Raw genomic sequence first — 537,499 nt, forward strand, 5'->3', positions numbered from 1 at the left:
ATCCGAAAGAATTGAAAGCAGCAACTCAAATAGATATTTGCACATCCATGTTCATAGCCGGGTTATTCACAACTGCCAAAAGATAAAAGTAACCCAAGTGATATAGTTTGAATCTGTGCCCCCACCCAAATCCCATGTTGAGATGTAATCCCCAATGTTCAAGGTGGGGCCTGGTGGGAGGTGATTGGGTCATGGGGTTGGTTTCTAATGGTTTAGCACCATCCCCCTTGGTGCTGGTGTCGTGATAGTGAGACCTGGTTATTTGAAAGTGTGTGGCACCTCCCCAACTCTCTTTCTTTCCCCACTCCAGCCATGTAAGATGAGCCTCTTTCCCATTCACCTTCCACCATGATTGTAAGTTTCCTGAAGCCTCCTGCTTCGGGAACCTGCTCTGCTTCCTGTACAGCCTGCAGAACCATGAACCAATTAAACCTGTCTCAGATATTTTTTATAGCAATGCAAGAAAGGACTAAAGTGGTAGATACATACAATGGAATGTTATTCATCCTTAAAAAGGAGGGAAATTCTGACACATCCTACAACATGCATGAACTTTGAGGACCTTTTATTAAGGGAAATAAGCTGCTCACAAAAGCACAAATGCCATATGATTCAATGCATATGAGAAACCTATAGCAGTCAAATTCAGGAAGACAGATGTAGAATGGTGGTTGCCAGGGACTGGGGGAAGGGAGACTGGGGAGTTACTGTTTAATAAGTATAGAGCTTCAGCTTTGCAAGATGAAAAATTCTGTGGATGGATGGTGATGATGGTTGCAGAACAATGCGAATGTACTTAATGCCACTGAACTGTACACTTGAAAATGGAAAAGTGATAATTTTTGTATTATATATATTCCCACAATTAAAAAACACACACACACATCATTGAGTACCCAAACATTCCCAGCCCTGCACAAGACTCTTGGAAACAAAAACATCCTCAGATAACTCACAGTATCTTGGGAGGAAAAGTGATAAATTATCACAAAACAGTAGGCACCATGATGGAAGTATTTGCAAATGTTTTGGTAGCCCAAGGAAGAGAGGAGGAGTCAAGAACTGAGTGTCTTATATGGATTTCATTTTATAAAACTAGCTATGGGCTGAATATATTTGTTGATTCCTTTAAAAAAAAAATACTTACTGAGTGGCTACTTTCGACCAGACATTTTTGCACGGAAATTATATTTTGTGTGAACAAAAATAACCAAAAGCTAGATCTGCCTTTATGGACCAGAGATTTCACTCCTTATCCAGATTGGGAAACAATTATATATTTCAGAATTTAAGATAAAGCTATTTCTCATGGGATCTCCTGGAGGTAGGAACAAGCTTCAAAAAAATTCTTCTGGCAACATAATTGCCTGGATTTTATGATCCAAGAAATAAAACTGACTGCTGTTTAATTCACAATATTTTCTTCCCCTAAGAAGAGAGTCAACTGATTATTTACTTTAAAGTTCACCTGTTCTACAACAAACCAGTCAGTTTTATAAATCAGTGTTTCTTCAGCATTAGTGTGAATTCAAGGTCTGGGGTTCTTAACAAATTTCAAGTGCTGATTTCAAGGGGTCTGGGCAGGACTGAAAATTCTGCTTTTCTAACAAACCCCCAGGTGAGGTCATGTTGCTGGTCCCTGGAATACACTTTGAGCAGTAAGGTCATGGATAGCAATTGCACTTATGTCCCCTTCCATCTCTTGTAATCACAGCTCTACACACATAGAGTATATAAGCTGTGATTCCAAGTACTTCTGTGCTAGTTAAAACTGGTACTGTTCTATCCAACAACACTAAGTACAAAATCTTACCGCTTTTGTCAAAGTAAAAAATGTTTCCAGGAAAAAAGAAAAAAGCCTTTTAAGTTTGGATGAACCTTTATTTCTAATTATATGGCTTTCAAAAAGAAAGCCTTAAGGGTAGGATTAGTTTTATATTCATCAACTGCTTTCACTCAAGGAAAATTAAGGGTTGCCTGAGTTTGACAGGTACTTAATTGTACCATAACAAAAAAAGGGCTTGATTTTCCCCCCAGTCCACTATAATTAAATCCTTGCATATTCTTCAGCTTGTGAAGGGTTGCATGGGAAAGCCAAATTTTTTAATGTTGGAGGTTTTTTATAAGTTTAATTAATAAAATGAATCAAATCATTTTGTTTGGAAATAAACATATCAGCCCCCAGATGAGAAAAATCAATGCATGGCTACAAAAAGGGAGTGCATTTTAACTCTTATAATTTGCATAATTTCAATTCTGCCTAATTTGCCACTTTTTGTTTGCCCTAGCTTGTTAAATGAGCAAAAGTTATTACATCTTAACAGATTGATCCACTCTTGTCAAAACATTATTCAATGCCGGCCTTCCCAGAAAGAGAGGAGTCTTTCCTGAAAGGTTAGTTATTAGTTTCAAGAAAATATCATATGCCCCAAGACCACATCTATACTTCAAAAATCAAGGATTATCTATGAAACATACAGTTTTCATTGTTTTTCTGATTATAAATCTTTAAATCTTTGCATCAAGCCTGAGATCTGCAATGAGTAAAAACACATTCACAATCTTGCTTCCACAAACTACAAAAAGATCATTATCTATTGTACTTAGTTTTTCCACTTTGAGGGGTGAAACGGAAATTCAGAGGCCAATTCTCTATCATTAAGTTGTACTTTTTCTTCCATTATTTCATAATATTTTGGTCAAACCATCATCAGAAGCACCATCCAATCCAACACAGGTTTCAATTCAGGCCTGTAGACGTAGCTGAGATCAAGGTATCAAGATTCACAAGTGGCATTAATCCAGTCTCACATTTTCCCCTAAAACAAATCTGGTGCCAGAAAAGCCCACAAGATATGTAGCAAATTCCTCTGTGACCACAGATCTTCTCACTAACTCTCCTTGTTAATCCTTGAAAATTCTTTGGATGGCCAGCCGGCAGAGATAGCACAATATATGTATCCAGCTGGCTAACAGATGACTTACAATTGTGATCGTCTCTTATTTTTCTTCCTGTGACTTTAATTGAAATGATACGTTTATCAAAGTCTGTCATTGCTTTCTGACAATCCATGTGAATAATTATATCATCCAGGATATTGAAGGAAACAGGCCAACCCAAAAGGAAATGGGATGCAGGCTGGAAGGAATCTGATCAGGATTCTAAACACCATCACCTCCGCCTCTTTGCTTGCTGCCTGTCTCTCGGGTTTCTATGAGAATGTCTCTTCTAGGCTTAGAGAAACCCAGGCAAGAAGCAGAACAGGTTGAAAACATGACACAGTGAAAATAGGGTGGAACAAATTATCTTTGGTGGCCCACAGATTGGATGGACTATAGTGTGTGACCCTGAGAAGCCCTTGAGGGAACCAAAATATTTCCATCGAAAGTCTCCTTACATCTTCTCTCCTTCCCACTGGCTCTCTGAAGTGCTGGAGCCAGGCCATGGCATCAGAAGGGCAGGCTTCTAACCTTCTGCCTACGGTCATCCTAAGAGCCACTCTCTTCCTGAAGAAAATGCAGGTGCTGACAAACTCCTCTTGTCATCCCATCCTAACGTAGCAAACCAGTAGCCTGCCTCAGAGCTTCAAGGCGGATCCTCCTTCTTGCCTGTGCATAATCAATAATCATTTCTCAAAAATAGTTGTTGCTTTCTTAACTCATGAAAATCAAAAAGTACGGCCCCAAGATCCATTTTCCCCTAAGATGTTATTCAATGTTACTTAAGAATGTTAAGTAACATTCTTAACACCTTTACTTTCCATCGCACCATCTTTCTCCCTGTAGCTATAGACATCTCCAGAAATATTTTCTCCCTCTCTCTTAAAAGTCCAGGAAAGGTTTTTCAAACGTTAACCAGGAGCTAGCTGTACACATCCTCTCTCTTCCATCAACCTAGTAAAAGTTATGATTCAACAAGGGATGTCTTCCTAGTCTGGCGTCTACAATTTCTTACATTAGTTATACTGATAAAAACAACAAAGAGGCCGGGCGCGGTGGCTCAAGCCTGTAATCCCAGCACTTTGGGAGGCCGAGACGGGCGGATCACGAGGTCAGGAGATCGAAACCATCCTGGCTAACACGGTGAAACCCCGTCTCTATTAAGAAATACAAAAAACTAGCCGGGCGAGGTGGCGGGCGCCTGTAGTCCCAGCTACTCGGGAGGCTGAGGCCGGAGAATGGCATGAACCCGGGAGGCGGAGCTTGCAGTGAGCTGAGATCCGGCCACTGCACTCCAGCCTGGGCGACAGAGCGAGACTCCGTCTCAAAAAAAAAAAAAAAAAAAAAAAAAAAAAAAAACAACAACAACAACAACAAAGAGTTTTCTTATGTGTAAAGAATTCCCTAAAAGAGACCATCCCTCAGTACAAAGAGAGGGGTTTTTCCATTGCAAGGTTATTTTCTTGAAACATTTAACTGGACACGAGGCGCAGACCTTCCAGAGTCGTGGGCCTCTCAAGGCGCCCTGCTTCGCTCCTGCCATCCAGAGCTTTGCATCCGTCACTGCCGTCCTCCTGCTGGCACTGGAGACCGCAGCCTCGGCTTGCTCCCAGGCCTGTCAACACTGCTCCCAGTAACTGCCAGAGAAGCCATATGGTCTCTCCACACCCGCCCCTTGGGGCCAACCTTATTATCTCCTCAACCTACCCACAGCAGCCCCGAGCAGGAAAGGAGAGGAAGACCAAGTTTGGGGCCTGCGCATGAGGTTGTTCCTATTTTTCTGCTATTGAAACTGCCAGAGAAAAAAGAAAGAGAAAGAGAGAGAGATGAGAGAAGTGGTGTTCGAAGAACACTTGGCAAAAAGACACATAGACTGCTATGAATGAGGCTTAACCCATTTGTAATTCAGTTACTGGGTTAGATCAATTCAGGTCCACACTCTCATGTCAGAAATGCCTAGGAAACGTTTCCTAATTCTAATAGTTTTGTCTACAAAATAATTTCTATATTTAGACATTAAAGAGCCCTTTAAGTCTATTGTACCTCTTTTTTTCTTTTCTTTTTTATTTTTCTTTTTATTTTTTATTATTATTTTTTAAGACAGAATCTCTCTCTATCACCCAGGCTGGAGTATACTAGTGTGATCTCAGCTCACTGCAACCTCCACCTCCTGGGTTGAAGTGATTCTCATGCCTCAGCCTCCCAAGTAGCTGGAATTACAGGCTCACAGCACCACACCCAGCTAATTTCTGTGTTTTAGTAGAGACAGAGTTTCACAGTGTTGGCCAAGCTGGTCTCGAACTCCTGACCACAAGTGATCCGCCCACCTTGGCCTCCCAAAGTGCTGAACAGGCATAACCCAACGCACCTGGCCTATTGTACCTTCTTCAAAAGTCTACAGCCTAGAGGAGAAGGGCTGCATACAATTTGGAAGTATTTCTGGAACTTGCTATTCAAAGGTGGTATAGTAAGGTAACTTTTTAAGTTAAAGAGAAAAATGTTACCTGAGCAAAATGTTGCCAGAGTTTTTAAAACCGTTATAATTTTCCTATTTCAAAAAAGTGTTCTGTATAATTTTTTTTACAAACATCCTTAAACAGGGCATTCAGCTCAGATTCAGAAAGTAGGTTTTCACAGGAACCAAACTCCATCTGAAAAGCTGCTATTGAATATCAGTCTACTCATCCAGTTACTCTTATTTTTATTCAAATGCATACTTAGTTGTGGTCCTTAGCTATCAAAATTTAATTTTGAAAAGAGATACTTACACCATGTACTAAAAGACAAATTTTAGATTCGAAATTATTTTTATGAGAGAATAATCACATGAAAGTCCGGATGTCTGACCAGACCACTGCTTTGGGATTTGATCTGGACTAATATTTCGCCCTATTCCTCATCATCCACCCCACTCAACACCTCATACACTGAGAAGTCCTTTGAAAAATGCTGTGTTGAAGGGACTTTTCCAAAATGCTGAGAGACCACAAACTGTATCTGGTTGGCCAGTCTGTTCCCCATACTCACTGGGCTTCATTAGGAAAAGATGCCAGAAATAGCTTTCCTACAGGATTTCCAGTGAAGAAACCACAAGAATGCTCCTTCTCATGGTATGGCAACTGTGCAACAATATGGCGTCATCTGGAAAATTACAGTCTTGGAGACAAATATTTTTCCCCTCTCCAATGATTTAAAATAGACAGGGTGTCGCCCAAAAATTATGCTTTCCTCTCTCCAAGATGGAGGATTCTTCTTGGAAAGCTCCCCTTGGGGACCACAACCTTTGCTATTGGAACCCCTTAAACATAAACACTCACATACAAAACTCCTTGGACGGTCCTCCTTCAAGGATTTTGGAAACTACTCAAAGCATGTCCATTGAAAAGAAGGCATATTAGAATATAGCACTAGATAACAATTCCTTTTCTTACTTGACAGCAATGCATACTTACAATGAACTTTCCATAGAGCTTAAATTTGTATTTTAGGAGAAGCAGCAGCTTTATTTTAACAGTTATTATTTTTGTAACACTTATTTTGGATACATCTGTACAAAAAAAGAATACTGATCCTCAAAGAACTAGTAATCTAATGAGAAGACTTTATTAAATACAGGACATTTTTGAAGATTAAGAACATATGAAGAAAATTCCAGAAGTGTAAATAGTGTGTTTTATAAAAGCACTGTTACCTGATTCATAGTCATATTCCCTGTACCTACTTAGTGTGGACACATAATAGACACTCCCTAAACATTTATAGGAAGAAGAAACAGAAGGGGACAGTGGAGTAGAGAGAGGGCCAAAGACAGGATAAAGGTTCAGGGTGGCAGAGCTCAACATGGTGGCAAAGGAAGCTTCCTTAACCTAGGGCTCAAGAGCTTTATTAATCAGAAAAACTATCCCAGTCATTTGCCTTACTAAAGAAGGAGCTCCACCCTGCTTACTGAAATGGGGCTGTTTTTTTCTCTGTGATAGCAAATAAGACTGTGGGCTCCCAAGAGAACCCACCACCCAGTCAGGCTCCCACTCCCAAGACATTGTCTATTAATGTTTCTTCCAACACAGCATTGAATTACCCCACAACTACACATGAATATCCAAAGTCCTCCTCGATTTTGATTGTGTTTATATAGTTAGACAAAATTTTAATGTTTAAAAGTTTATAAATAAGTAATAAACATCCCAAGAGGACTTTGCTTTCTATTTTGTTTTTAGGAAAGAGAGATTCTTACTTCTAAAAGGGTGAGTTCATAAGAAGGGATTTATTTCTAATTTTTAGCCTCTTAGCTACCAGTTGCTTCCTGTACTTCTTGGAACTCTTTAATCTCTCACCCCAATGGCTGAGGATTTACTGAATTCCCACAAGCAAAAATGCAGATGCCAAGCTGATTGGAACAAGTGCAACACCAGTTCACTCGCCAGTAGAGGCAAGTGATTATACAGATAGGCCACTTGAGTCCAGTCCCTCTGCAATGTGACACACACACAGTCCACAAGTCACTTAGGCTTCAGAGGGTTCTCTGTGTGGAAATTGCCTGCTTGTCTTCAGAGTCAATACATCATCTTGGCGGTTTTCCCAAATGCCATCTGAAATCTCCAGAGAATGACTACATGGATGGCTCTGAAATGGCACCGTCTCAAGACTTTAGGCTGACATCAGTCCAGGGGGAAATGAAAGTTGTTTAATGACCAAAATCAAAAAACAAACAAACAAAAAATCAACTGACCTAAAATACATTTTCTCGCAAAAATTTGTCTTTTACAAAGTAGGCTAAGGATGATAACAGGGTGGGGAAAGATGGAATCAGCAGTTAAGTGGATATCCGTCTGTCACTTAACCTTCATTACATAGCATTAGACACCAGCGTCTGGCCAGCTTGGCACTCCGTCTTCCCACATCACCCCACTGGCAAGATGCTTCCCCAAGGCCGATGGCCTCTGGCCACACCACTTTGGCCTGTGGTTCCATCAAATCTTACAAACTGTAAAGGGGCCGGACAGTACTTGGATGAGATCAGGGGTCAGTTTGGACTGGATTCAGGCCTGGTTCAACAAGGTTTTGCACAACTTACTCTTCCATTTCCCCCCCACCCCCACCCCCATCCCCTCCGCTCTTTACTTTTTCGCTCTTATGGTCTTTGAATTTTGAGCTGCCTTTTTTCCTCCCAGATCCAGATGAGCTTATGGTTTCCTAAATTCTTCTCACCCTTACCATTCCCAAAGTCTTCCTTCCTCTGCCATTCCAATGTTTCCTCTCTTGCTGGACTTACATTTCTTTAAAACCAATATGATTGGCTGCAAGCAAAATAAACAGATACAGCTAACAGAATCATAAATCACCAAGTTGGAGAGTGAGATCCTTCCCAATTCGGGAAACCATCTCCCGGTTGGTTCCAGAGAAGGAGATAGAGGAAGAGAGCCTCAGTTTCACTTAAATGTGAAACTGTTCTCCTATCAAATCCTCTGGGACTAAATAGAAAGTGTGTTAGACAGATCAGATGTTCAGACTGAGCACCAATACAGTGAATCAAAACCTTCTTCCCTGTTTGCACTTTATTTAATAAATATGAAAAACAAATGCAACTCATACTTCCTGAAGTTATGAAGAAATAATGAAAATGATTCCATGCATTTGGGCACATAATGATAGCCACACACCAAGGCTCACAAAAGCCATTTTCCAGCAAAAGTACGTTGTGAATTTTAATTTTCCTCCTAGAAGATAGAACTGCCACACACACACACACACACCAAACATGTGCACACATACAAACACACATACACACCATTCCAATTCCACAATACCAACCACAGAAAATGGTGGTATTGCAAATCCACCCAACTCTGCAAGCCACACCCAATCAGTCATCAACTTCTGGTGATTATATCTGCTAAATATTTCTCATATCTGTATTTTTCTGCTATTTCTACCACCTTTGGGTAGTTCAAGGATTATCAAACTCTTTCTGTAAAGAGCCAGATAATAAATATTTGAGGCATTGTGGGACAGAGTTTTGCTGCAATTACTCAACTATGCCATAGCTGTGCAAAAGCATCTATAGACAATAAGCAAACAAGCAGGCAGCAACTGTACCCTGTTTGATGTTTTATCCCCAGACCTTGGCCCAGACAGCATATGTAGTAGGTGTTCCAGAAAATAGATTGACCCAAACTGTGAACAATTGTTACCCGGTGGTGATTAGTGAAGATTTTATATACCTTTATATCATTTGGAGGTATTTTTAATGAGCAAATTTCTTTTTTAATCAGAAAAAAATAGATCTGCATTAATGTTTAAATTAATATAGAAATAAATTAAGGTACAATATGCATTTTAAGGCACAGAACTGGATTCATATTAAAGGTACTGGTAAACAAAATAAGTTGAAATTAATAAGCTATCTATATCAGACAGAAAGAAGTGCTACAAATATGAAAATGTCTAGTAAATGCAATCATGAAGCAACAACTTTCTGGATCCTGCCTTCAACGTATCTTCAGTCACTGTAAGTTAGATCAACGGGAATTTAGGTTTTCACCTGATACACCCAGAATCTTGGGTAGAGTTCCTACTTAGTAACTTAGAGAAAAAGCTCTATAAACATTAAATAATGACAAATCAAAAAAAGTCAAACTCACAGAGGCAGAGATTGGAATCGTAGTTGCCAGAGGCAGGAGGTAGGGAAAACAGGAAGGTATTAGTCAAAGGGTACAAAGTTTCAGTTACACAAGATGAATAAGTCCTAGAGATCTACTGTACAGCATAGTACCTATAGTTAGCTATACTGTATTGCCTACTTAAACATTTGCTAAGAGTATAGATCTGAATAAATAAGAGAGTGGGAGGAAACTTTGGAGGTGACGGGTATATATGACATAGGTTGTGGTAATGGTCTCCTGGGTATGTGCTTATCTTCACCCTCAAACTGTATACATTAATTATGCACAGCTCTTTGCATTTAAAAAAAAAATGAACAATTCTAACCCCCCCAACAAAAAAAAATCAAATGAAATGAAGTAAAATAAAAGTTGAAGTTTTTCCCCTCCAAGGCAAAAGCTGTTATTGAATAGTTTACCTTCAGGCCACTAATACTGCTACTCCTTCTAAATAACCCAGGATTATCCTTTACAGTCTATCCACACTGGTAGGAAAATAGAAAGTACTTATTCTGGGAGCTTGATTGTACTCCCACCAAATCATTTGTATACAAGGAGATGTTTTTATTCCAGTGGGATGAGCCACTTTCTCTTCTTTCCCTGGTTCTTTTGATCCTGCTCATTGTTTTCATCTTCTCATTATTCTTAGTTAATTGATTTTCCAATCTGTTTTTCCTAGAAACACATTTAAGAGGCGTTTACACCAAGTCAGGGCATTTAATGGTTCTCTCGCGGACCACACCCAAAACCACTGCCACCCCATAAAATGTTGCTTCCATTACCTTCTCACCATTCAGGCTATTTCTCAACTTTGTCACTTATTCTGTTTTGGTCTTTCACTCTAGGCGAATCTCTGTTTTTCATCTCGTTTGCGTGTACATAGATTTTCCCCTGACTTCTTGGCCTCTTCTAATGGACAACTCACTAAGAAGTTGGCCTCGCCTTTGTCTCCTTCCTAAGATACTGCTTCTTTGATTAACCCCCTTGATTCCACACACAACAGCCTATGGTCAAGAAACATCCTGGGCTTAGGCCAGAGTTCTCAGTAGGAACCCATTTTGTCCCACAGGAACCTTGATTCCCTCTGGTCTAAAAGAAATGATAAGATCATTTAGAAAAATCAGTCTTCTAAGATGTTACTAAATTATATCATCTGGGTTCAAATATATCCTCAGAGACCATGTTTGTCACTGAATGACCAGTGTAACTCAGAAACACTCATAACTCAGGATTTAGTCCAGCTGCAGTGGCTCACACCTATAATCCCAGCACTTTGGGAGGCTGAAGAAGAATTACTTCAGGCCAGGAGTTCGAGGACAGCCTGAGCAAAATACTGGGACTCCACGTCTACAAAAAAACAGTATTTAAAAAATCAACACTCAGGATTTTAATTTGATAAAAGATCTGACATACTTTTAGAATTTAAGTGAATATGAAACAAGGAAGAGAATTCAGTGCCTTTCAAGCCCATCTCAGAGGGACCTATCTCATTCCAGGTTCAACTTGGGAATTGGATTTTGATTGGGGTTAGGCCTGTGTGTTTGATCTTTTTTAAAAAAATCAAACTGGCCTTGGAAAGTCGCAGAGATTGAGGTTTTTTCTCTTAGGAAGACCCATGAATCCTTCCAATCATTTTGTAATCCAACATGTAAGTTGGTTAGTATTTATTGAGTACATGTTTGTTATGTGTTATCGTTCCAGATTGTTCCACTCTCTTGTCTGACAAACACAATATAGTAAGAAGCCAGGCCAGATTGGGCAAACTTTACCCTTCAATGATGTAAGCCATGAACTAGGGAGAAGACAGGAGGAACTTGAAGACAAACCTTCAATGTGTTCCTGGATAATAAAAGCACCTAAGAAGGCCTTGCGGGGAGACGCTCAAATCCTCATTAGATGTCCTGGTCTAAATTGCCTTTGCCAGCTCCCTCAGCCCCAACCCTTCCATCTGTCTGAGCTGGAGGTGGTCTTGGATTCTGCTCTACAAGGAGCTGTAGGGAAAATAAAATAGAGATGGTTAACAACACTTGAATGTTCAACACACAACCCCTTTTTAAGAAATAGAAGTTCAAAATCCGGGGCCTTCCAGCTGGGCTGAGTACAGCTGTTGTACCCTGAGTCCATGCCATCCCTTTGAAACAAAAAACAAAGCAGCAGTAATAAAAATAAAATTTGTACTTAAAAAAAATGTTGGTCCCTTCCCACTCATGTTTATGTATAAACCAAACACCAGCAAAACAAACTGGTGGTTAAACTGGCATTTTAGTTATGAGCCATTGCATTAACTAAACAAGCTATGGGACACCCACAGGCATCTCTTATTTTTATGGTGCCGCATGGCAGAAAGGCCCAGGTAGGTGTCCAGGTACCCTACTGCTCACAGAGAGGCCTGGACCTTCACTATGTCCACAGAAATTCATCTTCATAAAAATCATAAGAAAATTTAGAAGCTTCAGGAGGAGAAACCCCTTCTAAGCTCAGGCTTCCTAACTTTTTTGGAGAGAAAAAGAAACTCCGAAACATGACTTTATGACAAGATTGAAGCTATTTTAAACTACTGGTTCCCACTCTGATCACTTAACTCAGTTAATTCTGTCTCTTACAGGAGATATAAATGGGTTGATGTCTGTCTGAAAACCTGTTCTTCCTCAAGCTGCCTTTGTTTTTGCGGGCTGCTGGATGAGGGGATTTCCTAACTGACTTAGGAAAATGTAGCTCAAGCTGATGAAACCATGTTCTACTTATTATTAGGCCCAGAGTGCTGGAGAGAGTGTGACAACCAACAGCTGTCCACAGCTGGCCTTTGAAAAACAGCTTCTTGAAATTAAATGCAGCAGCTGCAAGCGCCTGGCCAGCAGCATTCTGGGAAGTCACCTGTGTCAAGGCAGAGACAAGAAGAGCCGAAAAGATGAGTGCTCAGGGGAAGTGAATCTGTGGTTTTGACTGGCGTAACCAGTCCCATTTGGGTTAAGAAGTCAATGGAAAAATGATCCTTCCTCAGTTACTTTTATTTTGTTTTTGTTAAAATTTCTTTTGGAAAAATTAAACATCTGGACCTCTTTATGGAAATTGTTGTTATGGTCTCCGGAAAAAAAAAAAAATTACTTTTTTTTTTTTCACGAGTTTGAATCAATTTGGCCAGGGAAGGCCTGGGGACATAGAAAGCCCCAACACAGGATGATTGCTTCTCTAGCCTTCAAAGATTCTGAAAATAACCCTTCCGCGGAGTACATTCTGGGGCATTGGACTAACAAAGCAATTGTTCCAGTCTTGAAAGGCAAGATTTAACGGTTGTCTCTAACAGGAAGACTTGGTTGTACCCAGCAAAGACACGAGCCCCTCTTCCCTGGACAGGAAAATTCCCTCTTTGGTTTGAAGTTGGTTGTTTGTGTTGCTAAGTCGGTGGCATAATGTATTTTTTTTCCTGCAGTCGATGTTTCATATTTGAGAATGGGAGAAGAAAACAATATATTTGTGCATTTTTCAACCAATATCTTTCTCTGGTGAAGTACATTTTGTAAAGGAGATATATTCAGGGAGGATTTTGTAACCTCTCACCACCATTATTGTTGGGAAAAGATTGTGGGAGGAAGTGGCTTTTTTAACCCTCTATGTGTGCTATACTCTTTCATCCTGAGTTCTGAGTTTAAGGAAAAGGAGACACCTTTTTAACCCCTTCTGATAGGAAGTGCAGCATCTTCTTTAATTCAGGCAGACGTTCTTGATCCCAGTCAGATCTGAAGTCCCCACCACTCTTGCAGGCTGATTTTGGAGCTCATTTTGTGAACTGAAGTCATCATTCCTCAACCCAGACCTAAAGGGAAGCTGTCGCAAGGAAGCTCCGTGAAGACAGGAAATGTGTTCATGCTTCTGCATTCTCCTCCCACTCCAGTGCTTTATGCACAATAAATACTCAATAAAGCTTAATCTAAAACACACAAGTCTAACTCGCTTTGGGTAATCACATGCACAGAACTTTTTCCATGGAATCTTATCATTTCATTTTTGTTTTTTCAACTCATCCCTGAAACAAGGGCTGGAGCTCCAAACACCTGTATTTTTCCTCTCGAAAGTTCCCCGTCAGTCAACTTGAAATCATATAGATTAACAAAAGGCTTAATACCATCTGTGACCAGAAGTTCTTATTTGCCTAAGATCTTTCTATTCAATTTCATTTTTTAAATGTTCTGTTTCTAAGTGTATCCTATTGAAATGCCAATATTCCTGGGGAAAATGTCATATGAATAATATCAAGTCACCCTGGAAGTGGAGATTGGTTGAAAGATGGTTAAGAACAAGTCACTATGGGAAGGAACGCAGTGGGGGTAACAACAGAAATGGAGCAGCAGGGAGGGGCCCTGGTGCAAGGGAACAGGGAGAAGGCCACTTGAAGGGAAAACAGGATGGTTTCTAAATCCCAGTTTCATGTAATTTACACTTTACATAATTGACAGCTGTGCTAGAAGTCAGTCCTGCTCTTACCCACAGGGGATACATAAGGAACACTTTGAACTCCTTAGAAGGAAAGATTTTTAGTAAATACAAAATACGATTATCATTACATCTGCTTCCTAGAATAGAAGAGCGACTTTCTATCCAGGTGTCTGTTATCCCTTGGTGTCTCTTGAGTTAAGGGGACTCACTTAAAATTCCATGTTTGTTTTGAGAGATTATAGAAGGGTAGCATTGAGAGAAGATGGCAGAGGGTAAAACAAAGAATATGGCAGTAGATGCAGAAGGATATGAGCAGTTTATACATTTCAAATCATTCACCCTCAACAGACTGGGGAGAACAAGAAGGCTGTCTTAGTTCAGATTCTCCCAGAAGCAGATCCTGAGACAGGGATTTAAGTATAAGTCGTTTACTGGAGACGTAATTCCAAGAAGTACCACTGGGGGAATGGGAAGACAACAGGAAGCCCAGAAAGTCACAATAGTTTATCACTGTGAGCAACCGACAGCCAATCCTGCTGAGTAAGTCTGGGAGAGCGTAGAATATGCCTCCAAGTCATTCCACATGAGGAAGGATATCCATCTTCCAGCGCTCACCCTGCCTACCTAAGGGCTGCTCCCACAGACATTCACTCCCTGACACTTCTGGCCTGCCCTACTTGTGGAATGAGAGGCAGAGAGTCACAGGTGCTTGATGGAGATGTATACTGGAACAGTTAATGTTGATGAGATGTGACAAGAGGTAGTGGGTGTATGGAAATCCAGAGCCAATTGGATTGACCACAGAGGTCATGAGAAGGCCCTGTAGGCACCCACAGCATCATATACAAAGTCCTAACCAATAAGTGCTCCATGTCAGTATAGGGTCTTCCGATTTGTATTCCAATATTCCTGTTTTTTCCCTCTCCTTGAGACTCTCCTCTATGTTCTTAGCTTCACCCAACACTACAACAATGACTCCCAAATTGGCTCCTTTTGTCTGTACTTCTCTGCTGAATCCTTGTTCCATTTTTCTATCTGCTTAGTGAGCATCTCCACCTAGATAAGAGCATCTCAAACTCAGCATACCTCAAACTCTCTTCTCTCAAAAACCCATTTCTTCTCTTGTCCTTTCTAACTCAGTTAATGGCATCACCGTCCATCTATGAACTCAAGAAATTTTGAAGTCATCTTGATTCTTCACTGCCTTGTTCCCTTCAATCCAGTCATCAACTCCCGGACAGCCTATCTCCTAAATATCTTTTAATTCGCTCCAGCTTCTCTGTCACTGTGATTTTTTGTCATCATGATTAGTCACCTAAACTACTCCAACATCCTCCTAACTGGCCTCCATCTCCATTTTCTATCTCTCTGCAGTCTATCTTTTACACCACTACCAAAAGATAATTTAAGAACCCTGAACTGATTACACTTATCTTTGTTTAAATTATTCAGTGAGTTTTCTTTGCCTTTGGGACAAAGCCCAAACTTCTTAATAATTATGGAAGGCTGCCCAGGCACAGTGGCTCACACCTGTAGTACCAGCACATAGGAGACTGAGGTAGAAGGATCCTTTGAGCCCAGGAGTTCAAGACCAGCTTGGGCAACATAGCGAAACCTTGTCTGTACAAAAAAAATTTAAAAATTAGCCAAGTGTGGTGGTACATGCCTGTAGTCCCAGCTACTTGGGAGGCAGAGGTGGGAGGATCACTTGAGTCCATGAGTTTGAGACTGCAGGGACTCTGATTGCACTACTGCATTGCAGCCTGGGCAACAGAGCAAGACCTTGTGTCAAAAATATTACTATTATTATTATTATTATTATTATTGAAGGCTCCTGACAATCTGGTTCTAATCTACCACTCCATCATCATCTTTTTCTTTGTCTCTCCTTTGAGTCAAGGTTCTTAATTGCAAGTAATATAAATCAACACTACATGATTTAAGAAGCAAAGTAATTTACTGAAAATATCTTGGGGAGCTCACCAAAACTCTGGGAAGACTGAAGAGCCAGCCTCAGAAGACAGGTGGAGACAAAGGGAGGCTGGAAGCCGGAACTGCAGGCAAACCATATTACCAAAACAGTTCACCTCTTCCAGTCACCTCTTCTAGCAGGTGCTAGACACTGCAGCTGGCACCCAACACAGCTTTGAGCACTAGGCACTGCTGCTTGGTCCTCTAGCACTGTAACAAGCTGGATATTACTGTCATCACTGCCACCTCCAAAATGAATTCTCTACCACCATTCCTATTTGCACCCATATTCAGTACCTTCTGAGTGAATGTGACTGATTGGCAGCCATTGTGAGGCCACATTACAGTTCCCTGACTGCCACAGTATCCAGAGAAACAAGTAGGTGACTTTCTCAGCCTTGCACTGGGAGGTGGCCTCAGCTTCCCACCAAGGTTCATGAGAAAACAGAAAATGAGTCTGTATACTAGGCAACTGCTAAAAAATGATGATTGTAGCTAGAAGCATCACACTGTTTGACTTCAAACTATACTACAAGGCTACAGTAATCTAAACAGCATGGTACTGGTACAAAAACAGGCACATACACCAATGGTACACAATAAAGTACTCACTAATAAAACTGCACATCTACAACCATCTGATCTTTGGCAAACCTGACAAAAACAAGCAATGGGGAAAGGATTCCCTATTTAATAAATGGTGCTGGGAGAACTGGCTAGTCGTATGCAGAAAATTGAAACTAGAACCATTCCTTACATCTTATACAATTCTAGATGGATTAAATGCAAAACCGAAAACTATAAAAACCCTAGAAGAAAATCTAGGCAATACCATTCAGGACATAGTCATGGGCAAAAAATTAATGACAAAAACACCAAAAGCGTTGTGACAAAAGCAAAAACTGACAAATGGAATCTAATTAAACTAAAGAGCTTTACACAGCAAAAGAAACTCTCATCAGTGCAAACAGATAACCTATGGAATGGTAGAAAATTTTTGTAATCTAACCATCTGACAAAGGTCTGATATCCAGAATCTACAGGGAATTTAAGCAAATTTACAAGAAAAAAAGAAAACACTAAAAAGTGGGCAAAAGACATGAACAGTCACTTCTCAAAAGAAGGCATACATGCAGCCAACAAACATATGATGAAAGAAAGCTCAACATCACTGATCATTAGAGAAATGCAAATCAAAACCACAATGAGATACCATCTCATACCAGTCAGAATGGCAATTATTTAAAAGTCAAGAAACAACAGATGCTGGCAAGGTTCTAGAGAGATAAGAACGCTTTTACACTCTTGGTAGCAATGTAAATTAGTTCAACCATTGTGGAAGATGGTGTGGTGATTCCTCAAAGATTTAGAGCAAGAAATACCATTTGACCCAGCAATTCCATTACTGAATATATACCCAAAGAATTATAAATCATTCTATTATAAAGATATATGTTAATGTCTGTTCATTGCAGCACTATTCACAATAGCAAAGACATGGAATCAACCCAAATGCCCATCAATGATAGACTTGATAAAGAAAATGTGGTATATATATACCACGGAACACTATGCAGCCATAAAAAGGAACAAGATCATGTCCTTTGCAGGGACATGGATGAAGCTGGAAGTCATTATCCTCAGCAAACTAATGCAGTAACAGAAAACCAAACACTACATGTTTTCATTAATAAGTGGGAGCTGAACAACGAGAACATGTGGACACAGGGAGGGGAACAAGACACTGTGGGGCTTGTTGGGGGAGGTTGGTGGGGGAAAGCATCAGGAAAAATAGTTAATGCATGCTGGGCTTAATACCTAGGTGATGAGTTGATAGGTGCAGCAAACCACCATGACACACATTTGACTATGTAGCAAGCCTGCACATCCTGTACATATCCCCCAGAAAATAAAATAAAAAAGAAAAGATACTTCAAAAAATGACCATTGTGAAAGGAAATATTTTTTCCCATTCTTAAACTTCAAAAAAATAAGTGTTTCCACCTAACACAATGCAACTATGTCTATATACACACACAAATAAATTCAGTCTCTCTGTAAAGAGAGACAACCTAAAGTCACATTAGCACAGATATTGTTTAAGGTCTAAACAAAATGAGTAGATGAGGGGGGCATAAGGATAAATGGTTTCTAGAAAATTAATCCTTTAGATGAGAGAGTTATTTGAAAGAACACTCTAATCAGAAAATGAAGAACATTCTAATCGGAAAGAACACTCTAATCAGAAAATGCAGAAGGAGCTTCTTTGAATGATGTATTTTCTATTGTTGCTGTAACAAATTACCAAAAATTTGGCTGCTTAAAGCAACACAAGTTTATTGTTTTACATTTCTTTATGCAGTATAAAAGTTCAACATGGATCTCATTGAGCTAAAATTAAGGTGTTGGCAGGGCTGTGCTACCTTCTGTAAGCTCTAGGGGAGAATCTGTGTCCTTGCCTTTTCCAGCTTCTAGATGTTGCTGTCATTTCCTAGCTGTGCACCCCCTTCCTCCATCTTCGAAGCCAGCAATGTTACATCTCTTTGACCTATCTTCCATAGTCAGATCTCCTTCTGGCTATAGCAGGGAAAGGTTCATTGCTTTTAGGGATTCACATGACTAGATTGGGCCCACATGGATAATCCAGGATGGTCTCTCCATCTCAAGGTCCTTAACCCTAATCACATTTGCAAAGTATCTTTTCCTTTGTAAGGGAACATATTTATAGGTTCCAGGAATTAGGACATGAACAACTTAGGGATATTTTATCTATCACAGCTGGCAAGTGAAACTCAGGTGAGGTTATATATTCAACATACCCTGAATTATCCTTTCAATTCTCTGGATCTCATTATTTCCCAATGCACATCTTTACTATCAAATAAGAGATCCCATAGGGTTGCAAATTCAATTGATGTAATTTAGCAGCACACGGGATAAAACTGTTTGGTTTGGCCAGATGTGGTGGCTCATGTCTATAATCTCAGCACTTTGGCAGGCTGAGGCAGGCAGATCACTTGAGGTCAGGAGTTTGAGACCATACTAGGCAACATAGCAAAATCCCATCTCTACAAAAAAATACAAAAATTAGCTGGGTGTGATGGCACGCACCTTTAGTACCAGCTACTGAAGAGGCTGAGGCTGAGCAGGAGTGAGCCTGGGAGGTCGAAGCTTCACTGAGCCAAGATCACACCACTGCACTCCAGCCTGGGCAACAGAGTAAGACTCTCTCCCCTCTAAAAAAAAAAAAAAAAAAAAAAAAAAAAAAAAAAAAAATAGTGTGTAGCAACCTCAGCTCTGTAGCTGCAACAGATGATAAAATATTTTAGCACAATCATAGAAATTTCCTGAATTTCAGGCTGTGGTTCTAGGACAATAATTCAGGGCCTTGAGCTTCACATTCTCTTTAACTGTCCAGGGCCCTTACAAGAAATCCATGAACCCATGGGTGTTAAATTTTTCATGCTCTTCATCTTGGTCTATGGTAATGGCTTTCAAGGAGCACTTTATTGCAGTTTATTACGAACCATAATTAAATTAGTTATTTCCCTATTGTATTACATAAGCTAGGGTTTTCCAATCCTTAAATTCTAACTGGATTTTTCACAGGTTTTAACCCAATAAGACCCAAATCCCCCTGAACTAATTTCCCTGACACTTGTGGCTACTTCTTGCATTAGCCAGGATGCTTAACTGTAAGCAACTTTTATTTAAGTCAAAAATCCATTTATTACACCACCCAGAGTTGTTCCCAGAATTGCTATAGGGGCTTGGGAACAAGGGTCAGTAAATTAGCCAGAACCAAGATTGCCAAGGAAGCCAGAATCACAGCCAGAATAATCCCACAGAACCAGCCTGGTGATGAAGACAGTGGTAAAGCCACCAGCCACCAGTACTAGCCACTGGATACTGCCACTAACATCCTTATCACTGCTGTCATTCTTCCCAGAATGAACTCCTTCCCTCCAAGTTTCTTTGCTTCACTAGATCAAGATTCAAAGTCCTGAGGGGAGGTATTTGGACAAATGTAGAACACGTTTCTCTATCTTGGTTTCCTGAAAGAGTAGACAAGCAAGGGGCCAGCTTCTTTATACACAGTAAGGTATTCATACCTTGACCATACTTCTAAATGGAATTCTTATCATTTGATATTATAATAATACATACAGTAAGTTCTTAATGTCATCAATATGTTCTTGGAAACTGTGACTTTAAGCAAAATGACATACAGCAGATCCTCAAATAATGTCTCTTCATTATAACATCAATGAGGAGAATAACTGGGATTTTTGGCCAGGCTCAGTGCCTCACACCTGTAATTTCAACATTTTGAGAGGCCAAGGCAGAAGAATCACTTGAGCACAGAGTTTGAGACCAGCCTGGGCAACATAGTGGGGCCTCATCTCTACAAAAATAATTTTTTTAAAAAACAGCCAGATGTAGTGGTGAACACCTGTAGTCCCAGCTACTCAGGAGGCTGAGGCGGGAGGATTGCTTGAGCCCAGGAGATCGAGATTGCAGTGAGCCAAGACCACGTCACTATACTCCAACCTAGGTGGGAGAATAAGACCCTGCCTCAAAAAACAAAACAAAACAAAAACAAAAACAAACACCAAAAAACTGTTTTCATTACATGTCATTTCACATAAAGTTGCAGTTTTCAAGAACCCACTGAGAATAGGTTAAGTGAGGACTGTATATAATGAATCTTTCCCACTATATTGACACTAAAGGACAGGTACCATCTCTTAACTTGGTGCGTCCAAAAGCTACCGCAGTACCTAGGACCTAACAGGCTCTCAGTAAATGTAGAATAAATGAAATTGTGATCAGGTAAATTAATTTCAGAGTTTTCTTATAATCTAAAAAAAGAGAATTGGCCAGGGAAATTAGGAATCAAGGATAAATGTATGACCATAGAATGCTATGCAGCCATAAAAAAGAATCAACTCATGTTTTTGGCAGCAACATGGATGTAGCTGGAGGCCATTATCCTAAGTGAATTAACACAGAAACAACAAATGAAATACTGCATGTTCTCACTTGTAAGTGGCAGCTAAACATTGGGTACACAGGAACAAAAATGGGAACAGTAGACACTGGGGACTCCAGACACAGGGAAGGAGGGAGAGGAGTAAAGGTTGAAAAACCACCTTTCAAGTACTACATCCGCCACTTGGGTGATGGGATCAATAGAAGCTCAAACTTCATCATCACACAGTACAACCATGTAACAAACCTGTACATATATCCCCTGAATCTAAAATAAGATAAAGGAAATATAAGTTAAAATATTAAATTTAAAATAAGTTTTAAGAAGGATGAAGGGGTCAAGTGCAGTGGCCCATGCCTGTCATCCCAGCACTTTGACAGGCCAAGGCAAGAGGACTGCTTGAGCCAGGAGTTTGGAACAGCCTAAATAACATGGTGAGACTTCATCTCTATTTTTTTTAAAAAAATGGCAGGGATGAAGGGTATGGACGGTAATAGGAAGAAGCAAGTCTGACTGTTGTGGGGTATGGGGGAGAAGGAGAGTAGGTAGGATACGCTTATCTGTATGTGTGTGTTGGTGAATCAGATGGGTGTTACAGAGAGATGGAGAGAGGCAGAGATGAAGTAAAAGAAAGTAACTGTAAACAGAAAATCAACACTGGACTCAGCCAGCCTACTGTGTATTAACACAGCTCCAAAAGCCCAAGTGACCTGGAAAAAAAATTACTGAAAACCTAAAAGAAATTATCACGTTGATAATCAATAAAAGGGCATAGCACTGATATTACACTTTCAAGGACTATTAATGCCCAATGTCTTCAGATTATTTTCCCTAAAACAAAGGTTTCATTATGAAACTCACCAACCAGAAACTTTCAACAGCTCACCAATGTTAGAGAATAAAATTCATATTCCTTACTGCAGTATTCAAGGCCTGCACAGTCTTTTAACACTCTGATACTCTTCTCCAAAAATGCCTTCCTCGTTTCTATCTCTGCGTCTTAAGCTGTTTTCCTTTTGCCATTTAAAAAGACTATCCTTGCCTCTTCGACTAAACAAACCCTAATCATCCTTCAAGACCCCAGTTAAGACTTATTTTCTTCTTCCCAACTTTACCAGCCCACTCTTCCCTTAGAACCCCTGTAGTAATGATCTCCAGTATCACCCATTTCTCCCCGAATCTTTTAGACTCTCAGCACTGGAAAGTCATTCAGCATTTGAGTCATGCATGCTACCACCACATTACAACCAGAAAATCCAATGGCAACACCATGATGTCTTCTTCCTCATATTCTCACGTCTTGATAATGCTAAAAGTTATCTTAAATAAGCGACAGTATAAACACAATTATATTCATATATGTGAAAAGAAGTGAAAATATTCACATGAGAAGATGATTTAAACCTATGTGCGAAACTTTAGTAAATATAGATCACACAGTGTGAGAAATGATGAATTCTTCCAACCTGGGCTAAAATTCCAACTCTCCTAAAAGAATTTTCTTTTTTTATTATTATTATTATTATACTTTAAGTTCTAGGGTACATGTGCACAACGTGCAGGTTTGTTACATATGCATACATGTGCCATGTTGGTGTGCTGCACCCATTAACTCATCATCTACATTAGGTATATCTCCTAATGCTATCCCAACCCTCTCCCTCTACCCTATGACAGGCCCTGGTGTGTGATGTTCCCCCTCCTGTGTCCAAGTGTTCTCATTGTTCAATTCCCACCTATGAGTGAGAACATGTAGTGTTTGGTTTTTTGTCCCTGCGACAGTTTGCTGAGAATGATGGTTTCCAGCTTCGTCCATGTCCCTACAAAGGACATGAACTCATCCTTTTTTATGGCTGCATAGTATTCCATGGTGTATATGTGCCACATTTTCTTAATCCAGTCTATCATTGATGGACATTTGGGTTGGTTCCAAGTCTTTGCTATTGTGAATAGTGCCACAATAACATATGTGTGCATGTGTCTTTATAGCAGCATAATTTATAATCCTTTGGGTGTATATACCCAGTAATGGGATGGCTGGGTCAAATGGTATTTCTAGTTCTAGATCCTTGAGGAATCGCCACACTGGCATCCACAATGGTTGAACTAGTTTATAGTCCCACCAATAGTGTAAAAGTGTTCCTATTTCTCCACATCCTCTCCAGCACATGTTGTTTCCTGACTTTTTAATGATTGCTATTCTAACTGGTGTGAGATGGTATCTCATTATGGTTTTGATTTGCATTTCTCTGATGGCCAGTGATGATGAGCATGTTTTCATGTGTCTGTTGGCTGCATAAAGGTCTTCTTTTGAGAAGTGTCTTTTCATATCCTTCACCCACTTTTTGATGGGGTTGTTTTTTTCTTGTAAATTTGTTTGAGTTCTTTGTAGATTCTAGATATTAGCCCTTTGTCAGATGAGTAGATTGCAAAAATTTTCTCCCATTCTGTAGGTTGCCTGTTCACTCTGATTGTAGTTTCTTTTGCTGTGCAGAAGCTCTTTAGTTTAATGAGATCCCATTTCTCAATTTTGGCTTTTGATGCCATTGCTTTTGGTGTTTTAGATGTGAAGTTCTTGCCCATGCCTATGTCCTGAATGGTATTGCCTAGGTTTTCTTCTAGGGTTTTTATGGTTTTAGGTCTAACATTTAAGTCTTTAATCCATGTTGAATTAACTTTTGTATAAGGTGTAAGGAAGGGATCCAGTTTTAGCTTTCTACATATGGCTAGCCAGTTTTCCCAGAACCATTTATTAAATAGGGAATCCTTTCCCCATTTCTTGTTGTTGTCAGGTTTGTCAAAGATCAGATGGTTGTAGATGTGTGGTATTATTTCTGAGGGCTCTGTTCTGTTCCATTGATCTATATCTCTGTTTTGGTACCAGTACCATGCTGTTTTGGTTACTGTAGCCTGGTAGTATAGTTTGAAGTTAGGTAACGTGATGCATCCAGCTTTGTTCTTTTGACTTACGATTGTCTTGGCAATGTGGCCTCTTTTTTGGTTCCATATGAACTTTAAAGTAGTTTTCCAATTATGTGAAGAAATTCATTGGTAGCTTGATGGGGATGGCATTGAATCTATAAATTACCTTGGGCAGCATGGCCATTTTCCTGATACTGATTTTTCCTATCCATGAGCATGGAATGTTCTTCCACTTGACCACTCTCCACCCCAAATCAACAGAATATACATTCTTCTCAGCACCACATCACACTTATTCAAAAATTGACCACATAGTTGGAAGGAAAGCACTCCTCAGCAAATGTAAAAGAACAGAAATTATAACAAACTATCTCTCAGACCACAGTGTAATCAAAGTAGAACTCAGGATTAAGAAACTCACTCAAAACCACTCAACTACATGGAAACTGAACAACCTGCTCCTGAATGACTACTGGGTACATAACAAAATGTAGGCAGAAATAAAGATGTTCTTTGAAACCAATGGGAACAAAGACACAACATACCAGAATCTCTGGGACACATTTAAAGCAGTGTGTAGAGGGAAATTTACAGCACTAAATGCCCACAAGAGAAAGCAGGAAAGATCTAAAATTGACACACTAACATCACAATTAAAAGAACTAGAGAAGCAAGAGCAAACACATTCAAAAGCTAGCCAAAGGCAAGAAATAACTAAGATCAGAGCAGAACTGAAGGAGATAGAGATACAAAAAAATCCTTCAAAAAATCAATTAATCCAGGAGCTGGTTTTTTGAAAAGATCAACAAAATTTATAGACCACTAGCAAGACTAATAAAGAAGAAAAGAGAGAAGAATCAAATAGATGCAATAAAAATGATAAAGGGGATATCACCACTGATCCCACAGAAACATAAACTACCATCAGAGAATACTATAAACACCTCTACGCAAATAAAACTAGAAAATCTAGAAGAAGTGGATAAATTCCTGGACACATACACCCACCCAAGACTAAACCAGGAAGAAGTTGAATCCCTGAATAGACCAATAACAGGCTCTGAAATTGAGTCAATAATAGCCTACCAACCAAAAAAGTCCAGTACCAGATGGATTCACAGCCGAATTCTACCAGAGGTACAAGGAGGAGCTGGTACCATTCCTTCTGAAACTATTCCAATCAATAGAAAAAGAGGGAAATCTCCCTAACTCATTTAGTCCAGCATCATCCTGATACCAAAGCCTGGCAGAGACACAACAACAACAAAAAAAAGAATTTTAGACCAATATCCCTGATGAACATCAATGCAAAAATCCTCAATAAAATACTGGCAAACTGAGTCCAGCAGCACATCAAAAAGCTTATCCACCATGATCAAGTGGGTTTCATCCTTGGGATGCAAGGCTGGTTCAACATACACAAATCAATAAATGTAATCCAGCATATAAACAGAACAAAAGACAAAAACCACATGATTATCTCAATAGATGCAGAAAAGACCTTTGAAAAAATTGAACAGCGCTTCATGCTAAAAACTCTCAATAAATTAGATATTGATGGGACATACCTCAAAATAATAAGAGCTATTTATGACAAATCCACAGCCAATATCATACTCAATGGGCAAAAACTGGAAGCATTCCCTTTGAAAACTGGCACAAGACAGGGATACCCTCTCTCACCACTCCTATTTAACATAGTGTTGGAAGTTCTGGTCAGGGAAATCAGGCAGGAGAAAGAATTTTCTTAGAAGCTCAGCAAACCTCCCCTCATGTTACCTTTGTTCCTGGAGCTCAGGATGGGGTGGGCATGCAGGTGGGAGAATTGATAAAAATTGAGGTCTGTTGTGCTGAACCCCATTAACTCTAATGGGGATGGCACCAGGTTCAAGAGGCTGAAGAAGAGACACAGAGAATGTGACCTGGATTTTACTGGGAATTTACATACAAGGAGAGAGTCCAGTGGCAGTGGGCTGAACAGGAGGACCACAACTACTTGCAAAAAGCATGCAGTTTATATAGCATCTTCACTTAGCACCCTCCCCCTAAAAGCCTCCACCTGGCAACCTTTATTTAATCCAAGACACAGGACCTCGGTCCCCTGTACAGTATTCCACAGGATGGACCAGGGGCTCAGATGTTCCTCATAGATAAGGATTGAATCTCCAGGTTGGCCACTCCCCAATTCCTTAACTCAGAACTCCAAACACACATTCAGGTGCGTCTGCCATTCAGGGTCATTCTCAGGGCATACTTAAACTATTGCTGTCAGGGACGTCTGCTGTACAAAGTCCCACTGGGAAAGTGAAAGAGGCAGATGAATGCTGGGTGAGTAAGAATGTCTGCAAGCCCCTTCCCCAACATTACTGATTCTTTTGAACATTGAGTGTAAGTTCCCATGAATATACACCTAAAGGACAGACATCATTTTCTATTCCTAAGTATTCTATGACTTAAAACATGTTGTTGATGTTGAATAAAATGCTTACTAATTTTAAAAAATCAGAATTTCACCACAGTGCCTCTTCTCCTCCAATGATGGCAACACCTCTCCAGCAGGGCACAGAACTGTGCTGAAGCTGAGATGGATGAACTGACAGGACTAGTCTTCAGAAAGTGGGTAATAACAAACTTTGCTGAGCTAAAGGATTATGTTCTAACCCAACGCAAAGAAGCTAAGACTATGATAAAAGATTATAGGAGCTCTTAACTAGAATAACCAGTTGAGAGAGAAACATAAATGACCTGATGGAGGTGTCAAACACAACAGGAGAACTTCACAATGCAATCACAAGTGTCAATAGCTGAATAGACCAAGTGTAGGAAAGAATCTCAAAACTTGAAGACTGTCTTCCTGAAATAAGACAGGCAGACAAGATTAGAGAAAAAAAGAATAAAAAGGAATAAACAAAACCTCCAAGAAATGTGAGATTATATAAAAAGACCAAACCTATGACAGATTGGGGTACCTGAAAGAAACAAAGAGAATGGAACAAAATTGGATAACATATTTCAGGATATCATCCAGGAGAACTTCCACAACCTAGCAAGACAGGCCAACATTCAAATTCAGGGAATCCAGAAAACTCCAGTAAGATACTCCATAAGAAGATCAACCCCAAGACACATAATCATCAGATTGTCCAAGGTCGAAATGAAGGAAAAAAAATGTTAAGGACAGCCAGAGAGAAAGGGCAGGTAGCCTACAAAGGGAAGCCTATCAGACTAACAGTGGACGTCTCAGTGGAAACCCTACAACCCAGAAGAGATTGGAGGCCAATATTCAACATTCTTTAAAAAAAAAAGAATTTCCAACTCAGAATTTCATATCCGGCCAAGCTAAGCATCATAAGCAAAGGAGAAATAAAATCCTTTTCAGACAAGCAAATGCTGAGGGAATTCATCACCACCAGGCCCGCCTTGCAAAAGCTCCTGAAGGAAGCACTAAATATGGAAAGGAAAAAATGTTACCGGCCACTACAAAAACACACTGAAGTTCACAGACCAATAACACCATGAAGCAACTACATAAACAAGTCTGCAAAATAACCAGCTAGAATCATGATGGCAGGATCAAATTCACACATTACAATATTAGCCTTAAATGGAAATGGGCTAAATGCCCCAATTAAAAGACACAGAATGGCAGGCTGGATAAAGAGTCAAGACCCATCAGCATGCTGTATTCAAGAGACCCATCTCACATGCAAGGACACACATAGTCTCAAAATAAAGAGATTAAGGAAAATTTACCAAGAAAATGGAAAACAGAAAAAAGCAGGGTTGCAATCCTAGTTTCTTACAAAACAGACTTTAAACCAACAAAGATCAAAAAAGACAAAGAAGGGCATTACATAATGGTAAAGGGTTCAATTCAACAAGAGCTAACTATCCTGAATATATATGCACCCAATACAGGAGCACCCAGATTCATAAAACAAGTTATTAGAGACTGACAGAAAGGCTTAGACTCCCACACAATAGTAGTTGGAAACTTCAACACCCCACTGTCAATATTAGATCATCAAGACAGAAAATTGTCAAAAATATTCAGGACCTGAACTCAGCTCTGGATCAAGTGGACTGATAGATACTTACAGAACTGTCCACTCCGAAACAACAGAATATACATTCTCCTCAGTGCCACGTGGCACTTACTCTAAAATTGATCACATAATGAGAAGTAAAACACTCCTCAGCAAATGCAAAAAAAAAAAAAAAAAAAAAACACTGAAATTATAACAAACAGTCTCTCAGACCACAGAGCAAACTAATTAGAACTCAAGATCCCAGCACTTTGGGAGGCCGAGGTGGGCTGATCACAAGGTCAGGAGTTTGAGACCATCCTGGCTAACACGGTGAAACCCTGTTTCCACTAAAAATACAAAAAATTAGCCGGGCGTGGCGGCGTGTGCCTGTAGTCCCAGCTATTCGGGAGGCTGAGGCAGGAGAATGGCGTGAGCCCAGAAGGCGGAGCTTGAGTGAGTTGAGATTGCACCACTACACTCCAGCCTGGGCGACAGAGCAAGACTCCGTCTCAGAAATAAAAGATTAAGAAACTCACTCAAAACTACAAAACTGGATGGAAATTGAACAACCTGCTCCTGAATGACTCCTGGGTAAATAATGAAATTAAGGCAGACATCAAGAAGTTCTTTGAAACTAATGAGAACAAAGAGACAATGCACCAGAATCTCTGGGATGTAGCTAAAGCAGTGTTAAAAGGCAAACTTACAGCATTAAATGCCCACATCAAAAAGCTAGAAAGATCTCAAATTAACATCTAACATCACAACTAAAACAACTAGAGAACTAAGAGCAAACAAACCCCAAAGCTAGCAGATGATGGGAAATAACCAAGATCAGGGTGGAACTGAAGGAGAGAGAGACATGAAAAACCCTTCAAAAAATACATAAATCTAGGATCTGGCTTTTTGAAAAAAAAATAGTAAAATAGACTGTGCATTAGGGTTTTCTCTAGGGAGAAAACTAATAGGATATGTGTATATATGAAAGGGAGTTTATTAAGGAGAACTGACTCACACAATCACAAGGTAAAGTCCCACAATAGTCTGCAAGTTGAGGAGCAAGGAAGCCAGTGGTGAATCAGTCAAAGTCCCAAAACCTCAAAAGTAGGGAAGCCAACAATGCAGCCTTCAGTCTGTGGCCCAAGACCTGAGAGCCCCTAGCAAACCACTGGTATAAGTCTAAGTGTCCAAAAGCTGAAGAACTTGGAGTCTAATGTTCAAGAGCAGGGAGCATCCAGCATGGAAGAAAGATGAAGGCCTGAAGACTCAGCAAGTCTGCCCTTCCATCTTCTCCTGCCTGCTTTATTCTAGCCACACTGACAGCTAATTAGATGTTGCCCACCCAGATTGAGGGTGGGTCTGCCTCTCTCTGTCCGCTGACTCAAATGTTAATCTCTTTGGCAACACCCACACAGACACACCCAGGAACAATACTTTGCATTCTTCAATCTAATCAAGTCGACACTCAATACTAACCCACAGACCACTAGCTAGACTAATAAAAAAGGAAACGGAGAAGAATCAAATAGGCACAATCAGAAATGATAAAGAGGATGTCACCACTGACCCCACAGAAATACAAACAACCATCAGAGAATACTGTAAACACCTCTATGCACATAAACTAGAAAATGTGGAAGAAATGGATACATTTCTGGATGCAAACACTCTCCCAAGACTGAACCAGGAAGAAGTTGAATCCCTTAATAGAACAATAATGAGTTCTGAAATTGAGGAAGTAATAAATAGCCTACCAACCAAAAAAAGCCCGGGACCAGATTTACAGCTGAATTCTATCAGAGGTAGAAAGAGAAGCTGGGACCATTTCTTCTGAAACTATTCCAAACAATTGAAAAGGAGGGACTCCTCAATTCATTTTATGAGGCCAGCATCATCCTGATACCAAAACCTGGCAGAGATACAACAAAAAAAGAAAACTTCAGGCCACTCTCCCTGATGTCAGTGCAAAAATCCTCAAAAAAATACTGGCAAACAAAATCCAGAAGCACATCAAAAAGCTTATCCACCACTATCAAGCTGACTTCATCCCCAGGATGCAAGGTTGGTTCAACATACACAAATCAGTAAATGTGATTCATCACATAAACATAACTAAAGACAAAAATCACATGATTATCTCAATAGACATAGAAAAGGCCTTCGATAAAATTCAACATCCCTTCATGTTAAAAACTCTCAATAAACTAGGTGTTGAAGGAACATACTTCAAAATAGTAAGAGCCATTTATGACAAACTCACAGCCAATATCATACTGAATGGGCAAAGATGGAAGCATTCCCCTTGAAAAGCGGTGCAAGACAAGGATGCCTTCTCTCACCACTCCTCTTCAACATAGTATTGGAAGTGCTGGCCAGGGCAATCAGCAAGAGAAAGAAATAAAGGATACTCAAATAGGAAGAGAGGAAGTCAAATTATCTTTGTTTGCAGATGACATGATTTGACATCTAGAAAACCCACTGTCTCAGGCCAGAAGCTTCTTAAGCTAATAAGTAACTTCAGCAAAGTCTCAGGATACAAAATCAATGTGCAAATATCACAAGCATTCCTATTCACCAACAATAGACAAGCGGAGAGTTAAATCATGAATGAACTCTCATTCACAATTGCTACAAAGAGAATGAAATACATAGGAATACAGCTAATAAGGGAAGTGAAGGACCTCTTCAAGGAGAACTGCAAACCACTGCTCAAGGAAATCAGAGAAGACACAAACAAATGGAAAAACATTCCATGCTCAAAGATAGGAAGAATCAATATTGGGAAAATGGCCATACTGCACAAAGTAATTTATAGAGTCAATGCTATTCCCATTAAACTACCATTGACATACTTCACAGAATTAGAAGAAACTATTTAAAAATTCATATGGAACCAAAAAAAGAGCCCTAATAGCCAAGACAATCCTAAGCAAAAAGAAAAAAGCTGAAGGCATCACACTGCCTGACTTCAAACTATACTACAAGGCTCCAGTAACCAAAACAGCATGGTACTTGTACAAAACAGACACATAGACCAATGCAACAGAATAGAGAATGCAGAAATAAGACTGCACATCTACAACCATCTGATCTTCGACAAACCTGACAAAAACAAGCAATGGAGAAAGGATTCCCTATTTAATAAATGGTGCTAGGAGAACTGGCTTGCCATATGCAGAAAATTGAAACTGGACCCCTTCCTTACACCTTACACAAAAATTAACTCAAGATGAATTCAAGACTTAAATGTAAAACGCAAAACTATAAAAACCCTAGAAGAAAATCTAGGCAATACCGTTCAGGACATAGGCACAGGCAAAAATTTCATAACAAAAATGCCAAAAGCAATTGCAACACAAGCAAAAATTGACAAATGGGATCTAATTAAACTGAAGAACTTCTGGACAGCAAAGGAAACTATCATCAGAGCAAACAAACAACCTACAGAATGGGAGAAAAATTTTGCAATCTATCCATCTGAAAAAGGTCTGATATCCAGTCTACAAAGAACTTAAACAAATGTACAAGAAAGAAACAAAACATTGAAAAGTGGGCAAAAGACATGAACAGACACTTCTCAAAAGAAAACATACATGCGGCCAAAACACATATGGAAAAAAAGCTCAATATCACTGATCATCAGAGAAATGCAAATCAAAACCACAATGAGATACCACCTCACACCAGTCAGAATGGCAATTATTAAAATCAAGAAACAACAGTTGCTGGTGAGGCTGTGGAGAGATAGGAACACTTTTACACTGTTATTGGGAATGTAAATTAGTTCAACCATTGTGGAAGACAGTGTGGTGATTCCTCAAAGATCTAGAACCAGAAATACTGTCTGACCCAGCAATTCTATTACTGGATATATACCCAAAAGAATATAAATCATACTATTATAAAGATACATGCATGCCTATGTTCATTACGGCACTATTCACAATAGCAAAGACGTGGAGTCAACCCAAATGCCCATCAATGATAGACTGGATAAAGAAAATGTGGTCCATATACGCCATGGAATACTATGCAGCAATAAAAAGGAATGAGATCATGTCTTTTGCAGGGATAAGGATGGAGCTAGAAGCCATTATCCTCAGCAAACTAACTCAGGAACAGAAAACCAAACACCGCATGTTCTCACTTATAAGTGGGAGCTGAACGATGAGAACACATGGACACAGGAGGGGAAAAACACACACTGGAGCATGGCAGGGAGGGGCAGGGGAAAGGAGAGCCTCAGGAAAAATAGCTATGCATGCTGGGCTTAATACCTACGTGGTGAGTTGACAGGTGTAGCAAAGCACCATGGCACATGTTTACCTACGTAACAAACCTGCACATCCTGCACATGTACCCCTGAACTTAAAATTTTTAAAAAAAGAAAAAAAAAATCAGAATTTCAGATAAAATATCTAGTCTCTTAATTGTCAACCAACAAGCCTTCCAGTAATAAATTGGGACTCTGAGAGGCCCCTGTCCAGCCCTGGAGTGCTTCTTTCTTTAGTGCAAGTAATACCACTGGGCTTGGCGTAAGGCTTTACAAATCTACATTATCAAATCTCATTCTCCCACAACCACATTTTACTGATAATGAAATCAGTGCTAAGCTGTTAAGAGATTTGCCTAACATCCCATGACCAATCACTATTAGACCGAAAGCTGGAATCCAGATCCTTTGATGGTAGATGTGGAGTAGAAAGAAATGGACTTTGGAGTCCACCTGACCTGGGTTCAAATCCCAGTTTTGCCCTTAAATTGTGTAATTTTCTAAAGTCAATCTCGCCAAGCTTTGGTTTTCCCCTTTGTAGAAAGAAGACAAGGGTCTTCCATGCAATTATGGAAAAAGGATTGAGAGCCTGTGTGCCAAGTGCCTGGCGCTCAGTGAGTTCTGCTGAAAAGACAGATACCCTCCCCACCTTGCGGTTCTTTTCAAGGTCACCTGCAGCCCATCACAGAAGGATCACGCAGACGGATCACTTGGAGAAACCTTCAGACCAGGAAGAGACGTTCATTTCATCTGGCAGCTGTAAGTGGTCAAAAAGCAAGACCATATGCCTCTCCACCTGTCCCTACTGGCCTTTCTCCTAAGGGACGAAATCGAAGAGAACTCTGGGTTTTGGCTTCCTGGATGGTTTATTAGGGCCGTAGAAGGACTTCAAGATGATTCTCATAAAAGCTGTTTTCCTTGTGATTAAGTTGTATTTGCCTGTTAACTATGTGGTAAACAAACCCTCCACTCTCCCTTTATGGTTATAGGGTAGCCGCCTGTTAATTGGGACTTGGAGGGTAGCGGGCTGGCAAGGCTGCCCGAGACAGGAAGCCAAGAAGCCCAATTTGGTTATCAGTTCTGTTGACATGAGCTGAGCCGTATGTGGTTGTGTGGTGTGTCCAGCAGGTCTAGCTTGGGGTTTTCCCAGCTATGAAAGACCTGCTGTTTGAAAAACTTGGCCTGGAGTCAAACAAGGGCTTCGGATCAGGGCTCTCGCTGCCGTCAGCCCCATCAGCTCTGCGAGCATGGTTTCCCTCTTGGACAGGGGGAAAGGCAAGCCAAACATGTCTGATCCTATACTTGGTTCAGGGCTGAGGGGAGAAGGAAAGGCAAGGAATGAAACAGGCTGCACCTGGAGCTAATGTGCCCTCCTTAACACCCCCCCACAACCTCATCAGAGACAGAAAAAATCAAAAATCCCTTTCCCTGCAAAAGGCATGAGAAGCACTGAAACCCTCTCCCTCTGTGTCACTTATCAGAACTGAACTCAGACAGACTTAATCCCTGAAATAAGACTGCCAGAGGATCAAATGGGTGGGAGAGGCTTGCTGGGAAATTCCTCCCAGCCCGTGGATACATGAGTTGGGAAGAAATTGGGGCAGTTCCCAGTGTAACTTGCTACCCCTCCCCCAGGAGCAATCACTGTCAAAAATGATTTATCTTAAACATTTTTTAATTATTTTAGCCAATGGGGTGTGTATGTGTGTGTATGTTACAGAGAGAGAGAGAAGAGTATGTGTGTGTTTTTAATCATTTGCGGTTAAGTCTGAGTTCACAAGAGCCTGAGTTCAGTAGCGTCCAACCGCCAAACCCACACCCAAATATTTTGTAGATAACAGAAGAGCCATTGCCGGGTTATGCTCATGTGTACACAGACAAGCTTTGTGGCGGTGTGGCGAGGACCCTGAAGTGGGAGTCGGGATGCGAAGTTTCTGCAACAAGGGCTGCCACATGCCATCCAGGGGCATCTCAAGAAACAAGGTTTTGAAGAAATTCCATGAAAACCATTCCCTCTTCTTCCTAGTAATTGAGTATAATGAAGCAACTAATGGGTACTGTTATGGAGTTAAGTGCTGATGAACAGGGGTAGCATTTATTATTAGGGTTGTTGGGTTTTTTTGGTTTTGCTTTTTGAGACAGGGTGTCAGTCTGTCAACCAGGCTGCATGCAGTGGTGTGATCATGGCTCACAGCAGTCTCTACTCCCTGGCTCAAGTGATCCTTTCATCTCAGCCTCCCAAATAACTGGGACTGCAGGCACACACCACTATGCCCAGTTAATTTTTTTTTTTTTTTTTTTTTTTTTGGAGAGACAGGGTTTCACCATGTTGCTCAGGCTGGTCTCAAACTTCTGGGCTCAAGAGATCCACCCGCCTTGGCCTCCCAAAGTGCTGGGATTACAGGCGTGAGCCACCGAGCTTCACCTACGGTTATTCTTACACCTCCACATGAAGTTCTCACAAGACTGGAAGCAGTTATGCCAAGATGTTAGCTGTGGTTAATTCCAGATGGTGGGAACATGAGTGCATGTTATTTTCTCCTTGAACTTTTCTACAGTTTAGACCTTTCTACAAATACATAATTTTAAATGCTTGCTAAATGAATGAATGAATAAATGGACCCAGGTAGGGATGGAAATAGGTCTAGCTCCTGACTTCAAAATTGCTCTTATTCCTGAAGATAATAAGAGAATAATTACAAGCATCTGTTTATGTGGGATTTGTGTGTGTGTGTGTGTGTGTGTGTATTTACTTTCTACTTTTTTCTTTAAGGATAGTTGAAGAATGAAAAACAAAAGGCAGTGTACGTATTGGGAACAGCAGAGAGTGGGGAAAAGAGACTGAAAATTTGTGGAGAGAGGAGGTAAAAGCCAGATAAGAACCACTTGTCCTTAGTGACTTCTTTTGAGAAACATGGAAGGTTCCAGATGGGCAACAGAAGAGGCTGGCTGGCCACGTTCACATGTAAAAAGGTTTCCACATGTAAGACAACATTTGCCAGAATGTAAACAACACAAATAGGGTAGGGACCCTATTTGTTCACTGCTCAATCATCTGTGTCTAGAGTAGTGTCTGGTACATGATACATGTTTCAATAAATAATTTTTAGATGATGAGTGAATCCACTGTCTTTGCATCTAAAGAGAAGAGGAGGCCAGGCTCATGCCTGTAATCCCAGCACTTTGGGAAGCCAAGACAGGTGGATCACCTGAGGTCACAAGTTCCAGACCAGTCTGGCCAACACAAGAAACCCCATCTCTACTAAAAATACAAAATTAGTCAGGCGTGGTGGTGCATGCCTGTAGTCCCAACTACTCAGGAGAGGAGGCTGAGGCACGAAAATCGCTTGAACCTGAGAGGTGGAGGTTGCAGTGAGCCAAGATCGCACCACTGCACTCCAGCCTGGGTGACGGAGCAAGAGTCTGTCTCAAAATAAAATAAAATAGATAGAAGAGGAAACGACTTTCAAGTAACAAATTGTAAGATCTAGATAACAGATGGATAAAAGATATTTCTGACTGTGAAGAATTTGAAACATTTTTAAGGGTATCAATGCCAGTGGTGGGATTTCTAACCCCTGGAACTTTGTAAGAAAAGAGATCATCAAAAATATGCGTTATGGTAATAGTAATAATGTTAAAAAGTCCTATACACAATCCCAAGAGGTTCCTATATTCCCTTATGTGCTCTTATTTTGGTTTAAAAGATGTGCTAAGGCTGTCTTGACCATTTCCCAAAAACTAACGCAACTAACGAGTGGTTCATTGCAAACTGTTTCTCCCCTCAACCCACAGTTGGCAAATGGCTCCAGGTTAAACCTTTATTTTAATGAACGTGACATAATTATTTAAGCGCTACACAAACTAGATAGGACCACGTAAGGCTTCATGATCTCTTTAGTCAGTAGAATATGGTCAGTTATGAGCAAAGGTAAAACCATACAAAAGCTAAGCTGTCAAAAATATGATTGAGAGATTGAAAATAAATGCACCTGGTCACATGGCTTCCTAGACCATGGGATATACAAGGACACTCTGTAGTGACCCTCTAATGTATTTCTTCTTACTTGAAAGGTCTTGCCTGAGCAGTTCAAGTTCAAGGGGCTGTCTACAACATGCAGGCTGCCTGCTGTTATGTCTTTAGTTAAAGTCCCCAGGCCCTCACTTTGAAGTGATGACTCACAAAGAATATTTTGTCAGGCTGACTGGGTCATAAAAATATTAAGTGTGGTTTTAAGCAGTAAAGGTTTTTATTATCATGCTCACTTCCTGTCATGAAGCCTTGCATTAAATTGTACTTTAAAAGGGATTAATGACCTGCCTATGTTTCACAAGAAATTTATTATTATAAACATTCTAGAAGCACTGATAGTAACACTAGGGTTCGTTTTTTAAAAATTGGAGGTGCTCAAAAGATGTTCACTGAACTGAATTTGCAGCATATTAAACAAAAAGCGTGATAGTGTATCGGGGTGAAAACTCAAGAATTTGTTTTAATCCAGAAGTTGTCAGACTTTATCCATCATCATGGAATTGTTGACGCTATCATCAGAATGGGACACATTCCTTGCTTAGACCTCTCATACCTCAGCAGAGCAAGGTACCTTGTTTCAGCTGGTTGTAGCCCAAGATGATTATCCCCCTTCTTCTAGGACACTCAGCTGACAAGATTGACTGAATCCCCTTTCAGTGTCATTGTCTTTTAAAAATCTAACAAGAAAAAAACTTCGCTTCCTATCTTGGTTGTAATTTTGTAAGACTTAAAATTTGCCAACTGTATAATCTCCCCAGCCATCAATCCGCTTTTGTTCTTTGCTGAATTTGGTTTACCACTTTCAGGCCACGTTATCTTAAGCAATTTCTGGCTTCTTAGAAGCAGGGCTTAGGGCCCCACTTTCAGATCCAATGGTAATAAACTGAAGTCATTTTAGCGCCTGCCTCATTCAATCTTTCTTTAGTTTCAATACTTGTCTCTCATATTCTCTAGCTTGTTCAGCTTCCTCTTCTGCAAAATGAGGATGATACTATAGATTGCTTAAGCTAACGAAGATAAATACCGCTTCACATAAGTTGCTAAATGCCAAGTCTTTTGAAAACAGCTAAAATAGTCTGCATGTATTATAATTCTCAGGCCCTAATTTTGGCAGCATTTCAAAGGTGACATTTCCATTTCTACTGCAACTAGAAAGGACTCAACATGTACATTTGATTGGCAGGGTTTAGAAAAAGACCTGGTACAGATATGTTCCTCATTAAATTCATATTGCGTTATTATACCTCTGCAGAAAAGCTATGTAAAAGGCCTTCCAGAAGAGGGCAATGTTTCTGAGGTTAATTTGGCTAATAAATTTTCCAAACACCAAATATTCACACTAACTCCACATTATTTATTCAAAAGCCCTCTCATGCTGAAGTCTGAGAACTGATGATTTTAGGAAAACATTGGATTTGTACCGATTCCCCTTATAAATATTACTGTAATTTTCCTTTTCTTGAGAAATCTGAAACTATTCTATCTGATGTTCGACATAAGTCTTCTTTGGGGCCTAAAGTTTCTGGGAAATGTCTTTGTGCCATGCCAGAGTCTTGGTTTAATTGTGCTGACAGTTCACAAACTTTTAAGACTGGCTTGCCTCTTGAGACTGAAATATTGATGTTATTTTAGATGGGTGCTTGGCTACAAAGATTACCATTTGATCTGCAAAGAGAAGGACTTAGAAAACACACTTGAGGCAGGGTGCGGTGGCTCACGCCTGTAATCCTAGCACTTTGGGAGGCTGAGGTGGGTGGATTATTAGGGCTCAGGAGTTCAAGACCAGCCTGGGCAACATGAAGCAACCCTTTCTCTACTAAAAATACAAAAATTAGCTGGGCATGGTGGCAGGCACCTGTAGTCCCAGCTACTCAGGAGGCTGAGGCAAGAGAATCTCTTGAACCCCAGAGGCGGAGATTGCAGTGAGCCGAGACTATGCCACTGCACCACAGCCTGGGCAACAGAGCAAGACTCTGTCTCAAAAAAAGAGAGAGAGAGAGAGAGAGAGAAAGAAAGAAAGAAAGAAAGAAAGAAAGAAAGAAAGAAAGAAAGAAAGAAAGAAAGAAAGAAAGAAAGAAAGAAAGAAAGAAAGAAAGAAAGAAAGAAAAGAAAAGAAAAGAAAAGAAAAGAAAAGAAAACAAAACATACTTGTTCATTCTTCCCTTTCTCAAATGCCAAGTCAAGCTGATCCTGAAGCTATGGTTCATAAATCACTATGGTGACTACCCTGCAGTGTGAGAGAGAGGACCCTGAGTCCTCACAGGAACCTGCAGTGAAGAACTCAACTTTTTCCCTGCTGAAAACAGCACAGTTATCTCAGGGACTCTTCCTAGAAAGATGCTGTTCTAACTTGAGTTTTAAAAAGTAAAAGCACTTTCTTCCTAGAAAGATTACGTAATTCTTCACCAAAGAATCCTAGCCCAAAATATCCTATGGAAACCATTTCAAGAGAGTCCTACTTAAGAGAATTCAGATGAGTTTATGGTGGCAAGTGCACCGTGCTTCTCCAAGTGTGTACAGCCTGTACCAGCCAGGCACATTATAATAAAAAGTGACTTGCCAATAGCACTGGCACGTCCCAAGGAGAATTTTGCCTGAAAGATCTCAAAAAAGCAAACTTAGCTTCCATTAACCTCTCCAACCCTATAAAATTATCACCTGCGTGGACATCTATTTATTTGTTTGTTTTGTTTTGCCTGCCAACATCACTTCCCCTTTATTTTGGCTAAGAATGCTTGAGCAATGGACATGTGATCCTAGTCTGGACAATCAGATTTTCTCTTCTTGCAATTCGACTCTTCAGTGAAGTGACAAAAGAACAGGAATTGTTGGGTGCAATCCTTTTAAAACAGCCCAGTGAAGAAACAGCTGGTTAGTTCCTGCTACTGAGATCCTCGTAGTTGTAGTTCTCCTGGCCTCTGCCCCTTTTGAGACCTGGGCACTCAGCTAGTCCTTGGATTTTGTGAGCTTAAGTTGATCAGTGTTGGTTTCCTTCATTTGCTACCAAAGAGCCCTAACCAAAGCATCTCCTGAATATAAAGGAATTCTGCAAACCCCTATGGGCCAAAGACCACGTGGACTGTCACACCATTTACTGTTAGCCAGAAAACAAAAACAAAGCCTTCTTAAAAAGTCTATAAAAGGCATCCTGTTCCAAGCTGGAAGAGCAAAGACATTTCCAATCCCTTCTGAAAAGTCATCTGAAAACAAGGAAAATAGGAAACAGAAACAGGACTCTATGTTTTTGATGAAACTAAAATCACCTACAATCCTGAATCAGAATGCTAAAAGTAAATAGGAGAACTGTGGATTGCTTAACTGATGGAGGAAAGTCAAAACCAGTGCCGAAATGGTGGGATGCAGGGAGAAGGGGCAAGCTATGGTTTGAGAAGCAAATCCAGGAAAACTCAGAATCCTGGCCGGGCGCGGTGGCTCAAGTCTGTAATCCCAGCACTTTGGGAGGCCGAGGCGGGTGGATCACGAGGTCAGGAGATCGAGACTATCCTGGCTAACATGGTGAAACCCCGTCTCTACTAAAAATACAAAAAACTAGCCGGGCGTGGTGGAGGGCGCCTGTAGTCTCAGCTACTTGGGAGGCTGAGGCGGGAGAATGGCGTGAACCCGGGAGGCGGAGCTTGCAGTGAGCCGAGATCACGCCACTGCACTCCAGCCTGGGAGACACAGCGAGACTCCGTCTCAAAAAAAAAAAAAACAAAAACAAAAAAACTCAGAATCCAAGCTACCTGTTAGGAATGAGGCCAAGGCGCTGAAAAGAAAAGGTCTGTCTCAAAGTCTACATAAGGAAAGTCTATCTCAGACCCTAGGCCCACCCCCATGCTACACTGTCAGGAGCTCTCTGTCTCCGATCCCACCACAAGATACAAGGGCTTTGCTCTCTAGCAACGTTTCCCCAGAGAAACTGCAGTCATGAAGCACAGGGAAGGGTGGGAGTGAGGTTCTGCAGAGCAAACAGATAACGCCTTCAGATCTTTCCCTTCCCTGAAGGGGAGGTGAGGGGAAGGGAAGTAAGAAAATGTCCAGGACTTTAACTGTGCAGGCAAATGTATTCATAAGCTTTGTAACAAGCTGTTGAAAGGTATAGGAAGACGTCATCACACAATCCTAGAAAAACAGATGAAGAATTGAAGTCACTATAATAATATTACCTCCAGGAAGAAGAAAAAGTTTTATAACAGGAAAAGTAATCCCTCCTTGGCTTAGTGGGGAAACATTAACATAGTCATAACGATGGAAAGACTGAATACTGTAGTTGAGCAGAAACCGAGGACCGGTAGGAAGAAGTCAATATATAATGTATAAACTGATAAACCAAAAGATTGAAATGCAGGGTTAATGTGGCCAGAGGCGACAGCTCGTGCCTATAATCCCAGCACTTTGGGAGGCCAAGGCAGGCGGGTCACCTGAGGTGAGGAGTTCGAGACCAGCCTGGCCAACATGGTGAAACCCCGTCTCTACCAAAAATACAAAAATTAGCTGAGTGTGGTGGCACACCCCTGTAATCCCACTACTCAGGAGGCTGAGACTGGAGAATTGCTTGAACCTGGAAGGCGGAGGTTGCAGTGAGCCGAGATTGCACCATTGCACTCCAGCCTGGGCAACAAGAATGAAACTCTGTCTCAAGAAAAAGAAAACAAAAAAGAAATACAGGGCTAATGCCAAAAGATACATATTGAAGAGTTCAAAATTGTTGCTTCTGGGGATGGGGACAGGAGTAAAAATGGAAGACAAGCAAACACTGTTTTCTATAATAAGCCATGTAACACTGTCTAACTTTTTAAGCTACTTGTAAATAATACTTTGATAAAAATGTAGGCCAGCACAGTGGTTCATGACTGTAATCCCAGCACTTTGGAAGGCTGAGGTGGGTGGATTGCTTAAGGCCAGAAGTTTGAGACCAACCTAGGTAAAAAAGCAAGACTCTATCTACAAAGAAACGAAAAACATTACAGGCACGATGGCACATGCCTGTAGTCCCAGCTAATCAGGAGGCTGAGGTGGGAGGATTGCTTGAGCCCAGGAGTTGGAGGCTGCAGTGAGCATTGATTGAACCATTGCTCTCCAGCCTGGGTGACAGAATGAGAACCTGTCCCTGTCTCTAAAAAACAAAAACTTTTAATCTAAATTAACTTTTCAATTCACCAGAATGACCTTGATGATTTTGTATGCAACAGCAACTGTAGATTGTTAGAATCGCAGCTATGTCCCAGAGCTCTTGGTTTCCTTATCTGTAATATTGTGATGATAAAGATTCTTTGAACAAATTATATTGAAAGATTGATTCCTTTTTAAACGTTTTGAATTTACAGCATTTGTGTAATGGGTTATACATGAAATAATTTTCAAATTCAAGCCCTTTTAAACATTAAAATTAGCATATTTCTAAGATAAGTAGAAACCTGATTGTATTTTGAGGACAAAATGGCTATACAATATTTGTATTTATTTTATGTAATACTAGGGTTTGTTTTTTGGTTTTTGTTTGTCTTTGTTTTTTGAGACAGAGTCTCACTCTGTTGCCCAGGCTGGAGTGCAGTAGCATAACCATGGCTTATGGCAGCCTTGACTTCATAGGCCAAAGCAATCCTCCAACCTCAGCCTCCTGAGTAGCTGGGACCACAGGCATGTGCCACCACAGCCAGCTGATTTTTGTATTTTTTATAGAGACAGGGTTTTGCCATGTTGCCCAGGCTGGTCTTGAACTTCTAGGCTCAAGCAATCCTCCCGCCTCAGAGTCCCAAAGTGCTAGGATTACAGGTGTGGCCACCATGCCTAGCCAACACTCGAGTTTTAAATTTAAATTATTTCATTAAAAGTGTCAGTGAAACTAAGAATGTCTACATTAAAATACAACATTGATAAACTAAAATAATTTCCAGTAAAATGTATATAAATGTAACCATTAAATATACACTGTCATTCCAAAATTAAACACTAGAAAATCATATTCATAAAAATAAATTTATGCTTAAAAACAAAGTCACTAACATGAAAATTAAAGCATGTAATGAATAGTAAAATGTTAATAAGGAATTAACATTAATTTTTTCAAGTGTTGTGTTTTTTTTAAAAAAAGCAAAGTGTGTCATCTTTAAATAATACATAAATTTTCATACAAATAATCCAGCCACTGAAAAAAAAATTTATGACTATGATAGTCTGGGGACTAGTGGAGAGATAATTATGATCCAGCTGCAAACATTTTCCTTTGGTTCTTACGTCTTCAAATAATACCATTTCTTGTTTAATAATTTTCAGATCTTTTTAAACATCATTTTTTTTTTGCAAAAGCTGTCTTTTACTGAGAGCAACCTGTAACTTTTGTTCCAAAGCATGCGTCTATAGTTTATTTCATCTTTGTTTTATCATGCTTAAAGTTCAATATTCTTGTGTCCATATTCCACTAGATTTAAAACACTTTGTCTAGACTTGTAGACTGTTCATCAGATTGTCTTTTTATTTTGATATTTTAAATGAGTCATTGTTCTTCATCTTAAGGCATACAGGCATACCTCAACAATATTGCAGGTTTTTCCAGACCATCACAATAAAGCGAATCATACAAATTTTTTGGTTTCCCAGTGTGTATAAAAGTTATGTTTACACCATACTGTAGTGGGTTATACATGAAATAATTTTCAAATTCAAGTGCAATAAGTGTGCATAGCATTATGTCTAAAAAAAGTATGTCTCTTAACTTAAAAATAATTTATTACTAAAAAATGCTATCATCTGAGCCTTCAGCAAGTTGTAATCAAGTTTTCCTCATAAGATTGCAGCAATTGAGTCACATGTTCAGGTTCCATTGCTAATTCTAGTTCTCTTGCTCTTTCCACCACATCTCTAATTACTTCCTCCTCTGAAGTCTTGAACTCCTCAAAGTTATCCATGAGGGTTGGAATCGACTTCTTCAAAACTCCTGTTAATGTTGATATTTTGACCTCCCCCCAAGAATCATAAATGTTCTTAATAGCATCTAACATGATGAGTCCTTTCCAGAAGGTTTTCCATTTACTTTTCCAGATTCTTCAGAGGAATCACTATCTATGGCAGCCATAACCTTACAAAACGTATTTCTTAAATAATAAGACTGTAAAGTCAAAGTTGCCCCTTGATTCATGAATTACAGAATGGATGTTGTGTTAGCAGGCACAAAGACAACATTAACTCATTGTATTTCTCCTTGTACATCATCAAAACTCTTGGATGATCAGATGCATGGTCAATGAGCTGCAATATTTTGAAAGAAATCTTTTTTGCTGAGCAGTAGGTCTCAACAGTGGGCTTAAAATATTCAGTAAACAATGCTGTAAATGGATGTGCTGTCATTCAGGCTTTGTTTGTCTATTTGTAGAGTAGAGGCAAAGTAGATTTAGCAACATTCTTAAGGCCCCTAAGATTTCTGAAATGGTGAATGAGCATTGCCTTCGATTTAAAGTCACCCAGCTGCATTTGCCCCTAACAAGAAAGTCAGCCTGTCCTTTGAGGCTCTGAAACCAAGTATTGATGTCTGCTCTGTGGCTATGCAAGTCTTAAATGGAATCATCTTCCAATACAAGGATGTTTCATGTACATTGAAAATCTGTTTTGTTTGGTGTAGTCACCTTTATCAAGGATCTCAGCTAGATCTTCTGGATCACTTGCTACAGCTTCTACATCAGCACTTGCTGCTTCACTTTGCACTTTTATGTTGTGGAGAGAGCTTCTTTCCTTAAAACTGATGAACTAACCTCTGCTAGCTCTGAAGTTTTCATCTGCATCTTTCTCACCTCTCTCAGTCTTCACAGAATTGAAGAAAGTCGGGGTCTTGTTCTAGATTAGGCTTTGGCTTAAGGGAATGTTGTGACCAGTTTGATCTTCTATCCAGACCACTAAAACTTTTATCCATACCAGCAATAAGATTGTTTTGATTTCTTATCATTCATGTGTTCACTGAAGTAGCGCTTTTAATTTCCTTCAAGAGCTTTTCCTTTGCAGTCACAACTTGGCTAACCATTTGGCACAAAAGGCCTAGCTTTTGACCTATCTTGGCTTTAGCATGCCTTCCTCACTAAGCTTCATCACTTCTAGCTTTTGATTTAAAATGAGAGACATGTGACTCTTTCCTTCACTTGAACACTTAGAGGCCCTGTAGGGTTATTTATTGTCCTAATTTCAATATCGTATCTCAAGGAATAGGGAGGTCAAGGAGAGGGAGAGAGAGGAAGGAACACCTGGTCCAGCGGAGCAGTCAGAGAGCACAACATTTGTGAATTAAGTTTGCCATCTTTATGGACATGGTTGACAACTCCCCAAAACATTTATAATAGTAACATCGAAGATCACTGATCACAGATCACCATAACAGATAAAATAATAATGAAAAATCTGGAATATTGCAAGAGTTACCAGTATGTGACACAGAGACACAAAGTGAACACATGCTGTTGGAAAAATGGTACCAACAAACTTGCTCAACTCAGGGTTGCCACAAATGTTCAATTTGCAAAAAAACAAACAAAAAAAACCAATATCTGTGAAACAAAGCAAAGCAGAATAAAACAAGGTATGCCTGTAGCTGATTGGGACTTCGTCTTTTTATTTTTCTTTCTTTTTTTTTTTTTTTTTTTTTTTTTTTGGAGACAGAGTCTTGCTTTGCCACCCAGGCTGAAGTGCAATGGCACAATCTTGGCTCACTGCAACCTCCACCTCCCAGGTTCAAGTGATTCTCCGGCCACAGCCTCCTGAGTAGCTGGGATTACAGGTGCCCGCCACTATGCCTGGCTAAATTTTTATTTTTAGTAGAGACGGGGTTTCACTATGTTGGTCAGGCTGGTCTCGAATTCCTGACCTCAGGAGATCTGCCCACCTTGGCCTCCCAAAGTGCTGGGATTACAGGCATGAGCCACTGTGCCCACCCGGCACTCCGTCTTTTAACAATAAAAAATAACAGTACCAAATCATCAAGTAATATGTGATTATTTGATACTTAAAAATAGTACAGCATACCAGATTACTGGAATACTGAAAATTAATAATGCAATCCCTAGTAGAAAGCAAATTAAAAAGAGTTCTGTATACTGGCTTTCAGTAGATTTAAACATATACATATTTGAACAATTCACCTTTATCCCTAATACAATAACTTTTCAAAAGCTAATTTATAAATGTCAGTTTGTAGAGATACAAACTGTATAATATCCAATATAATCAGATATTCTCAGAATATACAGATTAAATATACAGAAGTAAATGTATGGTTATTGGCTGATTATAATTACTTAGCGAAGGGAATAATTCACAATTTATGTAACCATAGCGGCAGTGTAGAGAGGTGATTTTGCCAGTGATTACTTAATACTAAGTTGCCAACACATTACTAAAAACCTTCATTTATGACAGTCTAAGAGATCTCCTTCCTGGAAATTATCAAGTATTCGTTGAGGCTACACAACAGAAAGAAATTAGCTTTTAAAAGCAATGATGCAGGCTGGTTGCAGTGGCTCACGCCTATAATCCCAGCACTTTGGGAGGCCCAAGCAGGTGCATCACCTGAGGTCAGGAGTTTGAGACCAGCCTGACCAACATGGTGAAACCCCATCTCCACTAAAAATACAAAAATTAGCAGGGCATAGTGGCAGGTGCCTGTAATCCCAGCTACTCGGGAGGCTGAGGCAGGAGAATCGCATGAACCCGGGAGGCAGAGATTGCAGTGACATAAGATCACACCATTGCACTCAGGCCTTGGCAACAAGAGCAAAACTTTTTCTCAAAAAAAAAAAAAAAAGGCAATGATGCAAAGAAGACAACAGACACTGTAGTCTATTGAGGGTGAAGGGCGGGAGGAGGGAGAGGAGCAGAAAAGATAACTCTGGGCTTGGGTGATATGAGCTGGGTGATAAAATCATCTGTACAACAAGCCCCTGTAACACATGTTTACCCATGTAACAAACGTTCACATGTACCCCTGAGCCTAAAATAAAAGTTTAAAAGAAAAAGCAGTGATGGTTTCTAGTCTCTCCTCTTAGTCTCTCTAATCTCTCTGCTTTTCAATTTCTAATGGGTTAAATAGTGGGAAAACTGTCAACCTGTCATCTACCTTTACGTCACACTGAAAAACAGAATATGTGACACTATCTGGGGGGGGGGAGCAATTCCCCAGTTGACTGTAGGGGTCACTATAAAGTCTGCCCCCTTCAAAGCACCTATGTCAATTAAATGTTACAGGAATCCAGGTTCATCATTAGACATTTGCTTTTGGAGTTAAGCATCATCCTCCATCCTCAATACTCTTTACACCTATGGACTCCCTGGGAAGGAAGGCATATTCCAGTCATTGTTATCTTATCATGGACTTGATTTCAGAGGACGGCAGGACTGGCAGCATGAGAACACTGGGCAGGAGCCCAGCCCTGCACGCAGTGGGAGAGAAAGAGTGTGAAAAGGTGGGGTGAAGAGGTCAGAGAGCGTCCCTCCCAGCTTTCAGATCTTTCCCTGAGCCCAGCTTTATCTCCTCCTTAGTTCAATGCTTCTGCCTACATTAAACCTCAACCCCATTTATACCAGGTTAATCTCCACTCTAATTCTATTTCGAAGGCCAACTGCCCACTCCTTACTTTGAACCAACACAGCCGTGAAGTTAACGAGGCTGCTTCACTAATCACAACAGGAAAGCAAAGCCAAATTAGAACACTGTGAATGAATGTGCAGAGCAGTGAATTAATGGTTTGGCACTACACATTTCAAGTCTGGGAGGTTAAAAATGCTTCTCATGGATGTGCCCAAAGCTTCCAGGCTGTGTCAGTGCTTTCTGTTTTATACATTTGGGCTTTGGCATCCAACGGCAGTGGACTTCTTGAGGAGGTGAGGAAAGTGGGAAATACTCCCTTTTAGCTCTCTCCAGATTAAATATCCAGGACGGCCTAATGACTGATACCATAACACAGAGAACCCTTCTGTATGCTAGCCTTAAAGATAAAAAGGAGCCTCAAGAACTGGTCCTGATTTCCATAAGGTCAAGAAGGGTGGCCCCAAAATTATAAATATAATTGATTTTTGAAAAGGTAATTCTTGCACAACAGACAAATCCATGAGGTACAACATTTCCAACTATGGTGTATTCTATGCAGCACTATGCATAGATCTCCCTAAGGATCCTCGTTCTGTTATTCATGATACACACATACAGTCATAGAACTTGAGTTTGAAATGCTCAAACAGAACTCAGCAAGGTAAGTATGGTCTTGACATATTTCATTCCCTTTCATTGTGTGATTCCAATTCTAGCAATAATCAGCAGAGCGTTTTACTAGGAGTTTCCTAAGGAACTTGAGGAAGAGGGATGGGAGGGAGACCATGACAAGGTGAAATATCAGGGAAGGCTTTAACCCAAGAGGTTGGTCAGAAAGTACTGAGAGCTACTACAGACCCCTCTCACCACCCCAGTGAGACGGTGTAATCTTACCTAAAGCCAGATCAAATTCAGAGTCAAAAAATTATTTTTATGTCAATTCTCTGGGAGAAAAAAAATGAAGAAATCCAAACAGAAATGCTAGGTAAGTGTTTAGCTATTCAGTGGGTAGTCCAGCTCCTTCACCCTATGCCAAGAGAGACTCTATAGACACCAGAAGGGCTGGCAGGGGAAAGGACACTGAACAGACCCAGACCACCTTTCAGAGTGAAGAAATCAAAGCTACAGGAAGGTGGCCCAACCTTCCATATATCATATGTGGGGCATATACCCTAAGCTAAATTAGGATAGGAGCTCCTTGTCACCAGACCTAGCAACATGTATGACTCCCACAGTTAAGCCATACTTCATGATGGCAAACCAGTTTGCACCCTGCTGCCATTCTGATTATCTCTCATCCTTTTTTTCCGAAATCTTTAAAAAAAAAATTTATTTTACTTTAAGAATAATCAAAGCAAAATGAAAACTGGGTGGTCGTGAGACATTTAAACTCCCTGCTCCCAGGTCTCCACTGGTGCCTTTTTGACAGCTTTCAAGGCTGCGCCCCAAATGTTGCATTTCATCAACATCACTCCTTCCAGACCCAAGCTCTGAATTTACACACCAGGCAGAAGTGTTTCTTCGCCTGGGGATTCTCAGGATGCCAGGCTCGGCCAAATGGGAACAGCTTTCCTTCTAGACCACAGTCTTGTGGCCCACCTTGGAGGCTGAAATAAAGCTACTGTACTCAGCCTCCCAACCTCACCCAATGCCCACTAATAACATCTGCTTTATAGCCATCATTCCTGCAACCTGCTCGCTCCTTGGCTCTCTCGCCCTCTCCAAGAGGATGTGCTCTACTATGCGGCAGGTCTGGTGGAAAGTTGACAGTCTCCAAGCCAAGAGCGAAAGCAGCCAGCGCTGGATAAACGACTTGAAGTGCTTTCTCCAGGGACCCCTTCCAGGCACAGGAGCCCTTCTTAACCAGATTTGGCCTGTGCTGGCAGGCAGCCTTGTTCAGGAGCACATTAAAAATCAAAATACAGACACCGTTTGGAAAGCATAGAAAGCTTGACTCTAACATCTTATGTATTAAAACATTGTTACATAAAAATGACCACAAAGCTCCAAATTCATACTTTCCTACCTTGTGAGACCCGTTGCCACCAAGAATAAACCTGTGAAAGTGTGAGGCCAACTGTGGAACCTCAAGAGGCCTGGGGATAAGGCTGGAGCCACATTCCAAGCCTTGGGGGCAAGATCAATGCCCTGGCCCTTGAGAGTAGCCCAGCCTGAAGCGAAGTGGGTGAGCGGATGCTCTCATCTCACCACATGAGTCTGGGGGCAAACAGCAGCCTGAGCCAGGGTGGAGCCGATAGTCTCTTCTGAGGCCCCCTTTCATGTACCCCATAAAGCCCCAGACAGATTGGCACAGCTCACAGTTTTTAATGAAGCGTGGGCTCCTGACTGGAGCCAAAGGGGCATTACAGACTCAGAATGAGGCTCTTTCATACCCTCCGAGATGGTGATATAGAAGCGCCAGACTTCTGGAACAACTTTCTGCTGAGGAACTCAATGCTTGTCATGGAACTCATTTCATTTTTTCTCATCAGATCTTAGTGACATCCAGGATGGATAATTTTCATCTTTGTTTTGATGCAGGTCTGAAGCAGGGCCTTGAATAATTCAGGTAACCAGCCAGGGCTAGAGCTAGAATACAAATCTCCTACACACTAACTATGTGAGGACATTTATAGGAAGCTTATCAGAGGCCAGGCACTGCTAAACTTTACACGCATTGCCTCATTCAATCGTGACAACAGCCCTATGAGAAACCTGCCTTTTCTCTTTTATACACATGAGGAACCCTGAGTACAGAGAATTTACAGCCATAAGTTTGCCCCATTCTCTCCCTCCTCAGTAAACATAATGCCTTTTACATCCATGCAAATGTCAATGAATAAGATGTGCTGTGTGTGCCTGAACACTTGGAAGATGAAAGTATTTTGGAGTCAGTTGAACTTGTTTAAATCCTGACTTTAACACTTGCTAGCTGTGGTATCCTGAGAAATCTCAATTTCTGTATTTATAAAATGGGGGCATCTAAAGACTCAGGACCTCTGCACCAGACAATACAAAACAATAGAATACAACGTAAATGGTGTCATCTGGAATTGCATTGATTGAATGTTCTTGCCGAGACTTCAGCAATTCCAAACTGTGAATAGATTCCATTTGCCTTTACCCCTCCAGAGACAGCATGGTAGGTATCTTGAAAAGAAGAGGCCCTTTGAGTCCAGCGTTCTTAGATTTGAGTCATCATTCTTCCATATAGTGACTGTGTGACCCTGAGTCACAAGCCTTCTGCACCTCCATTATCCTATCTGGAACTGGGAATAAATTGGTAATAAACATGTTCATCTGGAGGAATTGTAAAGATTTTGGTTCTTGTTAGTGGCATACCATAACAAAAACCTAAAATGTGGGAATAGCTTTACAACTGAGCTCTGAGCAGAAACTAGACAAGCTGTAAGGATTTTAAGAGTATTAGTGAAATATTAAATGCATTTGAACACACTTCTTACACAATTCTGGACTTCGGTTGTTGGAGGGGATTTAAAGGAAATTGAGGAAAATCTTATTGGAAATGGAGGAAAGGGGATCCTGATTATGAAGTGGAAGAAAGTTTAGCAACACTGTCACCTGCAGTTATGTGGAGAGCAGAAAGCCTACCCAGCAAACTGGGTGATCTGGCTGAGGACAATTCCAGCCAGAGTGGTAAAGCCCCCTGGTTTCTTCTTACTGCTTGTAAGAGATAAGATTGATATATAAGGCCTGGTGCAGTGGCTCATGCCTGTAATTCCAGCATTTTGGGAGACTGAGGAAGGCAGATCACTTAAGGTCAGGAGTTCGAGACCAGCTTGGCCAACATGATAAAACCCCATCTCTACTAAAAATACAAAAATTAGCCAGGCATGGTGGTGGGTGCCTGTAATCTCAGCTACTCAGAAGATTGAGGCAGGAGAATCACTTGAACCCAGGAGGCGGAGGTTGCAGTGAGCCGAGATTGCGCCACTACACTCCAGCCTAGGCAAGCGAGACTGTCTCAAAACAAACAAACAAATATAAAAGACTGTTAAACTGAACAAGCCTGAAAACCATTAAAACCACTAAACACAATGGTTTTGAAAATTCTCAGCTCTTTCAGATTACAAATGCTGATAAATTTTAGAAAGAGCTTGTAAGCAAAAATCAAACCGGGACACTGCAAGGAAGACATGCTTCACACCAAAGACTCACTAAAGATTTAAAGGGTTTGAGTCACAGATTTATTCATTTAAACAATAGAACTTTTAAGAAGTGGAGGACATTGTCCCTCCAAAGAAATTTATAGTTTTTAAATTTAAAAAAAAAGGGGGGGCTTCTCTTGAAGAGATCTATGCCTTTTTATCTACCGGAGTAAACTCCAGTAGGATTCACAGAAGACTTATGAAATTTTTAAAAGAATGATATCAGGCCAGGTGTGGTGGCTCATGCCTACAATTCCAACACTTTGGGAGGCCAAGGCAGGTGGATCACTTGAGCCCAGGAGTTCAAGACCAGCCTGGGCAACATGGCAAAACCCCATCTCTACCAAAAATACAAAAAAAAAAAAAAACAAAAAAAAAAACTAGCTGGGCATGGTTGGCATGTGTCTGTAGTCCTAACTACTCGAGAGGCTGAGGTGTGAGGATCACTTAAATCCAGAAGTCCAGGCTGCAGTGAGCCATGATCACACCACTGCACTCCAGCCTAGATGACAGAGCAAGACCCTGTCTCAAAAAAAAAAAAAAAAGGCCGGGTATGGTGGCTCACACCTGTAATCCCAGCACTTTGGGAAGCCAAGGCAGGTGGATCACGAGGTCAAGAGATTGAGACCATCCTGGCCAACATGATGAAACACCATCTCTACTAAAAATAGAAAAATAGTTGGGCATCACGGTGGCATGCACCTGTAGTCCCAGCTACTGAGGAGGCTGAGGCAGGAGAATCACTTGAACCTGGGACGCAGAGGCTGTAGTGAGCTGAGACTGCACCATTGCACTCCAGCCTGGTGACAGAGTGAGACTCGGTTTCAAAAAAAAAAAAAAGAATGATATTGATATCAGCAGAAACACCCCCAACTTTGAGAGGCACAGAGAAAAGGACAAAATGAAAAGAGGCTGTTGAACCCCAAAATGTATATAGATAAGAAACAGGTTGGGAAAACTACTCGGTCACAAACACATGATGTTTTCATGAAAAAAGGATGACTCAGAGAGAACCAAGAGTCCAGAAGGCAGAGCCAGGAGTGAATAGAATAACTGCTACTCAGGAGTGTGACTGAGACCCAATCAAGGAGTTTCTGTGTTTGCCCAACTGGATTTCAGACCTGCTAGCGATCGTTGTGTGCCTTCCACTATGCCCATTTTTGGGCAGGAGCATCAGTAGTGGTTATCCAATGTCTAGCTAAGCCTGTATGTTGAGTGTGGGGGACAAATAACTTGTCTTTGCAGCCCACAGGTGTATGGATAGAAAGAAATGGTACTCAAGGAACTGTCCATATGGAATTACACCTGACAAGCCTCATCTGCACCCAGGCCTGAATATATGACAATCGTCTAGACCTCAAGTTTATGCTCTAATGGGATGAGACTTTTGGGGAACTTATGAGGAGTTAAGAGTATTTTGCCTGTGGAAGGGATGTAAATCATAAGAACCCAAAAGATGGACTGTGAACGCCAGCCTCCAAGGTGGCACCTAAGATTTACACCCTCAGACAGTCGTCTTCTACTTTGTACCAGAATTGGTCTATGTGACCAATAGAATGCGGTGGAAGTTGTGTTCTATCACTGTGGCTTCTGTCTTGTCCTCACTCTTGGGTCACTCATTCTGGAGGGAGCCAACTGCCATGTCGTGAGCAGCCCTGTGAAAAGGCCCACAGGGAGGAAAACTGAAGCCCCCAGCCAACAGCCATGTGAATGAGCTCAGAGGCGGACTCTCCAGCCCAGCCAAGTTTTCAGACAACTGCGGCCCCAGCCAACATCTTGACTGAACCCACACAAGCGACAGAGCCAAAATCACCCAGTGAAGTTGCTCCTGGATTCCTGACCCTCAGAAAGTAGATGAATAATAAATATGTTTATTAAACTGATAAGTTTTGGGGTGATTTGTTACATAAAAATAGATAACAAATACAGATAACTAATACAGAAAAATTTTAAAGTGTGGCATTAATATGATTAAAAACAACAAATATGTGGTTAAAAGTACATATATTTATTATCTTAAGGCAAATTTTAGTAACAGACCTGGAGTATGATAATTAAGACTTGTTTGCCACATGTCACCCTATATATGTAAAGGACATCAACGTACAGCAAATGTTTTCAAGAGTCAAGGTGTCATCCCTAGAGAAAGGAACACAAATCTATAACCTATTAGTGATCAGGGAGGTAAATCTTTTGCTTTTCACAGCATGCCAAGAATGTCTTTTGTGTGATCTCCTATTGATATATGTCTGGTGCCAGAACAGCTCTGTAACTGGGGGAAAAGCTAGAGTTTATTGTTTTGCATGCTCCCACCTGGGAGTAAGGCTGGGAGTGGATTTTAATGCACTTCAAAGAGCCTAAAAAGGCATAGGATTCAGTGAAAACTGAGATGGGCTTCGAGTGACCATAGCTCAACTACTGGATCCCCAACTTAGGAAAGAGTTTTCAAGCCCAGTACGACAGGGTGGAGACCGGGACAGCAGAGACAGAGGGCTGGAAGAACCTAAAAAGAGTGAATTCTGTGAACCAGAGTTTCCACGATATTGAGGATAACTGAGGCATCTCCCTCTGACTGTGACACAACAAGCTGGAACTGACTGGAACTAAATAAAGCGACAGGAAAGGGAGGACGTTCTTGTCAGCAACCCTCCGTTTCAGCGGGTTGTTTTGACTACAGAGTGAGTACCACTCATCATACCGAGAATTGACAAGAACTAATCTTCACGGTCAAAATACATCTCCTCGGCTTCTTGTATTTCAGAAGTCGTCGTCTCCTGCCTCATTCTGACCACATTAGAACCTGGGGTCGTTGGACCACATTTTTTTTTTTTTGACCCTACCCAAGGAGCAGTTTAGATGTCTCTCTTTTTCATTACTCTCTTTTTCTTTTCAATGTGACTTTAGTGCCAGTGCAGGGAGCCAGATGGAAACTAAAGCCCTCTGTTTATGACTGAACAGGTACACCACAAACAGCAGTGCAAATGTTCCACCCCACTGCCTCCCACACACCCAGACTGCCCCAAGCCCCATCTGGAAGGACCAGTTTCTAGCAGGGGGGATGATGGGTCCATTTCTATGCTTATTGAACCTGGTAATATTTGCTTAAGAACATTTGAATAGAGGCCCCTCAGAAAACTCACATTTCCATATTTACTGGGGGATTTTTGTTTATTACAAATGAGGTTAAGAAACCATTCTGTATACTTGCTAAGCGAAAAGAAGCAGGCTGCTAAAGAACATGCCAGTAATCTTAATTTAATAAGCATTTTTTAAGCATTGACTATACCTCAGGACCTGTGCCGGGCACATAAGGTCAGTATAGATGAGGCTATGCGAGGAGTATTATAATCCCCCATCTTTCAGTTGAGAGAAGGAGGAGCAAAGAGGTAAAATAACCAACCTAATAGGAGATAATTACTTCTGGGGAGTAGGGGATGGGTGCAGTGGGCAGCAGCTTGGACCTTCTTATACTGTTAGAATTTTTACCATAAGCATATATTATTTGGATGCATTTGACAAGATGTGACAAGGAAATAGTTGCATCTTTTTAAGAAAATCATTTGCTTAAAGTCACAGAGCTAGTAAGTGACCCAACCAAATTCTAGAACCTGGTTTATGGGGCTTCCCATTGCAGGAGCTTCCTCCCTGCGCTATGATCTTATTGTTGGAAAATGGATTCTATAACCATTGGCCAACACGTGCATGGCAGTTACCTCTGTGAGGCGGTCCAGGGACACTATGGTAGCAGAGTGACTACATAAGCTATCGCTCAAACTGGGACACTCTTGAGAGTGAAAGGGGGCACTACTTGGACTGAGACTGTCCTAGGGGCAGTAGGACGTACAACCTGATTGTGAGTGACTGTTTTCGTTACGCCATGAACAGACAGTCTCCAGCTTAGGATGGTTCGACTTATGATTTTTCTTCTTTACAATGGTATGCAAGCCATACACATTCAATAGAAACTGTTATTTCAAGTACTGTATTTTGATCTTTTCCGGGCTTAGTGATATGTGGGACCACACTCTTTCAGGATGCAGGGCAGGTGCTGTGAGCCGCAGCTCCCAGTCAGCCATGCGACCATGAGGGTCAAAAGCTGAGTCTCTGTAGGGCACTGTGTTGCCAGCATTTTCTGGACACCGTGTTTGTGTTTTCGCATTCCGTCTTGTACACAAAATGGCCATCTATGTCTCCTGCTTCTGGTACAGAATTTAATAAATTACATGAGATATTCAACACTTCACTATAAAATAGGCTTTGTGTTAGGTGATTTTGCCCAACTGTAGGCTGGTGTAAGTGTTCTGAGCATATTTAAGGCAGGTCAGGCTAAGCTATGAAGCTCAGTAGGTGAGGTGTGTTAAATGTGTTTTTGATTTACAATATTTTCAACTTATGATGAGTTTATTGGGACACAACCTTGTTGTAACTTGAAGAGCATCTGTATATTAAATGTTCTGCCTTAAGCATGTATCATTTAATAAGTAGAGGGACAGTATTGTGTACCTTTGAAAAAAAGAAGAAACCAGTCATTCTAACTCTTGTGAGTCTGTATTCTTTTCATTCAAATCATAAAACTAAATTCACATAATTCAAATTATTTACCACCATAGTCATATAGTGCTAACAGTCATAAATGTGGCAATCACTGTGACTGAAATGCTAATGTTTCGTAAGAGTGCATGGAAACCACTCTGTCAGTTACCCCTCACCAGGAGCAGGGCAGCAACCCTCAATTCATGGGTTTCGCAGTACAGGTGGCAAACCCAGAGGTTATGTAACCCTCCCCAGAGGTTACCCTGCAAGTTAGTCAGCTTCCACTCCACCTATTGCCGACTTCCGCTGTTCCACCAAGCTGAAAGACAGTTTCCAGTTCTCTGCGGCTATTCATAACTTTCTCCAAAAAAATGAAAGCCAGCTTCGGGAGAACATATGTGTTACCTTGGCCACATTGTGTACCAATACACAAACACCATTTACGTCCAGGCAAGACTATCAGTAAATAATGTAACCTGACTCAAAACAGAACATGCACATTTCTCAGTAGGGGTAGCCTTGTCTGGACCAGTTCAGATGACTAAGGAACCTCAGGAAGTGGAACCATGAATCAGAAAGAGACCTCCTTTCCTCTGACTCAATGCTGAGCTCATGAGCCCAGGTGGTGTTGGAGGATACTGTGTTCCTGGAGGTGCCGAACGCCTCACAAATATACAGAAACTAAGGAAAAACTTATGACTTTTGCGCCTACTCTGTAAACCAGGCTCTGTGATCACATGGTATTAATTACTTTTCATATATTATTTAATCTCATGATAGTATGTGTTCCAAGTTATCGCCCCATTTTAAAGGTAACGAAACCGAGGCTCAGAGGGCTTCCCAAAGCCCCACCACGAAGTCTGTGCATTGCTGGTGCTTTTCCATTACATTACACTGCCTCCCAAGGGGAAGCAATAAGTAAGAAATGTTTCATTTCTTGTACACAAAATGTGTTTCATTTCTTGTACACAAATGTTTCATTTCTTACTTATTGCTTCCCCTTGGGAGGCAGTGTAATGTAATGGAAAAGCACATGTAAAACTTATGTAAAACTTATGTAAAAACTTATGTAAAACATTCTCGGAGCCTCCTCCTAGTCATCATTTTCACTAGGGTCTTTGTCACTTCAATTTAGGTAAGCTCTATCAGTAGTAACAGGCCTTTTAAATACTTATTTCATTTCTTCCATTCTATTCACAAACTTGAGAATGTATCTACTACACAATTTTGAATATAGTTATAATAATTGGAGTATTAGCTAGTTTTCTCCCACATACAGACAGGTCTAACATGTATTAATGAATTAAGAAGAGAGTGAAGAGTGTGCTTTTTCAGGAGTGCATTAACTCCAGCCTCAAAAGCAGTGCATGAGCAGCCCATGTGTCTCTGGGTCCACTGAACCCCCAAAGGAATGAGAGCCACAGATGACCACACGTGGCCCCTGTGGTTAGGTAGGCTGGAATCTGGCGAACTCCTCAAACGCGGTTTGGAGCCTCTCAACTTAGACTCAATGCTTGCAATTTGGATTTTTACCACTAGGTGGACGGTAGTGCTTTGTGCAGTAATGGTTTTGCTGAATCCTAGTAAGCTTTCCCCAGCAACTGATAAACATTTACATTTATAAAGTAAGTTCTACCAGCTTTAATTAAAGACTATAAACTCCACTGAAAAACAAGACTTTATAACTCAAACGGGATGAGAGAACAATAAAATCGTGGTACAGAAATTTAGTTTGTAATACACAATCTCAATTATGCTGTTTTGTAAAAATAACCTCTTTATTAAAAAAAAAAAAAGAATTAACAAATCTGATTTTGGACGAAGAGTGCTTTTTCATATTGCTATAATTCACTGCCTTTCTCCCTAAAATTCAGTTACTGCTGATTATTGCTAAACCTAATGCCGGTCTTACTTTTTCTGTTTTTAAGAGGGAAATTTAACTTTTTTTCCTGTGTTCCTTTTGTTTTGGTTTTGTTTTTCTGGTGGTCGGAAGAGTCTCAGGCTGCAAATGTGACTGAGGTGGGAAGCACTGGCAGCCTCTCATGCTGCCGCTATTCCATAACCTGCACACTTCTGGAAAGGTGACCCTTACAGTCCCTCCTCCAGCTGGTGTGGCTATTGTGTGGTGAAAGACATGGGTAGTTCTTGATTTGTTCCACTTCCTGGTGACTATCTCTGCGACTATCCTTTTCCAATCATGAACAATTTCTTTCTCCAAGGAACACCTTTCTATTCTAATTCCTCAATCTTTGAATCCTAGAAGCAGCATAAAACTATAATAATAATAAACATAAGTAACACATTGTACTTAAACCCATCACAGCACTAGGCATTTTATATATATTAACTCATTTTAAGCAACAGCACACCAAATATTTAAGATTATCTATAAAACATTCAAAGAGCTTCATACCTCTGTTTTCTTTTTGTTTGTTTGTTTGTTTGTTTTTGTTTTTTGTTTTTTTTTTTTTTTGAGACAAAGTCTTGCTCTGTCACCCAGGCTGGAGTGTAGCGGTATGATCTCGGCTCACCACAACCTCCGTCTCCCAGGTTCAAGCAATTCTCCTGCCTCAGTCTCCCGAGTAGCTGGGATTACAGGCACACACCATCACACCCAGTTAATTTTTGTATTTTTAGTAGAGATGGGGTTTCACCATGTTGGCCAGGCTGGTCTCAAACTCCTGACCTCAAGTGATCTGCCCACTGACAGGAGTAGCACTGTCACCTCAGAAAAACACTGACACTTCAAGTTCCAGCTACCTTTCTAGCCTCATGCATTTCAAGGAAATCACTTCTCTTCTAACTATAAGCAGCCAGAGACAGCAGACAGTAAAACACAGATAAGACAGCTCAGGCACAAAGGGAGGTGGGGGGAAAGTTCCTTGGGTAACTGCCAATCTTCACCCTCATACAATGGGCCCCAGTAAAACAGTGGGCCTTAATAAGCACATTCCTTTCCCTTCAGGTGCGCTAAAATAGGGAATCTAAAAGCAGACTCAGGGGTATGCCTGCAGCTGCAAAAAGATTTATGGGAACGAACATACAACTCTCTCTCTCAGATAGGCACAACAAAGAGTCACAGAAGCAGTCCAAGCCTCTGATAAACTCTCCCACCCTAAATCCTTAACAACTCAGTCTGTAAGAGAGTGTGGCTCTGACCTAACTCGGCCAGAAGTCCCTCTCAGGTTTGTTTCCTAAAATAAACCTGTCCTTGTGAACTGGCAAGCCACCCTTCATGTATCTCTTCTCTTTTTTTTAATTCTTACACCCTCCTCGGCCTCCCAAAGTGCTGGGATTACAGGCGTGAGCCACAGTGCCTGGCCATACCACCTTTTAAAATGGTTTTTGTAAAACATTTATCGAAGAATGCCATTTTTAAGCAGAGATAGTTCATATGTTCATACATATACATTATATGAATAAATACATCATCACATATACACACTTCTTCTCACCTCTTTGTGGTATATTATTTTCCCAGGTGGTTTGTGGCTCTCTGAACAGTAATCTTCCCTCTTAATGCTGCCTGTCATTCCTCCGCTATACCTTACTACTCAAGAGCATGGTTCTGTGACCAGCAGTAACTGCATTAACTAGGAGCTTGTTAGAAAAGAGGAACCATGGGCTCTATCCCGACCGACTGAATCAAAATCTGCAGGTGACAAGATGCCCAGGTGAACTGCATGCACATTACCATCTGAGATGTGCTGCCCTTCCCAATACATCTGATTGGGAAGATGATCACATCATTAAGGAGTTAGGCATTAGCAGCGACTGCAGTGGCAAGGCCAGAAAAAGTTGATAAGTAACACAGCAGTGCCAACTGAGTATTCCAAAAGAGGCCACTAATTAAATGTTCATAGTACACAAAAGAACTATATTTCTCCATGATGAGTAGTAAGTAATTAAGGTAGGGCCATTCTTTTTTGATCTTGGGGGTAAATATCCTTGCTCTGATGCAAAGGAAAACCTAGCACTAATATCAGAAAACAAGAAGTATTTTCCTTAAATATTTGATCCTATGGACAAAATACGGCAGCTTAACAATCCACCTTTTTTGGAACATGCCTACTCAAAGTTAGTCAATTGTCTCCCCTTTTCAGGTTAATTCATAATTGTAAGAAACATGGCTGTGCTTTGGTCAAGGATAGGCCGCGGTAAACATCCTGAGTGACTCAGCGAGTTTACAGCACAGGCGTATAACTCCACTTGTTATCACAGCCATGTAACCATAACATGGGAAGGCCATTTCTTGGTCCTAAGCCACTGTTGTCTGTAAAAGGTATAATTGCTCTGTTGACACTGTGCAGGCATGCTGGCACCAGAGAAAGAGTGTCAAAGCTGTTCATCTTTGGAGATGGACAGAGGAGAACCAGGACACAGCTTGGTTCACTTGTGCCCAGAGAGAGAGAGTTAAGCTGCTGACCCTGAAGGCAAGGGAGAGCCAGCTGCACAGCTGTATGTGGGAGCTGGGCTAAGCCGCCCAGCGAGGGAAGACAGTGTGAGAATGCGGTTGATGAGAGCTGCTGCTGAATAAAACCATCTTTCACCTGCCTACAGCTCCCGAGTGTTCTTTCTGTTCATCCACCCCCTCCCTCCAGACTGCAGCATGGGCTGGTACCTGACCCTGAACATAACAACTGGCGTAGTCGGGAACCTGACAATAACAAAATTAAGCAGGACAGATTCATAAATGGTCACATATCCAGAATAGCATGCGTTTCTGTGAAGGTCTTCCCCTCGCACCCAATGCATTCTTCTACAACTGTAAAAATGCTTCAGCAAACTCAGCAACGTGCTTTAATATTTGAGATAGTTAATTAAAATTGAGGAGTCCTGAAATGCCTTCTTTAGATGCCAAGAAGCAATGAGTGTTTTTAGCAACTGTTGAACTATGTGTTTGTGAAATTTACACTCAGAGAAGGAGGTGAACTGCAAGAGGTTACAGCTGTTGCACCCTGACTGCTGTTGCCCTGTCTCCCGAGTTGCTGCCAAGTTGGGGCTGGCAGTTTTGAACTTTAGGAGAGGGAGAGAATTCACTGGCAATAAGAGGGTGAGAGAGGAGTGAAGCGCATGGGAATTGCATGGCCTCTCCTCTACACTATGGATAATAATTTGGGGTTCTTGAATACCTATTCCAGATCGTGCCTTCCTGGAATCCCTGTTTGATGCTCCATCTTAACATTTAAAAGCAAATGTAAGAAAGTTCATCATGGCCAAGCATGGTGGCTCATACCTATAATCCTAGCACTTTGGAAGGCTGAGGTGGGAGGATCACTTAAGGCCAGGAGTTCGAAACCAGCCTGAGGAACATAGCAAGACACACCCGCCAACCCCCATCTCTACAAAAAATTTTAAAATTAGCCAAGCATAGTAGTACACACCTATAGTCCCACCTACTCAAGAGGATGAGGTGGGAAGATCGCTTGAGCCTGGAAGTTTGAGGCTGCAGTGAGCTATGATTGTACCACTACCTTCCAGCCTGGGTGACAGAGCAAGACAAAAGGAAGGGAGGGAAGAATAAGAAGGGGACGGGAGAGGAGGGGAGGGGAAGGGGGGGGTGGGCAGAGGAGGGGAGGGGGAGGAGAGGGGGAGGGGAGGGGGAGGGGGAATGGGAGGGGGAGGGGGAAGGGGAGGGGGAGGGGGAGGGGAGGGGGAGGGGGAAGGGGAGGGGGAGGGGGAGGGGAGGGGAGGGAAGGTAGCTGATTTCAAGTCTATACTCCAGGTCTGACTAGTCTGAGCATCAAACGTAGGCTTCAATTTCTTTTTTTGGACAAGCCACATGCGTATCATGTTATACCCCCAAATTCATGTAGCAAATCACATATATCATCTTTTCCCCAAAACCTAGTCTCCTGGTGTTTCCACTGAGTGACATCTTCATCCTGCAAGTTACTCAGAGTTAAAATCTCAGATAAGAAACTTCAGAACCATCTTTAAGAGCTTTTTAATCGCAGACCCACCCCATCCAATCATCAAGGCCTATCGGTTTCATCCAAATGTCTCTTTCTGAAATCTTTCTCAGTGGTGTACCGGTCAAACAGTTTCCCATAAAATGAATTTCTTTAAAGCTTTCATTTGCAGTGTTTGCCAATTTCTGTGGTGTAAATATTCCCACTACGGCCAATTTCAAGCTACCAAAGGTTTAACATCTGGCTCCTAAAATACTTAAAAATTTAACAATATGTTCGTGAGAGCCAGGGCTCCTTTCTAATTCTACTGCTGCCTCCTTACTGCAGTCACTTGTTTTTTATTTCCTGAACTATTTAGAAGCTGCCCACTCCTGGCCCCATTACATCTGTGAATAAAATACTTTGATTTATGTGTTGTTTATAAAACAAATGTCAAGAACCCTCACCCAGTGTGCAAAGCCTCACACAGTAGGGGCTCGTTTGCCTTTTTCATCTCATCTCCACTACACTCCCCACCCACCGCCCCTGCTCCACACTCACATGCATACACACACGACTCCTATGCCCCAGCCCCAGAGAGACATTTGGCATTCTCTCAGCAATGCACGGTTCAGTTCAAAAGACTTTTAACAAATACCTACTAATACAGTTTCGATATTTGCCCCACCCAAATCTCATGTTGAAATCTAATCCCCAGTATTGGAGGTGGGGCCTGGTGGGAGCTGATTGGATCATGGAGGTGGATTTCTCATAGATAATGTAGCACTGCTCCTCTGATGCTGTCCTTGCAATAGTAAGTTCTCTCTAGATCTGGTTAAAAGTGTGTGGCACCTCCCCCACCTTTATGTTCCTGCTTTTGCCATGTGATGTGCCAGCTCCCATTTCACCTTGCACCACGATCGGAAACTTCCAGAGGCCTCCCCAGAAGCAGATGCCGCTATGCTTCCTGTACAGCCCGCAGCAACATGAGCCAATAAAACCTCTTTTCTTGGCCAGGTATAGTGGCTCACAACTGTAATCCCAGCAATTTGAGAGGCCCAGGGAAGCAGATTGGTTGAGCTCAGGAGTTCAAGACCAGCCTGGGAAACATGGCAAAACCTCATCTCTGCAAAAAATATTTAAAAAATAATTAGCTAGGCATGGTGGCTCACACCTGTGGTCCCAGCTACTCGGGAGGCTGAGGTAGGAGAATCACTTGAGCATGGGCAGAGGTAGCAGTGAGCCAAAATCGTGCCACTGCACTCCAGCCTGGGCGACAGCCCTGTCTCCAAAAAGAAGAACAAAACGGCAACCTCTTTTTTATATAAATTACCTGGCCTCTGGTACTTCTTTACAGCAATGCAAAGAACAGCCTCGTATACCTACCATATGTCAAATATTGTGTTAGGCTAAATAAAACATGGTCCCTGCCCGTCAGGAACATAGAATCCCATGTACTTTCCTTCTCTGTGGTTGTGTTTATACCATTACTTCAGTCAGAAACTCCCACCTCTGTCTTTATTCATTCAAAAAGCGTTTACTGGGTGCCTACGAGGTGCCAGACTTTGTGCTAGGTTCTGGAAAGACAAAAATGAAAAAGACACAGTGTCTACCTGTGCCTATTAAATCAGACAGTAGTGGGGGGAGATGTGCAGGTGTAGGAGGGAACTCCAGCTCTCTTGTCCTGTTGGGATCAAGGAAGACTTTGCTGAGAAAATAGGGCTGTAATTGAAGATGAGTACAGAATTTGTTGCTGAAGGAAGACAAAGGTCAGATCATAAAGGGCTCTGCAAATGCCATGTTTCCTAGTTCATACTCCTTATAACAGAATCTACCTTGATTAAACAAGGAAAAAAACGATTATGAAGATATAGATGCCTCTGATGCAATCTAGTGAAAAACTGAACAGCCAGGCCCCAGGAAGGGCTGGAACTTAGCTCCAGAACCAGAAGCAAAAGTACAAGCTTTTACTTCAGAGCTCTGGAATTAATGTGACTGAGCCCCCAAGAGCCTGTTCTTGTGTCTCTCAGTTTAAATGCAAAAGAGAATCTGATTGGCCCAACTCTGGTAAAGATCTCTCAGTTTGAATGCCAAAGAGAACCTGATTGGAACGCATCCTGCTTCATCCAGCTGTGGCCAGGGCAAGGTCACATGCAAAAAAAATGATCACTCAGAGAATAGAGATCCCTGGCTCAGCAGACCTCCTCAAAATTGCCTACTCTTGTCAGAAATATAATTCCCCAAGGATGGAGGCTGAAAAATCACAGCCAATTTTATTCATTAGGAATGCTTTTGACTGCAAATAATACAGACCTTGTTATAATGGCTTAAGCACAGAAAAATTATTCTCATACACCAGAAAATCCAGCTGTAGGGATTACAAGTGTTCATTCAGTAGATCACCGGTCCTAATGCTGATATCTCTGTAATTCTTTTGATCATGTGCTGTTGTAGTTTCAGTTATGACTCACACATTCAAAACTTTAAAAAGAAGAAAGAAGAAAGAATGGTACGAACTGTGTTTCTTCCCTTTGATCAGGAGAGCCCAAAAGATTTCCTAGAAACCTCCCATGATACTTCTGCTTAGTATCATTGCCACACCTAGGTCACACGACCACTCCTCACAAGGGGGATTGGGGAAACAGGAAATGAAGTCTCATAGTTGGCTGAAATTAATCATGAACATGAGAAAAATAATTGAGGTTTGTGAGTGTCCAGCAGCAGACAACTGGATAAAATAAACACAGTATATATACACATTTGGAATACTATTTAGTCATAAAAAAGGAGATCCTGTCTTCCTTCTCTGTGGGTGAGCCTGGAAGACATCATATCAAGTGAAACAAGCCAGGCACAGAAAGATACCACACATTCTCACTCCCATATGGAAGCTAAAAAAGTTGACCCCCTAGAAATTGAGTAGAATTGTGGTTACCAGAGGCTTGAAAGGGTAAGAGGGAAAGGTAAATAAGGAGAAGTTCATTAAAGGATAGAAAATTACAGCTAGATAGGAGGAATAAGTTCTGGTATTTTATTGCACTAAAGGATGACAATAGTTAACAATAACTTGTTTGTTTTCAAATAACTAGAAGAAAGGATTTTGAATGTCTCCAACACAAAGAAATGGTAACTATTTAAGGCGATGAATATGCTAATTACCCTGATTTGATCATTACACATTGTATACATGCAATGAAATATCACTCTGTATCCCATAAATATATATTAATATAATTATTATGTGTCAATTAAAAATAATTATACATATATAAAAATTACAGTCTGTGTGGCAGACAGACTCTAGGTGACTCCCAATGATGGCATTTATACCCTTGTATAATTTCTTTCCATTGAGTGTGAGTGGGACCTATGATTTTCTTCTGACCAATAGAAATGACAGAAGTGATGGGACGTCACTTCTGATTATGTTACATTATATAAGATTCTGTCTGGCTAACATTCCTGCTAGAGACTCTCTCCATAGCTGACTATGTTGGGAGCCCCATGTGGCAAGGGGCTGAGGATGGCCTCTCACAGCTAAGGCAACAGGAAGCCAGGATTTTCAGTCCTACGACCATAAGGAAATAAATTCTGCCAACAACCTGCCTAACCTTAGAAGTAGGTTCTTCCCCAGTCAGGCCTCTAGATAAGAATGTAGCCCAGGTGCCAGGCACAGTGGCTCATGCCTGTAATCCCAGCACTTTGGGAGGCTGAAGTGGTGGATCACTTGAGGTTAGGAGTTCAAGAACAGCCTGGCCAACATGGTGAGACCCATCTTTACTAAAAATATAAAAATTAGCCAGGCATGGTGGCACATGCCTGTAGTCCCAGCTACCCAGGAGGCTGAGGCAGGAGAATCGCCTGAATCCGAGAGGCAGAGGTTGCAGTCAGCCGAGATTGTGCCACTGCACTTCAGCCTGGGTGACAGAGCAAGACTCCATCTCAAAAAAAAAAAAAAAAAAAAAAAAAGTTCCAAGAACTTGAGTATGGGCACAGATGCCTGCATGGAGGTCAGGCTCACCAAACTGTTTCCTTCCAATTTAACATGTTTGGGGGTTTTACTGCATTGATGAGTCAAAGACTATAAGGTGTATGCTCCAATATCCTTTTAGCCCTTTTTCCTTAATAATAGATCCTGTATCTGTTTTCATTTGCAGTATAACAATGTACCACAAACTTAGCACTTTAATACAATATCCATTAGTTAATTCATAGTTCTGTAGGTCAGAAGTCTGGCATGGCATGACTGAGTTCTCTGCTCGGAGCATCTCAAGGCTAAAACCAAGATGTTGGCCACCCTAAGTTCTTGTCTGCAGACTTTAGAGAAAAATCCACTTTTACATTTAGCATTTTTGTCATTGTCAAGATTGGGTTCCCTGTGGTTGTGCAACTGAGACCCTCATTTCCTTGCTGGCTGTCGGTGGGGTCATTCTCAGCTCCTAGAGGTATCCACACTCCTTGCCACATGGCCCTTCCACTTTCAAGCCAGCAATGGCACGTCCAACCATTCTCATGCTCCTAATTCCTGACTTCCTCCATCTCTGACTCTAGGTCTAGATTTAAGGGGCTTTTTTTAAGGTCAAGCCTACCTAGATAATCTCCGTATCTTAAGATCAACTGATTTGATATATAACAATCGCAGGAGTGATATTTTGTCATATTCACAAGTTCTGCCTCCTAGTTAAGAGAAAGAGATTATACAAAGTAAAGATCACTGGGAAAATTGTAGAGCTCTGTCTACCACTGACCCCTAGCTTTTAGCTTGACATGTGGATCCCCTAATAAAGACAGCATTTCCCAGCCTCCCTTATAGCTAAGCAAAGCCATGTAGCTAAGTATTTGCCACAGAAATGATGTATACCAGCTTCCAAGAGATCTGAAAATACCGCTGGTGTTCAATATTTGTCTCCTTATATTTCTATTCCTTCTTGCCATCTGGAATGTGTCATTTAATGGCTGGAACCCTTGTATCAACTCTAAACTGTAAAATGACAGTAAGAATGACAGCCACATATTAGCATGGTGGGGCAGTAGAATGGAAAGAGCTTGGGGTTCCTAAACCCCATTAGAGAGCTAGACCCAGTGGTGTGCTGATAAGTGGTAAACAACCAGCTCCCTGGAGGGCAAAGCCCAGATTTGCAGCATTTGCCAATGTCTGTGATGTAAAATCCTCCACCATGGACAATTTCTTTTTTCTTTTCTTTTCTTTCTTTCTCTCTTTCTTTCTTTCTCTCTCTCTCTCTTTCCTTCCTTCCTTCCTTCTTTCTTTCCCTTTCTTTCTTTCTTTTTCCCTTTCTCTCTTTCTTTCTCTTTCTTTCTTTCTTTCTTTCTTTCTTTCTTTCTTTCTTTCTTTCTTTCTTTCTTTCTTTCTTTCTTTCTTTCTTTCTTTCTTTCTTTCTTCTTTTGTTTTTAGAAATGAAGTCTCACTATATTTCCCAGGCTAGTCTCAAACTCCTGGGCTCAAACAATCCTCCTGCTTTGGCCTCCCAAAGTGCTGGGATTACAAGCATGAGCCACTGCACCCAGCCACACCAATTTCAAGTTACCAGTGTGACATCACTGAACATAGAACTGAGAGGAGTGGCAAGTAATCCATTCTCTCAAGTTGGAATGAGCCAGCTGCAGCCACCACTAGCTGTTCTAGCTCTGCACTGCTTATCCTCCAAGCTGCTTTGTCCTCAGAGAAAAATTAACTGCTATCTTACATAGGTTACTATTATTTTAGGGTATCTGGCACATGCAGACAAACCTGATTCTATGGTAATTTTCTCCAGTCTTCTCTTTCAGCGTTGAAGTGTTCTTTACTGGAGGTTTTCTGTGTGCTGAATGCATTTGGATCCAGCAGGACAGTGAGTGTGTGGTGCCAGGTTTTACTCTGTACAGCATTCGCAGCAGCTGCCGTTTCATTTCAGCCTCCTGCTAGTAACACTGACCCTGCTCCTTATACAGTAGAGCCCAAATAACTTTACAAACTTCAGGAGGAAACAGAAGGGCAATTGTGTCAGAGAGACAATAACCACCATGCTTTACAGAGACCTTTGAGCAAGCACCATGGTGGAAAATATTTTGAAGCGATGCAACAAATCCAGGAGTCTGAGACATTAAAACCTCACTTCATTTTACAAAGCTGCCTCTGAAGGTCGGTGACGTTTGAGACCCACAACAGAGCAGAAAAGACTTCAGAACAAATAAACATCAGCACTGCTAGAAAACACCTACTCACCTCTCTGAAAACTGAGCTGGGAAAACAAACAAGAATCTTTTTCTTTACATTTTAGTGGCTCCGAATCACCCTGCATGGATCTGCCGCAGTGGAGGGTCTGGCCGTTCTCCCACCAGCCCGGAGGCACAGACAGCCAGAATACAGCCTTCCCTCTCCATCACAGGCACTCACACCAGCAGTGCTGGCTACGCTGTGACAGGACAGCTTGGTGTCCACACCCAAATCCAGAACCCAACAATGGCACCAACAATCCTAGGAAATACACAACCTTCCACTGAACTGCTTCAGCTCTCTTCCTTCCAAGCATCTCTTCCAAATAAAATGCAGATCGGAAGTCCTCCTCTACTTCTTTGTGTATGAGTTTGTTTTGTTGTTGTTGTTGTTTGTTTGTTTGAGACGGAGTTTTGCTCTTGTCGCCCAGGCTGGAGTACAGTGGCGCGATCTCAGCTCACTGCAACCTCCGCCTCCCGGGTTCAAGTGATTCTCCTGCCTCAGTCTTCTGAGTAGCTGGGATTATAGGCGCCCACCAGCACACCTGGCTATTTTTTGTATTTTTAGTAGAGATGGGGTTTCACCACGTTGGCCAGGCTGGTCTCAAACTCGTAACCTCAGGTGATCCGCCTACCTCGGCCTCCCAAAATGCTGGAATTACAGGCATGTGCCACCACGCCTGGCCGAGATATTTTTTTTAATAATGGCAATGAGTACATACAACCCGCCTGCACTCCCTCACCAAAGCCGCTTCTGCAGATGTGCCAGATAATGGGGAAGCAGAGTAAGTCACTAAGTAACTGGATTTCTTTCAGGGGCACCTTCTGTGAGGTTATGACCTTCAGGACCTAGGAGTAGTGATCACAAGAAATTCGTGCAGCTATCACGTGTGGAGCATCTAGTGCATGTGAGATCCGGTGGGAAGTGTTGATAGACATTTTCTCTGGTAATCTTCACAAAAAACCAATAAGAAAGCTGGCATTATTACCAGCATGCCACAAATGAAGAAACAGGTCTGTAGGGTTAAATGCAGGTCACTAGCTACTGAGAATGAAACTGGTATTTGCATCCAGCCCGTTTGACTCCAGACTTCTCAGAAAGGGATCTCTGGGGATAGCATTCTGGATCATTCCAGAACAGCGCTAGGCATAGGACAAGGGCGTGCATGTCTAGGATGGACTGAGTGCAGGGCCATATCCTCAAGGCACACAGGTGAAACATCGTCATACTTTTGGAGGTCCATAAAAACGCTTTCATTGTAATTTATTTTAAAACCAGAAGAAAGCGCTGGGTATGGGGGCTCATGCCTGCAATCCCAGCACCATTTTGGGAGGCTAAGGTGAGAGGATTGCTTGAGTCTAGGAGTTTGAGACCAGCCTGGGTGACATAGTGAAAGCACCCCCATCTCTACAAAAAATAAAAAGTTAGCCAGGTGTGGTGGCACAGGCCTGAAGTCCCAGCTACTTGGGAGGCTGAGATGGGAGGATACCTTGAGTTGAAGAGGTCCAGGTTGCAGGGAGCCATGATCATGTCATTACACTCCAGCCTGGGCAACAGAGCAAGCCCCCGTCTCTAAAAATATAAAAAAGAAAAAAAAAACGTGAGTATAACAATAATGAATGGGTAATAATGAGTCCAGCCTGGATTACACTGGTCATTATACAGAGTTGTAAAATATGATTTTTTATCTTGTTTTACCAAGGAAGGGGCCCAGGAAGGCAAAAATGCCAAGGCCCACAAAAGTCATGAGATGGCTGGAATCCAGGGTAACGTAGATGGCATTGCTGTGGACAACAACTAGATGGGAAAAAATGCAGAATGTTCTCTCACAATTAGGCTGCCTTGGTTAAAATAAAGCGTGTTCTAAATCAATGCCTCAGAAGGATTATGGAGTTGCCACAGTTTGGGCTGTGAAATAGCCCACGGAGTTAATAATAAACAGTGCTAATGAATGTTCCCCATCTGTTCCTTATCCCCTTAATGGCGATCAGATAAGAGAACTGAATAAATCAGCAGCCTTTGTACGCTGTCTAATATGCCATAATGTGAGCCCTGGCCTTGGGTCAGTTTGTTTTATTTTCTTAAAATAGTCACAGAGCAGGCCCCTGGGGACTTCCCTTTTCCCATGAGAACCTGCCCAAACCAGAAGGCTTAGGATGACTCTGGTGCTCAGAAACAAAAGCCAAAGCTGACCGGGCACGGTGGCTCATACCTGTAATACCAACACTTTGGGAGGCTGAGTTGGGGGGAGTCACTTGAGGCCAGGCAGCCTGGCCAACATGGTGAAACACCATCTCTACTAAAAATACAAAAATTAGCAGGGCGTGGTGGCATGCACCTGTAGTCCCAGCTACTCAGGAGGCTGAAGCAGGAGAATCACTTGAACCTGGGAGGCAGAGGCTGCAGTGAGCCAAGATCGTGCCACTGCGTGGGCAACAGAGTCTCTCTGTGTCTCACAAAAGAAAAAAGAAACATAAGACAAAGGAATCAGGTGATTCCTGGGATTAGAACAACACTGCCTTGACTCTCCCACTGTCCAACCCCAGCGGGACAATCAGGGTGCTCACTCCTTCCATTTCCATTCAGGGCTCATGGCACAAGACCTAAAGTGGGTTGGAGTTTCTGTCCCATTGGTGGAGCCCTGAAGAGATTGTCCTTGAGTTCCCAACTGCCAGAGCTGCCATCGTATCTGTTTCTTTCATTTCCTATTAAAGATTGAGTTAAATCCTATCTTTTTAGTAACCTCCCCTTCCTTCCTTCCTTCCTTCCTTCCTTCCTTCCTTCCTTCCTTCCTTCCTTCCTCCCTCCCTCCCTCCCTCCCTCCCTCCCTCCCTCCCTCCCTGTCTCTCTCTCTCTCTCTTTCTTTCTTTTCTTTCTCAGCTAGAGTCAGTGTCTGTTGATTTAAAAAAAAATCCTGACTGGTGGGTGCCTTCCAGGTACTGGAAGATGACAGAAATTAGCCTCCATGGGACACTGAACACTGACAGCACTGAATTCATAGACATCATTTAACATCTGTACCTGCTAACACGTGCACTCAGCTAGGAAAGGAGCTGTGTTTTTTCATTAAAAGTTGAAATCAAGGTATGGCTAACAGTCTACAGCCATACCACCCTGAATGCTCCCGATCTCGTCAAAGTATGGCTAACGGTATAGGATTTACCTATCCTGTTCTTTCAGACTTGTAATTATTAAAATGACATTATTAGCCATTAAAATGACACGCATCATGGGGATGTGGGGAGGTGGGGAAGGTAGGCAACTCAAAGCAAACTTCATTTCAGGCAATGCGCCCTCTAACGAATGGCATGTGAAGCAAACAGCACATTTTAAAAAGTTTTTGAGATAAGATTTAGTACCTGTTTTGAGCTGAATGATGCCCCCTACCTCCTAAAAAAATATATATATATATATATGCTGAAGTCCTAAACCCAAGTACCTCAGATTGTGGAAACAGGGTTGTTGCCAATGTAACTGGTTTAGTTAAAATGAGATCATAACTGAGCAAGGTGGGCCTTTAATCCAATATAACAGGTGTCCGTAAGAAGACTGATTTCCTGCCAGGTGCGGTGGCTCACGCCTGTAATCCCAGCACATTGGGAGGCCGAGGCAGGTGGATCACCTGAGGTCAGGAGTTCGAGACCAGCTTGACCAACATGGAGAAACCCCGTCTCTACTAAAAATACAAAATTAGCCAGGCGTGGTGGCAGGTGCCTGTAATCCCAGCTACTCGGGAGGCTGAGGCAGGAGAATCACTTGAACCCGGGAGGCGGAGGTTTCGGTGACCCGAGATCACGCCATTGCACTCTGGCCTGGGCAACAAGAGCAGACCTCCATCTCAAAAAAAAATTTAAAAATCATAATAATAAGACTGATTTCCATGTGAGGACAGAGACACACAGGGAGAACACCATGTGATGAGGACAGCAGAGACAAGCCAAGGAATGCCAGAGGCCAGCAAAACAGAAGCCAGGGCGAGGTAAGGAAGCATTCCCCTCAGGCCTCTGAGGAAGCATGGCCCTGCGGACACCTTGATCCTGGACTTCTGACCTCCAGAACTGTGAGACCGTACATGTCTGTGGTTTTCAGCCACCCAGTTTGTGGTACTTTGTTATAGCAGCCCTAGGAAACTAATGCAGTACCCTCTTGACTTTCAAAAAGACATTGCTTCAATTGCAGAAGCATTGGAAAAATAAAACTAGCAGGCAGCCAGGCGTGGTGGTTCACACCTGTAATCTCAGTATTTGGGGAGGCTGAGACGGGCAGAGGCCAGGAGTTCAAGACCAGCCAGGTCAACATGGTGAAACCCCATCTCAACTAAAAATACAAAACTTCGCTGGCCTTGGTGGTGCACACCTGTAATCCCAACTACTCAGGAGGCTGAGGGATGAGAATCGCTTGAACCGGGAGGCAGAGGTTGCAATGAGTTGAGATCACGCTACTGCACTTCTGCCTGGGCGACAAAGCAAGACTCTGTCTCAAATAAATAAATAAAACCAGCAGACAAACATATACATACACACCAGATTGTATAAGAAAAGTCACCACCAGCCACAGACCACTTGTTATCGCAGTGCCTCTTTCTAGATCTCTTGCCTCTGACTTCCTGTCTTCCTACCCAGCACGGCCTCGAAATCCACCAGGGCTGAAAGTAGCCTGAGCAGAGGAATCTCTGTCCCCTAGACTTCCTCAGGAACCCCTTCACAGGTCCACATGGGGGTCAGACCACAGTGGGAAACTGGCCCTCGGCCACAGACCGCCACACTTTCTGACAACAACATCCCCTACCTTTTCTACGTCTCTTTCCTGCTGGTGTTCAAATTCTGATAACTGTATATTTGTGGCATTCAATTCAGATTTTAGGAAAAAAACAGTTCTACAAGTGACAATAATATCACTGAAGCCCTAATATTGATTCCAGTGATGAGAAAATAATGAAGCAATGGGGCTCCCTTCCCATTTGCCTGCGGGGCCCCTGAACTCCTAAGCATTTGCCTTGCTGCTGTCTGTGAGTAAACTTCCTTTCCAGCCACAGCCGGAAGCTGAGACTTCTCCCATCTGCGTGATGCATTATGTGCATTGCTAGAAAAGGCCACTGTTTTCCTAATAACAGTTGTTCATCAAGAAAACACTATTTTTTCCAATAAGGAAATTTTAGGGCTACATAAACCAAAAACCTATATATTTTCAGAAAACCCAAGGAGGCTTCGAAACCTTTCCAGTTTAACAAATACTTCCAGAATTTGCTGTGTTACTGGCTCTGGTGTATGTCCTGACATAGAGTGATAAAAAGAGTAATGAAACACTCTATTACCAAGCAAACTACAGTCTAGAAGAGGAATAAGACAAGCACATAAGAACTGCTCTAGGCCGGGCGCGGTGGCTCAAGCCTGTAATCCCAGCACTTTGGGAGGCCGAGACGGGAGGATCACAGGTCAGGAGATCGAGACCGTCCTGGCTAACATGGTGAAACCCCGTCTCTACTAAAAAATACAAAAAATTAGCTGGGCGTGGTGGCGGGCGCCTGTAGTCCCAGCTACTCAGGAGGCTGAGGCAGGAGAATGGCGTGAACCTGGGAGGCGGAGCTTGCAGTGAGCCGAGATCCGGCCATTGCACTCCAGCCTAGGGGACAGAACGAGACTCCGCCTCCAAAAAAAAAAAAAAAAAAGAACTGTTCTATGAGACAAGTATGTGTGCCCCGACAGACAGACAGCTGAAACTGTATCCAGGAACATGTATTTTCAGAAGGCTTATCTTCCATAACACTATAAACCGACCAGCTAGCTTACTTACCAAGACTGACAGCTTCCTCATCAAGGCTAGCTTCGGGGATGTGAGGGTGATCTGCCTGCGACAACTCTCACCCCATTGATCGCCAGGGTTGATGCGGCTGATCTGGCTGGCTAGGTGGGTAACCCCTTCCTCCCTTACCGCTCCATGTGCATGCCTCCCAAAGCTGCGTACTCTGTCGAAAGGGACCACCATCCCCAATAGAGGAGGACCGGTCTTCAGTCAAGGGTGTATGAGTAGCTTCACTCCCCTGCTGGAACCTCAAAACAAGCTCTCAAGATTAGCTTTGGGACTCTCACTGCACTGTGCATACAGTCCTGTGCCCAAAGTTCTTGTATCAGGAACTCTGCCCAGTCTTAAGACCTACTTCAAAATCACCCAGCCCAGGCCCCAAAATCTGACATTCCCCTTCTGAGGCACTGCTAAGTCTTTTTCAAGGTGGTGTCCTCCCTGACCACAGTAAGCATAACAACCTTGGCTTTGCTTGACCAACAAGTTACCTAGCTGTTCCTTTTGCAAGTCAACAGTCAACACCCCTTTCTTCTAGATAGCACACCCCTATTATCTGAGATGATTTTCATTCCACATGGTTGAACTGGAGCTTCTCCTCCATGCCCCTGGTCACAGTGGTTACCTCAGAAATGGACACATTACCTGGGCTGGTTCAAACGAGTCTTAATAACGGGTTTGGTACTTGGGATGGGATGTTGCAAATATCTAAAGCTGAAATATGGAACCAGCTAAATCAAGGGAAGGGATGGGATAGATAGAATTTTCTCATCCCTGACCTTATGTGAAAAGCAAAGCAACTGATTATGGTGCTGTATCTGGGGCCTCAGACCATTCAAGTCGGCTGTTTGGGAGAAGCGAAAGACACGTGCCAGGGTCTGAATCTGTTAGCTACCTCTTAACGGCTTTGCTAAGATATTTTAGGAAAGGCGTAAGCTTCCAGCCGAGCTGGTCCATTTGAAGGTATAAGGGAAACAGCTTCCGTAATAATAATAGCTCGCTTGCATTGTGTGTTATGTGCCAGATGCCATTCTTAACACATCACATGAATTTCCTCAATTTTTTGCAACAATTTCACAGAGTGGATACTATTGTTATCCCTATTTTACAGATAAAGAGAAAGGCCTGGGGAGATGAAGTAGCCTAACCAAAGCTACAGCTAGAAAGTAGCAGAATTGCCAGGCGCGGTGGCTCACGCCTGTAATCCCAGCACTTAGCACTTTGGGAGGCAGAGGCGGGCGGATCACAAGGTCAAGAGTTTGAGACCAGCCAGTTCGAGATCAGCCTGGACAACATGGTAAAACCCCATCTCTACTAAAAGTACAAAAATTAGATGAGCGTGGTGGCGCACGCCTATAACCCTAGCTACTTGGAAGGCCAAGGCAGGAGAATCACTTGAACCTGGGAGGCGGAGGTTGCAGTGAACCGAGATTGCACCACTGCACCCCAGCCTGGGCGACAGAGCAAGACTCCGTCCTGGGGAAGAAAAAAAAAGAAAGAAAGAAAGTAGCAGAATTGGGAAGCGAAGTCTTGCTCTAGAGTCCATGCCTTTCACCCTTTTGCCTACAGCCAGCAGACTGCAGAGGATCAGACAACATGTGCCTGGCAGAACTATAGGAGCCAGGTTCTCTGCCTTAAAGCGGGGTGAACAGCCAGAAATATAGTAAGATCAGGCTCCTGGAGGAGGCAAAGTAACAGAGCGGGGGCCCTGGCATGCTGGTTCACACTTGTAAATCCCAGCACTTTGGGAGGCCAAGGTGGGAGAATTGTTTTTTGAGACCAGCCTAAACAATGTAGTGAGCGCCCATCTCTACAAAAAAAAAAAAATCAATTAGCTGGGTGTGGTGGCAAGTGCCTGTGGTCCCAGCTACTCAGGAGGCTAAGGGGGGAGGATCACTTGAGCCCAGGTGACCGAGGATGCAGTGAGCTGAGATTGTGCTATTGCACTCCAGCCTGAGTGACAGAGCACGACCCTGTCTCTAAAAACAAGGAGGAGGAGGAGGAAGAGGAGGAGAAGGCAAAAAAAAGGAAGAAGAAGAAGAGGAAATAGGGTGGGTATTTTATTCCCCAAACACCTCCTGCCACACAGAGGTAATCATTTCCACTAATGCAGCATTCCCTGGGATGTAGTCTGGGAACGCCAGGCCCCTATGGTTTCAGACCATCCCAAAGCTAGAGAGAGACTGACACCATCAAACTGAAGGTGGAGGCATGGACAGGAAGCCTGTGGCTAACAGACAGACATAATAAAGATGGGCTCTAAGTTAAAGAAACTTGGGCTCCTCTAAATCTGGGCCTTTATCCTATGGAGTTGCTGGAGATCGGATTTACCAGCATCTGAGTTTTTATTTATTTATTTTTTAATAGAGACAGCGTCTCATTGTATTGCCCAGGCTGGCCTTGAACTTCTGGGCTCAAGCAATCCTTCCATCTCGGCCTCCCAAACTGCTGGGATTATAGGTGTGAGCCACCGTGCCCAGCCCTAAATGGGTTTTTAAAGTTTTCTTGCCAAGGAACTGTTGATGGCCTACAAACAGGAGCCTGGGATCCCTGGCCTCCGAGGAAGTGTTCGGGCTCCCCTCCACACACCTCCTGTAACCACGCCCACAGGAAGAAGCTGCCACGTCACCAACACGCAGGTCAGCCATGGAACGCGCTGCTGCAAAGCAGGACCAGACGCTCCCAGACTGGCTCACTCGGAAACCAACTCCTCCACCAGCAAGAGAAAGGATACCCTTTAGACCAGTGACCAATGTAGTTTTCCCTTCTCCTTTCTCAAATGACAGTTTGTAACCTACAGTGCCTCAGTTTCCTCAACTGTAAAGTGGGGGATAATATTTGTATTTACTACATGGGATTCATGTGAGGATTAAATAATTTAAATTAAAAAATGCTTAGAATAATTCCTGGCAAAAAAAAAAAAAAAAAAAAAGTGCTCAGTTAGGTTTGGGTGTCGCTCTGCTGGGTCAGCCATCCTCCTTCTCCTCCATCAGCATGTCCTGAGTGTGTAGGAAATGGTTGTCCATTTATTTGTAGATTTTTCTTGAGTTGGGGTCTTGCACTGTTTGCCCAGGCTGGAGTGCAGTGGCACAATCAGAGCTCACTGCAGCCTCAAACTCCTGGGCCCAATCAATCCTCCTGCCTCAGCCTCCCAAGTAGCTGGGACTACAGGCATAAAACACCATATTGGCTAATTTATTTTTTGTAGAGACAGGATTTCACTGTTGCCCAGCAGGTCTCAAATTCCTGGCCCCAAGCAATCCTCCCACCTCAGGCTCCCAAGTCGCTTCACCCATTTCCTCCCAGTCCTGGCACAGCCCTGCATACGTAACTGATACATACAACTTAGATAACAAAAAGTGACTGAGAACTACTTTATTTGAAGATATTTTCTTCTATAGTCCTAAACACAAAAGGAATGCTGTTATAGTGAGTACTTCATAGGCATTCTTGTATTCAAATGAATCACATAATGTTTACACTTTTAAGCTACACTTGAAATTGAAGACTTAATACACCCTTTTAACAAAGAAAGTATCAGTCATATCAAAACATAACTATTCATTTTACAGATTATCACTTTCCCTAAAATGACTACTAGATATGAAAACACTGCAGGGACAGCTAAAGCGCCCCATTCTTAAGGTTTTAATAGAAAAAATGACAATAATGTAAATCACATTCTTTACTAAACTATGGCAATCCATTTAAGAAAGCACCAGCCAGCCGTACAAGTCATTTCAGCACCCTTTGCTCTTCAAAATTAACCACCTTTTATATTTAATGCTTCCGGTAGGAATAAAAATGGTTATGTCAAGTACAGATGTCAGCAACGTGTCAGTTGGTGTGAATTTATGATGTGTTCCTAAGTTAACAGAGAAAATAAAAATAAAAAAACTCTTATATGAATAAAACCTAAGGATGAAAAACTATCCTTTGATAATTATCACAAGGCAAAATCAACCACCTTTTCATCAGTCCTAGTGTGGAATGGAAATTTCTTTATTAATACTTTTTATGGGAATGTTTTAAAGGCATAGGTATAAATGCACATGCAATCAGCTTGCCCCTCTTGGATACTAACTTCCCTGGCTTCACTCCTCCTTTTCACTGGACCAAGCTGCTGAGCCCCTAACTGCAAAGTCTGCAGTGCTTAGTGAGCATTTTTAAATAAAGCAGATTACATATGATTTTCATTTTTTCGCACACAAAAAAAGAAGTACAGAGAAGATTATGAAAAGGAATGAGAAAAAGGCATAGAGCAAAAACCTAAAACACAGGATGTGATGTTCAAATTTAAGAGAAAAACAAAACTGGTTCGTGATGATTGTTAGCAAATCACAAAAACAAAGGATAGGGCCAAGACCGAAGGGACCACCAGACCACTGAGCCCCAATGTGCCAGACAAAAGTGGGCATTTTTGAGACGATGCCCTGGTGAAGACAATTACAGTGAACCTCTCTATAAGGCCATAAACTCTTCAAGGTCATGGACCGTGACTTATTTATGTCTGTATTCTCAGCTCTTAGCATTGTCTTGCAAATGACAGACACTCAGTATTTCTGGTAACCACAGAACTGGAGCTCAATCAGCTCACTGCTTTCAAAGCCATTTTGGTTGGTATCTACCGACCTGATTCCTTCAACTCCTCTAAGGCAGGGATGGCAAACAGCCTTCATTTCACTTGATGGACTGGGAATAGATGTCTGGAAGCACCAATCTGACATGGATTCTAAGAGCAAATCCTGGCACAGAGGACAGGAATGCTGCACTCATTCATAATGCCTCTTTAAAAGAGCGGTGGCACAGGTGTTATGTATTTCCCACTCCTGGTCTAGGAAAAAGGCAGCCAACCCCTACTCATATTCCTTTTACATTGCTAGGCTGCCTCTTGAGTGATCTGCATTAAGCCACTGTTCGTTAAGTGCTGGTTGATCAGGAAGACCAAGGCCTTTCCTCTCAATTTATGTCTTTGGCCAAACAGGTAGGGTCAGAACTTCACCTAGAAATCTGAAAACACATCACCCACAATGCTCAATAAGCAACAATTCATTGAGAGAGAACAGGCATTTACTTGATTACTACCTTTGTAGAGAAAGAATTTTGCCCATCTCAATGGTGTGTAGCTTTTGTTGATATCTAAGGCATTTGGAATTACTTAGGATCTTGGTGTTAAAAAAAATGGCAGGGTTAAATTATCTTTGGTTCTCCTTCTAATCTTCTGTTTGTTTCTTCCTGGTACCCATAACCTTCTCAGCACTTCGTCATTGTGACTTAACCAGTACTGTTGAAATGATCAACTCTTTTACACGTTCATCAGAAAACCTTTTAAAGGATGGTAAGGGGAGAGGCCTCTGAAACTACGAGGGTTGAAAGGAAAGCCAGAGAGAATGACAGGAAGAACCAACCTTCTAATAACCCACACACAGGACTCTCTCTACCATTCAGACTGCTATCTATAAAATAGGGTGCTTCTGGTTGGCGAATGCCACCCCAGGTCCTCCAAGCAACCCCTTTCCCCATAGTGGGAGGTCAGCATCCCTCAGAAGAATCTCAGAAAAAAATGATAAAGCATTTAGAGAATTGGGAAGAAAATAGAGAGATACTATCAAAGAGTAAAGGACAGTCCTGGGGGATAAAGGGGGATTTTTTTTCTTTTTTTTTTTTTTTGGAGACAGAGTCTTGCACTGTTGTCCAGGCTGGAGTGCAATGGCGCGATCTCAGCTTACTGCAAGCTCCACCTGAAGGGAGATTTTCAAAGCAACATTGCCTCTATCATAGGTGAGAGTCTTCAATGTAATACTGGCACCAACAAGAGAACAGAGCTAAATTAAAACTACCCTTCGAAATGTCAACAGAGCTGATGTGCGCAGCAGGAAGGACGATGTCAAAAAATGCACAGATCGGTTCCTATTGCACATTCCACCTTTCCCAAGTACTCTTGGCAGCCCAGAATAACAAAATCTTGTTAGATGTCTGTCTTAAAGAGAGCTATAATATGCAAACACACACACACACACACACACACACACACACAAAACCTGGGTTATAAAAGAGCTTTGTGGATCACAGCATACCTCCACTTGATCCAAGAATTTAATTGTCAACATTAGGCAAACAGACCCAATGAATGTAATCAGGAAGAGAATTAACTGGTTGGCTGGAATATTGTATTTGATATGATGTGCTTATGTGCAAACTAATCTCCAACTGTTTGTCCAGTACTAATTCAACTGACTCATCTTCTAAATGTATAGGACTAAGTCTTTAAAACGTTAAGCTTTTCAGCAACAAAAAGTTAACATCATCTAAAATAAATTAAATTTTAAAATATATGTAATGAAATTATAGGTCACTGGAAATTCATTTCTACAATGAATATAAATTAACATTAAAATCTATTAAGTACTATTCCTGGGAAGATTTTGGTTCAGAGGTTATTTTTTAAGGGCATAATATTTGGGAATAAATGGGCACAGCTTAGAAACCCTTACAAAGTTATAAGTAGACTAGAGATAAGATTATTTGGTGATAAGATACAAAGATCTCTATGTCCAAAATAATGGCTTACCTCATCTTAGTTAATAGAAGTATTCCCAAAAAGTTGTGCAAATAGGCTTTTTATAACTGGACCCTTATTTTAAGTATACTAGAGGCCATGGTTGTAAAGAAACCCTGTAATGACTCCGCTAATAAACTGAAGAACTCTAAGTGATTAGCCCCTGTCCTACCTACATCTGCACAGTGGACGGCATACTCCAGGCACTCAGTAAGTGTTTGTTGAATGCATGAATTTGTTCCGACAGTTTTTTCTCCCCCTACGGGACTTTCTTAAAAGTGAGGCACATGCTAACTGAAATGGTTCTGCCTGCTGTTACTGCAGAAAAATGGAATCCAGCTCACAGTTTAACTGATTCCATCACAAAATATCACATAATTTCAGAGTGTTTTCAATCAAAATAAAATTTCCATAAGTATGAGTATATATATTTTTGAGGAATGTTGATCTATGATTGGCAGAAGCTTTTATTGTTAACTCACTCAGTGAAAACAACTGCTTGAGCTGAATTCTATTTCAATTAACCAAGGCAAGTAAAGCACTTTACCTAACTTCAGAAATACCACCAGAAACCATTCCACTTCTGTAAGAGTCTTCCCCTCACTCCAGCACAAATATTTAAATGCTGTCCTTACCTTAGTCTACAAAAGCAAAAACATGAATTACAAAGCTAAGATTAAATTAGAAAGTTGCCTGACTTAAATATGACAAAGTGTTTTTAGCCTTAAAATAAGAACTAAGTCAAATACATTCAATAAAGGTAACTGTTAAAGGCAAATTTTTTTCTTATTTGGTGTTTTCTTCCCTTCCCATTTAAATTTAAGACTCAATTTTTAAAAATATTCATATATCCATTTTTCTAAATAATATATCCTCTTTAAAACCATACAGAATGCCTAGCAATGCAACCTATGTGTCCACATAAATATGCAGTCTGTCACATAAATAAAATAAAAGGTTACATCAGTCTATTCATTCAGCATTTGTAACTGCAAAAACGGCTGGAAAAATAGCTGAGAATATTTTTATCCAAGTTTTGGGGAGGACTGAACACTGGTAAGGATTCACTGTAGGGCTCCATCATTATAAGTTTCCTAAAAAGTAGTGTGCAAACAAAATATCTGAACACAGAACCCTATTTTAAACATACTAGATGTATGTGTGGGTATGGGTGATGGAGAAGAGAGAACGAGTATGTTAATATGAATGCTTGTCAAGCACATTGATAAGAAAACCTCTCACTTAAGGTGCTAATGACATCTCAAGGGTCCTAAATACAACAGATTTTAAAATCATCTTTACCATTTGTTCCAATTATTGACTTTGGCCCTTTACCACACAGACACAATGAATCTACATTTTGATGATCCGTCATTGGCCCGAGTATCATGTCTGGAGATGGATTTGCTCCCATAATTTAAAAATCAATAATTTAAAAAATAACAAAGTTGGTCTCTTTTTTCCAACAGTTTTCAAGTAATTAATTCAAGTAAGCTTATTTACAGCTGCTACTGTATATATGTGACCTACTTTAACCCTTCTTTACCCTTTAGGAATCGGTCTCCCTTGGAATGGGACACCACATTTTAAAAAAAATCTTGAACCAGGTTTCTTTCATCTACTAATTCAATTCAGTCATGTTTCTGCTTTATTGGGCAGATAAAGAGAAGAAACCAGCAAGTTATGTCCAAAAGCTGGAAAACGCCGAAATGCTTCCCAACTATCTGAAAAGATGTTGTACTTGAGGAACACTCGGTGTTCCAAGCTGGTCGACAGGGTGACATCTCTGCTCATGATGTAGATGCCGTCGTTATGGAGCGCACAAGTCAAGTTAAGACCCGATTTGGACGTGTTCTCCTTGAGGTAGAGCCACTGGCGGGTGACGGTGTTGTAGGACTGCACGGTGAGCATGTCTTCGCTCTGGCTGCTCCTGCGGTTGGGCCCCAGCTCGTGGAGACACCCCCCGACGATGTAGATGGTCTCTTCCACAGACACCATCTGCTGCTTGCGAATGTGGACGTCACATGTTTCAAACAGCGTCCAGATGTCGGAAGAGGGGCAGTACTGCAAAATGTTCATGTTCCGGTCTGAAAGAAAGAAAGGCAAGTGATGATTCCGCCCCCACTAACGCCACTAGGCAAGGCTGTACAGAAATGTCTAACTCTACATGCATAATTTGGTAACAAAGAGAAAAAACTGTTTCAGAAAAAGCACAACTTGGGAAAACCATTTTCAAAATGGCTGGGAAGAGATATATTTAGATCCATCCACACTCACTTCTCACTCCCAAACGTCTCTGCCTTGGGAGACTCAGACTGGATAAAACCAGGAAAAAGAGCAGCTCTGACTTTCACACAGCCCCTCCTCCCTGGTATCTCCACACCCGTGAACCACCAGGTCAGTGTAAAAAAAAGTAAGTGCCTCAGACCCCTCATCAATAGCTACAAAATTACCGACTACTTAATACAGAAGCCAGGCTGGGCAGGAAGCAGATTATTCTTGACAGCTGATCCTAAGAAACAGGACAAGTAGCAACACAGGATTTCCAGGGGCTGTCCAGTGAAAAGGACACATTACACTTCAGGAGAAATGCATCAAAGTCTCACCTGCAGCCTTCTAACAAGCCACAGAATCACTTGGCAATTCAGTTTTCCAGTTTTTTTTAATTATTATTATTTGTAAAGGCAGGGTCTTTACCATGTCCAGCCTTGGTTTCCCAATTTTATCACCAGAGAGACACTAACAAAGGTCTTCCCATGTCCCTCACAAGAGACAGTTGTAGTGTAGATAAGATCAAAGTCTAGATAAAAGGTTGCTCTGACATTTTAAATCAATAATGATTTTCAGCCAGGCATGGTGTCTCATGCCTGTAATCCCACCTCTTTGGGTGGTTGAAGCAGGAAAATCACTTGAGCCCAGGAGTTTGAGACTATTATTAGCCAGGCATGGTGGTGTGCACCTATGGTACCAGCTGCTACTTGGAAGGCTGAGGTGGGAGGATCACTTTAGCCTGGGAGGGTGAGGCTGCAGTGAGCTGTGATCATGTCACTGCATTCCAGCTAGGGTGAGAGAGTGAGATCCTGGTCTCTCAAAAAAAAAAAAAGTAATTTTCTTTAAGGAAAAATGTTGCCTAGTCTCTTTGTGAAAAACACTTGTGAAATTTAGAATATCTAGTTTTGTTTTTCTTGTTTTTAATTGTTCTCTTTTTCTTTTCTCCTCTAGGAAAGAATAAATAAGTATTTTAGCCACAGCAGAAAAAACAAATGCTCTGAGTTATAAACAGAATGAACTTCGTTTGTTGTTTTTTCTAAACAAACAAATCCTATCCATGAAGGAGACAGCTCAGCTCGGGAACTGACAGACAACTAAAGCCTACAGCACTGTGCTGGCTGCAGACGCTTGGTAAGAGAAGACAGCTCATTTTCTCAGAAGTTGCATACCTCTTACAGTCCTTCCTTCCGAGAAAGACCCACCCATAGTTAGCAATGCTTAAAGAGCACCCTCCACAGCCACATCTGATACCAACTAAAGGATCTCCTAAGAGAGCAAAGTCCTGTGCGCGCACATGTCCTGATGCCTGGAGAAATCTCAGAATTGTAAGCCACGGCATTAGGAAACTGTCCTGACTTCCACCCATATTAATACCTCTCCTTCTTTCTTTTTACTGTAGCTATTACGATAAAGATTATTTTAGGAGATGGCCCAAGGGGATTTAAGTCACTAATTTATCAAAAAGTGCTCCTTAGTGACCTGGCTGTCCACCGAATGAATAAAGAACTCATTATATGAGGCTTCCACATATTTCTAAGCTCCAGGCCCAAAGGTCTTTCCAGGTGTTCTGTAAATGTTTTCTCTCCTCACTCAACAAGGGCTCAGACCATGAAGAGGTGGCTTGAGTTGGTGGAATGATCTTTTTGTTTTTACATTTAAAGTTGATTCTGAAGTTTGACAAATCACCCTTCTTCCCTTTACAGCTATTACTCTCTACTGAACTTCTTTGAATTTCTTCAGTGCCGCTAAAGAATTAAAATCATCAAATAGCTACCATAAAAATGAGCTATTATTTACTAAATTATAAAAGTCTCACTTGACTTAAAAAGTCAGGAGGCTAAAAACTAACTTTCTTTTTTTTTTTCCCCTAACAATCATGATGTCTTATCTGAAATACACGGAACTATTAGGAAGTGCTGGGAAAGCCCCAGCAGAGAAAGAGGAGGGCTTCAGAGTATAAGTAACTGCCCAGCTCTCCCATTTTAAAAAACTAGTTGTCAACCCTTATACAAATAGCCATCCATCCACATCACTGAACCATCCCATCAAGGGTATTTGGCTCAGGGAATCCAGAACAGAAATCACGGTGGGTGGCCCAAGTGAAGAAGGCACATTAGCAGTGGCTTGTGAAGCTACAAAACACACAAGAAGGGTTTTCTAGGTCAAATCTAAAGAACATTTGCTCAGCCAGGGTCATGGAAAAACTAGGAAATCTACCAGTAAAGTACTCTTTGGGTTACAGTGCCGCCTGTCAGTGTTGAACAGCTCTTGGTTACAAGAGAAGTCAAAGCACATATGTGCGTTATGTCAGCCCACAAGATGCAGTCTGTGTTACTCAACCTAGAGAGGAATGAGAATTCTTAGAATTGCTCATAGGTAAATAACTGGGAATATTTACTTTCCTAGAAGAAAAGACACACACACACACACACACACACACACACACACGAGAGAGAGGGGGATTACTACATAAACACAGGAGTTCTGGGGGACTGAGGGGCCCATAGCTTAGTCTAAACCTATAAAGTTAATCACTGTAACCTGACAACCAATGTTGAAGATCAAAGAAATGACTACTAAGTCTCTCTCTTTTTTTTTTTTTTTTCAATTATATGTAAAGAAAAAGTTGTAAACTATCTTTAGTGGAGAGTCACCAGAGAGGGACATTGGGAACAGCTCAACAAATAATGAAAACTTGGAGTGGGGAAAAAAAAGGTCACTTCTCTTTGTCTTCCCTCTCCTTAAATACATAAATATACACAACGCTTCAGTGGGTTGCATGGTTGTCCCTAACAAGATACGTCAATTTCCTAATTCCCTGAACCTGTGAATGGTGATTTTATTTAAAAAATAATAATAATAAAGCGGGGGGAATCTTTGGGCCAGGCACAGTGGCTCACGCCTGTAATCCCAGCACTTTGGGAGGCCGAGGTGGGAGATCGCTTGAATTCAGGAGGTTGAGCCTGCAATGAACTATGACTGTGCCACTACACGTGTACAGCCTGGGCAATAGAGTGAGACTCCATCTCAAGGGAAAAAAGAAAAAGAAAGGGGATCTTTGCAGATGTAATTAAGTTAAAAACCTTAAGACAAGATCTTCCTGGATTACCCAGATGGGGCCTAAATCCAACAGTGGCAACTGTCCTTAGACAGAAGGGGAGAAGCCACAGACACACACAGAGGAGAAGGCCCTGTGAAGATGGAGGCAGGGGCATCATGGAGCCACCAGCCAAGGGGCGCCGAGCTACCAGAGACTAGAAGGAGCAAGGAGGAATCCTCCCTTAGAGGCCTCAGAAGGAACACAGCCCTGCTGACACCTTGACTTCTGACTTCTGGTCGCCAGAACTATAAGAAAATATATTTCTGTTGTTTTAGGCCACCAAGTGTATACTCACTTGTTACGGCAGCCACAGGAAACTAACACACCTCCCACCATCTTCCCCACTGAATTAATGTTAAGACTTACTCTAAAAAGAAATAAATCAGATGTTCATCAAATACTTTACATTTTAACTTCTTCCTAACATAAATCCCCCAAAACAGGACACATTTGGAGATGGTGGAAGGAATTTCTGTCACCTATCTGGATGCTCTGTTAGCCTGTGGATTTCTGTCCTTTGGGAAGTCCCCACGGCTGCTGCGGCCTCACAGGTCTTCTTCGTGCTTGTTAGCCAGGGCTGAAGAGCTCTGTCCTGCCCATATGGTACCACGAAGGAGTGGCAGTTCATTTCACCATGTCAAATAAAACGGCAACTCTACTACTTTAATGTGGCTTAAAGTCCTAAGAGCCAGGTTACACCTTTTCTGTAAGTCCTGGGCTCCACAGAGTCAGACAGACCAAATGCAGAAATAGATTTCCTGGGATAAGCGGTAACTTGGAGACATCTGCTTTGGAGAGTGGAGGCAAGGAAAGGCACCCCTCTGCTTGACTGTCCCCCATTGTCTGTCTTCCCACAACCACAGTTTTCTTTTTTCTTTCTCTCTTTTTTTTTTCCTTTAATTTTAGAGACTGGGTCTCACTCTGTCACCCAGCCTGGGGTACAGTGGGGCAGTCATAGCTCACTGCAGCCTCAAACCCCTGGCTCAAGCAATTCTCCTGTCTCAGCCTCCCAAATAACTGGGACTACAGGTATATGCCACCACATCCAGCTAATTTTTTTTATTTTCATTTTTAGAGAAGGGGTCTTGCTATGTTGCCCAGGCCTGTCTTGAACTCCCGGGCTCAAGCGATCCTCCTGCCTCAGCCTCCCAAGTAACTGGAACTACAGGTACATGACACCACATCCAGCTAATTTTTTTCTTTTCATTTTTAAAGAAGGGGTCTTGCTGTGTTGCCCAGGCCTGTCCTGAACTCTCAGACTCAAGCAATCCTCCTGCCTAAGCCTCCCAAAGTGCTGGATTACAGGCATGAGCCACTGTGTCCCGCCAACAACTACACTGTTCCCTATCACTGTTACATGAGACAATTCCCTACCAAGAAGAGCAGTATAAAACTTGCTGGCAAGCAGGGCATGGTGGCTCATGCCTGTAATCCCAGCATTTTGAGAGGCCAAGGCAGAACAATCACTTAGCCCAGGAATTCAGGACCAGCCTAGGCAACATAGGGAGACCTCGACTCCACAAAAAATAAATAAACTTGTGGAGAAATTTTTTCATTTCCAAATTATTAACTATACAATGCCTGCCAAAAAAGTGAAAAACACATATGCACATTTTTTTTTTTTTTTTTTTTTTTTTTTTTTTGAGACGGAGTCTCACGCTGTTGCCCAGGCTGGAGTGCAGTGGCGCGATCTCGGCTCACTGCAAGCTCCGCCTCCCGGGTTCACGCCATTCTCCTGCCTCAGCCTCCTGAGTAGCTGGGACTACAGGCGCCCGCCACCGCGCCCGGCTAATTTTTTGTATTTTTAGTAGAGACGGGGTTTCACTGTGGTTTCGATCTCCTGACCTTGTGATCCGCCCGCCTCGGCCTCCCAAAGTGCTGGGATTACAGGCTTGAGCCACCGCGCCCGGCCCACATATGCACATTTTAATAAATAGTAGAACCAGGCCAGGAGCGGTGGCTCACACCTGTAATCCCAGCACTTTGGGAGGCTGAGGCAGGTGGATCACCTGAGGTCAGGAGTTACAGACCCGCCTGGCCAATGTGGTGAAACCCCATCTCTACTAAAAATACAAAAATTAGCTGGGCGTGGTGGTGTATGCCTGTAATCCCAGCTACTTGGGAGGCTGGGGCAGGAGGAGTGCTTGAACTTGGGAGGTGGAGACTGCAGTGAGCCGAGATCGCGCCACTGCACTCCAGCCTGGGTGACAGAGGGAGACTCCATCTCAAAAAATAAATAAACAAATAAATAGATAGTACAACCACCTCCCACTGCTGGTCAGGAAAGAGCTCTCTTGTATTCATGTTCTTGCTCCTCCTGTGATGTGTGACCACTGTCCTAAAGCTGGGTTTCTGGAACCTCTGTCTGATGTGTGTGTGCTCACAAAGAGAGAAAATGAGAACTAATGTGCAAGGATGCTCTGGTACTAAATTCCATATTGGTGGATGGGGGCAGGTTTGCTGTGTGTTTGTGATAAGGATGGGAATTCCCGGATAATCTTCTCCAAAGACCTACCCAACCTCAGAAAGCGATCCCCACAAACCAGGCCCAGCCAAATCACAAGACAGCTGACCAAAAAGCTGGGTTTCCAGAAGCAAAAAAAAGAGAACGTATTTTTTTCACAGCTCTCCCTTCCCCATGCTCACACGAAGTTATCAAAAGATCCCTCCTGTCCCAATCATCCCTGCCATACGGGACTCTCTTCCTTCCAGATGTGTAAGTGTACACTACTGAAGCATAACATGACACTTGGATATGTCGGGGTTTCCTCTGACACCCTCTTGCTCTTCCCAGACTGCTGACGCCTACACATGGGCAGACCACCTACCTGGTCCCTTCACTTACCTCTGGTAGTGTATCCTCCAATGACATAAATTTTTCCCTTACACTCACAGGCAGAGAACTCAGCCAGAGGATTGGGTAAGGGCGCCACAAAATTCCACGCATCCTGCTCAGGGTTGTAACACTCAACGTTAGAAACGGCCTGCCCTCCAATGGCATAGAGTTTTGAATGAACAGCCACAAGTTTGAAGTTAGACCTGAAAGAGAGACACACAGGCCCACAGAGTTAGTTCTTCTGATCAATGAGAAGTGTAACGACGGCATGAATTCTCCTGGACATCAGAAGAAAATTAGCTCTCCCCGTTGGGGGCCATTCCACCTGAGGACAGAGGAGGAAAGGATGGCTTCTCGAACCTCACTCCTGTCCCCAAGATTCCACGGGAATGGCACACTGTCCAAACACTAGCTATCGAAGATAAGCAGTTCAATACAACAAGTTATTAACCTTGTTCAGCCTTAGTCCAGCAACCAAAGACAGTGTGTATACACTAAACTCCACACTTTCTTTCAGGGGCAGGCGCAAAAGTAAGAGGGGAAGGCACCCACCTCACCCGGTTGTCTTTCACCTCTCAGAATGGTTATTTCATTCTTCCTACTGAGTAGTATGGCTTCATCTTAGGGACACACTGGTGCTGCCGAGACAGACAGGCAGGTATGAGGGGTGACTGCTAAAGGGTGGGTCAGGAGACGCTTGCACCACCAGTACACCTGAGCAGGACACTGGTCCTGCCTCCCCGCTCCAAAGGCATCTGACATACTGCTTCACAACATATAAGATGGGGAGAGGTCAGCACTGAACAAATTCAGTTTGGATTTACTTATTTATTTACTAATTTATTTATGAAATAAGGTCTTGCTCTGTCACCCAGGCTAGATTGCAGCGGCACAGTCATAGCTCACTGCAGCCTTGAACTCCTGGGCTCAAGAGAGTCTCCTGCCTCAGCCTCTCGAGTAGCTTGGACTACAGGTATGCACCACCATACTCAGCTATACTCAGCTAATTTTTTATAAAAATGTTTTGTGAAGATGGCATCTCACTATGTTGTCGAAGCTGATCTTGAACTCCTGGCCTCAAGTGATCCTCTTGCTTCAGCCTCCCAAAGTGCTAGTATTAGAGGTATAAGACACCACAACCAGCCTCAAAAATATTTTGATCCAGCATTCTTAGAGTCTTTACATATGTTAATTCAACAAATACTTCTATTGACAAATGCTCATCTTTCATTAAATTAAGTAACTTGAAAAAGAGATGTACAATGATTTCCAGCTCTATATTCAGTAAATAATTAAATGCTGCTCATCAGCTTCAGACACTAAATAAGTCTTATGATTTTTGAACTGAAAAGTAACACAAAATTAATTTGTTTTGATATAGTACACAAGGATGAATCAGACCTTTGAAAGCCAGGAAGGATAAACACTTGGGAGTGCTGGGTCAGTCTGCTGTGAGATGTACAACAGTCACAAGTTTCCAAGAGTATGCGCAGCAGCATGATGCAACAGAAAAAGACCTGAGCACAAATCAGAAGACCTCGCTTCTAGTCCCAGCTCTGCTGATAACCAGCAGTCTGACCCTGCTCCAACCACCTCACTTCGTCATCTGTAAAATGGTGATAACAGCCATCACAACGTGGTAGAGATGATTAAATCAAATAGTCTATCAGAAACTACTACACAGAGATAAAATACTATCGTTCAAATTTCTGTTTTCTAGTGTTTGAAATAAAGGTGCTAAACCAAGTGAATTTCAAGACCACATCTAATTCCAACACAATGATGTCTTCAAAAATAATAATATACTAAGAAAGAATGGAGGTAGAGACTATGCACACACAAAAAATTATATAAGGGGGTAGATTAAGAAAAAGCAGTGAACAAGAAGCCCATGCTTGATCTCCTAAAAAGTGTTCAATAAAACTGATGCATTAGACTATGGAAACAAGGTTAGTAACAAGCACCTACTAAACAGTTAAGATTTTTTAAAGATTCCTATCATGTTTGTATCTAAATGTATTTTAGTTTGTTTTTCCAATCAGAGCGTGAATAGAGTACTCTTCATCCAGAGCCTCGTCTTGTCCCTTAAGGCCAGCCAGCCAGTCAGCCCACTTTTTTGTGCCAACAGACGTCAGGGTGGCAGGTACTGGGGGGTCCCTGATTCCTGCTGCTTACCTTTCTTGCTGCCAATGGTCCTTAAAATCCAACCATGATGCCCTCTCTGTGTGTGCAAATTTGGGGAACCAAAGGAAATCAAGCTTGTAAACAAGCACTAAATTTTCCCAGCCACAATTTGTTTTTGCTCCCCAAAAGTACACAGATAGTAAATTTTGTAAGATCAAAACAGTTTTTAGTATTTATCCAGCATAATCATTTGTCCTAAGCAAACATGTAAGGGGCTTCTTTTTGAGGCTCAATGAATAGGCAGTTAAAGTAAACGATTCCATCTCTCCAGACCCCGACACGCTCAAATTCACTTGAAGAGAAACACTTTTTAATGCTGAATTTGTTTTAAGATGAAATTGCCACCTAAAATCAGACCATTTAATAAAGAGGCATACTGCTAAAGGTTATGAGTCCAGGCTTACACAGGGAAATCTCAGACATCATCACACATCAATTGCTGTCTGACCTTAGAAAAATTACTGAATCTGTTTATCTGTTCCTCAGTTTTCTCATCTGTTAAGTGGGGATAAGAAGGGCACAATATCTGGCATGCAGTAAGAGCTGAAAATGACAGCAGTTGCAGAGATAAGTCATTCTGCATTGGCATTCTACGGAATGCTTCTCTGGGTGTCGTAAGTCCAAGTTTTTCTTAACCTCAGGAGGGTTGGTTTCTCATTTGTCAACTGCAACAGTCACTGACTGCGACGTAGTCTGGAACTCTCTACAAAGTGCGCTCTCATCCACAAATTCTCATCACTCACTGCTTCATTTCCAACTTTCTGAAAATAATTCTTCCAGGCCGGGCGTGGTGGCTCACGCCTGTAATCCCAGCACTTTGGGAGGCCAAGGCGGGTGGATCACGAGGTCAGGAGATCGAGACCATCCTGGCTAACACGGTGAAACCCCATCTCTACTAAAAATGCAAAAAATTAGCCGGGCGTGGTGGCAGGTGCCTGTAGTCCCAGCTACTCGGGAGGCTGAGGCAGGAGAATGGCTTGTACCCAGGAGGCGGAGCTTGCAGTGAGCCGAGATCACGCCACTGCACTCCAGTCTGGGAGACACAGCAAGACTCCGTCTCAAAAAAAAAAAAAAATTCTTCCAGTCTTCACCTCCTGAATGGTAAAGGTATAAATTCAAGCTATCAACCGCCTTTCAAAATTATCATCTCTACAGTATTTTCTTAATATTAACATACTATGTTCAGGAGTTAAAAAGAAGAACTTCAAGACCAAGTAACAAATCATTTATCATAGCTATATACTTGTTACTTGCAATAAAAATATTATCATTAAAATTTCTGTTTTAAGTGAAGAAATTAGATAAAACCACAATTGCATTTCAAGGTCACTTATAAGAATTTTTTTTTTTTAAAGGAGAACTTTTTAAGAGACAGGGTCTCATTTCATTGCCCAGGCTGGAATGCAGTGGCCTGATCATGGCTCACTGCAGCCTTGAACGCCCGGCCTCAAGCGATCCTCCTGACTCAGCCTCCCAAGTAGCTAGGCCACCATGTGTGGCTTAAAAAGCTCTTTAAATCCCTAAAAGTTAAGTAACATGAAACATGCTAAACACCAGCACACAGATCTCAAGGATTAACAGTAGCTACATACAACCACAGGAAGGCGAGATGACACAGAGGTCTGGGTGGCTTCGAGTCTAGCCCTGTGATTATATGGAAGGTAATTAAACTCACAAAGCCTCAGTTTCCACTTTAAGGAAATGGGATTCATAACATCTACCTCATAGAGATGTTGTGAGCGTTCATATGAAGTGACACCTCAAGTTGTGTCTACAATACCTGACCCCGAGTAAGAGCTCAGGAAATGAAAACCATCATTATGACTCCCTATGTAGAGAAAGAAGTTTGCTTACCACCAGACTAAAAATTAGAACAAAATGCCAAGATCCTTTCAAAAGTCCTTTCTCAATCACTCAGAACACGATTGCTTAAGTCTGTGGGCAGGTCCTTTTGTCTCCTCTTTCCCCTTCATCTACTTGCCTTCTGCCACGTCCCTACGCATTAATTTCCCCTAGGGACTAGGAAGGGGAGAAGGGGAAGGGCAGAAAATAGAGGTAGTCATTGTTGCTACTTATGCCCAGCTCTAAGAAACTCCAAAAGCAAAGATGCAAAAAGCAATTTAAACTGTTGGCCAAAATTAAATGGGGGGGGGCGGGGGGGGACTGTGAATAGACATACAGTTTTCTTTCTTGCACTATTCCCAGGCTCTACTACAACATCAACCACAGAAATGCTCCAAAAATGGTAAACATTGGCTGAGAGGAGAAGGGACAGCTCAGCAAACGCTAAGGCTGAGAACTGCAATTCCATCTCTGCCAGGAGACACTTGTTTATTAAAGTCTCTCTCCCAGCCTTGCTGTATTCACACAAGGAACAGGAGGAATCACTCCAACTCCATTTTCAGAGCTAAAGTGCAGGGCAAGGGAAAAGACTAGAGAAAGCTTTGGAAATGGAGAACATTAACGAACAAACTGCTGCAACAGTGGTCAGTTCCTGCAAGTTACCACTGATTAAAGTGAGGAGGGAAAGCAAGCACCCTCGATCTCACAAAGTGTTTTTTTGTTTTGTTTTGTTGTTGAGACAAAATCTCACTCTGTTGCCCAAGCTGGAGTGCAGTGGCGCGATCTTGGCTCACCGCAACCTCCCCGTCCCGGGTTCCAGTGATTTTCCTGCCTCAGCCTCTTGAGTAGCTAGGGCTACAGGTGCCCACCACCACACTCAGCTAATTTTTGTATTTTTAGTAGAGACAGGGTTTCACCATGTTGGCCAGGCTGGTCTCAAACCTCTGACCTCAGGTGATCCGCCTGCCTCAGCCTCCCAAAGTGCTGGGATTACAGGTGTGAGCCACCACGCCTGAAGGTCTCACAAGCTTTTATGTGTGAAGAGTTACATCCTGACAATGTGTGAGATCAAACCCACATTCAGACCATCAGGCAGTGTTGCACACTTGGCCTACAGAGCAAAACATTTCTTTTCTACCCCCTGATGATCATATAGCACCCACTATCTTCTCCAGAGTGCAAAAGGCTTTATAAAATCTCTCAATTGGCTGGGCACAGTGGCTCACGTCTGTAATCCCAGCACTTTGGGAGGCCGAGGCGGGCAGATCACGACGTCAGGAGATCGAGACCATCCTGGCTAACATGGTGAAATCCCATCTCTACTAAAAATACAAAAAATAAATTAGCCAGGCGTGGTGGCAGGCGCCTGTAGTCCCAGCTACTCGGGAGGCTGAGGCAGGAGAATGGCGTGAACCCGGGAGGCGGAGCTTGCAGTGAGGCGAGATCGCGCCACTGCACTCCAGCCTGGGGGACAGAGCGAGACTCCCTCTCAAAAAAAAAAAAAAAAATCTCTCAATCCTAGAGTTCCTGCTATTTAAGATTCTGGATCACTGCACTATTCAGTCCCTGGGAAAAGTGAACTGCTCTACATTTGACCCCTTTTTCAAAGTAAAATACTGATACATCCCAAAGCAGTCTCCGACAAAGGTGAATCAAAGTAGATGTGAAATTGTGCATAGCCAGAGGCCAAAATCTGGTTTTCTTTCTCAAGGTTCCAAATTACTTCCAGTGCATGCATAACTTGCACTGGATGCATCATCCAGGAACAACTCCATACTAGGTTTCATTTTTACTTGTCTCATCATCTAAACTCAATTTTAAACTTCTTGAGGGCAGCAACTATGTCATCAGTTTCTGTATATCCAATTGTGACTAGAAAAATGCTGGGCTTAAAGGCTGTGGTGGAGCTGAGGCACACATGATGAAATTCTAAAAAGTACCACAAGAGATCTGTGCTCCATTTCTTAGAAGGAAATATTTTTTAACAAAAATAAGGGGGGAAATGTGCATGAAGATGGTCCCTGCAAGTCTAAAAGCCAAAACTTATCAACAATTTAAGTGGTTATAACTAATCAATGGATATTTACATTTTGGTTGCTATACTTATTACACATCCTTGAGCAATTTACTTAACTTCTCTGTGCCTCACTTCCTGTCTCTTTAGAATGGGAACCTGCCTAACAGCCCTTGTGAAGAATAAGTGAGATAATACATGCAAAGCAGCGGGAACAGCACCTAATGCAGAGTTAAGTGTTCAATTAAATGATGTCTCTCATTATTTCTCAGCTACTCTAAATAAATATAATGACTGTTACCAAGGTAAAAATGTTCACTATAGTGTTACAAATAAAGCGAAATATAAAATTATACATTAACTTTTATTACAATAATGTAAAAATATATTGCATAATTTTTTTTAAAGAAAACACGTATTTTAAGCACCTATTATTATTGGACATCTTGTTAGGAGTAGGGCTATACATAAGCATTGAATAAGTCCTAGCTCCTGATGGGAAGGCAGAGAGGAGAGAATGTCAATTCAAGTGGGGGAGTGGGCATGAGATGCTAGAGGAGCAGAGATGGAACATTCAGCCCAAACGAGAGTTCAGGAAGGAACTCCTGGGAGATATGTCATACCTGAGTCAAAGCAGAGGGAGCTAAAGAAGGGTACAATTTCCAATACAGCATCAATAATCAATTAGAAGATATAATGGAGGGTCAGGCATGGTGGCATGTAATCTTAGCACTTTGGGAGGCCACAATGGGAGGATTACCTGAGGCCAGGAGTTCAAGACCAGCCTGGGTAACATAGCCCCCATTTCTACAAAAAAAAAATATTTAATTTTAAAAAGTTAACTGAGCATGGTATTGCATGCCTGTAGTCCTAGCTACTGGGGAGGCTCAAACAGGAGGATTGCTTAAGCCCAAGAGTTGAAGGCTGCAGTAAGTTATGATCACACCACTGTACTCCAGTCTAGTGACAAAGCAAGACCCCATCTCTTTAAAAAAGAAAAAAAAAAGGGATATTTGGATGTCTGGCAACATTTTCTCTCTTCCACGTGGAAGTAACCAGCTGTGGCTGAGAGGCAGAGCCCTCTTCTGGTGGGGCAATAGTTCTCGGCTTCATCATAACTCTCACCCACCCCTCTCTGCAAAAATTTCACCTACCCAGTCACTTTGGGATCTTATTTTTGAATATTGCAGAAAAAATAACTGCATGGGAAAACATGCACAACATTACGTAACAAACGAGAGATTAATATCTGTATTCACACATGGAACTTCTCGAATGTGAAGAAAATAAGCCAATTTTTAGAAAACTGGCAAAGATCATTTACAAAAGAAATACAAATGGCCAACATATAAAAAGAATAATCTCTCTTCTAATTGGGAAAAATCACACTAGTGTTTTTGCCCATTAGGTTTGGGGAAAAAAAAGATGATAATATTCTATCTTGGCAAGAGTATAGGGAACTGGCAAGTACAAACACTGTTGATGGAAGAAGAAATCAGAAGAATATTTTTGATGGGCAATTTGGCAGGAGCAACCAAAATCTATTGATTTATTTATTTTTAACTGTTTATAGAGATGGGGCCTCACTATGTTGCTCAGGCTGGAGTGCAATGGCTATTCACAAGCCCAATCAGAGTGCACCGCAGCCTCCAGCTCCTGGGCTCAAGGGATCCTCCTGCCTAAGCCTCCCAAGTAGCTGGGACTACAAGCGTGAACCACTGCACCCAGCTTCAACAAAACTTAAAACATGTATACGCAGCTGGGCACGGTGGCTCACGCCTATAATCCCAGCACTTTGGGAGGCAGAGGTGGGCGGATCACGAGGTCAGGAGATCGAGACCATCCTGGCTAACACAGTGAAACCCCATCTCTACTAAAAATACAAAAAATAATTAGCCGGGCGTGGTGGCAGGCACCTGTAGTCCCAGCTACTCAGGAGACTGAGGCAGGAGAATGGCGTAACCTGGGAGGTGGAGCTTGCAGTGAGCTGAGATCGCATCACTGCACTCCAGCCTGGGCAACAGAGTCTCAAAAAAAAAAAAAATGCATACACTTTGCCCTACCTATCCAGAGATTCCACGAATTTTGACATAGGAAACTAACTCACATATGGCTACCAAGATACACGCACATCTACCAGGATGTTCAATATGGCAATGCTTATTGAAACATCCAGTGCAAATGGAAGTGACCAAAATGTTCATAAATAAGGGAAAGGCTAATTACATTATGGTACATCCTTAGGGTGGAATGACACACAGCCATTAAAAAGTGTGAGGTAGATCTACATTTGTTGACAGAGAAAAAACTCTCAGCTATGGTTAAGTGGAAATATCAAGTGCCATAATAATCACTACAACCTAGTCAATTTTAGAATTTTTAAAATGTGTAAGGTGACACACCACCGTGCACATTAATATACATAAACACTTTTCCCCTATTGTTAACCACTATCAACATACTTATACAGCTGACCCTTTAATAACATGGGTTTGAACTGCGAGGGTCCACTTATATTCAGATTTTTCTTCTGCCTCTGCCACCCAAGACAGCAAAACCAATACTTCCTCTACCTCCTCAGCCTACTCAGTGTCAAGACGATTAAGGATGATCCACTTCCGCTTAATTTTCTCTTCCTTAGTTTCTTAATAACATTTTCTTTTCTATAGCATACTTTATTGTTAGAATAAAGTATATAATACATATACAAAATGTTTTAATTGATTATATTATTGGTAAGGCGCCTGGTAAACAGTAAGCTATTTAGTAGTTAAGTTTTTGGGAGAGTCAAAAGTTATATGGGGATTTTTGACTGTGCAGGGGTCGGTGTCCCTAGCCCCCACATTACTTAAGGGTTAAGTGTATTTATATAAGTATACATGTAATTTACAAATATAGATGTTTATACATTTATAATATCTAAAGGTAACAAAAGTCTGTCGATACACTGACACTTTTTTTCTGTACCCTGAGGGCAGGCATTTCCTCTTCTTACTCTGTATTTTTGTGTAATTTGCAGTTTTTCTAAGAAGCATGCATTCATGCATTACTTGAATGCTTTTTTTTTTTTTCAGGGGATGAAAAGGGCCTTCCTAGAAAAAAGACAAAGACTACCAAGGATGTATGAAGGGAAGAAAGAACTGTGAGGAACTGCGGTACTAAGGATGGCCTGGTGAGCGTCAAATGATGTGTAGCTGGAGGCATGTAAGAGGAGACAGAGAACTCAGGGCCGCCCACCCCTAATCAGACCACCACCCATAGCCACACAATGTTTCTTTGTTGTTTCAATTACAGCGCATAGAATGTTTTAAAATAACACTTCTGATACCAAATTTTAAATATGGTATCATCTCAATGGTGCAAATAATGCATTAAAAATGGGCTGGCAGGAAATATGCCAACCTGCAGTTACTGCCTCTAGGAAGAACGAGTGGTAATAATCATCTTTTTGCTTCTTCATTCTTTTCCATTTTCTAGTTTTCTGTAACCATGTATTATCAGGGAAAAAAGCATACTTTTCAAAATGAATTCCATATTATAGGAGAAATAAAGCCAGTTATTTCCCCAAATAATCCCTGGCCAAGGAGGACCCTCGAGTCAAATAGATAGATATATAAAGGATTCTCTGTTACTGTTAAGACTTCCTTCGCCTAGCTGTGAGTTCCCCAATTCCTTGCTCCACACTTCAGGACCAGGACCCTGTGAGGACTGAGATGGAAACACGTGGATGGGAAGAAAGGGTATTTTCATTCTTTCTTGAGTTACACTGATTCTCTTCCCTGCTTCTGAATGACTCTGAGGCCTCCTCGGCGCTACCGTCTTTATTTCCTACCATCTCTTCCTGTATATGCTCTTTGCTGTTGTTTTCATATTCCTTCCCTGGTTCGTTTCCCTTCTCCCCTCTCATCCCACTCCTCAAGCTCCTCCTCTTCCTTTCTTCAAGTCACCCATATTGGAGGCAGGAGGGATTTGCAGGATGGGAGGGGGAGAAGGTTGGGTAAATGAAAATATTCCAATTCTATAGTTGAACACTTCCAGGCTCAAGCTTTGGGTCATGACGATGGCTGTCCAGGGAAGGAAGCAAAAGAGAAGATAAAAAATAAGAAAAGCAACCCCTATTGCAAATGTTAATACATTTCCAGTGATTATCTCTTGGTCATGATGGGTGTCACAGTGTGAAAGACTCTCTGTTGTCACAGTCACTGACAACAGAAAAAAATCCCCCAAAGTCAGTGTCACAGGTTACTGTCCAGTGTGTCATTACCATCAGGATCGAATCCTAAAAACTAAGAAAAATTTTTTTAAAAATTAAGGAGCAATTTTCTTTTAAAGTATTCTTATAGGAAATCACGACATCTTTTTTCACAAGAACAGAGACAAAGAAAGCAGATTCACCTAAAGGCACAATACCTGCCAAAAAACCACTCCACTACTTGACCTCACTGGGGAGTTCCTCTTCGCAATTTCTTAGTTCACTGGGAACTTTGCCAGCACCAAGGCCAACAACATTCCTGAAGATGTCATTTCCACCTCAGCACACCCTCCCCTATTTACTGGCTCAGTAAACACCGGGCCCATGAACTAATGAACAAGTGAATGAATGAGAAGGCAGCAGCACTCTGCTGGGGTGCTTACCTCTTCTGGTTCATGGAGGCCACCTGGAGCCACTCGTTGGTGCTGGGGTTGTAGGAATGCGCAGCAGAGATCTCCTGGCTAGTGATCCTGTACCCGCCCACTATGAAGAGGTAGTTGTCCAGGATGGCAGACCCATAGCCCCTGACATTGACCAGGTCGGGAGGAAGGTTGTTGGCCAGCGGGAACCAACGCTCAGTCATCTCCTCGTACCTGAGCATGGACGGGGGCTCCCCCTGGTAGGGGTGAGGGGCCAGGGGTCCCCCCAGGAAGTCCCCGAGGGCCACGAGGACAGGAGTCCCAGTCATCCGGGCCTCCCTCAGCCTCTGCTTCAGGCTGACATCCCCTGGAGCCTGGGGAGGAGACCCCAGGAGGTGGAACTGGGGCTTGCACAGCACCTCGTGGAAGTGGACGACCATGAAGCGCAGGCAGGCCTCCTGCAGGTCGGGCAGCCCGTACACCTGCGCCAGGCGGTACATCTCCAGGCAGTTGTTGAGCCGCACCTGGGACAGCAGCAGCTGCAGCAGAGACGTGACCTGCAGGAAGGAGGCCGCCTCCACCAGCTCGGACAGCAGGCTCACCTCATCCATCTCCTCATCCTCGTCCACCCCGCCGCCCTTCTCCCCGCGCGGGCCCAGGAGCCAGCCTTCGCGGGCCCCGCCGGCGTTGATGAAGTCCAGCACCAGCCTCAGGCCCGGCGCGCTGAGGCCGCGCAGCTGCTGCACCTCCGGGCCGCCGGCCTCCTGGCTCAGGGCCTCGCGCATGCCGGAGCGGTAGAGGGCGCGGAAGTAGTCGCTTTGCTCGATGAGCTTCCTCTTGCTCACCGGGTAGCAGCGATCCTCCAGGCGGATCTGCACCATCTCCTCGGCCGACATGGCTGGGCGCCCCGGGGCGGCGGCGCTCACCGCCAGATCTGCGCGCCGGCCTCCCCGCCCCCACGCGCGCGCCGGTTCCGGGCGGGGCGCCGAGGGATGGCGGCCCGGGAGGAGCGGCGAGGTGAGGGCCGCCCGCGCTCGCCCGGCCTCTCCAGCGGCCCCTCCTCCCGGGGCCCGCTCCCGCGAGGCGGCGGCTCTGCCCTTCTCCTTTTCCTCAGCGCCAAAAAAGGGCCGGCGGAGCGCGCCGGGCGTCCTCGCGCGGGCTCTCCCAGGCGGCGCCAGGCGGGAAGGGAATCCCAGCCCCCAGCCCGCAGCCTCCTCCCCTGCCGCCCTTCTCACTTCCGCCCGCGGGACCCCGGCCGCCGGCCTGACCTGCAGGCTGGATCCGGCCCTCGGGGAGGCCCGGGAGGCTGCGGGCCTGGGCGCCCCGCCTGCGGACGCGCAGCTGCGGGAGGCGGAGGGCGCGCGTCCCCGCAGCCTCTCCGCACGCCCGGGGCGCGCGGCTCCGCCGCCTGCCAGGGGCTGCAGCGATGCTCCGGGGTACCCCAGGGAGAAGAAATTAGTTTTCTCTCCCACGCTGCTTTACACGGGCTAAAGAAAAAGAAATGAACGTGGGAGGAAAGAGGAGGGAGTCTCTGGTCCAGGGAGACAAAAAGGCATCAAATCTAGGATCGTCCTTCTGGCCCAGTCCGGCATCGAGTGTCAGTGGGCTGAGGCAAGCAGGCAATCTGTGGACATGTTGGTGGCAATGTTGGTGGCACGTAGAGCTGATTCTCTGGTAGGGTCGTCGCGTAGGAGCCATCTTACAGGAGGTCCAGGCAGATGGCAGCAGGTTCTCAGAGGAATCGGGTTGGGAGGCAGGGGACCTTGCATTTGCCACTGGGGCCCGTTGTTCTCCCTAAGTTATTAAAAGAAAGATGAAAGCGCAGTTCGACTAAATAAAGTTACATCACGTGGCTTCTGGTTTTAAACCACGTTTTCTATGAGCCATTGCTTGTCTACTTCAGTCTGCTTGGACTAGCCATTACGGAATGTTATCCTGTCGCAAAAGATCTGACAAAATCAGCTCGTAGATGTCTGCAAGAGGTAGCTTTTCTTGTCACCCCGTTTCTCCACCTACCCTGCCCCCATCATCTGAGGACTATTAAGAGAGATCACACGTTCAGTTTGGCTGAGCGCGATGGCTCACGCCTGTAATCCCTGCACTGGGGGAGGCCAGGGTGGGTAGATCACGAGGTCAGGAGTTCGAGACCAGCCTGGCCAACATGGTGAAACCCCGTCTTTACTAAAAATACAAAAATTAGCCGGGTGTGGTGGCACGCGCCTGTAATCCCAGCTATTCCGGAGGCTGAGGCAGGAGAATTGCTGGAACCCAGGAGGCGGAGGTTGCAGGGAGCCGAGATCGCGCCACTGCACTCCAGCCTGGGTGACAAAGCGAGACTCCGTCTCGGAAAAGAGCGACCACTTGTTTCCTATGTTCTCTCACTGACCATTGCAATTAGAAGGCCCACCCCAAATAATAACAGGAAGGACTTTTTGTGTTGCTCATGAATTCATCCAAGGAAGGGGACGGGGGGGGGGGGGGGGGGGGGAAATATACTGTTAGGGTTATCTTTGGGTAGGAGAAGAGAGAAGGATTGAGAGGAAGCAGAGGGTGTGTTCACTCTTATCTTACAAAACAAAAACAGAAAACCTTGAAAACTTCCCCCAAACCAAGATTTGAGAACCACCTATGATAAACGGTCCTTAACTTGGAGAAGATATGTGTTTGGTTTTTGTTTTGTTTGTTTGTTTGTTTGTTTTTACAAACTTCAGCTTTCTTCTTGAATGACAGGTTGTTAAATAATATCTTCTTCATAAGTACATTTCCCGTATTTAAAGAAGTACATCCTACCATGCTAACATTTTATGTTGGGAAAGGGAAAGGGTTAAAAACCAGAGAACTAAAGAAAGTCATAGGTGAAACATGAGATCCTTTTAACATAGTTTGGTTACGTTTGTGGTTCTTACTATGGAATTTGCTGCCTCACAGAGAGGTGTTATTATTACTTTGGAAAGGAGGTTTATCTTTTTATTTTTTAGGAAAAAAATTCTTTTTTTTTTTTTTTTTTTTTTTGAGATGGGTTTTGCTCCTATTGCCTAGGTTGGAGTGCAATGGCGCGATCTCGGCTCACTGCAACCTCTGCCTCCCGGGTTCAAGCGATTCTCCTGCCTCAGCCTCCCAGGTAGCTGGGACTGCAGGCATCAGCCACCACGCTCGGCTAATTTTGTATTTTTAGTAGAGATGGGGTTTTACCATGTTGGTCAGGCTGGTCTCGAACTCCTGGCCTCAGGTGATCCACCCACCTCGGCCTCCCAAAGTGCTGTTGGGATTACAGGCATGAGACACCGTGCCAGGCAAAAAAATGCATTTTTTTTCCCCATAGCGATAGGGTCTTGCTACATTGCCCAGGCTAACCTCAAACTCCTGGCCCCAAGGGATCCTGCCACCCCAAGTGATCCTGCTGCCTTGGCCTTGGCTTCTCAAAGCACTAGTGTGTCTGGCCTATTTTCTTTATAATAATGCTGGGAATAAGGAACTAAAAAATAAAAGACATCGAAAATGGTCTAGTAGATTCTGGCCTCCCTGGAAAAAAATAAAGGAAATAAAAATGGATCTATGACTTACTCAGATGTTTTCTTGGATTCTATAAAAAACATTCATCTCTTCACCTTGTTTCACCTGGCCTTTAAATCGTTACTGATAAAACTCCATTTTCACATCAACCCTTCACACTTCCATTCTCTATGAGGGTGCAGTGAGACACGATAAGCTTTGGAGCAGGAGGTGGAGTGGGTGATCATGGATTTAGCAGCTTCTTTGGGATGGTAGAGTATAACATCCAGTATTAAGCATCAGGCTGCGGAATTTTGCTGGGAGGCACCTCCTGTATCAAAGAGGCTTAGACCTACGATTTATCTATGCCTCAACTGGCAACAATGCCAGATTCAGTGGGTCAGCCACAAAGAACAGGCTCTCAGTCTCTCCTCTGTCTCTTGAATCTTTCACCAATGGATGCTTTTGTTTCCCAGCCGTCATAGATATGCCTCAGGCTGGTATTTTCTTGCCTTTTTAAAACAGACCAAAAAAATCATGCTCAAAGAATGATGTGCATTAGAAAGGCAATTCAAGCACAGTAACATTATCAGGGTAAGATGAGGTTGGACAGGGAGTCTGGGGTGTTAGTCTCACAATACTGGGCATTGATCTTGTGAGTTTTTTGGCTCCCAATATGATAATAACATTATTTAGGATTGGGAGCATCTTAAACGATCAAATCATTTTAATAAATTACACAGTAAGTTTTCTGTTAAGCTAGAAAAGCAATGTCAGAGCAATATAAACTCCTTTATTTTAAAAAGACCTAAATTTATTTCTAGGCCTCTTGAAAATACCATTTTATATAACTGGAGGTATAATTTTATAGATCTGTTATTGACTGATCATTGGATAATAAAAACTGGCTTTGTGGTACTATCTGTAAAACAGTTTTACAAAGAGTTAGGTCAAATAGAGTTAGGTAATTTTTATTTTTTATTTTTTTGAGAAGGGGTCTCACTATGCCATTAAGACTGGAGTGCGGTGTCACTATTATGGCTCAATGAAGCCTCCCAGGTTCAAGTGCTCCTCCAAGGAGCCTCCCATGTTCAAGTGCTCCTCCCACCTCAGCCTCCCAAGTAGCTGAGATTTACAGGCATGCGCCACTATGCCCGGTTAATTCTTACATTTTTTTGTGGGGATGGGGTTTCATCATGTTGCCCAGGCTGGTCTTGAACTCCTGGGCACAAGTGATGCTCCCTCCTCAGCCTCCCAAAGTGCTGGGATTACAGGCATAAGCCACCGCACCCAGCTGAAGTAGGTCATTTTTTAAAGAATTTATGTAAAATGTCCCTTTTGAAGTAGCAAGTAGAAAAAAATCTTAGCACAAGATGTTTATCACAGTATTGCTTTTAGTAACAAAAAATTGGAAAACAACATAATGTATAATAATAGTAGCTAATATGTATTGCGTGTTTAGTATGTGCCAGGCACTATTGTAAGTGCTTTACATGGATTACCGTACTGTTTTTATATTTTACAGCTGAGGAAGCTGAAGTGCAGAGTAAATTTTGGTATGGTAGAATGAAATACCAAAGAGCCATTAGAAGTTTTTGTGTAGATCTTTCTTTAGGATCACTGAAAAACATACTCTTTTTTGAGACAGTCTCGCTCTTATTGCCCAGGCTGGAGTGCAGTGGTGTGATCTCAGCTCACTGCAACCACGGCCTCCCGGGTTCAAGCCATTCTCCTGTCTCAGCCTCCCAACTAGCTAGGATTACAGGTGTCTGCCACCATGCCTGGCTAATTTTTGTATTTTTAGTAGAAACGGGGTTTCACCATGTTGGCCAGGCTGGTCTTGAACTCCCAACCTCAGGTAATCCACCCACCTCGGCCTCCCAAAATGCTGGGGTTACAGGCATGAGCCACGACGCCCAGCTGAAAAATATACTGTTACATTAAGTTTTTTAAAAAACAGATTTTGGAACAGTATGATTTCATTTATGTAAACCTATATACTGTTAAATAAAATTTATAGGAGGCCAGTGCAGTGACTGATTCCTGTAATCCCAGCACTTTGGGAGGCCAACGCAGGAGGATTGCATAAGGCCAGGAGTTTGAGGCCAGCCTGGGCAACATAGTGAGGCCTCGTCTCTACAAAAAAAATTTAAAAATAAATTAAAAAATAAATAAAATGTGCAGACCATTGGTTTGTTTATTATTTATTTGAAACAGGGTCTTGCTCTGTTGCCCAAATTGGAGTGCAGTAGCACAACCACAGCTCACTGCAGCCTCAACCTCATGGGCCCCACCTCAACCTGGCTAATTTTTTTTAATTTTGTAGAGACAGGCTTTCCCTGTGTTGTCCAGGCTGATCTCAAAACTCCTGGCTCAAAGCAATTCTCCCTCTTCGACCTTACAAAGTGTGGGGATTATAGGTGTGAGCCACCGCACCAGCCAAGACCACTGGTTTGAAGTGAGCTCCTGCACTAGCCCCACAGATGAAACCAAAATGGAGTTACTCATGGTGATGTTCCATGATGCCACCAAGTGAGAACCAAGATCTGTATCTGATCTCTGAAATACCCAGCAGGGAGATAATAACCATATCCCCAGACAGGCCGCTTTTAACCAGCAAAAGGCAGTGCCCTCTGCTTTAACCTTTACAAGGAAAGTAATCTTTCTATTATTTATTTATTTATTTATTTTGAGACGGGAGTCTGGCTCTATCGCCCAGGCTGGAGTGTGGTGGCGCAATCTCCGCTCACTGCAAGCTCTGCCTCCCGGGTTCACGCCATTCTCCTGCCTCAGCCTCCCGAGTAGCTGGGATTACAGGTGCCCGCCACCACGCCCGGCTAGTTTTTTTGTATTTTTAGTAGAGACGGGATTTCACTGTGTTAGCCAGGATGGTCTCGATCTCCTGACCTCGTGATCCACCCGCCTCAGCCTCCCAAAGTGCTGGGATTACAGACCTGAGCCACCATGCCCGGCCCCTGCTTTTTATTTTCTATTTCTGCTTTCCTCAGGTCTTTTCCATCAACAAAGCCACCTCCTCTGCTCAGTTGATTGGATTTTATAGAATGAGATGTTGCCCTATTCTGGAATCACAAATAAAAGTCAATTAAGATCTTTAAACTAAATTTGTTGTAATTTTGTATTTTGACAGTTCATATGTCAAATAGCAATATCCAGAAAGATGTTTATTAAGATGGTAAGTGCTTGAATAGTTTCTCTTTTTGTATTTTTCTACATGATTTGAATTAAAGTGACCATATGTCAATTTAATAGAAGCAAAAACATTTTTAAAGAAAAAATAACATTTAAAGTTTTCAGGTACCATTTTTAAAAAATAATTTTTATTAATTTTATCAGCAAATGAAACGGAAACATAAGTAAATAAAGCAACTAGCAATTTTAAAATAAAGGTGACCAGGCACAGTGCTCACACCTGTAATCCCAGCAATTTGGGAGGCTGAGGCAGGCAAATCACTTAAGGTCAGGAGTTTAAGAGCAGCCTGGCCAACATGGTGAAACCCCATCTCTATTAAAAATACAAAAATTAGCCAGGCATGGTGCTGCATTTTTGTAATCCCAGCTGCTCAGGACGCTGAGATGGAAGAATTGCTTGAACCCGGTAGGCGGAGCTTGCAGTGAACCAAGATTGCGTCGCTGCCCTCAAGCCTGGGCCACAGGGTGAGACTCAGTCTCAAAAAGTAAGTAAGTAAGTAAGTAAATAAATAAATAAATAAAGGTGAAATATCGACTGTTTTCCAAATGTCTTGAATTTACTAAAGCTATGCTATTACTTCACTACCATTTAAAAATTATTTCTCTTTGTTTTTTTCAGTTTCTCAATATTCCTAACACAACTTTATTTCTGGATTTTTTTTTTTTTTTGAGACAGAGCCTTGCTGTGTCTCCCAGGCTGGAGTGCCCAGATTCAAGTGATTCTCTTGCCTCAGCCTCCTGAGTAGCTGCGATTACAGGCATGCACCACCACACCCGGCTAATTTTTGTATTTTTAGTAGTGATGAGGTTTCACCATATTGGCCACATTTGTCTCCACCTCCTGACCTCTAGTGATCCGCCCATCTCAGCCTCCCAAAGTGCTGGGATTACAGGCGTGAGCCACCACGCCTGTCCTATTTCTGTTTTTTAACAAGCGAAACTGAAGTGTCTTCCTTTCATCAAAGCTTATGGGGTGATTTAAATGAGATAAAAGTAGTACATGGTCTTAAAATGGCTCTAGTTAATTCAAGTTGAGCCTCCTTGTTTAGGTAAAACTTCCATTTATTTCAGTCATCTATCTATATCAGTGTTTCCCAAACATCTTAGGAAATCACCTGGGACTCCTGTAAAAATAAGAAGGCCACTCTCCACTCAACAGCTACTGAATCAGGCTGTTGGGAGAGATAAGTGACTTTTAAAGTACAGCTCACATTTGTGAACCCCTCTGCATAGCAAGAGCACCCTATTGGAAAGAAATATAATGTATTCCACATTGCAACAGTGTAGAGTTTCTAGGTATTTGATAACAAGGCCTTATAACAACTTTTGATTCAGTTGCATGGCTTCCTGGTTTCTGCAATTTCAGCGCACAGGGACAAATTTCGAGATTGTTATGGATGCCTCCCTCAACCTCTGCCTTCCAGTTTCTACCATTTCTTTTTAAAATACTTGGCCCCAAGAAATTATCCATTTCCAGACTTTATGCAATCTCCAAAAAAAAAGCTTAAAAAAGTTTAAAGCATGTTTTTACATTGAGACTTGTAGGTCCTTTGCTTGTTTGTTTGTTTGTTTCTTAATAGCACCAGCCCCTGCAGGGTTTTATTTATTTATTTATTTATTTATTTATTTATTTATTTATTCATTCATTCAGTAGAGACCTTGTCTCCCTATGTTGCCCAGGCTGGTCTCGAACTCCTAGGCCCAAGCAATCCTCCTGCCTCAGCCTCCCTACAGTGCTGGGATTATAGGCATTAGTCACCCTACCTGGCCAAGACTTGTAGATCCTTTAAAATGAAACTTTGATCTTTATTTAAATATACTCTGACAGCAAAAGGGTTAAACAACTGTGGCTCATTCCATTATCCCTGAAAGGAACACAAGAACTTCAAGGAATTAGGTAACACACAAAAGAACCTATATTTAATATGACTCAAAGACTTGAAGATCATAAGATTAGAGAGTAGACCTTCCTGTTTATGTCTCGAGGGCATTTTCTAAGAGAAATCACCATGGAATCTCATAAAATATTGAGAGCAATTTTTTGTTACTCATCCTTTCTCTTCCTTCCTTTGCCATTATAAAACCTCTCTTCCCTATCCCTTTGATCAGATGGAATCGTCTGAGTCTTTGCAGGTAAGCAACTGAAATTTGCTTTCTATACGAAGTTCATTAGAATGAAATATTTATCATTTTGTGTATTCTGTGTGGCTTAGGCAAGGTTAGGAGTTAGTGCATAATATAATTTTTGCTCAGAAGAGAATGAAGTGTTTCATATTTAAAGCTATTCAGTCTTAACTACTTTCCTTTTCATTATGAATTATTATATGTTTCTAAACATAAAAAGATATGTAACAACTAGACTGACTATTATTAGGAAACAGGTGAAGAGGTGAATGTTCAAAGAATGCTAACGATTTTTGTGTCAAGAAGGTGAATGAGTCATTGTATAGAAAGGTATAAAAGAAATACAGATCACAGATTAGAAAGTTTCTTTTTTAAAAGAAACAATAGAGTGCTTTGTGCCAAAAGCTGATTATCACTAATGCTTCATATAAAATTGGATAGAAAAAAGCAACAGTTTTATGCTTTGAACTAATTTGTCACCTTGGATGTCTCAGGATATGAAACCCATAACTTTCACAAAAGCAAGAGTTCATTTTCACTGCCTTTTCAAATGTTTGGGCATTGCAATTGAAATGATTTTATTACTATTTAGAAATTTAAAAACATTTCACCATTTTCCTAGTGTTTTCTGTTTGTCTGGTTTGGTTTTTCTGAGACAGGGTCTCCCTCTGTCACCCAGGCTGGAGTACAGTAGTGTCATCTCGGCTCACTGCAACGTCTACCTCCCAGGCTCAAGCAATCTCCCACCTCAGCCTCCCAAAGTGTTGAGATTACAGGTGTGAGCCACTGTGCTTGGCCAAGGTTTTTTTTTAAGTCAGAGTGAAAACCCAAACCAGTGCAAAAAAATTTTTTTAGTGAACCTGAATGTCAGAACTTAAATTCAAAGAAATATAGATGATTTTTTAAAAAACAATCTGCAGTTACAAGTTCTTTAAAAATCAAACAGAAGTACCCTCACAAAATCATGTCTTGTTTATGATGAAACAGATACTTCCTTTATCTGACGTCAAGTGACTAACTTATTGTTTCCCTCAGAAAGCCTCTTGACTAAGGTTTCCACTTGTCTTTATATTTCCTTAGCAAAAGGTGTCTGTGACTATTCACTTTCAGAGAAAGAAGAAAAGCAGAAAAGAGAATGCACGTCTTAAGATGCTAAGGGACAGGGGATTGAAATAGCCTGGAAAATGTTCAGAAAGAATGCCAGCAAATCAAATGTTCACCTGGGGCTTGGGAAGAAAGAAAAGAAAAATCAATATGCAGTCAAAGAGTGGTCTTATTTTTCTAGAAAGTGACTCTCCAGAAAAGCTCCAAGGAAGCTCTCCCTTAACACCTCTGACATTCCAGAGACTGTCCTAAACTCCGGTATTCAGCTTCTGTCTGGAAATCAGACTTATCTTCAAGTCTTCCTTCATACAGGAAAAATGCATGTGGCAGTGGTAGCAGTTAACGTGATATTGCTCCTAAGCATGGGGTGGACGTCAGACTCTCTCTGCTCACCCACAGTTTTTTACAGAGACTGCTGGATCCGTCGCTTCCCAGGTCTTCTAATCGATCTGGAGGAGTCTCAGAAGCTGGGAGCCCAGTTCTTGAAGTATTATTCTGAAAGCACTGGCCAGAAGTGCAGTAGGAGCTGCTGTCTTCGGAAGGATGGTAAGTAGTCATGATATGCTTGGGCAAAAATAAGACGAAACTTCCAAGGATGAAGCCCTAAGTGAGGAGTCCTAGGCAGAGGCCAGTAAACAGTTGTAAAGGACTAGAGAAGATGCCCTGGGGTGTGGGAGAGAGAGGTAGAGGAAAAAGAGCCAGTGAAACTGATTTCACAGTCTGAGCCAGAGCAGGCTCTATTTACATTCTAATAATGACCCAAAATTCAATAGAACCTACAGGAAACAGAATCCTCTTTTCTTCACCAAAATGCTAAATGAAAATATTTCCCCCAGGGTTAATTTACAATATTTTTACAGCTCAAAATATATATGATTTTTAAAATATTTATTTCTCATTTTATTTTAAATGTTTAGAGGCAGAGTCTCACTATGTTGCCTAGGCTGGTCTCAAACTCCTGGACTCAAGCGGTCCTCCTGTCTCAGCCTCCCAAAGTGCCGGGATTACAGATGTGAACCACTGCACCCAGTCAAATATTTATTATAATTTCCCTTTCAAAGTACATTTTGGTGATATTAGTATCATATCAAATTTTTTTTATGTGCTGAGTCAGGTGCAGTGGCTCATGCCTGTAATCTCAGAATTTTGGGAGGCCAAGGTGGGTGGATCACCTAAGGTCAGGAGTTGGAGACCAACCTGGCCAACATGGTGAAACCCCCTCTCTACTAAATATACAAAAATTAGCCAGCGGTGGTGGCAGGCACCTATAATCCCAGCTACTCGGGAGACTGAGTCAGGAGAACTGCTTGAACCCGAGGTTGCAGTGAGCCGAGATCGCACCAGTGCACTCCAGCCTGGGCAACAGAGTGAGACTCCCGTCTCAAAATAAATAAATAAATAATAAAAAGATTACTTTCCTTGTAAAGGTTAAAACAGAGGGCACTGCCTTATGCTGGTGTGATTCTGTCACACACACACACACACACACACAAAACTAAAATGTGCTGACTTGGGTTTACCAAATGTGGAATATATTAAAAAAGAATTTAGAGTGTGATTCATGTTTTGAAAGAAATGGGGAGATATATGTCAAATACCCACCCCAAAATCATATTTCCAAATATTCCTCATAAATGTTTTGTCTGTCATATGGAATCTGCATGTAGACTTCATCCATATAATATGATCAAGACCTGCAATTAGGAATGTTTATTTTATTATTGCAGGATTTCAAGTTATAATTGCCTAAAGACTTCTTTCATTTCTTTTTCATTTTTCCAAGATTTTAAAGCTACTTGAAAAGAAACAGCAAAAGCAGCACGGCACTTTAAAATAATTCCCTTGGTTGTTCCACACTTTCTTTCCATGGATCCGTATCAACTTGTTAACTTCCAATGCCTCTTGCCCAATTATGTAAGATTTTTGTGTGTGTAAGATTATGTATGTAAGATTTTTGAGATGAAAATTGGAGCTACAATAATTAATTTAATACGAGGAAATCTTTTCGAAAAGATAGCCAATCCAGATTTCCACCTTCCAGATGCTTCTAACTCCCATAAGTCTTCACTGAGAGGAGACGGCGGAGGGGCAGTACATTTTTTTGCATTTTCCCTTAGCATGAATTTACCTGATTCCACAGCAGAGAAGCTCTGGCCTTTGGACTGTCGGGGATACTGTAAGCATACAGGGCAATCCCATGATTTTAGAGCCCCTGTAACTTCCCAGTTGTGACTTTCTTCCTTCAGAACGAGAAAAACAGGAAGGCACATTCCAGTTATTAGCTGGAAGCTATAACTTTAAAATGCCACAATCCTGCTCAGAGCTGGAATGCTGAAATATATACAAGGAATATAAAACACGTTTCAAAATTGTCCTCTACAGAATCAACTACTTTCTCATCAGAAACTTAAAAGTCTTAAGTTTGAATAGTTTTTCTTTCCCTTCAACTTTACAGCACAGTTCTCAGGGAATGTATTTGTAATGTGTAATGTATTAGCAATGTATTATTAACTAATTTTTGTCTTATTCTTTCTCCTGGAAAAATAGAGTGCAGCAACATGAGGATGTCCTAGAAGTAACGATGGAGATGTAACTCCTCACAGTTCACCTTACACAAAAGCAGTACAGGTTCTGCAAGCAGCAGATCCACAGCTTTAGGCATGCTTTGAGGTCTGGTGATCAGACGCTAGCCCTCTGTAATCTTATTTTATTAAAGAGATTAATACCTTGGCGGGTAGCTCATGCCTGTAATCCCAGCACTTTGGGAGGCCAAGGCAGGCAGATCACTTGAGGTTAGGAGTTTGAGAGCAGCCTGGACAACATGGTGAAATCCGTCTCTACCAAAAATACAAAAATTAACCAGGTGTGGTAGTGCACCCCTGTAATCCCAGCTACTCAGGAGGCTGAGGCAGGAGAATCACTTCAACCCAGGAGGCAGAAGTTGCATTGAGCCGAGATTGCACCACTTTGCTGCGGTCTGGGTGACTGAAAAAAAAAAAAAAAGCTGATACCTTTTGGCCAATGGATATTTCATATCACATGGTCTCTACTGCACTGTAGCAGAAGTAAAATCTATGTTGCACTTTTGTGAGGGTAGACTGAAGATTTGTATTACACAAATCTGTTTCAGATTTTCCAGAAGTAAGGAAATTTTTTTCTTTTTAAGTCTTCTCTTCCTCTGTCAGAGAACATTTTCTTTTTCTTTTTCTTCTCCTTCTTCTTCTTCTTTTTTTTTTTTTTTTTTTTGAGACAGAGTCTTATTCTTTTGCCCAGGCCAGAGTGCAGTGGCGCGATCTCAGCTGACTGCAACCTCCGCCTCCTGGGTTCAAGTGATTCTCGTGCCTCAGCCTCCTGAGTAGCTGGGGTTACAGGTGCGTGCCACCACGCCCAGCCAATATTTGTAATTGTTTTTTTAGTAGAGACGATGTTTTGTCAAGTTGGCCAGGCTGGTCTCGAACTCCTGACCTCAAGTGATCCGCCACCTTGGCCTCCCAAAGCGCTGAGATTACAGGTGTGAGCCACTGCGCCTGGCCAGAGAGCATGTTTTAAAAAGCAAATTTGCTTAGAGAAGGAAAGACAGCATGAGCCAGTAGTGTGTCCCCACCTGCTAGAATTCTACCTGCTAGCATCTCTGCCTGTCCAGTCCCTGCCTCTTTAAATGACACTGATTAGGCTTTTCTTTGGATGCGGTTTTACATCTCGGGAGAGTGCACACCTGCAGTCAGGGCAAGGTGATGCTCACACAGCCTGTGGCCTTTCCACCATCTGGGCCGTTCAGGTATTACTCTTTTGCCCTTCCCACTACTCCCTCTTCTTTACAGCATTTGTCCTTGTATTTTCCTATTTCTTTCTCTGGTGACTCCCAGCCCCTTAGTATTCTGAGAGGACACTGTGCCTAGAAACCTGATGTGTAAATCCCCAGGGTTTTTTGTTTTGTTTTGTTTTGTTTTTGAGACGGAGTTTCGCTCTTGTCGCCCAGGCTAGAATGCAATGGCGCGATCTCGGCTCACTGAAACCTCCACCTCCCGGGTTCAAGCAATTCTCCTGCCTCAGCCTCCCAAGTAACTGGGATTACAGGAATGCGCCACCACGCCTGGCTAATTTTGTGTTTTTAGTAGAGACTGGGTTTCTCCATGTTGGTCAGGCTGGTCTCGAACTCCTAACCTCAGGTGATCTGCCCCACTCAGCCTCCCAAAGTGGTGGGGTTACAGAGATGAGCTACCACGCCAGGCCCCCAGAGGTTTTTGTAGCTAATCTAACTTTTCATGAACACAAAATTCTGGGACCAGGAAATAATGAATGATTCCAAATATCCTGTGTGGGATGGAAAGTATGAAAGATTACTTTGAGAAAATCTGTATTTTCTTTAAAAAGGCATTTTCTGGCTGGGTGGGATGGCTCCTCCCTGTAATTCCAGCTTTGCGGGAGGCAGATGGCTTGAGCTCCGGAGTTTGAGACAAGTCTGGGCAACATGGTGAAACCCTGCCTCTACAAAAAATACAAAAATTAGCCCAGCATGGTGATGTGGGCCTCTAGTCCCAGCTATTTGGGAGACTGAGGTGGAAGGATTGCTTGGACCCGGAAGGTCTAGGCTGCACTGAGCTGTAATCGCACCACTGCACTCCAGCCTGAGTGACAGAGCGAGACCCTGTCTCAAAAAAATTTTTTAAAAAAGTATTTTCCATATTCACAGAAGCAGTTACAATAGTTTATAAATGTTCTGCAAAATGTCTGCACATTGCCCTGAAAAATACTGTTAATCCAGTATTCCTGAAACAAATATAAGTTACTCAGAGTTCATGAAACTGGTGGAAATTGAGACCATCCACAGATGTACTTTGCTTGTTTCCCTTTCAGTTTCCTGTAACCTGGCTGTCTTCTACCACGATCCTATTCATGACAATATCAACTGCCTCCATGTTCACTGCCCAACACTGGAGAGCTGCATATTAGAGCCTGGAACCAGTGCCATTTTGTACAACATAACAGATGGTAATGATTACGTATTTCAAGACTTTTAAAGAATGCTGGCAATACTCTAGTAGAGGCATATAGCTGAGAAACTGGCTGGCAACAGTCATATGTGAGTCCCTAGAATCATTATTTCCAGTGAACTTTGGAAAAATTTTGCATATCTAGGACGGAAAACTGAAAGAAAATTCTCTTCAGTTTAATGTTTAGCAATTAGTTCACTCCAGATTATAAATGATACATGATTGAACAAGAGTTTGCCCACTGTATTTCATGAATCTCAAGAACTCTTAGTAAAGCTAAAGGAAGGGTTTCTCAGCCGGGCACAGTGACTCATGCCTGTTATCCCAGCACTTTGGGAGGCCAAGGCGGGCAGATCACGAGGTCAAGAGATCGAGACCATCCCGGCCAACATGGTGAAACCCTGTCTCTACCAAAAATACAAAAATTAGCTGTGGCCGGGCGCGGTGGCTCACGCCTGTAATCCCAGCACTTTGGGAGGCCGAGGCGGGCGGATCACAAGGTCAGGAGATCGAGACCATCCTGGCTAACACGGTGAAACCCCGTCTCTACTAAAAATACAAAAAATTAGCCGGGCGCGGTTGTGGGCGCCTGTAGTCCCAGCTACTCGGGAGGCTGAGGCAGGAGAATGGCGTGAACCCGGGAGGCGGAGCTTGCAGTGAGCCGAGATCGCGCCACTGCACTCCAGCCTGGGCTGGGCGACAGAGCGAGACTCCGTCTCAAAAAAATAAAAATAAAAATAAAAAAAAAATTAGCTGTGCTTGGTGGCATGTGCCTGTAGTCCTAGCTACTCAGGAGACTGAGGCAGGAGAATCACTTGAACCTGGGAGACTGAGGTTGCGGTGAGCTGAGATCGTGCCACTGCACTCCAGCCTGGTGACAGAGCAAGACTCCGTCTCGAAAAAAAAAAAAGAAAGAAGCGTTTCTCCTGCAGTGGCTGAGGGTGCCACTAGGAGATAACGAACATGCTAAATGGCAGTTCTGAGATCCAATGGACACTGCATACAGGACTCTGAAAAGAGGGATGTCACGTTCAGGGAAACTTACCACCGTGTGCTAACATACATTAGCATATCATTGGTCCCAAGATAACCAGTGTATTTTATTTTAGAAATATAAGTGTTTTGTGCCCATTTATGTAATCTCAGGGTGTAAATTACTGACCATAAAAGAAGAGATTTTTGCCATCAAAATGCAAAGGAGATAAATTTCTTATCAATTTGTATGTATTGAACACCTGATGCTCCAGGCTAGAATCAACACTGTGGAAGATCGCAGCCATATCTCTGCCCTCAAGCTCCTTTATAATCTAGTAGATGTGACAGATCTTACAATTAGTGTTAAGACACAACTAAATACAGAAATGTGTGAAGCTGTCTCAGTGCAAAGTTTCAAAGAAGGGGAGGCTAGTGAAAGTCAGTGTATTCAGAGCAGGTTCATGGAAGAAGGCAGGCAGAAGAATATGAGTTCTATATTATGCCACAAGAGAGTAGGCAAACAGGTCTGGACACAATAAGGAGACATGTAATTGCAATGAAAATATGGCTGAGATAAGGTAGGGACAGGTATCATAAGGGCCATGGACAGAGTAGAGTTTTGGTTTGACTTTGTCTGAAACAGACAACAAGGGCATTTAATGAAAAAACATGTGAAGTGATATCTATTTGTCCTAGTCCACACTTATATGCAGGTACAGATTAGAAAATCTAGTCAGGGAAGCATTAAAGTCTGCACAAAGTGACTGTAGTTGAAATGAAGAGAAGGGATAATTATCAGAGCATTGGGAAGGTTGAATAAGGACTTAGTCACCTTTTTAATGAAAGGAAATGAAGTGAGTGGAGTCAAAATCACTTTGCAGGCCCAAGTGCAGTGACTCACACCTGTAGTTCCAGCACTTTGGGAGGCTGAGGCAGGAGGATCGCTTGAGCCCAGGAATTCGAGACCAACCTGAACATCATAGAGAGACCCCCATCTCTACAAAAAAAAAATTAGCCAGGCAAGGTGGTGTGTGCCTGTGGTTGGTTCCAGGTACTCATGAGGCTGAGGTGGAAGGATCACTTGAGCCCAGGAGCTCAAGGTTACAGTTAGTTATGATTGCATGATCACACTCCAGCCTGACTGACAGCTGTCTCTTAAAAAAAAAATCACCTTACAGTGCAGATTTCAGTGTGGGTGATGGAGGAATGATGATGCCAATGAAGGAGACAAGGAGGCAGAGGTAATAATTTTGGCTTTGGGCATATTAAGAGATGATGTAAGAGGTCCAGATGGAAACCTCCAATAGAAGACTGGATAAATGAGATCAGAACTCAAGAAAGAGGGGAAAACATAGTGATATGGGTTTCAATGCCATTGATGTAGTGGTGCCAATTGAGCATGATCTCTTTGTGTGTGTTGGAGGGGAGGGGGCGGTGAAGAGAAAATACATCTGAAAACCAAGGACTGAAGATTATGGAAACCACACAAGCAATGAGATTGTACAAGAGAACCAGCAAAAGAAAGTGAAAATGAGAGGCAGTGGGGGAAAATGCCAAGGGGGTCCAAGGTCCAGGGAGTCATGGGAGAAGAATTCAAGAAGGTGGCTGGTAGCATCAAGGACAAGAGAGAAGCCAAAGCAAGGTGACGTGAGTGATCAGGAAGTAAGGAAACACTTGACTACCTCAGAAGCAATGGATGCTGGAGTGTTTGCGCGGGGGTGGGGGGTGGTGGAGAGAGAGAGAGAGAGAGAGAGAGAGAGAGAAGTCACCAGCAGGGACCACTGGAAAGCTGTTGACAATTTTTTCTCTTCTATAAAGACAAAGCAGTATTTGTTCATGTCTGAAGTTAGAGGGAAAGGAGTTAGTATACAAGGGAGAAAATACTAAAGACAAAGCAAGACCCTCAGAGGTCAAAAAGGGATGAGACTTAAGGCTTTGCTCATGATTTTGCTTATAGTCACCCTTCTCGGGCCCTATTTTGCTTAACTTGATTTAAAGACACTATATTGCTGAGTGCGGTGGCTCCTGCCTATAATCCCAGTACTTTGGGAGGCCGAGGCGGACGGATCGCTTTAGCTAACAAGTTCGAGACCAGTCTGGGCAACATGGCGAAACTCTATCTCTACAAAAAAAAACAAACAAACAAACAAAAAACAAAAATTAGCTGGGCGTGGTGGCGCAGGCCTGTAATCCCAGTTACTCAGGAGACTGAGGTGAGAGGATTGCTTGAACCTGGGAGGCAGAGGTTGCAGTGAGCCGAGACCGCACCACTGCACTCCAGCCTGGGTGATAGGGCAAGACCCTGTCTCAAAAAATAAAATAAAATAAAATAAATAATAAACGCTATATTGTATCTCAAATGGTTACTGTTTCTACAGCTCTCAAAGTAACACTCACTATTGTACAAAAACCCTGACAGACACAAAGCCTTCTCCTTGGGTGTAGTCAAATTTGTTCATTTAAAAAAAAGTGTTTTAGAAAGTTAAGACAAATTCAAATGTAGCCAGTATGTCTGGAAACCTTTGAGAAGAATGTGGTAGTAGAACGTGAATTTAGCTTTGTTCAGTAACTCACAGTGGCAAAAGCCAATCCTTTCTCCAAACTGTGCTTTAAGGTTTTTTGCTTTGAAAGTAAAAATAAAATGAATGATGCCTTATTTATTTTTCAGGTATAGATCCAGATTTGCTGGTTTTCGAACAATCTTCCACATATCTCAATACTCGTTCTTCATCCAAGAGATGGGACAGACTAAGGATTCTAAAAGCTATGAATTTAGATAAACAAACCACCATGAAAAATGGTGTGCTGCCATCCATAGAGGCTCCATCCGCAACCACACATCAAGATTTGGTTGTAAACACAAACAGTACCGGTTATTCTAAGGAATTAACCACAGATTTCTGGGCAAGATTTACTTCCCTGAAGGACTCCATTACCGCAAAGATAAATATGGTGTCACCAAATACTGATTTCATCAGCAATCCAGATAATAAGACTATTTCTCCTTTCTTTGTACCCATAGACACAAAACTTTCTCATATGCCTATTCCACCCCTACTCAACAGTAGCAAACAATTCCTGAATAAAACCAAAGGATACAACAGCAGAAACCACACATCTGCGAATGAAGATGAGGTATCTGTGACTTCAAAGGCTTGGCCGGTTTCTGTGGCCCTTTGCACCTCTGTCATCTTCCTTGGCTATTGTATAGTCATCCTAGCATCTGGATGCTGTGGAAAGCAGCAGGGCCACTGTAAACTGAGACAGAGAAAATCAGGATCCTAGCAAATTAAAAATCATAACCATGTGAAGGAGAACTCTTCATAGCAAAAGCTGTAGCAAGATTATATGCTTTAAAGGATATCATTTTTAGTTTTGTGTAAGAAAGGGCAGTTTAGTGGGGAAAAAAAATTGGTCTGGGCGTGGTGGTTCATACCTGTAATCCCAACACTTTGGGAGGCCAAGGCAGAAGAATTGCTTGAGCCCAGGAGTTGGAGACCAGCCTGGGCAACATAGTGAGACCCTGTCTCTATAAAATAAAAAATAAAAAAAAATAGCACATGGGGCAACATGATGCACCTGTGGTCCCAGCTACTCAGGAGGCTGAGGTGAGAGGACTGCTGCCGCAGTGAGCAGTGATTGCACCACTGCACGCCAGCCTGGGCAACAGAGCCAGACCCTGTCTCAAAAGAAAAAATAGGATGCGCACTCCTACCAATCTGTGAAAAAAAGAAAAAAAGGCTAATGCTTGGTAAACATAATGCTTTTTTCGTTGTTATTTCTATTTTTTGAGTAGTGTTCCCTCTGCCAGAGTTGCAAAATTCTGATCCTTACAGTTGTTACTGAGTGAGACACACTGTTTGAGTGCTTTAGGGGCATGAACTCACTGAATCCTTCCAAACCTGAGAGGTGGGTATCCTGCTGTTAACCATGATACTATTATCACATTTTACAGACGAGGCAACTGAGGTGAAGAGAGGTTAAGCATCTTCCCTAAAGACACACAAGTATTAAGTAGTGAAGTCAGGACTTAATTAAACACAGGCAGTCTGGTTCAAGTCCATGTTCAAAATCACTGTTAGACTAAAAGTGTATGTTTTCCCAAAAACCACACAAAAAAAACAATACCAGGAAGAAAACACCACAATATCATCATATTTGCCTCCCAGTCAAGGTCAAATTATTGTCACGTATAGTAATACGATCATGTAGTAATTTGAGCAAAATAACACAGTTACTAACAGTTACTAATGCATAAGCAAATGCCTCCTGACCTTAATCTAGCTTTCTACTTTCAATTGATTAATCCTTCTCAATTCCAACCCATCTTCATCTTCCTTTCAGTAATTGTGCTACGGAGCTCTTTGAGCTTTCTGTGTTGATTTCTGTTGAATAAAGCTTGGGAGTTTTAGTTTTAGTTACAGCCCTCACTTGTATACATTCTGTTTTCCTAGGTGTAAAGATTAGCTCTGGGTGTTTCAGTTCTGTCCTAATCTTACACCAGATTTACCCCCTAAATCTTAGAAGACTTTTAAGTGTGGAATACTGTAGTTCAAGTCTCTAAGAAACTTAAGCTTTTTAGGCCCCTCTTCTCATTCCCGAAACCTGTTTTTAATGTGAGAACAGATATTAAAAGATAGCTAATAAGCATAAATAATAAATGAGGGGCTGGGCACAGTGGCTCACGCCTGTAATCTCAGCACTTTGGGAGGTCGAGGTGGGAGGATCACCTGAGGTCAGGAGTTCGAGACCAGCCTGGCCAACATGGCAAAAACCTGTCTCTACTAAAAATACAAAAATTAGCCGGGCATGGGTGGCACGTGCCTGTAATCCCAGCTACTTGGGAGGATGAGGTAGGAGAATCACTTGAACCTGGGAGGTAGAGGTTGCAATGAGCTGAGATTGCGCCACTGCAGTGCAGCCTGGGCAACAGTGAGACTCTGTCGGGGAAAAAAAAAAAAAAAAAAAAAAAGAATAAATAAGGGGAAATCCTATTTATAACACTTATAAAATAGTACTGTTCCCTCGTATGTTAAAACAAATTGCCCATGGGTACATTAAATGTCCAGATTTCACCACTACACAATACATTCATGTAACACAACTGCACTTGTACCCCTAAATCCATAAAAATAAAACATTTGATTTCAAAAGAAAAAGAAAACCCAAATTTTTCTAAGTCCAGTGGCTTATATTTCCTTTTCTTTCCCTGGTATTAATACTGGGTAGAAAAAGAGAATGACTCTTTCTTTTAATAGAAAAGAAAAATATAAAATCTCTTGCAGTTGAATACTAACCACAATTAAAAGTCTGATTTTAAAATTTAATCAAAAGGCCAGGCATGATGGCTCATACCTATAATCCAAGCACTATGGGAGGCTGAGGCAGGAGGATCGCTTGAACCTAGGAGCTTGAGACCAGCCTGAGCAACATGGCAAGAACCCGTCTCTACAAAAAATACAAAAATTGGCTGGGTGCAGTGGCTCACGCCTGCAATCCCAGCACTTTGGGAGGCTGAGGCGGGTGGACCACCTGAGGTCAGGAGATTGAGACCATCCTGGCTAACACAGTGAAATCCCCTCTCTACTAAAAATACAAAAAACTACTCGGGAGGCTGAGGCAGGAGAATGGCGTAAACCCGGGAGGCGGAGCTTGCAGTGAGCTGAGATCCGGCCACTGTACTCCAGCCTGGGCGACAGAGCGAGACTCCGTCTCAAAAAACAAACAAAAAACTAGCCGGGCGTGGTGGCACATGCCTGTAGTCCCAGTTACTCGGGAGGCCGAGACAGGAGAATCCCTTGAACTTGGGAGGTGGAGGTTGCAGTGAGCTGAGATCACACCACTGCACTCCAGCCTGGATGACAGAGTGAGACTCCATCTCAAAAAAAAAAAAAAAAAAAAAAAGAAAAAGAAAAAAAGAAAAAAAAATGAGCTGGGTGTGGTGGTGTGTCCCTGTAGTTTCAGCTACTTGGGAGGCTGTGGTGGGAGGATCACTTGAGCTCTGGAGGTCAAGGCTGCAGTGAGCCATGAATGTGCCACCTCACTCCAGCCTGGGCAACAGTGAGGCCTTGTCTTAAATAAATAAATAATCAATTAAAAAATTAGCCAGGCATTGTGGCACACACCTGTAGTCCCCGCTACTTGGACGGCTGCATTGGGAGGATTGCTTGAGCCTGGGAGGTTGAGGCTGCCTAGGAGGCAGAGGTTGCAGTGAGCCAAGATAATGCCTCAGCACTTCAGCCTGGGCAACAGAGTAAGACTCTGTCTCAAAAAAAAAAAAAATCAATTTACCTTAATTTGTAATAATTCATAAAATTGTTATAAATTTCTTTAATTTCTTCCCTAATACATTAGGGGGAAAAAAACGCATTTTTTTTCTTTTTTTTTTGAGATGGAGTCTTGCTCTTGTCACCCAGGTTGGAATGCAATGGCGCGATCTCGGCTCACCGCATCCTCTGCCTCCCAGGTTCAAGTGATTCTCCTGCCTCACCCTTCCGAGTAGCTGGGATTACAGGCACGCGTCACCATGCCCAGCTAATTTCTGTATTTTTAGTAGAGACGGGTTTTCACCATGTTAGCCAGGCTGGCCTCAAACTCCTGACCTCATGATCCACCCACCTCGGCCTCCCAAAGTGTTGGGATTACAGGCGTGAGCCACTGCACCTGGCCAAAACCCATGCCATTTGAAGCAGGGGGTGGTGGGGTGGGGAGGCAAGATTTAAATTACCCTAACATTATATTTACAGAAATAATTTAGTAAGTTGTCTTTATACATTTTTGTACATCCATTTAGAAAGTCGTTACTTTTTTTTTTTTGAGAGAAGTCTTGCTCTCATCCCCCAGGTTTGAGTGAAGTGGCTTGATCTTGGCTCAATGCAACCTCCACCTCCCAGGTTCAAACGATTCTCCTGCCTCTGCCTCCCAAGTAGCTGGGATTAAGGTGCCTGCCACCACGCCCGACTAATTTTTGTATTTTTCAGTAGAGACAGGGCTTCACCATGTTGGCCAGGCTGGTCTCGAACTCCTGACCTCAGGTGATCCACCTGCCTCGACCTCCCAAAGTGCTGGGATTACAGGCATGAGCCACTGCCAGAAATCATTACTTTTAAGTATATGTGAATTGCTTAGAGGTTTTCCAATAGACTAGGGCTGCTAGAATTAAAAACGCTTTCTTTTTCCCCCTTGGGGCTTCTCAGAATTTTACTCATTCCTTAAAGCTGATAATTTCATATAAATGATCTTAATTTGGGAAAAGCATATTTACCTTCTAAGAAAACAAACAAATTCCTTTTCCTCTTCAGCCCTTTTGACCATTAGATAAATTGAGTAAATTTGGACTGGGAAGACAACAGACCAGAATCAGTTAAGAAGCAAAACTGAGACTAGAAACCACTTTCTTACTGGGAGCCAGAGACAAAAGAAAACTTCTGAGTAAAATTTTAAATTGTATTAAGAAACAATCAGACCAACCCAGGCAACATAGCAAGACCCCATCTGTACAAAAACAAAAACTTAACCAGGCGTGGTGGCGTGCTACTTGGGAGGTTAGGAGTAGCTGGAGGTCCCAGCTACTTGGGAGGTTGAGGTGGGAGCATCGGTTGAGCCCAGGAGGTTGAGGCTGCAGTGAGCCATGAATGTGCCACTGCACTCCAGACTCCAGCCTGGGCTGTAACAGAGCAGACCCTGTCTCAAAAAAAAAAAAAAAAAAAAATGTGACAACATTGGAAAGATTTCATGGTTACTTCCTAGGTGGGTGTCACAACCTTAGCCTTAGTTATCGACTGGACCCCAGGGTCCAGTTTGTTTCTTTCTTTTTCTTTTTTTCCCTTTTCCTTTTCTTTTTCTTTTTTGGAAACAAGTTCTTGTTCTGCCACCCAGGCTCGAGTGCAGTAGTATGATCATAGTTCACTGCAGCCTTGAACTCCTGTTCTCAAGCAGTTCTCCCACTTCAGCCTCCCAAGTTGCTAGGCGTGTGCCACCATGCCTCGGGAATTTTTTTCTTATATAGAGACAGTGTTTCACTTCGTTGCCCGGACTGGTGTCCAATACCTGGCCTCAAGCAATACTCCCACCTTGGCCTCCCAAAGCGCTGGGATTACAGGCATGAGCCACTGGGTCCAGCTTCTCAAAAAAAAAAAAGTCTGTAACTGTTTAGTATTATGAAATACCAATATTGCAAAAATATGCCAAAGAATTAAAGCATCCCACAATTAAGAAAAGAGATTTGATCTACATCTTAGTTGCCTATGTGTTTAAGCAACTTCTGGGCTATACAATTTAAGTTTAAATCAGAAATGACTGCATTAATATAGCAAAGTGTCCCCTAGCATTTTCATTATCAAGATGAATATATGTTCCAATTGCATACATTCGGTCAACTGGCAGATTTTAAAGGACAAGGATCTGATTAATGACAAATAGTGCTGCTTAATTTTGCTAAAATTACAATAACAACAACTGTTACATATACATACAAATATGTATGTATATATACATTTTTAAAGTAGAGACAGGGTCTTGCTATGTTGCCTAGGCTAGTCTCAAACTTCTGGCCTCAAGCCCTCCTCCCACCTCAGCCTCCCAAGGTGCTGTGATTATAGGCATGAGCCACTGCACCCGGTCTAACTGTTTTATTTTTGAGGCAGTTTTGTATTAATCCGCCAGCTCTACGATTTTGCCATTAGGCATCAATAATTGTTTAAGAGTCTTCAGGTTACTTGGAGTTGGCCAAACTGCAAAAGAGGGTAGAGTCCTCTACAATGCCGTCCTACTTCTGACACCAACTGTTAAGTTTGTGGGGGATTCCCTAAACAACCCTCAGGTTCAATAATTCACTAGAACTCAGAACTGAATGAAAGCTATTCTTCTCACATTTACAGTTTATTACAGGGAAAGGATACCTTAAAGTCACCCAACGGAAGAAGTACATAAGTTGAGGCCCAGGAAGGGTTCAAATGTTTCTGGTGCTCTCCCCTAGGAGTCAGGACACATTACTCTCCTAGTATCAGTGTGTGACAATATGCATGGAGTATAGCTAACCCAAGCTTACTCAAGCCTCCCTGTTCAGATTTTTTTTTTTTTTTTTTTTTTGATATGGAGTCTCGCTCTGTCACCCAGGCTGGAGTGCAGTGGCACGATCTCCACTTACTGCAAGCTCCGTCTCCCGGGTTCACGCCATTCTCCTGCCTCAGCCTCCGGAGTAGCTGGGACTACAGGCGTCCGCCACCACGCCCAGCTAAGTTTTTGTTTTTAGTAGAGATGGGTTTTCAACGTGTTAGCCAGGATGGTCTCGATCTCCTGACCTCGTGATCCGCCACCTCGGCCTCCCAAAGTGCTGGGATTACAGGCGTGAGCCACTGTGCCCGGCCCAAAGATTTTACTGGACTCCATTATGTAGGTATGATAGCTGATTGTCTGGTGAGTCATCCCGGCTGTCAGGTGGACTAATACCATGTGACTCAAAGCCCCCACCCTAAATCACATGGTAGATTTTTCTGGCATGTTGGTCCCATCCTGAGATATTTTGGGGCCAGCTACCCCGCTAAACAAAGACAGTCCTAACGGGTATGGTATAGACTACCTCCCAGAAGCCAAGGGCAAAGGCCAGACCTCTGGGTAAGGTCAAATTCCTTATTACACATCCTCCTCTCTGCTTTCATCTGCACTGTATTATTACACAGGATAAACCACCCTAAGCTACTGCTGCTTTACATGTTCCCAAATGATCATCTCTTCTCAGCTTCTACTGTTTTCAAAATGTTTCCTTCTTCAATCCTGTTAGGAATCTGAGTTTTTCTTAACTCCATGTGAGTCTCTAAATGTACTGGTATGTTTCTTGAAATATGCTCTAAACATGATCTAAAATATTGGTTTTATCTATACTGTTTTTCATCCGCTACTTACCAGTTTGGCTGTCTAGCCCCTTTTGAATTCATTCGTAAGTCAGGCCTAGGATTAAAATAACCAGTGTAAGGGTGCCCCAGCAGGGCACGACATGCCTCTTTCTCCCCCTTTTGTACTCAAGGCCATATTGTCCTTCATAACCTACAGACTCCTGGCCTCACTCACACCAGACTATACCTTCATTTCACACAAATGGTTTAGGAAATCGTTGTGAAATTCCCTTTTGGCTTTCATTTATACTCTCTAATTCTTCTAGGCAAAATAAGTCTATTAGGCAAATAAACTCAGTGATTCCTTTATTCTGATTTTAAATTAATCACAACCATCGAAGTGGTAAGAAACAGCTGACAGGTGTACTCAGAAATACTGAATTGACAGCTACACTGAATGCAGGGTTTCCCAGGGTAGTTCTTATTTTGTCACTTACTCCATTACATTCAAGGTACCTATGCCTCATCTTTTTCCTGAGCTGTGGCAGCTCTGACTGGGGCATCCAGGGGGATACACACCAGGTAATCTCCACTTCTGCTTTTCTGGTAGCTTGGCCCTGGCAAAATGAGCCCCACAATCTAGAAAGTAGGACGCTAAACAAAGTTGAGTCAACATATCTTTTTAGACAATATCAGGTTAGAGAGTACTCCTGAGGACCTGTTTCTAACCAGAACTGACAAACGTGAAAAATGCATCAGCCAGACAGCAGTCATGTGAACAGACCCTGGAACCGCAAGTCAAGGAAATGGGTTCTGGGCCTACCTTCCGAGGTAACCAAAACCATTATTCAAAAGCAACTACTGAACGCCAGCTTGTGGGGAAAGAAATGGGGAAGGTGGCAAAATCACAATTAAAAGCACGTATATACATGAATACCAAAGCTATTATGTAGAAATAAGATCAAAACACTTTAGACCAAGAAGAAATCAGAGATCTCCTAGTCTATTGCCCCAGTGCAAAAATAAAAAAACTCTGGAGTAATCATTGCCATTAAGCATTAGTATGAGGGAAATAATTTTAACTCTGAGGAAAAACAATGATTTAACATTTTCAACTTTGTATCAAATTAGATACTGATTACATATATTATAAAATTAATAAATCAAGCAGGCTTTTCTACTCCATAATTCATGTCACATTTAATAGTCTCTTCACAGATTCTTTGTACTGAGAAAGCAAATCTTCATTTTCCTCCTCATTTTTAAGACTAACAACAGACTTTTTGTACTCTTCAACTTCTTTAGTACCAAGGAGCTCTTCTTTATTTATTTCCGTATTTTTCTCAGCAGCTTTCATCTGGAGAAGCGTTTCCAGGATATTTCTTTCTGATGAACTGTTTTCCCATATATACTCTTCCATGTCTGCTTCAGTCTTACTTTTCTCCCATTCTTCAGTTTTCTGAAACAAAACAAAAAATGAGTTCTGAATTCTGAGAAATATCAAAAGTTTGTTTCTTTCTTTTTCTTTTTTTTCCTTGTTAAGGGAAGAGACGTCTGCAAAATGTGGAGAGTCCTAGCCAATGCCTTGTCTGTGCACTTTGGCCCCTTAACCCAGCACTGTTGGCCACCTGCACCTGCGCTTGAGGGCTGCACACTCTGTCACGTGAACACTGGTCTGTCAAGCTCTGTTACCACTCGCTACTCTATCCACATAATTACAATCTGTCTGCCTTACAAACTATACTTACAAAGATATGCTGTTTTCCAGCAGATATAGAAAATAACTTTTGGCAGCTATTCTCTAAACCCTAAAACATCAACATTTCACTTTTTTTTTTTTTTTTAGATGGGTCTCACTCTGTCACCCAGGCTGGAGTGCAGTGGCACAATCACAGCTCACAGCAGCCTCAACCTCGCAGTCTCAGGTGATTCTCCCACCTCAGGCTCCTGAGTAGCTGGGACTACAGGCGCCCACCACCATGCCCCGCTAATGTTTGTATTTTTTGTAGAGATGGGGTTTTGCCATGTTGCCCAGGCTGGTCTTGAACTCCTGGGCTCAAGTGATTATTCTGCCATGGCCTCGTAAAGTCCTGGGATTGCAGGGGCAAGCCACTGCGCCTGGCCCAACATTTGGCATGTCTGAGTTGTAATCTTCAACTTCTTTAGTACCAAGGAGATCATTATTAAAAATAATGAGAGCTGAGATTGTATTTATCTCTGTGATATACTTGTGGGATGATGAGGAAGACTAATTATTATAATACAATTAAGAATATGATGTACATAATACATGGTTTTTAGTCATAATGACTTCATATATCCTGGAATTTTCTACCCCCCCAGCCCCCAAGACAGAGTCTCGCTCTCTTGCCCAGGCTGGAGTACAGTGGGGCGATCTTGGCTCACTGCAACTTCCGCCTCCCGGGTTCAAGCAATTCTCCTGCCTCAGCCTCCTGAGTAGCTGGAATTACAGGCGCCCGCCACCACACCCAGCTGATTTTTGTATTTTTAGTAGAGATGGAGTTTCACCATGTTTTCCAGGCTGGTCTCAAACTCCCGACTTCAAATGATCTGCCTGCTTTGGCTTCTCGAAGTGTAGGGATTACAGGCGTGAGCCACCGTGCCCAGCCTATCCTGGAATTTTATTTTGTTATTATCTTTCTGTTCCCATAATGTGAACAATGTTTTGTTACTACTTGTTTTTTCTTACAAAAATTATTACCATGCTATTCTAGGGAACACTGGTAGGCTTTACAGTAATACAGCATAATTCAGATTTATGATTTAAATGGAGATGTAACAGTCTGTGAAAATCAAGCAACACAGCTACTAAGTAATATACCCTGTTCAAAGAAGTGCTGAATACTAGTCACATTGCTTCCAAATTAACACATAACAATATTCTGAGCCACAGGCTGCTATGGAATCATCTACTATTCTGAATAACAACTTTTAAAGGTGGCAAAATATTAAAAGATGAGTATATTTGTGAGGCTGTCAGAAATACTATTCTACCTCTGGAAAATCCCCTTCAAAGAGATCCCAGCTTGAGTAGACAGCTCCAAGGCTCTGCAGAGCTGAGTGGGCACCAAGCAGCAGGTAAGGTTTCCACCTGTGCCACCCTCCCACCCCCATCCCCACTACAAGTGCCTATGAAAACAAAAGAAAGCATTGGAGATGTGTTCCTCCAAGGGTAAAGAGGAGCCCCACCGATCACAAACAGGCCACTGGGGACAACACGGAGTCGGCAAACCCTGCTCAGATCACCGAGGCGAAAGGAAGAGACTTAGGAGAAGAAATTCTCCTTTGAATCCTTCAAACTGGGTACCGTTCCTTCAAGGGAAACCAGTAAGATGCAGGATGTCTTCCCTGGCCCCCAAATTCCTAAGCCACGTGGGGTATATTTGCACTTACAATTCCTGCATGTTTGCTCCACCTCCCTGTAATAAATTTATGGCTGTGGACAGCGTCGCAGCGTATGTTCTAGAAATATCCAGTTGAGAACCAACTCTATATCCTTTTTAAAAGAAAATCTGGTCGGGAGGTTTTAGGCTTGGCAGGGAAGGCATAATGTGAAACAACTTCTTTTTATCTTATTATTATTTTTTAGGCTAGTCGAGTAGTGAGAACGGGGTAAGAGCGGAACAAGGAATTCAACCTGTAACTGACTGTGAACAATCAACTGAGATAACTACCTTCAGACCAGCCTGAAACAACTTGTTATGCCTCTCCCCCACAACTCTGCTGCAAATAATTTCTAACAAACTCTGAATGTGTCCATTAAAAAAAATTGGCAAAATTACCCTACTTCACCTAATTTTTACTGTAGTACTTGAGAAAGGAATAAATGTCAACCCCTTAAAAAATAAATGTCCTAAATTAAATACATTATTGGTTCTATCTATTCTTAGAAATGTTTTAGATGTTTCAAGACAATGTCATAGTTTTTTCACAATTCAAACTTACAGGGTAAAATATACTTAATATAACAAACCGATAAATACACTGTATAAAGCGTTAAGTAAAACAGTCACTCCATCTCATTCCTGACTCAACTGCCTGACTGCTAGAAGACAGGCAATTAAGAGACTTAACTAGTATTTTTAAGTTTCACACGTTTTATCTGAATTTTCTTAACGCTTCAAAATAGATGCTTATGCAGAGGAATTAAAGTAAATCCACTAATAATTCCCACATTTCATGTCTCTTCCCCTTACATTTGGCATATATAATTATACACTGGTTTGCCAAGATGTATTATAGGTATGCCAAGATATTGATTCCCTCAGCCCTTGTAGCCAGGTGAGCCTCGAATACTGGCAGCAGAATGAAGCACCCTCCTCCTTCATTCATCTCAGATGTGATCAAAGCTTACCTACCGCCAACCTCAACTCCTGTGCTCAAAGGACGCTCCTGCCTCAGCCTCCTGATTAGCTGCACTATGATTACAGGTGCACGCCACCATGCCCAGCTAATTTTAATTTTTTTTTTTTTTTTTTTGTAGAGACAGGGTCTTGCTATGTTGCCTAAGGCTGGTCTTAAACTCCTGGCCTAGAGCAATCCTCCTGCTCCAGCCTCTCAAGGTGCTGGGATTACAGGGTGGAAGCCACCGCACCTGGCCAGTAAATAATTTTCTAAGTGTGTAATCACATGAACAGGTACATGGAGGCAGGCCAAGATGGATATCCAGGCCTGCATGACAGCGAGTCTGGCGTGCAGGTGCACACCCCCACTTGTTACATAACCTGTTTGTGTAAGTTCATCCTCGGCTCTGAGCCACTGTTGTCTGTAAAAGGTATAATTGCCCTGCTACCATTGTACAGGCGCTCTTGGGGCTCAGCTTGGCTCAACATGGCTCTTGTGTAGGCACTGGTGCCCAGAGAAAGAGAGAGAGAGCCAAAGCTGTCCGTCTGGACAGGAGGGAGCCAGGACACAGCTCGGCTTGCTCATGCCCAGATAAAGGGTTAAGCTGCTAACCCTGAAGGCTGGGGAGAGCCTTCCGTGAAGCTGCAGGCATGGCGGTTGCGGGAGCCACACAGCTGGAGCAAACCGCTGAGATAAAGGTGGACAGTGTAAGAAAAGCTGTTCATGGCCGGGCGCGGTGGCTCAAGCCTGTAATCCCAGCACTTTGGGAGGCCGAGACGGGCGGATCACGACGTCAGGAGATCGAGACCATCCCGGCTAACAGGGTGAAACCCTGTCTCTACTAAAAAATACAAAAAGCTAGCCGGGCGAGGTGGCGGGCGCCTGTAGTCCCAGCTACTCGGGAGGCTGAGGCAGGAGAATGGCCTAAACCCGGGAGGCGGAGCTTGCAGTGAGCTGAGATCCCGCCACTGCACTCCAGCCTGGGCGACAGAGCGAGACTCCGTCTCAAAAAAAAAAAAAAAGAAAAGCTGTTCATAAGAGAGCTAGTGTAAGAAAGCTGTTAATTTGAGCTGCTGCTGAATAAAACTGTCTTTCACCTGTCTACAGCCCCCCAAGTGTTCTTTCTGCTCATCCACCCACACCCCTCCGACTTCAGCATGGGCTGGACCTGGACCCCGGGATCTGACAAAAAGGATAGGAAACCCTGTACTACGGAATAATGTACATTTATAGGAGAAAATCACTATGGTTTAAAGTCACTAGTAAGGAAAACAAACTACATTCTGTAAAAGGCCTGGCTTCTTATCCTGTACTGAAAACAATGCAGTGTTCAGTCTCAGTTGCAAACTAAACAAAACAAAATTCACCTTTTCCTTTCTCTCTCTCTCTCTCTCTCTCTCTCACTCTTGTAGCAGGGACTATAGGCGCCCACTACCACACCCGGCTAATTTTTGTATTTTTAGTAGAGATTGGGTTTCACCATGTTGGCCAGGCTGGTCTTGAATTCCTGACCTCAGGTGATCCACCAGCCTTGGCCTCCCAAAGTGCTGGGATTACAGGCATGAGCCATGGCGCCTGGCCTCCTTTTTTCTTTTTTGAGACAGGGTCTCCCTCTGTCACTTAGGCTGGAGTGCAGTGGCACTATCTTGGCTTACTGCAGCCTCAACTTCCTGAGCTTATGCGATCCCCTTGCCTCAGCCTCCGGAGTAGCTGGGACTACCAGAGAGTACCACCATGCCCTGCTAATGTTTGCATTTTTTTGTAGAGATGGGGTTTTGCCATGTTGCCCAAGCTGTTCTCAAACTCCAGGGCTCAAGTGATCCACCTGCTTCGGCCTCCCAAAACGTTAGGATTACAGGTGTGAGTCACTGTGCCCAGCCAAATTCACATTTTCTACATGGTCTAGCTTTAGGATCCAAACTCTGCACAGCTGAATAAAAATTCCAAGATAATGACAGTAACAATCCCAACAAACTGAATATTTAATTATATATCAGGTATCTTAAATGCTTACGTATACTATTACATATAATTCTTGTTAAGATGTACTGGGATAAATTTTAAGAATTACATAGGTAAGAAAACTGAGTATTATGGAAGTTAAACAGAGGTCCACAATCTATTGGGAGAATTCAGAAATTTTTGTATTTTAGAAAGTGAATTATGGTGCATATAGCATATATTTTTTAACACCTCTAGAGGGGGGTCTATAGCAGCATCACCTAATCCAACACGTAATTTTTAATGCAACATATATGAATATTTACACTAAATGGAATGAACAAAAAATATAAATAGCCTCTCATCTATTCAGGTCACATGTTTGTCACCAAATAAGTTATGGAAAGACTAACAATTTCTAAAGCTTTTTGGGTTTCTAAATTACAGATGCAGGGCTGAGGCAGCTAAGTTTTGCTCAAGGTCACCCAGGAAGTTAGTATAAGATGGTATTTACTGTGAGCTTTGGTATCTCCCAGACCTGTTTAAATCCTAACTTTCATCATTTATTATTGTAATAGGTGAGTTCCTTGAACTTGTATCTCTGTAAGAACTGACTTCACAGGGCTGTTCTGAAGGTTAAAAGAGGTAAGGAATATCTACGTACTTAGAGGATCTGGCTCACAGTAAACATTACATAAATGTTGTTGTTAATAATACAACTTTAAAGAGGAGTGGGTTTCAAACCCACATTTCCCTACCTCTTGAGCCTGGGAGGCAGAGGTTGCCGTGAGCCAAGATCACACCACTGCACTCCAGCCCGGGTGACTGGGCCAGACCTTGTCACACACACAAAGTTTATTTTATTGAAGTGTAGTTATTTTACACTATATACTAATTTTAAAATATATACTAATTTTAAAGCACAAACAACAGCATATTCAAATTACTGGGGGCAATTAACAATACCATTTTAAGCTCAAATTGATCACTACTTAGGCAAATCAATTAATTTGTCAACTCCTATTTTAATGCTTTGACCATTAAATATTTACAATTTCACCATTTAATTTATAAGTATATGTAACACACACACACACACACACACACACACACACACACCCCTTTTCCTTTCCTTCCTGCCTGCAATGAGAGAATCTGCCCTGACCCCAACCCCTGAAGAAGCAACTTTCCATTCCATGTGATCCTGTTCTCTTTTCCAGTTGGCTCGATTATTTATTTACTCATCCATTCAATAAATATTTCTTGCACAACTACTCTACCAGGCATAGTGTTCTCTGGAAACGTTCAGTCTAACGAGAGACCTGAAGTTGACGGTGAGCCTGTCAGATGAGTACTGTGATCCCAGTAGAGGAGAAGCATCCACAAAGGCCTTGAAGCCGGTTAACACAATCAAGGAAATGAATGAAGGCCAATGAGAAGGAAGTGGCATGGGCTGAGGCTGAAAAGCTGTTGGAACACTCACTCCATGCCAGGCACTATTCTAAGTGCCTTACAGATATTAACTCATTTGATTCTCACAATAAACCTAGGAGTGAGTTATTACTATTATCATCTGTTTTACAGATCAGGAAGCTGAAGCCCAGAGCAACCGAATAATTTGCCCAAAACCACACTGCTTGTTAGTGTTAGAACAACATGTTCTAAGGAACCTCCAGGCATGATAAAAGAAGTAACAAAAAAATATAGTAACATAACTGGAACCTATCATCTTTTTTTTTTCCTTGTATCAATTTAATACAAAGAAAAACATAATAGCTAATTCATGCAAGGGTCAGTGTATTCTGCTGTAACAGAAGGCAAAGAAATATCTGCTCCACTGAATACACAAGCCTGTCACCTCCTACCTTCTTATTTACAACTCTCTTTGCCTAGGACATGAATCATAGTAATATTCCACTTCTCATGATTACAAGTAAGGCCTTGTGCTGTATGAGAGAAAACAGTTTAACCATTTTTTAAAATCCCAAGCAATTTGAAAATCATAAAAAATACGAAGAGGCAAATATTCATAAAAAGTGAGAAAAGAATTACTGTCAATTCTTTCAGCTACCAAAGCTAAATTTTTAACTATGTCAAGGAATTCAATTAAGTTTTAAAAAACATTTACTGAATGCAAATTTGCCAGACACTGTACTAGATGCTGAAAATACAAAGATGAATGAATATACACTCCTTATACCTCTGTGATCTCACAGTCTAATGAGGTGAGCAGACACGTGTACAGGCAATTACCAGAAAAGTAATAAAAGGAATGCTAGCTAGAGGAGGGAAAAGGGATGGGCAGGAAACAGAGAGGTTACATTTGACGTGTATTAAAAGATTCATATGAATTTGCAAGGCTGATCAATTTGAAAAAAGAATTATAAGCAAAGAGAATAACATATGCAAAGTTATGAAAGAACATATTATGTTCATTATGTCTAAGGTATAGGCTATATAATGTATATTTCCTGAGTGCTGGTAATGAGGTGGCAAATTGCTGTGAATGGCATGCTAAGGAGTTCAGACATTATCCTAAGTAATGGGAAACCACTGAAGGATTTTGTAAAGGACTATGGTGCAATAGATTTGTTTTTTTGAACAATTACTCTAACAGTAATATAGAAGGTGGATGAGACAAGGAAATCAATTAGAAGCCTATTGTAGTTTTCAGGTAAATGATGATAAAAACTTATACTAGAGTGTAGCGGTAGGGATAAAAAGGGGGAAACGGTTTTAACCGATATTTAAAAGCAAAACTGAAAGACTTGGTAACTTATTTGGTATCAGAAGAGAGGGAAGAAGACTGTAACTCTCAAATGTATGACTTCAGCCACTGGGTGGGGAAGCAGAATGTGGGCAGAAATTGAGATTATCACCTTCTGTGACTGTCACCTTCTGTGTAGCACCATCCTACTCAGGGATCTAGAACACTGCTTATTGTCTACCACATCAAGTCTAAATTCCTGTTTATGTACAACAGAAAAATCCCTCCATTTTCTTGCCTGCCACTTTCATTCTAATTACCACCCTTTATCCTCAAGCTCTGATATGAGATATAGGTTGAGTATCCCTTATCCAAAATGCTTAGGATCAGAAGTGTTTCAGATTTCGATTTTTTAAAGGATTTTAGAATCTGCATTATACTGACTGGTTGAGCATTCCTAATCCGAAAATCTGAAATGTGAAATGCTCTTCTGAGCATCCTGTCGGTGCTCAAAAAGTTGCAGATTTTGGAGCATTTCAGATACCAGATTTTCAAATTAGGGATACTCAAACTTACACGTACAAAAGCTGTCTTAAAAAAGACAAGCCAACTTAATCAGTTTCCTTATTTACAACATTCAAAGACTGGAGAAATTATTCACAATCAGGGCTCAGCACCAGAATCACCTGTGGAGCTTTTAAAACTGTATAAAAACCTGGGTCTTACAGCTAGAGATTCTGATTCTGCAGGGCCCCAGCAGCTGTAGTTACAAAAGCTTCTCAGGTGGCACTGACAAAACCCCCAGCTGAAAACAGGTTATGGAGATAGATGAATTTTCAGCTAGTCAGTTTTTCATTTTGAAAGGAGACTAAACTAGCAGTTAAAGTCAGATTTGATTTCATCTCTTATTTCATAACATTTTGAAAGTCAAAGTTAAATAAAACTAAATAATATGATACCATGGAAAGAATATGGTACGCTGAAGCTGCAGTTCAGGTCTGAGTTCCTCCACTAAAAAGTTCTGTAACCTTGGGCAAAGTACCTGACCTTTCCTCTAAATCTTACTTTCTCAGTGGATAAAATGAAAAGGCTATATAATAAGATAAGCTGTTTGATTCCTGACCTTTAAAGTTAGCCCTAATTTAAAATGGATGGCTGCACTAAATGCTTTGTGTTTAAAAAAAAAGAAAAAGAAAAAGAAAAAGAAAAAGTATTTTGAAGCACTTTTAAAAGACGGAACATGCTGGGCATGGTGACACGCCTGTAGTCCTACTCGGGAGGCTGAGTGGGGAGGATCACTTGAGCCTGGGAGGCAGAGGCTGCAGTGGGCCAAGATCACACCACTGCACTCCAGGGTAGGCGACAGAGTGAGACCCCACCTCACTGTGTGTTGTCGGGGAGAGATGGAACAACTACTTCAACCCCCTTTCTGGTGTCTTTTTTATGTTAATGCAAAGTGATCACTGAAGCAGCACAGAGTTAAAAAAACAAAAAAAAAGAAAGTCAGAGACAGAGACCCAGTTAACTCTCACAGCAACATCACAGGTCTACTTTTTAGAACAAAGGCCAGATGTATTTGTCTGAAATCAAGTAAAACTGTGGCATGTAGTTATTCTTTACCATTACTGGCCAACCACTAATGCTCGGACTCACGGGAATTCAATGCATGCATATAGTTAGTTGTTTAACAAACACTGTAACATTAGTAAGTTTATGCATAAAGTGTTAAATAAAAACATACGCTTCATGTTAAAGAGATGCATCTTGCCAGGAAGAGCCAGTTCTTTTTTAGAATGTAGATTCTATTAACATTGCTGACTGTAAATTTGCATCATGAACTGAACTCACAGAAGCAAGTATTTGTGGCGAACTTACAAAGTAATGTAGAATTCGAATACCTTTTAAAACACTTCCTAATTGTTTTTTGTATTTTTAGCAGAGATGAGGTTTTGCTGTGTTGGCCAGGCTGATCTCGAACTCCAGGCCTCAAGTGATCTGCCTGCCTCGGCCTCCCATACTGCTCAGATTACAGGCGTGAGCCAGTGCGCCCAGCCTCAATAGTTGCTATGAAACATTTAGTATTCTTACCTAGCACTGACCTAGACAGTTTGAAGTACAAAGTACAATAGGTCAGATCCCTGCTAATGAGGCCCTAAAGTTAGAAAAAGAAAACATACATGGAACAATCCGTGACTAAGACAGCTAACTGCAGTCAGGTGTTCCACTGACCAGCATAGAAAATAAAATACAACAGAGTAACTTGCTATCTATACAAAGCGGAAGTCAGACAAACACTAACAGCCTCAAAGCAGGTCGAGGTCTTGAAAGATACATATGAAGAAGTAGAGAAGAATTAAACATGAAATGGTAAATTATACAACCTGTGCTACCGACCAAATGTTTGTGTCCCCCCACCAAATTCAGATATTGGAATTCCAATCCTCAATACGAGAGACAGGAGAGAATTTCCTTCCTCTCTCTCTGTTCTCCACCAAGTGAGGACACAGTAAGACGATAGCCATATGCAAACCAGGAGAAGGGCCCTTACCCTAATCCAACCATCCTGGCACCCTGGTCAACTCCTCAGCCTCTGGAACTGTGAGAAATAAATTTCTGTCGTTTAAGCTATTCAGTCTATGGTAATTTGTTATGATAGCTCAAACTAAGATAATCTTAACACTTTTGTGATATTTATTATTATACCTCCTTGCTCCCACTAGAGTGTTCCTCAATTGGAGACAATGGTTTTCCCACGATTTATTAACCTTCATATCCAAAGCAAATAGACAATTAATAAACATTTGCCGTTTTTATTTTATTTATTTATTTATTTTGAGGCGGAGTTTCACTCTTGTTGCCCAGGCTGGAGTGCAGTGGCGCCATCTCGGCTCACTGCAACCTCCGCCTCCTGGGTTCAAGCCATTCTCCTGCCTCAGCCTCCCAAGTAGCTGGGATTACAGGTGCCCACCACCACACCCAGCTAATTTTTGTATTTTTAGTAGAGACAGGGTTTCACCATGTTGGCCAGGTTGGTCTCAAACTCCTGACCTCAGGTGATCCACCTGCCTCAGCCTCCCAAAGTGCTAGGATTATAGGCGTGAGCCACCGTGCCCAGCCAACATTTGCTGGGCAACATTTTTAACGAACGTGCACTTGACATTTGACACAGGATGGTTTACTGTTTCATGAACAGTGAAACACTCAGAGGGGGCCAGATGTGGTGGCTCATGCTTGTAATTCCAGCCCTTTGGGAGGCAGAGGCAGGAGGATCACCTGAGCCCAGGAGTTCGAGAACAGTGTGGTGAACAGAGCGAGACTTCATCTCTACAAAAAATAAAAAAATTAGCTCCGCATGGTGACACTTGCCTGTGGTCCCAGCTATTTGGGAGGCTGAGGTGGGAGGATCGTTTGAGCCTGGGAGGTAGAGGCTGCATGCAGTGAGCTATGATTGCGCTACTGCACTCCAGCCTGGGTGATAAAGCAAAACTCAGTCTCCAAAGAGAAAATAAACTTCTAACATTGTCTAGTAAAACACACACACACAAGCCCCCAAAATAAAATAAAACAAAAATAGTGAGAAGCACTTTTTCAAATGACTAGTAAAATACTGTATCAGCTCAATGTTGCCCTCTGGTTACAAATCTACATTTTGCAAATAAGCACTAGGACGAGCTTCACAGCCTGTCTCTGACTTACTGCCAGCTTCACCTCCTTTCTTGGCCCTGTCAGTTCTATACCCCTGCTACACCAAACTTCTGCCTGCTCTTTAAACTCACAAGGCTTAGAAAGTTCTTCACCCACTCTGTACTGCGTACTTCTATTCATCTTCTAAAACCCATCATCATTCCTGTGATGTTTTCAGGGAGAGTTAACCCTTGTCTGTGGCTCTCACAGCACTGTGTTCCTACTTCCATTAAACTCAACAGATTATATTATAATCAACGGATTCCTTCCAGAAATCAAGGTACCTAAGGCAGGGGGTCATTCATTTTGATAGTGGCACCTAGCAACATATCTTGTACACAAGAACTAAATAGTTGTTGAATGCAAAAAGAGAACAATAACGTAACAAACATTGCTCAAGCATTCTCAAGTGGAAATGCAGGTGTGTAGGCATACACAATCAAAATGAACTCATACATCTGACAGATTAAGTGGTGATTATGGCTCTGCAAAAGTATTCATTTTTATCAGAAGTATCTGTAATAATGTCCCCTTTAAAATGAACTCTTAGTAAGTATAAAATTCTCCAACTTAGACTTTTTTAATTTTTATTTTTAGAGGTGGGGGATCTTGCTACTTGCCCAAGCTGGACTCGAATTCCTGGGCTCAACAGATCCTCCTGCCCCAGACTCCAGAGAAACTGGGACTACAGGAGTGCAACACTGCTTGGCTAAATTAGAAATACTTGTTACATGACTTTTCAGAACCAATTTATTACAAAGCTAGATACAGTTCTGGCAATAAGACTATCATGAAATCCAAATAATATAGCTGAAGTTTTAAAATGTAAAAAAGCAACCATTAGTAATTCAATATCAGCATCATCCATGAATCTCTGAAATTTGATTTCAGATCTCTAACTTTTCTAAAGCAAGTGTTTTTTTCTCTTTCCCAGTATTTGTGCTTATCTTTTGTGTAAGTCACTTTGCAAAATGATTCAATCATTTCTTAACCCAATCATTTACGGAAGGTTTCAATTTTTAAAAAATCACTAAAAAGTTAAAATGAAGGAAGTTGTGTTATCATCAATTACGTCGAATTGTGAGTAGGATACACATCCTGAAGAGTATAGATCTGACTTTACTTGTACAAACTCCGCCAAATTAAATGTAAACTGTATATATTAACAGAAATTGGGAAACCATGAATTTAAAATTCTAAGAAAAAAATTTCCTTATTTTATTATTAATATCAACAATATTTACAGACGCTTATGGTGAGCCCACTATTTGTCAGACACTTTATGCGAATTCTCCCTGATCCATCCAAAAATCCTTAGGAAAAAAACTGAACCTCAGAGATTAAATAGTCAGAGGCTGACTATTACACAGGTACTAAGTAATGGCCCTGGAATTCAAATCCATGTCTGTCTGGCCCCAAGGGTTATAAATGTATTCCAATGCTAACAATATGTAATACTAAAATAGGAAACCAAATCTCTACAACTCTCCTTGCTTCTTATTTTTAAATTATTATTATTATTTTTTTTTTGAGACAGAGTCTCACTCTGTCACCCAGACTGAGTGCAATGGTGCGATCTTGGCTCACTGCAACCTCCGACTCCCAGGTTCAAGCGATTATCATGCCTCAGTCTCCCGAGTAGCTAGGACTAGAGGCACCCACTACCACACTAGGCTAATTTTTTGTATTTTTAGTAGAGACAGGGTTTCCTCATGTTGCCTAGGCTGGTATCGAACTCCTGAGCTTGGGCAATCTGCCTGCTTCGGCCTCCGAAAGTGCTCCCAGCCTCCTTGCTTCTTTAAACTGCTGAAGGATAAATGCATGGTCCAGTGAATATGCAACTCTTATCTAACCTTCCCAGCACTGAAATAATTATTCTTTGAGGTATTACTAAGCCTTTATGCCTGAAGCTTACGCTTTGTGATGTCTGTTTACTGAAGTCTACTTTGACACTTCTATAGTAAACTGTTTTGAATAGTATATAACACTAATATCCTTCTACCAGAGTCTAGATGATCATTTCTCCAGAGGGATTTCAGTACTACAAGCTACATAAAAATACCAGCTACTTTCCCCTCAGTGCTACTTAGAGGTAACCTCTAGGGGAAGGTTAAAAAGCTAAGGGAAGGCAGGGCATAGTGGCTCATGCCTATAATCCTAACACTTTGGGAGGCCAAGGTGAATGGATTGCCTGAGCCTATGAGTTCAAGACCAACCTGGGCAACACAGTGAAATCCCGTCTCTACAAAAAAAAAAAAAAAATGCAAAAATTAACTGGGCATGGTGGCGTGCACCTTTAGTCCCAACTCTTCAGGAGACAGAGGTGGAAGGGCCACTTGAACCCACGAGGCCAAGGTTGCAGTGAGCCATGATCATACCACTGCACTCCAGCACGGGCAACAAAGCAAGACCCTGTCTCAAAGAAAAAAAAGAAAAAGCCGAGGGAAGCATGTATTTGGATATTAAATGCTCAGACACTAGCCTATAAAAAATCAAGCAATGGATTAAAAAGAGGCTCTCTATTTGATTAAATAACAGGTGATAACATCAATTTCAAGTATGAATTCCATGTTGGTGAGAGAAAATGAATTTCAATTAAATAAAAATTTTTTTCTAGCAGCTCTGCAAAATTTCACAGCTCATCTGTATTCAAAATCTTCTTCACTGATGGTACTTGTTTAGAAAGGACCAAGAAACAATGTTAATATAGAATTCTTCAAGCATGCTTGTTTGGACAGTTGGATGTGGCTACTTATTCTGGCATCAAAGTAATTAGCATTAAAGATCAAAGGCTTCTGTGTGAATCCAGAAGGCAACCCTGTTTGGATTCTAAGTCACGGAACCACAGAAAGAATCCCATAAATCAGCTTCCACTGAATTTATGCCTATCATTTCCTTCGGGGCAAATTCATTTTATAAGATACTGGCAAAATAAGAGAGTCAAAACGGGTTGTATTTATTGTTCGTTATTAACTCTTTAAGCAGCAACAGCCATAAAACTGTAGCTATTTCAGCCCTGTTGCTGGTTCAAAAGGAAACTTAATTATCTTAAGTCAACGGCATTTCTAAAATCAATTGTTAGGAAAGAGAGATTAACTGCTATTCTGATGTTGTTCCTAAAGCCAGAACTAGAAAATCCAGATAAATTATGATAATGGAAATAATTGTAAAGAAGAGAAGAGCTTACCAGCTACTTTTTGTATTTACTAATCTCCCAACCAAGTTTTTTTTCTGTCACTTTCCATTCATCCTCTTGTGTTAAAACTCTTTTATCATAACATGAAGGAAGAGCTGTGAGCAGTTTAGAGAACAGCTGCATGTACTCACAGAATCACAGTAACTCGGGCTGAAAGGAGGTTCCAAAGGCCATGGAATTTAACTACCTATTCTGGGAGCATACATTTTTGGCCTATCTTCACTAAATGGCCAATGGACAGAATGTCTTCTACCTATTGAAGTAGCTCATTGCATCTTATGGTGGCTCTCTTAGAAAGTTCCCCTTTGGGAGGGCTGGGCATGGTGGCTCACACCTATAATCCCAGCACTTTGGGAGGCCAAGGTCGGTGGATCACCTGAGGTCAGGAGTTCGAGACCAGCCTGGCCAAAATGGCAAAACCTCGTCTCTACTAAAAGTACAAAAATTAGCCAGGCGGTAGTGGTGCATGCCTGTGGTCCCAGCTACTCAGGAGGCTGAGGCAGAAGAATCACTTGAGCCTGGGAGGCGGAGGATGCAGTGAGCTGAGATTGTACCACTGCACTCCAGCCTGGGCAACAGAGCAAGACTTAAAAAAAAAAAAAAAAGTTCTCACTTAGTAAACTGAAGTCTGTCTCTGTCTTACTATTATTTCTACCTTGTTGTATCTCTAAGAGTCATTAAAAACAAATGTAAACCCTCTTCCATATGAAAAATTTTATTTATCTTTTTCAATTTTTCTTTACTTTTTCCTTTTTTCACTGTTTCTGTAGACATTGACATATGAAGTCCTTTCTAAAGAACATGACCCCTTTCTCCAGCTATCTTTATTCCTTTGAATATTCCTAGTATGAAATGCTATTGAGTTCCCCTGTGTTGGGTAAGGCACAAAAAATTTAATTCAAATGCATACCTAAAATTATTTTAATTTTAAAAATTACTATTTCAAACTTTGAGTTACCTAAACATATTAGCTACCAACTTCAAATCAGATGAGCTGTTGCTCAGACATAGTGAAATCTTCCTTATAAATGTATATACTTATATGAAAACTCCATACATTCAGACTCGAGTATTTTTAATACTATTTAAACACAGTTAGCATTCCTAATCTGAAAATCCAAAATCTGAAATGCTTGAAAATCCAAAACTTTTTGAACACGGATATGACTCACACATGGAAAATTTACACCCGATCTCATGTGATGGAGCATGGTCAAATTTTGTTTCATGCACACAATTACTGAAAATATTGTATAAAATTACCTTTAGGCTATGTGTATAAAGTGTATATGAAACATAAATGAATTTCCTGTTTAGACGTGGGTCCCATCCTCAAGGTATCTCATTATACATTAATATGCAAATATTCCAAAACCTGAAAAAACCTAAAATCTGAAACACTTCTGGTCCCAAGCATTTTGGATAAAGAATACTCAAGCTATAATTAACTGCCCTTAGTTGTCCCTAATGTATAACAGTCAAATGTTCACACAAAATGTTATGTGTTCAATAAAAATTCCAATAAACATTTAAAATACCTTTCTATAAAGTTTTGCTCTGCAATTTAAAGAGGATGAATTATAAATTCTCAAACTATACAATAATTATTATTCTCTTCATGGCTAACAACTTTCACCCAAAGTCAAAAAAAAAAAAAAAACCAAAGTCAAAAACTCTGAAGTTTCAAGGCATTTTAGGAATATGATTTCAGCAAGGTCCTGAGATGAACCGAATAATCGTATTTCAAATCCTACTTCACTTTTAAAGTCAGTAGAAGCTACCTATGACATTTCATACATACTTAGATTATTTAGCAGTTCACAAAATACTCAACTGAGTACTTGCCACACAGAGTATTTTGAAAGGTTAACATCATCTAAATTACACTGACAAAATCATTAAATATTCACACACACTTACCCAAGACTCATGGTATAACACTGTTAGTAGATACACTGCATAATCACGGTTCTGCCTCCTTAAAGGGCACCTATTAAAGAGAAAGCGGGAGAAGTCAAAATTCTAAAAACTCAGTATACAGAATAATTTGCAAAATATGCAATATACTAAATACAGAAGACAATGCTTTCAGATATTCCTTCTCTGCTTTAGGAAAACTGTTTTTGGAATAAAAATAGTCTTTGTAGTTCATTACTTGAGGAAGCTAAATATTGGTGTTATTTTAACTTTATTTCGAGTATCTCTTTGTTTTCATTAGTAATGGAGTTATTTGTATATGACAATAGCTTTACGCTACTTTTACTATGATTGTGTCCAATCCAAGTTCCCTTCACCATCTCAGTGCCAAGAATCTGCCAAATAGCATGAATATATCTGATGAGTTCACCTACAAAGTAGACATAGGGCTGGGCATGGTAGCTCATGCCTGTAATCCCAGAGGGCGAGGTGGGAGGGTTGCTTGAGGCTAGGAGTTTGAGACCAGCCTGGTCAACACAGCAAAACCCTGTTTCTACAAAAATTAAAAAATTAGCCAAGCATGGTGCTGCACACCTGTAGTCATAGCTACTTGGGAAACTGAGGCAGGAGACTGCATAAGCCCAGGAGTTCAAGGCTTCAGTGAGCTATGACTGTGCCCCTGACCTCCAGCCTGGGTGACAGAGTGAGTGACTCAATCTCTAAAAAAATTTAAAAATATAAATAAGACATAGGTATAGAAAGATGATAGATGTTAACCTTGGTTTTCCTAGAGCTGATTCTTTTAAAAATGAGTTACGCTGATTCTTTTAAAAGTGAGTTACACTATACAATGCCGTGCTGTTGCTGCTGTATTTAAAATGAAACTAATAACCTAAAATTAGGTAAAACGTCTACATACATGAGATGACACATTGAGCTTTAAGGATAATGAAATAATACACAGAAAGATACAATTACTTCCAATTTCTTTAAATATCAAATAAAACCATCATATGACAAATAACTTCAACTATACTGCTTATTCTGTACTTATATTTATTTAAGTCCTCTACTCTAAATAATTACCATAAAACATAGCCATACACTAAGACTTGTAAAACTAGCTTAAAAAAAAAAAAAAAAAAAAAGCAACATTATTGGATACTCACAGAATTTCACACAATAACATTTTAAAGGCGTTTAAGTTGCATGAACTAGAAAAGCCAACATTATCTAAAGATAGTAAAAGGACTATTCCTAATATAGTTCAAATCTACTTTCTCCCATATGGTAATAATCACAAACCATGGCCCCATGGCTGTTTCTGCCTCCACACTGTTGCAGTCTCTGCATGTGTCAGGCTCCTTCTTCCCACCACTGTGAATCATGAGACCTAATCAAAACTGACAACTCCAAATGCTTTCACACAGGGACGGGCAGGAAGACAGCAGATTGGTCCACTTAGTTATCTCTAAAAGTGGGTCTTTTATATTTTGACATAATTTGGAAACAGCTAAAGTATAATTCTAAAAATAAAATAGCCATGTAGTGAAAACATACCAATAACCTTTCTTTACTTCAAATAGAAATGACCCAATTTATAAATTCATGTATGATAGATTTAGTATTGCCTTTATAAACATCTGTCCTGCCTCTGAGATTTTGATTATTTACAAATGTGCTTTGATCAATTCCACATAGACCATTTAATAATTTTACTTTTGAACTATAAGATTTTTATATGCTTTGAATGTATAAAAGCCTGCTTAAGCATTAATCACTAGCAAATCACACTTTTTTCTTCTAATATCTCTCTTGAGTTTTATATACATGGACATATTAAAATAAAGGTTAAAAATAACATTAAATTAGCTAAGCATGCCTCTGCATAAAGATCATGGCAATAGTAGGCTAGTATGAGGACATTAAAACTATGAATTAGAGAACTCTGCTTAATAAGAAAAGGCTACCCCCTCCCCCGTCTTCAACAAAATTTCTTTAAAAAGGACTGCCAAGGAATTGAAAGACAATGGGGAAACTCATGTGACCAGTAGGCTGAACTGTTTTTCCATTACCTATCTGTTTTTATGGTAAGCACATCCGTGGTCTTGCAGTATCGCTCTCCTACAAGTTTAATTAATTTCTTCTTTGCGTGGTCATCTAAATTCAAACTGGAAAGCTTTACCTTAAAAATAAGAAAAGCTATTTGAAAAAATAATTTCATATAATTGTTTAGTGAAAAAAAAGGTAGCAGTGTTATTCCTATTAACATTAAATCCACTAAAAAGAAAGCTTTTCAAACTCCTTTCTACACAGAGCAAGCAGTTGGGACATATTATAAACTCTGATCTTACTCATGGAAACAAAAAAAGGGAGGGGAACATACTGTTTGAAGCTCTTTGAAAGTTCTGGGCATTAGTGCCTTCCCTGAAAGAACTAATGACATTATCTGGTAAATAAATGAAATTATGGTGCTTATGAGTAGCACTAATAGAATTAAACTCAATTAGTGTTAGTAAAGTTGGAATATAGAAATAAATAGATAAAACATAAGAGCTTAAAGAAATTTCTACCATGCAATTATGAGACTTGTATCATTGCAACAAGATTTTTTAAAAAGCTACAGATATCTCATGGAAGCTGGAATACAGCATTAGGGAAGGAAACACTTAAAAAATTCATTTAGCTCAACATTTCTCAAAACACTAGTCCCACAGGCTAAGAAGAATTTTTTTTAAAGGCTCTTTCGGTTGAAAATGTTTAGGAAATGCCGAGGTAAATTGGGTTTTTTAAGGTAGTATTTCTTAGAACAGATAATATGCTAATAAGCATCTTGAAATTTCAAAATGTAGGGTTAATATGCAATGATTCTCAAATTTATTTGACCTCAGATTCCACTTTTCAAGGGACAGTTCACAACCCTAGTCTTCCTTAGACATATTTTAGGAAGTGCAAGACCAAAAGAACACACTTTTTAATTTGCAGAGAATAAGGGCATGGGCTAAAGGTATTATCTAGAGATGAATATGTTTGATACAAGAAGATAGGCTGGGCACAGTGGCTCACGCCTCTAATCCCAGCACTTTGGGAGGCTGAGGTGGGCAGATCACCTGAGGTCGGGAGTTCGAGACCTGCCTGACCAACATGGAGAAACTCCATCTCTACTAAAAATACAAAATTAGCCGGTCGTGGTAGCACATGCCTGTAATCCAAGCTACTCAGGAGGCTGAGGCAGGAGAATCGCTTGAACCCAGAAGGCGGAGGTTGCAGTGAGCTGAGATCGCGCCATTGCACTCCAGCCTGGGCAACAAGAGCAAAACTCAGACTCAAAAAAAATAAAAAGAAGATAGGTTAGGTTAGATACCGGAATACAATTAAATAAGGTAAAGATTAATCTTCCAGGGAGAGCACTAAGAATAAAAAAAGAGCTGTAACTATATGAAGAAAAAAGGCTAAATAGGATTTTGAAATCTGTTTGGTTTTCTGTAGCTTCAATAACCCTGTACACTTCCCTCAAGACATCAAAGTATAGTAGCCTATTTATTTTCCCATTTTTTTCTCACTGAATTGAAACCCTTGAGGGCAAGAATGATGTCTATCTTGTTCTTGGCAATGGCTTAACACTTAAAATGCATGCAATAAATACTTGTGGAATGAATACATAAATTTTTAAAAGCAAGGATATATTGTTTTTCAAAGCACTGTAAATTTTTGTATTTTGTATTTGAACTAGAGAAAATAGATAAATACAAATGCACTCTTAAAAATAACTCAAGTAATATGAATACTGATTACTAACTCTCAATTAGACAATGTGAATCACCAGTCTTCTGGAAAGAGAATGTATCAACCACCAGGTTACTGACTTGATAGATAAAATAAGCCATTTTATACTCTGATTAAAACAAACATGAAGAATTTTTTACAAAAAATAAAATATACCTTTATTATGATTATGAATACACAAATATATGCACATATGCATGTATACAGAGGGAGTAAGGAGAGAAAAATGAATAGATTTTACATTAGGATAGTGAGAATGTCATGATTTTGCTTTTTTTAAACCTCCCTTCGATGAAATCATAATAATGTTTAACACTAAATTTAAAAGTTTCAAAAGCTTAAAGTATTGTAGCTTTTTATATAAGAAGTGGTCCAAAAAAAGGCAGCAAAGCTGGTCATTACTGTAACAATGTAATGTAAGATCACATTCACATTCATTTAAAACTCACATTAACATACATTTTAATGTTCAAAAACTATATGGAGTTTATGCCAAAAATCATAAATATTTCAGCAACAGCTGTGTGGTGCACTCACGCCACCTGGTAGCACTCAAAGGCACTGCAACATTGTAGTCTTTAATATGGGCTAATACTTTAACCTGGGCTGAGTGGCATTCACTGTCTTTTATCAAAATTCAAAGTACTTACCTATTTTGCCCTCAATTGCTACTTTTCAAAGAATCAATATAATACTGTTAACATTATCCCCAAAATAACGCTGATATTGCAAATCACAGGAGCTGTTGGTTTTATATATATATATATATCTACCTATCTATCTTCAAATGCCTACATTTTAACACAAAAAGAGCTACATAAATTGATAAATATCTAACTTGTGAAATATTTTCTCTACATGCAAGTATATGTGGTTAAAGAATGCTGGTATTACATAAAAGACAAGAATTGGTTTGATTTGTAGATTTGCCATTTAATATGTTACCTTAAACAAATCATATTACCTCCCTGAGACTGTTTCCTCGGGAACACTTAATTCCAGAATTTTTATCAGAAATAAATGAGATTAATAGAAGAAAGCACTTTTGAAGTAAAGTTATATATAAGTTGTTTTTAATCCTAAACTACTTTTATGACTATCAAAAATGTTTTTTCTGTGAATTAAAAAATGTGAGTATGTTCAATAGTTTCTAACAGTTGACTACCTTCACAAGATTGCTTTAATCATACTGGACTGCATGTGTTTTAGTTCATCTGTTTGACCTACGTTTACCCTTGAACTACATGGCACATCCAGGACGCTACCATTGAACCTCAACAGCCAGCACATGGAGTGCCGAGTCTAGCAGGGCAGATGTGAAGTCAGCAGAAGGGGTACAAGGGAGCAATCACAGGCTAGCACAAGGCACAGAGGACAAGAGGCAAAGCATGATATAAGAAATGAAATCTGGTGCCATCCTTCAAATAAAGCAATGAGATTATTTTTGTGTGAAATAAAATAAGCAAACTTAGAACCAGTAGGGACATCAGATGTCAATTCTAGGACCGAAGACGGAGGCCCACAAAACTTGAGGTGGATAACATAAATGAGGATCTAGGTTTTCTGACTCTCAGTTCAGAGATTTTTCAACACACAACAGAGCTCAACAACTGTTGATTGTGGTTGTTAACATTATTATGAAAAATAGGTAACATTTAATATGTTCTTAAAAATATGAACCTGTGGAATGATACAAGCATGGCTGAACTTTCAATTCTTTTTTTTTCTTTTATTGGGATTTTTGAAATTTTATACAGTAAACATATACTGTCTTTGTGATTTAAAAATAGTTTCAATCTAAGAACTTAGTATATTGTTGTGATATTTCAACTGTTCTACAAAATAAAAAAGGTTGGAAAGCTTCATAATTCACTTCATAAAGATGGTACAGGCCAGGTGCCGTGGCTCACATCTGTAATCCCAGCACTCTGGGAGGCCAAGGAGGGCAGAATGCTTGAGGTCAGGAGTTCGAGACCAGCCTGGCCAACATGGTGAAACCCCATCTCTAGTAAAAATACAAAAATTAGCTGGATGTGGTGGAGCATTCCTATAATCCCAGCTCCTTGGGAGGCTGAAGCAGGAGAATCACTTGAACCATGGGGGCGGAGGCTGCAGTGAGCCAAGATTGTGCCACTGGACTCCAGCCTGGGCAACAGAGCGAGACTCTCTCAAAAAAAAAATTATATTAAATTTTTAAAAATGGTATAACCCTGATACTGAAACGCAGCAAAGAAAGAAAACTACAAATCAATCAACAATATCACTGAGGAAAATGGAAAATTATAGAAATCAATCAACAATATCACTGAGGAAAATGGAAAATTATAGAAAATTATAGAAATTAAAGGAAAATCTTTAATTATAGAAATTAAAGATTGTTTATTTGCTAGTATATAATGTAAAAATGGTTGCATAGATTTTCAACAAATTTCTTTAGTGTACTTCGAATATTCTGGCTTAAAATACAGGCTACAGAGAGTATAAAAGTTAATATTTTGAGGGTCCCAGGAGGCACCTCAAAGAGGTAGTAGTCACCCTCCAGACCAATCAAAAGCACATCAGTCAGGGCTCCTTGGAGAAATGTTGATTCTAGGAATGGGACAGGGAAAGAGCCCAGAGCACTTTGTAGTGCCAGAAAGTAAGTAATTGCTTAAAATACAAATGATGGGAGCATGGCAAAGGAACAGAAGAGCCAGTGGAAAGAGTTCCCAATGGTTAAACTCAGAACAATTTGAGCAAAAAAACATGTTTTATTGGATTATGACGCATAGTATAAAATAAATACCCATGAGTCCATACTGATATAAATGATTAAATAAATAGGGAGGAACAAACAAATTTGCCATATAAAAGGACTGTAAATAATTTATGTGACATTTCCTTCTCAAAGAAGTGGAGCATACCTCCTGATCCTTAAGTGTGGGCTCTGCATTGTAAAACTTTCTTCTAAAGAGTACAGTATGGAAAAGAGGGGAGGAAGTATAATTTTATGGTGAAGAAAATGGACAAGTACTACCTCAGCCAGGTATCAAGATTAGCATCATCACTGACAAATCATGGCCAGCACAGTGACTCACTGTCTGTAATCCCAGCACTTTGGGAGGCTGAGGCGGGACGATCACTTGAGCCCAAGAGTTCGAGACCAGCCCTGGCAACATGGCAAAACCTCATCTCTGCAAAAAACACAAAAACTAGCTAGCCGTGGTGTCTTGTGCTTGTAGTCCCAGCTACTGGGGAAACAAAGGTGGGAGGATCACCAGAGCCTGGGAAGGTCGAAGCTGCAGTGAGCGGTGACTGTGCCACTGCACTCCAGCCTAAGTGACAGAATGAGACCCTGTCTCAAAAAAACAAACAAAACAAATCATCTTAATAGCCTATACTCTTGATATGATGTGACAAGAATGGCACTTTACTTCTGGGGTTTTTCTCCCCAAACACACAACAAGTTGAAAGACATTCTACCAAATATATAACTAGTACTCCTCAAAACTGTTAAGGTCATCAAAAACAAGTCAAGTCTGAGAAACATCACACCCAAGAGAAACCTAAGAAGTTATGATGACTAAATGTAACGTAGTAAACTGGATGGGATTCTAGAACAGAAAAAGCGTGTTAGAAAAAAAATTAAGAAAATCTGAACAAAGTAGGGACTTCAGTAACAATAAATTCAATATTGATTCAGTATCAATATTAATTCACTAGTTGTGACAAATATACCATAGTATATTTTAAGATGTTTACAACAGGGGAACCTAGGTCTGAAATATAGAGGATTCTCTACTATTCTTGGAACCTTTCTGCAAATTAACCCTTTCTGCAAATTAAAAACTAAAATAAAAAGTTTAATTTTAAAAAAGTGTATCAGGTAACTGCTCCATGACTGCTGTGTGAAAAAGATACGCCATGTGTACCAAATTTCTTTGACAAAGGAAACAAACAGTGGTTTCAAATACTAAATTAGAAGTTCCTAGGACAGACCCTTGGAAGTGCAATGGCACGTGGCGTGATCCAGGTGAGTAACAGCAGGATCTCATATTTCTCCAGAGCAATACGGCATCTGAACAAATGATCCTAAGTAAAATTCTAGCACAGCAAATCAGTGGTAGAATAAAAGAATGATACACCATGAACTGACCAGGATTCAGAAATGCATCAGTATACTGAAAACCTATTAATGTAATTTATGACTTCAATAATTCAAAGGAGGTAATTTCATAAATGCTAGTAATCTAAGAATAGGATACACCATTAACATAACAAACATTATATTATCTCACCGAAATCATACCTCATACCTGAAACCTCATACCTTTAATCAAACCTCATACCTTTAACCAACACTAGAGGCAAAGACAAAGTATGGAACAGCATAAGGGACTACAGAAATGTGATTTCAGAAATTTTATCTAATGCAGAAGACAAAAAGAAAAAACAAGCTATGGATACTTGAAAAGGGGAATTAAAACTACCATTATTTATTGATTATTTCTTGAGAAACTTCTGAAAGAATCAACTGAGAAGTCCTAGCATCCAGATTATGGTCTGTAAACACCACTGTCCAATGGCAGGTGTTAGGGCTCCTTGAGAAATGGCTGATTCCAGGTCCGGAATAAGAAATTTATAAAAATGAGCCTGAACCATCTTGTGTCAAAATATAAAGAAACTTTCAAATGCTAATGGATTGTAACAAAAGGACACAGGAACCAATTTAAAAGAGTTCCCACTGGCCAAAGTTAAGATAGATATACTTCAAGGATCAAAAAGGATAATGATTTTGCTTGACATCCACCCACAGATTACTTGTTCAAGGGAAAAGCAAAACAACAAAAATCTTCACAAAGGAATGATTAGGTTGTCAGCTTCTTAGCCAAGTGCTCAATTTCAGCATACCAAGAATGAGGCAACCAGACTTTACGTGCCCCTGATGCAATATAAAATACATGGCATTATCTATAAAATATTCTGGCCAAACATATTTAACTGGAATCTTATCAGTCCTTTAAATCTAACGTCCAGGTTATGTGAAATACAGGAGATAAAGAAATATGGTAAATGACATCCAGATGCAATGGGGCCAATTCAGAAGGTAGGAAATGTTACAGGATAAAATACCTGCCTCTTTAACCAGTCAAATTCATCAGGAAGAAGGGAGGGAGGTGGAGTTGTTGGCCATTCCAGATGACATAAGATACATCATTATCAAATACAATGGTCTTTGACGGGATTCTGGTTTAAATAAAAGAGCTTAATAAATACCATTTTGTAAGGCAATAGGGGAAATTTGAGTGTGGGGTAGATATTTTAGATAATATTTGGGAATTACTGACAATTTTGTTACATGTGTTAATAGTATTAGAATTAAATAGGAAACATCTGAATTCTTAGAGATAACACACTGAAATATTTTAGTGTGAAACATTAGGTGTCAGAAATGTTAAGGTACTTAGATGTGTATGTATGTGTATGAAGCAAATTTATCAAAATATTAATTACCAAACCAAGATGCCATGTGCATGGGTATTTATTATATTAGCCTCTTTCTACTTGTCCATACATTTGAAAATTTTCATAATAAAAAATTTAAAAAAGAGAATTTGGTAAAGTAGCCAAATGAAAAGTTAAAAGGTAACTATATGACTTTGATAAGGGTGCCAAGACCATTCAAAGGGGAAAAAATAGTCTTTTCAAAAATGGTACTGGATCAACATGCAAAAGGAATGCAAAAGAATGAAGCTGGACCCTGGCTTCACACCATATGCAGTTAGCCCTTTGTCTGCACGGGTTCCACATTTGTGGATTCAACCAACAGTGGATTGAAAATATTCAGAAAAAATAACAATACAACAATTTTTAAAATACATATTCTTAAAATACAGTATAACAACTATTTACATAGCATTTACATTGTATTAAGCATTATAAGTAATCTAGAAATGACTTAAAGTATATAGGAGGACGTACTAGGTTATATTCAACATTCAAATACTATGCCATTTTACATCAGGGACTTGGGCATCTGCAGATCTAAGCATCTGCAAGCGGTCTTGGAACCGATACCAAACAGATACTGAGGAACAACTGTATGATAATTAACAAACAATAGGTCATAGATCTAAATGTAAGAGCTAAAACTATAAAACTCTTAGGAAAAAACACAAGAGTGAATCTTTATGACCTTGAATAAGACAATGATTTCTTAGTCATGCGCCACTTAACAATATTTTTTGACAAAGACATGGCTAGGTGATTTTGTCATGTACAAACATCATTGCCTACTTACACAATCCAATGTGGTACAGCCTACTACAAACCTAGACTACATGGTATAGTCAATTGCTCCTCGGCTACAAACCTGTGCAGCATGTTACTGTACTAAATACTGTAACAATTGTAACACAATTGTACTTGTGTATTTAAACATATCTAAACATAGAAAAAGTGCAGTGAAAATACAGTCTTATAATCTCTTGGGACCACTGTTGTGTATGTGTTTATCATTGACCAAAACATCATTATGCAGCATATGACTTACATAAATTGGACTTCATCAAAATTAAAACTTCTGTGCTTAAAAAAGGACACCATCAAGAAAGTAAGAGGACAACCCTTTATTAGAAAAACATTTTTCTAATAAAGAAAACCACTAAAAAGCCTAAAGGTTCCATAATACAGATAAATTATGGTAGATCTATATTATGAAATTATTTGTATATCACTTCAGTCTCAGAAAAAAAGCTAAGTTTGAAGTGATCAACATTACACCCACCAGATTCAAACACTGTCTTGGTACATAACAGTCTCTCATTTATACGTTATTCTACGTAGCCATTAAAATTAAATTAGGTTGGGTGCAGTGGTTCACACCTGTAATTCCAGCGCTTTGGGAGGCAGAAGTGGGAAGATCACCTGAGCCCAGGAGTTCAAGAACAGCTGGGCAACAAAGTGAGACCCCGTATCTACAAAAAATGTAGGAAAATGGGCTAGGCACAGTGTCTCACACCTGTAGCCCCAGCCACTTTGGAGGCTGAGGCAGGACAATTGAGCCCAGGAATTGGAGGCCACATTGAGCTATGTTAGTGCCACTGCTCTCTGCCCGTCAGATTCCATCTCAAAAAAATTCAAATTAAAATTAAAGAATGTTTAATATTATTGGGAAATGGTTAATTCTTGTTAAGTAAGAGACTGCTGAACACATACAGTATCATCCTATTAATATACACACAGGCAGGCTGTATGTACTAAAATGAGCTACTATAGTTAACAGTGGTTACAAATGATAGATTTATGGGCAATTTTATAATTTTTTTTTTTTTTTTGAGACAGAATCTTGCTCTGTCGCCCAGGCTGGAGTGTAGTGGCGCGATCTTGGCTCACTGCAACCTCTGCCTCCCGGATTGAAGCAATTCTCCTGCCTCAACCTCTAGAGTAGCTGGGATTACAGGTGCCCACCACTATGCCTGGCTAAATTTTGTATTTTTAGTAGAGACGGGGTTTCACCATGTTGGCCAGGCTGGTCTTGAATTCCTGACCTCAGGTGATCCACCTGCCTCGGCCTCCCAAAGTGCTGGGATTACAGGCATGAGCCACCATGCCTGGCGTATAATTTAAAACTTGTATTTTCCAAAATTTCTGTGATAAATATTACAGTTTTATAATCACACATATCAAGTACATTTTTTTTTTCTTTTCTCTTTATTTTTAGAGATAGGTTCTTGCTATGTTGCCCAGGCTGGTGTCAAATTCCTGGGCTCAAGCAATTCTCCCACCTTGGCCTCCCAAAGTGCTGGGATTACAGGCATGAGCCACTGTGCCAGCCACCAAAGACATCTTTAAATAATGTATTATAATGATTCTTATTTAAAACAAAAAACGAAAAAAACTCTTACTCTTAAGACTACTACTCGTGCCCTGGGGTTCCGAATAGATGGTCCTGATGAAACATAATCAGTGCTGTCAATTTCAATTGGAAAATGCTTCTCACATTTCTCATCACTGTCCAGTGCGGCTGGCCACTCAGTGCAAAAATCTGAGAATAAAAGAAATAATTTCAATTACACTTTTGCAAGTAAATTCTCATTGTAATGCATACTACTAGACAATACCAAATTATTGAGATCATTGCCAGGTCACATGAAAGAACAGATTCTCTTCTGCACTTTACATATATACCATCATCCCTTATCCCTTTTCCTATTAGGTACATGCTAAATTAGGCAATTTAATCAGGGAATTCTTTGGATATTTCAGGTTTGATGGTAGTGGTATTTTCAGTTAAAAGGGAACTATGCCTTGATGGAAGCTGATTATAAGCTTTGCACATATCTGTTATTGGACAGTTTACTTCCTCCGTACCAACTAAAAGCAAACAGTTTATAGTACCCAGAGCATTACTGTTTTCAAAAAAGTAACAGATAATATTAATTACTAAAGGTTACTAAAAATCAGCTGAAAGGAATTGAAGGCTCTCAAAGAGCCCTGAGAAGAAACTGAGATGGAGTTAACAGTCGTTTAGAAATCTGGCTGAATAGAACCTCAACTCAAACAGGTACAAAAGCCTAAGCCCTTAAATGGATTCTTGTAAGAACTGATATTTCTTCTGTGTGACTTCTATGTGCCAAGGGGGCTAAATGGAAAGAAGAAAGCTTTGTCCTCATATCTGGGCAAGACAGCATAGACAGGAAGTGGGATTGGGTCTGAGACCTAGGTCACAACAGGAGCTCCAAGCACTGTGAACATGCCTTCTTGTTATCTTCATAGCATGTTACCTTCATAACACAGAAGTATAAACTCAGGCCCTGAATAGGAAAAAAAAAAAAAACTTAAAGGAAAAGAGGTAGCTCCCAGCCTCTTCCAGGTATCAGAGCTGATTTCATCTTGCCCTGTTTCAATCAAGTTAGCATGGCAGAGGACTTTCAGCTTGAGATGAAAATTTCTGGCACTATCAGGCTGTCCACAATGGAAATCTCATTTCTTACACAGCCTCACTCTATGAACAGCTAAAAGTAACTGGCTTTTTGGGTCAAACATATTAGACTGCATACATGCTTCCTCCAAAAAAGCACAACTGCAGAAGAGGCTGGTCATAATCACAGGCAGACGTGGGAGCTCTTGTAGGTGATAATCTAAGGGACAGTGAGAACTATTTTGCCAATAACATTTCCTTGGGCTAACAATTTTCTTATGCTAACAAATTAAATACAGTTCACTCCATTCCTTGAACACTGTTTAAAAGATCAATACCCAGTCATTTTGAGGGGAAAAAAGTATCTTTGCAATTAACATCATTTTAACATTTAAAAAATATGAACAGAACAAGATTGTTGAGGCTGAATTTCATTCCCATCATGAACTTATTCCAATATCCTGCACTACAAGATGCATCACTGCCAAGCACTTTGTAAGACAGACTAGTTTGGGGAATTTTGTGAGCTCTTGGGTTTGCACTGACTCTTTTTCTTTTCTTTTTTTAGAAACTATGAATAAGTTATTTCAATCACCAAATAATAATTACAGTTTTAAAATTAAATTACCTAAATTATATGTCTAAAAAAACACAGCCAAATGGAAAATAAGTAACAGATTCCTATTAGCCTTTACTCATCTGATAGGTAGAGCAATAGACGAGACTTTGGAAGACCTTGGTTTGTATTTAACTTCTGCCACTGATATTAAAGTTTTGGTAAATTACCTAACTTTCCTGTGCTTCAGATTTTCCATTTGCAAGTTAGATATAAAATCTGAACTGACCTACTTTGAAAGAAAACTGAGAAGAAGTACTTGAAAAGCCTTTGAGTTATTCAGAAGACACAATCTAAATCCGGAGACTGGCAGCAAGTGCAAAGGAAAGATTAAGACACTCATTTAAGTACTATAAAATAGAATGCCACTCTTCTGAATGTGCTGTATGAAAGTCTTTCACTTAATTTTTTTTTAACTTATTTTTTATTTTTATGTGGTTTTGAGACAGGGTCTCACTCTGTCGTCCAGGCCCACCTCAGCCTCCAGAGTAGCTGGGACCACAGGCATGCACCATCACACTCCAGCTAATTTTTAAATATTTTTGTAGAGACATGATCTCACTATGTTGCTGAGGATGGTCTCAAACTCCTGGGATCAAGCAATCCTTTCTCTGTGGCCTCTCGAAATGCTGTGAAATTAAAAGCATGAGCTAACATGCCCTGTCAAAAGCCTTTCATCTAATAATAAGGAAATATTACAGAAATATTTTATTAAAATTACAAGTTTCTAGATTATAAACACACATTTAAAAAGAAGAAACACGGAATTTTTCACAGTGCAATGCCATTTGTTAACTGGCTTTACAGATGATCAAAGAGTAATACATGACTTGTGCCAAACGGGACACAAATTTGTTATTTTATTTTATTTTTTTATTTTTTGAGACTGGGTCTCACTTTGTTACCCAGGCTGGAGTGCAATGGTGCGATCTGAGCTCACTGCCGCCTCAACCTCCTGGGTTCCAATCCTCCCGCCTCAGCCCCCAAGTAGCTGGGACTACAGGCACGTGCCACCACACCCAGCTAATTTTTTTGTATTTTTTGTAGAGATGGGGTTTCACCACATTGCTCAGGCTGGTCTTGAACTCCTGAGCTCAAGCAATCCACCCAACTCATTCTCCCAAAGTGCGAGCATTACAGGTGTGAGCCACCATGCCCAGCCTGGGACACAAATTTGGAAGTGATCAGTTTTAGTCTAATTCCAGGCACAAATGCATATAGAAACACATACTCTAAAGGGATAGAAAAGCATCCCAATGTCCCAAAAGACCAAATAAATGAAAGGAAACATATTTTTCCTCCCTCATTTCAAGAGTAAGGTTATTATTCCTATGTTTCAGGACCTCTTTATATAGTCTTCCTTATATTTTTAAATGGAAGGCCCTTTGAAAAGCTCAAATTTAATCATAATTATGTTTACCACTCCACATCTCCTTCCCAGCATAATCAAGATACTTGTGAAGTGTTTCTAGGTTTCATATTCTTTCCTGAAAAGCCTTAATAAGTATACTGAGCATGTATATACAACACCTTTAAATCAGCATGAGTATATTAAGACTTTATCCACAGGCACCAACTCCTGAATTAATCTAATCAATCATAACTATCAATGAGAACTTAAATTGGAATATGTACATAATTATAAAAACATACACAAAACCATGAGTTAAAAAATGTTATTTGCCTTTACCTCCACGCATGCAGAAAGGAGAAGGAGAAGTAGTAACGTAAGTACATGAAATCTATGTTTATACCTAGGAATCAATAGGTTTTCAAAATCAAGAAATCCAGAACTGAAGGTATAATCATAGTCCAGTGATTACTTGTTATTTTATAAATACACATACACACTACAGAGAGTAAGTATATATAAATATATATACTACATATAGAGTATTTATTATAAATAAAAGCATATATACATAAATAAATGAGGGGCTGATAAAGAAAGCACATAAGGCTAGTGCTTTTTCATCATAAACTCTTTTACTATTTGATTTACCACATGCATGTGTCATCCATTTTTTAAAATTTTCAATAATTTCTTCAAGATAATTCTTCTCTGCGAAGTATCTGCAACATTTACTTCAGTCTTCTTAAGTGCATGTTTGTTTTCTTTTTTTTTGAGATGGAGTTTCCCTCTTCTTGCTCAGGCTGGAGTGCAATGGCGCGATCTCAGCTTACCATAATCTCTGCGCTCTCCCGGGTTCAAGCGATTCTCCTGCTTCAGCCTCCAGAGTAGCTGGGATTACAGGTGCCTGCCACCATGCAGGGCTAATTTTTTTGTATTTTTAGTAGAGACAGGGTTTCACCATGTTGGCCAGGCTGGTCTCGAAATCCTAACCTCAGCGGATCTGCCCACCACAGCCTCCCAAACACCTGCTCGGATTACAGGTATGAGCCACCATGCCCAGCCTTATGTGCATGTTTTCTAAAACTCAACAGTAAGTCCCTAACCTACCTGTGAACAAGGATCATGGTTTCTCATTATTATTCCTAATACCTTGTAGTAGTTAGCAAAAACAATTTGCAGACTTGACATGTAACAATTCACTGAAAACAACTTAATATAAGGCTATACAGTATATTAGAAAAGAGATTCTTAAATTTATGTTCAAAGTCAATATAAAGTTCATATAAGAAAATAACCACTTACCTTTAAGGGCTTCACAGTGCTTTTTAATTGCTACAGGAGTCAAATGCAGAAAATTGGGAATCTTAAATAGAGAAATTTAAAGGATAAATTAGCTAAATGTCTTAAAAACATGAAAAAGATAGTTTTCTGGTAAAACTAAATCACAGGCCCAGTAAAATATGCAGTAAATAAATTCTGGTTTTTTACAATAGTGATTTTCTGTCACAGATGTTGTCAATTCAAGAAATACATTTCTTAAAATATAAATTCAGTACCAAGTAATTTACAGTGATACCTGGGTTTGTCTTCAGATCATATAAATCTTTTGTCTTTTACCAAGCATCTTATAATGACAATCATAATGAAAAAAACTAAACATCATTTTATACTATTCTTCCTGCCACAAATCTACAGGTATACATGTATATTTCCTTTATAAAACTGAAAGGACTTAAGGACATAGATCATTGTTTGTTTTTTTGTTTTTCTTTTTTTTGAGACAGGGTCTCGCTCTGTCACCCAGGTTGGAGTGCAGTGGCACAATCTCAGCTCACTGTAACCTCTGCCTCCCAGGCTCAAGCAATTCTCTTCCCTCAGCCTCCCAAGTAGCTGGGATTACAGGCATGTGCCATCATGCCCTGCTAATTTTTGTATTTTCAGTAGAGACAGGGTTTCACCATGTTGCCTAGGCTGGTCTCAAACTCCTGGCCTCAAGTGACCCGCCCACCTTGGTCTCCCAAAGTGCTGGGATTATAGGTGTGAGCCACTGTGCCCGGCCAGGATATGGATCATTGTTTAATCATCCCAAGTCCCCTGGACTGCATAGCATGACAGTATTTCCACTTTGTACATAAGAAACATTTTATGAACTAATAAGTGAAGCTAGCAAATCATAACTGGATAGTTTAATGAAGTTAGGAATATATTTATGATGACATATTAAAAGGCTAATGAATCATTCACAGTGTGAATGAAAATTCAGGAAAGGTCAGAGATTTGATTCCTTCAAATAAATAATTAGCATTTATTAGGTCATTTCTTGAATAATGTTAAACGTCTAAAAGAGCTTAAAGGCTCATTTGGAAAGAAAGTGTAAACAAGTCGAAAGTTACTCAAGAACTATGCCAGGTATCTTGAGGGCTCACCAGAAAATGTTTTTTGTTCTTGAGACGGAGTCTCGGGCTGTTGCAGTGGCGCAATCTTGGCTCACTGCAACCTCCGCCCCCTGGGTTCAAGTGATTCTCCTGCCTCAGCCTCCCGAGTAGCTGGGATTACAGGCATGCGCCACTACACTTGGCTAATTTTTTTGTAGTTTTAGTAGAAATGGGGTTTTGCTATGTTGGCCAGGCTGGTGTCCAACTCCTGACTTCAAGTGATCCACCTGCCTTGGCTTCCCAAAGTACTGGGATTACAGGTGTGAACCACCACACCTGGCCAGAAAATAATGTTTTAATCAAGAGAAAATAGGCACTGAAAACTGGGATTTGGGGATAGGCAGCTTCATTTACTGTACTTTTTGGTTTTTTCCTTTTTATATATTTTAAAAATTATAAACTCTAGTGTTGAGGGGCTACTTTTAATAGATCACAGTGACAGACTTTTATTTTTGAAACATGAACGTATAAACCTCAAAAATCATAAAAGGAAAAAATAACAGACAATTTGCATGGACTTACATAGGCACAGTTCCATGCACTTTGCATATGTTAGCTCAGTTAATAAGCTTATTCAATGACACCATCACTACAAATAAATGGCATGCATTAAATGTTTGGATTTTTATGTTTATTAAAATGTCATTTACAACCATTAGCATTATTGCAAATATACTGCTACTCTCTCACCCAGTAATTCTCCAAAGATCTCTTTGAACAAAATTCTCTTCTTTTATTCAAAGAAAACATTTGTTTTCCTTGATGTACGCTTTCTTGTGTCTTCACATTCCTATTTCTAAATTTCATTTCCCGTCTCCAGCAACAGAGTACCCGTTCTCCCTGTTCCCATCACCTTTTAGCAAACTTTTGTTTTTCAAAGACTCTCATCTAATGGAAAACAGTTCATTTTCCTTTGTATAACTTTCATCGTATTTAAGAAACCATCTAAGACATGCATTCCCAGACTAAGCATTTATATTTTCTTTAAAACACCCATCATAATTATACATGCTATCAAAGCATTTACCTTAACCTATTTTGCTTTAAGCAATAAAGTTAAATTTGGTAGACTATAATAATAATACTAAATAATATTCTACCTTTATAGACAAAAAAAATTTAAATTCTTTTTTTTTTTTTTGAGACGGAGTCTTGCTGTGTCGCCTAGGCTGGAGTGCGGTGGCACGATCTCGGCTCACTGCAAGCTCTGCCTCCCGGGTTCACGCCATTCTCCTGCCTCAGCCTCCCAAGTAGCTGGGACTACAGGGGGCCCTGCCACCTCGCCCGGCTAATTTTTTGTATTTTGAGTAGAGACGGGGTTTCGCCGTATTATTCAGGATTGTCTCGATCTCCTGACCTCGTGATCCCCCCACCTCAGCCTCCCAAAGTGCTGGAATTACAGGTGTGAGCTGCCATGCCCGGCCCCTCTTTTTAAACTGGAAGTTTTACCTCCCAATTCTCAATCTCAAACTAGGTTATTTCATTTTTCTTAATTCCACTGGTAAGATGCAATATAGAAAAGATATGATAGGCTGGGTGTGGTGGCTCACACCTGTAATCCCAGCACTTTGGGAGGTTGAGGAAGGCATATCTCTTGAGCCCAGGAGTTCGAGACCAGCTTGGGCAACACAGTGACCCCCGTCTCCAAAAAGAAGAGATACAATAGAAAAAGGTCACAAGGGAAGCCACAAGATTGACTAATTACATTCTTTTTTTTTTTTTCCTGAGACAGAGTCTCACTCTATTGCCCAGCCTGGAGTGCAGTGGCACCATCTCGGCTCACTGCAACCTCCACTGCCTGGGTTCAAGCAATTCTCCTTCCTCAGCCTCCCAAGTAGCTGGGATTACAGGCGCCCACCACCATGTCTGGCTAATTTTTTATGTGTTTTTAGTAGAGACGGGGTTTCACCATGTTGGCCAGGTTGGTCTTGAACTCTTGACCTCAAGTAATCTGCCCACCTCGGCCTCCCAAAGTGCTAGGATTACGGGTATGAGCCACCGCGCCCAGGCAAGTAATTACATTATTGAATGCCTAGGATTCTTTGAGTATCCTTTACCACTGATAATCAAAATCAACACCTATTATTATCTGGTGTTGTATAATAATATACCTATTATATTATTTTAAACAATTTTAATTAAAATACAGTAAGCTGCTATACACTGAACATTGAAGCATAAGAGAGTAGAAATGGGGGTAAGATCAGCATTTATTTCTATGTAAGTCTGAGTCAATGAATCAGCAATTTGTCTTACCTTTAAAAGTTCTAGATTTCCCTCCTTTGCCATGGGCACGCCCCTTTTTACTGGATAACCCATTCGAACAGGAAGAGGTACTGCAGAGGGTTTAAATGGTGCTGCAACTGGGTAAACACTAGGCCAGTCCTGGTCAACAGCCATTTTCTCTGTCCTAGGAGGTAGTGCCTAAGAAATACAAAATCATTTAGTATTTTAAATATAAAAACATTCTTTAATTTTTAAAGAATTTTAATTTTAAAGCAAAAAGCTACAATTATAAGAAATAGAGGCAAAATTGCAACATATGTAAAATCTGACCTCCCACAAAGCTGCTGCTGTCCAAATTTTAAAAACACTAAATATAGCTAAATATCTCTGCACTGTTTCTTCACACCCTCTGGTAAGGGTCCCCTTTAATATCACATTTTCTTCACTAAAAATTTCTTTAGACTTTCAGCAAAAATTTTTTCATTTGGCTTATGAAAGGGTGAATTAACAATACATTTTGAAATAATTTTTCAAACTTCTTTGATGGAAATCAGTAGCACGAGGGGACATTAAGTACTTAGAAGTAAAAAGAAAAAGAAAAAATAATTAGGGTTAAACTGATTGAATAAATACATACATAATGAAAAATTATATGTCTCCTAGGCCCAGAGAAAAACTAGTACTCGATAGCTTAGTCAATCACATTAACATTTATTTTTCATGGCATCAAATACTAGGGGATGGCCCACATACAAAAGTAGGGTTTATAGTGGCAAAATTCAGCCAGGCCCCACCTACACAATATCAAAACCAGTGTAGTCGATGTCCTAGAAGCAGGTAATAGTCCTGAGGAAATGACTGCTCTTGATTATTGTAATTTGATACCATTTAACTTCCAACTAATGTGTCTTTGTTCTGACACTATGCTGACCAACTGACCTTATAGTTTAGATTCCTCCACAGAAGTAAGGAATCCAAATGTCCACACGGTGAGACTAAACTAGTCAGAATATGGCCAGGTGCAGTGGCTCACCCCTGTAATCCCAGCATTTTAGGAGGCCTGAGGCGGGTGGATCACCTGAGGTCAGGAGTTCAAGACCAGCCTGACCAACATGGTGAAAACCCCTCTCTACTAAAAATACAAAAATTAGCCGGGCATTGAGGTACGTGCCTGAAGTCCCAGCTACTTGGGAAGCTGAGGCACGAGAATCACTTGAACCTGGGAGGCGGAGGTACCAGTGAGCCGAGATTGCACCACTGCACTCCAGCCTGGGCAACAGGAGTGAAACTCCGTCTCAAATAAACAATAATAAATAAACAAACTAGTTATATTAATGCGTAAGTCCCAGGCTGCAGGACTTAAGATAGCATTAGAAATTGTTCCACATTCTGGTTTGTACACCTGTTTCCTGGGAGTTCCTCAGTAAGTTGACCTCTCAAAGATGATCTATTCTCTGGGTACTGACAAAAAACAAAGACTAACTTCTCTCAGGGCTATGGTAATCATCCAGTAAACACGACCTTGTGAAGTCTTCTCTGGCAACACCCTTCTGCCTTATAATGAGCACGTGCCTCATTTTAGAACTCTAGAAACCATTAAGATGGTAGAGTATATGAACTTTTTACCTTTCTTCTTGGAGGCCTTTCATTTCTGGATGTTTCTTCTTCTGTACGTAAAAGAACACAATAAAGGGAATTTTATCATGTCAAGTTAGTTGTTCAACATCAATCATGATCCCATTATTCTAACACAATTTAAGGTATTCTGTAACATAACAATGAAACAACTTTTTTTTTTTTTTTTTTTGGTAAGCTCAGGGACCAAAATCATCTTAATGAAGACTAAAAACTGGAAACAGAGGGAGTGTTGGCGTGTCGCCCAGGTTGGATTGCAGTGGTGTGATCTCAGCTCACTGCAACCTCTACCTCCCGGGTTCAAGTGATTCTCCTGCCTCAGCCTCCTGAGTAGCTGGCACTACTGGTATACCCCACTATACCTGGCTAACTTTTGTATTTTTAGTAGAGATGCAGTTTCACCATGTTGGCCATGCTGGTCTCAAACTGCTGACCTCAAGTGATCCACCTGCCTCAGCCTGCCAAAGTGCAGTGGGCAGGTGTGAGCCACCATGCCCAGCCCCAGTAAGGAAAATTCTATAGTTATTTGAATTGCCAATACAGTGAATTCATCATCTAAAAAATGACTCTTACAGAGTCTGTCAAGTAAGACAACTTTTTAACAAATAATTTCAATTAAGCGATAAATATTATGAACACATATAGCAGGGAACTAAACCTAGTCAATTAGTTGGTGTGATGGTGAATTTTTTCTTTTTTATTTTTTGAGACAAGGTCATCTCATTCTCACCCAGGCTGGAGTCCAGTGGTGCCATTTCGGCTCACTGCAGCCTCGAACTACCATGGTCAAGTCAATCCTTCCACCTCAGCCACCCAAGTAGCTAGGACTAAAAGCATGAGCACACCTGGCTAATTCTTGTAGAGACAGTGTTTCGCCATGTTGCCAGGCTGGTCTCAAGCTCCTGAGCTCCAGCGATCCACCCATCTTGGCCTCCCAAAGTGCTGGGATTATAGGGGTGAGTCACCATGCCCAGCCATGATAGTTAAGTTTAGGTGTCAATTTGACTGCATTGAGGAATACATAGACATGTGGTAAAGCATTTATTTCTGGGCATGTCTGTGGGGATGTTTCCAGCAGAGACACACACGTGAGTCAGTGGACTGAGTGAGGAATACCTGCTCTCAATGTGGGTGGGCATCATTCAATCAGCTGAGGGCACAGAGAGAACAAAAAGGCAGATGAAAGAAGAACATCTTCTCTCTCTCTCTCTTCTGGACCTGGGACACTCTTCCCCAGCCCCTGGACATCAGAACTCCAGGTGCCCCAGCTTTTGGACTCCAGGAACTTGCACAAGCAGCCCCCTGAGTTCTTAGGCCTTCAGCTTTGGCCTGAAAATTACATGGCTTCCCTGGTTCTGAGGCTTCTGGATTTGGACTGACATGGGCTTCCAGCTTGCAGACAGCCTATTGTGAGGTGAGTTAATTCCCCTAAAAACTCCCCTGTCACATGTCTACATATCTACATCTACATCTATCCTATCCTACATCTACGTTCTGTCTCTCTGGAAAACCCCAATACAGTTGGGGAAAATCTCCCTGAGAAAGTGCACTTTAAGCTAAAACCTGAAAGATGAGAAGGACATAGCCATGCAGACAAGCAGGTGAGAAAAAGTGTTTTGACAGAGCGAGAGCACATGGAAAATCAAAGTGAACAAATTCAATATGGCTGAAGTTTAAGAACAGAACAGAGAGACAGAGAGAAAAGAGGCTGAAGACACTTAACAAGCTTCTTAACTATAATGCATCCTTGGCAAAGCTTTTTTTCTTTTTTTGAGATAGGGTCTCACTCCCGTCACCCAGGCCAGAGGACAGTGGTGCGATTACAGCTCACTGTAGTCTCAACTTCCCAGGCTCAGGTGGTTCTCCCACTTCAGCCTCTGGAGTAGCTGGAACTACAGGCATGTGCCACCACATCTGGCTAATCTGTATTTCCAGTAGACACGAGGTTCCACCATGTTGCCCAAGCTGGTCTCCTGGGCTCAAGGGATCCACATGCCTCCACCTCCCACAGTGCTGGGATTACAGGAATGAGCCACCATGCTCAGCCCCTTGGCAGGGCTTTTGATTTTCTTCTTCCAGTCTTCCCAACTCGTGTAAATGGAATCATTTACAATTGCTAGGACATCCAATTGCTCAGGACAAAAATATAACAGGATTTTTTTGAGATTTGTCCTCAAGCCCCACATCAAATCCATCAGTAAATCCTGCAAACTTTACCTTCAAAATATATTGCAAATACAACCACACCCCCTTCTCCACTATTACTTTAATCCAAGTCACTATCATCTCATTTTGACTACTACAACAGCCTCCAAACATGTCTTTGGCTTCCACTCTTACCCCAGTAAAGCAGCCAGTGATCTTTTAAAAATGTAAATCACGTTATATCAGTTCCCTGTTCAAAGCCTTCTGATATAAAACCCAAGCCAAAAATCCAAATGAAATGTCTACAAACTCTGGAGAGATCAGATCATTATTTAACTAGCTCTCTGACGTCTTATACTACCGCTCTCTCCTCTACTCACACTTAGCTCCTGCCATGTTGTCCTTCTTCCGTTCCTTGATCACACCCCTCAGCTTGTTCTCAACTTTTGGCCTTTGCACTTATAGTTCCCCATGCCCCAAAGGCTCTTTCCCCAGATCTCTGCATGGCTTGGGGCCCTGTTCAAATGTCACTTCCTCAGAAAGATCTTTCCTGACTACCCTATGGCCACTACTCCCCACAAATCCACCATTCTCAATACTCTGCTTTATTTTTCTTCATAGCATTAAACCCTATCTGACATCTTATTTAGTTGTTTGGTTGTTTATACTCTTGACTTCCCCACCTTGCTGTATCCCCGGTGAGTGTCCAGAACACTGCATAGTATGCAATAGGTGTTAAATATTCCAAGAGTGAAAGAATGAAAAATTAAAAACAGACAAATATTAGACCTATTAAGAGCCAGTATTTAGGATTAATGAATTTATACTTTATCTGAAAACAATGGGTAGATCTTGAACATGGGAACAGCAAGACAAGATCTAAGTTCTGAAAACCTCATTTGGCTGTTGTGAGAATTCAATGTAGGAGAGAGCAAGAAGGGAAACAGGAAACGAAAAAGAAACTTGTAGAAATGAGATGGCCATCGGAACTAGATAGTTGGTAGTATAAGGAGAGTAAAGTAGAGATATAACAGGAAATAGCACAGGTAGAATCCGCTGATTGATTAGACTCACTCCAGCCATACTTCTATCACAGCGCCTCTCACTCTACACAGCACTTCTCCGTTAATAAATCTGTATTTTCCACTAGACTCCTCCGGGGTAATCAAGCTATCAAGCATCCTTATAATCTCTGTTAAATGCAGGTCATCAACGCCTGTTGAATGAAGGCCGCCCATTTGGTTGCCTGGAATTCAGAGCAGCAATTTGTCCTAGCACAACCGTATGACTCTCTTAATGTTTGGGGAAATCCACAGTTCATCACTGCCGAAGCCGGATAAGCAATACAGAGCACCAGTAACCTGTGCCAGGGACTGCGGGCGGGGGCAACACGGGAGCAGGTCACGGGGAAGGGGGATGTAAGCTTTCTGAGCAAACGCCCAGAGCACCCAGGGCAGAAACAGGCGACTAGGAGCCGGGCAACGCCGGCGCAGAGCACAGACCTACGTCCACGGCTTTCCTACCAGACCCGCCTGGCAGCTGACGCACCGGCCTCCCTCGCGCGGCGCTGGCTCAGCCACCGCGGCACCCTTCATGGGGCCGGTATTCCGCTCTTGCACCTCTCCCAAAGCCCGGAGAAGACGAGACGGACACTCACGCAGGCCACGTCTCGAGACCGGAGTGACCGGGGACACGGCGGTGGAGAATGCACGCAGAGTCCTTGCTCTCGACCGCAGAGACACCCATGCTGGGAGCGCGGCGGCCGCCATGACTGCGAGTACGGCAAGCCGGAGGGGACAAGCGCCGTTCAGCGTCAGGGGCGTGCCTGGGGCGACTAAACACAGGCTTCCTGGGCTGGCACCGCACTAGGCTGGAGAAACAGGAAACACGTGGGTCTGCGCACACAGAGCCGAGTCAAATGTGCAGGAAGATACCCCCAAACTGAAAGAAGTAATGAAAAGAAAACAAAAAAGTCCTTAAAACTCGAGTGAATCAGTTCGTAGAGAATTGCAGATAAGGACCATAGGGATGGGGGTTGCGGCTCACTGAAGGCAGGTGTGGTCTGGGTGGAACCTCAGATGATCCAAGAGTCAGGCAGTCTACCCGAGGGACTCCTAGTTCTTTATAATTGCTGCTTTTCTACATTTACTTGGATTAAAGAAATCTTAAAGTAATGCAAGTGATATGCGCTAAGGGGAGAGAAGCAGTATCCTGAGCCAGAGTGCTTGAGTTTCAAACTTGACTTCACCATTTCTGGGAGGTATGATCCTAGACAAGTTAGCATAGACAAATGTTTGTGTACGGCATTGGCATACAGTGAACACCGCGTGTACATAGCCTATAACTTTTAGCTCTATATGGTTAGCTTGTTGTTAGATCAGGTTAGAATTACAGAAAGTCAGAACTCATCAGAACCTAGAAAATAAACCTTAATGAACACTGTTATTTTCCACGGTAGGATGGATTAACATACACGAATTAATAAAAATATTCTCGGCCGGCTGCGGTGGCTTGCGCCTGTAATCGCAGCACTTTGGGAGCCCAAGGTGTGTTGATCACCTGAGATCAGGAGTTTGAGACCAGCCTGGCCAACATGGAGAAGCCTGGTCTCTACTAAAAATACAAAATTAGCCAGTTGTGGTGGTGAGAGGTGACTACATGCTAGCAGCCCTTGATCTCGGCACCTCCTCGGCCTCGGTGTCCACTCTGGCGGCGCTTGAGGAGCCCTTCAGCCCGCCATGGCACTGTGGGAGCCCCTCTCTGGGCTCGCAGCGGTTGGAGCCAGCTTCCTCTGCTTGCGGGGAGGTGTGCTGGGAGAGGTGCCGGCGGGAGCCCGGGCCGCGCGCCGCGCTAGAGGGACAGCCGCGAGTTCCGGGTGGGCGTGGACTCGGCGGGCCCCTCACTCGTAGCGGTGGAGCTGCCGGCCAGGGGCAGTGAGGGGCTTAGCAACCGTGCCAGCAGCTGCAGAGGGTGCGCTGGGTGCCCCAGCAGTGCCGGCCTACTGGCGCTGTGCTCGAATTCTCTCCGGGCCTCAGCTGCCTCCCCGCTGTGCAGGGCTCCGAACTGCAGCCGGCCGTGCCCAGCCTCCCCCCGCCCCGCCCACGGTGGGCTCCTGCGGGGCCTGAGCCTCCCCCACTAGCGCCGCCCCCTGCACGCGGTGCCGGGTCCCATCGACCGCTCAAGGGCTGAGGAGTGCAGGCGCACAGCGTGGGACTGGTGGGTAGCTCCGCCTGCAGCCCTGGTGCAGGATCCACTAGGTGAAGCCAGCTGGGCTCCTGGGTCTAGTGGGGGACTTGGAGAATCTTTATGTCTAGCTAAGGGATTGTAAGTACACCAATCAGCACCCTGTGTCTAGCTCAAGGTTTGTAAATACACCAATCAGTACTCTGTATCTAGCTAACCTAGTGAGACTTGGAGAACTTTTCTGTCTAGCAAGCACTCTGCCTAGCTGGAGGATTGTAAATGCACCAATCAGCACTCTGTGTCAAGCTCAAGGTTTGTAAAGGCACCAATCGGTACTCTGTATCTAGCTAACCTAGTGGGGAGGTGGAGAATTTTTCTGTACAGCACTCTGTGTCTAGCGAAAGGATTGTAAATGCACCAATCAGCACTCTGTGTCTAGCTCAAGGTTTATAAATGCACCAATCAGTGCTCTGTGCCTAGCTAACCTAGAGGGGACTTCGAGAACTTTTATATCTAGCTAGAGGATTGTAAATGCACCAATCAGCACTCTGTGTCTAGCTCAAGGTTTGTAAATACACCAATCAGTGCTGTGTCTAGCTAACCTAGTGGGGACTTGGAGAACTTTTATGTCTAGCTAGAGGATTGTAAATGCACCAACCAGCACCCTGCCAAAATAGACCTATCAGCTCTCTGCAAAATGGACCAATCAGCAGGATGTGGGGGGGGGGGGGGTCAGATAAGGGAATAAAAGCAGGCTACCACCAAGCCAGCAGTGGCAACCCGCTGTAGTCCTTTTCAGCAGTGTGGAAGTTTTGTTCTTTTGCTCTTTGCAATAAATCTTGCTGCTGCTCACTGTTTGGGTCCATGCCCCTTTTTGAGCTGTCACACTCACTGCGAAGGTCTGCAGCTTAACTCCTGAAGCCAGTGAGACCACGAACCCACCAGAAGGAAGAAAGTCTGAACAGGTTCAAACATCAGAAGGAACAACTCCAGATAGAGCTGTAACACTCACTGCGACAGTCTGTGGCTTCATTCTTGAAGTCAGCGAGACCAAGAACCCACCAATTCCGGACACAGTGGCACATGCCTGTAATCCCAGCTACTCGGGAGGCTGAGGCAGAAGAATCGCTTGAACCTGGTAGGCGCAGGTTGTGATAAGCCGAGATCACGCCATTGCTCTCCAGCCCGGGCAACAAGAGCAAAACTCCATCTCAATAAATAAAATAAATAAAATAAATTCTCTATTTTCTCATTATTTTAAAAATTATTTTAATTTATTATTATTATTTTTGAGACAGAGTCTTAATCTGTGCTAGGCTGGAATGTGGTAGCACGACCACGGCCTACTGCAGCCTTGGCTTCCCAGGCTCAAGTGATCCTCCTAAGGGAGGAGACCACTACTACTCCTGCTGCCCTCCTCCCCACACCTTGCCTAGTTCAAAGACAAGAGAAAAGAGAGAGAAACAAAAGTACGATAAATAGCCAGACAACCTTGGCACCACCACCCAGTCCTAGGAGTTAAACAAAGTAATAATAATATCAACCCCTGGCCTAAACTACTTGTGTTATCTGTAAATTCCAGACACTGTATGAAAAAAGCATTGTAAAACTTTTTGTTCTGTTAGCTGATGCATGTAGCCCCCAGTCACGTCTCCCAAGCTTGCTCGATTCATCACGACCCTTTCATGTGGAGCCCTTAAAGTTGTAAGCCTTTAAAAAGGCCAAATATTTCTTTCTCTAGGAGCTCGGCTCTTAAGACGCGAGTCTGCCAATGCTCCCGCCGAATAAAAAACCTCTTCCTTCTTTAATCTGGTGTCTGAGGAGTTTTGTCTGCGGCTCGTCCTGCTACGCTCCTACCTCAGCCTCTCAAGTAGCTGAGGCTACAGGCACACACCGCCACACCCAGCTAATTAAAAAAAAATTTTTTTTTTTTTCCTAAAGATGAGGTCTCAGTGTGCTGCCAGGGCTGGTCTCAAATTCCTGGGTTCAAGCAATCCTCCTGCCTTGGCCTCCCAAAGTGATAAGACTACAGGCGTGAGCTACTGCGCCTGGCCTATTTTTTCCATTTTTAAATTTTTTTGTAGATTTGCGGGTCTTGCTATGTTGCCCAGGCTGGTCTCAAACTCTTAGCCCCATGTGATCCTCTTGCCTTGGCCTCCCAAAGTCAGGATTAGAGGCATGGGTCTGGCCTATTTCCCTATTTTTGTCTCAAAGTGACAAAATTATAACAGTCAAAACAGCTAGAAATAAAACAAACCGATTCTTGGTAAGCATACAACCAGTAGAGCAGAGTTATGCAGGTGTCCAAGAATATTCTAGCTATGAACATTCAGTGTGCCATGGACATCAATCAGTAAGGTAGAGGAGGGGGATAAATAAGCATGAGATGGACAAGTATTTGTAATATTCATCATCTTCATCATTTCTGGACTTTTACTGTCCTGTTATTGTTCCAAAACAGAAGCATGATGTACGAGTTTCCTAGGGGACTGGAACAAAGTACTGTAGACTGGGTGACTTAAAAGAACAGAAATTTACTCTCTCACAATCCTGGAGTCTAGAAAGTACAAAATCCAGGTGTCGGCAGGGTTGGTTCCTTCTGGAGGTTCTGAGGGAGAATCTGTTCCATGCCTCTCTCCTAGCTTCTAATGGTTGCTGGCACTCCTTGGCTGGTAGACACATCACATCACCTTCTGCCCCCATGTTCCAATGGTGTTCTCTCCTCTCTTCAGACTATTTTTAAGATCAAAAGCATGGCCTTTTTAATCAGATGGAGGTGGGGTTTGAATCCAGGCTCTGGTTCTTTATGATTTTGGGCAAATCTACCTAACCTTTCTGAGTTTCAGTTTCAAGGAAAATGAGAGCAATAATATTTTTCTTAGGACAGTCATGATTAAAGGCATAAATATAAACAGTGGGCATTGGCATTAAGCGTAGGGTCAATGCAACAGCCTCTTTTTCTTGCAAGTTTGTATATTTTAGTAAAGCGCAAGTCCTATACCATAGAAATTTAGGGACAAAAGGAGTACGATCATATTCATACTGTTACTAGCGGCAAATCTGTACAGGTCTGCAGCAACCTCAATTCTTGCCTCCTCAGAAGAAAGAATTTGACCTAGGAACATAGGCAGAAGGAGAGACTGAGGTAAGTTTTAGAGCAGGAGTGAAAGTTCATTAAAAAGCTTCACAGCAGGAACAAAAGGAAGGAAAATACATTGGGAAGAGGACCAAGTGGGTGACTTGAAAGACAAGTATCCCATTTGACCTTTGACTTAGGATTTTATACTTTGGCATACTTCTGGGGTCTGTGTCCCTTCTGCCCTGATTTTTCCCTTGGCTTGGGCTGTCTGCATGCACAGTGGCTTGCCAGGATTTTGGAGGGGAGCATGCATAGTGCGTTTCCTGGAGTGGCACACATGCTTACTTGAGGTGTTCTTCCCTTACCAGTTGAACGTCCCTTACCAGTTTAACGTCCCTTACCAGTTGAATGTCCCTAGAAGATCAAATACCAGTTAAATTCTGCCATTTTGCCTCTTAATGTGCATGCTTGTGCATACTCACCCAGTTCCTAAGATCTTACTGGAAAGCTGCTGATCACTAGTTTCAGGTTTTTTGTATCTTTTGGGAGACTGCTTTTCCCTGGTGCTGGCTGTGACCAATTATTGTTTCAGAAAGACAGTTAATAATCACCTGATGGTCGCCTGAAATTCCTGGGGTGTGTGTGTTTGTGTGTGTAAGGGGAGCCCTCTCCTGCCCTGCTCATTCATGACTAGCTACCTGCTCTAACAATATTTCTTAATTTTTGAGCAAGATATTAAAGACTTAGGTCCCCATTGTACCTTGCTATGTGTTCTTTTGTTGTACTCTCTCCCTAAGACTAAAGTGGATAGATGACCAGAGCTAGAGGAACCAGAAAAATACTTATTGTTTTCCTTGGCATCAAGTACAGTAAGTTTCATTCTATAGTAAAAGTTAAAAATTCATTTGTAATGCTATTAATGCTATCAACAAGCAAAAATATCTGCCTTGCGCAGTGTAAAGAGTAAAGCATGTACTATCTTGCACATAGGGGTTACTAAGATTACATAATTTTTCACTTGGGAATGATCTTAGAGGTGTAATCATTCACTCATGATAAAAATCTTTTCTTTGCAGCCGGGCACGGTGGCTCAAGCCTGTAATCCCAGCACTTTGGGAGGCTGAGACGGGCGGATCACAAGGTCAGGAGATCGAGACCATCCTGGCTAACACGGTGAAACCCCGTCTCTACTAAAAAATACAAAAAACTAGCCGGGCGAGGTGGCGGGCGCCTGTGGTCCCAGCTACTCCGGAGGCTGAGGCAGGAGAATGGCGTAAACCCGGGAGGCGGAGCTTGCAGTGAGCTGAGATCCGGCCACTGCACTCCAGCCTGGGCGACAGAGCCAGACTCAGTCTCAAAAAAAAAAAAAAAAAAAAAAAGAAAAATCTTTTCTTTGCTGGGTGCAGTGGCTCACTCCTGTAATCTCAGCATTTTGGGAGGCTGAGGCAGGGGAATCACTTGAGCTCAGGAGTTTAGACCAGCCTGGGCAACATAGCAAGACCCCGTCTCTATAAAAAATACAAAAATTATCCAGCTATGGTGATGTGTGCCTGTAGTCCCAGCTACTGGGGAGGCTGAGGTGGGAGGATCACTTGAGCTCAGGAGGCAGAGGTTGCAGAAAGCCGAGATAGTGCCACTGCACTCCAGCCTGGGTGACAGAGTGAGACCCTGTCTCAAAAAAAAAAAAAAAAAACATTTTCTTCAAACTTTATGACCAAGTAATCTAACACATCATAGAAGCCAGGCCGGCTTCATAGACATACAACATGCACTTAGAAGGGCCTGTGCTTGGCCTAATGCTTTGCTGTTGCTGTCTTAAAAATCTTAATAATTTTTGAACAAGGAGTCCTGCATCTTCAGTTTGCACTGGAACCTACAAATTATGTAGCTGATCCTGTGTAGAACAATTTTAAATATTAAGCTTTTTTACAATGGGTTTTTATTATATTTAAACCTGGATTAATTCAATAAAAGCTACTTTTTAATTTTTATTTTTGTGGATACATAGTAGGTATATCTATTTATGGGGTATATGATTTATAGTGATAAAGACATAAAATGTATAATAATCACATTAGGGTAAATGGTGTATCCATCACCTCAAGCATTTATCCTTTGCATTAAAAGGCTACTTTTAATAAAAACTAACTTCTTTTTTTATTTTATTTTTTTCTTTTTTGAGAAGGAGTCTTGCTCTGTCACCTGGGCTGGAGTGCAGTGGCACAATCTCGGCTCACTGCAACCTCCATCTCCTGGGTTCAAGTGCCTCAGCCTCACAAGTAGCTGAGATTACAGGCATATGCCACCATGCCCAGCTAACTTTGTGTTTTTAGTAGAGACAGGGTTTCACCATGTTGGCGAGGCTGGTCTTGAACTCCTAACTTCAAGTGATCCACCCACCTTGGCCTCCCAAAGTGCTAGGATTATAGGCATGAACCACCACACCTGGCCTTCAAAACTAACTTGTTTTATAGTAGGTGAACAAAGTATGTCGGTTCACAAGTATGGTAGACAATATGCAAATATAAGGTATAGGTATGGACCTTGCAACCTAAATGTCCATCAAAACAGTATTTGTTAAATCTATTATGGTGTGTTGATATAAAGCAGAGTACTACTAATAGAGGCAGGAGGCAGAGTAATCCTAAGCAGACAGTGGTGGGTCTCCCGTGAAACCCCACCTTCAGGCCAAGAACAGCCTGAAGCCCATGGACCAGAGTGAGAACTTCTATTCCTGTTTGCTCACTCTCTCCCGATTGGTTCTTTCTGAATAATGTATCTCACCAATCAAATGTTGCCTTTTCCGGTATTACCTACAGTCCAACCCATCCCCATCCTGTGCCTGTAAAGACCCCAGACTCAGTTGGTAGAGGTGGGAGATGGCCTGACTTCAGGGAAGAGACCTTCTGACCTCAGGGGAAGATGAACAGTCCTTCCCATCCCCTCTGGGCTGAGAGCTTTTTCATCACTCAATAAAATTCTCCGCCCTCACTATCCTTCAATTGTCAAGGGTGACCTAATTTTTCTTGGATGCTGGACAAGAGCTTGAGATCCGAGTGTGGGTACCCAGAAAGGCTGTCACACTGACCTTTTGCCCTGGTCAGCAGAGGACAGCCACTCCATGCGAGGAGGCCAGGAACCGACTGAGCTGCTAACACGCCGCCATCCATTGGACTGTGGGTGGCAGAACTAAAAAAGCTAATTAGCACACTAACACCCCTTCTGGGACTTTGGGGTCTTAGGCACCCTTGCCTGGGTGCCACTGCATTCCCCTCAAGGCGACACCACTGGTCTGGCTGTGGCCTCTGCACAAAGTTTGCTCCTGTGATGGCGGAGTGGCAGGCTGGACTCTGGACTCACTCACGTGCTCCCTCCCTCAAGGGGCTGAGCGCTGGGCCTAGTAGACAGAGCTCCCCTGCTGGGAGTCCAGTAAAGGAGCTGAGAAAAATCCTGCAACACAACTTAAGATTCATGGGCCCCAATACTGGTTAAACATTAGAATAACCTCAGGAGATTTTTTTTTTTTTTAATTATCTAGACTCCCTCTGAGATGCTGATTAATTGGTCTAGATGTGTTTGGAGCAATAGGGTTTTGTTTTGTTTTTTGTTTACTCTAAGTTCTTCAAGTGAATCTAATATTGAGGCAAGATGGAAAACCACTGGTGTCAGCCTTAACAAGGATGAAGTGGATATAAATCTACTAGCATAGAAAATTGTCCACAATAGATTGTTAAGTTTTTTAAAATGCAGGTTATAAGGCACTTATGGATTATATAATCTCATTTGTGTATTTTATTATTATTTTTTGCAATACAAATTCTGGAAGGGTCAACAGCAAATCTGAGGCAGCGGATATGAGGATGGAGGAGACACTCCTGAAGACTTCACTTTCTCCATTTCTGTACTTGAATTTTTACACCAAGCATACAGCTTGAAAAAAATTAAATGAGTACGCAGTATTTTTAAAATCTACAAAAGCTCCACATTTTAATTTTCACTTGGAAAAAAAAGATGGTGAGTCTGATTTATGGTTTTCAGCTGTTTATAACATGAATACTTACAATTTATACTAGTTTCTCTGAAATTTGGTAAGCTTACACTTCGGTATGTAAAATATTTTCACAAGATTTGTCTCCTTTGAGTTACAGTCACTTGCCACATAAAGACGTTTCAGTCAACCACTGTGCATATATGATGGTGGTCCCGTAAGACTATAATGGAGCTGAAACATTCCTATTCCCTAGTGACATTGTGGCTATTGTGACATCATAGCACAATTACTTTTTTGTTTTATAAATTTAGCGCAGCCTAAGTGAACAGTGTTTGTGAAGTCTACAGCAGCATACAATAATGTCCTAGTCCTTCGCGTTCAGTCACCACTCACTGACTCACCCAGAGCAACTTTCAGTCCTGCAAACCCCATTCGTTGTAAGTGCCCAGTATAAGTGTACCATTTTTTACCTTTTATATCTTATTTTTACTGTACCTTTTTTTGTGTTTAGATATGTTTAGATACACAAATATTTACCATTGTGTTCCAGTTGCCTACATTATCGGTAAAGTAACATGCTATACAGGCTTGTAGCCTAGGAGTTATGCCACATAGCCTTGGTGTGTACGGTCTAGGTCTGTGTAAGTACACTTTATTATGTTCACAAAACAATGAAATTGCCTAACAATGCATTTCTCAGAACATATCCCCATTAAGCAATGCATGATTGTAGTTGAAGTCATTCCCACTTTACAAATAAGGAAACAAAGAGTTAAGCCACTTGACTCTGCTCTTATGAGCATTGAAACTCAAATCCACATCTGATTCCAAGTTGCACATTCTTTACATCACCTCCTTCTTGAGAGTGTACTCCACACAGCATTCCTGCAGACAGGGGTCGCTATACACCAAGGAAACATTAATTGAGTACTGTAACCTCCCAGAAGCATTGAACATGGGAACAGTTACTGCTTAACACTTTAAAAGATGCCACCTGGGCCTATTCATGCCCAGTTTACTGAAGGCAAAGGGCTAAAATGTTTTTTTCAATTAAAAAAATTGTATTTGCTTAGAAGTATTCAGAATATCAACAAAACAGCTGCAATTTTTTTTCCAATTACAGAGTGGTATTCAGTTAGCAGAACAACAATTATATCGTATAAGCCACAGCAGAGACAAATGAAGATGAAAAAACTATCCTCATATATAACTAATCTGTGCTGTGCCCCAACAAGAACCTGCTTTAAATTTCCATGCCAATTACAACCCCCGTTCTGTACCAGGCAAGGTTGGTGTCTATTAAAAATATCACCAGGACAGGGCTATCTAAAGAGACATTCAGTAGTCTATTAATTGTACAAAAAAAACCCACTGTAATGTTTACAAACAAATCTTACACAGCCTTACATTTCAATTTTTTTTTCCTTAAAAGGAGTGAGTTGTATACAGGGTTTGTTAAATGCTTTATGGACAAGAAAAAAACTGCTACAACCAACTTGTTTATCATCATTTTCTTCTTCCTCTTCTTCCTCATCCTCTTCTTTTTTTTTTTTTTTTTTTTTTTTTTTTCAGCCTTGGCAATTCCCTTTGTTGCTGCATGAAGCTTTCCTTTAGCTCGGTCTGCTGCAATATCCTTTTCATATTTTTCCTTCAGCTTCACAGCCCGCTTTTCATAAGGCTGCTTGTCATCTGTAACGGTGTCATTTCCCCTCTCTCCCAGTTTCTTTGCAACATCACCAATGGATAGGTCGGGATATATTCCTTTGATTCGGGGGCAATACTCAGAACACAAGAAAAAAGCCAAAGGAGGCCTCTTGGGCTTTTTTTTTTTTTTTTTTTTGCCTCCCTTTCTGGAGGGATATAGGTTTTCATTTCTCTTTCATAATGGGTCTTTTCCCGAGTTTGCCACGTCTTCAAATTTTCCTCTTTAGCAGACATGGTCCTCTACCTCTCTGGCACTTTTTAGACCACTCTGAGAAGAGGACAGAAGCATCTGGGTGCTGAGTCTTGTGCTCCTTCTGACAAGTGTGCATAAAGAATGCATATAATGACATTTTTGCCTCTGGGATCTCCTTTGCCCATGTTTAGCTACTTTTTCCTCAGTGAGGCCACCCAGTCATGCAGTGCCTGTCTGTCAATCATGTACCCTGGCACTGTTTCTCTAAAATGCTTTTCTCCATCTTTTGATTTCTTGGGATAAAGGAAAGTCAAAGACAAATTTATTTCTGTCCTTGCATATATTCTTATTATTCAAGACATTTGGAAATACAGCAACTAATGGTTACATGTTTCAAACCCCACATCCAATCATCAGCAAATGCTGTACACTTTACCTTCAACTATATTCTAAATCTGACCTCTTCACACCTCCTCCTGTATGAGTGTGGTCCAGGCCACCTTTTTCTCTTATCTGGATGACTGTGGCTTCCTAGCCGCTTACCTGGGTTCTGCTTCTCCTCTTTTTCTTCTACCATCAAGTCTCCCCCCCCAGTAATCAAGTGAGGGTTTATTTGTTTGTTTATTTGAGACAGAGTCTTGCTCTGTCACCCAGGCTGGAGTGCAGCGGCATGATGTCGGCTCACTGTAGCCTCTGCCTCCTGGATTCAATTGATTCTCCTGCCTCGGTCTCCAGAGTAGCTGAAATTACAAGCATGTGCCACCACGCCAGACTAGTTTTTGTGTTTTTAGTAGAGACGGGGTTTCACCATGTTGGCCAGGCTGGTCTCGAATTCCTGGCCTCAAGTGATTCACCCACCTTGGGCTCCCAAAGTGCTGGAATTACAGGTGTGAGTGACCATGCCCGGCTTCAGGTGAGGCTTTTAAGGTACAGGTCAGTCAAGACATTTCTCTCCCCTATCACTCAGAATAGTTGAGTCCTTACTTCAGCTTACAAGTTTGAAGAGCTTGATCAGTTTGCTGGCTACTTCTGCAAACTCATCTCCCACCTCTCGCCTCCAGCTCACTCTGCTCTGTCCACGTCAGCTTCCTTTGCTATCCACATTCACATCCACTCCCATTCCAGGTCCTTTGTATTTGCAGTTCTTTGTGCCTAGAACACTCTTTCCCAAATGTCTCCTCTGATGCTCAGTGTCTTCCTTCAGATCTCTAGCTAATTGCCCCCTCCTCACTGAGGCCTTCCTTCACCACCCAATATAAAATAGCACCTCCTAACACTCTTTATTCCCTGATCATGCTTTTTCTTTACATTACTCCTGATGTTACTTCAAATTGATTATTATTATTATTTGAGACAGGGCCTCACTCTGTTGCCCAGGCTGGAGTGCAGTGTCTGGACCTGGGCTCACTGTAACCTCCTCCTTCTGGGCTCAAGCGATCTTCCCAGCTCAGCCTCTCAAGTACAGGCACACACCCCCACGCCGGGCTGATTTTTGTATTTTTAGTAGAGACAGGGTTTCATCATGTTGCTCAGGCTGGTTCCAAATTCCTGAACTCAAGTGATCTGCCAGCCTCAGCCTTCCAGAGTGCTGGGATTACTACAGGCGTGAGATGTTTTGAAAATATGCATTTAAACATCTGCACGTGTTTGTCTGTCTTCCACCATTAAGATAGAAACTCCCTGAGACTAGGAACTTCGTTCTTTGTACTGCTGGATTGGCAGGGCACAGAACAAGCCCTACATATAATAGGCACTCAGCAATTATGTTTGAATGAATCTATCTTCCATTTATACTTTTAAGCCTTTTTTTTTTTTTTTTTTGCAGTATATTAACCCAAATTGCAAAAACTGAGCTTGATTCTATGCTATTGGAGACCTCACTACCAAAAAGAGGAAACAGACGTCTCTGCCAGTACTCACCTTCTTTAAAAAAAAATCATTTTTAATTGACAAGTAATTGTGTATATCAATACTCCATTTTATTTAACACTTTTTCATGCCAATTTCTAATGAAGGACAACTACAAGGTCGCAGATATGTTCTTCCTATTCCAGGTTCCTCAAGGAGAGGGCTATGGGGGTGAATATACATTGATAGGAGGGAAAACAAAGCCATTTCTTGAGGCCGAAGAGAATATACATCATTTTCTTCTTTCCTGAAGCTGCAGGCATCATGGGGATTAGGAATGCTCCCTTCCTCGCTTTCCGCCAGGACTTCTTTGGGAGATAAATTTGAAGAGAAGGGATTGGGGGTTGATGTTCCCCAATGTTGCAAGGCTTATTTTAATTTGAAGAAGACCAGGCTCAATGGAAAGAAAACAGGAGCATGCTCTTAAACCTACATCTAGATTGAAGTTAACGATGCACCTTTATATTCGCTGTGGATCCTGTTTACTGAGCTGGATAAAGAATCAAAGAGTGGATTTGGATTATTGTACTAAGCATTGTTTTAAAACTATTTTTTAAGTGTTTTTGAGACGGAGACTCTTTGTCACCCAGGCTGGAGTGCAGTGGTGCCATCTCAGCTCACTCCAACCTTCGCTTCCCAGGTTCAAGCGATTCTCCTGCCTTAGCCTCCCGAGTAGCTGGGACTACAGGCACGCGCCACCATGCCCAGATAATTTTTGTATTTTCAGTAGAGACGGGGTTTCACCACGTTGGTCAGGTTGGTCTTAAAATCCTGACCTTGTGATCCACCTGCCTTGGCCTCCCAGAGTGCTGGGATTACAGGCGTGAGCCACCAGGCCTGGCCGATTATTCTTAATTTTGTAACGAATAGCAGTTCTACGAGGTAGGTATTGTCATCTCCAGGTTTTAGATGAGAAAATCAGGAGGAATTAGGGCTCCAGAAGACATCGAATGGCACCCTCAAGTCCACTTGAGGGAAAAGGACATCTACAGGGTGGGGGCAGGGTGCAAGGAAGCAACCTGGAAGGGACAATGGCCTGAGAGGGGAAGGGGAAGGAGCTGGAGTCTCAGAGAAGGGCCAGCTGGGCAGGAGCTGTCTGGAACAAAGTGTCATAGTGAGGTAGGGAGAGTGGGGCTAATACCTTCCAGACCTGTCCCCTTTCTGATCTCGTGCCCTCCACGGGATGGAAACCAGAGTGATGCAGTCAGAACCCAGAAGAAGGCAGACAGGATGGGGAGTAGATGTGGAGGTTGAACCGAGAATAACCAGCACAGAGGTTTGGTTGGATAAGTATAAACAAAAGAGCTGGGATTTTAAGCAGGTTTGTCCTCAACTAAACTCGAAAGCTCTCACTCCTACCATGACAAAGTTTTTACAAGTCTGCATTGTGACCTATTGATGGTCATGGTATCAGTTTGGTGGCTTGCAGTCAGCATTTTACAAACTGATGTCGGACAAACTATCAGAGTGCACTGCAACGTGCTTCAGTTATACAGATCACAGCAACAAATGTATTTCTTACTTTGGAATACCTGCATGACGCCACATTGCGCTCATATGTCTTAATTTAGCCTCACAGGAACATGCCCTAAATTCCAAAACACAGAAGGGGCCAAGAACATAAGAAGACTGTCAGAAACAGAAATGGTTTTAAGAGGTTGGCTGCAGTTGAAAGGCTTCAGCTCATGTTTCTAATGGCTGCATATCAGTAAACAGGTTGTTCAAGAACAGGAAAAGTAGCCACAGATTAAGGCCAGGAAATGGAGGAAAAATGACAACAGCAACCAGCTAGCATCTTTGCAGGTGAACACCTTTGTGATCTCAGCAATTCCAGTAGTTTAAAATGAGAGAATTTTCTTTTTATGTATTTGAGATGGAGTCTCGCTCTGTTGCCTAGGCTGGAGTGCAGTGGCGCTATCACGACTCACTGCAGCCTTGACCTCTTGGACCCAAGCAATCCCTCTACCTCAGCCTCCGAAGTAGCTGGGACTACAGGCACACATCACCATTACTTTTTGTATTTTTTGTAGAGATGGGGTTTCACCATGTTGCCAAGGCTGGTCTTGTATTCCTGGGCTCAAGCAATCCCCCTGCCTCAGACTCCCAAATTGTTGGAATCACAGCTACCCTGCCTGGCTAACTAATTTTCTTTTCTTCTTCTTCTTCTTTTTTTTTTAAATTGATTTTTACTTAATTTATAGGCTTACAGGGAATTTTCTTTACATGACGGTAGAATATGGGTTTTGTAACTGGGCAGACTTTACTTTTTTGTTACAAGCCACTTAATAGATTTATGCGTTATCTAACCTCTTTGATTTGGCAAATAGAAACCGCTTAGAGTCACGGAGGACACATGAAAATCACGCTAATATATGTAAAGCATCTGACTTGACTTACCAGTACAATAAATAATAGTGATTCCTCTTTGTACTGTTATAATTCCACAGTGGCTTTTTTTTTTTTTTTTTTTTTTTTTTTTTTTTTTTTTGAGACAGAGTCTCACTGTGTCTCCCAGGCTGGAGTGCAGTGGCCTGATCTCGGCTCACTGCAAGCTCCGCCTCCCGGGTTCACGCCATTCTCCCGCCTCAGCCTCCCAAGTAGCTGAGACTACAGGCGCCCGCCACCACGCCCGGCTAGTTTTTTGTATTTTTAGTAGAGACGGGGTTTCACCATGTTAGCCAGGATAGTCTCGATCTCCTTACCTCGTGATCCACCCGCCTCGGCCTCCCAAAGTGCTGGGATTACAGGCTTGAGCCACCGCGCCCGGCCCACAGTGGCTTTTAAGCAAAAATGGTTATTATATGTGAATACATTTTCCTTACTGCAAAGGCTAAACAAGTATTATTAAAAGGAATAGTTTTATAGGTCACTGTTTTAAAATCATAGGCAGAGCTAACACTAAAGTGAATCTCAAATCCCATCAATCCCATCAAAGTCCTCTCAGTGTGGACAGCAGCTAGGGAGAAGGCAGAATAAGGTAAGTGTTAAGAGGAAAAGAACAATGCGAGTTTTGCTCAGGAGTCCTGAACCAAAACTATTTTTTTTTTTTTAAAGATGAGGATTCACTCGTTGCCCATGCTGGAGTGCAGTGGTGCAATCACAGCTCCCTATAGCCTTAAACTCCTGGGCTCAAGCGATCCTCCCGCCTCAGCCTCCTGAGTAGCTAAGACCACAAGCGTAAGTCACTGTGCATGGCTTGAAACTGATGTTACAAATGTAATTAAACCTGCTCTGTAGCCTTACCCACTACTTTACCCTACCCATCTCCCACCAACAGATGCAAAAACACATTTTATACGTTTGAGTGCTAGACTTATTATTTCAAACAAAGACACTTTTTTTTTGCAAATCAAACTTTAAATGTGACTTTATTATCTCTTCCCATTTTTATTACTGAATAAGTGAATGAAATATTAAACTAAATTATAACTTTTCCTGAACTGTTTTTAAATCATAGGCAGAGCCAGAGTTTTCTTTCTTTCTCTCTCCCTCTGTAATTGTGGCATTAATATACTTTGATCCCAGTAATCATTTTCGATCAATGGGAAAACAAATGAAAAAAAAATCCCATGCTGGAATGATGCAAATAGATGAGCTTGCTTATTAGAATCTTTTTTCTTTTCCTCTTACAGGCCAGTCACATAATACATATCCAAATCAGAGAATGCCAATATAAACCTTGCCCACCTCTCTCAGCCCGTCTTTCTTACTCAGACAGTTTCTGAGCAGCTCTTTGATGAAGACACAATCTTCAGTCTCCAGGACAAACTGGGCCACAGCCTTCCCTCCTGGCAGATGGCTCCTCACCATCTGACTTTTGACACTGTCCAGGACAACTCCCCTGATGTCTTTAGGCTTTCCTGGCATACCAAAGATGATAAACAGACCCAGGCAATCCTCTCCTATTAAGTTACAGAATTCTTCCAGCTTATCAAATCTACTTTTCTTCCAGGAAGACTCCTCTACCCTTGGTTCTGGATTGGAAAGGTCATAAGGTTTAGATTCCATAGGAGGAGGTGAAGACATCTGCAGAGTCTGTACTGCCAGCTGAAGCTTTATTTGCTTGTCGGATCCCCAAAAGGTCCAAATCCAGTCTGCGCCAAACAGGAAGGCTTGGTGCTTGGTCATCTTGGTGGTGGTCAGCAACTCATCAACTCCCTTTTCCTGGCAGAAAGTGATGAAATGGATTAAGAAGATCTCATTCAGAGTATTTGCAGCTGGGCAGAGTTGACTCAGAGGACATTCAAATCCAAGGTACTCCTTCAGTTTCTGAGCTGCATGGACTATAGCTTCACTGACCACCTCCCAGACGATGGGCACCTCTTTGCTGTCCTTCAGAACCAACTGTTGCGATGCTTTCTGCCCCATTTTCTCTGCATCCAAATATCACACATGTGAATCTGGTTCAGGAGTACTTCTTTTTCAAAGTAAAAGTTCTGCAAGGAGGTCACATCTGTTAATGGTTCATGTTTTTCTAACTCTACAGCTCCCTTGGGTGTAGTTAAGCATATATACATACAGCTAAATAAACATGTTCTCTCTGTTTGTCAGTTGGGTGTGTTGTATTCATTCAGTTCCTGCTGTCTTATTAAAGATACTAAATTTCACACAAAACGTCTGTTCTAGCTAGGTTATATTCACTCTACTTTTAACCTTTGGTAATCTCTTCCAACATATGTTTCCTCTTTCCAAGTTTTAGTAAAAGTAAAAATGGCACATTAGTTCTTTTTGTTGTCGTTCTTTGAGACAGGGTCTCACTCTGCTACCCAGGCTGAAGTGCAGTGGCGCAATCATGGCTCACTGCAGCTTCAACCTCCCTGGGCTCAGGTGATCTTCTCACCCCAGCTGGGGCTACAAGTGTATACCACCACACCTGGCTAATTTTTGTGTATTTTTTGTAGAGGTGGGGTTTCACCATGTTGCCCAGGCTGGTCTCGATCTCCTAGGCTCAAGCAATCCTCCTGTGTTGGCCTCTCAAAGTGCTGGGATTATAGGCATGAGCCACTGCACCCAGCCCTATGTTAGTTTTTTAAATATCCATACACCTCTTTCTACAACTAACTTCTTCCAGTCTGTAGGTGAGTCATTTCCATTTGCTTTTCCTATTTTCTTTTTTGTTTGTGTGTTTCTTTTACTTCTGCCATATTCTTCATTCCCCAGCTCAGTTGCTTCTTTTCCTACAAAATCTTCTCAAAGGCCTCAAATTCCTATCTGCTGATACACGTTATAAACTCCATTCAAACAAATTTATGGCAGTTTATAAAGAGATTGTGTTATTTTCTATATCAGAAACAAAGCCTATTACTATGAACAACGGAAAATGAAATAAGGGCAATAAAAATGAAGCAATTATCAATTGACTTTATTTCCTTTCATATGGTAACACCAGCAGTGTATATTTTGTAAATAAAACACATCATAAAAAAATTTAACTTTATTACATATTATCAGTTACGTTATGCCGTCCTGAATAAAAAATACTTGGGCCGGGCACGGTGGCTCACGCCTGTAATCCCAGCACTTCGGGAGACCGAGGTGGGCGGATCACGATGTCAGGAGATTGAGACCTTCCTGGCTAACACGGTGAAACCCCGTCTCTACTAAAAATACGAAAACAAAATTAGCCAGGCATGGTGGCAGACACTTGTAGTCCCAGCTACTTGGGAAGCTGAGGTGGCAGAATGGCGTGAACCCAGGAGTCAGAGCTTGCAGTGAGCCAAGATCGCGCCACTGCACTCCAGCCTGGGCGACAGAGAGAGACTCCGTCTCAAAAAAAAAAAAAAATTTGACATCTGTAACAGTCTCCTGGTGTTTTCAACCAGGTTCTAAGAACAAATTGATTTTTTCAAGTGGTGACATCTAGTCACATTAAAATAAAATCCAAATAAAGTAAGTCCAATACAGTTACCACATAATGAATGGTAGAGTTTAAAGAAAATTATTATTAGCATCAAATCAATTGTTATGAATAAACAGTAATTTGATATCACAATTTCTTTAATGAATACTTGGTAACTTGCTGACAACTTAAAAGATAACACCACTGATATTCAAATACAGTTTATAATCAAGTCCAATGGCAGATACTGAACTGCCCACCTCCACCTCAATTTGTGAAAACCTGTCTTTTGTCGGGTTGGCTACCATGGGTAATTATGTAGCACTGAATAAAAAATAGAATATTTTTCTAATACTTCTACAAACATAATAAACACAGTAACAATTTTTGCTGCAGTGATTTTCTTTACAAAGAATATTTGGGCTCAGTGCTACAGAAAAACGTGAACTACGTCTTATCATCACAAAATAGCCATTATAAAATGAATTTTGCAGCCTCTGTTTTTTTGAACTTTGAAATAAAATGTTCAGACAAATATTCAACTTTTTAAAAAGCTCCATTCATTGATAGCCTGAGAAATGTACAATGAACATGTTTAGGCAGACTGTTAGTATTTTGATGCAATGACATAGTTAACAAAGAGAAAAGAAACAATACTGTAAAGGTTTCTGCTTTGCTTTTGGTTTCCTCAAAAACTATTTCTACGCATTTTGGGGAGAGGAGGTGATTCTGAATGTATTCAAGTTAGTGTATTCAAGCCAGGCACAGTGGCTCACACCTGTAATCCCACCACTTTGAAAGGCTGAGGCGGGAGGATCACTTGAGGACAGGAGTTTGAGGCCAGGCTGGGCAACATGGTGAGATCCTGTTTCTACAAAAAATGTTTGAAAAATCAGCCAGGTGTGAAGGGTGGGGTGGGGTGGGAGGCCACACACCTGTAATCCTAGCTACTGGGGAGGCTGAGGTGAGAGGATCACTGGAGCCTAGGAATTCAAGGCTGCAGTGAGCTATGATCACGTCACTGCACTCCAGCATGGGTGACAGAGTGAGACTCTGTCACTTAAAAAAAAAAAAAAAAAAAGGCCAGGCATGGTGGCTCACGCCTGTAATCCCAGTACTTTGGGAGGCTGAGGCGGGCGGATCACAAGGTCAGGAGTTCCGACCAGCCTGGCCAATATGGTGAAACCCTGTCTCTACTAAAAATACAAAAATTAGCCAGGCATGGTGGCGCATGCCTGTAGTCCCACCTACTTGGGAGGCTGAAGCAAAAGAATGGCTTGAACCCAGGAGGCAGAGGTTGCAGTGAGCCGAGATCATGCCACAGCACTCTAACCTAGGTGACAGGGCAAGACTCCATCTTAAAAAAAAAAAAAGTATACTAATGTCCCTCAAGTTCTTCCATATGAGGTAAAGGGATCCAAGATTAAGGTTGAAATTTTTAAACTGTTCAACAACTTTGTGGTGTCATCAAAAAGGAATATTTCATATATATTAATTTAGCCTCAATGATCAACATTGTTAAAAGTCAGTATGGAGAAAGATCATTCTGACTTCTTCAGAAACCAGCTGGTATATGAACGTTCTGATCACCAGATTGTTTAGAAAACGTGATCTTTTCACCATCATCCTTAGGTCACAAAATAAATGTTCTATTTTCTATGTACTGTATATATACATATATTTAGAAAAATATATAAAAATAAGACAGTAAGAGGCAAGTGGAAGTGTGGCTGGCATTTAGTGGGCACACTGAATGCTTAAAGAAGTTCCACATATTGATTCTGAAATCATATAATGTCCTACTTAGGTGGCTCCAGTGAACACTGATGTGACAAAATCATTCACATCCTGGTTACTGTTCCCCAAATCCTCCATACTACGGATGTGAACGGAAACACTCTGGTAAAATACTCATCTTAAATGCAACACTTTAAATATAATATATCACAGATTTTTACATTAAATAGAAGAAAAACAATTATACTCTCATTCACCAGTGTCTTATTTTTTTGTGGCCACTTCGGAATCGGCACATTACTCCTGCTTCCTGTTTAAACTTCTCAACAGCAGAAGTTGGAACAACAAACAATAGACAATCCGCTGCCTGTTGTATATACTGTGAGTGTTTGGAAAAGAAAGTAGAAAAAAGACTAAGCATTCCTAATGTTCCTCCAGGTGCTACGGTCAAACGTTTGAGTCTTCATCTGTAATGCTGGCACTGGGGGAACGGGCAGCAAAATCTTTAAACATGTCATCTTCTTTTAACATGTGCTGGAAAACAAGGAGACAGGGAGTCACACTGAGAGCCAAGAGCTCAGAACTACACATTCTCCAAGAGACATGTGGTCCTCTGGGGTTGTTAAAAGACATTTATAGAATAACATTTTCAATTCATTTCACAAACTCACTGTCAGATTGTTGATGCCTTCGGAGAATGCACCTATCTGTCTCACTGTCCCTTCTGAATCTTCCATCTGCAAAGAACAAACCATAACATGACATATGTGTTTTCACAATGTCAGGGAAAGTGCAGCGAGAGGAACAAAAGTCTAAGAGGAAATAATGCAAATAGCACTGAATGGGGTAGGAGCAACAGAACACTTCTGGTGATAATCTCCTTTCACCACTGCAATCGGAAGTGAAAAATTAGAAGAGACACTTTACTGACACAGCTAGTCTAATGCCTTTGCTAACAGTACCAAAGCATTGTTGATTAGAAGGGAAATATGCAGTCCCACGACTTTAATCTGAAAAGGCTAGGTAGAATAACCTGTCCATTCCTAACATGTTTTAATACAGAGATGGCATAATATAGGTAAATATCATAAGCTTTGGAGCCAAAGAGACAGGTTGGGGACCTTGGGCAAGTTACTTAGCTCTCTGTGCCTCAGTTTCCTTATCTCCAAAATGAGAATAACAATGCTCTCCATGTCTTAAGGTTACCACAAACATAGTATACATTAAGTGCTTAGGATGGTGCCTGGAACATATAAGCGATCTCTAAGTGTTCACTACTATTTTATTATTATCTGTATTTTTAGTTATTGGAAGAAGATGTCCTCGATCAGACACAGTATACAAAGCTCCCATTTAGTGTCTGAATGATGGAAGCACTTGAGAAAAGGTATATAATGGATTTACCTGCTCTAATCGGTCCAAATCATCTTCCTCATACAGGCGCATATCCAAACCAGGTTTAAATCCTTTCTTAGATGCACTTCCTGATACCTGTCCCAATTCCATTGGACAAACATATTCTTCACCATCTTCCTGTTTCTTCTTTCTCAAATTCCCAAAATTGCTAAAGGCAAGCTTCTTTGGCTTTAAAAGAAAAGCAAACAAAAACATCCAAAGGATTTGATAAAATTCGTACAATCAAGGACTGATAACATGTAATTATTTTTGCATTACCCCCTCCCTCCTACATGTGTAATTTAATTATTTACCCCATGGTAGAGAGAAAATTAACTGGATGTTTAAATTTGGATAAAAATGAAAGGGCATCCCAGACATATAAATGATGCAATGATAAATGACCCTTGTTATGAATCTCAGAAAATTAATCTTATTCTTCTTATTCACGCCAACTAGCTGAATAGTCACTGTGATAAACAAAATATGGCAAGAATAATTTGATTACATCACTACGATTATTTTTAGAGACAGAATCTTGCTATGTTGCCCAGGCTCGCCTCAAATTCCTGGGCTTAAGGGATCCTCCTGCCTCAGCCTCCAGAGTAGCTGGAACTACAGGCACAAGCCACTGCACCTGGCTTCATAGTTTTGATTAGACAGGACTTAATGCAATGAGATTTCTCATGGCTGAATCCAATTTTGCAAGGTTTTTCAATCTAAGATTAGCAAAATAGAATAGACCTTACTATATTTTTTCTTTGGGTGAGGCTATAATTATCTTGTATGCCTATTTTGCTTCCATAACAGGACTGGTGACTGCTAAAAGAATTTTCTGGAGAGGAAACTTCAGTGATACTTAGAAGAGAAACTCCATCTTGGTCATTGGATACTCAGGCAGATAGAGGGGGTAAAAAAAAAATTAAAAAGAACTTTGGCGCAAATTTCTGGAGGACCTCATAACCCAACAAGTTGGTTGAGATAACATATTTAGAAGAGTTAATCTAGGATTAATTTTAAACAAGAAAAAGTAATCTAAATTTGGTATGACCCATAAATCCAGGTAAATTAGGAAATATCCATTCTCTTCTGGCCTACCTTCAATCATTTTTAAAGTATCTTTTCCTATTTACAAGGCTGGTCAATCATAAGCCAGAGAAGCTAAATCTGTACAAGAGAAATCTCTATTCTACACTTGATTTATAAAAACAGAACAACTGCAATCAATATTTGGACCCAAGTTATGGACTCTCTGCACTGCCAATACATGGATTGTGGAAGCCAATATGATGCGTTCATTATCATTTTTTTAGAGACAGAATCTTGCTCTGTTGCCCAGACTGGAGTGCAGTGGCATGCTCATAGCTCAATCATAGCTCATTGCAGCCTTGAACTACTGGACTCACATGATCCTCCTGCCTTGGCTTCCCAATGCACTGGGATTACAGGCATGAGCCACCATGCCCACCTAAGAGGGAGCACTCAAAAAGGGACATGAACCTTGGACCCTCGGATTAAAAGTCTGATGCTCTACTGCCTGAGCTATCTGGGTACCTTCTCTTAATTATTATACTTTTAAAAGATATATACTCAGTTGTCCCTCAGTGTACACAGAGCATTAGTTCCAAGATGCCCATGTATACCAAAATCCGTACATACTCAAGTCCAGCGTACCCGTGTACCTAAAAAGTCGGGCCTCCCTAGATGTGGGTTTTGCATCCCTCCACATTTGCTTGAAAAAAAAAAAAAAAATCTGAGTAGGAGTGGACCTGTGCAATTCAAACTCATGTTCTTCAAGGGTCAACTGTTTCTTCAATTTGTTAGAGTAGGCAGATAGCTAGACATGAGGGGAAGCCCCTGAGAAAAGAGAGGTCAGGAAAATCTCACACCCCAGAAACCACCCAAAACATGCATGCTCCATATGAGCAGCGAGGAGGAGGAGGAGAAATACCTATGGAGAAAGGAACATCCCTTAAGATGCTCAGTAATCACTCACTCTGCAGTTCACCTGCCAGAATTTAGCTAGCTGCATGCTGATAAAGAGGGCAAGAGGGCAAAGGAGAATGCCTAAGAGAAATGCAGGCACAGTACGTATAGATTTGACTGTTATACAACCTTCCTGGGGGCGGCGGGAATGAGCAATGCAGCCTTTAGGTAGAATTGCAGCCAACATCCAGCCCACGCATGCGCACCAACTATAGTAAGGGAGGGTCCCACAAACCTAGGATGGGAACTAGGCAGGGAAAAGGCAAGGACTTAAGGCAGGAGCAGGAAAACGAGATAAAAAAGGCAGGGACTTAACACAGAGGCGAGAGCTTCAAGAAAAAACTGGACATCATACAAACCCGACGCACAACTCCTGGCCTCTTTCTCTTTCAGCAGCCCGCTGTGCCTCGGGTTTTGGAGTGTACTGTCCCTTTACATAAACACTGCTACTGCGACCCTGTTGTTTTCCCTGCAGGATCAGCCCCTATATATATATATTTTTTTCTTACAATAAGCTCTTTGCTCCCTATTTCCCTTCAATAAAGCTCTCTGCTATCTGTGAACTGTCTCTCGGCCAACATCTTTCTCCCAAGACAACTAAGCGCTGAGGATTCCTGCATCTGCTGGTAAGGAACTCATCCACAAAACTTAGCAAACCCCAGAAAACAGAATAACCAGGTAACAGACAAAATGTTGCCTTTGCACCAAGCAATTATTAAACTGTATGAGCCTGAACCAACCTTCACTTTGGCAGTAGCTGTTAGAAGTACATAATCTGGCAGCTCCATGGCATCTCGCTTCTGGTGCTGTGCCTCAGCCCCAATCAGAAGGTTGAAATGAGTGGCCAAATGTCTTCGCAGCAAAGTCTTATTGGGTGGGATGTTCAATAACTGAGCCATTGTTTCTACATTAAAACGAGGCTCTAGAACCTGTTAAAAAAAAATAAGCTTGTCAAAAGTCACCACAAATCATACATGTTTGTATTGTGCTTTATAATTTGCAAAGCTCTTTCTCTTAGGTTATCTCCAATGATCCTCTCAACAGCCTGGTGAGGTAGACACCATATGGACTTTGATCTTTAATTTACATATCTTTTCTCCATTTTGCCCAAGCTAGTGAGTGATAGAGCTGGTCCTGAAATCCAGGATTCTGGCATCCCAATATCAGTCCTCTACCTCTCTGGGGTGCTGTCCATGGCAGCCAACTCCTTATGCAATATCAATGTGCAGAAATACAATCTGCATCCTTGCAGGGGTTTTCAAACATGATCATATGAGAGGAAGAAGCTACATGTTATTTGACATGAAAGAGGACAATAAAAGAGAACCGGCTTTAAATTCAATCCAGAGTTATAAGATATCAATACAAATACTCTGAAAGTAAAGATTTACTAGAAATAGGGCAGGAGGGTTGCGTCGGATGACTTTAGGATTATGATAAGCAAAAATTGATACTATCCTACTCACTAGACTAAAGGAAACAAAGTAAGTCAGTTTGAAATTAAATCAGAGCTTTACCATGAGCCCACCATGGACACCGCTGCCTCTGAGATTGGGGGCATATTCTGCCAAGTCCACGGAGCGCAGCCACTCCATCACTCGATGGTTAGTCCACTTCTGAACTTCTGAGGGGGCGATGGTATTCTATGGGAACACACAACCAAGATCCTAAGTATTAAATTGCATTTTCTGTCTAAAAAGTCTGCTCCATGGGGTACAGTTACTCAACATCCCACTAAATGCATAAAGAAAGGGAAAAATTCTCTTTTAAAGAATTTCTGTCATAGTTTGTGTTTCAAGTTTTCTTATATACTAATAAAGCATTGGTTTAGGAAAGGACTTTTTTTGTTTGTTTGTTTTGTTTTTGTTTTTTTAAGACAGGGTCTAACTCTCTTACCCAGGCTGGAGTTGTAGTGGTGTAATCAGGGCTCACTGCAGCCTCCATCTCCCAGGCTCGGGCAGATCCTCGGACCTTAGCCTCCTGAGTAGCTGGGACCACCAGCGTGCACCCACCATGCCTGGCTAATTTTTTATTACTATTATTTTTGTAGAGACAGGGTCTACCTATATTGCCCAGGCTGGTCTTGATCTACTGGGCTCAAGTGATCCATCTGACTTGGCCTCCCAAAGTGCTGGGATTATAGGCATGAGCCACTACATTTGGCCAGAAAAGGAAGTCTTTATAGTGATATTTATCTCTGCGGATTAGGGAATCAGGAAAAAAAATACACCCAAGAAAAGGAAGAAGCATAACTGAAAATGAACCCTTAGCTTTAGTTATACGAGTGGAACCATCATGGAGAGAAAAGGAAGGAATACAGAAAAAGCCTAAGAAGTAAATGAGGCTGAATTTTAAGACTTTTCCTGCAAGCTCCAAGAAAAATGCCTCTTAGTTTTGACATATGGACAGTCCCATGCCTGGGAAGTGCATGCTTATAAACCTCAATCTTAAAACGCTACCTCATCAGATGGCCGCCTCCGTAGACAGTTTGGTTCAAAGTTATTGATCCTCAGGACCTGGATGGCCCTTTTGATACTGAGGTGGTGTAGCACACTCACAACCTTCAAAGACAGTAAATCATCCTGCGAAAAAGAACAAAAGGAGGAGTTCACTGTGCTGGCCTGTAGCAGGGGGACGTTCTTGGGAATCTCAGAAAACTGGAGTAAACGAAGAGCCCCTCAAACCAATATGCCCCAAGGGCTTGTCAGAACCCACTTTCCCATTTGGAACAAAATCTTCCCCAAAACCCCAAATTAGTATTTTTTGCCAATGAAGCTGCCTTCCACCTGTTTCTCTCTCTTCCTGATGCTCTGAGATAGGACTGTAGAACCCCAGGGCTCTGAAAACCACAGTTTGACAAGCACTTGCTGGGTCACTACAAAAGGTGATCTGCATTGACTTGATCTGCACATACTACAAACAGAGAATTTATTTCTTTCCTCTTTAGTTTTGAGAACTTTATCTGTGGATAAAGCACTTAGGCATTGGCTAAACTGCCCTCTCTATTTCCTTTCAGCAGACAGCGAAGAGTAAATGATGCTTATTGGCGGACATGATCAAGGCTTGGCTTTCTTTTTTCATCTTTTCTTTTTTTTTTTCTTGGAGAGACAGGGTCTCACTATATTGACCAGGCTATCTCAAACTCATAAGCTCAAGGAGTCCCCCGGCCTCAGCCTCCCAAAGAGCTGGGATTACAGGCCTGAGCCACCGTTCCTAGCCAAGGCTTGGTTTTCTGAACTAAAGCACGTCATAGTTTTGGGGAAAATCAGAACAGTGCTCTTGTTATACTACTCCCTGACCTTAATAATTCTCCAGTTCTAGATTATTTTTTAGTAAAGACTTGTCTGCTATTGAATAGCTCTAGATTATTATGGTTTATCTAGCAGACACTGTGAACAATTTTGGCAAAACTATATCAATCACTGCAAAGGTTTTGGTCAGAGTTAAGAGAGAATAAAAATGAAGTTATAAGTTAGATCGATCGATCTATCTATCTATCTATCTATCTATCTATCTATCTATCTATCGCCAGTCAACCCCCCCGCTCCCTTCAAGGAAGAATCTTCACCACTCTGTGGCTCTTGGAAATATGTTCAAATATGCCAAACACACCAAAACAAATTATTTCAGAAGAAGGTGATATTAGGGGCAGTGTTAAGATAAGCACCAGTCTACTTCCGAACACACCCAGAAAATAAACAAGGAAAACTTCCATTTTAGACACACCTTTCTGATAAAACATTTCTCATGAAAGAAAGAAAAAAAAATGTAATCTACTACAGAAATATTTAATTAAAATATTAATCAGTTTATATCCTTGCGGCTACTAACTGGGCAAAAATTATTTCCTGAAGTTTTTCTGGAGTAATTCCTTAAAAGTAGCATCTTAACATATGTTAGAAAAAGTACTTATTTTAATCTAGGATTGAGACACCCATTGCAAACATTTCAGTGTGAGCTATTTTCATCTAACTAGTCTATCAGCTTCAAAAATATCTGAAAGCACAATGTTTACAGTGTGATTAAAATGTTAATTGTTTTTGAAATTCTTTATACTTTGAAGGATTTTAAACAGAGACAGTTTTATATCAAAACAGAATTTATGGGTGATTTTCTTCTTAATTCTGGATTTTTAAAAACTTAATTTTAAAATAATTTTAAATTTGTGGAGCAGTTGCTAAAGATAGAACAGAATCCTATATACCTTTCACTCAGCTTCCTCTAACGTTAACATCTTACATAATCATGATTACATTCGTCAACACTAAGAAATTAATGTGGATGATAATAACATCGACTAAACTGCAGACTTTATTCACATTTCACCAGTTTGTCCAGTAAAGTCCTTTTTCCGTTCCAGGATCTAATCCACATTAAAATACATATTTTGTGACTTAGGACTTCTAGGGTCAAATTTTCCAGGGTCATTTACTCTTTTATAGCCATTTCACAGATGTTTCTTGTGATTTTAAGCTTGAATTTGTTCACATTCTCAGGGTGAACATATTCACACCTAGATAGGGAGGCAAATATTTGCTGAATGCGTTCTAGTCATAATCATGAGCTATTAAAAGCAGGGATCTTGAAACAGCCTGAGTTCAAACTCTCTCCGACTTTCTATTGCTAACTGTGGAAAGTTGGTTACCAAGTTACCCAATATCTGGATTCCTTCCTTTATACATGTAAAAAAGTAGGGATAATAATAGTATTATAATACTATAGATACACAGAGTATGTGTGTGTGTGTATATGTAGATACACATACACATAATACACACATATACACATACGTGTACGCATATATACACACATGTATGTATATATACACACACATACTCTGTGTATCTATAGTATTACATATGTGTGTATAATACTATGTATATATAGTATTATATAATTATATAGTATATATGTGAACAAATTCAAGCTTAAAATCACAAGCAGCATATATGAATTGGCTATAAAAGAGTAAATGACCCTGGAAAATTTGACCCCAGAAGTCCTAAGTCACAAAATGTGTTTTTTAATGTGGTGCCCCAGATTAGATCCTGGAACAGAAGAAGGATCTTACTGGACAAACTGGTGAAATGTGAATAAAGTCTTCAGTTTAGTTGACTGTATTAACATCTACGTTAATTTCTTAGTTTTGAGGAATGTAATCATGATTGTGTAAGATGTTAACATTAGACGAAGTTGAGTGAAAGGTATACAGAATTCTATCTTTGGCAACTCCTCCGTAAATCTAAAATTATTTTAAAATAAAAAGTTTAAAAAACTTTTTAATATATATTATACACACTATAATAAAATTAGTAATATTAACTAAAAGTGTTGTTGAGAATCCAGTATTAATATGAGCAAAATGCTTAAAAGGATGTTTGACACATAGTAAACGTGCAACATACTACACATATTAGTATTATTTCATGCAGGTTTACATGATGTACCCATCAAGGTAAGGGGCTTGGGTTCAATGATAGAGAAGAAAAATCCATGAACTGAACTCCAACTTTTTTGATATTGAGAAATGCCTACTTAAGTTGGCTGTTTAAAACCTTCCACTTATTTGAAAAAGATTATACTTAGGGTAGTTGGGTCTAAAGCCTACTTCACAAAAAGCTGTTTAAATAAAGTAATTTTAGGCTGGGCACAGTGGCTCACACCTGTAATCACAGCACTTTGGGAGGCTGGGGCAGGTGGATCTCCTGAGGTCATAAGTTCCAGACCAGCCTGGACAACATGGCGAAACTCCGTCTCCACCAAAAATACAAAAATTAGCTGGGTGCAGTGGTGCACACCAGTAATCTCAGCTACTCGGGAGGCTGAGGCAGGAGAATCACTTGAACCCGGGAGGTGGAGGTTGCGCCACTGCACTCCAGCGCGGGCGACAGAGTGAGACTCCGTCTCCAAAATAAATAAATGAATAAAAGAATTTTAAGTAGAACATGGTTGGGCGCGGTGGTTCACGCCTGTAATCCCAGCACTTTGGGAGGCTGAAGCGGGTGGATAATGAGGTCAGGAGATGGAGACCATCCTGGCTAACACGGTGAAACCCCGTCTCTATTAAAAACACAAAAAATTAGCCGGGCATTGGTGGCGGGTGCCTGTAGTCCCGGCTACTCGGGAGGCTGAGGCAAGAGAATGGCGTGAACCCAGGAAGGAAGGGGAGCTTGCAGTGAGCCCAGATCACGCCACTGCACTCCAGCCTGGGCGACAGAGCGAGACTCCATCACAAAAATAAAAAAATTAAAAATAAATTAAAAAAATAAAATAAGAGAATTTTAAGTAGAATATTAATAGTGGTATGGAACCTAAAACAAAGTTCTCCTGGAATCCATCTTTCCCACTGCTGTCAAGCAGGGAATAGTCCTACACACTGGCTGGAAGGCTAGAAATGTACCATAATGAAGGAACCAGAGTGGAAGTCTAGCCTTCCTCCCGCCTCCTTTAACCCCAGTTAACTCCTGCTGTAGCAGAACCGGGCTGAAGTGAGACGGGTGATAGGGTTTCAGGTAACAGTTGTCCAGAGTGGAAAGGTAGGAAGAAGACAAGTCCTGGAAGATGTCAGGTCAAAAGGGTGGGCTCTTCCAAATGGTCACTGCACATAGAAACGCATAACTTAGAAACAGCTTGGGCTTAAAAACTCTATATTCTATTTAAAAAATATCTTTGGGCTGGGCGTGGTGGCTCATGCCTATAATCCCAGGACTTTGGGAGGCCGAGGCAGGCAGGTCACTTGAGGTCAGAAGTTTGAGACCAGCTAGCCAACGTGGCGAAACTCCGTCTCTACTAAAAATACAAAAAAATTAGCTGGGTATGGTGGCATGGGCCTGTAGTCCCAGCTACTCAAGAGGCTGAGGCAGGAGGATGGCTTGAACCTGGGAGGTGGAGCTTGCAGTGAGCTGAGATTGTGCCATTGCACTCCAGCCTGGGCGACCGTGCAAGACTCCATCTCAAAAGAAATAAAAAAAATATATATATATATTTTTATGAGATATAATTTACATACCATAAAATGTACCCATTCAAAGTATACACTTCAGTGTTTACATTGTTGAATGTATTACATATAAAATCAACTTTCTGGAGAGCTTAGTTTAAATTAGGCTTCACTTAGCTTAAATTGGGGTTTCAAATTATCCCAAGGCTGTTCAGTCACAATCACCAAATGCTACAACTTCAACTTCACAGGAAATATGCCCGCCACTCTCCTCAAGTTCAAGCAACAGCTTCAAACTCTGGTGTAATCACTACACTGTGTTTGGCTTACTCAAGTTCTGCGTTTTTCGAGAAAAAAGTTTTCCTCCCCCAAACCCCAGGAGTGAGTCACTTACAACAGTCATGTAATGTAGCATTCGACCATCAACCCGTCCTTCATCAAACTGGGTCTTATATTGAGGGAGGCCAATGTCATCCAACCATCCTAAAAGAGAGAGGCCAGTGTTGCTACCGTGCCACAAAACACCTGTTCTTGTGATTAAAAAGAAAAAGCAGCTCAGTATATAATTCTTCCATTTTGTTAGAATAAAAACTTCTTACTAGTGACCCAGTTGAAATCCAGCTTCCCGTGATTGGTTTCTTCTTCAGATCCCAGGGCTTGGAGTGCCAGCTGGAGTTTCTTTCGATGAAGTGAATGCTTGATTCCAAGTTCCTGAAACAATAAACATTGACTTTATAATTCTATCTATATAGGCTGGGTGCCACTGGCAAAGGATGCAAATTTCTCCAAAATGAAGCTAGCACTAAAGATCCAATTCAATACTAAATGACAATCCTAACTGGCGCTAGTAAAGTGCTGTTGAACGAAGGTCCCTGAAAAGCCAAGACCACCACAATTAGCTTAGGGGCGTGTTAGGCATTCCCTAGTGACTCCTTTTCTTTGTAAGCTAGGAACTGTAGCATGCATAAAAAGAATTTGACTCTTATTTTGTGCAAAATATTAAATAATTGTGAAGAAATGTTAAATAATTAGACATAAATTGTAGGGTGCTTTTTTTTCCTTTTGCAAAGTGCATTGCACATATTACACTGAGAAAACAGGCCAATGATAAAGCCATATAATGATTTCGAGAAATATGAACTTAATTATGCTTATGTAATTATTTTTCATTAAAATGCCCAATGGCTTAAGTGTTCCATAAGGAATCATCAAGACCAGGTCCTCCCAAGACCATCAGAAAAAAATAAGCATGAAGCAACTGAAAACCCAAATTTTTATTTAGAGAGTATTTACTGGCTTCACTCATGGCCTTTTCTGGACTATAAAACAACCCTACATTCACATTGTCTTCTTCTCAGTATCCATTGTGTGAACAAAATAGAGAAGCAGTCACCTTCTCTAGATCTTGTTGAGAAGCCTGCAAAAGCGTTTGGCCAGATGCAATCCAGTGCTTGCCAGAATTCAGGTAGGAGCCCAAGCCCTGTTCCATCAGCCAATTGCAAACCTGCTCCTTGGTCCACTTGGCAAATGGCATATCCAAGTCACTACAGGAAAACGAGTAATTGCATGAAAAATAATCCAAAGCCAATCCTGTGGCTTATCATGAGTTTTAAACAACTATACATTCAATAGACATGGACATTCCCTGGTGATACACATTTGACCACGAAAAGTTTAATTTTTAGTATACATTGGAGGAACAACTGGTACTGGAGTTGAAAGTTATCTTCTAAGACCACTGTCTCATTTCAAATGAAACCACAAAAGATTTAATGTGACAGAGCAAGAACAAGTTCTACAGAAAAAGACTAAATTGGAAAAACATAAGTCACTGTATCAGTTTCAACCAATGTTGTCTGAAGACTGGATTCCCAAACAGGAAACTCAGTTGGAGTGAAAGAAACTTAAGTCTAATTTGAACTAACTTTAGCAGAATTATGGTTTATTTCCATATGGTAACCAATGAGAAGAGGGCAATATGTTGTCACTAAGTGTAGGAAACAATCAAAGCAAAATTCCTGTTTTCTTTTACTTAAGATACACAGATAGTGTTCTTGTTCCGCAGTGGGGACAGGGTGCGGAGGGGAAGATGAATGTGCTTTTTTTAAATAGCACAAGGAGCTCTACTGTGTTCAAAGACAACATATGGCAAATGAAACTGTTTGGTATTTGAAGAAGGCCAAAGAGGGTTTCCTCCTTGATGTAACCTATGTCCAGTGTTCCACCTGTATGGGAGGGGCTGTATTTAAAGGGTTTCTAGTCTATTATACTGTTAAAATATTTGGTATCAATGCCTTGTACTTTATGTTTGCCAACCCCACCCTTTTATACACAGTGAGTCAATGTAGCAGTTCTAAGCCAGCCCTCAACTTTGGTAAGAGTGTCAGAGCAGTTCTTAGAATCTTAATGGATAAAATATTATATAGTCCTGATAAATATAAGGATTCTGATAGAATTTTTGTCTTTAAGTACTTTCATAGATTCTGTTATATACTAATGTTTCTTGAGTAGTTACTATCTGCCAAATATTTAACACATATTAACTTATTTAATCTTCACAATCAGCTTTTGGAGTAGGCACTAATTATGATGATGAGAAAACTGAGACACAGGGCCTGGAAGCTGTTGCTCAAGGTCACCCAGCTGGTAGAAAGTGGTAAGGCCAGAAAGCAAATCCAAGTGGTCTGATCTAGAACATACTCTCATGTAAATATCCCATCTTTCCAAAGCTATGCTTTAGAGTACTTATAATTACCGTCTATGTAAAATTTAAGTTTCAGAGCCATTCTAACACAGATGCTGCTGACACTTTAGCTCTGGCCTCTCCCCTAGTTCACACAGCCCTCACCTTCTGTATGTTCATCAACCATTGACAAATTGCACTGCTCTAAAGATGATGTCCCCTTTCACTAGGCACAGCATTAAGCAATGACTTTGTTTAACCCAATGACAGTACTAACACTGCAGGACTCATGAGGCTATGATGCTTGGCAGAGATGCAAAAGTCTATCAGTTGGCTCTTCTTACTTGTTAGACTGTCCCAAGTCTCGAGACCAACCCAGTCGGGGTCCCGCGGTTGCCCTTGTCCCTCCTCTTTTGAATTCAGGCTCAGACATGTCATCTGGGTTGAATGTAGTTGATTGACTTCTCCTAAGTCTGAAGAAGACATAACACACATGGCCAGTATTAGACCTGAGGAGGCCTTAGGCTTGTTAATCAGAGAATTTTTAACTAGTGCAGCTACCGGAACTAATCTTCTTTGTGTCATTAACATAGACATTTAAATTTAAACTTTAACTAAGACCCAATGAGTTAATAAATCCCACATCATAATCCAAACTTCCTTCCATAAGAGGAATACAAAGGCCTTACAAGTCCATACCCATTTCCAGCCACTTTAAGCAACATGTAAGACAGGGCCCACTCTACTTGTTCACTGCTTTACTTACTTTCCAAAGAGTTTCATGATACCTCTGGATTTCTTTTTGGAATCTGGAGATGGAGGTGGTATCTGGAAGGGACTGTTCCTCTGTGAATCTTTTGGCCGAGAAGAAGCACCAGCCAGATCTAGGTGCTCTGCTGTCTCTTTTTCTGTTTCAGCTACTCCAAGAGCAGAATACAGACAACGAATTTTAAAATATGGAATGAACATGATAAGATGTTAATCTTCTTGGTTCTAGAACTATTAAGAATTCTTCCGTTGGTCTATAAATCAGTAATTTACAAAGAGCACCTTATAAATATTAGAAATGGAACACACATATATGTTCTGCTCCATAGTTTACTGTGTTTAAAGTTAATAAAATTATAAGCCCTTTGGAGATTAAAAGAGGGTGATAGGATTGCCACACTCTTTCCTTGAGTGATTTGAATTCATGATGGAATTATTCCCAATCTTTCCATAGCACGTGGTACTGTTGATTACCTCCTACATCCTTCAGAATCATTTCCTTTGGCTTCTTGACATGACCACTCCTACATCTGTCATCTGATAGTGTCTTTGCTGTAGCACTCCTGCTTTTTTTTCTTCCCCCATGCCACTTTAAGATTCTGTTCTAAGCGCCCTCTAGCAGATCAAAATCTCTGAGCCCAATCTCTCTCTCCAGGTCCTGTATCTAAATGCCTGTGATATTCCCAATTCAGTGTGTTGGGACATCTGGGACTTCACAAACTCATCCAATTTCCCCGAGAGTCTTTTCCTCTCTCAAATTTTTTTTTTTTTTGAGACAGAGTCTCGCTCTGTTGCCCAGGCTGGAGTGCAGTGGTGCGATCTCGGCTTACTGCAACCTCCGCCTACTGGGTTCAAGCAATTCTCTGCCTCAGTGTCCCAGGTAACTGGGATTACAGGCACCCGCCACCACGCCTGGCTAATTTTTGTATTTTTAGTAGAGATGGGGTTTCACCATCTTGGCCAGGCTGGTCTTGAACTCCTGACCTGGTGATCCACCCACTTCGGCCTCCTAAAGTGCTGGGATTAAGGGCGTGAGCCACCTTGCCTGGCCTCCTCTCTTAAATGTTCTTATTTGTTATTTGGTTAATATTAACTAATACTGTTCCTGTTACTGTAGCTCAAACTCTGTCATTTTCCTTTTACTCCTTCTCCTTTGGCATTTATATCAAATCAGTTACCCAGTTCCAGCAATTCTTTATTTATGAAATATATTCCAATCTATTAAATCCTAGGCACTGAGAGAAGAGTGAACTGGATATGCATAATTTTTCTTTTGACATAAAATAAGTGCCTGTTGATTTTACCTTAAAAGAATCACATCCACAGTTGCCACTCTCAGATCTCCAAGCATTAACTATTTCAGTTCTTTTAGCTGTCCCTTAGTGAACAATCCCATACTAAGTATAAAACTAGTGAGATTTTATACTTTATAAAGGAAAGTAAAAGTTGTACTAAAATCACAGGAACAGTGTTTCAGCAAGATCTACAAGTTGCAGAAAGATGATTTTTCTACAAAGCAGAGCTGTGATTATAGGTTATAATAAGCAGCATTTACCTCTTAGCATTAACAAAACAGTTCTTCTAAGAAAGATGCAAAAAAAAAAACTATTTGAAAATAGTTGTCCGAATAGATCAGTTTATCTTATGCATCCAGTGTTCATTCTAGACATTTATCTCTATAGAGAGAGAAGTCCTGTTTGCTGGTCCACGTGAATAGATAGGTAGATATCTATACAAGGTAACAGCACCTTTTGGAAAAACCCAAAGGAACTTTCCCAATTCAAATCCTTCAACCATGATGGGTACAGGTGCCCCTGAAAATGCTGCCTAGCTTGTTCTCATCTTAAAGCTACCATATTTCTCTTTTTTATTTTGAGAGCTTTTCCCCCCAATTTGTGCCCTGCCTTACAAAGAGGAAAACTAAGCTGCCTCTTTTCTAAAATCACTTTGTGGGATAACGCCTCAGATATCAAGTAAAGTTGCTTCTGTCATCACTAAATATTATCTCCATCTTCAAAGTAATAAAACGTCAGAAGAATGTTCCCCTAAGAGAAGTAAGCCTAAAACTATAATATTCCAAGTCTTCTATAAACTTCCTTATATGGCTAAAAAAATTTCTTTTTGGAGGCTGGGAGAAATGTAAGCATGGAGAATGGACTGCAAGGACCTGGGAGTTAGTGTGTGGTAATATGCACTTCCAGGCTGAAAGAGCTGCAATGTACAATGCCAGGACATTCCTGCCCTGCACTCTAAGGAATGCTGCACACGTCTAGGTCCTCTCAAAGCTATTCACACAGTGAGTGTTACTAGCATTGGTTAAAACAGCGTTTAGGCTTGGAAGCAAAGCCTCTACAGAGTCCTTTTCAGCAGAAGGTGGAAAGAACACTCTGGAATAGAGAACTACATTTTCTGATTGCTGTCAGATCGCTTTCTAGAGATCACAGATGCCAAGAGCAGGGATTAGATTGGTTTGGAGCACAGTGCTGGTGAAGGCTGGCATGCAGGGGTACAATACCTAAGGTGGGTGCACTGGCACTTCGTTTACGATCTTCAGATATCCCAACAACGCACACAATCACACGCAGCCCAATGGAGAGAACACAGAGATGACAAAATGAAACACAGATCAGACTCCTCCTCACCAAATACACACCGTGGAGGAGAGGCATGCGGCACACCGTGCTTCCGATGTTACACACAGGCTCAATGTCAATGTTAATTTATCCACTGTCACAACAGATGGGAAACTCCATGATGAAGTCAAAGGGAATCATGATTTTAGGTCTTTCCACTAAGTTTATACCACAGGAGAGAGCAGGGTGAGAGTCTATATATCTTCACAACACTAAATTAAATCCACTGAACCATTTTTTGCTAAATTCCCCCTAAGTCATCCACCTTCGTTTCTGAGAAAGAGAAAGGAATCAGTGAATGAGGGAATAAGGGAAGGGAAGACACTGCTCTTTTCCTCCTTGTGGAAGAATCAGGGCAAAGGCATTTTGGCTGTACATACCCAAGTTTGGTGCACTTGCTGTTCTCTTGTTACTTTTGATTTTAAAAAAGCCCCGGCCAAAGGAAGATCTGACTTTTCGAGTGCCGAAGGGGTTGTCATCCATAGAGGTGTCCTGCCCTGGGGGTCTGGGAGGAAGGGTCCCAAATGGCCTGCTTTCTGCCGGAGCTCTGTCCTGAGAGGCAGATAAGAATAGTGAAACAGCTTTCAGGCGCAGCATCCTTAGCACATGCCAGGCTAACAGCAAATACTCACTCATGCCACATCCATGAGTTTATTCAAAAGAAAAACTGAACTAGCACATCGATCGCCAATGTCAAATGCCTTATCAGAAGTTGAAAAAAAAATCAATTCTGAAAGCTACTTAAGAAACAACAACAAAAGCAACAAGGAAAACATGTTCATCACTAATCTAGGATCAATATGTTTAGGGCTTTAAATATTTAGGATACAAATATTCTTAAATTTTGTTTGCCTCATTCCTCAAAAGACATGGAGGCATTACATAACCAGAATAATGGCAGCAGATTTCTGACTTTTCCAACAACTATGACATGGATTTAGCTATAATACAGTTCATATTCTTATATTATAACTATGCCAATAGAAGCCCAATATAATATTATTTTACAAAGCAGGCATTAGTCCAAACTTCTACACCAGCAGTATAAGGAGACTCTACTCCAGTTATTTTAAATATTCTCCTCAAAGAATAATAAAATGAAGGCACGGTGAGCAACTTTTTTTGAGCTTTTTGGTTCTTTGAATTGGCAATTAGAGCTGGCTGTAACACAGCATGTTATATTATTTTAGTATTTATACAAAGATGCTTTGCCTAGACCAATGTCCTGAAGTGCTTCCCTGTTTTCATCTAGCAGTCTTATAGTTTCTGGCCTTATACGTAAGTTCTTAATCCATCTTGAGTTGATTTTTGTTGATCTGGTGACAGGTGGAGTCCACTTTCGTTCTTCTACATACGGATATCTAATTTTCCCAGCACCATTTACTGAAGTGGGTGTCCTTTCCCCACTGTATATTCTTGACACTTTATACAAAGATGCTTTTGTCTTCTTGTTCTCATTTCTTTAATAATTCTTGCCCTCTGTTTTTTTTTTTTTTTTTTTTTTGGCAGAAGTAGAAATAATTCTTGCCCTCTGCTTCTTTTTTTGCAGAAGCAGAGAAAAGGGTGAGGGGATATAGGTATTTTAGGTTATTTTACTCTATATATCTATAGCTCACAGAAACCAAAAGTTTATAGATGGCACCATTTAGTGGTATTATTATCCCTGGCTCAACAATAACGTCAAAATCATTTAACCACTTATTGAACTGAAAAGACAAAAAGGATTTTAATTATAGCTGTTGCCACTAGCTGCTTTGTCAGTTCTGTCCATATATAACTCTGGCACTAAGAGCCAACAGTCAAGAGACTGGATCTGGAAGTAGCCTATCAAGCTGTAATCTTTGCAAGGTTAATGACAGAAAATCAGAGGACAGAACAGGCACAGTGGCTCATGCCTGTAATCCCAGTACTTTGAGAGGCAGAGGTGGGCGGATTACTTGAGCAGCTCAGGAGTTCAAGATCAGCCCGAGCAACATAACAAGATCTCATCTGTACTTAAAAAACAAAAAAAACAAAAAAAACAGCCCAGTATAGTGGTGCATGCCTGCAATCCCAGCTACTTGAAAGGCTGAGGTGGGAGGATCACCTAAGCACAGGAAATTGAGGCTACAGTGAGTTATAATTGCATCATTGCACTTCAGCCTGGCTGACAAAGTGATACAATCTCAAAAAAAAAAAAAAAAAAAAAAAAAAAAAAAAAAAAAAAAAAAAAAAAAACATCGGGGAAAGAAGAATTGAGCACATGCTGATGACATCTTTAAACATACCAAAATGTTTGCTTTAGATGGACACTGGGTGTATAATCTAATGGTAATCTAAGAAGGACTTTTGGGGAGGTCTAAGGAAGCTCAGTTACGGTCATTAAGAACATTTTTGTTCTTAGGAACATTTTGTTTCTTAATAACTTATTGAAGTGAAATTCATAACAAAACTAACAATTTTAAAGCGCACAATTCAGTGGCATTTAGTATGTTACGATGTTGTGCAACCACCACCTCTACCCGGTTCCAAAACATTTCCATCATTTGAAAGCAAAACTCCTTACCCTTGAATAGCTTCTCCCCATTCTTCCCTCCTCTCACCACTGGTAAACACCGATCTGCATTCTATTTCTATAGATTTATCTGTTCTGGATATTTCACATAAATGGAATCATATAGTATGTGAACTTTGTGTCTGGCTTCATTTGGCATAATGTTTTAGAGGTTCTGAAAGTTTTTATCCACTGGAGACATTTAAGCAATTTACAGGTAATGGAAGTAGCAATATTTTTGCATTGTAATTTGGACAAAAAGTTACCTCTGATGTCTTCTGAATAGATTCCTTTTCCTGTTCAAAGCAAAGCAATAACAATATTTAAGGTTGTTAGGGAAATCCTTTGTATAATTCTGAATTTGTCACATACAACTCCATAAGTTAAAATAATTTTATATCTACTTCTAAGCTACAAAATCTTAGTATCATTTATTTTCCAAAATGTTTTATTAAAGTCTCCATTTTTGGTTTTACATACTATTTTCAATCCTTCATATTCATACTTCTTAATATTTACTGTTAAACCTAATATCTAATAATTTTCCACTAAAAACCACAAGCTCTTCATGAGAGTTTTATTTGCAAAAAGGGAAAAGATGAAGATCCCTAAACAGTTTTTTCTCAGGATAACAGACAAAAAACACAGAACCCACCCCGTCAGATGTCTCTTTCTTCAGATTGCCCAGGCTGCTGGACTTTTGCAGACTTGAAGTTCTAAAAATAACAGCAATAACAATTAATAATAAGTGGCTCCAGTGCCACTGTTTCTAAGTAAAACATCTTGGAAAGAAACTAAAATTGCATGTGGGTTGAATCCCAGTAATAAAAGAAAATCTGGAATCAGGCAGTCACTTATGTGCTTAACTAAATGACAACATTTAGTTCTTTTAAAAGCAGGGGTGATTAACTGTCCTGCCAATAATTCTGACTGCCCTACACATGTTAGAAGAGCTGGAAAAGCACTTAGGACTAGCCTTGTGATGTCGATATTCAAAAATAAAGCAGTGTTTTCTGTGGACTAGTGGTGCGTCCTCTGCATGTACATATTTAAACTAGGAACTTTAAAAATACTCATGTACTATTTATATCTAATCCTTCTAATTAAAACAAAGAATGGAAGTTTTACTTTTCAATTCACGAGGGAATCACTTTTCTGAGCCTGGAAAAGCAATTCATTTTATAGTTCTAATTAAAGCATAGTAGAGGAATCCCTAATGCTGCCCATAATAATTCATTTGCTATCCTAGTGAAGGGAAAGAGACACTATAAACATCCAGAGACTCTCTCTTTCACATAATTAGTATTCAATTATGTAGAGCTGGTGTTACTAAAAAATTGAAGGTAGAGATATGTGACCAGTTTAGAGATAGTGACAGAGAAGTAATGTATTTGGCTCTACGAAACAGAGTAATATAAATACGCACATTTACAAACGTTTAAAAGGCATTTCTTCTGTATTTATATGTATACATTGCCAGAAGTATCAACTACCAAATAAAGTAAAAGATAATAGTGAGAAAAGAAAAGATCTCATTTTTGAGTACTGCTCTGAAAATAGACTTTCCTAATTTAATCCAGACTTTAACTTGGATAAACATAGATATTAGGTCAGTTCATAAAACTGAAAGTGCAAAAAAACCCATCTCAGCTTTTCCAGCATCACATCATTCCCTGTGACGCCTTCCCACTGGACTCAAAATATGTCAGTGCAAAAATGAATTAAAAGCATTGAACTTCAAATGAAAACTGATTAAGCAAGGCTAAAGACCTGCAAAACCCCGGCGTGAGATAATAGCAAATGAGAAATTATTTCTTTGTAAACTTACAGCTCCCCACCTTCACCCCCACCCAATTATTATAGCTGCATTAATTTATTCAGTAATTGAACAGCCTCAGTCATTTGCTGTTAGTATTAGTAACTGTTAGTATAACAGAACTCTCTTCCTCCTCTAGCCTCAATCACATTTTCACATTGAATAAAATGTAACTTACAAAAGATTATCACACAGTTGGGTATCAACAGTGGCACCAAGGATTATCTTTCCATCACTAAAATGTAAAGAACAAAAGGTATTTATTAACCTCACGAATAAAAGACCATATATGTTCTAAGTGAACAGATATGTAAAAAACAAAAAATTGAGCAAAGGAAGCTATTTCCATTTTTTAAAAAATGTTCTATTTGGCCTAAAATAAGACGAGGCAATTTGGGAATATGTTGGCAAAACATTCTATTTGCTTACAGACAAACTACTGTATCCTTTTTCCTGTCCCCTTCAGACCCATCCTTCAAATGCACTCACAGCACATGACCGTGACTATTTAGTTTACAATCCTTTCACAGTTACCTATGACCTAGGACATAAAAATCCAAGTTCCTTAAACTGTTTTTTCCTTTTTTTTCTTTTTGAGACACAGTCTCGCTCTGTCACCCAGGCTGAAGTACAGTGATGTGATCTCAGCTCACTTCAGCCTCCGCTTCCTGGGTTTATGTGATTCTTGTGCCTCAGCCTCCGAGTAGCTGGGATTACAGGTGTGCACCACCACACTCAGCTAATTTTTGTATTTTCAGTAGAGATGGGATTTCGCCATGCTGGCCAGGCTGGTCTCAAACTCCTGGCCTCAAGTGATCTGCCTGCCTTGGCCTCCCAAAGTGTTGAGATTATAGGCGTGAGCCACCACACCCAGCCAAATTCCTCAAAATCTCTTTCGAACCTGACCACCCTACCTCCGCAGCCTCATCTCTTATCGCTTCCTGCTTCACACTTTTTATTTCCATAATACAGAACTGATTACAGATCCCCCAATGGACGTCTTGCTGTTTCTTGCTTTTCTAGGTAAAAATTGTGTCTGTAAATAAATGCAATACATCTGTGTCTTTGGTTGATCTACTGTTTTGAACATTTATATTGTACTGTTAATAAATGACATACTTTTCTTCAAATGAAGTCTCTGGCTTAGGAGTCAACTTTGATTTTTCAGAAGTTTCCATGCTTATAGTTGCTGGCAATAATGAAGGGATGGAAACTTGCAAGATGGTGGTATGGAACTGTAATGTAATCATAAAAAGTCAAAAGTCAATCAATCAATCAAAACAAAACACAAGCCACAGAGTAATTAAACAAAAGTAAGACAATTAAATGGTCTATTGACAAAAATCTCATAATCATTGTTCAGAACTCTATAAAATGATTTCGGAATATAAACATCTACACAGAAGAAGTACTAATCAAGGAAATCATTCTGGAGGAAGGAAATTTTTTAACTTGGTTCTGAATAAGACACTGAATATTGTGAAAAAGATGGTATACCATTAAGCAAGTTAATAGTAATGTTTTTTTCTTTTTTTGAGATGGTGTCTTGCTATGTTGCCCAGAATGGTCTCGAACTCCTGGGCTCAAGCAGTCTCCTGCCATAGCCTCCTGAGTAGCTGAGATTATAGATGTGTGCCACCGTACCCAGCTAGTAATAGTAAATCCTAACAACCTTAAGCCCTGGCTGAAATGTTGGCTCTGACACACTTGCCTAAGTGATCTGTGATCTTAGCAAATCACTTCGCGAGGCATCCATTAGTTTCGCCCTCTGTAAAATAAGAATGACAATGCCTACCCTGCAGGTTGTGACGATTTAACGTAAGATTTCGGTAACATGTTTTGCTTTCAACACTCTATTATTACTATTATTTTTTGGTCTCAAAATGGTCTCACTTTGTCATCCAGGCTAAAGTACGGTGCTGCGATCACGGCTCACTGCAGCCTCGAACCTCTGGGCTCAAGTGATCCTCCCACCTTAGCCCCATCAAGTAGTTGGGACCACAGGCATGCGCCACCACAGCTTGCTGATGTTTAAAATTTTTTTGTAGAAACAGGGTTTCCCTATGTTGTCCAGGTTAATCTGGAACTCTGTGCTCACGCAGTCCTCCTGCCTCAGCCTCCCAAAGTGCTGGGATTACAGGCATGAGCCACTGTGTCCAGTGAAAAGCTCCATTTTTACTTTGATTTCTACTACTAATCTTATACGGAACATTGGTCAAGCCAGTTAATTATTATTCTATGTGCGAACTAGTTGACTAATTTCAATTAACATAATTGATGAAAAGTGTAATTAAAACCAATTACAATGGACTTTGTGGCTACCACTTAAAACACTGCTTAATGATAATAATAATAATACAGCAACAAATAAAATGCATAACACATTTTCTCAAACAAATGCTTTGTGTATCCTAAGGAAAGAGCCTGTGAAATAATTTTAATACTTCGGTTTTCAATAATTTTTTACAACCGTAGAGCAATTAGATTGTGGGCCACGTCATAAATGAATGAACGAAAAATATTTCAGTAAAAAAAAAAAAAAATGAACAAAGTTTGTCACAATGAACTCCTACCAGTCAACCAGTGACAGTTCTTCACTTCTGAAAGCTGCCTGGTAAGGACTCACACCAGTGAACACACTTCTACACGCCAACCAGTCAGCAACAGTCTCACCTTAGTAACCACACATCTACAGTGGACGTCGACTCACACTTGCCTCAGAAAGTCCACCAATCCTTGAGCTCCAACCATCCCAAAACCCACATATGATCAGCTAGAAGAGAATGTACTTGACTGGGAACACTCACTCACTTAAGTAAGCAATAAATTCAGCTTTGTGATTTTTGTTTCTGTTATTCAGTGGTGGGCTCATCCTTTAACGCAATAAAAGGTTATAAAATGTGAAATCATATTATTTATAAAGTAGGAGATTATTTCACTATCAACTTTTTCAGTTTGAATCTTTCTGGTGAATTCTGGGCAACTTATTTAGCCATCATCGCTGTTTCCTGAAGTTCATTTGTCTCTTGAGATTCCTAATCATGAGGAAAATATAACTAAACTAACAGACCCATTTTCTTGATCTTTTTCAAACTTTTAGACTTTAATTCCAAACTCAGATCCCCCTCCTGGCTTTTCTTTAAAAATGTGGCTGAACTCCCTCAATCCTCATCAAACCATTCTTGTTACAAACTTAAAACCGGTAATTAAACTACAATTCACATAGCAAAGACTTTTTCTAAAAGGACGTGAGATTATTTGGGTGTACCCTACATGTAACACTAGTTCTATAATTGCAGCATACTCATGGGCTGTCAAATATTATTTTTGCTTTCAATATAAATATATATCTAACAATTAGGGGATATTTTCCACCATAGTATTTCTTATTCCTTAACTAATTCCTTGATTAATGAAATATTTCAGCCCTCTCCTACATTTAAGAGAGAAATTTTCATTGTCTTCTCCTTGAATTCATTTTCATTCAGTTCAAATTTCATCTTCTCATTGTGTAATTATCAGCAACAGATAAAAAGTAAAAATGCCACTTGGTTTCTTCTCACTACCTATGGTAAAATGTGAGAAGAGAAATGACCAAAACAGGAACTGCTAAAATAAGGAAGCCAAGATTGTTTAGACAATGAAACTATTTCCCATTCCCAGTCTCTCTAGACGAAAAAAATTACACTAAAATTAAGAAACAGTTTCAGGGCAAAGGTCAAGCACAAGGGCTATCAGGAGAACATGGTCTTCAGGTGAGCCAAGGATGTGGCTGTAAAACCCTTTGCTAAGACCTCAGGATGGACTAGACTAGAATCAAATGAAAATAGAAAAAAAAAAACCTTAGGAAGATTAGAGTAGTACTGTCTCATTGAACCTTTGAAAAATGATCAAAGGCTCTAAAAGCAATGGGTTGTCCCACTGCAGCCTTACAGGGAACCTTAGCTACAGAGATAGGCTTATGGTGAAGATAGCTGTGGATGTGTTCTTCTCTAATTCAGTGAATTATAACATGATTCATATGAAATTCTAAATGTTTAAAGTATTACACCAAATTAGACTCAAAAGGACAGAGATAATGGAAAATGAAGAGATGAATTTGGAGATCTTTGGGCATTTTTGCAGGCACAAAACTGAGAAAACTACTCATCTGCAAATACAGGCAAAGGAAGGATGACTTAGAGGGAAGAGCCAATAGCCCAGAGGATTGGCAACACGTGCCTGGCCGGATTTTGGAATTGCTATGGACTGGTGACACCTGTGAGCCTTCCCGCTCCCCTTTTTAAATGGGAGTGGCTACTGCAGTAACATTATGCCTGTCCAACTATTGTATGGGTGCATGGAGGGCAGATAACTGTCCTTGAAGTCCACAGCTCTTTAAGTCAATGGAACAGTCCCCAAGGAGCTGTGCGCAAGGAACTGTCCCTGAGGAGCTTCACCCACATCTCAACCTGGTCTGGATGACAAGATCCTGGGATGTTGACGCCTCACTGGAATGAGACTCAGGGGTCTTCGGAAAGGGGGCGAGTGTCTTTTGCATGGGAGAGGGATGTAAAGTGGTATAGCCAGAGGGTAGATTATATTTTCCAAATATGGTTGCACCAATATATCCCATCCCATATGTCCTAACAATGTAATGTTGTCACTTGTTCATCCAGAGGTAGGGTAGGGTCTGTGTTTCCTCTCCTTGAATCAGGGTGGGCTGTAGGCCTGTGGCTACAGCAGAAGAGATGCCGTGTGATTTCTGAGATAAATCATAACAGGAGATGCAGAGTTGCCCGGGCCTCCTGGAATGCTCACCCTTAGGATTGTGAGGAAGCCCAAGCAGTCACAGGTAGTTGTTCTAAACGGGGCCTCAGCTGAGGTCCTAGCCAAAAGCCAGCCTCAACCACCAGACATATGAGTGAGTTAGCCTTCAGAAGACTCAGGCCCAGGCCTTCACACCACTCCAGCTGATGCCAAGTGGAGCAGAGACGAGATGCTCATGCTGAACCCTGCTGAAGTGCAGAGTCATCAGCAAAAGAAATGCTGTCATTGAAGCCACAAACTTTTGGTGTGGTGTACAATAGATAGCAAACAGATTTTCATGCCAGTTTGATGCAAACTAAGGAGTGTATAACTGCTTACTCCTCTCCAGTTGCTTCTTCCAAGTCTAAAGAAGTCAGAAGAAAATTTTATTCAATTATCTTTCAGAGTCACCATCAGAAGTGGCCAAAGTCAATTTATTTATATAACCTCACTTGAGTTGGTAATGGAACTGAGAAAGGAACCCATGTTTTTCACGTTATGAGCAGTGTTTTAACTGTCAATAACACAGTCTCTTCAACATGAAGGAAATATCGAAAGTCTATTAATACCTCTTCAGGAACACTTGTGTTAAATGGGTCACGACTGGGAGATCCCATTACTGGAGTGGGTGATGGACTTTTCTCCAGATCACTGAAACCCTGTGCATCCAGCAAAGTGGAGATGGAACTGGAATTGAGCAGATCTTCATATTCTCCATCTTTGCCTGGGAAAAGACAAAGCAAAGAGAAGACAACAGCAGTTTTTGATTTATATTTCACTTTTACAGGAAGATAAGAAACCCAATTATATTGAACATAAAATTTTTTCTGATCCCCAAAAATCAGAGTCAGCTTCTCCTGGCATCCCTTGAAAAACAACATAGGACCTAGGAAACAGCATTTGAAACTGAACAACTAGGGCCAGGGGCTCTTGGGCCACAGTGGGTACCTATGATATTAATAGACAAAGTCGTACTCGATACATTGACTCATCAGAGGGAAAGAAAATTAAAAGTTAACTTTTTCCAACAACTCTCTTGTAATTTTGTTTTAAAATCCGGGGCTTACAAATTTTAGTGTAGAAATAATCAAACTGAATAATACCTGGTACAAAAAACAAATTCCAAATAGCAACAAAGTCCCATTTAAACAACTTAGTTTTCATCACTGCTGTGCTCTTGAAAAAATATAGAAAGAATAGAAAAAACAAAAAGACAGACGACCTTTGATCTCTCAAGAGGATCCTTTTATGCCATTTTAAAGCAAAAAAAGTCTGATGGAAAAAAGCAACCACATATTCACCAAAGCTGCAACCTTGAGAATTTTTTTTTTTTGCATCTCTAGAAATCAAAAGGATTAAATGGTGAAAGCGCAGTGCCAGATATTCTTTTTTAAAAACAGAAAAAAAATGATACTTAAGACTCTAATCTACAAATAATATGAAATGGTAAATCATATACTTGTTTAAAGATCTTAATCAGACCACAGCTTCTTAATTTAGGTTTCACTAGAATGTTATTCTAATTTTATTAGAATTTAGTGTTATTAGAATTGTGTGAGGATTAACTAAATATAACTCCTAGTGAGAAATCAGTTTATACAACCCTTTATTGGAACAGAACATAGTTTTCAAGGGTTTATGAAATCTGTGCTGCTGTACCTCATTGAAAACTATCTCTTTCATTTACATGTTTGTATGCACAGGAAAAAAAAGCTAGAAAGAAACAATAAAAAAAATGCCAATAGTGATCATGCCAGTGCAATTATGAGTGATTTTTATCTCTTTTCTTTATTTTCCAAATGTTTTACAATATAGTCTAATTAAAGGAATTAATTTTTTCTGCCTTGGTTTTAAACATAAGAATTGGACAGATGAAACTCTATAAAATTAAACAATATTTTAAATGAGATGCATATGTAAAAACCACTTACAAATTTGCAATATTCCATAGGATAGAGACTCTTTTTCTGAAGGCATGGAAAATGCTGAGTGATGAGAACTGCTAGTCAACACTGATTATCAGAGGTTCATTTGCTCACTCAGATATTTATAAAATCTAATATGCCAGACCCTGCATACAATTTTTTTTTTCAAAAATCCTGATCCAAAGCAGGATTTTCCTTCTCTGCGAACTCACCAAAATTAAAATTTCAAAATCTGAGTGTTTCATGGGGACCTTCCAAAAGAATTGTTTATTTCCAGTGCTTACGTTGAGAGCAAATAACTCTACCTATGCATTGCTAAAAAACAAGAGCCCTTTCAGATTTCCTCCACATTTGAGGATGGCCAATTGGCCCATCTGCAGATAAAATAATAACGAATACAACAAAATGCACAACTATCTTTATGTACCTGTTTTACAGGGTTTTTCTGAACTTACCATGTTCAAAGCTGAACTCAATCCTCCTTACCCAGCCCAGTGTTCCTTCTCTAGGCTTCCCCATATCAGTAAATGGAACCATCAGCTACCCAGCTGCTTTAGTTGGAAAGGTCTTTCTTGATCTCTCCTCTCTTCTTCACTCTCCTCCTCTATCTTATTACACCACTGGGTCAATCCACCATAACATATTCCCAATCAGCAACTACCAGATTTTTTCACTTGGAATACTGCAAATCTCAGAATTGGTTTCCGCTGCTCCCAATACTGCTCACTTCCCTCCATGGCCCACGTGTTACAAAGATCTTGCGGCTGACTTTTTTTTTTTTTTTTTTTTTTTGAGACGGAGTCTCACTCTGTCACCCAGGCTGGAGTGCAATGGTGCAATCTTGGCTCACTGCAACCTCCACCTCCCGGGTTCAGGCAATTCTCCTGCCTCAGCGTCCTGAGTAGCTGGGATTACAGGCACTTGCCCCCACGCCCAGCAAATTTTTTTGTATTTAGTAGAGACGGGGTATCACCATGTTGGTCAGGCTTGTCTCGAACTCCTGGCCTCAGGTGATTCACCCGCCTTGGCCTCCCAAAGTGCTGGGATTACAGGCGTAAGCCACCATGCCTGGCCACTGCTGACTTTTAAAACCCTTCAGTGAGTCCCTCTGCACTTGAGCATGAGCTTAACTCCACCCATTGCATGACCAGTGGTTGCTCATCATCATGGTCTCATTTCATCCCCTCTCCCCACTGCCCACCACCTTGCAGCTGCACTGGTGTTCTCCCTCTTAAGCATGCCACATTCTTTTCCCCCTAGGCTCTCTGCATATGCTGTCGTTTTCTCTCTCTGGAATGCTATCTCATCAACTCCTTAGAGAGGCACTCCCTGAGCAACGACTCTACAGTACACTGACTCCTCAGGCTGGACACTTTCCGGCAGAGTACAGTTCTAATTGTTCAATTAATGAATGAGCTACCTAATTTGGGATGATGGGTATGATCCAGGAAAGAAACTGAGGCCAAATGTGTAAGTTTATAGCCACCTAGAGTCAACCAAAGTAGAAAAACTTTTCGAGCTACACTCTACCTTTTTTACCTTGGGCCAGTACCACAGTATCTTGCATTTTCTTGTACCTGTTCAGGCACTGTCGAAGATCTTCTATTTTTCGATCCTAGGAATAAAATAAATTATAATCTTTAATCCTATGTTCTTAAAAGAGTAACAGTAATCGCTTTTACATAAAGAATATGCATGATTCTGCCGAGAGAGCATTTTAAAAAAAGAATAAGCAGATGTGAATTATTTACATTATTTAAAGAATATTTCTAAGCTTTAGGAGAACTGGTAATAACTAGACTATGTTTCCTACATACATTAAAGATATGGAAAAAGTACCTCTAAATTTAGAGATTCTATCCTTTAGCTGCCATCTTTAAACAAACAAAAACAAAACAAGGTAATAAGACGCAAAACAAAAAAATAAAAAAGTCAGCTTCAATTACTCTCCTCTCTAACTTATAAATCAAACCTCGAAAGAAAGGCCCCCATCTTCTGTCTTTCTTAGCCATCATTAATCACCATCTGGCTTCTCCACTCTCAAAACACTCTACCAAGGTGACCTCCTATCTATTAAAAACAATGAACACTTTTCATTCTTTTTTTTTTTTTTTTTTTGAGACAGGGTCTCGCTCTGTTACCCAGGCTGCAGTGTAGTGGTGCAATCTTGGCTCACTGCAGCCTCAATCTCCTGGGCTCAAGTCATCCTCCCACCTCAACCTCCTGAGTTGCTGGGAGTACACGCATGCAGCACTATGACCAGCTCATTTTTGTATTTTTGTAGAGATGGGGTTTCACCATGTCACCCAGACTGCTCTTGAAATCCTGGGCTCAAGTAATCTGTCTACCTTGGCCTCCTGAAGCACTGGGATTACAGGCATGAGCCACCATGACCAGCCCCAACCTTTTTCTAATTTGACCTCTATATGGCATTTGACTGACCTCACTCTTTCCTTCTCCTCTCACTTATCCATCCACTCTTTCTTTTCTTCCATTTTTGTTTATCAATCCTTTGACCAGATAGCTGCCAAACTTCCATGACTCCCATTATCTTCTCAGACTAATAAAATGCTAGAGCTTCCAGGTTCTGTCCGTGACCCTCTTTGCTTTTCCCATGTGCTCAACTGTGCTATGAAAATGGCCTCCCTAGCTCCTCCCATTCTCATTCCGGGCCTGGCCATGTGGCTGGCTTTGGCCAAAGAGATATCAGCAAATGTAATTCAAGCAAAGGCTTGAAAAGCATTTGCCCTTTGTGGCTGCCCTGTGGTGTGGCTCTAAGGAACCCTGAGGAACTATGTGAAGAAGCCTAGCCTAGTCTACTGGAGGATGGGAGACCATCTGGGAAAGAGGCTAGTTCTCCCAGCTGTGGCCAACCTAAACCAAGCTGTCAATCACCGGACACGTGAATGACACTATCCTAAATTACGCATGCAGTCTCATCTAAGCCACCAGCTGACTGCAGACGTCAGGTAAGCCAGCCGAGATCAGAAGAATCATCTAGCCAACTCACAGAAGTACGAGAAATAATAAATGTGGTCTGTCACAAAGCAAAAGCTACCTGACACATCAACTGTGGCTTAGTCTACACCAAACTACAACTCTACATTTCTCCTAAAATTGATGGGCCTCACTCCCCATCAATCTATGTTTCTACATTAATCCTAACATTTAGATTCATGTTCCAACTTTCTGTAAGAAATCTCCTTAAGAATGTCCCATAAGCATATTGGATAGACTAGATCTACAATTAAGCTCATTCTTTCCCTTCAGCACTTGAGCCTGTGCTTGGATTTCCTTAACTCCTTAAGAGCACCATCCACTCACCCAGTTGCCCAAACCAGAAACTTACTCTCGTTTTTCAAATCCAGAGACCTTAAATCTTGTCAACCCGTAAATTTCTCTAAAACCTCTTCCCACCTTACCACTTCACTGCTACTGCGTTACTTCAAGCCCTCTTCATTTCTCACCTATTTTAACAAACTTTTACCTGTTGACCTGTCGTCACTCTCCCATTCTGCTACCAGAGTTAGCTTTCTAAAATGGCAATTTAATCATGTCACTGCCTAAGGTTTACACGCTAAGACCTTAAATCAAGAGCATGGTGCGTGAAGCGGCCTGCCCCCTGACTGAGCTCTGTGGTCGGCCCCACGCCCCCTCCTTCACCTGCACTGCTCAATCCCAGCATGCACTGTGCTGTTTCATACCTGGTCTCAAGACAAGTTTTGACTCATGGGCCCTTTGCTTAAGAAGCCTTTATTTTCCCAGTGAACAATTCTTGCTTTTCCCCAGAATTTGCTCAAATATGTCCTCTTTGAAGTCTTCTGAACCCCCGACCCCATGAGGAAGTTATGTTACTCTGGGTGCTCCTATAAAGGTTTGAGCATCTCATAAGTCCTCATTCAACACTGGGAGTTTTGTTTGCTGTTGCTCGTTGAGGGACAGAAATGAAAACAAAATTAATTTCAGTGATTTTTTAAAAAATAAAAGTCGGCCGGGCGCGGTGGCTCAAGCCTGTAATCCCAGCACTTTGGGAGGCCGAGACGGGCGGATCACGAGGTCAGGAGATCGAGACCATCCTGGCTAACACGGTGAAACCCCGTCTCTACTAAAAAAATACAAAAAACTAGCCGGGCGAGGTGGCGGGCGCCTGTAGTCCCAGCTACACAGGAGGCTGAGGCAGGAGAATGGCGTAAACCCGGGAGGCAGAGCTTGCAGTGAGCTGAGATCCGGCCACTGCGCTCCAGCCCCGGCGACAGAGCGAGACTCCGTCTCAAAAAAAAAAAAAAATAAAAATAAAAAATAAAAAATAAAAGTCACGGTGGGCAGCTTGCTAATTCCTTGTCTTTTTATTCAATAGTGGGAACCATTAGCAAAAAAGGAACCTGTATGAGTAGGTATGATGATCAGTTTATTTCCAGGCAATAAAGAGCAAATAAAGAGAACGCAAGGCAAAAATAAACAAGGAGATAAGAAAAACAGAGTAGTCAAGAATGAGAGAAAGAAACTTACAATGGGAGAAAAGGATCAAGCCAAAGTTCTTTGACATTCTGTTGTTTTTTACTTCCTTGAAATTACTCTTTTTGGGGGGAAATATTCCCTGGTTCTATTCATTCAGGCAGATAAGGGGAGAGAAGTTCTGATGACATCAGCTGAACACAATTGCGGCTGCCTGCTAGATACATGGATGGTCAGGCAGGCCATGAAGAAACCCACTGTTTTCGTGGGGTAACTGCATCCCTGCCCTTAGCAGGATGAAACATTAGATGTGGATAACAAGAATCAACTGGCCGGGGAAAACCTGTGGAAACCTTGGAATGAAGCCAAAGTAGCTGAAGTAGACTGTGCCGCTGTTTTCTGGTATTTAATCTCTCAGGAGAGCAGAGACAATCACAGATGTGAAACGGGCCAGGAGTGTAAAGGAAATAATGAGTAAATGGAGGACAAAATCAACATGACCATGAAGCTGAGTGAGGCTGTCAAGTTAGCTCCTTCAGGGCCCACAGGTCAGCCCAGAATTTTCAGTGCCCACACACAGGATCTACTATGGAATGTATCCTCTCTCTGTCACCTGAATATGCGGAACTGATCAGAGAGTTTGAACATTTTCTGAATTCATGGGGGCAGAGTTCTCAGTGGAGCCAGTGCAGCTCCTCCCTATTCCTGTGCATACAGCCCACCTAGGAGTGTGCACACCTGCCCCTCACTCCTAGCAGTGTTCTTTCTGGGCGTGTTCTTTTAAAATGGAATAGCTCATGAAATTGCATGGAATGGTCAAAACGGTGTTAAAAAACATCCACATATATATTTAAATTTCATCTGGATACCTTTTCTTCATTTGCTGCCATCAAAGACTCCACAGCTTTCTTCATTTTTTGTACTTCGATGTCTGAAAATAACACCAAATCAGAAGTCAGTTTAGTTCACACGTGTGACAGTGATCAGAAGTTATTTACTCTCCAGACTGAAATATTTTAAGGTAAATATGTTAACGATTTCTTTCATTTATTCTTTTAAAAGGGCACATTTAACACCCATATTCTCTTTTAGGGAAAATCTGAAAAGATGGACGTCTTCTATCTCACCTGAACAGTTGCCATTCTAGAAAGAAAACAAGGGTGTGTGAGAACTAGCTATCCTCTCTTAAAGCAACAAGAGAATCTTCATGAGAACACTGAACGTGAAATTTCAGTGCTATAGTAATAAAAACATGTGTTTAAAAAAGGAATCTACAAAGCAGTGCGTGAAAGCCATGAATGGTATATATAATGACAAAAGCAGAGAAAATGATAGTTATAACCAAGATAGAGGCATGAATGGTAGGAGCCTGATGGCATGTAGTATTTACATGAGTAGTCATGCTAAGAAGCTGGTTGTAGTTCCATACATAAGCATAATAAGTACTTTGCTTCATCTATAAACTTCATTTCCAATACTACCTTAAGATAGATTTCAAGACATAAAGGCCAAAGTAAGCTGAATGTGATTCTCCTTAAAATTTGATATTCAAATACAAAAGCATGTTACTTGAATAATAAAAAACTTAAATATTTTAAAGATGAAAAGTCACTCCAGGGCCTGGTGCAGTGGCTCATGCCTGTAATCCCAGCACTTTGGGAGGCCAAGGTGGGAGGATTGCTTGAGCTCAGGAGTTTGAGATCAGCCTGGGCAACAGAGCGAGACCCTGTCTCAAATAAATAAATGAAAAGTCACTCCAAAGCGATATCACAAACTACAAAATCGAAACAGGAAAAAAAAATCAGCTAAAGTTGCCTGCTTCTGAGAGAAAAAAAAATTACTGAAGATAATATTTTTTTTAGAGACAGCATCTTCCTGTCATTCAGATGGAGTGCATGGCACAATCACAGCTCACTGTAGCCTTGAACTCCTGGGCTCCAGTGATCCTCCCACCTCAACTTCTTGAGGAGTTGGGATTACAGGAGTGAGCCACCACATCCAGTCTTCTTAAGATAATTTTTAAAACAGTGGTGCATCATTCTGCATTGGTGTAACATTTTAAATTAAGATATATTCTATAGGAATTGAGAATTTAACATCTGGGGGAAAGAGCCCCTAAGGAGTTAATTTTCTTTTTTAAGAGATGGGGTCTCACTATTGCCCGGAATGTGGTACAATGGCAAGATCATAGCTCACTGCAGCCTCAAACTCCTAGATGCCTGGGGCTCAAGTGATCCTTCCACCTCATCCTCCTGAGTAGCTGGGACTACAGGCATGCACCACCATGCTCAGCTAATTTTAAATTTTTTTGTAGAGACAGGATCTCACTATGTTGCCTAGGCTGGTCTTGAACCCATGGCCTCAAAAGTGATCCTCCCACCATGTCTGGCAGGATTTATCTTAATGTTGCATTAAATATTCAGGCTCCATTAATCAGCTGAATTCAATCTCTGTTGTAACAATGTAACATGTTCAAAGGAGCTTCTAATAGATCTCAGACAAATAGTGGACTTCAAAACATTGAAAAACAAAAGCAAATTTCAAAATTATCTTTCAACTCTGGTAAACCTTTAAAATCATGAGTTTTCGTACTATAAGAGTTGTTTTCTCCTCTGACCCTGTATCACCTAGACTGCAAGGAACATGTTTTCTTACATCCACAATGCTGTGTGCCCTGTTGTACCCTGTAGAGCAGAAAGGTTGAATCAGACAAAATCTTCAAAATGATCTTTTACCTTATTGTTTTATTATCCACCCTCTATTGTGTACACTCTGAAGAAATGGAGGGCTTATCGATGAAGCAACTTTACATCTTTGGTGAGAGAAATGTTTTAAAACACATGCAAAGAACAGTCGAAGGTAGTATTTTTGGTGAATGTAAAGGCTGATGGAAATGCACCAAACCTTACTTTTTTCTTTGAGCTTCTTTTTAAAATTTTCATCTGTGCAGGAAAACCCATCGAATTGGAAGTTAGCAAACATTACGACAATAAATAATATTTTAAAATCACTATTATTTAGTCTCCTTTGAACTAAAATAAAGGAAATCTAACCTCATAAAAACTTTTTCAGCACTATTTTGTGACTGCAGGATTGGCAGTATAATAATGCTCTGTGTGAGGTTAGAAAGAGAATATGAGACCTAAATTTGAGTTACTACCTCTGTTACTTCATTTTTCTGGACCGTGATTTTCTCACATTAAAATTAGGTTTATGGAGTACAAGCACTTCTTATACCATAAATGATGAAAACCTAGTTAATGTCACTTTGTTTTTATATTTCCATCACAGTTTGATACCTGGTCCTCCTGAATGTGACTAGAACGCTGCTTGTGTCACGTGCAACTCACCACTCAAGTTCAACAACACTGAAAGGGTCTATCTCCTGTCCAATAAGATGAGGCCACTGAGGATGCAGTTAGAAGCTATCCCAATATCACCCTGACATGAGCTTTCTAAAGACTTGCTCTCAATCCCCGTATTTAGCTGGTGGGCACTGGTAACACACAGTTCCCAAGTTGATTCGAGTCCTCAGATCAGACTTTGGGTAGCATTACTCTAATATCTTCTAGCCCACAAGTCCTGTGATGCCATTTTATTCTTTATCTTTCTTTTTTTTCAGAGACAGGATCTTGCTCCATTGTCCAGGCTGAAGTGCAGTGACACAGTCATAGCTCACTACAGCCTCAAACTCCTGGGCCTTCAGCGATCCTCTCTCCTCAGCCTCCCAAGTAGCTGGGATTACAGGATTGAGCCACCATGCCTGGCGAAATTTGAAATTTAGAAATTTCAAATCTTAAAAAATTTTTTGTAGAGACAGAGTCTCATTGTGTTACCCAGGCTGGTCTTGAACTCCTGGCCTCAAGCAATCTCTCCTTCCTTGGCCTCCCAAAGTACTGGGATTACAGGTGTGAGCCATTGTGCCCAGCCCATTTTATTCTTAAAACCCTAAAAGCATGATCAGTATGACCTGTTTCTGAATGTCCCTTATCAATACACAATTCTATATATGCCAAACAGTAGGTGATGGGCTGGGGCGGAGAAGCGGTTGGCAGTGAGAATCCATTTTCCTCAGGTTTGATGAATTTTCTGACGGACAGGGAATTGGGATACCTACAGGTATATAAGGCCATGGTATTCTAGAGCAAAGAAGGACTTTACAGATAATCTAATTCAAGTCCCTCATTGGACAGACAATGTTACTAATTTTCTTTTTCTTTTTTTTTTTTTTTTTGAGATGGAGTCTCGCTCTGTCACCCAGGCTGGAGTGCAGTGGCCGGATCTCAGCTCACTGCAAGCTCCGCCTCCCGGGTTTACGCCATTCTCCTGCCTCAGCCTCCCAAGTAGCTGGGACTACAGGCGCCCACCACCTCGCCCGGCTAGTTTTTTGTATTTTTAGTAGAGACGGGGTTTCACCGTATTAGCCAGGATGGTCTCGATCTCCTGACCTCATGATCCGCCCGTCTCGGCCTCCCAAAGTGCTGGGATTACAGGCTTGAGCCACTGCGCCCGGCCACTAATTTTCATATAACGGATAAAAATGTAACAAAGCTACATTAACTGGAATTTGTACTGTTTCGAATGAGTCAGAAATTGCTTTGGTATCTCACAATGCCACAGTCATCATTCGTAATTACAAAGAAAGCTTAAATTTAACCTAGTGCTGCCAGATGTTATGCACATTATATTTCCAAATGTAATTTTAAAAATATATTTCATTTGGGCTATTTTCTATCACATACAACCTACTTTGTTAGAAATTATGGTCCATATAATACTCAGAACGAACCTCTTCAGTTATGAAAAAAAAGATTTGGACAAATTCATGCATTTTTCCAAAAACAGAATTAGCCTATTTCTCTAAAAGGTAGAGGGGCTCAATCCCTGGTATACATTTGTTACTAATTTTTCCAAAGATACAGAACCATTTTTCTCTTCTGTCTGAAGGGCAGAACAGTTTCTAAGCCCCCTACTTTATCTAATTTCAGTTCTGAGGGCAACAATCCTGGGACACAGGGGTGGTTCTTTTTAACTCTTTTGGCATACATTCCCCTGCATTGCAATTGAGACAAGTCCATTCTTGTGATGAGAATTTACAGTCTAGTAATCCTAAACACCAAATGAAGTACAGAATGCCCCTTTTCCAGGTGCTGAAGAGGAAGTTAATGGATTCCCAGTCACAGTAAAGAGTCTTGGAGAATTCCCTGTGGTTCTGGGCCTGGCTGGATTCTGCTACTCTTTCTTTGATGCTAAAACTGCACATTGACTATCATTGGTTTCTTTTACAGATTTTGGAGGACTTTAAAAAAATGAGATGACAAATGTGAAAGATATCTTCTTACCTCTATCAACAATTTCAACCCCTTCTCCTTTCATCTTGCAAACCAATTTTTCTTGTAGCCTTTTTACTTCAGATTCCTTTTCTTCTAGTTGTTCTTTTAAAGATGCCAGTTCATCCTACAAGTTACAAATTCATTTAAAAATAGCAGATCATGACTAAAAAAGAACATTCAGAGAGCACATTAGCTCTTTAAATCAATAATCAGATTTTATGAATGAAACAAATCTATAAGAATTTAGATGCAAGCATCAGAAATCAGACAAGGGCAATGAAAAGCAAAAAGCAAGACTATTAGCAGAAGTTCTGTTTATAATAGTTATGGTATAATTATTACAAGTTTCTTTGTAATCAAATGAAAAAGAGATCTTTTAAAGTGTAATTAGGGATGGGATAGCCCTAAGGTTTAAATCTTTACATTAAATTAAAAATATAACCAAGTTAATCAAGGAAGATAATCAAATTAGATACTTAGTGTCATAAAAGCAAAATAAAATGCAAATTGGAAAAGACTAGCTTGACATTTATTCGGCATTTCAAGTTGGCACTCATGCCTCCTTGACAAGCACAGAGTTTCATTAATGGGTAAAGTAGCAAGTCATCAACAACTTTAGCCAAATCATGAAACTAAATAATTCACCCTCATCGCTAAGATAAAAGGACAGAATCTCCTACAACAATGGGAAAAACTAAATTAGAAAACAGATATTTAAGCCCTCTTTTAATTTTTAAGTATACAACTGTATAAGATTTCAAGTCCATCCTTCTATGTACTAATGTTTAAATTTTCAGTTTCCTTTCAGTAAAGAGAAGCTTTAGGAAACAAATTTTGCTGGCTGTATTTAACACAGAAAATACAGCTATGCAATGCTAAGACGTACAGCTTTATATTCAATATCACATTTTACTTTCAGAATCTGTAATGATATATTTATTACATTTAGTACTATGAGAAGATGTAGTTCTCCAATGAGGCGAGGCAGTTGGCCCTACAGTTTTGACTTCTGGTAGAAGCAGAGTAGACAAGTACAAAACATTTTCAGTAGCACTGGCAGGAAGTGTGAACCCGTTCTCACCGTGCTGCTTCTCAGCAGTCATTTCTATTCGTAGCCATGATAATGTCAACTGCTGTACATTTACCATCAAGAAAGTCCCTAAAGAGGAAAGTGACCTCTACTGTGGATACGAAACAGAATTCTTTCACAGGTGAATGTTTACAATTATTTTACTAGGCTTGGGTCTCAGTCTAAGAGAGTTTAATTTATAAATTCTTTCATTTTACCTGTTTATTGTATTTCACTAATTATTTCATGTATTTCTGAAAACAACATCAGGGATCCCATCGTTCCTTCAATCAGCTTGAGGTGATTTTAATCAACAGGTGACACACACACAATGAATGCACATGCCACTAAAACATCATCACAGCAAAACAACACAAGCCAGAAAGCAACAGGCCATGGACCCCATCACCCAACGTCTACTACACCTTCAGTGACTCCCATTTTTGTTCCATCCGCTGCTTTTCATACTGCATCTGACCCACCTTGATTTTCATGCTAGAAAGTTTGGCCATTAAAGACTGGTAGAGAGACAGAGGAATGAAAGAAAACTACAGATAGAAAAAGACAAACTAAATAACCGAGAAAATAGTACCAGTTTATAAAGGAGGTTAGATACAACTCAGAGAAAGGGCAGGTTATGTTCTGTCGGAAGAGTTAAGCCTTGTTTTTAAATTCAGATCAGTGGTGTTTAAATTCAAGAAGGTTTCCAGCTTGGGGGGAACTTCATTTACTTTTTTTTTTTTTTTTTTTTGAGACAGAGTCTCGCTCTGTCGCCCAGGCTGGAGTGCTGTGGCCAGATCTCAGCTCACTGCAAGCTCCGCCTCCCGGGTTCCCGCCATTCTCCTGCCTCAGCCTCCCGAGTAGCTGGGACTACAGGCGCCCGCCACCTCGCCCGGCTAGTTTTTTGTATTTTTTAGTAGAGACGGGGTTTCACCGTGTTAGCCAGGATGGTCTCGATCTCCTGACCTCCTGATCCGCCCGTCTCGGCCTCCCAAAGTGCTGGGATTACAGGCTTGAGCCACCGCGCCCGGCCTCATTTACTTTTAAAATACCTTCTTTATCATATACTAAGTAGAAAACATATTATTTATATTATTGGGCATAGATGAATAGTGGAGACATTTGTTTGAAAATGTCAACCTGCGAAAAAACTTACTTTGGTTGATTTAAGCTTTTTTTCATACTGAAGTCTCTCACTGTCCATTTCACTGACTTTTAACCTCAAATCATTGATCTCCTGAATCAGTCCCTGTCCGAGAAGAAACAAGAAAGTGCATTAGGAAAGTGGTAACACAGTTACCTACATCTATAAAATAGCAGCTTGGAAATCTTAAGAAGTCACCAGCTCCTAGGGTTAGTTGTATGAATCAGATGAGACAAATGGAAATAAATGTACCTCCTTAAGAACGAAAGCATCTTTCCATTTAAAACATTCCTTTAAATCCCCAATGCCTCTGCCTTAAAGTGGTGGGCTTATGAAAATAAAAGGTGACTATAATTTTGATTAAGAAATGTAGCTTAATATTTATTATTTGTCAGATATTTCTATCTTAAAAATGACTCTATGAATGCTATTTCATAGAGTGCTATTTCTATTCTTTTTCATAGAATGCTATTTCATATTTTAAATATATCACATTCTTTAGTGAAGCCATTTACCTTTTCAACCTTCTCAATGATACATGGTTATTAAAACAATTTGTAATTTCTTCCTTTGTCCACACGGAAGAAACACGGATTGATCGTCAACCCAATATGGGAGAATGAAATGAAAATTAAATCCTTTAAGCCCATGAATCCTTAAGATTCATGAAACAGCCAGGAAAATGTTTTATTTTTACGAAGTGAATAACAGGAACATGAGAATAGTCAAATCAGTTTTAATTTTGCGGACTATTTTAATTATTGTCATATATAACATCACAAAGTTTCTCAACTATTCTCTAATCTCTGGGTATGTGCATACATTTTAGCAATAGTGTTGAATTTTTATTAGAAGCTTATCAGGGATTGAGTTTACTGTAAGTTTGATGACAATTCTCAACTGGAAAGTGGATGAGGGCCCTGCAGTTCACCTAATTTTATAATTAGAAAATGAAAGAGAAACCAATCCTAATGTTTACATGACACAACACAGTTTTGCGCCTTTTCTACTGCCATTTTTTATTTTATTTAGTGTCACTTTTTAAAGAACCAATTTGCTCATAAAACTTGTCCAAGTATTCTGATAAATAGTGGTGTATTTTTGTCCAGAGCCCAGAGAGTAGGAAAGGAAATTAGAATGTTAAGCAATATTAACACCTCCAAAAGAGACACTCAAATACTCTGCATGGGAGTTGACTTATTTTTACTAAAAGCCACAAAGATCCCTACAATGGTTACTATATTTTTGCTTCTCTCTCCCTCTCTTTTTTTTTTTTTTTAAGACAGAGTCTTGCTCTGTCACCCAGGCTGGAGTGCAGTGCCGCCATCTTGCTCACTGCAAGCTCCGCCTCCAGGGTGGCATCAGCCTCCCGAGTAGATGGGATTATGGGCACCCGCCACCACGCCCAGCTAATTTTTGTATTTTTAGTAGAGACAGGGGTTTCACCATGTTGACCTGGCTGGTCTTGAACTCCTGATCTCAAGTGATCCACCTTCCTTGGACTTCCTAAGTGTTGGGATTACAGGCGTGAGTCACTGTACCCAGCCAGTTTCTCTTTTTACAAAGACATGCATGTATTCCTGGTTCACAAATTCATAGACTACAGGACAAAATGGTCCACGAATGCCAAAAATTACAAATAGAACAATATTATAAGAAATAAAACTTTGTAAATAGAAATTATTTTAAACTTCCAAGTGTAATGATTCAAGTTCACAAAGGCTAAGAGAAGGGATGCTATAATGAAATACACTTCCCAGTAAACCCACAGGCTTTTAAATTGTGGTCTCTTATAAAATGGGGCAAAATATTACCTATCATAGTTATACAATTACTCCTTAATAATGGCACAATATTTCACTTAGATGATATCTATTTTCTTCTTATGAATTAGGTCAAGAACTGTTTGACATTATTCTATAACATATTTGTGATTCCTCATCTAACAGGTCAGAATTCAAGTTTGAAGAAAAAAATAAGCTTTTCCCAGTTATCTAAACTAATCATCCTTGCATAATATGAGTCCTTAGTAATATTCACCAATATGATCTTTTTAAATATATATTTTCCTACTTTCTCATTGCTAAGAAATAGCATTGAATTCTTATCTGCTATTGTTGTATTTTACCCCTTCCTTTAGAAATAGTGCCAATGTGCAAAGAAGAAACCATTGAAAAAAACGGAATTGTAAACTGGGATAATTTATCTGTTTGAACAAAAACTACTCAACTATATTTCATGGCAATACTTTAAATATGGTCTACATTTCCAACCTGAAATCATATCTTCCCCAGACAACACAAGCTGGAAAATCTACAAATGGCTCCCTAATGTAAAACTTTAAAAAATAGAATACAAATTATTTCAATCAAGTTCTTATCAGAAGTTCAGTCCTTTTAAGAAACAAAATCCCTGTTCCCTTTCCCTTTTCCCTTTCAGAGAACTCCTCAGGGCTCCCGCAGGAACTCAGTCTCTGACATGTATGCTCTTACCACAAGGGGGCACTGTCGAAAGATGCTAATCATTTCCCATTAGCAAGTCCAGGGACAAGTTCTGAATCTTCCAAAGTTTAAAGACTTTTACCCTCAGTCCTTTGGAAATGCCTATACTTCTTCCCCATGCCAATATTTTCTTGGAAATTAATATCCAAATAATCTAAAATTCTAAGAGAAAGTTAAATATTATAGATGCATGGAACAGCCAGGAAAATATTTTTATTAAGGGAACGATAGAATATTCAAGTTAGTTTAATAGTGAAGATTATTTTAATTATTTTCATATGTAACATCACAAAATTTACCACATATGCTCTAATCTCCGGGTATGTGCATACATTTTAGAAATAACCCTGAATTTTTATTAGAAGATTATCAGGGATTGAGTGTACTGGAAGTTTGATGACAAGATCTCTTTGTATATGATTAAGAGTGCATGAGTGAAACAATGAAAAAATGGGGGGAAAAAGTTTGATTAAAAAAAAGCAGCCAAACTCAAGGGATATAAATATTGCCCTGGCCTCTTACAAAACTAAATGACACATCTACTGCAATTCAGTTCCAACACTTGGTTAACATCTCATATCCAAATTAAGCTAACAGCAGATGAAGATTTCCCCTTGACTTTGCAGATACAATGTAGAAGACTACCTCTATCCACATCTACCATCGATTCTTCCCTGCAGCAGAGCTAGCTCCACTGCCATGTTGTCCATCTGTTGACTTGAGTTTTACTATTACCTTACTTAGCGACTATGGGGTTAGGACCTGACAAAAAGAGGAGAAAGAGGAAAATATCAGAACAGATTTTTAGAGAAAGCACAAAAGCAAGAATTTTAAATTGGGTGACTTTCTACATCTTGTTTTAAAAGCCCCAGTTTTGATCAAATGAGAAACATGCTCATATAGGCGACTGACAAAGAGATTTAAGATTAAAACATGGCTGGGCATGGTGACTCATGACTCTAATCCCAGTGCTTTGGGAGGCCAAAATGGGAGAATTGCTTGAGGCCAGGAGTTCCAGACTAGCCTGGGCAACACAGTAAGATCCTATTTCTCAAAAAAAAAGAAAAGAAAAAGAAAAATTAAAACATGAACCAAATGAAAGATTTCCTTTTGCTATCGAGGAAACAAGACATATATCAAGACTTTCCACTATAATTGAATCTTTGACAGAAAATTTAATTTTGAAACTAGCAGTGGAGTAAAACGCATTTCCAAATCTATAAAGAACTTTCCTCTAGTGGATAATGTATGTAATGCCTGGTACTATGCTGGCTTATAGTCAGCATGAAATACATGTTTGAAATAAAAACAGAAGGGAAAAATAAGTAAGCCATTTTCTCTCCTCTCTCCTTGGTACCTATTTTCTAATCCAGCATGACACCTTTCCATACTCCAACTAAGGAAACAAAATAGGAAGACAAAAGGAGGGGAGATGGCCCTCAGAGAAAAGGAATTTCTGCAACTCTTTACACTTCATTTCAAATGAATATATTTCAAATGGATATGCGCTCTCTCTCCACCAAAAACCAACAGAGAGGTTAAGAACTTGCCAAACATCACACAGCAAATAAACTAGAAGGCCTGAATTAATAAAATAGAACAAACAATAAAGTTTGTTAAGCCACTAAAATTATACTTCAAGTTAGAGAATGTACCCTGAGTTTTGTAGAAGTACAGTGAGTCTTATTTAATTGGAATGATTTACATGTGAAATAGATCAAAAGTAGAAGGCCAAATTAAAAGACCTCAAAAAAGCTCTGTGATTTTGTGAGTATAGAATGTTAGCACGTTTTCTCTACAGATTTTCAAAATCCAATTACATAGTAAATAATCAGTGTGCCTAAATAACAACTACTAGTGAAACCATGCATTTAAGCCCATTATTCACAAAATGAAGAAAACCAGCATGGATGGACGGATGCTCCAAATATCCTAAAGTCAAAAGTATTTCTAAAGGTTAATAAAAGGATTAATATTTCATATCAAAAGGCTAAAAATAAAAATTGCCATTAGCATTTAGTGATAAAAAGTCAATGCAGTGAAAGATTATTCTTAAAATGAAGCAGGATGAGGGCACATAGTAATGCCTTGCACACCTCCAGGGAATTTCAACTTTGCCCTAGGAATGTACGTGTATGAGAGACAGAGACAGGGTGACAGACAGAGAGAGAAGAGAGACTGTATCACTCACCTCTGTGTCTCTGAACTTATCTTCATAATCCAATCTGTCCTTCTCTACAGCCGTCAGTTTCAACTTCAAGTTAGATATTTCAGCCATCAGATCCAACTTCTGAGTTTCTAAGGATGTCCTACTTAGAAGCTCCTATTGGAATTTAAGAGAGACATCCAATAATTCTTTTATTATAAACAGCCACATGCGAATTTACCTCATTTATGATCACAAAGCAGCACCTATTAAGTGGAGGATATGGTAAAATATAATTACTGAATGTACACACTTTTAAAAAATTGTTCACTTGAGGCCGGGCGTGGTGGCTCACGCCTGTAATCCCAGCATTTTGGGAGGCCGAGGCGGGCAGATCGCTTGAGGTCAGGAGTTTGAGATGAGCCTGGACAGTATGGTGAAACCCTGTTTCTACTAAAAATATAAAAATTTGCTGGGCATAGTGACGGGTGCCTGTAATCCCAGCTACTCAAGAGGCTGAGGCAGGAGAATTACTTGAACCCGGGAGGCGGAGGTTACAGTGAGCCGAGATCTCGCCATTGCACTCCAGCCTGGGCAACAAGATTCCGTCTCAAAAATAAAACAAAATAAAATAAAATAAAAAACCATCTACTTTAGTTACCCTCCTTTGAGCAGAAATAAGCACATGTCAGTTTACTGAGGGAGACATATGTTATGTAGATACACATGCATAAACCACATATACACTTCAGGGTGATGATAACATTGATTATGGTGATACTATGTTTGCTATATGCCAGGCACCAGTTATAACAAATACTGTTTCAATCCTCATAAAAAATTTATCAGGTAAAAATTCTTATTATCCTTAATCAAAAGATGAGGAAACATAGTACAGAGAGGTTAGGAACTTCCCTAATGTCATAGAGGGAAAAAGAAAAAATAAAGACACAGCAGGAATGGAAACCTAGGAGGTTTTGCTCAAGTGCATACTCCATCCACGACCTTACAGAGATATTTTCTCTTCTAATTTTGTGGGTACATAGTAGGTATATACATTCATGGGGTACATGTTTTGATTCGGGCTTGCAATGTGTAATAATCACATCATGGAAGATGGGGTCTCCATCTTCTCAAGCATTTATCCTTTGTGTTACAAACGATCCAGTTATATTCTTAATTTCAAACATATAATTAAATTATTATTGACTATAGTAACCCTGACATGCTACTAAATACTAGGCCTTATTCATGGAAACTATTATTTTGTACCCCTTCACCATCCTCCACCTCTCCCTTCATCCCCCACTACCCTACCCAGCTTCTGGTAACCATCCCTCTACTCTCTATCTCCATGGGTTCAATTGTTTAATTTTTAGATCCCACAAATAAGTGAGAACATGAGATGTTTGTCTTTCTGTGCTTGGCTTATTTTACACATAATGACCTCCAGTTCCATTCATGTTGTTGCAAATGACTGAATCTCATTCTTTTTTATGGCTGAATTGTACTCCATTGTGTATAAGTACCATATTTTCTTTATCCAGCCATGTGTTGATGGACATTTAGGTTGCTTCCAAATCTTGGCGGCTGTGAACACAGTTGCAGTGAACACAAGAGCTCAGATATTTCTTCAATACACTGATTTCCTTTCCTTTGGGTATATATCCAGCAGTGGCATTGCTGGATCACATGGTAGCTCTATTTTTAGTTTTGGTATTTTTTTTTTGAGATGGAGTCTCACTCTGTCGCCCAGGCTGGAGTGCAGTGGTGCAATCTCGACTCACTACAAGCTCCGCCTCCCAGGTTTACGCCATTCTCCTGCCTCAGCCTCCTGAGTAGCTGGGACTATGGGCATCCACCACCACGCCTGGCTAATTTTTTGTATTTTTAGTAGAGATGGGGTTTCACTGTGTTAGCCAGGATGGTCTCGATCTCCTGACCTCGTGATCCAACCGCCTCGGCCTCCCAAAGTGCTGGGATTACAGGCATGAGCCACCGCACCCAGCCTCTATTTTTAGTTTTTTGAGGAACCTCCGAAGTGTTCTCCACAGCAGTTGTACGAATTTACATTCCCAACAACAGTGTACAAGGGTTCTCTTTTCTTCACATCTTCGTCAGCATTTGTTATTGCCTGTTTTTTGGATAAAAGCCATTTTAGCTGGGGTAAGATAGTATCTTCTTGTAGTTTTGATTTGCATTTCTCTGATGATCAATGACATTGAGCACCTTTTCATATGTCTGTTTGCCATTTGTATGTCTTCTTTTGAGAAATGTCTATTCAAATATTTTGCCCATTTTTAAATTGGATTATCAGATTTTTTACTATTATATTTTTTCTTAATTATAAAACATATACTTATGGGTGAGAGGAAACCATCTGAATGCAAAAAAAGAAAATTAAAATAAGCCACAATACTACTGACATTTTGTTCCAGATTCTAATTACATAAACACTTTCTATTGTGTGCATGTGTTTTGAGACTCTGCTACTCTCGTTTTTTTTAAATGTGCTGGTCTAAGTGAATCAAGAAACTTACTGCTGCACAGAGCAAACACAGCACAGAAACGCAGCATCTGAAATAATTCAGCAGGGAAATCCCATCTTGGTTCTGGCCTCTGCACATACCTGCTGTAGCATTTCTTCTGTGGCATTCAACTTCTCTCTGTGCTCTTCAAGACAAAACTCCAAATCTCGAATCTTCTCCCCCTGAGCCTCCACCTGGTCTGTTAACACACTTACCTGTATTTAGAGCAAAATCATACAATGAGTGAAAAAGAACTTGGGTTCCACTGAATACATTATTTCTCTAAATGGAACAACAAAAGGAATGATCCTACCACTCATATGGTTTTAAAGAAAAAAAATATGTGAAGTACCAAGAAGACAGTGGTCCCTCGCATTCCTATTTATATGTTGCTATTTGATTTAAGGAGGCCTATACAGTTTGGAGGAAATTTGTATAGATTAGGAATGTACAATACTTTTTGGTTAAAGCTACTTCAACCATTTATGAGAGCGAGCGTGCAGAGAAGTTATCTTTTTTGGGGACAGGGTGGAGATAGTATTAGAAGAGAGGAAACAAAGTTAATGTTTGAAATAGAAATTATCAAGAAATTATTAAAATTTGATACTTCAAGAAGAATAAGAAAAAGACCCCGGGGGGTGGGCGGGGAGCATGCACGGTGGCTCACACCTGTAATCCCAGCACTTCGGGAGGCCGAGGTGGGCAGATCACTTGAAGTCAGGAGTTTAAGACCAGTCTGGCCAACATGGCGAAACTCTGTCTCTACTAAAAATACCAAATTAGCTGGCCATGGGGGCATGTGCCTGTCATCCCAGTTACTCAGGAGGCTGAGGCAGAAGAATTGCCTGAACTCAGGAGGTGGAGGTTGCAGTGAGCCAAGATTGCACTGCACTCCCACCTGGGCAACAGAGTGAGACTCCATCTTAAAACAAACAAACAAACAAACAAAAAACAAACACACACACACACACACACACACAAAACCCAGGGAATTCAAATTCCATGAGCTCTTTGAAGATGACACTGATCACAGATGTGTTCAAAGCCAGGGGGCAGCTCAATATACTCAAAGGTCCATGAGGAGCTGTTGGGCTAGTCCTTCAACTCTAGTGCTTAGAGCCGATCTCCGAGATTTTCCTCAATAATCATCACCCAGTAAATATACTTCAATTCATTTTGCTCAATATACCAAAGAAAAACATACTTCAGTTCATTTTGCTCAATATACCAAAGAAAAATGTTTGTCAAGCATTTAAAACATTATGAAGAAGCAAACTCAAATTTAGCCCACAGGGAGGATTCTACTCACTGTTTTGTCTCACCCAGGGTATCATTTTTAAAATTGAAAAATTAAACATATATACTCAGATTTCAGATTCAGAAATATAAACATACATATATTCAGATTTTATGCTATATTCATATATCTGAATTTTAGAACAGATCAGACAACATTGTGCCTGTATTCAGACTGGCCGTGGAAGAGCTGAGGATGATTAATGGCGGCTCCTTTTAAACTGGTCGTAAACACCATCATTCTGCCCCAATCCTCACCACTCCCTATTGTGTACAGGTGGTTTACCAGGCTTATTTCTGTTAGCAGTCTGGTTGCTGCAAGCAATCTGAATTTGCCAGCCCAATTTAAAAGTCTTTGTAAGTATGCTGCAAGGAAAGAACAGTATTTAAAAATCACTTGCCTGAAGAACCAGGGATTCTTTATCATTTTCTAAACGTGCCAACCTTTCTTGATACACATCTCCGTTCCCAGGTAGGTGTCCATTTGTCTGAAAAAGGAAATAATATGGGTAAGGCTGATCTTCTCTAAGAATGATATATTGAGGATAAATGAAAATCACAGTGTTCACAAGTCCAAGGGGCCTGAATTGAATCTGGCACAGCTGTCACTGTCAAACAGAAAACATGAGAATGCAATTTGGTTCATTTACCACAAAAGAGGTAAGACAGGCATGTTAAGCGTATAAGCATGTTTTTGCCAAAGTAAACAATTTCTTATCAAACAGAAAATAATGACCCACAAGGCACAGTGGATACTGGTATCTCCACTGAGAGCAGACACACACCCAGGGGCGGGCAAAGCTTTGTCAGTGTGTAGGGGGCACCTCTAGCTGTTGAGGTCTGTCTCTTTTCCTCCAAAAGCGTAAACACTCAGGCCACAGTGACTTCCCCTGGTAGCTCCGACTAGCCTCACTTATCTGCATTTTAACACTTTCTGTCCTGATCTTACTAACTTGTGAGTTTGCTTCTTTGTATAATGTTACCTTCTATTCCAGGGCAGAGCCTATAATTCATTTTGTAACCTCCCCAGCATCTGGCTCAGTGCTCTGCATATACTGATGCTTACTTACTATTTCTTCCCCTCCTTCCTGCCCCCGGACACTTTTTAAAAAACATCATGTTTCAGTATATTTAAGCGTTGTATAAATGCCAAAGGAAGTATAGACTGAGAAATGACGTATAGATTGTTTCTTCCTCAACTGTCTCATATGCAAGTCATGAAAGAGACACACGAAGAGGCTCACAAAGAACAGAAAACCTAAAAACATAATTTTGAAATGTACGTAGTAGCATAAGTGGTGTCTCTCGTAATCTCAACATAACCATAAGATAATGTAATCCCAATAGAATTTCCTGATTCTTCATTCAAATCCAATAGAAATAAAAGTCAGCTGAAATCCGAAAGTGTTAGATGGGGCCACCCAGGGTTCAACTGAAAAAGAAAACAATATCTTCAGATTTAGAACCAGAAAAAATACAAACTGAATAACCTTACTCCCCAGGGCACATCTGATGTGACATCTACTGTTTTTCCAGAATTAACTGATACCATTGTTCTATCTTTCCAATAAATGTGGTTTCCAGTATCAATTCTTGGAATAACAAAAGTCATGTGCTGGGAAGGGGGAAAAAAAATAAAACAGGGCTTGAATGAAAAGGAAGACTTCAGAATGCTTTTTCTAAAAACTTTACATACTGAATACATTTTCCAAAAGGCCACAAAGAATCGGAGGCTAATTGAGTAAGGGTGCAATGCATATTTAGAGTGGATTAAAATTTTACAATCAGCTGCTTCGCCACACACCTCCACAATTACCACAGCATAATTCTGCTCATGTTGTTAACTGAAGTGCCCGGCATTAAATTACAAGTATTATGAAGAGTGTGATGGAGTGGCCTGGACAACTTCTATTCCTGGGGACTAACATAAAAATAAATTGTGCATAACTTCTCGAGGGCAGTTTTTTGGAAAAGGGCCAGGATGCATAATCCATGTTCTCAATCTTAAGAAAGTGCCAAGACAGGCCCTGTAGAGGTTTAAATTCCTTATTTTGATTATAGACATTAACAGGCATCTGTTTTTAAAATCCCATACAAGTAACAATATTTCAGAAACAGATACATTTCAGTAAGTAGAAAAAATCTGCTGTTTAGTGAGGACAAAAAGTAAAACTGGCCAAGGGTGGTGGTACATGCCTGTAATTCCAGCACTTTGGGAGGCTGAGAATTGTGTGAGCCCAGACGTTTGAGGCCTGCCTAGGCAACATGGCAAGACCCTATCTCTTAAAAAACAAAAACAAAAACAAAATAAACCAAAAAGTACTTAGCCAAGCTTAGTGGTGTGCACCTGTGGTCCTAGTTACTCTGGAGACTAAGGAAGGAGGATCACTTGAGCCCGGGAGGTGGAGGCTACAGTGAGCCATGTTTGCACCACTGCACTCCAGGCTGGGCAACAAAGTAAGACCGTGTCTTAAGAAAAACAAAACAAAACTGATCTTTCTTCTGGTTGGAGGAAATTATAGCAAGAGGAGAGCAGTGTTTCCTTCCAAGCTACTTTGTATGATATGGAAGTGAGGTATTCCAAAACCAGTTCTCCAAAATGAGCCCCAAATAGAAACAGATACTGAAAATTGATTCAAAATGAGCATATTTATGTTTCTCAATATGGTATTGATACTTATAAGCACTCAATGCTCAAGGGTAGTTTAGTATATTAAAACTCACTATAGGAACATAAAGCAGAATTTAAGAGTGATAAATGTTACATCCTTGTGTTAAGTAAGTAAAGACTGTTCTGTCCACATGTATTTATATATCTGCCAATTCTGTTTCTTTGCATTAAGAATGTTGGCAGTAAGATCCATTAGGTACATACCGTATTGTCTCTATTCTTCCTCCAACTCCCACGTTCTACCAAACAGGTCACTCAAAACCTCCCCATATATGGCATGCTCTCTCACACACTTTTACTCCTTCTGCACGGACCGTCTTTTCCCACCCTTTCTTCTTCTTTCCCCATTCCTTAAGGTCCACCTCTATTAGGGCTTGGTCTGTGAAGTCTTCCTTGAATTCACTGTTTACTATGTGCCAGCAACAGTATCTAGATGAACCTTCATTACAGCAGGCGTTACTCTGAATGCACTAAGGTTAGACTTGATTGCATACATGTCCCTCTCTTCTAATAGACTCTGCATTCTTTGCAAGTAGATTTGCCTTGGCATGTGACACACAGTGGGTGATAACTAAATGTCTGTTGAATGGAAGAATGACGACAGGTGTTCAATAAACAAAGTTGAATAAAAGATGACTACAGGTTTCGTTTTGATCTGGCCTTCTTGCTTCTCAGTGGGTCTTTATTTATGTGTCCTCTATAATCTGGTATGCACTCCATGGTTGACCTCTATCTAGACTGGCTCCTTTCTCCCCAAGCCTGTACTCTCTCTTCCCACTATGTTTAGGAGGTGATCTCAGAGCCTTTGTAATGGACAATAGTTAAGGCCATCTTGTGTGAGCTCCCCTAGACACTTTCTTCCTCAGTGTGTAATAGTATAAAATATATTACCTCTTATTTCGTTCCTTTCTTTCTTCCTGCAGGCTTGGGAGAACTGATCCTTAACTCCTTCCTGAAAGCTCATCATTCCACTTCTAGTTTGGAACCTTGATTTCCTGTTTCACTGGGACCTGTAATCACCACTTCTACTTATCATTTTCCATTTCTTCCTTTTAATGAGCTTTCTTCCATTTTCCTTTACAACAACTATCCCAAGGTTTTGTACCCAACAGTCTACTCACCTCCCACTCCTCCCTCTCAGGTCAATCCATCTTTCATAACCCATTTCTACCTCCTCCTCATTACATTGTGCCATTCTCCTTTCCCCATCTACTGGCTGACCTTCTGGGTCTTGTCTTAAACTGTGCTCTTTGGTGTTTCATCCTATTCTGCCTCAGGTGGATGACTAATAATTTTATGTGAGTTGGTCACTCAGCCTAAGTTTCTCAGTGCAAAACTGTCTTACATTTCTTTTGATTCTTCCATGGTGCTTATAAAATCCTGAGCACCTAATTTAAAATGTATTTAAGTATAAACTCCTGTTGAGTCAATCTGACTTTCAAAGCACGGAAGAGCAGCCTAAATCACTTTACCTTTCTACTTTAGCTCATGGTGCAACCTTTTACTGACCACATCCAATTCAGCTAAGTCAAAACTGGAATCAACGTGGGGATTTCAACAGTACAATATCCAACCAATAGTGTGTGTGGAGAGTCAGGGAGGGAGATCTAACTCAACTGTAACAATGGTACTTTGATTTAATTAAGGAACTTATGGCTTCTGCCAGGTTTTCCTGGCATGATGGGGAGAAGCACATCTGAAAAGCTTTATCCCTCATAGAATTACAGAATCTTAGAGCTAGCCAGGAACCTCACCTGGAAAACGAATTCCCTGACTCTACATGGCAGGTGGTACACATAACATTAGAACACTATCTACTTTTTCCTTCACCATCTAAGTGGAAAGCCTTCTTTTATTTATTTATTTATATTTATTTACTTACTTATTATTTATTTATTTTGCAGTTGCAAGATTTAATAGAGTGAAAACAGAGCTCCCTTACAACAGGAGGGGACCCAAAGGGGGTTGCCACTGCTGGTTCAAATGCCTGGGTTTATATCCTGATTATTGTCCCTCCCCCTGTGCTCTCAGGTGATAGATGATTTGATTATTTCTTTACCTCCTGCTTTTAGCCTAATTGGTATTTTACTGAGCTCTCTTTACTACCTGATTGGTTGGGTGTGGGCTGAGTTACAGGCCCCGTATTTAAAGGTGGGTGCGGTCACCCTCTCCAGCTAGAAAGCCTTCTTTTTATATCAACTTCTTTTTAATTATCAAGTATTACAATCAAGCGTAAAGACATAATAAATGTTAACATCTTTCCTTTGCATCTGTTTAAAAAAATTTTTTATTACAGAAAATTTCCAACAGATTTAAAGTTAAGAAATGAGCATGATGAAACCCCATGTACTCGCCGCTCCATTTCAATAGTTATTAATTCACGGAAGGTAGGAGTCTCAACCGCTGTTTTTACTTGTAACATCATGCTGTGTTTTCCTTTGAGTTTCTGGTTCTATTGGTTTGCATTGGTCTACAGTTGTCTTCTTCCCTGTTTCCCCTTTGTTTCACTTTGTTCTTTCCTGAGCTCTGCTGTCCTGTCTAAATCCAAAATCAACATACAAGCAGTGATTTGCCACTATTATGCTTATTTATTTTACAAAACAGAAACCAATTTTGAGTGTAATAGTCCTAAATCAGAATGGTGAGTACCTAAATTAAAATGGGGAAAAGAAAACAGCCCCCTTTTTAAGGTCAACAGATGTTAAAGTACAGCTGGATTAGTAATACTACATACACACAAATGCATGCACAGACCACATTCCATCTAGTCATTATACTTATTTTTAAAACTAGTTATTAAAGCTGTTATGGAGTCTTGATTTCATAATTCTGTTTTTAAACATTCAGTATCAAGAAAGGAAGAGTAAGGCTCAGTCCATGAAATCTCCTTTAAGTAAACGTTATCTCTAGTTACCAAAAGAAATAATTACTATGACAGCATTTTGTACTCAGAATTATACGTCTGCCACGCATGCAAACATTTACTGCATGCCTGCTCTCCACTAGACTCTGAACTAGGAGGAGAGATTGAGACTTGAATCCTTCAGCCATGAAGAGCACAGTCATATTGCATTTGAGTTCAGTACCATAATAAGGCATCTTACACCACTACTGTCCAAAGAGTCAAAGAACACGATACCAATGATGCTGGAAACCAAGCAACCAGGCAGCGGCAGTACTCCACTCCCCTGTCCTCTCACTGGGTGTGATGGAATAAGGGCATGAGCTTCACAGTGGGCAAGCGGAAGGTACATGTTTACACTATAATATTACCCTAGTCATAGGTATACACCTAAGTCCCCTGAATTTGGGAAGGACAGAGAAAAAAGAAGATCCCAGTGTCACTAGAAGTGAAGTCCCAGCTCCTATCTCAGTACAGCAGCAACTTCATTCATTTAATATTGTGATTCATTAATTTATTCAACATTTGTTGAAAGCCAGCAACATGTGACAGGATACAGAGATCTAGAGAAGGAATCTGTCTTCTACTTTGGAAGGATAACATGGGACCAAGAAAAAGTCCCTATTGTTCTTGTCATTTTTTCTTTCTTAACTCACTTTCCTAAAGGAACAGGGAAACCTCTTTCCATTCAATCCTAACAAATACCAGTGGCCTAGGATTCCATGAAAAGTACATCTTTTACCTCTGTAAACTAGGAATTTGGCTGATTTGGTCCATTTCTTTTTCTGTGCCTGTGAACACTTTCCATGGGAGTTTACTTGAAGCTTAATTTTAGCTAGGGTGTCTCAGTGAGGCACCGCATGACTCAGATAATTGTGATCACCTATGGGATATAATCTTAAGATGTATCTTGTTTGCCAAGGCCTGAGAAAACATTTCCTAGAGGCACAGATGAAAAGCAAAGCCGGACAGAAAGCAGCAGGGATCGGAGGGTGGTAGGACGGGGACTGTGTCGTGGGGCTGGGAGTCAGGGACTCAGGGAGAACAGCCAGCAACCCTGCAGAGAGCACGTCCCGTGGCTGAACTCTTTTAAGTTATGAGTATTTTTATTTTTATAGCAACTTTTAAAAATACACATTTGGGATTAATATTATCTAACTTTTAATGTAAAAATAAGACAGAAGTGTACTATGATGATTAACAGGTCTGAAGCCAGTCCGGAACACCTCATTCCCCCTGTTTACACTCTATCTATCTCCTGGCTGATGATGCCTGCTTTGGAGTTACTACCATTAGTATTCACCATTAGTATTTCACTCACTTTGTTGAAAATTGTATTTTTGTAATTTCTGCTGACTTTGGGATGGCCTCATAATTAAAATTGCCAAATAGTCAGACATCTTTGGGATTTCACTACCTGATCCCCTGCTGACATGGATCAAGGTCATGATCCTCAGTTAAAAAAAAACATTATAAGAATGTTCTAGGGCAACTCATCAAGTTAGACCTAAAGTAAATAACTATTTGCTTGACTCAAACAATTAGACATATTTTTCTATTTGCCTTCTTGAATCTGGAGCTTCATAAAGCAAGTAATTTTCCATTATTAATATCTGTGTTAACACATTATAATATTTTACTATCAAAACAAAATTCAGTCTTAGTAACTAAACAAATATGTCAGAGTCTATAGTTTTTTTTAACCAAGGAGACACACTTCTGAGTTTTAAAAGAAATTTGTTCATTTCTAGAAGCCTACAGCTACACTTGTAATTTCATTCTTACAGATTTAATGTCCCTTCACTATAAAGGTTACTAGTGTTGGTATTTGATCACATTGAGTGTCTGATCATATGAAACAAACAGGCAGGAGCAATCAGTAGTAAAGAAATAACCTGCATCCTACAAGAAACCAGGGGATCTCCCTGGCCCAGGCAAAATGATAGTTGGAACTGCAAATGCCCAGTTGCACTAATGAAAAGGTTAGTATCCATCTTAAAGTACAGGGCTTGTCAAGTTGGCCATCATTAAACATGAATGGAACCATAATTATATATCTGTTATTATTTACAGATACATAATTATTTCCAAAAATTTTTGAATTTAAGTTTTTCTAAAATATTCCAGAAGCTTCTCTGTAGTCTGAGAAATGTTTGTACTCTTTTATCGCAAGAAGGGAACTATGTATGGATGGTTTGTAACCTAACTCCCCTTGCAACTGGACCCAACTCTTTCCCTCACTGCAAAGGGTTCCTGTTAAACATTTTCCCTCTATTCTCTTCTCTACGCTCTACTCTTCAGTATTGCCTTTTTGACTAGCCTTTTTCCAGGCGTATCCATAAGCCCTCAGCATACATTAGTTCATAGGATCCTTACAATCCTAAGTGGCGGTAACCATCATCCCCATTTTACAGATGAGAAAACCAAGACACAGAACTTCAGACATTTTCACAAGGTCATACAAGCTTCGAAGAGTTAGGGTCAACATTAAAATTCAGGTCTGCTGTTACTACAGCCTGCATTTGAAACTGCCTAGATGCAGTCCTGCCTTATCATTAACTGCTTCCTTTTTTTAAACTTCACAATCTCTTTTATTTGGGCAGTTTCCCCATACTCAAATATGAAGGGGGAATTTGCTAGGATTCTGTGTTCCTTAAATTCTAGGATGCCATCAATTTTAACTTTTTATTGTGGTAAAATACACATGGAAACTTTAGCATTTTAAACATTTTAAAGTGTATAGTTCAGTGGTATTAAGCACATTTACACTGTTTTGCAACCATCACCATCATTAATCTTTTCATCTTGCAAAACTGAAATTCTATATGCAATAAGTATTATCTTCCCATTCTCTGCTCCCCTCAGCTCCTGGCAGTCACCACTCTACTTTCTGTCTCTAAAATTTGACTATGCTAAGTACCTTATTAATAAAAAGGAAAGAGGGGAAAGAGGAAGGGAGGATAGATCCCAGCTAAAATGTATACATATACCCATTTTAAGATCATAAAACATATCCTAACTTCTGAAATATTAAATTGGAAAAATCTAATATTATCAGCCAATCACTAATTATAAGCATATAATCTTCTACTTGTTGGATTCCCAATGCTGGCCCAAGTTGCTTTTTGGTTCTAAAATAAAGTCTATCATGGTAGGTGTGTGGTGACAACTCAATTTCACTCCTATGCTTTTATGGTTCCAAACAGCCAGTCCTGCTCTCCTCTTCTTGCTTTGTTTTTTGCCTTTTGCTGCCTTTCTTCTTTCATCCTGTCATTCTCTGTGTGCTCGAGAAAACACACTTAATTTGGAAAGTTGGGGGCAAGGTGAGGAATTCATATACATAAGTTAGATGGATATAAATTTAGCAACTACAAAAATTCCTTATCTCTCTAGAACTACATCTAGTTTATTTTGTTATTGTTACTTTTAGAATAAAAACTGAATCTTCATTAGTTCTTTAAAATATTTGTCATTTTGTGGATTCTCAAGGTTAAAATGTCAAATAATAGGAGAGAAAGCAACTAAAAACATTGATCAACAAGCCATTACCCATCCGAGGAATAAACTTAAAACAACTTCCATTCATTCGAACGTGCATTCCACTTTATCATCCATGGAGCATCATTCATTACAAATATAACTACTGAGCCAGGCATTCTTCTAAGCACTAGGAATACAGTATTTTTTAAAAATTAAGGGCAAAAATCGGATTCATGATGCTTATATTCCAGTTGAAAAGACAGAAAATAAATCATATAAACGTCACAAATACACTGCACATAAGAAAGTGGTGAATGCTAAGAACAAAATAAAGCAGGGAGATGTAAGACAAAGAATAAATGGGTATAATTTTAGTTAGGGTGGTGACGCATGGCCTCACTGAGAGCAGGACTTTTGAGTAAATACCAGAAGAATATGAGGGAGCTAGCCATACAAACATCTGGGGAAAGAGCTTTCCAGGCAGAGTGAAAAGCCAGTGCCTGAAAAAGCCAGTGCCTGGAAAAGCCAGTGCAAAGGCTCAGAGGCCAGTGTACCTGGCATGTTAAAGAATCAGTGAAACAGCCAATGTGCTTGGCGTGGAGTGAATAAGGAGATGTGTGATGAGAGATGAGGTCAGAAAGTTACGGGGAGCAAATCCTACGAGGCCTTGCAGCCCACAGTAAGCACTGTGGTTTTTACTCCGAGTAAGATGTGATGCCATTGGCAGTTTCTGAAAAAAGGCGTGAGTGTCATGATCTAACTTATATTCAGATGTAATCATCATTACTTTTTATCATTTCCAGAAATACTTTCACAGAACAGACTAAGCACATGTTAATGGAAATGTTTTAGACACATGTCAAAAATTGAACTACAGGTATGCTTAGGCTACTATTGCCATTGGTGGCCTCTGGGTGTGGGATAGAAATAGATTCTTCTAACAATAGTAAAGTTCCTTTCTACTGCATGCTAAATGGTCAGAAGAACATGGAGTAAAGAAGGGGTGAGATAGGACATTGAAATAGACTAAGGAATATGCCAGGAAACACCAATTTCAGAGCATGAAGCAATCCCCAAAGAAATCAGCAAACCTGGACCTTTAAATCTCTGGAGGAGAAATTTGCAGAGGAAATATAAAGTATAATAGTAAGGCATTATGTATTTTAACAAGTAAAATATCTCCAATGGTCAAGTGTGTGTAGCTGCACCACCGCTGAAGGATTATATTATTTGCACTCAGAAACTCAGAGGTAAACCAGGTGGGAACACAGAGTATTCAGCACAGGACTGGCTGGGAGCTCTAGTATTTGTGTCACATCCTATGAAAATGTTTTAGCTGTAGGATGTACTCTTAAGGTCCCCAAAGCAAGCAGTTTTCATGTCTATCACAGATCCAAAAGTAGATCAGGATTCTTTCATACAATTCTCATTAGTTTTTATATCAACACAGTTAGCTCATTAGCATATTATTGCATCTTACTGAAAACTGAATATCCTTTAAACACAAAATATCTCCTTTCCTTTGTCCTCCACTGAATCTGTTTTTGTGACATTCTTTAGATTTTATGTAATCGTCACAGATTAAAACCCTGGTATTTACCACCGTGCCCAGACAAAGGGTAGCTCTGCCACATCATCAATTTTTGAGAAAGATGCCTAGAAAGAGGCCTCACTGTTCCGTGAATAACACCATTAACCCACTAATGCCAGAGGTTGCATTTTTTTTTTTTTTTTTTTGAAAAATGAGACCTTGGCGAGGACTTTGAGCAGAATATAAATAACTCCCACAAGCTTAGCGTTCCAATAATGGAACACTATGCATAAATGGGTTAAAGGCCCAACTCCACAATTTAATTCGAGAACTGGAACTGACATGATTGCCATAAACCACTAGATGGCACTTCAGGTCAAATACTGCTGTAAATCCTGTGGCTTTTTGAATGTCTTTCATCATGCTTTCCATTTAGAATTGCTATTGGGTCCTTTACAGTGAAGAACCCAATATGACTGAGAAATCATCTATTATGTGCAAGATTCTTTCCCTTATAGGACTATTTGATTTAAGCCACAGGAGGTCATTCAAGCACAATCAAAAGGGAGTCTGTTTTTATGGGCAGAATCAGGTCACCCGCAGTTGGTATTTATAAAATGTACACTAATAGCACTTTTTAAAAAGTTATCCTTGGTCAGGCACGGTGGCTCACGCCTGTAATCCCAGCACTTTGGGAGGCCGAGGCGGGCAGATCACAAGGTCAGGAGATCGAGACCATCCTGATCAACACGGTGAAACCCTGTCTCTACTAAAAATACAAAAAATTAGCCGGGCATGGTGGCGGGCGCCTGTAGTTCCAGCTACTCAGGAGGCTGAGACAGGAGAATGGCGCAAACCTGGGAGGTGGAGCTTGCAGTGGAAAAGATGGCGCCACTGCACTCCAGCCTGGACGACAGTTTTTTGAAACTCCGTTTCAAAAAAAAACGAGCACATCTGTTGCCTTAAACTTTTCTTGTTCTAATCAGCTATTCTATGTTCTAAATTTTAGAATAAGCAACAAAGGATTCATAACACAGAATTTATAACAGGCAGACCCTACCATTTGACTCTGAAGCCATTCAATAAGCGTTTCTGCTGTTGAATCTGGGATCTGGCATCTCAAACCTTCTTTCTCATCGGTTTCCATCATCTCTAACAATCCACGCAGGTCTTCCACAAGGTGCAGAGCTCGCAAACTTCCCATGAATGGAGAGGTGGGAGACTGGCAATCAAAAATCCCATTGGAATATTCCAGGGCCTTAGAACCTAAGTTAAACAAAATCACAGAGAGCGCAATGGGATTTATGTTAGATAAAAATACCAAAGCCGAAGGTGGTAAACCAGTCTAGTCACAGTAAGGAACAATCAAAAGAGACAGAAAAAAGAGAATTCAATCACATAAATCTCTCCAAGTCAGAGTTACATGGTGCAAAAATTAAAACCATGTAGTTGATGGTACATATCCATGGTCCAATTCCTAACAAGGAGGCCAATCCTGGGGTATAGAAAGAAAAAGAACCTGGTGGGCTTTGGTGTGAGGTGTGCTGGCCTCATGGAGATGATGGTTAAGAAAGTAGCAGATCAGAAAATACAAATATTAGAGCTGGTCCATTCCGGACCAATACTGGACCAAATGATTTCTGGCTTAGAAAAACTGTGGATGAAGGGTTATGAAATGAACCCAGATAAAGACTATCAGAGTAAATTCTGAGGAAAGATAATGAGCTCAATGTGTTAAATGATTATATTGATATGCCTATAGGACATTTCTGAGAGATATCTGGTTGGAAATTAGAGACAGGGACTGGAAGCTTAGCAAAGAATTGGGAAGGTAAATAGATGTGAACAAGCTGGGTGCAGTGACGCATGCCTGTCATCGCAGGTACTTGAGGTGGGAAGATTGCTTGAGCCCAACATTTCAAGGCTGCACTATGCATGTTATTCACAGGTAATCATGCCTGTAAATAGCCACTGCACTCCAGCTTGAGCAACAGAGCAAGACCTCCTCTCTTAAAAAAAAAAAAAAGAAATTGATATGGCCAGGCACGGTGGCTCACGCCTGTAATCCCAGTACTTTGGGAGGCCGAGAAGGGTGGATCACAAGGTCAGGAGTTTAAGACCAGCCTGGCCAAGATGGTGAAACCCTGTCTGTAGTAAAAATACAAAAATTAGCCAGGTGTGGCAGTGGGCACCTAAATCCCAGCTAGTTGGGAGACTGAGACAGAGAACTGCTTGAACCCGGGAGGTGGAGGTTGCAGTAAGCTGGGATTGCACCACTGCACTCCAGCCTGGGCAACAGAGCGAGACTCCCTCTCAAAAAAAAAAAACAAAACAAAAAAACAAAACATATGGGAGTCGTTGGTGAAAAGTGAATTTTGAATTCAGGAAAACAGGTCAGAACATTCACGGTTACTGGGTAGAGCAGTGTCCCTCGAAGTATGGTCCACAGATCACCTACACCAGAATCACCTGAGATACAGATTCTTAATCCTTGATTAGAAACCTAGGATGGAACTAGAATTTTTGATACTTTAAAATAATGTTTGAGAATAATGCTGGCAGAAAATGGAGAAGAAGAACAAAGGCGAAATTACAGGGAAGCAAAAGGCATAGGGCTAAAAAATGAAAATCAAGTGAAAAGATAATATGAAAGTTGTAGTGAAAAACTGAAGTGAGCAGAGTAAATGTTGTGATTCTGTCTTTCACAGGATGCAGATCACCTGCTATGATACCATCCATCTGCTCCAATGCCGCAGCCAACATATCGCTTGCATCACTCATCATTTTCTTATTTGTCAGGGGCAAATTCCAACCTAGATCTGGAAAAAAAAAAGATGTTATTACTATATCCATTAAATGGCATAGGCTTGCTAGGGTTTGCTAATTCAGGTTCAAAGGATAACTCTACTGTGTAGTCAAATATGGAGGAGGAACTTCAGTAGTGGAATTGTAAGCTGTGGCCACTCACCTACTGTAGTGCAAGGCCACATGTGATACCTGTATCAGTTAATAAAGAAGATTCCATTCTTGCACTTGCGGTGTTTAAAATCCACTAGCATGGTTTCCATGCTGTTCTCTAGAACTCTAGGCCTCTGTAAAGGGCAACAGGAATGGCCATGGAAGCTTGCTGAGGGCCATGACAAGCACTGGCCAGACAAGACTCCTTTCTCCCTTTACCAGCCCCACCCAATCTCTGCTCTATTAATTTTTTTTTTCTTTCTGTATAACGGCTTAAGATTTGTCTACAAAAAGGATTCACTAACAAATATACTATGTGTATGTGCACACACACACACACACACACACACTCCTACTGGTATTAAACCTTTTGTAATGGAGCCACAGGTATCACATACTGAGTACCTATAATGGTTCCTACACATTTACATAAATTATCCATAATACTTAGACAACAGCCTTATAAAATGTGTGAATTCATCTCCATTTTATAAATGAGGATAAAAGATGTTTGATTTTTGCATGGAAACACAGCAAAGTAAATACAGCAAAGTTTCAGTTTCTAACCTAGGTCTGTCTGACTTCCACTATAATACATAATTTCTCTTTACCTGATCCTATCTGAAGATGAGTCTATCCTGAAATTATGTCACAATCTATTCATTGGTTTATCTGTTAAAAAATATATTGAGATAATGCTTGCCAAAAATTTAGTCATTGGCACAAAAAGTCAAGATAACGTGATTTTCAACATTCATTAACGCATTTCAGGTACCAGACTAAGCACCCAAATAAAGCTCTTACTATGTTATATATACTGTGATAGAACAAATACCTGGGAAATAAAAGGCATATGCTGTTTCACAGAAACCTTTGCCCTCTGTTTCCAAGCAGCCAAATCTCACCACTTTATTTTCACAAATATATTTATAGTTCTGGTATCAGCTTCTTGGATCAGTTCCCAATTATGCATTCATTCTAACATAATGCCATATAATTGTTGTAAAATATTGTTTTGAATTAAAGTCATTTCACTTAAGGATTTTCCAGAACTTTACTCACTTCCAAAGGTGAAAAACATCACTACCATTTATCTGGAAATACTACAGCATAAAAATACTCAAGGTATGTGTCTACGGTTACCCAGAAAACAAGGAATCAACAAGTTAGGTTATGAACCTAGGTCATTCCAAAAAATGTATTCACACACTCAGCCAGTGCGCCATCCAAAGAAGCAAGACATGCATTTAATAACCACACTCTTGTCTGAGAAACTCAAAACATGAAAACTGAGAGCATAAAGGATTAAGCTGAATTACATAATTAAGTGGCTTGCATGCTCTTTCATTTAAAAAGCAGTATTTTGTATAGATACATTTATATATGTGTATATATAAAACAAAGAGACACATACCAGGCTCAGCTATAAACATGGGAATACCAATAACACAAAGTAATGCCCATGTTAGAAAAACATACTTTCTCACTAAATCAGAAAACAGATTCGTCTTTGTTAGCAACTATATTTTGTGTAGAGCATAAACACTTTTTCAAGTCCGACAGGTATAGTAGTTACTGAGTTCTTCTCTGTTCTGTTCAATGAGCCTTTCAAATGCTATTACATGAAGGTATGAGACAACCTAGATCACACTTTTCAAAGTAGTGAAGAACCAGTTCTTCAAAACTTTCCAATTCATCGGAGGCGAATCTCTTCATTTCATAAAAATATGATGACAATGTTAAATTGCTATGAAAGTTCAAAACGCTACCTCTTAATCTCTATATCACGTAGCAGCCTACATGTACTAGTAAGGGAAAGACAGTACGTACAAGTAATAAACACGTATGTAACATGGCAAAGGTGGTAGGTGCTAAGGGGGAAAATGTAGTAGGATAAGGGGGTCCAATTTGGAAGGTTTTGCAAATTAAACAGGTAGCCAGGGACTGGCATTAGAATCAAAGGCCAAAGATTTCACTAATAAGTTAAAAGTAGTCAAATATAAGTGGTCCAGTTCAGTGGTATTCCAAGTGTAGAATTTCTAGAAATCAATGAAAAAATGAGAGGTGTGAGGATATGAACAATCATTTGGCAGAAATGTTTTCAACTAATAAAAATATGAAGAGGTGCTTAATATCATTAATAAATGAGGAATCTGAAGGAATGTGATAATGTTTTATACCCAATTAGTGAAAAAAAATTGATATAGCCAGTGTTGTGGAGAATATGAATTCACAGAAACTTTACTTTTTGTTTGTTTTTGAGACAAGGTCTCACTATGTTGCCAGTTGGCTGGTCTTGAATTCCTGGGCTCATACAACCCTGCAGCCTCAGTCACAATTTTATTAAATCCAAAGGCAGTAATGAAGGAACAATGGACACATAAGAGGAAGAAAAATCAATAGCCAAGGTGGTAGACTTAAACTGAAGCACATAAATAATCGGATTAAGTATTGTGTAAGTTGGAGCTAAGCCATGGGTATGCAAAGGCATACAAAGTGGTATAAACGGACAGCGGAGACTCAGAAGCAGGAAGAGTGAGAGGAAGGTAAGGATGAAAAACTACCTATTGGGTACAATGTACACTATTCAGGTGACAGGAGCACTAAAATCCCAGACTTCACCACTATACAATGCATCCACGTAACTGAAAACCACTTGAACCCCTAAAGTTACCGAAATAAAACAATTTTTTAAAATAACATTTTAAAAATTACATTAAGTACAAATGGAATAAACACTGATAAGGGCCAGAGATCATCAGATTAGTTTTTTTAAGTCCTAATTATGTGCTATTAATAGAGACTTTAAATATAAAGAAATATAATAGTAAAAGGATGAAAAATGAGATAACATACATATGTAAGCATAGGAAAGCAGGAGCGGATATATTAAAAAAACTACAAATCAGGAAGTATGACTAGAAAGAAAGATATTTTACAATGATAAGAGTTAATTCATCAGGAAGTCACAACAAGCGCAAATGTTTTTGCAACTAATAACAGAGCTTCCAAATACATGAAGCAAAAACTGATGGTGTTAAGGGAGAATTTAATCCACTTATATTTAATGTAACATAAATACGGTTGACTTGGCTGGATTGAAATCTACTGATAAGGTTGGATTTAAGTCTATTGTCCCGCTATTTCTTTTCTGTTTGTCCCATCTATCATTTTTTCTTTTTCAACCTTCTTTTGAATTGACAGGTAAGGTAGGAAAAAAAACTTAGTAACACACAAGATTTGAAAATGTTATCAACTATCTTGACCTAACTCAATTTATAGAATAAAAGACCCAAATGCAGAATGTACCTTCAAGTCTACACGTTATATTCACCAGGATAAGGCATATATGCAAGGCCACAGAATCAGTTTCAAAAAATTTCAAATGGATTTTAAAGAACTACACAGAAGAATAAGAAACACACAACCTGAAGTGGTGAAATACTAAGAATAGACCATCCATATTTATTAAAATTCTGCCTTGCCCATGGCTGGGGCTATTTTAGAGACAGCCTAATTTGGCAGGCATCTGTGTTGATAAAGCTATGTTAATTTTCAGGGCTAGGACAACGTATTTTTAAAAATAAAAAGGCTAAATAAAAAAGCTTTGGAAAATCCCCTGGTCTCTAAAAAGACTTTCTTAAATCCTCAAAAACATTTCTGAGAGGAAGATTCCCTGGGCTTCCTCATATAATTAATATAATAAAATATTATTCTAATACAATGGAATATTATTCTACAGTAAAGAGATGGAACAAATAATACATGCAACATTATGTTGAGCAAAAGAAGCCAGACAGAAAGGACCATGTACTATACGATAGTACCATATGAAATTCAAGAACAGGCAACCTATGATAGAAGGTAGAGTAAGAATTACTTACAGAAAATGGTGAGTGACTGAAAGGAGACACCAGCAAAATTTCTGTTCAATATCTTGATTGGGATATAGGTTACACAAGTTTATACATTTGCCAAAACTCATCAAACTATGCAATGGTCTTTAAAATTTGTCAGGCATTAAGAATCCCAATGTCAATCCCATTTAAGTTCTTTATTTTAACTAGGAATGAACCATTTGTTGTTGGCTAAATGTTGAAAGCATAAAATTCATTTAGGAACTAATTTAATTGGGAGTACCTTTGAAACATATGCATTAATAATACTGTTTAGCTTCTAACTGTGGCAGATGTAATTGGTGCCCCCTCTATAATTCCATGCATGCCAGCCCAACTTTTAACTGTCTAAGATTTCAGGGAGCCCTCTGCCATTGGATGTGGTGGTCTGAAAATGCCAGAGAATTAATATCCCTTTAATATTTAAAGTTATCAGCTTTAAATATTCCAGCACACTTTCCCCTAGAAAGAGAAAATTCTGATTCATGTAATGTACATTGGTTCCCAGAATTATCCAGACAATTAAGATCTACTCAGAGTGGTAACTTGTTTGATAATGCATCATTTATCAGTTCTCTTCTTTATTTCTCTAAGTCTTTCCTAGGATTACTTTCCAAATAAAACTTTTGTATTTGAAAAATTAGGAAAGAGAAGTTGGTTGTTAGAAATTAGACATAAAAATTCCACTTTAAAAAAGAACTAAATAATGAATGAAGTTGGACATGCATGGACCTCTGCATCTAAGACTATGATGATAATATGTCACGAATCAAGGATCATGAATAATCCAATTATATGAACCTATGGTCTAAAATAAAAGGCTCAGAATATTCAGCTCCATTTCTTCTCATTCTTTGCTTACCCAGAAATCTGCTAGTTATAATTGAGTTCTTTGAGTGGACAAAACCACTTAGAAAATTACAACTTCACCATCCAAGGCCAGCCACAGTGATTCACCTGTAATCCCACTACTTTGGGAGGCCAAGGCAGGAGGATCACTAGAGCCCAGGAGTTTGAGACCAGCCTGGGCCACGTAGTGAGACCCTGTCTCTACAAAAAATAATACAAACTAAGGTGGGTGTAGTGGCATGTATCTGTAGTCCCAGCTGCTCAGGAGGCTGAAGTGGGTGGATCACTTGAGCCCAGGAGCTCAAGGCTGCAGTGAGCCGTGATTGTGCCACTGCACTTCAGCCTGGGTGATAAAGACCCTGTCTCAAAAATAAAGAAAAAAAATCCTAAAGAACAAAAAATTTCACCATCCAATAATTCTCACAAAATAGCAAATTTATTTCTGGATTCTAAGTGGCTAACATATGCTTCTTTGAATGACTTGCTAAAGAAAAAGGTACCAGGAAAACATTAATCACTACTATAACAAAGGAGTGAAGCTGGGGTTCAAAGTCATAGTTCAAACTGGAGAAGCCTCTTATTTGTTGGGTGATGTAAACAGTGAAATGAGTTCTGTTTGCAGGAATTCTCAGGCTACTGGTTTCCTATTCCCACGGCTTAATAAAAATAAATTTAGGAAAGTTTTAGATAAGCAAGCTCTTGGGTATAAGATTCAAATATTATAGTAAGAGACTAAAGCGGGGGGGAAACTAACAGAAATATGTTCAGGGTGTATTTCAGGTTTGGTCAGGACCCATTTAGAGCAGATTTGAATGGGGTAAAATACCAAGGAAAGTTCCGGGCATGGGTGTGGTGGCTAAAGCGTTGGCAAGACACAATAATTTTTTGCAGGGTTGCTGACTAACTGATGTTTTAGGTCAGGCTCGCTGCCCAGTCTTTCTGTGAAGAAAAGAAAGGCCATAAGAAAACTAGCAAGTTTCTTTTAAATTTCTGTGAGAATAACATCTGTCCTAGCTTTGTCAGCTTTCTTTGGGTAAAATGCTTGGGTTCAAAAGAGAACCCTGAACTTCTTACCCAAGATAGATAGAATTCACTGAGACTAAGACACTTAAAAGAAGAAATTTCCAGAGAAAGGGAGAATGTTCACATACATTCCACTAGGTTGGTAGAACGCCACAGTATTCTGTGGTCATTATGAAAATAGAATATGTTTTCACACAAATTACTCATACCTTTCTCAACAGTTTTTTTTTTTTTTTTTTTTCCTGCAAGGAGCTGTCTTCGAAGGTTAATCAATTACACAATGATTGCCAATGCATGCAGCAATACAATCTCAGCAAAGAGAAACTATCTTAAAAAGAGAGATCATATTTGATAGCACAACAGAGTAACAACCATCAACAACAATTTACTGTACATTCATAAATAACTAAAGAATATAATTGGAATGTCTGTAACACAAAGAAATGACAGACGCTTGAGGTGACAGATACCCCGTTTACCCTGATGTGATCATTATGCCTGTATCAATATCTCATGTACCCCATAAAGGCACATACCTACTATGTACTTATAAAAATTAATTTAAAACAAAAACCAAACCAGATCTAAAGGGAGAAACAGGTACTAGTAAGTCAGTGGTTTGGAACAGCAGCATCACCTGTGAGCTAGTAAGAAATGCAAATCCCACCAGACATGGTGGCTCACACCTGTAATCCCAGCACTTTGGGGAGCAGAGGTGGGCAGATCACTTGAGGTCAGGAGTTTGAGACCAGCCTGACCAACATGGTGAAATCCCATCTCTACTAAAAATACAAAAATTAGCTGGGCATGGTGGTGCGCACCTGTAGTCCCAGCTACTGGGGATGCTGAGGCAGGAGAATTGCTTGAACCCAGGAGGTAGAGGTTGCAGTGAGCCAAGATTGCACCACTGCAATCCAGCCTGGGCGACAGAGCAAGACTCCATCAGAAAGAAAGAAAGAAAGAAAGAAAGAAAAGAAAGAAAAGAAAAGAAAGAAAAGAAAGAAAAGAAAGAAAGGAAAGAAAGGAAGGAAGAAAGGAAGAAAGGAAGAAAGGAAGAAAGAAAGGAAGAAAGGAAGAAAGGAAGAAAGGAAGAAAGGAAGAAAGGAAGAAAGGAAGAAAGAAAGGAAGAAAGGAAGAAAGGAAGAAAGGAAGAAAGAAAGAGAAAGAAAGAAAGAAAGGGAAAGGGAAAGGGAAAGGGAAAGGGAAAGGGAAGGAAAGGAAAGGAAAGGAAAGGAAAGGAAGGGAAAGGGAAAAGGAAAGGGAAAGGGAAAGGGAAAGGGAAGGAAAGGAAGAAAAGAAAAGAAAAGAAAAGAAAAGAAAAGAAAAGAAAAGAAGAAAAGAAAAGAAAAGAAAGAAAGAAATGCAAATCCCTGAACCCCACCCTAGGTCTACTGAATCAGAACCTCCAGGGGCAGGCCCAGCAATTTGTGTTTTTCCAAGCCCGCCCACTGGCTCTGAGGCACACTCAATCACTAGACTCACACACACCGAGGCCTGTCTTTCGTCCTTGGGACAACAAGCCCTGCCCAGATGAGGTGGGAATTGGCTGACAAGGTAAATAAGGGCAGAATTCCTCTCCCCATTCCTCAGCTTCTTACTTTTCATCCAAAAATAACAGCTTTGAAGAAGCCATTCAGGTTTTAATTCAAAAAATCTCTGCCTTTAAACCTCAACCATTGTAGGTCCTTATGTCTGCAACATTTTAGATTCTTAAATATAACCCTCCTTGTTTTCTGGTTCTCTGCTATATATCTGTCATCACATATTTTTTTCCTTCCCACTCCATAAGCCCAAACCGTTTTCACCACCAATCTGCTCTAACATCCCTAGAAAATTAATTCAGAATCACTTGGAAAGGGCAAAACAGGGGCAGGGGAAGTGGTGAAACCAGAAAAGGTAGGGAGTGTTGGCAGCAAGGGTGATATCTAATGTTACAACACAAGTTTTTTAAAAATTGGGGTCTGGCTATATTGCCCAGGCTAGCCTCAAACTCCTGGGCTCAAGTGATCCTCCCACCTTAGCCTCCTGAGGAGGCTTCACACTGTAAAATAAGGCCAGGCGCAGTGGCTCACCCCTGTAATCCAGCACTTTGGGAGGCCAAGGCAGGCAGATCACTTGAGGTCAGGAGTTTGAGACCAGCCTGTCCAACATGGCAAAACCCTATCTCTACTAAAAAATACAAAAATTAGCTGGGCATGATGGTTTGTGCCTATAGTCCCAGCTACTCGGGAGGTTGAGGCAGGAGAATCACTTGAACCTGGGAGGCTGAGATTGCAGTGAGCTGAGATTGGAGCGCCACTGCACTCCAACCTGGATGACAGAGCGAGACTCTGCTCGAAAACAAACAAAAAAAACCTGTAAAATTAGTATAGAATGGATGATATAACTAGGAATCTGAACAGTGTTTATTTGATATTAAGGAATTACTGTCATTCTAAGGTTATTAATAATGCTATTATAGTTATCTTTTTTGAGTCCTTATTTTTTAGAGACAAGTAGCAAAATACTCATGGATGAAATGATACGTTTGGAATTTGCTTTAAAATAAAATAGAAGAAAATCAGGGTAAAGATACTGATAAAACAAGATTAGCCATAAGTTGATAACTGTTGAAAATGGGTGGCGGTATGTAGGGGTACACTATACTATTCCATCTATTGATACAAATATTTTTTGAAACAGAGTCTCATTTTATCGCCCAGGATGGAGTGCAGTGGTGCAAACAGGGCTCACTGCAGCCTCAACCTCTCTGGGCTCAAGCAATCCCCCCCAATCTCAGCCTCCCAAGTAGCTGGGACTACCACACCTGGCTTATTTTTGTAGAGACAGGGTTTCGCCAGGTTGCCCAGGCTGGTCTTGAACTGGGCTCAAGCAATTTGCTCACCTCAGCCTCCAAAAGTACTGAGAGTACAGCTGTGAGCCACCGCACCCAGCTGGGAATCCTATCTATATTTTTATATTTGAAGCTTTCCATAATGAAACATTTTCATTTTTTTATCCATGTATTTAAGCCATAAAATTTTCAAATGCCTTCAACCATGATATATTGTCTTAGATATTTTATTTCTCTATCATAACCTCAAGCATACTAAGGGCTCACTAAATATTTAAAAACCAAATAATACACTACTTGTTATTTTAACCACCCTCACAAATACAAACACACACATGCACACGCACATTCAGAAAATGGAACAGCCACTCAAAGAGGATTGTAAGGCAGAGTATAAAAGAGGGCGTATTAATGATAATACATTAGTAAAAGTTACTTCTCTGGTTCACTAAAATGAAACGCCACAAAATACAAAGAGGCAAAGCCAGTAAGTAATCAAATAAATGAAACAGCAAGGGAAAATAGGATGAGGTAAAAGGAAATGAGCCTTCTCTGCTATTAATGCTTAGGAATAACCAGAAGAGAGTTGATGAAAAGGTTCATACAATAAGCCAAGATCTTTTACTTCTTGAATAAAGGATGCTGCTGCTATTGAAAAACTGATGTGTATTAAATGGCAGTAGATTTGAAGATCTTGTGATCAGTTGAAAGAAAGCTCCATTTCTCCACATTTACTCTTACTAGCTATTATTATGACTACATGGAGAAGTTAGGAATTTGTTCAAGGTCACTGAAGAAGTGAGATTTGAGTCCAAAAGCCATATTGTTCCCACATATGCCTCTCACTCATTCGGTAGGTATTTATCAAACAACTATTAGACCTTGACTAGGATCACCAACCTTGACCTCCCTCATACGTTTCTAATCCAAACTATAAACTATGTACAGGACTGCCAGCCTCCCACCATACTGTAAAGACATGCCCTTCTTGGAAGACACTTCTGCCCTCTCACCTCTGTGCCATGACACGCACTGATCCCCCTACTGCTTGGGCCCTCTTCTATGTCCTGGGACACACGTTTTCTAGGTGTGTCAGGCATTCTTTCCTCCAAGCTCAACCTGACCGCCACCTCCATGACAGCCCTGATTTTACAGTGATTGTCTCCTGGACGAAGCTGTGCACTCCTTGAAAACAGACTGTATTTCTGCTATCTGCTCCCCATCATCCAGTGTGGTGGACACCAAATGCTTGCTGTGTGCAGCTATGACTCAGTGGCTCCGCAAACACACACGCTCTGATGTCTTAAGTATCCGAGCTCCTGTATGCCCTGTTTTGGCTGATAGTATCACCTTCGTCTGAGCTGTATAAGCCAGAAAACTACATCCCGACCTTTACTTGTTTTTTTGTTTCTTTTTTTGAGACAAGGTCTTGGCTCTGTCACACAGGATGGAGTGCAGTGGCATGATCACGGCTCACTGCAGCCTTGACTTTCTGGGCTCAAGTGCTCCTTCCGCCTCAGCCTCCCCAGTAGCTGGGACCACAGGTGGGTGCCACCATGCTCAACTGATTTTTTAAATTTTTATTTTTAGTAGAGGTCAGGTCTCGCTATATAGCTCAGGCTGGTCTCACACTCCTGAGCTCAACCAATCCTTTCCCCTTTGGCTTCCCAAAGTGCTGAGGTGACAGGTGGAAGACACTGCACTCAGCCATGACCTTAACTTTTTAGATACATTTAGATAAAACGTGATCATTATGATCAGGCTTGCTATCCACAATCTTAAAAAGTGAAATTTCATGCTCTTCGAGATGCAGGTGAATCAAATTCATTGTACTATTTTAGAATGACATTATTCCTAAGAGTTTGCAAACTTAGACCCCAGTATTATGGAGGAGTATCAGCGGGTCTGTTTCAACTTGTTATTGCTCTACCCACTCTAACTCTAACCTCACTCTTCCCCTCTATTTAGCTCTTAAAAACCTTAAGACTCATCTATCTCTATTTTCCTGCACAGGCCCACAAATGTAAGTATGCAGGTTACGTGGACTGCTGCCTAGATGTAAGCAGTTCTGGGATATGTATACCCATAGGAAGACAGGAGTGAGTAACAGCTACACAAAGCTCTGGAGAAGAAAAGAATAATAAATTCCTATACATGAGCACCTTCTACAGGAATGTTTTATAAACCATGGGTCACGACTCCTAAAATTAGAATGTGCTGAAATAGAATTATTAGGCTAAAATCAGTATTTATTTTTATTAAATAGACAACAAAGGCTGTTTCAGCAGGAGTAAAGGTTAAGTATTACTGTGTGAAAATTCTGATTTGATTATTCAGACACACACATACACACACACATCTGCAACAAATATTGATTGAGGGCCTACTATGTGCCAGGTATTAGAGGCAGAACAGTGAAAAAGACCAAGAAAAGCTAAGTTCTGCCCTTAGGGGGCTGATATTCCAGTGGTTCCAGAGTATCTGCGTGTGTGTGCCTGCACAGGTGTCTACACACACATGCGTTTTACAGCCTAAGAATGCAGACTTTATACTGGGTTAAAAACATTTGAAAACCACTGGAGTGAAAACCACTGAAGTGGCGTTGCCTAGAATATGGTCTGTGGACTGGAGCTGGCGCACTAACTGTTACTGGTCTACTGTAAGTTCAGAAATTGAGAATAAACGTTTTAAAAATTACATTGTAACTTGGCCTTGCTGTGATATCCAATTATGTGATCATTCTGCTGGCAACTCAATTTTCTTTTTAATTGAATTTTAGAAAATGAATCAATTCATGACAGAAAAACAAAATAGTCTTTCCCCAGAGATGGTTTGAGCAGCACTGCTCTAGGAGGCACACTGGCCAGGTGTCTTGGGAGTAGGTTATGTCACACTCTGATTGGAAACTGCAGCCACGGACCACAGCTGTAGAAAAGCGCAATACAGGGAGCAAGAAAATCCCAACAAATGGGGAGTATGGTCCAGGTTTGTTCTCTTTCCACACATATAAAATGATGAAGATAATTAAATGGCAAGTGGAAAACTGTCAGCACCAACAATAAGGATGTGCTGCTAAATTCAGAAGAGGTGACACAAAAAACATTTCTGGTTGCGTCAAATTCACATCAGTTGCAGTCACGTAGTTGGACTGCTTATATGTCTAATTATAACGGATCATAGCAGCAAAATGAGTATAATTTCGGGTCTGCTTTAATTACAACAATAAAAGCTATATATTTTGTGTTAAAGTTACAGTTTGTCACATGGTCAAGAACTCAATGCATTAAAAAGCTGGAAGAAACCTGTGAGCATATAAAATCGATTGGGAAGAGTGGTAAAAACTGTGGGCTAGGAAACAGTTTTGTGGAGAAATAAGTTTTTATAAATAATCTTATAAACTAAACAATTTGTCTTGTAGGTAATTTCTGTTGGTTTCTATTCCAACTGGGTGTCAGTTACACTCTTGGCCATATAATAAGAGGAATGCCAATGCTGCTTGTTCCTTTATAGCATACGTGCTCCTCGCCAGAATCACCAGTTTTCGGCTGCTGGAGAAGAGAAATGAAAACCAGAGGCCTGAAACTGTATAGCTGGAAAGTTCAAAATATAATCTTAATCTTATTTCCTATTACAATATTAAGAGACATATGGAAAATTTGTACAATTAATGAATACTGAGCCAAATACTAAGGGGTAATGTAATGCTTTTCAAGTTATTTATATTTCAGTTCTGAGTGAGTAGCACTAATTGCAGGCTGAAGGGAGGAGTAACGAGAAGGAGGAAAGTAAAACCAAAAATTATTTCCCAACTCAGGAGTTGGCAAACTATGACCTATGGTCAAATCTGGCCCACTGCCTGTTTTTATAAAGTTTCTTTGGAACACAGTCACATTCATTCATTTATGTATCATCGATGGTGGCTTTCATGACACAACAGCAAAGTTGAGTAGTTGTAACTCATGAAGCCTAAAATATTTACTATCTGGCTCTTTGCAGAAAATGTTTCCAGCCCCTTCCCTAATCTACCTTATCCTACAGCCTCCTGAAAGTGCACAGACTCTTCTCTCATTTACCCATCGATTACACAATATTTATTAAGTACCTACTGCATATCAGGCACTATTCTAAGTGATGAAGGTATAGTAGTGAAGAAAAAGAAAGAAAATAGAGGAAAAAAGGTAAAAAGTTGTTGTTCTGATGGCACATACATTCTAATGGCAAGAAACCACAAAAAAAATTGCTTAAATATATAGCAGGTGAGAAGGTGATTGATAAGTGCTATGGGAAAAATAATGAAGCAAGCAAGAGCAATAACATTAACATTAGCTTACTATGCACCGGGCACTGTTTTAAGTGCTTTTCATATATCAATTCAATGAATCCTTACAATAACCCTAATGACACAATACTTATCCCCACTTTATTGGTGATCAGACTGAGGTACCAAGTCACATAGCTAGAAAATGATGTGAGGCCAGACAGTCTGGCAGCAGAGCGCATCCTCTTAATTATATACTGTGCCAACTCTTTGTGCAGAAAGGGAATGGCAGGGACTTAGAAGTTTTGATCTGATAATCAGGGAAGGCCCTGTTGATAAAGCAACATTGATTAAAACCTTGAAGGAGGTGAGGGGAGAAAGTCACGGAAATATCTGGGAAGAGCTTCCAGGGAGAAACAACCGTAAACGCAAAGGCACTGAGGAGGGAGAGCTTCATGTAGCTGATGTTTGAGGTCAGTGGGCCGGAAGGTGGTGAGCCAGAGGGTTAGTTAGGGAATGTGGTCCCAGAGGCACAGAAGGTGTGGCGGGAGCACTGGGGTAGTGGGATCTGGGGCCTTCATGCCAGCCAGGCTTTGACTTCAATTGAGCATGGAGATAGAAGGCCACTGGAGGGTTCTGAGTCAAGAAATGACATGATCTGATTTCTGTTTTAAGAAGTATCCTTCCTAAGAACACACTGCAGGGGTGGCAAAGGTAGAAGGAAGAACAGTCAGAAAACAACTGCAACAATTGAGATGACAGGTGTCCTGTTGGTGGCTCGGGTCAGGGTGGGAGCAGTAGAGATGGTGATTGGACCCTAGTTATGTATGTATCTGTGTGTGAATACACACATAGTAAATATGTGTGTGTATACATATATATGTATAAATGTATGTATGTGTGAATACACATATAGCAAATATATATGTATATGTATACATGCATACTGCTATATATTCTGAGTACAAAATGTGTATTACTATAAATATTAGGATGCATTACACATATGAATTAAGTTATAATTTAGAGAGTAAAATGCACAGATCTTTACTGCACAGTTTGATGTGTTCTGACAAATGCATACACCTATGTAACATATCCCTAACAAGATAGCAACGTTTCTATCACTCTGTGTATATTTTTGTTATAAATGCTAACAGAACTCGATAAAGCATTTGGGAGAAAAGACAGACTCAAGACTATGGCGTAAGCCATAGGAAGATGGAGTGGCCATTTACTGAGGCAACTAACTGCCCACTGTCAACTTCTGAGCATGACAGCATTCCCCTCATCCACCAAAGGAAGGAAACAGGAGGAACTATAAAAGTATCATCTGGGTGAGTCATTACCCTGCCATCCTTTACACTGAAACTTGATGAAATACAGCCAGCCCTCCATATCTGTGGGTGCCCCATCGGTGGATTCAAACAATCATGAATAGAAAATATTTGAAAAAAAATTGTGTCTGTGACTAAACATGTACAGACTTCTTCTTGTCATTATTCCCTAAACAATACAACAAAGATTTACATAGCATTTATATTGCATTGGGTGTTATAAGTAATCTAGTGATGATATAAAGTATACAGGAGGAGATTCCTAGGTTATAGGCAAATGCGAAGCCATTTTATGTCAAGGACTTGAGCATCTCTGGATTTTGGTATCTGTAGGAGGTCCTGGAACCAACTCCCCGTGGATACCCAGTGACGACTGTGCCTGGATCTTGTACATAAAAACTGAATGTCATGGCAGAATCCTCAAGGAAGATCACCACATCATCAAGTACTCCTATAGCACTTGCTGTCTCTCCCACACCCATTCTCTCTCAGCCTCTGTTACCAAGTACCATATGGAACCATTACTTATCTCTAATAGATGTTATACTTGGCTAAGGAAAAAGTGTATCTCTGGCAAGCAGCCTCACTTAACCAGGTCCTTGGAATGTTGTCTCTACTAGATAGAGTTTTTTAAGGACTAAGGATCCACTCTTAAAATTTCTATACCAGGTCTATGGCAATGAAAAGTGGCAGACTCTGTAAAATATTATGAAGAGATTTATTCTGAGCCAAATATGAGTGACCAACAGCCCGTAACACAGCCCTCAGGAGATCCTGAGAACATGTGCCCAAGGTGGTCAGGCTACAGCTTGCTTTTATACATTTTAGGGAGACACAAGGCATCAATTGATACATGTAAGATCTATATTGGTTCAGTCCAGAAAGACAGCACAATTGGTGGGCAGGGGTTGGTTAGTTCCAGATCATAGGTAGATTCAATGAATTTCTGGTTGGCAATTGGTTGAAAAAGTTGTTATTATCTAAAGACTTAGAATCAATAGAAAGGAATGTCTGGGTTAAGATGAGGGGTTGTGGAGACCAAGGTTTTATCACGCAGATGAAGCCTCCAGGTAGGAAGCTTCAGAGAACAGATTGTTAATGTTTCTTATCAGACTTTAAAAGACTCTGTTCTATCAGTAATTCCAAAAAGGAGGAGGGAATAATGAGTCATGTCTGGCTCCCCTTTCCCATCATGGTCTAAACTAGTTTTTCGGGTTAACTTTAGAATGCCCTTGGCCGAGAGGAAGGGTCCATTCAGGTGGTTGGAATTTTATTTTTGGTTTACACTTACCATGGTGATCATGAAATAAATAAGAAATAACTGTTTATATCAATCAAAACAAAACTATTCCTTAGTTATCACCAAACATGCTTTGGAGTACTGCATAGGAAAGAATGAAATATTAATGGACTTGTTTGATTCTGACTCTTTCATGTCTTAGAATATCAACTTAGATTTTGTTTTCAGTAAAAGTTCTGACAACCCATGACTTTTTGAAGAGAGGAAATCAAGGAGTCAGAGAAGCAGAAGAGAGTAAATGTGTTCAACTCTCTTGACAGGAACTTGAAAACTTGCTTTTACCACAGCTACATGTTAAGTGACGTGGGCAGGGCTACCAAAAGACCAATATAGTCAGGATTTTCCACATTTTACTATGTCTCATATGACTAGTGCTCCAAAGGGACATGAATAAATTCATACATTTACTCAAATACATACAGATATATATAGTCGGCCCTCTATATCCATGGATTTCATATCCATGAATTTAACCAACCACAGATTTAAAATATTCAAAGAAAAAACCAGAAATTTTAAAATACAGTAGAGCAACTATTTATATAGCATTTGCATTGCAGTAGGTATTCTAAGTAATCTAGAGATGATTTAACATATATAGGAGGATGGGTGCAGGTTATATGCAAATACTACATCATTTTATATAAGGAACTTGAGCCTCTGTGGATTTTTGGGATCCTCAGGAGATTCTAGAATCAATCTTCCATGGATACCAAGCGACAACTGTACTTTATTCACAGAGTATTTCTCCTTTACCTACCATGTACCAGAAATTGATCTAGGAACTGAGGAGCTTCCGTTCGATTGACCATCTCCAATTCTGTATTTGCTTCCAATCAAGTCCATCTCATGGACCTGGTGAAGGGATCCCACCTGCCAGAGACATACCTTTTCCCTAGCCAAGTACAGCATCTGCCTTATTTTTAAGTGGCACCCCGAAACTTGAGTATTCTAAGTGATAAAGGTATACATTCCACTTAATGGGGTGTTTATTTGAGCCTAAAAACAAGGCTGGGGAACAATACACTTTTCAAATTTTTGTTATTTATGCCATCTCTATTGGATGTCTTTGAATTGTCTTCAGAGCAGGATGCTTCAATTCCTGCTCTCCGTTAAAGAGTAATAGAGTGTTAAAAATTTATTTTTCCTCATGAAACGTCTTGCTGCTTCTTGACTTAGCTGTACCAAGCACAGCCAGAGAAAGCTGAGTTGGCTCCACTTCAAACGCCTGCTGTCTAATCTTGACTGGGCACTTAATGTTACTCAAGAATCCTTTTATCCATCATTAGTTCCCTCCCTGTCACATTTCCGATAATGGCTGTCTCTAAAAATTCCTATAAAACTCTCCCCTAATCTGTTCCTATTCCTCCAATACTTAATCTCAGCAGATTACTCCAGATCCCTCCACACTGAGAATCGCAAAGCCTATCCTGGGGAACCCTCTTTCTAAAGCTCCTGTGTAGACTTGCTTGTCTGTTTCTGGCTCCTGGCCTTCCATCACAGGAAGTCTTTGCCCTTTTATTCTTGATCTCATGCCAAGCTTTCAGACAAGTATTCCCTCACCCTTTTACATCTTCAATCTCTTCCATTCCTCTGTTTCCTTCTGCTAAACTAATAAATATGTTGAAAATCTTCTGGATCTAAAAATCCCAGCTCCAAACAAACAAAAAACACTCCCAGACATTTCCCTCACCCTTCCTATGTTACGATCTAGCGCTTACTCTCCACAATGACGCCCTTAGAATTAGTAGTCCCACATGCTGCTCCACGGTCCCCTCCAATTTGGCTGCCACCTGAACATCACCCCCAAAATGCCATTGAAGATCATCATCTCTTGAAGAGATCACAGGGCTACAAAGTAGAAGAGGAGGGATTCCAATAGAACCGAAACAAACCTGGAAACAAACTAAATGTCCCCCAGTGGGGTTCTCAAAACATACTGATAAAACTGAGTTCTGGAAATTCTGGGAAGAAAACACAAAAATAGCCAGAGTTTTAAAGAAAAATACCTCTCATGCCCTATATATTTTGCTTGAAAACAATGGAGATGGGGTATAAAAAGGAAAGGAGGGAAAAGAGGAGGGAGGAAGGCAGAGAGGGAAAAGAAGTGAGAATGGAAAAAAGAAAATAATAACAACTAATATTTATTAAGTGCTTAGTAAGTATCCAAGTGATTTAGAACAAACATACTATTATTCCCTTTTTATAGAAGAGGAAAATGAGGCATAGAAACATTTAAATGTCCCCCCAAAATTGCCACTTGCATACAAACTTTGCCTTTATCCGCCAGATGACTAGTGATACCTGAGTTATCCTGGGACACCTCTTTTGGGGGAGGGCCTGGGTCTCAGCTGAGGCCACCAGGATGGCTGGGGGCAGTCACCAGCAGGGACTGGAGTATGGCTGGTCCCTGACCCTGGCCTGTGGACACCATTTTCTTCCCTCTACTCTGCCTCTTTTGTGGAAAATGATGCCACTGGGAGTTACGAGATGTTACAGAGCATATTGCTCAAACAAATTTTCCAGGCTTCATTTTCCTTGTTTGTAAAATGAGATTAAACCAGATAAATGTAATCCTTTTTCCACATCTATGACCCAAGATTATTACTGTGAAGTTGGAACTAGATGAATCATTACCTTATTATAGACTATGCCTATAAGCAAGTACAGGAATATTTGACTCAACTTTTAAGTGATTGCTTTATGCTAGTAAATACCACAAATTCTTCCCTTGAGGAAACACAGGCACATCCACTTAGTCTGTTTTTATCTTGGAATCCAACACAAACTGGTCTTGAATTCCACCCACCCCTCTGTTGGGTGTGGACATGCATTTTGCATGCATGATTATGGTCTTGTTGATGTTACCCTTTCTTTGCTCTCTTCTCCTATTATGCAACAAAACACAAAGTTGCAGTGCCATTTTTTAACGTCTTAACATCCTACCAAAAACATGCAATGCAAGAATTTTCTAAATAACTTGTATAATTTCCTGGATTTGGGAAAGGGAGTTAAAGCTGGATAATAGGATCTTAAGAGATATACACTTTGCTGAGGCTTTCGGGGTCTAAAGAGTGGCAATAAATGTGGTGAGTAGCCCAAGCTCAGAACCCCCATGGTATCAAACCTTCCTAGGATCTGTTTGTAGGAACTGTAGTTTTCTGTGGCTGGATCTCCTGTTCATGATTCATTCATGGGGTTAATGAATCAAATCAAGAAGGGTTTCTCAGATAGCCAACTTGTAACTAGAAGGTATTAATACTAGCAAGTACCACCAGTTGCTTCTTTTAGTTAGCATGGAATTTTTCTGTTTCATTAATTAATAGCAAAAGTTGTGGAAAATAAATCACCCAAACATTTATTTCAATATAAATGCAAGAATCTTTATGATTCCAGTTACATAACAATTCTTTGTTGAAGTAAAACCTGTCATAGCTTATTTTTTTTATTGAAAAAATTCCTCCCAAAGGAAAGTTCTATTGCATTGCAGGCTGTCCTTTCTTTTTCTGCCTATTTGAAATTAGCACCTGATAGAGAATGAGTAGGAAAATCTGCAGACAGGCTCTCTCTGCGTATACCCATCCCTGACAACTGATCCATTAGTAGCTTAGGAGTCTGGCAGTAAAAAGAGGTCTGCTCTAAAAGCTAAGCAGAACCATGAACACACTCCAGGACTCCTTTGTATGTGGCTGAGGCCTAGCATCACTATTCAGGAGCTCACCAAGGTTTTCTTAATTTGCTGAAGGCCCCAGTGTGTAAGCAAACAGTTAAAGAAGTCATGGGTTAGGAGGTCTTTTATTCTCTTTTTTAAAAATACAGAGTCTCGCTGTGCCACACAGGTTGGAGTGCGATGGCCCAATCACAGCTCACTGCAGCCTCAACTTCCTGGGCTTAAGTGATCTTCCTGCCTCAGCTTCCCAAGTAGCTGGGACCACAGGTGCGTACCACTACACTTGGCTAATTTTTTTTATTTTTAGTAGAGACAAGGTCTTCCTGTATTGCCCAGGCTGGTCTTGAACTTGTGGGCTCAAGTGATCTTCCCATCTCAGCCTCCGAAAGTGCTGGGATTACAGACACGAGCCACCATGCTTGGCCAAGGACGTCTTAATATAGTGATGACAGGGGAAACTAACAGCTGCCAGAGACAAACGTCTGCTAAAACCATTTCACCAGGAGATAGGAAAAGAGATTAGTCCTAGAGTAGCCACCCTGACTATTCTGGACCTGGGGTGTGGAGTCCACAGAGTAGTGCTGTATGGATGTGTGTGGGGAAGACAAGGTCATTGTCTTCCCAAAGGAAGGAACTGGGAGCTATTTGATTGTGATCTACCCCAAGAAGAGAGGAGGTGAAACTAAACACAAGAATAGTCCCTAGTGCTAGAGAGCTAGCTCCTAGGAGTGACGTCAAAGGCCAAAGAACTATTGCTGGGCCTGACACTTCAGGTCTCTGAGTGAAAATTTTTTTTTTTTTTTTTTGAGACAGAGTCTCACTCTGTTGCCCAGGCTGGAGTGCAGTGGTGACATCTGTGCTCACTGCAACCTCTGCCTCCCAGGTTCAAGCGATTCTCCTGCCTCAGCCTCCCAAGTAGCTGGGATTACAGGCGTGTGCCACCATACCTAGTTAATTTTTGTATTTTTATTAGAGACGGGGTTTTGCCATGTTGGTCAGGCTGGTCTCGAACTCCTGACCTCAGGTGATCCACTGCCTCCATCTCCTAAAGTGCTGGGATTATAGGCGTGAGCCACTGCACCTGATCTCTGAATGAAATTTTTAAAACATCCTTATATCTAAGCTCTGATAGCATATCTACCCTGGAAAGAGTACTTTTGTCAATTCAAATATTGCAATTCATATGTAATACCCTGGGCTTCTTATCTTCAGAGAGGTCAAATGCCAGAACCATCAGGTCACCAGATGGAAGGTCTGGGCTCCTCTCTTGGCTACCCAGCTCCTTGGGAGTTTTCATTTTCCTCTAGGATTTTCTCCAACAGAAAGCCAGGCATGGCAATCAGGGAGAGTCTAATTGCAGCTTATGAAGGGGTTTTGGTCTTTGGCACTGAAATTATTCAGATCTAAGATGGCCTCTCAAGCCACTTAATTTCTTGTGGAGAGATGGGGTTCCAGACCTTCCTCTGCTCAGGTACAATCGATAGCTCATGCTATTCCACCCTGCTACAGGCTTAGAGAGGTATGGATGATGATGATGATGACGATGATGATGATGATGATTGATAATGTGTATTATCTAACCAACCCTAAATTCTGTTTTCTGAAGGGATAAGCCGTTTTATTATTAACAGATTACTGATATTTTGGAATATATCTGAGGAGAGACAAAATTTGACTCATTTAATACAAAAGGGAGAAAATCTTCCATTCCACCTGATCTCTTAGGATAGGGGGAACAAAATATGGGTTGTATTTCAGGGCCCAGAAGCTAAGAGGACCAGTCACATTAGCACATGACGTGCTGCGGGAACAGGGAGTGGGGTGAGTTTTGAAGTACAGATGGAGCCGGGCACTGTGGCTCACACCTGTAGTCCCAGCAATTTCAGAGGCTGAGGCAGGAGGATCGCTTAAGCCCAGAAGTTCAAGACCAGCCAGGTAACACAGTGAGACCTTGTCTCTACTAAAACAAACAAACAATTAGCTAGGTGTGGTGGCAGCTGTAGTCCCAGCTACTCAGCAGGCTGAGGTGGGAGGATCACTTGAGTCTGGGAGGTTGAGGCTACCGTGAGCTGTGACTGCACCATTGCACTTCAGCCTGGGTGACAGAGTGAGACCCTGTCTCAAAACAAACAAATAAAACAAAACAAACAAACAAAAAAACACCAATAAAGTACAGATGGAGCATACAAGTATGACTGATGCTGGTGGGCTGCAGAGAGAGAGGCTTGGCAGATGCCTTGACCTCCCAGAAACTGGGAAAGGCCCAGAGTAGAAAAGGAAGATAGTAGAAAGGTGCTTCGAGAACCTGCACCTGTGACGGCATCCCTGGACAACATCAGAACGATCTGCTAGAAAAGTCAGCTGCAAGTTCTTGGAATAAACATTCAGCCCAAAGCACTGGAGAGCTGTGAATGTCAAAATTACACAACTAAACAAGGCTAATGTGGAAAATGAGGGATATGCAAGAATGGTGTAACTAAAGCAAGGTGTCAAGTGAAAACACACTATGGATCAACTAATTACATTTAAAATCCTCAGAACCGGAATGTTAGACATGTTACAGGTCATGGACTTGAGGGGGAAAGAAGTGGTCCTCTTGTTCAAGGTGCTGCTGTCATATTTGCTTTCATTTACCTAACACTTTTTGGCCTAATGACTCATGAAACAAACGAGAGAGAGTGTGCGAAAGAGAGAATGAGATAGCGAGAGAGAGTGAGCGCAGTGTTGACTGCAGAACCAATACTATGGCACTCTGGTGGGTCTGGAAAAAAGAAATAAAAGTCAACTACTTTATGGAAATTGGTTCAGTTTATAGACAATTCCAAAATAAGTATAGCTAAAAAGCAAATAAAAACAAACACAAAATAAATACAGCTTGATTTCTGAGGCTAATTTGTGTTGTGGTTCAACTACGGGTTATGTGATGGGTTTAATTATGTCCTTTCAAAATTTCTATGTTGAAATCCCAAGCCCCAGGATCTCAGCATGTGACCTTATTTGGATATGGGGTGTTTATAGAGATAATCAATTTAAACAAGACTATTCGGATGGGCCCTAATCCAGTACGACTGGAATCCTTATAAAAAGGGGAAATTTGGACACAGAGATACATGTCCAAATTCAAGATGATGTGAAGGCAAAAGAAGGCAGCCATGTACAAGCCAAGGAGAGAAGCCTGGAACAGATCCTTCCCTCCTGGTGCTCAGAAGGACCCAACCTTTCCAATACTTACAGCATCCAGAACTTTTCAAAGTGCAGCTGGCCTGAAAAACCCAGCTACAGCGCTATATAGGCAACAGTCTGCTGGCCACAATATATTCTTTTCAGTGGCAACGTTCAACCAACTGCCTTTCATGCCCCAGTAATAAAATTCAATTAGATACAGCATATTTGGCAATTCCAGTATCATAACAAACATTTACAGACTGATTACTTGCTCCCAGATACAAATTCTGTTCCTACTGAGAGATCTGGCAATGACCTCCAGAGAGTGTCCATTAGCGTTTGAAATTACAAAGGAATTGTGCGTGTGTGGTTGTTTTTCATACTTTCCTATATTCCCCACCTCACCCCTAGGAAAATTTAGGCACTTCCATAAATATTAAAAAGAAGGAAAAATAACAGAACTCATATTCAACATAGAGTTAAAAACAAGAAACTAAACTGTCTCTAAGTCAAAGACAAAAGTATCAGTAATAAGCAAAATCATAGCAATATTTATTCAGTGTTTGTTCAGGGAGAGGTTCATGCTAGGATCCTGGCAGAGACACACAGATATATGATATACACATCAAAGCAATCTAATGATTGACAAATAGTTTTATACCAGCAATGAAACTGCTTTTAAAAGTGATCACTTTTAATTTGTATAGGATGATTCATGCTCAGCAAGAATTAAGTCTCCTCCCATGTTTTCTGCTGCCAGGACTCAAATACTTCAAGCCATTTCCACAAGAGCAAACATGTCAGATGAAAAAATGTTGTGCTTCTCCAACGAGGCCTTCCTCCACACAGTAAAACACCACAGTCTGGGGGCTTTAAGTGCTCAGTGCCAAACTTAGATGCCAGCAGCTAGAGACATTCTAGGTTGTAAATCACGCTTGGTCTTCAACTCTGAAAAACAACAGCTACAGAGCTAGCAGCATAGACAGAACCATGCTGGCTTGGAAAGCCATGTCATCCTAGCCATGCAAAGAACAACTTTTACAGCCTCGTGGTAAAAGCTGTTCATATTAATTATTATTATAAAACCACTACTGGGCTACCAGGGAGCTCCAGAAGTTGTCCATAGTCATTCAGCTTCTAAATAAGACAAATCTATTTATACCTGTTTCAGTTTGGAAGCAAACCGACTGAGATCTCCAGAGGAGGTCACCATTCTGGCTGTGCAGGTCACGTCCTTCACAGAGTGCCTCACCCTGGGTGCGTAGACGCTGAAATCCAATCCATGCAGCTCGGGGACTGCATTCACCTGGAGGGGCACCATTTTCTAACTCGCCCAGGCGCTCCAAGGACAAGTAGTGGTTCTTTCCCAAGACCTCGTTTTCAAAAAGCAATAGACTGGGGCCATTTGTCAGTTTTAATCTTAATTAAAATGTCATCTGCAAGTGTCACATTCACCCTCTTCTCTATGGATACCCCTGGAATATTCGTCTAGGAGTATCTCAGTGAAGAGCAGTGGCTTTAAACACCTTTAGTTCAGGAAGTGAAACAGTCAGTGGGACTGGAGTGTAGAGAACAAACAGGGAAATGGCTGCAAATGAGGCTAAAAATGTGGGTGAGGCCATGTCATGCAGGGCCCATGGGACCATTTTGAGAATTTAAGGATTATCCTAAAAACATTGGGATGCAATTGAAGGGTCTTAAGTACAGGGTACACTTGATGTGATTTGTGTTTCTAAAAAAAAAATCTCTCTGCCTCCTATACAATAATAACCAGAAGGGAGCCCAAGAAGATGTGGGAAGAGCCAGTTGAGAGTTGTGAGAGTTGGTAGACTGGACAAGGTGGAGGCAGTGAAGGCAACAGAAGTAGACAGATGTAACGTATGTCAGCAGATGGGACTGATGGGACTTTCTGAGTGACTAGATGCAGGAATGAAAGTGTGTGAGAGAAGGAATGATGTCCAGGATGAAGCCAGCCTGTGGTACTGAGAAGATGGGCAGATGACGGTGCCGTTTCTAAAGAACACTGGAGGAGGAGCAAGTTTGGGGATTAACGTCATGAGTACAGTTTTAGATTTAAGACTTCTATAAGCAGTGGATTAAACAGCCTTCATAATAAAATATGATATTCCATACCTATGGTTTTCTAAAATAAAATCTGAGACATGCAGTCCTGATCAGAGCTTTAGAAGTACTTGGCTGCATGCTGAATATAAGATTGTAGTTCTCGGATGGGAACAGCAGCAGCTGTGGCCAGGCAGCCCAGTTTCGGGAAGGCTCTCGGTGCAGGAAGGCTCTCGGTGCACCACAGCCTGCAGACACCCAGCCCACAGTTTCCCCGCCACCAAAATGCCCAGGGGGAAGGTCAGCCCAGCTGAAGTGTCGGGAAAGGGAGACCCCCAAGAAGAGATCTGCAAAGTGGTCCACTAAACCTGCTCCTACAAAGTGAAACAAAGCCCCAAAAGGCAGCAGGAAAGGATAAATCTTCAGACAAACAAACAAGCAAAAAACAAAACAAAAAAAACAAACAAAAGGGGAAAAAGGAGCAAAGGAAAAACAGGCTGAAGTGGCTGATCAAGAAACTAAAGATTTATCTACAGAAAATGGAGACACTGAAAATAAGGAAAGTCCAGCCTCGGATGAAGCCACAGAGAACGACAGCAAGTCTGACCGATATCACATGCTATGTCTTATCAGTGTCCCTGTCTCCCTTCTTGTACAATCCAGAGGAATATTTTTATCTACTGTTTTGTAAATACAAGTTTTTTAGTAGTTCTAGAAATATTTTCAAGAAGGAGGGAATCCTAACTCACCCATTTTTCAAGGGTAAATGCTTTTCTTTAACAGGTAAAATCATTCGCTGGTTGTTTATTTTATTTTCTGGTACAACCAGAAAATAGTGTGGGATATTGAATTATGGCAGGCTTTGACTGTCTTGGGAGTCAGATTAACATTCTATAGATGGGGGACTAGTTTCCATATCCTATAACAGAAAGCATAGTAAATGGCAATATGGAGTCACAGTCCTGCATTTAATGTCTCGAACATTTGTGATTACTTCTATTTTCATGTTGGCTTTTAGTAGAATTGTTTCCTAAAAAATCCTGCTCTTTGGTCATGGCTCTCCCTGTCAGGACGGTGTGCAGTCTGTAGCATCTTTGGTCATGGCTCTCTCTGTCAGAACAGTGTGCAGTCTGTAGCATCTTTGGTCGTGGTAGTCCTGTTTTCCTAAATGCATTATGCTGTGAAAGACTGAAATTTGAGTATGCAGTGTGTATGTTATTAAATTGTGAATTGGTATGACGTATGTAACAGCTTATCAACATTTGAAGATACTAGTACTTGATATCCTCTTAAGGAAAATTTGCTTCCAAATTTTAAGGTGGAGAGTCATTGGAATAACTTTTAAAAAGAACTGCAATGAATTTAAAAAGAATTAAAATGGCTTTTTAGAGTTTCAGTACATAATTGTGTACAAATTGGAATGTCTGTGTACTGATCCTCAACACGACCAATAAAACCTCAATTAGGAAAGAAAAAAACTGATTTATAGTTCTCAAATTATTCTCCATAGGCACATTCCTGTCCCCACCCCCAAAGTATTTTTGGTTTGACCAGTTGCTCTGAGAGTAAAAAAGTCATAGAAGGAAAAAAAAGCAGAGAGGAACATAGCCCATGAGTGGGGTTTCAAGGTCACACCCTGATAATCATTGCCCTCCCCATTCTCGCCCTCACAATCTGCACCCGTCATCATCATCTATGGATTTTTGGTAAATCAAGATGCCAAATTCATTAAGAGCAGTGGGTTTCCAAGTGTGGCCCCCAGATCAGCATAACTTGAGAACTTGTCAGAAAAATGCAAATTCTCAGGCTCCACCCCACACCTACTCAATCAGGAACTCTGAGTATGGGACCCAGAAATCTGTATTTTAACAAGTCCTCCAGGTGACTCTAATGCACATTCAAGTTTAAGAACCTCTGACAATGATCAAATGCATTTCTTTTGCATCTGCTTCTTAATTGTCATAGTCAATTTTCTTGTTAAAATTTCCTAAGTGCTTCAACAACATTGCAGTCCATATCTAAGTGCAGCTGCTTCCCCCAGGAAAGCCATTCTCCCTTTTGGAGCTCATGATATTTCCCACGAGGTGGACATGCACTTTTGTCTCCATTAACCTGAATCGACTGTTGGTGGCATTGGCTCCTGGCTCTGAGCTCCTTCCCATTCATACTGGCTGTACCACTCCCAGCATACCGCCTTGTAAGTTACATTAGCATGTTCATGACAAAGAAATTGCCTTTTGTTTGAATTTATCACAGTGCCTAATCTGTAGAGAAAACCTAGTAAAAGTTTAACTGGTTGTTACAGATTAGAGTTTCTCAGGGTGGAGTCTGCTGGCACAAGAATCACGTGGAATGCATGCTGAGAAAGCAGATTCTAGGCCCCATTCCTTGTCTATTAAACCAGAAATTCCTACAAATGGGGCACAAGGATTTGCATTTTCAATGCACATTGAAATCTGATTTTCATTGCTATATATAAAATTCATCTTGATAGCAAGAACAATGGAGTAACTGCTTCATGGACTAACAGACCACCGAACTAAACTCTAAACTAAGGTGAAACAACCTGAGAAGGATTCGCCTTCTGCCTAATCTGTGGCCCACTTGTTAAATGTATGCTGCGGGTTATAAAGTTCTCAAACAACTACATCACATTTTGTGCTCTAAGATTTAGTCTATGAATATTGTGGGATAATTTTCTTATCAGTTGGGTCTTCCCCAGACCAAACTTATGGAATTGATTTTTCAACCCTAACAAATTTTATCTTTTTATTTTCAGCCCAGATATCTGGGTTTCAAAACCATTTCGAAGATATCCTTTGGCCTATTTCTCCTAGACATATTCATTTGTAAATTGTGAAAGTTTATGTAAGCTTCAGCAAAACTTAAATATGGACTTTCTGGTGGAAAAAAAGAAAACATCAAAATAGCTATCAAATAGCAAACAATATTATTTGTAACTACTAACACACCGTCGTACAGCTAAAAAAATTTCCCAGCTTTACTGATGAAAGTTAAACTTACTCCCCGACAACCTCCTCTTACCAAGTGGGTACATGAGTACCATCCTTCCCCATGCCCCAAAAGTGCCTGCAGGCAGATCTACTGTCAAAACAGTTACTGCAGAACACATTATACAATAGAAACAGAAGGAAGTCAAGAGACAGTGATTTTTAATACTGCTGCAAGAGAAGTAGCCATAAAACAAAAGAGAAAATGACAAGCTTTCTTAAAATAGCACTGTCTTTCTCAAAACAATTTGGGTTCATCTTTATCTTGCCAAACATATGCAAATCCTTTTCTTATTGAATTGCGATGTCAAATTAAATTTTCACTAGACCTTTCTAAACTAAGCTGTGTAATGGAAACACACATACACACCCACACCCCCATGAAGTCTATGAAACTTACTAACCTTAGGTGATTCTAATGTATGCTCTTAGCTTTTATTTTGGAAATTTCTGAAATTAATTTCGAGACAATAATTTTAATATATGCTTGGAACATACATTGGCTAATAATGGCTATCAGGAATTTTTTTAAATTGATATAATATACACATGTAAAAGTCACCCTTTAAGACATATAGTTGATAGACTTTGACAAATGTATACAGTCATGAAACCACCACCAAAACTGTGTTGAACTGTGTGGCCCACAGACCTGCCACACACGGCTCCTTGAAATGTGGCCAGCACAAAATCAAATGTGTCATAAGTGTAAAATGCAAAAAATCATAATAATTTTATGTTTAGAGTGAAATTATAGTATTTTATATATTAAGTTAAATAAAACATCAAAAAAAATTTCACCTATTCCTATGTCTCTTTTTTAAAAATTTACCTATAGAAAATTAAAAGTTAGTGGTTCCCACTTGTGGCTCAAATTACATTTTTATTGGACAGTGCTGATGTGGATTATTTCTGTCCTCCACAGTGCTCCCCTGACCCTTCTGCAGCCTATACCATTTCCCTACCCCCAGGGGCTCCTGGCAACCACTGATCTAATTTCTACCCCTAAAGTTTTGCTCTTGGTAAGTTTTAAAAAATATTGCCCCCTTTCATCTTATAGCTTCTAATTTTCCCATACTGTATTGTTTTTAAATTTTTTTAAAGTTGTTTTCACATTACAAGATTTTTCAAACCTTGACTATAGTTTTCATTAACCAATGTCATTTTCATTAACCACTTCCCAAGCTGGTAGGCCACCACAAATGCATTTTGGGTAAGGATATGGTCTGGCTCTGTGTCCCCACCCAAATCTCATCTTGTAGCTCCCACAATTCCCACGTTATGGGAGGGACCTGGTGGGAGATGACTGAATCACGGAGGTGGGTCTTTCCTATGCTGTTCTACTGATAGTGAATGGGTCTCATGAGATCTGATGGTTTTAAAAATGGGAGTTTCCCTGCACAAGCTCTCTCTTTGCCTCCTGCCATCCATGTAAGATGTGACTTGCTCCTTCTTGCCTTCTCTCAGGATTGCGAGGCCTCCCCAGCCATGTGGAACTGTAAGTTCCATTAAACATCTTCCTTTTGTAAATTTCCCAGTCTCGGGTGTGTTTTTATCAGCAGTGTGAAAACGGACTAATATAGGTAAAGAGCTCTCTTCCTAGAGGAGATGTGCACAAGTGCTTCCTAATTGAATGGAGACCATTGTGTGCACACACAACAGCGTCTATTCACAGATGCTCTGGGAGATACATGCCAGAGGCAAGGAGTATCCCATAGCTTAATTTTATTTAGCTTCAAGGAAATGCAGAGAAAGCCTGATTTATGCTAAGAATAGGATGGACAGAAATATAAAGCACTAAATCAGCAAAATCATTTACAGGCAGGAGGAGCAGGGCAGGAGGTTTTGGCCCACAGGCAGTTCTACTAATAGGAACTCGGTGATGACTGATGAGAATAGCCAGAGAGATGCCAAGAGACATGCAACTCTCATCTCACCCCAGCCCCCATTCCAGGCTTACCTGTTGCGGTTCTGCTCATCCTCAATTCTCTAATTAAATTAAAGTTAATTATTAACTATAAGTCATTCACATTTACTGCTGCTATTTACATTCATTCTTCACTCACTCAGATACTATATATCATCTTTCTGATTTTCCACAATATAATAAAAACACTGTAGGCTACCTCCTATCTCCATTTTCTCCAACTGGGTTAGTCTGGAGCTGGACGCCAGTCAGTCTGCCTCTGAACCCTTGGGGTCCCACTTAGAGAATCAACCTTGAGCATTTCCACCTCTTACTTCCACTCCCATCCCCACTTTCCTTTATAGTCCCCTAGAGAACTAGAACAAAGGTCTTCACATTTTGATCATTTGACTTCTAGTCCTTTAAAGATAAGTAGTAAAATGCCAACTCTGCTCTTTGATCTGTGCTTTCTGGTTTCCTCTGATGTAATTAACAGCCCCCAGGGAGTCTATGTCTCTCCTCCTTCCCCACAAACATATTTTGTGCAAAATTCTTCCCACCAAGGGGATTGTCCACTCAATTTAAAATGGTGCCAAAAGGAGAACAGCTGTTGACCCGGGACGTCCACATTAGCTGACACACATTTCACCAAACCTCCGCTTAGCCCAAAAGGATCCCTTCTGGGCATTTCCACCCCAACTAGAGATGCACTAGAAATGGTCTCCAGTGTGGCTCTCATGCAGTTGAAACATTGTGAAAGGATGCTAACTCTGGTGGTTCGCTAACCATGACGGCCAGAATCCAGGAGGGGTTTGTTGGTCAGGCACCATGTTGGCAGATGCTGACATTTCCTAGAACAACTTGGATCCACCTTGCCCTGCTGGAAGCTCCAGTCCCGTGGGGGAGACAGTCAGATAATCACATAAATACAAGTATAATTATTGCATGCACACATGATTTTGATACGGAATCAGGGTTGGAAAGTAGTCTATGTTTGATATTTTAGAATAAAATACAAACATTTTCCCCAGAAGGGTATTGCCAAGGAAAGTGAGAGGAAGCAGTTTGTCACCTCAATTATGCAATAAAAATAAACCACTTATGGAACATTCCACATATATAATCATTCCAAAAACTCTGCAAAGACAACATTATCATCTCTATTTTATAGATGCAGCAAAGCCAGGTTAAAAATGAACCTGATGCTGCTAGAAGTGGCAGGATGTAGGGCCTGGAACCTGACAGGCACTCAACTGGTATGCACACAGTTGCTGAAATAATAAAAACTTGAAAAATACAGAAAATATTCCAATAGAGAGCGAGAAGAGGACTATAGGTTGCCTGTATTTTGTGTTGCATGAAGCACTATCGGGCTTGGCCCAAAGTATGTAGGAGCCTTGACATTATAAAATACAATAAGAACGGCTGTATGCTTCTATGTGTGGCAGCTAAACGAACAATTTGTATGTCTTTAGCAACTGGTTCCATCATGCAATAGCCTGGCCACAGGATCCTGAAGAATTTTGTAGAGACAAAAATGAAGTTAATACCTGCAATATCTACTGGAAACGGTTGTTGCAAAAACTAAACGAGGTCATCTATACACAGGCAGTCATACTGTCTGCAGTTTTTCAAAATATTTCAACATGGGTATTTTTGTGATACAAGGGTAATTATTTTTAACCTATACCCTGGGGTAGTTAGCATTTGAATGACTAATCAAAAGATCATGTAAACAGAAAACCAAGTCAACCATGTTTATCTCTGATGAATACCAGAGGGTTGTTACTTACAATAATGAATGCTGCAAATGATTTTTCAGTGTTCATAATGGGCTCTAAGTATTGCAGAGACTTTCCCACTCTTGCACAACCTGAAAATAAGAATCTATCTAGCCCAGTTGTCTAAGTCTTTCAAAGGGTGCCCTCAGACCATGAAGTTCTGGGGATCTGATGTACAGCATGGTGACTATAGTTAATTTTTTTATATACTTGAAATCTGCTACAATAGATTTCACATACATACACACACAGTGAGGTGATGGATGTGTTAATAAACTTGATTGTGGTAATATTCCACAATGTATGCATACATAAAATCATCACATTGTACACCTTAAATATATACAATTTTTATCTGTCAATTATGCCTCAATAAAGCTGGGTGGGGAGGGGAAAATGGTGTCCTCAGCTGAAGATGCTCCCCAGTCCTGTTTCTAGATGCTTTGGAGGAAATTTGGTCACCTGATGCTGTCAAGAAAGTTAGCCCAATCCTGATGCTAGAATATTGTCCCATCTGCTGCTAATGAAACTTTTTGTTCAGTGTTCTCCAGATCCACCAAAGGACAGAGCACAGGGACTGTCTAGAGCAGCTCTGTCCATCAGGACTTTCTGAGATGACATAAATGTTTTGTTTGCCGGACTAATAAGGTAGCCACTAGTACAGGTGGTCACTAACCACTTGAAATGTGGCTAATGTGACTGAAGAACCAATTTTTGTTTAATTCCATTTAAATTTTAGTAGCCGCATATGGCTAGTGGCCACCCTGTTGGACAGCACAGTTTTGGAGCTTACAGAACAAGGTTCTGTGATGTTCTTGTGCCTGCTGGCCATTAAATGTTATATGTACAGCAGAATTCAGTCTGTAAGTTGCATTCGTGGCCAAGCTAGATGGTAACGTTGTGGGAGAGGGAACCTGTAGCTCCCCTCTATTAGCCCAGTGGACTATGTCAACTCATGATGCATGAACAACTCAGTGGAGGTCAGTTCTCAAAAGCGGCAGCAGAGCTGCAGGGAGTCTCTGGACTCTGGAGGCAAATCTAGGTCCTCTAAATTGCACAACTTAATATTAGAATGAAAATACACAACTCAGAGGCTGTCATAAAATTAAACTACCAGCCATAGGAAAGCACCAAGCAGAGTGTGTAGCCTTTGGCAGCGGTATGATGTGGTTTAACCTTGCGTACACCAACACACTCTATTTTCACCACCTGCCTCCCACTTTAATTAAGTACATGAGCCTTGATAAGGTTGTGTCTGGGAATTAACATACAAACAGAGCATAGGAAATCATACCCATCCTCTCCCTGCCCCCGAAAACAAACATTATAAATATTTCAGCTAAGAATTTGGTTTGGAAGAAGGAAGTCCTTGTCACAATAATTCTCATAAAGCAAAATAAGCAACTGAAATAAGGCAACGTCCTTGTTTCTGAAGAGCATCACTTGAAGCCCATTTACTTGGTTCTTTTTTTCCCCTTAATTGTTTTTACTGGTAAAATACATATAAAATTTACCATTTTGGGGAGAAAAGAGGGAAAGGGAAGATGTTTGTCAACAGGTACAAAGTTTCAGTTAGACAAGAGGAGTAAGTCTGGTGCTCTATTGCACAGCAAGGTGATGACAGTTAATAATAATGTACTGTATACTTAAAAATGGCTAAAAGAAATAATTTTAAATGTTCTCACCACAAAAAAATGATAAATATTTCAAGCGATGGCTATGCTAATTAGCTTGCTATGACCATTCCACAATATATATGTATCCAAATATGACATTGTACCCCATAAACAAATATATGTCAATTAAAAATAACTTTAATAAAAGAAAAATTAAAATACAATTTTAATTATTTTTAACTGTACAGTTCTGTAGTATTAAGTACTAAGTATATACTACTCTATAATACTAAGTATTAATTCCAATTTTCATAAGTTTTTGTCCTCAAAGGTAAAATGATATACTAATATGTAAAAGAGCATTTAAACATGCACAAGATTAACATCAAATTCAGAAAAATGCTCATGAGGGAAGTAGGGACAGAAGGTGTTCAGGAAAGAAATAAAAGGGGGCTTAAGTTTTATCTATGTTTTCTTTTTAAAGATACAATGAAATAAATATGGCAAAATGCTAAGACTTGACCAAACTGAGATTTAAGTACACAGGCGTTTGTCATATCATTTTCTATATGTTAATGTATTCTTCTAACTTTTTTTTTTTTTTTTTCCTGAGACAGAGTTTCATTCTTGTTGCCCTGGCTGGAGTACAGTGGCCCGATCTCAGCTCACTGCAACTTCTGCCTCCCCGGTTCAAGCGATTCCCTTGCCTCAGCCTCCCGAGTAGCTGGGACTACAGGCATGTGCCACCACACTCAGCTAATTTCTTGTATTTTTAGTAGAGATGGGGTTTCACCATGTTGGCCAGGCTGGTCGTAAACTCCTGACCTCAGGTGATCCACCCACCTCAACCTCCCAAAATGCTAGGATTACAGGCTTGAGCCACTGCGCCCAGCCCTTCTTTTAACTCTTTATTTTGACCTAATTTTAGACTTACAGAGAAGTTACAAACATAGTACAGGGTATCCATATACCTCTCAGCTTACACCACTAACATTAACCTCTTACACAGCCATAGTACAATGATCAGACCAAGTATTAACTTTGGTACAACATGATTAACTAACACAAAGATGGTATTGGAATTTCCCGTTTTTCCACTAATGTCCTTTTTTTTATTCTACAGTCCTATCTAGAATCATATATTCCATTTAGTGGTTCCTTCTCCTTAGTCTCTTGCAGTCTGTGACAGCACCTCGGTTTTTCCTTGCCTTTCTTGACCTGACACTTGTCAGAAACTTTGTCAAATGTCCCACAACTGGAGTTTGCCAGATATTTTCTCATGATTGAGATTATACACTGTTGGCAAGAATACCTCAGAAATGATGCTGCGCCCTCAGTGCATCCCATGACAGGTTCAGGACGTCTCTTCTTAGTATGCTTAAAATATTTCATAATTTCAATAAATGAAAAATAAATAGCTGTATTACTCTAGGTTCTCTAGAGATACAGAACCAATAGGAAATGAATGGGTGAAAGGAAGGACGGAGAAAGACGAAAGAAAAAGGAAGGAAGGGAGGCAGGAGGGAGGGAGAGAAAGAGAAAGGAGAGAGATTTTAGGGAATTGGTTCCTGCAGTTATGTAGACTGAGAAGTCCCAAGATCTGTTAACTGTAACCTGGAGACCCAGAAAACCCAATAGTACAATTCCAGTTTGAGTCTGAAGGCTTGAGAAGCAGGAGGGCTGATAGTGTAAGTGCCAGTCTGATTCCAGGAGCAGAGAAGGACTGTGCGAAATCTCCTTTACTCAGTGTTTTGTTTTACTCGGGCCTCAGTGGATAGGATGATGTCCACCCACATTGGGGAGGGCAATCTGCTTTACTGGGTCTACTGATTCAAATACTAGTCCATACAGAAATACCCTCATGGAGACCCCCAGAATAATGCTGAACAAATCTCTGAGCACCACACGGCCTAGCCAAGATGAAACATAAAATTAAGTATCATAACAGCTTAACTTCTAAATTAGAAACTTCCTACTCTGTATATTTAGGTTCCAAATCCCATCAAGTCAAATGGGCCTTAGGAAGTGTTCCAATTCTTAGTTATTATTGGCCTCAGGCCTAAAACATTATAAATCTACAACATACTATCATTTCTAAAACTTCAAGAAGCTTTATTATAGTTGATCTTGCTTCAAGAGAAAAGGCAGCTTATACAACTTAGACAATGTAATAACTGTAATCCAAGAGACGCTAGACCTACAAGTCTAAGGCCCTAAGAAAAAAATTAACATGAGCTGTATTGTTAACGGGACCCCCAAATCCCCTGATTTTCTTTTGGAGGTGAAAGCGGAGTTGATTAATAGGGACTACATTCCTTGGCATGGCATCCTAAGGATGATGTGTGTCATTGCTATTTCTATGATGCTTTAGAAAGAAAAACCTAAATGATCATATATTTTTCTAGAACAAGAAAGTGTGTTTCAGGTACTTTCACTACCTGAGTTGTATATTTTAAAAGTTGTGTACACACACACACATATAGAGAGATTATAGAGAATATATTTGATATGGTTTGGATGTGTCCCCACCCAAATCTCAAATTATAGCTCCCATAATTCTCTGCTGTTGTGGGAGGGACTCAGTGGGAGGTAAATGAATCATGGGGGTGGGTCTTTCCCATGCTGTTCTCATGATCGTGAATAAGTCTCATGAGATCTGATGGTTTTGTAAAGGGGAATTCCCTGGCACATGCTCTCTCTCTTGCCTGCCACCATGTAAGATGTGACTTTACTGCTCCTTTGCCTTCTGCCATGATTGTGAGGCCTCCCCAGCCACATGGAACTGTGAGTCCATTAAACTTTTTTTTCTTTATAAATGACCCAGTCTTGCGTATGTCTTTATTAGCAGCATGAGAATGGACTAATACAATATCTCTACAAATATACAGTAGAGAAATGGTATAAGCAAGTAAAATTTCTGGCTGGGCATAGTGGCTCATACCTGTAATCCTAGCACTTTGGGAGGCTGAGGTGGGCCAATTGCCTGAGGTCAGAAGTTTGAGACCGGCCTGGCTGACATGGAGAAACCCCGTCCCTACTAAAAATACAAAAATTAGCCAGGTGTGGTGGCACATGCCTGTAATCCCAGCGACTTGGGAGGCTGAGGCATGAGAATCCCTTGAACCTGGGAGACGGAGGTTGTAGTGAGCTGGAGATCGTGCCATTGCACTCCAGCCAGGGCAGCAAGAGCGAAACTCCATCTCAAAAATAAATTTAAAAAAATAAATACATAAAATTTCAAGTTTTCTCTGAGGCTGCCTCCCCTTGAAGCTCTTCTATCCTCAGGATCACTGTAAACTTTGGTGGTTTATGCTGGGAAATCATTTTTCCTTAAATGTTTATATTCAGTTCAAAGTGTTCCATTTCCATGAGTAATGACAAAACACAGTTTCTCCCCTGCCTCCACTCCAGTGGCATGGAGAAGAAGCTACTTATATTCATAAGAGTTCTGGAAGGCAGTCACCAACTTTTTATGAAAAGGTAGAGACAGGACTTCAGATCCCATTACGCCAAAGAGGAAGCCAAATGCTAATTTTAAATCTCATTTTGGCCTGCTGCAAATGTGGACACCATTGTTAGGCCAGTTCTACATACCATATGTACCTCTTGCAAGTCTCTTAGAACAAGCTGTTCCCCTCAAAGGATTTTCTTCCAAGGAACCAGAACATGGGTTCATTTTGGCCTGGATCAGCTCCTCCAGGAATCTTCCAGGGAGGAGGTGGGTGGTCAGCCTCCTGAGACAAGAGTGTGTAGAGGTCAGGATATGGGCTCTGAGCCAGACTACCTATGTTTGAATCTAGGTTCTGGGTTTATGATCGGGGAATGTGAGAGAGTTATACAACCGTTCATGCCTTGGTTCCTCCTTCTATTGAATGGGGCAAATGATGAAACTTAACTGATTGAGTTGCTGTGAGGATTAAACAAATGACACATGTAAAGTGCTTAGTACAAGACCTGGCATATATTAAGTGTTAAATAAGTGCTAGGGAAAACTAGCCAGGCATGGTGGTATACACCTGTAGTCTTAGCTACCTGGGAGGCTGAGGAAGTTTGCTTGAGGCCAAGGAGTTTAAGGCTGCAGTGAGCTATGATGGCATCACTGCAGTCCAGCCTGGGCAACAGAGTGAGACCCTGTCTCTAAAAATAAAACATAATAATAAAACAAAACAAAATAAATGCTAGGGAACAAGTTGCTTCTGACTTAAATATCCTCCAGGATTAATCCAGGTCCACAGTCACCCAGGGGAGTTGTGGGCAGTCTGTGGGCACCTGTCAGGCTGCATCTGTTGGGTAGCAGAACCTGCTTCTTTCTAACTCTAAGTCTGCCTATTTCGTCTTAAACAATCTTATTTAACAGAACAAACGAATTTAAGCCAATTCTACAATGAAAAACGTGAGAGTGAGTCATGGCAAACTTTAACTGTAACCTTGTTAAGTGGAAATGGAGACAAATATTTGGAAAAGATCTTTAGAAATTGATAGATTCCAATGGGTTGAGGTTCTCTTAGGTCAGATTAGTGTTTCTTGGCTTTTTGCTTTCTATTTGTAAGCATGTCTCTCTCTCTCTCTCTCCCTCTGTGTGTGTGTGTGTGTGTGTGTGTGTGTGTGTGTTTATACCCATGTCCCTTATTTAGAGCTCTAAATCTCCTAAGGATGGGAACCATCTTAGCCACCTGACAAGAGAGAAGTAACCTCCATGCATTCGTCCTTCTACCCTCAAGAGGGATCCTCTTCAACCCGGGATGATATGGGCATAGAATACACACACACACACACATACACGTGCGCACACACACACACATATATATATACACACACATACATACACACATATTTTTTTTTTTGAGTCAGAGTGTCGCTCTTGTTGCCCAGACTGGAGTGCAATGGCGTGACCTCCGCTCACCGCAACCTCCACCTCCTGGGTTCAAGTGATTCTCCTGCCTCAGTCTCCTGAGTAGCTGGGATTACAGGCATGCGCCACCACACCCGGCTAATTTTGTATTTTTAGTAGAGACAGGGTTTCTCCATGTTGGTCAGGCAGGTCTAGAACTCCAGACTTCAGGTGATCCACCCGCCTTGGCCTCCCAAAGTGCTAGGATTACAGGCATGAGCCACTGCACCCAGCCTAGGGCATAGAATATTTTGGAAGCCAAGGGATAGATTCTGCGGCTTTCTATCCCCCTTTTGCCTTTTCTCTCTCCATATTCCTGGATCTAATTCAGGTCTTTCTGTTGCCATGGTAACCAACAGTCTCAGAACACAGACTTCTGACAGCTGGACTTCTAGCCACTGAGACTCGGGATGTGAAGGATTTCTCATGTCTCCCCTTTTTGCCTCAGGAGTTAGCAGCACTTCTTCCATGTGGGCAGCCACCAGGGCAGGGTGTGACAGTCTTGCATGTATGTTGGCATGCGCGTGCATGTGTGTGCGTGCATGTGTGTACGCGTGTGTGTGTGTGTGTGTGTGTGTGTGTGTGTGTGCGCGCGCGCGCGCATGAGCACATTCTTCCAGCCCTACTTGCTTTCCGGGGCTTCACGGAAAAAGCTAGACTAAAAAGTGTGATCAGATGATGGGAGGATGGGCATCTAAACAGCGAAACCTTTCTGGAAAGTAATTTGGTATCAACTAGCACAAGACTGTAATATATTTGTGATGTTTGGTCCATTAATCCTACACATAGAAAAATAAGAGTCATAGTCAAAGATTTATGGAAAAGCAGGTTTAGTACAGATTTATTTAGTAAAACAATAACTACCACCTAATGGTCATTAACAAGAAGTAATTAAAAATTGCAGAGTAACCATATATATGTTTGTTGTAGGCTATGCCATAAAATAATCTCAGTTTCAACTGATATGATAGCCACAGTCACATATATATATACGTGGATATATTGTATAAATGTACAGATATATATGTGTGTGTTTATATAAATAGAAAAGATAAGGAAGTCCATCAAAATGTTTTGATAGTTATTACCTTCAGAAGGTGGGACTATGGCATGTTTGTTTTCGTCTTCATACTTTTCTATATTTTTCCAATTTTAAATAATGATCTTTTTATTTTATGATACAAGATCTTACAACTGTAATAGGACAAATTATGAGAGGTGGAGATGCTTAGTAGATAGGATTATATCACAATGAAGTAAGTTTTGGAAGGTAGACGGCTGCCTCTTCTGCCCTTCACTGGGAGATTGTAAAAATAGGATAAGACTTCAATCTAAATGGGGTAGTTCTGAAGAGAAAAGGGAATGGGGCTAGGCATGGTGGCTCATGCCTGTGATCCCAGCACTTTGAGAGGCCAAGGTGGGTGGATCACTTGAGGTGAGGAGCTCGAAATCAGCCTGGGCAACATGGTGAAACCCCATCTCCACTAAAACTACAAAAATTAGCTGGGCGTCGTTGCGGATGCCTATAATCCCAGCTATTTAGGAGGCTGAGGCAGAAGAATCACTTGAACCCAGGAGGTGGAGGTTGCAGAGAGCTGAGATCACACCACTGCACTCCAGCCTGGGTGACAGAGCGAGACTTCATCTTAAAAAAAAAAAAAAAAAAAGGGAGATGAATAATGTTTTTGCTTAAGTACCATGATTCTCTTCTCCCTGATCCCACCTACTTTTTCTTTTTTCTTCTTTTCTTTTTTGAAGCTTCTCAAGTTGAGAGAGATTTGTGCCTTTGAACTCCATGGCATATTCATCCTCTAACAGCGACATAGAGTACTACAGCTCCAAATCCAATTCCAACCTGAGCCTCTCTGTGGGCTATTTCCCCTGTGAGGACACCCCCTGTGAGGACACAACCTCCTGTGAAGACGCAACTTCCAAGGATCCTTCCATCCACTTTCTCCCTCCCATCCAAGGGGCATGGGGGACTGAAAGGATAAGGAGATGCATGAAGAGACAAGACCAAATTCAGGATGAACCAGAGCAGTTTTGCAAACTAAGCATCTTCCTAGCCTGGGACGTGGACGTCAGCTCCAACAACACAGACTCAATAGCTAATAGGCTTCTAAATGGAGACAACCAGTGGATAGATGAGTTACCAAAAGAGAAAACAAAAGTGTTGACAAACTGAATAATCTTGTGCAAGAGTTTCAGACATTTCTAGAAAATCTGAAAGATGATGAAGATGATGACGCCGTGTTTCCTGAAACGACTCACAAAGATTTCCAGCTGTCCGGCGGCTCCCCTCCGGAAATGGCTCAGGTCAGTCATCAAGAACATGATGCTTGTCAAGACCTGCCCAAGTGCAAACCACCAGAAAATAAAGATGTTATGCAGTCCCCACAGACTCCTCTAAGGCTTAAGGAACATGAGCTGGCTGAGGAGAGCAGAGATGTCTCACAGGACAGCAAGAGATAGGCCTGAGTTGAACCACAGAATCTTACGACCACCAGGAAGCATGTCCCAGGAGGTCTGACGTGAAACCAGTGGGAGACAGATAACAAGGAAGGGAGTCAGGGTGGAGTTTTAGGGAAAAGACTGAGGAACACTGAGGGAAACAAGAGGGTAGCAAGCAAGGAGAAGGGCTAGCAACTATGTCTCCCTCCCCACCAAAAACGTACATATTTAGTATTAATGGGCATTGAAACTTTGCATTGACACTTGGGCTATTTTTTTTTTTTTTTTTTTGAGACAGATTCTTGCTCCATTGCCCAGGCTGGAGTGCAGTGGTGTGATCTCGGCTCATTGCAACCTCCACTTTCCGGGTTCAAGTGATTCTCCTGCCTCAACCTCCCGATTAGCTGGGATTACAGGCATCCGCAACTCTAACTTTTATATTTTTAGTAGAGATGGGGTTTCACCATGTTGGCCAGGCTTGTGTCTAGCTCCTGACCTCAAGTGATCCACATGCCTCGGCCTCCCAAAATGCTGGTACTACAGGCGTGAGCCACTGCACCCGGCCTACTTGGGCTATTTTTGCTAAAAGGATGTGAGTTCCACAAATGAGTAAATGTTGAGTTGGCTGCTGTCATGGTTACACCTACCTAACACATTCTTTATTTTCTTGGCAGATGATAAGCCAGGCAACTGCAGGCCAAAGGACAAGTGCTCCAGAGATCTCAATCCTGTCAGAGCAGCCGGAGAAGGATGACACTCCTTCCCACACACAGGCCCAGTGCTGCCTGAAATTTGGGTGGGCCTTCAGCTGCCTGAGGCAATGTATCCTCTCCCCTCTGCTGAGGAGGGATCACCCTGTGAAGGCCACCAAGAGTCCCCATCGGCCAGCACCAAGGAAAAGACTCTTTCACAGACGCAAGAGAATTCAACCTCAAGAAACCCTTGAATTAGGACATTCCATATAGACAGATTTTAAAACTTTTTGGAAAGTTGAAAATAATCCATAATGAGGATTCCATTAATAATCCCCATCAGTTTATTTTTTCCTCAATAAACAAAATAAATGCTCTTGTTACCCATGTCTTCCTCTTCCAGCACACCATCTTGACTCACATTTCAAGCATATGTGTTGTCTAAAATTTCCTGAAAATTCTTTCTCAGGAAATTTTAAGTAGTATTATGCTTCCTAAACTCAAGTATTATTTTTCTCTCCTCTCACCCATTCTTACTGTATTTTACCCTAGTTTATCTATTTTATGTATTTTAACCTATTTTATTATTAACCCAAATCCCCATTTTCAGTAGACAGCAGCGTGACCCGTCAGATTTTCATGGTGGCAGGATGATTTGGATTGAACTTGCAGGACTTGAGCGAGCGGGAGTGGATATTGAGTCACCAAGGAAATTAATTTCAATTTCAGGAAATCGGACAGCAGTTCTGATATTCCCCAGGGACCTGGGATGCCATGTGAGGATTGTGATCGCCACTTAACCACTCTAAGTCTAGCTGTCCTCATTCAAAAGATGTGGAAGATAATAATACATACCTCACAGGGTTAGTGTGAGAGTTTATGAGGTAATACAAGCACTTGATAAATATTATTACTGTTGTTGCAAGTAGACATTCTCCTGAGGAACTCTCCGGAGAACTTGTTCAAGGGATATCTAAGAATGAGAGTTAATTAAGAGTCAATTCTCATTGAAACATTTCCCACACAGAGCAGTACTTACCAAAAGTTCAGAGTTTTCAGCAAATCTTAACCAAGTCCTCTCCTAACCCATTCCATTCTGCCCTCTGAAACTCCTTTGCAATTGTCATTGAACATTCCACTAAATGTCAACTTCTTTGAGGAAGGCTGCCCTCAGCCTTCTTGTCCTGACTCTCACCTCCCCAGCATTTCTACCATCCTCTTCATTCAACCACAGGTTCACTCAACATCCTCCTTCTTCTGCTGGCACTACCATCCTGTGTGACCTTCAGAGTTTATGTGGCAAAGCATATGACTCTTCAGTTTCAAATTCCTTCCTTTCCTCAATTTCAATTCCCTTATCCCTCTCCTTCCTCTCTTCTTCCTTCCTTCTACATATATTTAGCAAATAGGAGTGCCAGATACCTTTCTAGCTTGTCAAAACAAAATCCCTCAATCTTTAGGCTCAAGTGACTTATTTAAGAGATAAAGTCAGGCAAACATATGACTATAAAGAGTATGAGTGATAATACTGTATAGTGGGTAAACACTGAGTTCTAATGAAGTAAAAATCCACTCAGCATGGGGAGGTTGGTTGTAAAAGGTTTCCTGTTCCCCAACTTCTATCTGCTTCCCTCTAGATCCAACCCATACACCTCCTTCCCAAACTTGGCATGTCTACCACATCTAGTAACATCTGCCTTGCCTTGCCTTTCTCTTCTCCCAGACTTTAAAAATCTATACTCATTAAGTTCCCGAAGGGGACCCTCTTGCTCCTCACTGCAGCCAACACACAGAACCATAGGGATTTCCCTCTCCATTTCCTGACTGCCTGGGAAACTCATCCTTAAAGATCCTGCTCTAGGGTTACTACTGGGCATTACTGATCCCTCAGGCAAAGGGATCATGACCCTCCTTTTGCTGTCCCCTAGTCCCTGCCCTGCCACCTTCTTGCCATGACCTGTACTTTTCAGCCATCTTTATAGATCTATTTTATCTGTAGACTGTGAGATCTAAAGGCAAGCACCAGGTCTTGGTTCCTTTATATTGCAAATCCTAACACACTGGGCTGGGTGCGGTGGCTCACACCTGTAATCCCAGCACTTTGGGAGGCCGAGGGGGGTAGATCACTTGAGGTCAGGAGTTTGAGATCAGCCTGGGCAACATGGTAAAACACTGTCTGTACTAAAAATACAAAAATTAGCCAGGTATGGTGGCAGGGGCCTGTAATCCCACCTACTCAGGAGGCTGAAGCAGGAGGATCATTTGGATCCAGGAGGCAGAGGGTGCTGCGAGCCGAGATGGCACCACTGCACTCCAGCCCGGGCAATGGAGTGAGACTCCATCTCAAAAAACAACAAAAAAAAAACCCAAAATCCTAACACAGTGTTTAGTACAAAGTAATCTATCTCTCTGACTCTATGTAATTCTTTAAATGTTTTTAAAGTATCCTGTCTATATAAATTTTAAAAAGTGAAATAAAACAGCTTTGCTATTCTTTAAGTCAAAAGAGACTGATCAGTAGGGTCAGAAATAGGAATGAAAAGGGAGGCAGACAAGAAGAGAACATGGCCATCAAGTAGAAGTCAAGTGAGATGGCCACCTATCAATTGAGAAATCTATTAAGACTAAAGGAATTCAGAAACTAAATTGAAAATTTAATTCAACAAATATGCCTGGAGCGTTATTGTTGCTTTAGACTAGACGCTGTGATAGGCCTGAAAGAAAGATGACATCTCTTACTCTCAAGAGACTTGCAAGCAGTTTTATTCTTTTAATTCTTACTCTAGTAATTAAGCTCTAGGACAAACTCAACCAAAATACTTTAAAAGACTGTCTACACTGAATAAGATGCACTGTTCTTTAGTAAGATTTCTGACATACTTGTGTTTATTCATCAGTGTTTTATAAACCTGTTTGGCAGGTATGAACCTGTCCCTAAAATTTAAGCAATGTACTCTGCAAGCCTTTACAATAAAGTAAGCCTTCCATGCCCTTTGAGGTTGAGTGTCATGCTATATATTAGAAAGCAGGACAAAGTATTTTAAAATAAGAAATATCTCAGTATCTCTTAATTATAGTGTCAAATACGTTATTGGCCAGGAGTGGTGGCTCATGCCTATAATCTCAGCACTTTGGGAGGCCAAGACTCAAGGATCACTTGAGCCCGGGTCTTTGAGACCAGAAAATTCACAGCTCAAGAGGATGCATGGGTCCAAGTTTAACTGGCCACAAGAACAGTGTCTAAAATCCTCTTACAAAACAAAAGAAAAATGAAGCGAGTTATAAACGATTTTCTAGAGAGTGCTAAAGTCCTTACACTAACAATAAAGAAAATTTTGAAGGAACAGTTAATTGCTTCAAAAATATGTCTCCTCATTCTACATTGCAAGTAGGAGAACTTATATAGCATACAGGACAATCTCCAATTTCAAGATGGACGGGTGGGTTTTATATTGCAATGCCTGGAGTCAATCTTTTCCTGCCACCTACTAATACCTCAAACAAATAGAACAACGCTGTGCTTTCAGAAGTGAAATAAGATCTTCATCAGATAACACTCACTGAGTGAGCCAGTCATGAGCAGAATGAGTAAAAAGCCTCAGGATAAATTCCCCCAAAGGATTATTAGCCTAGATCAAGAAGTACCAGGACAAAACAATTTCCGCTTTATTCCACCTTTCAAAGGAATTCCATGGTTTTAATGCCCATTTGATTTCAATATAATATGCTTTATAAGGAACTACTTCTAAGACATTTTCAAATGGTATGGTATACACCATAGCTTTTCAGATTGTGGCATTGAAAGAAAATTCATCTCATTACTACTGAATTCTCTCAGTCCAAAAGAAAACCAAAATAGCAATTTATTTAGTTTTTCCTCACCTGCATCAATAAAGATTATTTTAAGTACAAATCTCTAAAAGAAAGAGCTCTCACCCTAGGGTAGAGGTTTCCCACATACCCACTCAGAAAGGAAAAGAAAACCCTTCAAACATCTTCATAGCTAATGTGTGTTTGGATAGTTGTTTTCAAGTTTCACTTTCATCGATCCTTCTGTCATGCATCTTTGGGGCCAAGATTTTCCTCAAGCAGGGCATGGGGATGGAAAGGAGAATTTTTCTTCAGTAAAATCACTTTAGAAATCAAGTTAGTACCATATTGCAACCAACAACTTAATAATTGATTCATATAAGGATCAAAAATAGATGCTAAAACCATTGAGTGAATCACTGTCAGGGAAAAAACATGCACATAGTCTCTAAGATTACCCCGCAGGTGCCTTCTTAGTCATCAGGAGGATTAGGCACCTTTACAATGGAGAGGTCTGGTCAACACCAACTTAGCCAAGTGATTAAACTTAGCTTAGCTAATATCATACACCTTTTGAAGAGAAGCAATGTACACTTGCTAGCAATGTTTAATTTGAATCTAATTATGAGGACACCAACAGTTAGATGAATCTAGACTATAGGATATTTTACCAGACAACTGTCTTGACTTTTAAAACATGTTAACACAATGAAACACAAAAAAGACAGGGAGACAAGACAGTTCATAAAAGAGATGAAGGAAACATGACAACCAATTGCTATTTGTGATTTTTGATGGAATCTTTGATCAAAACCAAAAGCAAAACAAAAAATACAGTAAAGGATATTTTGGTTTTGAATGTGGACTAGGTTCTTAGGAAATTTAGGCTGAAATATTTAAGGGTAGAAGTGTCATGATATCTGCAACCTACTTTCAAATAGTCCAGGAAAAAAAAGACAGAGAGAAAACAAAGATGGCGAAAATATAAAGAAAAACTCTAGTAAGTAAGTAGTACAGATCTCTATTAAAGTGTTACATCTGCTACACTTGTATGACAGTAATATCTTTTTTTTTTTTTTGAGATGGAGTCTCACTCTGTCCCCCAGGCTGGCGTCTCCCGAGTTCACACCATTCTCCTGCCTCAGCCTCCCGAGTAGCTGGGACTACAGGAGCCCGCCACCAAACCCGGCTAATTTTTTTTTTGTATTTTTAGTCGAGACCAGGTTTCACCGTGTTAGCCAGGGTGGTCTTGATCTCCTGACCTCGTGATCCGTCCACCTTGGCCTCCCAAAGTGCTGGGATTACAGGCGTGAACCACTGCACCCGGCCGACAGTAATATCTTATCAAATATCTTATGATATCATACATATTTAAAACATTAAAACATTTACTCTAAATAAAACCTAGATACTAATTTGATTTCTCAAGTGATCTAAACTGGGCAATTCTTTAATCTGGATTTCTTCATTCATCCTGGCACCTGCCTTTGGGTTCACAGCTGGCTGCAAAGAATTTTCAGTCTCATAGATTGGTAAATATTCATCCTTCAAGTCCTAACCGTAAAAAGGCAAATTGGTTCAGTTGAAAGCAGAGTAGCATCTAGGTATTTTTCCAGAAGATGTAAGATTTCATGAGTTTATCTAGCTTTTGCTGAGATTAAAAAGAATAATTTTTGCCAAATGGGGAGATAGGTCCTCTGCCCTTTCAAATTGTTGCAAGTTTCAAAGCCTGAATATCTGATGTCTACCTTTAAAAATATCGTCTTTTAAACTTTCTGTTTCTCACAAATCAAGAACAGCCTGACACTTATAATACTAATAATTTCTTCAAATTATTTGGGCATTTTCTTTTATTTCGAGCAGTGACAGATTGTTCTGCTTCTTCCTACCTAACAAGAAGAACAGGCATAGTCACTATATAATGTACTGTGCATTCTGCGGGACTTCTGAGGGTGCTCTTATAGTCTTTTTTTTTTTCTTGAGACAGAGTCTCACTGTGTCGCCCAGGCTGGGGCACAGTGGCACAATCTCTGCTCACTGCAACCTCCGCCTCCTGGGTTCAAGTGATTCTCATGCTTCAGTGTCCCAAGTAGCTGGGACTATAGGCGTACACAACCACACAGGCTAACTCTTATATTTTCAGCAGAGACAGGGTTTCACCATGCTGGCCAGGCTGGTCGGGAACTCCTGGCCTCAAGTGATCTGCCCATCTTGGCCTCCCAAAGTGCTGGGATTACAGGCATGAGCTACCATGCCTGGCCTATATAGTCTTTATGAACATTTTTAAGCATGTATCTCTTATATGATTAAAGCCATAGATTCTCTCTTAAACTAATGCACATATTCATATATACTGACCGCTTTGCAAATAATTTAAAAAGTTCAAAGACTCTCTGAATCTTATTCTTCAATCCCAGGTTAAAAACCCAAGGTCTTAAGTTTGACTTCCTGGCTTCAATTCCCAGTCCACCACTTATTTGCTGTGGATCCTGGGGAAGTTACTTAACTTCTCTGTGCTGTTTCCTCATCTACAAACTGCCATACTAATAGTATTAGCCTCAAAGGGCTGTGGTAAGGATTAGTACCTGGCACATAACGAGTGCTTACAAATTTTACCTGCTGCTAGTTGCTGTCACACGATTCCTCTGTTTTAATATCTGCTATTGCTCCTAATGACTACAGAATAAAGTTCAAGCAAACTACCATTAAATCTCTCTATAATCGGATCCTGAGGCAATTTTCTAGTCTTATTTCACAATACTCCCCCACTGCCCCTCACACTCCAGAACCTTTATGTTACTTGCTCCTTGTACCTTCATGCTCCAGTCCTTTTGCCTATGCTGTTACCTCTTCTTGCCCTAATGTGCTACTTCTCCAGTCTACCCTGCTGCCCATCCACTCCCAAATGGGCATTCAAGACCCAGGTTATACTGAAGCTCCTCCATAGAACACAGCAGGATGGAATTAACCTCACTCTTCCTTATGCCACCACAGCACTTCACTTTTACCTGTAGTTAGTGTACATTTTATCCAGACTTACAAAAATGTGCACTTATGTCTTTCCCTCGCACTAGACAAAAGCCCCTATGTTCTGCTTATCTTTGCATGCTCCAAAGCTCCTGGCCCAGTTTCATGTACACACTAGCTCCATGATAAATAATTCGTAAAACGAACAGTTCATCTGCAGGAAATAATTTAAACAGATAATATCTGAAATTGAATGTCATTTCCTTTCAGAAAACCTAACTAGCTTCTACTTTAATTAACTCTCGTCCCTGGATATTTATATGAGGGGGGTGCAGGGAGACACAGCACACAGCACAGCGTAGATGTTTCCTGAGTGGAAAAGCTCAGTTTCATACAATAGACAAAGCTAGTTAACAAAAGAATATCCACATCTTTCTAATTCTCTGAGTACAGACTTATAGTACAAAGTGATTTACAAAGTCACTTCTGTTTTAAATTTTTAAAGTTTTTTAAAGCCATTGCATTTCTAAGCATTCCAAATATTTAAATTCATTCATTCATTCAAATCCATTTAATGAACATTAACGTGCTAGGGGCTGTGCATAAAAATGAGCATGATACATAACCTCTGTGTCACATGATTTCCTTTCACAGTCAGACACTACTGTTTCCGCCTGTTGATGCACATTTATGCAAGTTAATTTAAGGATCACAGTGGGCAGGAAATGATATATCTAGGCTAAAACGATGCATGAGACTCCTAAGGTGCCCTACAGTGGGCCATCAGGCATCACTAAGAATTCTCCCTGCTCTTTCATTCATTTATTTAGGATTCATTCACTTGCTGAGATGCCCCTAGGTGCTGGCCATTATTACCTTTTATGCCAAGTACATGGGGATACATGACGTTGTTCCCTTTCTCTAAATGTTCAAAGCCTGGCAGCACAGCTAATTATCATTTGTTCAACAACAAATGATAATTTCTTGGGCACATTTTCCTTGCCTGTCTTCATCTCACAAGAGCCTATTTAAAAACGTCTTCTGGACATTGGTCTGGCGACACCAGCTTACAGTTCATTTTTACCTTAAATGATTGGTTTTCTACATGAACCACACAGTGGGACCGAGAAAGTTTCCTATCATAATAATTGGGATTGCTTTGCTTCTGTTATGCAGTTGACACATGCGAATTGGCCCACTTGCTAAAATTTGTTTGCAATCCCCACATTAGTACCTTCACACTCATTCACGGACACATGCAAAGGAGGGAGAATTCCGAGTCAGCCTCGCGGAGTTCCCAGCTCAGGTTGAACAAGGCAATGCTCCACTTTCCTGCATCAGTTCAGCCCTCCTGCCATAAAGTGTCCTTTACATGGTCTGTTCTGTGCCACATTTTTCACATTGTTCACATGTTTGTGCTTGTCATCAATCGTTGTACTGTTGAAAATGGCTCCACGCACAGTGTGGAAGGGCTGCCTGGTGCTCCTGAGGCAACGAGGCCGTGCCTCAAGGATGAAACCAGTGTGTGAGGTCAGCTTCCTTCAGGCCTGAGTTACAAAGCTGTTGGGTGTGTGTCAGTGTTAATGACTCAACAACATACGTGAAAACAGTGTCTATGTCTAAACAGAAACACACATAAAACAAGGTTCTGTATTGATCAGTTGGCAAAAACGCTGTGGTCAAAGGCTCGCAGGAACCTCCCTCTGCATTTCCCCTAGGAAAAGTATTTGGTCATTCAGCGTTCACAATCACGTCAGAGCACAACTACCACAAAAGACAAGAATCAACTGATTTTATCAGGTAAAGAGTGCAAAAACCCAGCCGTACACTCTGAGTTCTTTCAGCTTTACCTTCTGAGAATTCAGTGGGGCCACAAAGTGAGGAAACAAAAGTCACCCTCTGGATAGAGGCCCTTGGTGTTTTCTGTCCTTTTCTGTCCCCCTTGAATTACCCACAGTCTTGCAAAGAAGAGATTGCTGGCTAACAAGAGAAGAAAAGAGGTCCACAGGCCAGGGGGACTGTGGGTAAAAGTAAATGGATTTTTCCTGGGTGTTGCTGTTTTTGCTTATGAGAATGCTAATGCTTTAAGATCTACTACTCTTATTTCCTGCTTGATACTTGGCTTTCAACTCTCCCAACCACACAGTAGGCCCAATCGCATTGAAAGGCCTGTGTGCGACCTCAGGTAAGACCAATGTACACCACGAAGAATCAAAAATCCCACTCTTCTAAGTGAATAATGCATTCTTTAATTTATAAAAATTTATCAAAAATAAGACAATTTAAATCTCACCAAATCATCCAAAACTTTTGAAAATGCCTCAGAATTCACATTTCTCTTGGTAGAAATGTGACCTCCTCAAGCAGGAAAACAACTTCCGGACATCAATGTATTGGAAGCTAGCTTCTCTGTTCCAGGAATTCCATGCTTAGAACCAGAAGCATCTAACAGAGTGTTCCATCCTGTGTCTTCTTAACTCTTCCCCAAGGTTGAGATAATGTTTATTTGTCAAACAAAGCAGTCATCCAAGAGCAGATTTGTTGAAAAGCTTCCAAGCAAGTTGAGAGGCCAAAGCAAAGAGGAAGAACAGCTAATCAGAAATCAAGAGCAAGAAAACGTAGATCCAAAATAGAGTACAAAATGCCCAGAATAGCCCAGAAAGACAGCTGATGACCTTTTCCTCGAAAATATCTTAATACCACAATATCAAATAGCCTAACTATGTCAAGCCAAGCATATAACTACTACTACAACAATAAAGGAATTAGGTAAAAAACAAACAATAAGCAAGAAAAGCTGATGGAACAGTAAGAATTTGTGTTCTGAACCACAGATGAGAACACAGAAGACAATTAACTGTTGTATTGTACTTAGGATTCCACCACTGGTAAGGGATTACACCTCAGCTCAAGGTAATAGTCACAAGAAACTCTCAGGGCTATTTCTATCTGAAAGCTGCTATCATTTCTACAGAGAGAGCACATGTTATCTTCTGCCTACGGACTAAATGGATCCTGCTACAATGGCTGTAAATTGCACATCCCTAATTTAAGTCTCCTCTCGGCTGAAGCAGCTCTGAGCTATGATTTGACCAGAAGACTAGAACAGCTACAGTACAGAAGGAATGCAGACCACACCCAGGAGACCCAATCTCGTTTCTTTGATTATGATGCACACAGCCTTGAGCTACTGCTAAATAATAGATTTAAGAACTATCGAGATCCCTTCCCCAACTTCTCTACTCCTGAAACAATGGGAAATCATGGCTCACTGAAACGACGGAGTCAGAACCCAGGTTTCCCCAACGTATCATAACATTAAACCACACATCCACTAAATAAGAGTAAAAATTGTCTTGGACCCTCTTCCCCCTTCTTAAAAAACTGTTGAGGCTATATATCTAAAAGGCATCACAGATACTTGAGCCTCCTAATTAAATGTATAAATGCATGGAGACTTGAGAGAAAAAACACCACTTGTTCAGTTATAGAGCCAGCATGTATGTACACACACATCCACACGCCACTTATTTGATCGTTTGCTAAATGTGCAAACTCTTCCTCTGTCTACAGTTATACACCAGCATATCTGTCTCATAGAGAAAAAAAAATCAAAGTCATTGGCTGCCAATTTCCTAAGAGGTGAGGAGAAAGCAAAGCAACTGAGAATGAAAAGACTGCTATGGCTTTGACAAGATGAGCAAATAGCTTCTAACAGCCCACAAACTACAGACACACACACACACACACACAGGCACACACACACGCAAGGCATCTGCTTGAAGGGAGAGTTCTAAAAGCCCAACTAAATCTCTATTTGATGGTAAAAGTGAGCCTAGGTATTTGGTAGGAAAAGAAGAAAGCACTAAAGAAAAAAAAACGGAAAGGAAAACATTTTGTGAGTTATATGATGAAAACAATATCATTTACATATTGTCCAAGTTATCATGAACCAATTAAGCACAAAACAAACAACATGTGACACAATTCCAAATAAGACTGCCATCCCCAAACAGCATTTTTATAATTTTTAGTACAAATGGCATAAAATAAGATTTAGTTCACAAAAGACAGTCAGGAGATAGAAAACCCCACTCCCCACATAACAATGAAAGTGATAAAGACTGCAAAAAGGGTATAGAGAAAATGGTACAAAGGCTAAATCCATAGTAGATGCTTTTCTTTGGGGATGACATTATCTCAGTGGCTACAAATTGTCTACTTACAAACCACTGCACTACAGGGTGGAGTGATGATACAGGCAGGCTTGAGTGAACAGCTAACCCTACCGCCCCACAACCTTCCTTGGCCTAATGCAGAGAAGACAGAGATGAAGCTGGACAGGGAGCTCCCACCTCATTCTTGTACCTGGGTCCATTCAGCCTCAAAAATGGTATAACAAAACAGCATTCACCACTATCATGCATGAACTCAAGGACCACTGGCACAGAGGAGAGACTAGGGTATTGCTTGCACTCTTAGGCAAATGAAATTTCATATATTTGCCAGTTCCCAGAACACCTAAGACTGAAAGTACAGCTGGGAGCAGTGGCTCACATTTGTAATCTCAGCACTGTAGGATGCCAAGATGGGAAGATCACTTGAAGCCAGGAGTTCAACACCAGCTTTGGCAATAAAACAAGACTCTGTCTCCATAAAAAATTCAAAAACTAGCCGGGCACGGTGCACGCCTGTAGTCCCAGCTACTCAGGAGACTGAGGTGGGAGGATCACTTGAGCCCAGGAGCTCAAGGCTGCAGTGAGCAAGGATCGCACCATTGTACTCCAGCCTGGGCGACAAACCGAGACCCTGTCTCTTTAAAAAAAAAAAAAAAAAGTATAATATACACAATTACAAATTTCCTTTGTGCAAAATGACCCTACTTTCCTATAAATCTCAGCTCCACTGGTCTCTTTTTGAACAAGTAAACCAGTGCCGAAAACCAAGAGTGTCTTCACTGACTCACCCTGGGGAGGGACATGCCAAGGACACACAGACAAATATTTCCTTTCATCCTTCCTCTGAGTTTCAGTCTAAAGTGAGGCAAGTAGAAAAATCTTTTTTGTTAGTATTCACTACACTGAAATTAAAAACCAAAATCTCCTATTTTTAAAAAGTGATCTGAAAACTCTCATAAAGTATCAGATACAAATGGGTAATCTTAGTAACAAGAATGAGAAATATAATGACTATCATTTTTAGTGCCAGGTCTATGTGCCCTGAAGCACACTACTAACACTATTGTAGTCAATTGTTACAGCAAATTTTGGGGGCATCTTAGAGGTGGACATTTTACCAATCCATTTTACAGATGTGGACGCTGACCCAGAGAGGTCATGAGACAAGAACGTGGTGGAATTGTGATCTGAATGCAGAAAGGTCTTGAGGCAAAGTCCACGTGCTCACATCCTGTATTTGTTTGGGAAAATACATTTTTTCCTAGTTCTATACTTTTAAGTTTATTCTTGACTCAAGATTCATACTTTTAGGGACTGGTTTTTCAAAACTTCCTTAAAACAAGTTAGGCTTAATGAATTTGTTCAGAAAATTCTTTGAGAACTCCTTCTGAGCTCAGGCCTGCCTCCATTTTTCTTTCTCTATTCGTCTCCCTAGACACATCGGGTCTCATAAGCTCAGTCTTCCCTGGGGCTCTTACTTTTCCAGGTTCTTGATCTGATTGTTAAGATATCCTGACAGTTTCTATGGGAATCCAGACACATCTCTCTTCTGGATGTATTTCCTCTTCCCCTACATAGTCCCTTCCTGTACCATGCAACTGAGACCCTTCTCTGCCAGGGCAATAAGCCCCAACACAACACTCACATAGCAGAGAGGGCTTCCACCTGGCCACACCCCACAAAAGTAATCTACAAAAACATCTTCCTGTTGAGTAAGCAGCTTGGAACATCACATTGAAGCAGACAAATCACTTGGCTACCTAAAGTTCAACATCATTCCGAAGTGCCATGAATTAAAATTACTTTAGTCCCTGAACAAACAAAATAGAATCATCACCAAAAGATATGCACAACACATTCATAGCAGCACTATTAGTAATACGCCCAAGCAAGAGACTATCTAAATGTCCAGCAATTGTAAAATAGGTATACAATTGAATAGCATGAGAGCAAAGAGAATGCAAAAAATATTGTATATAATATTGTAGATTTCACAAACATAATAAGCAAAACAAGGTAGACACAAAAGAATATTCACTGTATGATTCTATTCATAAAAACAAACTAAACAAAGGCATCACAAGGCAGGATATTGGTTGCTCCTGGAGCATGAGGGGAGGAAGGCTCTGGGGTGCTGGTAATTTTCTACTAATCAAGGTGCTGACTGAAGAAGTGTGTCTACTTTGTGACATTTATTCCCTCAAGCTATCCACTTAATGATGTATGCACTTTCCTCCATGCATAAGGTCCTTCAGCAAAGAGCTGACTGAGACAGACCCTTGAAAGCATCTGGTCCGTGCCCTTTGGTTGGCATAAGATCAACTGTTTCCCATGGACATTAGGTAGCTCATGGACACAGAGGAAATTCATGAAAGGACTGGAACTGGACATCAGATCTCTTAGCTCCCCACACAGGTACCAAAGCTGTGTGACAGGATGTTTCTCTAACTTCCTTCCTTTCTGTGACTGCAGCCAAGGTTTAAAAGGAAGAGAATCACATTCCTATTATGAATACGATCCAGGGGGTTCCAATCTCTTACTGACATCCATGCCAGGAAAACCATCTAAACATGCTTTAGGATACGGCAAATCAGAGAAAGTCAGACAGTTCACATTCACTGGCTAGGTGACCGTCAGCATGCTCCTTACCTCTCTCATATCCTCATCCAGATGACTGAAGTGTTAACTCCTACCCTGAAAGGGTGCCATGAGGATAAGGTAATAAGTAGTGTCAGGGCCATGCCTGGCACACGGCAAGCATTCAGAAACACTATTTGTGGAATGAATATGGAATCAAATTAATCAAATGCTTGTTACTTGATAGAAGCTTAATAAATAGTAGTTATTATTACTGAGCAAGAGAAATAGGGAGGAAGTGGGTAAATATGCTTGTGAGAAACGAATGCCTCATATTCTAAGCCTACTGGGTCATTAATGGGTCAACTAGCAATTCTCACTGGTGTAGATAAGGTGGTGAAACGGTCTGTGAGGTGGAGAGTGATGAAGGACTCGAGAAGAGGGCTATGCTTTTTATTTTATATACTACCAGGTCATCTGTGTTTTCCTTCTCAGTGCCCAATGAAGATTTGCTCATTGCCTGCCACGTCTAAGTCCTACAGCCACCTATGTTATTCATGCTACTCTTAGAATTTACAGGTTTTAAAAGGGGGAGTGGATACAAACACTCCTAGACTTAATTAGTAGACTCACTAGAGTCAAGTAACTTTACTACTGGAAAAAAATTCACACACACTGAGAAGTAATTGCAGGCTTTAGAGTCTGAAATGAACCATGGCCAGAAGTGAGTTCACTTACGTTTTTAAAAAGCAGGTTTAATGCTGATTTATTTCAGTTCTTCAAATCTTGGATGTACTTAGCAAACTGATCCACACGTTCTTTTATACTGAAAAGAAACAAATACAAAAATGACAAGTGAAAATTATAGCGCATCAGAAAAAATAAAAGTGGCAAATGGCTGAGTATATAAAAAACATTAAACTAGATAACATGAGTAAAATTAAAAACAACAAAACATGTGTTAAGGACTTCCTTCCATCCATCCTTTCTCTCCTATCCTCCTTCTTCCTTCGTCCCCATCCAGTACTCCACCCTTCTCTCCCTTCCTTCCTCAGTTACTGGACAACCTCAAATATTCCCTGATGACTAATTTTTCCGCTGAAGCCACCATCATTAATTCTTATAGCACAAAGTAGTAGTAGCACATGGTAGGTACTCTATGAATGTTTGTTGAGTAAATGAATGAACCATGGTTTTGCAATATTTTGTCATTAAGGTAAAAAAAAATTGGAAATGCCCACAATCTATTATTTTATTGTCCAACAGGAACAAGCTGTATAAAATAAGTAGAAATACATACATTATTTTTCAGACTTGCGTTTCTGATTCTCTTATCTCTTGAATAACTCATACTTAGGGGAAAATTCCCATTAGTATATACGGGCACATATATCCTCACCATGATACAGTAATAAAATATATTTTGGTACTAAAAGAATATTTAAGAACAGTGCAAGTTCCTTTTGAGATGCCCTCTCTTCAAATACCTCAGAACTACCTGCATCCAAAGGAGGAAGCAAGATGTCTGCCAGTTAAATACAAGAGCTATTGCCACACGTGTTTTACAAATGCATACAGAGTCAGGGCCAGTCCTAGACAAAATTGTGATGTACGGATATGGCTGTTTCCTTCCTTCTATCTGTCCTTTTGAGGATTCATTAACCCAAGATGTTTAATCAAACAGGGAAGCAAAAGGATCAGCTCCAAGGCTGCAAGAACTTAATGTATATCCTTCATGAGGACATTTTTTATTTAAAAAAAAAAAAAAGCTTCAGAAAAGGCAGGTGCTTAACAGCGAAATAAAATGCATTACTGACTATGGAATTTCAGAAATGAATGGGAGTGTGGATTTTCATCATGGAATTTCTCAACAACCCATCAAATCACATCAGGTAAGTATCTGTCCGTTCTGCTTTCTCCTACAGCTGGCTTCATATATGGCCCATATATACACACTAATCCCAGCAAATTTTAAGTAATTTATGATATATACATAGGCAAGCTCAAGTTTAAGACTAGGCTGTGCTCTGAAAGTAAACAGTCATGTTAATGAGCAGTTTTCAAAGTGAGCTCCTAGGAATCCCACCCTCATGTGCTTCTGAGAGCAGAGGCAGAAGTGAGTGGATGTGCAGCCTTGTGCGGTGCGATTTCACTTTCATGTTTCATACTTAGACCCAAGATTTAGTTGGGGAAGTGGTTCCTCCAGCTGCTTATGAAAGAGCTGAAACAATCAATGGAACCAAGTAACAATTAGATTAAAAGCGAGTGCAGAAAATCCCAGTCAGTCCACAACACAGCTGATCTAACACCAAAATCCAACCACCACCTGTCATAGGGCCTTTATGGTAAAATACAAGTCCCAGCCTGAGTCCCAGGGCAGACGTCAGCCCAGGTCTGAGCAGACAGGACCTGGGCCTTCTCTTCTTCCCTACTCAGCCCCCTCATCTCCTGCCCTGGAACATCATGAGCAGAAGGAAGGGCACCTACACTTCCATGAGGACTGATCAACAGTAAGAGGGCAAGATTAGGGTGCAGTGGGGGGCTGCAGATGTTCACAACATGGTGAAGCAGGGGTCTCCAGAAGAGAACAAGACACAGCGGGTTTCTGCAAGTCAGTCACTTCCCAGGCCCTGCCCTGATCCACACCAGCCTCCTTGCTGGGAATTCCATGTGCAAGGTTTACATGCTTCACCTGGATCAGGGCTCTTGGCTAGGAATGAGAAAGGAGAAAATTAGTAGAAGAGTTTAAAAAGAAGAAGAAGGAGGAAAAAAAAACCCCTATGTTCTATAAAACCCAGTTCAAAACAATATGTAAAATGAAAAAAGTGGTGGTGGCGGTGTGGGGCGGGGGGCAGGCGAAGATGGGAGGAGGATTATGAGAAAATAAGCATTGCCTGAATGTGCTCCAGAGAAATTCACATTAACTAACAGGCACTGAATATATTCGATCCCTCCCTCAGCACAGAGCTCTGATTATTTGGCCTAACCAGGACTGAATACACAAAAACATTTATAAACATGAACCATTATATTTTTTGAGTTTTCATCATAGGACTTGTTTAAGTAAGTCAAAGATGTTCTTTGTTCTACAGTTTTGATTGAATGCAAAGAGACTTTAGTCATTTCCTCAGAAACAGACTTAAGCTATAAATACTAACTAACCAACATAGCCACTCGCAAAAAGGCTCAATGACAAGTTTAATTTGAAAACAAGAACACATTATCAAACTGAAAAGTAAGGCATAAAAAAATCCAAACCCATGCAAACAACATTCCCAGAAGAAAAACCCTTAGTGAAATGACAAGTATACTTACAAACAGCTTTTTATTTGACTCACAAACCTATCCCATAATAGAGAAGAAAAAAAAGAAACCAGTCTATATTTGGGTCCATTTAATCAAACAAACTCTTAACATCCTGCCCATAACCTCAGGTCTCAAATTCCAAGATAATTCTCCAACCATTAAATAAGTGATTTCTATGGATCTCTTTGAGATAAAAAACACATTTGTTACTATTGTTTATTTTCTAAATCCCTTTGCTATCCTAAAGTATGACCATCATGAGACTAACACGTTAAACAGTCATTAAAAAGCAAAGTTTCTGTTTATTATAATACATAATGCCATATTTCAGCCTTCAAAATGAAATGGAATCTGTAGTCTCCTTTCAGATATGACTTAAGTGATTAAAGCAAGGGTCTGTAAGAAGGCCAAATGTGGGTCTGCCACCTGTTTTTGTAAATGAAATTTTATTGGAACACAGCCACACCCATACATTTACATTTTGCCTGTGGTTGATTTTTCCAAGACACAATGACAGAGTTGAGTAGTAGCAACAGAGACCGTAAGATCCACAAGTATAAAATGTTTATATCTTCCCTTTTAAGAAAAGATTTGCTGATCTCTGGTCTAAAAAACCAGCTACTTCAGTAGACTGTCTTAAAATAAGAAATGCTAATCCTGGTGTAGTCATGTTGCCAGATAACTACCTAAGTCACTTAATCACTTAAGCTTTACCTGCTTTAATTTTTTTCATTTATGATACACTAATTGCAATATTTATTGGGAATATATATACCAGGCAATATTTTAAGAGCTTTACTCTTAGTAAATAAACAACAAATTTGTTCGTTTCATTCTGACAAAAATCCTAGGAAAGAAGTAAATTATTTCCATCTTCTAAATGAGATAATCGAGGCAGAGGGGTTAAATAACTTGCCCAAGGTTAAGTAGTGGAGAAATCAGGACCAGAACCCAGGTAGTCCAGCTCCAGAGCTCATTTCTTTTTTTTTTTTTTTTTTTTTTTTAGACAGAGTCTTGCTGTGTCGCCCAGGCTGGGGTGCAGTGGCCGGATCTCAGCTCACTGCAAGCTCCGCCTCCCGGGTTTACGCCATTCTCCTGCCTCAGCCTCCCGAGTAGCTGGGACTACAGGCGCCCGCCACCTCGCCCGGCTAGTTTTTTGTATTTTTTTAGTAGAGACGGGGTTTCACCGTGTTAGCCAGGATGGTCTCGATCTCCTGACCTCGTGATCCGCCCGTCTCGGCCTCCCAAAGTGCTGGGATTACAGGCTTGAGCCACCGCGCCCGGCCTCAGAGCTCATTTCTTAATCTTTATGCTACATTGATAATACTTTCCATTTTATAAATTATACAAAATAAAATCTCAAAAGATCTATTAGTTAGGTTAGGTCAATCCAGTACAACATACCTCTGCACAATTTAGGTTAAGATACCTAAAATAAGACTATACATGCACTTCCATGAACTTTTAAGACCCATCTAACATTAGAGCCAATCTTGGGGTACTGGGAATATAAAAGCCTGTCATATTCTTTATTTTTTATCATAAGTAATCAAAGAATCAAGCTAACTGACCAATATCTATCTTTTCTTTGGTAAGTAAGGCCTCTCCAGGAGGTTCCGGCCCTTCAGAAAAGCTTCAGGAGGAAGACTTAGCAGAGAGACTCTAAATCTTCCACGTTTGCTCCCATCTAGTCTTACCCCCAAGTTTCCATCTGAGAAAACGTTGAGTCAGCGTCAACAGAAATTACGGAAAGATTGTTCTCATAGCCTGGCAAAAAGAGCTCTATGCAGCCACAACCATCACATGGTCAGGAAGATATCCCCTTGCTGAATCACCCCCACCACTTCCTGAAGTTCGCTGGGATTTTGGGAGGAAATATGTCACCTAAGTGTGACTCAGTGCCCTTCTGTACTGAAATATAGGTTTATATGATTCCAAATAAATACAGAGAAAATATAGCACTAAATTACTCATCACCAATTCATGTGCACAGACGGTCTTAACCATTTCGTTGTTGTTTTGGGCTTTTTTTTTTTTTTTTTTTTTTTTTTTAGGAGACAGGGTCTCACGTTGTCATCCAGGCTAGAGTGCAGTGGTACAATCACAACGCACTACAGCCTCGAAAGTCTAGGCTCCAGCAATCCTCTTGCTTCAGTCTCCTGAGAAGCTAGGAATATAGGTGTGCCCGTTTGACTAGTTTATTATTTTATTTTTTCATACTGATGAGGTCTCACTTTGTAACCCAGGCTGGTTTCTAACTCCTGGTTTCAAGTAATCCTTCCACCTCAGCCTCCCAAAATGCTGGGATTACAGGCATCGGCCACTGCACCCAGCCTTTAACTTTCTTTTTAATTACACTAGTCTCCAGTTGGTTTTCAATGTCTGCAGAGTAAAGTCTAGATCCTTGAGTTTGACATTAAATACCTTCCACATCTTGCCTTTCCGACTTTTCCAACCTCATCTCCTTCTATTTTTGGTCTTCATGCCTCCAGGATGGCTGGCTTTTTCTTCGGTATATCATATCTACTCCTGTTTCTGAGGCCATACTCATTCTGTACCCTTTGTTAAAGACCCTACTTTCTCCTCTACTACCAACATGGAAACCTCTACTAGCAACACGCTCAAAACTGTATTTGTGGCTCAATACATATTATGTCCCTAAGTAGTCTTCCTTTTCTCTCTTTGCCAACACCCGGTACTATTTCCACCACCCATTCATTCGGGTATTTAATCACATATTAATGTTCACTGTTTAAATATTCCAAAAGTCTGTTTTGCTTTCTCCATAAGACATTGTTCCTCAAATAACAGATTCTTTCAAATAGATGCTTGGCATTTTCAAATTGTAGATGAAGAGTCCCTGACAAGTAGAGCTGACAAGTAACTTAGCTGAGAAGCAAATTCCAATCACAAGCTTGGGCTGTGTTAGTTACATGGAGCTCAGCCAACCAATAAACATCTGTATTCCAAGAAAGCTTTGTTTTCTGACTATCTAGTAACTCTCATGAGCAAACTTCAAACTTATTTCTTTGTGGGATTGTTAGAAAAAAGCCAGCAGTCAGTCCTAGCAATCAAAGTGAAGATCAAGTGGTACAAGGAAGTGATAGCCTTTAGCCAATAAAATAAATAGACATTAAAGAGATGAAGAAATTACATGTTATGGTATATCTGCAAATCTGAGGATGGATGAGGGCTTGGGATTCATCCCTCATGCTTTAAAAGGTTTAGTGTGCAGTTTTTTCTGTGTTCCCACAGTACTAAGCACTGTGCTGTAAATATTAGCTCAATGAATAATCTGATAATCCCATGTCCCAAAGTCCTCAGTGAACCCATTTTCCATGCCAAAATAAAAGTCAGTATAGTCAATTTCCCTCGAGGTTCCAAAATTTTAGTATTTGTAATATCTACTGACATATTACATCAAACAAGGCCCACATGTTTTTAAATTAACATGTTGCTTTGCAATCATATTTGAAGTGTTTAGTAATAGCTTGCTTTCTTTGCCAATACTGCCAAATTATTTTTATTTTCCACAATAAGATCATAATTCAAAGATTCTGAGCAGTTGTGTAATTCAAAAGTTGTCATTCTTTGAAAATTTTGACTGAATTGACTGAAATGATTAAAGTCTGCCATAAAGTTTTATATAAAAGTAAACATATGTACAGTAACATGCTATATGAGACTGTACTGGCAGCCTAGTGAAGCAAAGAACATGGTTCAGCTTCCTGGTATACCAACTATATACCAATTTTTCTTTGTGGCAAATATTTTAAAACTTTATTTTATATGAGAATAATATGGACTGAAGTGCAAAATTTACATAACAATGTATTAAAACTATATAAAAATATGAATTATAGTGTAAAATTACATAACAATATATTTAAACAGTGGGTTTCAATTCAGTTGGGGGCAAGAACTTTAGAGTAGATGTTCCCATTATTTGTACACTTCTTGAAGCATCAGGGTAGAAATCAGAGATTGCGGATTATAGTCAGTCATCATGTCCTCAGAGGAAAAAAGCATTCTATAAATGTCCTGAAATATGTTCTATCCTTTTTGACAATGTGGAAGAAATGACTGCACCACTCTCAAAATTCAGGCATCTATATCCAAGAAATCCTGTAAAATCAAGTACTTCCACTCAATCACTAACCAATATGTGACTGCAAATATCACTCAAAAAATATGAAGTCAAACCACTGAGATCCCACAAGCATTGTGAAAGGCCATTCTGAACTAATGTGAAATTTGTATAGTGATTGAATAAAAGCAATGACTTCAGCCCACTGGAATATAACACTTTATCATGTCAGTAGAACTGCAGGAACTAACATACCCCGGTGAGGTCATCATAGGTCTGAAAAGTGGGTTGGCCCATTATGAACTCTATCATTACTGACCCCACAAGAACAGCAGAGACTCTTTCCCATAAAATGTCCCACATGGAGTAGGCACATTTTCATTGTCAGATTACAACCATGATCTCTGCATCATGTGTGTTTAAGGAAAAAAAAAAAAAAAATGGATTGGTGGGTTCATCTCCTCCCCCATTTTCCTTCTCATTTTACCACAGACCAGATTGATAGCTGCTTTTTTGGTTGGTAAACTGGCAATTGACAATGCTCATCAAAAGCCCTAAAAATAAAATAGCCTTTGGCCCAGCATTCTACATTTATTAGACTTACAAGAAAAACATGGAAAACTGAGCAAAGATAAATATATATTCTTTTCACAAGAATGTTATAATATTTACAATTAAAAAAATGGAAACAGTCTAAATGTCTATACACTGAGGTACATCCATCAGAATATTAAGCAGAACCAGGTTACAGGAGTGGTTACCAGTAATTCACGACATAGAAGGACACTCATGATATACTAAAGGATCTGCTTTTTCATAAATATACACACACATAAAAGTCAGGAAGGATAACCATCTATGGCTTTCAACACTTTATTCTTCCCCTTCGTCACGGATCCCAGAGCAGTCTACTACCAGTAACATCTTTAATTAGAGACAGATGTGGGAGGGGAGATGAAAGGAGAGGTACACGCACATTTTTTCAAAACCTCTCCCACCCCCAGTCAGTGGGTCTTGTGTCTCCCTCTGAGGTATGCTATCATATGACACCATGTTGACAGTGGTTGTTACTGTGTGGCAGGATTTCAGATTAATGTGATTTAATTTTTCATTTTGCTTATCTGTATTTCATAATTTTATTATAAACAATAGGTATTGTTTTTGTCAAAGGAAACAAGCAAGATGACTTAGAGGGTAGAATTTGAAATAAATCAGCCTGACTTTTAATACCCCACGGCCACAACTTTTAGCTATATGATCTGTCAAGTTACTTAGCCTATCTAAGCCTCAAGTTTTCTCATCCAACAAATAGGCAGAATAGTATGCGACTATTTTATTATTAGAGAAGCTAACAGAGCTGCAAATTTGATAAAGGAATGATTACTATATAGTATGTAAAATACAACTTCATTTAAGTGTATATATTTTAAGAAAAAAATTGAAATCCTAGTCTTATTAGAAAAAAAAAATAAGTATATGGGGAAAATTTCATCTGCAATGGTAACCAAAAATGCATATTAAACAGCCATGAGTTACCATTTTACATATACCAAAACACACACAAAATCCTAACACTCACTGGTGGCGATGTTGTAGAAAAATTGCTGGTCATTCATTGTTAGTGGCACTGTATTTAATACAAAACCTTTAGGAAAGCATTAATGCATGATATGTAGTAAGAGTCACTAATTACATCCAAATGGATTTGTCTTAAGGAAATAATGTGTAAAAAGCAGGAAAAAATTACATACACAAAGGTGTTCATTACAGAACTCTAAATAACAATGAGTAATTGGAAATATCTGAATATCCAATATTAGAGAGATGGTAAATGGTTTAATTAATTTGGGGAAGTCAAAGCAATGAAATTAAGAAATTATCAAGGCTATAATGCTAAAGACCATGGAGAACAGGAACTAAAATACCTATACTTGGAAACTGTATAAAATGTAGATACAGCAGGATACGGTGGCTCACACCTGTAATCCCAGCACTTTGGGAGGCTGAGGCAGGTGGATCATGAGGTCATGAGTTTGAGACCAGCCTGGCCCACATGGTGAAACCCTGTCTCTACTAAAAAATACAAAAAAGTAGCGGGACGTGGTAGCCGGCACCTGTAATCCCAGTTACTTGGGAGGCTGAGGCAGGAGAATTGCTTGAACGTGGCAGGCAGAGGCTGCAGTTAGCCGAGATTGCGCCATTGCACTCCAGCCTGGGCAACAGGGCAAGACTCTGTCTCAAAAACAAAACAAAACAAAAATGTAGATATATGCACAGGAATGATTGAGGTGAGTAGGAACATGTGGGAATGAGGAGGGGAGACTTCTTGACAGAAGGCCAGTAGGCAGGAAAGCAGAGGGGTGAATCAAAGAGTACCTTCAGCAGTGAGACCAGAAGGCATAGTTAGCCATCCTAACTATTTCTGTTGTATGAAAGATAATATGAGACTTCTACTTTGTAGGTGTGTTTACAATATTGAATATATCCGTGCAATAATGTGTGTATTATTTATAATAAATACACATACTGAAGGAGATGCTCACAAGTTTGATGACAACAGTACTCTGATGAAAAAGGTTCACAGCCCAGTGCAGAAGGCTTTAAAGCGGGAGAAAAATCAACATCAAATTAGAATTTCAAAAGATCGTGCTGGAGACCACATCAGAGGATGAATTTGGAGGCAGGGGATGCAATTATGGTTTCAGGGCCATGAACTAGCAGTGAGAACGCAGGGAAGAGGAAAACTGAGAAAAGCATTTAGGGGATTCAGTTGGGGCACGAAGCAGCAGACATCACTAATGACTCTACGACTCTGGTTTCTGACTTTTTTCTCTGTGGGAACAGAGAATTCAGAAGACATAAAATAAAGTGGCGAGGGGTGCATAATTAAATTTTTCTCACATTTGAGTTCCAAAAGCCTATGGAACCTCTTGGTGAATACATATACAATGTATTGGAAAAACAGGTCCGGAAGGTTTAGCAAAGAGCCCTGGGTTCATTCATGGCTGAACTTCATCCATTTAAAAGTGGTCAGCAACAAGATGGGTTTTTGATAAGTGCACTGGGAGAGAACACAGGTCATGGAAGCAAAGCCATTAAATAATTTTAGGAAGGAAGGGTCTAAAAGACGGGAGAAGTCCGAGAGAGGATGGAAGGAGAAGGCTGGCTAGGGAAGCTGGCTCTGTTAAGTGACCCACCACACCCACAAGCCCTCAGTGATGTGAGAACATCCTGGCATCATTATCCACTTCCAAAGCAAAATAAGGCCCCTCCACTTCCACCCCTCATCCTTACACAGTTGGAAGCTGAATGAGATGGGCTTGGTGAAGAAAGATGTAACACTGGCATTCTTAACTTCTACAGAAATCAGTAATTAAGTACACTATCCTAAGCTTAATTTATCAAGACATTCTAGAAAAAGAACATTCTCCCCTGCAAACTGATTTTAAATAGTCAACCAATACAAAAAAGAATACAGCAGGACTTTTTGAGATTAAGAACAAAATCTCCCTAATGACCCGGAAAACATGAAAAAAATAACTTCTAAGACTACTGTGGCTACATTTGCCTAACTGCCTGACCAGCATTAATGACAATTTCTCTTTCTTATGAGATTCCATGACCCTTCTTCTTCACGACACCATCAAGGACTGCAGCTTTTTGAGGCCACTATGGGTCCATGCCATGTCCTCTCTTAAGAGGAATAGGAGTTAAAGGCAAATTTTATACTTTTCCCATTGCCCTTAAAAATTAAAAAGTCTGGCTGGGCACTGTGGTAAGAGCCTGCAATCCCACCTACTTGGGAGGCTGAGGCAGGAGGATTGCTTGAGCCTAGGAGTTTGAGGCCAGCCTAGGCAACACAGCAATACCCCATCTCTTAAATTGTTTTAAGTCCAGAATGTCTCCATAATGATATGGGATAGAAACTTACCTTGGGTTTCAGCCAGTGTCCTGACAATATTTACTTGATCTGAATGCTGAGCCAGGATTAAACTTCATTGAGACTAAACCACCTTTCCAGACTTTAAAATACCTTAAGTATTTAAAGTTTTAAAACAATTTATTATTTAAGTTGGATTTACCAGTTTATTTTTTTCTTCCTGAAACTTTCATTATGGAAAATGTGAAAGATGTACCAAGATAAGTAGATTAATATGATGAAGTGCCAAGTACCCATGACCAGCTTCAACAATCACCACCCATGCCAATCTGGCTCCATCAATCCTCCCACCACCCACACTCCCATATTATCTTGCAGCAAATCCAAGAAATCCTATCATTTCTTCCATGAATATTTTAGTACCTATGTCTAAAAGGTAATTGTAAGACTATTATCATATCCCCCAAATTAGCAATAATTTCTGTTGTTAGGGAGAGGAATTTCTATGCCAGCATCACCCCATTTCTAGTCAGTGATCACATTCCCAATTATTTTATAAAAGTTATATCTAAAAACCATTTGTTTAAATTAGGGTTTCAACAGGACCCACCACTGTAGTTGGTTGATAGATCTTTAAATAATGTTTCAATCTACAGGTTCGTTCTTCATCTTTTTTCTTTTTCCTTCCAAGTTATTCATTGAAGAAACTGAGTTATTGGGCCTGTAGAGTATCCCATGGTCTGAATTGTATTTGCAGGTACAATTTAACACATCCCAGTTCACCTTTAAAATTCAGGTAGGTTAATTTTTCCTTATTGATATTCTGCCCTTTATTGCTATAGATTAGAACGGAACAAAACCAGTATGCTTTTCTCTTCTGCTAACACTGAGTAATATGGAAGAGAAACTGGGGGACAATGTGCAAAGGTGCCACAAAATTGTCTTTGGGGCAGGAACAGACTCGCTATAAAGTGGTATTTAGATCCTAGGAATAGGGATAGGAAACAGATGTTCCAGACTGATCCTTTCTTTCCCCTCTCAACTCCCTTTTCTGGTACAGAGTGGTTACTAGGATGGACTCTGGGATTTGGCTGAAGCCCAGCTCCACTACTCGCTGACTGTGTGGCCTTAAACAAGCTGACTTAACTTCTCTGTGCTTCAGGGTCCTTATCTATAAAACGGAGATTCCATAATTCCCACTTATTGTGTAAGAATTAAGTGATGTAATTCACATAGAGAGCTTGGCAAACAATAAGCCCTCACTCCCCAAAAAGTCCTCATTATTATCCATTTTTAGTAGTTGTTATCCATAATTAACAGTTAAAATCTCCTCCTCAAAACTAAAGCTTAACTTTGAGGAACTACCTCTTTTCTTCACCCCTGCCGTCGATCACTATTCTAAATGTGGTTTTATCCTAAAGGATTTTGATTCACTTGAGTTTTTACCAATTTCTGTCTAGAACAGTACTTCTGAAGAAAACTCATCCCTGCTATATGATAATATATCTTCCATATTTTGCAAACAGCAGGTGGAGTCAGCTGTCCTGGAATACAATCATAGAGTTAATCTTCTGTGGAAGAAGCATTCAAGTGAGAGACGAAGTTTTTTCTTTGACTATCGTGGGCCAAACCTAGCATGCAGCAAAAAAAACCTTCCTAAGTTCTAATCTGCAGGGCTTGGTGGTAGCAGTGTCAGAGGTATCCTATGGTCTTAGGTTTTAATTATTAATAATGTGAAGGTTATTTTAAAAATGTATTCGATACCTACCACTGGGCTACATGCTGTAGGGGACCCAAAAAACGTAATAATAAGGTAAAGTCTCTTTCTGGGGAAAAAAAATATCATGATCCATTAGGAGAGGCATATTAATGACCTACAATGTAATCTAACATAATATGGTATGGCTGTCACATGAGATGGGCAGATGAAATACTAGGAAAAACCAGAAAAAAAAAAAACTTATAATTAAGGGTAGCTATGGGGGCTATTCAAGAAGGAAAAGTGAGTAAGATGGAGAAATAACATGGTTAGGATGTAGCAAGATGAGCTGGTGAAAACAGATGGCAAAGTAGTGTTCACAGAGGAAAATTCGGGTTAGTACAATCATAGGATCCAGGGAATGAGAGAGCTTCAGAGAAGTCGTGAAGACAAATGATTGTAGGGGTTAAAAGAAGGAGTGAAGAAGTAAGAGCAATGAACATAGACCCCTTCACTGTTTATAAACTCAGTATGAAAGAATGAAGAAAAGACGGGACACCAGGACACAGGCAAGAGTATGGAAGGAGGAGTCATTAGCTATGTGCTTAGGAAGGGGGATATCCTGAATGTTTTTATGCAGATAAAAGGTGGAGAGACAACAACTGGACGTGTGAGACAGGAAGGAAAAGAAGTGACCCTGGAGACAAAGAAATGCTGGCAAATGGACATAGAGAAAAACGATGAGGTGAAAAAAGAAAGAGAAGCCCTACAATCAAGATAACTAGCTGCCAGATGTGTTTTGTTCTAGTCCACACAGCATTTCCAAAAAATGTGACTTCAACATGTAGAGATTTCACTAGAAAACCAGATATTTGATTTTTCTAGAGAAAACAGAAGATGGGGCAATACTGAGCCCAGCTTGCCCCAGACTCCAATCAGTGCTGCCCCTCCTTGGGCACGGCCAGCATCCTGCAAGTCCACAACAGCCCCTGCCTGACATCCCTTTCATTTCAATAATCTCAATGGCCCCTGTTGACATCTGAATTGTGTTCCCTGACCCAGATCTTCTCAATAAAATAAAGTGGTAATGTCATCCTTAGAGACTGAGTGGAGACTGCAGACTGGGACTTAAAAACTGTGTAAAAAACATAATAAGAGCTATTGAAGGAAATGGGTTGGGAAGTCAACAGGAGATGAAGAATCAAAGGACTGCCTTCTATTAATTAGTCTGCTGAAGAGACAGCAGTGATTCATCATTTTGCTTAGCAGTGCCCTACAGCCTAGAAGCAGTGATCACAGGGCAGTCATGGCACAAGACAGGAAGACAAAGGGTTCTGAGGGCTCTCAGGGATCTCGGTGAGGTGACTGGCCAGCACCTGGCCTAGAAGGGGAGTCAAAGGGGCTGGTGGCCTGGGACAATAGGAGGGGACGTCATAAGAACAAAGAGCAGATTAAGAAGAGGGAGGCAGAGAGGCGGGAGAGACCTGGAAAGCAAGATGAGAAAGTATTCCCCGGAATTCTTCTGGCAGGAACTTGAAAATACCATCTGTATAAAAATATTAGCTGACAGACACACATCAAAGGCCAGAGGGAAGATGAATTTGGAGACTGTTGGAGAAAAGTGAAAGCACGTATAATTAGCACAAGAGAGAAAAGTTAGTCATACAAAAATTTACCTTCAAGGTACCTTCATCTCCCTGCCATTCAACTTCCAGAAATCAACTAGAAGAGAATTTTCTTTAAACAACAACAACAACAACAGTAAAAACAAGCCCAGACTTGGTAAATCATAATGAAAAGGGCTCAGAGAATTTTATTTCTGTGAAAGGAGCTATGTGAATGTTTAAGAAGACTATTTCTAAACTACACACTTGACTCCCTTTCAAATATCCTTATATACAATTTTGGAGATAAAAAGTACACTCATTCTATCTTCTTATATGCAGAGGACTGTGTACATTATCTCAAGTTTTGAAGAAGAAAGAACAAAAGTTCAAACTTCAGTAATTTCTCCCTGTCTCACAGATCGAATGCATGTAAAAAGGGAAGCATTGGCCATGGTGGCTCACACCTGTAATCCCAGCACTTTGGGAGGCCAAGATGGGCAGATCGCAAGGTCAGGAGTTTGAGACCAGCCTGGTCAATATGGTGAAACTCTGTCTCTACTAAAAATATAAAAATTAGCCAGTCGTGGTGGCACATGCCTATAGTCCCAGCTACTCAGGAGGCTGAGGCAGGAGAATCACTTGAACCCGAGAGGTGGAGTTTGCAGTGAGCCGAGATCGCGCCATTGCACTCCAGCCTGGGTGACAGAGCGAGACTCCGTCTCAAAAAAGAAAAAAAAAAAGGGAAGTGTTTATGGCTGGCTTGCCCAGTGCTGAGTCTCTGGGGTCTGCATATTGCTTAAGTCCCTTTATGTTAAAAACAAAACAAAACAAATAAATAAATAAAAAATTTTTAAAAAACATATGCACAATGACATATTAAATGCAGGGAATAACTCTATAAAATTACACCCTGACTGACAGCCTAGGAGCTCTGGGGAAAGACACTAAGGAGGGAGTAGTGCCACCAGGATCCATGATAGGGGAACTTGAGGCTTTATCATCATTTCCTTGCTGCCTGTGGGTATTGTTCTCAACTTCTAGGGATCACCTGCATTTCTTGGCTTATGGCCCCTTCAAAGTCAGCAATGGCAGGTGGAGTCTCCTCTTACCCTACAAGTCTTTTCTCTTTGTGCCCAGTCTCTCCACTGGTTCCCTCTTCTGCCTCATCTCTGAGTTTCTGAGTTGGTCTGCTTTTTTTTTTTTTTCTAAGACGGAGTCTCGCTCCATTGCCCAGACTGGAGTGCAGCGGCGCTATCTCAGCTCACTGCAAACTCCGCCTCCCAGGTTCAAGTGATTCTCCTGCCTCAGCCTCCTAAGTAGTTGGGACCACAGGTGCGTGCCAACACACCCAGCTAATTTTTTTTTTTTTTTTTTTTCCTAGTAGAGACTGGGTTTCACCATGTTAGCCAGGATGGTCTTGATTTCTTGACCTCATGATCTGCCTACCTCAGCCTCCCAAAGTGCTGGGATTTATAGGTGTGAGCTACCACACCTGGCCTGAGTTGTCTAGTTTTAAAAGCTTATGTAATTATTTACAGATGGCCCACCTAGATCATTCAAAAAACTATCCCCAACCTAAGGTCAGCTGATTAGTAACCTTAATTCCATCTGCAAAGTTCCTTCACAGCAGTGCCTCGATTAGTGTTTGAACAATCAGAAGACAGGCAGCGTGGGGAAACATCTTTAAAATTATGCACACAATATCCATTTATATTGTGAGGTTAAAAAATACAGAGTCAAGTATTCCAATCTGCCTGGCAGTTATTTTTCAGGGTATAAACAGGAACTGGCACCACTTTTATATGAATTATTTCAATTAAACCTGCAAATGACTCTGTTCAATATTATCATAACCATCTTAATAATCAACAACATTGTGGTTCAGAAGTCAAATAACTTGCCCAGGAACACAAGAGCTGGCAATAGGAGAATCAGAATTAAACCCAGTTTTAGCAGTCTAAAAAGCTCATTTTCTTTAATATTTTTAAAAGCATGGCACAATTATGACTCTTAAAAAGAGTGACTTAGTAGTAATGGGAGTAGGGAATATTGATGTTGAAAGCTGCTAACAGGATTAGCAACTAACTGGCTTTGTAAATTAAAGGTAAAGTAAAAAATAAAATCATGGCCAACTAACATTTACAGGACAAGCCCAGGTTAACAAATCATGTAGCTCCAATTAAATCTCAATAATTTTTACCAAGACAATTTACACTGTCAAAAGTCTTAATAATTTTAAAAATTACAAAAATAGCGATACAATGTAATACTAGTCCTGATACAATGCAAAGCAGGCTGCACAATACCATGTATGATATTGTGCATGTTTGTGTGTGCACAGGCATGTCTGTGTACGTTTTCACACATTTTCATTTCTTTCTTTTATTCAACAAATATTTCTGGAGCATCTTCTATGTGCCAGACACTCATCTAGTTGCTGAGGATATAGCAATAAACAAAACACAGTCACTGCCTAGGAACAGCAAATAAATAAATAAACAAGTGAAAATACAAGAGACAGCGATACCATGGAGAGAACAATGCAGAGTTGGGAAAAAGAGAGTTCAGACAGGAGGGTCACTAGTTCATTTTACTGACTGATTAACTGACTGAGACAGGGTACCACTCTGTTGCCCAGGCTGGAGTGCAGTGGCAATCACGGCTCACTGCATCCTCTAACTCCTGGGCTCAAGCGAACCTCCCACTTCAGTCTCCCAAGTAGCTGAGACTACAGGCACACAGCACACACCCAGCTAATTTTTTATTTTATTTTATTTTTTTTTTTTTGTACAGATGGGCTATCACTATGTTGCCCAGCCTGGAGCTGTTGCTTTATATAAGCTAGTCAGGGAAGGCTGTGAAGAAAATGAGTGCGCTATGCAGTTCTCTGGGGAAAAGCACCCCAAGCAGAGGGAAGAGCACATGCAAACATGCAGGAGAAGAGGAGTGCTCGGAGAACTACAGAAACGAAAGCAGGTGGCTGTGGCTGGAGCAAACTGCACAAGGTTGAGATGATCAGGAGAGGTCGGAGAAGTTGGAGAGGAGAGCCCATGCAGAACTTCTGTGCCATTTTAAAGACTGATTTCCTTTTGAGGGAGAAGAAATGCCATCAGAGGGTTCTGAGGGCCAGGAAAATGACACGTTTTATCCAACGATACAAAATAGAAGATCAAAACACCTACAGAGACCCACTCAGAACTCCACAGTTATAAAGATTGTTTTAAGCTAAAGATATTTGAGATTCAACAGATACAAAAAGCGGCTTTCTTGGAGCTTTCTTGACTGGACTAGAAGCTGAAACTTAAAGAAAATTAGGCTGCCATAATTTTCCTCTTCAGGTGGCCTTTACCCCCAGAAAGGAGGCCAAGAGTAAACCTACCACAAATCCCCTCTCCAGGGACCATCTGTGACCATGAAGAAAACAGAAAGACCAAAAGACCACTCACAATCGCAAGAACAAACTTGCTTATCTCTAGAAACCCCTTCCTCTTCCATAAAGAAACCCAGCGGTTCCTCCCAGAGCCCTTTTCTCTCTCCTCACTATTCCCTCCCTATACCCTACTATGTTAGGTATACATGTCTCTGGCTTTAACCAGTTGCTGAGCTTCTTCCATACGAACTTTTTTCTGCTGTTATTCTGTCTTTTGTTGTTTTAGTTCTCAGGCTCACAGGATCTTAAGAGATTAGAGGAAAAATATTCCTCCACAATCCACAAAATCTAGCAAAAATCATCTCTTCAGGTAAGGTGATTATTTATGAACTTTTGTTTTCCAGTTTTATGTGTTATTAAAAGAAAGGTTTAGTACATAGGATATTTAGTTTTCAGGCACAGAGAAATAAAGCTAACAGCAGCTCCTGTGGGGTAGAACAGTCAGGATCACAAGGATGAACCTCTGGACCAGGAGGGCTGGATTTAGATCCTGACTTTGTGTCCTTTCAAATTACCCAAGCCCTCTCAACCTATATCTACCTGTCTTAAAATAGAAGTAATACTAATACTCAACTCATATGGCTATGTTGATGTAAGTGACTCACTCACACAGTACTGAGCTCACACGAAGAACCCAAAATGTGGTCCTCTTATTAGTTTTACCTCTAAGCACAGATGCAGCCAGGCCTGGTTTGAGGAACAGCCAAAATATGCCAATAATTTACAACATGTACTGGATGCAAATCATGTGTTCACCTGAGCTTTTCCTCTTCAGTCTGTTCTCAACAAGTCTCTCTCAAAGACAATACTAGTCCCATCTAACTTAATTTCCAAAATCCAAACTGATAGAATCCATGAGGTTTTGCTACAAAGAATCCCAAAACCAAACCACCAAAACAAATAACTCATTTTGCATTTAATTCATTCCTGAGGTTTTGTGAACTCATCTTTCCTCAGGCAAATCCATGATCCTTTATTCCTCCCAAATTTTTCAGTCAGGATCTAAGCCAGCCAATAATTTGAATTTAAAGTGCAGGATTACTGACTGCTATCTGAGAACAAAGGGGAAAACCTTGGCGTTTCAAAGACGAAAAAGCAGTAATATTTTACACAAAGACAAAAATTCTGGGTGTACATTTTAAAAACATTTGAGTTAAGTTGTCCATGTGTAATACTTACCTGTCAACACAAATTCTCTCCATAGAAGAACATTACATGGATTGTATTTTATCATTAAAGAAAGCCTCAGTCCCTGGCATGGTACATTCTAATTCAAATGACAATTACAGTGTTTTGTTTCTGAGGGGAGAGAGAAACAGCTTTAGCATCTCCTACCCTATGTGTCCTCTCTAGAAAATGTCAACTTAGCCCAATTACATTTATTTTTCATGTAGAGAAATAGCAGGGCTTATTCCACATTGGTGCTATGTATGTACATAAACATTTCACCATTTAATTTTTCTGTCTGGAAGGAGAGGAGCTTATAATTACGCCAAGAGGTATAACTATAATTAGGTTTTCGAATACCACAGGTATCCTTATGATCCAGTTGTAAAATCACAGAGAGTTTTGGTGCTGTGTTATTGGGTTGGCTTTTTTTCCCTTTGAACCATTACATTCCTCAAACCTTACGAAACAGGAAAAAATCTTCTAGTTAAAAAGTTGTTTTGTAAATAAAGAATTAAGCGAATACAGCCGATATCAGTATTTAGCACTGTTGAGAATATCATACATACGCATTGATGTTGAAAAATCACTATTATGGGTCAGGCATGGTGGCTCACTCCTGTAATCCCAGCACTTTGGGAGGCCGAGGGGACAGATCACAAGGTCAGGAGTTCAAGACTGGCCTGACCAACATGGTGCAACCCCATCTCTACTAAAAATACAAAAAATTAGCCAGGCATGGTGGCAGGTGCCTGTAGTCCCAGTTACTCAGGAGGCTGAGGCAGGAGAATGGCGTGAACCCGGGAGGTGGAGCTTGCAGTGAGCTGAGATTGCACCACTACACACTCAGCCTGGGTGACAGAGCAAGACTTGGTCTAAAAATAAATGAATGAATGAATAAAAAAAAAATTTTTTTTAAATCACTATTATGGGTCTGGTGTTGTGCCTAATGTGTATAAACCCAGCACTTTGGGAGGCTAAGGCAGGAGGATCGCTTGAGGACAGGAGTTTGAGACCAGCCTGGGCAATACAGTGAGGCCCCATTTCTACAAAAATAAAAAATAAAAAACTTAGCCAGGTGTGGTGGCACGTGTCTGTAGTCCCACCTATTATAGTTGGGAGGCTGAGACAGGATGATCACCTGAGCCCAAAACTTCAAGTGAGTGTGGTCACGCCACCGCATTCCAGCCTGGGTAACAGAGCAAGACCTTGCCTCTATAAAAATAAATAAAAAGAAAAAAATCACTGTTATGGCTATGATTTATATCCAGAAAAATGAGTTAATGGCAAGTTTAGGTTAAGTAAGTTTAACCTAATTAGGCTTTGCATGCTAATAAGGCTTTGCGATAACACAACTTCCAAATTGGGGCTCTACAGTGCATTTAAACATCATTCTTTATGCTTCCACTTTGCTGAAGATCAAACACATACATAATTTATAATTAACTCTAGGCAGCGTGCATGCGTGTGTGTGTGTGTGTGTGTGTGTGTGTGTGTGTGTGTGTTTGTGGAGAGGTGGGAGCGGGAAGGAAGAGTATATATACCTAAACTATTTTCCCCAATGCCCACAAAGAAGTAAGACATGTCTTGATCTATACAGAATATCGTGTGTGTATGTGTGTATAACATACTACGTAATTACATATAGTCTTGATTTTCTGTACTGTGTCCATTGTGGGAAGGGCAGGAGATGAAATGAAAATAAGCCCTTTCAGATCTTCATTATATGATCTAATTACTGGAAGTAGCCCTGTTCATTCAAAATCATAGCTACAGGTTTCAAGCACCAAATAATCTTAAAAAACAAAACAAAACAAAAAACCCAGAGGCCACGCGCGGTGGCTCATGCCTGTAATCCCAGCACTTTGGGAGGCTGAGGCGGGCGGATCACGAGGTCAGGAGAATGAGACCATCCTGGCTAACACGGTGAAACCCCGTGTCTACTAAAAACATAAAAAATAAATTAGCCAGGTGTGGTGGCAGGCGCCTGTAGTCCCAGCTACTCTGGAGGCTGAGGCAGGAGAATGGCGTGAATCCGGGGGGCGGAGCTTGCAGCGAGCCCAGATCGCGGGAGGTGGAGCTTGCAGTGAGCCCAGATTGCACCACTGCACTCCAGCCTGGGCGACAGAGCGAGACTCCGTATCAAAAAACAAAACAAAACAAAACAAAACCCAGAAGGTCTTTAGGGAAAAGAAAAAGGTATAAGAAAGAGAATATGTGAGCATACTAATAAAGCATTTGTAAACCATAAAATGCCTAATAATTGTATTCCAAAATATTTCTAGTCCACTTCCACCCAAATATACCTACTGCATTCCAAAAGTCCTAAGAACCACATATGTAGAAAGAACACTTTCTACATATACCCTAAGTCTTGTGGAGTACAATAAGGCTATGTTGAAGAAAAGAACTGACTCTTGGAAATAAAGGAATAGAGCTTCGAATAAAACATGATCCCTTAAACAACCGAGTGCTCTGTTCCCAGGATTATCAGAAAACAAAACTAGAGAATTTATTTAGATCTAAGGGACAGAGAATTTTCCGGAGTGCTTGAAAATGTAAGAAGGAAGTTCACATTCCAGTAATTCCAGGTTTGTCCCCAATACATCTGCATCACTCATTTTTCATATAAAACCCCTACAGGGAGGCATTTAGCACTTAAATAGACAAAATGTACTATGCCAACAGTGGTTGGAGACTTTTCATGATCTGACCTAAAGGTAAAAATACCATGAGTATAAAAGCTGATGTTCAAAAAGACAGAGTTCTTTTATATTGTAAACATACCCATGCCAGCACCTATATTAAATATCATTCTATAGACTTTTGGGGTTCCTGGGAAACACCACAGTTTTAATTTTTCAGATTAAAAGTTAAATATTGTTACCATGATGTGGCCAGGCGCGGTGGCTCACGTCTATAATCCCAGCACTTTGGGAGGCCAAGGCAAGTGGATCACAAGGACAGGAGATCGAGACCATCCTGGCTAACACGGTGAAACCCCGTCTCTACTAAAAATACACAAAAGTAGCCAGGTGTGGTGGTAGGGACCTGTAGTCCCAGCTACTTGGGAGGCTGAGACAGGAGAATTGCTTGAACCCAGGAGGTGGAGCTCCCAGAGAGCCGAGACTGTGCCACTGCACTCCAGCCTGGGCAATGGAGAAAGACTCCGTCTCAAAAAAAAAAAAAAAAAAAAGTTACCATGATATTACTCCTAAAAACTTTAGCTTGATACAAAAAAGGCCAGCAGAAGGAGAGAAAATCTTGTACTTCATTAATTTCAAAATAAATCAAGCCATGAAGAGACTTCTAAAGCAGACACCCGCTTCTTTTTCCGAAAACACATATGGAAACCAGTCATGAAGGATTTTCAAATAAAAAGACTCAATGCAATTCCAGATTTTGAAATTAAACAAAATCCACGCCACTTAGACATATTGGTAAGCCCTATTTCAAGATTGTGAGGGTTTTTTTTTGAGGGGTGGGGTCTTTATTGAGATTTTAGGAAGCTTAATCCTCCTCTCTCCTTCCCTTCAAACATGTATGTTTGAGCAAATGCAAAATAATCACTCCCCTTAAAAGTACAGGCCTACGTATATTAATTTATTAGCCCTCAGCAGTTCCAAGGATTAACCTGTTTGAAGCTTAAAGCAGACAGGTGAGATGACTTGTTAGTAATTCTGAGAGACAATCTTCTAACTTGCTCTCTCCTGCTCAATGCTTGAATATTAGGGGGGTGTTGCCTTAAAAGTAGCTTACACCAGGAAAACTTCTGAAACAACACAAATCCAGACTGCCAGCAGCAAAGCACGATGGAAATTTCCTGTTCCCTCAATAACTGACACCTTTCCCAATGTGGACCAAGAAGCAATAAACATGAGGCTCCATCATGAATTCCTAATTCCTATAAACCCAACCTCATATCAAATCTCTGCAAAAAGTCTGTATAACTAACAATGCAAACTAAGCCCACAACAGTTAGCCTTTTGTCACATTTTCTGGGTATTACCATGATGGCTCCTGTTTGGTGATGGCCGAAACTGGTTTTTCACTCTGTGATAACAAATGTTATCATTGGCAGAGAATAGAAACCTTGCTAAAGATTCAAGTCACACAATATTTATTTTCAATAGGTATATGTTTCATTAACATGCAGTAATGAATGTTAATGCTCTTCGTTACTCCCAGGTGGCTATGGAAAATATTATCAGCCATCTATATGGCAGAGATCTTACAGTTAGGCATGTGGGAAGTCAGAAAGCTACACTGGAGCTTTGATTTCTCCAGCAGATTTTGAAACTAGCATATCAACCACAACAAGACTACTCAAAACTGGCCTGTTGTGATGCCAAGAAAATACTTGACTTCAAAAGCAAGAGATGTATTCAGGAAGCAGCTTTATTCAGTAGGCTAATTGCTAATTCCAAAATATTCTGTAGTCATTACTCAATTCAACTTAAACGTCACAGTTTAAGTTCTAAACACTGCATCTAAGTTTAACATTGACAAATAAGTAATTGCTTTTTTTATGCAAAGTCTCTTTCAATCATAAGGCTCTGATTTAAGCTATAATTTTATGTAAAATGGTGCCCAACTTGCTTAAAAGAATAATAAACATATTTGTCAAAGGATCAGAAAAATTAACACAAAATGGGGGCTTTTCCCCCCAAAATAATGTTTCTTAAAAGGATTTGAGTCCATGAAAAGATGAGCTTGTTAACAGATAAAAGAATTTAATTCTGATCATCTGTCTCCGACGTGCTACATCCTTGCCAAGTGATTGTTACTCCATAAAAAAAAAAGGGAAGAGTTGGGTCAAAATAGCTTTTGCTTTCAATCCTGATTTATGATTTCCTCCAAAGAAAAGCACAATTTCTGCCAAGAAGAGGAAAACAAGGCTTAGCTTTCATATCAGGGGGAAAAATAACTGTAGCAACCTTTTTTGCATATAATAATCACTGTTATTTAGCCCACTCGAGTGAAACACCGAATAAATAAAGGAATAAGGAATCTATAGTCCTGGCAGGATCTGCAGAAAATAAAGAACAAGAAAAACCACATTTAGAGAAATTTCCAGAGCATTTTCAGCTCTCATCAGAAACAAGCAGTTATTGTACTTTCTATGATCTGTGTCACAGCAGAGTGCCTTTCTTCCACCATTCTATCTCTCTGAAGAAAATAATTTTTGAAAAGAACCAGGGGGGCTAGCTATTTTACAAAACCATAGAACCTTATTGTTGAAGTGGACCTGAGCCAACATCTAGGAGGAAAGGCTGAATATTTTCTGAGGCATCTCCATAAATCTTGCCACCTCCTGTCAACAGCTTGGCTCGTTTACTTACTGGAAGGGCCTGCCTTCCATGAAGGAACAAGAATGCACGCCCCACCCCAGCCTCTGTTGCCATTTGAGGTCTGTCCTCAGGGATCAAAAAATACAAGTCTATTCCTTCCTCTGCTTGGCAACCAGGCAAATGTTTTATAATAGCAGCCCCATCTCCCTTAACTTCCTAGGACATCACAGCCCCAGTTTTTCAAACCGCTCCTAAGAGGACACAATTTCCAGACCTCTGGTGTCAGCACGATCTCCACATCCCAACATTGGGAACATTCCAATTTGGCAACATTCTTCTTAAAGTGTATGGAGTCGAGCATAAGACCCCAGATGTAGAATCTCCAACAAGGTGCACAAAGGGACCATTATCTCCAGAAACGGGACACTAACTTGCATGAAATTTGCTAAACATGGTTAGATGAACTTTCCATTCGCAGCAATATCACAAATTTGACTTCTGCTGAAATATAAACCTCCAGGAAGTTTTTACCAAACCAAGTCATGTCAGTTTTCAGTTGATTTTTTTTCATGTATATTCACAGCGTGACATACAGCTCTGTTATTTAAAGCATTATCAGCTTCAGTTTACCATTGTCATCGTTTGTACAGATTATTTTCTGGATTTTGACTGTCATCGGTTGTCTCTCCCAGCGTGGTTTCAACTGCAACTCCCAGTCACTGATAAAAATACTGAATAAGAACCCTGTGGTGAGCACTTCTAAATTCCAAATCATCTCCTCCTACTATATATCTTTTTACCAAAGAAATACAAATTTTCAGAAAGCAATTGTTTTAAATGGAGGGAACAGCTTCACTAGGCTGAGAAATCTGGTGGATGGCAACATTTAAGTTAGGAATAATTGGGATGTTGGGATGAGTGTAACTGCTACAGTTTTCTTGATTACACCAGGCTGTGCATTATCCCCAGGGCTTAACAGGAATCTTAATGGGATTGTGAGCTAATGTCTAAAAGTTGCCAGTTTTAAGCCATTTACCGTAATAGACATCTAAGTACTCAGTGTTAACCAGATGGGTGCTGTCAAGCAGCCCGTGGTATCAAATTAAACTTAGATGAAACACTGGCATTCCATAAGATGCCTTTTTCTGCTCTGCTCAATTCTGTGAGACAGCAGGTTTACCCAAGGCACTTAGCAAGAGTTGCTTATAAACTGCCTCTTTAATCAGTTTTTTAAATAACACGTATAATTCAGAAAGCATCTGTTTACTCAATTGGAAATAAAGAGGAGGGGAAGAAAAGTAGGAATACTTGAGGAACCATTTGATCGTTGGCTGCAGCCAGCTCAACTCCATCTGTCTGTTCTAATAGAAGATCACCCAAAAATGTTCTAAGAGGTATGAAGAATTACAAGAGCATTGAATGAGGGCCACATGAATGGTGTGAATGGTGTCCCCTGCAGTTGTGAATGCTGAGTCGATGAGCTTCCTTGGCAGTCTTTTCCTTATCATTGGAGATAAACTTTGTAGATAAGAATTGCTTCCTATTTAATTCATAGGTCATCATTCATAAGAAACCAATTACTCCTACAGGGTCAGCCACATAACTTCAAAGCTACTGAAGGAGAACTCGTCCAGCACCAGGGACTTTCCCAACACATGTCATGGTGTGTATCAGTCCCATCCACAGAGAAAGCCTCACTGGGCACCTTTGGCTCCTGTGGGGCGGGGGCAACCTATCGTTAAGCCAGAAAGGGCCGCAGAAGAACCAACACAGCAGAGCACAAAACAGCATTCATCTAGAGTGCGGGTGAGCACCATCCCCGGCCCAGCTGGACTGAGTGGTGACAGTGGTGGCATTGTTGAGGGCCTGGGGAGAGATCAGACTTGTAGTTTCACTTTCTTCATGTCATCGTAAGCTTGAGTTCATCTTTATTTTCAATCACCCTCTATCCCCAGCCTGGACAGTGTACGGGGTCATCTGGCAATGAGTTAAGTTCAGTTATCAAATGAGTTATGTGGCAAAGATTCTTTGCTTGGCCAAACTTTAGTCAGGCTCATAAATCTTCTGCTAGGCCCCTGCATGAACGTCCTTATAAAATCCAAGTTTAGCAAAGAACCCTGCTAAGTCAGTTTAGCAAGAACCTCTCACTCTCAGTATCTGATCAGATTCCTCATCCTCATCCTCCACTATCCCCCAGGTGTCTGATCACCCTGGCCTATCTTCACCAAGAATCCTGTTAGGTTAGTTTAGCCAGAATCCCCCTTACCCCAACATTTCCTCTTAGTATTTTTCATTCCACTGACTCCCACCCTGCTCCTTGGCTATAAATGCCCACTTGTCCACGCAATATTCAGAATTGAACCCAATCTCTCTCCCCCACTGCAAAGCCCTGTAGCAACGATACTGAATAAAATCTTTGTTCCATGCTTTAACAAGTATCATTGAATAATGCTTTCTTTAACTTAAGTTCAGAGTTACCAAACTCTTTTAACTTAAGTTCAGAGTTACCAAACCAGAGTTATGTTCAGAGTTGTCAGATGGCCTTGAACCAGAGGAAAAGAGAAGAGCTTTTTCTCCCTGAGAAACATCGATTTGGAATCACAACTAGAATTCCACCTCTGGTACATAAGAGTGAGTACAATTTTTCTCTCCCATCCTCAGCCCTGCCTATTCCTTAGTCCCACCCTCAAAGTTCCACGGCAGCAGGACCTCTCTCAAACTAACCAAAACAGTTGTCCTTTGATCCAGTGTCAGCGTTCCTGACTGCAGTTCAGGACAACTTTGGCTGGTCAGTGGCTCTGGGGTCGACTCTCAGGGATTATTGCAGCCAAAAGCCTTCTTCACCCCTAAACTGCCAGCGGTTCAATTCTCTTCATTAACAATAAATTTCTCTTTTCCAAAGACACGCAAGAGAAATGCCTGCAATACATTCTCTTTGACATGCAATCAATGGACAATCAGAATTTAAAATATAACACCCATTTCAATTCATTGAAAACAGAACTTGGAGACCAACAAATTCAACATTTGCTGTTAGGCAGGTACCCTGATGAATTAGTCAGAACAAATGCTGTGTTAGAATTGATTAGAAATGTTTGAGTCAGGCCGGGCGCGGTGGCTCAAGCCTGTAATCCCAGCACTTTGGGAGGCCGAGATGGGCGGATCACGAGGTCAGGAGATCGAGACCATCCTGGCTAACACGGTGAAACCCCGTCTCTACTAAGAAATACAAAAAATAGCCGGGCGAGGTGGCAGCGCCTGTAGTCCCAGCTACTCGGGAGGCTGAGGCCGGAGAATGGCGTGAACCCGGGAGGCGGAGCTTGCAGTGAGCTGAGATCCGGCCACTGCACTCCAGCCTGGGCTACAGAGCGAGACTCCGTCTCAAAAAAAAAAAAAGAAATGTTTGAGTCAAACAAATTTCAGAGCTCAAATCTGGGAATATCTAACCTATCCCCCTTGTTTTAAAGGTGAGGAAATTAGGGGTCACATGTTCTTGAAGGGGCAGACACAGACCTGGAACGCAGTCTGCTACTCAGCAATTATGATTTGATGTTCTAAAGGCTCTTTCAGTGTCTTCTAATATGGGTCTCCTTATGAACCGCAGTCTGTCAAAATTTATTTTTAATAACAGGGTATCCATTTGTAAACATACAGTTTTATTTCAGGATGCCAGCTTGACACACAATCTTCACATCCTTTAGCAATATATTAACTCAAAATAAAAATCATTAATTCTGTAAAAAGAATTAAGAGGAACATGAAAAGCCAAGTGATTGAGTTGTTACAGAGACTTTGGCTGGCCAGTGTGTGAGCTCTCGCAGCACCTGAGACTGCACTCTGTAGCCTAAAAGTTGTAGGAAGAATACCTAGTTGTTCATCTCCAGAGACTTACATTACACAATGGAACATCAAATAATATTTTTCTTCTATTTTTTTGGATTTCCAAGACGTTTTATGTAGCCATCATCCTGGTTCTCAGCAACTGTCTAATTTATAGTGTTCCTTTTAAACCTCCTCTGTTGCTCTTGGGAAGTGGAAAGGATGTAAATTATAAATAAAGCCAGTTCCTACTAGCTAATGCCAGGTTTAGACCTTCATAGTACTAGTGGAGGTCAGTAACACAGGACAACTATGATTATTTTTAGCAGCACAGTGGTTTGCGATGGAGAGATGGATACTACCTTCTCAGTTTAGGTGCCGTTCACTTTGGGAGTCCCTCCAGACCCCCACAAGGCTGGGTTAGGTGCTCCTGGAGCACTGAGCACCTGTCTATCAGATCACACTCTTCTGGAACCCAAACCAGGTCTGTCATGGTTATAAATAAACTTGTACTCTTAACTACAACGTTGCAGACTGACTTTTAATACAAGTTATATGACCTTGGAGAAGATCTCCCAAGGTCACATAACTAATCTTTGTTTCAGTTTTCTCATTTGAAGATGGGAATAAGAGCACCCATCTCAGTTTTCACATTTGTTAAAAAAAAAAAAAAAAAAAGAATATAAAATTAGTGCCCACCCCCAAACAAAGCACATGAAAGCACTGCCACAGAGTAAGTGGGCGATAAACAATAATCGTTATTATTAATGCTGCCCTTTCAACTCTTACAAATGTTAACTGTCCTCTTATTCGTGCTTGTTTTATGTTCACCAGTTAGACAGGATTGCAAGCCCTTATATGTGATGAGGGAAAAAACCACAAACTTTGAAATCAGCCAGGTATGGGGTAGAATCGAGGCTCTGTGACTTACCACATTTCGTTAATTGTAAAGATTAATTTAACATCTCCAATATGGGAATATATCTTACAATTCGTGGTTGCACAGAGTCCATGTAGTAAGGTATAATCTCTGTTTGATCTTGGGCCAGTTATTTAATCTCTGTAAAACTGGTAATATTACCTACCTCTCTCTGAGTTGTCATAAATCACAAATAACATATCCATGCAAACCCCTAACAACATTGCATTTTGCACTCCTGTGAGTCCAGTGTCTTGTGTACAGGAGATGGTTAGCAGCTAAATAAAAATTGACATATGACTTAACAAAGCAACCCATTATCCATGTAAATGTTAAAATAGTTCCTGAATCCATTCTCAGTTAACATGTGTGAGTGTGCAGACATCCCGGTTGGAGCAGCTTACAAACAAAATCAGGTGCTTTAAGTACAGAAACTCCACAGGGACAATGTATGGGCACCCAGAGCCCTTCGCGAGGATCTGCAGCTGCTTCAAACACCCCGCCCAGAGCTTTGGATTACTGCCCAGCTCCCCCGTGGGGCCACTGATAGAGTCCAGCTCCCTGTTGAAGCTGAGCTCGGGTTCAAAGTTTGCCTGAGAGTATAAGAAGGTGCTTTTTACAAATTTAGTTATAACTCTTGGCATATATTAACAACAGTTTTGAGCACTTACTTCATTATGCTCCATTAAACTCTTCACAATAAGCCATTTTTCTGAGGTCCAGCATTTAAGTCACACCCTATCTGCCTGGCTCCAAAGCCTGTGTCCTTAACCACTATGTCCTAACTCTCGGGGAGGTTATGCAACATCAGCTTACGAAAGAGGCGAAGCTCTCCCACACTTCAAGGTCTCGCCTTCAAAACAGCCAAAAGCATCCTCCCTGGTGAGGGTGTCAGACCCTCCTACACCAGGTGAATGGGGGCCAAAGAAGGGGAGAGGGCGGAGCAGTTGTGTGTGCGTGAGTGAGTGTTTCAGTGGCTTTTCAAGCCCCGTTTTCAAGCCCCGCTGGAACTGCCACTTTCCTAGGACCCCAGCCGGTCCTAACTGGCAATGTTTTTTATTTTATCTTTTCCCATTTATTTGTTCTTGATTTATTTCCCATATCTCCAGGCAACACCCTGCAGATCACTTCTTGTTCTTCCTTTTCTTGATAGACTTCCTTCATTCTTCTTCTTTTTTTTTCTTTTAATTCTGGTTCTTCAAAAGTTTCTTTCCCAACAACAGTTATTTCTCTCTGCATAGTACACACTTCCTGGCCAAGAAACTCTTCTTTATTCATTCTTTGCAGACATGAGTCACAATGAAAAGTCACTGTTGGAGATTCCTCATCTGGACTGTAGAAAAGGTCATGTCCCTAACTCCAGAATGCCAATGATAAAGGCACATGTGCAGGCATGTTAGAAAGACAGAGAAGTCAGAGGAAGACATGCACAAAGTTAAAACGCTCTGCCCCTTCTACTATCAGATCATCACCAAACACTCGTGGGATCACACTGAGAAGGATCATCCAAGTCAAGAGCTGTAGAAGAAATGGTGCACATATTCCAAGTCTCACCTTTAGCCTTTCCTCTACAGCAGGATCACTATGCTACATTAATTTCCTTCTCATCTGACGACTCCTTGAAAGCTTTTTAGTTTCTGCATCTCCTATTTCTAGCCAACGCAATAAACCAGCTGGCAGATTATCCTCTTCACATCCAATGACCAAATCATCACATCTCTCCAAGAGGTTCAGAGATGCGTGTTTTTACACAGAGCCTGTCACCATGGCAGCTTGACTCTGTTCAGCTTCTGAATAAGGAACGGTGACCTACTTATGTTTCCACTACACCCATAATGGAAACAGGTTAGTAATATCTTCCAGGACTTGACATTACGAAGCTTCCAGGTGGCAATGCAGATAAAGGCAAAGAATACACAGAGTCCAGGGGGCTCACTGGGAAGCGAAGTCCATGGTCAGAACACACAACCTCTGATCACCGTTGCTCTGTGCCACAACGAAGTCATTAGGCTTCCCCACCTCCAGTCCCCACAGTACACTCCAACTATTGAGATGAGGGGGGAGCACAACCCATTGCCTCTTCACTTACTAGAAGGCAGAAAATGCAGAAGAAAAACCATGTTGCCTTTTACAGATATGACTTAATCTGCAGTTGGGAAAGAGATTAGGTAGAATTTTGGCTTTGTCCACTCATCCCACTTATACAACAAACTATGCCAGTTTTAGACATTTGTTCAGTGCAACTGGCTTTTGGAAATGCCAGAAAATTGATTCTTTCCTCCCTCCCCCAAAGCATATTGACTTACCCTTTGGCAATTTAACTCCTAAATCATTATCCTCAACCATGACTAAAATATCACATAAGGTGATTCAGGAACCAAAGCTATAATCTCCTGTATTTGCCCTCCATCCCCAGGGTCCCCTGAAAGGTTCTAAGTCTGAGTTTGTGTGCCTCACTCACTTTCTTGCCTTTTGTTACGGCGACCCATTCGACTGCATTTATATACACATAGGATGAATATTGTGAACATGCAGTAACTCATGCTTGGGGAAAATTATTCAATTATAGGTCAGTCATTTCACAAATACAGAAGCTACCCTGTTATACCATAATCAGGTATAAATATTATCCAAGGATCTCATAAATTTCCAAGAGGCTGGAGATCTGCTTATTTAATAGTTCACAAAGGGGTTATAATCTCTTCCTTCAGTTTTGCTAAGGGATCCAAACTTTCTAACTTTCCATATAAAGGGACTTGCCATATGCCGGGCATTTGGCGGTACCCACTTGTTTCTTTCTCAAAGGGTTAGATTCTTTGGGACAGTATAGTAGACACTATGTTGCTTCACCCAGACTTCCTTTTTAGGACCAGTGCACCCATCCCCGGCTGCTGACAGTTCATAAGGAAGGTCCTCAGCCAGCTGCAGGACAGTCTCACCTAAAGTGATATCCTCAGAAGGGGTGGCCAGTTGCCAACAACTAGCTGATGTAGGCATACAAAGGTCCAGCCCCTTGCTCAAATGGGGACAGCTCTGAAGAACCATCCAGTGCTCCCCAGAGAAGTGGCTGGGGTCTCGGATGCAACCACATTTGCCAGTCAGCTTCTCCTCTGCCCAACCTTGCCTTGTTCCTTCCTTACAGGTGTCTCCTGAGAGCTCACACCCAAAATCCTTCACACTCCACTCCTGGTCTCAGAGTCTGCTTCTAGGGAACCTAATTTAAGACCAGAAGCAGTTTTCTAATATAACTAATGCAGAGCATTATTTTTTTAATTGTACTGAAGAAGTCACAGGCTCCTTCAGAGGTCCTACGAAGGCTGATAACAGTCTTTGAAAAACACTTGTCATATAGCCACTCGGTTTAAAAACTACACATTTTTTATAATCAGCTCAGATCACTTTCTGAACACCAACCCAGTCAACAGGGACAGGAGTTAATGCACGGGAATACAGCAAGTTCACAAGTAAAGGTGGCGAGACCTAGCAAAGGTAGTGATTTGCATGAAGGAGGCCACAGCTGGGCTTCCCAACCTTAACCATCAGAGTATGGCTGCCCACAAAAGACATTTACTTTATAACCTCAAATCCCAGCAAATCTTCATTCTAAAGCTACCCAGTTCCACCTAAGTATGAAACTGAGTGCTGAACACTTTATTCATAACATTCCAAACTGGTTATTTGTTTTTGTTTTTTGAGGCAGGGTATCACTCTGTCTCCCAGACTGGAATACAGTGGTGCAATCATGGCTCACTGTAGCCTCAACCTCCTGAGCTCAAGTGATCTTCCCATCTCATCCTCCCTGGTAGCTGGGACCACCATGCCTGGCCAGTTTTTTTTGCATTTTTTGTAGAGATGGGGTTTCACCATGTTGCCCAGGCTGATCTCGAACTCTTGGGCTCAAGTGATACACCTACCTCGGCCTCCCCAAAACACTGGGATTACAGGCATGAGCCACTGCGGCCAACCAATGTTCCAAACTTTTAATAACAGAGAACAATTCCTGTGGAACTGATAGATGAATGATGACTTTGTAGAATTTACTGCATTCCCAAGAAAGGGGATGGCAGACAGGCCAAAGCAGGAATCAGGAGCTCCTGCTATTGTCTTGTCCAGGAGACAGCACCATCTTCCAAAAAACTTCAAGGGAACTACCTGGTATCCAAACAGGTTCTAATCTAGTTTAGGGCACAGAGATGGAATTAGAGTCACAGGGCTGGACGTCAGTGGAAAAGCAGGTGCTTTTACCAGAGGTTTGGGTGAAGATGTTTAAAACATAGCTAACGTACTCCACATAAAAACTCAAAAATCATACTACTACTTAATTTTTACAGCATTTTACACATGATCTCATTTGATCCTTAAAGCCCTCCCAGTGAGGGCTGGGCTTGTATCGTTGTAACAATTTTATAACTGGTTAAGTGACTTGCCCAATATCACACAGCTAATCAATGTAGGGATCAGAGTGCCAGATTCTTGGTTCAGGCTTCTTTCCCATAACAATCTGCCAATTCACGATTTATCTATATGTTTCTCCAGGCATGTGTACCAAGCCCCCAAAACTTGGCTCCCTCCTTCTCCCTTTGTGACTCCCACCTTTATACCACAGATTAGTATTTCACAGGAACAAGAACTATCAATGGCACAAGGTCCTGGACAGAGCCACAGATCACCATCAAAGGTTTCTCTCTCTTCTTTCTCAATGACTCTGTACAATCCAGACCCTCCGTTGATGGAGACTACAGCTGCTGAAGTACAGCTGACAAGAGGCTAAGGGGATCAAGTTATATGACTACCGTGTCCAACATCTCTGACTAATCTGGTTTGCCTCAGTCGCATACACTGAGAGGCGGCGGGTTGCGGGAGAAGAGAAAGCTTTAAACAGCGCACCAATTTCTTAGACACACTAACTGTTCCTAGGAAAGCCTTCTGTCCCTAGTCCACAGGTTTTACCTACTGATATTTGAGGCACTTGGAGGATTTTACTCTTGCCAAGTTGGCATTTGTTTCTGCAATGCAAAAATGTCTAGACTGAAGAGATCATATGGGGATTTCCATGCTTCAGGAACACAGGCAAGCATCTCTCTGCCTCAGGTAGATGCATTATAGCTCGTGGGAGTGCTAATGAGCACTAATTACTCTATTTATTCCCTGAGCCACCCAGCCAGCAACAAGAAATGCCTGGTGAAACTTGCTGGGTTCTCATATGTACTATGCAGGCTCTGTTTCAAAGGGCTGGTGCCAAAATGATTTGAAGGGATCAGCATGCGGCTACCCAACTGGATTGTTATCTCAGGATCACTAGGCATATTTTTTTTTATTATACTTAAGTTCTGGGATACATGTGCAGAATGTGCAGGATTGTTACGTAGGTATACATGTGCCATGGTGGTTTGCTGCATCCATCAACCCGTCACCTACATTAGGTATTTCTCCTAATGCTATCCCTCCCTTTGCACCCTACCCCTCAACAGGCCCCAATGTGTGATGTTCCCCTCCCTTTGTCCATGTGTTCTTATTGTTCACCTCCCACTTATGAGTGAGAACATGTGGTGTTCGGTTTTCTGTTCTTGTGTTAGTTTGCTGAGAATGATGGTTTCCAGCTTCATCCATGTCCCTGCAAAGGACATGAACTCATTCTTTTTTATGGCTGCATAGTATTCCATGGTGTATATGTGCCACATTTTCTTTACCTAGTCTATCACTGATGGACATTTGGGTTGGTTCCAAGTCTTTGCTATTGTGCCTAGTGCTGCAATAAACATACGTGTGTATGTATCTTTACAGTAGAATGATTTATAATCCTTTGGGTATATACCCAGTAATGGGATGGCTGGGTCAAATGGTATTTCTAGTTCTAGATCCTTGAGGAATTGCCACACTGTCCTTCCACAATGGTTGAACTAATTTACACTCCCACCAACAGTGTAAAAGCGTTCCTATTTCTCCACATCCTCTCCAGCATCTGTTGTTTCCAGACTATTTAATGGTCACCATTCTAACTGGTGTGAGATGGTATCTCATTGTGGTTTTGATTTGCATTTCTCTAATGACCAGTAATGATGAGCTTTCTTTTATATGTTTGTTGACCACATAAATGTCTTCTTTTGAGAAATGTCTGTTCACATCCTTTGCCCACTTTTTAATCGGGTTGTTTTTTTCTTGTAAATTTGTTTAAGTTCCTTGTAGATTCTGGACATTAGCCCTTTGTCAGATGGTAGATTGCAAAACTTTTCTCCCATTCTGTAGGTTGCCTGTACACTCTGATGATAGTTTGTTTTGCTATGCAGAAGCTCTTTAATTTAATTAGATCCCATTTGTCAATTTTGGCTTTTGTTGCCATTGCTTTTGGTGTTTTAGTCATGAAGTCTTTGCCCATCACTAGGCATATTTTTTAGTCCTTTGTATCCTGTCAGTTAATAGTCAAGCAGTACCAAGTCTGTTTGTCCATTCTCTCCTCACCATTATCACCACAAACACCTCTGCCTCCAAATGTCCACTTTGGCTGCAAATTAAAAAATCAGGTGGGACATGATGGCTCATGCCTATAATTTCAGCACTTTGGGAGGCTGAGGCAGAAGGATCACTTGAGCCCAGGAGTTTGAGACCAGCCTGGGTAATACAGTGAGATCTTATGTCTATTTAAAAAATCAAAAAATTAGTCAGGCGTGGTGGTGTGCACCTGTAATCCCAGCTACTCAAGAGGCTGAGGTGAGAGGATACCTTGAGCCTAGAAGGTTGAGGCTGCAGTGAGCTATGATCACGACACTGCACTCCAGCCTGGGCAACAGAGCAAGACCTTGTAAAAAAAAAAAAAAAAAAAAAAAAGCAAGGACCGGGGGGTACAGGGAAGAAAAGAAAAAACACAAGCAACAGGCTTGAAATTTTAGGAAAAGAATTTCCTACTGACCAATACAATTGGTTGAGGCATTTCACAATGTCCTGCACTCAGCTTGCAAAAGTTGTAAGATTTAGCCAACAGTATGCTCATTTTGATCCTTGAACTCTAAACATGACAGGAAACTTAGAAATCATGTAAATTTCACATAATCACTCACCTTAATTGTATCTATGTTTTAGGTGAAGCATATACACATGGCATGAATTATATTAAAACTCTAAATTTACAAACGTGTATAAATTATATAAAAAAAGACTTTCTCCTCATGGTCTCTCCCTTCCTACCAAAAAGGGGAAAAATGAAAAAACCATAGGGCAATGGATCTAAAGTTCCCAGAACAGAAATAAGAATGTTAACTCTTAACCCCATAAAGCCCCACTTACATTAGCATAACCTCGTATTCTAATACTAAGTTGATCTGTTATTGAAAATGCAACCATGGTAGCAGGGCTAAAAAAATAAGAAGGTCCAAGACACATTTAAAGAGGATTCCCAAAGGGTATTTTTAACTCCATAGAAAAAAGACTGCATTGGATTATAATTCCAAATTATTTATAGTAGTTACTTGGCTCAATTTATTAAAATGGAAAAGCCTAAATTAACATACATTATACATTAAATGGCAAAACAACCTCATGTTGAAATTCTTTAGGCAAAAATGATTTAATTTCGGGGAGTTTTTTTTATGTGGTTGAACAAGGTCTGGCATAAAGACCAATCAAATCTAACCTAACTTTTAAATGGCATGAAAAATAAAAATTTACTTAGCAATTTGCCTCCCTTGGGTTATTTAGCAGATTTGTCTTTTCTCATGAGTTTCTACAATCTTCTTTTTAAATGTTGCTCTGGTACCTGAATGTTTATGAAGCCTGGGCAAGTAACAACCTCATGAATGATGCCAAAAATCTCAACTATGTGTAAGAGAAGGGTTATTGCCCTTCAAGAGAGCCGTCTGTACTTTTTACATGAACACGTAGACAAAACATGTTTTATTTTGCCTACGAGCACAGTCCTAAGCTGAGAATTCATCACGCAATTCTATAAGCAGAAGGATTTGAGAGAAGCAGATGACTTATCCACAACAGACAAGAAAGTCTACTCAACAGAAAAATAAATAGGTCAGATAAAGAAGTGTTTCTAGCATTTAAATATAGTGATACTCACTAGAATTTCCCAAGTCTGTGCAGATCTACCAGCAATTCTAAAACTTTTAAACAACAAACAAAAAAACAACAGCAGCATTTTCAGCTTCGCAATTAAGAAACCATCATCACAGGGCTTCTACAATGACTGAGCACAGTGGTGCTGCACTAGGCATCTTGCATATATTAGGTGGGCGCAAAAGTAATTGCCATTTTGGCATTGAAAGTAATGGCAAAAACCACAATTACTTTTGCACCAACCTCAACTTAATCTTTTTAATACAGTCGTCCCTCAGTATCCATGGGGAATTGGTTTCCAGGATACCCACACACATACCAAAATCCACATATGCTAAAGTTCCTTACATATTCACATATAACCTACACACATCCTCCCATTCTCTCATATACTTTAAATCATGTCTGGATTACTTAAGACCTAATACAATGTAAATGCTATGTAAATAGTTGTTGCATTGTATTTGTATTGTTGTATGGTTATTTTGTTTTTTCAAATATTTTCCATCTGCTATTGGTTGAATCCCCAGATGTGAAACCCTCAGATCCAGAGGGTCGACCATATTCCTACAAGGTAGACATTGTCATTTCCATTTTACAGATGAGAAAACCAGGGTTCAGGCTGGCTAAGTAACGAAGTCACAATGCCAAGATAGGGCTATGTAGGGATTCCAGTCAAGATATGTCTGACTCCAAAACCTAAAACGGTACTGCCCTCTGCCTAATAGTACCACCAAGAAACTACGACCAGAATACAATGATGGAATTCTTTCTTAAGTAGAGCAGGTCAGCCCTGGAGTCGGAAGCTCTGGATTTTAATGATGCATCTATTGAGTGGTGGTTTCCTCCAAATTAATGGAGATAGAAACAGTATTTAACCTCATAAGGTTGAGGTGAGAAGCATCTATAAAAACCCTGGTGAAAGGGTTTTGCAAAACAGCTGAGTGCTACGTAAGCGCTAGTTGTTACCTTCATTTTCAAGCTACAGTTAGTGCAGCTGGCGAGCTGCAACAGGGCTGTGGGCTCCTATGAGTCCTCTCACAGGACTTAACCTGGGTGAGGCTGAGGAACAGAGCCTGCAGCCTCAAAGAGCAAAACTGAAGGGATGAGGACTGAATGGGATGTGGCCTGAGTCTCTGCTCCGCCTGCCTTCTCACAGACTCAACAAATGCCTAACACACCCCTTGCCAGGTGTAGTCACAGCTCTCTCAGCAAGTCGCTGGTTTCAGTCACTCAGATGCTTCAGGAATCTAAGGAAGCCCCGCTGCCTTCAGTAAGCTCACTTCTACCGAGGGAAAAGAAATGAAAAACAAAGCCAAACAAACAACCCTCGGCCCAAAAACAGCCTCCCCTTTTCTCATCAACTTTATTTTTTTCTCTCTCTCTCTCTCACACACACAGACACCTCTCTCTCACACACACACACCTCTCTCTCACACACACACACACGTGTGCAAGTTTTCCCATGATACACAGTGGGTGCCCATAAGCCCTTCAGGCCCATTTATCCTCATCAGGAATCCCTGTGATACTCTACTTTGGGATATAATTTTAAACACTGATTATTCAGAATAGAGACTTCCAGAGAAGTAAGGGTTAATTTTAGTATAGACAGAGGAAAGTTGGAGAACCGCAAGTGCAAAAGACAATCAATAAATTAGACTGCATCAACATTTTAAACCTCTATATCACTAACAAAAACAAAACACGAACCGAATTAAAAAATTAGAAACAGTAGGTGAAAATATTTGCAGCAACTTTGACAGATGATTAATAAGTGAAATACATGAACTAGAGTTTATGACAAATGAGAAAAATACTAATTCTCAATAAATGGGCAGAGAACATGAACAGTTTGTTAAGAAACAGCCAATCGTCATATGAACATGATTTAGCTCATTAATATCGAATACGTTAAAAAGAAAAAAATTCTTTTCTCCTAGAAAATTATCAAATGCTACTAATATGAGAACATCACTGTGCTAACAGGAGCAAAAATTAGTAGAAGCTCTGGGGCAACTGACAGCAATACTAATCAAATATCCACACACATCCCATCCTTTTGTTCTGCATATGATCATCTATTGTAGAGACAGGAATGATCTGAAATCCAGAAAATATAGAATGCACAAATGCTTGTCAAAATTGAAAATAGGCTGGGTGCAATAGCCCACGCCTGTAATCCCAACACTTTGGGAGGCTGAGGCAGGAAGATCACTTTTTTTTTTTTTTTTGTAGAGACAGGGTCACTGACAAGAATCACTGATGCTGATGAAATTAAGCCTTTTGGTGTTTGCCTTTCAAAGGATGATTCTGCAGTCTTTGGGATGGCTTTCTTGGGGTAACAGCTAACTACGCCAGACTCTTTGCATTCATTATCTTGTTTCATCTTTACAACCCTTTAAGGCAGTGTTTCTCAACCTCAGTACTACTGATATTTTGAGACAGAGTCTCTACAAAAAAAAAAAAAAAAAAATTACCCAGACATGGTGGCACATGCCTATAATCCTACTACATGGGAGGCTGAGGCAGGAGGATCACTTGGGCCCAGCATTTTGAGGCTGCAGTGAGCTATGATCACATCGCTGCACTCCAGCCTGGGTAACAGAGGAACACCCTGTCTGTTAAAAAAAAAAAAAAAAAAAAAAAAAATTGAAAATAGGCTATATTTTTACAATGGGATAAAATAATGAAACACCCACAGATGGAATATTTTACAGTCCTTAGAAATATTTACAGACATTTTAGTAGTGTAAGGAAATGAAAATAAAACAATGTGAAGTTTTAAAAATAGTGGGACACAAAATTACATACTCAGAATACTTCATCTATGGAAAAAATAGACTAGAAAAAGAAGAAAACACACCAACACACCAAAGCTAACTACACCTTCATGTGAAAGGGTTACTGATGCTTTTTTTTTAACTGTGTTTCTCTATTTTTTCTATGTTACTCAAATTTTCTATAAGATACACATATTACCTTTATAATTACAAGAAAAGTTTAACAATTTCAAATAGAAATCCACAATAAACAACAGATGGAAATCCAGCAGCTAGCTCTCCACCCTCTTACTCCCACAGATAGACAGGTAAGGCAGTAAACGGGGGGAAAAGCTGCTTTGTTTAAAATCCAAGGCTAGAAAAACATAAGGCTTCTTGACGTGAAAACCAAAACGTTTCGTGTCTCACGTATCAAAACAGGTTTTGGGAATTTGATAGTCAAAACATTTTCCATCAGAAGATTTAAACCCACACACCAAAATTATCTCCACAGAACAAACTAGTAAAGCAAGCAGGAAGTTTACCAGGAATACCCTAAAAACTAATAATGGCTTTTACAGCTCTGATAACTCCACGCCAGCTCACAGTAGTACACGATGTAACATAAACAACCTCCAGTGAGTCTGTCACCACTCCTAAACAGGAGAGCATGAAACCCTTAGCATAAGGCTTCTCACTGGCAAGAATCACTGATGCTGATGAAATTCAGCCTTTTGGTGTTTGCCTTTCAAAGGATGATTTTGCAGTCTTTGGGATGACTTTCTTGGAGTAACAGCTAACTACGCCAAACTCTTTGCAGTCATTATCTTGTTTCATCTTCACAACCCTTTAAGGCAGCATTTCTCAACCTCAGCACTACTGATACTTTGAGTTAGGATAATTCTTCAGTGGTAGGGGGCTGTCCTGTGTATTGTAGGATGGTTAGCCACATCCCTGGACTGTACCCACCAAATGACAGCAGCACCCCCACCTCCAGGTTGTGACACAAAAAATGTCTCGACATTGTCAAATGACTGCTACAGGCCAAAATCACTGCAGTTGAAAACTACTGCTACAAAATTATACAGTATTACTGCCCATATTTGACAAATGAGGAAACTGAACCACAGCTATAGGTCCATCTAACTCCAGAGCCCAAGATCCACCATTCCATACTACCTTCGTGCCCAGGTAGGAGGCCAAGCTTAGAGTATAACTAATACTTCATTTTCTACCTGGGGCATCTTTGCATCTCCACGGAGCCTGGCATAGGCCTAATGCATATTGATTGAATGAACCAATCATCTCATCACATATTTACTGAGTTCCTACCGGCTAGCAGGTCTTGTCAACAAAGGCAGTCATGGCCTTCAACTAGTCCATAATATATTTCAAGAAATAAGATAAACCCAGAAAAGAGCCATTTTGAGAGTTGGTGTTGGAAAAAAGTCTCAGTTTCCTCATCTGTAAAATGGAGGCAATGCTAGTGCTGCCTCATAATTAACTGAGATACTGCAAGTACAGTTCCTATCACAAAGTACAATTTCAAATAACAAGTAGATGCCAGATCTCAAAATCACTGGGCTGGAAGGAACCTTCAAAGACAACCTTAACTCACCACCCAATTGGTACCTGAGCAGTTAAAACCCAGAATTTGATTACCTGATTCCTGCAAAGTTCCTGCACGAATGAGTTCTGACTGAGACTCTCAGCTAAGTTTTCCTGAAGAACTGCTTTTAAGTGGATCTGGAGGAAAGAGGAGACATTAAGCAAAGAGAAGAGCAATGGGAGAAACAGAAAGGTTTGCTGGACTTAAAGCCACCCGGGGATTGGAGCCGGAATCCTCTGCACAGAAGGGCAGGGAAAGGCAAGCTTGGGGAAAGAGGTCAAGATCAGATGAGGTCACAAGATGACACAGTGGTAATAATAGCCAGGCGAGACTTAAGAAATATTTCTCCTAAAAAAAGCAACCAAAGGCTGCTACAAAGCACATACCCAATTTCCATTATGAACAGGGAATTTAACTTCTCAGACTAAAAGATCAACATTCAGGTTGCTTCACACCATTCTTAAGAATAGCCAGATACCTGGTTTCCATTTACATAGCTGCAAGTGAGGATTTTCCCATGGCAAAGAATCACTCTGCCTTAAGAGTAAACCAAGGAAAAAGATGAACTGGGCATCTTTCTCCCCATGCCCAGTCCACCTTGTTCTTTAGGGCACCAGCACAGCACAAGGAAACAAGAGCCCACAGTGGCCAGACCTCTTTTTAAAATCTGAATTTCAATAGGTGAATTTCAGTAAGTGAACCCTCCCAAAGCAAGTGTTGGCTGAAACTTCTCTATTAATAACACATAGGCCAAACTAACCCTGTCTCCATGCAGTCTCCACCCCAGGAACACCAGGATGAGAACTCTGCTGTAAGCCATGACTCACAGGAGGTCAAAGAAAGCTTTGGAGTAGGCAGGGTGGCCTGGTACCAAACTTACTTGGAAAATTTGTCTGGCAGTAAGGTGCAGAATAAAGAAAAGGGGGGCTGGGTGCAGTGGCTCACATCTGTAATCCCAGCACTTTGGGAGGCAAAGGTGGGTGGATCACAAGGTCAGGAGTTCGAGACCAGCCTGGCCAACATAGTGAAACCCTGTCTCTACTAAAAACACAAAAGATTAGCTGGACGTGGTGGCAGGCACCTGTAATCCCAGCTACTTGGGAGGCTGAGGCAGGAGAATCGCTTGAACCAGGGAGGCAGAGGTTGCAGTGAGCCAAGATCACATCATTGCACTCCAGCCCGAGCGACAGCGAGATACTCCGTCTCAAAAAAAAAAAAAAATCAGAAGGGACTACCTGCAGGGCTCCAGTAGGAGACAATGACAGGGTCTGTACCAGAGAGGAGGAGGATGTGAACCCAGATATACTGGTAGGGGGAATGAAGAACGATTAAAAAATTATTGAAAGGCAAAAATGACCTTGCTGATGGCCAGGAGAGGGTCCCCTAGGCTACCACCCACAAAGCTGATACATTGCAAACTTTAATAATGAAGCTGAGACATTAGGACCAAGGGAAACTTAGCCTCAAAAGTGAGCTCTTTGACTTCTGAGACATCTTCATGGACCTGTGACCTGGGCAGTAACACAGGACCCAACGCTCAGAAAAGACCCATGGTTGGTTTAACACTCTACTGTCACCATCTTGAGAATGATAATACTTTTGAATTTGTGTTGTGTAAGTCAGGTCCAATGGGGCAATGGAGCCCACAAGTGAGCAGAGGAGAACGATGTGATATGATTTGGATGTTTGGCCCCTCCAAATCTCATGTTGAAATGAGATCCCCAATGTTGGGTGTGGGGCCTGGTGGAAGGTGACTGGATCATGGGGGCGGATCCCTCATGAACGGTTTAGCACATCCCCTTGGTGATGAGTGAACCCTGCTCAATTCGTTCATGGGAGACCTGGTTGTTTAAGAGAGTCTGGGGCCTCTCCCTTCTGTCTCTCTTGCTTCCTCTCTCGCCATGTGACAAGCTAGTTCCCCTTGCCTTCTGCCATGATCGGAAGCTTCCTGGGGGCCTCGTCAGAAGCAGATGTTGGCACTGTGCTTCATGTACACCCTGCAGAACTGTGAGCCAATTAAACTTTTTTTCTTGATAAATTACCCAGTCCTAGTTTTCCTTTATACCAATGCAAAAGAGCCTAACATAGCACATAATATGTACAGCCACCGTTCCTGGCCTCTCTATTCACACACGTTTCCCAATGCACCATGAGCCCAGAATTCCGGTGAACTCCCGGTGCGTGGGATTTCAGCAAGACTTAAAGTGAGTGCAAGGTAAGTGTGTTACAAATACAACTGAATAAGCAGGCAGGTGGGTGCTGACTGCCCCAAGAGGCAATGACTTCCATTTTGATTGCAAACAGAAATGTCTTTCTAAGACACACAAATGACCAGGGAGCCTAAGCGTTTTATCTCTTTCTCATGTTACTTAACCATATTAGCCAACCACTTAAGGTGAAAATGACGGCACAGAAGGAGAAGGAAAGATAAGGCAACTCATAGTTGCTGCTTCTTTCAGTCCTTCATTACACATCATAAGCCAAAGGTAGGTGTCAATAGAATGTGCACATGTCAAGAAGTGAAATAAAAGTAGTTTAGTTTTGGGCAGTGTTTCTACTGTTCTCATAACAATATACATATGCATCGACAACTTCAGTAATTCTGCATATGAGTTCAATGCTCTATATTTTCATTTAAAACCAACATTGCAATGGGCGCAGTGGCTCACGCCTGCAATACGAGCACCTTGGGAAGCCAAGGCAAGAGGATTGCTTGCGCCCAGGATTTCAAGACCAGCTTGAGCAACATGGTGAGATCCTATCTCTACAAAAAATTAGCCAGGCATGCACCTGTAGTCCCAGCTACTTGGGAGGCTGAGCGGGAGGATCACCTGAGCCCAGAAAGTAGAAGCTGCGATGAGCTGTGACCACACCACTGCACTGTAGCTTGGGTGACAGAGTGAGATCCTGTCTCAAAAAACAAAACAAACCAAACCAACAACAACAACAACAACAAAAACCAACATTGTATAATACATAGATGAAGAGTAAATTCATACTAAAAACTTCAATGTTTAGTTTTTTAATTTTTAAATTGAATTCATGCTATAATTTCAATTTTTAATTTTTCTTCACATAGAATGACAAGTAGCCAATACTATGACAAGTCAAGAGAAAAAAACTGTATGAGAAAGGAAAAAAGCTTCATATTTTAGTACCTTTAGCAGCACTTTTTTCTTGCCTTTTGAATAAGGGGTCACACATTTTCATTTTGCAACAGGCTTCACGAATTCTACAGCCGGCCCTGCTGAGAACCATTGAACTCAAGAATATTATGCCTATCAATTTATACTGCACACACATGAACAAGCCTTTACTGACATCTTTCAAAGCAACCACCATAAGACCCACCAATGGACTGATGGGGTAGTGATTTTTAGTACCGTATTCTTAATTATTGCATTCCTCAATCCTTTTCTCACATACCCCTGATGTCATTACCACAACAAATCTGCTGAAATGCCACAAGCCTATGTCTTTTCAACTAAAGATCTTTCTAGAAATAAGTAAACTGAAGATCAGAGACCACCTTATCAGGAGGATAATTTAATCCAGTGCTGTCTCTGTTGGATAATTCCTTTCTACAGAGTATTTCCTGGTGCCTTGATGGATCTGTTGTAACCAAACCCCAGCTGTGAGTTCCAAAACCAGTTGTTTCTCACCACTCAGAGCTCAGGTTTCCCCCAAGAAGTTGGTCTGTGAACCATTAAGTCTGGTTGTCTAAAAATTCCTCCTTCAAAGACAGTCAAGTTTCCCTTTGTCTAATTTCACTCTCCTTTTTTTTTTTTTTTTTAATAACCACGACTTTCCACTTCAATAAACCAACTTCCTGCCTCGAGACACATTCTGGCAAATGTGTCAGTTTGTATTGTTCAGATGAGAGACTTCTGTCATTCTTTCAAATTTTTCCTCTATAACAATAATCCCCAGAGCCAGCCTCTCAGGAGCCTGAGTTACTTGACTGTGAATTTCCTTTCATTGCTTCCTACTCTACTGATAAATCAATGCAGACTGCCTGCAGTGAACTTACTCAACTCGTATCCCTTCTGATCACATCTTTTTTTTTTTTTTCCACTTCCCCCATCCTCTCTTCCATCGCATCAGAAGAAGTGTTCTTATAGCCCTCCGCTTGATTTTGGGTCTATCCCCATCTCTCTACCCTGGACCATGCACTCATTCCTTCCTCCCTTTTCCTTCTTTTAATATCCTCCTGTCTACCCGAGCCTTCCTCAAACGCAAGCTATCTACCATGTCTCTCTCGGATCAATTCCTTGAAAGGATGAACTAACTGGGCCGCCTGCAGTTCATTAGCTCCCGTGTAGTCTTCAATTTTTTGCATTCTGGATTCCAAGGTCATGAACTGACCTGGCAGCAGGACCAGGGACAGTCTGTTGGATGCAGCCTTGTAACGAGTCTGTTGCACTGGATGGCATGGTTAGTTCACTTACGTTGTGCTTCTTCCCTTGGCCACCATTGTCCTCCACTTCTCTGCAGATCCTGCTCTATCTCCTCTCCTAACTTGTTTTTTGCCAGACCATTTCTAAATGTCAGGAGTCCCCTGAAGACTGTATGCCTGCTTCTCTTTTTACTCTACATACTCTTGTTCGGGGAGCTCATCTATTCTCGCTCTTTACGTAACAGCCCTATAGAGATGATCCATTAGTCTAGGCTTTGGCCTAAACTCCAAGCCTAAATTTCTAAATTCTTGCTCAACATCTTTATATGAATAATGTCAACTAACGGTTCATACTGGCTTTTAACACCCCAACAGAACCACGCCAGAGGTAGGACTAAGAAGAGGTTGAAGATACTGGCCCTGGAGCTGCACCTGCCTGAGTTCAAACTCTGAGTCTCACACACATAATCTGTGTGACCCTGGGAAAGTTACTTAGCCTCCTTATGCCTCAGATTCCTCATCTGTAATAAGGGATTAATCTAGTTGAAATATTTAAGGTGCTTAGAGTAGCGCTTGGTACATAAAAAGTATAACCTACCAGGTTTAAGTGTTACCTATTATTATTGTTATTCTCCTAACAACCTGATAAGATAGGTATTATTATGTTATCCATTTATACAATGAGAAAATGAAAGATAATGTGGGTCATGATGGAATCTCAAACTCCAGAGATGTTCAAATCTTAACTCATGTTTCCCATTAAAATTCAACTTTCACTTAGCCAGGCACGGAGGCATGTCCCCGTAGTTCCAGCTACTCGGCAGGCTGAGTCAGGAGGGCTGCTTGAGCCCATGAGTGCACAATGATCACAACTGTGAATAGCCACTGCACTCCAGCCTGGGCAACATAGCAAGACATCATCTTTGAAAGAAAATTAACTTTTGTATATGGGCCATTCTTGATTTAGGGTGTTCTGTCCTTGTCCCTCCCCTTGCCCATATACCCACTAGAAACACCCAATCTGCTATTTCCAGAGTCATTTTTACAAAACAATAGTTCCCTCACTTTTTCTTTTCTTAAAAACATCCTGTTTTAAGGTATAATCTTGTCACTCTCTTTAAAACCCTGTAAGATTCGTCCCAATATAACTTATGTCTTTTCAAACAGTATCGTTCTCTCTTTTCTCTAGATCTAATCTCACTCTATTCTACACTTTGCTGCAAACCCAAGTATGCTCATCTGTCCCCACTGCCTCCTCAAAATCTCCTCCCCACCCTTTAAGACCCAATCAAATCCCACCTCTTCTAGTGGAACCTCCCAAAACCCAGTCTTTTCCTTTGCTCTGGTGGCTAGTCTAGTTCACAGAATGCTCTTCCCCAACCAACCTCCAAAAGGACCAAAAAATACATGTTTAAAATTATAACATATTTTATATTTCCCGAGTAATGTAACATAGATGTAATATACTTTAAAAAAAAAAATACAAAGTTCCCTTCATCTCAACTCCCATAAGCCACCCCACCTAGCAGCTTTTCATGCACTGACAAATGTAAACCATACATGTGTGCTTGGTGTTTTACTTCTTAAAATATATGTAATAGACATCTGTACAAGTCAGTATTTTCAATCTTTTTAACACCTAAACAGTATTCTAAATCTGCTTTTTATTACAGTCATGAATAAGCTGTGCCATCTCTTTCTGCCCCCATCTCCTGTATGTGAATACTCTTAAGGTAAAGATCATGTTTTGTTTGTCTTTCCATCTCCAAGAGGACCTTGTACCAAGGCTGGGAATTGCTTAACACATGCTTAATGAAATAGTAACAACAATATCTGTCATCAAACCAGTGCATGTTGTGTGCCAAGAAACCAGCTGTTAGTGCTTCACATACATTATCAGATGTAATCTTCATAACCACCCAATTATTCCCATTTCACAGAAGACTTAACCAAAATCACACAGCTAGTAACAACAGGGGATTCTAATCCACATCTGTCTGACTCTGGAGCCCCCATCCTTCTCCCTATGTTATAGTTAATAAATTTTTATAAGGACATCCTCTGCTTTCTTAACCAAAGCTGGAGAACAGAAGAGTTCCAAGTATTCTGTTGTGGGCAGGTGGGAATGAGGATAAGAAACAGGAGGTGGAATAAATGCCAAGTAGATGGAGTCAAGGGATTGTAGCTGTAAACCTACCGAGAACCTTCTAGGAGAAAGAGCTGAATTCTTTGCCTCCCCCTTTCAGGCTCCCCACTACACTTCCCTTTGGTAACAGTGCCACCATTTGTTGAAGATCTTCCATGTGCTGAATATGCCATTATTATTCCTATTACTAATTTCTGGCCGGGCGTGGTGGCTCACGCCTGTAATCCCAGTACTTTGGGAGGCCAAGGCTGGCAGATCAGCTGAGATCAGGAGTTCAAGACCAACAATAGTGAAAGTCTGGCCAACAATAGTGAAACCCTGTCTCTACTAAAAATAAAAAAATAAAAAAAAAATTTTTTAATTAGCTGGTCATGGTGGTGGGCACCTGTAATCCCAGCTACTTAGGAAGCTGAGGCTGGAGAATCGCTTGAACCCAGGAGGGTTGCAGTGAGCCGAGATTGCACCACTGCACTCCAGCCTGGGTGACAGTGTGAGACTGTCTCAAAAAAATAATAATAATTTCGAATTATTTCTAATCCTTGCAAAAATGCTACGGCACATATATCAGAGCTACCATTTTATAGACGAGAAAGCTGAGACCCAGAGAGGTTAAATTACTTGCCAATATTAGACCGTAAAAAATAGCAAAGCCAGGATTCAAGTTGAGGATCTGCATGGCTCCAAAGTCCTGTTTTTCTTGTACAGATAAAGCCTTTTTATTTTTAAAGAAAAGATGAACTATGATTTTTAAACATTTAGACTCAGTTAAGATCACATTTGGCTGCAAGTAACTGACCCAAGTTTTGTGGTTTAACCAAGTAGAGATTTTATTTTTCTCACAGAGTCAAGAAATGGGCAGACAGGGTCCAGTAGAGCAGTTGCAGAATGCTATCAGCTTTCTCAGCCTCCTTCTAACTTTCCACCCAGTCATCCTTAACCCTCAAGCATCTTGTCTTTGGTCACACAATGGCCTGTTTACTTTCTCCAGGGAAGAAGTACAAAGAGCAAAAGTCTTAACAGGCAAGCTCACAGAGGCTTCCCCTTTAAAGTGCTCTGGGGAGCGGGGCATCCAGCTATTTACATCTCATCAGCCAGGACTACTGTCACTGAACCACCTCCCAGCTGCAAGGGATTCTGGGAAATCTAGCACTTAACTGGACATAGTGGTGAATTAAACAAAATGGATTCAGTTATAGAGAAGGAAGGGGGATAGATATCTGTTGGGCATCCAGCTGTGTCTTTCCCACAAGGTGATATGAAGTGCAAATCATCCCAGAGAATCAAATTCCCTTAGTAGACAAAAACAATAAAAGAAACTTAATTCTGTGTATAGCAGCTTTCTCAGTTATGCAAAGTCACACACTGATGGAGGTGGAGGATGGAAGGATCTGAAAGTTTGACAATGCCATCCAGGCAGCTGATCCAGAGGAAGAACACTGAGACCCAGGTGACTTCACACAAATGGCCCTGGCCAGATCACAGGTTCAACCAGAGTGTCTCCCGTGAGTCGTCACTGTTTCCCTTCCTCCCTCTCACTTCCCAGAATTAATTTCGAGAATCCACAGGTTCATTCGACTCTTCTATCATTCACAAGAAAAAGTAGAGTGTGTTCAAATTCCAATGCAAACAAAAGAAAACTCTCTACTGTGTCGTTATAAGCAGCAGCATCTTTAGAAAAAGATAATGGTTGCAAAGGCATTCTTTATGCAACAGCAGCTGCTCTGTCGAGTCACTAGATGAAAAAAGTAGACCATAGAGTTTCAACCTTGTTTTCACTTTTTTCTAAATAAAGTAAATACAATAAACTTTCCTCATGAAAAACTTATGCAATTCTGTGGCAGTGAAGAAATATTTGTGTAGAGTACTATAGATAAAGAGAAGGGTGACAAAGTGCCAGCAAAAGGACATCGGTGAGCTTGATCCTAGGCACAAAAATACAAGAAAACACAGGTACATTTAGTGATATGGTACAATATTACTGCATACCATAAAAGAGTCCACACCGTTCCCAATGGGCCTCTCTAGTTCCTCCCCAAAACGACCTTGCTGGCCTAAAGAATCTGGCCACTTCTTAAGAGTTCAGCTTTTATTGCTAAAAGGAAAAATTAAAATTTGGCAACTTATTATTTATTTATTTATTTCATTTTTTTTTTTTTTTTTGACAGAATCTCGCTCTGTTGCCCTGGCTGGAGTACAATGGCACAATCTCAGCTCACTGCAACCTCCATCTCTCAGCTTCAAGCAATTCTCCTGCCTCAGCCTCCTGAGTGGCTGGAGTGCAATGGCACAATCTCAGCTCACTGCAACCTCCATCTCCCAGCTTCAAGCAATTCTCCTGCCTCAGCCTCCTGAGTAGCTGGGACCACAGGCATGCACCACCACACCCGGCCAATTTTTGTATTTTTAGTAGAGATGGGGTTTTGTCACGTTGGCCCAGCTGGTCTCGAACTCCTGGCCCCAAGTGATCCACCCGCTTCAGCCTCCCAAAGTGCTGGGATTACAGGCATGAGCCATCGCGTCCGGCCTGGCCACTTCTTTAGGAATAGACTTGCCACTGAAAAAAGCCTTAGTCCCTCTTGCACCAGGTGAAATTTGAGTTTCACCTCTTAACAAAGACACGCACACGAAGAATGAGCACACTGACTCTTCTGAACTTGTCTTTTTATGTCAAAGGCATAATTTCCCTAAATTAAAGGAGAGGTGAAAATATCCAGGTCTACCGTGGAGTCCAGAGGGTGTCCATAAAATCTAGGGCCAGCCCCAAACATGATGGTGGTACTTGATCTTCTTCCTATACGATCCATGTTTAAGACAAGACCCTTGGCCAGAGTGACTGATACTCAATGCAATTTGAGTTTATACAATTCCTTCAGGCATGGACATTGTTAGGTGCACCCCTGTACAGAAAACCACTACAAGATCTTTCTATTCTGAACTCATTACACTTGCCAACAAAAACAAGGATGTGTGGGGGGGGGCCAGTCAAAATGTGAGTCCCATCAAGTTCCCAGGGAGACGCATAACCAAAGAGGATTCACAAACTGTGACAACACGTCCACCTGGACCACTCAGAGTCCAAACCCACCTTTCAGAAACAGACACTCTTCAGTGGGTTTAGACTGGTACATATTTACCTCAGGTTCTCTCCCTTCCTCCCCCAAACTGCCTAAAAAGTGCGTAAACTTAAAACTCCTGGAAGAACCCACATTTTTTTTTATCTCAAATCCAGTTGTCTGGTATGTTAGGTTTTTTTTTTTTTCGAAGTGGAAAAACAATGCTCACCACTTGGCTTTTGGAAACATTATCACTGAACACCAAATGAGCATCAGTAATTATTATATCTAAAACGAAGAGTGTAAAAGAAAAGATTCTATGTATTTTGTAGGGTGGAATAATTCAGTTTAGTTTTAAGTTTATGAGCTCTATTTAACACAGCATCAATTTCTGTGGCAGTGACATATATGACAAAAGCTGTAGGGTTTTTTGTTGTTGTTGTTTTGTTTTTCTAGGAAGAAGGTTCTAATGTGCACTGCAATGAATTTGAAAAATAACTGACATAACACACCACTGATGCACTGAACTACAAGAGCCCAGAACAGTTTTTGGACAGTTGGATAACTGATTTAATTGTGAAGTTATCCACCTTTAGTTGAACAGAAAATGCTGGCCAGAAGACATTTTGTTCTCTTTATTCACAAAGAATACCCTGCACAACTGGGCACGGTGGCTCACGCCTGTAATCCCAGCACTTTGGGAGGCTGAGGCAGGCGGATCACCTGAGGTCAGGAGTTCGAGACCAGCCCCGCTAACATGGTGAAACCCTGTACCTACTAAAAATACAAAAATTAGCCAGGCGTTGTGGCATATACCTGTAATCCTAGCTACTTGGGACCCTGAGGCATAAGAATCACTTGAAAACGGGAGGTGGGGGTTGCAGCAAACCAAGATCATGCCACTGCACTCCAGCCTGGGCAACAGAGAGAGACTCTGTCTCAAAAACAAACAAACAAACCAAAAAAAAAACAAAGAATATCCCACATCAAAACGTGACAGTAACACTAACAGCTTTGACTCTCATATTTAAATCCATCTGTTTGACCATGGTTAAAAATAACAAAATAATCGTGATAGTTATGATTATGGCTCCCTGAAAGATTCCACAACCGGCTGCTCAACTGTGATTTTTTTTTCTTAATTTTGGAGCTAATATGACTTTCTAAGGAAATCTCTGAAAATAAAAACGTCATCATGCAAAACTTCTTGCCTATGTTTTCACCTTGAAGCGACGTTTCTTTAATAAAGAATCAAGACACAGACCCAAACATGAATGAATATGCATTCATTAATTCATTCCTTCATTCATTGTTTTGAAAAGGTAATTCAAACTAGGCCAGAGACATGTAATAACATCTTTGAAAAGACAGGCTGGGCACCCATGGCTCACTCCTGTAATCCTAGCACTTTGGGAGGTCGAGGTGGGTTGACTGCTTGAACCCAGGAGTCCAAGATCAGCCTGAGCAACATGGCGAAAACCTGCCTTTACTAAAAATACAGAAATTAACTGGGCATGTTGGTGCATGACTGTAATCCCAGCGGAGGCTGAGGTGGGAGGATCATTTGAACCTGAGAGGCAGAGTCTACAGTGAACTGAGATTGCACCACTGCACTCCATCCAAGGTGACAGAGCGAGACCCTGTCTCAAAAAAGAAAAGAAAAAAAAAGGCAGAGTGCTGAATAAGGTCTTCTTTCAGTTAACAGTTTGAAAATTATGCTGGTTTGGGATATAAATAAAAAGTTAATTTTAATGTAACAAATTATCAACATAATCTAAATTAACTTATACAAATGTTGTATGAATATGAAAGGTTTTAAAAGAAGTCAGCTAGTCAGTAACTGAGGGAAAAATTACCTTGTTCTGATTTATCTCATGGTGGAACAGGGAGTAACAAAAAGACTATATAAACAGTTAATTAACTGTCCCTCAGTGAACTTGTTCCCAAAAAATGTCAATGATGCCCTTGAAATTAGGCACCATTGATCTGGAACTTCAATGTGTCCCTGGATTTCAAATCAACATTTATTCATTAAGGCCTAATGACCTTAATTTTTATTTTATTTTATTTATTTATTTTTGAGATGGAGTTTCACTCTTGTTGCCCAAGCCGGAGTGCAATAATGAGATCTCAGCTCACTGCAACCTCCGCCTCCCAAGTTCAAGCGATTCTCCTGCCTCAGCCTCCCTCTCCTGCCTCAGCCTCCCTCTCCTGCCTCAGCCTCCCAAGTAGCTGGGACTACAGGCGCCCGCCACCACACTCGGCAATTTGTTTGTATTTTTAGTAGAAACGGAGTTTCACCATGTTAGCCAGGCTGGTCTCGAACTCCTGACCTCAGGTGATCCACCTGACTCAAGTGCTGGGATTACAGGCGTGAGCCACCGCACCAGGCCGACCTTAATTTTTAAAATTGCTCTTGGAAGTATGACAGTTGTGGGTCAAAAGTAATTTAACCAAAACCTGATCCTACCTTTCTCAATAACTCAAACATCTTTTAAGTATTCTGTGTTTTCCTCACCAGATCTGCCTCATAAACATGGACTGAGAAAGAGAAATATTGGTTTAAATTAAGTATGTAAAATTACTGCTATTACTCAAACTGTGAATCAAATTTAGAGTTTTGGTATATTCAAGTCCCTCAACTAGGACTAGTTTCTTGGAAAGAAAGTGTAAATCTGAATTTGGCACATAAGGATAACGTCCTAAAGATACTCTTCTCTACTTAACCGTCTGGCTTTTGCAGCCCCATCTTTTGGTATTACAAATGCAGTTGGAACACTATCAACCAAGGAACACCACACTGAGTTCACATTATCCCACTCTACAGCTCTATCCTACTGAAAAAGTACACTGGAAATATGGTATGTTTTATGTACTCCCCACAGAACATAAATAGAAAAGACTTGTTCACCATTATTGCAGAGCCATTTGCAATTTTTGTGTCTTAAGCCAAAATACAAACCAAAATTAAAATGTTCTTGTCTTTCCAATAAAGCAAATTTTCCTTTCTCAAAAAGCCTGCTATTTATCCACCCTATTTAATTTTTGCAGGAACTAAGAACAATACAGACCCAGGTATGTCATAAACAACGGCACAACCAAACACTTCTTTCTAGTTCTGAAACCTAATGATCATCTGGCTAGAAAGATAGAGAACCCCATGGATAGTCCTCTATCCCATTTCCTGACTTGGGTTTACTAGAGGTACTGTTGTGGCTTCTTTCTTTCTCCATCTCCTGGAAATGCTTTTTCCTTCAGGGGCCTGGGATATGGATTTTGACTCACAATGAAGTCCACTCCCATTTCCTCCAGACCTGGCAACAGTAGGATCCTCACTGCTAAGGAGGAACTTCGGTGAAAGAAAGGGGAAACTTGACTCAGGAGTCTCAGCGCTGACTTTTTTTTTTTTTTTTTTTCCTTCCTGCTCCAGAAGAGAGCCTTAAAGCACTGATGAGAGGGTCCTGAATCAGTGTATGGAGTCAATTTCCCCGCCCCTTCGAGAAAGTCAATCACACCCAGTTAGTGACCAGGGCACACAAAATCTCCACACAGGAAAAAGACAGCGTTTGAAACAGGAAATAAACAAAAATCAGAATTCTGTTCTTTCACTTCTTAAAGTATCTTTTCACTTCTTAAAGTATCTTTTTCCTCCCGACAGGCAATTGCTTTCCCAAAATACCAAACTTGGACTTTGAAATCAAGTTCTCTTTCTATTGCTCTCCGCAGTTCTCACTGAAAGAAAGGATTTGTTTTGGTCCCACATGTTGAAAAATTCACGACTCTATAATTAAGAGTTTATATGCCACGCCTTCTACCGCATTTCCCTGTTAAAACTCCCTTCTCTAAAAGAGATCCCTGAAAACACAACTACCAGCCCACCTTTAAAGCAGCCACAGGAAACAGATCTGAAGATTCTCAGCAGCCATCCTAACCCCTCCAAATACACAGTTGGCAGCTGAAGGGATTTCTCGGTTAAAATGAGCGAATACTAGTTGCAGTTTTAGAAGTGTGCCCCCAAGAGACGAGTTTTCCCACAAGCTCATAATTAATACACACCCCAAGTGAATTTCTCACGTCCTGACTGGATTACACAAAAGGATATTTTACATTGATATATAAGAATAACACTGATATTCTTTTAATATATAATAGGCCACAAGGAGACAAAAAAATACAAAACTTTTTTTCTTTTCAACGAGCATAATTTTTGAGTCGATGATTCATAATTTTTTTGCGGCATTTTAAAATCCCCCAATATAGAGAGACACACACCCCTCTGGTTGGGGTTCTCAGGTATTACTGGGAACCTAGGGTGTGGGGGTCTAAGGATACAGACAAGACCTAAACGTCCAATCCTGGAGTATTCTTCACGTACAAGCTCGGTCGGAGCCCCAGGAGTTAAGCCCTACCCTCCACCCCTACCACCCCCCAAAAGTGCCCGTTCCCATTGGGAAACAGGAGTGAGTTGCACAAGGAAATCGACCCAGGGAAGAGGAGGAGCAGCTGCAACAGCCAGCTGCAGCCACACAACGGTGCCACTTCCCTCCCGTCTCGTAGTGGAGCAAAACGCCCTTACCTGGGGGGTGGAGAGCCGCCGGCACTAGTTCCAAAAGTTCTCGTCCACCTCCTCTTGGAGTTCAAAGCCCCAGCACTCCGGCCCGTCCGCCGGCTCGCAGCACACGAGTCCTTCCCCGTCCCTTCCCCACCCTGCCTGCACTACACCATGTCAGGAATCCGGGCAGGCACCGAGCTGGGAGCTGACATCACTCCCAGTTCAGGTACCTCCCCCTCCCACTGCCGCCCTTCTCTCCTCCCTCCCTGCAGGAATCAGCCAAAGAGAGTCAGCAGTGGGGCGGAGCCGGAGGCGCCTGCGCGCCCGCTGATTGGAGCCGGGGAACGTCACTCAGAGGAGTCCACTAATTTTATACATTCCTCGCTGAGCCAGACTAGGGCTGAAAGTGGGTGGATGGAAGAAAATGCTGCCCTTCCTGCTATCTCTAAGGAACGGAGATAATGCGATGGGGAAGAACCTGGCGGGTCGAGTTTTAGACTTTTCTTGTTGTAGTTACTGAGATTGCAGATCAGAAACGAAACTAACCCACGCGAACCCCCTTTTTAAGGAGAAACAATTGCCTCAGTGTCACGGGCACACGGGCATGTACGAGCCCGGCGGCGCGTGGTGTAGAAAATGGCTAGCTTTAAGCCATGCAAATAAAGGAAAACGTCAGCTCACCCTTCTGCCCTTTTATCCTGGGACTGCTGGGTGTTCCCTTAGACGGGGAATGTAGAGCTTCAAAAGCACTTCAGAAAGATATGGAAGAGACTCCTGAAAACGGTGACCGAGCTTTGAATTGCTAAGTGGTGTTATCAGCCACGTGGCTGCTTTTGCTTTTAGCGATGAAAATCACACCACACAAGCTTCTCGGGCAAGTAAAATTGAATCTCTGAAGCAAGAACAATTTATTTACTCGTTTAAAGACCTTAAGGCTGCTGTTTTAATGCACACACTGAAAAGGGTGGAGGAAGGAGGGACCTCACAATTGAGTTCCACAAACCACATGAGAATAATTACTGTTGAATGGAACCAATTGTAGTGGCTGAGCTATCAATTAAGAATTAACTAACGTTTATCCTTGACAGATATCATGCGGTATAATCCCCTTGGCTGACAGAAGAGAAAGATTCTCAGAAGATGGTTCTTTCAAGGCAGATGCTACTTAGAGGCAGGACTGAATGGTGAAAAGCAGCTTTATTTGTGTGAGATATAGGTAGCATATAACCCACCATCTTCTAGAAATATAGTGAATTAATAACTTTCTTTTTTTCTCTTTTTTTTTTTTTAAAAACAGCTCACTCTGTCACCTAGGCTGGAGTGCAGTGGCACGATCTGGCTTACAGCAACCTCCTCCTCCCGGGTTCAAGTGATTCTCCTGCCTCATCCTCCGAGTAGCTGGGACTACAGGCGCCCACCACCACACCCGGCTAATTTTTGTATTTTTAGTTGAGAGGGGTTTCTGCCATGCTGGCCAGGCTGGTCTCGAAATCCTGACCTCGAGTGATCCGCCTGCCTCTGCCTCACAAACTGCTGGGATTACAGGTGTGAGCCACCGCGCCAGGCTTCATTGTTTTTTGATTGATGACATGCCTTACATTTCACCAATCTGCCAAAAATTGTAGAGGGATGCACAGAATCCAGCATTGTGTCTTGTTTAATCTTCCCAATCATCCTGTAAATTGAGTGTTATTAGCCCTATTTTAACATAAGGAATCAAAGGCTCAGCAAAGTTATGTAAGTAAATTTCTCCAGATCACCCGGAACTTGGATTGAAACCAAGGTCTATTTGACTCCAAAGCCATAGTTTTTCTTTCCATATCTCAAGTATTGAGTGTCCATAATATATATTTTTTCAAACAATAGAATGCTACAAGAAATCCACAGGCTTGGGCCACTGCCCTCACAGACCTACTTTGTATCATTACCCCCTTGTTGCTTGTCAGGCCTGCACTATCCCAAACTCTTGACTTGAAATTCTGACTCCAGTTTCCCCCAATTCTAATTCTTTCTCTGTACCACTACCAGATGAGTTTTCTAAAATGTTTGGTTTTGTCATCAACCTCTTCCCCTCTAAATCAGGTCCCCCTTTCCCGGCAATTCTTTTCTAGCCATTTAAAACTCTCCCTTATCTGGCTTCTACTTCTCTTTCCCAGCTTATCTCCTACTTCGCTCCCAGGAAACCCTCTCTGTAGTCAAAACAGGTCTACTCACAGATCCCTGCTTCATTCTCACCTTTCGGCCTAACCGGAATCCCCACTCATCTGTGTGTTAAGTCCCACCCTTCTCTCAAAGCCTAATTAAAGTCCTTGTCCTGTGCCAAGACTTAGCTGTGTGTTACAGCGGACAGAAAAAAGGACTCAAGGTTCTTGGCCTGGCTCTGCCACTTACCTATTGGGTAACTTTGGGCAAGTCACTAAAACATCCATCCCTAATCTCAGTTACCTCCTCTTTAAAATAGGGCTGACAATACCTACGTTAAAGGTTGTTATAAGGATTGAGATTGTAGAGATGTGTAAACATGTGGTTATACATGTCCAGTTAAATGCCTTTCCTGCCTTCCCAAACTCTGAAGAGCAAGCATATTGCTTATAGGACCTCTTTATATTCCTTGTACCCAATTCAAGGAAAAGGCTCAATAAAAATACAGGGCGTGAGAAAATGGATCATTGTATCATTTCTATTCTCTTCCATTCTTTAAATGCACTGTATTCCCAAATAATATCTCAGACAAAAACTAACTGTTTCTTCTTGTTCTTTTTTTTCCTCTCTCTCTCTTTCTATCTTTTTATGCTTTGGCCAGAGCCCTTCCGTTCTCCCACACCCCTACCCACCATTTGTTCAACACCCTTAACTCCCTCAGATTACTTCTGGACCAACTACTTCACCTTTCTCTTAGCTACTCACCCTTCCCTGTCCCACAGTCAGGGACACAACTTGTCCATCAGTGTCTGTTGCCTGTCTTGCTCCCAGATGCCTTCAAACAGAGGCTGGGTGGCTACCAGCCATTCCTACAGCCCTAGTCAGGACGGCTGCATCCAGGCTCACATTCTTCCAAAACTACAGCCAGCCGCAGGAGATGGGGGAGGGAATGTCCCACCCCCACAGAGATGGCAGGATAGAAAAACAGGAAGTCGCCTCCCATCCTCTCTGCAGCTGGAGTGATAACAGCTGCCATCCAGAATCCAGAAAACAAAAGACTCAAAGGGAAGGCTGAAAACAGGCCAGGTTTGGAGGAGTAATGTTCAAGCTAGAGGTTACAGGGTGGGTGACGAAGGAACCAATGGTTGAGACTTCAGCCTCTTTCCGCCCCCCCCCCCCCCGCCTCTTTAACCAGAGTTACAGCTCTTTTATCTGCTCTACATTTAGGCTTCACCATGATACTTCATTTTTTGAAGACAGTGTAACCCTTAAATAAACATACTGAAATCACTGGCCTCTGGGTATCTTGGGGAAACTCCAAAAAAACCAGGATAGTGCAGCAGAAGCAACACAGGATGCCTGATGAGAAGGTAACCAGAACTTAACTCACTATCCCGGCTCCTGGCTGGCTTAGTGCAAATGATTATTTATGATTCCTATGGTTTCAATGCTAATTTACTCTGTAGGTCTAGATATTTTCTGCCTAGTTATTCCTATGACCAGCCTCACCTTTGGTAACTTTTTGCCAAAGAGTACCACTATTGGGGGGTAGGGAGCAAGAGATACCGAGGAGCAGGAGTAAACTACTCAGTTAGAACTTGAAATGGATCCTAAAAGTCATTTGATGCAACCACTATTAAAATGCAAGAAAGCCTTCATCAACATTCCTTACAGGTAGCTTCCAGCCCCTGCTTGAACTCATCTGGCAACCAGTAACACACACAGAAGCAAGCAGCCCACCATTAAAGATCTTTCTCATCTCCATCTAGATCCTGCTTTACTGACTTTCTCCCCAAAGACATCTGTCTTGTGTCTCATTTAATCGTCACAAACATCCTGTAAGTGTTACTAGCATCATTTTGACATGAGGAATCAAAGACTCTCCAGGGTTATACAAGTAAATTGCTCCAGATTGCCCAGAACTGGGATTGAAACCAAGGTCTAGGGGCCGAGCGCGATGGCTCATGCCTGTAATTCCAGCACTTTGGGAGGCCGAGGTGGGCGGATCACGAGGTCAGGAGATTGAGACCATCCTGGCCAACACGGTGAAACCCCATCTCTACTAAAAATACAAAAATTAGCTGGGTGTGGTGGTGGACACCTGTAATGCCAGCTACTCGGGAGGCTGAGCCAGGACAATGGCTTGAACCCGGGAGGCGGAGGTTGCAGTGAGCCAAGATCGCGCCACTGCACTCCAGCCAGGTGACAGAGCAAGACTCCGTCTCAAAAAAAAAAGAAAAGAAAAGAAAAAGAAAAGAAACCAAGGTCTATTTGACTCCAAACCTATTTTGTCTTTCTATTTCTAAAGCATTGATTGTCCACAATTTACACTGTCGTTTCTGCCCTTTGCAGTAACAGAACAAGCTGACTCTTTCTGTCACCCCATCCCCAAACCTGAGCAGGCATGAGGACATCTCCCCTACTTTGGATACGGATGCCATAAGAGGCTCACCCTACTCATCAAGTCCACGTCATTTGCCTGTCTGGGCTTTATAGGCTTCCAGGTGCAGCTCTCTAAAGCACAACCCTGATCACTCCTGACTCTAAAAACTTAAATGACTCTCCCTTTACCAAGGAACAAAACTCATCAGGCTTTCTTGACTAGTGTCCAAAAGCCTTCACATCCTTGCCCCCAACTTACCTTTCTGAACTTATTTTCCACTCTTCTTCATATCCCCACAGTGCATGAACTGCATGACTTTGCACCCATATTCCCTAATAATATGTCCTCACTGTGATTTTTGCCCGTTTCTACAAAAATCTACCTCACAGTGTGGTTGCAAGGATCTGACAAGATGTCATATGCAAGATGACAGAGCACCTTGCCTGACACATCATAGGTCATAAGCAAACATATTTTCCTCTTTCCTATGACATAAAACAATCGTACTGTTATTTTTATAGGTGCCTTATGTTCCTTTCTGGCTGCAAGTTTCTTACAGCCCTCAAGAACAGAATGCTAATTTATTTCATCTTTACATCCTTTATAGGATCTAGAACCATGTTTTGTCCCATAGATATTGATTAAAGATTCACCAAATGAATGAATGAATGAATGCTGTCTTTTGCTCATAACCTGCTATGGTCTAGGTCTTCAGAAGTTCAGGAATAACTTGACCAGACTGATCACAAAGGATCTGGGTGCCTCCAGTTGTTGTTATCCCAGTTACACTGCCAAACGCAGAGTGGGTTAAACACATGGTATAAATCATGAACCCAAATCCAAATGAAACAAGCTTAGCTTTAGAATTCCTTCTAAAGGAAATTACTGCTTATTCTGTCTGATCCTAAGCATGGCATTGGTGATAATCCAGACATTCTTTTAATATCCTTTCATTGAATGCTAAGCCACTACCTAGCTCTCATCATTGACATCATTTCTGAATCTAGCCCTCCTCCCCATTCTCTTCTTGCTCACAGAGACGGGTTAGAAACAGGCACAATATCTTGCTCCAAGTGGGGAGTCTTATTTTAATCACTTCTTCCTTGCAACCCAGTTGTGCTGGTTATTCTCTGGTTACCCACCAGATACGTCTAAACATCTAGTTACATTCAACTTACTCATTTTATTAGCCTATTTATCAGTTGAAAAAAATTTAATTAAAAATAAGGATAATTGGTTTTCATGGTCTTTGATTAATGTTCAACGAATGACTAAATTAAACAAATTAAATTCCCTTAAACAATTAACCTCATTACAAACTTCGTTAATTGAATCTCCTAAAAAGTATGTCTGGTTTCTGTATTCTGAGAGAGGTCAACAAGATAGGGAGCCAGCCTTTTCAATACACAGGAGCAATTTCTGTTTTCATTGAATGCAGGTGATCTGCATAGTGTCTGCCCCAAGCAGCTCAAGCCTTTCTATAGCTGTCAAACCTTTGGGTGGGAGAGCACGGCCATCCTTTCTATCAACATGCACTGTGGATAGGCCTCTTCAAAGTCTTAGGAACATGCCCAGTAACAACAGAGCATTACTCAAAACCAGTAAGTCCCCCCCCTTGATTTCCACCTGCCACAATATTAAATAGGGCTCAGTTTTCAAATAATATATCATGGCTCACTACTGATCAAAATTTACCCAACTTGACATTTCCTGGACCAGTGCCATATATACAATTCCCAGGCTTCAGACTGATCCATTAATTTCTACTTCACTCACCTGTCACCTAGACAATCATTAATTTATTATCTCTTTAGTCTTTCCTAATATTTAACTAGAATTCTTTTACTTAACTAGAACTTACATTTTAAAATGGTGGGTTAACTTTAACCCAGACATTTCTGTCAAAGAAGACTAAGAGGAATAAATTTTAGCTAAAAACAGATGTAAGATGATGATAGAAAAATTGGTTTAAACAAATGCTTTCATTGAAGAAATTTTCCTGGCACGTTGAAACAAGTTGCTGATAAATCTTCAGGATACAGCATCTATCTCCCAAGTCCTATAAAAATTAGATTCTCTGCTACTTTCCCTTGCTCTTCCAGATTCTATCTTCAGAAATTCCTTTCCACTAAAGGATGCTGACTGTGCAGCATCTGAATTGCCAGATAATTAGTACTGTGGTTTGTTAAACTAGCCAGGGTGTTAAGGAAGCAATGAGAAAGTATCCTAACTATCACTTTAGTATGTCTGTCTTTTTTTTTTTTTTTCCTGAGACAGTCTCACACTGTCGCCTGGGCTAGAGTGCAATGAAATGATCTCGGCTCACTGCAAACTCCGCCTCCTGGGTTCAAGCAATTCTCCTGCCTCAGCCTTCCGAGTAGCTGGGGTTACAGGCACCTGCCATCATGCCCAGCTAATTTTTTTGTATTTTTAGTAGAGATGGGTGTCACCATGTTGGTCAGGCTGGTCCCGAACTCCAGACCTCATGATTTGCCCACCTCTGCCTCCCAAAGCGCTGGGATTACAGGCGTGAGCCACCGTGCCCAGCCAGTATGTCTGTCTTTTAAAGGCTTTAAACCTCTTAATCTTACTTCACTTTAATTTCCATTTGACCCTATACGGTTTGAATTCTGAATTATACATTATGTAATAGCCATATTAGTGCCTTTTACATTCATTTCTGAAAAAAAGATCATCACCCATTTCTGAATAAAAGAAAGTGTAAGAGGCCGGGCATGGTGGCTCAAGTCTGTAATCCCAGCACTTTGGGAGACCGAGATGGGCGGATCACAAGGGCAGGAGATCGAGACCATCCTGGCTAACATGGTGAAATCCCGTCTCTACTAAAAAACATACAAAAAACTAGCCGGGCGAGGTGGCGGGCGCCTGTAGTCCCAGCTACTCCGGAGGCTGAGGCAGGAGAATGGCGTGAACCCGGGAGGCGGAGCTTGCAGTGAGCTGGGATCCGGCCACTGCACTCCAGCCTGGGCGACAGAGCGAGACTCCGTCTCAAAAAAAAAAAGAAAGAAAGTGTAAGGAATAGCACCTCTTCTTTGATAAAATTAAGTGTGTGCTCTGAATTATAAGACCCAGCACCATTTGACAATTTCAAGCTTCAGTTTTTTCATCTGTGATCGGGATGGCGTTAAAGCAAACAAACTAAAAAAGAGTGTTCCATGAAACCCTGACGCTGCTAACTCCACAACTTCCTTCTGAGAGTCTGAAATGGCTCTCTACACCCAGGATTCCCCAGCGACCTTCCTACGACCTTTCAATAGCACTGATTGAAGCACGGATTCCCACCTGAATGAAGATAGCCAGCTATAAACTTGTCAATGGCCTGGGGCAAACAGGCACAGGAACTGTTCGGCAGAGGTCTATACTGAACACCCACTAACTGGGCCGTGTATATCTTCCCTCAAGATATTTAATATGGCACACCAAATATGTCTAGAAAACCAGACCATAGAGTAGAGCAGAAGCAAGGAGGCACATGAAATAAAGGCCATATACAGAATGAATAAAGGTCATGCACAGAATAGTAAGTAAAAGCATGAGGTCTAGAAGATGAAATCAGAAGAAAGTAGACAGGAGCTGAAGTAAAACATACAGCAGAAAAGGGAGTAGGTGCTGAGAGTCACACCTAGAAAAAGTAGTAGTCAGGAGCCATGAGGCAGTGGATGCCACAGGGATGGTGGACACTACTGAAGGAATCAAAAATAGGACAGCAATAATTAAAATGGCAATGATGATAGCGAACATATGCCGATTTTTGTGTGCCAGGTATTACAGGTTGAGCATTTCTAATCTGAAAATCCAAAATTCAAAATGCACCAAAATCTGAAATTTTGAGTGCCAACATGATGGTCAAAGGAAATGTCCATTGGAGCAATCTGAATTTCAGATGTTTAGATTAGGGATGCTGGCAAGTGACTTACAAGAACTTGTAAGTAAAATCCAAATATTCCAAAATCTGAAAGAAAAAAAAAAAATTGAAATCCTAAACACTTCTGGTCCCAAGCAGTTCAGATAAGGGAGACTCAACCTGTATTTTAAATGCCTTTAAATATATTACCTTCAACCCTGTTTCTACTTTACAGATGAGAAAACCCAGCCACAGAGAGCTTAAGTAACTTGCCCAAGGTCACATAACTAGGAAGTAGCAGAATACAACCGAGTTTGGCAGTAGAGGCTGTGCTGAGAGAAGCTCAGCTGTAAGAATGATAGACTCATAGATTCATTCTGGAATCCTGGACTGTGCTCCAGTTCTCATGAGGCTTGACGGTTCAGTGGTTTTCCTGCATTTCCTTCCTTGCTCAGGTAGTCTCACACTAAATTTCTATCACCTGAGGTAATCTGAATACTTTTAATGCTTTACTACTTGAAAGCGCTTAACAAATACTGTGACTTTAAACGAGACAATAAATGTGAGAGCATTTTACCTTCCCTGAAAAAAAATAGAGCAAAGTGAAGTGTTTTTATTCTGAAATGAGGTGAAAGTTCTAATATATAATCTGGTGATCAAGATTAAGTTTGTCTCTAAATCATGTAACATTGTGACATTACTTTAGGTCAACCTCAGTCTGTCTTGGTGGTATATTTTTGCCACACATTGCGGGAATTTTAGAATGTATTAGTTTACAACATATAATTATCTTTGCATATTAATTAAATATCATTATATTAATTACATGGCTCTGTCCTACTTCATTCCTTCCCTAAGCAACTAGCGTGAAGAAGCTATGATTACAGGGGCAATGGACAAAGGGCCAAAAGAAAAGAAACTTGAACATTGTTTTATCTTTCAACAGCCTCTCGTATCAGCAGCCAGATCACTTAGGGTCTTGAAGGAGTTTAGATTTATTTATTTTAACTGTAATGAGAACAGAGCCAGGGCATAGCATATCTCATGTTACTAAACAAAAATGGAAACAAAAACAAACAAAAAAAACAGGCCGGGCATGGTGGCTCATGCCTGTAATCCCAGCACTTTGGGAGGCCAAGGCGGGCGGATCACGAGGTCAAGAGTTTGAGACCAGCCTGACCGGCCTGACCAACATGGCGAAACCCATCTCTATTAAAAATACAAAAATTAGCCGAGCATGGTGGCGCACACCTGTAATCCCAGCTACTCAGGAGACTGAGGCAGGAGAATCGCTCAAACCCAGGAGGCGGAGGTTGCACCGAACCTAGATCATGCCATTGCACTCCAGCCTGGGCAATAGAGTGAGACTCCGTCTCAAAACAAACAAACAAACAAAAAACTTCCCTCAATCAACCCTATTTTACTTTTATTGAGTTACATTTATGAGAGTACCCAGTAGTATAAGGAAAGATGCTGCTTCTTACAGGACTGGTCTGTAAAGCTCTGAGCTTTCTTATCTAAAGGGCAATCAATGGATATTGTGACTTAGTGATTCCATCTGTTACCCACACAACAATTAGATCTGGTCACTGGGCAGGTGTTAACCCAATGGCCACAACCAAGGAGGATTTAATAAGGGGATTTTAAAAATTAATGTAACACATAAGGAAAACAGGACTAGTTCTCAAAGCATTGTCTCTCTGAGCTGGGGGCTGAGCCAGGTTTTATAACCATAGGGTAATGAGGTGTGATCGAATTGGATCTTGCAATGAGGTAATGTCGGGAGGCATGATCTGACTGCATCCTGCCATGCGGACACCAGAACTCGATTTGATTGGATCCTGGATCTGGCCATGAGGTGTCCATTTCTTAATTCAGTCTCCAATCCTCCTTCAGAGCATTTAAGTTCCCCCTATTGTTGCGCATTTGGTTCATCTGGGCATGCTCTGGTTACATGACCTTACGTCTGTTGAGACAGAAAAACAGCTCATTACATGAAAGTTGAACTCGATTCTTCTGGGGTGGCTACACATCATCATGTTAACAAGGAAAAGAGTTGGACCCTGGATTCAACCCCCTTTTGGGAGAGGTTGAATTGCAAAGAAGAACCACTAAGATTTCTTTTGTTCACTATGCTATGAAATCCACCAAAACACCAGCAGAATATTTAGTTAAAACTTTGTTTTATACTAAAAATTATTGCCATATCATATTACTGTTTGAAAAAGCTTTCGTGTTGGGTATTTTATTCCAATCCATTCAACCTCCTGGCTTCTAAATTATTTTGGAAGATAATAAATATGTCAAATAAAATAATTGCCTCCTTTCAAAATGTCACTCAAAATCCTCTGGCTTTCTTTACCTTCTAATGTGGATTCATCTTATAAGGATCAGCTTTATTTATTCTGTCCTATTTTAGACATCAGTGTTGTGTTCAGTTAACTTCTAAAGCTTTATTTATTTATAGAATAAAAGAGTCATATGTGTGGAAATAATAACACTTTTGTCAGAAAGTCAGGTGACAACATGGAGGCTCTGGAGTCCAAATGCCACTTGCAGTGGAGCATACTTCCTGGGTAGCAGACAAGACAGAAGGAGAAGAAAGAAGTCACTTGCCCTGGAGCAGAGACCCTCAGACTATAAGCAAGCACGTCATCAAACAATCTGCATTATTCACCCCAGCAGAATCTCTCAGCTTTAAAATAGCCATGCTCTCTCCTCCCCAACCCCACTCTCTCTTCCCACTGACTAATGGCTCATTGACCATAAATGGAGAAAAAGAAAACAAACTATTCTTTCTTGTAATCCTGGAACTCAACCCAGGCGTGACAATTAATGTCAAATTTTGAACACCTTTCTGGGTTGCCCTTTCGTGTACTCTGAGAGCTTAGTCCTAGAATCTGATTTAATCTTCCCAGCAGCCCTAAAAGTAAGTGCAATTACTATCCCCACTTTCCAGATGACAAAACTGAGGCCTAGAACCAGAATCGGCTCCATGGGTGGGTGACATGTGCAGTTGCACGGGGTTGCTTAGGGCAGTCCCCACACTTGGTTTAATGCTTGACTGTTGCTGTCTTGAAATTCTTAGTAACTTTTTAATAAGGGACCCCACATTTTCGCTTACGCTGGACCCTGAAAATTATGTCACTTATCCTGCCTAGAAGGGTTAAGTAACTTTCCTGGGGTCCCTGGATTAGTTTGCTTGGGTTGCCATAACAAAGTCCCACAGGTCAGGTGCCATAAACAACAGAAATATATATTCTCACAGCTCTGAAAGCCAGCAGTCCAAGATCAGTGTCAACACAAGTGGCACCTTCTTCTGAAGCCTCTCTTCTTGTCTAGTGGATGGCTACCTTCTCTCTGTCACTTCACATGGTCTTTGGGATGAAGGCCCACCCTCATTATTTCATTTTAAATTAATTACCTATTTAGTTGTCATTTCATAATTCTATTTGTAATAAAAATGGAAAACTAACAAAAATAAAGAATAAAAAAACTTACTCAAGTCAATGTAGCTAGTATGTCATAGGACTGGTTTGTCTACCTTGAAAGTTAATGTAATTTCACTACCTCAGACATTTCTTTAGAAAAATATGAGAAAGGTACATTTTCAAACTTAATAACTTTAATGAAACTGTATAAGAATGTCTCCAACAGTAGCAGAAAAAAACAGAGTATTTTATCTTTTGGTGGACAACTATCTAGGCAAGTCTAACACACTTTGAGTCTAAAGACTGAAATATATGTGATACATATATATCTTAAATTATATATGCCTTTATCTTCATTCATTATTTCCCCTAAATCATTGTATGGCTTTTTGGCGACATTATGAATTAGATTATTCAGGTGCTCAGCCAACTTTCTCACAGTGTTTTCGTTTATGTAGCATTTGGATGGATGTATTACCACCATTCTTTCTTCCTAATGTCTCATGATAACTCAGGCTACGTTGTGGATTTTACGCTGGCATGAAATTCAGATATTATAAATCTGAGCTATTCACTCAGTAACCTTAATGTGGAGGCAAAGATGCTAACTGATCACTTGTGTAATGATCTGCTGCATTCATTCTCCGTGATCCATTTGTTTCACTCCTAAAACCAAAATCTTTTTTTTTTAAAAAGGAATCATTTGACACTAGCCGATGTTGAATTTCAGCTTTGCAGTTTTCTGTGACTTGAGATGGTATAAAATACACAATGAAGGGTTATTAACAATAAATCAAACATCTTAAAAATAAAAATAAAAATTAAAAAAATTAAATTAATTACCTCTTTAAAGACCCTATCTCCAAATACATTCACATCCCAGGGGTTAGGGCTTCCACATATGAATCTGGCAGTGACACAGTTCTGCTCATAACCCACAGCTACTAAGTGGAAGAACCAGTGCACTTTTTTCCCTTCACTATGCTCTATTTGTCTTCACGAAATACCAGTGTGCGTATGTAAGAGCAGCTCTTCTTCTCACTGGTTGGAGAAGCAGAGGCACAGAATGGTCACTACTTGCTATTGTGAACAAAATGGCAATACAGGGAATATGTTACTGACAGTCCTGGGACTAAATCTCAGCTCTCTTGGTGCTACATCTACTGCTAGGCCAGTATTGCTTTTCACAACCTACACACACAGACACGGATGCCAGAAAAAACTGTAACTGTGTCTCTCTACAATTATAGGTTCTTGGGCTGTCTGCCTTTGGTAGATTTCAAAATAGCACAGTTGATTCTGTTTCAAGCCAGGGAAAAAAAACATCATTACTCTTCTACTCACAAGCATACAAAGACACCTCTGTGGAATGAATCCAGCATACTGTAGCCTAGCCGCTTTATCTCATTCTTGGCTGGCTCCAAGTATGACCAGTGAGCGGTGAGAAGAAAGTCTGCTGAGATAACCAAGGATTAAGGTAACTCATTTAAGTGATAAAACAGGAAACTCACTTCCAGTTTGGACCTGGATTGCATTTTAATGTGAACAGATCTGGAGTCTGGACTGAAGACTTGGAGTCTTACAATTATATTAAGTGACAAGGAAGGGAGGAAAGAAATTTCTTTCTAAGAGTTCTTGGGTGAGAGCTGAGCAGTGAGAAGCATTTGTTATGTTGTGACTCTTGAGTGCTGTGGAGCTGTGGAGCACGATGGGTGGCAGATTGTATTCTGGTTCTAGTCCTGGCTCTGACACTAACATTGGGCAACTGACTTTACCTCTCCAAACCTTAGTCTCTTTTCTGCAACATGATGCTTTCAAGTCCTATTTTATCTCTCAAGTTAGGTGGGACCAGTGTGGTGTCGTAAGCGTTCTTTGTACAAACAGGAGAGCATGACATACAATTTTTCATTTAAATTCAGTTCCCAGTTATTGTAATGTGATATTTTATAATATATTACTTTAAAATAATTTTCCCTTATGATTAAAACATTGCACATCAGTGGGGAAGCCAGACCATACCTTGACCAGGTGATCAAAATTAACATCACCAATGAGGGGCAGATGGACTTTGTATGCCTCCGGAGATGACATCCTGAAAAGAATACAACACCACTTGGGTAACATTCTGGCCAAAAATGTGTAATCTCTATCTAATCCTGAATAAGCATCAAACAAACCCAAATTGATAAACATTCTGTAAAATAATTGGCCTACTCTTAGAACATGTCAGAGGCATGAAAGACAAAGAAAGGTTGAGAAAGTCATCCAGGTAAAAAGACATTACAAAGACTTGACAAGATTCCTAATACAAGATCCTAAACTAGATCCTACATGGAAAAGAATTTCTATAAAGACAGTATTGGGACAATTGACAAAATTAGAATATAGGTGGTAGATTGAAGTAATGTATCAATGTTAAATTCCCTAAATTTGATAACCATACCATTGATCTGTAAGATAATATTTTTTGTTCTTAGGATATATACTTTCAAGTATTATAAAGAAAAGAGAATGGCAACATAGCAAGACCCTGTATCCACAAAAAAAAGAAAAGAAAAGAAAATTAGCACACTGTGGTGACCTGTAGTCCTGCTACTCAGGAGACTGAAACAAGAGGATTGCTTGAGCCCAGGAGGTAGAAGCTGCAGTAAGCCATGATTGCACCACCGCACTCCAGCCTGGGTGACAGAGTGAGACTCTGTCTTTAAAAAAAGAGAAAGAGAGAGAGAGAGAATGATATATGCAGACTTTCAAATGACTCAGGACAAACTATAGAGACAGGGAAATTAATGAAGCACATGTGGTAAATGTTAAATATCAGTGAATCTACATAGTGTATACAGGAATTTCTCATTCTATTCTTGCAAATTTTCTGTTAATTGTAAGAATACTTTTTAATAAAAAGGCTTTTAAAAAGTTAACCCTGGTATGATGGCTCATACTTGTAATTCCAGCACTTTGGGAGGCCAATGCAGGTGGACCACTTAAGCCCAGGAGTTCCAGACCAGTCTGGGCAACATAGTGAGACCTCATCTCTAAAACAAATTTTAACAATGTGCCAAGCACAGTGACATGTGCCTGAGGTCCCAGCTACACAGGAGGCTAAGGTGGGAGGGATCGCTTGAGCCTGGGAGGCTGAGTTGGGAGGGATCACTTAAGCGTGGGAAATCAAGGCTGCGATGAGACATGATCATGCCACTGCACTCCAGCCTGGGCAACAGAGAGAGACCCCGTCTCAAAATAAATAAATAAAGTTAAAACATGTTCACTGCATACATTTTTCTGAAGAAGAAAAGTCACTTACAATCCTACAATCCAGAGGTGACTGTTCACTTTTTGTGTGTATTCTATTTCTCTGGAAGAATGAGATCTTTGGTGACAACTGAGCAGCATGAGCGTTTGTTGTGCTTCAGCTCACAGGTGCAGTGGAGGGGGAAAGAGGCAGATCAGTCCCAGTTATTCGTTCGTTGGGGCCTGTAATCTAGTCTGATCAGTGGTTCCCAAGAGGAAGTCCCAGCCGGGAGATTCCGGGAAAGATTTTCTCCCATTCTTTCCTTCTGTTGCATGTTGTGTTGCATAAAGATGTTTGGAGCCATGGCAGCCACCTTGGGACTGTGATGGAAGAGCCAAGAGAATGGAAGAAATGGTGACTCAGAGCAGTGACACCATTGAGCTGCTCAACTAACCAACCCTGGAACCACCCTTGCTGTGGATATTTTGCCACATGAGATAATGTCTCCTTATTCTTCAAGCCAATGTAATTTAGGTATCCTGTTACAGATAAAAGCATCTCAACCGTTAAACCTCTACTTTTATAGAAGTTACTGCAACCACTTGCTTTGCTTGTTTATCAACACATGCAGCAAAAGCCCTTCCAAAGGAAAAAAAGTCATGAGACAAAATCTGATTTTTGAGCATATGGCAGTCGCACCAGCCAGAAGCTATTGGGACAGGCAGTATGAGCTGCTACCCAGAAGGTGGGAAAGGAAGCCAACATCACTCTCTGGTGTGGAGAGGCCTTCAGTACTAGAAAAAGTAACTGGACTTTAGTCTTGCTCTGCCTTCCAGAGAGGATTCAATTTGGGGATGAAATGGAGAAAGCAGAAAACGTTGTAGCCCCTGAAGTAGCTCACGTCCAAGCTGGGTGGGGAGTGGGGCCATTGGCCATTCCTTGCCTATGTCAATGACCTTTGCATCTATATTGCTTCTGGGAACAGTGGTCAGTGGCAGAGATGATGCCAGAAATGGCCAGGGTTGCAGGTGGTTTCCAAAACCTGTAGCACAAGTGAAAGCTGCACTTGATATTGAATAAATGTTAGTTCATTGATTCATTAATAATTTTTGTTTGCTTGCTTGTTTTAGAGACAGGATCTCACTCCGTCACTGAGGCTGGAGTGCAGTGGCACAATCATAGCTCACTGCGGCCTCGAACTCCTGGGCTTAAATGAGCCTCTCACCTCAGCCTTCTGAGTAGCTAGGACTACACGTGCCTGCCTTCATTCTCAGCAGATCATTCATAAATATTTTGTGAACATTTACTACCTTCTAAGTAGTGTGCTATATGCTAAATATGCAGGGTTCCTGCTTTCACAGAACATACAATCCAATTTGGGGAGGCTGCATGTCACTTGAAAAGGACAGAGATATTGCAGCCAGATAAATCTAGATTCAAATCCTGACACTACCTTTTATAGTGGGACTCTAAACAAGTTGCTATCCTCTGTGCCTCAATTACCTCATGTATAAAAATGAGAATAATGATAACACCTGGCTTATAAAATAATTGTCAGGATTAAATCATAAAATGTCCTTAAAGTGCTTAACACAGTGCATGGAATATACTAATATTTTTAAAGCAACATGACTGTTGTCAGTTATTACATATTATTGTTATGGGTATATCCGGCCCATTTCCTCCCTCCTGGTTACCTACCCCTTTAAACCTTGACTCCTTCATCCTGGGTACAACTTATTCCTTTTCCTCTTTAGCCTTTTAGCATTCAGACATGTTTTCTGATATTTTGTAAATAATGTGATGTCTATATAGTCCTAGTTTAGTCTATGCTCTTGTGGAGCTTACATTTTCATGGAAAGAGACAGATAAACAATAATCCTAATAAGTAAATTATACATTATGGTAAAAGTCATGACAAAAGATATAACACGGCAGATTTGGGAGAGGTGGGGTGGGGATGGGAGGAATGCAATTTTAAACATGACGGTTATACGGGCCTTATTAAGAAGATGACATTTAAAAATTCACCATTTTAAAGTGTACAATTCTGTGGTTTTTAGTATAGTCACAATGTTGTACAACCATCAACAGCATCAAATTTCAGAATATGTTCATTATGCCAAAAAGAAACTCCAAACCAATTTGTAGTCACTCCTCCCGACCTCTGACAGCCATTAATCTGCCTTGTCTCTATGGATTTGCATATTCTAGACATTTATATAAATGGAATCACTCAATATGTAGACCTTTGTGTCTGGTTTCTTTCACTTTACATAATGTTTTCCAAGGTCACCCATGTTGTAGCATGTATCAATACTTTGTTCTGTTTTGTGGTTGAATAATAACTCTATTGTATCAGTTCACCATATTTTGTTTATCTATTCATCAGTTGATGGATATTTGAATTGTTTGCACTTTTTGACTATTATGAATGCTGCTCTATGAACATTCACATACAAGTTTTTATGTGGATATATATTTTCAATTCTTTTGGATATACACCTAGGCGTGGAATTGCTGAAGGTATATGGTAACTCTGTATTTAATTTTTTGAGTAAGTGTTTTCCAAAGTGGCTCTAATTATTTACATTCCCACCAGCAATATAATAGGATTCTAATTTCTACACATCCTCACCAACACTTACTATTATTTGTCTTTTTTATTAGAGCCAAGAAGATAACCTTTGAGCCAAGATTTGAAGGCACTTGTGGGAGTAAGCCATGGAGAAGAGACTTCCAGGCAGAGGAAGTCCAAAGCCCTGGAGGCCAGAGTGTGCCTGATGTGTTCCAGGAACAGCAAGATGAACAGTGGAACTTGAGAAGTGTGATTGAGAGGACACATAGAATAGGATGAGGTTACAGAGCTAACAGAAGGCAGTGGCCAAATACAGGTAGTTGAAAGGACTTTGGCATTTACTTTGACAGAAGTGGAAAACCACTGAAGGGGTTTGGAGCAGAAAGGTCACATGATTTGACCTGCATTATAAAACAGTGTCACCCTGACTGCTGAATTATATGTGGGCAAGGGTGGAATCAGGAGAACGAAGAGAAAGTTGGTTGGTTTTTGCAACAATGGTGGCATGCAAAGGCGGTTGGTATCAGGGAGGTGGCGAGAAGCAGTTGAATTCTGCATGTGTTTTAAGTAACAAGATTTCCTGACAGACTGAGAGTGGAATATGAAAAAGGAAGGAGTCAAGCAAGACTTTATGGTTTGTGGTTCACTTATTTTTACTTTGAGATATATCAGAAAGTGTATTCAAATTCATTTCTTCACTATTAGGTCAAACTCAAAGTTCTTAATTAAGGCAATCTCACATGTTTAAAAATATTATTCATGGTAATAATAATAATAATACTCAAAACCTATTAAACATCAAGTTCTTTAATCCAGCAATCTCATGAGGCAGGTATTATTTTTCTCAATTTACATAGGTGTAAACAAAATCATGAGGAATAACTGGCAGCTCACCTAATTTTTGTCCCTGCTTCCAACATAGGATCAACTAGAGTAAGTCAAATATGCACCCTGTAGTCAATCACCTGGGATGTCCCAATCAGGGCGTATCCAACCTTCCCTTTTTTCCACTCTAAAGCTTTACCACTCCTCTGCCTACCTTTGAGTCTCCACCAAAATGCAACTGATGGACTCCTTTGCTATTGCAAGCTCTGAATAAACAGCCTCTGCTTCTTCTTATTTGACTGGTCTTTATTTCCACAAGTGTCTCAGGTAATGTTCCCTGGGAAAAGGACTCTGAGACAAAGACTTGCATATAGGTTTACTGGGGGACACTCACAGGGTGGACACCTGTGGAGGGGACGGTAGAAGCACAATTGGGCAGATGGAGATGAAATGTGATACGATTGCACTAGAGGCCTCAGCTGACCCCACCAGGAGCTCTGTGGCTAGGATGGCCCTCTAAAAAGGTACCCTGGGTTAGGCATTGGATGCAGACTACCCTTAGGGAAGGAGAGGAACCTTAGGTGAGACAACTGTCTTTGACTAAGGCCAAGTCCAAGGTAGGGTCTTAGCTATGAACTCTCAGCAGATGGGGAATGGTTGCTTGGATCCCCTTCCAGGGAGAGAGATTAGCTGATCCCATCCAAACACAGTTGACAGTGGATCATGTCTTGAACCCAACTTTAAATCCAAGTTAAAAGCTCCTTTCACTACAGCATAGCTGTCTTCACCTAAAAACATGAAAAATGGAGATTTTGTGAAACTCGTGTTCTCTCCTCTTAGTCCAAAACCAAAACCATATTTATGCAGTGATTCAGACATTTTTAGCAAACGGTTTAGAGTACAGCAGTTGGCTCAATTGAATATGGCATTAAAATATCTGAAATAAAACCCGACCTGACCAACCAAAAGCAGTTAACTGAATTACCACATATAGACATTCATACCCTCTTAATATTTCAGTACTTTACTAAATGTTTCCCTCTCTCAATAGAGTACTGTGACTTCCAGCTTTCCAGCTTGAGATGCTGACGAATTGAAAACAAATTGATGTGAAAACATTACCATTCCCACTTCAAAGATATTCATCCCCCAGGGAAAATTATTCCATCTTAGTCAAAATCCTAATTGAATATGTCTTGGAAGTTAGAAAATATTAATTTATTCTTTAAAACAATCTAGTTCTCTTACTTTGTCATTAGTGTTATGTGACTATCACAAGATTTTGAGCTTTATTAAACTCACTACTTCTTTTTGGGATTTATAGGTAAATCAGCCAGTACTGTTTCTAGTTATGGGAACTTACCTGATGATTATAAAAACCATACACCAAGTTCTATTTATAAATTTGTCTGAATAGTCCTTGTAACTGTAAACAAGATAACTGTGACTTTTTAAGATCTGTCAGCAAAGTCCCTATCACGAGACCTTTCGAATATATTAGTCATTGCTCCCAGAGCTTTTGGCTTTTTGCCTTTCTGTGTGTCCTGGAACTTCTTTCATGCTCACCCTTTTACCCTGCTCCCAAAGAACCTTGATTAACCTTGTATGGGATCTCAGCTAATCTGTAATCCCAGGTATCTTTTGCCCATACAGCATGGTGTTCTTAAACTTTTGAGTCATAAGAATCGTTAGGGGAATCTATTAAAATACAGGATATCAGAGATTCATTCCAGATTTAAAGAATCAGAACTTCTGGAGGTGATGCTGAGACAAATGTATAATTAAATGCCTCTTTTTAGAATTCTGTTAAATATCACAGTTTGAGAACCACTTGAAAACAAATTGCATATTTCTGGCAACCAATATGCCTAGTTTTCTGGCTACAGAGTATCAAGATAAAAGTGAGGATTGGAGTCCATTCTTTTCAGCAGCTGTGTACATAATGGCAATCCATGGAAGTAGAAACAACAGGCTGGATTAAGCCAACAGTGATCCATCTCTATGGCAAGACCTATTAAAAATGGTAACAATATAAATGCAAATAACAGGGCTGATCTAAGAAAAATATCTGTAGAAGAAATTGGCATGGCCCAGTGATTGCTGGAACATCAAAATAAGATAGTAAAGGGGTTGAAAATTATTTCAAGGGTGTGGGAAGATGGGGGCATTGGAAAAATGGCTGTGATTGAAATTATTGAACAGATAAATACTGAATATAGCACTGAGGCGAGGTGATAGGGAGGCTGCAAAGATAAGAACCACATAGTTTAATTTACTTCAACGGGTATTTATCAAGTCCATACAAACTATGTGCCCTGCATTTTCCTACAGTATATCAAGGCATTGGTTACCCAATTTGAATTTTTATTTTTAAAAATAAAGTTCCTGGGCTGGGCGTGGTGGCTCACGCCTGTAATCCCAGCACTTTGGGAGGCCGAGGAGGGCAGATCACCTGAGGTCAGGAGTTCGAGACCAGTCTGGCCAACATGGTGAAACCCTGTTTCTCCTAAAAATACAAAATTAGCTGGGCATGGTGGTGTGCGCCTGTAATCCCAGCTACTCTGGAGGCTGAGGCAGGAAAATCACTTGAACCTGGGAGGCGGAGGTTGCAATGAGCTGAGATCACGCCACTGCACTCCAGCCTGGGTGACAAGAGTGAAACTCTGTCTCAAATAAATAAATAAAGTTCCTGGATCCTGCGTTAGCTCTACTGAATCCAAATATCTGGGAATGGGGGAAGTCTCTAATGTAGAAAGCTCCCCAAGAGATTCTGGTGCATCCAATCAATGGGCCAGCATTTGTGAATCACTATTCCAGAGACCAGAAACATGAATGAGGCATAGTGTTTGTTTCTAAAGACTGTACAAACTGGTATGGTGAGCTCTATGCTGTACCAGCTTTCCTAACTCTGTCTTATATTCCCAGCTTCTAAATTTTACTCATGGTTTTTCTTTTCTCTGAAATGCCTTTTTGTCATCTCTGCCATGAAAATATTATTCATCCTCAAGATCCAGTCAAATATGAGAACTGGGACCGTATTCCATATCTCTTGGCCACCAGCCTTCCAACTCCTCTCCTCATCCATTACACAACCAAATACCATAAAATCCAACCTCATAATGTCTGCTTCATTCACGGTCTTTGCATTTCCATCTCCACCTCTTTGGCCCACCTGTACCACTGAATGGCTTTTTAACCACTCTTGCACTCCATCTGCCCTCCTACTCTAATTTATTCTTTATGGTTCTATTTAATATTACTTTTGCACATTTTAATTATAACTATTTTTTATAGTAAAAATAAGCATTTTCCCATTACCTACAAAGTTAGGGATAAAACACTCTAGTCTGACATTCAAAATTCTCTACTGTATCAGTTAGACTTTCTTTGATTGTAAGCAGCAGAACCAGTCTGGCTAATTTAAGTAGAAAAAGATATGGAGTGGTTTACAAAATCGAAGTTCCAATCATTTCCTTCTTTTGTGTGATTCTTCTTAAAATTCTCACTTATAGAGAGTGTCTGATGCAACATATTTCCAGTTCTTATTAATAAGAAGATAGGGGACACTGACTGAAAGACCACCTATAATTAGGCCCGCTGGGGATAGTTCTTTCAAAGCAAACTTCGGGTGCTATTATCAAAAGTAGAAATAAATGTTAAGGAGAAAATCCAAGAAATGCCAACTATCTCCAAAATAGGGCTCAAAATCAATTGAAGTAAAATCGGCTACAGTGGAGGGGAAAGAATTTTATGCTTTCTTTTTTGAGACATCAGAGGTCAAAATGGAGAAGATAACCACGGGAGATACTTTGGCATCTCAATGTACCCCATGTTGGGGGAGAAGGAAGGCTAGTAGTTTGAAGAAAATGTTTTCAACAAACTGTGGAATGATTCAAGAAGGCATTGTGACTCATAAGAGTAAAGATAAGCTGTTTTCATTTTTTTTCCAGGATCAATCAACTTCTGTGTAATTACAATGTTCTTTACAAAAACCTTGTACAGTATTTTCTGAAAAATAAGTTAGCCACCACAATACAGGAACAGCCACAATCTTTACTGGGGAGAAAGCCAGTAGGGTGACAGTATCTTCTGTATCTTTAGGAGGGTAGCAAGGCTTCCACTTCCGAATTCAAGAAAGGCTCTATCATCTCCCGTAGGTCCCATGTGGTGCGGCACCCAAGCATTCTCAGAAGCACCCTTTCAAAGAGAAATGTAGCACCAAAAAATAGTATGTAACATAAAAGTCCAGTGACGGTGAGGACATAAAACATGATGAAAATCCTCAGTGCACATTTCCTACAAAGAGAGAAAACATCTGTGTTAACCAAATTCTGAAAATAATCACATTGATAGGCTCCTGGCATCTCCACCCAGGTAGCTCTAAAACTTCAACTAAGTAATTTTCCCATGACTTCGGTTTACATTTGTAAAAGCAGCAACTTGGAATGGAGGAGCACTTATTTATGTCCATGCTAGGTCTGGCATTGGAATTTCAAGATCCTATAGCCATGAAACAATAAAACCCCTGGATATCGTGGGGTTCTTTCATTTGAAATGTCCTTCTCACATCCTAGCAGGTTATTGCAATCTTTACCTCGCTCATGAGGTATATGATGTCTCTTTTTGAGCAGATAAAGGCACAGGCAGTTAGATTATCCACAGGACACAAAGTATAACGTGATAAAGGGAATTCAGAGCTCTTTTTGTCCTGGCACCAGACTTTTATTTGTAAAGTAATAGAAGCTTTTTAAAATCTTTGAGGACCCCTCCTTCTGGGTTACACCTACGACATATTTTATTTATATGATTCTAAGTCCTTCCATTATTATTTTGTAGTTATAAATGTAATATATTAGGGTAGAAAATCTAGAAGAACACAAAGAAGAAATGGCATAGATAATTCAATGACCTGAGATAATTACCATCTATAATACATCAGAAGAGAAAATCTACAGCATAAAGCTAGCTATGGATCGATTTTGTGACCTAACTCAGTGGTTTTATAAACCAGAGCCAAGTTTCTTGCTATTATACCCACTGGCTATCACTTGGCAGTTACACACATAATTGCTTTCGCTTCACACATTTATTAAAGAGCCAATATTCTTAAGATACTCTGTTAGGAAGGGCTTAGAGAGCTGGTAACAGGAAGCAGATGTGTCCTGCCTTCAAGGAGCACCAAAGGCAATTTGTTCTTTCTTATGAAAAGAAAAACAACTCACTACAAAGACATACCTAGTAAATAAACACTGTTCTTCCTAAATTAAAAAACCAGTCATCTTTGGAAATACTAAACTATGGCATTTTTAAAGAAATACATTTTGACATTAAGTTTTTGGAAAGTAAAACAAATTTTCTAAAGCAAACATAATTTGGAAAACAGAGAAATGAAGAAACTATAATCTCATCACCCAGATATAACCAGATACATTTTTTAATCTTTTTTCCTTTCTTCCATTTATTCTTTCATTCTTTTTATTTTGTCTTAGTTTTTAGTTTAATTTTTTCCTTATGTTTAGAGTCTACTCATCTAGTTTTTTCTGTCCTACAGTAAATACTCTTGGTATAGTTAAATTTGTATTTATTTCTGGGCAGTAATGAATCATTTGATTTTTATTTACAAATCAATGTAATTTTTAAAAATTTAAATTTTGTATTACTAAGCATGATATTCATTTTAAAAGGTCCAGACATTTTTCTTTGGAAAAAAAATCATAGGTAACTAAATTAAAATAAGGTTTTTCATATCACCTGTACAGAACCAAAAAAATGTGTCACTAATAATTTTATTTATTTTAGACATCTTTGGTAAAGAAAAAAATATTCCTTTAACTTTTGAATACTATTTATTTAATTTTCAAACCTTGCTATGTGTAAAACCTTTGATCTTTTCCAATATTTCCACATTATTTATGGTCAGTACATAGGGGATGACCATAAAGGAAACTGAAGGACTGGGGACATTATCAATATAAGGCCACCTTGTGAAGCTAAAACCAGCAAAAATCGATTCATAATGATTGAATTAATCCATAAGGCAAAATTCCTCAAAATGTTAGTGTAGAAATATGCTGTAGTTAAACCAACATGTTTCCAGTTCTCTAACAAGAGATTGGGCAAAATTTCGGGCAATCTTAACTAGAATGTAATCATGTGAGAAAAAGATGAGCAATTCAACCTGATTATAATCCTCCCATATAACACAATAAAGCAGTAAGTGAAAGGCATTCACCTATTTACTTATTTGTCTGGTTGGTTGGTTTTGAGTTATTAGTCACATACTATAAAATTCACCCTATACATTGTACAATCCAGAGGCTTTTGGTTTATTCACAAGGCTGTGTAGCCATCACCACTATCTAATGCCAGGAAATTTTTGTCACCTCAAAAAGAAACCCCATTCCCTGGAGCAGTCACCACCTCCCTATTCCCCAACACTCTGTGCCTGGCAACCATGAATCTACTTTGAATCTATATGGATTTTCCTACTTTGAACATGCATATAAATGGAATCATTTGGATATCCCTCTGTGTCTGGCTGTCTTTCACTGAGCATAATGTTTTCTAAGATCATGTTGTGGTATGTATCAGTACATCATTCTTTTTTGCAGCTGAATAATACTTCGTCGTGTGGCTACACCATATTTTGTTTTTCCATTCATCAATTAACGGACATTTGGATTGTTTCTACTTTTTGGCTATTATGAATAATGCTGCCATGAACATTTGTGTACAGGTTTTTGTGTGGACATACATCTTCAATTCTTTTGAGTATACACCCAAGAGTAGAATTGTGGAATCATATGGTAATTCTGTATTTAACTGTTTTAGAAACTGCCAAATTGTTTTCAAAAGTGGTTGCACCATTTCACAATCACACCAGTGATATACGAGGGTTCCAATTTCTCCACATCTTCTCCAATGCTAGTTATTGTCTGTCTTTTTTACTGTAGTCATCTTACTGGATGTTAAGTGGTATCCCACTGTGGTTCATTGTGGTTTTGATTTACATTTTTTTAATGACCAATGATGCTGAACATCTTTTCATGTGCTTGTTGACCATTTGTGTGTCTTCTTTGAAGAAATGTGTATCCAAGTCATTTGCCTGTTTTTCAAACTGGGTTGTTTATCTTTTTGTTGTTGAGTTGTAAGAGTTATTTTTTTTTTCACAGTTGGCAAACGTTCTTGTGTTCATATCATGGTTATATAAAAAAAAAAGCAAACGATGCTAGTGACCACTGTGGTAAAAACATACACTGTTCCAACCTAAGCAGGATTATAGCCTTTGGACAGGTTTTAGTCCTGGGATATTGAACCCCTTGGCCATGACAGCATCTACTGCTTCACACAGCAGCATACACCACATGTTCACCTTAAATACCTCTCCAGTCTTGTCAATCTTTCTCCACACAATAACAGCTATCATAGAACTCTGTGAAAGTAGTTGACTGCTCATATATAGAACCACAAGAGTGTGCAGAAGTAAGTCATCTAAAATTTTTTGTAGTATCTCAGGGAGCCATAAAATGCACCGGCCTAGTTTCCATTCCTTCTCATGGTGCAAAATAATCTTGGTCTGTCAAGCAGCTTTTTGGAGATCTGTTCATCGATAGTGGCCAGATTCTAGTGAACATGCAAAAAGTAAGCAGCTGTATTTCCTCTATCATCTAGCATTTTGTCAAATGAGAAGATATTGTCACTCAACTGGTTATGGGAAAGTTCAGTTTACTTGATATAGCCATAAGCAACAGATGTCTAAGCAGCCTTCAATTCCTCTGCAGTTAAGACCTTGTCTCTTACTTTTTCTTTCAATTTGTTCATGGATCACTTTAGTTCTTATTCCAGGTCTATGAGATGAACTCTTTCATCTGAACTATATCAAACTTCTAGTCTTCCCCTAGCAACACATCAGATCCAGCATAGGAGACTTGAGTTACTTTAGGGTCATACCAACCAATCTTTTGAGCAGCAGCAAATATTTTTTGGAAGTGCAGAGATTGTCCACTGTTCACCCAGAGATAACCATATCTGCCATATCTGCTTTTTCCTCAAACAGTTTTTCTTAAGAGCAGCCAGATCAGATGCATCATAGTTATAACCGCCATCTGAATTTGTTTTTTTTTTTTTTTTTGAGACCAGGTCTCACTCTGTTGCCCAAGCTGGAGTGCAGTGGCACGATCTCGAGGCTCACCACAGCCTCGACTTCCCTGGGCTCAGGTGATAGTCCCACCTCAGCTGCCCCAGTAGGTAAAAGTACAGGCACACGTCACTGATTTTTTTTTTTTTTTGTAGATACAAGTTTTCACCATGCTGCCCAGGCTGGTCTCAAACTCCTGGGGCTCAAGTGATCCACCTGCCTCAGTCTGCCAAAGTGCTTGGATTATAGGCATGAGCCACCACACCCAGCCTCCATCTGATTTTACCATGGTTAATGGTACATCCTGGGACCAACACAAACTTTCTGCCATCATCCACTTGGACAAATCATCTATCATCAAATTCCTTTACATCATTCATCCTATCTTGATAGAAGGATTACTCTTTATCTATTAAAGAGATGTCCAGAGCATCATAGATTTTACTAAACTATTGGCAGGAGACATCACAGATAAACTTTCAAGTTTTTATAATATCTTGGTTTTTACTCTGGAACAGAATGTCACACTGATATGCTCATTTCTTAAATTCCTCCTCAGTAGCAAACCTCTTAGATTCCTTATAAAAGGCCTGAAGATTTCCAACAGGAGGTGAAACCGTTAGATAAGCTGGAAATTTATCTTGCAGGTGAGCAATATGCATGTCAAACTGGGTCCCTCAATGTCCTACATGGTTTAACCTGAGCACAGCGTATCCTGCAAATTCAAAGAGGCAGCACAGGCTCTCTCCTATGATGGTCAACATGAGGTGGCCTGCATGCATCTCTTTAAGCATTATGAGCATCTTGTATACATCAAGTCCCCAAACTACGAAGACAAGATTCGTGCTTTTGTGTATCCCTTGGAGTATTAGGAGAAGACAGATGTGAAACAATTTAATTTCAATAACATGCCATGGGCTCTCTGACAGGATTATGTGCAAGGTGTGCACATAAACTTTTACAACTCAACAGCAAAAAAAAGAATAACCCAATTCTTTAAAATGGGCAAAGGACTTGATAGAAGACAGAGCTGAGATTCTAAGACAGAGCTGAGATTCTACCTGGGTTGGTGGTTGGAGATAAAGAATCAAAAATGTTTCCTTAGAGGAAATTACTTCTCAGGGTATAAATGATGGTGTGGCATCTCCTGAACAGGATCCAAAGAGCCAGAATTTGCTGGTAGTGTGTTTCCAATACTGTCCAAGGGTAAGACATCCTGCCCAGCAAACAAAACTTTTCAAATTTCTTATCAGTTATGTTCTTTTGGTGGAGGCGGTTGCCTCATCGGGTATAGATACCATCTTTTAAGATTTTAGATAGATATAGATAGATTTTATAGATCTATCTATAGATATGTAGATAGAAATAAATCTATATCTCTCTATACATAGATAAGTCTCTATATCTCTATAGAGATATATAGAGAAGCTTCTCTGTATTTGCAGCCATCATGGAAGAAAATTTAAAATTAAAGTATTGACTTAATGTTGTTTGAAAGAGTTTTCAGGCAAAAAGGAACAAGACTAACTAAAAACGTAATTAACATTAATAGCCACCCACAAGAGGTCTTTGGTCATATAGCTTTGATTATGAAGATCTACCTATCTATATTTAGATATATTTATCTAAAGCTAAATCTTTAGATTTATCTAAAGCAATAAGAAAGCAATCTATATATCAAATCCAATAGATCTTTATCTAAATAAGAAAAATCCTATGACTTTTAAATAACATAGATAATTTACAAAAAGAAAATAAAACAAAACATTTTGTCAACATTTGAACAAAATCAATCCTAGCATAATCCATACATTTTGAGGCCGTCATCCAGCCCTGAATGGCCCCTTGCTCTGACTTACCACACTGTATTGGGAGGAGGAGAGTTCTGCACTAAAAAGGATGCTGGGGCCTGAGGAAGCAGGGTCTCCATCTCTTCCATATCTGTTTCTTCAGAACTGTGAGAGTCGGTGTTCTCTCCCTCCATTTGATACATCCTCAGCTTTGCACTCAGCAGTTCCACGTTCTTGCAAAGGTCCTGAAAAAAAAGACCAATCAAGTACCTTAAAGAAAATTCTAAATGTCTCCAAGTCTTACTATAGATAATGCAGAGTGCTTTCCTCTGGATCACCTTGGGGGCCCACATTAGAAATCACACGTAGGTCCCATGAACAGATCATTGCCAGGTGCATCTTGAATAGAAGGAGACTTACACATTCACAGTGTAAAGTAGCACCATGGTAGAAAACTAAATGAAACCCACCTGCTAATCTTTAACCACTAGATTATCAATGTAGGAAGACGTCCTTGTACTGAATTCCTCTACTCAATTCATTCATCTATGCAAAGCATATTTATTGGGTGACTACTGCTAACAGGTTCTCGGATACAGTGTTAACAAAATAGACAAAGAATGCAATCTATTACCGGGGCTGGGGGCAAGTGATAAACAGCTAAACACATACATACATTCTATATTACATGTTAGGATACATGCTAAAGAGAAAACAAATAGGGTGTGGGAACAGAGAGTGTCTGAGGTTTGGTGATGGGGACATCTACTCGAGGTAGGTGGGATGAGTCGGTCTCAGAGCAGCTGACAGGTTGATACATTCATTCTTGCATTATCTCATTTGCCCAATCACATTTACCTCAATGTGTAAGATCTTGTGGGAGGAGTTCAAAGATGGAGTTATTTTTTGAGGTAATGGAAATTAGGAGAGGTCTTGATGAACAGATGACCTGTGAGTTGAGCCTTGAAGAACGGGTAATATGTAGACACAAAGGGCAAGCACCAGACGGCAGGATGAGAAGTAGGAGTAGCACAGGGGTGTGAAAGCTTGGGAGTACACTGGAATTGTGAATGTTCTGTTGGCTCAAACAGAAGGCCAAAGGGGAGGAAGAAGGCCTTGAGACTGGAAACCATCATTCTCAGCAAACTAACACAGGAACAGAAAACCAAACACCACATGCTCTCACTCATAAGTGGGAGTTGAACAATGAGAATACATGGGCACAGGGAGGGGAATACCATACACCGGGGCCTGTCGAGGGGTGCAGGGCAAGGGGAGGGATAGCATTAGGAGAAATACCTAATGTAGATGACAGGTTGATGATGCAGCAAACCACCATGGCACATGTATACCTGTGTAACAAATCTGCATGTTCTGCATATGTATCCCAGAACTTAAAGTAAAATAATAATAATAATAATAAATAAAATAAAATAAATTTTAAAAGAAAGAGACTAGTATGTGGTGCACTATCACATTCTAGGCAAATAATGACCCCTGTATTTAGATATAAATTATCTGATTTTATCATTGTTTGAATTGTGCAACTGAAATCTTACCTCCAGACTTTCCATGACTTTCTTCTTTAATTCATAAACTTCATTACAAGCATTCACCTAAAAAGACAATCCACAATTCTGGGTAAAGTGAAACTTGTATTTTTCTGATTTGTAAAACAAAATCTCACTTATTTTGACAAACCTTATAAAGTGGTTCATTGAAGTTTACTTTTACTCTGTAAACTTCTTCCTCTTAGAGCAAATTCATGGTGTAATCATAAATTGCAGACTGTAAGTGGTATAACCATAAGATTAACAAGATTATTTTCAATATTTTAGAAGTATGCATTTACACAACAGCACTTAATAATAAATCATGCTTCTCTCTCTTCATTACTCTTTCCTTGCTCCTTAAAAAACTTCCACCAGGACACAAGTTGAAGAAACATAGCTATGTTTCTGAGAAAATATTTCTTTTAAATATTTAAAACTTTAGAATTTGTGAATCTAGGTCCTTATCATGTCAGATTGAATATTCAGGCCCGATGGCTTTGCAAAAGAGCTGTCCACAAAAAGATCTGGTTCTTCTTCTCTTTCCATGTCTCCTGTAGGTTGCCAGGTAGAGATAACAGATGGTTTTGGCTGGTTTCTGTCAGTAAGCACAAGACACGAACTCAAAGCAAACCATCACCTTCTAAGACATGAATGCCAATTGCACATGTCACAAGTAAAGAATGCTTTTAAAGGTTTTAAATTAATCATCCACTAAGAGATGTTCAGGATACCCTGAAAAGCAGAGGTATAGCAGGAAAAAGAGTATACTAGGATTCAAGAAAAATGAGTTCTAAAGATGACACTCAATAGAAATTAATTTTTTCTTTTTTGAGACAAGGTCTCGCTCTGTCATCCAGGCTGGAGTGCAGTGGTGTGATCATGGCTCACTGCAGCCTCCACCTCCCCAGGCTCAGGTGATCTTCCCACTTCAGTCTCCTGAGTAGCTGAGACTATAGGCATGTACCACCATGCCCAGCTAGTTTTTTATTTTTTGTAAGATGAGGTTTCTTTCTCTTTTTTTTTTTTTTTGAGACAGAGTCTGGCTCTGTCATCCAGGCTGGAGTGCAGTGGTGCGATCTCGGCTCACTGCGAGCTCTGCCTCCCGGGGTCACACCATTCTCCTGCCTCAGGCTCCGGAGTAGCTGGGACTACGGGTGCCTGTCGCCAAGCCCGGCTATTTTTTTGTATTTTTTAGTAGAGATGGTGTTTCACCATGTTAGCCAGGATGGTCTCAATCTCCTGACTTCGTGATCCACCCGCCTCGGCCTCCCAAAGTGCTGAGATTACAGGTGTGAGCCACCACGCCCGGCCTCTTTCTCTCTTTTTCTAACTTTTATTTTAGGTTTAGGGGTGCATGTGAAGGTTCGTTACATAGGTAAACTTATGTCATGGGGGTTTGCTGTACAGATTATTTCATCACCCAGGAATTAAGCCCAGTAACCAATAGTTACCCTTTCTGCTCTTCTCTTTCCTCCTACCCTCCACCCTCAAGTAGACCCCAGTGTCTGTTTCCTTCTTTGTGTTCATAAGTTCTCATCATTTGGCTCCCACTTATAAGTGAGAAAATGTGGTATTTGATATTCTGTTCCTGAGTTAGTTTGCTGAGGATGACAGCCTCCAGCTCCGTCCATGTTCCCACAAAAGACATGATCTCATTCTTTTTTATGGATGCACAGTATTCCATGGTATATATGTATCACATTTTCTTTATCCAATCTGTCATTAATGGGCATTTAGGTTGATTCTGTCTTTGCTATTGTGAATAGTGCTTCAATGAACATTCACATTCATGTGTCTTTATGGTAGAATGATTTTTATTCCTCTGGATATATACACAATAATGGGATTGCTGGGTCAACTGGTAGTTCTGCTTTGAGCTCTTTGAGGAATCGCCATACTGCTTTCTACAATGGTTGAACTAAATACACTCCCACCAACAGTGTATAAGTGTTCCCTTCTCTCCACAACCCAGCCAACATCTATTTTTCTTTTGACTTTTTAATAATAGTCATTCTGACCAGTGTGGGAGATGATATCTCATTGTGGTTTTGATTTGCGTTTCTCTAATAATCAGTGATATTGAGCCTTTTTTTCATATGTTTCTTGGCCGCATGTATGTCTTCTTTTGAAAAGTAAAGACAGGGTTTCACCATGTTGCCCAGGCTGGTCTTGAACACCTGGGCTCAAGCAATCAATGCGTCTTGGCCTCCCAAAGTGCTAGGATTACAGGTGTGAGCCACTGTGCCCAGCCTCAGAAATAGATGCTTAAAGAAGTACTTGCAAGAGCAACAAAGGCATGGATTTCTGAGGCATAGTTTGTAATGGCAAACATTGATTATAAAGTCCCAAATATCCAACAAAATAAAATTAATAAATTCAAATATCAAGCCCTGCATTATTAGGAGTGAAAAAAAATTCAAACATCAAGCCCTGCATTATTAGGAGTGAAAAAAAGTAAAATGACATCTACTAGTATAGAAAATTATTGAAGAAAAAATGCTAAGTGCCAAAGCAGGTGCAAAACAATATATATAATACGATCCCATCAAAACAACAATGTGTAAATATATGTATAAACATTTGGAAGAATATAAATATACTAAAATGTTCATTGTGTTTGCCTTTAAGGGAGGAGGGTTATTTTTCATTTTTATATGAAATCATTTCATAATGTTTTAATTGTTAAAATAAGCATGCCACCAGTCACAGTGGCTCATGCCCGTCATCCCAGCACTTCGGAGGCCGAGGTGGGTGAATCGCTTCAGGTCAGGAGTTTGAGACCAGCCTGGCCAACATGGTGAAACCCCAACTCTACAAAAAAATACAAAAAAATTAGCCAGCTGTGGTGGTGTGTCCCTGTAGTCCCAGCTACTGGGGAGACTGAAGCATGAGAATCACTTGAACCCAGGAGGCAGAGGTTGCAGTGAGCCAAGATGGCACCACTGTCTTCCAGCATGGGCAACAGAATGAGACTATCTCAAAAAAAAAAGATATATATATATGATACATTATATATATGTATAATAACCACAGCCTATGTAAATGGCCATTGAGCTAGGCATCATGCTAGTTAGATACAAGTAACAAGAATATTTATCCTCAAGCAGCTTAGAGGTGAATTAGAGAATGTACAGTATACCTATTTTTTTAACACGTTTATTATCACCAATCCCTGAATTGGGTGGTTTAATTATTTAGAGAGGAGCTGTGCTGTGACAATCACCTTTTATTTGGTATCCTAGTTTATTTACAGAGTAAACATCTTCATACAGCTTTTATCAAAGATAACTGGGACAAGGTCAGTCTCTGAACGAAAGTCCAGAAATTCACATGGAGATTTTAGAAAGTTTCATGGCTTGGGCAGTGTTAGGCCAAATAACACCCAAAGGCCACCTCAAAGTCCTTTCTGTAGCTTGAAGTTCTTTCAAATGCTTTTGTTTCTGTTTTGCTTTTTCAAAAAATAAGTTTACCAATTTTCCCTCCTTCCCTTTTCATGCCTTTCTTAGTTATTCCATTTCTTTATGAAGAATAAGTGAGCCAATATGTGTGATATGATTTTAATTTTATTAACTTATTCCTCTTTTAATTTTCTCACATTTTATATGCTGTTCCTGTACCTATTTCTAACAATCTTCACTTTTCCCTTCACCAGAGTAAGCCTACAGCCATTGCTACTAACTTTGCTTCTGTAACAATTTACTTATTTATTTTGTTGTTTTTGTTTTTTGTTGGTTGCTTTGTTTGTTGAGGCAGTGTCTCACTCTGTTGCCCAGGCTGGAGTGCAGTGGCTCACTGATCACGGCTCACTGCAGTCTTGACCTCCTGAGTTCAGGAGGTGATCCTCCCACCTCAGCCTCCCGAGTAGCTGGGACTACAGGCATGAACCACCATGACTGGCTAAATTTTTAAATATTTTGTAGAGATAGGGGTCTCGCTATGTTGCCGTGGTTGGTCTCAAACTCCAGGCCTCAAGTGATCCTCCTCCCTTGGCCTCCCAAAGTGCTGGGGTTACAGGTGTGAGTCACCACACTCAGCCAACAATTATATTTAAAGCTGCACCTTTAGATATATTACCACATTTGTTTTTATGTAGCCTTTTCCATCAGACTGTAGGCTTCTTGAGACAGAACTTGTGCCATTTTTTTTAAAGACATATTTATTGAGATATAACTTACATACAGTAAAACTCACTTTTTAAAGTATACAGTTCTATGAATTTTGATAAATGCATTCTGTTGTGTAATAACCACTATAAGAAGATACAGACTATTTCCATCAGTCCCTAAATTTCCTTATACCCCTTTGTCAATCCCCGTCCCCCTTCCTCCACTAAACCTGGGTAACTAACTGCTAATCCATTTTCTGTTCCTACAATTTTGCCTTTTTCAGAGTTACATAAACAGAAGCACAAAGTACATAAGCAGTCTTCTGAATCTGGCTTCTTTCACTTAGCATAATGCATGTGATTCATTCATGTTGTTGGGTCAATCGGAAGTTTGGTCATTTTTATTGCTGAGTAGTATCCATCATGTACACGTACTGCAGCTTATCCATATGGCAACTGGCGGATATTTGGATTGTTTCTAGTTTTAAAGCTTGTGCTTGCTTTTTTGTTGTTTTTAATGTGTATACAAAATGGTGTATCCCTAGCACAGAGAATTTCCACACATGTGTGCGATGCTTTCCTCTTGCATATTATTCCAAGCTCCTCCCTTTAAAAAAAATCTCATTTTCATTTATGTGTGTGTTTCTCTTTCTCCTCAGTCTTTTGATACTCCTCCCTCCCTCCCCTCACCTGCTACTGAAATCTACATTTTTGTAATACAGCTGGATTTTGGAGGAAATTCTCTAAAGCAGAATATTTCTTGGCCTTTGTCCTCTTCCCTTTTTTATAGTTTGCAATTTCCAAAGCCCAAAGATAGTAAAAAGAAACCTCTTTCAACTCAAGCAAAATAAGATTGTGACTCAAAATGTTGGACTCTATCAGTTAAAAGTAATTTTTCTCCCAGGAAATAGATCTGCACTGATCTGTAAGTGACTTTTAATATGTAAGAGGTCCAAATAAATAATACCTTCCTTTAATAAAAGAGACTTTTCTCCTTTACTGCTTCCAAAATCTATTGAATTTAAACTCTGGGGCTTGAGTTAAAATTGAAGCTGGCAATTTCAGTTAAAAGAGGGCGTTAGACACATACTTTTTTCTTTTTCAGGGGCCTTTCTTCACAGCGGAAAAACTATCAGACAGGACTCTGAAATCTAACTTGTGTCACAGGTTGATCTCTACCTCTCAGCTCTAATATTCCATTACTAATAAGAAAATGGAACATTAGGCTGGGTGCGGTGGCTCACGCCTGTAATCCCAGCACTTTGGGAGGCTGAGGCAGGCAGATTCCTTGAGACCAGGAGTTCAAGATCAGCCTGGCCAACATGATGAAACCCCATCTCTACTAAAATTACAAAAATTAGCTGGACATGGTGACACATGCCCATAATCCCAGCTACTCAGGAGGCTGAGGCATGAGAATTGCTTGAATCTGGGAGACAGAGATTGCAATGAGCCGAGATAGTGCCATGGCACTCCAGCCTGGGCAATAGAGTGAGACTCTGTCTCAAGAAAAAAAGAAAGAAAATGGAAAATTAAACCTTTATTTGAGAAGAGTCTTTAAGAAATGTGAGGAGACACAACATCAGGAAAACTTCAGAGACTGTGAAAACCAACACAAGAATTCTTCATGGAGCATCCAAGACAAACACAGGTAGATTCCTTGCACTCTAAGGATGCAGTTCTTGACAAATCTTTATTTCCTGGATGTATTCTCTGTGCTGTTAGGTGCTGACATACAAAGACTAAGAAAATCAATTCTCCATTAAGGCACTCATCTTAAGGTGGCATCAAGATAGAGTTTCTTGGTAACCGAGTTTCTAGGTAAAGTAGAAAAGTCTAGGCTTTTTGTGTCATCAGAGAAAAGTGGTGTTACTCAGGAAAAGGGTGCTCAGAGGTGACCAGCAGAGAGCACTCCTGCTTATGAGTCTTACTTCTTGTTATTGCCTATTAACAATAGAAGGGTGGTAGGGGAAGAAGTGACAGAAATCCCCAGCCTCTCAGTCTTTGCCAGGTCTCTAGCTTACCTCAGTGTTTGTCCCTTGATCAAGGTCAAGGCCCCGGTCCTCCAGCTTGTCAATTTGACCCTTCAGGGTCAGCATGTCTTTTAATAAGCTGCAAACAGACCAAGAGACTAAGTCCTGCAGATTAAGAAAAATCACCCAAGAGAGGAGGTAATTTTGATCTTTCAAAAATGAAATACCTTTCCCATATAAAAGGATGCTTGGGTAATGCTTGTATTGCAATGGGAAGTAAATGAAATTCAAAAAAGTAAAAAGTACTCTAAGTAATCTAGGTAATACTAAAGAGATATGAGGCCTAACTGGACACAGGAGCTGAAAATTAAAAGAATTAAAATGTAAGTTTATAAAATTTCTAGAAAAAAAAACCCAGAAAATTTTGGGGACATAAGATTAGGACAAGAGTTCTTAGGCTTAACATCAATTGTATAATCTGTAAGAGGGAAAATTGATCATTGAACCTCATCAAAATTAAAACCTTTAATTTGGCCAAAGACCCTGTTAAATGGATGAAAAGACAAATTACACACTGCGAAAAATATTTGCTTAGCACATATCTGGCAAAGGCCTTGTATCTAGACTATATAAAAATCTCAAAAAAACTCAACATTAAAAAAAAAACCTATCCAATTAGAAAATGAGCAAAAGGCATGCATAGAAATTTCACCAAGAGGCTATATAGATAGCAAATAAACACACAAAAGGATGGTCAACACTCATTAGCCATTAGAGAAATGCAAACTAGCACTACAATGATATAGCACTACGTACTTATCACAATGGCAAAAAAAAAAAAAAAAAAGGAAAGAAAAAAAAAAGAAAGGAAGAATAGTGATAACACCAAATGCTAGTGAGGATGTGGAGAAACTAGATCACTCATAAATTGGTGGTGGAAATACAAAAGGTTTCAGCCACTCTGGAAAATTGTTTGGCAGTTCCTGTCAAAACTTAAAACTGACTTACCATATGTCCCAGCAATTTCATCCTTGGGTAATCATCCCAGAGAAATGAAGACTTATTTCCCATAGTACATGTATGTTCAAAGTAGCTTTATGCATAATAGCCCCAAACTGGAAATTACACATTTGTCCTTTAGTGGATGAATGGTTAAACACACTGCATAGACTCACATCACGGAAGACTACTCAGCAATGAAAAGGAAGGAAAGATCAATACATGCGACAATTTGGATAAACCTCAAAAAAATTATGCTGAGTGAAAAAAAAAAAACCAATCTCAGAAGGACAAACTGCATGATTTCACTTATGTAGCATTCATGAAATAGCATAATTATAGACACATGGAACAGATTTGTGGTTGCCAGGGGTTAGGGATGGGTGGGAGGAAATGTGTGTATAAAGGGGTAACATAAGTGCATCTTATGCAATGATTCAGCTGAGGATCTGATTGTCATGGTTATGCAAGGCTACACTTCTCATAAAATTGCATAGAACTATACACATACGGATGAGTGCATGTATAAATGGTGAAGTCTGAATAAGCTCTCTGGATTGTACCAATGTCAATTTCTTGGTTTCAATGGTATACTCAAGTTAGGCAAGATGTTACCATTCAGGAATGCTGAAACTAAGGGTTCTTGTATATATATATATGTTTGAAACCTCCTATGAATCTATAATTGTTTCAAAATAAAAAGTTAAAAATACAAATGGAAGCATAGGTAAAGAGGGTTGTAAAAGAAAAAAGGAGACTAGTTTCATATTCACCTTCTAGTTTTTGGTCTACAGGTCTCTGCAAACTGTAAAGCTCTCTGGCACAAATACTTTACAACATTAATTCAGAAGGTATTTGTTCAGCATTTACTGTGTGCCAGGTATTATGCTGAATGCTGGTGATTACCATAGAGAATAGTATAAGCAAGGTCTTTGCCCTTTTGGAGACATGATGTAATGTGGGTTTGCAGGCAGATAAGGAAATCCATTAAAAATTAGAATGTTATTAATGTTTTGAGTATTTCCGCTTTCAATCAACTTGAAGTAACAGGGATTGGATTTAGCCTCCCATTTTAAGCAATTTTAAACTTGAAAGGAATATATGAGACAATGGTTTTCAGACATTGAACAACAGACAGTGCAGGACACGGATCCCTCAGGTGGGAAACAAGTGAGATGGGCTCTATAGTTACTTCAGATTACTCCTGGAAAGAGTTTCTGGACTTCAAGTCAGAGAAAGGGGATGCAGGAGAAGGCTGGTGGTCTCCACGAGCTGAGAAGATGAAGTTAGAAGCTCAGGGAGGCCACAGGGATTAGATTTGCCCAGCAGAGTGCCAAAGAGGAGAGAGCTGCACAGAGAAAAAGCTCCAGAGATTTCCCACTTGAGAAAGCCCCACTTGGGCCTTCAGCTGAGGCACTGATTAGCACACAGGTGTGATAAAACTACTTGAAATGGGAGGGAAATCAGAGCAGATTGAAGTGGGCAGAACAATCTCTAAAGATCAAGCAGTGCTGAGAATAATTGGCAGAGTGGAAAACTCTTGTAATATACAAGCCGTCAGATAGACTACTCAGAAGGTATCGTTTCAATAGTGGAGCCATATTAGTCCTCGACTAAAGGCTCCGTTGGTCCTGCCCTACAACGATTAAAAGCAAGCCTCCAAAGGGTCAAACCACTTCTAAGTAACTTAACTGTGTTCCAGAACAAAGCTCAGAATTTAAGTGTACACACAAGTGTCTCCAGAATACTCAAAACCAAATGAGGTACAATTGACAATGTCTGGCATTCAATGAAGAATTACTAGGCATGCAAAGAAGCAGAAAGCAACGGTCTATATGCTTATAAAAGATTGGGTGCAGTGGCTCACACCTGTAATCCCAGCACTTTGGGAGGCTGTTGGGGGATCACCTGAGGTCAGGAGTTCGAGACCAGCCTGGCCAACATGGTAAAACCCCATCTCTACTAAAAATACTAAAAAAATTGGCCAGGTATGGTGGCACGTGCCTATAATCTCAGCTACTTGGAAAGCCAAGAATTGCTTGAACCCAGGAAGCAGAGGTTGCAGTGAGCCAAGATCACGTCACTGCACTCCAGCCTGGGTGACAGAGTGAGACTCTATCTCAATAAATAAATAAATTAATTAATTAATTAAAAAAATAAAACTTAAAAAAATAAATAGAGGCAGTATTAGAAATGATCAGACGATAGAATTAGTAGATAAAGTTATTTTAAAAGTTATTATACCTATATTTTATTGTCCAAGAAGGTAGAGAAAAACATGAGTACATTTAGGAGAGATACGAAAAATAGAAAAAAGACGCAGATCAAACTTCTACAGACATAAACTACAATGTCTGAGATGAAAAATACACTCAAAGGGATTAATGTTATATCAGATACCGCAGAACCAAAATATTAGTGAATTTTAAGATATAGTGATAGAAAGTCTTTGAAATGAAACACAGGAAGAAAAGAGTTAAAGAAAAAAAAGCCCAGAAAATCAGTGAGTTATGGGTTATGAGACAACCTAACGTGGCCTAAAACACATGGAATTAAAACACTTGATGGTGAGAAGAGGGAACAGAAAAAATATTTAAAGAAATAATGGCTCAAATTTTCCAAATTTAAACTACAAACTTGCAGAGCCATAAGGCACAATGTACTTTAACAAAAGAAAAATTAAGAAAACTACATAAAGGTTGATCATACAAAAATGATTAAAAACTATATATATATATATATATGGGGGGGAGAGAGAGAGAGAGAGAGAGGAGAGAGAGAGAGAGAGAGAGAGAGAGAGAGAGCGAGTCTTGCTCTGTCGCCAGGCTGGAGTGCAATGGTGCGATCTTGGCTCACTGCAACCTCCACCTCCTGGATTCAAGCAATTCTCCTGCCTCAGCCTCCCGAGTAGCTGGGACTACAGGCACATGCTATCACGCCCAGCTAATTTTTGTATTTTTAGTAGAGATGGGGTTTTACCATGTTGGCCAGATTTTTTTAAAAATTTGAAAACAGCTGGGAATAGGGCAAGGAAGATTTTATTTGTAGAAAAATACAGAAGAATGACAGCCAACTTCTTGTCAGGCACAACGCAAACCAGATTTCAACAGCATCTTTAAAGTACTGAGAAAAAACTGTCAGTATATAATTATATACTCTGCAAAACTATCTTTACAAAATGAAGGCTTTTTTTCAGACATAAAAAGCTAAAAGAACACATCCCCAGTAGAATTGAATCACAGAAAATAGTTTTGGGTTTTTGTTTTTTGTTTTTGAGATGGAGTCTTGCACTGTTGCCTGGGCTGGAGTGCAGTGGAGCGATCTCGGCTCACTGCAACCTCTGCCTCCTGGGTTCAAGCAATCTTCCTGCCTCAACCTCCTGACTAGCGGGGATTATGGGCGCCCAGCTAATTTTTGTATTTTTAGTAGACACGGGGTTTCACCATGTTGGCCAGATGGTCTCAAACTCCTGACCTCAGGTGATCCGCCCACCTTGACCTCCCAAACTGCTGGGATTACTGGTGTGAGCCACCATGCCTGGCTACAAAAAATAGTTTTAAAAAGCCCTTCAACAAAAGGAAAATGATGCCAGATATAGATTGTATCCGTACAAATGAATGAAGAGCACTGGTAATAGTAAATATGTGTGTAAATATAAACAATTTTTTGTTACTTTAAAAAATCACCTTAAACAACAGTTAATTGTTTAAAGCAAAAAAACGAAACACAACAAAAACCCCTGACATATCATGGGCTTATATTCAATACAGAAGTAAGATGTATGCCAACAGTAGTGCAAAGGCTAGGAGAATACACATAGAAGTACAGCATATGTAGGAGGGAAAATATTACTTGAAGGCAGATAGCGATAGTTTAAGAATCATTCTGGCCGGGCGCGGTGGCTCAAGCCTGTAATCCCAGCACTTTGGGAGGCCGAGACGAGCGGATCACAAGGTCAGGAGATCGAGACCATCCTGGCTAACATGGTGAAACCCCGTCTCTACTAAAAATACAAAAAACTAGCCGGGCGAGGTGGCAGGCGCCTGTAGTCCTAGCTACTCGGGAGGCTGAGGCAGGAGAATGGCGTAAACCCAGGAGGTGGAGCTTGCAGTGAGCTGAGATCCGGCCACTGCACTCCAGCCTGGGCGACAGAGCGAGACTCCATCTCAAAAAAAAAAAAAAAAAAAGAATCATTCTATTTAAGCCAAATTAGCTATTTTTAAAAAACGATGAAAAAGGATGGGCACAGTGGCTCACACCTATAATCTCACCACTTTAGGAGGCTCATGTAGGGGGATTGCTTGAGGCCAGGAGTTGGAGACCAGCCCGGGCAACATAGCGAGACCTTGTTTTTACCTACACACAAGTTTTAAAAATTAGCTGGGCATGGTGGTGCACACCTGTGGTCCCAGCTACTCAGGAAGTTTTAGGTGGGAGGACCACTTGAGCCCAGGAGTTCAAGGCTGCGGTGAACTACGATCACACCACTGCACGCTAGCCTGGGTAACAGAGCAAAACTGTCTCAAAAAAGAAAAAAACAAAATAAAGAAAAGGATGAAGAAATCATTTATAATGATAAAGGGATCAGTTCTTCAAAAAGACATAATAGTCCTAACATTCATTCAACTAAAACCAGAGCCTCAAAGTACATGAAGCAAAAACTGATAGCTCTGCAAGCAGAAATAGACATATCTACAGTTATAGTTGGAGATTTCAGCACTCCTCTATTGATCATCTATAGAAGTAGAGAGAAAATCCATAAGTACATGGAAGATCTGATAACACTATCAACCAACCTGACTTGACTGATATTTGTAGACTACTCTACTCACACAATAGTAGAATACAAATTCTACTATTGTATTGCACACATATCATTTACCAAGATAGACCATATTCTGAGCCATAGAACAGGTCTCCATAAATTTAGAAGGAGTTGGCTGGGCACAGTGGTTAACACCAGTAATCCCAGCACTTTGGGAGGCCAAGAAGAGAGGATTACTTGAGGCCAGAAGCCCAAGACTAGCCTGGGCAACATGGTGAAACTTCGTCTCTACAAAAAATACAAAAATTAGCTGGGCCTGGTGGTGTGCACCTATAGTCCCAATTACCAGGGAGGCAGAGGTGGAAGGATTGCTTGAGCCTGGGAGGTTGGGCAGTGAGCTGTGATTGCGCCACTGCACTCCAGCCTGGGCAACAGAGTGAGACTTTGTCTCAAAAAAGAAAAAAATTAAAACGAGTCAAATAACATAAAATTTGTTCTTTGGTCACAACAGACTTATCTGAGAAGTCAGTAAGAGAACGGTATCTGGAAGATCTCTACATACCTGGAAACTAAAATATACTTTAAATAATACACGGGTTGGCTGGGCGCGGTGGCTCATGCCTGTCATCCAAGCACTTTGGGAGGCCAATGTGGGCAGATCACCTGAGGTTAGGAGTTCAAGACCAGCCTGGCCAACATGGCGGAACCCCACCTCTACCAAAAATACAAAAATTAGCCAGGCACGGTGCCGAACACCTGTAATCCCAGCTGCTCAAGAGGCTGAGCAGGAGAAATGCTTGAATCCGGGAGGTGGAGACTGCAGTGAGCCAAGATCAGGCTATTGCACTCCAGCTTGGGCAACAGAGCGAGACTCCATCTCAAAATACAAAACATTAAAATATATTTACATATATAAAAATAATCCATAGGTCAAAGAAGACATCAAAAGGGACATTAGAATGTATTTTGAGCTGACTGAAAATGAAAACACAATATATAAAAATCAGTTTGATGCAGTGGAAACAGTGCTGAGAGCGAAGTGCAGAGCACTAACTGATTATTATAATAGAAAAAGACAAGAGATCTCAAATCAGTGACCCAAAGTTCATCTCATGAAATTAGAAAGAAGATAGCAACATAAGCCTAAAGTTAGCAGAAGAAAGGAAACAATTTTTTAAAAAGCAGAATCAAATGAAAATTTTCAAAAAACCAGAAAAATGATAGCATAAAACCCAATGAAATCAAAAGCTAGGTCTTTTAGAAAACCAAAAAATGTATAGATCTCTATCCAGACTGATACAACAAAAAGAAGAGAAGACACAAATATTCAATTTCAGGAATAAGTGAGGGGACATCAATACAGATGCTAAAGACATTATGTAACAAGGGAACGTTATGAATAACTTTATGTCAATATATTTGACAACTTTGATAAATTGGGCACATTGTTTGAAAGGTACGATCAACTTATTACCTTTAGCAATATATCCTGAGTAGCCCTACTACATCTATTAAAGAAATTAATATATACAAAATAACATTCATAAATTAAATTTTTAGTTAAAAACCTTACCACAAAGAAATTTCCAGGCAATACAGTTTCCCTGGTGAATTCAATCCCACATTTAAGGAAGAAATTATGCCGCTTCTACACAAACTTAGCCAGAAAATCAAACAGGTGGGGGGAAAATCCTAATGGTTTTCTATACGGCAAGTATTATTCTGATACTAAAACTAGACATTGCAAGAAAAGAAAATTGTAGGGCAATACCCCTCCACGAGGAACTCTCTGTTAGAGGGAAAAGGTAAGAGATCCCCAGTGGTCCACATTCAACTTCTGCAATCCTAGCCACAGGAGAGTTCCTCGGCCTTTGCAGGCCCTGAGACCAGTATAGGGAGCTGTCTGGAGTCCATGTGATGACTGTTTCAGAGAAAGAGTTTGCCAGGAGCCTTACACAGCCACTGAGACCAAAGCAGCTGCAGCACAGCACCATTTTGAGAGCCCAGCAGCCGCCAGACTACCTCCTGCCTAGGGCCCAATAGCCTCTGCATCTCCACATCCTGGAAGCCCTGCTGACATCCCTCTACATGAACCCAGACAGCTGCAGTATCACAATGCCAACTGAACCCAGCATGTAGCCAGGTCCCCAGTACTCTAGCTCAAGCAGTGTATTACACCCAGGGAACAGGGTGTGCAGTGCACAAGGAAGGCTGCCCCAAGGACAAAGGGAGCCAAAGTTTGTGTTTCCTAGAGCCCGAGAGCCACCTGCCTGGAGTCTCTGCCACTGACAGTGTGTTAGTCCGTTCTTGCATTGCTATAAGGAAATACCTGAGACTAGGTAATTTATAAAGAAAGGTGGTCTATTTTGGCCCATGGTTCTGTAAGCTGTACAGGCACGGCACCAATATCTGCTTGGCTCCTGGTGAGGACATCAGGAAGCTTACAATCATGGTGGAAGACAAAAGGGAGCCAGCGTATCACATGGTGAGAGCAGGAGCAAGAGAGAGAGAGAGAGGGGAGAGGTGCCACATTCTTTTAAACAGGCAGATCTCATCATGAGGACAGCACCAAGCCATTCATGAGGGATCTGCCTCATGACTTGAACACCTCCCACTAGGCCCACCTCCAACATAGGAGACCACATTTGAAAATGAGATTGGGTGGGGACAGACATCCAAACCATATGGTGCCAAATTGACAAGGGGTTGACTTGTGATAGTTAATACTAGATGTCAACTTGACTGGATTGAGGGATGCTTAGATGACTGGGAAGTCCACTCCACTAGCCACTACTGGCACCTGTGCCTGCCACCCAGGGGCCTGAGGGACCATTGTTCCTGGGTGTGTCTGTGAGGGTGTTGCCAGAGGAGATTGACATTTGAGTCAGTGGACTGGGAGAGGAAGACCCACCCTCAGTGTGGGTGGACACTATCGACTTGGCTGCTAGAACAAGGCAGGTAGAAAAGGGGGAAGAAGCAGCTTGCTTGCTGAGTCTGCTCACTCTCTCTTCCTGTGCCATGCTGGACACTTGCTTCCTCTCCTTCTGCCCTTAGGTATCAGCCTCCAGGTTCTTTGGCCTTTGGACTGTGGAACTTGCACTAGTTGCTTTCCAGTGGCTCTTGGGCCTGCAGCCACAGACTAAGGGCTATGCTGTTGGCTTCCCTGGTTTTGAGGCTTTTGGACTTGGACTGAGCCATGCTTCTCTCTTTCTCCAGCTTCTCTCTTTCCCCAGCTTCCAGACAGCCTGTCGTGGTACTTCACCGTGTGTATTAGTCTGTTCTCACGCTGCTAGTAAAGACATACGTGAGACTGGGCAATTTATGAAGGAAAGACCTTTTAATGGACTCACAGTTCTATGTGGCTGGGGAAGCCTCACAATCATGGTGAAAGATGAAGGAAGAGCAAAGGGACATCTTACATGGTGGCAGGGAAGAGAGGGCTTGTGTAGGGGAACCCCCTTTTATAAAACCATCAGATCTCATGAGACTTATTCACTGTCACAAGAACAGCACAGGAAATACCCACTCCCATGATTCAGTTACCTCCTACAGGGTCCCTCCCACAACACATGGGAATTATGGGAGCTACAATTCAAGATGAGATTTGGGCGGGGACACAATCAAACCATATCACTGTGTCATCATATGAGCCAATTCTCCCTAATAAACTAATGCAACTATAGATATGGATATATCCTATCGGTGCTGTCCCTCTAGAGAACCCTGACAAATACAGACAGCAACCCTGGAACCTCCAGCAGCAGGGCTGCCTTGCAGCTGCACATACCTTCAGGGGGCCTGGGGACTGGCCCACCTGAGCACCATCCTGGGGCCAGATGACAGGTCTACCCACTAGCCACTACTGGCACCTGTACATACCACCCAGGGGCCTGAGGAGCAGCCTACCCCACCCACTGCTATCACTGTTGGCACCAGAGTACACTATCCAGGGGCCTAGGTATCAGCCAACCAGGCCTGCCTCTGCCAGCCCATGCACACCATCAGGGGACCTGATGGCAGGCCCATCCCACTTACCAGCATCACTGCTAGTATTCCATTGCTGCACTGTCTAGGGGCCTGGGGACTGACTTGCTCCACCCACAGCCATTGACACCCACATACACTATCAAGGGGCCTGACAACAGTCCTGTTCAACCCACCCCCACTGCTGCCTAAGCATGCCATCCAGGAGCCTTGGTAATCAACTCACTCTGCCTGCCACTATTGTCAGCCATTCATGCCATCTGAGGGCCTGAGGACAGGTCCACCCTGCCACTGCCACCATCAATAGCACTGGGGTCTTGTGCACATCATTGAGGAGTCTGAGGACAGGCCCGCTCCCCATGTTGCCAGCACCAGTGCCTGCCATACATTATTTGGGAACCTCAGGATCAACCTGCCTTGCCTGTCATGGCTAGTGCCAACACTTGCCTTCTGTGGGCCTGAGGATGGGCCCTGCCCACTGCCACTGTCTATGTACATTGTTCAAGGGCCTGGTGATAGACCTACCCTTCCTGCTGCCTGCACCTATATGTGTTTCATGGGGGCTTAGGGACCAGCCTGCCCAGCCTACAGCTGCCATCATCACTGGTATCTACCCATTCATGATTCTTAGGGGCCTAAGGACTGGCCCACCCAGCTCACTGCCATCACTGCTGGTACCCTGCACATGCTACCTGGGAATCCAAGGATTGGCTTGCTGCCACTATTGCCACAGTCAGTGCCACACACACTGCCCAGGGACATGAGGACCCACCTTCTCAGCCACTGCTGCCACTGCCGGCAATCAACCAAGCTGCCTAGAAGCCGAAGATCTGACCCACCCAGACTCACCACCACTGGTGCACATATATGCTGCATGGGGACCTAAGGATGGGCACTCCCACCCTGCTGCCACCACCACTGGCACTTGAGGACCAATCTGCCTAGGGTAACTGTCCCCAGTAAAGTTTGCCACAGCCTCCACAAATAAGCATGGCCTAAGCCACTGAGGAACTTACAGATACCACTGATGCTGATTACAACCAAAGAAATCATGTAGAGGCTACACTAGTATGCCCACCCACTAATAATCAAAGCCAAAGCACCCTACCCAACTAATGCTATAAATACAGTTTTAGGAAAAACTAATCTTTCCCTATGAAAGCCAATGCGTAAAATTGGAAGATTTGACTATTGCACCAGATACATACATATCAATGTAAGAACCAAAGAAACATGAAAAAGGAAGGAAACATGACATCTTCAAAGGAGTGCAGTAACATCCAGTTACATCCTATGAAATTCTCCAGTAACATCCTAATGAAAAGGGAAACTATGAAATGCCTGAAAAAGAATTCAAAATATTGATACTAAAGAAAGTCAGAGAGATATAAGAGAACACAGGTAAGCAATACAAAGAAGTCAAGAAAACAATTCATGATCTGAATCAAACAAATTCTGAGACTGAAGAATTCAATGAATGAAATAAAAGTACAATAAAGAGCTTAAATAATAGACCAGATCAAGCAGAAGGAAACTTTCTAAACTTTAAAGACAAGTGTTTTGAAATACAACAATCAGCAAAAAAAAAAAAAAAAAAAAAGAAAAGAAAAGAATAAAAAAAGGAAGAAAGCCCTGCCTGACATATGAGACACCATAAGGAAACCAAATATTTAGATATTAGGAGCTCCAGAAGGAGAAAAAGTGGGCAAAGGCATTAAAAAAAATTTTAATGAAATAATAGCTAAAAACTTCCAAAGTCTTGCAAGAGATAGACATTCAAATACAGAAAACATAAAGAACCCCAAATAGATTTGTATCAAAAAAGTCATCCCCAAGGCTCATTACATGCAAACTGCCAAAATCAAAGACAAAGAGAGAATTCTAAAAACAGCAAAAGAAAAGTGTCAAGTCACATATAAGGGAATCTCCATCAGACTAACAGCAGGTTTCTCAGCAGAAACCTTACAGGCAACGAGAGAATGGGATGATATATTCAAAGTGCTGAGAGAAAAAAAAAAAACTGACAGCCAAGAATACCATACCCAGCAAAACCATCTTTCAAAAAATGGAAGAGAAATAAAGTTGTTCCCAGATCAGCAAAAACTGAGATAATTCATCACCACACGAAATGCTTAAAGAAATCCTACATCTGGAAGTGAAAGAACAAAGTCTACAAATATGAAAACTCAAAAAGTATAAAATTCACTGATAGAATAGATATACAAATGAGAAAGAGAAAAAAGTCAAACATTACCACTACAGAAAACCATCAAACTGCAATTATAAACAATAAGAGAGAAAGAAATAAGGATATACAAAACAACCAGAAAACAATTAACAAAATGACAGGAATAAGTCCTTACTTATCAATAATAACCTTGAATATAAATGGATTAAATTATCCACTTAAAAGATATAGAGTGGTTGAATGGATTTTTTAAATGAGCCAACTATATGCTGCCTAAAAGAAACTCACTTCACTGTAAAGACACATTGAAGAAATTGAAAAAATATTTCATGCAAATAGAGATCAAAAGCAAGCAGGAGTGGCTATACTTAGAATAGACTTTACGTCAAAAACTATAAAAAGAGACAAAGGAGGGTATTATATAATGATAAAAGGATCAATTTAACAAGAGGATGTAACAATTCTAAATATATATGCATCCAACACTGGAGCACCCAGATATATAAAGCAAGTATTACTAGATCTAAAGGGAGAGACAGACTTCAATACAATAACAGTTGGGCACTTTAATGCCAGACTCACAGCATTGGACATAACATCTAGGCAAAAAAATTAGCAAAGAAACATTGGATTTAAACTGCACTTTGGACAAAATTGATCTAACAGACATTTACAGAATATTTAATGCAACAGCTGCAGAATATACCTTATTCTCATCAGCAAGTGGAACATTCTCTGGGATAGACCATATGTTAGGTCACAATACAAGTTTTAACAAATTTTAAAACATTGAAATCATATCAAGTATCTTCTCAGATTACACTGGAATAAAACTAGAAATCAATACCAAGAGGAACTTTGGAAAATATAGAAATGTATGGAAATTAAACAACATGCTCCTGAATGACCACTGGGTCAAGGAAGAAATAGGGAATAAATTAAAATTGCTTGAGACAAATGAAAACAAACAACCTACCACAATTTATCAGAGGCATCAAAAGCCAGACAAAGAGGGAAGTTTACAGCAATAAACACCTACATCCAAAAAGTAGAAAGATTTCAAATAAACAATCCAATAGTGTACCTCAAGGAACTAGAAAAGCAGGAACCAACCAACCCATAAATAACAAATAACCGAGCAACCCCGTTTTTAAAATGAGCAAAAGATAAACAGATACTTCATCCAAGAAGGTATACCTATGGCAAATAAGCACATGAAAAGATACTAAATATTAATAGTTATTAGCTAAATGCAAATTGCAAAGTATGGTGGTATAAGATACCACCATACACCTATAAATGGTTACAGTAAAAAAGAAGCTGATAATATCAAGTGCTAGTGAGGATGTAGAGCAACTGGAACTCTCATACACCGTTGGAAGACATGCAAAATGCCACAGCCTTTTTGAAACCATTCAGCGGTTTCTTACAAATATAAATAATACACTTATGATACAACCCAGCATTCCCATTCCTGATTGTTTACCCAAGGAAAATAAAAATGTATGCTCTCACAAAAACCTATACATAAATGTTTTATGGAATCTTTATTTTTAATTGCCCAAAATCTTACATGTTCTTCCATTGGTGAATGGGTAAAATGTGGTATATTTATATAATGGAACACTATCTAGCAATAAAAAGAAACTACTGATACATCCAATGGCATGGATAACACTCAAATGCATTATTCCAAGAGAAAGAAGGTACACTCAAAGACTACATACTGTATGATTCCATTTATGTGACATTTTGGAAAAGGCAAAATAATAGAATAGAGAAGAGATCAGTGGTTCCTAGCAGCTTGGCCTGGGGAGCGTGGTTAACTAGAGTAGAGCATGAGGGATTTGCAGTGATAAAAGATATATCTTCACTCTGGTGACTGCACAACTGTATGCATTTTTCAAAACTTGCAGAACTGTATGCTAAAAATATAATTTTACTGTATGTAATTATACCTTAATTTCTAAAATGTAATTTATGGTGTTGAATCAATAAAACCACAGAATCCTTTCTAAAAAGAATATTATAAATGCTGTGGAAGGAAAAAAAAGACCCATTTTGGACAAGATGGTCAAAAGAAGGCCTCTGTAAAGAGAGTTCAAATGAAAGATAAGGAAACAGTTAGGAGAAGAGTAGCCCTGTGGTAGGAAACAGTTTGGAATGTGGTAGGAAAGTTCAGAAGGCCAGAGGTATTTATTTCTAAGAATAGCTTCCATTCATTAATAGTTTGTTATACACCAAGTCTTGTGTTAAGTTCTTTACATACAGAATTTTACTGACTCCCCACAATAAATCAGTGAAGTGGCTGTTTTTAGTTCCCTTTTACAGAAGAAGAAAGTTGAGGCTTTAAAAAGGTTGGTTAATTTACCCCAAAAATGTCAGTATCAGGAAACAAACCTGGGTTTCTTTGCCTCCAAAGCTCATTCTCTTTATACCAGTGTCTAGATAAATAACAATTAATTGTATCCTTTTTGTTTAATCTTAAAATTTTTCACTTAAGTTCAGAGACACGTTAGCAAATATACTTCACATTTTTTTCTATGACATGCTGGTTGACTTAGACAATACTGAATAATCCCTTAAGAATGACTGGAGACCTAAAGGCCTTCCTTTGACAGACTCAAAGAAACAATGTAGGACAGAGATCCTTGAGAGATGAGAGAACAAAGATTCAGATAACTTGCATTTAAGTTTTGAGATTTTGTGTCATTGGCTTCTAATAAGACTTCTTGTCCTAAAGACTTTATCATCTTAAGTCCAAAGTTTCTTAAGTTTTTAAAGCTATGAAACTTTCTGCTATTTTATGACCAACCCCAACACCCTACAATTACCTCTTCACTGTGTTTTCTGTTACATTTTTAAAAAATAATATTGTCAATTTTGTCCATTCTGTCTATGTAATCAGCTCTAAGTTCTTTCACCTGGAGACCTATCTTTGCATTCCAGTAGTTTAGCTTGAGGAACATGCCCTTCAGGCACCTGCAGAAATGTTATGGTGATCAGTTTCAAAGCAGGAAATGGGAAAAAACTCCCATAGCCTGAAATGTTCTTCCTTTGAATAGCAAGTTGATCTTGGGCCAGAATGGGCCAGGTGGGTACACAGGCCTCAAGAAAATAAGTTTTGGTATTCATTTGATATCCACTTTAACAGATCTTTAAAGACTCGATAAAACAAAGCATATTTTACATTTAATAAAAAAGATATATTTTTAATTTCATTGTGTGGAATGAATGTTAAATATTGATATTAAGATAGTGGTTACATCATGGTGGGGGAGGAGAGGTATACAATAGGGAAAAGACCCACAAGGGCTTAACAACATACTCTTAATGATAATTATGGTTTTCCTATCTAGAAAATTATCTGAGAAGGTTTAAATATATATTAATTTCAGGTCTCAAAGAAGAGTTTGCTCTTTCTTTTTTCCCATGCTCTGTCTATATCCCTAAAATGTCCTTACTCCACATTATTGCTAGATCATGTAGGTAGTTACCTATGCACAGGAGTGCTTTATGGTTCAAGACATGTATGGATTTTAAATCTTCCAGACTTTCCCTAAGTTCTCTGCTTAAATTCCATTTTCCCCTCCACACATTATTAAATGCTCATTATTAAATGCTCTGTCTTGCAATGTGTCAAGACTTACAATTCAAGGAGGTTCTTCTTTGAAAACTGCAGAGATGTAGATGCTTGAGGGTACTCATCCACATCTGTTTCTTGCTTATCCTGTTTACCCAGGTCCTGGTCAGGCTTAGCCTCCAGCTCCAACATACCCTGGTAAAGATGATGATGGAAGCAAAGCAGAACAAAAGGTTACTACAAGATGTGGTAGTTCTTCCAGCCCTACCCAATCCCCCTTCTCTGGGGTCAACCACATAGTCCTCTCTGAGACTGGAGCTTTCTGATGCATCTGTAAGCTAAGCAGACATGCCCTTCTGCTCTGTCTACAGAGGAAGGCTGAGGCAGGGGCATGGAGAGAATCGGTGTGTACAGGGAGAGCTCTTTTCAGTCCTGATGAGTAATTGAATTCTTTCTGACCATGGATTCCAAAACTCCACTCAAATTAGATGATTGCTCTGATCTTTTAAAAAAAATCAATGTCATAAAAAAGAAAAAGTGGCAGGACTATTCCATATTAAGAGTCTAAGGAGATATGAAAACCAAACATATTGCATAGATCTTTTGGGGATGCTGGTTTAAAAATATGGCTGTAAAAGACATTTGGGGGACAATTAAAGAAGTTAGAATATTGAGAGAATTGAGATTACTATATTAATGCTGATTTCCCCAGATGTGATAACAGTATTTTGTAAGAGAAAGTTTTATTTTTAGAGATGCTTTCTGAAGTAAACAGGAATGAAGTATCATGCTGTCTTTGACCTACTTTTAAATGGTTCAGAAAGTTTCATCTATTTATATACATAAAGATAAAGCCAATGTGAGAAATGTGAAAGATTTTTAAACACAGGTGTAGGAATATGGTTAATCATTGCATAATTCTCAGTTGACCTTAAGTTGTTTCATATCAAAGAGTTTGGGGGAAAAACCCTACTCTATGAGTTTGATCAATAAAATTTACTTTTTTGTTTCTGTATTCTTTGCCTTGTTCTCAAAAAGCATCCCAAGACATGTTCTGCTATTTCAAGTCTCTGCATGCAAAAATCGGCAATAATTTATCCTGGAACACTTCTTTAGTAACTATTTATGAAATGTTTCTTCTGTCCTCTGAAGAAGTTTGATCTGAATTTCCTGTATTTCAGCAGAACTATTTTTAAACTGGAAGGAGAAAAGTTTGGAGGAGGGAGAATAGATCAGTCTCTTTTTGAAATGTCTGTGTAAACTACTGGTCAAGTCAATAGAAATAACTAACATTCATGTAACTCTTTACAAATTAGTTTCATATGCATTATTTATTTTCATTCTCATGTGGTCATTTGTATTTAGTGACTTACCCAAGGTCATAGAGTGTAGAGAATTAAGTGGTGACCCCAAACAAGGAATGCCCATGTCCTAATACAGAACTAGGACCCCATGCATATTATGAAAAAGAGTCTTTGCAGATGTAACTAAGAATCTTGAGATAAGATCATCTCGGATTACTTGAATGGGTTCCTAAATCCAATGACAAACATCCTAATGAGAGACAGAAGAGGAGAAGACACAGACACAGAGAAGACCACGTGAGGATGAAGACAGGAGACGAGGAGTTATGTAGCTACAAGCCATTGACGGCCTGGAGCCCCAGAAGCTTGAAGAAGAAGGATTCTCTCCTGGAGGCTGCATTAAGGGTGAATAGCTGAATTCTACTGGAAGATAATCTGTGAGCAGGGGGTATGGTCATATGGTGATTTGGTCATATGGTGATTTGGTCATATGGTGATTTGCTTGAAGGTGAGAAATGTCACAGTTATTTCATAAATTCCCAAGGACAAAAATAACATATAATTCACTTTTTTTTTTTTTTTTTGCATGGGAAGGCTAGGAAGTCCTTCATGTGGTAACAGCAGTATCCAGTGGGAATAAGGCCATCCCCTGCCTCCCTCCTGATTTCAAACTTTGAAGTTCTGCACCAGTTAGAAGGAAACCCTCAGATATTTTCTTACCACTTTGAGATATGTGGTGTGAAGTTCTTCTCTTCAACCTACTGTGTCATTTAAGTGTCTCTCTTACCCATTTTTCAGTGTCTACCTTGTGAAGGAAGTCAGTTTGAGGGTTTTCGGAGGAAATGTCGTCCTCGTCATCTGATCGGTCTAAGATGTAGTCCACTTTGATAATTTCCTTTAGCAAACTGCAAGCCACATAATCCAAACAGAGGCTGTTATTATGCCTTTGGGCCAGAGCCTGGGCCTGCCCTACTCCTTTCTACATGGAGAACACTGAGATCTTTCCCAGCCCCAGGGAGCACCTGCTATCCCCGTACTGAGTTCTATTCTGTGTGAGTAACACCTTGCATGGTATATCTCACAAGTAGAAATAGAGGGGCTGGATAAATAACAATTGGCTGAATCCATAAATTAACAGTGAGATTCCAAATTCCAAACTAATTGCAGCTCTGTGCATATATGTGTATAAATGAATGTGCAAAATCAACAAATAAGTAAATTAATATCCTGTTTTAAAAAGTGGAGTTTAAATACATTATATGGTTCAAATGGCGGAGAGGAGTAGGTCTACAGCGCCCTCTTGACCTCCACCCCCCAGCTGTCCTCCCCACAATGTTTACTAGCTTCTTTATTTTCAACAGAGATTCTAGGCATAAATAAGCAGAGACGTTTATGTCTGCATGTCTGCATGTATATATATTGTACAGAATAGACCCTTTAAAATATACGTGGGAGGATATTTATATACTCCATTCTGTGTATACATCAAAGTACTTTGAATTTCTTATTTAATAACCTATTTTGGAGTCCATTTCATATTAGTACATACGGAGCTGTTTCGTTTTTAAAATGGCAATATAGTATTCCATTGCGGGGCTGTATAATAATTTTCCGATCAGTTTTTTTATTAACCGATATGTAGAATGTTTCCAATCATTTGCTATTACAAACAATGCTGGAATGAATATCCTTACACATCTATATGTTGTAGTTGTGTATGTGTACAGCATATCTATTGGAAAACCCAAAAAGTAAAACTTCGAGGTCAATAGATATGTATATTCTAAATTTTGATAGATTTTTCACAAAGTATGCTTTAAAGAGGTTGAATCAATTTTCACTCCAAGCAAAAATGTGCCTGTTTCTAACTCCTTGTCTAAATCCATGTGCTATTAAAGTTTTTGATCTTTGCCAACTTGGTATGTTTAAACTGGTATCTCATTTAGTGTTAGTCTCATTTTATGTGTGAGGTTGAGTATCTTTGCCTATATGCATAAAACTCATTTGTATTTCCTTTTCTAAAATAAGTGTGTTAATAGTCTTTGCCTATTCCCTACCACAGTGTTTAATATTTTGCTTAATTAATTAATATCACACTTATTCATATTTTGCTGGAGAGCCTATGTGTTCTCTCTCGTACGCTTGCGAATGGGTCACAATAAATGTGTGATATGTGTCTGTAAAAGTAGTTCCAAGTCTATGGGATTTGAACCCTGAGGCTGGAGGTGTTCTCAGGGTTGAGGGGGTATTGAGTCACTTCACATCTATCCTGCTTAGAAAGGGATCCTGGAATCTATACAGATTTATATAGAATGAATAAATATTGCTTATATGAAAAAAAATTAAATGAAAAACTGCCCAAAGTTTACAAATGCATATACTACTATCTTCAATAAATTATAAATGCATTTAAGAACATCTTTGATATCATAATAGCTTTCTTGCCACATGAGGGATTCCTGGAAAATCTTTTACCTTAAGAATGTTTTTCTAGTTAAAAAGGTTGTTAATCATAGCTAAATTAGTATGCATTTTTTAACATGTACTGGCAAATGTAAATATGTGTTTATACCACTGTTTGTGCTCCCTCTATGCCAGAAAGTATTTTAAATGGCTTAGATCTTTAGCAGGTGAAGATAATGAAGCCACAAAACAATCCACATGTTTTCTCAAATTGAGATTAGAGTCTAAACAACTTTTTTTTTTAATGGGTATCTACCCAGTTTATGATTGCGGGCCCCTTTAGCTTCTCATAAGGCCTACTAGAGTAAATATTCATGAGTTTAAATTTAGATAAATTATAGGGCAGACTGTCAACCTAGACCCTGAACCTGGAAATCCCATCATTTGCATACCACTGGCCCAAAGATGTCTGCAGTTGGGACCCTAGAAACTGCTTCTGCAAGCTCAGTTCTGACTTACTCCTGCATTACACTTTTAGTCACATTGAGCTTTTGGAAAAAGCTATTGTTTTTCTCAGTCAACTCTTGTTCCTGGCAGTCCATCTTCATCGGCAGAGACATCTCGTTATTTAGATTTGTGGGTGTGAGAGCCATTTCTTCGGCACTGTAAGGACAATAACGACAAGAGGGATTTTATGGCAGAATTGGGAACCACATCCTCTTCATCCTCTTCGCTGACACCAGGCTGACTTCCTCCTCAGGGCATTTGGCTTTAATTCCTCCCCTCCCAAACTGGCTGTTCATTGTAAGGGACCCCAAGCAAGCTCTTAGATTTCTCTTCTCAAGTATATATGAGAAAATCCTGCATGGCTGTCTCCAAGGACACACCTCTAGAGAGGTGCCTTGGCTGGTAAATGTGCATTTTGAATGCTCGAAGGAGAATACTATAGTGGAATATATAATAATCAGCCTGGAAGAATGGGAACTTTCATTTTTATAATCTCTTTCTGATTATATAATAATATGCATATTGTAAAAAGTAAAAAGGGCAAAAGAAGAAAGTAAAATCATTGGTACTTCAGAGATAACCAGAGATAACCCCAGAGACATCCAGACTTAACCACTGTTAACATTTTAGTACATTTTATTTCTGCTTCTAAATTTGGGGTTCATTTTATTCTTTTCCCATTGTTGACAACTAGGTTATTTCTAATTGCTTAGTAGTATAAATAATGCAATAATGATTATCTTCGTTTAGTAATTTTCAGTGCATGTCTAATTAGTTAAGATACTTCCTTAGAGGTGGAATTACTGGTCCAAAGGGATTTGACCCGATTTTTAATGATTTAGACAAATATTCCCAAATTGCTTTCCTAAAGGTCTAACTAATATACACCGGTATCAGCTGTGTGTAGGAACAGCCACCTTCATTCCAGTCTGATTGATAGGTGAGTGTTCACTGAAGAGCAGAGGAGTGAATTGTTGGAGTACTTAAGTAGTGTGAAAAGTAACAGGGAAAGGAAACAGGAAAGAAGGTAGAGATGTGTGAGATAGGCTCTGAGAGGCTCATAGAAAAAGCTATAGGGAAAGGATAGATGCAAAACGTAACTCCTAGTTATAGGCAGAAATCAGAAGGGTGTGTGCAGGCCAAATAAGAAGAAAACTTCTCTTCTGTATATTCAAGTGAGTGGTAACAGTAGATTGGCCTAGAACTAGAGGGTGGCCTGGCTCCCAGCACCCTGAGGGAAAAGAGGGGATGACAGACTCATGGGAAGAGAAGGCCTTTTTCTATAAGGGTGATTTATGGCAGGGACTAGCAACAGGGAGGAAGAACCAGGGAGAAGGGATGCCCTGGGAATCACAGAGATGTTAAAACCATTTGCACAAACAATGGCTTGGTTGATCATTCTGTGGCAGAATTGAGCTTTGTTCTTGACCTGTGTGGTATAAAGGGGGCCCCTGTGAAAGAGAAGCATCAGGAAAGAACTAGAACCTTTGACGTGTGATGGCGCCATGCTTTTTAACTTTGAATGTGATAAAAAATAAACCTTTGATCTCCCTCAGGAAGGTCACTATGGCCTGCCAATTTCATCACAGCCCCTATCTGGACAGTTTTGTCCGTTTCCTGAGGTTGTTAAGCATTACAAAGGCAATTCCAAGCTCTGAAAAGTGAACAGACGCTGAGATCTGCCTTGTTTACTGTTTTTCTGGTCCAAAAAATAGAATCATAAAAATAATAACATTTCCTTATTCTGATAACGCTCTATCATCTCAATGACTCCCCCAAGAGTGATTTCAAAGAAAACATGGTCTGTCAATTCAGGCACCTACCCAAATTCTGCCTCCATACATTCTCTCACATTTTACATAACAATTAGAATCCTAACAATGGCTTATGTCTATGCAGCCCCTAACAGATTACGAAGTGCCTTTCACATATTTTCTCATTCAGTTCCCACAACAACATTGAACAGAGGGTATTATTCCCATTTTATGTGTGTATTAATGGAGCCTATGGGAGATGATGTGATTTACTTACAATCAGATATAAGAAGTAAAGCCAGGACTCAGAGCTTCCACGTCCTCACAGCTACTGATAAAAAGATTTTCCCCACCTCCCACCTCCAAAGATGATCTAGATCAGGGCTCTCCAATAGAACTTTCTGTGTTGATGAAAATGTTCTCTACACTGTTCGATACAGTAGTTACTAGCCACACGTTTCTATTGAGTACTTGAAATGTGGCCAGTGCAACTGAGGAACTGAATTTACAGCCACACGTGCCCAATGACTACCATATTGGACAACTCAGAATTTTCTAGAGCAACGATCATCAAACTATGGCCTGCAGGCCAAATCCAGCCTGCCACCTGTTTCTAGAAATGACATTTTATTGCAACACAGCTGCACCCATTCCTTTACAAATTGTCTATGACTGCGTTTGCACTGCAATGAGAGGACTGAATGGCTGCAAGAGAAACCACTTGGCATAGAAAGGCTAAATGTTTACTCTCTTGCCTTTTACAGAAGAAGCATGCCAACCTCTGGTCTAGACTATCACCTTCTTCTATGATGTTGGGTGTTTGCTACAATCCATCAGTTGAATGCAGTAAATAAGAGCTTAAATTTTGGAGAGTCAACCTGAGCTCATAATCTAGCATCAACACTTCACAGCTGGGCCTTATCTTATTGTGTGGGGGCCTCACTTTTTCCTCTATAGAATGGGGCTAACAATAGTAATACCAATATTATTAGAGATGTGAGGAGTAAACTCGTGCTTAACATGGCATCAGGTAAATAGCAAACACTTGCCAATGTTATCGATTTATCTATTAAAATAAAAGCAGTGGAAATAGGAGCATTAGTAAGGTTTCACTTCAAATAACACAGTAATAAAAATAATGCTTACACACATGCAGCACTTTCAGTTCATAAGGCACTTTCACTAAGTTGTTTCCTCTGACCCTCACAATTACCCTGTGGTTAGCCAACCATGGCACATCTTGTCATCTCTATTTTATCAGAGGAAGAAACTGAAACACAGAGATGACCTGGGACTTGTCCAAAGTTTTATTGCTAGAAAATGGTAGAATCAGCATGAAAAGCTGCAAATGCTGACTCTAAGTTTTGCAATCATCCTACTATTACACATCAAGTCTATGCCTAGTATGTCTTAATGGGTTGGCTGACAGCCATCTTACCTCACAAACAATCCATCTTTTGAAGCTAACGTTTGACTAGTTACATAGTGCAAGTCCTTAGTGCTCAAAGTGTGGTCTGCAGGCCAGCAGCCTCAGCGCTTCCTGGGAGCTTGCCAAACATACAGCTACTAGGTCCTCCTACCCAGACTCATTGAACCAATGTCTGCCTTTTAGCAAGATTTCAGGTAATTCATACACATAGGACTAAGTTGGGAGTTACTCATACCCTAGACCTTTTAAAATAGACTCCCTCTTTTCCCTACACCCTATGTCTTCATTCCTGTATGTTTACCCCATTGGCTTTCTAGGATTGTTTGGTACAACTGGAGTGAATCCCTCCTCCTTCCCCCATATCCTATAAAAACCTTTAAATTACACATTCAGAGAAGCATAAGTTTCAGTTACAAGGAACAATCAACTATTTTAAAAGACAGTTGATGAAATTGCTAACTTACATTGTGAGGGGATTTCTTCAGGCCTGACCACCCAGATCACCCTCTTCAGTTCCTGCTACCTGGACAATTTGGGATCTCAGAAATTTGTCAAAGCCATGGTACTAATAATCAGGGATCTGATGTCACTACAGGCTCCTGACAAGGTCATAATGAGATGGTACACTGTGAAATAGTATATACCTGGAGATAGCTTTGCTCTTGCCAATTTGGTAATCCCAAACATCTATGAGTCCAATGGAACAGACTAGCAACCGTCAAGTTTTCTTGTTTCAGTGGTGCCAGAGCCTCCTTTCCTCAGCTCCAAAGGCAGACAGGAAGCCATCTGAGTGGTAAACACCAAGGCAGGTAAGTGTGCAGTTGGACTTTCTTTCCCTTTATGACATTTCACTTGGAATGCAGAGCCTGTAACTCCCATCACAAGATTCTAGGCATGCAGTGCTCTCCTGACTGGCTTCTACCTTGCCCTTCTAGCCTGCCTCTCAGTCTCCTCACTTTTCTTGCTTACTCTGGAAACTAAGTCCTTCTTCTACCCCAGCCCTCTGTCCACCCATCTCCTGGCCTCTTATATGGTGTTCTGGGATGTTCTTCCAACCTCAGCTTCTTCTGCCACATCTGCTCCTTTCATCTCTCACCTGAACTGAACATCTGGCTTTCCCACAGAGTATCAAAGACCGACAATGAAGGACATGTCTTCTTCTACTCATTCCCCACTCAGCAGTAATGAGCAAGCATTTGATCTTCTTTTTTTTTTTTTTTTGAGTCAGACTCTCGCTCTGTCTCCCAGGCTGGAGTGCAGAGTCACAATCTCAGCTCACTGCAACCTCCACTTCCAGGGTTCAAGTGATTCTCCTGCCTCAGCCTCCTGAGTAGCTGGAATTACATGCATGTTTGGCTAATTTTTGTGTTTTTAGTAGAGATGGGGTTCTACCATGTTGGCCGGGCTGGTCTCGAATTCCTGACCTCGAGGATCCACCCATCTTGGCCTCCCAAAATGCTAGGATTACAGGCGTGAGCCACTGCACTGAGCCTAAGCATTTGATCTTCTTGCAAACCAGGGATGCTCCTACTTTATACCTCTGTGACCTCGTCTCCTTTGAAGTCCATACTTCCTCTTATTATCACACTTTTACAACATACCTTCACCTTCTTCCAGGACTTCAGTGCCAGGTTCACATTTCCCTCTCTACCATATCGTCTCTCATTATTCTTAGTGAACTCGGCACCCATGGAAAGGGCCTAACAGTCTGACCTTACAATTCCTAAGCCCCTGCTCTTAAGACATTCCTCTTCACCTGTCAAAAACATTTAGCACCATGGAGATAAAATACAGAACAGTTCTTAAAAACATCAACTTTAGAATCACAGCAGTGTTTGAAACCTGGTTTTGCCATTTATTAGCTTTCTGGTTTGGGTCCAAATTTAATCTCTTTGTCTGAATAATTGGTTTACTAAGATCTACCTAACTGGCTTGTTGAGAAGTTAAAGGCACCACGTGAGGAATGAGTTTCAGGTAGAGTGGCTGACACACAGTAGGTGCTCAAAAAATTTTGTTAAAGGAATGGAATGAATGCATACATGGTAGGCATGATTTTTTTTATGGCAATATTTTAGGTCTCATTATCACCCTGAGTATTTCTTCAGCCAAAAGCTCAAGTTCAGATGAGTTACCTTTCTTCTTACGGTCTGTACTGCATGCCCTACCTAGTTAGGAACCAGACTCCATCAACAGCCCTCCCCCAGTGCCTGCTGGGCTAGGATCCAGCCTTCAGTCCCCTCCTTATACCATGACTATGCTCCTAACTTTGGTTGTTCTGGGCGACCTTACATTTCTTTAGGAAAAAATCACAAAATTCTTATGACTAGTTCCATCACAAAATAATAACAATAATAGTAATAGCTACTACTTGCTGAGTGATTACAAATGTGCCAGGCAGTCTTCCAAGTGTTTTACATATATTACCTAATTTAATTCTTACCACCCTTTGAAAAGGAAGGGATCTTGGACTTAAACCCAAATCCAGTTAGTCTGGCTCCAGGGGCCATGCCCTAAAGCACCACTGTATAGAACACACTTCACACACTGGGTTCTCACAGTTACTCAGCCAAACTCTTCTCTCTCTTTTTTTTTTTTTTTTTAGACAAGGTCTCGTTCTGTTGCCCAGGTTGGAGTTCAGTGGCACAATCATGGCTCATTGCAGGTTCGACCTCCTGAGCTCAAGTCATCCTCCCACCTCAGCCTCCCGAGTAGCTGGGACTACAGGCATGCACCACCACACCTGGCTAACTTTTGTATCTTTTTGTTTTTTGTAGAGACAGGGTCTCACCATGTTGCCCAGGCTTGTCTCGAACTCCTCGGCTCAAGCAATCCTCCTGCCTCGGCCTCCCAAAGAGCCAGGATTATAGAGATGAGTCACCACGCCTGGCCTCTTCTGTGTCTCTGGTTGACTCCAAAATATATGGGCCCCAACAGCCAGTTTTTGTCTTCCTCAGCTCCCTTCCACTCTGCCAGCTCCCTCTGTGGGCGGTGACCTTGCCTCTGCCTTACTGCACTGATCAAGGCCAGCTGATGAGAATCTTCTTTCCACTGACAACTCCTGTGTGTAGCCTCTTTTCCATTCAAAATATTCCCGTGTTTTCCCTCATCATCTCCCACTCCCCTTCTATCTCAGAGAAAGCACATGTCCACTCTCTTTCCTAAGGCTCCCTTCATTCAGACCCTTGTTGTTTTTTTGGGGATTCTATTCCATTAATTCTAAATGCTGTTCGCAATTTCAAAACCCCTTTATGAGTGCCTGTGCTGGCATTCTGCTGGGAGCTCCCAATTTCTTTGAGGAAACAGATGTGTAAGTATACTTCTGACATCCTCAGGCTCTGCCTCTGCGCTGTTGCTTTGCTTCTGTATGCAAACCTGCTTCTGTTTTCTCTCTTTTAGGAAAAAATAATTTCTTCACTCTGTTTGAGCTGCCATCTTCTCTCTCTCTTTTTAATAAAGATTTCTAAGAATTTCTCATGACACATTACTCATTACATATTCATATTTTAACTGCCTGTGGTATGGCTTGTTGATTGCAGGGGATTTTTGTTGTTTTTTGCTTATTTTCACAGTTTCAGAGCCTTCAGTCATCTAATTTCCCTGATGGGGTGGGAACAGTGCATTTGTTTCTTATACTTATTTGACCCCAGAGCCTTTTCTGTGCTCAAAGCAGTGTGTTTCATGGATTGTGCTTTGGGAAACCCTTTTTAAAGATTATGGAGAAGCCCGGCATGGTGGCTGATGCCTGTAATCCCAGCACTTTGAGAGGCTGAGGTGGGCAGATCACTTGAGGTCAGGAGTTTGAGATCAGCGTGGGCAACATGGTGAAACCCCGTCTCTACTAAAAACACACAAAAATTAGCTGGACGTCATGGCAAGCACCTGTAATCCCAGCTACTCCGGAAGCTGAGGCAGGAGAATCGCTTGAACCCGGGAGGTGGAGGTTGCAGTGAGCCGAGATCGCCACTGCACTCCAGCCTGGGCAACGCAAGTGAGACTCTGTCTCAATAAATAAATAAATAAATAAAGATTATAGAGAACGTAAGTGAAGTTCTCAGCCTACAGGAAGAATCACAAACAGCAGCACCCACAATCACAGGGCATCCCCATAGTTGCATCTTGGACTCATGACCTTGACCTTGACAGCTTTCCTGAACCACCTCTTCTCATCCAGTGTTGTAACCTCTTGGTGCTGCAGAAACAGACTCCCTCCCAGGCCGGCAGCTGGGTCTAACCCCAACATCTGCTCCACTCCAGTAGGAGGGATGGTGTAGTCCCAGCTTGTCCCATCTGCCAGCCATCAGGCCACCCCCTGCCCAGTGAATCCTGAGACACAACACTTAAGAAGGGTGTGGGATCCCAGAGAAAACCATAAGCCCAGAGATTTCAGGAAATAAACTTAGAGGGGAGTAAATATGTGTTGATTTATATTCTCACAGAAATCTAAACCTTTTAATGAGCACCTTTCCCTGGAGGGGTTTGTAATATTTTAATTTACTCTCAATTATTGTTGTGAAACTAGTAGTTAAGTAGGCTACTCTGGTTTGAATGTGCGTCTCTTTAAACTGTGCCAGGACAGACAGATATCTGCACGCTACTGAATGCCTCTGAGCTTCCCTTCTCTCATCAGCAAAACACGCAAACAATAGCTACCTTGCAGCTTACTGTAGGTATGCAGTGGCTTAATTGTACATAAAGCTCCTGGAACACAGTAGGCATTAAAAAGAGAAGTGATGGTCTGGAGGAGTCAAACACATAAAACCTCAGGCGGCGAAGATTTTGACCTCCAGGAGAAAGGGAGTATTATTCATTCTACATCTGGAAAGTCCCTGGCTTCTAGCCCTTTAGTAAAATGATAAAATCACTGTTTTTAAGGAAATTGAGTTCAAAGAAAGAGAAAGAAAGGGAGTAAGGGGGAGGGCGAGCAACTGTGTCATTTCCTGTGATAGTAAAGAAAGTTCTTGGAAGCTGAAACTCTCCCGTTAGACTCTAAGCAAAAGTGATGTGGGAGCTAGAGCTATAGAAATTGTTAGCACGTCGAATGAACGAGATTAGGGCAGGTAGTGCCTACAGGACTTCATAGATATCTAGGAAAAAATATCATTGTGAAGCCCCCTTATGTGGTGGTAATAGCAACCTCATCTCTATTATCAAATATTCATCAGTTGCAAATCTAAGGCTTTGTGCTAAGTAAGGCAGGGAATAAAAGGATGTCCAAACAGTCTTTAACTTCAGTTTAGATAAAGATAAATAACAACAGCAGTTAGTACACGTTGATTGCAAGTAATGGCATACGTAAGTGCTACAGGATTGTAGAGAAAGAATTATGGAAACAATGCCTACAGAAGGGTAGCGTGGCTTTTCTAATACTTTCTAAGAGTTTCACGCAGTAAAAGGGACCTGAATCAAATATTGTTCTGATTAATGAAGAACAGGGAAGAAAGCTTTCCAGGGAATGGGAGCTTTCTGAAATGCCAAGGTAAGGGATTTAAATTTATATAGAAGTTGATGAAAAGAAAGTTTGTCTGACAAATTGTATTGTATAAAAGTAATTGTAATTCAATGAATGTTTTAACCAATTAAACAGAATAGAAGGCAATGGTGGAAGCCACATTTATATAAATAAATATTCATCATCATATCTATACAGCCAACTCTCCTTAGCTGCGGGATCCAAAATATTTTAAACATTATTCTAAGCGAACTAACACAGAAACAGAAAACCAAATACTGCATGCTCTTACTTGTAAGTGGGAGCTAAACATTGAGTACACATGAACACAAAGGAGGGAACAGACACTGGGGCCGACTTGAAGGTGGAGGTTGGAGGAGGGTGAGGATTGAAAAACTGCCTATTGAGTACTATGCTTATTACCTCAGTGATGAAATAATCTGTACACCAAACCCTGTGACATGCAATTTACCTGCATAACAAACCTGCACATGTGCTCCTGAACCTAAAAGCTAAAAAAATCTTAAAAAATATAAAATAACAATATGACAATAAAATAATAAAAGTTTAAAAACAATACAATATTTACATAGCATTTACATTGTCTTAGGTATTAGAAGTAATCTAGAACTGATCTAAAGTATACATAGGAGGATGTGCATAGGTTATATGCAAATACTACACCATTTTATATCAGGCACACGAACATGGGGGGGTGGTTCCTGGATTTCAGAAAGGAGGAAAGAAAAGGGAAAAAGACAGGAAGGCAGACAAGCCCATTGGCAGGAAGGAGTTAGCGAGGATTTCTGTGCCAGGACTGACTTGGTCTATCATGCCCTTGCACAGAAACCGTGTCTTCCTTTCTAAAACCTGGCTTGAAATTGATGTCAGGACATGGTTTCTGGGCTGTTGGAAAAGGAAGCAGTGGTTTCTGGGCACTGGTGTGGGTTTTCCAAGACAAGCCCCTGACTCTCATTTCTTTTCCTTTGCGTAACAGAGCTAAGGCTTTTGTAGAATAGTCGAACCTTGAACAACACGGGTTTGAACTGTGAGAGTCCACGTATATGAGGGTTTTTGAAAATAAAATTTACCCCGAGTGTGCCTGCCTCTCCTGTCTTCGCTTCCACGTCCTCTACCTCTTCTGCCTCTGCCACCCCTGAGACAGCAAGACCAACCCCCGGCTTCTCATCCTCCTCAGTTTACTCAACGTGACGATGACAAGGATGAAGGCCTTCATGAATCACCTTTACGATTCACTTCCACTGAATGCAGAGCAAATATGTTTTCTCTTCCTTATGATTTTCTTTATAACATTTTCTTTTCACTAGCTTACTTTATTGTAAAAATATGGTATATAATAAAAATACCATACAAAATCTGTGTTAATTTACTGATTATGTAATTGATAAGGCTTCTGGTCTACAGTAGGCTATTAGCAGTTAAGTTTCGGGGAGTCAAAAGTCATACATGGATTTTTGACTGTGTGTGTGGGGTTGGTGCCCCTAACCCCGGCATTGTGCAAGGGTCAACTCTATTTATTAAGTACCAATAACTGTCCTGAACACCTTGCATATATTAACTCATTTAATTCTCAAAATAGTCTCATGTGGTTGGTATCATTGTCTCCATTTTACAGATAAAGATGGTCTCACAGAAAAGTCACGCAGCTGGGAAGTGGTAATACACGTTACATATGATTTAGATCTAATTTTAAAAATAGTTAAAATTAATTTTAGATTTGTGATATTTAATTTAAAGGCAGATGCAAACTCGTGATAAGTTTATGCTACTTACTTGCCAATATGTATTCTCCCCTTTTGCTGTCATAACAGACTCCTGAGGTTTTAGCTCAATACGTGCCTGCACAGAATAAAAATCACATTTTCCTGCCTCTTTTTCATTTCCAGGTGACTACATTCTGGACAATGTGAGTTAGGCGGAAGTGTCATGTGCAACTTAAACTAAGAGGCATGCCCTTTGTCCCCCTTCTCCTCCTCACTGGTGGGGATGTGAGGATGTGAGTGTGATGGCTTCAACAGCTATTTTGGGCAATGAGGAAGCTCACACCCTAAATGATACCCCACTGGGATAGGAGAGCAGACAGCTGAAAGAATCATGGTCCCTGTCCAAATCATGAGTATTTATTTATTTATTTATTTTAACTTTTATTTTTGGTTCTGGGGTACATGTGCAGATTTGCTCTATAGGTAAATTGTGTGTCACAGAGGTTGTGTGTACAGGCTATTCTGCCACCCAGGTAATAAGCATAGTACCTGATAGGTAGTTTTGATCCCCACCTTCTTCCCATACTGCACCCTGAAGTAGTTCCCAGTCTGTTGTTCCTGTTTGTATCCATATGTACTCAATGTTTAGCTCTCACTTGTAAGTGAGAACATGTGGTATTTGGTTGTCTGTTTCTATGTTAGTTTGCATAGGATAATGGCCTCCAGCTCCAACTCTTTCAGCTCCATCCAAGTTGCTGCAAATGAATGGTTTCGTTCTTTGTTATGGCTGTGTAGTAGTCTGTGGTACATAAATATCACATATTCTTTATCCAGTCTACCATTCAAATCAGGATTTTTGTTTTTTTTTTCGAGACAGAATCTCACTCTGTCACCCAGGCTGAAGTGCAAAGATGCAATCTCAGCTCACTGCCACCTCTGCCTCTTGGGTTCAAGTGATTCTCCTGCCTCAGCCTTCCAACTAGCTGGGACTACAGGTGCACACCATCATGCCCAGCTAATTTTTGTACTTTTAGTAGAGACGGGGTTTCACCATGCTGGCCAGGCTGGTCTCGAACTCCTGACCTCAGGTGATCTGCCCACCTTGGCCTCCCAAAGTGCTGGGATTAGAGGGGTGAGCCACTGTGCCAGGCCAGGAAGTTTTATATAGAAGAATAAAACCTTATATTTAAGCCATGTTAATTAGGGGTGTCTATCACTCACAAAAATCTAATGTAGATAATATTAAATTTAATTGTTTGTAGACATTATATAAACTTTCAAAAAACCTTTATTTGCCCTATTTATAAGTTGATTTATTTCATTTATAAGAACTGCATAAGTGCTTAGAAAAATTTTACTATGCTTATAAGTCCCTTCAGGCATTTGAAATGTTTGAGAGGAAAATCTATGAAATGTATAAATTTTATTTAAACTCTTTCAGGAAGTTTAATTAACCAGTTGGTAAATGAGGTTAATTGTTTGAGGAATTTAATCTGTTTAATTTATTCATTAATTGAACACTCATTAATCAAAGAATGTGTGAAAGTAATGCTTCCTCTATTTTTAATAAAAATAAATTTACATATAGAGTACAAATGTGCCTAAGCTAAATTTAGATTAAACACTAGGTTTTTAAATTTGTAATTTAAATAATTGCATATTAATTTAAGCACAAGCAGATGCAATTAGTCTTTTCTGCCTACAAAACTTTTTCTCAGACATTTAACAATATAGCTGACAGCAGATAAGAAAAACGGAGACATTGAGGAAGCTGCAAATATGTGAGGAATGAGAAGAAAATTTTAATCTTTCTGCTGGTGCAAAACAAAAAAGAATGAGAGAGAATACAGATTTTCTCACATTCTTTTTCCAACTAAAACATCAACCATCCTTCCTCCCCCAAGATGAGATAACAAAAAGATATTACATTTTATTTTTAACCAGAAGCACTTGTTACGAAGTTTTAAATTATTATGTCTTACGTAGATTCTGACTTCACCTGTAGTCTCAGTGACTTTGTACAGAAATCAGGAAGATGCTTTGAAAGAAACACTGTGCAATGAAAGTGCTATTGGTGTGCCTAGCATTGAATGCTTTTGACTGCAAAGACTTGAGCCCACACGTTGCCTGAAACCTTCAGTCACTCAAAGCTGTGATTTCAAGACCCAGATGCTGACAGCTGCTCAGAATGCTTCTCAGGCAGAGGCTGGGACTTCCAAGACCCCATTCCTGGGTTGGGTGGTGAGTGGCTCTGATACTGTGAAAACTCACAAAAGACTATGTAATGACACCGAGCACGTGAGACTATTTTGAGAATTAAATGAGTTAATACGTGCAAAAGACTTTGTGAGTGGGACAAAGAGAACTCAGAGAGTGTCTAATCTACCATGGCTGGCTACATAATTTGGGAGCCCCAATGAGAAGTGAAAATGTAGGGTCTCTTTTTCAAAAATTATTAAGAATGTCAAGACAGTGACAGCAAAATGTTAAATCACATGTGAGCCTCTGGGGATTGCACAGATCCCAGGCTTTCAAAGCTGGTTTGTAATTTGTGTGGCCTGGGGAGCCAGGTCAGGGGAGGGTTGTTAGGCCTGCCACCAACAGGACGAGGAACTGATCGGAGTCGCCAACTTCTGCCCTCTAGACCAGCGGTCCCCAACATTTTTGGCACCAGGGGCCAGTTTTGTGAAGGACAATTTTTCCACAGACAGTGGGAGAGATGGTTTTGGGATGAAACTTCCAACTCAGATCATCAGGCATTAATTAGATTCTCATAAGGAGCACAACCTAGATCCCTCACATGTGCAATTCACAGTAGGGTTTGTGCTGCTATGAGACTAACGCCTCTGCGGATCTGACAGGAGGCTGAACTCAGTAGCAATGCTCACCTACCTGCTGCTCACCTCCTGCTGTGCAGCCCAGTTCCTAATAAGTCACCAGTCCTAACTGGTACCTAACAGGCTACCAGTCCGCAGCCTGGGGGTTGGGAACCCCAGCTCTAGACCAGCACTTATGGTAGGTTTTATACATCGGTGGAGTTTCACTTAAAAGTTTGGGGAAAAAAAATGATTCTTCTCCCAGGAAAAATAAAAAGGAAGAGAAAACAAAAAGGAAGAAACTGATTTTAATCCTTTTATTTTATACTTTAAATAATTATTAAAAACCACTTAGTAGTCAGGTGGAGTGGTGCACACCCATAGTCCCAGCCACTCAGGAGACTGAGGTGGGAGGATCGCTTGAGCCCAGGAGTTTGAGTCCAGCTTAGGCAACATAGCAAGACCCCATTCCTCCCCCTCCGCCGACCGGGTTACACACTAAGAACAGTTTTGCATTATAAGAATTCAAACAGTATAAAAATATACAGACTTTAAAAATGACGAAACGCTTTACTTGCCTTATAATTCCACTTCTCACCCCAGAGGTATCGATATCTTGATGTGTACTCTTCCCAAGGACATTTATCCATGTGTTGATGCAGAGCTATATTCATATAATATATTTTATATATCCAATACTTCTTTGTTATTTTGTTTTTTTGAGATGGAGTTTCACTCTTGTTACCCAGGCTGGAGTGCAATGGCGCAATCTTGGCTCATGCACCACCGTGCCTGGCTAATTTTATATTTTTAGTAGAGATGGGTTTTTGCCACGTTGGCTAGCCTGGTCTCAAACTCCCAACCTTAGGAGTTTGGGATCCACCCACCTCGGCCTCCCAAAATGCTGGGATTACAGGTGTGAGCCACTGCACCTGGCCTCCAATACTTCTTTGTATATAACATTACTGTGATCATGCTGCATGTTCTGTCCTAAAACTTTTTATTTCTTAATATGTCATGGAACATTCCAAGTTAGTCTTATACATCTTCCTCATTCTTTTTAATTATTGCATAACATTTCATAACATAAATTTTCCTAAAGTATATAAGCCATTGATTTCTCCTATTCCTGAATAAGCTATTTCTTTTCAATTTTGGGGAGCTGTTACTCCTATTACATACAAGGCTACAATGAATATCCTTGTTGGTGCTTCTTTTTGCACATACAAGACTTTGTTGTTTTGTTTTTGGGGCTAGATACCTACAAGTAGATTTGGTGGGGCAAGAGAAACTGAGTTGCAAAAAACCTACACCACAGCGCACAGGTTTTAATGGTAAAGTTGATCAAAAAGATAATAAGCTTGGTAAACTTATAAACTGTGTTCTTCTGAAAGCAATTTGTGATTTTATACTAAAAGCCCTATAAATGTATCTTATCTTTTGACCCAGAAAATGTGCCTCTAGGGATATTCAGATCTTTGTGAAGACACCTCTCTATAAAGATATTCATAGCTATTCTATTTGTAATAGTACTAAATATTTTGATGGTCAGAAAGCTTGCATCAATATGCCCACTGGACTATTAAAATATTAAAAATCTTTCGTTATGAATGATACATAGATGCTGCTTGGAGTGCTTCTCCAAAATGCCGCCACCTGCCTGCCTCCTGGATCCTCCTGTGAAATTAGGCCCTGCCATTCAAACACCAAGGTTAATGCCTGGAACAGTCTGGGGCCTCCAGAACCCAGCTCTGGTCTGACAGCCTGGTCATCCTGAGTGGCGGGTCCATGCCCTCCTGGATGTTAAATACTTTCTATGTATTTTCAACTTAATTCCTGGAAATAATGTAAAAGTTCAACAATAGGAATTGATTAAAAGAATTATGATAATAGAAGTCCATGCAGCTATTAAAAATGGTGGTCTGCCATGGAGTACTATGCAGCCATAAAAAGGATGAGTTCATGTCCTTTGCAGGGACATGGATGAAGCTGGAAACCATCATTCTCAGCAAACTAACACAAGAACAGAAAACCAAACACCACATGTTCTCACTCATAAGTGGAGTCGAACAATGAGAACACATGGACACAGGGAGGGGAACATCACACACTGGGGCCTCTTGGGGGCTGGCAGGCTAGGGGAGGGATAGCAATAGGAGAAATACCTAATGTAGATGATGGGTTGATGGGTGCAGCAAACCACCATGGCACATGTACGCCTGTGTAACAAAACTGCATGTTTGCACATGTACCCCAGAACTTAAAGTATAATAATAAAAAGAAAAAGAAATTTGCCAATCCAAAATATAGACAATAGGAATTAAGCAATGTGTTTAATACCACAGAAAAGGCAGGTAAAGAGAATTGCAAAAGGTTCACATGGAAACATTTTAAAACTCCAACCCTATCGCCCATTATCATCCTATAAATAATTGGATGAATTGTCCTTTTCAAAAAAAAAAAGGTGCTCTGAAGATATGATTGGAATATATTGCCAAGTGAGGGGAAAAAGCAGTATACAAAACAATATTCATGATGTAATCCCATTGGAAACATATTTATTCATATTGATTCACAGAGAGGGCCAGGCATGGTGGCTCACACCTATAATCTCAATACTGTGGGAGGATGAAATGGGAAAATCACTTGAGCCCAGGAGTTCGAGAGCAGGCTGGGCAATATAGTGCAGCCCGTCTCTACAAAAAATTTAAAAATAAGCTGGACATGGTGATGCATGACTGTGGTCCCAGCTACTCGGGAAGCTGAGGTGGGAGGATCACTTGAGCCAGGGAGGTTGAGGCTGTAATGAGCCATGATTGTGCCACTACACTCCAGCCTGGGTGACAGGGTGAGACCTCGTCCCCCTCCCCCACAAAGAAAAGATTTATAGAAAAAGGCTAAAAGAAACAAAAATGTCAGCAATGGTTATATCTGGATGATGAGATTATACTTGATTTTTGACACTTGTTCTTGTTGCTTACCTGCAGTTTTCTTTTCTTTTTTTTGCAATAAGTTTGGCAAGTCTTATAATTAGGAAAACAATGTGTTGCTTTAAAAATAAACTAGAACTAAAGTTAGTTAACAGGAAAAGGCAGCCTTTTTTCTTGATTTGTGCAACATTTGCTGTACTTGCTTGAATTCAGCTCCCTGGGGCAGGGACTAAAGGGTAAGCCAGTAAGGCTGACAGAAGCTCAGCAAAAACATCTGGAGGGAGGGAGGCTGGGGATGGAGGGAAGAGAGGCAACCGTATCGGCCAGCCTTCTGTCTCCTTTCACTCGTTCCACTTCCTTTTGTTCAGTCAGTTCATTTTGGTGAGGCCGCAGGCATTTTTGAAATTCTGCAGCGTGGGGAGCTGCCAGGATCAGCCTTTCTGTTCTTTCATGTCTGAGCATATGTGACAGTTTTTCAGAGAATATATATAAGGGAACGTTCCATTCTCTAGCTGGGCTTTCATCCAAGGTATAGATTTTCAGAGCTGTGGACACAGCCACTGAAATAGCACTCACATGCCCCAGCACAGGATGGGGCAGCAGCTTTTATCTCAGCAGGCTCTGGTTAGAACGGTCTTTTCATAATGATAAAACTTTGAGCAATAGGAAGCATACCCAAGCCACAAGGAATTCTCTGGACCACATTTGGAGGGCTGACACGGAACATGCCTTCCCATCCAGCCGATTCCTGGAGGAGGTACTCTCATGGCCAGGGATCTTGTATGATATGATGGATGCTTGACTCCAGAATTTTACCTGCTTAAGAACTTGCAGCCAATCTACAGGTATGTCTCCCTTTGGCCATTGGGACAGCAACTTGAAATGCTCAGTGAGACCCCAGGAGGAGTGGGCCATAGGCTCTAATGCTCTGAGATCGTTGGCATCAAACAGAACTCCAGAACCATAGACTTCATGGGACATTTTTACAACCATGGGCCTAGGAAGAAAGCTCCAATTCCCATAGTAGGTGGTTCCTTAGTGATGTGATATCAGAAATGAACCTTCTTCTGAAAAGAGAACCACCATACAATCCAGCAATCCCACTACTGGACATCTCCCCAAAGGAAAGTAAATCAATATATCAAAAACATACCTGGCTAGGCATAGTGGCTCTTATCTGTAATCCCAGCACTTTGGGAATCTGAGGTGGGAGGACTGCTTGAGCATAGCGGTTCAAGACCAGCCTGGGGAACATAGTCAGATCCTATTCTACGACAAATAAAACATTAGCTGAGTGTGGTGGTGCACACCTATAGTCTCAGTTACTTGGGAGACTGAGGTGGGAAGAATGCTTAAGCCCAAGAGGTCAAGGTTGCAGTAAGCCATGATTATGCCACTGCACTCCAGTCTGGGCAATCGAACAAGACTCTGTTTCAACAAAAACAAAAAGATACCTGGACTCATATGTCTATCACAGCACTATTCACAATAGCAAAAATACAGAATAAACCTAAGTGTCCATCAGTGGATGACTGGATTAAAAATGTGACAGAATGTGGAAAGATAGACCATGGAGACTCAGGAGGGTGAAGGAGTGGGAGGGGAGTGGATGATGAGAAATTATTTAACGGGTACAATGTATGCTATCCGTTAATGGATACCCTAAAAGCTTGACCATTACACAATGTATGCATATAACAAAGTTGCACTTGTACAATTTATACAAAATTTATACAAACTCAATTTATACAAAACAAGAAGTGAACCTTCTTTAGCCCCACTTTCCGTAGTACCCACCCTATGACTCTGCAATCCTTCTGATAAAGCTTCATTCCTCAGTATGATTAAAGAACAGGTCCTTACACAATTGTAAATATCCTTGGAACAGTGTCCTATCAGCTATGATCTCTTAAATATGATTGAATTTAATGCATCCCACTCCTGCCAGTTCACAGATATTCCCTGCAGAGAGGGGTAGATGTAAGGTGACTTGAAGAGTGGTAATAACAGGTTCCTATCATGGATTTCACTTCAGGAAGACAGGCCTAGGAGGATTCTAGAAGAGAAGCCAAGAATGAAGGTAGTTGGGACAGGAGTGGCCACGGAACCAAGAATATGCACAGTTCTCATTATTCCTCACTAATCCTTATTATTCACAGATTGCATATTTGCTAATCCACCTACTAAGTATGATTTATTTGCATCCCCCAAATAAATATGCTTCATGCTGTTGAGGCAGACATGTGCAGAGTGGCAAAAAGTTTGAGTCATACAATGCATGTTTTCATTTAAAGTGGACTCCAAGTGTAGTGCTGAGGCACTGCCCAGTGTTCCTAAGCCCAGGAAGGCTGTGAGGTGCTTTGTGGAGAAAATACACGTGTTAGATAAACCTTGTTCAGGCATATCTTATAGTGCTGTTGGCTGTGAACTGGATGTTAATGCATCAACAGTAAATATTGAGCACAGTGTCTTTAAATAGAAACACACATAAAATAAGGCTACATATTGATCATTTGAAAAAAATATGACTAGAGAGGGGACCAGCAGGCGGAGGTTGGGAGAAAGAGAAGAGATAGAAATGGATGACCGTTATAACCCCAATGGGGAGTGCTATCCAGCCCAGGGTCTCCCTCTCCCCAGAATGTCAGGCTGAGGCTCCAAAAGATAATGTTATAAAAGAAGAAAATGTGACTAGAGGCTAGAAAGAGCCTAACCCTGTATTTCCCCTGGGAGCAACAGTTTGCATTTGCTAATTCAGAGCTCACAGCGACTACAGAACAGAACTACCACGTATAATGAGAATCAACTGCAATCTGAAATTTTGGACAGAGAACGAATAGTAAATGGCAAACAACTATCTATAGTAGTAAAATAAATGACAGATATATTTGTATCGTTCTATTATTTACATGAGAAAAGGTGAATGAGAGCCTCAGCTTGGCAATTTGTAAAGTTTATCAAAGTCTAGAATTCTTTGGAATAAACCAGTGTCTCGTAAAGTTTCTAAAATTTCTCTTTCACTCCTCCCAAGGAATTATTCAGGGCACCAACCCTTTCCCTGTGAGGACAGCCTCGTTCATGGACACCCCTTTGCAGTACTCACTGTATGAAGCCAATCATACAAAAAGACCAAGAAAACACCACCTAAAAAGATTCAGCCCATTTTACCTTAATATAGAATTTTTATCACTTAATTTTATCAGACAGGCAAATATTCTTGAAAGTCAGTTTCTAAATAGCTATAGGAATAGTTACTTAGAAAAACTCCAGGAACAGTCCTTGACCAACGAGCATTCTTTCTAACATCACCTAGGTAATTGAGGGATTCTCTGTTCCTGGGTTAGATAAAGATTGGCAGCACCGCTCCCTCTGTGGGGACCCTGGGCTGTGATCCTCCTCGTGCTGATTTACCAGTCCTGAAGTACGGCTTCCCAGGAGCCGCTGAGGGTAAAATCAATGTTAACTTACATTCACCTTCATCACACCGTTTGCACTGAAGGAACACTGCTAGACTTACTAGTGCTGGATTCTAACAAACTAGGTGAGAAGAAGCCCCAGCTAGTTGATAAAATTCATTTGTAATGAGGACACAGAGGTCCAGTGGAAACTGGGCATCAGAAGAAACAGGCGAGGTCACGTGGTGCTTGTCAGGCAGCCCAGCCTAGTTGGTAGGGGTGGGCAGGGAGGGAGGAGGGCCAGAGAAATAGGGTGCCTGCCTCCTTCCCAAGGTAGGGATTGGAAAGCCTGAATCAAGAAAGGAAGGTCAACAGCCTTGAGGAGAATATGTTTCAGTGACCAGGTATGACCCTCAGAACAGGGCAGGCAGCCAGAGGCCCCACAGACCTCTCCCCTGAGAGAGGAGCAGAGCTGAGCCGGGAAGAACGCTGTGTTCCTGCATGTGGCCCACAGAATTCATTCCTCACAGCATTTGATAAGCTTGACTTAAGAGGAGACCATTATGATTGGAGTAGAAGTCATGAGCTAAATCTGGCCGATGAATGGACGGAGGTGAGAACGAATAAAGGGAGGCAGCAAAGGCAGGGCTGCCTGCTCGAGTCTTTCAACAGTCCTACAGGAAGGGCTTAGCTAGAGATCTGGACCCATGTAGCCAGGGATGAAAGCCCAAGAAATGGGTTCAGCCCCTCCTTTTGGTTCTCCAATGGGGGAAAACTGGCATTGTAAGAGCCTGTCATTGTATTATAGGACAAATGGAAATACCCAGCCAGAGAAACAGAAGTCCAATGTGCCAAGAGGGGAGTGGGACACAATTTGGGTTATCAGTGCATTATTCAATGGATTTATAGTAGATATTTTAACTCCCCCCACCCCCACTTCAAGGGACCAGATGAGAGCTAAATCTGTATAAATCCTTGGGTGTTATCTTTAACTCAATCCAAGGCACAATAGATTTTCAACCACATTTTCTCTGTGCAGAAAAAGTTTCCAAGAAGGAAATGGAGGAGAAGCCTTATTACTCCCTTCTGTCAGTCTCTTACTCTGAACCCTCCATAAGCAGTTTCCTGTGTTTCTCACAATTAATTTTATAATTTAATTTTTGCAGAGAATTCTGTATCATTGAGAGAGTATGTCAACTTGTTCCTATAATTTTTTCAGAAGTACACAGTGGGTGACAGATTTTGTCCCTTACACAGATAAAGATAACGAAAGTATGAAATGTTTGTTCATCCAAATGTTATTTATCCAAAGATCAGAGCAAGTGTTTGGTTTGGGTGTGGTAGTTCAAAGAAGCATCTTGATGACCTTTGCAGCTTATCTAATAACGCCAGCATTATGTTCTCTGTGATCATGGAAGTGGTGCAGGGGTGGCCTGATTTATTATACAACAGTCTTTGGTTTAGCCAGTCTAGCACACTTAGGACCGTATAATCAGGTCAAGTTTTCTCACCCACACAAAGCCTGCAGGGTGGCTGAGACCTAGGGTGGCTTTAGTCCTCAACTTTTTGAGCCAACAAACACTTGAGTCTGCAGTGGACGGACAGTTTCCCTCCGCTTGCCTTCTCTTTCTCCTCTTTCAAAGTCCCTTCGTCTTTTATCCCTTTGATTCCGGTGTGACCATTCCATTCGTCTCTCATTATTTGGCCAAGTGGTAGACTACGTGTGGGAGTGGGAGATTGAGAGGTTGAGAGAATCATGTGGTTGGAGAATGAGGGTAGAGGATGTTAGAGTGAACTCCGAATGAATTATCAAAAAGACCATAAGACCTTTCTCAATGCAAATGTTAACCTCCAGCTAGTACATATTAAGCTGATTATTCTGCTTAAAGCTCATTTGTTTACTGCCTCACCTTGAACCACACTATAAAAGGTTCCCTTGTTTACTTTTGTTTGGAACTGGAGAGAGGATTTTAAAAATGTAATCCCAAGGGTCCCAGAGCCTGGCTTAAGGAGCTTAAGGGTCTGCTGGCCCCAGTTTAAGTTTTGTTCTCCTGACACAATGCCGAGAAAGGCATTGATTCCAGCTCAGTTCTCAGGTTTGTTTATTTGGTTTTACTTTTATGCAGTTGGGGGAAAACAGAAAGAAAAATGGCATTAAGCTCAAGTGTGGCCACCCTTTCTATTTCAACAAGTAGTATTCCACCCAACTCAGTAAAGACTTGCCGCTTGGGAGAACTAAGGCAGAGGGCACTCTTCTTTATTGTGCCAACCCTGACTTGGCAGACATAGCATTCTGGGTTTACATCTATTACATCACTAATCCTGACAGCAACCCTGTAGGGCTGATATATTTCTCAACTTGATAATATTCTCAACTTAACAATGAGTAACAACTTCTGGGAGGAAGGTGACTTGTTCAGGGTCCTACAGCTAGTAAGCAGTAAATCAAGAACTTAAGTCCAAAATTCTCGAACCAGAGAGCTAATACTTTATCTACTTGTTTCTAAAAACATGTATTTAATTGATAACTATTTTTGAGCATCTGCTATGTGCCAGGTACTGTGCTGGAGTGGAGAACGCAAGCATGCGTCAAGATACAGTTCCTGTCCCTGCGGAGCTTGCAGGCCACTAGGCTCTGGTCAGGAGCAATGTGTTAAGTGCTAGGGAAGGTTGCGGTGGCAGCACATAGGAGAGGCACCTGGCTGAGTTTCTGGGACTCAGACGCATCAGTCCAGAGAAAGTACATCTACAGGAGCCTGAAAACAGTTTCTTAAATTTTACTGTAAATGTGAATCATTCTAGGATCTTGTTAAAATGTGGGTTCTGATTCAGGAGGTCTGGAGTGAGGCCCAAAGTTCTGCTTTTTTTTTTTTTGAGAGTCTTGCTCTGTCTCCCAGGCCGTGATCACCGCTCACTACAGCCTTGACCTCCTCTCATCTCAGCCTCCCGAGTAGTTGTGACTACAGACGTGAACCACCATGCCTGGCTAAGTTTTTGTATTTTTTGTAGAGACAAGGTTTTGCTGTGTTGCCAGGCTGGTCTCAAGCTCCTGGACTCAAGCGATCCTCCCACCTTGGCCTCCCAAGGTGCTGGGATTACAAGTGTGAGCCACCGCACCTGGGCAACTCTGCATTTCTAACAAGCTGCCAGAAGAGGCTGTTGCAGCTGGTCCATGGATCACGCTGTTAGTAGTAAGGCTCTAAAGAGCAAGAAAGGGTTAGCCAGCTAGAGAGGTGTGTTGGTGGTGAGAGCTTCCCCAGTAAAGATGCAGAATGGGCAAAGACTTGGGGAGAAAAAGATCACGATCATCTTCAGGGAACTGTGGTTTCCCCAGTAATCCTGGACTGGGGCATGAGGAGGTGAGGTAGTTCAAGAAGGGGTTGGAGGCGAGAGTGAAGAAGTAAATGGAAATCCATCATACAGGGCCCCATAAGTCTTCTTAAGGGGCTGTAGACACTGAGGGCAGTGAGATGCCATTCACTGTTTTAAGCCGATGAGTTCCTTTATCGGATCTGTAAGCACACTGACTACAGTGTGGAATATGCATTAGAACAGTGTTTTCAACGGTGTCTCCATGTCAGAATCACGTGGGGAACTTTATAAAATGCCAATGCAAAGCCACCGCCCCTAACCCCCACCCCAGACAATTCAAGAGGATCGCTAAGGCAGAGGTTCTCAAAGCATGATCCCTGGACCAGCAACAGCAACAGCATCAGGGAACTTGTTAGAAATGCAAATTCCCAGGCCCCATCCCAGACTTACTGAATCAGGAACTCCGGGAGTACGCCCAGCAGCCTGAGGTTTCAGAAGCTCCCCAAGGGACTCACGTACAGCTAATGTTTGAGAACCACTGGATTAGAGAGAGAAAAGTGAGGAGAGAGAGAGGATAGTTGACCAATCAGAAGCAGAGAGATGATGATGTCACAGAACCCACATCAGCTCTTATTAAACTCGAGGATCAACATCATCTTGATAGAGCCCCATAGTGTCTCAAAGTGGGGAGGTTAGGATGCTGGTTAGTCATGGGGTATTTTCAGAGTGGAAATTGATCAGTGATATTTTGTCAGGGATTGATCCAATTTATAAACTAGGTAAGTTTCTGTGTTATGGATTGAACTGTTTTTCCCTCCCAATTTGTATGTTGAAGACCCACCCCCCAGTGTGATGGTGTTTGGAGATCAGGCCTTTGGGAGATAATTAGGGTTAGATGAGGTGATGAGGGTGGGGCCCTCATAATGAGATTAGTGCCCTTATAAGAAGAGGCACCAGAGAGCTTTTTCTCTTCCTCCTCCATCCTCCTCTCCCCTTCCCCTCCTCTTCCTCTGTCCCCAATCCCTGCTTCCCAACTCCCACCATGTGAGGACACATTAAGAAGGCCACCATTGGCCAGGTGCAGTGGCTCACACCTGTAATCCTAGCACTTTGGGAGGCTGAGGTGGGTGGATCACTAGGTCAGGAGTTCAAGACCAGCCTGGCCAATATGGTGAAACCCCATCTCTACTAAAAATACAAAAAGTAACTGGGCATGGTGGTGGGTGCCTGTAATCCCAGCTACTTGGAAGGCTGAGGCGGGAGAATCATTTGAACCTGGGAGGCAGAGCTTACAGTGAGCTGAGATCAAGCCATTGCACTCCAGCCTGGGTGACAGAGCAAGACTCTGTCTTTAAAAAAAAAAAAAAAAAGAAAGAAAAAGAAAAAAGAAGGCCACCATCTACAAGCCAGGAAGAGAGCCCTCACCGGAAACAGACCATGCTAGCACTTGGTCTTGGACTTCTATTCTCCAGAACTGTGAGAAAATAAATTTCTGTTGTTTAAGTCACCCAGTCTGTGGTATTTGGTGATGGCAGCCTGAGCTAAGACACTTCTGGAATGGTAAGTGGGCTTGTTGGGACACACAGGTCCCTGTGGAGTTAAGTGTTAAAATGGTTTGTCTGTGGCCTTATCTTGGGACACATGGGTCTAAGTGAGTTGCACCTGTAACAAATTGAGCTTATATAGTTTATGTTGCAAGTTTTCAGTTTTGAAATTGTGGCTTTTGTTTCACATTTTAGAATTCTAAACTAAGGCTGTGATATGAATTATTGAAATTCAAAACTCTTAATAGGGTTTCCAGATAAAATATAGAACACCCAGTTAAATTTGAATTTCAAGTAAACAGTAAAATGTTGAATATAATTACATGCCAAATAGTGCATGGAATATACTTATTCTAAAAAAAAATTATGTTTTATCTGAAATTCAAATTAAACTGGGTTCCTGTATTTTTTAAAATTTTATTGGGGTACAATATACATATATAATTTGCCATATTTGCCATTTTTAGATGCAGTTCAGTAGTAATAAATACATTGATATTCTTTGTTTTCCCTTTATTCTCCTCCCTTTCTCTGCCTCTGGTAACCACCAATCTACTGTCTTCATGAGAATCACTTTTTTTTTTAGCTCCCATATATGAGTGAGAACATATGATATTTGTTTCTCTGTGCTTGGCTTATTTCACATAACATAATGGCCTCCATTTCTATCCATGTTGCTGCAAAGGGCAGGATTTCATTCTTTTTTTATAGCTTAATAATATTCTACTGTGTATATATATCACATTTTCTTTATCCATTCATCCATTGATGGGCACTTAGATTCATTTCATATTTTGGCTATTGTGAATAGTGCTGCAATAAACATGGGCGTGAAGCTATCTCTTTGATATATTGATTTCCTTTCTTTCACATATAAACCCAGGAGTGGGATTGCTGGATGATATGGTAGTTCTATCTTTAGTGTGCTGAGTAGCCTCCATACTGTTCTTCATAGTGGTGGTACTAATTTATACTCCCACCAATAGTGGATGAGGGCTCCCCTTTCTCCATGTCCTTGTAGGCATCTGTTACTGCCTGTCTTTTTGATACAAGCCATTTTAACTGAGCTGATAGATATGATCACACTGTGTTTTTTATTTGCATTTCTCTGATGATTAGTGATGTTTGCAAATATTTTCTCCCATTTTGTGGGTTGTCTATTCACTTTGTTAGTTGTTTCCTTTGCGTGCAGGAGCTCTTTAGCTGGATGTAATCCCAATTGTCTGTTTTTGCTTTGATGGCCTATACTTTTGAGGTCTTACACAAGAAATCTTTGCCCAGACCAAGGCCCTTGAGTATTTCCCCAATGTTTTCCTCTAGTAGTTCATAGTTTCAGGTCTTAGATTCAAGTCAGTAATCCATTTTGAGTTGATTTTTGTATATGTTGAGAGATAAGGGTCTAGTTTCATTCTTCTGCATATAGTTATCCAGTTTTCACAGCACCATTTATTGAAAAGACTGTCCTTTCCCCATTGTATGTTCTTCATGCCTTCGTCAAAGACGAGTTGGTTGTAAATGCATGGATTTATATCTGGGTTCTCTATTCTGTTCCATTGGTCTATGTGTGTCTGTTTTTATGCCAGTATGCTGGCATACTGGCATAAAATCATGCTGCTTTGGTTACTATAGCTTTGTGGTAAATTTTGAAGTTAGGTAGTGTGATGCCTCCAGCTTTATTCTTTTTGTTCAGGATTGCTTTGGCTATTTGAGGTCTTTTGTGGTTCCATATAAATTTTAGGATTGTTTTCTCTGTTTCTGTGAAGAATGTCATTGGTATTTTGATAGGGATTGCATTGAATCTGTAAATTAATTTGGGTAGTATTGTAATTTTAACAATATTAACTCTTTCAATCCACGAGCATGGAGTATCTTTCCATTTTATTGTGTCCTGTTCAATGTCTTTCATCAGAATTTTATTGTTTTACTTGTATAGATCTTTCACTTCTTTGGTTAGATTGATTCCTATGTGTTTTGATTTCTTTTACAAATTGTTCACTGGTGGCATATATAAATATGATTGATTTTTGCATGTTGATTTTGTGTCCTGCGACTTGATTGAATTGATCAGTTCTAACGGTTTTGTGGTGGAGACTTTAGGTTTCTCTAGGTATAAGATTTGTCACGTACAAACAAGGCTCATTTGACTTCTTCCTTTCCAATTTGGATGTCCTTTGTTTCTTTCTTTTGCCAAATTACTCTGGGCAGGACTTTCCAGTATTATGTTGAATAATAGTGGTGAAAGTGGACATCCTTGTGTGGTTCCTGTCTTTAGAGGAAAGGCCTTCAATTTTTCCCTATTCAATATGATGTTAGCCATGGGTTTGTCACAGATGGCCTTTATTATTTTGAGGTATGTTCCTTCTATACCCATTTTGATGAGCCATTTTATCATAAAGGATGTTGAATTTTATAAAAATGTTTTTTGGCATCTATTGAAATAATTATATGGTTTTTGTTCTTAATTCCATTAATGTGATATATCACATGTATTGATTTGTGTATGTTGAAACATCCTTGCATCCCTGGGATGAATCCCTCTTGATCACCATGAATGATGTGTTTAATGTACTGTTAAATTCAGTTTGCTAGTATTTTGTTGAGGATTTTTGCATCTATGTCCATCAGAGATATGACCTGTAGTTTTCTTCTTTTGTGGTATTTTCTTGTCTGGTTTTGGTATCAGGGTAATGCTGTCCTCATGAAATGAATTTGGAAGAATGTCCTCTTCAATTTTCTAGAATAGTTTGAGTACGGTTGGTATTAGTTCCTTGAATGTTTGGTAGAGGTCAGGCACCGTGGCTCATGCCTGTAATCCCAGCACTTTGGGAGGCCAGGATGGGAAGATCACTCGAGCTCAAGAGTTCAAGATCATCCTGGGCAACACAGTGAGACCTTCTCTCTACAAAAAAATCCAAATATTGGCTAGGTGTTGTGGCGCATGCCTGTAGTTGCAGCTACTTAGGTAGCCAAGGCAGAAAGATCACTTGAGCCCAGGAGGCTGAGGCTGCAGTGAGCCATCCACTGTACTCCAGCCTGGGTGACAAAGTGAGACCCTATCTCAAAAAATAAATGAATCAATGGTTGGTAGAATTCAGCAGCAAAATAATAAACTCCTAGGCTTTTCTTTGGTAAGAGACATTTTATTATGGCTTTGATTATTGGTTTGTTGAGGTTTTCTATTTCTTTATGGTTCAATCTTGGTAGGCTATATGTGTTCTGGAGTTTGTTTCTTCTAGGTTTTCCAATTTGTTAGCATACAGTTGTTTATAATAGTCTCAATGATTCTTTGTATTTCTGAGGTCTCAGTTTCTTTGTCCCATTTTTCATTTCTATTTATTTGATTTAATTTGATTTGAGTCTCTTTGTTTTTTAAAATTAGTCTAGCTAAAGTTTTGTTGATTATATCTTTTCAAAAAGCCAACTTTTCATTTCATTGATTTTTCGATCTCAATTTCATTTATTTCTGCTCTGATTTTTATTATATCTTTCCTTTTACTAATTTTGGATTTGGCTTGTTCATGCTTGCCTAATTCCTTGAGGTACATCATTACGTTCTTTAGTCTACTTTTCTGATCTAGGGATTTGTTGCTTTTAACTTCCTTGTTAGTACTGCTTTTGTTGTATCACATAGATTCTGGTATGTTGTATTTCCATTTTCCTTAGTTTCAAGTCATTTAGGAGCATGTTGTTTAATTTTCATGTTTGATTTATTTTCCAAGGCTGCTCTTGTTATTGATTTCTAGTTTTATTCCATTGTGGTAAGAGAAGATATTTGACATGATTTCTATTTTTTTGAGTTTATGCAGACCTAAGATATGGTCTATTCTGAGAAATATTCCATGTGCTGATGAAAAGACTATGTATTCTGCAGCAATGGGGTAAAATCTGTAAATGCCAGTTAGGCCTATCAGATATAGTGTGTAGTTTAACCCCACTGTTTCCTTGTTGATTTTTCTGTCTGGATGATCTATCTATTACTGTGAATGAGGTGTTGAAGCCTGTACTATTATGGTACTGCAGTCTATCTCTTCCTATTAATGTTTACTTTATATTTTTGGGAGCTCTGGTGTTAGGTGTATAGATGTTTATAATTTTTATATCCTTTTGCTGAATTGACCCCTTTATCATTATATAGTGACCATCCTTATTTTTTTGATAGTCTTTGATTTGTAGTCTATTTTATCTGATATAAGTATAGTTACTCATGCTTGTTTTTGGTTTCCAGTTGCATGGAATAGCTTTCTCAACCCTATCACTTTCAGTCTATGTGCATTTTTATAGGCGAAGTGGGCTTCTTGAAGGCAGCATTAGTTAAATATTCTTTATTTATCAATTCAGCTCCTCATGCCTTTTTTTTTTTTTTTGAGATAGAGTCTCACTCTGTTGCCCAGGCTGGAGTGCAGTGGCACAACCATGGTTCACTGCAGCCTTGACCTCCCGGGCTCAGGCAATTCTCCAATCTCAGCCTCTCAAGTAGCTGGGACTATAGGCATGTGCCACCATGCCCAGCTAATTTTTATATTTTTTGTAGAGACATGTTTTGCCATGTTGCCCAGGCTGGTCTCGAACTCCTGAGCTCAAGTGATCTGCCCAACTCAGCCTCTTAAACTACTGGGATTATAGGCATGAGCCACCATGCCCAGCCACTCTATGCCTTTTAATTAGAGAACTGAGACAATTTACATTCAGTGTTAGTATTGATAAGTAAGGACTTACTACTGTCATTTTGTTGCTTGTTTTCTGTGTTTTGAGACTCCTCTCTTCCTTTGTGGTTAAGTGATTATCTCTAGTAGTATGTTTTAAATTGTTGCTTTTTATTTTTATTGAAGCTACTATAGATTTTTATGCTGCGGTGACCATGAGGCTTATAAAAACATTTTATAGCTATAAAAGTTATTTTAAAGAGATGACAACTTATCCTAGATCACAAATAAAACACTAGAAACAAAGGCAAAAAACAAAACAAAACAAAAAAAAAAACAACAGAAAATTCCACATTTTAACTCCACCACCCCCAACACACATTTTGACTTTTAGTTGTCTCAATTTATTTTAATATTGTCTATCTCTTAACAGGTTGCTGTATCTATAGTTGTTTTTGTTAGATTTACCTTCTGGGCTTCATTCTAGAGTTATAAGTGGACTGCACACCACAAATACAATAATAGAGTATTCTGGGTTTGTCTGTGTATTTACTTTGCCAGTGGATGTTATACCTTGAATAGTTTTCCTTTGCACATTAGTGGTTTTTTCTTTCAGATTGAAGAACTACCGTTAGCCTTTCTTGCAAGACAGAACTGGTGTTGGCGAATTCTCTCAGCTTTTGTTTTCTCTAAAAGATTTTATCTCTCCTTCAAATGTGAATGACAATTTTGCGGATACAATATTCTCGGGCGACAGGTTTTTTTTGTTGTTGTTTCTTTTAGCACTTTGAAAACGTTTTTCTACTCCCTCCTGGTCTCTGTGGTTTCTGTTGAGAGGTCTGTGGCCAGATGAACTGGAGCTTTTTAATATATTATTTGCTTCTTATCTCTCACTGCTTTTAGGATCTTCACTTTATCTTTAGCCTTTGGGAATTTGACCATTAAATTCCCAATTTATTTGTAGTTTTATTTGGGTTGAATCTGTTTGGTGTTCTAAGACTTTCCTATACCTGCATATTTACATCTTTCTCAAGTTTAGGGAAATGTTTTATCATTATTTCTTTGAATAAGCTTTCTACCTTTTGCTGTTCCTCAGTTTCCTCTTAAACACTAATAATTCTTAGATTTGGTCTTTTGAAGTTTTTTTCTATATCTTGTAGGGGGTCTTTGTTCCTTTTTGTTCTTTTTCTTTTTTCTTCTCTATGTATTTTCAAATGCCAGTCTTCAAGCTACTGATTCTTTCCTCTGCTTGGTTCATTTTGCTGTTGAGAATCTCTAGAGTTTTTCAACTCAGCAAATGTATTTCTCACTTCCAAGATTTCTGTCTGAGTAAAAATTATTTCAATGTCTTTGTTAGATTTCTCCGATACATTTTTGAATTGTTTTTCTGTGTTATCTTGGAGATCGCTGAATTTCCTTAAAACTGCTATTTTGAATTCTTGGTTGGAGAGCTCACAAATTGCCATCTTGTTCGGGTCAGTCACTGGATTTTTGCTTTGTCTTTTTGGCAAGGTCATGGTTTCCCATTTGCTTTTGTTTCTTGTGAGTATATGTCTATGTCTTTGCAATGAAGGATTAGTTATTCAAATCACTGCCTCCTTTTCAGTTCTAGGTGACCTTAAGCTCAGGTTCACCTTGGCTATAATAAATGGTTGAAGCACTGCCTGTCCCAAATGTGGAAGGTCCCAAAGGGATTATCCCAGCAGTGTGGGAAGGCTGGCTAGAGCTTCGTGCCCAGGGGGCCTGGGGAACATACCTCCTACAGCCACTTTTATCTGGTCTCCTTTGGCCAAGTTACAGAGCAGAGTTTCTGGGCTGAAGATGGTAGCCCTGCCTCCCTATTTGTCTCTGCCTATCCTTAGGGATATTTCTCCCACGAAACAGTCCTAATGCTACTTGTGGGTTAAGGCAAGGACAGTTCTCCTGCCAGAAAAGCCAGAAAGGTGAGGAAGCTTATTAACCATCTCAGTTTCACTTTTCCAGCGTAGGAACCAGAAGTTGGAGGGGGATTTTCCATGTGGTTCATGTCTTGCAGAATGGGGTGGAAGGGGCATTGCAGATGCAGATGTCTGGTTCTCCTACCACTGTCTCAGAGTTCTTCCGTTTCTCTGTCGCCACAGGAACTGTCTCATCCTCATACTTGAGCTCTGGTTTGTTGCTGGTGAAGATCTCAGTCCTATATATTTGTTTGTTTGTTTGTTTCGTGGGGGAAATGGTGGTTGAGTGGGGGGAAAAGCCAGCTTGCTTCTGTGTGGCCATTTTGGAACTGGAAACTCCAATCTCCTGTATTTGCTAAACCGGCAAGTCTAACCTGTAAAGGATTGATATAGATAGATGAATGTTTGTTGAATGGATGACTAATGTAGTTGATCAGATGTATAGAGTAAAAGGGAGAAATGAGTGAATGATGTCTTCCAGGTTCCTGGTTTGGAAACTGGGCAAATATTGGTACCCTTCAGAAAAATAAGGACAATAGAGGAAAAGCAGGTTGGGGAAGAAAGGCAAAGTGATGAATTGCATTTTGGACAGGTTGAGGTTAAGGTCCCCCTGGAACATATTAATAGATGTGACCAGTAGGCTGTTGGCTGCGTTGTTCTGGAGCTAAGGAGAAGATCAGGATGGAATCATAGGTTTGAGAGTCATCATCAATTGATGGTAGTAAAGCTATAGGAGTGGATGAAACCACAGAAAATAAAGCAAGTAGAAAGCAGGCCTAGGATGAAGCCTAAAGGAATTCTGACATTCGAATGGCCAGCTGGTTAAAGGAAAACCAGGAGTGAGATATCACAGAAGCTGAGGGAGGAAGATTCGAGAAAGGGAAGACGTGGTCTGCAGTGACTAACATTCCAGAGAAACAAATGTTAGAGAACACAAAGAGGTCACTGGTGACCTTGATGAGAAGCATTTCAGTGGAGGAGATGAGATAAGAAGTGAATCAGAGAAGTGAAAGCAGGAAGCCTGGGAGCGTAGGCAAGTCTTATAAAAACCCAACTGTGAAGAGGAGGGTGGTCACTGGAGAAAGACAGGGGCCTAAAGATGATTGTGTTTGTAATCAGAGTAAACAGAGTAGGTTTAAATGCCCACGGGGAGGATTTAGAAAAGAGGGAGATGTTGAAGATACAAGAGAGGGAGACAGACGGAGGTGTTGAGGGGAGATCGGATACAGAGCCCAGGTGAAGGGGTCTTTCGACCAAAGGAGCTCTCTTCCATTGTAGCAGGACAAGCCACAGACAAAACTCCTCAGACACTGAGTTAAAGAAGGAAGGGGTTTATTTGGCCTGGGGCATCGGCAAGACTCCTATCTCAAGTGCCAAGCTCTCCAAGTGGGCAATTCCTGTCCCTTTTAAGAGCTCACAACTCTAAGGATGTGCATGTGAGAGGGTCCTGATTGATTGAGCAAGCAGGGGGTACGTGACTGGGGGCTGCATGCACCGGTAATTAGATCAATTAGATCAGAACAAAACGAGATAGGGATTTTCACAGTGTATTTCCATACAATGTCTGTAATCTATAGATAATATAACCGATTGGGTCAGGGGTCGATCTTTAACTACCAGGCCCAGGGTGCAGGGCCGGGCGGTCTGCCTGTGGATTTCATTTCTGCCTTTTAGTTTTTATTTCTTCTTTCTTTGGAGGCAGAAATTGGGCATAAGACGATATGAAGGGTGGTCTCCTCCCTTACCATATTGACAGGAAGGAGGCTGGAGCTGCGCATGCAGGTGAACTGGCAGTTTAGGAAAAGGAAACTGCTTTATGGCAGGAGAACTCTGTGCACAGATTCTCCCCGCTAAAGAACCCCCTTCCCTTTGTGACCTGTTCATGCCAGTTGTACTTATAATATTTAACAAGGTGAGCTGAAGGAAATCAATTTAAAATAAAATCGAGTGAAATAAAATCAAACTAAATGAAAGCTACACTTTGCGAAAAATCCTTTAAAAGGTGAGTTGCTACTTTTTTGGGTCAAAGTAGGTGTGGGCAAAGTCAACTATAAAAGTTTGGATTTAAAAAAAAAAACAGAACCCCTAAAACTGAGTAGGACTTTCACCTGTATTGCTTTACCTAAAAAGTCCAAATTGGACATCATCAATGAAAAATCATTGTCATGATTTTTGCAAACTCCAACTTATGGACCTTCTCCAAAAGGTCTTGGCTCTAACTCAGATGATTAACAAATGGATGCCCACTATGTTTTGTTTTTGTTTTTGTTTTTTGAGACAAGGTCTTTCTCTGTCACCCAGGCTGGAGTACAGTAGCCCCATTATAGTTCACTGTGGCCTTGAACTCCTGGGCTCAAGTGATCCTCCCGCCTCAGCCTCCCAAAGTGCTGGGATTACAGGTGTGAGCCACTGCACCCAGTCCCACTTATGTTTTAAGTTAAAATAAAATGTCTACGTTATACATATGTTTCTTTTTTAGTGATTTCCTGCTTTAATAAGCCTTTTCAGTTCATGTAACAATGTGTAATCCCAACCACATCCCATAAGGGGATTTCTGCTGTACTTTCATGGTGAACATGGTGAAGTGATATGCACAGTCATCTCTTGTAAGGACAATGTGGTGACATGGAAAGTTTGAAGAAAGGGAAAAAGTTTGAAATTGCTGTTCATAGGGAATGGGCAAGATAACTGGCTTCATAAATATATGTAGCTCTACCGTCATGTCCTATGTGCCTATATCTAGCCCATTACCAGGAGGGGCACGATCTTACCACCTTACTCTTAGCTAGCTCACCAGCAACATACTTCGAGGTCAGTGGATGGAGCTTTCCTTTACTTGATACGTCTGGGTCAAGGGGATGGAGTGGATGGAGCATTCCTTTACTTGACCCATGTCATTACTTATAATTCATACAGAGTCAACCTTAGCCAGGCACCTGGAAGCTCATTCTTTCCCTGACCTCCCTCACTCTCTCCTTTCTTTTCTTCTTTTCGTTTCTTCTTCTTTTCTTTTCTACCCCTCTTCTCTTCTGCTAGACCCATCCTGTGAATGCCCATGCACCATGGTCAGGGCTGGAGGAAGGATTGTTTCTGGCTGCATTCTGGCAGGACAAATGTGGGTCTATCTGGTTGGTCACTCCTTACAGTTTTCCACAGGGTTCCCACCCATCCCCTACAGTTTCCATTCTTCAAAGTGCAGTATTAATAAGGCAAAACCAAAACAAAACAAAACAAAGTAAACTTTGTGTTGCTAATACTGATGAGCTCCCCACCCTAGGTGAGTGCCGCAGACTGAATGTTTCCTGATTCATATGTTGAAATCCTAACCCCACTGTGATGGTATTAGGAGGTGGGACATTCGGGAGGTGATTAGGTCATGATGGTGGAGTCCTTGTGAATGGGATTAGTGCCCTCATTAAAAGGGTCTCAGAGAGCAACCTTTCTCCTTTTCCATCATGTAAGGACACAGCAAGAAGACAGTTGTCTATGAACCAGGAATTGGAATCCTCATCAGATACTGAATCTGAGAGTATCTTGATTTTGGATGTCTCAGCCTCCAGACTGTGTGAAATAAATGTTTGTTGTTTAAGCAATCTATGGTATTTTTGTTATAGCAGCCCAAATGGAATAAGACAGTAGGAATGGAAAAGATCGAAGTGGGTAAAGAAAAACAAGAACCTCATGGGGCTGGGGGTGGAAGAGAGAAAAAGAGAGAGAGAGAGAGAGAACGGAGGGGTAACAAAGCAAAATAGGAATCAGATGAGTGGTGGCATTAACGAAGACAAAGAACAAACAAGAGAATGATTTTTCCTGTCCCTTTTAACAGAAAGAAAGGAAAACTCTACCTCTTTAGAGTTTAGAGTAGTGGTTCTCCATTATGGGGGTGGGGAGTTTGCACCCCACCCTTCCAGAGGACATTCGGCCCTGTCTGCAGACATTTTTGGTTGTCACAATTGGGGGTTGCTGCTGCCATCTAGCGGATAGAGGTCAGGGATGCAGCCAACAGTGCACCGGACAGGCTCCCATGGCAAAGAATTATACAGCTCCAAATGTCAGTAGTGCCAAGGTAGAGAAACCGTGCTCTAGAAAATGTGTCACTGTCATCTGAAAACTGTGAAGCATCCTCCAAAATGGGAACATTACCCAGGAGTTTAAAACGTGCCTGCCTAAGGAACCCCGGCTTCTCAGCACAGTTTATCCTGCCATGAAAAAGAATGTGAAGGTCTCCAAGAGGACAGGGAGATTTCAGGAGCCCCTTGGAAGGTGGTGGTTGTGAGTGGAGCCTTCCATGGCCTGGTAGCAGGTGCCGCCTCTGTGTAGCAGACAGCCTCCTACAGACACTCCCTCAGTCACTGCAGCTGCCCATGGTGCCATCTCTAGAGCAAACAAGCTCTCGTATTTGACTTAGAGGACCACCCTCCCTTAAAATGTCCTCTTGCTATTTATATAAGTTTGGATTATTTCCATAGCTGGGGAATGGCTACATTATTTTCTCCTTAAGCTGCCACAGATATTATTAGTCAACTTTGCAGTATTTTTTTCTTTTTCTTTTTTTTTTATTATAAACTAATTGTCTAAATCCAGTGATAAAAAAGAATGGAACTTTTTTAGTTGGTTTGTTTTCCTGAAAATGCTAGCATATCTTCTTTTTGTGTTCTAAAAATACATAGACAACTTCTGTACTCAATTTTGCTACAATAGGAGGGTCATTGTTCGGCTGCTCATTAGATGTTATATTTGGAAAGCTGTCTCTGTATTTTGCTCTTCAAATGTGAGGAAATTCTAATATTATCAAGATCACAAAGAATAAGCCTCAACAAGTCTAGATAAAATGGACCAAGCTAATACCAGACACGAAGCAAGCAATAGTTCACAGTAGCGTGTCTCAGAATCACCTAGAGGGCCCATTAAAGGTTTCTGGGCCCTATACTCAGATTCAGTGGGCTCAGGTGGGGCCGAAGAATTTGCATTCCCGACAAGCTCCCAGGTGACACTAACGTTATCAGTCCCAGGACTGATATTGGGAACCACTGTAGATTCCGACATTTATTTTTGATGGATTCTGTTTTGGTACCAGGTTATGTTTCAGAAATCAGCTCTTTACTTTTCAGAACCACGTAGTATGTTACTCTCTAATGGTTGTTCTTGTGACCACACATCTGAGATTGGAGAACATTAAGCTTTAAGATGTTTTGCACAGGGAGGTGAGAGTTGCAGTGAGCTGCGATGGCACCGCCGCACTCCAGCCTGGGTGACAGAGCCAGACCATGTCTCCAAAAGATGTTTTGCAATCTTGCATGTTCATGGCCACTGTTGGTATGATTTTTAATAACTATTTTCTGTGGCCTCTTAAGAAATATTTTAATAACAAATGCTCATCAAAACTGTATCTATGTAAATATATAATCTTGAGTTAAAGGAAGAACGGCCTCTAGGCAGTAGGCCTAAGCAGCCATGATTTCTCATCTGTGCAAAACACCAGCTAGATATCTAATTAATAATGACTTCATTCCTTTTGTGGCTTAGTTTTTCAATATTTGTAATCATTATAGTTTAAAACAATCACTTAAAGTTGGGTAGAGTTTTAGAATTTCCTTTCTCCTGACACTTTTGAAATGTTCATTCCTGGTTGAGAATATATGTGTATATATGTGTGTGTGTGTGTGTGTATGTGTGTATGTGTGTGTTTATGTGTGTATATATGTGTGTATGCGTGTGTATGTGTGTATGTGTGTGTGTGTATGTGTGTGATGTGTTTGTGTGTGTGTGTGTGTGTATACATCTGCATCTGCTCATGGTGTGGAGCATCCCTTTCATCTCTAGAGCAGATGCCCACTTATTTGACTTAGAGGTAGCCCCCTCCCTTAAAATGTCCTCTATCTATATAAGTTTGGATTGTTTCCATAGCTGAGGAATGGCTACATTATTTTCTCCTTAAGCTGCCACAGATAATATTAGTCAACTTTGCAGCTATACTCTTATGCTGTTAACGTTTCCTTCTTGTATTGTTAGCGACCAATCCTCTAAATCTAGTGATAAAAGAGAATGGATCTTTTTTAGTTGCTTTGTATTCCTGAAAATGCTAGCACACACACACACGTATATATGTGTGTACATGTATGTTTATATTTTTTCTTGTTTTTTAAACTTTAAAAATTATACATTTTCTTGGAGACCAAATTTCACAAGATAGTTAAGATGCAGAATAAAGTTGACTAACATTTTCCAGAGAACTGACACCAACGTTATAAATGGCCATTCTATGGTAAATACTGGAGAACTGTTTCAATAATACTGTTTCATACAAATCTAATTTCACAGTATTTTAATAGAAACAATATAGAAAATGAGGATTAATCAGTGAAATAATTTCTGTCTGGGAGGATTTCTCAGTGAGTTTCATATGCTTGTAATCATTGTGAATCTGCAGCTATGACTGTTTTCCAACGTGGCATGTTTGGAGAATTCGGCTTTAATGAATATGCTTTTGGAAGTGTTTTTGAAGACATAATGACAAACGGATTTCATGTAACCTGTCACCTCAGTTGATCGTGAATGGTTGCCTGGAGCTCTGTGTTGAGAAGGGTTCTGAAGCCCATTTGGGTTCAGCAAGCAAAAGCGTGATATTTCTTTAGCTGCATCTGCTGGGGATGTGGAAAGGATATGGTACAAATGCTGTGTGCTTGCTACCCCTCTTTTAGATATGAACAGGGATAGTTCTTTTTTTCTGTCTCCCATTTCTTCTTCTTATATAGTTGTATAAATTAGCCTCTCATATTTACAATGCTGAACTAACGATTTACAAATACAATTTTCATACTACATATTTCAAGAAATTTCCTAAGGTTTTCAAAATGTATTTCATGGCATTTGTTAAAAGTTTTTAATGTATTTTTTCCCAAATAAGTAGGATATGTGCTTCAGCAACTGAGATGGAAATAGACACCAAAAGCACAAGCAACAAAAGCAAAAATAGACAAGTAGGACTGCCTCAAACTTAAAAGCTTCTGCACATCAAAGGAAACAATCAGTGGAGTGAAAAAAAAACCTATGGAATGTGAGAAAATATTTGCAAATCAGGTATCTGATAGGGTGTTAACATCCAGAATACATACATACATACATACATATATATATATATATATATATATATATTTTTTTTTTTTTTTGAGATGGAGTCTCACTTTGTCACCCAGGCTGGAGTGCAGTGGTGTGATCTCAGCTCACTGCAAGCTCCACCTCCCGGGTTCACACCATTCTCCTGCCTCAGCCTCCCAAGTAGCTGGGACTACAGGCGCCCGCCACCACGCCTGGCTAATGTTTTGTATTTTTAGTAGAGGGAGGGTTTCACCATGTTAGCCAGGATGGTCTCAATCTCCTGACCTCATGATCCACCCATCTTGGCCTCCCAAAGTGCTGAGATTACAGGTGTCAGCCACTGCACCCGGACCCAGAATATATTTTTAAAAACTCAACAAAAAGAAGCCAAATAACTTGATTTAAAAATGAGCAGAGGACAGAAGATATACAAATGGCCAACAAACATCCGAAAAGACACCCAACATCACTAATCATTAGAGAAATGCAAATTAAAACCACAATGAGATATCACTGCACACCCATTAGGAGGGCCACTATCCAATAAACAGAATAATAGGAGTATAACAAGAGTTATAACAAGAGTTGGCAAGGATGTGGAGAAACTGGAACCCTTATGCACTGGTGATTGCAATGTAAAATGGTGCAACCACTATGGAAAACAGTTTGGAGATTTCTTACCTCAAAAAAAAAAGAAAAAGAAAACGGAATTATCATATGATCCAGCAATCCCACTTTCAATCCAAAGAATTGAAAGTAGGATCTTGAAGAGATATTTGCACACCCATGCTCCTACCAGCATTACTCGTAATAGCTAAGAGGTAGAAGTAACCTAAATGTACTTCAATGGATGGATGGATTTTTTAAAAAACATGATCTACAATGGAATATTATGCAGCCTCAAAAAAGAAGGAAATTCTGTCACATGGTACAACGTGGATGAACACTGAGGCTATGATGCTAAGAGAAATCCAGTCACAAAAAGACAAATACTTCATGTAAGTATTTGTATTTAAAGTATTCAATCTTATAGAAACAAAGCAGAATGGACGTTGCCAGTGGCTGAGGAGAAGAGGAAATGGTATAGAGTTTCAGTTTTGCAAGATAAAAACATTCTAGAGATCTGTTGCAAAACAACATGACTACAGTTAACCACTAAGCGTGTGATTCAGTAGTGTTAAGGTAGTAAATTTAGGCCAGGTGCAGTAGCTCATGCCTGTAATCCCAGCACTTTGGGAGGCCGGATCACTTGAGGTCAGGAGTTCGAGACCAGCCTGGCCAACAATGGCGAAAACCCATCTCTATTAAAAATTTAAAAAATTAGCCAGGCATGGTGGTGCACACCTGTAATCCCAGCTACTAGGGAGGCTGAGGCAGGAGAATGGCTTGAACCCAGGAGGCAGAGTTTGCAGTAAGCTGAGATCGCACCACTGCACTTCAGTCTGGGGCAACAGAGCTGTCTTTAAAAAAAAAAAAAAAAAGATAGTAAATTTTATGTGTTTTTTTTTCACAATTAAATATCTTTTGTAAAAGAAATTGCTGTGCATTGAGTTCAGGGGGTTGGGGTCCCTGAAAGCGCACGATAAGTCAAAGGTTTATCAAAATCACGGTTGAGAGCATGCATCGAGCTGCTTGGGTCTGGATTCTAACTCCACTGCTTATGAGCAGTGGGGTAAGTTACTTAACTCTTAAGCCCCAGTTTGCTTGTGTATAAAATGGGGGATAATACCAGCATTTATCTTCAGGATTGTTAGGAGGCTTACATTAATACATGTAATAGGCTTAGGAACTGTGCCAGCCATGGTAAGTATTTAATGAAGGTTCGATTTTATTCTTATTCCCTCAAAATTTCAACAACGCAAGAGAATTCAGATTGTAGCATTGGCAGATGGTTCCAAGAATAAACATGTTGGAATTAGATTTCTATATATAACAAAAGTTTAAAGGAATGCTAACACAGCCAAACTGTTTCTGAAAGTTTGGTTCTAACACAGTGGAACCTCCTGGGTTCAAGCAATTCTCCTGCCTCATTGACGAAAGTGTTTGATGGGTGGTCTGATAAATTAAAAATTTTAAAAGGAAACGTTAAAGTCAGAAAAAGCCACTATTCCCTCTGCTATCTTATAAATATTTTATAAACAAATATATAGAACTATATTTTATAGTTTGAACACTTTTCAGAAAATAAGAGAAGAAAAAGTGATATACTATCACATAATGGAAAGATCAGTATCAAACTCTACTTTATTAACTTAAACAGTTTGGTACTGGTGAAAGAACAGACAATCACATTAATTCAACTCCTTGCCCACCACCACCATTACTTCCTTTCAAAACGAGTACCAGAATATTCAAGAACTTAATCAATGGTAATGGCAACATTTCAAATCAGTGGGAAAAGAAAGGACTAGTCACTGGAGAGTTGTGGAGAAAGAGCATAATATTTTGGAAAGAAAAATAGACTCCTGTATCTTATTATAGGCCAAAATAAACTTCAGCTAGATCAAAGACTTTAGTATAAACTACGAAACCACAGGACACCTAGAAGGAAACTGAGGTGTGTGTTTATTTGATCTTGGGGTGGAGAAGTTTTCCCTCCTAAGCATAAAAACAAAGAAATTAAGCAAGAAAAATCAACATATTTAACCACATAAAATTAACTCTGGAAAGAATGCTGAATGCAAACTGTTTATGGCAATTGGGCAATTTTGATCTGGCAATTGCACTCCAAGAAATTCATTCTAAACAACAGAAGAGAGGTATACAGCATGTGTGTGTGTAGAAGGATATTAGCTGTCATGTTACCCATAACAGTAAAACTTTCCAACATCCTAAATGCTCCATAATAAAGAAATATTTAAATGAATTGTTGACTTCCGATTCTATACTCATTCTGGGCCACTCATGAGTGACAATAAAAGCATACTTAGAAACATAAGTACAATAATCAGCTAAAAAATGGTATAAGTGGTTGCTCTGGAGAACAAGAATTAGGGCTAAGGTGGGGACTTTTTTTTTGTAATTTTATGACTTTAAATGTTATCTGACTTTTAACCAATATATGTGTTACTTTGTACAATTTCATTATTCTTTTTTGTATTAAACAGTAGGATTCTAACTTTTAAAAAATCATTAGAATATAAAGGCCTTGAAAAAAGAGAAAGAATAGCCAAGTGTTGACTATGGTTTTTCACTAGGTGGTAAAATTCCTTATTAGGTGATTTTTATTTTCTTTTTAGCACCTTTATATAATCCTGAATTTTCCAAAAATGAATGTAAAGTTCTTCTACAATCAGAAAAAACAATTAAAAATGCAATCTGCTACTAATATGTTACTACAAAGAAACAGAATTAGTGTCTTTTTACTCCTGTTTATTATTTTACATATAATCTGTGTCCATTTTCTCCCCCAATAATAGATATTTCAGACACTATAACTGTGTTTTACTTGAACTTTGCTAAATCAAATGGAGCATTTATGGGCTCCCAAATAATTTAATCATCAGCTAATTATGTGATATTGGTCTACATATCCCTTCTGGTAGATGAGAAGCCTTTTGGGTGATTGCTCAGTCAACAAAGTATTAAATACAATTTTCAAGGGCTCTGTTAAGTTTTAAGTTTATGTAATGTAGGCATCTCATTTTAGTGTAGTTGTGTAAAAAAAAAAAAAAAAAGTAAATTTATTTGATGTATTTACCCCCAAGGTAAAATGTAACAGATTTCCTCCTGGACAGGAGTAAATGTGAGAAGCATTGCCTTAAAGTCAGCCAAGAGCTAGGAGTGTCTAAGAAACTGTAATTCCAAGGCCAGAGGCACACAGCTGGACAAGAATTTAAGACAACTCTTAATACTGACTCCCTTAACACACAATGCCTTAAGCAATGGACAAAGTCCTCCACAGTGACTAGTGGCTGAGTATTAAAAAAAAAAAAAAAAAAAAAAAAAAAAAGGTGGCCAAGATTAAGATTAAAAAGGTGTGACACAGCTTTCTCTGCCTTGCCTCCCCTCCTCAACAAAAAACAACCAAAACAGCCAAACAAAAAGATTGAGGCTCACGTACTGAAAGTGCCCTTGCAAGAATTATAACAGTGAGAAAAATCTGACATAGGAAAATCATGACAGTTACGGAAATCTGACCTAACCAGCTCCATCTTGCTTCTAACTTCCAAGGTATCCTTGTTCATTCCTGGGTGTAGGTTGAATTAACTTTGGGAGGGGTTTAGTTTATAGTTTAACTTTGAAACAAAGATGCTAACAGCCCCTCCCTGAAACAAACTCACTCCTTGCCTGGGGACCAGACTGCCTTTGTAAAACTAACAAATTATTTACAAGATTAGAAATTATGGCTTGGGAGTATTCCCACCCTCCCCAATTGCTCCTGTGGATAACATCACTATTGTAAAACCTATCATTGGTGTTCAGAGATGTTTCTGATGAACCAACTGGTGTCACCCACAAGGGTAATCCGGCTCAACTAGTTCTGCGATCCCACCCAGGAACAGAAGACAGCAAGAAAAACCAGCTTCAACCCCGTATGATTTCATCCCCAACCCGACCAATCGCATTCCCCATTCCCTAGCCTTCTGCCTGCAGAAATATCTTTAACAAACTCTCACCTCCAAAGTTTGGGGATGGCTGATTTGAGTAACAATAAAACTCCAGTCTCCCATTTACCTGGCTCTGCATGCATTAAACTCTTTATTATTATTATTATTATACTTTAAGTTCTAGGGTACATGTGCACAATGTGCAGGTTTGTTGCATATGTATAAATATGCCATGTAGGTGTGCTGCACCCATTAACTCGTCATTTACATTAGGTATATCTCCTAATGCTATCCCTCCCTGCTCCCCCAACCCCATGACAGGCCCTGGTGTGTGATGTTCCCCTTCCTGTGTCCAAATGTTCTCATTGTTCACTTTCCACCTATGAGTGAGAACGTGCGGTGTTTGTTTTTTTTGTCCTTGTGAAAATCAATGTGCAAAAATCACAGGCATTCCTATACACCAATAACAGAGAGCCAAATCATGAGTGAACTCCCATTCACAATTGCTTCAAAGAGAATAAAATACCTAGGAATACAACTTACAAGGGATGTGAATGACCTCTTTAAGGAGAACTACAAACCACTGCTCAACGAAGTAAAAGAGGACACAAACAAATGGAAGAACATTCCATGCTCACGGATAGGAAGAATCAATATTATGAAAATGGCCACACTGCCCAAGGTAATTTATATATTCAATGACTTTCTTCATAGAATTGGGAAAAAAAACACCTTTAAAGTTCATATGGAACCAAAAAAGACCCCACATTGCCAAGACAATCCTAAGCCAAAAGAACAAAGCTGGATGCATCATGCTACCTGACTTCAAACTATGCTACGAGGCTACAGTAACAAAAACAGCATGGTACTGGTACCAAAACAGAGATATAGACCAATGGAACAGAACAGAGGCCTCAGAAATAATACCACACATCTACAACCATCTGATCTTTGACAAACCCGAAAAAAATAAAAAATGGGGAAAGGATTCCCTATTTAATAAATGGTGCTGGGAAAACTGGCTAGCCATAAGTAGAAAGCTAAAACCAGATCCCTTCCTTACACTTTATATGAAAATTAATTCAAGATGGATTAAAGAATTAAATGTTAGACCAAAAACCATAAAAACCCTAGAAGAAAATCTAGGCAATACCATTCAGGACATAGGCAAGGACTTCATGTCTAAAACACCAAAAGCAAGGTAACAAAAGCCAAAATTGACAAATGGGATCTAATTAAACTAAAGAGCATCTGCACAGCAAAAGAAACTACCATCAGAGTCAACAGACAACCTACAGAATGGTAGAACATTTTTGCAATCTACTCATCTGACAAAGGGCTAATATCCAGAATCTACAAAGAACTCAAATTTACAAGAAAAAAACAAACAACCCCATCAAAAAGTGGACAAAGGATATGAACAGATACTTCTCAAAAGAAGACATGTGTGCAGCCAAAAGACACATGAAAAAATGCTCATCATCACTGGCCATCAGAGAAATGCAAATCAAAACCACAATGAGATACCATCTCACACCAGTTAGAATGGCAACCATTAACAAGTCAGGAAACAACAGGTGCTGGAGAGGATGTGGAGAAATAGGAACACTTTTACACTGTTGGTGGGACTGTAAAGTAGTTCAACCATTGTGGAAGACAGTGTGGCAATTCCTCAAGGGTCTAGAACTAGAAATACCATTTGACCCAGCCATCCCATTACTATTAATGGGTATAATCCCATTAATACCCAAAGGATTATAAATCATGCTGCTATAAAGACACATGCACATGTATGTTTATTGCAGCACTATTCACAATAATAGAGATTTGCAACCAACCCAAATGTCCATCAATGATAGACTGGATTAAGAAAATGTGGCACATATATGCCATGGAATACTATGCAGCCATAAAAAATGATGAGTTCATGTCCTTTGTAGGGACCTGGATGAAGCTGGAAACCATCATTCTCAGCATTAAACTCTTTACTGTAATTTCCCCATCTTGATAAATTGGTTCTATCTGGGCAGCAGGCAAGAAGAGCCCGTTGTGTGGTTGCAATACCTACAACAATTCTAGGGAGTCAACCAGCATGAATTACAAGAGGTTCTATTGTCCCTTCTGCAGATAACCCCTTCCTCCCTCTGGCCCCAGGCTGTCTGGCTGTTGGCTATTTCTGATGTCTTTTCCCCTTCAAGGATGCCTTTGAAGTTCATTTTAATGTATTTAATAAGAATTAAAATGTTATAAAGGGAAGACAAAATAAGCAGTATGTTCTGTCCACCCTGAGGCCCTCTGTTCCCTACTCCACTTTCCTCAGAAGAGCCCTAGAATAAGAGGTCTGTGGACACGTCCATTTGTTGTTTGTGAATGGCAAGATCAGCGGTTCTCAAAGTGTGGTCCCCAGGCCAGATACCTCAGGATCACCTGGCAACCTACTGGAAATGCAAAATCTCAAGCTCCAAGACAGACCAACTGAATTGGAAATTATGGGCGTAAGGGGATCCATAATCTGTGTTTTAACAAGTCCTCCAGGTAATTCTGATGCAACTAAATGTGAGAGCCATTGGTCTGGATAAATAGGAAAAACCTGCAAGAGTGTAACATATTTTGACTACTCTTCACAAGCAAAGTTAAAGCCTGACCTTCCCATACTCTATTAGCACTCTGCACATCCATTTAAAGCAGCAGCTATCATATTCTATAGTTACTGCTTTCCACTGTCTTTCTACTAAACTGTGGTCTCTTAAGAGCAGGGACTATGGCGTTTTCAATTATCTCTAAGAGCATAGCACAGGATAAATAAGTGCTTAAATGGAAACAAATGGTGTCATTTATTAAGAACCATTTGAACTTTCTTTTAAAATGCCTTATAGATGTCCCCCTTAGCAAACAAAATTGTTTATCTCTTTGTGCTGTAGACATACGTCTTCCCAAACACCCTACCTCAGTTGGGTTCTCTAGGTACTTAACGCTTTCCCATTGGTTATGAATTTCTACTGTTATTTGGGTTAAACTTTTGCAAGGCTTAAACTGCTGTTATACTACTTATATATTTGTTTGCTATATAGTCTCAGGAACTTTTTACTAACTTAATGAAGCATCTCTATAACACTAATTTCCAACATTTATTATCATACTGTAGAGCTTATATATATATAATATATATTATATATATATTACATATATAATATATATTACATAATAATATATATTACATACATAATATATAATACATATCATATTACATATATATGTTATATTACATATATTATATATTGTATCTATTATATATAATATACATTATATTACATATATAATTTATTATATTGCACATATATTATATTGCATATATATTACATATATAATATATATTATATTACACATATAATATATATAATGATCATTGTTAAAATTACTGTCAATGTGATAAGCACTTTATGTAAGCTAATTTAATCCTCACTAAAGCTCTGCAAGGGTATTTACAAACGAAGTCTACTTTACAAACGAAGAAACGGGCTCAAAAGCTTCAGTGTGCTGCTCATCTCAGATCTGTCTCCCATCCTCCATACTCACATATCCAACTATCTACTAGACATCACCCGGATGAACACAACTTGTGTAGAACTGATGCATCTTCTACTCCAAAGTTGTCTCTCCTCGTGTAACTCTTACCTCTTGAACAGCACTGCAATCCAGACCCCTGGGGCCAGAAACTTGAGTCATTATTCACAGCTTTTGCTTCAACATTTCCCATATGCAATTGGTCCTCAAGTTCTTGCCATTCTACTTCTGTAATACTAATCTCAAATCTGTATCCTCTTCACCTTCACAGCCTCTTGTGCTGGCAGCAGGAGACCTGGGGAAGAGGAGAGTCCAATGTGTTGGAAGATTCCCATGGGAGATCCCCATGTTATTTATGGGATTCCAACAGGGCTGCCTTGCCAACCTTCAACCCAAGGTTGGGCATGTATCACAGCCTGGCCAATCCGTATATTCCAGCCTGTTGACCTGGAAAGAACCTACTGCTTATTTTGCCTTCCCTTCCTAACATTTTAATTCTGATTAAATAAATTAAAATAAACTTTAAAGGCATCCTTGAAGGGGAAAAGATGTCAGATGCCAACAGCCAGACAGCCTGGGGCCAGAGGGAGGACCGGGTTATCTGCAGAAGAGACAATAGAAGCTTGTAATTCATGATGGTTGACTCCCTAGAATTAGTGTAGGTACTGTAACTGCCCAATGGAAGGTCCAGGTAGACCAAGTTGATCCAGAGGCCCAGTCAGTGCACATTTGCGTGTGAATTACTAGGAAACAGAGAGGCTCTCTTTCCATTGAAATTGTCAGGTATAAGAACAATACATGCTTGGAACTTCTGAGTGTCATTATGGGGAGAGGGTCTACCGACACATAAAACCAGCTCAGAGGAAAGCAAAGCTGACAGATGAAATGAGGAAGAGGCAGAAAGGGAGGAGGAGAGAGTAAGAGGGTCAGATAAGGCTGATGATGTTGGAGTCTGATATGAGCAGAAGAAAATCTTTACTGGTTAAACCACTGAGATTTTGGAGTTGTTATAGCAGTTAATATACCCTGGGGAACACACCCAGAAACATACATAGTAACAGAGTTCAATGTACCCCTCTGCCCAGTGGTTTGAGGGCACTGGATGGTTTCCTTAATCTATGTTTCCACATTAGAAAGTAGTTAAGGGCATACTTTTTGGAGGAAGTTTATTAAATTAAAAAAAAAAACTACAATGAGTAATTATAAAAATATAATTTCACTCTTTTCATTATTTACTACAAAAATTTAAAAATACCAATATACAGATAAGCGCAAGTGAACTGGAAAAGAGCTAAAAATTTTATAAAAGACAAATCTAAACTCAAGAATATATGAGCAGTGACATACACCACATACTCTTGAGTGAGTTCAGAAAGCATATTCCATGCTGGACAGGTTTCTTTCCAGGTCAGTTTTTATTGGCACCACACCTGGAAAGCTCTCTAAGCCAAAGTTCTTATGTGTCAGGATCTTCCTAGACCTCCCTTGGAAAGCATTTCTCATAAAACAACTCTCACCAGACAGGCTGACTTATTGTAGGCGCAAAAATCATAAATGCCTCTCATAGGCCCCATGGAGCTTGGAAAAAAAAGATCTGCTAATGAAAACAAAGCATTATAAAAACGGAAAAGTGGCACCTAGTGGCCACTTAGCAGCTTTTCTTTATGGCTTCTAGTTAATCATAGATGTCGGCCTCTCTGCCCATAGCATTGTGCTGGGCAAGTACGAATCTCCAATTCCAGAGCCCAGCAATGACCTGCCCGAGGGGGAGATACCTCTCGGCAGCATGATCTGAACCCGGACACTACTAAACATGGTCTGGTAACTAAATATTGGCTATTTCTTGTAGCTGTGCCCCAGATTTTATGGAGATCCCTCAATGACTATGATGACAAAGACCTCCTTTTCTGTCGTGACACTGTAAATAAACACTTCCCTTTAAATTCCATTTATTAAGCTCTATTCTGTACTTTCCTGTTTGTCTTTCTGTTTCACGACAGATTTCTAAATTTGGTGATGACCATATAACTCATTTCACTTGATTCCAAGTATCATCCTGTAATAAAATATCTGATATTTTAAAGTTTATTATTTTCAAAAGTTTAAATTTGGTAACATGGATAGAGACTTGTTATTTGATCTTACAGATTCAAGGATCAATAAATAATTGTTCTTCAAACATGGTACTTAAGGAAAAATGTTCTTACGGTATAAACTTTGGTCTACTTCAATAGTAACCACTTAATATAATGTTCTAGAGCAGCGCTGTCCAATAGAAATATAATCTGAGCCACATGTATAATTTTATTTTCTTCTAGCCACATTAAAAAAGTAAAAAGATACAAGTAGAATTTTAATGTTTTATTTAATTCAGTATATCCAAAATATCATTTGAACATGTAATTAATATAAAATTATTAATGTGATATTTTACATTCTTTTGGTAATACTAGTCTTCAAAATCTGGTATGTATCTTACATTGACAGCACACCTCACTTTGTGCTAGCCACACTGCAAGTACTCAGCAGCCACATGTGGCTAGTGGCTACCGCACTGGACAGCACAGTTCTAGGTTCCACCCTAACGCCCACGTCCTGTGGATTAGAATCCCAGGATCAGAGTTGGAAGTAAACAGAGAGTTCAAACCTCCTTTTAAAAATGAGGCAGCTGAGGCACAGAGAGTTTAAATGGCTTGCATGAGGTCACACAGCTAAATTCAGCCTCAACAGGGTCTTCTGATTCTAGGCACTCTTCCCACTCCACTACATTATTGTACTGGTAATTCTAAGGGTTAAAAAAAAGTCTACAGTACTGTTTTTATACTTTTATGCAATTTGTGGATATGTTCTTTCTCACCAAAGTTCAAACAATTGATTTGTAGGAGAAAAAAGTAACATAGTGTATGCCATAAAAATATGTCATGTCCCACAGCAAAAATCAAATTTAGTTGAAGACAACTAAAACATTTTGAAGGAAACACAAACCTTAGGAGAGCGACGGTATCATACGATGCATGGATTAGATTCTGAGTCCAGGACAAAAGGATCTACAGAAAATATTAGAGTGAACTAATAAAGGATCAAACCATGCACAGAGTATTCAACTGGCTATCTGCCCACTGGTCTATGGAATCGAACAGCCCCTCCTCTTGCAAAGAGAAAAAACTGCCACTGTCTGAGGCAGCACTGGTCTGCCTCTAGAAACTCTGCCTCTCAAATCCTGGCATCAGGAGGGCAGGTCTGCCCCCATCTGCTTTTGAGGCCATCCAGCCATGATGGCCTACCCTGCCACTCCCGGCTCAGGCAGACTCTTTGGAAGCCAAGTCCAACCCGCAATGGCTCAGTCCCCTAAAAAGTGATATTGGTAGGCAGGCCTCCCTGCCCAATTTAGAGAACACAGGGGATCTTTCACACTTCCTTAGACTTAACTATAATGCTTAGGCTGCTGCACACCAATTCTCCCCATCTCATAGGATTTCTTTGGCTTATTCTAAACCTGATGTCTCTCAGGTCCTCGAGTGTCAGACCAGGAATGATGCCGGCCCTCCGACATTGCTGGGACACTGTATCAGTTCAAGAGGTCAGGGTGCCAATACATCCTTGTCCACGCAGCCCCTGCACATTTCACACTTGAACATTTGTTTTTGGTTATTGTCTGTTGGTATGTTTGTCATTAACATGTCTGACAGAAGTTCTAATCTATCACCTACAGCTAAAGAAATAGCATGCAGGGTCAAAATGCTTTGTTTTGGCGAGGGGCTCTGAGGGAAATTTGCTGGAAAGATGTAGCACCATATAGAACAGGAAACTGGATTTGAAGCCCACATTGAAGTGTGAGGGCTGCTGCATGAGTTCCCAGCCTATCTGACTTTCATTTGTGAGGCACAAGAGAGAATATATGGGAGCATACTCGGTAAGCTATGAAGAGATACCGAAGCAGAAAGTGTCATAAAGTAGGATCCCCGAGAAGGTAGACATGCAGTATTTTAAATAATCTTAATTCTTATACTCAACTTGAGCCATCTCTAGATTAATTACTGTTAAAAATGCTCTCCAAATTTTAAATTATAACTAGAAAATCGGTTTTAAAATTATTTCTCATTGCCTCATAATTTAAAAAATGTACTTGTCATTTGTTTCATTACCTTTGGTTACAGGCAATAATAACTGTAATTACCTAGTTACCTAGAAAGCTACAACTAGTTCCTAGGTCAGTTAGTTAATCATTTAACCAGTGAGACCAATGTTTTCCCAAATGTGTATAAAGAAACTTGTTTATATACATTACACATTTAAAACTATGAATTCAATGTGTGACTTTACACAAGACATTTAATCTGCCCAGGCCTACTTTTTTCCTCTAGGACAAATCTATCCCTAAGTATTTTTTCAATGTCAAAAACCTAATCTAGCTATAATAGAGATCTTCAGTGATTATATTAAGAGTAAATCTTATTTATTTATTTTTTTTGAGATGAAGTCTCACTCTGTTGTCCAGACTGGAGTGCAGTGGTGCGATCTTGGCTCACTGCAACCTCTGCCTCCCAGGTTCAAGCAATCCTCTCACTTCAGCCTCCCAAGTAGCTGGGATTATGCCTGGGTAATTTTTTTTTTTTGTATTTTTAGTAGAGATGGGGTTTCACCATATTGGCCAGGCTGGTCTTGAACTCCTGACCTCAAGTGATCTGCCTGCCTCGGCCTCCCAAAGTACTGGGAGTACAGGCGTGAGCCACCATGTCCGGCCTAGTAAGAGTAAATCTTACATGCAAAGGTTAATCCCCAAGATCTAGGGCCCAAGATCCTTCCTTTTCTGTAAGGAAAACTGAAACTCTTTTGACTTTCTGCATTTTAAGTAATAAATCATCTCACTTAAAATTCATCTTAAAGTGCTCAACTGAGCATACATATCCCAGCTCTGTGCTTGCCTAAGTCTCCAAAGATCAAATACAGTATTCAATGTGATTATGACTATAAATTGCACTGTCCCTTTAAATGTTCAAGTACTCACTGTTTTCTTAAAGTGTGTAAGCCCTATCCTCAATTAAGGAAATTCGCAAGGAATGGAAAATGTTCCAAATTATACAAACCTACTATTATAAATGAATCTTAGACACAAAGGAAAATATCAATATATTACATTACCCCAACTAAAAAAAACTGCATCAAAAATAAAACAAAGCCAAAACAATAGGTATGTAGTATTCTTGGTTAGAAATATTTTAGCAAAAATATGGCAACTAGTGGATTACAAGCCATTTCACTGAATAAAGGAGTCTATAATAAACTTGGTTCTCTTGGGAGGAAAACATATTTCCCCACATCCCTGTGACAATAAGATGCAAATCTATAAAAACTGGTAGAACATTAATAAAAGATACAAACAACATCAATACAGTACTGAAGAATAGTTGAGACAGTTTTTCGTAAATAAAATGCTTTAAAATGTTTCTCATTATTGGAGTTAAAAATCAAAGGCTAGAGGGTCCACTGGATGTCACTGAAGTCCCCAGGGTCTCCCAGGCCCCCCTCTGCTTCTAAGTAATTCATAAATGCAGCCATGGCTGTGTCATCATTGTCACACAGGGTATCGAAATCCAACTGTGCACCATCACCTATGAATTAAAATACAGGCCTGTGTAAGTAAAGGTGATCAAGAAAGTCACATGTTTCACACATTTAGAGGCTAAAGAATGATTGTGATTAAAAAAATGGCAAAGCAAGGCTAGAAAACCATAAAATGTGTTTTTGAAGGCAAAGTATGTATCTTAAGCTGCAGACGGCTGATATACTTTTAAATGGGTTACCTAGTTTTACAACAATCTGCCAGATAAATTGCACCTAATTCATCTGTTACAGAGAAGTAAGCTAGTCTATGAGTTTTCTAATAGGAAATTACATTGCTAAAGGGTACAGACTCTCACTCAGAGAGCTGGAAGGAAGCTAGGAGATTGTGTGTGTGTGTGTGTGTGTGTGTGTGTGTGTGTGTGTGTGTGTGTGTGTGTGTGTGTGTGTGTGTGTAAATCCTGTGTGTGTGTGTGTGTGTGTGTGTGTGTGTGTGTGTGTGTGTAAATCCTGGAAGGAGAAAATGTAATCTGCTTGTGAAAGAACGCTATCTGTTTCATACTGAAATGAGAAGCCTAAGACAAAAGCATTTTCTAAAACTTTGGAATTTTCTTACAAAAGGGAGGTAAATCAGATTTTTATCAAAAAAGGAAATAAGTAGGAACCATGGAGATGATAACTAATTTAGAGATAAGAGGTTCTAGAAATTAGGGTTAAAATGCAGATAAAGACTAACCGAAGGTTTGCATATATGTGTCAAAGAACAATGGAACTTCAGATAATAAATATATGACTCTCTGTGTGTTTAAAGTGGATATCCAAATTCCTTCAAGACCTTTGATTCTCATTAGTGTATGCTTTAGCAGAGCAATGTCAGTCATGGAGGATATGAAACTATATACAATAGTTTGAATTGTCCACTAAAATTCATGCGTTGGAAACTTAATCCCCAACACAATGGTGTTGATAAGTGAGGCCTGATACAAGGGGATTAGGTCATGAGGCCTTTGCACTCATGAATGGACTGTCATCATCGTGGGAGTTGGTTAGTTATCTCAAGAGTGGGTTTGTTATAAAAGTGAGTTTTCCCACATCTTGCTTTCTTGCTCTTACGCTCTCTTGCCCTTCTAACTTCCACCATGGGAAGATGAGGCATGAAGGTCCTCATAAGATGCCTGCACTACACTCTTGGACTTTCCAGTCCCCAGAACTGTGAGCCAAATAATTTCTGTTTATTACAAATTACTCCATCTGTGGTATTCTGTTACAGCAGCATAAAACAGACTAAAATACCACATCACTCAATTTACTTATCTGGACTTTGCATAAACATTGTTAAAATGAATGATTACATCTTAAACGTTTTTGACTTCTATCCTTTATGAATTCTTGGTAATTCTTGAGAATGGATCTTTTTTTTTTTTTTTTGAGATGGAGCCTCACTCTGTCGCTCAGGCTGGAGTGCAGTGGCACGATCTTGGCTCACTGCAAGCTCCGCCTCCCAGGTTCACGCCATTCTCCCGCCTCAGCCTTCCAAGCAGCGGGGACCACAGGTGCCCGCCACCATGCCCGGCCAATTTTTTGCATTTTTAGTAGAGACAAGGTTTCACCGTGTTAGCCAGGATGGTCTCGATCTCCTGACCTCGTGATCTGCCTGCCTCGGCCTCCCAAAGTGCTGGGATTACAGGCATGAGCCACCATGCCTGGCCAACAGTAGCATCCATTTTAAGATTGAGTACAATTATTATTATTTAGAATTTTGAATGAAAAAATATTTATTTATTTACTTTTTTTTTTTGAGATGAACTCACTCTGTCATCCAGGCTAGTAGCTAGGACTATAGACATGAGCCATCATGCCTACCTAATTAAAACAACTTTTTTTTCAGTAGAGATGGTTTGTTGCTATGTGTGCCAGGCTGGTTTGAACTTTTGGCCTCAAGCTAATCCTCCGGCCTTGGCCTCCCAAAGTGCTGGGATTACAGGTGTGAGCCAATGTGCTCAACTGAAAAAAACCTTAGTTTTAAAAACTGTCTGCTTCTCTTGAAATTTCCTGTGCCTGAAAACACAGTGATTAAGAAGGGGGTTTTGATAATGAAAATGGTCAGCAGTTCCCAAAGAAAACTTACTGAGGAGTGGCTCATGGCTGTGGACAGCAACAGTACTCTGGTTTTGCCTGGTAGCCTCTAGCTCCCCCATTTCAGAAGGACTTGGTGGAAACAACTCCTTATTCGACATCTGAAAAGACAGCCAGAGTAATAAACAGTGAGGTTCCTACTAGAATAAGGATAAATACTCTATTTATTTATTTATTTATTTTTACTTTTTATTTTTTTTGAGATGGAGACTCGCTGTGTCACCCAGGCTGGAGTGCAGTGGCATGATCTCGGCTCATTGCAACGTCCACCTCCCGGGTTCAAGCGATTCTCCTGCCTCAGCCTCCTGACTAGCTGGGATTACAGGCATGTGTCACCACGCCTGGCTAATTTGGCTAATTTTTTGTATTTTTAGTAGAGACGGGGTTTCACCGTGTTAGCCAGGATCTCCTGACCTCGTGATCCGCCCACCTTGGCCTCCCAAAGTGCTGGGATTACAGGTGTGAGCCACTGTGCCAGGCCAAGACAAATACTTTTTAGCAGTTATCAGACATGGGCCAGCCGCCAGTGCCACAACTACCACCATCAGTATGGAAGCTTGCTTTTCCCAAGTACCATGTGCCAAGCTCTCCACCTGCATCGTCTCATCTCACTTCTCAGATACTGTGAGGCAGCTATATTACACATCATCAATCTGAGGCCTAAAGAGGGCACCTTGCCCAAGGTGCTGAAGCCATGATTCTAACTCAAGTCTACCTGACTCCAAAGCCTGCGTTCTTAAGAGCCATAACTGAAGGTGCATATGTAAGGAATAGTTTTGGATGAAGAAGAAAAAGTTCATGACCACAAATGCTTCAGGTCAAAGTTTATTTCTGTGTTTACAAAATGATGGCAAAACTATACCTCATATAAAACTACTATGGGAAATACTGCTTTGGAGTAGGAAACACTAAACCAAATGCTGTTACTGAAAAGTTCTTATACTGTTATATAGTTACAGGCCAAACAATCTAATAATCCATGTAGCTCATAAAATAGGAAATCATTTGCCTATATTGTCTTATTAAGTTAACATACTTTATCTATAGAATGCCTACATAATGTACACTACTTAGACATTTTTACTACCACATAAATCTGTTTCTCGCATACTACCTCGCACAAAATGGATGCCCAATAAACATGTGCTAACTGTATGAGTAAATGAATAAATAATAAAGCAGAAGACATGATATTTGTGTAAAAAGACATGACATTTATATTTTCTTTTTTTGCTTTTAGACAGTTGCAGTCTGCCAGTCAGGCTAGTGCAGTGGTGTGATCATAGCTCACTTCAGCCTCAAACTTCTGGACTCAAGTGATCCTCCTGCCTCAGCCTCCTGCAGTAGCTGGGATTACAGGTATGGGCCACCATTACTGGCTAGTATTTTTAAAAATCTTTTTTAGAAAGGAGGTCTCACTATATTGCCCAGGCTGGTCTTGAACTCCTGGCCTCAAGTGATCTTCCTGCCTCAGCCTCCTGAGTAGCTGGAATTATAGGCACAGCCACCATGCCTGGCTCTGATATTTGTATTTTTAAGTTTCTGTTTGTCCCTGGTCAGATAAAATTTCTCTTTTCTCCTGTAGTCTGACACTGCTTGATTTACATATCTGCTTTAGAGCTTTTTGTTGTCTGTGCTAAATTAGAATTATATTGTATTTTAGTCTTCCAGATAGCACTAGGTTTAGTAATTTTTGTATATACAATAATGCATTTCAAATAGCTAGTATTTGTTCAACTGAATTAAGTAGTATGTGGTATTTATCTCGTGGCTTATATTATTTAAACTTTTTTTTTCAAACCTCAAGGAGTAGCTTTAATCTACTAAATTGGAACCTATTACAATAACAATAATAAGAGCTACCATTTATTGAGCACTTACTGTGTGTTAGGCACTGTTGTAACAGTTTTTGTTTATGTATTTAAGCTCTTAATTCTCACAATCCTCTAGGAGATCAATGATATTCTTATTCCTACTTTACGAATGAGAAAATTGAGGTACAGAGAGTTTAAGTAAAAGCCCAAGGTTATGTCCCAGTAAGTGTCATAACTGGGACTCAGATACTGTGTTCACAGCAACTTCACTTTTTACTATGCAACAAAGCCACTTAAAAATCACTGAGTGACCAAAACGGGTTCTTTTTCTTTTGACAGAATGATTTATTTTTTTAAAAGAAATAATCAACAAGGGGCAAATTTTATTGTTCATTTATTTCATGAATATTATCATTTACAAGTATACTTACACTCCTGCAGTTCACAGTGTTAGTATCTTTCATTAAATTTGTTGGACTCAAATCATCAAGGTATGAAGAAGACTGTAACCTTTAAAAAGTGACACATAAAACATTTTTAATTTTTACATATTTTAGAAGGAAATGTTCTCCTCTAAATACATAATAATCTACTGATAAAAATACAGTGAGGAACTTGAAACTGAGTATCATAGCAGGTTTCACAATCAGACTGACTTTCTAGGTGCCAGGCTTATTTTTGACTATGGAATGCTGAAAAACACTCCATAGTAAATAGAAAAATAAAGCTCTGAGGTAAAATCTCTTGAGTAAATCGTATCATCTGTCAATATAGCCTGTGTTAAAATAACAGAGTAACACAGCACAGTTTAAAACAGGTGTTCATGTCAAAAATCAGCTCCTCCTCAAGATACTAAATGGCAGAACTGAGAGTAAGGAAAGATTTATTAACATTCTGGAACCTTTTTAAAGTGGAAAATGTGCCATATTTTTACTACAATAGGTCATCCTCAGGTAAAAATCAATGAAACACATACATAGAGAACAAAATGGCATAAACACAATTTCATGTCTTATGTGTTCCCAAGAAGGCAGTTGACGTTGAGGTGTACAATACGATGGTTTACTGTACATATACATAGTAAAATTGCTGCAGTTAAATAAATTTACATATTCATCACCTCCCACAGTTACCTGTGTGTATGTGTATGTTGACAGCACCTAAAACCTACTCTCCTAACAAATCTTCAGTATATAACATCATGAACTATAGTTAGTTCTCATGCTGCACATTCGATCTGTAGACTTATTCATTCTATCTTAAGACCTTAAGACCTAAGACTATAAAACTATTAGGAGGAAATAGTGGAACAGCCTCATGACATTGGATTTGGCAATGATTTCTTGGTATGACATCAAAAGCACAGGCAACAAATGAAAATAAATAAATAAATTGGAGCATATAAAAACGAAAAACTTCTGTACATCAAAAAACCTGATCAACAGAGTAAAAAGGCAACCCAAAGACTGAGAGAAAATATTTGCCAATCACATATCTGCTAAGTGGTTAATATCCAGAATATGTGAACAACTCCCAACTCAACAACAGCAACAAAACAAACAACTTGATTAAATAGTGGGCAAAGGACTTGAATGCACACTTCTCCAAAGAAAATATACAAATGGCCAATAAACACATGAAAAGGCAGTCAATATCACTAATCAGTAGGAAAATGATAATGATTAGCTCACTGCAGACTTGAACTCCTGGGCTCAAGTAATCCTCCCACCTCAGCCTCCCAAGTAGCTGGGACTATAGCTGTGCACCCCTATGCCTCGCTAATCTCTTTTTTTTTTTTTTTTGAGATGGGGGTCTCGATACGTTGCCCAGGCTGGTCTTGAACTTCTAGCCTCACATAATCCTCTGCCTTGGCCTCCCAAAGCGCTGGGGATTACAAGCATGAGCTATTGCACCTGGCCTTTTATTGTGTCTTTTTTTTTAAAAATGTAATAAGCCAGGTAGCCAGGTGTGGTGGTGTGCGCCAGTAGTCCCAGCTGCCTGGGAGGCTGAGGCAGGAGGATCGCTTGAGCACGGGTTGTCCAGGCTGCAGTGAGCCATGATCACACCACTGCACTACAGCCTGGGGGATAGAGCAAGACCCTGCCTCAAAAGAAAATTAAAAAAAAAAAATAACTATTCTATATACTATAATGTTTAATATAGATATATAAAATTAAATATGTAAGGTTTAATATAAAGCGTATTTTATTCTTTACACAATAAAACTGTATATACATTAAGATAGTTTGTCTATTTTACTGTATGAAATTCACACATTGTCCAGTTTATAATTTCTCTTTTAACATTGTTATAATGATATAGTTACGTGTAAGGTTCTAATTTGCATACAATTAAATTTACCAAATATTTTTCTTTATAAATTCTGGATTTTGTGATGTTTAGAAAGGACTTTTCAAGTTGAGAATATAAAAATTCATACATGTATTCTTGAAAAACTTTAGTTTTATAGTTTTACTTTGAGCTCTGATTTATCTGGAATTTATTTTAGTGTAAAGAATAAAATTGGAGTCTAGCTTTATTTTTCCCCCAAATGGTTATACAGTTATCATAATGCCCTTTAATGTTTAATTCATTTCTACCTACTGATTTAAGATGTCATTTTTAATTTTTACCATATAATAAATGTCCATGTGCATTTGATGATGTTTCTGAAATATAGTATTTTACATTGATCTATTTGTGGGTCACACCAAAATGTTTCAGTGGTCATAGCTTTATAATGTATTTTAATATCTGATAGCATTAGTCTCACTTTATTACTTTCTTATTTTTCATAAATTTCTAGATATTTTAAAGTGATTAGTATAATCTGTTGGATTCCAAAAAAAAATGCATGGTGGTATTTTTTTTTTTTTTTTTTTTTTTTTGAGACAGGGTCTTGCTCTTTTGCCTAGACTGGAGTACAGTAGCAGGATCACAGCTGACTACAGCCTTGATGCTGCTCCACCAGCCCCTCTCCCTCCACCCCACTCCAGTGATCCTCCCACCTTAGCCTCCCAAGTAGCTGGGACTACAGGTGTGCACCACCATATCTAGCTAATTTTTTTTTTTTTTTGGTAGAGATGGGGTTTTGCCATGTTGTCCAGGCTGGTCTCAAACTCCTGGACTCAAACAATCTACCTGCCTTGGCCTCCCACAGTACTAGGATTACAGGCATGAGCCACCATGCCCGGCTACACAGTGGTTATTTTGACTAGATCCACATTATATTCACAGTTTAGTTTAAGGAACAGGACATTCTTACATTCTGTCTTCCTGTTGAAAAACAGCTTCTATCTGAAGTTATTTGAGTTATCTTTTATGCACCTTTGAGAATTTTAAAGTTTTTTTTTCATGTTGGCATGAACATTTCTTGTAAAATTTATCTTTTTTGTTGCTACTGTAAAGATAATATTTTCCATTATATTAAACCGGTTATTATTTGTATATAGGAAGACTACTGATTTTTGTATATTGGTTTTATAAATATGACATTTTTAGTTTTGAAAATATTTGCAGCAATAAAACATTACCTCTGTAAATCCAGAATTTCATTTGCAATATCTGTTCCAATACTACCAGCACCAAGTACTGTTCCAGCAGACATTCCAGGTACACTCATACAAGACTGTCGAGAGGATTCTAAGTAACAGAAAAGGGGACATTCAATTAAGGATTTTATCTTTCTTTCAATTCAAATAATTTCACAGTTCTCTCCTTAAAAGAAACAGACTAGCTGTATCCAAAAATGTTAGAAAACACTCATTATTGCATTACAAATGTAATTCATGATGCTCTTTGAATCAAATGTGTAGAAAGTCACTGAGGGCACAATCGTGACTTGTAACCCTTGAGTCCAGTCTCTTCCCACTTTAACTTCCACAGCAATACTACTTCAACGTTACCTAAGATTTTTATTTTTACAAGTAATACATTAATATATTCCTGTGGTGAAAAACTAACACAGATAAGCAAAAACTCCCCCTAATACTTTTCATTAATTTGTCCAATTGACAAGGAACGACGTTAGCTGTTAGGGCTGAATAATGGATAAAACATCATTCCTGCTCTTAAAGAACTCAGTCTACTGGAAAGCAAGTAGAATGAACAACTAACTGCAGTACAATGCAAGATTATAACAGAAATGTGAGCAAAGCACTGTGGAAATTTTGAGGGGGATATGGTGATACCTTTGGGGGTTTAAATGGGATATCTGTTTCTCATTGAACTTAGTCTCTTCTAAACCAAAGTTGGGATTCCTATAACCTAACCTGTAGAACTCCTTTTAATTTCACCTTCAAATTTTCCCCTCTCCAGGCCAGAAAAAGACAATAATAGTCTTAATAATATGTCTTAGTAATAAGTCTTCCATCATCTGAAACTAAGCTTACCTTCTGATGATTGAGAGCTACAAGGAAAAAATGATGCTTCTCCAGGCTCACTATGTCCCCTAGAATTAAAAACACCATAGATGATTTGTTTTCTAAGGTGAAGGAAACTGTTATAGCAACTACACCAAACTCTATATATTTAATTTGTCAATTTGTGGCCCATTTATGTTTTATTTACACATATTGTTAGTATCACCACCAGAAATCAAGGTCTATTAAGACATTAGTGCTAAGTATCATGGCATTTGCCAAATGCCCCATTCCCCTATAAAGTACGTGTTCTCGCAATAACAAACTCTTAGTTCATGTACTAATAATAAGTAGGCAAAGATTACTGGGATGGGTGACAGGAAAATACTGGAGGTATTAAACTTTTAAAAAAATTATTTTTCACTCGGTATTGTAGATAAGGAAACAACTGGTTCAAGGAAACCTCACAGCAATTTCAAAGAGAAACTTACAGAAATAAAGTAAGACTTAGAATGGGGCCATCCTAGTCTACTATAAAATCGGGAGAACTTGGCTCTTCCTTCAGGCTGACACAGCGACAGACCAGGGCCTGCTAAAGCAACACCTGGGCTGGATTTCTGTTCTCCCCCATGCTGGGCATGCCTACACAGACATGGTGGCACCCCAGGCTTACAAGATGTGCACATAAAAATGACAGGGAGGACAAAACAATTTCTTACAATAATGCACAGTTGAAATCCATGTCTGCATTGTTTACTGAATGGCCATGGAAGGTAGGAAGAAAATGGTTGAATAAATGCCTTTACCCTCACTTATTATATCAAGTAAGAAGGAATATATTACAAAAATGAAAACTTTTAGCTTAATTCTGAGAACAAATGTCACTGAACAGTAAATGACTTACTCAAAAGATAAATCTCAAGTTATAATAAAAGGCCAGAGGATCATATGGTTTTAATGGTTTAGCAAGATGAGAGGAAAAAAGCAAAGAGACTCATTTGAAATCAATATAAAGGTCTTAACATAAAAATTTACTTACAAAACTAAAGTGTTGACAGATACAATATATTCCAGTTCTTTCGTCCAAGGATTTGTGAAACTAAACCATTGGCTTTTTAAAGTTACGAAAGAGCCATCTTTTGCTCTGAATTTGTAGGAATCTGTAAGTATTTTCTCCTTACTCTGTAGAACTTAATGAGAAAAGATAATTATCAGCATAACAGTCTACCACTATAAAAATCAACGTTGTGAGGAATAATTCAAATTTCAAATTTCACAGGAATGGGAAGTTAAGAGTTAAAGCTATCATTTTGAATTCCCCAAAATGTCTTCTGCTCAATGCATACCTACCTGCTTTGTGCTTGTCAGTCAAATTACTATGGTCATCTTGATGAAAATATTCATAACAAGAAGTTCCCAAAAGTTCCTGAGGCAGATATCCTAAAATTGCTGTTGCCCTGGTTTTAAAATTGAAAATAAACTTCAGAAGTGGTGAGTGCACTCCCTCCCAGAAGACTGTAGGCCCACATATGGTCAGGATAGTAAAGAAGTGCACAGGGTAGGGGATGAGTGACCATGCACATCACTGGGCTCCTGTTGGCTGCCCTAGAGCCAGACTAGAGCCGCAACACAGAACAGACACCCAGGCATGAGGCCTCCACCCAATCCAGGCTGTGCTCTTACTAGCTTTTGCCAGTAAAATCGTGGGCACAGACCATGTCCAGTTTCTGCACCACTGGCTAAGAGACATTCTTTCGAGTTTACATGTTGGCTTAAACAAATTTACTGACATGTCCATATCCTTATTTCATTTAAACTTTCTGTTCTGAAACAGCAAAAAAAAAAAAAAAAAAAAAAAAAAAAAAAAAAAATCTAGCAGTGCTACTAAGACACGTCTTTAATAGCTTCAAATATCCTATTGAATTCTAATCATTATAACATGTAAATGTTTACCTTTGATCTACATAGACAAATTTTCCATTCATTGCAAACCGGGTTATAAATTCAGTCGGTTTCACATGAATCTCTCCACTGTTCTGTGGAATAATATATGGCTGTAATCTTCCAATGGCCACAAGGCAGGTAAAATTACTGTTGTCTTTCTTACTGTTCCTTTCTTCTTCCATTCCAACAATATTTGGAGGCCAGCTTCTCAAGTAACCAGTGCAGTGGATAGTATAGAATTTTCTATGCTCTAATTCAAAGATTTTTCAAAAGGACATTTAGATCATTATAAATAAATCATTAAATTTCTTATATTGACATCTACAATAGTGATAATTGTGCTATAAAATGCTCTTTAAATATGCTAAAATATGAAAGGGGAATGGTATTCCATTGAAAAGATATCATCAATTTTGATTATTTCATGACTTTATTATTAATAGGTTATTTTCCTCAGGAACTAAATTGTATGTACTACCTGAAAAAGCAAACAGGTTGCTTTATTTTAGTATTAACTAGGTCTATGACTTAATATATTTCCAAGTCAATTTTTTAAATTACAGTAATTTACATCTGTTGGAAAAATTAATCCTCATGCCCCCTTGCAATACTGTTTTCAGCTTATTAAGTTTTTTGGTATATTGTAACTTATATTCGAAAGTTTAAAAAGACATTTAAGTCATTATGTATGCATTCTTAAATTTCTTATGTTAGTGCTTATAATGGTTAATAGATATATAACGTTATAATAGATTATAGAAACATTTTAAAGAACACTTGGAGAAATTTATAATGAAAAGTATAAAAATAAAACAAATTTCACTTTTTAGGAAAATCCGAAGCAATTAACTCATAGGAAGAAGCTTGTCAAGCATGTCCACCAAAATAATAAAAAATTGGAAATAATCTATATGCTCAAATATCATGTTTAAGCAAACAATAAATCCAATACTGGCATAAACGATGAGTAGGATACAGATTACGGCATGCCACAAAAGTGATTTAAAGGTTAAAAAGTAGGGGAAAAGCCTGATAAAAAATTATTTGAAACAGCTGTTTTTATGGTAAGCTTTAGAAAAGATTAGAACAATCAACGTTTTAAATTGGCACTATTTGGTAAAACTTCCACTACAATAAATCCTTTAAATTTGTGTTTAAATAGAAGGTGATATGAACTGTCATATAAGATAGTAGTTAACAATAATAGCAAAGATTTAGAGACCACTTTATGTGTCACAGTCTGTTTTAAGTGCATTAAACGTATAACTCATTTAATCTTAATAGTTCTGTGGGATGTTCTAGCATCTCCATTGTCTTTGGAAACTGAGTTAATGGCAAGATCACAGCTGGTACAGGATGGAGCTGGGGTTAAAACTCAGGCTGGTTCCAGAGCCCACTTTCTAAACCACTAACGCCACACCATTTGCTGATAGTGAGTGCTCTGTCACCAAAGATGTTCAAATAGGAGTTGCCTGGGTGACAGAAGGGGAGGGGTACAAAGGTGTTCCAATCAGAGGGAATGACCAGTGAGAACTGAGAGCGAGCGGTCAGATGCGGCTGAAGCATATGCTGCAGTGGGAAAGACTGGAAAATAAAGCAGGGAACAGAGGGCAGGCTGTAAGCCACGCATAAAACCTTGTATCCAACATCTAACAAACAGCACTCCCTTCCCAGGCCACAGATGCCCTAAATTACAAAACTCCTTATCTCTTCCAACCCAAACCCAGTCTTTATCACCTATTCCCTACCCTGTTTACTGGTGCCACGATCAACCTAGGCAGTTCAAAGAGAAATCTGGGGGTCATCTTAGGTTTTACCTCCTCCTAACAACCCAGATACCTCAAAGGAATTAAAATTAAGTATGAATAAAGGTTTTCATTCATATTAACAAAACCAGATGGTAGTTAAAAATAAAAGGGCTTATACATCAGGTTTGGCATTCCTGCAAACTTATAAATGATACTGACTAAAAATATTCCACTCTACTGAAAATAGAGACTTCAGAAAGTATATTTTTTATTTATATATGTAATCTCATCACACAGAACCTAGCTTGTTGCATTTATTTCTCTCTTACAACAGGGTTTACTATCTATATTTCCAAATCTAACTGTCCCTCAATTCTCACTGTGAACATTTATTCAGTTGGCAATTTTCTAGTTGGGATTGTGTAATTCTATCAACTGCAATTCATTTGATCAGTTATCTAAGTTTTTTTTTAATCCCATTTAATCCATTTCCTGTTTAGAAAAGAAAAAATACAGCTCGCTACCAGTGCAGTATTCTCAGGACAAATGGGAAATGGGTTAAAAATTCTTATCCCAATAATTCTTTAGCTCTTTATCTAAACATTGGAGTCATGAGCCCAATCCTTGCCAAACTATTTACTTACATCAGCTCCACAGGCTAGATTCAAGTGTCATCTACTCCATGATTTCCCAAAAGTGTGTAGGGGTGAGGGGAGGGAGAAAAAGCCTGTATTACCCTAAACACTGCCTTAATTTACAGGACATCCTTTCAAAATCCTTTATGAAATATTTCCTCAACACGTTGCAGGCTAGGTCTCTCAACTTGGTGTCTTGCTGTCTTCACTTAAACTCTTGAGGAAGCAGATCCAAAACAAGGATTCAAATACAAGAAGTTAATTTGAGGGGTGGTCCCAGGAAACACTGGCAGGGAACTGGGAAGTGAGACAGGGAAGAGAAGGAAGCTAATAAAGTACCTGAAACGTGCAAGTTCCTGGAGCCACAAGCAGAACTGGCTCCAAAGACCAGAGGAAGAGGTCAGGCAGAGTCCTGGCGTTGGACACTGGAGGCCAGTGGTACACCCTGTCTGCAGTGGTGGGTGCTGGGGGGATACACCATGGGGCACTGACAGATAGCATCTGCCATACGTGCACAAGAAACAAGCAGATTCTGGGTGTACTGTTGTATTTCTTCCTCATGCACAATTATCTCACGAAGATAAATTTAAGAAACACTTAAGACGCTTGGTGGCAGTCATCCGTCCTTCATCAGCCTGCAATTTCACAAGTTCAGATACCCAAGTAATTGTCTCTCTACCTTAGAAGCTTTTTCAAAGTTTGAATCCATGACATGAAGGTTTGATTCAGGATATAAATAATTTTTTAAAACGTCGTTATTTTTAAAAAATCTTTTATTATGTAAAATCTCAAACATAATGCAAAATCAGAAATAAACTTGGGTAACTCATCTTGAGAAATCCTGAGAAATGACCTTTCCATAAATCTTAAATTCAACTTTCAATTAAAATAAAAAGGGCTGCTCTCTAGTCTTCCTCTAAGTTTAAATGTAACTGACATGTCATGGTAAAAGGGAAGAAAAACACGTTTACTAACCACAGGCTTTCATCATTAATAATGAGGGGTCTTAAAACACAGTGAATTGGCCGGGCACGGTGGCTCATGCCTATAATCCCAGCATTTTGGGAGGCCGAGGTGGGCGGATCACAAGGTCAGGAGATCAAGACTATCCTGGCTAAAATGGTGAAATCCCATCTCTACCAAAAATACAAAAAAATTAGACAGGTGTGGTGGCACGTGCCTGTAATCCCAGCCACTTGGGAGGCTGAGGCACGAGAATCACTTGAACCCATGAGGCGGAGGTTGCAATGAGCTGAGATCAAGCCACTGCATTCTAGCCTGGGTGACAGAGCAAGACTCCATCTCAATAAATAAATAAATACATACATACATACATCAATACATACATACATAAAACCACAGTGAATTCCACTGGTTAATTACTATTCGAAAGAGTAATTTCAAAGCGATCATATGCAACATGTAATGTCACTTGACAGACACTCTCCTTGGTTAAAGCAGAAGACAAAATGACCCTCACCAAGGTCATCCAGGTGGCAATCAGGGTTTACATTCTTCAGTTATCTTATCCTGGACCAGCTGTCTATAGGCAGTTCTCAAACCAGGTCCTGCAAGGACTGATTTCTGACACATTCCCTTACCACTGCTTAGGCCTGTGCCTTTGGTACAGAACTCTGTTGTGTTAAGTGAATACTTGGTTCCAGGGCTTGAGCAGATTCAAAACTCCTTTTTGAAAAGATATTTGCCTCTGTGTGCAGGCATCTGTGTGGCCCAGCCTGGCATGGGAGTGAACACCCTTGTGTGGGCAGGAACACATTCCTATAGCAGGCGCCCACTCCCTCACTGTGTGTCTGCTGCGAAAATCATCCAGAATCTCTTTCACTAAAACCTTTTGGCATCTAGGAAGCTAATGTAGTAGGTGGCATGGCATAGTGGAAAGAATACAGATTTTAAAGCCAGATTGCTGACTCTGTCACTCTCTATGTGACTTTAGAAAAATTACACAACCTTCTAAAAGTGCAGTTTCCTCGTCTGCAAGACAAGGATGCTCTGCACAGAACTGTTAGGGAGATTAAACTGGGTAATTATGCAACGTGCTTGGCATATAGTAGAATCTTAATAATTATTCACTCACTCCTTTCTCTCTTTCATTTTCTCTTCTCTTCTTTCTGAGCTGCAAATAGCTACTATTTATTGAGTGCTTCCTAGGAGCCGAGCACTGCATGAGTCACAGGTGATCCCAACCACACTCTCAGGAGATGCTGTTATTACCCACTGTATTAGTCTGTTCAGGCTGTCATAACAAAATTCCAGACTAGGTGGCTTAAATAACAGAAATATTGTATAGGGGTCTACCCTTATAACCTTATTTACCCTTAATTACATCTTTAAAGGCTCTAACTATGGATACAGTCACACTGAGGCCTAGAGCTTCAACATACAAACTTTGGGGGAAAACAATTCACCCAGTCCCACCCATTTTCCATATATTAGGAGAAACTTGCCTAAGGTCACACAATTGTTAAGCAGCAGACCTGACACTAAAAAACCCTACTGAATTCAGAGCCCAGGCCCTTTCTACTCTGTCCCACAGCATGGCTGTTGGGAGGCAGAGTCTAGTGGGAGAACCCGGAACATCAGAGCGACTCAAAAATTTATTTGTTCCTTTAGTTCCTCACAGAATTCAACTATGAATTAACTCTAATTGACCATTTGCCAGATATTCTTGAAATATCTATATTTTCCCAGTAAGATTATCACGTATTTCAAAGGAAAGAAATCATTCCTACTTCTTCTATAAATCTGTAAAACTTGCAATAAAAAAATCCTTTTAGGAACCCATGGAAGGACTAAAATTTGATTAGCACATTTTCAAGAATGCTGCTTGGTTGTTTTTTTTCTTAAATATATGACTATACACATGCATTTTTGTTTGAAAATTGAATATTTAAAAGACCCGCTTCAAAATACTATAGCAGGGCTATAGAGTTCTACAGAGGACATCCCACTTTCCTTCTTGTATCTTTGCAAAGGGTTAAAAGACTGCAGATTATTAGACGTCCAAGATTATCATCAGTGACTGACTTGAGCTCCCATATCTAGGAAAATCCTCCAAGAATGTATATATTTGGTCATGTGTTGTCTAGAATTTCACAAAACAATGAGAGGAAGAATTGAAGGCGACAGAAAGGAGGAGAAGCCCAGACAAGGTGGAGTCCTGCTATTGCTTTGTGACTTCTAGTTCCATATTTGAAGCCAAATTTTAAGATGCCAATTTAATTAACAGACATTTATTTTCAGAAAGGCCCAGATGCCTTTAGTTCTCAGGGCAGAGCCTTTTCAGATTTCTTTCTCATGAGAACTATGGTATAGAAAATGATCCAAGCTGGTTGCTTGGATCTGCCAAGATCCAAGGTTGGGCTGCCATAGCAAAATAGCAGATGTGGTAGCTTCAACACCAGGAACTTATTTTCTCTCAGTTCTAGAGGCTGGAAGTCTGAGATGGAGGTGTCAGCAGGGCTGCGTTCTGGTGAGGGCTGTCTTTCTGGCTTGCAGATACCCAACAACTTGCTGTGTGCTCACATGGCCTTCCCTTGCTCACTGCATTCATGCAGAGACAAAGAGCTCTCTGATGCCTCTCCTTACAAGAACACTAATCCCATGATGAGGGCCCCATCCTCATGACCTCATCCAAACCTAATTATCTCCCAAAGGCCCAATCTCCAAATACCCTCATGTCAGGAATTAAGGCTTCAACATAGGAATTCTGGGGACACAATTCAGTCCATAGCATTTGCTAAAAACTTCTTGAGACAAAATCTAAAAAATATGTTGAAACTGCTTCCTTAGGTAAAAGAGAAAGATTTTAATGTATATTCATTCATTTAATTTATAATTGTTCCTGTGGATTTGAGAGTGGTTATGCGGTCAGTCAGGTAGGAACAAAGGACAAGAGGATCGTCACTTACGCCTTCAGGAAATGTTTATTGAATGTCTATCATGGGCCAGAAACAACAGACGGAAATGCAGCTCTCATTCCAGTGAGGGAGGAAAGTATCAAAAAGTTAAGTAATTTCAATACAGTGTAGAAGAGCAGCAAATCTGAGAGAAGCTCAGGATTACTGATGTGGGTACCTGGGACGCAAGCCACCACAGTTGGGAGGGTACTGGGGATCGCTTCCTGGAAAGAGGAGATGCCTGAGTTTTAATGTCCAGGGTCTGCAGACAGACTTGTGTGTTGTAGTCAGGCATGGTAGCTCACACCTGAAATCCTAGCCTTTTGGGAGGCTGAAGTGGGAGGAATGCTTGAAGCCAGGAGTTTGAGACCAACCAGAGCAATATAGCAAGATCCCATCTCTATAAAAAATGTTAAACTTAGAGGGATGAGGTGATACATATCTGTAGTCTTAGCTACTTGGGAGGCTGAGTTGGGAAGATCATTTGAGCCCAGGAGTTTAAGGCTGCAGTGAGCTATGACTGTACCACTGCACAAGTGTGTTGTGTCTGTAATTGTTACAAAGTGAATAGTAACAAAAAACTGTGAAAATAATCTTTCAGTATTCAAAAACTACTATTAATTCAGCACAGATGTCATTCGCATCACACTTTCCACTACCTACTTATTAGTTTACATGTTTCTTGGCTGTCTGTAGTATATGAGGGCCATCTCACATAAGGTCCACTACAGCAGTACTTGTCTGCCTGCTCCCTAGTGTGTCCTTTGCATTTGGCATAGTACCCAGCACATAGTAGGCACTCAATAAACTGTTCATTCACCAACATCTACTGTTGTCACACAATGATCTCAGGTTTATCCCAATCATTTTCCCCTCAGCACAGCCAATGTGCAGGGGTCTTTTTAGAAATAAGACTGTGAAAGAAGCTAGGAGAAAATACAACTTGGGGAGGAATCTTTAGTCCCATTACTGGGTATACACCCAAAGGAAAACAGATCATTCTACTGAAAAGACATATGCACTTGTATGTTCATTGCACCACTGTTCACATTAGCAAATACATGAAATCTGCCTAGGTGCCCATCCATGGTGGATTAAAGAAAAGTGGGCTACATATAAAGCATGGAATACTACACAGCCATAAAAAAGAATGAAATCATGTCCTTTGCAGCAATGTGGATAGAGCTGGAGGCTATAATCCTGAGTGAATTAATGCAAGAACAGAAAACCAAATACCACATGTCCTCACTTATAACTAGAAGCTAAACATTGAGCATATAAGGACATAAACATGGGAACAACAGACACTGTGAACTATTAGGGGGGAAGGGAGGGAAGGGTGTGAGGGTTGAAAAACTATCTACTGGGTACTATGCTCACTACCTTAGTGCAATATACCCATGCAACAAGACTGCACATGTAGTCTCTGTATCTAAAATAAATGTTGAAAAATTTTTTAAAAAGAATAGTATTTTCATGAGGACTAAAACACTTACTTAGCACAGTATCTGGCACGGGGTAAGTGTTAAATAAATGAGTATTAGCAATTATCATTTTAGGTGTTTGTCAAAAAACATTCTGACCAAAACTTGTAAATAAATTGAATTTTGTGGCTCCATATAAATATCCTTTTAAAGGATAGGAAAGCAAATCCCATGTTGAAATTTGCCTATGAAATCCTATATCTAATAGCTTAATATGCTCTTAGGCAAAAAAGTCATGAGACATTTTGTAGTCCCCGAAATTTCCCAATTAAGTTAAATAGATGACTATTTAATCAATTCAAAAAGTAAATATCTGCAAGACAAATCTAGCGAAGGATCATAAGAAAACAAATGAGATATTTACCAAAGAATCAATATCTTATAAAAAATTAAAATCACACCTGGAACATCTTAAGAAACTTTCACCAAAATTAGTCAGATCAGGCTCTTGTACTACTGACTTTTTTATTTTAACATCTAACTTTTATATTTTAAAGAGTAATAATGAAGTTTCATAGCAAAAGTTTTATTTCTATCTCTTGTGATTTTTTCCCATTTGATAGGCCCCAAACTACAATTTCAATAATACCATTAAAATCTTGGGTAACAAAGACAATATGTAATTACCTGATAAATTCGAAAGATATGATGAACCAATCTAAGTAATTTTGGTTTAAAAAAAATCTTATTTTTAAGATGCTTTTGGATTCAAATATTTCCCTTGACCATATATTTTATTTTTTCTGTACAGAAAATATTTAGGACATTAATTTTATATCCACTCTTTGCATCACTTGACATTTCAAAATGATACCTTTCTTCTTTGGGTTGGGTAAGCATTCATGCTCTTCTTTGACAGAGATTTTACAACTCTTTATCCGACAGAAAAAAGATCGTCTTGAGCCAGAATAAACATGTGTCCTTCCAGTATGGAAATTACTGTGAACTTGCAAACCAGCTTTTGTAGCAGAAGGGGGTGAGAGAACAGGTGGAAAAGAATATTGTCAAATAATTTTGAAATTTATCTTCCAACATTTTCTGATCATCTATTATTGAGAAAGGAAATAGTTTTTTAAAGCAATGGCATGATTGTACAGTAAACCCTAAAGTGAAACACACCCAAAAAATGTATTTGTCAAGCAATCACATTTTGATAACTTATAGACATTTGCAATTTATCTTTCTTTTTTCCCCAAATGGGGAAGAACAAAGTTAATTTAAGTGAAATGAAATAAAAATTAAATTAAAAAATGAAAAAAACCTCAACTATTACAGGAATCAATTGTTTTATATTTCATATAATTATTTGGTACTAGGCATTTTCAGAGAAGAAAAAATACTTACACTTCCCAAACGCAATTATACAAGGTCTTTCATACAGAAAAGACCTAATCCATATACAAGAGGATAATTGTCTTTTAGCATGTAGCTAAATAATGGGAACTTCAGCAATTTTTTATCCAAAATGACACTTTCTTGTAAGGATTTTATTTGTATATGAAAAATAGCAAATATGAAGGAATCATATTTTCCCCAAACAAAGCATCTTCATATGAATGCATTTGTGTTTGTATATGTCTGTATGAATATAGGAATTTTCTATATAGCTATATATATTAACTATGATGTAAAGTTTACAAAATAATTCTCGTTTGATAAAAGCTTAGTTAGCTGTATTAAAAACACCGTGTAGCTAAACTTTTAGGTGATCATTACATTTACATAAAATAATAAGCATGCAGAAATGGACACTTACTTTTGGCATCTATTAGCTTTTCTCTTGGTGAAATATCAAAAGAAGAAAGTTGTTCCTTTACTTTGGCAACATCTTTTGGATGCAAGAAGTCAAATAAGCTTTGTCCAGTCAAACTAGCCTATTCATAAGGTAGACATTCACTTAAAATCAGTACCATGCTTTTTCTACATTTCTTGATGCATACAATAAATGTCCTTTTTTGTTAAAGGTTGATTTTTCTCAAGCTCAAAGATACGTTCACGACACTATGTGACATGAGCTTAGTGTTCAAAGTGGGGTGATACTTGTAGACAGAAAAAAACACATGCATATAGAACCATCCCTGGATATACACAAACCATATACAAACACTAATTGCTAGTATTCCGCTACATCTTGTAACTCTTGTTAACATGATACTTGTAAATGATTGTGATTTATTTTGAACTTTTTTGTCCTTGTTAAAAAAAAGAGATTACATGATAGTATAATATAGAAATCAGAGAATATCTGTCACTTTATCAGACATTTACCATACTGTTTAAAAAATTACCATACTATTGATAAGTAAAATCCAACCCAGAATACCTCTCACTTCCCATTCCACCACTCCCAATATGCACAGCATCCCCAGGTCTATGCCTTTGCTGATACAGTCCCATTCCTCAGAACTCACCACCCCTTCCCTATCCCTTGGCCACTCCAGCCAAATTGCCTTTGACTCCCTAGACTTCGGGACTCCCTTCTTTCTCCCAGCCTGAAATGTTTCCTCCCCTTCTCTACATCTCGCTTCTGCCAAGCCTCGCAGACATCCTACTTCATGTGTGATGCCTTCCCTGACCCATAGTGGCCACCCCTCTTCTGAATTCCTGTATTACCCAAGCAAACATTCCTATAGACAACAGGACTAATGGACCAGCCAATACAAGTAGGCTGAATTGTTTGGCAGTTAGACATTTCATTGTAGAAAAAAACCTGTGTGGTTAATATAAGTCTATATCTAGGACTCTCTAAGGCGGATCAAGTTTCTGAATCTGAAAAGCAGAGGACTAAACCCTGAATCATGGGAATCCCTACATGCCCCTGAGCAGCCAGTGAGTCTCTAAAGAGCCTCTTCTTTGCAAAGTCAGTGCCCAGTAGGACTGGATTCCACGTCACTAACTTGAAACTTAAGTGATACCCTAAACTGTCAGTCACCTGTGTGTGTGGGTGTGTGTGTGTGTGCATGTGTGGGTGTGTTTTCCATCTCCAATTAGAATATGGAATCATGACGTTTGAATACCTGATCGTAATTAAGTATTTTGGAGACTGACTTAGAAACGAAGAGAATTTTTCCTCTTTCACATCCAACCACAAATAAGAAGCCTTCTGCAGTCTAGGATTTAAGAAAATAAAAGTGAATATTTAAAAATATTGTCTGTCTCTTATACACATACACACATTCAGATTCTGAGGGAGTTATTGTGGCAATAAAACTAACAGACTAGTTTTATTGAGCTAGTTTTCATGGAGCTAGTAAGATTAATTTTAAGAAATGTTCTTAAGATGCAAACTGATTTATAAAGAACGTCATGTTGAAATCTTATTCTAAATTAATGTTTTGGACATGAAAAGTTTGGCTGCAGAATATTTACTTGAGACGTTTCTTTAAAAATTAGGCCAGGTGCTATAGATGAGCCTATATACAGCACTAAATGAGCCTATATCCCAGCACTTTGGGAGGCCGAGGCAGGCGGATCTCTTGAGCTCATGAGTTTGAGACCAGCCCGGGCAACACTGGCGAAACCCTGTCTCGACAAAAACCAGAAAAATTGGCCGGGCGTGGTGGTGCACACCTGTAGTCCCAGCTACTCAGGAGGCTGAGATGGGAGGATGGCTTGAGCCCAGGAGGCAGAGGATGCAGTGAGCTGAGACTGCACCACTGCATTCCAGCCTAGGCAACAGAGCCAGACCTTGTCTCAAAAAATAATAATAAAATAAAATTACCTTTACCAAATCCTACTATACTGCATGCAGAACAACAATTACCTGTGGATGTGTTGAGGCAGGAGGACTGTGCAAATTGGGGACAAGGAAGCAATGAAGACATCGCACTGTACACCTAGTTATAGTTTTTAAATAATAATAAGGCATCACTCATTCTAAACTAATGTGTCAGCTACTCTCATAAGGTCTACCCAGCAAATCCCATGAAGCAGCCTGCATGGAAGTGGGAACATATGGCCACATAGGAAGAGCCTGGCACTCCTGCTGGGCATGCTATGCTCTGCAGGGCAGAAGCAGGGTTCCATGAAGGTGTGACTGACGAGCATATACAGATTGGTCAGAAAGCTTCGAAAGCAAACCGTACATTTTGCCACCTTCAAAAATTTTTTTATCCACACAATATCCTTTATATCCCTGCCAGGAATGCTATATTTAAATTCAGCTATTCAAATAAAAGAGTGGCTTTTTTTAATTAAAGGAAAAATGGACAAAAATGTGTATGAAGAATCTTTCTATTTAATTCAACGATCGCTTAAAACCTAGTAGTCACACAGCTCATGACCAAGACATTTATCACCTCCGAGGGCAAGAGAAGCCAATCACATGATCACAGTTTCCCCTCTAGACCGGTGAATCTGAAAAGCCATAAACAGGAAATGATGAGGACAGAAATGTCAAAGCACTAACAACTCTAAGCAATGACTGGCCTCCGAGAAGAACAGGATCCTGAGGGAACAGGATGTCAGGCTGACGGCTTTGAAGGAGGTGGTGATCATGGTGAATAGATCCTATGTGTGAGAGATAGGTAGTATAACATGCTCAGCGCTGAAGACAAGCTTTGCTCTGTAGTGTAGAAAGTGCCTATCCTCTGTCTCTACTTTCATTAACACAAACTAGTAACACGTGGCTACTTCTCTATTTTAAATTTCTATATTAAAGGAAATATGGTGTAACATGGAGTCTTGCATGTTTATCACAGGAAGCAAATGGAAGAAAATCTGCCTTGTATTCAAACAGCAATGAAAGCACATATACAACTTAGACAAATATATCTTCAGTTACCTTAAGGATTAAATGTCTGAGCTCATTATCCTGAATAAATGATGGTCTACAATTATTTCCCACATAAGAATTTGTCATGCCTAAAAAGAAAGGAGTCAAGAGTTATCGGAAATATAGTAGAGAGGGCAACACGCTCAATGAACATTAGCAATGCCACTGCTGCTGCTGCTGCTATTTTTTCTTTTGGCACATTCTAAGACATTTTCTGTCATCATTTTCTTTTTTTTTTCATTTTCATTTAATTAATTAATTTATTTTTGAGACAGAGTCTTACTCTGTTACCCAGGCTGAAGTGCAGTGGCACCATCTCAGCTCACTGTAACCTCCACCTCCTGAGTTCAAGTGATTCTCATGCCTCAGCCTCCTGAGTAGCTGGGATTACAGGCATGCAAAACCACACCCGGGTAATTTTTGTATCTTTATTAGAGCCAAATTTTCACTATGTTGGCCAGGCTGGTCTTGAACTCCTGGCCTCAAGCAATCCACTCACTCAGCCTCCCAAAGTGCTGGGATTACAGGTGTGAGCCACGATGCTCAGCTAATCATTTTCTTTCTTCATTATCACTTGATTAAAATTTATTTCTTTTAGATTGTGAATTCTTGGAACTACTTATTCCTTTATATTCAAATATGCACATTAAGAGCTATATATAAAAACATTGTAATAAACTGTACATGAAATAATATTCAAGAATTGACATGCAGTAGTCCCCCCTTAGCTGTGGTTTCAGTTACCTGTGGTCCACCGTGGTCTGCAAACAGGTGAGCACAATACAATAAGGTATTTTGAGCGAGCCAAAGAGAGAACATATAACTTTTTTACAGCATATTGCTAAAATTGTCCTCGTTTATTATTAATGTTAATCTCTTACTGTGCCTGATTTATAAGTTAAACTATATCATAGGTATATATGCATAGGGAAAAAAGTACTATGCCTAGGGTTCAGTACTACCCACAGTTTCAGGCATCTACCAGGCTCTTGGAACATATGCTCCATGGATAAGGGGGAACTACTACAGTTATTTAGATAATGTCTCAGCTAATTGAAGTTGATCATATGAGTTACCTTGAAAGGGGATATTCTGGAATTCTAAACAAGTGTTACGGATTCATGAGATTTTCCAGTAAGAAAACCCTCTAATGGCAATATAGAGACCTCTATTCTGATAATACACAGATTATTTTAAAAATGCATAAAATATAAATGAAATAATTCATTTTCAGCCCTTAGCACTGAGTTATATTAAAATGAAAGTCTCTAAAGCAGCTGCAGAGCTTGTAAAATGTTGAGGAATTATCAGGCCAAAACCAAGGGGAATGTTTGACCTGAGAGGAGTAAGGGACTCCACCAACCCAGACACGCAAAGCCCTTCAAGGCCACAAGGGGGCATATGACACAGTCAACAATGCCAAGCAAGCCATCACCAGGGCAAGGATGATTCAGAAGTCAGTCAATTTTCCCTTCCTTATATTCCCCAAACTTCTTGACTCCTATCCCCTCTTCCTGGGTACTGTAAGAAAAGTTGCTTTTGCAGGGGAAAGGTGGGGTAACATCCTTAGACATTTTAACCACACATTGGCACTTGGACGGATCTGTGGCCCAAACTCACCAATGAACTAAGTGGTGGTGGTGGCAAAGTAAGTAGGTGGGGCAGAAAGGCAAAACGCCTCGTGCTATGATTCAGTACAGTTTTCTCAGACTCATAGCACTCTAAAGAGCCTGGCATAGGGAAAAGAAAATCTCTTCTGTTGGAATCTATCTTCACCCTAGGGCTCAGGGAATTCTCCCAACGACTTCTTGTTAATATTACTACACAGCAGCTTGGGAGGGAGCTGAGGAAGGAATGAAGGACGCAGATTCTGAGTGCTAGGTCGGGGAACAGCAATAAATTGATTCTGAGCAAGGTAATGACATTTCAGGTCTGGCCTGCAGCAAGGTTGGCAGAGCACACCAGGCAGAAGTGGGCTGGGAAACCCTGTCAGTGTAAATCAGCCAGCACAGGCGAGCCCTGACTCAGTGAGTGAGTGGTGATGTGCTCAAGAGAAAACAAGGGCAGTGAGAGCAGCGCTGAGGCATGGTAGAGGCTGGCCCGTAAATGCACGCTGTGTGTTCCGCACACTTGTCCACACATTGGCTCTCAGAGTTCCCATGGCAAAAACCAACGAGGCAACATGATCACTTACTTTTTTCACAATGTTCATTGGGTTAAAAAACAAGATAAAAATGACAGTAACAGTTCCTCCTCCTCTTCTTACCCCACCCCCACCATTAGTGAACACTGTGCTACACTCTACATGTATTACTCTTTACTCTTTTTATTATTATTATTATACTTTAAGTTCTAGTGTACATGTGCATAACGTGCAGGTTACATATGTAAACATGTGCCATGTTGGTGTGCTGCACCCATCAACTCGTCAGCACCCATCAACTCGTCATTTACATCAGGTATAACTCCCAATGCCCTCCCTCCCCTCGCCCCTCCATAATAGGCCCCGGTGTGTGATGTTCCCCTTCCCATGTCCAAGTGATCTCATTGTTCAATTCCCACCTATGAGTGAGAACATGCGGTGTTTGGTTTCTGTTCTTTACTCTTAACAATAGTCCCAGGAGGCAAATGCATCGTCCCTATTTCACAGATGCGGAAACCTGAGGATTAGAATGTCAAATAACTTGAGTAAGTCATATAGCTATGAAGGGAGGAAGCCAGGATTTGAACCACAAGGTCTGCCTTCAGTACACACATGCATGAACCACCGCGCTCCACTGCCCCGCCTGGTAATCAGATCACAGACACAGGACCTCATGCTACAGAGCAGGGCTACTCCAAATGTGGTCTGTAGACCAGTGGTTTTCTTACCAGCAAACTGGTAAGATCGAATGCAGAATTTAAGAATAAGCATTTAGAGGCTTTTATAAAAATGTAACATTGCTGTGACAGCCAAACCCATGATCATTTTTCCATAATTAATTGTATTTTACAATGAACTGGTGGTGGATGGGAGAAACACCTGTTCTTCACCCAGATAGTTTAAAAAGCACTGCTGTAGGGTATAGTGAAAAAAAATCACATCACCATCCTTCTGCCTTTAACCTAATTATCCTATGGACCAAAATAACATGATCCACAGGCAGCCCTCTGTTGATATGGCTTCTAAGCTTTTGCCGAGCAAGTGTGGGGATGCTGCGACAATACCCTGGAATGCAGATCCAGTTGCCTTAAATCATCTTGCTGTGAGCAGCACTGACCAAAGGATCTGGTCAGACTGCAGGGATGAGTTCTTAACCATGTCACTTCTGCTTAGCAGAGCTGACGGCAAAATTTACGCCCTGTTCCAAGGAATCTCCTTTGGACTCACCTCCTCCCTGCCGAGTTTCCACAGCCTCTCCTCTCACTCGTATCACTGCTGTAACATTCATCACACTAGACTCTGACGATCTCTTCCTAAGTCAGTCTTCCTAGTCAGATCACAAACCCTTAAAGGGCAGAGACCTTGCCTCATTAATTTTTATATTCTCAGCACAGAACAGGAATGCGGTTGAAGCTCAGATCATGTTTTGTTGAACTAGTCCACTGATTCATGGCTTTTCCCTTAGGTCCTCCTCCCTTAGGACACTGCAAATGTGAAAATACTCAGCTAATTTTAGGGTTGCAATCAAATGACCTCAGTTGAGCCTGTAAATTTTCATTGCTGAAGGATTTAAGGAAAATATTGCAAGCCTCAGCTGTGGGTAAAAGAGAAGCTTATTTCATAACAGACTGTTACGAAAGTAAGATCTCCCATCACGCTCCCAACAGGAAGCACCAGGAGTCCAGGTTAGTGCTGCTGTCCTCTTAGCCAGCTTAACTTGACTTGGTAAAGTCCTTGTATGGTGCCCAGATAATTTCCATTACCCTGAAATATATTTTCCTTTTCCTGGCAGTGTTTGAGATCTAAACTAAGACCCTTGGTCATCCTTTGCTCACTCCCTTTTTATGATTTTTGAGCCAAATTTTACTATAATCTTCTAGATCTTTATAGATCTGCACTTGCGGAGTCTCCTCTGGAGTCTTCAGCTTGCTACTTGTCCAGGTCTTATCTTTTCCATGCAAATTTACATCATCAGCATTGATAAATAGAAAACTCTATTCCACTTCCATCACCCTGTCCCCCAAGTTGGACTGGGGTTATTCCCAAACCAGGGGTGATTTCTACTGCACATGTTGATATGGTTTGGCTCTGTGTTCCCACCCAAATCTCATGTCGAAAACTAATCCCCAGTGCTGGAGGTGGGGCCTGGTGGGAGGTGATTGGATCATGCTTGTGGATTTTCCCCTTGGTACTGTGTCGCAATAGTGAGTTCTCATGAGATCTGGTTGTTTAAAGCGTGTGGCACCTCCCCGACCCTCTCTTGGTCCTGCTCCTGCCATGTAAGATGCCGGCTCCCGCTTTGCCTTCTGCCATGAGTAAAAGCTCCCTGAGGCCTCCCAAGAGGCAGATGCCACCATGCTTCCTGCACTGCCTGTGGAACCATGATCCAATTCAACTTCTTTTCTTTATAAATTACCCAGTCTCAGGTATTCCTTCATAGCAATGCGAGAATGGACTAACACACAGGTACATATACACATTTATTACACTTTGATTTAAAATTCAAGCTCAAATTGGGGAATTGCTAAAGCCAGAAATGATGACCCACACACCAAGAGGCACTGGCAAGGACCTCCTTCCCCCAGTGTCTCACATATTTGAGGATACCCTGGAATGGCAACGTGTGATGCATTGTAAGGTACCACTGATAAATCTGAATGAAGCCTTAAGAGAAACTGCAGAGTTTAAGGAAGTTTTCTTTTTGAAGGATAGAAATCTCTCAATAACTTAATAATTAATACTATCCTTCAGAACTTTTTTTTTTTTTTTTTTTTGAGACAGGCTGTCACCCAGGTTGGAGTGCAATGGCACGATTACTGCTCATTGCAACCTCCACCTCCCAGGCTCAAGCGATCCACCCCCCTCAGCCTCCCAAAGTACAGGGATTACAAGCATGAACCACCATGCCCAGTTCTACTTCAGAACTTCTAAAGAACTGAGAGGTATGAAAGGCAGGTGATATTCTCTTCGTATTATATGTGAAGCAGAAATGTAAATACTTTTCAAGTTTGCATAGTGAGCTTGAGATAAAGCTTTTATCAGAACCAAGTTTCCTAACATCCAATTCAGTATTCTCCCCACACATAGACTATAGACAAATGCCAGTGAATACCCGTAAAGCTGAAAGACACATCTGGATAGAACCTCAACAGCTGACAGCAAAGCGAACCAATCAGAGACCTCAGTGACAGAGCAGATTTCACTTAACTGTGGAAGCCGTTGTCAAACTCACCTTTTAAAGATCTCAAGTGCTGAACAGCCATTCTTAAAACTGTAAGTTTGTCCAGTTTACGCCCCATGGGGTTGCACTGAGGGATCATTGCAGACAGTTCTTCAATCAGGTTATTCATTTTATCTCTCCTCCGCTTTTCGGTTTGGCTATGAGCTTCTCTAAGAGGGAAAAAGGAACTTCCTTTATATTTAACATTCGGCAGACCTCCAGACCCCCACCCGTGGCACTCAGTGGAGCAGATGCTGAGCCCACCAGGCACACACTGTTCTTCCTCCTAACTTGGGTCCCTGCAGTTGTCATTGAGGAAGAGGAAAGTGCTGCTGAGACCAGGAATAGCATTCATAAAACTCGCTGCCCTTGGTCAGTCCCTCCCTACCTCATTTTCTGAAATCTTTAAGAACGAAGACAACTGTCTGAGAGCCTAGGTGGTTTTTCTACCTGTCTCCAATATTACAGAAGAGATGGGTGCCCTTTTGTTCAAAGCTAACTATTCTCTTGCATTTGCATAAATAGTTGTCAGCATCTTAACCTCATTATTTTTATAGCTCCTTATCATGGGTCTATTAATGTGCTCAAGTATCTTCCCCCCTGAAAAAAATTCCTTTCCCTAATTCTAGTTGTTTTTTGTTCTTGCTACTGTCTTGCCCCCTCAGCAAGCTCCCTTAAAGAGTGCAGTTTCCACTCAGTCTTTCATTTCCCAGGCATTCTGTCCATCTGTAACATCAACCTTCCACAACCCCTGCCCCACTAAAATGGTCCTAGCGAAGATCGTTCTTCTCTCTTGCAATCTCTTGCTGATCCCTGCCTTGAATCTGACACTGCTGACACTTCTCATTCTCCCCTGGTTTCCACAGCCTCTCTGCCTCCTCGTCCTCCTCCACTCTCCCTGCTCGGCTCAGTCCCCTCGTCTCCTCACCCAGCTCTTACTTGATCCTTAAATATTGGTGTGTACTAAGATTCCCTGCTCAGCACCACTCTCTCCTCACTCTTTATTCACCCTGAGATCTCATTCCCTCACAAGGCTTTACAGCTACTCATAAGCTACTGGTTATTATAACCCTATCTCATTCATACTTCACTCAGCTCCTGACCTATGGAACTAGAATTACAAATCTAAACGATTCTCAAGAAATCTAAAACTCAGGAAACCCCAAACTGAATGCATTCTCTGCAATGTACCCCCATTTTCAATTCTTCCTGTACTACTCCTGATTTGTTATTCCTTCTATAGGGTTTATCTTGGTTGGTAACGCAACTGCTCATTCTAGACCAAGCTGGTCCAAACTGCACTCCAGGATGGCTTTGAATGCGGCCCAACTCAAATTTATAAACTTTCTAAAAACATTATGAGATTTTTTTTTTTTTTTTTTTAGCTCACTAGCTATCATTGGTGTTACTGTATTTTATGTGTGGCTCAAGACAATTTTTCTTCTTCCAACGTGACCCAGGGAAGCCAAAAGATTGGATACCCCTGGTTTAGACCCTTCCTCTTCACCCTAAAAAGCCAAATAATCACAAACTCCTTCGATTCTAGATCTTAAAATATTTCTTAAACATGTCTTCTCTTCCTCTCCATTTCCTCTGTCACCATCTTAATTTAGGCTCATTGCATTACCCCACAACCTCTGGATGTTCAAGTCTCTTCACAGTATTTGCATATAACCTATGCACATCCTCCCATATACTTTAAATCATCTCCAGATTACTTACAATACCTAATCAATGTAAATGCTACGTAAATTGTTGTTATACAGTATTGTTTAAAGAATAATAACAAGAAAAATAAGTCTGGATCTGTTTGGTACAGACTTGCTTTTTTTTCTGGATATTTTCAATTTTTGATTGGTTGCCCATAGATATGAAGCACTGACTACATATATGTACATTACTTCAATTTCAAAAGGTAAACTTTGACCTTTTAAGATCATATTTTCCCTTTGATCATTGGCATTTTAGCAAATGAACTCACTGAGTGAATTTGCCTCCTTGGTGAAATTCAAATATACTGTACTTATTAAATACAAATACCCTTCTATTTAATGGCCCCTGGCAGAATAGAATAAAGGCAAGATCTTGTTAGTCAAACAGTTCATTTGTTTGTAGAACAAATCTAGATAATTAGTAAATTTGGTCTATAATCCTAACATTTTACAAATTTTTACAAATGTGTTTTAATAAGCTTCCTGATATTAATAATGTTCACATTACTGGGATACATTTTCTTAGTGCAGCACCTTACATTATAGTAATAGAATTTCAGACACAATGCAAAGTTTTCTTGAAAACTATTTTCACTGCATTTTGAATGAAATGTAGGCATTCTTTCTAAATTAACCAAAGACAAAGTTAGAGGCAGATGCAATCTCAAAATATTCCCCAGATTTGCCACTTGTCAGGCGTTCCTCTTTTTGAAACGTGCTTCCTTTGATTTCTGTGTGCCGCTCCCACTTCAGAGCCATGCCTTCACATAGTCTGGGCAGGCTTCCCCTCATCTTGTACTATCTTTAGGTCAGCGCCCCCAGAGTATATCCTCAGTCCCCAGTCTCCCCACTCCATAAGCTTCTCCCAGTGACGTCACCCACATCATCAGTTCAAGTACTTTTTGTGCATTAATGATGTCTGAGTCTCTAACTCCAGGCCAGGCCTCCACCCTGAGCTCCAAATCCTCATGTCCATCTTCCTGCTTGAAGGTTCTATAAATATCCCATTCTTAGTGTGTCCAGAACTCAACTCATCATCTTTGCCTCAATATAAGTGAATGAAAATACCACCCTCCATCTAGAAGCCCAAGTCAGAAAATGTGGGCACACTTTATATCCTCCTCCCAATGAACAATCACGAAGTCCTATTGATCCTATCTTCTGAGTGTGTCATATGTCCCTTCCTTTCCCTCCCCTTCCTGTCCAGGGCCACTCTCTTTGATTGAAGCTCAGAAAACCTCATCCTTGGCAAGAGCTATTCTCCATGGTTCTCTCTGCCTACTGGATCTTCCCCCTTCAGACCATCCTCCATGCTGTTTCCAGGGTGATTCTTTGAAAACTGTAAGACTGTACCACTCACACCTACCAGGATGGCTATAATCAAGCAATTGAAAATAATAAGGATCAGTGAGGATGTGAAGAAAATGGAACTCTTGTACACTACTCATGGGAATGTAACGTGATGCAGTCACCGTGGAAAACAGTATAGCAGTTCCTCAAAAACTGAACAGAATTATCACATAACCCAGCAACTCTCTCCTAGGCATATATCCAAAATAATGGAAACCAAGGACTAAGGCAGGTATTTGTACATCAGTGTTCATGGCAGCATTATTCACAATAGCCAAAAAGTGGAAATAACCCATCAACAGAGGACTGGATAGATCAAATATAGTATATATACACAGTGGAATATTATTCAGCCATAAACAGCAATGAAATTCTGACACATGCTATAATATGGATGAAACTTGATGACATTATGCTAAGTGAAATAAGTCAGACAAAAGAACAAACATCATATAATTCCACTTTGTTTTTTTTTTTTGAGATGGAGCCTCGCTCTGCCACCCAGGCTGGAGTGCGGTGGCACGATCTTGGCTCACTGCAACCTCTGCCTCCTGGATTTAAGCAATTCTCCTGCTTCAGCTTCCCAAGTAGCTGGGACTACAGGCACCTGCCACCACACCTGGCTAATTTTTTGTATTTTAGTAGAGACAGGGTTTCACCATGTTGCACAAGCTGGTTGCAAACTCCTAAGCTGAGGCAATCCACCTGCCTCGGACTCCCACTTATGTGAAATATCTAGAATAAGCAAATTCATAGAGCCAGAAAATGCACTAGAGGTTAGCAGGGGATCGGGAGAGAGGAGAATGGGAACGCTGTTGTTTATGGGCACAGAGTTTTTCTTTGGGGTGATTCAAAAGTTTTAGAAATAGAGGTGATGGTCTATAATACTGACTATAATTGATGCCAATTAATTGTACACTTAATAGTGGTTCAAATGGCAAATTTAATGTTATTTATATATATATGTGTTTGCGCATATATGTGTGTGTGTATCTACCATAATAAAAAAGTGAAAAAGTGCAGAGGCAATCAATTCTTTAAAAAATATAAATCTGATCAAGTTCTTCTCATGCTTAGAATTCTTCATTTTCCTACTGCATTCAAGACAGTTTTCAGATTCTTCAGTTCAGCAGATCTTTCATGACTCAGTTCGTGTTTATCCCTCAAATCTCATAGCTCACCTCCCTCTAAGTGCACCCTCTGCTCTATGGTGACAACCACTCATTTCCTGATCAGGAGTGTGCAACTACATACCTGTATGCCTGCACCGTTGTTCTTTCCACCTAAAATATCTTTTCCACTCCTGCTCTGTAGACTCACTTCTTCTTTTCTGTTTTTAAATATATTTTTATAGAGATAGGGTCTCACTCTGTCACCCAGTCTGGAATGCAGTGGCGTGACCATAGCTCACTGCAGCCTCGAACTTCTGGGCTCAAGTGATCTTCCCACCTCTGCCTCCCAAAGTGCTAGGATTACAGGCATGAGCTATCACACCTGGCTGTAGACTTATTTCTATTTTTCATTTAAAACTTAGCTTAAGTCAACTTTTCCAGGAAGCATTTAAATCTTACTTAAATGCCTAACTTTATTTGCTGACATAGTACCCAGGGTCTCTATTATAGCAGTTATGATGATGTAAAATAATTGTTTGTATCTTTTCCACTTGCACAAGTTTCCTGTACCTTTGTGTCTCTATCTCTCCTAGTCTACTGACTGTCACATAGTAGCAACCCAATAAATGTTTAATGACTACATTCCACAGATTCATCAAAGACCCTTTTAAAGAACCAGCTCTCCAGCCAGGTGCGGTGGCTCATGCCTATAATCCCAGCACTTTGGGAGGCCGAGGCGGGTGGATCATGAAGTTGAGATTAAGATCATCCTGGCCAACATGGTGAAACCCCATGTCTACTAAAAATACAAAAATTAGCCGGGCGTGGTGGCGGGCGCATGTAGTCCCAGTTACTCGGGAGGCTGAGGCAGGAGAATCACTTCAACCCAGGAGGCAGAGGTTGCAGTGAGCCAAGATTGCGCCACTGCACTCCAGCCTGGAGACAGAGTGAGACTCTGTCTCAAAAAAAAAAAAAAAAAAAAAAAAGAACCAGCTCTCCATTCAAAACCAACAGTGCCACAGAAAGGGTGGACATTCTCACATATTCTTCGTTTTTAAAAATATCCAGCACTCTGAGGCTATGTGAGTGAAATCAGCCTCACCTATTGACTGGCTTTCCTGCACTGAGTCCTGGGGAAGGACACTATATAGTCAGCACCACGTACTTTGACATCCATAATTTCATTAAAGGGAACAGAAACTGGTAGGATAAAGGAAGGATTGGGGCAGAAAGGAGAAGCTCTGGGATAGATGATGAGCAAATCAGCGGGACATGTATTACGTTTTCACTGCCACTCTATGCCCTCTTCAAGTAGGGGAGGGAGTATGTCAAAAACGGTCCAGGACTTACCTGCTGCCACTGGAGGCTGATATTTCTATCCTTGTTGAAAGAAGATAGGTAAGGGGATTCTCAGAAATCTTTTCCACCACTTTTTCTGTCATGATTCCTGACCTGGAAGGAAGGAGGCCTTGGGTCACCCCCTACCCAGATGTTCTGGGAATGGACAGCAAGCCTGTCCTCAAGTGGAGAAAGCAGCCCACTCTGTCCAGCTACCCAGTGACAGGAAGCTGGGTGAAGTGGAGAAAATACCACATCTGGAATCAGGCATTCTAACAAGCTGTGTGATGCTGGGCAAACTGCTTGACATTTCTGAGTTCTAGCTTCTTCCTCTTCTAAAATGTGAATAGTTACCTAAATAATCTTCAGTGTTGCTTGCTGACAAAAAAATGTCGGTACTGTCAGTACTTTGCATGTTTCTTACATTTTTGCTAGCACTGACCCCACTTTCCATTTCACCCCCAAACCACTGCAAGGTCTCATCTGTGCCCCGCCATGTGGCACGAAGCTGGGCTACCTCTATACTCACTGTTCCCACTTCAATTGCTGAAATCATATTTAGACACCGAGAAAGAAGAGTGGGGCTTATGATTCTGAATAAGGAAGCAAATAAAAAGAACTAGCAGTCACTTTTAGCTCAAGTTAAGTGGGGGCTATTGACTGATAATTTAGGATAGAAAACAGCTAGAGAGTCTAAAAAGACTGTCACTTTATCAACTATAGTTTTCAGAAGCATCCATGTTAATGGAAGAGACTAAGGGAATAGAGACAACCAAAAACAGTAGAAAACCTTCCAATCCTTTATATGTGGCGTAGGAAGTGCTTTAGTATTTACTCTATTGTCTTGGGAACTGAAGCTAAATTATAAAGTGTATTGGGAAGAACTGAGTTAAAAAGAGCTAGCATGTGCCCACTTTGTAAATAAGAGCTGAATATCATCCCCCAACAACAACAACAAAAAAGAGCCAGGATGTTTTATTATGTCCTTATGTTGACCTCCAACTCCCAACGCAGGATTTTTCCCTTCATTCATGATGGAGAACTGTCATCAACTCTCACATTTATGTAAAGTACCAGCCTATGATGAGTTGCTCTAGATGGCTATCTTTATTTTTCCTTAATATTTTCTAAATTTTATACCTATTTATTTAGAGATGGGGTCTTGCTGGTCTCAAACATCTGGGCTCAAATGAACCTACCTCAGCCTCCCGCGTAGCTAGTACTGCAGGCGTGTGCCACTGTACCTGGCTTGCCCTGATGTTTTCACCATATAAGCTCCAGCTTTGGGGAAGTCATTAAAGAATATTTAGGACTGAAGCTGCAGGGGTAACAAAAATAAATAAGGAGACAGTGGGTATTCTTAACATTGACTTTATTATCAATTTGACTTAATAAATATGGAAAGCACGAGTTTTATATGATTAAACTGACTACAGATAACCAAGGTTGGTTATTCTATACATGATGAGTAAGGTGAGAAGTAGTCATTATTATTTTAAGTCAAACATCCAAGGTGTTCTCCTCATGTTTATAAGGATTTCAGTAAGGAAGGCAAGTATCTTGCCATGACCATAAACATTAACCAAATAAAAGTCATGTTCCTATGTCTCTTTCAGACTCCAGCTGACTCTTCTAGATACCTTTCTTCAGAGCTGGATGGAAAAGTTCCAAGTCAGTCATTGACAAAGGTAGCAGTTGGGTAGATAAGTACTCTCCTGTCTCCAAATGTTACCATGAACTTGGAATTAAAATTAAAGATTTTAAAAGGAATATTTTCCTCTTCTCCCTAGAGTCAAAGCTCTCACTGGGTTAGAGGAACAAAGTCACTTACTGGGATGGGTCTGAATCACTTGCTTTGCGTTTTCGTGGAAACTCTGTCATGTGTGAGCTGAAGGACCCCATAGCTGTTGGTCCTGTCCTTGGACTCACGCGGCTGGAAACCACAGGAGCAATGCGCTGGTTCTCCTCTCTCAACACTTTACCTACGGGCAGCAGAGTACAACAAGACATTTATTTTAAACATTAACTTTTACTTTGTACATACCCATATCACACATTTTAAATGACTTTTCTATCTTGATATTTAAAAAATACCAGCTAAGGCCAGGCGCGGTGGCTCATGCCTGTAATCCCAGCACTTTGTGAGGCTGAGGCGGGTGGATCACCTGAGGTCAGGAGATAAAGACCAGTCTGCCCAACACAGCGAAACGCCATCTCTATTAACGTACAAAAATGAGCCAGGCGCAATGTGGGCATCTGTAATCCCAGCTACTCAGGTGGCTGAGGCAGGAGAATCCCTTGAACCTGGGAGGTAGAGGTTGCAGTGAGCTGAGATCATGCTACTGTACTCCAGCCTGGGCAACAGAGCAAGACTCTGTCTCAAAAAAAATGTGTATATATATATATAATATATATACACACATATTATATCTGTATATACACACTATATATATACACACACATATTATATATATATATATCAGTCAAAACCAACATAATATAGAATGAAAGACTAATTGTGTACACTCAAGTATTAATTAAATAAGCATTTCTTAGTTCATGCTTTTAAGGCTTTCCTCCTATATTGTAAAAGAAATTTGAATATGGTAGAAAATGCAGAAAACACAGAAAAATAGAAAGGAAGCGGGAAAAACCATTTTTCCCCCAATGTTACATCAATTAATGTTACAATGCTTTTGAGATACTTCTTCCTAGAATTTTTTTCTATAGTTATCATTAAGGTAATTGAAATCATACAGTATACAGTAGTCCCCTCTTATCTGCAGTTTGCTTTCTGTGGTTTCAGTTATGCACAACTTTGGTCTGAAAATATTAAGTGGAAAATTCCAGAAATAAATCATTCATAAGTTATCAACTGCACATGGTTCTGAGTAGCATGATGAAATCTCACACCACAGGTCATCCCTCTATCTAGCATATCCACGCTGTATATGTCACCTGCCCGCGAGTTGCTTAGTGGCTGGCTAGGTTATTAGAGCCACTGTTGCAGTACCACAATGCTGGTGTTCAAAGAACCCTTATTTTGCTTAATAGTGGCCCCAAAGCACAAGAGTAATGATTCTGGCACATTGTTATAATTGTTCTATTTTATTATTAATTATTGTAGTTAATCTCTTACTATGCTAAATTTATAAATTAAACTTTTATCATAGGTATGTATGTGTAGGGAAAATTCATATATGTAGAGGTTGGTATTATCTGCAGTTTCAGGCATCCACTGGGGAGTCTCAGAACATATCCCCCATGGGTAAGAGGGACTGACTGTAGTCAGATTTATGCATCATTGTGACATAATAACTTTCCAGTTTTATTATAAATTCTTTATAAATGACTCTAATGGATGTATAATACATTATCACATAGCTATGTCCAGTTATTTAACCACTCTCCTATTGTTAGAACCGACATTTAATTTTATTTTATTTGCCAGTACAAATATGTATTTTGGTACATAAAGCTTTTTATCTGCTTCTGGTTATTTTGGACAGTATCCCAGAAATGGGTTAACAAGGTCAAGAGACACCAATATTTTTAACTCTGAATTGCTAAGTGTGATTTTAAAAAATCCTTGTTGTCTCAAGTGAGGTTTATTAAATGTTTTACAAAATATAAAAATCAGAATCACTGAACCAAAATAACCTATAGTCTAAATTTGAGCCTCTGTAATTAACTATATTTCTCACATTAATATGCATATAAAAAGTTTAAGGTAATTTGTACCCAATAACACAGATTGAAAATATGTAACAATATTTACAAGGAGAATGTAATAAGTCTACAATAGTGGAAGATTTTTAACACATCTTTGACAATAACTGATAGATCAAGTAGTAAAAATAATGATATAGAAGATTTATCTAGCACAATCGGCAAGCTTCATATAACACACATATATGGAGCACTATGCCTAGCAGCTTGAAACACTAGTGTTCATTGTTTTTGGCCAACTATGGAGCATTTATAAAGACTGACAATATACTGGACCAAAAATCAGTCTCAAAGATTTTGACAAATTGATACCATACATAAAATATTTTCTGACTTCAGTGTAATTGTGTTGAAAGTTAGTAACAAAAAGATAACCAGAAAATCCCTATATCTTTGTAAATCAAGAATCCCACAAATAATTTATGGGATAAGAGGAAATTCAAATGTAAAATGACAAAATATTTGCAATTAAATATTAATAAAATGTCATACACAAAAATGTGTAGAGATGCATAAGCATTAGAGTGAAATTTTAACAATGTTTAAAAAAAGAAAAATTGAAATTTAATAAGTAAATAATTTAAGAAATCAGAAAAAGATCAGTAAAATAAATCCAAAGAACTAGAAGAAAGAAAATCATAAAAATAAGACCAGAAATAATGAAATAGAATATAAACATATAAGAGTGTAGATCAAAAAAGCTAAACAAAGTTTCTTTCAAATGATTGGAAGCTCTAACAACTTTATGGCAAGATTTTTCAAAGAAAAAAATGTACAAAAAAATAAAAAATTTGGGGTCATAATTTACATGCACAAGAAATTTAAAAGATAATAAAATATCATTAAAAATCATGCTAAATATTAAAAAATTTAGATGGAGCATTTTCTATAGAATTTTAACTTACCTAAATTGAAACAAAGAGAAATAAAAACCCGAATATTCCTATATCCTTCCTTACACAAACTATTCCACTATATGAAAAAAGAGGGACTACCTTGACCCTCAACTTTTCTTTGTCAAGGAGGCTTACATAATTTTGATATGAAAACCTGACAATGACAGTACAAAAGGAAAATTACAGGCCAATCTCATTCACAAACAAAAATCCAAAAATCTTAATAAAACATTATCAAACAAAATCCAGAAATGTGTAAAAATAACCATCTATCATGACTAAGACAGTTTCATCCTAGGGATGCAGGAGTACCTTCATATTAGTAACTAATGAATATAATTTACTACAATAACAAATAAATGAAAAACTATACATCATCTCAGTAAATGTAGAAATACTAATGAAGAAATATTGAAAGTGTTCTTTTTAAGATCAGAAACAAGAACACCCTTACTTAATTCTATATTAGAAGAGCTCACAGTAGGGTAAGGCAAGAAAAAGAAAAATGAAATATAAAATTAAGAAATAAAATTGTTTTGCTCTTATTGAGAAATGATATAATTGACTACATAGATAATTCAAAATAATCAATATATAAATCATTAAAGTTAGAGGATATAGCAAGTTGGCTGTATATAAATCAATATGTAAAAATCAATTGCCTTTCTATCCAAAGTAACAAATGGTAAGAAAATGATATTTAAAAGATAGAATTTATAATAATCTCAAAAATACAGACTATCTAAAGAATAAATCTAATAAATGTATAAGGTCTTTATGGAAAAAACTAAAACTTTATTTAAAATATTTTGAAAGATCCAAATTAACGGAAAGATATGCCAGGCTTTTGAATTGGAGGCTTCAATATACTAAAGATGTAAAGTATCCTAAAATAGATGTGCAATTCCTCTCAAAATACTTAATTTTTTGGTGGAACCTCTCAAGTGGAATATACAACTATGCAAACTATATACAGAAGAACAATGGGTCCTGAATAACCAAGGAAAAGGTGGGAACACTGGCCCTATCAGATATCAAGACTTGTAAAGACACAGGAATTAAGACAGTGTAGTACTGGCATGAGGATAGATAGATGAATGGAAGAGAACAAAAAGCCCAGACATGTAATACAGATATCTGCTAAATATCAAAGGTGGTATTTCAGATCAATGTGGGAGAAAAAAATCACTTTTTAGTAAATGGTCTGGGATCAATTGGTTTTCTCTATGGAAAAGATGAAACCGGACTCCCTGTGTTACACCAAATACAAAAACAAATTCAGTTGAATTTGAACCTAAATGTAAAAAACAAAAATAGAATAGAGAAACTTTTGCTATGGTTTGAGTGTTTGTGTTCCTCCAAAATTCATGTGGAAACTTAATTCCCAGTTCAACAATATTAAAAGGTGGAGCCACTAGGAGGTGATTAGGTCATGCACACTCCACCCTCATAGATGGGATTAGTGCCACCGTAAAAGGGCTGAGAGGACAAGTTTGTCCCTTCCATTCCTTTGCCTCTTCTGCCAAGTGAGGATGCAGCAAGAAGATACCATCGTAGAAGCAGAAGGAGCAGCCCTCACCAGACAGTGAACTTGCCCGTGCCTTGATCTTGGACTTCCCAGCCTCTAGAATTGTCAGAAATAACAACTGGTTGTTTATAAATTACCCAGCCTAAGGTGTTTTGTTATAACAGCAGCAATGGACTAAGACAACTCTAAAGGAGGGAGAGTATTTTTATTTCATAGAAAGAAATTCCCAAGACATAAAATGTAAAAACAATAAAGGAAAAGATTGTTAAATGTGACAATCTTTAAGTTAATGTTGATCAAAAGACACTACAAAGAGAATGAAACCACAAGCTACAAACTAGGAAATGATGTTTGTTAGACATATAAACAACAAAGGGTTAGTATTCAGATTATATAAAGAATGGCTTTGAATCAATAAGAAAAAGACCAATGACTCAATAGAAAACTGGATAAAATACTTGAATAGGCATTCGTAAAAGAAATTCTGGTTGTCAACACATGGATGAAAGATACTCAATCTCATTGGTAACCAGGAAAATCCTAAGGAAACTGTAATGATATACTAATATATGATGGCTACAATTGAAAAATTTGATGATATCAAGTGTTGGTGAGGACGTGGAGCAATGGAAAAGCTCATGCTCTGCTGGCAGGAATGTAAGTTGCTACAGCCACTTTGGAAACCAGTTTTACATTACCTAATAAAGGTGAACACATATATAATATATGACTTGGCATTGCCCTCCTAGGCATATGGAAAAACTCTTACTGTGTATTAGCTGACAGGTGTATAAGAAATGCATTAGCAACATTGCTTGTAATTGAACAACAACCACAAAAACCTGAGAAAACTGGAAACTTTAAATTTTCATCAGTAAAATGGGTACATTGCTTAGTTACTGAATGGAATACTAACAGCAGCAAAAATGAATGAAGCCCAGCTATACTCAACATGAATGAATTAAATAACATAATGCTGGCCAGGTGCAGTGGCTCATACCTGTAATTCCAGTATGAAGACTTGGAAGGCCAAGGTAAGAGGACCACGTAAGGCCAGAAGTTTGAGACCAGTCTGGGCAACATAGCGAGATGCTGTCTCTACAAAAAAATTTTAAAACTAGCCAAGCACGGTGGTGCGTACATATAGTCCTAGCTACTCAGGAGGCTGAGGTGGGAGGATTGCCTGAGTCCAGGAGTTGAGGGTTACAGTGAGCGTGCTGCACTCCAGCCTGGGTGACAGAGTGAGACCCTGTCTTCTAAAACAAACAACAACGACAACAACAACAATGAAAAACCATAATGCTGAGGGCAAAAAAGTCACTGTCAAAAACACATTGCATGTTTTTAAAAATTTATATAAAGTTCAAAAACAACTAAAAAAAAAAAGTAAAACTAATCAATTTTAGGAATACCTGGGTTTTTTCAGAGCTTTTTTGTTTGTTTGTTTGTTCGTTTGTGTATACAGATATCTCCCTATACAGAAAGCAAGGGGCTAGTTAAGACAAAAGTCAGAACAGTGGTTCTCTTCGGGAAAAGAAAGGGGGTGTGACCATGAAGGACACACAGGGACTTCTAAGGAATTCATGTTCTACCTCTTTCACAGATCAATGTCTTATCTTTCTTCTTTAAACAACACACATTATTTTTACCATCTTCACAGGAATAATAGATCTCATGATAAAGAAGTGGGGAGAATAATTTTACCAGTGACCATGGTGCACTTGGGAATTAAGTTTCCAGTCTGCAACATCCCAAGACTTACTTCTAGGCCTGGATTCTCTAAATGGGACCAGTTCAGGATCACCACATACCACATGAGATCAAATACGGCTTCAGCTTCTAGACTTCATTCTACTGGATTTTGAATGACAGATTACCATCTGTCTCTACAGAAAAGTGCAGGGAATTTATTTCATCAAATGACAAATCAAAAGGAAAAATTCACTCCCATTAAACCACAGCATACCCTGGAATATATAATACCAGACCCCCAACCACTCCCCCTACTTCCAACACACACTCTGCAAGCACATTCTTTCCCTCACATAAGTTCAGAGACAGAAATAAAATGAAGATTTTTTTTTTTTGCCTCCCATTCTGGGAAGCATGATCTTCACATGTTTCTATCCTACTTCCTTATTAACCTTTAAACAAAAAATGTGAATTATCTCCAGGCAGGCAGAATAGTCTTCTCTTGACAAAATAAAAATCTGAAGCTTTAAAGGTCTTTATGTTCTTTAATGGGTGGGGCATACTGCCTTATAATTAGCTATGTTCCATTGACTCTGACTATGTCAGTAGAAGTATATTAAAAACAGAGGGCTTTCTGTAAGCAAAAGGAAAATATGGGTTAGTGAGACTAGTTAGTTTTAGCTAAAAGGATCTGTTCTTTGGAAATAATCTCCATGATGCAGATTCTTATTTTTGTTAGTAGGTGACTCATAATTTAAGGAGTAAAAATTTCATTTTTAACTTTCCAGTTTGCTTGACTTTCTGCCTCCACATATACATCTGCAGAAGATGAGACCATGTGTTAGGAATTGAAGTTCAGCCCTGCTTTTATATAACTCATTGTGGAGGTATATGATTTAATGTTTTCATATTGTCTTTCCTCACCAAATTGAGTGACTTCTCAGTGGTGAATGTAACATGTGTTCTTTAACACTCAACAAAATAACACAGAATTTAGGTTAAGTGAAGATATTGTGATTGCCTTTTTACAAAGAAAGTTTGTGATTTTACTTAAAATGAGATTAGCATTAAATCTCACTCCGCTCTACATCTCTCCCTGGTGATGATAATCCATCTTGCAATATTTCAAAGGTCTACTATTTAGTATCAATTCCTTAAGGAGGAAAATAAACTATGGGAAATGAGCAGCTGTTTGGAAGTCATAACCGAGGGAAGCCAAGTAGCCACTTGGTTTAGGCTCATAGTTACAAAGGGGTTGAAATTTGGAATCTGGCATTGTGGTTGAAAGAGAATACACATTGCATATACGCACCTATGCACACACACATTCACAGAAGCCCTGGCAGTTTGGGGAAATTTTTCAATTTTCATAAAACTTTAAAACTTTTGTTCCATTACCTACTTTCATGGCCAATAGTGTGCTATATCTTAAAGTTTGTGTACATTTTCATTATCTTGTAAATAACTTTTGGTTAAAAATAATTTATTCTGTGTAAATGTTTAAATTACTTCCTTGAAAAATGAAAGTGGCCTTTTTAACTTCTGAGAGTCCAAACCCAAAAAATCTTTGTGGTCCCATCTACCCACTACTTTGTTAGTACTGGGTTTTTTTTTTTTTTTTTTTTTGGGACAAATCACTTAACATAACCAACCCTGTTTCTTTAAGATGGAGGAAATTTCCCACAAACCACATTTGTTTGTTTCAGAATCAAATAAAAAAATGTACATGAAATCTGTTTGAAAACCAGAAGCTTACTGATGCTAATTAAGTAAGCAGCCCAGCAAAAACGTGTGGACATTGTTGGTGAGCCAATGTAGATGCCTAAGGTGTCAGTTAGGTAAACAACATTGAGTTAATGTTGTTGCTTTATTTTTAATTATAAAGCTGTTAACCTTTTTATCTTGAAATAATTTCAGGTTGGCAAAGGTAGTGTAAAGAATTCCCATATGCCCTTCAATAATATTCCCCAAATGATAATGTCAGTCTTAACCCCAGCATAATCATCAAGATCAGGAAATTAACACTGACATACAATTATTATCTAATTTACAGACCTTATACAAATTTTGTCAATTGTCCTAATGTCCTTTGCTGGTCCAGGATCACACAATGCATTTAGCACCTGCCACCTGTCCTTTGTTTCCTTTCCTCTGTAATGGTTCCTCAGGCTTCTTTTGTCTTTCTTGAGACTTTTGAAGGGTACTGGGAAGTTATTTTCTAGAATGTCCTCCAGCTTAAGTTTGTCTGATATTCCCTCATGACTAAATTTAGATTGTGCACATTTGTCAAGAATACCAGAAAAATGATGCTGTGCCCTTCTCAGTGCTAAATTCTTTCTCTTTTACATTTTACTGCTGCTAGTACTTTTTTTAAAATAGGGTCTCACTCTGTCACCCAGGCTGGAGTGCAGCAGCACAATCTCAGCTCACTGCAACCTCTGCCTCCTGGGCTCAATTCATCCTCACATCGGATACAGTATATACTGCTCGAGTGATGGGTGCACCAAGATTTCAGCAATCACCACTAAAGAACTTATTATTCGTGTAACCAAACACCACCTGTTCCCCCAAACCCTATGGAAATAAAAAATAAATTCTTATGTAATGTTTAGTTTTAAAAAGGAGGACTAAAGACTATGGAAAAACAACAAAAATAATGCCATCTGCAAGGGAGAGAAAACACACACACAATGAAATGTTTCTAGGAGTTTCATCTCAGTAGCCAAAGGATTTTTCTCTTTTCTGCTTTCTTATATTGTTCCAAACTTTTCTAAGTATCACGTCTTACTTTTGTAAGACATACACGCAACTCAGAGAAAAGAAGGCATATGGACTATCGGGGGATAGCAAGATCAGTATGGCTGGCCACAATGTAAAACTGATGTGAGATCAAGCTTGAAAGGTAGATTGCACTAGTTCATGGAGGGCCTCGGATGTAACACCGAGGGGTCTGAGCTTTATCTCCAGGTAGCAGGAAGCTAATGTAGTTACCTAGGACTGCCTCAGCCCTATTCACTACTGAGGCCAATCCTCACCAAGGCAGGGGGAACATTTACGATGTTCTCCCTCCTAGCAAATCAGTTCTGGAATTAGTCTTCCTAGCAAAAGCTACAACTTTCATCATAATGCATTCCATCTTTGCCTAAACAGAATGGCCTCTCATCTGTTTATTTCTGTAATAAAGACTATACTCCAAGCTGTATAACTGAAAACCTCTCCATCTTGGTTGGAGAAATATGGCTCTGCTGCTAAGCCTGGACAGAGAAGGCCAAAAATCATTTTAGGCAGGGGTCAGGAGCCCAAAATATCACATCACAGATAGGATATTAAAACAGCACAGAAGGATTTGATTCTTCTGGCCTCGGCCTCAGAAGTAGCAAGATGTCTAAAAGGGAAGTACTGAGGATGGTTCTTAACATTAAATCATCTTAGGGGAGCGAAGGCTCACATATGGTGAGAAAGGAACCCAGGTGGAAGTCCCTGGGACACAGCATAACTGTCTCAGACTCCAAAAACTAAAATGTATTAAGGCTCATTTTCTGTGAATTTTTATTTTAAGACTGTTTCCGTGAATTCCAAATAATAAAGGGGAAACCACACAATCCTAGATTCCAAGGACACACAGCTCGGCTGGCATGTGATTTTGTCCATGATCACATAACAGCTGGAGAACTGAAGCAGAGAAAATAAATGCTTTGGGTTGCCCAAGGCCAGCAACTTCCCAGGGAAGTATGTAGAAGTTCAAAAAGATAAACAGGTAAGTGGTGTCTATCACATCACAGTCAAATGGTGCATCACAGATCACAGGCTGGGCAGGAAAGCAAGAGACACACAGAAGGAGCCAAAAAAGGAAATGGGAAGTGGATGGAGTGCTTGGAAATAACATTAGGATGACAAAGAAATTTGGTGTCAGTGGGAGAGCCATAAAAATATGAAACCGTGGTTTGCAGTGAGAAATTCAGACTTGGGGATTCAGAGGTGAAGAATTTCCAGCTGATTAAAGGTCTTTGGAGCACTGTTTGCGGTGAAGTGAGGACAGAGTGTGTTAAAAAAGAGAAGATCCATGTTGCCTAGTGTAACATGAGGGGATGGGGAGGAGAGGAAATGTCTCTAAGAATATGATGCCGCAGCACCCTGAAGGTCAGCAGAAGACTAAGCAGAAGCAGGTGTAAGAGGAGAGTGCAATAAACAGAAAACCAAAATGAAGACAATAAATGACAGCGAGAAATAACGTCTGGAAATGGCAATAAGGCTCAAATAAAAGAGGTCAACCTCACTTCCTACTGCTGAAATACACAAGACAGTGATTTGTTTCCACAATGTCTCTAGTTAATTCCTTAAAATTTGAGCTGACCATATTACTACTAATCTAGTAATTACTGAATTATAAAATCGATCATTTGTTGAGCTGGCAAAGGTGCCTTACAGAAGGGGAAGGGGTGAGAAGACATCCTTATAATTTCATACATTTCTAGTAGGAAGGAAAACTGGTACAGGTTGAATATCCCTTAACTGAAATGTTTAGAAGTGTGTCCGAATTTGGATTTTGTTTGGATTTTGGAATATCTGCAGATACCCAGTAAGATACCAAGTGTAAATACGGAAGTCACTTATGTTTCATGTACACTTTATACACAAAACATGAAGGTAATTTCATACAATATTTTAAGTAATTTTTGCACAAAACAAGGTTTTGACTTTTTTTTCTTTCTTTTTTTTAAATCTCATTTAGGTTTAAGGGATATATGTGCAGGTTTGTTATATGTGTAAACTGCATGTTGCTGGGGTTTGGTATACAAATTATTTCATTACCCAGGTAGGGAGCACAGTGCCCAATAGGTAATTTTTTAACCCTCACCCTTCCTCCCACCTTCTACCTTCAGAAAGTAGGCCCCGACGTCTATTGTTCCCCTTGTTGTGTCTGTGTGTACTCAGTGTTTAGCTCCCACTAACAAGTGAGAACATACAGTTTTTAGTTTTCTGTTCCTCTGTTAATTTGCCCAGGATAATAACCTCCAGCTCCACCCATGTTGCTGCAAAGGGCACGACTGCATTTTTTTTACGGCTGTGTAGCATTCCCTGGTGTGTATGTACCACATTTTCTTTGTCCAGTCCACCACTGATGAGCATCTAGGTTGATTCCCTGTATTTGCTATTGTGAACAGTATTACAATGAACATTTGAATGCATGTGTCTTTTTGGTAGAACAATTTATATGACTTTGGGTGTATACCTAGAATTGGGATTGCTGGGTCAGATGGTAGTTCTGTTTTAAGTTCTTTGAGAAACCTCCAAACCGCTTTCCACAGTGGCTGAACTAATTTACATTCCCATAGGCAGTGTGTAAGTGTTCGCTTTTCTCCACAACCTTGCCAACATCTGTTACTTTCTGACTTTTTAATAATAGCCATTCTGACTTTCATAAGATGGTATCTCATTGTGGTTTTGATTTGCATTTCTGTAATGATTCATGATGGCGAGCATTTTTTCATGTTTGTTGGCTGCATGTATGTCTTCTTTTGAGAAGTGTCTGTTTATGTCCTTTGCCTATTTTTAAAATATGGTTGTTTTATGCTGGTTAAGTTCTTTATAGATTCTGGATATTTGACCTTCTTTGGATGCAACATTTTCAAATATTTTCTCCCATTCTGTAGGCTGTTTATTCTTTTAATACTTCCTTTTGCTGTGTAGAAACTCTTTAGTTTAATTAGGTCCCACTTATGTATTTTTGTTTTTGTTGCAATTGCGTTTGGAAACTACATTATGAAATCTTTGCCAAGGCCTACATCCAGAATGGTATTTTCTAGGTTTTCTTCTAGGCTTTTTTTTTTTTTATATAGTTTTAGGTTTTACATTTAAGTCTTTAATGCACCGTGAGTTGATTTTTGTATCTGGTGAAAGGAAGTGGTCCACTTTCAATGTTCTGCATATAGCCAGCCAGTTATCCTAGCACAGTTTATTGAATATGGACTCCTTTCCCCACTGTTTGTAATTGTCAGCTTTGTCGAAGATCAGATGGTTATAGGTGTACAGCTTTACTTCTGGGTTCTCTAACCTGTTCCATTGGTCTATGTCTGCTTTTGTACCAGTCTCATGCTGTTTTGGTTACTGTTGCCTTGTATAGTTTGAAGTCGGGTAGTGTGATGTTTCTGGCTTTGTTCTTTTTGCTTAGGATTGCTCTGACTGTTCGGGTTTTTTGGTTCCATATTAATTTTGGGATAGTTTTTTTCTAATTCTGTGAAAAATAACATTGGTAGCTTGATAGAAATAGCACTGAATCTGTAAACCACCTTGGGCAGTATGGCCATTTTAACAGTATCGATTCTTCCTATCCATGAGCATGGAATGTTTTTCCATTTGTTTGTGTCATCTCTGATTTCTTTGAGCAGTGTTTTGTAATTCTCTTTGTATAGATGTTTCACCTCCCTGGTTAGTTGTATTCCTAGGTATTAATGGCTATTGTGAATGAGATTGCACTCTTGATTTGGTGCTCAGCTTAGCAGTATGACAATGCTACTGACTTTTTTACAATTATTTTGTATCCTGAAACTTTACTGAAGTTATTTATCAGCTTAGGAGCCTTTTAGCAGAATCTTTAGGGTTTTCCATATAGACAATCATATTGTCACCGAGAGAGATAATTTGACTTATTTTCCTATTTACTATTTGGATGCCTTTTATTTCTTTCTCTTGCCTGACTGCTGTGGCTACAACTCCCAGGACTATGTTGAACAGGAGTGGTGAGAGTGGGTATCCTTGCCTTGTTCCAGTTCTCAGGGTGAATGCTTCCAGGTTTTGCCTATTCAGTATGATGTTGGCTGCGGGTCTGTCATAGATGGCTCTTATTATTTTGAGGTATGTTCCTTCGACGCCTAGTTTATTGACGTTGACTTCATTTTAACCACAACCTGTCACATGAGGTCAGGTGTGGAATTTTCCACTTGTGGTGTCATGCCAGTACTCAAAAAGTTGAGGATTTTCTGGCACTTCAGATTTTGGATTTTCAGATTAGGGATGCTCATCGTATATAATGTTTCCAGAAGGCAATTTGAAAAATTACATCAAGGGGCACAAACACATGCTGTTCTTCGATTTAGCAATTCGATTTCTTTGAACTTATCCTAAAATTACTAAAGACATACATAAAGACTTTTGTACAAAGAAATTAATAAAAATACTTCAGCAGCATAAACCTGACAACAAATCTAACAGCTTTAACAAGGGAACGGCTAAAAAATTAGGGTGCAATTATCTGATGGAGTCCTCTGCTGTCTTTAAATACAATGTTTTCAAATTACTTATGAAATAGCAAATGCTCTAAAAATATTAAATTTTGTACGGTATCTTGTTCACTTTAGTTTTACAATATAATGTATTAGTAGAAATTTGAGATAAAGTAGGGTCAATCAATCAGGAGACATTTATTGCCACTGAAAAGACAGACTGTTACTCGCCGTTCCCACATGGAATGGGCATGCCACAACACTGAAGGTGCCACAGGGGAAGCACTGGGTCAGTCAGAGGAAAAGAGAGAACTGAGGGCAAGAGTCTTGATTCTGGTTTCTGAAGGAACAGGTGAGGCAGGCTAAGCAAGCTTGGAATTGGCTACTTTGAATAATTTCAGCAGACTCTGGGGAACAGGGGCTGTCCCTACGTAGGGATCTGGTATCGGGCCCCAGGGTGATTAGGTTAGGTGGATAGTAGCCGAGACTGTATGAGCTCAATAAAAGAGATGGTTGGGTAGTGGGCTCTGGACTGGTTTATATTTGAAAAGCACATTCAAGGGCAAATTGTTTACTACCTCTAGGTATTGGCTAATCCCAGGAGGGACAGTCCCTCCAAAGTCAGCAAATCCCAGATATCAAAGCATCAGAATACAGAAAATAAAAGACATGGTTAAGCCATTTCTATTTTTCTTAATTTACCTTTTCCTTTTCTACAACTAACACATATTACTTTTTTAATTCAGAAAAATAAGGCCAGGTGCCAGGGGCTCATGCCTGTAATCCAAGCACTTTGGGAGGCCAGGGCAGGAGGATTGCTTGAGCCCAGGAGTTTGAGACCATTCTGGGCAACATAGTGAGACTCCATCTCTACAAAAAACAAATAGTTAGCTGGGTGTGGTGGCACACACCTGTAGTCCCAGCTACTTGGCAGGCTGAGGCAGGAGGATCCCTTGAGCATAGGAGGATGAGGCTGAAGTGAGCCAGGTTCATGCCACTGCACTCCAGCCTGAGTGACAGAGCAAGACCCTGTCTCAAAAAAAAAAAAAAAAAAAAAGGAGGCTGGGTGTGGTGGCTCATGCATATATATTTTAGAGCATGTTTAAGGTAAGATGTGGATTTGCTTGTATTGCTCATACTGGACTGTGTACTAAAGATGGCCTTAAAATCAGCAGGTGCCCTGGATCTCTTGCACAGTACATACTAAGGTTGGTTCTTCCTAGCTGATCCTAAGGGCATGGCACTCAGGATAAAACACAAACCAACTGCATGGGTGTGAACATCAGAAAAATGATGTTTATGTTTTAACCTTAGAATATATTCAAACCAGTTTTCCAGTTTGCAGTACAACCTGATTGAAAGGATATAATTTAAAAAAAAAAAAAAGCTAGCCTATTCTCCTAAATGGATGGCCACCTGGTGAGTGGTACTTGTCCGCTGTGGTCCTATAATGTCCTGCAGATCAATTAGTAAATATTCCTCAAGCACCTACTGTGAACAAGATGCTGAGCCGAGGGCTGGAGATATGACGGTGACAAAAGAGACTGATCCTTCATGGAACTCAAAAATCTAACACATCCTCCTGTGTATCCTGGAGTTCTACCAGGTATTAATCAAAGGCTCTGAATGCCTCTGGTGGTATGGGCAAATGCAGGAGAAGGCCAAAATTATTGAGAAATAGTATCATTTATGCATATTAGTGAAGAAAATGCAGCGCATAATCTTGAAGTTTTGATGTACATAAAATAGCCGTATCACTTCCCTGTGTGACATTCAGTGCCAAAGATGTTGGGTTTATCTCGTACTTGACTACTGTACTAAGCTACTCTTAGTCCACTTAGTGTTGCTGTAACAGAATACCTGAGACTAGGTAATTTATCAAGAAAAAGGGTTTATTTGGCTCCTGATTCTAATAGTGGGAAAGTTCAAGATGGGACATCTGCTTCTGGTGAGGGCCTCAGGCTGCATCCACTCAAGGTGGAAGGTAAAGGGGAGCCAGAGTGTGCAGAGATCACATGGGGAGAGAGAAAGCAAGAGGGCAGGGTGCACCAGGCTCTTTTTAACAACCAGCTTTAACAAATAATTAAACAGAGTGAGAACTCATTTACTCTCAAGGAAGGACGTTAACGTATTCATGAAGGATCCATCCCATGACCCAAATACCTCCCATTAGGCCCCACCTCCTACACCGGAGATCAAACTTCGACATGAGGTTTGGAGGGGACAAACATCCAAACCATCGCAACTATTCACCTATAGTCTTGAATTTTAAGAGTCTGAAAGTATATTTTCAAAAACTGTGACATCAACTGGGAGCCACAGTCTGACAGTAGACTACGGGAACAGAACGCCTTCTCCAGCATTGGTGGACCATAGCCACATAGGAAAGGTGAGAATCATGGCAAAGGGTGGGAGTAACACTTTGAAAACCTTTGGCTCACACCTGTAATCCAAGGACTTTGGGAGGCCAAGGTGGGTGGATCACCTGAGGTCAGGAGTTCCAGACCAGCCTAGCCAACATGGTGAAACCCCATCTCTACTAAAAACACAAAAATTAGCCGGGGTGATGACGTGTGCACCTGTAATTCCAGCTACTCAGGAGGCTGACACAGGAGAATTGCTTGAATCTGGGAGGCAGAGGTTGCAGTGAGCTGAGATCGTGCCATTGTACTCCAGCCTGGGAGACCGAGTGAGACTCCGCCTCAAAAAAAGGTTTAATCATCACATTCAGGAGATAAGATGAAGTGGCAATAAGCAGGCAGGTAAATCAAAGTTCATAAGACGGAAAGATCAGAAACATGGCAGGAAGATTAGTATGAGTTGGATTTGCACAAGCAGTTCAGAATAAGGACCAAAACAGTTACCAAGTCCAATAGACTAAAATGGTTTCCAAGTTCATTCATTTGTTCACACATTGTCTCTTATCTGAAGGAATACAAAAGTGGAAGGTATTTTTCGCTAATTTTTTAATCTATTATTTGATTCAACTATAATTAAGTACTCCCTTTTAAATATTTGGTTCAATATGGAAAAATAAACTAGTCTTGCTCTTAAAGATAAAAATTACTAAAAAACATTTTGGAGAAAATCCTAGAAACATATCTGGTTTTCTCACTTTGCAATACAAGATTAATAGAAGGGAAAAAAAGAAGGAAACAAATTATCAGCCAGGTGTGGTGGCTCATGCCTGTAATCCCAGCACTTTTGGAAAGCCCACATGGGCAGATAGCTTGAGCCCAGGAGTTGGAGACCCACCTGGGCAACATGATAAAATCCCGTTTCTACAAAAAAAAAAAAAAAAAAAAGTACAAAAATTAGCTGGGCAGGGTGGCATGCATCTGTGATAACAGCTACTCCAGAGGCAGAGGATGATGCAGGAGAATCACTTGAGCCCAAGGCATGGAGGCTGCAGTGAACCGTGATCATACCACTGCACTCCAGCCTGGGCAACAGAGTGAACCCTGTCTCAATAAAATAAACAATTAAAAAAAGTATCTTGCCCAATTTACTCATCTTAAAGCTGAGAAAACTTAGGTTCAGAGTGGTGAAATAATACGCTCAGCTGTGCTTTACATCTCAGTTTAAATAAAAGAAAAAAAAACACAACAGAACTTAAAACAGTTCTCATGCATGTCCCATCCTCAATTACTGCAGAAACTGAAAAGGAACGAAAGACACTTAGAATGAATTTTGATGCCACTGCCCTCCCCAGCACTACCTTTTAGCAAGTGAGCAGGCAGCATTTTTGGGAGGGGAAGCAGTTGAAGTGTGCACCAGTTGAGGAAATCTATAAACACAGTGTACCTGGATTTCAACAAGACATTTTTCAAAGCTGGAGAGTAGTGTGCTACACTTTAAGCCTTTCATGATAGCCTTGAGAAAAAAATGGGGATGGATTAAAAGAGTTTGAGGCAGAAATACTAGTTAGGAAGCCATCCACTGCCATGAACAGCAATGACCAAGAGAGTGATGAAAATGAGGACCACGTCACTACTGTAGGCAGGACCACAGCTGCAGCTGCTGATATCCCCACCACTGCCACAAATAATATCATCTTTTACTGAATCCTGACATGCCAGGCACCATATGCTTTACATATTTTATACAATCCTCACAGGCCTATGGCGTTTACTATCCCCCTTTAGCATGTGAGAAAAACCAAGGCTCAGAGAAATAAGGCAACTTCGCTATGTCATCTTGACTACACTACAGTCCTCAGTTATTCTGTCAAACACTTGTCTAGGCGTTGCTGTGAACGTATTTTGTAGATGTGATCAAAGCCCATGATCAGTTTATCTCAAGTGAGGGAGACTATCCTAGATAATCTGTGTAGGCCTCATTTAATCAGTTGAACGGTCTTAAAAGCAGAGCGGAGTCTTCCTTAAGGAAAAAGAAACTCCACCTGTGAACAGCAGTGTCCGCCTGTGCTGGAGTTCAGCCTGCCTTACTGACAACCTGCTCCGTGGGTTTCAGTCTTGCCTAGCCAGCCCCACAGTTGCATAAACCAATCCCTTGCAATTAATCTCTTAATATATATATCCTATTGGTTCTGCTCCTTTGGTTGAACCCTGACTAATAAACACGGCAAACGTCACACAATTATTAGGTGAAAGACCTCAGATGCTCTCAAAGTCAAAGTAGGCCAGTGTTCCACACTCCCTCCCGGAAGATCAGTTTTAGACATCAGCACTCCACAGAAATGGAACCATATCCAAACGCCTTGCAGACACTAAAGGAATGCAACCTAGGGCAAGGTTACAAGCTCTGAAGGCCACTCTGCCTGGGTTCAAGCCCTAGTTCTGCCACCTTAATGTTAGGCAATGTACTTAAATTCTCTATGCCTCTGTTTCCTCCTCGGAAACACGGATTAACAATAGTACTTACCTCATAAGTTGCTGGCGATCTAATGAATTACGCCATGCAAAACATTTAGAACACCTAGCACATAGTAAATACTCAATAAAGATTAAGAATTTTAACTATTTAACAGAACCAAAGAGAGAATTATAGAAGATGAGCTTTTGAAACAGGGCAAAGAGGGAGGAGAAACACTCATGATGACTATAAGGAAACTGGAGTCAAGGGAAAGTACTCATTTGTGATGCAGAACGTAATCAGAGTGATATAAGCACTGAAGAATGCTTCCCTGACTATGACCATTCCAGAAAAGGCCAGCATTTCATAGGCATTATACCTAATCCAGGGATGGGCAAAAGCAAGAAACCACAGTTCATCAGAATTTCAGTTCCATATCAACACAGAAAAGTCCCCTAACTTGTTCTAGGCCTGACTGATACAAAAGAAGAATGCAGGGTTTAACATTTTCAACATCAGCAGGTTTTTCCAAAGGCACAAAAACTTATTTAGATTTGGATGGTCTACACTGAGATCATTGTTACATGCTGGAAAATACAGCTCAACAAAATATAATTCCTGCAGGTTATGAGCAAATAGGAGACACAATGTAGGCCATTATCATGATTCACACTAGTCGGGCGGATATGCCAAATTCTACACAAAGCCTATAAAAGATACATGATTCCTGACAACTCAAGTAGCAACAAGATGAGACACCTTCCGTTTAACTTTGGGGAAAAAATACATCAGTGTTCATAAATATGTTTGTGTATCTTTTCACTGAATGGCGATTATTCTAGAAAAAAGGAAAGAGCCTTTTTTAAAAAGAAGCGGGACACTGCAACAAGCAAATGTTAAAGTTTTACAAATACAATACAGATGTTAAGTGCAATGGTTAAACACAATATAGATTTTAAAAGCAATAAAACCCACAGTGACACTTATGGCTTTAATACGATCTAGGCATAACATGCCTTACGAACAATGATGATCATAACCTAAAGTTGCTTCCATGTGCTTCCTAGAGAAATAGCTAAAGAAAATTATTTCTAAACCTTTTGCTAAATAATTTGCCCCGGATGCCTTCTAAACTTTGAGGTATGAATTGAACATCCCTCTAAGGTCAGGCTGTTTTTCTTATGACTACATACCCCAGAGGTAGCTATGATTATTGTTGAAAGGAAATGATAAGCCAAAAGTGCTAGCATTTCAAGTTGAAAACTAAAGAAAAGGAAAACTGTCCTAAAGAAGCCACTAGCACCATGATACATGGAAAACTGGATTTAGTCTCTCTTTTCTAGGTCAGAGTGGTTGCCTGGGTGACGTGTTATAGAAGAGATGGCCTACCTACAATACAATATTGTTTGTTTCCATGGTAGTGTAAGCACAGCCTATCTTTGGGTGCCATGTAAACTCACAGAGGAAATTTAATTCTCCAACCAGGGAGCTGGTACGTGTTCAAGGAAAGAAGATAGAGCTGGATACGGTGCTCATTGTTTCATCAAAACTTTTCTCTAGATCTTTAATAAAACAACTGTTAATCTTGATAATCTTCTATTCCTTTTAACATCTATTGATAACACACTCTGTCAAGTAATCAATTTCAATCCCATCTACTGTATGGATGGCATAGATTCAATCTACAGATCAGATGTATACTGATCTATTCCTCTTAAAATCTGCATTTCTATAAAACGCACTTATAGCTTAAGTACTCTATTGGCACAATAACATATTCTCCCTATATTCTCTGTTCTAAGAAAAAGAGATTATGTATTTTGATAGAGAGAGAGAGTTTGTTTACAAGTAACTTCTAAGCCAGAGATCCTCTGCACTGTAACTGAATTGAAATAAGAACAACTGGCTGGGTGCGGTGGCTCATGCCTGTAATCCCAGCACTGTGGAAGGCCAAGGTGGGCAGATCGCTTGAGGCTAGGAGTTTGAGACCAGCCTGACCATCATGATGAAACCACATCTCTACTAAAAAAAAAACAAAATTAGCTGGCTGTGGTGGTGCACACCTGTGGTTCCAGATATTCAGGAGGTTGAGGCATGAGAATTGCTTGAACCCAGGAGGTGGAGGTTGCAATGAGCCGAGATCACACCACTGCACTTTGGCCTGGGCGACAGAGTGAGATTCTCTCTCAAAAATTAAAAAAAAAAAATTAAAAAAAAAACAAACAAAACATCTCCTGATGTCACTATACTTAGCTGTTTCCACGAGTGCTCTTTTCATGTTAGGAGTATGTTCTGATGCAGGGCACTGGATTTCTTATTGTTTAAAAACCTTCATTAAGTGTTTGGAAGTCAAGGCTGAGGGTCTTTGGCTTTGTCCCATGGAACTGCATAGGAAAAGTCTGTAAGTGCTGCAGGTTCTTTTCTGTGAGCATGCCTGGAGCACATACCCATATCAAGGACACAGAGTGATGGGGATGGTAGAACAACACAGGTCGTTATGCTGAATAAATGTGGAAACTGCAGATACCTGCTTCCCAACAGGCTGTCGTGGAAATAAATGAAATAGCACTTATGCTTTTCAGAAGAATGTGAAATGTATTTAAGAGAGAAGTAGCTGCCTTAACCAAATCCAGCAGCATGTCAAAAAGCTTATTCACCATGATCAAGTAGGCTTTATCCCTGGGGAGCAGGTCTGATTCAACATACGCAAATCAATAAATATGATTCATTGCATAAACAGAACTAGAGACAAAAACCATGTGATTATCTCAACAGATGCAGAAAAGGTTTTTGATAAAATTCGACACCTTTTCATGTTAAAAAACCTTCAACAAAATAGATATTAAGGGAACATACCTCAAAATAATGAGCCATCTACAACAAACCCACAGCCAACATCATACCATCATACTGAATGAGCAAAAGCTGGAAGCATTCCCCTTGAAAACTGGCACAAGACAAGGATGCCCTCTCTTACTACTCCTATTCGACGAAGTATTAGAAGTGCTGGCCAGAGCAATCAGTCAAGAGGAAGAAATAAAGGGCATCTAAGTAAGAAGAAAGGAAGTCAAACTATCCCTTTTTGCAGATGACATGATTCTATATCTAGAAAACCCTATAGTCTCGGGCCCAAAGTACCTTAAGCTGATAAATAATTTCAGCAAAGTCTCAGGATACAAAATCAATGTGCAAAAATCATTCCTATACAGAAACAACAGTGAAGCTGAGAGCCAAATCAGGAATGTGGTCCCATTCATAATCACCACAAAAAGAATAAAATACATAGGAATACAGTTAACAGGGAGGGGAAAGAGCTCTACAATGAGAATGACAAAACATTACTCAAAACAGAGATGACACAAACAAATGGAAAAACATTCCATGCTCGTGGATAGGAAGAATCAATATTGTTAAAATGGATTATATACTACCCAAAGCAGTTTATAGTTTCAGTACTATTCCTACCAAACTACCAATGACATTCTTCACGGAACCAGAAGAAACTATTTTAAAATGCATATGGAACCAAAAAAAACCCTGAATAGCCAAGGCAATCCTAAGCAAAAAGAACAAAGCTGGGAGTATCACCATTGCCTAACTTCAAACTATATTACAAAGCAAGAGTAACCAAAAAGCATGGGAGGGGTACAAAAACAGACATATAGACTAATGGAACAGAATGGAACAGAGAGCTCAGAAATAAGGCCACACACCTACAACTATGTGATCTTCGACAAAGCTGCCAAAAACAAGCAACTGGGAAAGGACTCCCTATTCAATAAACGGTGCTGGGATAACTGGCTAGCCATAGGCAAAAGACTGAAACTGAACCCCTTCCTTATGCCATATACAAAAGCCAACTCAAGATGGATTAAAGACTTAAATGTAAAACCCAAAACCATAAAAACCCAAAAGACAGCCTAGGAAATACCATTCTGGACATAGGAACAGGCAAAGATTTCATTATGCAAGACACCAAAAGCAATTGTGCCAAAAGCAAAAATCGACAAATGGAATCTAATTAACCAAAGAGCTTCCGCACAGCAAAGGAAACTATCAACAGAGTGAACAGACAACCTACAGAATGGGAGAAAACTTTTTGCAAATTATGCATCTGACAAAGGTCTAATATCCAGCATCTATCAGAAACTTAAATTTACAAGGAAAAACCAAACAACTCATTAAAACGTGGGCAAAGGACACGAACAGACACTTTTCAAAAGAAGACATACATGCGGCCAACAAGCATATGGGAAAAAAAAAGCTCAACATCACTGATTATTAGAGAAGTGCAAATCAAAACCACAATCAGATTACCACCTCATACCAGTCAGAATGGCTATTATGGCGGCATGCACCTATAGTCCCAGCTGCTGGGGAGGCTGAGGCAGGAGAATGGCGTGAACCCAGGAGGTGGAGCTTGCAGGGAGCCGAGATTGCGCCACTGCACTCCAGCCTGGGCGACAGAGCGTGACTCCGTCTCAAAAAAATAAAAAAATTAATTAATTAATTAATTAATTTTTAAAAAGTCGAAAAGTAACATATACTGGTGAGACTGCAAAGAAAAGGGAATGCTAATATACTGTTGGTGGGAGTGTAAATTAGTTCAACCACTGTGGAAAGCAGTGTGGCAATTCCTCAACGAGCTAAAAACAGAACCACTATTCACCTCAGCAATCCAATTACTGTGTATATATCCAAAGGAATATAAATTGTTATAAAGTGCATTCATATTTCATTGCAGCACTATTCACAACAGCAAAGACATGGAATCAACCTAGGTTCCCATAAATGGTAGACTAGAAAAAGAAAATGTGGTAAATATACACCACGGAATACTATGCAACCATAAAAAAGAATGAGCTCATGTCCTTTGCAGAACATGGATGGAACTGGAGGCCATTATCCTTAGCAAACTAACACAGGACTAGAAAACCAAATATCACATGTTCTCAAAGTGGGAGCTAAATGATGAGAACACATAGACACACAGCGGGAACCAACACACATTGAGGCCTATTGGAAGGTGGAAGGTTGGAGGAGGGAGAGGATCAGAAAAAATAACTAATGGGTACTAGGCTTAATACTTGGATGATGAAATAACCTGTACAACAAACCCCATGACACGAGTTTACCTATATAACAAACCTGCACATGTACCCTTGAACTTAAAATAAAAGTTAAAAAAAAAAAAAAAAGATAGGAGTAGTTCCCTTTTCAGCAAAGAAAAGAGGATGAAAGAAAGAAGGGGCCCAGATAACTTGGAGTGAAGACTAAGAGCTAAGAGACAGCCATCTGGCAGGAAGCAGGAATCAGTAAGCTTTCTGGCTTTCTTACTGATCAGAAATATGCCATAATTTGCCTTTCAAGGTGATTTAAAAGCTCTGTTGCCTGCCAGGAACCAAAAAGAAGATGCATGTATCTTTCCTTTTGTAGGGTAGGAAAATCACCTACGTGTAAGACAGGCTGCCTGTGTTCACTGTCCATGCCTCATTGCAGACCTCGGAGGGGAAGCCCAATAGAAAATGATGCAACTTTTCGGTAGGCCAATTCTTTCTTTTTCAGTTTTCCTATCCGAAGCCAAAGGACACTGGCATCAGTTCTTCTGTGCATGTCACTGGTGATTTCCATTTTCTTTTCTTTTTTTTTTTTTTTTTTTTTTTTGAGACGGAGTCTCGCTCTGTCGCCCAGGCTGGAGTGCAGTGGCCGGATCTCAGCTCACTGCAAGCTCCGCCTCCCAGGTTTACGCCATTCTCCTGCCTCAGCCTCCCGAGTAGCTGGGACTACAGGCACCCGCCACCTCGCCCGGCTAGTTTTTTGTATTTTTTAGTAGAGACGGGGTTTCACGGTGTTAGCCAGGATGGTCTCGATCTCCTGACCTCGTGATCCGCCCGTCTCGGCCTCCCAAAGTGCTGGGATTACAGGCTTGAGCCACCGCGCCCGGCCTATGATTTCCATTTTCATGCCTACTCTGTTGCCTGGAAGAAATCCCCCGCCCCGCTTTTTTTTTTTTTTTTTTTGCTGCTTCTCCAAGAGTTCTCTTTCCATCAATACTAAAATTAGCGCTTTCTCTGAAAGCCTTCTGTGGTTCCTTCCTTCATGAACTAGATATAATTTCTCCCAACTGTGGGGGAAGAGGCTAACTCCTAACAGTTAGCCCATATACTGTACCATGTTCCTATCTTATATTACAAATATTTTGGCTGCATTTCTCACCTAACCTAATAGATTTTGTAAGCTCTTTAACCCCTTCTCCTGCTTCAACCACTTCTGCTTCTCTGTTTGCCTAGTGAATAGTGTGTATTTAATGGATTCTTTAAGAATGAACTAATCCTTTCCACACCTTAAACAAACCATCCTTCATTCAAAATCTGCAAGCCTTTATTAAGCACTTCATAGGTGCAAGAAATTGGAGATTATAAAGCTGAGTAAGAACTAATTCTGGCCGCCTGGGAATGTGCAACTTAAGTGTGGAGCTAAGAAACCAAATAACTTGCGGCAAACAGGCACAAGTGTTATGACAGGCACACACACACACAAAAAACTGCAATGTGAAAATAGGAGGGGAGAATAATTTCAATGTGGGTGACGAGGAGGTTCTGGGAAGGTTGCATGAGGAAAAGGGGAAAATCATTTGTTGAAGGTCAGAGTTCATTAAACAGTCTGTAATCATTATCTCATTTAATTCCCACAACCACCTTCCAAGTTAGGTATTTTTACCCCTATTTTACAGATAAGGAAATTGGGGCTCAGAGAAGTTTTAAAATTTGACCAAGTTTACACAGCTGACAAGTAATGAAATCAGAAATCACAAGCCCAATGGCCTAGTTCCAAAGCTTATACTATTTTCCTACACCAGTTCTCCTCCACACATTAAAAAAAAGTGACATCTGCACTCAGCCTTCGAGCTTGATTGGTTAAGATCCTCCAGGCCCATCTAGAGGGAGGGCGGGGGTATTCCAGGAACAGCCAACAGCCTGAGGAAAGGCCTGGCGGTGGGAAAGTGTACATTATGTTAGGGAAAGGCAGGTCCCTTCACATAATTGAGTATAGGACATATCAGAGGGGCCAAGGTGGAGGCACTTTGGTCAAGAAGGAGAGTAGATGATTCTCTACTTTCCCTGTGATATGCTTGAAAAATATGATAAAGTGTATTTCTAATCTACTTAAAAATGTATGAAATATTGTAAGTAAAACATTTTTAATGTCTTGGAAATTATTGTTTTATCACAATAGTCTTAACCTTCAATTCTAAATATCCTTTAATGCAAAGCATAGAGTGGAAGAATGATTCTCTTTACATTTCCTTTTCCTTTAGACTTCTTTGTTTTTAATCTCTCTGTAATGATACCATCTAGAGATTTAAACCATCAGATTAAAGACTAGAGAAATGAAATACAAATAATTTAGCTACATAAATGTCAAATTTCCTATTATACCAACCATTTAAGTATTTTCAGGTGAGAATGTTAACATCGTATAACTGAACTGATTTTAAGAAGTTTAAGAATATTTTAAGTTAAAAAAATTTTTTTTTTTTTTGAGACAGTCTCACTCTGTCACACAGGCTGGAGTGCAATGGCACGATCTTGGCTCACTACAACCTCTGCTCCTGGGTTGAAGTGATTCTCCCACCTTAGCCTCCTGAGTAGCTGGGATTACAGGCGCGCACCTCCAATGCCTGACTAGTTTTTGTATTTTTTAGTAGAGACAGGGTTTCACCATGTTGGTCAGGCTGGTCTCAAACTCCAGACCTCAGGGGATCCACCCACCACAGCCTTCCAAAGTGCTGGGATTACAGGCGTGAGCTACCGCGCCCAGCCAGGTTTAAAAATATTTAAAGTTAAAAAATTTGGTGGGTAAATGGGATATTATAGCCTAGCGTGATAACAATATAAATAGTATGTGTCAGGGACCAGAAAGGGTGCCAGCACCTGAGTAAGAGAAGGAAACAGGTGGGGCAGGGCATTCATAGCTAAGTATTGCATAAATTATCAGTAAATATCTAGAAATCCTACACGCCACTACAGAGAACATATCTCACCTGCAGTCCCAGCTCCAATAAGGGCTTACACTGAAGGCTCTTAGTTCCCACCGGCTCCTGCCACTGGGAAGGGGCGAGGCACTGGGCAAGGCAGGGGCTACAGAGGGCTGGGATGCTGAGAACCAGGGGAGCCACTCCAGGTAGTAAACTTGCAAAAACCAGGGCAGGAAATCACTGCCTCACAAAACAGGCAGATGTATCAGGTGCCCCTGCCTCCTGTAGGGCACATGGCACACTCTGAGGCCCCTGATAATGCTTATGACCATGATGATACTGACTAATGACCCAGATCCCAAACACCCGAGTAACTCAGTTGTCACTGCAGAGAAGTGGAGGTCTTCAATTAAAGGAGACAACTGAAACTGGGGCTACTAGAATGAATTGTTATTTGCTGATTTATGATTTCCTGAACATGACACAAAGGGAGACTTCAAAAGGATGCTACCTCAATGCTCACCGCACAGAACATCATGCTTTTTAGAACTAGGGAATCATTTCACCAGGACAAAGTAAATTGAAATCACTGTATTATCCTACTGATATTTTGGTTTCCCTACATATTTTAAACACAGTTTTTGTTTTTCCTGGAGTAAAACTTTGATGGAGTGGCAGTCCCTCCCCTCCTCCCCATCTCTTTCCTTCACTCTCTCCTTCCTCCTTTTCCTCCTTTCCCCTTTCCTCCTCTCTTTACTTCACACCTCCCCCTCTTTCCTTCTTCTCCCTCCTCCTCTCTCACTCTTTCTCTCTTTCCTTCTCTATTTTCCTCCCCCTTAAATATGTGAAAAGTAATTAGCCCATCCTGGTTTATCTTGAGTAATGCCTTTCTGGCTGAAATTTTGCCCAAGGATCCATGCCAGGAACAGGAGCTTATGCAAAGTTGACTTGGACATGACTTTTGATTTCTGACTCACAAAATGAATTTAAACCACTGTAATTGCAGAACTACACGTTAAAGAGTTGGATCGTACAATATCACAGGTGAAAACACGAGCCGGTAAGAAAACGGAAGGCGAGAAAGCTGCCCCACAAAGGCCTCGACCTCAGACCATCTCTGGCAGTCAGTCTTGGAAATGTGCTGCTCCCCAAGACCGCCCTTCTCCTAACTCCAAGGATTCTGGAATCATTTATTGGGAGGACACTCAGTCACCTGGCAGCATGCTCAATTTCGGTGTTTACCATCTAAAACTGATGGGGTGGGGAAATTCATAGTTTGGCTTACACTGTTTTAAAAAAAAAACAAAAAAACCTTAGGGCTAGTTTTGTAGATGGCCACCAACTGGCCCAGAGGCCTGTTTTTGTTTTCCCTCTGGGAATAGGGAGAAATAGTAAAAATATAAATACATTTTTTTCCTCCCAGAGCTCTCCGTTGAGAATTTTATTTTTACTACTCTTTAGATAAACAGGTGTCTGGAAGTGAGCACACTTGCTCATTAGCAACACCAAGTCTGATGGGAAAGAAATGAAAGCAGTATGGGCAAGAGCCATGGATTTTAACTCTAGTTCTGTCGCGTCCTGGCTGTATAACTGTGAGCCAGCCTCAGTTTTCTCATCTGTGAAATGGAGATACCACCTACCTCACAAGGCTGCCGTAAGACTAACAGAAGCACCCCTTGTGAAATGTCTGGGACATCTTAGGTACTCATACCTGCGGGCTCTCCCAGCCCCCACAGAAACATTGCTACCCTTAACTAAGAAAATTTAACTTTTATTATTCCCAACTTTACATTTGGTATGCAAAGAGCAATAAACTGTTTATCTAAAATAGTTAGAAAAATAGCAATAAACTTTATCTAAAAGCTTGCCATAAGTTCGTAAGACTTATCCGGGGAAAGTCGTTCTTTGAATTAGTAGGTGCATTTTCACTGTTCGTTCTTTCAGTTTGGCCAATTTTAACTCACGTGGGACAACACTTTCTTAATGGACCAGACAGGACTCACCAATTTCACAAAGCAAATTGTAATTGTAAATTAGTAACTACATTAAGCTAATGTTTTATGAAGCACTTACTATTTCCTAAATATCGGGCTAAGCATTTTATTGGCATTCATATCTCATTTACTCCTAACAATCCTGTAAGGCAAGACTGCATAGTTATCTCCATTTTACGGATGGGGGAACTCAGACCAAGGGATTTCAAATAACCTGGGTGACACAGACAGTAAAGGGCAGAGCTCAGTCACGAGACGGAGCAGAAGGGGTGTCAGAGCTTAACACCACACGTGCCATCTTCTATTTTCAACAAAGGGTTTACCTAAGACAAGGAATATTCAAATGGTGGAATTTCTGAAATCTCCCCACGATGTAAATTCCCACAATTATATTAGAATTTCGAAAGCCACCTCCTCTCATTGCCTTATTTCAGAGAAGAATCTGAAACTCTACCACCTTATTCCAAAAGGAAAGGAGAGAATTAACAGCTTCCCTGAACTTCTCTGCCAGTCTTCCTTTAGTTATTTCTGTTTTCCTGCTTCTCATTTGTCTTCAACAACAGCTGTTTTGTATTCATTCCGTAATTGTGAGCCGTGGTCCCAAAAGCACCGTTTTAAGAAACCACAGAATACTGCCAGTAAATACTAGCGAGAAGGAAAAAGCACCGCAAACTTCCAACTCCATTCACAAAAATACCTCAGGAATACACAATCGAACAAGCTAACTCCACTGACGGCTTTCCAGAAGCTGCAGTGGTGAAAGACACGAGCCGCCTGTCGCTTACGGAGGGGCTGTCGCGGTGCGGGCTGCGGTACCGGAGTGTGGCCCCGGGTCCACGCGCACCTGCCCGCCTGCGCGCTCCACCGCGGGGCAGCGGTTCAAACTAGGAAGCCGCGAGCATTTTCAGCTCAGAGATGAGGGGTTCGCAGGACCCGAGCTCCGTCCACGGCTGCTGACAACTGGTTTACACAAAAGAAAGAAACGTAGGAAGTCCCCTCAGCAGTGCATGCCACGCCGACGCCGAGGCGGGCGGCCGGCGGCGGGTGGAAGCGGACGCTCCCATCGCGGGTGCAGGGTCCCCCTCTGGCTGCCTTTCGCCAATGCGCCCGGCCCGGGACCAAGACACGGCGTACTGAGCGCCGGCGGCAACCCCGGCTCCCCTCCCCACGTCCCGCTCCCCGGGAGGACGCGCCGGGCGCCACGCCGCACCTGTGCCCCACGGGGCGGCCTTGTCCCAGCGCCCCTCGGTAGGCGATGCCGGGCCCGAGGGGACAGGCGCAGGCGCTTCCCTCGGGGCAGAGGGGGCCGACCTGGCGTCGCGGGGACGCCCTCAGCGCGTCAGGCGCCACGCGCCCACCTGGGGCCGCCGCCTCGCCGCAGGCAACCTCACCTCCCGCCGCAGCCTCCTCTTCCGCCGCCATCGCAGGAGCCACCCGGCCGGCTCCGCAGCCCCGCGGCTGGCAGCATGGAGGAGCTCCGGGCCCGCCCTGCCCTGTCCCAGGCAGCGGCTCTGGAGTGGGGAAGAGGGGACTGGCTGGCCCTGCCGGGTGCCGCGGCGGCCGCCACCGCAGCCCGTAGGCGCGCAGCCGACGCCGCCCCGCAGCCCGGCTGGCCGCGGCTACTGAGCATGCGGAGCCACCCGCTCGCCGCTCTGGGCGCCGCTGGGCTCCCGGGCGGGAAAGAGGCCCGGGCCAAGGGCGGAGCCGCTGCGGACACCGCCCCGCCGAGCCCTGCCGCGAGCGGCACAGCGCGAAAAGGCCAGTTGAGTCCCTCTAGCAATCGCCCTATTGAAAACAGGCTTCCATGCTCATAGTAAGCTTTGTCCCAGCATTCCGAAGATTGCAGTTGTAAACCCTCGGGGCAAAGGTAAAGGGTGAATGAAGATACTTGCACGGTGGGTTAGCGGAGGGCACGGGGCTTGGGCTGGGGAGAAGGGTGCTGGACGAGAGACCCTGCTCTTTTCTGCTTAAGGAAGGGCTTAGCTGCAGAGACGAGGGTGTAAATAACAGAGAGAGGGTCCCGAGGAAGCCGTTTTGCCTCGTGGAACGGTTGGGTAAATCCAGAAACATGATCTTTTGGGGATCACTTGACAGCCCTACATCCTATGGCCACGTGTCTAGAATACACTGGTTTGCTGCCCTCCCACTGGTCCCTAGACCCATTCCTTGGTAATCTAGTAGGAGTAAAGGGAAGGCACAGTAGAGAAGACACCAATTCAAACTTTGCAACCAGCCTAAAGGTAATAATTTTCCTACAAGGACTCAATTCCAACGTCTTAACCAGCACCTTATGTGTCCTCAGGGCAGTACTTAAGGCCATTGTGAAAATCTGGGCAAGGGGTTTGGAAGTGTGTTCCCAAGCGGAAGTGGGCATGACAGGGAAAACTGTTGCAGGCTTAAGCAAGGGACTAGGACTTTATGCAGCTAGAGGTAAGGGAGACGTCCTGAAAACTGTGCTGTCCTCAACACACACCAAGACACGTCCCTAATCAAAACCATTCTTGAAACGTCTCATTCCTAGCTTTGACTTGGAACTCCACCCCAAATTCTACCAACACCAACTTCTCCTGTCAGCTCAGAAACAGTAATTCCATACAGGGCTCCTCGAATGTGATCAAACCTTGGCTTTCCAGACAAGTGTACGCTATTTTGAGGTGGTTTACCAAGGGGTAACAGGTAGAATCAATTAGACCTGGGCTTTAAGATCTTGGTTAAAATGTAAATACTATTCTATACATGGCCTTGCTTACAATGCATTTTACCCCTTATTGGCTCAGTGAGCCTCACAACCTCTTTCTTAATTCCTGTCTTAGTAGGGAAACAGAAGTTCAGAGATGATGAGTATTTTGGCCAGGATCACTCAGCTAGTAGACAGTAGAAGCAAGACCATGAAAGTTAGGTCTCCTTCTTAGGAGTTCGTATTGTGGTGTCCAGTAAGCTTGCCTGTGAATCATTGCAGTCCCCGTTTCTTAGAAACGATGATTCACTTCCACCAAAGCCTGAAAGCAAGAGAAGGGGAATCCAGAATCTAAAATACAAAAGCAGGAAGGGTAATGCACAAGCAAAGCCGACCCACAGGATTCCATGGGGCACAACCCTTCCATTGTTTAATCGGTATTCCCCTTATTGCTCAGGTGTAAAGCCTGCTTGCTCTCTTTTTTTCGTTATGCTCTGGAGCTTTACTTTCTAAGACATGATTTTTTGTTTTTTAAAGAGTAGCTATATAACCCATGGGATGAGGCAGAGAGACACACAGTGTCTTGCCAGATGGATAGGAAGATAATCTCTCATTTCCAATGAGTGGTTTTCTCATATTTTCAACCTGGAAAAAAAAAAAAACGTGAGAAAGGTGATTGGATGATTTGTGCAATAGAATGCAAGAGCATTTGTAGAGTAGAATGCACACAGTTCCTTCTGGTCAGCATGGTTCGCCTGCCAAAGCCCTGGGGCTGCCTTGCTCTCCAGGAATCATTGCTTCCCTGTCACTAATTTGTTCATTAATTTTCTTTCACTGCTAAGTACTTAGGCAAGAACAAATATTTTAAAGGTGGAACAAATATTCCTTTGTCCATCTGGAATTAGGAACAACTGCCTCACAAGCTGTAAACTCCTTTTAACCTCCTGCTGGGATTGTAACAATATAACTTAGTCTAGAGAGGGGTCCCTAAAGCCACTTAGATATTTTATTTGGTCCAACCACAACAACAACAACAACAACAACAACAAAACCAAAACAAAGCAAAACAGCAACAAAAAACCACACCTGCTTCAGAGTGTAGTTAAATTGAAGATACTATATCCAATGATGCATAACAATAAATAACGCAGAAGCCAGGAAGGGGAGAGAAGAGGGGGTGGAAAACAATAGCGGGGGAAAAAGGCTATATATATATTTATTACCATTGAACTGTACACTTAAAATGGTAAAGATGGTAAATTAAAAAAAAAATTACATAGGCCAGGCGTGGTGGCTCACACCTGTAATCCCAGCACTTTGGAAGGCCACGGTGGGTGGATCATGAGGTCAGGTTATAGAGACCATCCTGGCTAACACGGTGAAACCCCGTCTCTACTAAATATGCAAAAAATTAGCCGAGTGTGGTGGCACATGTCGGTAGTCCCAGCTACTTGGGAGGCTGAGGCAGGAGAATCGCTTGAACCCAGGAGGCAGAGGTTGCAGTGAGCCGAGATCACGCCACTGCACTCCAGTCTGGGTGACAGAGCAAGACTCCATCTCAAAAAATAAATAAATGAATAAATAAAATTAAAATTAAATAAATAGCAACTACCCATTATTGATTTCCTAAGTGACTGGGGGAAATAAATTATTAGTGTTTAAAACTACCTTTTCTTCCTACCCTGCCCCCAGCATCATGTGGAGGATGAATTCAGGGGAAGATGCTTGGATTTGCTGGGCAGATTGATGAGTGCAGTTTGGAGAAACAAGGAGGCCAACACTCTCCCGTATGTTTAGAGAGAGAAGGGGGCCTATGGTGGGCTTCTGGTACAGGCAAGATCAGCTTGAGTGTGGCCTAAAGAAAAGAAGAGAGGTAATTGGAGGACAGTGCACTCCTGAGAGGTGGTAGGGCGGTAAAAGGGATGGTGGCAGCTGCCATGAGGAGAGGAAATTTGCATCTTTTTTAAATTTTTTTTTTTTTTTTTTTTTTTTTTTTTTTTTTTTACACAGAGTCTCACGCTATCGCTCAGGCTGGAGTGCAGTGGTATGATCTTGGCTCACTGCAACCTCTGCCTTCCTGGGTTCAAGCGATTCTCATGCCTCAAACTCCCGAGCAGCTGGGATTACAGGCATGTGCCACTACACACAGCTAATTTTTTGTATTTTTAGTGGAGACGGGGTTTCACCATGTTGGTCAGGCTGGTCTCGAACTGCTGACCTCATGTGATCCGCCCGTCTTATCCTCCCAAAGTGCTGGGATTACAGGCATCAGTCACTGCATCCGGCCAGGAAATTTGAGATATCTTAAAGGGGTATTTAGGGAACTTCACTGTGTAATGCAAACCCTCTTACATTATTTCCTTAGAAAATAACTTCAGCAAAATATGCATTCCTTTTCTCAATGCTTTTGGAGTCGCATTTAGGTTTTTATTAAAAGTGAAAATATTTTGAGATTGGCCTTAGGTGGAAAGCAGGGCCACCCACAAAAAATCATTTAATTCACTTGTTCACAAGTATTTATTGAGCGCCTACTGTGTGCCAGGCACTGTTGTAAGTACTGACTTCTGTATTTTACCTACTGTGCATCAGTTACTTTATATATATTTTCTCACAAAAACCAATGAGCAGGTATTAGTTTCTTTTTCTGTTAGCTTAGTGTTTCCCAGAATTCACTGTGCATGAGAATGTGCGCAATTTTAGACCCACCCCCAGAGACTGACTTAGTAGGTTTGGGGTGAATCACACTAAGTCCTTATTTCAAATGTACCCTGTAGCTGATTTTGAAAGTTGCTGTGAGTACTCTAGGAAATACTGCTTTAACTTGTCAAAAGTGAATTTTCTTAAGCCTGGGTTGTTGTAGTATGGTATGTACAGTGGGGAAGTGGCGGGGAGAGAAGCAGTATTTCTTAGAGAACAGGAATAGCAATATACTAAAATTCTGAGCAAACTGCAAGGACGGACAAAACTTAGGACAAGAATGAGGGAATAGTTGTGCACACATCTCTTTTTATGTGGAGTTACTTACACTTCTTTTTCCCTTAGGGATTATGTGTTTGTGTGCGTATATAAGCATCAGTGACTCAACTAATGTTTACTTTTATAGGTTTTAAACACTCTTAAAGCAGGTATGGTATCCCAAGTCTTCCTCAGTCCTCTTGGTATTATATAGAATTGTACAATAGGGTTCTCCAAGTTCTGTTCCTGATTTTTTTACCCAAGAAGACAAAAAGACTGGGCGCAGTGGCTCACGCCTGTAATCCCAGCACTTTGGGAGGCTGAGCGAGCACATCACTGAGGTCAGGAGTTGGAGACCAGCCTGGCCAACATGGTGGAATCCCGTCTCTACTAAAGATAGAAAAGTTAGCTGGGCACGGTGGCAGGCACCTGTAATCCCAGCTACTTGGGACGCTGAGGCAGGAGAATTGCTTGAACCTGGGAGGTGGAGGTAGCAGTGAGCCGAGACCACGCCACTGTACTCCAGCCTAGGTGACAGAGTGAGACCCCATCTCAAAAAAAAATGTTAGGCTGAGTGTTGACAGTTTACCTTTCCTAAAGGTAAGTGTTGACAGTTCCTAAAGGTAAGTATTGACAGTTCACCTTTCCTACCGTGATTTTCTCCCTTTGGAAGACACTTAAAAGTCTTCCTGTGTTTAGGAGTTTGATCATGAATGTTTTAATGAGGAGGTAAAGTAATTCAGGTAACTTGATGGTAGTTAGCAATCTCACCTGAGAAATGTTTAATTTTCATTAGCCAGAGATCATCTTCCCAATTTTGACAAAGCAATTGAGCTAACAGTAATTAGACCACCCCACCCTTGGCTGGATCTTGGGAGAAAATAAGTTGATGAGGGTGCCTATTTCTGATACGAGCTCTAGAGGAGATGAACCAACAGATTATCTACTCTGATGAATAGTATCTGGGAGGAATGGAAAAAGCACGAAAAAGACCAAGGCCTGTTTGTATGATGTCCATCCTGCTGTATGATGTCCAGAGACCCAATCCTGTTCTGTGAAAAATGTTAATGGACCAGCCTTCAGTTCCGATGTAGGCAATAGCAGATCCAACACTACAATCTAGGTGCAGTGGCTTCAGGTACGAATCATTGCAATAAACCTGTGTGGCATCGTCTTGATTACCTTGTAGTTGTCTAAAGCACCATAATTTGGTTCTGGTATCATGTGGCCATGTTCTTTAGGTTAGCCTCATCCCAGTAGAAGGGACATGATGCTTGACTAGTTTTAAATCAGTTGCCCATCAGGTACTGGTTTAGGACTATATGGATGGCACAGTCATGGACAATAAAAGGTAAGGGTTACTTTGCTTAGAATGCTTCTGGAAAAGATTTTCCTTGCTCTTAAAAAGTGGAGATGGAAGGCCGGACACGGTGGCTCACACCTATAATCCCAGCACTTTGGGAGGCCGAGGGAGGTAGATCACCTGAAGTCAGGAGTTCGAGACCAGCCTGGTCAACATGGTGAAACCCTGTCTCTACTTAAAAAAAATAAATAAATAAAAATAAAAATAAAAATAAATTTTAAAAAAAACCACTAAAATTAGCTGGGCGTGATGGTGCACACCTGTAGTCCCAGTTACTTGGGAGGCTGAGGCAGGAGAATCACTTGAACTCAGGAGGCAGAGGTTGCAGTGAGCCAAGATCGCACCACTGCACTCCAGCCTGGGCAACAGAGTGAGACTCTGTTTAAAAAAAAAAAAAAAAAAGTGGATATGCAGAAGTATTTCTCTTTTTAAGGCCTTACATGTTGTGTAAGGATTTGATGCTTAGAGTCTCTGTAGTCATCTAGCTTCTCTGAGAAAACAAGACCAAGGACAAAGCCAACACCCTTGTCATGACAAAGTAGAGAAATGGAAAACAGGGTCTTGCTATGGTTGCCCAGGCTGGCCTCAAGGGATCCTCCTGCCTCAGCCTCCTGAGTAGCTGCGACTACAGGTGCATGCCACTGCTCTTGGATTCCTTGATGTTTCTGAGATGCTAAAATGACTACTCTAGAAGCTATCTTGTGTCTTAGTGTTACATAAGATACTCACTTTCTTTATCATTGAAGCCATTTTTACTTGTGTTTTCTGTCACTTGTGGTCAAAAGTATGCAAAGTAATAACTCTGGCCCTATCATTCCATGTATACTCCTGAGATCCCAGAAGCATATGAGTTAA

At 40.5% G+C, this 537,499-nt stretch overlaps 7 protein-coding genes, 1 long non-coding RNA gene and 3 pseudogenes across 45 annotated transcripts; 3 read left to right on the forward strand and 8 right to left on the reverse strand.

Annotated features, from left to right (window-relative positions):
• Positions 1-76,786: 76,786 nt before the first annotated feature.
• On the reverse strand, positions 76,787-99,838 carry LOC105492175 (kelch like family member 42). Its single transcript, XM_011759186.3, has 3 exons — positions 98,868-99,838; positions 88,202-88,395; positions 76,787-82,072 (listed from the first exon to the last, which is right to left on the reverse strand). Exons 1-3 carry the CDS (start codon positions 99,737-99,739, stop codon positions 81,621-81,623), a joined length of 1,518 nt encoding a protein of 505 aa, XP_011757488.1. The 5' UTR covers positions 99,740-99,838; the 3' UTR covers positions 76,787-81,620.
• A 7,977-nt stretch (positions 99,839-107,815) lies between these two features.
• On the forward strand, positions 107,816-118,205 carry LOC105492174 (MANSC domain containing 4). Its single transcript, XM_011759184.3, has 3 exons — positions 107,816-109,319; positions 113,631-113,765; positions 117,411-118,205. The coding sequence occupies exons 1-3, from the start codon at positions 109,091-109,093 to the stop codon at positions 118,025-118,027; spliced, it is 981 nt and encodes a 326-aa protein (XP_011757486.2). The 5' UTR covers positions 107,816-109,090; the 3' UTR covers positions 118,028-118,205.
• Positions 118,206-124,924: 6,719 nt separating this feature from the next.
• LOC105492169 (mitochondrial ribosomal protein S35) lies at positions 124,925-167,288 on the reverse strand. Of its 3 annotated transcripts, none has more exons than XM_011759163.3 (8): positions 167,142-167,288; positions 163,331-163,371; positions 161,735-161,902; positions 158,346-158,406; positions 154,058-154,197; positions 144,461-144,570; positions 142,389-142,458; positions 124,925-126,034 (listed from the first exon to the last, which is right to left on the reverse strand). In XM_011759163.3, the coding sequence occupies exons 1-8, from the start codon at positions 167,251-167,253 to the stop codon at positions 125,765-125,767; spliced, it is 972 nt and encodes a 323-aa protein (XP_011757465.2). In that variant the 5' UTR covers positions 167,254-167,288; the 3' UTR covers positions 124,925-125,764. The 3 variants fall into 3 exon arrangements, with proteins under 3 accessions (XP_011757465.2, XP_011757466.1, XP_011757468.1); XM_011759164.3 differs by lacking the exon at positions 167,142-167,288 and adding an exon at positions 166,987-167,005; XM_011759166.2 differs by lacking the exon at positions 163,331-163,371 and having other exon boundaries at positions 167,142-167,232.
• Positions 167,289-174,114: 6,826 nt separating this feature from the next.
• On the reverse strand, positions 174,115-179,971 carry LOC139356830 (high mobility group protein B1 pseudogene; annotated as a pseudogene).
• Positions 179,972-180,100: 129 nt separating this feature from the next.
• Positions 180,101-184,794, reverse strand: LOC105492172 (RAB15 effector protein). The gene has a single exon (XM_011759167.3). The coding sequence runs from the start codon at positions 183,908-183,910 to the stop codon at positions 183,200-183,202; it is 711 nt and encodes a 236-aa protein (XP_011757469.1). The 5' UTR covers positions 183,911-184,794; the 3' UTR covers positions 180,101-183,199.
• An 88-nt stretch (positions 184,795-184,882) lies between these two features.
• Positions 184,883-361,703, reverse strand: LOC105492173 (PPFIA binding protein 1). Of its 21 annotated transcripts, XM_071071980.1 has the most exons (33): positions 358,677-358,849; positions 344,559-344,642; positions 303,610-303,697; positions 284,900-285,039; positions 248,362-248,460; positions 246,702-246,907; positions 235,459-235,545; positions 233,863-233,976; positions 231,279-231,410; positions 226,599-226,691; positions 225,868-225,960; positions 224,383-224,497; positions 221,950-221,982; positions 219,910-219,971; positions 216,116-216,200; positions 213,230-213,384; positions 208,992-209,107; positions 208,051-208,107; positions 206,712-206,772; positions 206,323-206,352; positions 203,904-204,075; positions 203,406-203,438; positions 200,889-201,039; positions 200,467-200,595; positions 198,833-198,983; positions 198,039-198,150; positions 197,834-197,922; positions 192,959-193,081; positions 192,017-192,142; positions 191,240-191,428; positions 188,523-188,702; positions 187,790-187,855; positions 184,883-187,652 (listed from the first exon to the last, which is right to left on the reverse strand). In XM_071071980.1, the coding sequence occupies exons 4-33, from the start codon at positions 284,979-284,981 to the stop codon at positions 187,566-187,568; spliced, it is 3,228 nt and encodes a 1,075-aa protein (XP_070928081.1). In that variant the 5' UTR covers positions 284,982-285,039; positions 303,610-303,697; positions 344,559-344,642; positions 358,677-358,849; the 3' UTR covers positions 184,883-187,565. The 21 variants fall into 21 exon arrangements, with proteins under 21 accessions (XP_070928081.1, XP_070928080.1, XP_070928082.1 ...); XM_071071979.1 differs by lacking the exons at positions 344,559-344,642; positions 358,677-358,849 and adding an exon at positions 361,560-361,703; XM_071071981.1 differs by lacking the exon at positions 344,559-344,642 and having other exon boundaries at positions 216,125-216,200; positions 358,677-358,850.
• LOC139356831 (uncharacterized protein C12orf71-like) lies at positions 287,992-289,612 on the forward strand (annotated as a pseudogene).
• Positions 361,704-381,141: 19,438 nt separating the features above from the next.
• LOC105492168 (single-pass membrane protein with coiled-coil domains 2) lies at positions 381,142-460,737 on the reverse strand. Of its 8 annotated transcripts, none has more exons than XM_011759161.3 (8): positions 460,656-460,737; positions 414,412-414,555; positions 412,277-412,394; positions 410,253-410,380; positions 394,718-394,805; positions 388,595-388,651; positions 387,105-387,280; positions 381,142-381,404 (listed from the first exon to the last, which is right to left on the reverse strand). In XM_011759161.3, the coding sequence occupies exons 2-8, from the start codon at positions 414,543-414,545 to the stop codon at positions 381,206-381,208; spliced, it is 900 nt and encodes a 299-aa protein (XP_011757463.2). In that variant the 5' UTR covers positions 414,546-414,555; positions 460,656-460,737; the 3' UTR covers positions 381,142-381,205. The 8 variants fall into 8 exon arrangements, with proteins under 8 accessions (XP_011757463.2, XP_011757464.2, XP_011757460.2 ...); XM_011759162.3 differs by lacking the exon at positions 460,656-460,737 and adding an exon at positions 418,227-418,367 and having other exon boundaries at positions 412,295-412,394; XM_011759158.3 differs by lacking the exon at positions 460,656-460,737 and adding an exon at positions 418,227-418,367.
• On the reverse strand, positions 382,533-385,576 carry LOC105492167 (arginine--tRNA ligase, cytoplasmic-like; annotated as a pseudogene).
• On the forward strand, positions 417,648-424,163 carry LOC139356832 (uncharacterized). 2 transcript variants are annotated; one of them, XR_011609275.1, is made up of 3 exons: positions 417,648-417,776; positions 418,320-418,391; positions 424,029-424,163. It is a non-coding gene; the product is annotated as an uncharacterized lncRNA (long non-coding RNA). The 2 variants fall into 2 exon arrangements; XR_011609276.1 differs by lacking the exon at positions 424,029-424,163 and adding an exon at positions 420,357-420,492.
• On the reverse strand, positions 460,681-531,226 carry BMAL2 (basic helix-loop-helix ARNT like 2). Of its 8 annotated transcripts, none has more exons than XM_071071992.1 (16): positions 531,041-531,223; positions 501,626-501,776; positions 499,807-499,908; positions 494,295-494,452; positions 488,929-489,008; positions 487,163-487,255; positions 485,902-486,019; positions 484,960-485,103; positions 476,371-476,611; positions 475,768-475,874; positions 475,457-475,607; positions 474,448-474,506; positions 473,590-473,698; positions 470,488-470,566; positions 468,235-468,343; positions 460,681-460,839 (listed from the first exon to the last, which is right to left on the reverse strand). In XM_071071992.1, the coding sequence occupies exons 1-16, from the start codon at positions 531,069-531,071 to the stop codon at positions 460,787-460,789; spliced, it is 1,785 nt and encodes a 594-aa protein (XP_070928093.1). In that variant the 5' UTR covers positions 531,072-531,223; the 3' UTR covers positions 460,681-460,786. The 8 variants fall into 8 exon arrangements, with proteins under 8 accessions (XP_070928093.1, XP_070928092.1, XP_070928096.1 ...); XM_071071991.1 differs by lacking the exon at positions 460,681-460,839 and adding an exon at positions 462,891-466,156 and having other exon boundaries at positions 531,041-531,221; XM_071071995.1 differs by lacking the exons at positions 460,681-460,839; positions 531,041-531,223 and adding exons at positions 462,891-466,156; positions 530,435-530,455.
• Between the last annotated feature and the right edge of the window lie 6,273 nt (positions 531,227-537,499).

This window comes from Macaca nemestrina, chromosome 10 (genome assembly GCF_043159975.1).
Source record: "Macaca nemestrina isolate mMacNem1 chromosome 10, mMacNem.hap1, whole genome shotgun sequence".
In the NCBI taxonomy this organism is placed as follows: Eukaryota; Metazoa; Chordata; class Mammalia; order Primates; family Cercopithecidae; genus Macaca; species Macaca nemestrina.

Excerpts from the sequence above, each read along its gene's own strand:
- LOC105492175 (XM_011759186.3), bottom strand. The coding sequence starts at position 99,739 with ATGTCGGCCGAGGAGATGGTGCAGATCCGCCTGGAGGATCGCTGCTAC. Across the intron at positions 88,396-98,867 it reads GCCTCCATGAACCAGAAGAG|GTCTAACTTCAAACTTGTGG; the intron begins GTAAGCACCCCA and ends TCTCTCTTTCAG. Across the intron at positions 82,073-88,201 it reads TGGAGGATACACTACCAGAG|ACCGGAACATGAACATTTTG; the intron begins GTAAGTGAAGGG and ends TCTTTCTTTCAG.
- LOC105492174 (XM_011759184.3), top strand. The coding sequence starts at position 109,091 with ATGCATGTGGCAGTGGTAGCAGTTAACGTGATATTGCTCCTAAGCATG. Across the intron at positions 109,320-113,630 it reads CTGCTGTCTTCGGAAGGATG|TTTCCTGTAACCTGGCTGTC; the intron begins GTAAGTAGTCAT and ends TTTCCCTTTCAG. Across the intron at positions 113,766-117,410 it reads TTTGTACAACATAACAGATG|GTATAGATCCAGATTTGCTG; the intron begins GTAATGATTACG and ends TTTATTTTTCAG.
- LOC105492169 (XM_011759163.3), bottom strand. The coding sequence starts at position 167,253 with ATGGCGGCCGCCGCGCTCCCAGCATGGGTGTCTCTGCGGTCGAGAGCA. Across the intron at positions 158,407-161,734 it reads GAAATCTAGAACTTTTAAAG|ATTCCCAATTTTCTGCATTT; the intron begins GTAAGACAAATT and ends TCTCTATTTAAG. Across the intron at positions 154,198-158,345 it reads GCACTGTGAAGCCCTTAAAG|ATTTTTGCACTGAGTGGCCA; the intron begins GTAAGTGGTTAT and ends TTTTATTCTCAG.
- LOC105492172 (XM_011759167.3), bottom strand. The coding sequence starts at position 183,910 with ATGGGGCAGAAAGCATCGCAACAGTTGGTTCTGAAGGACAGCAAAGAG.
- LOC105492173 (XM_071071979.1), bottom strand. The coding sequence starts at position 284,981 with ATGAACCCATGTTCTGGTTCCTTGGAAGAAAATCCTTTGAGGGGAACA. Across the intron at positions 226,692-231,278 it reads ATAAGTTCAGAGACACAGAG|GGACTGATTCAGGAGATCAA; the intron begins GTGAGTGATACA and ends CTTCTCGGACAG. Across the intron at positions 193,082-197,833 it reads TGCTACATTACATGACTGTT|GATGATTTACTGTCTTTGAA; the intron begins GTAAGTGACTCA and ends TCTTTTTCGCAG.
- LOC105492168 (XM_011759161.3), bottom strand. The coding sequence starts at position 414,545 with ATGGCTCTCACACCCACAAATCTAAATAACGAGATGTCTCTGCCGATG. Across the intron at positions 394,806-410,252 it reads AAGAAGAACCTCCTTGAATT|CTTATTAAAAGACATGCTGA; the intron begins GTAAGTCTTGAC and ends GTCTGTTTGCAG. Across the intron at positions 388,652-394,717 it reads ATCAAGGGACAAACACTGAG|GTGAATGCTTGTAATGAAGT; the intron begins GTAAGCTAGAGA and ends TTGTCTTTTTAG.
- BMAL2 (XM_071071991.1), bottom strand. The coding sequence starts at position 531,071 with ATGGCGGCGGAAGAGGAGGCTGCGGCGGGAG. Across the intron at positions 475,875-476,370 it reads TTTGTCTATGTAGATCAAAG|GGCAACAGCAATTTTAGGAT; the intron begins GTAAACATTTAC and ends TTTTAAAACCAG. Across the intron at positions 475,608-475,767 it reads GACTGACAAGCACAAAGCAG|TTCTACAGAGTAAGGAGAAA; the intron begins GTAGGTATGCAT and ends TTTCTCATTAAG.